The sequence below is a fragment of the Dermochelys coriacea genome, chromosome 1, assembly GCF_009764565.3.
Source record: "Dermochelys coriacea isolate rDerCor1 chromosome 1, rDerCor1.pri.v4, whole genome shotgun sequence".
In the NCBI taxonomy this organism is placed as follows: Eukaryota; Metazoa; Chordata; order Testudines; family Dermochelyidae; genus Dermochelys; species Dermochelys coriacea.
This window is the reverse complement of record NC_050068.2, coordinates 297,056,696-297,626,615: the sequence shown is the minus strand read 5'-3', so window position 1 is coordinate 297,626,615 and position 569,920 is coordinate 297,056,696. Positions and strand designations below refer to the sequence as shown.

Here is a 569,920-nt window from a genome sequence, read left to right as displayed (position 1 = left end):
CCCACTTCTGCTCCTCAATTATGTTTGCTCCCAACCTCCAAATCAAAACTGCCTTGGCCCCACATTACCCCCCCCCCCATCAGTTCTGCTCCCACACAGCTCCCAACCCTCCAGCAGTTCATCCCCTCCACCCTCACCCTTGCTCTTCCTGGGGATTCTTCACACCCTTCCTCTTCCAGGCTTGGAAGGGGAAAGCTGTAGCACAGTCCCCTCTTCCCTTCCAGGTTGGGGGGCAGCTCCATGGGATTTTTCACTCACACACACGCTACTCCTTCCCAAGTTTGGTGTTGCAGGGGGAAGGAATAGAGGAACCCTGTCAACTGCTCACAGAAGAGAGTAGAAAGAGGGAGCGGGAGCTGTTCTGAGCTGCTGAGCTATTTCTGCTCCCTCCTGTGAGAACAACTTTAGGTAGCTGGAGGGAGAGGCAATAGGGAGCTCTTCCTACAACAGCTCTGGTTGCTCTGCTCTAGGGGACAGACAAGTGGGGCAGGCAGCCAATCAAAGGGGTCTTCCTTCCCCCAAAGCAGGCCTCAAATTCATTAGAGAGCTAGAGTTTCTCCCTCATGGCCAGACTAAGCTCCAGCCCAGCCAAAATCCCTTCACTCAAAATAAAAATAAAAAAAAATAAAATTAAATTAAAAAAAGGTAGCATTAGCAATACTGAGCAGAATGTCCACAGTTAGCCTGGAGCTGGTATACATCCACCACCACCACACACACTCGCTGCCAGAATGGTTCCTTTAGGCTATAGGTAGTTGGGTTTAAATTAGAGCAACTTAAAGACTGCTCTAACTTATGTTGGGGGCCAAACCCGCCACTGGTCAGCCCCAGAATCAGAGAATCAGAAAAGTGGCATAAAATTACCTTTGTCCCTACCGCAGGTCTTGTGCTGAGCTCAGCTTGGCCAGACACAAGCATGACTTTCTTTAAATCCCCATTGTTTCCTTAGTTGTCAGTGGAGCTGAAGAAACTTAAAGTACTGGGCTTGGTCTTGTATATGTCTATGATATATAAGGGTGATCCTTTTCCACTTTGCAGTCTTGGCATGTACACTACCTATTTTTCACTGAAATCTTTGAGATGTTTGTATCTCCAACTTCAGTATCTATATATCCATGCTATGTAGTGCAGTAAAATAACACTTTTAGAGTTGAAAACCTGTATACATTGAGCACCTTTTCCTGAATGATTATACTGAATGTGCTCAATTTTGGGAGTGTCTTTATGTAAAAGTCTCTCTTGGATGACTGGATATGGTCTTAAAGAAAGTGGGTATAGTTCACTGTAATTTGTAAAGAGAGGTATTTTTCAGTTTAAATGCTGTAACAGTGATCTATCCACAAGCATTCAGTGGTACAGTTGGATAAGTGCTCAGTATTTAGAGTAATTGATGCAATTAAGCAATAGTGGATGGTAGCTCCTGGTATTTATTTCTTCTAAAGACATTCTGATACAGGGGCAGAGTTGTTTAGGACAGTGACCCTAACTGTGCATTTCCTTACTTCCTAGTGGTTCTGTCTATTGTAACCTTAGCTTTCAGTATCCAGCTTTATACCCTCAACTCCAGTTTGACATTTTTTGCCTGGGATTTTTCTTAGATATTAAAAAATATTTAACCATTGCTTAGTGACAGGAGGCCCCTGGAGCTTGCGAGCTTAGTACTATGCAAACATATAGTACACCATCCCTACCCCATTTCTAAGCAGTACAGACACATAAAAATATGAAGGTTGATTACCATTATTATGGACTATGTCCTTTGTAGAAAATATGTTTTTAATGTGGCATTTGAAAAGAGGGTAATTTGGCAGCAAGGAGAGGAACACTGTTACAAGTGTAGGGACAGCATGCAAGAAAGAATAGAGATGAGAGCTGGAAAAAAGGAGAGAGGGGGAGAAAGAGAGAAACTATTTACCAGTGACCCTTTTCTGTGTTCTCTTTATCAGTTCTCAGGATCATGGGAAATGACACTAAGTTAGTGCCCAATAAAGCAGCATGATTTAAAAATTGCCAATGATGGAGAATCCACCACCATCTTTATAAATTGTTCCAGTAATTAATTACCTTCCCTGTCAAAAATTTGCCACTTATTTTAGTCTGAATTTGTCTAGCTTCAACCTGCAGCCTTTGGAGTTTGTTTGACTTCAAGACAGAAGAGAATGCTACTGTAACCCACACCTCTGAAGTGTGGTGTTCTGGCCCATTTAGTGGCACTGAGACCACTTAGAGAGAGATTATGAGTCTGTTGTACAGATTTAGCTAGCAGCCAGTTGGCTTTTAGCTCATGCAGTAGAGCCTCAGGCATTGAGGTCCCAGGTTCAATCCCATCTGCTGACATTACATTATCATCAAATTTCCGTTCTCCATATAGGTACTTACAAACTATGATCAAATCACCCCTTAACCTTCTCTTTAAAAAACTAAATAGATTGAACTCCTTGTGTCGCTCACAATAAGGCAGGGGTTCTCAAACTGGGGGTCAGGACCACTCAGGGGGTCGCAAGGTGTCAGCCTCCACCCCAAATCCTGCTTTGCCTCTACCATTTATTAAATATATATAAAAGCGTTTTTAACTTATAAGGGGAGTCACACTCAGAGGCTTGCTATGTGAAAGGGGTCACCAGTACAAAAGTTTGAAAACCACTGTTATAAGGCATGTTTCCTAATCCCTTTATCATTCTCTTGGCTCTTCTATGAATCATCTCCAATTTTTCCACATCCTTGTTGAATTATGGACCCCAGAAATAGATACAGTATACCAGCACTAGTTGTACCAGTACCAAATACAGAGGTAATATAACCTCTCTACTCCTACTCAGTATTCCCTTATTTATACATCCAATGATCATATTAGCACTAGTAACCACAGGAGCATTGTGGCAATTCACTTGGAGATATAATTGAACATTAGTGTCAACAGTGGCACTTCAGCATTACAGAGTCAAATGGTGGAGGATGAGACAGTGATTAGCATTGCTCAGAGCAATTGCACTTGCGCACAATGATGGTGTAGATGCCTATGCATTGTTGCAAGTGCTTTTGTGTTTAGATGCATGCTGTGCTGGGGTTGCAGTGGTGCCAGCACCACCAAAATGCCCCAGTGGAGACAAGGCTACAGAGATTAACAAAAAGATATTCCCATTTTGTCAATAAGGAACAAGATCAATTGTGATCAACGAAGTAGGAAGGAGAAAGAATCACACAGCTCAGTTTTGATTTTGTATACCGGGGTGGCCAAACTTACTGACCCTCCGAGCTGCATCTGACAATCTTCAGAAGTTTGAGAGCTGAGGCGTGCCTGCTGGAGCTTGGGGCTTCTGCCCTGTGGGAGGCACCTGCCAGAGTTTGGGGCTTCTGCTCCACTCCTGCTGAAGCCCTGAGCCCCAGGAGGCATGCCTGGTGGGGCTGAAGCCCCACGACCCCCCTCCTGACTGGGCAGAAGCCCCGACCCCACCACTCTGGTGCAAGGCAGAAGTCCTGAGCTCCGCCACAAGTTTGTTAGGTGGAGAATGGGGGGGGGGGGGGGTTGGAGAGGCTCCGGGAGCTGCACTTTAACTGTAAAAGAGCTACATGTACCTCGCAAGCCACATTTTGGCCACCTTTGTTCTGTATGTTGTTTACCAATATCTGAATTAAGGCTCTCTGTGTTTCAGTTCATAAAGTGCGCTCATCACTTCTTGCTATGCTGTCTAATGGCTAGATTTGCACAAACTTTATTCACACTGATGAGCTCTTGCAACAATGCATAAGCATTCATTCCACCTTGCACTTGCTCTAGGCAAGGCTAATGAATCTGACTCCAAATTTTGAGTATGCATCGCAAAGTGGGAGTGGGAGTTTTCACCATTGCTGCTGCTATTTGTATCTGGCAATATTTTTCTATCCTTTTACACAGCAGTGGCTATATCAACAAAATGGAAAAGAGAGAAACTTACTTTTTTTTCTAAAAATGAAAGCTTAGCATTTACTGAATTTGCAGAAAGCAGCAAGAGTTGAAGAGCCCTTAAAATCATAGGCTCTGCCATTCTTCCATGCCTGCAGTTTCTCCCATCCCCTGATGTTAACGGAACATTTGTTTGGGTGGGTTTTTTTGGATGATTAGGCTATCTCTGTTTTATAAGACTTTCCCTCATATAAATTATCCCACCAGTAGCCTTAGTCAAGTCAAGCAAAAAGACTATACAGTGATGTCATACATTGGACAGTAAATTGTTAACCTCTGATAAAATTTTAGCAGATGCCTTCTGATAATGCTCTTAAGTGATGCTTCACTAGCTTATGATTTTCAAATATATGGGCCAAGCTCCAAAAGCCCGACCTCTTTATGTTCCCAGGGTGGCTCCGCCCTCCTCAAGGACAATGCGGCCATTAAACAACGCTGGAAGGAGCACTTTGGTAGCCTACTAAACTGTGAATCCATGGTTTCTGAAGACACCATCAAGTCTATTCCACAACGCTCAGCAATGGAACACCTTGCTGATCCCTCATCTTCTGAGGAAGTCCAGCGTGCCATCATCCACACAAAAAATCACAAGGCACCAGGCCCCAATGGCATCCCAGCTGTGGTTTTTAAAGCCATTTTTGACAAAATCTGGACGTGTGAAGAAATCCCACCTGACTTTAAGGACGCCAACATTGTTACAATATTCAAGAATGTGGCCAAATTTTTGTGCGGGAACTACAGAGGTATTACTCTGCTCTCCATTGCAGGGAAGATCCTTGCCTGGGTCCTACTAACCCACCTTCTCCCCCTTCCTGAGGAAGTCCTCCCCGAATCACAGTATGGCTTCAGGCCATCCCGAGGCACAACTGACATGATCTTTGTGGCATGACAGATTCAGGAGAAATACAGAGAGCAACACCAGAATCTGTTCATGGCATTCATTGATCTAACCAAGGTCTTTGACTCTATCAATCATGATGCCCTATGGAAGGTGCTGTGTATGTTTGACTGTCCACAGAAATTCATTTCCATCATCAGACTATTACACTATGGGATGACTGTAAGCATTCTGTGCAATGGCTCAGAGACCGAACCATTCACCATTCGCACCGGTGTCAAGCAGGGCTGTGTCATTGCTCCAACATTTTTCTCCATTTACCTGGCTGTGATTCTGATTCTCATTTGCGACCGCCTTCCTGATAGAATCAGGATAGAGTATTGTATGGATGGCCAACTCCTCAATCTCTGACATCTCCAAACAAATCACAAGATCACAAGAATTGGCATCACTGACCTTCAGTATGCAGATGACTGGGTCATTCTTGCACACATAGACTCCGACCCTAAATCTTTCTGCAGATGCCTATCGCAGCCTAAGTCTTTCTCTCAACATCGGGAAAACGAAGGTACTCTACCAGCCCTCACCTGCACAAACTACTCTTCTTTCTCCAAAAATCACCATCAGTGGAGAACCCCTGGAAAATATGGACCATTTTCTGTACCTTGGCAGCCACCTCTCCCAAACAGCCAGCATTGACATAGAAATTGAATACAGGATCTGCTGTGCCAGCCCATATTTTGGAAGACTACTCAAACGAGTCTTCAGTAATAGGGATCTGCAAACAGGCACCAAGATCTTAGTTTAAAAGGCAGTTGTCATCCCCACCCTTCTCTATGGGTGTTAGACCTGGGTAACTTACAGACAATATCTCAAGTGACTGGAGTGGTTCCAGCAGTGCTGCCTCAAGAGGATTCTCAGGATCAGCTGGGAAGATGATGCACTAACATCAGCCTTCTCCCTGCAGCCAACATCAGCAATATAGAGGCACAGGCAGTGATGAGCTGGAGCCAGGTCGCAGCGGTTCACTGGAACCGGTTGTTAAATTTAGAAGCCCTTTTAGAACCGGTTGTTCCGCGAGGGACAAGGGCTTCTAAATTTAACAACCAGCCAAAAGTGGCACCTTAGGCGTCGACTCTGTGGGTGCTCTGGCGCACCCACGGGGAAAATTTGGTGGGTGCAGAGCACCCACTGGCAGCTCCCCACCCTGTGCCCAGCCCCAGCTCACCTCCGCTCCGCCTCCGCCCCTGAACACGCCGCCCGGCTCTGCATCTCCGCCCCACGCTTCCCGCAAATCAGCTGTTCGCACGGGAAGCCTGTGAGGGCTGAGAACCAAGCGGCGGCTTCGCGCTCAGGCCCAGGGAGGCGGAGCGGAGGGGAATTGGGGCGGGGGGTGCGAGGAGGGCCACCCGCACCGCAGCAGGTAACCCAGAGGGCGTGATGCGGAACCGCTCCCCGCCCCAGCTCACCTCCGCTTCCCTGGGACTGAGCGCAAAGCCACTGCCTGCTTCTCAGCCCTCCCAGGCTTCCCACACAAACAGATGATTTGCGGAAAGCGGGGGGGGGCATTCAGGGGAGGAGGCAGAGCGGAGGTGAACTGGGGCCAGGTGCGGGGCGGGGAGTTGAGTCTCCAACAAATTTTCCCCGTGGGGGCTCCAGCCTCCACCCACGGAGTTGGTGCCTAAGGCACCACTTTAGATGTGATCAGTGGGGGGAGCAACCACTCCCCCTGCTCCCCCAGCTATGCTCCCCCACCCCGAGAAGCCAGAGGGACCTGCCGGCTTCTCAGGAGCCACCCCAGGTAAGCACTGCCAGGACTCCCCACCTCGCCCCCAGGCAGGTCCCTCTGGCTCTTAGGGGTGGGGCGCAGTGGGCACCCACTACGGTGGCCCATAAGACCCTCCTGTCCGGGTCTAGGGGCAGTCAGGGAACAGGAGAGGGGGGTGGATGGGGCAGGGGTCCCGGGGGGGAGTCAAGGAACACGGGGGGTTGGATGGGGCAGGAGTCCTGGGGGGTAGGGGTGGGCCACAACCCCCTCGTGGGGTGAGGAGGGAACCGGTTGTTAAGATTTTGGCAGCTGATCACTGGGCGCAAGTCATGAAATACCAACTCCGCTGGCCTGGCCCTGTGTACGTATGCCTGACACTCGCCTCCCAAAACAAGTACTCGTCTCTCAGTTAAGTCAGAGAAGAAGGGCTCACAGAGGGCAATGGAAGCATTTCAAAGTTGTACTGAAAGTACACCTTAAAAAGGGAGGCATCAACCCAACAAACAGGGAGGACTTGGTGCGGAACACAATAGAGTGGCACCATACCGTACACCAAGCCAGAGTTCACTTTGAGGAGAACAGACGTACTAATGAAACAGAGAAGTGACAAAGGAGGAAAGAAAGGGCACAACAGTCCAGCCAACAACTATGTCTCCTCAAAGATTACACCTGTCACTTCTGTGGGAAAATCTACAGGGCACGAATTGGGCTCCACAGCCACTTAAAAACCCATCAATGAACCCTCTTGGCAGACATCATCCTTGCATCGAGGGATAGCCGAAGAAGAGATTTTCAAAAATGATTTCTTCCAAAAATGAAATAAAGGGACTAGGCCTCAGTGAAAATTACATCCATACTAATTTTCACATTTCAAACATTTGCCATTTTTGCTGTAGCCCAGTTCAAAACAAGCATAGTCAGATTTTTGTTTTGTCTTGTTTTACAGTACAAAATGTATATTTTTCTAGCAATTCAGCTTCAGGAGAAACCAAGCCTGGAAAATTTCAGCTCAGAATGTGAATGTTGCAGAAATTATGAGCATGTTAAAATGGAGTTAAGGAAACTGTTCTATAATCTTAACTTTTTCAGTATGGACTATATCTTAATAAAAAGATTCTTATGGACCACCTTGCCCCCCAATCATGCTGGCAAAGACCACTTCCCCTCTTATTTGTGATTACAAACTATTCCTAAGGTAGCTATTGCAATTACTTACATGAAAATTTAGGAAAGTATTTAATATTTTTAGCTTCCTTTAACTCAGTTTAGCAATTAGAAACATGAAGAGAATACTACCATGTGACCAGCCAGCAACATGCAGACAACCTGTCAGTGGTCCAGTGAGCGCTGTAATAAAGGGCTCTACAAGGCAACATGTATGGTTGTAAGAAAAAGTGAGGAGCTAAAAATGCCACTGAGGTTGCAAACCAGGGTGACAGGTAATATAGAGGAATTAACAACAGTACTGGAAAACAATGAGAGAAAAAGAGGAAGAATCAGAAAGAGAACCCTGAGAGAAACCAAAGAGAGCAGAATAGAGGAGGAAAAGGAGTCAGCATTACAGCTACTAAAGAAACAGAGAGATAGGCAGTGAACCCGGAGAACACAGAGGTCATATCCAGACTTCGAGCTAGGGGTGTGATTGACAGCTCAAAGAGACATACCCTTGCTAGCTCTGATATAGTTAGTACTAAAAGTGGCATGAGCAGTAGGAGGGGCTAGCCTCCCCAAGTACATACCTAGCGTCTCAGATGGCCCCCCTGCTGCAAGCAGCTAACCCCCATGCTGCTTGCACTTCCAGACCTACATTCACTTTTAGCACCCTGGCTCAGTCAGAGCTAGTGCAGGTAAATCTCCTCAAACTGGGAATTCACTCCCAGTTCAAAGTGCAGCTGTACTATGAATCATGAAATCTGAGAAAAGGAAGAGGAAGGAGTGAGAAGTAGTTGAAATAATATATTTTTAAAAATTTTAGACTTGCAGGGCCAGATTCTCAGATGGTGTAAATTGGTGTCAATCCAATGAAGTCAATGGAGGTATGCTGATTTATAACTGAGAATCTGGCCCTCAGTGACGTAATGCTTTCTGATTTCATGAAGTCTGCATTGATATTATTTCCTGCTAGTAAAAAGCTGCCTTTAAAAAAAACAGTTCCTACAGTAGTGGAATGAGTCCATTAATTTACATTGTTTATTCTTTTCACTCATCTCTTCTAGTGGAAATGTTAGGAATGAAATATGTATGCCAATCACTTTACAAACTTGTAAAGTACAAGACTATTCTGTGCCTATTGAAACTTTCTACCTTCCCTGCAGTTTCACTAAAATTGCATGGATTTCCGGGACAACATGAATTGTAATGCTATGGTGAATATTTAAATATTTGCACATACTTTTAAAGCCATACAGTAGATAAAGCTTATTAGTTAAAAGAATAGAATTTGTAAAGTAAACATGGTAGGCAGTTAACAATAATACAATTTCTTTCTCAGCTACAGTACAACATTTAAAATGTAGTCATTCAACTGCATGCAGATTTTTTGTGTACTAGAGTCCTGTATATGGGAATCAGGAGTTAGGGGGGTTTGTCCCAGCACTGTCAAAGATTGGCTGCTAAATATTGTATCCTCTCTGTGTTTTCCTTTCTGTAAAATTGAGGTAATACTCACACAACTTTGTAAAGTGCTTTTTGCTGAAAAGCACTATTTATATGCAAAGTAGTAGCAGTAGTATAAAAAGGCAGTTGCTTAGAAAGAGATAGAGTTGGAGTTTAAGCAAATTAATTTATTAACAAAAATAAGACTGATGTACACATTTAATTAGAAGAATCTGGATCTATGCAATACATATTGCAATAAAATGGATGAGTATTGCTTTCTCCTCCTCATCACCATTCCTTGACACTTTGCTGTTCTTTTAGAAAACAACTTAAATCCATAAATCCTATTTTTGTTTGTTAAAACTCCTTTTTGTTTACATTTTATTTTTCTCTTTATGATATTAAACACATTGCACAGTTCTGTTCAGCCTAGGGTAACTTTCCTTATTTGTCAAATCTCTGGCTGCATGTCCATATTGAAAAGTCCTATCAAATTTAATTGGGATGAAAAGAATAGAGTTCTATAGAAACCTGCAGGGGTTTTTGAACCATCCTATTGAAATCAATAGTTGGGATATAATTTTTAAACTGATTTTGTAGGATGGATTTTGTAGAAAACCTCTAGGAAAGTCACTGTTTTCTATGGTTTCATGCCTATTCATTTCTATGGGATTTTTTCATAAGGATGATTTATCATGTATAAATTTAATCCCGTCATATTTATTCTTCCTTTATACACAACCTAACTAAAGCAGCTCACAAATTTCCTTTACACAATTTCTGTCTCCCTTGATTGTTAAAGTGAGCCCATCATTGCAGCTGAAGTTAGTAATTGCTTGTCAGACCAGTAATTTCAAAATCTGAAATACGAACCAGTTGATAAGGGAATAGTGTTATATAAAAGAATTCTAATGTATGCTACATATTCAGAGCTACAGATCTAAATGACTTCAAAAATATTTAAATAATTTGTTACTATATAAGCAAAAACAAACAGTTGAATGTCATTAGTTTCATGAAGAAGCAATGTGAAGAAGTAAATCCCAGTTACAAGGTATAATGCACAGTACTATGTAGTCACTATGTAAGTAATAAGGCTAAATTTCACATGATCAAAAACTGGCAAAAGACTTCTATGTTCATTCTGCCAAACCTGAAACAGCAATCCTGGGTATGAGTTTCACCCTTTTTTGGAGCTCCATCAGCACACTGCAGCTGTTGTATCAGCCACTGGGAATTTCAGCTACAAAAAAAGAGACTGAAATATAGGTCACCGCAAACTAAGAGGGGAGGAAATAGGAAGCAAAAAGCTCTAGCATAAGGACTGCCAGTGACTTCATGCAAATCATTATGTAAAAATAAGACTTACTACATTGTAGAATCAAAAGGCCTGCACATTCACTCTGCTGAAAAAAATATAGATTTTTTTTAACACATATGAGTACACTGCAGCTGTTACTTTGGCCAGACAGAAAATATTCTTCGCAGATAAAGAGAAACAGGGCCAAATTCATCCCTAGCATAACTCCACTGAAGTCAGTGTAGTTATGCCCAAGATAAATTTGGCCCACATAGTTTTCTCCTAGCTACATAACTTTTTCATAGTATTACCCAGGGCAATCCTATAGATTTACTTCATTAAAGCAATATAAATTTAACAGTAAAACACACAAATAATAATAATAGTGATTAAATCTAAGCATAAAATTCAGAAATTTCAAGCTGTCAAGCTATCTAGAACTCATCTGACTGTATATACATAAGAGCACCCAATTTTCTGAGAACTTTGGGATACAGGCTAGGTATTATTTTACAAAACTAATAATTTGGACTATGTGAGGTGACAATGTAATTTTAAGAGAACTATCGAAGACACCGGGAGGAATCAAACTATATACAGTATTATATGTGTGTATATATGGGGTGGGGCAGCACAGCATACCCAGCAAGAAACTTCTACAGAAAAGTCTGTCAGTTGTCAGAATGAATATCACTGAGTCAGCCATTGTGCCAGGAGAGAGACCTGCAGTCTCCACTATGATTGCTTTAAGCATATAATTCTTAACCTTTCTATGTCTCTGTCAATTTTTCCCCGCAGTTAGAAGATTCATCTCAGTACAAATATTAAGCTTAATACAGAGACAAAGCCTGGATTAGGCGATCAACAGAATCAACACAGTAAAGAAGTAGATATAGAAAACTACATTCATTCACAACACCAGAGCTTGCTAGACATGAGTTAAACTATGGCTGGAGTAACTTTGAATTTCTTTGCCTTGGTAAGTTTCTCTTTAATAGATCTTGGTATTTTTATATGGTTTTTCATGTTCTTTTTCATCTTGTTATTTTGATAGGGTTTTTCATGTCGTTTTATGTTTCATATTTAATTTATTTAATTCAGGGTAGTTTACCAAAATTAGTTAGTTTCCTTACCTGTAAGTTTATCTGGTTTGAGTAGTAATCCACTGCTCAGTTAGGCTTGGGACTGCTGAATTTGTCTACCTTTTACATCTCTTGAAGCAGATAAGAAGTTTCTTGCCTTGCTACCCCTGCATGCTGTCTATTTGCTAAGTGTTCTTTACAGGCATGTACTGATATAGCTAACCAGGCCACAAATGCTAAAGTTCAGAGGAATAAGAAAACACTAGAAGAAACAGATTAGATATTGAGACATCAGGCTGAAAAATTTTCTCCAAAAGAGAGAGAGGATGGAATAAAAGCAGACTTGTCATCTCCTCTCTCTTTTCCCAGAGAATCTGCAGATAAGGATCAATTACCCTCTCTGTGTGGCCACGCACTAAGAAAGTGTCAAACACAATAAACCAGGATTCTGCCTGAGCAGCAGACTCCTGTTCAGAGAAGTCAGAGTTGCAGGTATTTTTAGTTGTTCTCTATCTTGGGAATCTGCTACCAAAAAACTTTTGGGAAGTTCCCCCACCACCACGGGCCCCAAGTAAGTTGGGGGGAGAAAGTGAAAATCTCCAAAGTGGAAACATCATACAAATCAATCCAAATTGTACAAACAGACCAAAATGTATAACTTTTTCCCCCAAAAGAGACTTTTCATAGAAGAAAAACAAGGGAATTCTCAAGGCAGTGTTGGACAGTAAAAAGTGCATCAGTTTTGTAGTGCTTCATGAATGAGCGTACAGCTGTCCAAGTAGCTGTTCAGCACCATAAGATGTTTGACGTCTTCATCCACAAAGTAGCTGTGCTCCAGGTGGAACAAGCAATTATATCATCAGGAGGATCTCAGCTAGCTGCCCCATTAGCTTGGAAGATAGTTGACTTAGGAAGGGGAGTAAAGCATCAAAACTAGATCCTCCATGCTCTACATAATACCAACAGATTAGATTTCCTCCAGAGTTTTATAAAAGTAGAATTCTACCACTATGACCATTATTACCACATATAATTGTTTTTCCAGAGTGTGAGAAGGTTTAGGAATAAAAGAAAATTGACTGGTTTAAGTGCAATTTGAACTTCTCTTGTGAAGAAAGTTAAAGACTCCTTCTACCACCTTATCTGGAAAACATTTGAAGATGCAGCTGCTTGATGGAAAGGTCCCTACGTTTACAAAGCTTGGAAGCCGTTAGACTTTAGAGTAAAAGTACAAGGACATTTTCTCCAATGGTTCAAAATGCTTTAATAGGAACTTGTAAATGAAAGTTACTCACTAGTAAGTGCAGTTCTTTGAGATAGACTCTGCATATTCCTACTCATTGGTTGCACCAATCAGTGCAGCCTGGAGGGTAAAACCTCTCATAGGGGTGTCAGTGAAGGTATCATGCACCCATCCGACCCTTCCCCTCAGTGTTCCTGAACATTCTGAGGGTGAGGCTATAAAAGAAGGCATCACGTCCACTATCACCTCAGTTCCTTCCATCACCTCTGCAGAGTCACGTTTCATTAGGACTCTGAGGAAGGGAAGGTGAGCAGGAAGTGTGAAGATGTAAAATCCATGTTGAAGAACTCTAGTTACAAGAGAATAACCTTAAATTTTTCTTTAAGTGTCCTCTGCATATTCCCACTCATGAGATAGTTTAACAAGTAGTACTCCATTCATGATAGGCTCCATTCACTTGGATTCTGCTTCGTTGAACCTGCCTAACCCACACCAGGTGCACCTAGAGCAGAGGAGCAGGACCCCAGGGTGTTTCTTGGGCAGGCCCAGACCTTGAGCTGTGTCAGGGTTGGGTGCAGTCTGACCACTGAGTCCATGTCCCCGGGGTGGGGAGGTTGCAGGGTGATCTCCCAACTTCGTACAGCCAGTGCCCTGTGCTCCCCACTACCATGCTGTAGCATCTGCATTTATTTATTGACAAATAAAACTTGCAGAATTTTGCAGAATTTTAAAATATTGTATGCAGAATTTTTAATTTTTTGATGCAGAATTTTTAAATTTTTGGTGCAAAATGCCCTCAGGAGTAATAAGATATAAAAATAATAGTTCTATGCAGTGTTGTTGTAGTTGTATTGTTCCTAGGATATTAGAGAGACAAGGTGGATGCAGTAATATCTTTGGAAAGCTTGTCTCTATAACCAACAGAAGTTGGTCCAATAAAAGATATTACCTCACCCGTCTTGTCTCGAAAAAAAATAGGAAGCTTTCAAAAACTCTTGCTTTTATCCAGATAGGAAGTGAGGGTCCTTCTAGTATCCACTATATGAAGTCTCACCCTTATGACTATGAGGTCCAGGGAAAACCACTGATAGTTTTATTGTTTGATTAATCTGAAATTCTGACACTACCTTTAGTAAAAACCTCGGGTTAGGACAAAGTATCATTTTATCTTTGTGAATTATAGTGTATGATGGGTCAGCCATATGGGTGTATAACCCTTCTATCTAGTTCATAGATTATAAGGCCAGAAGGGACCACTGTGATCTTCCAGTCTGACCTCCTGCATTATTGCCACAATAAAAAGCAGTTTATATAAACAAATAGATCAATGAGTACTCTGCCATGGGCTCAAAGGAGAACTTCATAATTTGTGATAAACCCATATTCAGATGCCATGAGCAAGACAGATTAGTTATCAACAAACTCATGGCTGATATAGCAGCCAAGTGGACTTTGACAGATGATATTGAGAGACTGTGATGTGGTGTATAAGCCCCACACAGGGGAACAAAAGGTTCATGAGCAGCTCTGGGCCCAGAAAGCCCTGCCCAGCTGCACCTGCTGGGCATACTCATAATGGAAACTAAGCTCAAAAGGGAATCACCCAGTTCAGTCGGGGGCAGACAGAGCAAGGAAGCAGACAGGGTGCAGGAGCTCCACAGCGCCTGAACCAGACCCCACTGCCAAGCTGCCAAAGGCCCCTGGAGACGGGGATGGCAGGCTGTGACTGAAGGAAAAGGTTCTTTGGATCATGAGTAGGGAGAACCTACCCCCTGCCCAGGAGTCCCTAAACACCCCCTATAGTGACTTTATAGGAGCAGAGGCCATGGGAGGAAGTGACCCAAGGAGCAGGCTTGGTGGGGTCTTCCCCCATGCTGCATATCCAACCTGCCAGCCACAGGCAGGGCCGGCTCTGGCTCCAGTGAACCAAGCAGGTGCCTGGGGCGGCAAATGTAAAGGGGCGCCAGGACATCGGGCTCTGGGGTGGCAATCTGCCTTCAGCGGCAGCGTGAATTTGGCAGCCACTCCGTCACAGCACATTTCGCGCTCGGCGGCAATTTGACAGCGGGGACGCGAATCTTCTTCGGTCGCCAGCAGCAATTCGGCAGCTGCACCATCACTCTGCCTCCGTGTTCGGCGGGTAGGATTCCGCTTCTCCGTTCGGTGGCAAGTTTGGGGTTTTTTATGAGAGCTGCAAACCAATCTATGGGTTGCAAAGTAAAGGATAATGGTTTCTACATTAACATCCAGAAAAGACATTTTTTGATGAAAGTATGGGGTTTTTCATAAGAACATAAGAACGACCATACTTGGTCAGACCAATGGTCCATCAGTCCAGTATCCTGTCTTCCTTTATTTTTCTTGTAACCATTTCTGATTTTAATGTCTCATTACTTGTACTCATTTAAAATCTCTTAGTAGTTAAATAAAACAAGTTTATTCTTTAATTCAAATTAATCCAGTGTTGTGAATTGTTTGGGTAACTCCATTTAAGTTAGCAGACTGTTGTATGTTGATCCCCTGGGAGGGACAATGGACCTAATATAGCTGGATTGTCCAGGAGGGGGCTGGACAGAGTAGGACACGTTTCTGGGGGGAAATCCAAGCCTGGGTGTGTGTTAGAATCACCCTGCAAGTAATAATCAAGGCTGCTGGAAGCTGGAGTGTTTGCTGACAGGCTTCTGGGGTCAGAGCTCCTGGATCAGGGCTGTGGCTATACACAGACACTCAGAGTGTGACCTGCATGCTGTTTGGCTGTCTGTGAGCAGCCCAGGTTGGGAGTTACAATCGCAAAGCATTGTGATAGGTTTCAGAGTAGCAGCCGTGTTAGTCTGTATTCGCAAAAAGAAAAGGAGTACTTGTGGCACCTTAGAGACTAACAAATTTATTAGAGCATAAGCTTTCGTGAGCTACAGCGAGCTGTAGCTCACGAAAGCTTATGCTCTAATAAATTTGTTAGTCTCTAAGGTGCCACAAGTACTCCTTTTCTTAAAGCATTGTGAGGCACCCCAGGTTGCAGGGCAGGTGGTAACACAGCTGGCCCTCACTGGTCTGGTCACTACTTTTTCCACTTTCTGAAACAAGAAGTTGTTCCCAACACTTTTCAAGAACTTACTGAACATTTTGTGTTTTGACTGATTGCTGTATTACTTTTCCAAAAGATCTATGGATAGTTAAAGTCTCCTATGAAGAAGAAGGCTAGAGCTGGGATCCAGAGCTGACACTTGTAGTTTCAAGAAACTAGAACTCAAACTGAAACAGTAAGCACCACAGAATATCTTTTGAGGACAATACCAAGGGCTTTGTGCTAAATGAAATAGTGGCCTTGAGATACAGACACCTGTCTACTAAGAACTGGTGTAAAATCATCCATTCATTCTGTACAGAACACTGAGCAGCCAGGAGACGGAAACAGCTTTTGATCTCTACTAAGCTAGTCTGAATTTGATCTGGCAACCTAGAGGTGAAAGATAAACCCTACAAGATCTTTATTTGCCTCCTTTTTCCTGCATTATTTTAAATTACATAAGTTGAACAGTGTGCTATATGTACACAAATACACATACTATCAAAATATCAGTATTTTTCTAAAACAAAATATAAACTTTACCATCTAAGTTTACCTTTCCTAAGGTTAGGGTTATGATGATAAAGGGTTTTTATCTAAATGGAAAAACCAATGAAAAGATACTTCAATCTGTCATCCTTATTCCCTGACAAAAAACATTGCAGAGGGCCAGCACGAGATCAAGCCACCATTTAACTACTACTCAGACTCTCAAAATGAGGGTTTAAATGGGACTTAAGTAGTAGTTCAGGGTCTCTGCAAAAGGGCGAATTTTACCTTGAGAGCACACACATATTTTCCTGAAAACTTCCACTACAAAACACTGGAGACTATGTACCTTTAAATAATCAGTAATCTGAAGATTGGCATTACTTTGAGACATGCCATAATGTGTCAAATGAATACTGATTGTGAAAAATTAAACAATAGTTATCTTTTGTTCACATACCCTGTGAAAATATTCAAACAAATAGATAAGCCAAAATCATTTAAAAAATGGTGGCTTGTATTTCTATTTCTACTTATCTAGGATGTGCTCCATAACATATGTGCTAAAATCAGATACATAATAAAATTGTGCAGATTCTCCACTCCCTTATAGCTTGTGCAGTCATTTAAACCTCTGCAAAATGAGTGCACAGTGGGTAAAAAAATGTTACCAAATCATGGTGGTTAAGCAATTCTAAAACAAATTCCATATTTGAATTTGATGAGTTTTCTTTTTTGCAAGTTTAAAGGTATAATGGCAGCATTTTGAACAAGTTGAAACCTTGCCAAGTTCTTTCAGGAAAGCCCCTAGTTTAAGCTACAGGTCACAAAAAAATGGATTACAATCTTGTCACCAGTTCATAAAAGCATTGGCTGAATTCTGGCTACATTACAGACAGCAGGTGGTACAAGGAAATAGTAACTGACTTGACATACTGATCCAAAGTTGACAATATTCATGGCATCACTCAGGTTTTTAATAAAGAATAAATCAGATGAGCATCAAGAGAGAGGTTTCCAATAAATAGAAGGAAATAGAAGGAAAGCCCAGTTTTTAACGAAATTTATTCTAGTTATTTTCTTCCCAGAGATTTTTTTGCCTGACATAGGTTGAAATAGATAGACTATTTGGGATTCATCTGACTAGAGACATTTTCATATTATTAAGTCATCATATATATTTAATTTGTTTATTTCTTCAAATTTTTAACATACAGCTATGCCTTCTCCTTTACCGTTAGTTTGAATGTATATCTGTGGGCCAGCTTCTTGTTGTAGTAGCCAGGCAAGGTACTAACAAACTTCAACAGGACTTTATTTTTTAAAGTGGAAACCTCTTTTCCAAGCTGCTGCTGCACCCTCAGTAGCTCTCCCTCAGCCTCTTCAACTCCTCCCACCTCCTTCCTGTTTCCTGTCCTTTCAGACTCCCAACAGCAAGTGCTCCCAATTATAATAATTACAAGCAACATCTAAACACCACATTCCCTCCTCTCTTAAGAAACTCTCCCAATTACAATAAACATTGTTGTTCTAACCACAGGAACAAATAGGAAACAAGGCACTATACTGTTGACAGAATTATTATACTAAAAACACTATAGATACTACATAATATAGTCTCATCTAGACAGGTGGTTGTCTGGGTCTGACAGGCCATCTCTCAAGCCCCGGTTCCAGTGTAATGTCTTGTTGTGTTGATACTATGGTGAAGTCATCCAGTGCAGACTGGGTGTTGGCATAATCTCCTCTTGGTGTATAGGCAGGTGCAAGATGAGAAGCATTCCATACCTGCCCATCAGAAAGTTGATAGGTGTAAGGTCCCTTCTTCTCTATGATTTTAAGAGAAGCTGTAAATGTATGGTCCCCTTTGCATAAAATTCCAGGTTTTCGTATTCTAATAAGGAACCACACTCAAACTTTGGTTCCTTAGTACCCCACCGCTTGTCTGTGAAAGCTTTATACTTTGCTTGGTTCTGTTCAACTGTTTTTCTCACTTCATCCTCGGTTGGGGCCTCAGGTCGTGCCTTTAACAATCCAGCAATGTTCAGTTTAGTATTCATCTTTTTCCCATGCAGTAATTCTGCAGGTGATCTTTGCATTATGGCATGTTGTGTAGCCTGGTATGCTTGCAAGAAATCAGTAAAAAGAAAAGGAGTACTTGTGGCACCTTAGAGACTAACAAATTTATGGTATAGGCAACTTCATGGTATAGGCAAGAAATCAGTAGTGAAGGTTATCCACAATCACCCTTCCAGTTTAGCCGTTTGCAAACTCTCTTTCAAACTTCTGTTAAACCGTTTGATTTCCCCATTGGCTTGAAGGTAGTATAAGGATGACCTTCTGTGTAAAATCTTCCTCTCTGCTAGAAAAGTTTCAAACTTCAGGGAAGTAAATTGACTACCATTATCTGAAACCAGTTCTTTGGGGTTACCTTTCCTGCTAAAAACTGAAGAGGGGAACTTAATTACTGTAGCAGAAGAGATTTGCGATGTAAATGCTACCTCAGGCCATTTACTGAAATAGTCTATTAAGGTGATGGCATAACAGCAGTCAATTGGAGCAGTATCAAAGGGTCCTACAATGTCAATCACCACTTTTTCCCATGCAGATTCAGGAAGAGGAACAGGCTCTAATGGAGGGGTACATGACACTGCTGTCTTGTCATGCATTTGGCAAGTGACACAGGATTTTATGACTGCTTCAATTTGAGAGTCCATCCCTGGACATCAATACAGATCCCGTAGTCATTGTTTGGTTCTGATAATTCCTTGATGAGTATCGTGTGCCAGGTGTATGAGTTTTGACTGTAATTCTTCTGGCACAAGTAGCCGGTATGTTCCTCGTAGTACACAGCCATCAAGCAAAGAAAGTTCATCCTGAATTCTAAAATAAGGCAGCAAAACTGGATCAAGGTTTTTAGGGTTACTGGGCCATCTCTTTGTCAGAAATTCCCATAGTTTTTGTTGAATTGGACATGCTGAACAAGCAGCTTGAAATTGTTCTCTTGTAACTGCAGTAAGAGTGCTTGTAATAAGTGCAACTATTACATTCTCATCCTCCGGTGGACGATCTGGTGAAGGCAAAGGCAGGCAGGAAAGGCAATCAGCTACCACATTTTGGTTTCCAGGCTTATATTCCAGTTCATAATTGAAAGAGAGTAGTCTTGCAGACCATCTAGCAATACAATCTCCTGCTCTTTCCAGTCCTTTCATGGTGAGCAACATTGTCAAAGGGCTGTGGTCTGTGCACAACTTGAACATGCAGCCCCACAGGTAAGTTCTCCATTTTTCAGTAGCCCAGACACAAGCAAGTGCTTTTTTTTCGACTGTAGAATATTTTCTCTCAGCATTACTTAGTGTCCTTGAAGCAAATGCAACAGTCCTCTCTGTGTTGTCCTCATGAAGTTGTGTGAGGAAACCCCAAGTCCATAATCAGAAGCATCAGTAGTTACAGTTGTGGGCAATGCAGGACTGAATAGTGCAAGTACTGGACTATGTACAATCAAGTCTTTCACCGTTTCAAAACTAGTTTGTGCATCCACTGTTTACACTAAGGTTGAACTTCCCTGTAGTAATTCTCATAATGGTTCAATGACAGAGCATAATTGGGAGTGAATTTTGCATACCAGGTGGTAAGACCCAAGAAGGAACGTAAGGTTTGCAAATCTGTTGGAGGAGGAGCATTTGAAATTGCCAGGATATGATCTGGATCAGGTTTTAGTCCAGTCTGTGAAATTGTATGCCCCAGAAAGGAGAGTTCAGTTTGTCTAAAATTGCATTTGGACCTATTGAGCTTGAGGCCTGCTTTGCTGATGCAGTTTAGTACAGACTGCAGGTTATTGTCATGCTCCTCCAAAGTATTTCCAAACACGATAATATCATCCAAATAGCACTGAACTCCATATTGATTCTTCAAAATCAATGGTTTCAGAGTAGCAGCTGTGTTAGTCTGTATTCGCAAAAAGAAAAGGAGTACTTGTGGCACCTTAGAGACTAAAATTTATTAGAGCATAAGCTTTCGTGAGCTACAGCTCACTTCATCGGATGCATTAATGCATTAATATTAATTAATTATATTAATTAATGCATCCGATGAAGTGAGCTGTAACTCACGAAAGCTTATGCTCTAATAAATTTGTTAGTCTCTAAGGTGCCACAAGTACTCCTTTTCTTTTTTCAAAATCAATGACATCATTTTTGGAAGGCACTTGGGGCTGATGTGAGACTGTATGGAACACGTTTAAAACGGAATAGTCCCTCATGTGTAATAAGTGTTGTGAGGTCTTTTCTATCTTCATGCAACATAACCTGATGGTATGCTTTCTGCAAATCAAAAGTAGAAAACATCTTTGCTCCACGGAGTTCTGCAAATACTTCTTCTATGTGAGGAAGAGAATGGCTGTCAATCACAATAGCTTTATTTGGCTCTGGGTAGCAATGGTTATTGCTTTTTCTAGTGTAAATTGTGGTTCTAAAAGTAAATGTTCTCTTACACGAAGCATGGTTGTTTTCTCAATGAGCTGGTCTCTAATCATCTCATCTGCCATATTCCCAAAGTCACAAGTTACAATCAGACTCCACAGGGAAGCAATATACTGCATTATAGTCTCCCCTGATTTCTGCTCACGCTGGTGAAATCTGTAGCGATTAGCTACTACATTCACTTTTGGTACAAAAAAGTTCTTTAATGCAGTGAGTGCAGTCTCATATTTATCGTCTGCAAGGGGAAAAGTGTAAAATATATGCTGCCCTTCTGCTCCAAGGCAGTGGATTAGCAGAGTACGATTTCTTACTTCAGAAATCTCTGTAGCACTCATCGCAAGCAGATAAGTCTCAAACATATAGATCCAGGCAGTAAAAGCAATTGGAGGCTCACCTGGGCTTTGTAGAAAGGGTGCAGGTGGGTTCAGAGGCAGAAGATTCATCCTCGTCGCCAAAATGTTGTAGTAGCCAGGCAAGATACTAACAAACTTCAACTGGACTTTATTTTTTAAAGTGGAAACCTCTTTTCCAAGCTGCTGCTACACCCTCAGTAGCTCTCCCTCAAGCTCTTCAACTCCTCCCCACTCCTTTCCATGTCCTTTCAGACTCCCAACAGCCAGTGCTCCCAATTCTAATAATTACAAGCAACATCTAACCACTACTCTTGTTAAAAGTGGGATAAAGTTCAGATTAAGTTTGTAATAAACATCCTCTCTACTTCCAAGGAGATCAAACACAATCATAAATTATTTTTTGAGTATTAGTTTATGGTGAAAACCCTCTCTTCTCAAAACTGTGTCAGACTTGATGTCTTCTTCTGAACAGTTTTTATTCTCACAGCTGAGATAAATTTTACAACCATCTTGCATGCATATCACTTAGACTGTCTGACAATTCCAGGTATGTCTTGGTAGGTCATACACATGCAGCATGTCAAAGAACCGTGGAAGTTATAGATGGAAAAGATGTAAGGTATGTTACTACATGAAAGCCTATAATGGACAATAGCTTTCTAAGATTGCAAATTATAGGTTGGTTTATACCCTGAAACAAGCGTAAGGGTTTATAACATTTCTACTTTTTTCCCCAAACCTGTCAAATTTAACTGTGGATGTTCTCATTATGTATATAAACAGCTAACCTTTTTTCATTTTTTTCTGAGCTCTTGGTCTCAATTATGTGCAGTGGTATGAGTATCCCATATGTGTTGTGTAAAAAAAAAATCAGTTTGGCAAGAAGCAGTGCTCCTTGGTATGGTTATTAATTCTAATAAAATTAAGTCCCTGGCCATTATTATCAAGCAGCCTTGATTACAACCAATTCAATATAAACCTTGTCCAAACAGGACATCGAACAGGTGGCAACTGTCAAATATTTGGGAAACATCATAACCAGTCTGGCCCAAAAGATGTGGACACTTGTATAACAGCAGCTGCTGCCATGTTTTGGGCCCTTCAGTGGCCTCTGTGGCAATGCTGTCACATCAAGCTTCCTATGGAGCTGCGAATCTGCAGAACCATGGTTACACCAACTTTATTATAGGACCATGAAATGTGGGCACTGAGGAAGGCTGAAGAGCAGCAGATTGATGTTTTCAATTCTCATTGTCCTCGTAAGCTGTTCTATATTAAGTGCCAGGACAAGATCAGCAATGAGAGTTCTTCGTAGCCAAACCCAGCAACCACCTCCATCAGCACTGGTCAGATTTGGTGGCTTTCTTTTTATAGGTTTCAGAGTAGCAGCCGTGTTAGTCTGTATTTGCAAAAAAGAAAAGGAGTACTTGTGGCACCTTAGAGACTAACAAATTTATTAGAGCATAAGCTTTTGTGAGCTACAGCTCACTTCATCGGATGCATTTGCAAATGAAGTGAGCTGTAGCTCACGAAAGCTTATGCTCTAATAAATTTGTTAGTCTCTAAGGTGCCACAAGTACTCCTTTTCTTTTTTCTTTTTATAGACATATTATCAGGATGGAAGAACAAAGAATTATGAAATGTGTTTACCAAGGAAAGCCACTACATGGCCAGCAATCACGTGATCACCAAAATCTTCAGTGGCACAATAAGACCACTAGTGACAGACACAGACAGAACATCCAGCCAGATTGTCTTAAGGATTTAGGTAGAGATTGATCTGGGTGGCAGTCAGTCTGCAAGGAGGCTACATCCCTTTGGGATTTGCCTTGATGATGATGATGATGATGATGTGTAAAAAAATATTTCTTATGTCAGTTTTAAATTTGCTGTCTTTCAATTTAATTGAACATCCTCTTCTTGTGTTATGAGAGAGCAAATAGAAGCACCTGATTTAAGTTTCCCAAACTATTCATTATTTTTATACTTCTTATCCATCTTATTAGACTCCTCTGTAAACTAAACCATGCCAATATATTCACGGTTTATGGGCAAGTCTTTTCATGCCTTAATACAGAACTGTTGCTATGGTATATTTTCTGGAATTTAAGACAGTCTAATTTTAAATGTAACAAATAATAAGGTTACTTTCCTTGGATGACTATTTCAAAGACCAGTAGATCTCCTGATGCCCCATGGTCATGTTACTCTCATAATGTACCATGTTGGTTAAACAAGAGGGTAGACTGTAGTGCATCATGGGACATATTGTCCAGCCGGGAAGCCTAGCCCATAGAAAAGAATGGAGACATAAGGCATCATGAAAAGAAAAGGAGTACTTGTGGCACCTTAGAGACTAACAAATTTATTTGAGCATAAGCTTTCGTGAGCTACAGCTCACTTCATCGGATGCATTTGGTGGAAAATACAGTGCGGAGATTTATATACACACACAGAGAACATGAAACAATGGGGTTATCATACACACTGTAAGGAGAGTGATCACTTAAGATAAGCCATCACCAGCAGCGGGGTGGGAGGAAAAGGAGGAAAACCTTTCATGGTGACAAGCAAGGTAGGCTAATTACAGCAGTTAACAAGAATATCAGAGGAACAGTGGGGGGTGGGGTGGGGGGGAGAAATACCATGGGGAAATAGTTTTACTTTGTGTAATGACTCATCCATTCCCAGTCTCTATTCAAGCCTAAGTTAATTGTATCCAGTTTGCAAATTAATTCCAATTCAGCAGTCTCTCGCTGGAATCTGTTTTTGAAGCTTTTTTTGTTGAAGGATAGCCACTCTTAGGTCTGTAATCAAGTGACCAGAGAGATTGAAGTGTTCTCCAACTGGTTTTTGAACGTTATAATTCTTGATGTCTGATTTGTGTCCATTCATTCTTTTACGTAGAGACTGTCCAGTTTGGCCAATGTACATGGCAGAGGGGCATTGCTGGCACATGATGGCATATATCACATTGGTAGATGCGCAGGTGAACGAGCCTCTGATAGTGTGGCTGATGTGATTAGGCCCTATGATGGTATCTCCTGAATAGATATGTGGACAGAGTTGGCAATGGGCTTTGTTGCAAGGATAGGTTCCTGGGTTAGTGGTTCTGTTGTGTGGTGTGTGGTTGCTGGTGAGTATTTGCTTCAGATTGGGGGAATGTCTGTAAGCAAGGACTGGCCTGTCTCCCAAGATCTGTGAGAGTTGTCCTTCAGGATAGGTAGTAGATCCTTGATGATGCGTTGGAGAGGTTTTAGTTGGGGGCTGAAGGTGATGGCTAGTGGCGTTCTGTTATTTTCTTTGTTGGGCCTGTCCTGTAGTAGGTGACTTCTGGGTACTCTTCTGGCTCTGTCAATCTGTTTCTTCACTTCAGCAGGTGGGTATTGTAGTTGTAGGAAAGGCATCATGGTAACTCAAGCAGTATAAGAACCTATATAGAAGCAGCCATTGATTTCATTTTAGACCAGTTCAACATTAAAGTTTTGATTTGGTTTGACAAAATATATTATTTCAATTCAAAAATATTTTGTTCCTACTTTCCTGAAGGAAAATTAAGAAATTTCAGCAAAATTTAAATTTTTCTCCAGAAAATTGCAGTTTTGCAGAAATTGCATTTTTCATAGAAAAGCTCCAGAACAACTCTCTTGTAGATATTTAACTTTTTAATCTTCCTTTAACAATCATTAGGAGATTGGGAGGGATTTCATTTATATTATTCTTTTCAGAACATCCATCAATTTGTTACTATCTTGATGGTAATTCAGAATGATTGCAGTATTCCAGCTGCAGTTGAATTAGAACCACGTGGAAATGGTCTTATTTCCCTGCAGTCTTTATTGAGCCTTTTTTTGTTGTCTGATTATTGTAATCTCATGCTTAATTTGCTGTCCACGTTAATGATCATCATTAATATAGGCCAATGGAGAAACATATCCTTGGGGCGGGGGGGGGGGGGAAGGAGGAAAGGAAATGAGGAAGAAGCATGCCTACCAGTCAATAAAAGCTCATACCTTGCCAACAGGTTTATTCTGTGTATTTATACCCCCACACCTTACCTCCTTTTCCTGTTATCTCTGAGTGTTTTGACTTCTGGATATCTGTTTAGATTTTAAACTGTTTGGGTCAAGGACTTGCTTTTACTTACTACATAAAGTGTCATGCACCCATAATCCACTCCCTCTCCATGACTGAAATTGTTTCATTCTGATGAAGTTAGCTATAGCTCAAGAAAGCTTATGCTCAGATAAATTTGTTAGTCTCTAAGGTGCCACAAGTCCTCCTTTTCTTTTTGCAGATATAGAATAACACAGCTGCTACTCTGAAACCTGTTATTAATTTAGATGTTTCACTCATTTTATCTGAGCACCACATATAACTACAGTAAGTTACATATCTAAGACTATCGTAACCCTTCCTTGAGGTTGAGGTCCTCCATTACTCCATGCTCCTTCACTCCTTCTGATAGGGGAGCTGCCTGTGCAGATTCTCTGCCTACTGCTCTTTCTGCTGTCATATCATCATGAATGAACTAAACACTGGTTACTCTGCTCTTCCTACAAGCAGTTCTCCTGTTGACATCAATGCAGATATGAGAGCAAATTTTCCCTTAAAATTAGGTAATTATTTATATCTTTCTTCACTGAGATAGAGATATGTTTTTAATTATTTCCCTTTTCTAATCTCTAATTTCATTTCACATGAGATATATTATTTTAGGGGTTTTCTACCACATTTGTTGCAGTTCATTTAAAGTGCCAGAGATCAATACATTTTCTTGTAGACAAATGGATTTAATGTGCTGTAAAAAGTCTTTTACATTTAATGCATTTACCTCCAATAAAGAGGTTTTTAAAAACTGATGTCTCTAAAACATTACAATGTGCACTACTGCATAGCAAATACATATGTACACAATGATATAGAGCTCTTATAGAGTTCTCATAATGAATTTTCTGGGCCTGACACTCCAGTGCTTGTACCCTGTGAAATCATTTACATCTGTGCAAACTGAGTGCAAAATACTACCGTTCTGATTTGGTAACATTTTGCACCTACAATGATTGCATGTCGTAAAGTGCATGCCGTGGAGAATCAGGTTCTCTAATTTGAGATCATTTTATAATACGTGATAATTCTTAATTCAGATTAAATCTAAGAAGCACAGCGTGCATCATTGAATATCCTGAACAATCTGCTTTTGTGTTGCATTTCATAGTGGGCTATATGGTACTTCAAGCACAGTAAAAAAGTCTCAGAAATATAGCAAGCACACCATGCATCTGAAATTAGAATCTAATACATAATGCATATATACTACCATTATTACTGTATCTTATTCCTCTTTGGAAAAAAATATAATCCACCTCAACCTTTAAAAAACATATGGAGACAAATTCTGCAGTGAGTTTCACCCATATATCCCTATTAAATTCAATGGCCTTGCAAGAGTATAATTGAATTTGTCCCTATATTTCTAGGTTGTAATTTACTGGCAGTCACACTGCAGGGTCGAGGAACACTAAACACAGTTATATTTATCTTTACGGCAATTTCTTATGGATGAAAAATGTTAACTAGCTAAGACTAACAGATCATAAGACAGTCAAATAGCAACTTCAGTTTGCTAATTCATTTGAAGTAAATAGTAAAATAACCTGAACTGGAACACACTGGAAAGAGCCCCTGTTACAACAGAATTGATCCCTTCTTGATACACTAAATCTCAATCCCAAAACAAGAACTCTGCTAACTGCTTTCTGATCATTAATCAATAGGAAATGTTCCTCACATGTGCAAGACTCAATAACTATAAACACAATAACAAAGCACATCTTGGTCATAGTCCTCCAGGATCACTCAAACTCATTCCCTACAGATTGTCATTTTCATTTACTGAATCTTCCAGTTTCAAACAGCGTTTATGTCTGTATCCTTAGTCTAGATTCACAAAAAACAACATTTCTATAACATTTGTTGATTTTAAAAATCAAAATAATTTTATATTTATGGAATGATTTAAAAATACTATAATTTGAATGTCAAAACTTCTTCCATAACATGATAAATATGATATGGTGTTTTAAGTTTTGCTTCTAAACTACCATATCTGTTGGCTTATTAGATGCTATTCTCTGCACTGAAGTTTAATTACTAGTTATAAAAACTGGAAATCACAAAACAAAATGGAGGGAACAGAAGATGAGAGGGCTGCTACTAGGAAAGCTTCATGTTCAAGTAAGGCAAAGGTGTCCTAAATTTAGAGAATTAGAAAATAACTTCCTTATTAAGAAGGTGTTAAAAAAAATAAAAGGGCACTATATGGCATTTATCCAGCCAGATCTCTTGCCAGGAAAATAATCTGGCAGGAGATTACACAGAAGTTAACTTGTTTTAGAGTTTACCCCAGTGACCTGACAGGATGCCAGATACGGTGGAACGACATCAGGGCAGGGGTAAAAAGAGAGGCAAGGAGATTTTGGCAGTTCATGTCAAAGAGAAGAGGGCAGAAGTCCAAGCATGAGTGGGGAGCACTTTCTCTGCCTTTAACTAAAGAATAGAACTCAGTAAATACAGCAAAAAATTCTTTGAAAACACTTTTTCACACAAAACTGATGTGTGCACTTTCTTTGTATTTGGAATTCCTTTCAATTGCTACTGGCAAATATTTGCTGTTTGTGCAAAGTGAAAGAGCTGTGAATATTTGTGAAAATAAATAACTCAAAAGAGTATCTACCATGAAAATGCTCCTACTGGCATGCTGAAACCTCTTTGTGGATTGGAATTCGGAATGAGAGGAAAGGAGTGTGGTTGCTTCAGATGAGCTGGAGGACATTTTTTAAATAAAATAAATTTGAAAATTGAGCAGCAGTAGCAAAGAGGGGTGGAGTGATGTGCAACCACCTCTACCAGAAGCAGTGGGAAAGGGCTCTGTACCATAGGGGCAGTACAGAGCCAAAGATTTGCTTATCCTTTCTTCTGAATGCCTGCATTGCTACCTGGCAATGACAAGAGAGAACTATCATGCTGGAACAGATACTCTCTGGTACCACCTGGAAAACCAGCATCCAGAGGTATATCTGTGTTGCATCCTGAGACATGGGCGTAGTTCGGGGGAGCACTGCAAGACTTGGGCAGGCACAAAATTTGTCCCCCAACTCCATATGCAGCTCTGTTGGCCTGACTAGAGCTACCCCCACAATACAGAAGTCAAACTACGCCTATGTCCTGAGAGGCCATCATTCAGAGAGCAGAGAGCTGCTGGAGAGCCAAGGTAAAGATGTCACAGGAAGGAGGGGTGCTGAACAACACCACTAGGATCTGGCAAGACAGAGCAATGCCTCAGGAAGAAAGGGGCGAGCACTGCAGTAGCAGGCTACAGTGGTGGAGAAGAACCTGCCTGCTGCCTTGAATGCTGGCCTTAACTGAGTGAGGAGAGAAAAGTTCTTTTCCTATTTTTGTTGTATATATAATAGTAATAATGTAAAGCTATTTTAAGTCAGTTTTATTTAAGTTAGTATTAGTTAAGCAGTAGTATTACAGGAGTGCCCACAATGTACTAGGTGCTGCCCATGTACAGGAAGACACAGCCCTGCCCTGAAGATCTCCCAATCATAAGAGGGGTGGGGAGTTGGAAAGATAAATATTATTATTGTTGTTGTTTTTAACAATAGTCATCATCCCCACCCCCACCCCCTCTATATAGCACAATTAATAGTCTACTTTCTTGTAGAAGCCATGGTTGAAGTGTGTCTTGAGGACGGGATGTGACAGAAGAAAGGGTAGTGCCTTTCTGGGTTAGGAAGAATTCCATGCATAAAGGGTGGAAGAAAGCACAGGGATGATTGTGAGAGAAGCAAGAGAGTAGTAGGATTCCATCCCTGAAAGAGTGGACAGGGAACAGGAATTATAATTATAATTTGTACTTCTAATAATATTTGTTAAATTTTTATTCCAAATAATTTGGAATCAAAGCTATTTAAATTGAATTTATGGGCATTATACAAAATGAGCATTGATTTTGTGACATGCCTGGCTCAAACAAGGCAAAATACTGAAGTCCCAAGCTGGCAGGGAAAACAGACTCAGAGGTAGTCTAGGCACATCAGGTGGCAGTCCCAAAGGGGTTTCTGTGATCCAACCTATCACAGATATTTGCTGCCTTCAGCTTTTGGATATGTTAGATCTTTTGCAGAGTAAAACCTTAAAGAAATTGTTCTCAAAAGACAGAGAAATGTGACTGCAGGACCTGTTATTATTCATCAGTGAATTTGTTGCTGAAGGACTTTGCACTCCTTCTTTCAGGCTCATATAAAGCAGAATTCTCAAAAAGATGAGAGGAAGTTTCACTCCTCAAAATGTTTTTTTATTTTTCTCTCTTAAAGAAGTGAATACTGATTCTCAAACCATGATACTTCCTTACTGCTTGTGTGTGTTGTTAGCTAGTGTATCACAGAAAAACATAGGAATACTTGTGCTCTGCACTGTAAGAGGAGAAGAGTAAATATATAACCAAATCTTTTTAGGACCAAACTAGTTTTAGTCATGTCAGTTCAGATTCTCAGCTAGTGTAAATGAGTGTAGCTCCATTGAACTCTGAGAATATGGTCCACCGTCTTTGTTTCCAGACATTTATGTTTGAAAATTTGTTGTGGAAAAATTATGTGTACAAAGACCCAGAAATTCATTTTTAATCTCTGAAAGTAGCAGGAGGAGCAAGTAGAAGCAGTCTAATCATCAACAGACATGCAAGATGTCACACAGCATCATCATTAATAAGGTCCATATACCAAATAATAAAACTCTTCCAGAGCAGTTAACACTAGCAACAGAGAAACATGCTACTGCACTGGAGACACTCTAGCCCAAAGGAATGAGCATAAGTTTGGGAGACAAGATGGGTGAAATAATATCTTTTATTGGACCAACTTCTTTTGGTGAGAGAGACAAGCTTTCGAGCTACACCAAGCTCTTCCTCATGTATCTTTCCCAGACCTGAGAAAAAGCTCTGTGTAAGCTCAAAAGCTTGTCTCTCACACCAACAGAAGTTGAACCAATAAAAGATATTACTTCACCCACCTTGTTTCTCTAATATCCTGGGCTCGGCACAGCTACAACACCACTGCATTCATAAGGCTGGGAGTCAAGCAGTCCTCCAGAGTGCTAATTCTGCTTTGACCATTAACTTTGTCCATAGTCTTAGGCAAATCACTTCAGTTCTCTGTCTCAGTTTCCTCATGTGTAAAATAGAGATAATAATACTTATGATTGTGCATAGCTGCTTTGTTTACAAGATCACTTGCATCCAGTTATATCAGATTCCTAAAAAAGGTGACCTAAAGTATGGAACATTTAGTTGTCTTCAAATAAAACAGTGAATTCTCCCAAGCCTGGATATCACAATGACACATCTGTTCTCAGATGGCATCACAGCACAATTAACAAACACATATATTTCCACAAACCACATTTTGTGTACTATTCAAAATTGTCCTCCAAATTTCCCCATGTGACACCTACATGGCTGAAAATATATTAATCTCAGTTTCATACAACAGAGACACATTAGCTACATCTCTTTCACAGGGTTTTTGAGTAGTTTCCATGTTTTACTAAGGCATTACTGTATTTTTATGACAGGTTTCAGAGTAGCAGCTGTGTTAGTCTGTATTCGCAAAAAAAAAAAAGGAGTACTTGTGGCACCTTAGAGACTAACAAATTTATTAGAGCATAAGCTGTCGTGAGCTACAGCTCACTTCATCGGATGCATTCTCTGTTTTTTCCACCAAATGCATCCGATGAAGTGAGCTGTAGCTCACGAAAGCTTATGCTCTAATACATTTGTTAGTCTCTAAGGTGCCACAAGTACTCCTTTTCTTTTTGTATTTTTATGGAATGCAGACATTCAATCACAAAGGGAGCTGCATCACATAAAAGAGAACTGCAGGCCATATCCTTCTCCTGCTGCTCATCCGCAGCTGAATGTTGAAATTAGATGTCTGTCTTTTTACTAATCACTTTTATCTCCTCTCCTTTTCATGTTTATCAGCAGAGGAAGGTGTATCTCAGTTGCTACTGCTATGTTACTGGCTATGTGGACACGTTGGGTATTTCAAAACCTGACCTGTAGTTCTTCAAGCCCACTCCCATTAGTGGATGCCAAAAAGCATTTTAATGAGAGCAGTGGAATTATGAATGGTCGGGAGGAAGAAAGGAACTGAAAATGAAGCAAAAACTGCCTGCATTAAACAGTATGAAGCAAGAATGATTATGGACCAGATTGTGACTGGCCCCTATGTCCAGATGGGGAAGGATGCACAGAGCCTTTCCCCCAACCTGTGTAAATGTCAGGCAGGACTGCAGTCCCTGAGATGAGGGGAGTACGAGGAACATTCTCTATCAGCTCCCCTAATGGCACCCTGAACACCAAATGGGGTGGAGAGGAGATGCAGCCACAGCTACTTCACCCTCTGCAGTAGCTCAAGGGGCAGCATGCAGAAATGGGTGTGACAGTAAGCACACTCCACTGCATGCCAGATAGCTCTGGAAAATATTCTGTGCCTTCCAGCACACTGCAGAGTTTCACCACTACTCATTATGGGTTATGTCTAACAAGCATGATCTAACCCTATAAAAGGAAACGTAGTGGGTTTAATCTTGCTCTCACTAAAATCAGTGGGAATCTTCCTACCGAGAGCAGAATTGAGTTAATTTTGAAATAAATTCTAAAAGCACTAGTGTTTTTCACTGTAACACTTTTTTTTATTTTAATACAAATAAGATCAAAATCACTACTTGAAAAAAGTAATTATAGTTCCACTGAAGCAGTAAATTTTACCCATAGTTTAAAGAATAATCCTATTTCTTCTATAATGTAAAATATAATAATTATCCTAAATTTACTTCTGCTAGAAATCTTATAAAATCTAGTGTTTTAGGTTTGAAAAAGGATTCCCCAAACATTAATGTGATTGAAAAGGAAAGAACTATAATCCTTTAGAAAAATAAAATTGAAAAGCAATTTAAGGGAACATAGCCATTTTAGGTACAAAGTGTAAGGGATTGTTTTTGTTGGTTACTTTTGTATTTTGAAGGGGGGAGTTTTAAAAGAGGTTTCTCAAAACCTAAGGTTAACAGAAATGTTTTCATTTTAAAAAAAAATAAACAGTACCCTGCAGTGTTTAACTCAATCTGAAACTGACTATAAAGTACAAAAGTATTAAGTAAGAATGTAACTAGAATTTAAACTAACCAGATTAGTTTCACTGTCCGAGCTGCATAAAAGTGCAAACATGTTAAAACAAAAAAGGTGAAAAATACTTGAGAATTTTAAAATTCTTTCAGCTATTGTTCTATAGTGTTATTGGTAATACAGATGAGGTTTTCTGTTTGTTTTTGTTTTTAAATTAAGGACCTCACAAGGCATCCCAACTGAGGATTGTATGTGGAAGAATGTAACTATCCATGAGCAGGAGCCTGCAAGATTGTGCCCTTTGTTTTGACTTGATAACAACCCTCTAATATCCCACAGCCATAAACTATACATTTGCACATTTCAGCAGTGAAATCCTGGTCCCATTTCACTCAATGGGAGTTTTGCAATCAATGACTTCAGTGGGGCCAGATAGTCTCTCTAGATATTTTGAGTCTGATTCTGAAAGATGCTGAGCATACTCTCAGATTACATTGTCTTCATCGGGGATGAAGGTGCTCAGCACCCAGCAGGAGGCACACAGCATGATGTAGTATTAGGTCCAATATGTGAACATTTGGTGTTGTATTTACAGTTGTTAAAGTTAATGTAAGAGCTTAATCCAGTTTTCACATCTAATTAAACGATTTTTGGAGAGACTACAGGCTTCCACTGTATCTGTTTGCTAAATTTACATACAGATGCTGCAGTGTGCTTGTACAAGCTTGTGCCTATGAACAAATTATAAGCTTTTAAGATCATAGGGAAGTTTTTGAAGTTAAAAATTAACCATTATTACAGACACAACAACCTGTCACTTCTTTTACACTAAAATAAAGTATTGGCAAGAGGCAATCAAATGTTCTGGAGAACTGCCAGAGCATAATTTACACTCTTTCACAAACATAAGCTCCAAAGCTAAATTATGAGAAATGTCAGCAAGTGGTTTATTATTAAAATACAGGACTTGTTTATAAAGAATTATTTGTGGTCTTTTTGATTGACAATACAGCAGGTCTATAATGCACAAGGTAACTTGCTGCACTACAATAATGGTAAAAGTATGAGCTATTTTTAAATTTATCACCAGTAAATATAATTAAAGCACTTTTTATGAACATCTAACAGTGCTAAGCAATACTATAAAAAAGATTTACACATGCACAAGACAAAAAAAACCTGGTATTACTTGTCAATGAATGAAAATTTAACTTAATATTGAAATAGAAAAACACACTGTATTCTGGATGAGACATTTATTCTTCTGATTCTCCTAATCGGAGGTCTAAATTGTGTATTACTTTTTGTGAAGCTGTATATTTAGAGTTGTCTGCAAATATGCTGCCACTGAATCATACCCTTATATAGTAAGAGGTAGACTGTGGGAGAACAGGGCTCAACTAACCATCCATAACCATGTGGACCCACAAAGGGACTAGACACAGTTCTATTTATTGTGCTCAGGGAGAGCAAGGACTGCTTAAAGCTCATCCCAACAGCAGCAGTAGCCTTCAAAAGAGGAGAGAAGGGGCCTCCTTCTGATCCCCTGCAAGCCAAGTTTCAATGAGATCAGGAGTGAGAATCACATGGGAAAATGCACATATATACACAGTCTACTTTTGTATAGCACAAAAACATTTAAAATATTTGTGAAAATACATATTTAAAATATTACAAAAAAGGCCAGTTTTCATGCTATTAAAGATATATCTAAAACCAATGTAAGTATATTGCCATGTATCATTTACAACATTCTGTTATTTTATCACTTGTCTTAAAGGTGTTTAATGCATTTTATTATAAAAGAAATAGAAGAGACATTGAGACCAACATTTTTCCCATTAAAGTCAGTGGTAAAACTCCTATCAACTTCAGTGGGGAGCATGTTTGAGCCCATTGCTTATCTTCCACCATACGGGAGGTTGGGATAACTTAATTATCTCTGGTCATAAACTATTTTACATGATTTTTTTGCCCATTTCCCAATCTTCCTTATTGTAACTTCATATGCTTACCTTCTCTCCAGAGCGATTACAAGATCTAAGATAGAAACAAACAAACACAGTTAACATACATAGATAGCCACTATCTTTAAGAGCAACAGCATTCATCTAAGTTAATGTGGGACAAATCAGCCTTCTCCAGAGACAACTGGATTCTTCACTGGATGAGAAAATAATTTTACCTATTCCCTCACCACAGTCAATGCTCATTATCCAGGTTCTAAAATTGATATTTGTATATTATATCTATAGTAATGAGCACAACCTGAAATCAACAGCATCGTGCAATTGATCCTTTTACTGCTTTTTTCTTTTCCCCTCTGTTCTTTATTAAAGGTAGGTATGACATGGCATCTTTTCACATCTTCATTACACATCTTCTAATTCACTGATGTCTTATTTTCAAAGAGTTTAATTAGTAGAAGTAAATATTTATATTATTACACTCACACACTTATATGAAGAACTTAATTAAAGTTATAACATCAAGCACTAAAAAGTTAGGAAATGTCAGAATTTAGGTTGCCTGTCACCAAAACGTTTTTAACATGGGCAAAACAATGTATTTTTCCCTAGCCTCATTCTCAAAAATGGCTTTTGAACTACTTTGGCTGAAATTTTACCAAACACTTCAACCAAAGGTAGACGTGCGATGGGGAAAATATCAACCCAAAAAGTTGAAGTTTGGCAAAGTTATAAGGACCTGAAAACAGCATCCTATACAAGGAAGTATCAGGCAACCTTAAAAATAGGTGGTGCTGTCAACCTTACTTGTAACACCACCACCCACAGTCCTGAATTGACATACGATCCTATTGTGCTGGGCACAGTACAAACACAGAAGAGAAACAATCTCTTTCCCTAAGGCCTGATCTACATTAGTGGGGGGGGGGGGGAGAATCGATCTAAGATACGACTTCAGCTACGAGAATAGCGTAGCTGAAGTCAATGTATCTTAGATCGAATTAGAATCACTTACTTCGCATCCTCACAGTGTTGGATCAACAGCTGCCGCTCTCCCATCAACCTCACTTCCGCCTCTTGCCCTGGCGGAGTTCCGGAGTCGACAGCAGAGCAATCAGGGATTGATTTATCGTGTCTACACTAGATGCGATAAATCGATCCCTGATAGATCGATCACTACCCGCCGATCTGGCGGGTAGTGTAGATGTGGCCTAAGGGTTTACAATCTAAAGATGACTCCTCAGAAACCTGCTGGGGTGAAGAGAGGGTCACATGTTTTTTTTCCAATGCCAGTGCTATAAATCACCTTCAATAATATTTTTCATAAGGAAATGTATGGACTATTCATGTGAAAATCACAGATACTATCTGGTCGGGACCAAAGTGGACTATTTTTAGTTCTGATAGGATCTACATTACAACATTTATCAACTTGTTAATTACATAACCCCAGTACAGAAAAAGAACCCAATGTTGCCTTATTACCAAGTAATCTTTCCCTTTTTAACACAAGGAAATTTTTTTCTATAGCAAAAAGAGAATGATCTAAAATGCAAATTAAAGAACACATCATTAAGACATCACTCTGGGGATCTGAAAAAATACACAGATTTTGGAACAAAATACCGATGCCCCCCGACTTACATAATGTTCTGTTCTGGAAAGCCTTGCGTAACTCGAATTTTGCGTAAGTCAAAAACGTATACCCATATGTTACACAAAAATTTCTGCAACTCAAAAATCCTATTTCTGGCTTATGGAACTTTTTCCTAAGTGCGAATTTGTGTAAATTGGGTCTTGTGTAACCCGGGGAGCATCTGTATGCAAGTTGGCGGGTAAGCCATGACTTAGCAGTTGTTCTCACTGTCAAACATTGATATAAGGAAGCATAAAGGTTTTCAATAAGAAGCAACTAAAAAGTTGGCTATCTCCTAACGATTGAAAAGTACAATAAGTTTAGACAAAAATCTGAGCCAGCTTTAGCCTGCTGTGTTCCAGCCTGCAGAAATGAACCCATGCTTTGTCAGACGTTGATCAGCACTTAGGTCCAGATTTTTAAATGAATTTAGGTTTGTCAGGGTTCCCTCCCCACTCTGAACTCTGGGGTACAGATGTGGGGACCCACATGAAAGACCCCCTAAGTTTATTTTTACCAGCTTGGGTTAAAAACTTCCCCAAGGCACAAATTCTTCCTTGTCCTTGGACAGTATTCCTGCCACCATCAAGTGAGTCAGACAAAGATTCAGGAAAAGGACCACTTGGAGTTTCTAACAAATTTATTAGAGCATAAGCTTTCGTGAGCTACAGTTCACTTCATCGGATGCATTTCGATGAAGTGAGCTGTAGCTCACAAAAGCTTATGCTCTAATAAATTTGTTAGTCTCTAAGGTGCCACAAGTACTCCTTTTCTTTTTGCGAATACAAACTAACACGGCTGCTACTCTGAAACTTGGAGTTTCTGTTTTCCCAAAATATCCCCCCAAGCCCATTCACTCCCCTTTCCTGGAGAGGCTTGAGAATGGGTTAACAAAGTGAGCACTCTTGGGTTTTTAGGATACTAAAACCAATCAGGTTCTTAAAAGTAGAACTTTATTATAAAGAAAAAAATAAAAGAAGCACCTCTGTAAAATCAGGATGGAAGGTAATTTTAGAGGGTAATAAGATTTAAAACACAGAAGATTCCCCTCTAGGCAAAACTTTAAAGTTACAAAACACAGGAATAAACCTCCCTCTTAGCGCAGGGAAAATTCACAAGCTAAAACAAAAGATAATCTAATGCATTTCCTTGCTTTACTTACAATGTTTGTAATCTTAGATGCTTATTTCGGGTAGGTTTTAGGAAAGGTTTTTTTCTGCCTGGTCCCTCCCTCTGTCCCGAGAGAGCAAAAAACAAAACCTCCCCCCACAGATTTGAAAGGATCTTCCCTTATTGGTCCTTTTGGTCAGGTGCCAACAAGGTTATTTGAGCTTTTTAACCCCTTACAGGTACCCTTATTCTAAAGGGGCCTAAAGATGAAGATAGGCATCTAGTGGGATTTCAAAACTTCCACTGAAATCAAAGGAAGTCAGTTGCCTCGGAGCTTTGGAAAATCCCACTGGGTGCCTATTTCCATCTAAAGGCTCCTAAATAACTTTCAAAAATTGGCCCTTACATTCCACATTAATGGGTGCTACATTCCATATTAATGGCTGCTAAAACAGAAATATAGAGTTATCATCATTTAGATGTTTCCGTCAAAGTGACATGGCCCACTGTATAATTTTCGGATATCTTTATAGTCTTGTTCCCCTTTGCACTGTGCAATAGAGGAGAATATTAGAGCCTGAATTGTGTCTCTGCACCTCCCTTCAATCCAAGAGACAGTTCTTTGACCCCCCTCATAACAGACAAACTGTAAAGCAGTGTCTGGACAGGGTCTGCCTATTAATAACATTCTTCAGATATTCATTCCTATGTACTTTAACATATGTTCTCTTCCATGGCAGCTTAGGTAGAAGTTAGAACAAAGAAGGTCCATGTTAATGATCTCAGCAGTAAGGTCTGATATTACTGTAGTTCTTCATATGGAGACAGCAAGTTCAGCCCATGCAAAAGAAAAAACTATTCACAGTAAGAAAATCCTCACACATCTCAAAAAGCCCATAGCCATAGAAACTAGTAAGCCTTAGCAGCAGATTTATCCATGTCTGTGCTGGATTCAACTGGGTTTCAGATTTCTGTTCAAATATTATCTCCACCTGTCCCTATGTAAGCTTCTCATTTGATTTACAGCAGTAAAATTCAATAGTCCTGAGAAGTGAGCTTGTTAAACTGCTTCCCCCATGTTACACTGACAAAATACTGGGTTCCTTACAAAAATGAGTAAGGCCAGATTCTGATTATATTTAAGCCAATGTAAATCTGGATAAGCTAAATATAAATCTGAAAAAGTATCTATGAGTCACTAATTCAAACTTTTGAATGGATAAGATCCAAATACTCACAGAGGAGGTTTTTTTTGTTTGTTCCCTCCTGGCCCCCCAAATTACTGGGTTAGATTCTCCTTGAAGTAAACTGACACAGTCCCATTCACATAAGTAGAGAAAAACTATGGGGTCAATTGTGCCCTTGAATGCATGTGTATAATTCCCAGTGACTTCAGTCAGACTGCACATGTGCCTCCAACAGTGGTATTTGGCCCTAAGTAAGGCAAATTTTAAGTTGAGATTTTAATTACCCCAAAATCAGAACATTTAATGTTACGGTGTGATGCTACACCCAATATTCTTCATAGAAATATTGTTATGATATGAATATGGCATAACTAAGATATATTTTTGCAAGATGAGTCATATGAGGTATCATTGGAAAGGTTATGTTTTACGGAATATGATTATCCTATTTGTATGAACATATAATTTCTGTATCTGAAGTTAGGAATATTGACTATGTAACAATTACAACTGTGTGTGTAATTAGGGGAATGCCTCCCAGACAGTAGGCAATCAGTCTGGATGGGCCATTTAAGGAGGACACTAGAATTTTGAAGATATTAATCTCCCACCTTCCTGAGAAGCTTCCTGGGATGTTGCTTTGACACTGTAGGGTCATGTGATGATGTCATCTGGTACAGAGTACTACCTTGGACACTGCTGGTATTTTTCCATTGGAAACAAAGGATTCCCACCTTATGTAAATCCTACGTGAAGCTGGGAAGCGAGTCAATGAGGGCTCTTCTCTATTGCCTCCCCAGTCCCTGCCCAAGAAGGAAGACTGTTAAAAACACCTGAAGAAACAAACTAAGCTGGGAAAAGACAAGGGCAGAGTCTAGGGTGAGACAGGGGTCTAGCCTGTAAAGAGAAATAACTGAAACTTTGAGCTGCAGAAACTCTGAAGCCTGCCGAAAACAACATTTAGGGTGAGAAATTACTATTTGTAACCTGTTTCTTTAGTGTATTAAACTTAGTTTGCATGTTTTGCTTTATTTGCTCAATAATCTGCTTTGTTCTGTTTGCTATCCCTTATAATCACTTAAAATTTACCTTTTGTAGTTAATAAACTTATTTCTTGTTTATCCCAAAATCCTGTTTGTGCAATTCATAACTGTGGGGAGGGGTGCAAAGAGCTGTGCATATCTCCCTCCATATTGAGGGACGGATTGAATTTCATGAGCTTATGCTATATGGATTTCTATCCAGCATAAGATAATATCATTTTGGGTTTACACTCCAAAGGGTGTGTGCACAGGCGTGCTGGTCATTCCCCTAGCTGAGTCCTCCCACAGAGAGCTGATCGCAGACTCTGTGTGATTCTGCAGTTGGGTATGTCCCTACTTGTGTGTGTGCTGAAAAGGGGCTTGAGAGCCAGTCACAGCAGCAGAGAGTGAGGGAAACCCAGGCTGGTGAGACAGGTGGGCTCAGTGGGACCCCAGCACATCCAGTGGCACCCCAAAAGGGGGGGAGGGGTCCAACCCATCACATATGGGACCAGATTCTTTGTTCCAGCCGAGCTACACTTGGCACAAGACATGGGGATGGAAGACAAAAGTGACATTATGCTACTTTACAGCTTCATTATTTGGGGACTGCCTGGGAGAGCAGCCTCAGGACCACTTTATGTTATGCCAAGCTGCCTGTGACTCGTATGGAGTTGTTCTGGCAGCCAGAAATTGCTCCAACCATGCCTTCTTTCCACCAGCCATGCTCTCTAAGCCAAGAATGTGCAGTAGGAGTGATATAGTGTCACTATACTGGTTCTGTGGCATTCACGGATTCCTCTTGCAAGGAAAATTTGAGGCTCTGGATCCATCAGCCTTCCAGTTGCTTTGCGCTGGAAGAGTGGTGCAAAGCAGCCAGTGTAGAAGAGGACTGGGGCCACTGTTTGCCACAACAGCAGTAAGTTGGTCCCTAGAATATACAGGATGCAGCATTTTGTATTTCTGTGTATGGTCTGTTATCTTAAATTCTTTAAACATATACTGTACCATATATGCTAAGTTATAGATGCCACAGATATCAGAAGCTCAAATATACTAATTTTGTACAGTTAGAATCTCAGTTCTGATATTGCTTTAATACAGAATACTGCATTTAGTTTGTGAGGAAAATAAGAAAAAGGAAAAAAATCAAAGGTGCTAGGTGCAATCATAATTATAATTATAATCATAATTATATCACAACATATTCTTTTCATAGTGTGCACGCTTTGAGACAGTGCCCTGCTCTCCAAGAAAATGCAAACTCTAATATTAGAAGGTGTGCCAGGGCCCAACGGACAAGGCACCAAACCTGCTGACCCTTTCTAACACTTTCTTAAAACTAGAGGGCATTCAAAGCATCTGTAGTGGTAGGATGGCTTTCCAGAGTGATGGGAGGGTTCAGGAAGGTCATGAATTCTGAGTCTGTGAAACTATTCAGATGTGTATACTTGATAATTAAATTTGGCACCCTCTTAGGTAAAGAATATAATATATTGAGTATCTAAACTAGATAAATGAACCTCTTTGTATCTTAAATTATTTTTTAAAGATTTAACAAAGCAGCATTTCATGTTCACTGTACATATGTGCTAAAAACCAAGCTCCAAACACTCTTGCTCCATTTCTTTAAAAGCCAAACAAGACTGTTTTTTAAATACCCTGAATGGATTTTCATCAAAACTTTAAAAAAAATCATTTCTGGGTTAAGATAAGCATGAAAAATTTCAGTCCAAGATAACTGACAAAAGTCATTGAAAATAAAGATTTAAAAAGAAAATATCACAATTATTTCTATAGTATCTCATGATAATAAATACAATTACTAATTAAAATAATGCTATATAAATATAAAGTAACTTCCAGCTGCAGAGTTCAAAGTGCTTTATGAACAATGATTTAATTCTCACAATATTCCGATTAGGTAGCTGGCATTATCCTGGTTTTACAGATGGAAAAAGCTGAAACATACCATGATTAAAAGACTTGCAAAGGTCACTTCAGAAATCTGTGAAAAGGATCCAAATCTCCAGTCATATGCTTAAAATACAATGCGACCCTCATAATAAAACTTTGTTACAGTTAACTGTTTCTTTCTCAACATAAGACCAATATATCTTTGTTCCAAACTACTTTAAATATATTATCATCACCTTGTTATTACAACACCTACTGCAGTATGCATGGACCTCAGAAATGGTGTTAAAGTGAAGAGAGAGTTAAGTATGCAGCCTGACATTCTTTAGAGGGCTATATTAGTTTGTACTTCCAGTCTGAGAGAGTACACTCTTACACCCTCTCTAAATGTATTAGAAATTATTTCAGGCATGCAGTAGGAACAAGAATGAGCTTTAACAAGATTCAAAACATTGATTTCAATGGTTGTAATGTAGCAAAACATCTCTTTTAATCCCCAAGTGGTTCTGTGATAGCTGAAAAATATCGAAGTCTAATCGAACTGGCATGTTTGCTGAACAATGAAGAATTGCAATGTCCTACTTTCTCTCTTCTGAATATCAGTTTATTTGTATCAGTGAAATAGTTCCACCTAATAATTTAATCATTTCTCAAATATCATTAGCTGAAGCAGGGCATCAATATTAAAGTGACTAAAAAGATAAATAAGTGAGAAAATGAACCTATGATTATTGGAGATGAATATGTACTAAACTGCAAAAGTTTCATGTGTGATCAGAGATCCTCATATTTTTTCCAAGCTTTCCTATTAGAGACAGTCATTTTTTCCACTAATGCGGGAGTAGAGAGCTCATTAAATCAGTCTGTGTATGAGGGAGGAATTGCAGTTTTTCATTCTCAAAATAACTCTTTTGGCCACTAAAATAGTTACTGCTGTCCATTTCTTAATGTTAACTGGTAATACCAACTCATCCAGCACCCTTAATATGCACAAAGCTTGGAGAAGCAAAGATAGTGACACTTACAGTTTCTGAGAGAGAGAGCACTGAATATAGTATCCAGACACATGAATTTTTGACAGGTATAAAGGATGTGCAAAAGATTCTCATGTAGCTGACTACATCTCCAGCATTCACTGTGTGTTGTCAACTTAGCCTTAAACAAATGTTCTGGTATCCATTAGTGCCTGTTTAATACCTGGTTCTGGGAATAGCAAAGATAAAGAACTTGAAGTATCTTTCACATTAAGCCAGATATCCTCCCAGGTTTCTGTTAGATAGTAAGGTTAAATTCTTTTTCCCATTTTTGGGGAGACTGAGATTGAGAGGGTATTGCAAAGCATTAAGACACCTGCACGTAATTCCTATAAAGTGACTTTTATTTCCATATTTTGTAACATGTTCTTCTACAGGTGAGAGAGTTGAAATGGACCAGTTGCTCCCTATCCTTGCATGAATCCTTGAGTAGAGCTGCTGAAAGAATGAACTAATTTTGGAGGTAGGCTCTGTCATTCAGTTTCTGGTGCTAAAGGTCAAGATGGTAAATATATCTGAGGTCAGTTAGAGCAGCTGCCTCTACAACAGGAGCGGAAGCTAAAGAGATTCTGAGAAGCTAAAAACTACTGTATGTGTAAACTAGCTATTAAAAATAAAGATCAGCCATGACATACAAGTAAGAACTCTGGAAATCCATTAACCATTTAAGCACTGTAACAGTAAAAATCCAGATTAGGGCATATGTGTAGGCACAAGCATCTGACAAATATATTGCAACATTGCTTTAAATCATTGATCAGAAGATCCTTTGCTATGTTTTCTCCTCTGCTGCTCCCCTAATGCCATGCCAATATGAAAGACTTCTCAGTGACTTAGCTGTGGCAGCAGAAAAATCAAATGGATCAGCCCAGGTGTATTGTATTGCATGAAATACAAGTTAATGACCTCAACAACCAGCAAGCTGAAAGAGCTGTTGTCACTTTAAGGTTCATGACAGAAAACATCAGCAGAAAGTGAACTCAGGAAGTCAGGTATTCCTCTACCAATAGCTATATAAAGCAATGATATTTGAGAAGCCTCTGCCTGAATGCAATTCACTTTATAACATAATATAGGGACAAGACATGCCTTCAGAAGTAACTTGGAAAGGCATCTGCTAGTACAGTAAGAAATATACCTCCAATGAACTTTGAAGTAAGAAATGTTTCTGAAAACTGGACCAAACAAAAGAAGCTGAGGTTGATGGAGTTTGCTGGACACGAAGCAGACAGATTGTCAACAACTCAAAAAAGACTGTAAGTGTTCACATATACTGTAAAAGCTTTGTTACCCGGCATGTTGGGGAAATGCAGGGTGCTGGTTAGTCAAAAATTCTGGTTAACTAAGAGTTATACTTACCAATGGAATACAAATTTTCAAAGAATTAGAATACAATAAAATGAATAAAGTATAAAATAGTACACAGGTACTCACCTGTTCACTAGTAGTACTGCACTGCGGAGTGGTTCATTTCTTGAAGCACTTAGGTATATGCAGGTAAAGTTTTCTATACAGTAGGTTATCTTATGCCACTACATATCACGAGGAGCATGGCGTATACCCAGATCACTAAAAATACATTTAACACGAAGACACACATACACATATTTATCAAGTGTGTGTATATATATAGGCATGGAAAACTAAAAGAAAAAATCATCCCAAACAACTGTAAACCTACAGACAAGTTATTTATAAGTGTAAAATGCTTCTTGTACTCCATATAAAAATGATCCAGTTCAAAAGAAAGTCTTATTATAAGAACAATTTGGACCCAATACAGCCAATAGATGAATAGTTAATACTGCTGAAACTCATAATGAAAGACTGCCTTTGCAGATGAAGATGACATGTTGAAAGACAGAATTTTATTAGGTGTCAAACTCCAAAGAGCTGTAGGAAAAATTAGCTGAAGTCCTATAGAAGATACAGAAAATAGCACGAATCCACAGGGCTTCCAAACTAAGATACTGAAAAATACCAGTTGGAAAGTAAATGCATTACAATATGGCAAGAATGTATAGAATTGAGCAGCAGAGAACATAATGAGGTTGTTTCACACATTTTCCCCTATTCTGGGCATCTCTGATTTTGAGTCCTTTGGAAATGGGAGCTCAGAAAAAGTGGGCAGACAAAAAAAGTAAATGGGCACACCTGTAGTAAATTTGAATGGAAGCACAGGAAAACAGACATGCCAAGCACAAGGAAAAATGTGTATCAAGTGTAAAAAGGGAAAACATTTTTCCTCACCTGTGCTAGTTGATTAATTTTGAGTCCTCGAAGGGACAGATATATACCATCATGGAAAGATATGAATCAGAGACTGAGACTGAACAAGACACTAAACTGTTTCTGGTATGACTACAATCAGCAGTGACAGATATGGATGAAGCAATCACCACATTACTGACAGGGAAAGCTAAAACACCCATAAAATTCAAAGTTGATACAGGAGCATAGATCAACTGTGTACCAGAATCAGAATAAAGAGCTCACATCACCAATAAACCATGGCACTAATACACATGACTAGAAGGCTATGCTGGATACCCACTCCTGGCATCAGAAAAGTGTATAGTGACATGTGGCAAAAATAATTCATTATACAAAAGCTGTTGCAACATTTTACATCATATAACCCCAATATTAATTGACACGTATAATTTTGCAGCACCAACTGTGAACATGTTGTGACATTTGTTATTTCAACTAAAACAGCGAGGTAAAATGAGCTGGTATATAACAGCTATCAGTAATGCAACATTTAATCTATAAATGACTATTAATTTTGTCCATAAACAGCTTGATATTAGTCAAGACCAACATGTGATACATTCTTCTCACAATACTTGGGCATAATGCTCATTAACATTGAGAGAAAAGAATACACTAGCTACTCTGATGACAGTCTGTACATTATAATGACAAGAAGATGAAGAGGAAGGCCAAGATTTTAAAAAAACAGTTTGTGTCCTTAAAAAGGTCTAGTGTAGACAAGGCCAGGGAATGCCAGTCTCAAAGACAACACTCTTGATACACATGCTTTGAGGATCTCTATGCAACTTGTTCTTTTCAGTTTGCAGGCTTCGGTATTGGTACAGAGGGCATTTTCACTGAAGAGGATGCTCTGAAAAATGTTGATGAATCTTTCTCTGAACTATGCATATGTGGTACCGCTACCATTGTGGCCAACTCAAGAGTCCTGGCAACTTCAAAACCACTGAGCTTCTTTCTGCTTTCCAGAAAGGAAGAAAGGGAAGAGTAAAATATCCTGCAATAGAAAGAAAAGAATGCAACAAACTAATTTTGATGTAGCAATGAGCACCAAAGAAGCTTGTGCAGAGGCTCCTTGTATGCTTGCTGCTGCACAGTTCTTTCTCTTACTCGTTATGCAATGGAATTATAAGCCTTATGTGGCCCCCGCTATTTTGGATGAAATTCCCCTAAATGAGCATAACACTTTATTGTTATGCACAGTAAATGTAACTGTGGCCCTACAGAGCAGCAAACAGTAATGTTGCATGCTCTTGTGACTGACAGTTCTTGGCAGAACAAAACTATTAGCAATCTTTTTCCACTGCTGAAAAATAGCCTTTGTGTATTCATTTCTTCTGAGCCTAATGGTAATCAAAATGCAGAATTCATTTCCATGTAACTGAATGTATCGTTTAGACATCTGATTTCATTGTTGAAATATTCAGTGACCTAAGAAGCCAGCCAAGAAGTACACACCTTCTCAGATGCTAAACATCAGTTAAGATTACTTTCAGATACCATATATATGTACAGTGTTATATGGAGCATGCACAAAATTTAAATAATTTCAAATGGCACTGGATTATTTGGCCAAAACTTGCAGAATCATATGTATGCCAGAAATATTGTGAGAAAAAATGGAGCTCAGAAAGGTTTGTGGAGGACTGGAATGTTACAGTTTGAAGTTAATATTCACTGACATATTATTATCTAAGAACTATACAAATTTGGAATTCAAAGTGTTTGACGTAGTGGACACCACAAAGTTCCACACAAATACCCAGTGTGAAAGAAAATCTTACTACGTTAGCCCCTTCACTGCCACCCAGAGATAATAAATTCAGTAGAACCTAAGAGTTATGAACACCTCAAAAATGGAGGTTGTTCATAACTCTGAAATGTTCATAACTCTGACCAAAACCCTACGGTTTCAAAAATTTATGACTGAACATTGACTTAATACAGCTTTGAAACTTTACTATGCAGAAGAAAAATGCTGTTTTTAGCAGGGCTTTGGAGCGGAGCCCAGAGCTGGAGCGCGGAGCAGCTCCGGAGCAGTGGAGCTGCAGGTTTTTGCCTGGAGCTGGAGCGGAGCCGGAGCACAGCTCCAAAGCCCTGGGTTTTAGCCATCTTAATCTAAATGAAACAAGCACACAAACAGTTTCCTTAGATTGTCAAATCTTTTTTTTTAAACTTTCCCCTTTTTATTTAGTCATTTATGTTTAACATAGTATTGTACTGTATTTGCTTTTCTTGGGGGCCGGGGTCTGTCTTTGTTTCTGCCTGATTGCATACTTCCAGTTCCAAATGAGATGTGTTGTTGAATGGTCAGTTCGTCACTCTGGTGTTCATAACTCTGAGGTTCTACCGTAACATTAAAAAAAAATGTCCAATCAAAAATAGCACCCTACAAGGATCTTGAAGTTTTTAAAGTGTAATCAGCAAAGAATTTCTAATCAGATGATCAATAAAATAAAAAGCATTTATGGAAAATATTCTCAGTATGAAATGTCATTCTTCAATAATAACTGATTAAAAAGTGATGCTTTACAATAAAATGGAGAGAGAAAAAAAGATGGTGTGGAATCAGAGTTTTATCAGCATGTATTTGGTATAAGCACATTGCTCACATGCAGGGAAGCAACACAGGAGTTATGAAAACCATCTCAAACAACTGCCAATAATATGTTCATACCATACCACACTTTTTGCTATGCCTCCAATTTCCTGTATGACAGATCATTTTATCTCCCGGTGCCTCAATAGTCCCATCTGTAACATCCTTTTACCAACTTCCACTTTACTGTATTTTGTAAAGCTTTCCAAAAACAAATCAGCCTGAGGCAGACATCTGACATGTAAAATTTCAGCCCAGATGGTTAAAGTTTGGCAAAGTTATAAGCAACTGAAAACAGGGTCTTATAATGGGAAGTGTCAGGCAACCTCAATAATAGATAGCATTACCGTCCCAGACTATAATATGCCTCTTATTTTTTTAAATATCTCTTTTAGAAATATATGAATTGTAAAATAATACAGTATTACTGTTTTTATGACCCTTTGCCCATAACACCAAGATGGTTCAGACTCAGTTTGCATCTAGGCCTACATGGTTGCACAGGAGAAAGGGGACGTAAGACTTCACTATGCTTTTGACCAGCCTCTTCTGCATCTCTACTCCAGGCATAGTGAGCAAGCCAGTACTTTCCCCAACCCCATGTAGGAGGGCATGGAGTGGCCAGAGAAGGGCGGGGAATGGGTGGAGACTTGGCTGCATCTTCATTTTGCCTGCCAGAGCAGCTGAGAAGTAGGAAGAGTAATTTGCTATTATTAAGCACTAGGAGCAAGGGGAAAATATTTAGGACCTCTCCTACTGACTCATCAAACTGAAGATTTTTCTTCAGACACATGTTCAAGACACAGATTGTGTCCTTCAGTACAGTTTCCTTATTATTTGTCAAGTCCCAACAGTGAGCTCAGGGCTCAGACACAGTCCTCACCTGAAGAGGTTACAATATAAGGGTGAAATTCACTCAAGTGAAGAGGACCTATGCAAGATCCTGTGTACTACATAATCCCTTAACATGTGGGAAGAAAGATGGTCTTGTGGTGAAGGTACCAGAAGTGGGAGTCAAGATCTGGAGTAGAAGTCAGACACCACATTTCTTGTGTGATCTTCCGCAAGACATTAAATCTGCCTTTTCCTTAGTTCCCCATCTATAAAATGGCATACTGATAATATTTTCCTATGTCACCTAAATTGCTAGGTTAATTCATTAATGTTTGTGTAATACTCATACTGACTTCATGGTGCCTCCTCCAAACTCTTTCCTTCTGCAATCTATGCTCCTCTCTCCAAGTTCCGTGTAGGTTGCTCCAGGTTCTTTCTACTTACTCACAGGTAGACAAGAAATTTCTGTTTTCCTTGACGATGCAGCCTGCCTGTTAGCACCCTCTAAATGGACTTTAAAAGAGCTAAAGAGATGAAGAGGGTCTTGCACAGGTTTTCTACATTAGAATACATTTCATCCTTAGCATTTATTGATTTCTATGTCCTTGCCACAGAATTTTACAAACTTTGCCTGTCTTTTCAACCTCACTGTACATTACAGTATCAAACATGTTTCTCCAGGAGATGTTTCATGTGACTCACTGGATAATGAATTGCAACAGATCATGGCATAAAGATAATTTGTGAATCAAAAGAACTCTAAAACTTTAACAGACCTGTTAAAACCAACTAGTCTGTAACAGTATTACAGCTACCAAGATTACCAACATTTCTATTTAAATCTCTCTAGTAATGGTTTTATGACTTAGCTGTAAAAGTGTAACTTGAGGAGGAAACTGAAGGCTTTTATTTTGAATAAGCAATTTAAAAATACATAACATTTCATACATTTAAATCCTGCAAGAACAAAAGAATCTACCAGTTCAGGGCTGGCTCAACTGCAGTCTATAGGTACAGCTGTAGTGCAGACACATGCACCTCCACCTGGAGCTCCTGGAAGCACTGTATCACCTTTTCACAAGATGCATCATGCACTTCCTGCCCTAGCTATGTCAATGGAGGAAGGAGTAGACAGACCATAGCTTCCTCAGAGGTGGCAAGGCTAACACTGGTCGTGGCACTACACTGGATCAGCCCTTGCACTTGGGGAAGCACAAGTCCAGCCATTTTGATTGGCTCCTGCTCCTTGAATTTCACTGCTCCATGAGTCCTAGTCCCACTCCCCTCTGCAATTAGGCAGACCCAGGCAAAAACTGATCCTCTTTTGGAGCTCCTACAACTTTATTTTTCATTAATGTTTTAAAACAGTCAGTTTATACATGTGTTTTAGTCCCTTTTGAACGTACTTTATCAAAATTACAACTCAAATAGCCATGGACAACAAGGGTTTTGTAAATTTGTTTTTAGCATTTGGATACAAAAAGATAGAAGACAGGCACAGCCAGGGAAGTGCTACAAAAATGGTGATTATGGACAAAAACTGTACAGATTCATTTAGTTAAAACAACCAATTATGTATTGTATAGACTTACTTTGAACAACACGTTTAAAATAATAATCATGCAATTATCAGCAGGACATTTGTAATAGATACAGAAATGTTAAATTATACCAAGTTTTTAATTCATTAACCTTGAAGTCAATGAGAATATTTCTATCAGAAAGGTATACATTCTTACATATCTGTAGGATTGGGGCCCATGAGAGTATCTGACTTTTAAATATATTGGTGTAAAGGTGTAGGGACAGTTTAAAAATCACTTGCAATATGTATCAATACAATAATAATAAATAAATATGACTTATAAAATGCTTTAATCTTCAAAACCCTTAACAAACATTGTTTACTTATTCATATAAACAACAAAGAAACCATTATAATCAAGCAACAGATCCAAAATTTTAAATTATTGTTTTAATATAAGAGCTTGATATGAGTTGTCCAAAGGGAAGAGGACATTTTATTTATTTCCTTCCCTTTTCCATATGCTACTACAGGAAAAAAAAGCTACAGGAAATGCTTTCTGTTGTGTTAAAAATGTGATTTAAACACATGAAAACAAAAACTGATAACGCTGAAATCCCTGTTTAAACATACCCTGTTGTGCCCAACTATTTAGGCAACATTACCAAACTGTAGATACTCTTCCATGTGTGATACAGTACCTAGGCATACAGAGGTGTGTTTAGGATGTTACACAGTTTCAGATTCCTAATATCTGATTTTCTGAGGTTGAGTCAGAGTTTTCAGATTATGTGAAAGCAGTTTTTGGTGGTTTAATTACTTATCTTTTTCCTGGGCTAATTAAGGTCAGTTCGCAAAAATCCCCTGCAGGACATTGTAAAATATCACTTTTTAAAAAGATTGTGTTGTTTGTTCTTGACAAATGTGAAGTGACATCTCACCAGTGTCTTTTGTAAGAACATATAAAGGAGCTGATTCATGTAAAAAAAAAAATCCTACCAGGAACCAATGAAAAAGACAATGCTTATCGTAAAGAGGAGTGCCGCTAAGTAAATGGTTCACACGTTTTGCTCACATGAGATGAAAAGAGATGATTTTGAATTCATTTTACATTTGATCACAGAAGAGGAATGTTCCAGATCAAAGGATACCATAGTAATGGTAACGGAGAGTAACGAAATGCAACTAGATCCAAAAACATCTGTCAAAGGTTTGAGGTCTAAAATTGGGACTCTCTTACATTTATGTACTGTTACATAACCACAAAAGAGCCAGCAGACATTAAACCCCTTGAAGTTTGTACTTTGTAATGTAGTGTGGTTGGGAAAACTCCAACTAAAAGAGAATAGAAATAAATTTAACATTTTAAGATAAAGAGAATGTACAGTAACCAACAACTGAGAGTTCAAACTCTACTCTCCTTATGTATAATCAGACAATATTTCCACAAGGCTAACACTGTCAAAGTGGTAGTGACCTGAATAAAAGCTTTAGTAACTTCAATATATCAGCAGCATAGGAAATGAGTTTGATGGTCTTAATCCAATTCTCAAAAACCTCCACTACAATTAGCACTAATTGGCAACTTTTTTGGCAGTCTCTTTAGAGAGGCCAATGATTGAATGGTCATGGGACTTGAACTGTCCTTTCACTCCTACAGATATCTCCTTCGAGCCAGATTGAGGCTTATTGGTGGGACAATATGGAGAAGTTTGCCCTGTAACTGCCTGTGTCGTATCTGTTCTATAGATAAACAGACTTTATTCCAGGGTTGTCATTGCCATCACCTTTACAACAAATAAATTGCAGTAAAAGAGAATGCAATTTTTTGTTTACCTCTTTAGGACAAGGCAATTAAAAGATAAATGATTGAAGGCACTGCTATTTCAAATATAATGTGCCAAAAAATTAATTCAGCTGAAGTGAACTAAAAATAGGTTTGGAATGGTTTGGTGGGTGTTTGGGGTTGTTTTTTTTAGTTCAGGGTGGTTTGTTGAGTAGTCAGCATGACAAATTCTTCTGAAAACTTTGGATGAAGTTGGATACTTTTTTTGGCATTATCTGGATGCTCTGAAAAACTAATGCTGTTTTCATAGTGTATTTAAATTATCAAATTTCAAGACAAGGTTGATTACATGGTTGCAGTCACGTCACTCCCCAGAGTAAGAGACATGTTGTTGTGCTCTAGCTATCCCTGCTGGTATGTAGCTCCTTGGAAGCTGAACAGATTTAGAGCAGCTCCTGGCGCCACAAAGACCAAGGCTGGTACTTGCACAGCACTGGCTTTGAGATGGTTCTCACATTTCTTCTGTGATAACTGGAGCTGGCACAGCAGAGAACCTGGTCCATTACATCAGCATGTACAAGGCAAATCAGAAGCTAGAGCAGAGCCTTTTCTCCAGTTAATAGACTTATCTTGTGTAGAAGCTGAAAGTAGATGACAGGGGATGGATCACTCTATGATTGCCTGTTCTGTTTATTCCCTCTGAAGAACCTGGTATTGGCCACAGTTGGAAGACAGGATACTGGACTAGATGGACCATTGGTCTGACCCAGTATGGCCGTTCTCATGAGTTTTCAGTGTTATTACTACCAAGGAACTAGATTATTTTTGCAGCATTGTAGATTCCTGAGCCTCGCATTATTAAACTTCTAGATGTTCAAGAAAACATATGCAGCCCCTTCACTAAGGAAAACCATTTCTGTTCTACCAAAAATCACACTCTTTAATCTGTTGTCTGCTATCTCTTTACTCCTAGACAGGCATGTAACAGTCTAGTTATTGTTGCATTCCCTTAGTCTAACAGCACTAACTTCTAGAAAATGGAGTTATTACTTCTTGAAAACTGTTTCTTTTCACAGATGTCTGAACTTCACAGAATTAGTGACATTCACTTTTGCAAACTTAATCCCTTTCTTTTGCAAGATCACTAATCTGTTTTGTTGTTGCATCAGAATATTATTTGTTAAATGCTACCAATGTGCTCAGCCCGGTACAGGGCACAAAAGACAGGCTGTGCTTCACCAATACAGCTTACAGTAATATAAGGCAGACGCAGAGTAGATAGGAAGAACAGGTAAGACCAAAGCAAAACTTCTGCCCATACCTTCATCTGATCAATTATTAGTATCACTAATTAATTTCTTGTGGGTGTTATGGAAGAAGTGAGTGTTTTGGGAGGGATTTAAAAGAACATGAGTTATACAGGCTTGGTAGATCCATGAGGGTGTTGTAGGGTTTTCCATGAGCTCCGAGAAATGTATCTCTGTTTCAGGCCTGAATTCATCTAGGCCACTCCCCTTTGATATTCTATTAAATGGTCAATGACCTGATGTAATGTGGTATGCCTGGGGCAGCCCTCACTGGAAATGCCAACGTCAGGGCAGGCTGCAAAAGGGAGAGCAGATACTCCCAAGACTGGTGGGTAACACTGAAGTTAAATTCCCCAACCAGTCACAAACTTTTCTTCTGATCCCCCACACTGGTTATCAAAAAGCAAAAAAGAAATCACACAGCCCCCTTATTGCATTCCAGTTCTCTGGCTCCCAATCAGCACCTAGGTCCAGTACAGTGAGAAGTATTTAAAAAAAACTCTGCTCACAAAAACAAAATGTTCTTCTGACCCCAAAGGGTCAGCCACATTGCCAGATCAGTATAGGTTTGGATCTTATCCAAAATACCACACTGCCAGCCAATCCTTTAGTGTCTAAAATGAAAGGTTTATTATAAAGAAAAATGAAAGAACAAGAAGAGAGATGTTAAATGGTAAAACAGTCACATACATACAAAGGCTTCACAGGCCATATATCAGGTTCCTAGCAGTATTGGTGAGTTTGCTGGCTTGAAAGTCTCTCTGGAACACATCCACAGCTTGGATGGGTCATTCAGTTGTTTGTTCACAGCTTCATTTGTAGAAAGGTTATTCCAGAGATAAGAATCAGGAATGAAGACAAGAAGCAGGACTGAAGACAAAATGGAGATGATGCAGCTGCCCTTTATAGTCCTTTTGCCATGTGTCTGGTACTACCTTTGTTTCAAACACAAACTCATAGCACATGGCATTGAAAGGCCTTTGAGTTCTCTCCATAGGCATGCCCCTGCATGCCTTGCTGAGTCATAAGGTGTAGTCCCTGGCCCTTTCAATGGGTTCACTGTACAGTTGATGTCCCTTGATGGGCCATCAAGCAGACCTAGTGCTGATGCCAGTCTGTTTGGGAGTGTCACCCAGAAACACAGCCCAAGTCTGGAAATACAGTTATACCCTACATATCTATAACTCATAATACAAAGGTGATATAAACATATAAACATGATTATCATACTTGGCAAATTATAACATTTTTGCAGATACCTCACACGGCATATCTGCTACTCATTGCCATTTTATAATATTGGTATTCATAATATCCTAAAGTGTCCCCCAGATTCCATACAGTGTCACACATGACCTGTTTCAGAGTATTTGAGATTCTAATAAAGAATCACATTAGGCCACATCCAATAAGACACCAGGTGCCCTTAACTACCCTTGACTACTTATTAAAATTTGGGAGGGAAAACTGTCCCCTGAAACACTCAATTACTGGACAAATAAATCAATTCTGAGACTGTATGAGTCAGAGAATAAAGAAGGGTAGTAACTTTCAGGAAACAAGTTTCAATAGACAGATTCTATGCCTCTGATGAAAAGTAGAAAACAACTATGATTTGTCCCTGTTAAAACTTCCCTTGTAATACTTTTTCAGACTCAACTTTTCCAATAACACCTATTCCTTTTCATATAAAGGTGATTTTGCACAGAAAATGTGGGAGAATGTGTTTTTTCCTGTTGTCATTTTGCCAAAATTTTAAGGAAAAGGGAAATTCATGAGGCACAAAGTTACCTCAGATTAAATTGCAAGAAATGTTTGCATGAAATTTAGTGAAAAGTTTTCATCCTTTCTGCACAGGTCCACTTTAAGTCTTGTGCCCCTTGGCCCACATTCCGCTACCCTTGCTCACATTCAATAGTCCCTTACCCTGTGCGTAGTTCTGTCGATTTCAAAATCATTGAGACACAGTTACTCCCAGAGTAAAGGATCATTCAGCATTAGCAAGCGCATCAGAATCCAGCCATTTAGGATTATAATCAGATGATATTTCACAAAGGGTTAATACTGTAGAAATGGTAGGGAACTGAATTAAAGCTTTCCTATTTTCAACATATCAACAGCATGGGGGTGTTGAGTGTACTGCAAGTATGTCCATGAAAATGAAATGAATTCAGAACAACTACTAGCTAAAAATAGCATTGGAGATAAAGATGCATGGAACAGTTCCCGGCTGTCTTTAAACACAAAGTCTGACACAAATTCCAGTTACTATAAATGGGCATGTCTATCTGTTTAGTTGTGTAAATTACGCGTGTGTTCTTTTAATTTAACAAAAAATAGCAATTACATTTTTATTGCCCTATGGATGAGTATCATAAATATTTATATTTAGGCTTTACAACATGTTATCTAAATGAACGTGACTTTGTCTGCTAACATATGTTTCTAGGCTTCTAGTATTTCAGGTTGTTCTGTTTCAGTGTTAGAAGTTCAGTAGATTTTGTGTTTTCTGTCTGTGAATTACTCATTTTGGTTATTAATAAAAGAGTGGTTAGCAGTGATTTCTATGTTATTTCTTAAAATCAAAATAAGCTGCCTCTTTAAACTGCCAGCTCAGTTAAAGAGCATGAGCAAAAAATATTGTCACTGTGAAGAAGATTTTCATCTCTACTATTATTATTTATTTTTAATATATTACACACTTTTAAGACCAAATCTTGGCCTTAGGGGTAGTAAATTAATCCTCATTACAACATACTGTATCCATTAGGTAACACAAATGGTGAAATCCAAGCTCCATTTACGCCAATGGAAGTTTTGCCAGTGTCTTCAGTGGGGCCAGGATTTTCCTAAAACCTCTTATGATGCACAGATGACCCAGTTTTGGCAGAAGGGAGGCCAACAATGAAGGATGATGTGGCCCTGCATATGTTGAGCTGTATCCCCCATTTGCCCACCACATTCTGAGGAGGCACCACTATTAGTGGGGCTAACTGTGAGTGAGAGAAAGGTGCAACAAAGATAATGACAGATGATGTGAGTGAGTAGAGAAGTCTGTGCTCACTTGCAGTGAAATTTATACCCCTGCAATGGACTGGCAAAAGATCTATGAATAGCTCAGGTTTAACCTAAGTGGGTTTAAGTGGGACATAGTAGAGCTATTTGAACATTTTAGCTCAAACTGGTTTTCAACAGAAAATTGGGTTTCCAACAGAACAAATTTATTCACAAAAAGTGTCTGTTTTCCATGGGAAATGTCAACTTTTCATCCAAAATATTAATATTCAAAATCTGAAAAGTGTTCTCTTTTCTGCCAAAAATGAAAATGTGAGATGTAGAAATCCCACTGTGGTGCATCATGGGAACTGTAGTTCTGGTGTCTCATTGCCCCATTCTTCTCTATAAGTTGTGTTCCCTAGACAACATCTCCTGTTATATGGCAGGGCCAAGAAGAGGACAGTGCATCATTGGAAGTGAAGTCTAGACAAGAACCTGGCCTGGAGAAGGGGATAACGAGGCATCACAGCAGCGTATGTGAACAGAAATTTTCAGTTTAACAAGATCACAAAACAAAAATAAGATTTACATAGCTCTAGTGCTCACCATTACTGACTGAAAAACCAAGCACAAAACTGCAATAACTTACCTTCACCAGTTTGATCCTGGTCCCACTGAATTAAAGGGGGCAAAACACTCATTGATTTCAATGGGCGTAGGAGCAGGCCCAATCAGACAAAGAAAATACACATTTACTGTTCAAATGTAACATTGATTACAATAGCTAAAAAACCACGCTGCAATAACGCAATCTGAGAGGATTTGGTTGGGCTGCATCCTGGGCCTGCCTTTTGCTGATCTTTTGGGAGAAGATAGGAAGGGATCGCTGGCATAATCTTGCTGTAGAAGGACTTCCTGAGGCAAGACAGAGATATCAACCCTCCTAACCCCTTCCTACTCCTGAAGTGTAGCCTCTTCCAGTGATGAGCTGCCAAAATCTTAACAACGGGTTCCCTCCTCACCCCACAAGGGGGTTGTTGCCCACCCCCGCCCCGCGAGACTCCTGCCTCATCCAACCCCCCCGCGTTCCTTGACGCCCCCACCCCAGGACCCCTGCCCCATCCACCCCCTCCTGTCCCCTCGCTGCCCTCAGAACTAGGCAGGAGGGTCTCGTGGGCCACTGTAATGGGTGCTCACCCCACTCCTAAGAGCCAGAAGCACCTGCTGGGGGGCAAGGTGGGGAGTACCGGAGGTGCTTACCTGGGGCAGCTCCCAGGAAGCATCTGGCAGGTTCCTCTGGCTTCTAGGGGTGGGGGAGCATAGTTGGGGGGGAGCAGGGGGAGCAGCCGCTCCCCTACTGATCACATCAAAAGTGGTGCCTTAGGCACCAACTCCCTGTGTGCTCCAGGGCTGGAGCACCCACAGGGAAAATTTGGTGGGTGCAGAGCCCCCACCGGCAGCTCCCTGCCCCACGCCCTGCCCAAGCTCACCTCACCTCCGCTCCACCTCCTCCGCTGAATGCGCCCCCCCCGCCCTGGCTTCCCGCGAATCAGCTGTTCAGCGGGAAGCCGGGGAGGGCTGAGAAGCAGGCGGCGGCTTCACATTCAGGCCGAGGGTGGCGGAGGTGAGCTGGGGCAGGGAGCGGTTCCCCTGCACCCCTCGCCCCCCGGTTACCTGCTGTGGCACGGGTGGCCCTCCTCGCAGCCCCCCGCCCCAGCTCACCTCCGCCTCACTGAGCCTGAGCGGGAAGCCACGGGCTGCTTCTCAGCCTGCTCCAGCTTCCTGCGTGAACAGCTGATTCGCGGGAAGCCAGGGTGGGAGGCGGGGGGGTGCATGGAGAAGCAGAGCGGGGCAGTGCGTTCAGCAGAGGAGGTAGAGCGAAGGTGAGGTGATCTGGGTTTGGGCGCGGGGTGGGGAGCTGCCGGTGGGTGCTCTGCACCCACCAAATTTTCCCCTTGGGTGCTCCAGGGCTGGAGGACCCATGGAGTCAGCGCCTAAGGCGCCACTTTTGTCCGGTTAAATTTAGAACCCGTTTTAGAACCGGTTATCCGTCGTGGAACTACCGATTCTAAAAGGGCTTCGAAACTTAACAACCGGTTCTAGCAAACCGGCTCCAGCTCACCACTGGCCTCCTCCCTCTGGCCTCTGCTTACCTTCCCTGCTCTGTTTCCGCTCCCAATCTGTAATTCTTTGTCTACTACAGTGTAGTTTCAAATTCTGCCATTTCCAACTCCCCGTGGAACGGTGGAACAAAGCCTTCTACTGATTAGGATCACAAATCCCTGCTTCTAGCTAACTCTCCTTTAAGTTTCTCCTCTATAAAGGAATTTTTATAAAGATGTGATTGCCACATTCCTAGGTTGCTGCAATATTGCCAGCAGCAAAGGTTCAAAAATCATAAGTCAGACTCCCCAAAAATTATGGAATGAGCCCCAAAATCATGATTTTTTTTTAAAAAAAAAAGCTATACTGTGTTTTTTGAACTTCCCCTGCCCATGCTCAGTGCGTGAGACAATCAGCGTTGCCAACACTTCCCAATTTATTTAAATGATTCGGACCCCTGCTGCAGGAGCTCTCACCCTACCATCTGCCCATCTCTTGCCAGCAATTAATTCTGCCTCTCCCCTACCTCCACATCTGCCAGCCCCCAGCTTCCCATCAATTCTGCCCTCCCAGACCCCAGGTCAATTCTATGCCTGCATCATTTCTGGTCCTTTACCTCCCAACTCACCTCTGCTTCTGCAGATCCAAGGGTTCTTCACCTGCTCTCCCTGACCTGGGGGAATTGGGGAGGGGGAGTTGCAGTGGGGTCCCTTCTCCCCATCTTAGGACAGGTGGGCATCTCCAAGGGTTCTCTTCGCCCTCTTGCCCCTTCCCCGGCGTTTGTTGCTAGAAGGAAAGGGGAGGGGGAGGAGCAGGTGAGCAACAGGAGGCTCCTTAGAGGGAAAGGGGAATCGAGGCCACGGTGCACTTTCTGTTTCCTCCTTTCCTCCTGTGAGAATTGGGTTAGGTTGCTGAAGAGAGGGGGAGAGCTCAGCCTGCTTCCTACAGCAGCTCAGGTTGGCTGCTCTTCTCCAGGAGGCAGGCAATTGGTGAAGACAGCCAGCCAATCAGAACAGGCTCCTCTACCCCCCTGCGGGGCAGGGCTGAAATTCGCTAGGGGGCTAGAACTTCTCCCATCATGCCAGACTAGCTCCTGCCCGAGCCAAAATCCCCTCACTCATGGAAAAAGTAACGCCCGTTGTTATTTATCAGGTAGCGTAGTCTCACATTAGAAGCCACAGCTCAGAGAAATACATACTGGAGGATGTTGTAATTAATTATCAGTGAGCACAGTTAAAATGTTTCAGTTGTCTTTGATAACTATACGTTAGCTCAATACCTGCAGTACTGCTAAAGTATTCCATGTGCTAATACTGAAGTAATGGAATATAAGGTAAAATTGGAAAGCATTTTAGCGTGATCATTGTACTATTAATGTCGCATATCTTGGTAGCATTCAATTTTAATTTTCCACTTCACCAGCCATGCAACTAACCTTTCTAAGTGACAACATGAAACAATAATAGGATCTGAATAAATCAAGAAAACAACATGGGATATACTCTGTTCATTTTAATTCGGAGTCCCATCCTATCTAAATGCCTATATAACTCCTACTCACACTAAAGAAATGTAGGTTTTGCCCTCAGTGTGTTTCACATTAGTCTCTAAACATTGTTGATTGGCTTTGCTCTGAGATTCAAAAAAAATGAAAGATGATTTGTGACCTAGATAGGAAGTTTCTATCATGAAATATTATCTAAAAAAAAATAATCTGCTTTTTTTGGCTGTGTATCTTTGGAGTCTGTTTAATTTAAATTGATGGAAAATCTGATAATTAAACAACAGCCCTTCAATTTCCTGATATTGTTTAGGTTTGCTGTTCTACTTGGCTTCCTTGAAGGTCCTTTGATATGCACTCAGATAATAGGTTTAGACATACTGCAGATCACCTACTATCTATTAAAATGTACTTGAATTAGCAGCCAATTGAACCATTTTGTTGTCTGTTTCCTGACTTTTACAATCAAGTTATCTATGTTTAATTAGACAGAGGTTATCTATGATTATTTCACAGATCTTAGCAATGCACAAATATTCCTTTTATAGTTTAAACTTCTAGCCACACTAAACCTTAGCAAGATGAACAAAAATTTTACTGGTTTCAGAGTAGCAGCCATGTTAGTCTGTATCCGCAAAAAGAAAAGCGGTACTTGTGGCACCTTAGAGACTAACAAATTTATTTGAGCATAAGCTTTCGTGAGCAAAATACTTCTCAAGAGGAAATTATTTGTATTTTAAACATTAAATAGATTCATGACATTTCGCCTCAAGATTATAAACTCTTTCAGATCAGACATTGCATTTATTCAGTAAAATATCAGCAGGCTAGTGCTGATTTCACTACAAAACTTAAAAATTTGTGTTAATCCATTAATCTTTTTATTGTTATACATTCTTTTTGCTAGAAATGCATTAACTTCCACACAGATATGCACGGGGACCATGAAAGGTAGCTGCTTCTTGTCTGCACCTCTCTTCACTCCAACCCACAAATCATATTCCCACAGAGCCCACTTTGTGTGGAACTACACTTAAGGAATTTCCACAGGGAAATAGGAACATGTACATTATTGGTGCTGCTCTCCTTCTTAATACTACTTTTTCTATGTGACATGGTGGCTCATTCTCTGGCAGTCAATTTGAAAATAACCAGGACTGTTAGAAGTGGAAAATCCCACATTTGTTAGGACTTTGGGCACTTATGGAAATCCAGTGGTTATTTTCATGGGGCTTTTTCCGCTTATTCCTGAAGTACACTGTATTCTCTTTATCACCAGTGTATAAAAGGCAACTGTGCAACACCATGGCTCTTTACTACAATGCACTAAATTTCATTTATTTACTCCATTAAAACAAACCACTAGTGTGCACTAAAGAGGAGTTATCTCTTGATGACAATGTTATTTAAGGGAGAACACATCTAAGAGCAAACCTTTGAGCAACAAAGAAACCAAACTAGATTTCAGCTAATAATTTCTGTTTCCAATTAAAAAAAATCTGTTTTTAAGTTAGAGTTCAATAAAAAAAAATCCTTTTCCTTCTGTTTTTGAAGGCTAGAGCAGCTTCAGTTTGAAACTTTTTAAACTTGAGATTTCGCAGGCAATTAGCAAGATGACAAATGTCTTGGTGGCATTTCTGTTTAAAAATTGTCATTCTGGGTCTCAAAAATGTCTTTGATGCATATAGAATACCTAGTCACATAAATTCTTATATTTACAACCACCATCTTTAAAGGGGCTCCAAACCTGCCTCCAGTTTTAAAGGTTGAATTAATTATGAATTTAAATAGCATTCAGAGGTCTAACAGATTTGTGGGCATAATCAATTAGCTATGCTGTCCATTTTGCATTGCCTTTCCACCTGTTATATCTACATCACTTCAAAGAATGTATAAAATGCTACCATTCTGATTTGATAGAAATTCACACCCGCTTTGCATAAGTGAAAGTGACTATGCTAGGTGCAAGACAATGAAGAGTCAGGCCTTAGCATTAGCACCTGCAAAATTGCAGGTTGTTTTAAAAAAACAGGCCCTAGGTGCTATGGGTCAGCAAACTAGATTTTGTCTTTGTGTTTTCCCTCAGTGTTGACTTAATAAAAATCAAGTACTTTCAAAATCTTGTCATTTGATCCTAGTATTTAGTAACTTACTTATACCAAACCTCAGCAGCCTTTCACCTGCATAGTGGATCAAAGGTTTAATCTACATACTTTACTCATGTCCTTACACCTTACTTGTTTTGAAGTGATCCCTTTGAAATATGATCTTTGTAATAATCTTCTCTGATTCCACTCAAGGTAGTGATCTCCCCTTAAAACAACAAATACAGGGCCTGATCCTGCAAGCATTTGCTATAATGAATAGTCTCCTGGACTTCAAGTAATGTCATAAACTCACTTGGGCTACTTATTGCAATAAGCACTGTACTCGGCAATGTTTGCAAGGTCAGGACCACAACTGTAAAAAAGTATGTTTGGATATTTTACTAAAACGTGCACTGTGATAGGAAAAGAGTGAAAAAATACCATTTCTTTATATAGGACTATTGATTTCATGCACTTTCAAATACCATACTATAATTTAAACCCATGTCCATGTATGAGCAAACCCAACAATTTTTAGCGGTACAAGTAAAATACTGAAGGCTTTCATCTCTTTTATAGGGATGCATTGATCCTTTTTCCTAAAATGATATTCATGAGATGTGTAGCATGAGCAATTATTATTTATTTGTGTAGTGCATTTTAGTGCATAGGAGCACCAGTCATCAATCAGGACCCCATTGTACAAGGCACCATGGGCGACCAGTGACCTGGCCATTGGGGGAAGCTAGCCCCCAGCCCCTCTCCTTCTGCTTGAGGCCCTGCCTCTTCCCCTTCCCCATGTTCCACCCTCCCAGACAGAAGCCCCCAACTCCAGCACCGGGCGGTGTGGCCACAATGCTCCCAGCCCCGGTGCACCAGGTGACGTGGTCCAAGCAGGTGACCCAGCACCAGCCACTGCAAGTCCCTGCGGGAGGCAGGCCAGCCAGCCGCAGCCCCAGCCCCAGCCCGCCTGGGCCAGAGCAGAGTGCCAGGAACTGGGGGCAAAGCATGGGCGGGGCCACTCCAGGCTGTTTGCGGAGGCACATCCTCCCCCCACCTACGTTACCTGCAGCCCATGCAAGGCACTTGTACAAACACAAGAACAAAAAAAGACAGTCCCTGCCCCAGAGATTTTACAATCTAAGTAGGCTGATACAGCATCTCTTCCAGCTTCTGTTTCCTAGAAACTTAAGTTACCCATCATGTGTCCTAGCTCTAAAAAAATATTATAATAATAATAATAAAGACCATACGCTGTCAAATATTTGCAGTTTGTTGGACAGATTCTGATCTCAGTTATGGTGTTGTAAAAATGAAGTCAAAGGAGTCTAGATTTATACTGGTGTAATTGAGATTAGAATCTGGACCTTTATCTCTTGTAGGTTAGCTTTTCAGAGTTTCCAGATCAATTATTCTGGAACCGATCCTGCATGAAGCAGAGTTCCCTCATTCCATTAACTGTAGTCAGAGTGGAGAGCTCTCAACACTAATAGGATTTGGCCCTCAAATAAAACAATCTAGTTCACTGCTAAAATTTAAAATTTCTTGGCCATCACAGAAGTATAGGGAATACATTGTTTGTAAAGGTCCATAAGCCCTGGGGAGTTCTGTATATTACATAAGTTAACCAGGATGATTAAGAGAGACATAGGTATTAAGGAAAAATTAATTTTGTTGTGTTCCTACCCACTAAAACCCTATCATTATGGAATATCCACAGCTGTGTAAAATTGAGCTTCTAGGACACCAACATCTCAAAAATAGATCTGAAACACTAATTTCCACAGTACATACCTAGCTAGGGCGTAATATGTATGAATAGGAGTTATTGGTTATTCAGATAGTGGGAGGATCTAGATACAATTTGAATATTCTGACATCATATTTCATATTATAGCACTATTTTGAGTTTAGGTTTTGTTCATTAATAGCTCAGCATTTCTTTACATGAAGCCTATAAGAAAATATATTCAAATTTTCCTTTAGAAAAATTCAAGCTCGGGGAGGGTCAGGTATCTGGTATATTTGGTCCAAATATACTAATCAATGGGCAACATGACTGTAAGTATTGTTAGCAATTGAATTTGTGCAGGTGGAAAGAGGTGCACATACCCTCAAGAGACATAGGGTGGGAAAGAACAAGCCATTTTAAATAAAATTTTAAAAACCCGCCCACCTTAGACTTTCCCTCAGAAATAGCCCGTGAACCAAAACCAATATTTTTTTACTTTGAAACTCTTGTTATTTTTTTCCATTTTTGTGTGCCTCTTTGCTTCCAATAGGGACCAGAAGATAATTCGTTCTCACCAATCACTCCCCACAGACCTTAGCTCTGGTTTCTCTTGCCTCTGGCTTGTATCTATTTGAATAAATTGCATCTCTAGCGCCTCAGTATCGGGATCCCTCCTCTTCCCCTGACTTATCTTGCCACAGGCTGAGGACTTTTTGGGTAAGTTCACCCCCCAGGACCTCATTATCAGGACCCTTCTCTCCCTCCTCAGTACACCTTTCATCCTGGACCTTGCCAATGGCTTGTTCCTTTAGGCAGTTGGTCAAGCCTCTTCTCTGCTAGGTTTGTCTGATCTTTCACTCCCAGATCCACTGCCCCCCTTTCAAGAACTTTTTCCCCAAGTCCTCCAGTGTGTCGACTTAGAACTTGTTGCAATATGTCTAGGTCTTTAAACAGCGCACCTGGAGGATTATCTGGAGGTTCTGCTCTTGAGATTTCTTTAAGCAGACCCCACCATTGGAGTGTCTCTGTGTCCTCTGCATTTTTACATCAGGGAAATGGAGCACAGTAAGTTCCTGTCATCACTGCATAGGGCACAACTTTATCACACCCTCTCTCTGCAACTTAAATTTTCCTTCCACTTCCAATGCAATGACTGCCAGGGGGTAAGTATTCTTCCCCCTTCCTACCCATGTATACAGTGGATTGTTATCGTCACCCCTTTCTGTTGCTATTGCCATTGAACCAAGGTACTCTGTACAAGGGAAGACGTAACTGCCGAATCCACCACATCCCTTGTAGTTCTCCAGCCTACTTTAGCCCAGGCCCAACTTTTACATCTGTCCACTCACAGAACTCCGCAAACCCACAGTCCATGTCTGAGCAGTATTTCATTATACATCCTTTGCCAGCACACGGGTAACAAACAACTGAGCAGGCACTAGGGCACCCTTGTTCACCTCTTGCATCCCCTAATTGGGCTTCGATGAATGAGGTTCCTCACTCTTCTTTTCCCACTCCCTATTTGTGGGGGAACAGAGCTCTTTCCATGGAAAGTCCACTTCCACATACGCCTCCATTAGTTTTACAGCAGCTTCTAGCAATTCCAGCTGATGCCTTCTGACCCAAACTCTTGTAGCCTCAGGGAGATTCTGGGTAAACTGTTCAAGAATAATTGAGTCCATCAGGGCCTCTATGTCCTGTCTATTTGGCTTCAACTACTAATTGGCTAGTCAGATAATTTTTGCACAAAAGCCTGGAAGTATATCCCACTGTTCCACCTAGCTGCTTTGTATTGCTGATGATATTTCTCCACTGACAGGCTCCACCAGCCAGCGCAGGATCCCCCCCATTGCATCCAGAGAGGTCACTGCTCAAGCCTCAACTGAGAGGGTTAAGATCCTGGGAGCTGAATTAATTTAGGGACCAGCATGCCTAGTGGGTTTGCCACAGCTCAATAGTCCCCAAAGTTCCAGCGAAGTATTGTTGGGCAATCTGAGAGCCGGCAGCCAAGTTAGTCTGCCCTTCTACTGATTCCCCTGGGCAAACAAGGGGTGGAGGGAAGGATGGGGGACCCAGCTTTCCCTCTCCACTGGGTCCTGGTCCAGGACCAAGGGAAAGGGGTGAAGAGCATCCCAGCCCCTCTAGCTGGTACCCTAGACCAGCCTCTCCTGGGCTGCTTCCTATCTTCCAGGAGTTCAGGGTGTGGCCACAGCACTCTGCTTCCCTCCCAGGGTTCCTCAAGCAGTCTCAACAATTCAGATAATCATTTGGGGCTTCCCAGCTCCCTTCTTAGTACCCAGTCATTCCCCTCATCAAGGGGAAGGGGAGGGAAAAAGGAGTCCAGTGCCTGTTCATACCCCAGTCAAAGAAGGCCCTCCCCTGTGGATTTCACTGTTCCAGAAAGAAAAGGAGGACTTGTGGCACCTTAGAGACTAACAAATTTATTTGAGCATAAGCTTTCATGAGCTACAGCTCACTTCATCGGATGCATCAGATGTAGCTCACGAAAGCTTATGCTCAAATAAATTTGTTAGTCTCTAAGGTGCCACAAGTCCTCCTTTTCTTTTTGCGAATACAGACTAACACGGCTGCTACTCTGAAAACTGTTCCAGAAGGTAACTGGCTTCCTTTCTGAACACAGCCTCTCCTTCACACTCCCTCTGCTAGATTTCCAGAGTCCCTTTTTCAGCCAGTCCTCCATATGGAGTACTCTCTGCAGCTGCTGAGGGGTGGGGCCTTCTTGATCCAGTACTGCTCCATCACTCCTGTAGTCTTAGTGAGGGGCATGTAAACCTCATCACAATCCTGAACAAGCCCCCACATGTCACAGGGCACTTCTTTAGCCACCCATTGATCAGTAATCCCCACTAGAAACTGGCTGACTGGCTCCAATTAAGCTTTCAGCCTTCTCTGTACTGCAGCAATGTCAATGACCAGTGACTAGGCCTCTGTCACAGACTGGAACAAATACGAATCAAACTACAAGGTTGGATTCAACTATTAATCCTATCTGAATCAAGGATTCATTCTGTCCCTGTTGGGATAAGTATTTGAACCTTTGGGTTCTTACCTAAACCAAACCTGAACCTTTTAAGGTTCTCCTATCACTATAAGTGATTTCCCCAAATAAGCCATTTCCTCAAATCTTTTAATGTCTTTTCATTAAAAAAAAAATACTGTGAGAGTCTATATCCCTCAGCGATTTCAGAGATCACAGAAGTGATTTCCTGCTATGTTCTAAGGAATCAAATTATTCTATCTGAATGATCCAGAGAAAAAGCTGATTTTAGGCTCTCTTACAATACCAGAGCATGATACTTCCGGACTTAAAACTTCAACTTCAACTTCAGTTAGATTTCTCAGTATTAAAGGTGTTGTTCAAGGTTGGCAAGACGTTAAAATGCCTTACTACATAAGCCCCATGTTCTAGCTCTAGTTATGCTAAATGGGAAGAAAAGGACACGTTATTTATGGTTTTATTTCACCTTGTTGTCAAAGTTGTTCTGGGGTCTAAACTCCAGGCCTAGAGAGCTCTTTACAGCCCCAGTTTTCTGGCAGTGCTTCAGCATGAACAGGATAAAAAGAACCCACTGACTCAGATACGTAGAAAGGAGATACACAATGTAAACCCAAAACACATCTAATTGAGCGTAGAAGGGGGCTGCCACATGATAGCAAAAGACTGCCAAATCCTTGGAAATTTTTGGCATCTAATAATAGAGGCAGTGCAATAAAAGAAAATCAAGTAAAGAATTTATTAAAGTTGTAGGAAAAAGCGTAGGACTTGTGTCACTTTTCACAGGGCAAATTCTTTATCCTACTTCATTAATACAAAGATTGTTGAGTTGATAAAAGCTTTAACACACAGTACATCTGTTGTGGGACAATAACTGCTCTCCATTTATCTCTGCTATGTGCATCAACAAAGTCTAAAGAGAAGTTCATGCTCTTCCTACACTCCAACCTCTCACCCCAGTACCAGTGTCAGGGCATTTTCTTTCCCCCTGCTTTGTTTCAATCAGAAAAGCTGCTAAAGTATTGCCTTTGTTGAAACTACAGAGGGTCTGCAGCCTGCTTTAATCTTTAGGAAGAAAGACATGGCAGTAGGTTACTCCTCAAGAAACTATGGGATGTAAAAAGGAACACAAAAGGAAATGTGAAAATCTGAGGAAGAACAGATATTTTAATAACATTTTTAAAAAAATTTTAAGTGGACAAAAGCTTATTTTTGTCATAGAGCAGTAGTGTAGAAGCAGTAACTGAATACAACTCTAATTTACATAAATTACTTACAATTTGTTAAACTAATTTGTAATAATTATCTGAATTCTGATTATGTCTAGAAAGTGTTTAAATCAATTGTTTTTCATGAATAGTTTCTAAGGCTATGTCTACACTATGGACCTTATAGCAGCACAACTGTACCGTTGCAACAGCGCCACTGTAAGGTCTCCCGGGTAGCCACGCTGTGCCAGTGGAAGAGAGCTCTCCCACTGGCATAATTAAACCATCCCCAATGAGTGGCGGTAGCTATGTTGTCAGGACAGCAACTCTCACCAACATAGCACTGTCCACACCGGCGCTTTTCTCGGTGAAATTTATGTTGATTAGGGAGATGGGTTTTTTTCACATCCCAACCAACAAAAGTTTTGCCAACAAAAGTGCTAGTATAGACAAAGCCCATTATAATAGGACAATAAAATCAACAACACAAAATATAGTGACGCTGAACAGACCTAATATCTTCATGGGATTAGTCCCATGATAACATAGTTCAGTAAAGGCAGTTAATACTACTGGCCTTGGCTTTTATTTCCTTTTCCAAATTCTGGTGTAAACCCAGAGTAATTCCACTGAAGTCAATTGAATTTTCTCTGTATTGAGAAATGTTATACAGAGACACATATGGAAGGTTCAAAGGGTCATATTCTGAAGACAGTGTAGTCATTTCAGATTTACATTACTGAATCTGACAGCAGCCGGTATGTACAAATCAAATGTTTCACCAAATTGGATGAGATGAATCCACAAGCAACTTCCTTTAAAACATTTGGTTTCTTTTTGGTTCTTCTGTATTACCTGTACTGTAAGCAGAGGTGAAAGTAAGCCGGTATGGTCCAGTATGGCATACTGTCTTCCCCGGCGGTGATTTAAAGGGCCGGGGCTCCAGCTGCTGGGGGGAGCCCCAGCCCTTTAAATCACCGCCAGAGCTCCGGCAGCGTGGCTTGGGAGGTGCTTTAAAGGGCCCGGGGCTTCCCACAGTGGCCGGAGGCCCCACCTCTTCCGGTTGAGGCCACGCCCCTCCTCAGGACTCCAGCATACTGGTAAATCCTTTAAATTACTTTCACCCCTGACTGTGAGGGATAAGATGGATGAGGTAATATCTTTGATTGGTCCAACTTCTGTTGCTGAGAGAGATGAGCTTCAAGCTTACACAAAGCTCTTCTTTAGCTCTGAGAAACTAAAGGCTTCTCTACACTGGCGCTTTACAGCGCTGCAAGGTTCTCGCTCAGGGGTGTGAAAAAACACCCCCTGAGCTCTGCAAGTTTCAGCACTGTAAAGCGCCAGTGTAGACAGTGCACCATCACTGGGAGCCATGCTCCCAGTGCTGGTAGCTATGCTCCCAGCGCTGGTAGCTATTCCCCTCATGGACGTGTTTTTTATAGCACTGGGAGATCTCTCTCCTAGTGCTATGCCACAACTACACAGTCATGTTAAAGCAAAGTGAAGACATGCCCTAACCTAGAGTGTCACAGCTCAATACAAGGTGGAACAGATTGTTCTGCATAAGTAATTAGCACATATTTCAAGGGACCATTCAAGATGAAATGGCCCATTAACACCCCTCCAATCATAGGAAAGAAAGAGGGATAGAAGTTGCAGGGGGTAGGTCTTGTAATTGGATTACAGATTGTTGTAATAAACCGTAAATCCAGTGTCTCCATTCAGTCCATGATTTTTAATATCTAGCAAAGTTATGAATTTAAGCTCCCAGGCTTATCTTTTGAAAGTGTAGGACAGGTTTCCTTTGAGGATGAGGACTGATTGGTCAGATATAGAGTGATCGCTCTGTGAAAAGTTTCAGAGTAGCAGCCGTGTTAGTCACAAGTACTCCTTTTCTTTCTGTGAAAAGTGTTCACCCACAGGTGATGTGGTGTTTTTGTCTTTTAACATATCCCTATGTGAGTTTATTCAGAAGTGTAGTGACTGTCTGGTTTCACCCACACAGTTGCTGTTGGGGCAGTTAGTGCACTGGACGAGGTACAGTATACCACATGTTTTGATAGGCATTTGTAGAACCTGTGGATCTTGAAAGGTGTGTAATGGGGGTAGTGATCATTGTAGCAGTGGAGATATGTCTTTAGGTTTTGCATCTGTTGTTCTGACAGGGTCTGGTACAGCTTAGCTGCTGTAGCTCTGTACATGAAGACAAGCCCTGAGTTAGTTTCCCAGACCTGAAGAAGAAGAGCTCTATGTAAGCTCAAACGCTTGTCTCTCTCACCAACAGAAGTTGGTCCAATAAAAGATATTACCTCACCCACCTTGTCTCACTAATATCCTGGGTCCAATATGACTACAACAACTCTCCATACATTACCTGTAACATGTCTCTCCCAGAGGTACTGCCTCCCAAAATGGTAGTTCTACTTCAGTTATAATGTCAGGAAGCAGCCAGTTAATTCTGAGAGCTTTATTAATCATTTGTTAAGGAAAGCAACCAACAATAGAAATTCACTGGCTCTCTGGAACCCAAACTAGATAATCTGGATAGCAACATATAAACCACTGAGTAACTGTGGAGCATTTAAAGATTGCAGAAGATGAGAGACATAGAACAAATAAAGAGAAATCCATTGTGATGAAAAGCCTAGTCAAGAAAAATTAAGATGCAAACAATTTTGAGGCTTGGATTCAAGACTTTCCCAATTTAATTGAAGTGTCTTTCATAGACAACTGAATCTGACCAGTAAAGAGGATCCACTATACATAGTATTTTGTAGCTTCATTCTACTAAGAAGCCCTCAGAAGCATAAGAACATTATCTATGAGTATTGTCCTTGGAGCAAGGACTTTCCAAAACCAAGAAAACGTGGAGCTCTCTAGTTACCCTTGAAAGGTACTGACATGTAGTATGGATTACTAGATAGAAGTCATCTGTGACAAGATTTAGCAGAGATAGTGCAAACTCCACCAAGATTGATAAATCATCCCCACCTTTTAACCAGTGGGTAGAACAATTTTAACCAGGGATTCCAACAAGTCCCCTGACCCATTACATTACTGATTATGGGCCAAATTCCTGGCCCCAGTGAAGTCAAGGGGAATTTTACCATTTCACTTCAGTGGGGCCAGGATTTTACCTATGGAGTTTAAGGCATCCACAGCTCCAAGTTGTATGCTTTTTAGAGTTGCTATACAAACTCACAAGGAGTCTTGCGGAGTTTACAAGCTGTGCACATATCTAAGACACATATGTAAGTATCTTTGTGAACTATCTTATTTCAGAATGCTATTTCAGTGAAAGTCTGTGACTGATAGTTATTATTTGTATTACAGAGGGACATAACTCAGACTGTGACCCCAGTTTGCTATACAGGTGATAAGACAGAGACTTGGCCCCCAAAATTTTGCAATCTAAATAGACAAGGAAGACAAGGAGTGGAAGAGAAGTAAAATAAGGAGAACTGAGGCACAGAGAAATTTGGTGACTTTCCCAAGAACTGGGAATGGAAAACAGATTTCTAGTCTCAGGCCACTGCCTTAATCACAATACCATCCTGCCTTCTAACAAAATATTATGAAGTAAAAAATTACCACAGGTACACAATTCTAAATGACAAGTGCCTGAAAAAGTGATTGTATGGTGGAGGAGGAACATGAAGTATTAATAACTAATGAGGAGATGAGGAATTAGAACTACTTTCTTCTTCCTTTTATACCTTTTCGTTTTAGAAAGTTGTTTTCCTTCCCTCAAGTCAGCATGTGTGTTGCTGCTATTGTGGCAAACAATAATTTTCTTTGAGTTCAGAAGATAAGTGAAAGGTCACAGAAGTATAGTTTTCTTGCACTAAATCTTCAAAGGAAAGGGGCTGCTAATCACCAGGGATGAAGTCTAGCATAGTAGAAAGGTCCTGAAACATCTTCTTCAGAGAATGTTTTAACAATCAGACCCTTTTCTAAGGCAAAAATAAGTACACAATTGCAACCTTTATCTAATAATCACTACCATAGGCTGCAACAGTGCCACTGCCTCAGAAGAGTGTCACATCAACATCTAAAGGCAATAATCAGAGGGAAAGAACATTAGCATCATTCAAGAGTGACTATGTATTCTGGCCTGAGTTCTTTGATTTCACATCTTTTATCATTTGTTTAGGCTTGCATATTTTTTTCCTATAAAACAATGGAACTCTGTGTCTTTATCCAACTTTCTGTGACTTTGCATATCTGGCACATTTGGAAAAAACAGAGTTAAACTTGAAAATATTTAAAGTCTTTTTTTAAAAAAGAGCCAATTCCCCCAGTATTTTCTAGGCAAACTACATATGATACACCTAACTGAATGTAGTCACTGTTATCCTACAATGTATGACAGTAGGGTGACCAGATGTCTCAATTTTATGGGGCAGTCCCTATATTCAAGGCTTTGTCTTATATAGGCACCTATTATCCCACACCCCCATCCTGATTTTCCACACATGCTATCTGGTCACCTTAAGTGACAGATACCCTGATTCAGCTAGGAATTTAAGCATATGCCTAACTTTAAGATCATCAGTAGTCCCATGGATTCATGTACTTAATATTAGGCACATTGTTAAGTACCTTGCTGAACTGGAACATAAACATATTAACACACATTTATGGATGAAGTAGTTCTTAAAATTTAAGAAGGAAGCTCCCAGAGATAGAGAGATATAGTACTGTAACCTACTAGCAAGGCTTAGTAACAACCAGTTCCATGCAAATAGTTTTCTAAGATCTAGCATGAACCAGAAATCACTAAGGAATGAAGAGTGTTTTTATTAGATTTACTGAAACTGAAAATATAATGCCTACAAGCTCATTTAATATAATCTCCTCAGTAAGTGCCAGCTCACACTTCAATCACCAGCACAGTCATTCACGCTAGGGAAAAAAATGGCATTTGGAATGTATATTAGTCCTAACAGACATTATCTGTCATCAATAATTGAATTGAAAAAAAATCCTACACTGGTTTTGACATGTTGATAAATGTTAGCCATTTTTAAATGCAGGTCTTTCATCACAATATTGTTTAAAAGGCAATCGGATAATAAGTGCTTTTTTGGTGCACATATGAAATATTTTTACCAGCAGATCTATTACACATCTTTGAAAGTGTGATCTGTCTTACATGCTGTTATACTAAAACTAAAAATGCCATCAGAAGTTTAAGACTGCTAAACTACTTCAGATTGGACAGTGGTTACAGAAAAAAACCTAATCTATTCTAAAAGGCCATGCTATATTATACGAGGGAAAATTTACAGTTGACTCAGTCAACCTCCTTCTGCCTGAAAAACAAGAAATATTTCCACTTTACTTCAAGAAGAAATTTCACTGGTTTTCAATGACTGGATTATTATTATTAGAAGGGCAATGTGCTTTTGCTGATGGCAGCTACAAGTTTTATGTCATTGCACTAAACTATATTAGCTAGGTTGCACTATGACTCAGTCAACAGCAGTGCTGCATTCAGGACTATAGGTTGTGAATTCAAGTCTCTCTTAGACTGGGGACTGGATGATAAGCACAGCAAGTTTTCTCCCAGTGGGAGATTAAAGGAGCCAGGCACAGAAAAGCAGACACAGGCAAAATGTAGGCAGAGGTGGTTCACCGAAAGAAGCCTTTGGAGATGCTTTCCTGGATATACCAACATAGTGCCTCCAGCTCTGGCTCAGACATGGAGTATATCCATCCGCAGGGCACCTTTGCCCTGGGCTGGAGGTCCACTGGACAGTCATAGTCTATTTGTGGGGGAGTGAGTCAGCATTTTTCTTCTTGAACACATCCAGGTAGTCAGTACTTGCCAGGGAGGCTGAGATTCTAGCCTGGAGCTATCTCTAAGAGCTCTTATGACACTGACCAAGACCCAGCACTAACCTTGTTATCGGAAGCTGGAGTCAGAGCTGGGTCACAGCGTTGATTGAAGGCATTCCTACAAGAACAGAGCTTGATACTGGAGCTGCTGTCTCACTGATTTGTGCATCTACCTATCATCAGACTTTGTCACAAGTCCCTCTGGAAGACACATCCATGGTTTTGAAGATTTATACCAGAGAAAAAAGTTTCAAAATGGATACTCCAGGTGAAAGTTCAACTAGATGGACAATCAGTCATTTTACCCTTGTATGAGACAGAAGCAAAATATCCACCATTATTTGGCAGATCTGGGCTTGAGAAGCTCAAGGTGAATTGGAGTGAGATCAAGGTGAACATAGAAGCATATCAAAATCTTCAAGAAATACTGGATAAATATCCCAACGTTTTTGACAAAGAACTTGGACAGATGAGGAATGTATCAGTGAAGGAAAAAAACAAACAGTTACCTGTGGCAGTGGAGACATCTGGGAGAGCACAAAGTCCAACAGGAGAGCAGAAAAACTTTTATGGGCAATGTTGGTGAGCTCAACGAAAACTAAAAATTATGGGTGGTGTATCTTGGATGTTTTGAGCAAATGTAGCTTGCAACATCATTCAAGATGGACAAAGAGTTTCAATCATGCTGACAGTGATGGTCCAAAGGCATAGAGACTGCAGCATGACCTGTTGTCTCCAACTGTCCCTGGAACTGCCACGTTTGCTGCAATTACTACAGCAATGCAGGAACATATTTTTCCTACTCCATCAGCGACATCAGGGAAGTGGAAATTCAGTAGCACAGATCGTTGCTACTCTAAGGAAATTGTCAGAGCACTGTCAGTTCAGGTGCATTACTTAGGAATTAGGAGATTCCTTCCTCATTAGTTTGCCCTGTACATTACAGTGGTGTATTTGGTTGTCTGAAGTTAATTTACCAGTCTAATGCTACTTTATCATACAATCTAAAATTCTGATTTAGTGTCTTGAGCAGCACTAGAAATTCTATTTACCTCCTTCTTAGTGAGCAATGTTAATTGATGCCCTGCATGACCAATTTGTCTCTGGATCAATGGTTCTCAAACTTATTTGATTGGGCTTCCTTTCTTTGTGTCTGTAGTCATTTACGCCCCCCCTCCCAGGTACGTATACTGCCCACCTCTGAAGGCAGAGCAGAGAGCAGCGGCTGCTGGCCAGGCACCCAGCTCTGAAGAAAGTGTCATGCCAGCAGCAGTACAGAAGTGAGCGTAGCAATGTGAAAAGTGATTTTGCCACCCTTACTTCTGCACTGCTTCTGAAACCCGGGGCTGACAGCCAGAGCCCCGCCGCCTCCAGGTGAGGGACTGGGCAGGGGTGGGAAGGAGAACCTGAGCTGCCTCCTGATGAGGGATTGAGGGAGGGAAGGAGAGCCTGAGCCCAGGCTGCCTCCAGGCGAGGGATTGAGAGAAGTGGGGAAGGGGAGCCTGAGCCTGGGTGGCAGGGCTCTGGCTGTGCCCTTTATCCCCACTCCCGGATGTGCATGGCCCTTCCGCACAAGTCCCAGCCACCTGGGGCTGACAGCCAAAGCTCTTAAAAAAACAATAACAAAAAACACAGCTTACACCTCCCTTGACACATTCCCATGCCTCCCTTGGGAGGCCCACCCTGTAGTTTGAGAACCGCTGCTCTGGATTATACAATGAGCAAATCTGAAAGATATTACTGACTGCATCAGTACTTACATTCAAGAAGGCTGTTGAAATAGCTATTGCCATGCAAACTGTAGAGAAGGATTCTCTGGAATTTAGTGGGAGCTGAGGAAGTTCACCTCCTGAATCAGTGAGACAGAGGAATGGGGAACATAAAGAATTTCTGTGTGACCATTATGTACAAACTACACATGTGGAGAAGGATTGCGGGGCATGCCAGGTTATTTGCAGAAAGTACTAGAAGAAAAGACACATCACCATCACCTCTTGCACAGCTCAATGACCAGCAACACAGACAATCTAAGAAGACACTTCTGAAGGCTGAACCTAATAACGGACAGAAGTCAGGAATTCATAATGTGGAAAGAGACAAAAGCTCTAGGATGCAGTATTGCTGTAGCCATGTTGGTCCCTGGATGTTAGAGAGACATAGTAGTAAGGTAATATCTTTCACTGGAGCAACTTAAGTAGAGGATAGCAAGAACAGACAAAGTTATGGGGGCAGCAAGGGCCCCTCAACTTTGCTTCCATCTCATTAACTATGCAATGCCAGGGTCCTTGCTTATCAGTTTGGGACCTTTTCCCACTGTTCTTAAGTATCATTTTTATACATATGTTCTGGGGCTAGAACATATGCATATACACATGGCGGATACAAACTTTAATTATCTGGGCTAGTTCTTCAGGTAATATAAATTGACATAGCCCCAGTGACTTCAATAGTTACACTGATTTAACACCAGCTGAGAATCTGGCCCTCTAATTCTGAAGACGGGAAGAAACTGTGCTGGAATAAAATGGAGTAATGAAGATGGACTAGCAATTATGAGAGATACAGGGCCTGAGGTGCCCAAAATAAATAGTTGATCTTTAGTACACCACTGAAGACAAATATATTCATCCCTGAGGTCATGATGGTTGAAATTCTCCTCTGTTCCCTGTAAGATTTGAAGCAGGAGAAAATACATTTTCCTTATTTTGGTTTGAAGATTCCTTTTCTTGCTAGCTGACCTTAATATTTGTACACTGTCTCTGGCATTTGACAGTTTTTCATTCTTAATCCCTCTGAAACTTGTGCTACCGGTCTGTTTTCATGTTGGGATAGTTCTATTGTATCTACACTTTCCATATTTATATAATTAACTCCAAATTATCTATAATTAACTCCAAATTTGTTGGAAGAAATTGCTATATAAACAGAATAAAATTAAGAGATTCCTTCCTCATTAGTTTGGCCTGAACATTACAATGATATATTTGGTTGTCTGAAGTTAATTTTACCAGTCTAATGCTATTTTACCATATAATCTAAAATTCTGATTTAGTGTCCTGAGCAGCACTAGAAATTCTGTTTACCTCTCCTTAGTGATTAATAAACAGTCCCACTTCCATATGCCCAGCTAATATGTTGCTCCTGCAATTCACTAGCCCAAATTTCTCCTCCACAGACATGGATGCTCGTATTATTGCGAGAAGAAGTCTTCTCAAAGTTCCTCCAACAAGCTCTCCTTCTCCTGAGGCACTTGATGAGATGCCTGTAATGTTTAAGAAAAATGCAGAGAACAGCAGCAATGTGAAAGTTTAAAAGAAATAGTTTTAGAAAGTTAATAGTTAACAGAGTTCCATATTAAAGATAATAAAGTACTTTTCTAGAAAGTAAAAACATACAGTAATTTTGTTTATAATTTAGATTGCCAGGGAGAAAAGTACAATACTAAAAGTACGATATTATACACCTGATAAGTACAGTTGCGAGTTTACAGTCATAGGGCCAAATCTTGGATTTCAGAAAATGTGCACAGAGCTAAGCCATAAAACTCAACTTTGCACTACCCTGATTTTTGGAGCAGCTCTGTACAGAGATGCTCTAGTGGTGCAAGTGGGCACCATGAGAAGGGAATAAGTTAGAGAAACCCTCAGGCTGCCTTAATCTAGCATAGTGGCAACAGTTTTCCTCAGCCACCCACTCTATACCCTCAGCAAAGAAAATGTCAGAGGACCCTCTATGCCAGCTCTTTGCCACCAGAGGATTCCCTTTGCATTCAGGTGATCACCCAGGTCCAGTAATGCTGGCTCTATGGCCAGATGTCCGTGGCAGTGTGGTATAAACTGGCCCATGGATTTGTTTAACGATAACAATAATAATAGGGCAGCTGTATTACTCTTGATATGATATTTCTATTATCTCATTTTGAGTTTACATGGGAATATAATGTATTGGCCTTTAGTCTGCATCTACTTCCTCCACATATTTATGTGTTCACATTATGTAAATGCTAAAGAAAACTCATTTCTAATATCTTTTTGAACAGACAATATTTTATTTTTCTTCCTGGGTTTACTTCATAGATTCTGTTTTACACTATTGTTATCTGTTTCTAATCTTCTCTGATGCCAACAAGACAAGTTCACACCATTTCTTCTAACAATGCTTATCAAGTCTTGAAGTCAGTGAATAGTCTTCATCCAGATACCTCCTTGTCTTCTTTCCCACACTCGCAAAAATGAGACAACAGTAGTGAGTTAGTTTCTTTGGTTACTGAATACATTTTATTTCAGTCTTTGTGAATATATCTGAAATAGGAAAATGTATACTTGCCCTCCACACACAACATTGTGTCTGAAAATTAGGTTAACTACAAAACAGTATGGAGAATCTTTCACTGCAGAAAATAAAGATGCATAGTGTAGGATTTCCATTTAGTTGCAAAATAATGAATTTTACTTCAGTTTAGGCTCTTAAACATGATCCAGTTTTTATGTCTTCAGTAACTGAATAGAAGTTTTTTGTATTAAGATGCATTTAAATGTAGGGATAGTGATGGTTTACAACCCAGCACTGTGTTTATTTGCTCTTCAGTTATTACCCTACTGAAAAAGAATTTTCCATACTTCATAAATAGGAAGTGCACCCAAGTTAGTATTTAATTAAGCCAGAGGGGATGACTTAATGGTCTAACCATCAGGTTCAAAACACCTAGTTACTGGAATGATCTGTCAAGTCCTAGTGGGGTCAATTAAGTCCTTCAACCTTTGAGTCATATAAATTAAGATGCATGCAGTTTGCTAGTGAATAACTTTTAAATGACACCTTAAACAGAAGTATGATTGCTTAACATGGTTATTATGGATCTCTTCATTGCTCTTTTGCCAAAATTTCTCCTCCATTGTTTAATGTGCTGCATGCTCTCCTCCAGCATAGAGGTAACTGCATACCCAAAGGTTCTGATTACAATAATCATAGGCTTTAAAACTGTGGATTCAAAACACTTGTTTCCTTTCCCTTTTTTCTTTCAGTTGCAGTTGATCCTTTGGCTCGACTTTTTGACAGTAGCACTCAAAAACAGCATTATATGTGGATCATCTAGTTCAAAAGCATATTCTGATGATAAATCAATTAAAATTTCTTTAGCATGTTGAAGACATGATGGGACACAAAATCATTTTAGAGCAGACAGGGCCATCCCTAGCTATTCTGGGGAGAGGGGTGTGGGATGCCAGGTCTCCATGGGGGTGACGAGGCTGGCTTGGGGGGCAGGGGGGAACTGCCCCCCAGTGCTCACAGGGGACGCAGCTGGGGCCGGGTTGCTGCACTTCCTGCCACTGGGGAGTGCAGGCCCAACCCTGCTGCAGTCCTCGGGGGAGTGGGGGCAGGGCTGGGGTGGAGCAGGGGCATGAAGAGGTGGGTTGGGGGTGGAGCAGGGCAGGGCTTTGGGGAAGGGGTGGAGTGGGGACTGGGCTGGGGCGGAGCAGGGGCGGGAAGAGGCAGGGTGGGGGCAGAGCAGGGTGGGGGATTTGGGGAAGGGGCGGAGTGGGGACGGGGCTGGGGCAGAGCAGGGGCAGGAAGAGGTGGGGCTGGAGCAGAGCAAGGGTGGGGGGCCTGGGGAAGAGGCAAGCAGGGGCTGGAGCAGCACATAGCTACGTTGGGCACCAGGAAATTTGGAGCACCAAATTTCCTGGTGCTCCAAATTTTCTGGTGCCCTACGCAGCTGTGTGCTTTGTGTATGGGTAGGGACGGCCCTGAGAGCAGACATTTATTATTATCCCCAATTACAAATGAGAAGTTGAGACACACAGCTGTGACCAACTTGCCAAAGGTCACAGAGGAAATATGTGGCAGTGCTGAGAAATGAACCAAGATTTCCTGAATCCCAGTCCAGTTCATAACCATAGGTCATAGAATCATAGACATGTAGGGCTGGAAGGGACCTCAAGAGGTCACCTAGTCATCGTTTCTCTCTGTCTCTGGAGAATAAGTCAGGGCATCCTGAGACTGCTGCAGGCTGTGATACAAACTGATGTTAGTACTGCTTAGTTCATTCTATTGTGGTTGTTCTTTGAAAAATACTTTGGAATGAAAGGGCTGTATACCTTCAATTTAAGAAGCTAGTGCTCTTACTAACATAATCCTGATGTAAATGAAAAACATCATGCTGTCAAAGTGTATAGTTTACCTCATTTATTATTTTTTGTTTCTGGCATTCCCTTTTCATCTGCATGAGTTTCTTTGATGTCAGTTAATACTTTTATTTGGAGATTTAAACAGCCAGAGTCTACAAGACAAAAGCTTCCATTGTCTTCACAATTAGGGGTTTTTCCTCACCTGCTATTTCATATTATCTCATAGTTCAGTTAAATCAGGTGTTCTTCTTTTCATGGATCAGCTTCTGGTTGACCAAGCCAAGGTTTGGATCAAAAGAGCAAGGACAGATTCTTTACCTATAGAATTTCACATTTAGCTGCAAAGAGTAAATTGCTTCCGTCAATCACTTTCATTCAGCTATTTATCATTATTAAAACTTAAAGATCAGTGACCAGTAACAGGATATGGAGACTCTAGGACCCAGATCCACAAAGGAACTTAGGCTCCGTATTGCAAAACTTAACTTTTAAGTGCCTAGCTACCCAGTGGAATCCACAAACCCTGAGTTAGACAACTAGACTCCCTGTACAATACATGGGGAGAGATGATGCCTAAGAATAGGATTCACAGAAGCCAGCATGCTGGATGGGGAGCAGCCTAACCTAACTAATAGCAGATGCCAACGAAAGAGATGTAGCCTAAGCCCCATCCTTCTCACAGGGCTTGGCTACACAGATTCAGGCACCTAAGTCCAGGCAGGAGGGAGACACTTATCTGCATGTGAGATCTGCAGCCAGGAACCCTCTTCCGTAGTTTGGTGCCTAAGCCATTTCCTGCAAGAACAGTGGTGGCCTATGTCAAATGGACCAAGGGGTGGTAGGAAGGCAGAGGAAGAGGTAGCAGCAGCAACCTCCCTTATAACCTTTAGCACAGCAAAAAGGAACTCACCCAGGATGTGGGAGAGTCTAGTTCATTTCCCTCTCTACTTGAGGAGGAGAAGGGATTTAACCTTGGGTTTCTCACCTCCCAGGTCAGTGCTGTAACCACTGGGCTATGGGCTATGCTGATGTGGGTCTCTCTTAAGCTCTCCTACTGAAGCTGTTCCACTGTTTTTTAAATATTTTAATGTGGATTGGGTCAGAAAGAGAGTGAGAATGACTCTGTAGTCCAGTGGCAAATTTAAGCTGTGAAGGGATGGAGCATGCTCAGTGCAGACCAAATTTTTGTACAAAGCAGCTGCCAAATTCTACAAGTCTCTATTGAGTATGTGCAAACAGAGATTTTTTATTTTTGGAGGCTTATAACTTGGTCAAATTTGGGCAAAAATTCACAGGGATGGCAGAAGGAACATTCTTGACACCAGAGTGACTCCCTGCCAAATTTACAAAGCATTGAAGTATTAGAGCTTCTCAGATAAACTGTTCCAATAATGTTTTCAATATGGCAAAACAACATTTTTCCTAACCTTGGTCTTGGAAACAGCTGAACCATTTTTGCTGAAGCTTAAAAAAAAAAAAAAAAGAGATAGACAGCCTGACAGACATCTGGCATGGAAAATTTCAGCCTGAATAGTTCAAGTTTGGCAAAGTTATAAGCAACTGAAAATAGGGCCTTAAATATAGGCATTGCTACCAGTACCAGCTGAATAACCATCAGTCTGGGCTACCCATGATTGTGCAGAGACATGTTATTTATGACTCCTTGCATCTTCCTGGTCCCTTACATTCCTAAGGAGGACTCACCCCAAGAAAGGCTGGCAGTGGATCACACAGTGGGTAGGTTTCCAGAAATGGTTCAGGAAAGGTGCTGCATCTATACATCCTTCAGACACCTTTTCCACACTTTTTTGTTTGCACTGACCCTCTGCAAGCTATCCAGTGGAAGGGAAGTTATAGCCATTTTTCAATTGTTGCAGCATGCCTGCACCCCAGCAGGGCTTCTGCTGCTAGAGACCCCCACTTGCATAGACCCTGGTGTGAATCTGGGCCCTTGTGGTTCTATGTACAGATTCTACTGAAATCAATAGAAGTTGGGTGCAGATATCTGAGGGAAGAATTAATTATAAGGATTCAATAGAGTATCTCCATTTGTGGAAGGGTCATCCCTACACTTAAGTGTGGGGGAGTGTTAGCACTTCCTTGATGTATAGACAACAGTTGATTGTCAGAGAAACACTAAAGAGCAATAGCCTGAAGTTTAGACATATACTGATTCTGGGCTGACAGGTCTGTTTCTGATGGAAGATGGGCAGAGCTTTATAGGCCAGCCCTTTGTATCTACTTCCTTTACTATTAATAGAAAAATTGACATTTCAGATTTCAAAGTCTAAATATTTGGCAGTGCTAATTTTCCCTCCATTGCAAATCTCCTTAGATACATAACTTCATCTTTATGTTTAGACATTCTCAAAACTCATTACTTCAACTTCACCAAAGCTATCACTTCTCAGAGTACAAGTTTTTAAATTATACCATGTCTGAAGCTCTTTGGAACAGATCTTTAAACATTTTCTCTCCAATCTAATTAAATTGCACCAGGGTAATCCAGCAGATTTCTAAATATTTATCCTGAGGGAACCTCATTAAACAATCTAAAGGAAATAACTATAAAATGAAACTGTTTGACATGCTCATTGTGAAACACACCGAATAGTATTTAAAATACAGTGTTCACTAATATGAACCCTTTTTTTTTAACATTTAACCATATCTACAGGCCATATTTTGAAAATGGGGAATTTATAATTCACAAAAATTCATAAACTGCATTAATTTATGCCAATATTGTGGCCAGTAGAAGCCCCAGGCATAACCACCTTTCACACACAAATTATTCCTGCTCATTATTCCTAAGAGTGATCTGTACCAGGGCAGACACAACCACACACAAATGTCAGGACCCAATCCTAGAATGCATCTCCACTGTTCTAGTCACAAAGGGCCCATGGAGTGGCTTCCCCACGTTTTGGGGAGACCTAGAATTGGGGTTACAGTGCTGCTCTGAATAGGTTTTCTTGTATAGCCTTTGCTATAATTTGGTCTGTTACATTTTCATTAACTTAAACATTTATCAGATTCATAAATGTCTATCCGATTATTTTGTAGTAATCACCTGCACATGTAATTTTAAGAATAGTCTCCTTGGATCCCCAGTTTCTCCTCCATTATAGTCTGCCTGTGGGTATAGACTTCTTTATAGTAATTATATGTTTACTGAACACCTTGTTTCATGCTACCTCTTTTCTCAGTTCTGCCACATAGCCCTTGTGTTTGGAGCTTATGGCATATGAAATTAACCTTCCCCCCTTCAGTGAATTTGTCTAACTTGTCTCGCCTTGTTTCCTGATATGCTCCTATGCAGCCATGTCCTGTCACCAAGATCTTCAATACAATTTGTTCATCTACTCTTCATTCACATATGCAAAAACACGAAAGTTCTGAAAATATTTTTTTAAAAGTCTAAAACTTATGAAAATCTTAGGATCCAAGTCCCTTGTGATGTTTGAAGCAAAAACAAGTAACTGTATTTCAGACAGATGATTATACTGATAAGAAACTGAGTCATGACTAGTTTATTTAATCAGCATAAATGGTTTTCTGAAAGAAGAATGTGTGAAGAGATACAGGAAACCACTTGTGTATTACTAGTGAGAAACATCCAATGAGCTCATAAGCAGCCCTCCGCTTGTGAGAGGTTTGAGTTGTTACAGACGGGATGTACTAATCTAGATATTCTCTCCAGGCCTCCCTCTCTCTGCTTTATAGTGCTGCATATAGTACTGAAAGGGAGGAAAGATCAGATTAGAGAACAAATACACTATCCTGCAACAGGAAAGTCTTTGATACAATATTGCTGCCATTTCTTGGTAATGCTGTGTAGTTATAGCTGTATTGGTGCCAGGATATTAGAGAGACAAGTTGGGTGATGTAATATATTTTATTGAACCAGCTTCTGTTGGTGAGAGAGACTAACTTTAGCCACACGGAGCTCTTCTTAAGGCCTTCTTTGTTAATGCCAGTCTGATGGTTTGATGGCCTACAAAGGCCTTTCACAACTATCTGATTCTCACTTGTAAATTCATTAGAACATTTTACATTGTCTACCGACAGAGAGACCTACTTCTTTACTTCACACTAGGAATGACATTTCAGCTGTTTGTTAATCTAAGCCTTAAAATTACTAAAGACAAACCTATCCTTTGAAGATGACAAGTCACTTCCTCAACAGAATCAGCATAACAAATCTCTTGAGGGGAAAGTCAAGTGTAAGCTGTAAGGCAGCTGCTTTGCCCAAGCAAAAATACTGTAGGCCTTTTGCAGACTTCCTGTTTGTGATCATTGTCAAACTCTTCGTGTAACTCAGAGTGGGACAGATCTGTGAGGTGCTGGAAGGTGTTACTGCAATCCAATTCTCCCTGTGAAGTCCTGACTTGCTTGAAGGAATGGGATTAGTGTGAGAGCAAATAAGAAGCTTTTGTGTGTGTCTAGATTCTTTAGCAAAAATAAACTATTGCATTGCAGTTTACTATACTTTGCATAGTTCTTTTCATATCAGTGAGATATGAAAGCAAGTCTGGCATGAGTTACATAAGCTGTATGGATGGGAGACGTAATATTTCTTATTGGATTAACTCCTGTTGGTGAGAGAGACAAACTTTCAAGGTTACACAGAGCTCTTCTTGAGGACTCGGGATGTGAGCTTGAAAGCTTGTCTCTCTCACCAAGAGAAGTTGGTCCAATAAAAGACATTACTTCACCCACATTGACTCTCTAATATCCTGGCACCAACACAGCTACAACACTGCAAATAAGCTATATTGGTGTCAGCAGTGCAGCTCTGCATCTCGTTTTGAAATCTGAGTAGGCATTGGTGTTGAAGGAGTGAGGCAGGTTCTCTAACTGGAATGATTAGCATTAAAGGTCACGTTTTTAGCTTAGTAAGACAGGTGCTACATACTACTTCCTATACTGAAGGCAGTTAAGACTGTACTAGTGGAAAGAAGGGTAAAGCTTTAAATGAAGGGAGAAAGGTTAAAATGAAGAGTTAAATATTCAATAAAACAAAAAAAGAATGTGACGGAGAGGGAAAGGATTTGAAACACACTTTTTCCCAACTAGCTGCCTAACATTGAACACTCAATATGGAATGAATAGAGAAGCCATAAATTAACAATGATACACAACCATTTAAGGAAATCTGTGGCATCCATCACAAGAACCAACACAAAATGAAACCTTACACCAAATGTAAGGTTAGAAATGTTACAAACACACTGCTTGTGCATCTATAGTAATGTAGACCAAAACTATGCTTTTTTCTCCATTACTTTCTCCTGTATTTTAAACTCTCTTTCTGTTTAATCCCTTTAATCAGTTTGTTTCAGGAGAGCTTACACTGGTTCCTCTGATATATCTTCACCATCTTCAGTCCCTCATGAGTAAAAACTGGCACTCCATAAAATAATGATGCATATCCCTTCTTCATGTTCATGACAAGATTTGGAAATCCCAGATAATTCCAAGGGATGGATGCCTTATGGGCAGTGACATCACAGGACTGAGTCTCCACTGACTTGTTCCTTGTGTAGTCATTTGCACCTCTGTAAAATAAGTGTAAAGCAGCATTATTCTGACCTGATAGCATTTTACATCCATTTTGTAAATGTTAATGCCTGCACAAGTTGCAAGTAGGGTGACCAGATGTCCTGATTTTATAGAGACAGTCTCAATTTTTGGGCCTTTTTCTTATATAGGCTCCTATTTCCCCCCCCTTCCCCCCCATCCCAATTTTTCACACTTGCCATCTGGTCACCATAGTTGCAGGGCAGTGAAGAATCAAGCCCTCAGTTTCTGTGCCTCCCTTATTTCCATAGGACCCGGCAATCCCTATTGTCTTCTTAATATCATTAATGTCCACATAGCACTTCTTCTCTGCCAGCCCAGCTTTTAACCTGCTATCTTTGAGAAATATGCCTCCTTCTTTTAATCTAAGATAGCTCCAATTCTCAGTGGGCCAGGCTTTCAACAGGTGTAAATCTGCATAGCTCTCTTGACTCTCATGGAGCGATGCCAATTTATACAACCTGAGGATCTGGTCTTATATCTCCTTTACCCAAACTTGAACTCACCGGCATCTTTGTCTTCCTTCTAATTTGCTTCTCCTTTCCTGCCATCAACCACACTTACAAAAACTATCTTCTCTCTAGACTGCCTCTCCTTCAGCATTTCTACCATCCTGCCTTGCTCCTTATATTATCACTAATCTCTTTTCACATGATACCTTCTCCAACTCTCTAAAGTCACTTCTTCACAACACCCATTCCACCACCACAACTCACTAACAACCTTCATCCCAAGCTTTCAAGCCACATGGAGCTCTGTTTTCTCAATCAGTCAAGTGATCGAGAAAATAGCTTTCTCTTACCTTTCTAATCCTGAAACATGCCAATCCAATGCTGTGGCAGGGAACATATTGGGTAAAATGTATGTTAGAGGCTCTGTACCTTCAATTTAAAATTAGTTTGTTCTTTCTTGGGAAGCATAAATAGAGATGAGTTATAAATTTATTATTATATTAAGACACCCAGAGAGGATATGTATAATATTGTGATTTACGTTTTGCTAAAAATACCTTACCTTGTTTTGCTTATGTGAAAATATGGTCAGTGAAACAAGAAACTTCTGCTTACTCTGAATGTCCTGATAGGAGTAGAGACCTACCTGTAGTGGGTGCAATACTGAGAATTAGGACTTCTTAGCGCTGGCATGATAGTGTGAACTTTGACTTTTGGCACATAACTTTTTGAGGAATGTGGTTTAACAACATGGTGGCCATTCTGTTGACAGGCCCCATTTGCAATGTGTTAAATTAAAGAATGTGGCTATACAAAGGGAATGTTGGTTTTAAGTTACCTGGTCTGTTTGCAACCCATGTGGTGGTTGCATTTTTTCATTAGAGACTTTTAATTATTTGGGGTACAGGATTATGGTAAACTTCTTCCTTTCAGGAGGTCTGAGTTTGGGGTACATCCTCACAATTCTCTCCAGTTTCCCTCCTCAACTCAGACTTCAAAATCTTTGATATCATCCATGACTCTGAGCTCTCTCTTCTCCCACACCGCCAAGTTTTCTGACTCTACTTATCACCACTGCAGCAACACTGCCCATGGATACCATCGCTTTGACTCCACCACTGCTGAAACCCCAACACACGCATTCTTCTCATTTCACTTCGAGCGCTGAAACTCTCTCTCCTGAACCCCAGACTCCAACTCCAGAATGTGCACAGCACTGCTACCATCTTGTCACACATACAATTCATTGCAGCATTTTTCATGTACATTCATAGGGCAGTGGCTGGCTGGGCTGGGCTTCTCAGGATGGATGCCAGGGCCATCTTACCCCTCCTGACAAACTATGGCCTGGCTTGGTATTGGATTGTGCCACTGGTTCTAAGAAGCCCTCTGGTCTAGATGGAGGTGCCAACCTCCCCACCCTTAGGCTGAGTGGGGAGAAGCAAAACTGTATATATTTTTTTGCCTGCCAGCGTCCTGGGGAGGGGGGTTTAGCACAAGCAGCTAGTCTTTTCCTTGATTTTTTGTATTGGCATTTAATTGCTGACTATTGTTAATGCTGACTAGTCACTGCACTGCTGTTTTGTTTAGGTCAAACTAGGATTGTTTGGGTTTCCATGTATTTCAGTATGTTATGAACTTTGGAGATGGACCTAGGATAAAAATGGTAAATGTTCTTACATGATTTAGGAGCCTAAATCCCATTGACTATTAGATATAGGGTCCCAAGTCCTAAGTCCCACTTTTAAACCTGAGTTATGTGCTTTTAAAAATTTTACCCCTAGCTTTGGCAGGGGGTAAATTTATTGGTCTGTTTGGGCAGTTTAATAGGGAGGGATATTTATATATATAAAATCCATAATTCTGCGATTCAGCTAGTAGTTAGGACCAAGAGACCGAGTAGCAGAGACTGCCTGGAATCTGTGTCAACTGAAGCTCTAGTTCTATCTACAAGGGTAGAGACTGTAACTTGTATCTTAAACCTCATGTCCAGGCCTAGTTGGACTGGTAGATTTCTTTGGATGGGTAGCCGACTTTGACGGATCATCCCGTCAGAACTAGGGTTGGATCACAACCAGGCTGAGGATCTACAACCCCCTTTCCCACAAAGATTCTGTTCAGCGGCCTCTTTTGTTTGCAGTCTTGTTATTTATTTGCTTAATACAGTTGTGGCCTTTGTACTATAAATTATCTCTAGCTTGTGCAATGTATTTTTGGCATCCTCTGGGCGAAGAAGCATGACTAAATAGCCCCGTTTCCAGATATCCCAATTGGTTCCACATTCATTTCAAGATCTGCTTCAAAGCGGGCATCAGTGTAAAACTCTTCATGGATTCACCTCAAACTTTTAGGCCTAGATGCACACAGGTATACTTTCTGCAGTTTAGCATTATTTAATTATATAAAGCATTGTGGTTTATGTAAAATACAGTACAACTCTATATGCGTGCATACCCACTGTATATGTAATGAATAAGTGCTCTAATGTGAACAGTTACAAGTGGATGGCTGGGCCATATTTTATTCCAAATGAACGTTCCCTGGATTTCTCAGATTTGACCTATGAACTTAAGTTAAAAGGAATTAATAGCCTCACTACAGGTATAAAGGTAAAATGACAAAACTGTGGATTTTGGGGTTTAGTTTGTTAAATTGCTAGGATTTATTAAAATAGATATTTCACTTACATGAAACTAACTCATTCCTACGATTTGACTAAATATACCCATTTACTGGTCAGGTAGCACAACTACTATGAAAATTAAAACATGCTTTTGCACGGCCTTGGTGGAGAGGGCTGTCTTCAGAAGCTGGAAACAAAAGTCTGGGCATGATCCTGCCTTCCCAGAGCTCCTAAAGCTCCCTTTGTCTTCAAAATGCTTTGCAACAAAAGATTTGATTTGAAAAAGATGAAATAAAAGTTCAAATCATCCTTTGACTTGGATCATTGTACTTCTGTTGTTCATTTCTGTGGGAGTTCAGAGCACAAGGAATGTAGGACTGGGTTTATTAGCTGAGTATAATAGGCCAAATCCTCAGCTGGTGTAAACTGAAATCAATATAGAAGTCAATAGAGCTATGCAGATTTATATCAACTGAGGATCACAAAACATAGAATATCAGGGTTGGAAGGGACCTCAAGAGGTCATCTAGTCCAACCCCCTGCTCCAAGCAGAACCAATCCCCAATTTTTGCCCCAAATCCCTAAATGGCCCCCTCAAAAATTGAATTTATAACCCTGGGCTTAGAATCATAGAATCATAGAATATCAGGGTTGGAAGGGACCCCAGAAGGTCATCTAGTCCAACCCCCTGCTCAAAGCAGGACCAAGTCCCAGTTAAATCATCCTAGCCAGGGCTTTGTCAAGCCTGACCTTAAAAACCTCTAAGGAAGGAGATTCTACCACCTCCCTAGGTAACGCATTCCAGTGTTTCACCACCCTCTTAGTGAAAAAGTTTTTCCTAATATCCAATCTAAACCTCCCCCATTGCAACTTGAGACCATTACTCCTCGTTCTGTCATCTGCTACCATTGAGAACAGTCTAGAGCCATCCTCTTTGAAACCCCCTTTCAGGTAGTTGAAAGCAGCTATCAAATCCCCCCTCATTCTTCTCTTCTGCAGACTAAACAATCCCAGCTCCCTCAGCCTCTCCTCATAAGTCATGTGCTCTAGACCCCTAATCATTTTTGTTGCCCTTCGCTGTACTCTTTCCAATTTATCCACATCCTTCCTGTAGTGTGGGGCCCAAAACTGGACACAGTACTCCAGATGAGGCCTCACCAGTGTCGAATAGAGGGGAACGATCACGTCCCTCGATCTGCTCGCTATGCCCCTACTTATACATCCCAAAATGCCATTGGCCTTCTTGGCAACAAGGGCACACTGCTGACTCATATCCAGCTTCTCGTCCACTGTCACCCCTAGGTCCTTTTCCGCAGAACTGCTGCCGAGCCATTCGGTCCCTAGTCTGTAGCGGTGCATTGGATTCTTCCATCCTAAGTGCAGGACCCTGCACTTATCCTTATTGAACCTCATTAGATTTCTTTTGGCCCAATCCTCCAATTTGTCTAGGTCCTTCTGTATCCTATCCCTCCCCTCCAGCGTATCTACCACTCCTCCCAGTTTAGTATCATCCGCAAATTTGCTGAGAGTGCAATCCACACCATCCTCCAGATCATTTATGAAGATATTGAACAAAACGGGCCCCAGGACCGACCCCTGGGGCACTCCACTTGACACCGGCTGCCAACTAGACATGGAGCCATTGATCACTACCCGTTGAGCCCGACAATCTAGCCAGCTTTCTACCCACCTTATAGTGCATTCATCCGGCCCATACTTCCTTAACTTGCTGACAAGAATGCTGTGGGAGACCGTGTCAAAAGCTTTGCTAAAGTCAAGAAACAATACATCCACTGCTTTCCCTTCATCCACAGAACCAGTAATCTTAGCAGGCCAATGCTCAAACCACTGAGCTATCCCTCCCCCAAACATCTACCTGGCTTCTGAAGAACAGAAATACACATCATATGAAGTTTTTTGTGATGCGAATGTGAATATAAATCCATTCCATTCTGAAAGCTCTGCATATTCTGATTAAAATTAATAAGATATTTGTCGAATTTGAGTCAATAAAATTAACTATTGCACAAATAAAGAACATTTGAATTTTTTTCCATTAAAAATGCACATTTATCATCAATGACTAGAAAAGTGAACATGCCACTAAAGATTAAAACCTCTTTTGTTAGGAAAAACTTTAGAGCCTGTCTTCACTAGTATTAACAAAATGCCTACAAGGTTTATCAAGGAAGGGTGATTACCAATAGAAACACAAAGAATCAAGTCAATGGGTGATCAGCTCTTTGATCTTTCCCTCTTAAAATCAAATCTGTGCACAGTGATTATCTTTTTATTGTACTGCTAAAGCTCTTGTGCTTACACAGAATGGCTTTAAGAGTCCAATACTACATCCCTTTCTCAGGCAAAACTCTCATTAAAGTCAATAGTTTTTACAGAAGTAAGGGTTGCAGAGCTGAACCCGAAGGCTATACATATGAACATATCTATTTTTTGCACTGAAATATTTCTGACTCTTTTTTAAATATAAACTAAGCAGGCAGACGATCATCATATATACAAACAATTTAATGACCACCATGACTTCTTCCAAGTAAAATGCTTCTATTGTAGGAATTATACTTATGGATATCAGTACATCATTCTTTCAGCAACTCTGAGCGGAAAGAGCTAATTTGCTTAAGAAGATTAGTCCTTTCAATGCTCAGAAGTAGTACTGGACAAATGAGCCTAAAATTACTATAGATTAACTCCATTAACATCTTCTGAACATTTTTAAAATGGCAGACCTTTCTGTGAATAAATCTTTCAATCTGACCTTTTATGTGTCCCTTCAAATCAAGTATCAGCTATTAACACACACATTTTTCACACTTAGATTTCATTTGTTGTGTTGAGGCCAGTAAAAACTGATGATCCTCAAAACTATTTTGAGCCAATCAGTGAAAGCAACAGTCTGTTCTCAATAAAAATTCATCGGCTCTAGTAATTCCCTCTGATGAGTGATATAATACAGCAAGTCTAGAAAGCTGAAGTGGATGTGCTGTAGGAAAAGAATTGGTTTCTCAAGTGATTTGTTGAATCTTTAAACGATTTGTTAGTTTTCACGTAGGTTCTAGTTTAATATGATATGCATTAAAAATGATACGTTGCAATAGTCACAATAGTTTATTTAGTGTACAATAACACTGCAGATATTACTGGTATAAGAGCTTATTTCCCACCTGAAACTTCAGTGCCAAATCCTGCAATGCTTACTTATGCCTTGCAAAGATGAAGTTTCACTGAAGACAGTGGGGACCTGATCCTTCATTCCAGACTACCATTTTTACACTTCCATTGAAATCACTGGAATTACACTTCTGTCAAATGGGTGTAAAGAAGTGATGAATCAACCCTGGAATATTTGCCTTTCTAAGGATTGAGCAAGAATTGTAGGACTGGGGTCACAGATAGAAGCAAATCAATGTTGCGTTTACCAGAGTGTGAAAAAATTGACAGGTTTCAGAGTAGCAGCCGTGGTAGTCTGTATTCACAAAAAGAAAAGGAGGACTTGTGGCACCTTAGAAACTAACAAATTTAAGCATTGAGCATAAGCTTTTGTGAGCTACAGCTCACTTCATCGGATGCAAAATTGAAGCATTTGTAATTTACATATCCCTTCTCTCAAAAATGGCCAAAGTAGTTCTTTTCCACTGGTTATTTAAGTCACAGTGCCATCTACAGATTAAACATAACACATTCAACTCAAAGTTTTTGTGATAAGTTTTGCTTCTTAGTTTATTATTCAGTTTTCTCCCCTTTCATGTCAATATTATCTTTTTACAAATTTTTTTTCAGAGAAGAATTTTATAAATAACTTTTAACTGTGATAATGACAAGGTTCCGGTGACAATCACTGCAAGATTTCCTCACAACCTTAAGCTTATGCAGTGAGCAGGTTTGGCCAGCAACGAAATAAAAACATTAACTGCCTGAAATAAAAACATTAACACTCTTCTGTAAGTATATTAATGGCATACTCAGTCCTGGGTCTTGAAGTACCCATTTACACAGATTTTTATTTTGAGCCTGTTTTTTCCCTTCAATTCCTCAGTACAAGAATGAGAGACGAGCACGCTGTGGGCTTGAAGAAATGTCCTCCAATCAGCAGAGTGACTCAGCACTATTACTCACAGCACATATCCTTTTAGTTCTGGGTTCATGTGCATAGTGAAAACAGGCGAGGATGAATGGGCCATAGAACTCAGCAAGGTTTCAACAGGCCTGGATTTTCACTATAGTACGGCAGCTTTCCTAGTAGACAAATAGTACTAGACAGTAAACGTGTTGTGGAAGAAGCTGTCTTTGTGTGTCTTATACAGCACCAAGTATATAACTAGCCCTTAAGATGACAATAGAAAAGGCAAGGAGGAAATGACCATTCACTATACTCCCCTTTCTCCAGAATCCAGCTTTGATCATGCAGTTGTAAAGCTTGTGCAAATATCACTGGCTAAAAGCCAGGCCTGCAGCTCTTGGCTCCTCTAAGTAAATATGACATTATATATAATTTAGCACTGTTTGGCTCCAGTGTACTCAGGACTACATATATTTAGTTTTAAAAACAAAGTAATAAAACCCTAAATTATTCATTAATTCTTTCTGAACTACACGTAATTGATGAACAAGATTAGTTTTCCCTATTTTATAGGTAACATATGTAAAATACCTCCATGGATTATGTTACTCCTGTAACTTTTTACTATGAACATTCTAAAGGTCACATTTCATTATTTCCCTCAGACAAACAGTTGCATAACATGAAGGATCAAGGTCAAATGACAAAAGAAGAGATGCTTTTGATTCATTTAGGTAACTGTCTTCTTCAGTTTTGATTCCCTTTTTATTGTCCTCTAAGAAATGATATGACAGATTGTGGATATATTTCAAAATGTGTCTGTAGCATCCAGGTGTGTTCAGCTGTAATGCAGACACCCTGAAGCTGCATGTCTGCAGCCCATCCTTAGCAAGCCTTTCATGGTACCACTGCCCAACTTTATTATTGGGATACTTGATACTGTGTCCAACCATTGGAAGAACCACCTCAAGGGAAAAAAGAAAATATATGTGAGCCACAAATGTGTTTGAAACAAAACCACCACTTATCCCTTTAAAATGTAATTCCTTTATGTTTTAGGGCCTGATTCTGCAAAGAAGCCACCTTGCTTCCACACCATAAAAGCCCAAGCAAGGCTATGGAAGACAGTTATTTGAGGCTTAGACTGAAAGGCACAGAAGCCAATCAAAATGCCAGTACTCTCTCTAATAACAGACTACAAACATACCAAATTGATTGTTTTCTGGATTGTTCTGAGATATAGAAATAGAGAATATGTTAGTATTCTTTGTAAGTCTCCAAACCCTTGTATCTTCAGCCTTTTCATACCCTGACCTTCAAATACTCTTGAACGCTTCTCCTAACACTGGGGGATTGAAATAAAATGTTTCAAGAAAACTAAAATTAGTAGTTTGCTAACACTCAATTGACACTAATAGTGCACAAAAAAGCAAATCCAACCAAGATAACATTGCCCGTATGTTTAGTACACATGAGTGAAGACTTTCATCTCTGTGTTTGCTATGAGTCCAGATTAATTTCTATGCCCATTTTCCATAAAGGTGCACTCTGAAGAGAAATAAAACTGTACCTGTAAGTTAATCAGATCTATTTTTAAAACAAAAAATTTATCTTCATTTACTCAAACCCTGAAACATGATTTTTCAAACAAACTTACTTGGTGTATTGCATATTTGTTAGCTGACTCTTCTGGAGCAGTTACTACGTGAACCTGGTATAAAATGTTTAAAAAAATACTTATAGCTTGACAAATAGTAGAAAAACTACATTATGATCCAATCACATATTTGTATTAATCCCAGCCTCTATTAAAATTAAGAATTCTAAGGCTGCCTGACTACTCCAAGGAGAAACTGTTTCACTCAACAAAAAATTAGAAGTGTTTAAACACAAAGTAATCATTTTATTAGTATAAGGCCTTGCATGAAATAGGAACTAAATAAAACTAATGTTAATTACCGCTGTACGAACCTACTATTGTAGTTCTAATATGCTTACCCATCTCAAGTTCATGGTGCCAATGTAATTTCATGCTAGAAGATTGGTTCTCATGCAAAATGTGAATGTTACTGCATAAAATTCCATTGTTGAATGTTAAATTTGATAGCTCAGCTTTCCATTGAATTTGGTCTATTCAGTTTATTAAACTCACTCTTTTTTTTCCCCTAACATTTTGGCAAAATCACAACAAGCATAGGAAGCTACTGTTTTAGAGCTCTGAAAATTATTTACAGTGACCTCTAAACTGCTCTAACTCACAGAAATATCTACAAGAAATTCACTCTTCAACTAAACAATTTGGGTGACATTCTGGCTATGTATGTGCCATTGTGCACACCATTACAATAGTGCAAAAATTCCACAATGGTGCTGATACACAGGGGAAAGATAGCTGCCTTTTAGGTCCTCCATGACCAGATCCACAGAAGGATGTAACAGAAAATAGCTTAAAGGCATCATGTATGTGTAACCATTCAGGCCAAGTCCAGGTCCCTACAAACACCTTCATATATTCCTACTCTTGCTATGAATACACTGAACAGTCAGGACGGAAAAGAGCTTTTATGATGTATAGAGCATGTATGCCTATTTGTGGGGAGTTGAGAGAGGGCTAAGCCACTCCACATTAGCCAAACACAAGCAGCATAAATGGTTTAGAATGTTTATCTAAACATAAAAAGCAGAACTCCTATATCTTAAGGTATTCAAGTGTGTTAAGCTAACTTTTACAAGAAATATTTTGTAAACTCACTCTGTCATTCAGAGAAGAATTTTCACCAACATTATCTTCAGAAAGGACCAGATCACCCTCCACTACTTTTGAACCATAGGTCAGAAACCTAAAAGATGCAGCTTCATTCCAAATTTTACTGCAATATGCATGAACGTAGAATATACGCATGGAATGAGGAATGCTGAGCCATCCTTGGGTACAACCCTCGTGGTGTAAACCATAGCGATTCAAGGCACGAAGCAACATCTTCTCTCTTACTTTAAATTTGGGCAACATTGCCAGGGTTCCCTTTGCATCATCTGAAATAAACAGAAATAAACATTGGAACAACCATCTGCTTTCCAAGTTTAGTCTTCTAGAAAGTGAAAAACTTAAAAAGAAGGATAAATTAAATCAGATGAGGAAAAGGATGTCAGACTCATTTGTTTACACTGGTTTTTATTGTTTTGATTATTCTTCCTTGCCTTTAACTTCTCATGTCAGATAAATTCCATCTTATTTATCTTGTAACCTATGCTGATTAATTCAATTTTCTGTAATTTACACTAAATATAAACTAAACTGGCTTTACTATGTTTATTACTTCAGTCCAAAGAGTTTCTAGTTCCTTAGAAATAAAAGCATATCACATCATTGCTAGCATGGTGTTTTTACACCATGTAAGTAACACATGAAAAAGAATTGTATTCCTATCAAAGAACCTGAGGTACTCAGACTTAGGCCTACATTGTCAGAAGATGGACCTCCCTTTTGGAAGCACCCACAAATCTACACCAGTATTAGCACTTGCATTGCTAAGTACCCTGATTCGTCAAAGCAACATAAGCACCAAGTCATTTGAGGGAACACATTTTGTAGCAAAAAAATAATGTGCTCGTTTTATTTTGAAGGTGGAAACTGCACTTGACAACAGGGAGTCTGAGCCTCAATCTGGATAGAAATGTACCCCTTTGCGTTCATATTTCCTGCTTTCCTTTGTAATTTTATCCAGATTTTTGATTTGGTGAGAAGTCATTTGTGTAGCCTTTTATTTCTTGCTTTGGGAAAAGATAGGCAGCTGTTTTCAGAGTTCATATCAATGCCTTTTCATGCATCATACAACAAACTACAGTACGGAAGGACTCAACGGCTCTCTTCTGTGAAATGAAGCACATCTGTAGCCCCTGAAGCCACATACCCTAGCTGTTCTGGCAATATATAGCGATAACTGGATTTACAGACATGAGAGATTTGGGGTCAAGAGTGACTTCAAGATTTCTGACTCTGGGAGAAAAGTTAGGATCTGAAGAATGGTTTCAAAGTAGCAGCCGTGTTAGTCTGTATTTGCAAAAAGAAAAGGAGTACCTGTGGCACCTTAAAGACTAACAAATTTATTTGAGCATAAGCTTTCGTGAGCTACAGCTCCTTCATTGGATGCATGCAGTGGTCTGAAGAATGACAGCAGAAAGAGACATGTGACAAACGGGGCATTTTACTAAGAAAACAGATATTAGTTTTTGAAAATATGTTTCAGTGAAGAATGGAACTCAAGAAAGGAAGTAGGTGAGTCAGAGAGAGAGTGGAGGGAGGAAGAGTTGAAAGTCAACTACACAGATGTTATGGCCAAAGTTGTAAACAAAGGCTGTGATTTTCAAAGGACCTAAGAGAGTTTGGCACCCAACTTTCATTCAGTGTCAATTGTAGCTGGGCTTCCAACTTTCGTACACTCCTTTGTAATTCCCAATAAAAGGGAATATGATAATTCAAAAGAAGAGAGGCGGAGGGTAAAAGAAGAACACAGCCTTTAGGAACTTCTCGTATCTTTTCCACTATGTAGATGTAAAGCCTCTACCAGAAATAAAGATTCTCCACTGCCCTGCACTTGGGAGATGGTAGCATTTTACACTCACTTGCAAGGTGTAAATAATTACAGGGTGCAAGGCAGAGGAGAATCAGAACCCAAAACATTTTGAGACGCAAAATTCTAATGCTCTCAAGAAGAATGGAGCGATTTATTGCATTGTGAATTTACATAAAAGAATGAATCAGCTACTGGCAAAAGCAGAAATAGTATGAAAAAATATGACTATTAAGAATAATTTTAAGTGACAATAGAATTATTAAAAACTCATTAAATTTAAACTAATTGCTAAAACTCACTGTCTCTATAAGATACTTGTTGAAAATGTAAAGTAAAGAAATTATCTAAAAATGGCTTCAATGCAAAATGTATAGGGCCAAATCCTGGGGTCTTTGCTTGGCTTTTACTCAATTCTTATTAAGTTAACCTTCCAGAGCCTGATTCTCCTATCACTTCCATCAGCATAATTCCGTCAATAGACTTAAATGGAATTACTACTGATTTATACAGAAGAACTGAGAGAAACTCAGGCAGTATGCAGCAAAACCCTCAGCCCCCCAAAACGCACATTCCAAATAATGACAAAAACGTTTTAAATGTGGAATTTACCACTTTGAAGAAAATATCTCTTTGCCTGGTTTACAGGATCATCTGTATCTTCTGGTGTGAAAAACAACTTCACAGCTTTTACCTTTAAAAAACAACACACATGAGGTTATTGTGTTTTAATGTAACTACTTGTTCGATGAAAAAGACAACCATATGTCAGTTCTGTGGTAGGATACCATATAGCATCTCAAAACTCTGACCATTTCTTATGCATGATGGCTCAAATTCTTTCCTCCAACAGAAAGTCCTAAAATGTCACAAGTGTGAAATCAAGTGCCTATTGTATTCTCCCCTTGGAAGGAAGGAAGGGGTTGCAGTCAAATAGAATGGATGGGAACAGCCTTCAAAACCTGAAAAGGGGAAGGTAATGATGCAGGGAGTATTATTTTTTTTATAGGTTTCCAGCTGGAAATCTTCCAGGTTGCAAGGTGAGCATGCGGCCTAAAGCAGTAGCACTCTGGTTCTATCTTGTGGCCCTCAAACAAGCCCACAGAGGCCTAACCATACAACGTTCACATAGAGAGGCTTACACACCCTCACACAGAGGGGACAATGATATGCCTAGGCTGTGTCTACACAAGATTAGATGATACGGTGAGAGAAACACCTGAGCATGGTCTGTATTACAGCTTCCATTATTTCTACTACCAGTGGAGCTAGGTATTTTGCAAGTGTATATAAGACCCTAGTTGCTTTTCCCCCTCACCTGTCAGTTTCAGGCCATTAGCACCTGTTTTCCCGCTCATTTGTCCCCATCTATACCAAGCAGTGCAACAGAGCAAGTGCCTCAGCATCTTTAGTAAAAAATTACTCTCTCTATTTTAATCAAATAATTTTACAATCAAAATGGTAACAGAACTACCAATCTGCAGCAAACTAGTCACATTAATTTCTACTTTGCCTGAACTCAAAATTTTGTATTGAGTGTAAGTTATATTGGTGGATAGTATCCTGTGGGATCTAATGGCTTGATTCTCTTTGCATGCCGGTGTAACTATATTGACTTTTATTAAATTTCTCAGATTTATATCAGTGTAACTGAAGAGGAGAATCAGATCCTATATATCTAGTTCAGCAATAACTTCTGATACCATGGATCTCATTCTCTACGGCCTCGTATCTTGTACAATCATTTACCTGTGCAAACTGCCACACAAGTTACATGATAGAGGAGAATCAGGACCTATGTCTCATGAAATATTATTTGAGAAATTAATTCAAATTGGCTTGCAAAGAATAACTTATGTGGAAAGAAGAATGGCTGAGGGATGGTAACCAAGGGATAATGAGAAGCAACAACATATTGAGAAATGCAGATACATCTACTGGGATCTTAAAGGGTTTGAGTTTTAGATCTGGTCTTATTTAATATTCTTGCAAAAAAAATTTAAAAAAAAATCTCTCCCAGTGTACTAGCCCAACAGTCTGAATATTCACAAGTTAAAGAGCACTTATCATGAACAAACTGGAAAAAGGAACTTTTGATTTAAATTGTTCTGAGCCCAATATTAAAAGCAGATGTCTTTATGTAAAATTATATTATTTATCACAATTGCAGTGGAACAGCCCCAAAAAAACACTGAAAACTATTTTCCACTCTATTTAAAATAAATAATGTTTAAGCTTAATGTTAAAATTAAACATTTGTTTTGTTTAAATGTTAAAACATTCATGATTGTGACACAATATTGTTAAATCATGGTGGGAGTTGGTTTTGCAGTCTCCTCCAACAACACTCACACTACTACTGCCACACATGGAGATCAGCGTTCAACAGGATGGTAGCCTCCAATGTTTGACTCAGACATGCCAACTGTAGCCATGGAAAAGAAATAGACTAGTTATTTGGATTATGAGGTGAATTATACCATTTCTTCATTCAGCAAAGCCAGTCCAATTTGATCTGTCTGAACATTCTGTCCATGCCCAAATCGCTGAGGTCCATAGTAGTTTACAAAACCTTTTGTCTACAATCAAAAGAGAAATCAACTGGTTAAAACATGAAAATATTAAATATTCATTAAAACCGTAAGGTGCACATTTTTAAAGGTATTCAGGTATTGCTCTGCTTAGAGTTGGGAATACTAAGTAACTTAGACAGCCAAGTCCAATTTTCAAATGTGATGTAGGCACTTAGGCCTGGTCGACAGCAGAGCGATCGGGGATCGATTTATCGCGTCTACACTAGATGCAATAAATCAATCCCCCATAGATCGATCGCTACCCGCCGATTCAGCGGGTAGTGTAGACATGGCCTTAGGAGCCTAAGTCACATTGACTTTCAATGAGAGGCTGCTAAGGCACAGATCCTCAAAGGATTTCAATGGGAATTAAGCACTGAAATACTGTTGAGGATCTGGGCCTTAGGCTTTGCAATGGTGAGCAGAGCAATGCCTGAATATCTTTAAAAATCTGGGCCTAAATATGGCAAATGTTAATTTTGTTTCAACTTTTATTCAGATAATTATTACAATCAGAACGTATACTAAAATGAAAAGAGTTTACACTTATCGGTATACAGCAATTTATAAACATTAATGAAATAAGCTTAATTACACCCCTTTAAGTATCCCCATTTTACAGCTAAGAAAACCGAGTCAGAGAGAGATTAAAGGGGACACTTTTTAGAAGTGTTAAACATCACAGCTTCAAATGGTATCAATGACAGCTTTAGGTGCTCAGCACATTTGAAAAACCAGACGCTTAATGACCTGCCTAACCAAATACACACAGGATGTAGCCAGGAAGAGAACCCAGATCTCCTGAGTCCCACACCTCTGGGACTCTCATGCCAGCTGAATAAATAAGCATGAAATCAAACCAAACCAGAATCTTTCTCCATATATATGTATAATCACTTCATGATGAATCCTACTAAAGATCACGTCAAAGAGTTGGTATTTTCCCTGAGCAACGCCAGAAATATTTACTCAGGCAAAGTTCACACTGAAGTAAACGGGAGTTTTGCCGGAGTAAGCACTGTGTACAAAACAAAGCAATGGCCTCATCAAAACTAACATATAAATAATAATTGATATTGGGCATTTTTTTAAACACATCTTATTTCACAGGAGAACTCCATCTGCAAAGCTATTGCTATCGTAAAGCCCAAGGGCAACTGCATTACTGATGAGTGGGGATCAGAATTTCCTAGTGTTTTGCTGGCCACTACCTGTGTGAGTAAAATTGAGCCAGTGAGGTCACGATCACATAACCCAACGAGGGTTAATTTTCTGGAAACCAATAAATACACAGAGCAAGGTGAATGTGAAATAATGTAAGGGCATTTACCTTTCAAAAATACATAACAGGAGAAGCTACATAGGTGTAACCATACTTAGGTTGCATATGTCAGTGTGTGTAATTAAGAGATAAAATCCTTAAGCTGGACTAAATGGAACAAGTCTTTTCATGGTCTGGCAATAGGTTAAGTATAATAAAACAGGACCAAATACAGGCCATGTTCATTTTTCAGGAAGAGTCGCACCATAAAAAATATCCCTCAGTTGATCATCTTCTCCTGTGCACTGTGAAGTCAAAAGAAGGAAGGGCACAGAAAAGAAAATTAAAGCAAAAACTGAACATTTCTTTTGTTTGTGAAAAATAACTTCCAATAATTTTCTACAGTGTAATTACTCTTTTGAGACAGGGTCCTTCTGGCACCTTAGAGACTAAAATTTATTTGGGCATAAGCTTTCATGGGCTAAAACCTACTTTATCAGACATGGGTTTAGCCCACGAAAGCTTATGCCCAAATAAATTTGTTAGTTTCTAAGATGCCACAAGTACTCCCCATTTTTTTTTTTGCTGATACAGACTAACACGGCTACCACTTTGAGACAGTGTGTTTCTCAGTTTGGTCTTTAATTCCTGACTTAATTATTTTGCAAAAAATTGGTACTATGACCATTCTTTAGAAAGACAGAGATGGGAAAAGCAATGAATGTCAAATAAAAACACTTCTAAATAAGCTAATAGGTTTTCCCTTTTCCTGACCTTCTACTTTTCCGAGAAACTTAGAGATCCTGGTCAGTGGCTTTTTCAGTGATTCAGGAAAGCATCTACAAAGGGCTCCATCAATTTCTTATCACTTTCTTCTTCTGCCGCCTTTTTTTTTTTTTTTTTTTTTTTTTTTTTTTTTTTACAGTTATTTATCCCATCCCATTCCCATGAAAAATCTCTGAATTTTTGCTAATGCAGCCAAAGTCTATAATTGGTTGGCAGGTATTACTCTGCCTTTTCTACCTATCAGAAGTCAAAAGCATCAATTTTCTGAAGATACAAATTTTCTCCATCAGGGCCAGCCTTAGGCCTCAGCAGCTCTGGTTCATACAGATACCCCATATCTGTCAAATTCCCCATCTGTTGTCCTGTACTACTCTGGGACCAAAAAGCTGTGGCACAGAATGAATTCACTACCCTGTCCTCCCTTTTTGGCAAGTTGCTCTGTTCCTGGTTTGTTGAGTCACAGAGACTAATCATCAAAGGCCACACAGCTTCTAAATTTTAAAACAAGTGAAATTTTGCCAGAGGTGAGTGGAGATTGCAGGTAAGAGGTAGCATGAGAACCATCTTGTTCTGAAAAAACAGCATGATAATTTTTATGAGGCAAAAATATTTCCTTGTTGAAAATGAAATCATGGCATGACATTTTTTTTACCTTAACATTTTCAATTGCTTCAGATATTCTCTCTTTCAGATCTGCAGAAGAGTCGTTGCTTTGATGTTTTAGATCTCTCACAATTATATCAAAGTGGTTCCCCTTCAGCTGACCAAGTTTAAGGTGCTGGCACACTGAATGGATATTATACACTTTCATTCCTTTTTTTTCAATTGTGCTTCCAATTTCTTTCAACCTACACAAATGATAAATTGGGAGTTTATGAAGAACTGTTGATAAGACATTCCAACTGGAAAAAAAAAACGTTTCCTTCACAAATGCTTTGTTTGCCTCAGCACTAATTAAGTATAAAACTAAGATTCAAAAATACTTGTCATTCAAAGGTTTTCCCTTTGTCTTACTTGAAATAAGTCACAGTCGTGCTTACTGACTAAGCATTTAAAATAATTTGTGATCTAGAAATTAATCCCTTATCAAATGATGCTTAGAAGTTAATACAATTAGTTTAAACGACAGTCTATAAGTGAAAAATTATCAGGTGGATTTAATGTTATATAGGGGGTTTCAAATTTTTCATAATATGGACCACGTTTTAATAAAGAGATTGTCTGATGGACTGCCTCACTCCAATTCATGATCACATGGACCATCTTCCCTCCTATTCGTGATTGAATGACATCTTTGTGGTGACTACAGCAGTGATTTCATGGGAAAAGCCATAAGCTCTCCCCCTACTATTACTAAAATTAAGTGGTATTTATAGTTTCTTTCATGCAATTTAGTAGCAAATTCAGTAACAAGGAAAAGGAGCTAGCATCATGTGACCAAACAAAACTCTGCAGACCATCAGTAAATGCTCCCTGGTGATCCACAGGTCACAGTCTGAGAACTGCTGCTCTTATTACAGAAAAAGGTACAAGAAACAAAGAAAAAAGAAAAAGTTCACAAACGTGTCGCAGATAGACAATTTCTCCTTATACATTCTAAATTTATAATGTTATTGTACTTCGCATTTGAAAATATGGAGGTAAGTAAGAAACAATTTGCCAAAATCGGGACAAAAGTAAATTCTAAATAATGCACAAATAGCACTATTAAATGTTTTCCTTTGTTTGGTTTTGTCACACTCTCTAGGTAAATAATATGAGTGAGTATATTCAGTTCTGTTAACTCTATAGTAAACGTATCCACGATCAAGCTCTTAATAATCTATCTCCTGTCTTCATCTTTTTGCAGTCAATTTTCTTGTGGTCTTAGTCCTGAGCCACAATGAAATTGGCTTTGCAATAATAGAAGGTTAAATACAGGTTATTAAGGGCCTACCAACTGCAGTATTTATCCACAGTAAAACTCTGCTCCAACTAGTCTTAAAAACTAATAATAAATTAGCAAAATTTTGCATTGATATTTAAATCTATAAGCACATATGCATAAACAGTACATATAAGCACATATGCATAAACAGCTTGCCATCTCCGGGGGAAAAAAAAATCTACATTTACCAATATGCTAAAGTAGATTATAAAAATGTTATCAAAATTCAAGATCAATCCTGCCGCTCTTATATACACAAAACTTCTCTTGACTTGAATGAGTGTAAGAACTGAAAGATTAAGAGGCTATAAAAAGGCCAAATATTTGAACTGTCAGTTGTGTTTCCAATTACCAGCATGTGCATGCAAACCCAAGGAGAGAATCAATACTCTGAGTTTGCTTTTATAAGGCTGACCAGAAGAGAGTAATTGTGTTTTAGAGAATTCTATAATACAGCCTTCATTCTTGATGAAAAACAGATTTTAAGGGATCAGAAAAATGAGAATGAGAAATAAAAATTCAGTACAGTCAACCTTGAGAATGCTTCTAAGATATTCAAGTTACTCCATTTTGGTGAATGTCCAATGAAGGCTATAAACATAAATCAACCAAAGTGTTTTTAAATATTTCTGAAGTACCAAATTAATACTTTGAATACATGGATGATCATTTTCAATTGAGCTGCAATTAAAAATTAGCTAATATTTGAATTAATGATGACTTAGATGATGATCCTGCATAAGCTTATTACCGAGTGCAATGTTTACTGCTGAAATCCCACGGCGCTACTTATGATAATAAGCAGTACATTTGGTAGTAATTATTTGCAGGATTGAACTAAGACCACAGAGAAGGGATGTTCTTGTGGTACCAAAGGAAAAAGGACCATACATTTCCCAATCCCTGGTGTTCCTCGTATTTATTCAGCAACTAGCTCCCGAAGTTTAACTTTCCCACAAAGTTTCAAGATAGATGTATCATTAAAGTGATATTTTAATTTCAGATTTCAGTTATTAGGGAAGGTCAAGCTACACAAAAGACGGATCTTTTTTTCTCTCTTTTAGAAGGTAAAATATTTCTTTCTTTAAAAAAAGAAAAACAAGTTTCCTCTTTGACTTCCCCTTTCTTACTTGTGACAGAAGAAGATTTTTGTCCCATTTATGACAACACAGAGGAATCTGAATGCAGTAGCCACAACACTGTAAATAGCAAAATCCCATTGCAGTGGATTCTATTCATCAAAGGGCAAAAAGGGCTAGAAGGGAAAACCTGTCATCCTCCTCCTTAAAAGGCTATCTTACCTCATCATATTAAATTCAGGCCTAGATGTGAAGAGAGACTGTTGGAGTCAGAATCATGGTTCTCCTCTTATGAGCTGTCTCCTACTCTATGGCTGTCAAAGTATAGCAGAACTTGCCTGATATATCTTGATGTATTAAATCTCACCAGTTAGAGTGCTGCTCACTCCCTATACTGTGTCAAGATCATTGACTCTCTACTGAGGAAAGGAATACTTGTGGCACCTTAGAGACTAACATATTTGTTAGTCTCCAAGATGCCACAGGTACTCCTTTTCCTTTTGCGAATACAGACTAACACGGCTGCTACTCTGAAACCTCTCTACTAAGGGTGATGGAGAGGAGCCACTACCTAACGTGCCTCCTTTAGCAGGGTCATAGATAACATGTTTTATCTGGGGGTGGGGGGGGTGGGAGCTAGATTAATAATAATAAAATAGCTATTGAATAGTGTTTTAATAGGTAGTTTTGTACCACAACAAAATTTGTCCACTTTTAATAATGTGAGATAAATGAGCTTCTGTTCCAAACTCAGTATCTCCTTTATTTATTAATGTAATCCCTAAATTTCTGGGGGGCTAAAGCTACCTCAAGCCTTCCATTGTCTATGCCCACACTCATGGGAAAGAGCCTGCTGTTTCAGAGATCACATAATACTGGAGAGAACCCTTACAGAGAAAAACTATCACTATTGTTGGTCTTGTGGGGTATCTACCTACATACCTTCCCCTCTCCTGATCCAACAAGTGCTGATATGTTATTCATACTCTCCGAGGAGAAAGGGCTGTACGACACAGTCACCTTTTTGGGTGACATGCAGCTTCTACTCTTCATTCCCTGAGGTTGCAAGGGGTGGCACATCAGTGACTGGCTCTTTTCTCCCTGCTGGGTTACAGTAGCAGTTCCTTTTCTTCACTTCACTTACAGAGGGGGTTGATGGCAAGTCGCACCCTCTCCAACCATATATTTACATCAGGCAAGCACTGTGCTGCCCTGAAAGGCAATGCCACGAAGTAGAGGAGAGAGCAAATTGATCTGGTTCTCCTGTGCTGGGTAACGGCATTTCCTTTGGGAAGACACCCCTTTGTCCCCCAGGGCAACTTCTTCTTCTGATACAAAAAGTAGATTTTGATATTCAGTGTGTCCCAGATGCTGCACCCTGATTAGTTCACTAGATCATTGGAAAGGACAGGGACAGCTCTCTGCAACAAGCAAGAATAAGAAAATATATACTTTTTTCCTCTTAAAGTCCAAGACTAATCCAGTGTCAAACCTGATATTCCCTAGTAAGAAAAGCATTAAGTCACAAAATAACTGCTCTAAGCAGACTCAAACATAGGAGGAGATGGCCCAATATAATAAGATTGGTATTAAAAGGTGCTTTCACATTTATTAACCTATTTTGCTGTATGTGCTGTATGTGAAATTGCTGTATGTGAGGAACCAAGTTTTCAATACCTCTCAGGAGTCACTTTTTTCACAACCATAGCTTGGTAGGTGATGGCCTTTTTGTCTTTGATGCCTGTGTAACTGAAGTCTGAAGGAAGCACACCAAGTTCAGAAGACAAATAGCCAATTGCTTCTAGCGTTTCCAGATTTTCCTTTCGAAGGGTAAAACCTGCAACGAACATCTCAAAATTATTAGAAATCCACCATTCCAAATTATATTGCAACTCTGTCATCATTAATGGGCTAGCTGCTATTCTTTAACATTAGAACAGGATAGAATTTGGTAAGAACACAATTGTTCTCAAAACTAAACTATAGGTAGAGGAAAAAATGTTTTTGTATTGAAGAGAAAGATATAGATGCTGATAACTGATGCTCAAAACTACAGCTACTAGAAACCATAGTTGGCCATAAAAACAACAGAATTTTCAGTGCTCAGAAGATGCAAATCTCTTCATATAGAAACAATCAAACAAAGCAATTTAAAAAAAAAAGACATACTGAACATTTCTAAGACCGTCTGTGGATTTAATGTTGGGCCTACAAACCATTCTTCTAACAGGAACATCATTCTGCATATCAAAAAATAATGCTTTTAAAAAATGAAATCAGAAATCAAATCTGGTCTTATTATAAAACTGTGAGAAATAACCTTTCCAATTAATGGTGGAGCTTTAACATCTAAAAGATTAGGAACACCTAAACAGAACATCCAGAATGATTCAAGTTATTTTAAAATGAGAAACTATAATGCATGCAATTTACACAGGGAAAGAGGTTGCACCGAGGGTATTTCAGCCATTTCCACTGTGCTATTTATTTAATTCACTGCGGTAACTGGATTAATCTCTCACACCAATTTTACAGTAATTTAACTCCACTGACTTCAGTAGAATGATTCCTGTTTTATGCCTGTGTAAATGAGAAGAGAATCAGGCGCTCTGTACTCTTTTAAAAAACAATTATTACAAAACAATTAACCAAGGAAACTATAAAACATTATTAAATATTTACCTGTATAAACATCTTGTTTTTCCTGGCAATCCACAGCTGGCCTTTTCCTGGACAAACTCTTCTCCCGAAACCTTACTATTATTGCTACATTTTGCTGACCATTAAAGTCAGTCACAGAAAAAGACTTTGTTTCTACAAGTTTTCCAAACTTCTGACTGACAAAATGGTGGACTGCCTTTCTGTGCTCCTTATTCCCATCAGGCTTAAAAGAAAATGTAGAGTTTTCCTGTTTTGCATCTAAAAATTTTAAAAAATCAAATGCTTCCTCCTCAGACACTAGTTGACAGAGCTGTTTGTAATCAGTGTTTGCTTTGACAATAATTTCATTACTCTTTGTAACAGTCATTAAGAAAGGAAATTTCTGTCTAATGGCGCTGTGTAAATCAGCTCGATTCCTCTTGTCGAGGACAGGCCCCAGTGAGAACTCGGTGGGATGAGCGGCTGGCTCACGTTCCGAGTCCCACCCATCTTTTATGTTACAAGCAAACTGATTCAATAGTTCGTTCACAGACTTGTCTAACAAGGAGTCCAATGTACCTGCTTCATGGTGCCCACCTTCGGGTGCAGTTCCAGCCATGTGCTCCGTGCTGCCTTTGGCTGGCGACAGGCCCGCTTCTGGAGCATGACTGGGGCTGTCGAATGGACCTAGCACCTCTTCTCTGTGCAGCTCTGGAGGTCCTGGACAGGGCCTGCAGGGGCTCTGTGGGCAGCAGCTGTTTGGGGCTGCAGGTGTGTCACCGAGTGCACAAGGAGTCTTGGCTGTGCTATCGCTAAGCAGCAGCCCGAGGGTATCAATTTCTGTGACGATAAAGTCACTGGCAGAGGTTTTTACGCTACCCTGGAAGCCAGTGTGATTGCTCCGCATGCTCAGCACACCCGGCATGGTGCCAGTCCTGCCCCAAGGCCACACACCTGTGAGAGAGAATGCACCAGTCATTGCACAGCGGCCAGAGGGTTTTCCCAGGGGTCATTGCAGCTTACCAGCTACTAGCGGGGCCTCCTGAAACAAAACATTAACACAAGGGGTACCACTTCCCATCCTGTGGGGGCAGCAGTCAGCAACCCTAGTCCCATCCCCTGCGAGGGGCAGCAGGACCAACAAACCCACTCCTCCCCCTGCCCTGTGCATGTGAGGAGCAGGAGCCAATGAACTTGCCCCCAACCTCTGCCCTGTGCGAGCAGGAGCCAGCGAATCTGCCCCCAACCCCTGACCTGTGTACATGGTGGGCAGAAATCAGTGAACCCAGCCCCACCCCTGCCCTGTGCATGTGGGGGGCAGCAGACATAGCACAGTGCAGGGACTGGACAAGGGACTATGAGATGAGGTGCTGCCCCCACCCAGGGAGCAAGAGGTTCCCAGCTCCTGCCCACAGGGGGCGCTGCTGCTATCAGCCTGGTGGCAGTGCCCTGGAATCAGCCCTGGAGGGATGTCAAGGTTCAGGATAGGCCCTGGGCTGTGTCTCAGCCCCCAGTGATGGGCGCTGGCCACACCGCACTCACTTGCTCAGTGGGGGTGGGGGGCGTTATATCACAACATACATGAGGCTCCTCGGTACCATCTTGGCGTGAGAGGGGTGTGGGCAGTGTGACAGGTAGCAGACAGAGGCAAGTAGGCCCAGACAGTGAGGCTGCCTGCCCCAGGCAAGTGATCCCAGCAGGATGGGTCCTTGTGCGAGCCAGACCCTGCTCTCAGTAGCACTAATGTGTGTGGGGGTTGGGCTGGAGGAAGCCTGACTCAGGGCTTGGCTTCACTTGTGAGTTACACTGCAATAAAGGAGCCCTGGGCGCACTAGCTCACTAGCCATCCACACTGGCAAGGCACATAGAGCGCTCTGACTCCGCGGCTACAGCGCTGCTGGGACTCCACCTCGGCGAGTGGAATAACGTTTTCTGCATCCCCGCTGGAGCGCTGCGGCACCAGTGTGAACGAGGTGTTGCATTACTGCGCTCTGATCAGCCTCCGGAAACGTCCCATAATCCCCTTAAATCAAGTGGTCACTCTTGTTATTGTTTTTGAATCGCTGCAGGAATGCGGATATGCCCTTTGAAAGCTCTGTTTCTGACAGCCGGCTGCCTATCTGCTCCGAGACAAAGCAAGCCGTTAGTGTGGAATGCTGCGTGTGAGAGAGAGGGGGCGGGGGTGGGGGGTGTCTGCTGCTGTCTGAACTTACAAGACAGCATGCTGACATGCTCTCAGCCCCCCAAAAACACACTCTCTCTCCCCCCACATACACACAACACACTCCACCCCCGACCCCGCATTTGAAAAGCGTGTTGCAGTCACTTGCATGCTGGGATAGCTGCCCATAATGCACCGCTCCCAATGCCATTGCAAGTGCCGCAAATGTGGCCCGCCAGTGCGCTTGAAGCTGTCAGTGTGGACAGACTGCAGCGCTTTCCCTACTGTGCTCTCTGAAGGCTAGTTTAACTCGAAGTGCTCTACATCTGCAAGTGTAGCCATGCCCCCAGGCTCTGCCGTGAGAGCCAGCCCCTCCCGCTAGCCTGCAGTGAGCCATGTAGGATTCATGTCTTGCGCTGGGTGGCAGCGTGCTCGGTGCTGCAGAGCCGTATCTAGTCATTTTAGCGCTCAGGCAAGCAAATATATTTGCACCCCATACCATTTTTTCCCCGTCATTTTTCTCCCCCAGAGGCTTTGCGCCCTGGGCGGCTGTCCTGCTCGCCCCACCCAAACCAGAGGTTTCAGCCTCTGTAACTCTGCCACTTGCCTCCTTTGTGATCTTGGGTAGATCATATGTTTTGGTGCCTCAGTTTTCCCTTATATGAAAGATACTCTACAGAGGGATGGCGGGAGGCATAATTCACTGGTAAAGAGTGCAAACTAGAGTAGTTCATCTCTCCAGAATGTGTACAAGGTGAAAAAGGGACCCTTTCCCCATAAACCAGAGATCACAAGTTAAGAGCCCTCACAGAAAGCAATATTGCCATTGTAAATTCTAGCCTTAGCGATCATGAAGTCACTACAGCATTTGGGACCAGTGCTGTAGTATCTATTTTATAAATATATTTCAAATATGCCTTTCTGAAACTTAATCCTCTGAACCACTAAAACCCATGCTCATGTGTGGCTTCCAGAGAGAGAATCCTGCCTAACATATGTCCCAGTGAATGGGATCCACCACTGTAGCTGGAACTCCAGCTGGGCCCCTCCTACTCTGTCAGTAATCTGCCTCTCCCATCCTAGCCCATTGGAGCTGTGCTAAACAGCTATCTTCTGGGAAGCATTCCCATACTCATGTCCAACAGGCATAAAAGCCTCTTCCATCAGGCAAAATCAGATCAGTGTTTTGCTTCCAGCAAAAAAGTGCAAGTTTATGGTGATAGCAATTTCCCTGTCTCCTGATTAATAACAACAAACCAAGGCCCACAGGCTGGGGAGAAAAAGAGAGCTTAAGTTTGACTCTGAGTTTTGAAATGGGGTCTTAATGTCTAGAGTCAAATTAGCCAGCATTGCCTTTTCATCTGGGGAATTGAAATGAAATGTGATTTTCTACAGCAGGCCATGGCTAGTCCTGGACTAGTAGTCTAGCTCCCACCACACACACAGTCCTTTTAAAACATGTGTCAGATAAAGTAGGTATCTTCCTCTTTCACATGCTTCATTATTTTCTTCATTGTATTGTCTGAAGTACAGATTTTAACACCCCTCCCTCCCACACACTTATCTAAGCCCCCTATGTTCTACCTGCAAATCAAGAGGATGACGAGATCTAGGGGGAAAGGAAAACAAAAAGAAATGGCTTTGGGCTGTTTCATTTTTCCAATGAAATAATAAAACCTTATCCCAAAGCAAATTAACAGTGTCTAAGTATCAAAAGAGCAAGACATGATTCTCCATCAGCAAAAGCACAGGGGCTGTGCGATAGAAAGTGCAAGTGGAAACGGTGACATCCAAACAACAGTAAGTAATTAATACCTGACATTTCCCACGGCAGAATTCTGAAGTAATGGTGCAAATCACAGGAAGAGCATAGATAGCAACTAGAACTGGGCTTGACACAAGTCTGGGAATCAGATCTATTTCCCGGTCCTAATCACTGAAGCAAGGCACTCTGCCTGCTCAGTTTCTCCATCTAAAAATGGAGATAATGGTGCTACTCCCTTTTTGTAAAGCACTTTGGGTCGGAATCCTGAGTGTCACAGCAGCTAGAAAATGACAGGAACACACCATGATCCGCAAAGCTCAGTTAGCTCTCTGTACAATGTATGGGGAGAAATAAGTGGCTAAGAATGTCATCCACAAAAGACAGCACTGCTGCTCCCTACCTAAAGTAGGGAATGGGAGAATTGGACAACAGGCATGTGTTATGTTAAGCCCTGCCCCTTTCTCAGAGATAGGCACCTACATCCAAGCTGCTTTGAGGCACTTATGTCAGTTTAGCAATCCCCAGACAGGAACATTCACCACCTGGATCAGACAGCTTAATAGGGATGTAAAGACCATTTAAAAGTTAACTGCTTAAATGATTAAAAATATTTTGTTTAAACGGTTAACCGATTAAAGGCCCGTCCAGCCCATCCAGGGGTTAACGGTTAAGGCAGGTTAACAGGTAAGACTAATGCTAATATTTTACATCCCTACAGCTTAGATACCTACTTTGTGGATCCGACCCTTTGAGAGCTAGAAAATGCAATCTAACAGCAAAGTGTTATTATAAGCTGTAATGCTTTGGATCGATGCTGCAGAACAATTTAACATAGCTCTTTATGTCCTCAGTGAGAGCTCCTGAGAGAAGCAGTGGAAGCCCTATTGCTTGACACACTTAAAATCTGCCTGGACCAAATAGTAATAAATGCACAAATGGGCACAATGCTGTGTTGGCAGGGAGAAGGACTAGATGGTTTAACTGGTCTTTTTAATCTCCAGAGTCTGTGATTTACAAACATTGTGAATTGTGAAACAATGAATTTGCAATTGTCCAATGTGAGTGGAGAGGGGACTGGGGTTTGAGGGACATCAAGAGTGCAGACTTGTTTATTAAGATGCATAGAATAGGCAGTATGGCTGCACAGATTGGGCATTGGTCTAGGAGTCAGGAGCGATGAGCTCAGTCCTGGTTTTGTCACTGACCCACCATATAATCTTGGTCTTAAACTCTCTGTGCCTCAGTTTCCTCATATGTAATTACACTTATGTATGTTTGTAAAGTGCTTTGAGAGCTTTCAGTGAAACATGTGATGTAAGAGCTGAGTATTTATAGGTAGATAAATACAGGAGTGCAGCCGTGAGGAGCTTACAAAATCAATCTAAATCAGAAGCACAGTAAAGACAGGAATGGGGGAATGGCCTATGAAAGAGCAGCACAGCAAGAGGCCGACACAGAACAAACCACGGTTGTTGCATTTACTCCTTGCTTCTTACATCTGTTGCACTAGATTTCTGTTATCCTGGGTGTGCTTAACAGGTTCATTCACAGCAGCCCTGCACCTGACCAAAGCAAGAGCCTTTTTACTGGGCTGGCTCTGGGCGACATTTTCCTTTGTCTGAGACAAATAAACAGCCCTGCGCTGATCAAAACGTTACATTAAAATGTGCAGCCCTCAATACTCGCAGCTTTTAACCTCGCTTGAGAGCATGCAGGTATCAGTCGCCCCCACCCCCCCTTCTCCCCAACTACCCCGCTGCCCCCCGCCTTCCACGCACTTGGTGCAGCCACTTCCTACCTCCGGCGCGCGGCCCTTCCGCCTTCTGCCCTGCCCCCCAGCCGGGGCGCTCAGCGCTCTGCCGCTGCGGTCCTAGCGCCGGCCGCGCCTGCTCCGCCCGGGACACTGGGCCCGCGACGCTGCGGGGGCGGGGCACGAGCGCCCCGGGCTGCGGCCGGACGCCCCTGGGCCCGATCCCGCGCCGCCCCATTTTTGCGCCCCCGCCGGCGCTCGCCCCGCCCTAGCGGCGGCGCGGTACGAGGTACCCAGACCACGTGCTTCCTGCCCCCGCGAGTTCAGAGCCTGAGGCCCGGGGATCCAGCCTCATCTGCGCTCGCTGTGAGTCCCGTGGCAGGCGGACAGTGCTCCCTTCTCTGGGGCGGGGGGGCGCGTGCGTGCGTGCGTGCGCGCGCGGGAGCCGGGCCCCATTCAAGACACTACGGCCCCGCAAACCTGACGGCGGGCGGCCGGGCGGGCGGGGGTAATCAATAAGGTCACAGGGTGAAGTACGTTGGGTATGTACCACTTGTAAAACCTGTTTTGGGGCAGAAGGCGTGATGTGGAGCTGAGAGGAAGGGGAGCTGGGGGGGGGGGACTTGGAGAGGGACATAAATGGAAGACTCCACATGTTTATATAGCACCTAACGCAGTGGAGCTCTGGCCTAGTTGACTTCTAGTGCCACAATATCAATGTTAACGCGGGGGAAGTAGAAGAAAGAGGGGAAAGAGTAGCGGCAAGAATCAAGGGGATGAAAGCAGGCGATGGTGTGATTAAAAACCAGTGAATGAAAACGAGATAACTGAGTCTTAGGCCTTATGCCAATTATGGTTTTAATTACGAACCTGTATTAAAAGGATGCAATGCATTTGTTAGGAAGATGAGCAAATCCATAACTCCTTCAACATACGTGCGCTGCATTGGCTATAAACTCATGATGCAACTGGCTGATTTCATTGATCCACAAGAAGGATGGAAGAAGCTAGCAGTAGATATAAAAGACCCTTCTGGTGAAAAGAGATACAACCAAATGCATATAAGGTATTGTATAAAAGTCATGAGAAAATAGATTCGTTGTTTTTAATCAAATGCTACTTCCTCATTCCTGTGACTTGTAACAATTTCCATATGAGGAGAGATTTAAAAGACTGGGACTGTTCAGCTTAGAAAAGAGACGACTAAGGGGGATATGACAGATGACTATAAAATCATGACTGTGTGGTGAAAGTGAATAGGGAAATGTTATTTACCCCTTCTGTCATAAATATAAAGGGAAGGGTAACCACCTTTCTGTATACAGTGCTATAAAATCTCTCCTGACCAGAGGCAACTCCTGTTACCTGTAAAGAGTTAAGAAACTCAGCTAACCTGGCTGGCACCTGACCCAAAGGACCAATAAGGGAACAGGATACTTTCAAAAAAAGAAAAGGAGTACTTGTGGCACCTTAGAGACTAACAAATTTATTTGAGCATAAGCTTTCGTGAGCTACAGCTCACTTCATCGGAATGCATCTGATGAAGTGAGCTGTAGCTCACGAAAGCTTATGCTCAAATAAATTTGTTAGTCTCTAAGGTGCCATAAGTACTCCTTTTCTTTTTGCGAATACAGACTAACACAGCAGCTACTCTGAAACCTGTCAAGATACTTTCAAATATCTTGCAGGGAGGCTTTTGTTTGTGCTCTTTGTTTATGTGTTAGTTCTCTCTTGGGACTGAGAGAGGCCAGACAGAACTCCCATTTTCTCCAACCCATCCTAATCCAAGTCTCCAATATTGCAACCAGTATAGGTAAACCAAGTAAGCCAAGCAAGGCGGATTAGTTTCTTTTGTTTTATGTGAATTTTCCCTGTGTTAAGAGGGAGGTTTATTCATGCTTTCTGTAACTTTAAGGTTTTGCCCAGAGGGGGATCCTCTGTGTTTTGAATCTGATTTACCCTGTAAAGTATTTTCCATCCTGATTTTACAGAGGTGATACTTTTACCCTTTCTTTAATTAAAATTCTTCTTTTAAGAACCTGACTGATTTTTCATTGTTCTTAAGATCCAAGGGTTTGGGTCTGTGTTCACCTGTACAAATTGGTGAGGATTATTATCAAGCCTTCCCCAGGAAAGGGGGTATCGGGCTTGGGGGGATATTTTGGGGAAAGATGTCTCCAAGTGGTCTCTTTCCCTGTTCTTTGTTTAAAACGCTTAGTGGGGGCAGCATACTGTTCAAGGCCAAGGCAAAGTTTGTGCCTTGGGGAAGTTTTTACCTAAACTGGTAAGAATAAGCTTAGGGGGTCTTTCATGCGGGTCCCCACATCTGTACCCTAGAGTTCAGAGTGGGGAACGAACCCTGACACCTTCACATAACACAAGAAAACTAGGGGTCAGCTGATGAAGTTAATAGGCAACAGATTTAAAACAAACCAAAGGAAGTACTTCTTCACACAACACACGTTTAGTCTGTGGAAATCATTGCCATGAGTTGTTTTGAAGGCCAAAAGTATAGCTGGGTTCAATAAAGAAATAGATAAATTCATGGATAAGATTAAGATTTTGTCATGGTTATTTTTAGTAAAAGTCACAGACATATCGTGGGCAATAAACAAAAATTCATGGAAACCTGTGACCTGTCTTTGTCTTTTACAAAAATAAGGGGAGGGACTTACAGCTCCTGCCCCTGCTGTCTGTGGCAGCTGCTGACAGCTGCTGGGGCCCCACATCGGCTCAGAGCTACAGGGATGAAGCTGAAGCAAAAAATATCATGGAAGTCTCTGAAAGTCATGGACTCCATGAGCTCCATGACAAAATCTTATCCTTATTCATGGAGGATAGGTCTATCACTGGCTATTAGCCATTTTACTTTATTTTAAAAACTGATTGTTTAGTCTCTTACTTGAGTTATTCATTTAAAGTCTCTTTCTTTAAGGACCCCAAAAGGGAGTGAGGGGTGGAATTGCCCATCCCCTCATTATTTTGTCTACCAGCTGAGTCTAATGTCCAACAACTTTGGTTCCTTAATTTCTGGTTCCATATCTTCTTCTTTTTACAAAGCATGATTTTAACATAGCCCTTGAACCATATCAGCAGGCCTTTTTATTTGGATTAATGTAGTTGTTTTGTCTCCTTTTCATACCTTTTCCCAACAATATTTATTATTATAGGTTATTGTACAATCTTATAAACTTTCATATAATTTTTTTACAGTTGAGCTTACAATTAGGGTAAATTATTAAGCCCAATTGTTATGTATTTTTAGTACCCTTTTAACACTAAAGCCTCAATAGCCTTTCTGTAATAATAGTAAAGTGGTGACGACATTTAGTTAGGTTCAAGTTTCATTAAGTTTCTGTCCCTTTCAAGTTAAATAGTCCAGGCAAACTCAAAGTCAAAATGGAACAAAAATTATAAGAATTATTTTTATTTTGATAACACACCATGTAGTTATTCACATATGCAGCAATATTGTGTGTATTTGGAAGAATGCTGCAAGTGATCTGCACAGATGTTTTTTAAAATTGGGATTGTGATCTTTCTGATGAAAGAGATTTTTGTTTCTGCATGTGTGTTCTTTGTTGTTATTTACATTAGGTCTTGTTACCCTGCATTTTCTGGAAGACTTTATGAATAACTGAAGAACTAGTTGTACGATATGATGAATACCAAGGAAGTGAAACCTACCTGAGGGATTTAGTCAAGCTGTCTAAAATTTCTTAACAGCTTCTTAATTGGAACACCTAACAAACAGGTGGAAGAAATATTCTTTTTGCTAAATATTCAACACCCATGCCCCTTCATTTGAGGTCTGAGAAGGCACCCAGTCCACTTACCTGGGTCTTCCAGCAGGACCCTCTAGCAAAAACAGGAAAAACAGATTTATTTTTCTACCATTAAAATATTAGGAATAAACAGAAGAAAACTTTTTTTTTTTTTTTTTAATAAAACCTTTTCAGGTCTCCTGCCTATGCCATGAAGAAACACAGAAAGGGTGCAAACCTATCACCCTCCTCCTTCCCCCCCCCCGGCCACCCTCCAGGTCTTTGCAGGTCACTTCTTATTTAAAAAAGTAATTTGGTTTTAATTTGTCTTTTAAGGAGATTTGAAGGGCTAATAAAGATGGGAAAGAGCCCCACCTGCGAATTACTCTATGACTGGGGAACATCGAACTGTACGGTTGGTGATCTTGTGGAGCTATTGACCAGGAATCACTTCCTAGCACCAGCTAGCCTTTTGCTTCCAGGTAATTCTGTTCTCCACAGTATCTATATATTGCGTTCTCCATTTACACAGATTTTTTGTAACTTCACAGTAGCTTTCTATTTAAAAGAAATGAAATGACTAGCTTGTTTAAATGATAACTGAAGGTGGTTACATCTCTCCTGACTTATTTTTTTTTAATAACAAAGATTAAGAGTAATTGTTTAGGACATTACAAGGGGCATACATTTTTTAAATTTTAGACACATACAGAACATGTCACCTTTAGTGAAGCTTAGATATCTATCAGCCTTTACTAAATGCTGATGCTATGTAACCTATGATTTTCTGTTTCCCAGCACTCTTTGATATATTTTTAATTTCATTTGCAGATGCTGTTAGGGGGGCAGATGATGTTATGGTACCTCTTTCTTCACAAGAAACTATGCCTATACATGAAAAACAAGTGCCTGTACAGGAAAAAACAGTAATATCTGCAACACCTCCTTTAGCTCAGAGTGAGGGACAACCTTCAGCTCCTTCCTGCTTACCTCAAGAGAACAACAGTCTGCAACTTAGTGACACAGGTATGTACTTTGGTAGAATTAAATGCAGCTTCAGCTACTGCCTTCCATCATTACACACATCGTTGACCCAAGTTCTAGAAGTGAAAAGGACCTACAGTAGAACCTGAGAGTTAAGAACACTTCAGGAATGGAGGTTGTTTGTAACTCTGAAATGTTTGCAACTCTGAACAAAACATTATGGTTGTCCTTTCAAAAGTCTTACAACTGAACATTGACTTACTACAGCTTTGAAACTTAACTATGCAGAAGAAAAATGCAGCTTTCCCTTTATTTTTTTGATAGTTTACATTTAGAACAGTACTGTACTGTACTTGCTTTTTTTGTCTCTGCTGCTGCCTGATTGCATACTTCTGATCCCAAATCAGGGGTGTTGTTGACTGGTCAGTTCGTAACTCTGGTGTTTGTAACTCTGAGGTTCTACTGTATAGCAACCAAGGGGCCAGATTTTGATATGCCTTTGCAAGTCCCTGTAAGAAGCCGCCTACCCCTTGTTGAGTTTTTGTGCTGTCTGCACAAAGGGATTTTGGCCTGTGGTCATTAAACTTCCAGTATGCATGCTCCACCTTGATATTAACAAGGCCACTGAGGTGGAGTGTTGGATATATAAGCTTCTAATTCCATTGTGCTCTACGTCAATGTTAGTGATGAGGTTGGACTGTTGGAGTACTTGCTTCATGGGCTACGCTTTAGTCTCCTGAGTTCTAAAATTTAAAGCTGAATTGACTGTATATCTGGTTTCTTCCACACAAGGAACTGGAAGATATTTGTACTCAAATTACCTGCAAGTAGTGAGCAAAGTTATCAAAGAATAGCTAACTCACTTGTAATTTGTTTGCTTTTCTTACTTTCTGGTGTCTGCTCAGAGAGAGCAATTCTGGCTTAAAACTCGCAATGAATCCAAAATTAAAGCTCCACAATGCCATTATTTGTACTCTGGGAAATCTGTTTAAATAGAGCAAAAGCCACTTCGCACACTTGTAGCTTAGAGTGAAATTGACCTTTCAGTTCCATCCTAAATGTGAAATGTTTTTTTGTTTCAGGTTTCCACAGCTTTTGGTTCCATGAGTTGAAAAATGTTACAAACAACTTTGATGAAAGACCTATATCGGCTGGAGGTAATAAACTGGGAGAAGGAGGCTTTGGAGTTGTGTACAAGGGCTACATCAATGGCAGAATTGTGGCAGTGAAAAAACTTGCTGCTGTAAGTTGTCATAACTATTTTGTATGGGCGTTTGTATGCTTTATGGTGTTACGACTGTGTATTTTAAGTGGACATATTCAGTATTATTATAAGTGACAGGGATACTCCAGAATTTGACATCATTGAAAATTCAGTTGGGTGAGAATCTTTCTCAGATTTTTTTTTTTAATGTATTATTCTTTCATCAAAATGTAAGTCAATTGTTGGGATTTTTAGTAACATAGGTTTTGCTATATAAGAGGTTAATGGTTCATCTACTGAGATGTTTGTCTCCAAAGGGGCCAATACCAGATATTTCAGAGGATGGTGTAATTTTCCTCACCTACTGCGGTATACCAGATGATGCAATAGTATGCAACTGACAGAGATGAATTGTAGAGGTTAATTTTTTCCTGGCCTGGTGATCAGTTTGTGCTCTGAAGTTTCAGAATGGGTAGTCTCTGTAACTTTATTCTAGTTCAACTTAGGTGCTTCCAAGGTAAGACGTGAAAGCTCCATTTTAAAAAGAGTTTTCTAAAGGCCAAGGAACTATTGTAAGGAATAATCTAGTACTGGTAAGGATTGGAGCAATGATTTTATAAGTCTTTCCCATTCTGATTTCTGTGATTCTGTGCTTCAGATGTGTCTGGTCTTTGGTTTTTTTTTGTTTTTGTTTTTTTTTAAGCTCTCTGCCTCATTGGGTGAGTGACCCCACAAGTTAAATATACATGACATTAATATTTTGACTTTTATCTATTATAAACTTGCTGGCTAAGTATAAATATTTACTTTTGTATTATTAAGCACAGTATTGCAATTAGAGGAAAAACAGGTGATCTAGCTTCTATGCTGACATCCTAGATCCAGTTATCTTATAATCAAGGAAGTAAATAATAATGCTGTGATATCTCATTTTCAAGTTCCATTAAAAACCACACAGTAAAAAAAATAACATTTTCTAAATGGGAAAGGATAGAATTACTAAGGAAAGAATCTTTTCAATTCTTGAAAAATATTGGTTATTACATACTGTTCTGTTTTTAGCTTTTAAATTAATTGACATTGTCATTCATGGGTATTCAGAGGGACAGTGTAACTAACATGTTTGTTTTTGGAGGAGAATGTAGCTCGTCTCAAATTAGAAGTGAAAAAGATAAGCTTTTATCTGCATTATTGTGCTGCTATATCTTGAAACACTGAGTAAAATACCTTAAATTAAGGTTCAGTTGCCGGAATTTTGTTTAGGAGCCCAAATTTCTCTTTCCAAGGGCACAGTCTTGTAGCTCATGGTAAACTGAACAATGGGAGCCTACTTCTGCAGCCCTCAGGCTCAGTGTCAAGACCACCATCTTGGCTGTAGAGGATTTGAAAATTTAAGAGGGAGAGAAGTCTACATAGCTACTTTTTTTTTGGTTACTAAGGGGACTGTTGCAAGTTCTGTGTGGAAGACCCTAAAGAAATTCTGTCATTCTAATCAGCATTTCAAAGGACAAGAGAATACTGTGTAACAATGATAAAGAATGACTATATAGTGTCAATGATTCCATCACAAGTAGTGGCAAAATTTTATTTCATAAATGTCACGCTGTAAACATCCGGAAGGGGGAAATGGAGAGAACATCCTTCATTGACCCTCTGAGAAAGTTCCCTGTTGCAGAGAAGCCAAGTTATTTAGTCAAGGGGGTAAAAACCAGGGAGGGAGAAGAACTATTTAACTTACAGGAAAAAGTTGTCAAAAGAACAATTGGTATAAACTGGCTATGAATACATTTAGGCTAGAAATTAGAAGGTTTTCTAACCATCAGAGGAGTAAGGTTCTAGAATAGCCTCCCAATATTACTAGTGAGGGCAAACAACCTAATTAGTTAGAACTTGATACATTTAAGAGTGAGACGGTACGATGGGCTTACCTGCCGAGGCAAGGGGCTGAGTTCAGTGGTACATGGGGTTCCTTCCAGTCCTGTGTTTTATGTTCCCTAAATCTCATGCTTCAGGGTTTCAGCTGGTCACCTGCAGGGAGTCAGGAAGGGAACTTCTCTCCCCACTGTATTCTGGGTTTTCTTTTCTTCTTCCTCTGAAACAGAAACAGCCACAGCTGGATATAGGACATGGTATGCAGTGGGCCAGTTCTCCATGGCAATACAGAGATTCTTTCTCAGATGCTTGGCTGGTGTGTCTTGCTCACATGCTCAGGATCAAACTGGTAGCTATTTTTGGGATTAGGAAGTAATTTTCCACCAGGTCAGATTGGCAAGGGCCATGGGTTTTTTGCTGTGTCATAGGTAGGGATTGCTTGCTCGGATCATCCAGTTATATTTTACCAAATCAATTCTCTGCCATCGAAGGGGCCTCTGGCATTAGTGCATTGATTCCCTCCTATTCTCTGCCTGTGGTACACAGTAGTTTAATTTCCTGAGGGCTGTAATGTTTTGATTAGGCTTAAAACAGGGATAACTGAATGGGGTTTAATGGCCTGATATGCAGGAGGTCAGACTAGATGATCTGATGATTGCTTCTGGCCTTGAACTCTTATTCTGTAAGGTCACAAAGGAAATCTCTGGTAGTGCCAAGAATAGGATCCAGTTCCATGACTTTAAAATGTGTGCCTAAATGTGGACTAAGGAAGTGGTTTGATCCCCCTCGCCTCCAAGTGCTGAGCACCAACTAATTTCCATTGACTGCAAAAGGTTCTTGGTTTAGGTGCTTAAACATGGATTTTAGGAGCCTTACTTTAGGCATCTGATTTTTTTTTTCTTCTTGTTAAATCTTGGCCCAGATCTCTTGATTTCCACTATTGTGCCTTAGCCACAAGACCAACCTTCCTCCCCATTGACGTGAATACAAGAGAAAAACATCCTGTTATATAGGACTGGACAAATGCAATGAGCAGTGCAGTGGCAAATAGGAAATTCCCTTGCAAGCATGTGGGCATGGGTGGGGCTGCCCATCAGTTTCTGCAGGAGGATGTTGGTTCGGGGAGACAGGAAGGGGAGGGGGAGAGGTGTTTGCATCTGTGAGAGTAGCCACCTGAATATGAATCAATACTGTCTTTCTGGGTCAGCAAAGACGTGTGATAAGGATGTTACATAGTACATATTGTACTGCCAGCTGTTTCAAACCAATTTTTTATGGTTTACAAAAAGAGGTAAGTAAGTAAGTAAGATTTGCAATAAACTTGTTTTGTATGTAATATCACTTACAAAATTAATGGAGAAATAATATTTTCTTTGTAGATGGTTGATGTAAGCATTCAAGATCTGAAACAGCAGTTTGATCAAGAAATAAAAATAATGGCAAAGTAGGTACTAAGTCATGCAAATTTAGCATAACTGTAGGTATAGAGTACCTACATTTGCAGAGTTCTCCTTGTTAGCATGCTGCCTTAGGGTTTCCTTGCTGTAGTTTTGCATGGGATAGTTTGGAAACTGTTAAGTGAAAACATTGTAAAACTATTGTGGATCTTTTCTGCTCAAGATAAAGGTTTAGGCTTATGATTAACTCTACACAGTTTTTAGTGCCATTGAGTTTGCAGGTTTGCGGGCTGTTAGCCAGTGTCATGTATTTCCAAAATGCTTTGCATTTAGGCTAAGTTGTAAAACTATGAACTGAATTCCTAAAATGCTTTGTAATCATGCTAAGCTTTATTGTAGAAATTTACTAATAGCTAAACTGTTCCAATGTTTGTTCTCCGTATGTGTGGAGTCTGTCGGAAATAAGATGTATGTTCTGTTAAGGAATGTTGTATATAAATTGTATTGGGTACCATTAGCACAAAACAGTAATGTCTCTCCATGCAACTTGTATTCTATAGTCTACTACAGGGGCGGGCAAACTTTTTGGCCTGAGGGCCACGTTGGGTTTCCAAAATTGTATGGAGGGCTGGTTAGGGGAAGCTGTCTTCTCAAACAGCCAGGCGTGGCCCAGCCCCCGCCTCCTATCCAACCCCTCCACCCCCGCTTCTTGCCCCCTAACTGCCCCCCCGGGACTCCTGCCCCATCCACCACCCCGTCCCCGACCACCTCCAGACCCCCCCATCCCTGACTGCCCCTGCCACCCCATCCAACCCCCCCTCTCATTCCTGACTACCCCTCCGGGACTCCTGCCCCATTCAACCCCCTTGTCCCCTGATGGCCCCCCCAGGACTCCTACCCCATCAACCCCCTCCTCCATTCCCTGTCAGGGCCCCCAGGACTCCTGCCACATCCACCACCTCCTGCTCCCTGTCCCCTGACCACTTCCGGACCCCCCACCCCTGACTTCCCCCTGCACCCCATCCAACCCCCCCCTCATTCTGACTATCCCTCCGGGACCCCTGCCCCATCCAACCCCCCTATTCCCCGCCCTCTGACCGCCCTGACCCCTATCCACACCCCTGCCCCCGACCACCACCCCGAACTCCCCTACCATCTGTCCAACCCCCTCTCCCCTGCTCCCTGCCCTTCTACCACACAGCACAGAGCACTGGGTCGGGCTGTGACTCTGCAACTGCGCTGCCTGGCTGCCCAGAGTGTTGCGCTGGTGGCGCAGCACGCTGAGGCTGCAGGGGTGGGGGAACAGCGGGGAGGGGCCGGGGCTCAGGGGCCAGACGAGGAGGGTCCCGTGGGCCGGATGTGGCCTACGGGCCGTAGTTTGCCCACCTCTGGTCTACCAGCATCTGGAATGTTGTTGCATATGGTTGGTACACGTCTTTGCACCCTGAAAAATAGTTATGAAGCTAGATTAAAAAAAGGAGAGTAAGGTATATTAATCTTCTACTTGTCATAAACAAGTGGACTATAACTATAGGTCAAATTAAATTCTCACTTTGAGATGGACTGAACTGCTACAACTTTGTTTCCCAGAGATTGATAATGTATGAACCTCTCTGGCTATGCTGATCTACCTTTGATTAATAAACTAATTGAGCTGAGTTATATGATGTCTTACTAATCAATAATCCACACCAAACCACTAACAGGACTAAACTTTTTTTTCTAAATGTCAGAAGTAACATGCAGCAGAACTAATTATGAAGGTTTCTCTTTTGACACAGGTGTCAACATGAGAACCTAGTAGAACTGCTTGGTTTCTCAGGTGATGGTGATCAGCCCTGTCTGGTTTACGAATACATGCCCAATGGTTCATTGCTTGACAGACTGGCTTGTCTGGTAAGTGAGATTTATTATTACTTTTCTAATTTTGTCTTCTACTTCTGTCAATGACTAGAAGTTTATTCTAATGTCCTTGAGACACTGATGGATTTGAAGTGGTCAAGCTATGATATTCTACTTCCAGCTGGAAGGCACATACAGTTAACATTTTATACAAACATATTAACTTATTAGGAGATCAGATATAATATTAATTAATTAGAACAAGCTAGACCATTGTCCTTAACAACCTGTCTGAAAAATGGCAGCTCCCTGAGAGACTGAAAAAAGTCTAAAAGTTTTGTGAAATGTTTAAAAACCTGTAAGTTTATCAGTGAGTGCCAGAGTTCTTTGTTTGATTTTTAAATGGCATCGTTCATAGAGCAATCTATTATCTTTTGTGATAAGTTGCGGTCTTCCCACCCTGTCCATTGTAACCATTTTTGTCAGGCATAAGTGTTTCTTGCTCTAGTCTCTGTCCTTGTATCATCAGTTGAAACTTCCAGAGCATGGGAGTCAGTGTCAAAAACAGTAAACCAGGCTTAGCAAGCAGAAGAGTAGCATTTAAGCAATAAATATTGTCTGTATTTAAGAAATAAATATTTTCTGTAAGTAAAATTCTTCCTTTTAATGTAGGGAAGTAACTTATCCTGGAGGCTTGAGCCTCCTAGTAACTAACTAATAAATCCATCAGTGTTTGGCAAGTGTGCAGCTACCTACATGAGGGAGAAAATGTTCCCTGGCACAGAAATGTCAGTTTGATTTACACATGTAACTTACAGTATGAACAGGAGAAGAAACTCTTCTTACTTCATGTGGCTTCCTGGTACGGTGCTGAGCCAAATGAGCATAGCTTCCTTCTAACCATAATCTAGTATTGCCCGTTTAGAAGACTTCAACAACAAAACATAGTGGATTAGTAATAAAACTAGTTGTTCAAAGATTATAAAGTGACAGTATACACATTCATCTCAAGAACTTCCTTTTCAGGAAAAGAGACCTGAAAGATCACATCTTTCTGATTTTGGTGACTGGTTTCTTTTGCAATAGTTTCGAGGGAAACAATTGTCTAAGAAAATACAATCATTTAAGAAAAACTATAATGTAACTTTTAAATGGACCTTACATGTACCCATGAAATAAGCAAGCTAACCACTATGTCCGTGTTAAGACTTTAAATGCCAGTCTAGTCTACACACAGACTTGCACCAGTTTCAGAAAAGGTTTTGTTGGGGTTTTTAAAAAAACAGATTTAGTTAAACCAGCAAGGCTGCTTATAGATATTTTTTATTTTGGTTTAAGAGAAACTTATTTCAGTTTAGCTTAATCCTGTAGAAAACTGATCAAGCTAAACTGAAATAAGGTCTAGTGTAAAACACAATCTCACTGTTTTTATTAAAGGTGTAACTTTAAACAAATTTAGTTAAAACTGGTGCAAGCCCCAAACTAAGCCATTATAAACCAGGGTTAACCCACTATAAGAGTGTCCACTTACATTTGTATCAGTTTAGTAAAATCATATTAAAAACTAACTTAAAACGAATGCAACATCTGGGTGCAGACAAGTCTTAAGTGTCTTGGTGTACAAACTTGTGCTGGTGTAAATAAATCTGTTTTAAAACAACTAAAAAAACACTTTAAACTGATGCAAGTTGGTTTGTAGACAAGCATTTTTCTTTGGAAGAGGTGTGTGTGAAAATCTTTTGCTATTTGTAACCTCAGGAATCAGCACTAGGGAAAGAGGAAGCTGTGCAGAGCACTCCTAGTCCGAAGGGGAGGCAGAAATAGGCCAGGCCCTTGCATGTAAGGGAGAGAGAGCAAGCTTATTCCCTATTATGTCCCCAAGGCTTCTCCATCCAATGACTAGTGGGGGGAAACGGGTGGTTGTCAGAATATTTATTATGCTTGCTGACTTTCAAGAATTTCCATGGGTACTTGGCACTGCTTTCTTGGCTCATCCCCTTCACTACACAGAGCCTAGGCTGAGCTGAGCTGGAGAAAGGGGAATTCATGCCAATCCTCTTCCCTAGGTGGCTGACTGGGTACGGATGGGGGGGGAGTTAAATGTCCCCATTCTCCCAGCCTAATTAGTGTCATGAACTAAAATGAAAATCTTGTGCTGGTAAATTGTATGTTTGCAATCACTTATTGAAGGATTAGCTTTTACATTAGCTTTTCACTTTGTCATTCATGTTCATAAAGATGTTTATTGACTGGAACATTTTGCTTTGGTTGTGTAGATGTGATGTTGCGACTGCTGAGGCTGAAATAAAATATAGGATGTAATTGTTGCCGATGTAGTTAGCTCTTCATTTTGCAATTTGGTGATTGCCGGTATGTAGGTAAAATCAAAGCAATAAAGAGCAAGTTTTGAAACAAACCTAATGCAGTTCTTAAAATTAAAAGGGGTGGGAAGAGGAAATGTAACCTGACAAATCTATATATTGCTACACATGTGAAGAAAGAGAGAAACATTTATTAGTCTTTAAAATGACCTACTGAAAGCAGCTAAAACTGTCAGACCAATGTTGAAAGCAGTGCAAGAGAAATGAAACATATCAGGTTATTATCACTTCAGATTTTAATACATCCAAATGAGTTTGCCCTAATTACAAAGTCAGGTCTTTAATTATCCTAAAATGTTTCCTCTTCCGTAGGTCACTTGAGAGATCAGGAAGAAGTGTTAACAACCTAATGATAAACAATGTCTCCTCAAATTTATTTGGCATCCAAAACCTACTCTCTGGAGTTTGGATCTTGATCTATCATATAGAATTGTTTGTAGGGGCTTGCTGTGTTCTGTCGGTACTGAGGGAATCACAAGGGATGGTTAAAATCTAAAGTGTCTGCTACCCGTTTAGCACAGAAATTAATTGGCCTCAAGTGGAGTGGTGATAGCTGTACCAGTGATATAAATAATATTTCTATGTCTTCTGTTTTAAAGATCATCAGTCTTTTGAGATTGCAGAGGCAAGCTTTTTAAATGTTTATTCATGAGTTGCTGAAACCAACTTTTTATAGACTATAGTCTCTTTACTAAACTCCATGTAATCTTCCTGTTTTAGACCCAAAATGAGACAGAAGCAAAATGAACATCTAATCTCTTACTTTTTTCATGTTTCCTCCCCACCCCCATTTTAATGATACACAAGTGTCTTAGTCACTAGGGGCCACATTCTAAAATGTATTTAGGTGCCTTAAGATGCAGATGAGCACCTAGGCATTTTTGAAAATCCCACTAAATACCTAACTCCCATTGATTTCAAGTCTTTCCATTGACTTGGGATCAGGCCTCTGTACTTCTACTCAAAAGTTTAATGCAGCATTAGGAGGCCTTCATCTGTCTTCTAATATGTTGCAGACACTTTTGATTGTATCTGATTGATTGTTGTTTCCCTTTCAGGAATAGAAATGTTCCTGGATCAGAAATCAGACCATGTCTGCACTACAGGGACTATAGCAGCACAGCTCCAGCACCATAGTGTAGATGCAGCCTACAGTGACGGAAGGGATTTTTCTCTCACTGGAGGAACACCACCTCCCTGAGTAGTTAAGCTGACACAAGCATTCTTCCATTGAGCTAGCTATGTCTATACAGGGGTGAGGTAGGCATAGCTGTGGGACTCTGGGTTTTTTTCACACCCCGAGCACTGTAGACATGTCTACCTAAATGGTAAACATAGATCAGACCTCAGACTTACCAGTTACCATTACAAGCACTTTTTTTTTTTTTTTTGGGTGGAGAGCGGAAACTGATGTGGTGAATAAAGGAACATGTGCTAACTAGTCCTACATAGATCTACCTCCTCTTTTGGGACACATATTTGTAAATTAAATACATATATTGATGTATTTTCACTTTTTCCCTCCCCCTCCCCCCACTTTTTTCTCTTAAGGATGACACTGCACCAATTCCTTGGAGTACAAGGTGTAACATTGCTCAAGGTACAGCAAATGGCATCAGCTTTTTACATGAAAACAATCATATTCACAGAGATGTTAAAAGGTAAAAGCTGCTAACTCTCAATAATGCCCACAGATTTTTCACAGAGTACATTTTAGAGAGAGTAGAGAAGAGAATGGACTAGGAGATAAGTGATGTATGTCCTCTTTGCCAGGGTTACCTAGCTCTTACAAACACCACTTTGATAGAATTCTTATCACAATGTTTTCTATTTTTCTGTATCAGGACTGTTTACCTACGATATTAAGGCCTGTTCGTCAGTCATTTTAAAGACAACTTTATTTATGTAGTGATTTACCTATGAGAATATCAGAACATCTCTGTGTATATAGAACAATTTTATGCAAAGTAATTGACCCCCAAATCTTTTCACATTTTCCAAAGTATCGTAGTGGCTTTGCAACTTACTCTTCGTTATGCAGTCTTTCTGGATTTTGTTTTATGCCTAATGCTTGCATTGTGTGTGCATACTTTCTCCCTTTTGAGTATGGTGTCTCTTTCCAAAGTCTGTTTCATCTTTCCTCCACAAAAGAAATCTTAGTGAGACTGCACAGACCTGAAAAACATCACTTCAAAAATTACTCAAGGACATGAACTTTTCCTGTGAAAGAGTCCTATCATACTATTTTTGGGTCTGTGCTGCAAAGACGTGACCAGATGAGAATTTCCATTGCTAGAGTTCTAAAACATTGCTCCTGTTAAGGTGGCATGAGCTGCCACCGCAGAACAGACGATGTGTGATCCCTGAGTGTATCCAAAAGTCAGTTCTTGTCTAACTGCAACTAATCTAACTGCAACCAGTGTAAGAGCGTTTGCTGGTCACTACACATGCCACTTTAGTAGTGCTGCACCATGACAGCTTCGATGGGGGTTTTTCAGTTGAAAAACCTCTTTTTTGGAGCATTTTATCTGAGTGCCTCCTTTGAATTATTGCTATTTTTAATTAAAAAAACTTCTGTAATGGAGACTGGCTTTAATCAAGTTTGCATGCCAATGGTGTACAAAGGAAGTGGACTCTTCCACTTACTTGTTATCCCCAAAGTAATTTCTGCTATATCCAGCTCTTAGAGCTAAATTTTTGTGTAGCGTTTTTCAGAGTAGCAAAGCAGTTCAGCTATTTCAAGAAATGCCTGGGAAGGAATCAAGCCACATCCCTCAGGGACAAGCATCTTAGACCTTGAGAAGGATTGTGACTGGCTGAACTGTAGGATATTGTCATGCAGAAGGTCCTGAAGAACGTCCTGTCTCCTGCAACACTCCTGCTGAGTCCAGTTTACCTCAACCCTGCAGTCCTCTCTGGGTGCTGGAAAAAGGGAGTATTCTTACTCCACCTCCCACCCCAAAGGCTCCTGGCTGCTTTGACTCTGTGTCAGAACCGCCCCTCTGCTCAATTCCCAGTAGCTGGAATTTCTGGGGAACAGAGTGTCTTCTACTTTACCCCACCTCTCGTCTCCTGACCTCTGTGAGAGGGAGGCGTTCTCCCTTTGTACCACTTTGTCCTCCTTTCCTCCCCGGCCTGGACTCTGTTTTTTGTCTTTTTCCAGAGTGAATAGCTCAATGAGAGAGTCTGACTGCTACCACTGATAGTTTTTCCAAGCAGAAAGAGCACTAAACAAGGCAATTCTTGTTATAATTTCTATGTTCATGGGTGTAATGAATAGCTGTGGAGAAATCAAACAAGATTCTGGTCAGTCTTTATATTGCTGCAGTTTGGGGAAACTGAATATTAACAGAGGCACGAGGATGGGGTCTCTGCAGATTTGGGAAGCCATCACTGAATTGTTTTCATTGTTGCTCTTAATTCTTGATTGTGTTGTATGCAGGAAAAAAGTGGGTTGGTCTTTTGTAGTTGGACACAATCACAATAGAACTTGCTTCCATTCTGCTCTGTAAAGCATATCAAATTATGGTCTCTCTTACAAGCTGCTTGCCTTCTCAAGCTGAGAAGAAACCATGACTGACTTAAAAAGTTGTGGGTTTTTTCACATATGGTGTTCCCACTGGCCTATTAGGGAGTTATGTGCATCACTCATTGGTGGATGGACGCTTGGTTAGTGTTTGGCCTGTTGCTATGATCGTATATTAGGGATCCTTTTATAGCTGGTCTATTGTTTAAGATTAAGGCAGCTAGTAATCTTTCATAAGTGATGGTTGTGCTTAAACATTTTGCTTAGAAGGTTCTAAGAGTAAAACTGAGAGGTTGGAGATAATGTTTCTAATAGGCTTTGTTTATTTGAGATGTCTCCTATGGATATCTTACGGTTCCAGTAGCATGTTCATAAAATGGAGAGATACTGCCTTGGTTTTCGCAAAAAGAAAAGGAGTACTTGTGGCACCTTAGAGACTAACAAATTTATATGAGCATATGCTTTCGTGAGCTACAGCTCACTTCATCGGATGCATTTGGTGGAAAATACAGAGGGGAGATTTATATACACACACACAGAGAACATGAAACAATGGGTTTTATCATACACACTGTAAGGAGAGTGATCACTTAAGATGAGCCATCACCAGCAGCGGGGGCCGGGGGGAAGGAGGAAAACCTTTCATGGTGACAAGCAAGGTAGGCTATTTCCAGCAGTTAACAAGAATATCTGAGGAACAGTGGGGGGCGGGGTGGGGGGAGAAATAACATGGGGAAATAGTTTTACGTTGTGTAATGACTCATCCATTCCCAGTCTCTATTCAAGCCTAAGTTAATTGTATCCAGTTTGCAAATTAATTCCAATTCAGCAGTCCCTCGTTGGAGTCTGTTTTTGAAGTTTTTTTGTTGAAGGATAGCCACCCTCGGGTCTGTAATTGAGTGACCGGAGAGATTGAAGTGCTCTCCGACTGGTTTTTGAACGTTATAATTCTTGATGTCTGATTTGTGTCCATTTATTCTTTTACGTAGAGACTGTCCAGTTTGACCAATTTACATGGCAGAGGGGCATTGCTGGCACATGATGGCATATATCACATTGGTAGATGCGCAGGTGAACGAGCCTCTGATAGTGTGGCTGATGTGATTAGGCCCTATGATGGTGTCCCCTGAATAGATATGTGGACAGAGTTGGCAACGGCAGAAGAATCTGTCCTATCTCAGGGCCTCTCCTTTTGCCCCTCCACCCCCACGAACATGATACAGTTCTGTGGTGACCTAGAATCCTATTTTCAACGTCTCCGACTCAAGGAATATTTCCAACACACCTCTGACCAACATATTAACCCACAGAGACCATCCTACCAACACTACAAAAAGAAGGATTCTGGGTGGACTCCTCCTGAAGGTCGAAACAGCAGACTGGACTTCTACATAGAGTGCTTCCGCCGACGTGCACGGGCTGAAATTGTGGAAAAGCAGCATCACTTGCCCCATAACCTCAGCCGTGCAGAACACAATGCCATCCACAGCCTCAGAAACAACTCTGACATCATAATCAAAAAGGCTGACAAAGGAGGTGCTGTTGTCATCATGAATAAGTCGGAGTATGAACAAGAGACTACTAGGCAGCTCTCCAACACCACTTTCTACAAGCCATTACTCTCTGATCCCAATGAGAGTTACCAAAAGAAACTACAGCATTTGCTCAAGAAACTCCCTGCAAAAGAACAAATCTGCACAGACACACTCCTAGAACCCCGACCTGGGGTATTCTATCTGCTACCCAAGATTCATAAACCTGAAAATCCTGGACGCCCCATCATCTCAGGCATTGGCACCCTGACAGCAGAATTGTCTGGCTATGTAGACTCCCTCTTCAGGCCCTACGTTACCAGCACTCCCAGCTATCTTCGAGACACCACTGACTTCCTGAGGAAACTACAATCCATTGGTGATCTTCCTAAAAACACCATCCTAGCCACTATGGATGTAGAAGACCTCTACACCAACATTCCACACAAAGATGGACTACAAGCTGTCAGGAACAGTATCCCTGATAATGTCACGGCTAACCTGGTGGCTGAACTTTGTGACTTTGTCCTCACCCATAACTATTTCACATTTGGGACAATGTATACCTTCAAATCAGCGGCACTGCGATGGGTACCCGCATGGCTCCACAGTATGCCAACATTTTTATGGCTGACTTAGAACAACGCTTCCTCAGCTCTCGTCTCCTAATGCCCCTACTCTACTTGCGCTACATTGATGACATCTTCATCATCTGGACCCATGGAAAAGAAGCCCTTGAGGAATTCCACCATGATTTCAACAATTTCCATCCCACCATCAACCTCAGCCTGGACCAGTCCACACAAGAGATCCACTTCCTGGACACTACGGTGCTAATACGCGATGGTCACATAAACACCACCCTATATCGGAAACCTACTGACCGCTATTCCTACCTACATGCCTCTAGCTTTCATCCAGATCATACCACACGATCCATTGTCTACAGCCAAGCTCTACGATATAACCGCATTTGCTCCAACCCCTCAGACAGAGACAAACACCTACAAGATCTCTATCATGCATTCTTACAACTACAATACCCACCTGCTGAAGTGAAGAAACAGATTGACAGAGCCAGAAGAGTACCCAGAAGTCACCTACTACAGGACAGGCCCAACAAAGAAAATAACAGAACGCCACTAGCCATCACCTTCAGCCCCCAACTAAGACGTCTCCAATGCATCATCAAGGATCTACAACCTATCCTGAAGGATGACCCATCACTCTCACAGATCTTGGGAGACAGGCCAGTCCTTGCTTACAGACAGCCCCCCAGTCTGAAGCAAATACTCACCAGCAACCATACACCACACAACAGAACCACTAACCCAGGAACCTATCCTTGCAACAAAGCCCGTTGCCAGCTCTGTCCACATATCTATTCAGGGGACATCATCATAGGGCCTAATCACATCAGCCACACTATCAGAGGCTCGTTCACCTGCGCATCTACCAATGTGATAAATGCCATCATGTGCCAGCAATGCCCCTCTGCCATGTACATTGGTCAAACTGAACAGTCTCTATGTAAAAGAATAAATGGACACAAATCAGACGTCCAGAATTATAACGTTCAAAAACCAGTCGGAGAACACTTCAGTCTCTCCGGTCACTCGATTACAGACCTGAGGGTGGCTATCCTTCAACAAAAAAACTTCAAAAACAGATTCCAATGAGAGACTGCTGAATTGGAATTAATTTGCAAACTGGATACAATTAATTTAGGCTTGAATGAAGATTGGGAATGGATGAGTCATTACACAAAGTAAAACTATTTCCCCATGTTATTTCTCCCCCCACCCCGCCCCCCACTGTTCCTCAGATATTCTTGTTAACTGCTGGAAATAGCCTACCTTGCTTGTCACCATGAAAGGTTTTCCTCCTCCCCCGCCCCCCTCCCCCCCCCACTGCTGGTGATGGCTCATCTTAAGTGATCACTCTCCTTACAGTGTGTATGATAAAACCCATTGTTTCATGTTCTCTGTGTGTGTATATAAATCTCCCCTCTGTATTTTCCACCAAATGCATCCGATGAAGTGAGCTGTAGCTCACGAAAGCTTATGCTCAAATAAATTTGTTAGTCTCTAAGGTGCCACAAGTCCTCCTTTTCTTTTTGCGAATACAGACTAACACGGCTGCTACTCTGAAACCTGCCTTGGTTTTGAGGTTCTTCAATCCTGTCTCAGGTTCAAGAAGCCAAAAATATTTAAATTTAAAAACAGTAAAATATATATCTATATCAATAAAAAGTATGAGTATTTTTCCTTTTCATTTAGCTTAGCCTAGTTGAGTGCAGTTTTTCTTTGAGGCCACTAATGACTTATATGCATGGAGTGGTGTTGTAACTGTGTTGGTCCCAAGATGTTAGAGACACAAGTAGGGTGAGGTAATATGTGGACATGCCTACGTGACTTCCCTTAACTTGGCATGTTCATGCCTCAAGGAGAAAATAAACATTGTTGTATTCCTTCTGTCTCCTTAGTAATTTTTGTCGGCTTATGGATATGCACCAAAAGCAGCTCTTTGGTGTTTTGTGTAGGACAGGCTAGAGAAACGAGAGGGTTTTGTGGAGGATTCTACATCAGGAACTTTACTAAAATTAACAAGGCTGTACAGTTTTGCTTAAAGGAGGAGTATTCAAACTGTGCCTAGAATTTTGGGATGTGAATGTAACAGGATTAGTAGCCTTTAAGTAGTTTCTGTACTTTAGTTTTGCTCCCTGTTAGTCTCCCGGAGAGCTTGTGCGTGGATTAGTCTGCTGGCCAGCCAGTTACTGATTTATTTAGTGAGCAGTTTGTTTTGATAGTTATGGTAGATTCCCATCAAAGATCACTTGCCTATATTTTGCTTACTAAAGTAAATCATCAACTTCAGTGAGTTCTCCAGATTCCAAATATCAGTTAAAATAGTGATTATAGTTCAGGTACAGATGTTTAAATGCTTTTTAAAGTGAGATAGAAAACACAGAGTTACTCCACTACTACAGAGAAAATTATTTTTGTTTTTCAGTGCAAATATCTTACTAAATGAATCATTTGTGCCAAAAATTTCTGATTTTGGACTTGCAAGGGCATCTGTGAAATTCACACAAACCATCATGACTGATAGAATTGTGGGAACAGCAGCCTATATGGCACCCGAAGCCCTGCGTGGAGAGATAACACCCAAATCTGATATTTTCAGTTTTGGTGTGGTGAGTAGCAAATAGAAAACTGTTGTACTTTCTAATTAATGAGAACTGGCATTTGAGTCTCCTATTGGTGGCTGCTATTCTGCTGAAAAGTGAGTTTGATGGTGTGGAACATCAATGTAAGATCACAAACTTAAGTTCCAATTATCTTAAATACCAGCTTTACAATCCTTAATTTACATTTATATGTTAAATATGGTTTCCACTAGCACAGTTTATAACAGGGAACTGGTTCTCCTACTTTTCTGCTTTTGAAACAAACAACCCCAAACCTGAACGCTGTATGTTGCTGAAGGATAGTAATTGGTGCCCGTCATGCCTAGCTTGCTCGTAAGTCAGTATGAGTGGAGGGTTAGTGCTGCTTGCTCTACCTGAGGGGTATTCAGGAAAGTGGTGAACCCAAATCTGAACAGGTTATCCAGCATCACAAGAGCTGCCAACTCCTGCTTTCTGACTATCAGCTTGGGGGACAAAAAGACAAGGAAAATGTTTAAGTACCTGAAAAACACCTATCACCTGCTGGGGAGGGAAGGGGGCGTGAATAGGAAAAATGAACACCACCATATGGGGTCGGGAAGAACTCCAGGGAATGCCCATACTGCACATGAGGTGAAAATGGAAGGGAAATAGAAATGGGGTGACAAACCAATTTCTCCCATCAGCTAGGCAGGAGAGGGAGAAAATGGAGACCCTCATTAGGTGGGATGGGGTGAGAGAAGACAAGTAGTTCACCTGCTCTTCCAAAAATGGGGAAATGAGAGAGGCAGGAGTCAGTTATGTCCACAAATGTGCTCCTCTTTGCAAGCTGTGATCCTAGGAACTTGTACTTGAAACTGTTATAAATATAAACTGAAAATCTTGTTCCTTTGTTTCAAATTATCTGTGTGTTAACTGTTTTTGGATGCTTTCCTAGCTGCTACCTCTTTTGGTTTTCTTGTAGGTTTTACTGGAAATAATAACGGGGCTTTCGCCAATAGATGAAAACCGGGAGCCACAGTTACTGGTACTGACTTTTTTTTCTCCTCATCCCAGAATTGTTTTATAATAAACCATAGTTTCCAGATTGAAGAAGTCCCAGCTTTATCACCCAGGGAGGTACTGATGGTGCATCCAGTTGCTATGCCAAAGTCTGTTTCAGGAATAATGCAGGAACCCTTGTTTCTTGAGCTAGTGGGAGAGAGTTGAATCAGGAATAGGAAAAACACAAGGCCAGTTTTGAGGAAGCTGCCCTATCCTACCCCTCTGGGCCACAGGTGACACATTGCATCAACATCTGGGAAAAAGGCCTCAACAACTCCATAGAAATAAATCCTTTCCTAAAAAAAGAAAGGAATCAGTCACACTCCATCATGCAGCCTTCATCATTTCCTGAGGTAAATTTAGTTATCTCATGGCAGCTATCACATCTTTGTTTTGCAAACAGGAGAATTGGGGAACTCGGTAAGGGACTGTTGAGCCTTAACTGGGTTAAAAGTTCACAGCTTGTGTTGCATCTAAAAGCAGAAAATTGCTTTACAACTTCTATTTAAAATGGAATTTATAGTGAACTAATTAACTTATACTAAGTTTGTATTAAAAAAACATAGGGATGCAACCCCATATTCCTGGTGTCTACATCCCCCACTGCCAGATGCTTCATAGGGAGTGAACAGAAAAGGGCAATTATTGAATGATCCATCCCCTGTCGTCCAGACCCAGTTTCTGGCAGGGGGAGATGCAGTACGGGGTTGTATCCCTGATGATCTTGGCGAATAGGTCCATCAATGGCTATCCACAACAAACTTATGTAATCCTTTTCTGAACCCAGTTATTCTTTTGGCCATCACAACATCCCCTGGCAATGAGTTCCACAGGTTGACTGTGTATTGTGTGAAGAAGTACTTCCTTATGTTTGTTTTAAACCTGCTGCATATTAATTTCATTGAGTGACTTTTGGTTCTTGTGTTATTTACCCCTTCGCATAAGACTTCCCTGTTCGCTTTCTCCACACCTTTCATGATTTTATAGACCTCTATCATAACCCCCCTTAGTCGTCTCTTTTCCAAACTGAACATTCTCAGTCTTTTTAATCTCTCCTCAGATGGAAGCTGTTCCATACTCCTAATCATTTTTGTTGCCCAATTCAAATATATCTTTTTTTTTTTTTAAATGGAGCGACAAGAACAGTATGCACTATTCAAGGTGTGGGCATACCATGCTTTTATATAGTGGCATTATGATATTTTCTGTCTTATCTATCCCTTTCCGAATGGTTATTAATGTTCTGTTAGCTTTTTTGACTGCTGCTGCACATTGAGCAGATGTTTTCAGAAAAATAACCATGATGACTCCAAGACTTCTTTCTTGAGTGGTATCAACTAATTTAGACCCCATCATTTTGTATGTATAGTTGGGATTATGTTTTCCAATATGCATTACTTTGCACTTATCAGCTTTGAATTTCATCTGCCATTTAGTTGCCCAGTCACCCAGTTTTGGGAGATTCCTTTGTAATTCTTCATAGTCTGCTTTGGGCATTACCATATTGAGTAATTTTGTATTGTCTGCAAACTTTGCCACCTCACTTTTTACCCCTTTTTCCAGATCATTTATGAATATGTTGAACAGCACTGGTGCCAGTACAGATCCTATTTACCCATTTTTCCATTGTGATACTATACATTTATTCCTATCCTTTGTTTCCTGTCTTTTAACCAGTTACTTATCCATAAGAGGACCATCCCTATTATCCCATGACTGCTTATTTTGCTTAAGAGCGGTCGGTGTGGGACCTTGTCAAAGGCTTTGCGAAAGTCCAAGTACAGTGTATCACCTTTGTCCACATGCTTGTTGATCCCTCAAATAATTGTAATAAATTGGTGAGGAATGAATTCCTTTTACAAAAGCAGTGTTGTCTTTTCCCCAACATATTGTGGTCATCTATGTGTCTGGTAATTTTGTTCTTTACTATAGTTTCAACCAGTTTGCCTGGTACTGTTAGGCTTACCAGCCTGTAATTGCCAGGATCGCCTCTTTAGCCCTTTATAAAAATTGACATTACATTAGCTACCCTCAAGTCATCTGGTATGGAGGCTGATTTAAGCAATAGGTTACATATCACAGTTAATAGTAGTACAATTTAATATTTGATTTCCTTTGGAACTCTTGGGTGAAGAGGCTTGGTGACTTATTACTGTTTAGTTTATCAATTTGTTCCAAAATCTCTTTTATTGACCCCTCAATCTGGGACAGTTCCTCAGATTTGTCACCTAAAAAGAATGGCTCGGGCATGAGCACCTCCCTCACATCTTCTGCAGTGAAGACCGATGCAAAGAATTCATTTAGCTTCTCTACAATGGTCTTGTCTTCCTTGAGTGCTCCTTTCGCACCTTGATTGTCCAATGGCCCCACTGATTGTTTGGTAGGCTTCCTGCTTCTGCTGTACTTAAAAAAAAATTGCTGTTAGTTTTTGTGTCTTTTTGCTAGTTGCTCTTCAGATTCTTTTTTGGCTGCCTAGATATATTTTTACACTTGCTAGAGATTATGCTCCTTTCTATCGTCCTCATTAGGAGTTGATTTCCAATTTTTAATGGATGGCTTTTTGCCTCTAACCGCCTTTCCTACTCTGCTGTTTAGCCACTGGGGCATTTTTTTTTTTTTGGTCCTCTACACGTGTGCACACACATGCACGTGTTTAAAGCTTGTGTCTTTTACCAACTGAAGTTGATCCAATAAAAGATATTACCTCACCCACCCTATCTCTCAGTAAAATGTAAAGTACTCACAAGTTTAAACCTCACTGCTCCTTTCAAAAAGTTGTTCTACTCAAAACAGTTTTAACACTACCAAATTCTCTTACAGTTAAGTATCAAAGAAGAAATTGAAGATGAGGAAAAGACAATTGAAGATTATGTCGATGAAAAAATGAGTGATTGGGACACCATTTCCATTGACAAAATGTATTCAGTTGCTAGTCAGTGTCTGAATGAAAAAAAGAACAGGAGGCCAGACATTAAGATGGTACATGGATTTTCACTTTAAGGTTTGTTTAGCCAATATATTTTGTGTGCTGGTGGTAATGTAACTAATTCACATCTGTTCTACTTTCGCAGGTCCAGCAGCATCTACAAGAGATAATAGCCTGATATCTGTTTCTTATCAGTTTGATGCTATTCCTGCATTCCAGGCTTTTGTGGCCTATATGTGCAATCTGTTGTTGGCTTTTCACCACTGTGCCTTCTTTCCTTGAAAGACCAGGCAAAGAACTTTCTCAAAGACTTTATGCTTTAGTCATTTAAGGGAGTTGATGTCTCATTAAAACAATGGATATCTTAAATCACTTCCATAAGACTTTCCTCAGTAGTGTGAGAGAGCAAGAACGCTGAGGTTCTTTTTATGGCAACACATTGTGCTTCTGCCATACCATCTCCACTTTGTTTTCTAAATATATTTCCTGACTAGAATATAGGCTTCTACAGCTCCCTGGGTAACACATACCTGTTACAAGGAGACTCTGATAAACAAATCCATGACTGGTAAATTGCTTCTAAGCAGAAAGACTAGCCCTTTTTGGTTTCTACTCTAAGCAAAAACATTTCAAACTGAAGAGGTCAGTCTATATTGCTCTCAGCTGGAGTTCAGGTAACCTGCATTAATCTGTTGTTCCATGTGGTCATAGAGTCAGAGTTCAAGGCTAGAAGGGACCAGCAGATCATCTAATCTGACCTGCTCTATATCATAGGCCAGCACCCGCATTGAGCTACTTTGCTCAATGTTTTAACTTGCATTGGGAATCCAAATTAATGTGAAGTCTCTTTGACAATAGCTATAAATATAAGCTGCCATCTGTGAGTTTGCAGATCTGTGTTTTTTAAAAAGTCTACATGGGTGCAGTGGTATTTACATGAAAGCATATTTTGCACTTTTTTTCTTTTAAACAAGTAAAAGGAAAAGCTGCAGAGCAGAGCAAATTGAGAGTAGAGAACTGAGAATTGATAGATGTGGGTTTACTTTTACTGACTCATATGACCTAATGACAAGCCATTTAATCTCTATTCCTCAATTTCCCCATTTAGGAAAAAGCTGTTTGACCTGTCTTTGTAGTACTCTGAGATCCTTGGAGAAAATGCTATATAAATGTAAAGTATCATTAATGCTCATTTTGTAAGTGATCACTATAGTGCCACTTTACAACCAATTTGCATTGTCTTCACATCCAATAGCTGAGTTTAATTTAAGAGCTTATATAGACTAAAATGACTTGTGTACTTGAAAGGTTTTATAATAGAATATATGATGGACCAAACCACAGGCTAAAAATTGATCACTCCACAGTGAAATAACAACCTACATTGATCTTGTATAAAAATGCTACTGTTTGTAAATAGAAGATATGAATTTCAAATAAACTTTCCTTTTTGCACCTACCATTCATTCATGTTTTTCTTGACAACTTATTGTGCATAGAAAACAATTGAACAAAATGAAATCCATACTTGTGATGGAACAAGAACAGTAGAATTTAGGGCACTTCAAATCAGAGTAGAGTAGATTGACCTGTTTCCATTAAAGGTGTGGTATGTCATTTTCAAATTAGTAAACAAATTCTCCCATACAGCTAATAAGTCCTAAAGTGCCTCTTTAAATAAATGGACTAACACGTACATCTAAATACAAATTAACTTTAACATTGTTATGGGGGTGACTTAAATTGAGCATAGGTTAAAGGGTTTTAACATGAGTCAGAATAAGCCATAATTGTTAATATATATTCTTACTGCTAGAGTGTTATGCAGCTTTGGGAAACAGTCACTTTGTAGCTCTGGTGCTAGAATTGGAGGTGTCTGAGGAACCTGAATGAAGCTCAGGCTGATTGGGAAGAGATTCCTGTTTAAAAACTGAACTTTACAAAAATGAAGAATAGCAGATTGCGAAGACAGAAAGTAAAGATGGCTGTAAGAAGGCAGAAAAAGTCTCTAGGCACTTCTTGAGGATACCCTCCTAGGACATATTTGCTCTCCCATATCCCTGGGAGCTTGTGTGCAGCCTTCCTACCCTCTAATGTATGAAATATCAGCTCTCAAGCATTTTTGCTTTGGTGGGTAGAGAAGTGAAGACAATATCACTACTCACCAACAATGCACTAGAACAATTTGACTTACCTGTCAAAAGTGCATCTGTTCACCTATTCTGTAGCATTAGTGGATCACTCATTTGTATGTCAGCAGCCAAGGATTTTTGCATTTTCTAGTTCAGGATTTGTTTTTCAACCCTGGTGTGCTGTTTAGCTCCCACCTGGACCTCCGTTTTCTGTCAGTACTTCAGTTAATACCAGTATGCTCTTTCTTGCTGTTATTGCAAACGATGGGTGATTTCTACTGTTCCATTTCCTCAGCTGAATGGAGTCTGTATCTTCTCAGTGCACCTGACTTGAGTTCTTCATTGTCCAGTGCAAAATGTTACTTAGAAGTCAAAGAAGCCATTTTCAAAAGAAAGCACTTGGCCATTTCTTCATAACGAAACAGATGTAAATCTCAGCTTGTAATACTAACATGGCAGGAATGTGTCACTTAGGCCCATTTATGGTAGAGCTTCTCCATTTTCAGAATAAAGATACTAGGGTTTTCTTACAAAAGAGTCCTTAACTAAAGAAGCTTTGGAATAAAGGTTGAGCCACAACTTTTTCCCCTCCTCCTCAGACACTTGTGGACTTTGTTGGGGTTCTTTTATATGCAGGGAAGTAGTGAGGCTCCTTTATCTCTGCACACAGCATGGGTGAGACTGATAATGGAATTTTGCATCCAGTTCTAGCGTTAACATTTTAAAAAGTATGTTGAAAAATTGAGCTTGCCAGAAATAGCCCCACAAATTATTTGAGGGCTAGAGAAAATGCCTTACAGTGAGTGACTTAAAGAGCTCAATCAGTTTAGTTTATCAAAAAGACTGATCAAATCACCTCTCAATCTTCAAGTACCTTTTCATGGGGAGAGAATACCAGGTACTTAAGGGCTCTTTAGCAGAGAGAGTCAGAACCAGTGACTGGAAGCTGATGATAGATACTCAAATTAGGCACAATTGTACAGTGGTTTTTTTTTTTTTTAAACTGAGTAGCCATTGGAACAAACTACCATTGGGAAGTGGAGTCTCAATCTCTTGGTGTCTTCAAATCATTCCATACTGGATGTTATGCTTTAAGCAAACCAAGTTATTTGGCTCAATACAGGGGTAACTAGGTGCAATTTAATGACCTGTGAGATATAAGAGGTAAGACTAGATGATCTTAAACAGGATGAATAGTAACTGTGGGTTCTCCGCACTTCCGGAAAATGGGTCAAATGTTTCCAGCTGGACAAACACAACCCACTTTTGAACATTTGGCTATGAACATTCTGGGCTTGGTACCTCTTCCTGTTCTCTGCCAGAGGAGCAGGAGGCAAGGCCCTCTCTTTTGGGGGAGTGGAAAGGCTGTATTGTGTGTGTCACATTCTAATGTGGCTCAAGAGATGGATAATCTACCATGGTTTTCCACATACAAAATGTAAGTGTACTGAAAATGGAATAGACAGGCTAAACATTAGATGTGATTAAAAGGACTTAAGTATATACTTACTGTTGATAAGGACAATGGCCTGGACTCCTTACACTTGCCATATCTAGTTACCCAAATAACTTTTGTTTGCTATGAGATCACTAGTATCAATTTACTGTTATGCTGTAAATTCACTCACACCAGAAGAAAGTCCCAACTAAAACAAGTTAAATAGTTTTATTGAATGTAGCAAATGAAAAGGGTTTTTCCCTGTAACTTTTCTAAAGACCAATGCAACTTCACTGGACAAACATAATTCCCACTCAGAGCTACTTCACAGCAGTGTTGCCATTTTCAGTCCCCATTTTGCGCTTGTAATTCAGCCACAGATATTCCTAAGAGCCTGACTTTATTCCCAGGTTGATGCTTTAAATCTAAAGTTTTTGCTTACATACATTTGTGGGGGTTTTTTTTTTAAAGAAAAAATCTTTGCAATGTGTTTTTTCCAAATTAATTCAAATCTTCATTTTTAAAAATGGACTTCAACTTAGTCTGTAAAAGTCATACAATGCATTCAATAGTGGTGGGTTGTGTCAAAATAAAATCAAATAATCTTAAGGCTGTAATCTAATTATGGAAATAGAATCAACTCAACATTCAAGACACAGGTAGCTCTATCAATGTTAATAAGGTTTGTGCCTGCAGGAGGGGAGTAAAGACCTCCATATCAGTTTTAAGTGGGGATAGCTTGGCTTGTTTTGCTTCCTAACTTTAAGTATTTGGATCAATTCACTGTACAGAAATTTTTTCTTTTAACGGAAAACCTAGTTCTTGATCCTGTAGACCAAAGGTTCCAAACAAATGGGTTGGTAGTTTTTATTTTAAAACAATATCATTTAGGTAAAATGGCTGCCCTTAGTAGACTCAACTGCCAATGATAGTTTTCAAATACTTTCCTTAACATGAATAAATTTCATACTTATCTTTTGAACTGACACATTAAACAAATTTAGTATTTTTATTTGTATAGATTATACAACTTAAGAAAACCACTCTTCACTTAGATTCAGCTACATGTTCAGAACAGTTAAGCCTTTTAAAAGGAGTATATTCAAAGTACAGTTAAATCGTTACAGCTGTTCTTATGCCCCACTGCCTGACATGGATGAATTACTATATGAACAAGCATTAGTTACCAATAGATACTTAAGGCTCTTTTAGAACTTTAACCATTAATTAGGTATATTTGTATTTTGACATAACTCAAAGTGGAGTTGACATAACTGTAGGAAGCATTCACATTTAATATTATACTCACAAGGGATTTGAAAACATTGTCAGAATAATCTAAAACTACATCTTATTAATGGTGTTATTTCAAACCAAGAGAAATGATGGTCAAACAGTTAATACACCTTACTTTTTAATTATTTCTAGGACCTTCAAGTAGTAAGTGACAGCATCTGACAGAAGATAGGATGCACTTGTGAATTATACTAAACTGGTTGTTTTAAAATTGAGCACCACTGTGTCTATTTTCACATGAGTATCACAGGTGGAGGGCCAGTGGAGGGTGTAAGTAGACTCCTAGTGCTTACTGTACCCAAACATAAATGCTTAAAGATTTATTTTTCAGTGTTTGAGCCCATGCATCTGAGGCACTTCAGATAGTGGTAGTTCAGGTGCTAGAAGACCACATTTTGCAGAATATACTTCAGATTTAAAGTGAAAATTTCACTGCCTCTGCCTGCCTCTACATGGGGGGTTAGCTACATCCCGGGTGACACAGTCAAACAAACCAAACCCCAGCTATAGACAGTGCTCAGTAGATGGAAGAATTCTTCCACTGACCTAGCTAACACCTCCCAGGGAGGTGGATTACCTGCAGTCAACATAGATGGTGTCTATACTGAAGCCTATAGTGGTGCAGCTGTGCCCCTGTAGCATTTCAAGTGTAGACAAGCCCTAAAACTACAGGAAAACTCTTCAGAGCAATAATGTAGCTATGTCACTATCAACACCACATAGCTAAGTTAGGTATGGGGACTCTGAGCTCAGATGACCTGGTACTGGTACCAACAACCCAGGACCACTCTGGGCCAGAGGGGGTTAAAGAATGAAGTCCAACTCCAGATTGTACTATAAATGCAATTGCTGTTGTTCCTGCCTTGGAGAGGAGGATGGTGGCAAAAGACTCAGTTCTTAATGGAAGTTCTAAGCCTCTTTGTATATCAATGTCATGGAGACCTATAGATCATCACAATTTAGTCATCCAAGGCATGAGTCTCAGACGAACAATGGCAGGACCCATCATACTTCTCATCCACTGGTACACAAACTCCTAAGAGGCAGTGGTGGAGTGGAAGAAGCCAAGAGACAGGCCCTTCTCAGACCTGGTAGAAAATCCCTTCAAAGACAGCCTCCTATCAAATTACTAGCTAAGGAAGTTGTTATAGGACTGCATGTAGTAAGGATTCATTATACCACTTATTCCTCCAACCTCACTTTAAACTTGCTTCTCATTGACCTTTACCTCAAGCCTTCTTTCTGGACACTTTTCTCTATTTTTTTGTGCCACCTTCAAACTTCCCAAACAAGATTTCTCCCCAGTTGGTCAGAGAGGCAGTGTGATAGCAGACCAGGATATGTTGATGAAGTGCTAATATACCAGAGTTGTTCTCCCCTCAGTTTGAATACTCCTCTACTGAAGTTCTAAATTATTCTCATTTTAGGCCAAAATTCAGCTCGACATCATCTAATCTCTTTATATCGTTTTATAGTATTCCCATATGTAGTGTAAAATGGACATTGCTACTGAACTGCGATTATTGAAGTATACCGCAGTATATTTTGCATGGGTGCCCCGGTGGTAGTTATAAATTCAGATTTTTCTTTAAAAGTCAGAGTGCAGTACACTGCTTTATAGTTTTCATTAAAATTCACAAGCTTCAGGTGTGAAAGGCACAGAGATTTCCCCCACTATGAAGGCCTCTATAGAAGCAGCTGCCCACTGCTTCCTCAACCCTCTAGCAGGCTGATACTCATCACTAGCAGCAACTGGAGGATATTGTTTCCCATGAGCCTGTCTCCCCAGCAATGTTTTTATTCTGTACGGTATCTAAACATATGCTGACAATTATGTACTTATGCATGATGGCTTTATAATGTGAGTTCTTGCTGATGTTACAGAAAACCCCAGATAAATTGAACCAAAATTTCAGTTTTTATTGATAAATTGAAATGACAAAAGACAGTAAGGAGAGGTTTATTTAACTGAAACATTTGAAGGTGTTTTACATTCAATATGTATGTACTGGGGGAAAGTTTCCATGATCAGTATTTTAATCACTTTTAGATTTATCTAGTGCCTACATAGAGCAAATGATATTAACAGCTTGATTTGTTATACAAACCTCTAACACAAGTTACCTTAATTTAAAAATCTCATTTTCCCCATATTAGCTTTTTGCTGTATGAGTGTTTCAAAAGTAATTTATCACTTGGTCATCATCTATATTTTTTCTGTTAACAAATCTATTAAATAAACTAGGGGGTTTGAGTTATTCATTACATTCCTAACATTCATTTGTTCTAGCAGCTACATCTTTCCCCATGTGCTTTATGAAGGCAAACAGCATTTTAGAAAGGAGTCATTCAACCATCAAATGGCCAGTAATATTTCAAGGAACAGTAGTCCAGGCTTTTATTAATGCCCTTATTGTGTGCTGCTTCTAAGTGTTCACTGACAAGAAAGTATTAATCAGATACTACTTAGTGCTTTTGTCTAGTGAACATGTATGACAGAATAGATAATATAGTAGGGGTGAATACTCAGACTCATATATATTAAGGTCAGAAGGGACCATTATGATCATCTAGTCTGACCTCCTGCACAATGCAGGCCACAAAATCTCACCCATCCACTCCTGCAATAAACCTCTCACCTATGTCTGAGCTATTGAAGTCCTCAAATCATGACTTAAAGACTTCAAGGTGCAGAGAATCCTCCAGCAAGTGACCCATGCCCCACACTACAGAGGAAGACAAAAAACTTCCAGGGCCTCTTCCAATCTGCCCTGGTGGAAAATTCCTTCCCGACCCCAAATATGGCGATCAGCTGAACCCTGAGCGTGTGGGCAAGATTCACCAGCCAGATACCCAGGAAAGAATTCTATCTACAGCTAGTCTTATTATTTTCCTTTTAAAATTACATTTAAAACAAAAACTTAAATTCCATCCCAAGTAAGATTTCTAACCCTCACCCAGTTAGTAGTTATTTATTAATTAATTGCCAAAATCATGTTATCCCATCATACCATTTCCTCCATAAACTTATCAAGTTTAATCTTGAAGCCAGATAGATCTTTTGCCCCTCACCCAGTTAGTAGTGCAATGTAGTAATACTAGCTACATATATCCAATTAGACTTGACCACTTCATTACCAAAAACCATAAGACCTAAAATATGAAAGCCTTTAATATTCCCACTTCAAAGTAGAAGTTTACATGCACAAGTCAACTGAGCCACAAGTAGAGCTGATAAAATTCCTAACAGAGAAACAGTGAGAAAAATGTTTTCACTGCTGAAATGTGTTTCTAAAGTTTCTTCTGTGGCAGTGCTTTTTAATCACGAGGGTCTAACTTCACATTTTTTAAAAATGGAGTTGGGAACACTAAGTAGCTCCTGATTCAGTTATTTTAAATAAACACTTAGCAATTTTATAATGATTTGTTCAATGTACTACACAGACATTATGTTGTTAAGCAAAAACATGAGACATACCTGATAGGTGCAGGGAGAGAGGGGGAAAAAAATCTGTAGAAGAACACACCTCTTTGCCCTACAAGAGGGCAAAAGAGACAAAGGAGGAAGATCAGAGCACTGAGGGGATGGAAGGGGATTAACTGAGGATCAGAGAAATATATTAAACAGCACTGATACAAGATACGTAATTTTTTACAAATAGCTGAAATGTAAAATTTTATTGCAGTATAAAATAGACTTAAAAGTCTCTGTTGGAAATAATAGGTGGAACTAAAGTAAATCACACCAGGAAGTATTACTGTTAATGCATTATCTCCCCAGAAAATGAGATTAAAATACATCCCCAATGAAGTAAGCACAATTGTGATGTTGCCATCTGTTAATGTACATGCCAAACACCCAGGATGCATTATGAAATGATCTAAGACCTACAAACCCTTTATATTTAGATCTTTAAAAAAATTCAAGTCCAATTAGTACAGGGATCCTCAAACTGGGGGTTGTGAACCCTCAGGGGGTCGTGAAGTTATTACATGGGGGGTCACCAGCTGTCAGCCTCCATCCCTAGTACTGCTTCTCCTCCAGAATTTATAATAGTGTTAAACATAAAAAATGTGTTTTTAATTTATAAGGAAGGTCACACTCAGGCATGCTGTGTGAAAGGGGTCAGCAATGCAAAAGTTTGAGAACCACTGCATTATTAGGAATGTACTTTGCCCACTGGACCATTGGTCGCATTTAAGCACATTTTAATTAATTAAGCTCATCCAGAACTTAACTCACATGTCTCATATTTGATTTTCTTACCTACTTATTACAAAATGTGTATTTTTGCTCTTTCTAATGAACAGATTAGGTCTAGTTAAAGCAAATTTAGACTCTCCTTGTCTTATTTTAGTAGTTAATTTAGAAAAACAATAAAAGGACTAAAGTAAAATCTATTAAGGCTCTGCCAGCAGTTTTTTTAAACAAGTTGGATTTGTAAATGTTCATGCTATTTAATTTCAAAACATTCAAGGAAAAAAGCTGCCTTCATAATGTATTTATTATATTATAGTAGAAATGGCAAATGCATTGGAAAACCATTTGTAATCAATTTGTTTTCTCTCAAAAACTGATTCAGTATCATGAAGCCTTTTTACTAAGCATAAACAATTTTGCATCAGAGTATACAGGTACTATAGTTTAATAGCATGATTTAGAAACATTTTAGTATAGTGATTTTAGAGCAGCTCCATAATTGACTGAATGCATTAACTTATGCAAACTTGTAATGTTATACTTGATCATACAGTACTTAACAGTTTAAGGATCGTATAGAAGTATGAACAATTCTAGTGCTTTCAATGTCAGATTTCTTTAAATGACAGTTCCACAAAACCAGAAGTTAATTTCAAGCAGCAAATCCTCTATGTGAAAAATAATCTAGCTATTCCTGAATATTTGCATCAGGTATACTAGTTTCATTCATCTTCTCTATTTAAAAAACCTTCAGAGACAGACATTACATACAATAAAATGTTTTCCTTCATGATGGCTGCAAGGAAAAAAAAATAGGTCTTTATTTGGAACGCTGCTACAGAATCTACTCCTGCAAATCTTTACTCAAATGAGTACGCATTAGCTTCAGTAGGCTACTCGTGTGAGTAAATGTTTGCAAATCTAGCCCCACAGTGACAGTTAAGCCAATAGTAAGAACTGACTGCCGATTACATAGAACCAATATTCAATACAGAGATCAGGAGTTTATTATAAAGTGTATAGCTATTAAATAATTAAAAATAAAGCAGTACTAGTTTTGTAATCCTTTTCTAGTTTTGAACTGATTAACAACTCTTCCACAGTATATGGACAATATAAACTCTAAAATGGCAGAGCCAGATAAGTGCTATGGAAAAACAAGGCTTATTTCTAGCATATATCAGTGTGGAATGATTTCAGTTCATTACTAAAAATTGGAATTTTTCATCTCTATTGTAATGTATTACCACCAGTGCAAGTAATAGATTTTAATCAGTAGGTGTTTCAGAGTCTGCAGGACCCCTAATTAGTCTTCGGATTCCCCTTTTTCCTGCAGGACCTTTTGGCTTAGCAAAATTTTGTTTGTGTGCATGATGTTTTGGATGAACCTCTTCATAAAGGAAGTCAGGAGTTAACTCATCACCATTATCTATTTCAATCTGCCAAGGGAGGATAAGAGACAGTTAAGTGTATTTCATGATTTTGATTAACAACCTGCAAAAGAATTTATATTTACTGAAGCACTAAAACTATATTCAAACAAACATAAGCAAGAAAGTTCAGAGTTCAAGGTGAAACATTGACCCTTAATTCATTTGTGTCCAGTGCCCTCTACAAAACTGAACAAACTTTCATTTGTTTTTGAGTTTGTCAGACCCTTACTGGTATGCAGTTTTTGTGGTTTAGCTTTCCAATTCATTTTTCAAGAGTATAACACAAATGTGCAATATATATCTCATGTTGGAAGAAACTCCTTCAAACCTCATGTTCTATCACAACCTTTCAACTTTTAGTAGAAAAACAATCAATCATTTTACATATTAAAAGTGTTTTAAAAATAATATTTGTAAAGGCAACCAATATACACGTTGCTTTCCCTGCAGAGAGAGTAAAATGGACCTGAATGATCGGCAGCCTAATGCAGCCCAGCCCAGTGTAACTATTCAGACAAGGAAGAAACTATAATAAATTAAAATCTTTATCTATAAAATAGTCAAAACACAACCCTGCCTGGAAGAAAACTATTGTTCTCAAGCCAAAATCCACTGGTTTTATTGTATGAATTTAGATCTCTGAAAATTCTTTGACCCTATACCACTGAGCATTTAGAATTTCCTGGCACCCCAGTCACAGCCAGTAATAGATCCACCAGCAACTACTTTGCAGCAAGAGGTCAAACAAATCCTCAGGAATACTTTTCCTAGTGATTTCAAAGATCATGTTAGACCATTATTTAATTTTAAAGAAAGGAAAGCATATTGACCTCCATCTAAGAAATATGTATATACAAAGTTATTTTTGACATAGCTTCAATAGATGAACATTACAATGAAAGAGACTCTCTGATATTAATGCTGCCATGTTTTTAATACTGAAATGTTATCCACAGAAACAAAATTAAAAAGCTCTCCCTCATTTGTAGTATCTGTAGTTTAAGAACGTGGCCTGATCTACTGCAGTCCTTGCAGAGCCCCACCAAATATTATCAGTTCTTGAGTACAGAAGCAATTTTTTCTTTATGGTAATACAGGACTGGAATTCTTTATAAGAAAAGGCATGCACTTATTTACAAATCCTAGTTTGCACTAATTAAGGTGCTTAAAAATAGCATTTAAAGTTACAGGGTCACTGCCTAAAATTAATGGTTTTTGAAAGTGTAATCTTTTTATCATGAAAGTGCAACTTATAAATGTAGAATTTTTTTTTAAAAACATAACTGCACTCAAAAACAAAACAATGTAAATCTTTAGAGCCTACAAATTGAAGTATGAAGGAGCATATGAATGTTTAGCATATCTGGCACATAAATATCTTGCAACACCAGCATAACAGTGCCATGCAAACACCTGTTTCACTTTTAGGTGACATTGTAAACAAGAAGTGGGCAGCATTATCTGGTATTAAAGTAAACAAACTTGTTTATCTTAGTGACTGGCAGAACAAGTATATGACTGAGTGGACTTTTATGAGGTGAATTGAAAAATACATTTTCTTATGTTTATTTTTTACAGTGCAAATATCTGTAATAAAATAAAATGAGCACTGTACACTTTGTATTCTGTGTTGTAATTGAAATAAATATATTTGAAAATTTAGAAAAACATCGCAAAATATTTATAATAAAATTTAAATTGGTATTTTATTATGATTTAACAGGGCAATTGAAACTATGATTAATTGCAACTATTTTTTTATATCTAGTTAATTTGTTTTGCGTTAGTCATATGTATCAACTGTGATTGATAGCCCTAAAAATTTTGCTTGACCTCATAAACGATTGTTATCCAATGCATACACGCTACACTCCCATAGTAATAGGTATTATGCACATGGTATATTATATTAATATTAAGTGTGCGGTAATCATAAATTGTATTATGCCTTCTCTTGCTCACTTAAGTATCCCACAATATCCTGTAAAAGTACAAGTCAACATTTTGCATAGGCAAATGGGAAAACTGTCAAATGTAAGATATGTAAATATTCTACCCTGGTAGAGGTAGGGGAGTGCCTTCATGACCCAACTAGTTTGGAATTCGGTCTTCGAAAACAAGAGATAAGAGGGGTATACCATGGTACCAGTAAAACAAAGTCATTGGGGAAATTTTAGTTCAAGGGGTGATGTATACAGTGCTTCTTACTTGTAAACAGGTCTAATGTAAACAGAGGTAGTTTTGGGAGCCTATTCTGGGATCACACATTCTGTGTAATGTTAACTGAACACACAGCAAGAAGGACTGGTGATGTATTAAACTCTTTCTTTCTTGTACCATTCTGTTTTCTCTATAGACAATAAATTGGCTCAGCTTGGTTATTTGGTCTCAAACGCTTTTAATATTGACAAGCAAGTGTAGTCAAAATTAATTGGCTATACATTAACCAACACAATTCAGCTATACAGAAGGTAAAACTCAAGATAAAGGAAATTAATGTTCTTCCCTCACTGCACAGATATGCTTACCTTTCTAATTATCTGCATCCACAGTTGTCTTTCTACAATTTCTAACAGTGGGCTCTTGCAACTAGAGTATAGCATCCGTTCTCGAATACTGCATGTATACCCAGGCATAGAGTAGATAAATACTGCAGAATGAAAATGGTGTAAGAACTATTATCTTAAAATCATGACTTGTGACAGACATTTAAACAAAATATTCTACAAAGTCAGAAGGGGAAGAAATAACACCACTATACATCTTTAGTTACAATGTAAACTCATAAGTGACCAATATATGGAAAGATATTCGCCAATATTTTCAAGTGAACAATGGTTTTGGGTGCCCAACTGGAGACACTCTAAAAAGTGCTTGATTTTCAGAGTGCGTGCAGCACTTTCGAAAAATCAGGGCTTTTTAAAGCAGTTTCAAAATCTGATACCAAAAGGACATTGAAAATCAGTGGCCACTTTTGAAAGCCTTGACCACTGAAACTATGCACCAAATGTTATCATTTACATACCATCTTCCCCATCTCAAGATTACTTCCAAGTTATATGAAATGAACAAATGAAATTTCACATATAGGAATTCTCATACCTATGGATTCCAAGTAATCTCCTTCATGGGAATGCTTATAAAGGAAAAAATGATAGCGTGCAGAATCCTTTGGAATCCTGTTTGGCAAATCCTTAAGTTCAGTATGGAGTGTGCTGGCCAAAACAATAGTTTCATTTTTTATATCAATTTGCTGTTAAACAAACACAAGTTAGAGCAGATACAGAGAGCAGCATAATCAGAGACGCTGATATGAGAAAACAGATAATTTAGAATCCTATTCTGAATTAAATATTTGCAGTACGTGTTCATACATGCACAATTTAAACAACTACTGCATAATTGTATTCTGTAAAATAATTAAATGCAATATTTTGTACTTGCCAGTTGCACATAGTTGAGCTGTTTATTTTTCAGTTTTTCCAAAGCCTGAATAGCTTCCTTAGCCAAAGGGAATGCTACTCCTTGCAGTGTCTGATGCTTGGTATCTACACCAACTTCCACTTGGACCTGGAATTAATATAAATCAGTTTAATTATAATCTAAAATCTTCAAAGTATTCACACAGATTTTAGTCTCAGAGTAAGTACTATTTCATTCTGCATTCAGTAAGTGACAGAGATTTTAAAAAATGACTAAAATGGCATCAACAGTTCTGTTCCTTTTTATGTTTATAGAATCACATCTACTTACTTTTCTAAAAAAACAAATTTTGTTTTTTTATATCAGTCTCCTATAACTCTAAACTCTCTACAGTGCTGAAGTATCAACAGAATAATTAGTTAAGTTGCAATTTCAGAATCTTTAATTCTGATGAGTATGTATAAACCAGAAAGAAAACAGCTTGACTTTCATATTCCGGTGGAATCCTAATGCTGGCTGGCAGTTAGAAAAAATATCTTTTCTTGTAAACTTAGCAGATTTGATATGGAACTTATCAAAAGCCTAAAAATATGGAAACCAATTATGTCACTTAGAGTCACTTTTCAGAGAAGAACTATTGTCCACATGTGCAATGTTCCAGAAATGAACTCTGTGCTCTGTAATTTATTTTCCAAATCGAACTGATCAGAATTTACCTTGGCAGCCTATTTATATATAGGCTATATTTTCCAAAGCCACACAAGCATTTTCCTGTGGCTGATTTATGTTCATCATCATCACTGAAGTACAAAATTAAAAAGGCTAGACTTGGATCTAAATGAACACAATATGTTAATATTAAAATAAAAAACTGAAATTAATGCAACATTTAAGTTTAAAAATCTAAAATCATACAAAACAGGAAATGAAAAGATAAGGTATTTGGAGCAATGCTAAATCATGCTGCACATACTGTATGTGTTAAAGTATACATTTTAATCCCAGTTAGTAACTGAAAATATGACATTCTTTGTGCTTCAGCTCGGCAAGCCAGTCAATTGACCAGTCAAGTAATGTCATTTGACTGCAGCCAAACTGTCAAATATTCCAGCAAGAATGTCCTGATGTAGACAGCAGCCTCTGTTAGAGCAAGCCTACTTAGAAGTCTTGACCACTCACATGATTACTCACTACCTGTTAATTTCACCTATTGGGGGAAAAAGGAGAAATAACTGAAAACTGAGCATCATGATTGATAGGAATCTTCTAGAACAGGGGTAGGCAACCTATGGCACACAAGCTGATTTTCAGTGGCACTCACACTGCCCGGGTTCTGGCTGCCGGCCACCTGCTGGCCTGGGGTTCTGGCCGTGGCTGGGACCTGGGTCCCGGCCACCGGTCCGGGGGCCTCTGCTGTTGGCCTGGGGTCCTGGCTGTCAGCCTGGGGCTCTGCAGCCACCCCCACCTGTGGCCCACTGGCCCCAGCCTGGGGCAGTGAGGGGTGCAGACAGGGGCAAGGGGGGCACAGCTCAGCACCCCCATCTTAAAAATTGTTCCAGAGTCACTGTACTGGGATATTTTTAAGTCCTGATTTTCTGTTGACATCACTTTCATGTCACGTGGAACAGCACACTGCGTTTGACGTTGAGATTAGAATGTACATGCAAGAACTGGAATCAGAATTTTCTGACAGATTTCAAGATTTCCAGCGATTTGGCCCAATCTTTCTTTTCTAATTAAACCTGAAAAGTTCAACGAAAGCGAATTGGATTCGTCTATTTCAGTGGATGGGTGTTGAAGATTTCGAAATGCAATTCATTCAGTTAAAAAGCTCAGAATTGTGGGTATCAAAGTTCGGAGATCTGTGGAGTGCCCTAGAAGCTATCGAGTGAGATCATGGGGCTTTTATTCTGCCTGCTGGATGTCCCTGCCAGTGAAATTTAACTGTTTGAAGAAAATTGCGTTTGCAATGCTTTCAGCATTTGGATCCACATACCTGTGTGAACAAGGTATTTTCACACATGAAATCTGTCCTCTGTCCCTCTCAGAGCTGGTTAACAACTGATCACTCAGAAGCCTGTGTGCAGCTTAAAGTATCCAAATACATTCCAGACATTGGAAAACTCAGCAAGGGCAAGGATCACACTAAACTGATAAGATCTTCATTTTAATTTAATTTTAAATGAAGCTTCTTAAACATTTTAAAAACCTTATTTACTTTACATACAACAATAGCTTAGTTATATATTATAGACTTATAGAAAGATACCTTCTAAAAACATTAAAATGTATTACTGGCACACGAAACCTTAAATTAGACTGAATAAATGAAGACTCGGCACACCACTTCTGAAAGGTTGCCGATGCCTGTTCTAGAACAAGTACGTATGTATAGCTTTATTTGTATATTAGGCCATCAATGTACACAGTGGTTTACAAACCACATTAAACAAGTTAAAAGACACGGTTCCCTGCCTTGAAGAGCTTACAATCTAAACTGACTAGACAAACACACAGAAATTAACGCAGAAGGGAGCGGGAAAGGGAATGGAGGCTTACTGTCATTTAACCTCCTCCCCCAACACAAAGAAAAAAGATGGACAACCACTAAACTGCTTAAAGAGTTGGACTGCTGCCTACTTAGCAAATATAAAAGGAAAAAAGTCATTTTAAATGCCCTTATGCTATGTGTTTTATTTATTTATTCTTTTGTTTTGTAATTCAGTCTTGTGTTATTCAGTCTTGAATAACGTTCACATTTAAACGCTAACCTAACATTACTAAAAAAGGTGATATGATTATTCTTTCATTTATCATTTCTTTTCCTTGGGTTTCATGTTTTTCTGAGCTAACATAACTCAATTAGGTGATTTTTTTTTTAATTAGGCACAAGTATCTATCGAAGGCTAAGCCTATTGGAGACCACCAAGTCTTATTATTTCTTGTTACTCTGGAAATAAGTTAGTAGTTGAAAATATTGGATCATTTGAGACATTTAACCAGTCAATTGGCCAATTATTTTTTGGACTAGTCAAATGCCCAACCCGAGTTTGTGTGTCCCTGTCCACCCTGCAGACTTTCTGAAAACTTTTGACTGTTTGCTTCTCTCCTCTTGCAAGCTTCCTCCTACAACACTTCAGGAATTTTCCACTCATCCCCCTGCCTGTCTTCCCAGAAAATGTAGTACCTCATTAATCTTAATTTGTCGAAGTTCCTCTTCTGCTGCAGTCAGAGGGGCAGGGGAGGACTGTGATATTAAGTATTTTCTGTATCCATTCAATGAAACATCATCCTGAAAACACACAATCAGTATTTGGCATCAATGATTCTTCAGTTAAAGTTTTCTTTGAAGATTCTTCCTTCTGAGTATTAAGTAAGGGAAAGAACAGTTAATTTACTTTACAGTATTTGTGGTTCTTTGATATGTTTAGTCTGTGTGCATTCACCTCATGAGCGTGAGATCAAAATCTTTGAGTCTTTTGGGGCCCTGCATATCCTCATGACCTCCCCACACAAGGGCATAAAGGGCAGAGTGGCCATCCCTCAGTTCCTCACTAATCCAGAGAAGTCTGAAGAAGCAGATATGGAGTGAGTTGTGGGATCCACATGGACAGAATATCTTGAAGAACCACAGCTATTGCTGGGAAGTAACAATTCTTTCTTCAAGTATTTGTCCACTTGGATCCCTCTCTAGGTGAACAGCTAACAGTACCCCATGTGGAACATGGAATCAAGAGGTCCTAGCTGTCACTAACTATAATTGTAACACTGCCTTCTCACATTTGGCATCTGATCTCAAATCAGGGTCAAAGGCATAGTCACAGAGTCAGAATTTAAGGCCAGGAGGGACTACTAGATCATGCAGTCCAGTGGTTCTCAACCTGCAGGCCAATGAGCACACAGCTGAGGCCCATGTGACATTCTCAGGGCCATACAGACAGTATTGGATGCAGCCCACAATGGTAAATAGATTGAGAACCACTGGGGTTTCACCTCCCATATATCATATGCCACCATCACCACACAGCACCCATATACTAAATCCAACAACTGAAATTAGACCAAAGCATTACAGCCCAGAGGAGACTAGACTTTTATGTGCCACAGGAAGAGAATAAGAGGGACTCAGATGCACCAGTGCTCGAGGCCCTTGTAATGGGAAGGAAATGATTATGTGAGATATACACAGATAATCTTGACAAGTGACATGCTCCCACATGGTGCAGAGAAATGCAAAAAAACCCTCCAAGGTCACTCTCAATCTGACCTGGGTGAAAATTCCTTCCTCACCCCATATATGGTTATCAGCTAGACCCTGGATATGTGAGGAAGAATGTGCCAGCAAACCACCTGAGAGAGAGAATGTTCAGTGCTATGCAAGAGACTTGGCTCACTCCGCCCAGTGTCCCATCTCCAGTTGTGGCCATCCCTGATGCTTCAGAGAAAGGAGATTTTTTTAAAAAAAAAACAAACAAAAAAAACACCCTTTAAGAATACACATTAGGGGAAAAATCCATCCCTGACTTTGCTGGTGGCTGGCAGAAACCATAAAGCAGGAGATTTAGGAACAAAGTCTCAGGGCTGTTGAGTCATGCCCCCACTATCACAACCAATCCCATCACACAAACTGCACTCATTTGTCCAACTCGCTCTTAAAACTAATTAAGTTGTTTGCCTCACAACTCCTATTCGGAGGCTGTTCCAGAACCTCACTCCTCTGATAGTTAGAAACCTTCTTTTAATTTCCAGCCTGATTTTGTTTATGGCCAGTTATATACCTTTTTTCTTGTACCAAGATTATCCTTTAATTTAAATGGCTTTTCACCCTCCCCGGTATTTACCCCCCTAATGTGTTTATACAAGGCAATCATATCCTCTCTCAGCCTTCTTTCTGCAAGACTACACAAGCAAACTCTTCCACTTTTCTCTCATAAAATAGGCCCTACAGCCCCCGATCATCCTTATAGCTCTTCTCTGCAATTGTTCCAGTTTAAATACATCTTTCTTGAACATGGATGATCAGAATTGTACATAGTATTCCAAATGAGGTCTTACCAATGCCTTGTACTTCTCTATCTTGCCCCAAGCAGCGTCCTGAGGAAGAGTTCTGTGTGGCTTGAAAGTTTGGCTCTTTCACCAACAGAAGTTAGTCCAATAAAAGATATTACCTTACCCACCTTGTCTCTCTAATATCCTGCAACCTACATGGCTACAACTACACTACCTTGCAGATGTCAGATATGGGAATATTCCCATAAATGTGCAAAGGAAGCAGCCTGAGCTCTGGTTGTCTGAGTTTTGATATTTGGGGGATGAGGTACGCCTGCCATGAGGGAACAGATTGAAATACACTGCATAATAGGGATGTAACCTTAAAATTATATTGTTTAACTGGTTAACTGATTAAAGGGAGAGGGGCAGGGGCTGCTCCAGCTGGCCTGGGGCCGCTTCTGCCAGCGTGCAGAGGGTTAAGGTCAGTTAACGGTAAGCCTAATACATCCCTATTGCATAATCCATTTAAATAATTTCTGAGAAGATAAGGATTGCCCCTAACCTATATTATTTAGTGCAATTAAAAGACAGGGAGCCTATCTAAAGGGCTTTCTTTGTACTATTTAGGTAACATAGCAGGGCCCTAGAAACATCTATGGGTGGGGAGTTTCTTCTCCCCTGGAGTGGAATGGAGTTTAAAAAAGAAAACGGGGCAGAATCCACTGGGTTCAGTGGAAATCTGAAACTACTTTGGGAATACATTTAGGATGAAGTCTCAACACCAGCCTTATCTTGATTGATTATGCTATGAGAGGGTTGGCCATGAGGACTTGGAGTTCACTGACTCTTTCAGATGATATAAAGGCCATCTTGAGAGGAAAGTGGTGAAGAGAGCATTCACCAAGAGATCCAAATGGGTTGGGGGGCTCCATGAGACTCACAAGGACAATGCGAGATCTCAAGAACAAGGACACTCCCTGAGTGGAGGGAAAGTTAATTTTATACTATTTATTTATCTCCTCGGTGAGAAAGTGTAAAGTTAACCCTTTTAAAAAAAATCTAGAAATAGCAGGGTTACAGAATACGGAGCATGACTGAACCAGAGATTCAAGGTGGGTGAGGTGTTATCTTTTATTGGACCAGTGTTGGTCCAGTAAACTTTTGAACCAGAGGCTGGCGTGCTGAATTTGCTGCAAGGTGGCTCCTGATGAAAGTGATGGAGAGTCCAGAGAGTTTCAGATACAGAATATAGTCAAAATCTTGGGGATACAGCTCTCCAAAGGGTCATGGTTCTGCAAAGATTGAGAATCGTTTCCATTCTGAGGATTGGGTTCCCCTTATGGAGGGCTTCCTGATTTGTAGTAAGATTTCTTGTACCTGCAACAAATAGTCTCTCAGTAACACTTAGCCAGACAACTTCCAGGCTGTTAGCTGTAATGATTTCAGGTCTGAATGTAGAATTTGGCTATGATTTCTGTGATATGTCCAGTCTGCAAATGTATTTTAGGCCGAGTTGCTGAATTGGATCAGTCAGCCAAAATTGTCTGGATGTCTAAAAAGCTATTAGACTTGTCTGATTTGTCTTATCACTAGCATGAGAGGAATTGGAGGAAATGCACAAAGGAGACCCTGATTCCTGCTGGTGTGCTGAGACTACTGCCTAACATATATGTGTAGTCTCACCTTCCGTGTATCTGAAGTTGATCCAAGTAGGCATCCAAGTCTGTTCCAGAAGCATCAGTATCTTTGTGGCTGGAAGGATGGAGAAGGGTACAACTTTGCAGATATCTGAGAATGTGTCCACCAATTTGATAGGATGTTAGCTGGAACTACAATATGCATGTCCATCTAATGTCTCATGGGGTGATAAACCAACCTTAGCTAGCCCTGTAACAGTCACAGGTGAAGTCTGGATAGCGGCATCATGTAAGTGCAAGTTGACATGATCTAAGAGTTTGAGACTGATCCTCACTGTGGTTGATGGACCTGATGCTGGGGATTATTGTTTTGATAGATTGAAATCTTTCATTTGGGAATGCACACCCTTAATGATCTGAAGTCTATTAGAGTTCCTATAAACTCTGTATAACTGCAGTGGGCTGAGAGATGATTTGTTGCAATTTATCATTTGGCCTAATACTTTAAATAGGTCAAGGACAGAATTTAGGGCTATGGGAGACTTCCTAATGGGATCTGCCTTTGACCAGCTAATCATGTAGATATGGGTAGATGTGAACACTCAGTCTCCTCAGATGTGCCATGACCACTGCAAGACACTTTGTGAATTCTCTCAATGTTGTGGAGAGACAGCACCTTGCATCGATAGCACCTGGACTCTACTGTCAATCACAGATACTTCCTGTGGGTCACATGGATCTCAATATCGTGCATCTTCGAATTCAAGAGCCACAAACTGGACTTGAGCTGATGATGGAGGCAAATGTTACCATCCTGAATCTGAGACTATGTAGATATTTGTTGAGTCTTCTCAAGTCACAGATAGTATGAAGAACTCCCTTCCCACCAAATAAAGAAATACCAGCAGTAAAACTTCTTTCCTGAATTCTAGAGGTACCTCTCCTAGACAATGAAGGGAAGCCACTTCTTTCATTTTTTTTTGTGAGAAAAGTCCCTGAAAAGGGAAGGAGAAGGGGGATTGAGGCAGAGACTAGAACTGAATGGAAACCTGCAGAAGATGATTTCTAGTACCCATTTGTAGGTAGTTAAGGATAAGGAAAAATAGCATCCCAAGGCAGGGTTTGGGGAGGCAGGCTCTGTTCTGGCTTGATTCTGACTCTTGACCTTACACCTCAAACCTACTACCTAGATGACTATGCATGAGGCTGGTGGTTACAGATGATCAAGGTCTCGGTCATGAAAACCCAGGATTCTTTCTAGTGGGATAATCATAGAATATCAGGGTTGGAAGGGACCTCAGGAGGTCATCTAGTCCAACCCCCTGCTCAAAGCAGGACCAATCCCCAACTAAATCATCTCAGCCAGGGCTTTGTCAAGCCTGACCTTAAAAACCTCTAAGGAAAGAGATTCCACCACCTCCCTAGGTAACCCATTCCAGTGCTTCACCACCCTGCTAGTGAAAAAGTTTTTCCTAATACCCAACCTAAACCTCCCCCACTGCAACTTGAGATTATTACTCCTTGTTCTGTCAGCTGGTACCACTGAGAACAGTCTAGATCCATCCTCTTTGGAACCCACTTTCAGGTAGTTGAAAGCAGCTATCAAATCCCCCTCTCGTTCTTCTCTTCTGCAGATTAAACAATCCCAGTACCCTAAGCCTCTCCTCATAAATCATGTGCTCCAGCCTCAGTCAGCAGGCTGTTGTTGAGAATCACTGGGTGTTCTCTACCTGGTCTGGCTTTGGTATCCGAAGGGCTTCAGCAATGAGGCAGGGGTATAGCTAGTGATCATAAAGTGGCTATCGAATCCTTTAGCAAATAAAAATCATCATCTGTATGGGTGATGAATATGTCTGTGCTCTCAAAGGGCAGGTCCTGAACCTCCTTTTGGATGGTGCTGGAGAACTAGTGACTTCTGACAACAAGTCTGCCGGAACTATTAGGGCTTTGATTGTCATCGTTGGTACTGAGGGATTTGGTTCAGACACATTGGTACCAGATGTAAGTACTGGGGTTGTTTTGGTGTTACTAGGTACAAAGTAGGAAGTTGATCCTGTATCACTTGCCCCTGTATTACAAGAGGACTCTGCACTCAATTTCTGTGGGTAGATCGAAGGCAAATAGTTCTTCTCATGCTCTCAGCTAGGGGAGGTAGACTGGTGACGGGAGCCATGTTTGATCCAGTATCCTGCTCTACCTTTCCTTGGAATCTAAACAGGAAAAGGGGGAGAATATACTAAGGAGCAGCACGTGCATGGACACATCCTGGTTTTGTCTCTCCACCAACAGTAAGAGGATAGTAAGAGATAGTTACAATGGATATGCCCTTTATGTCCTTAGGTTGGGGAGGGCAGCAAGACATGCACAGTCTAGGTGAAACCCAACAAACACTGCTGTTCAAAGATTCCAGTGTCATGCATATGAGGTTTATGCACAGTGAGAGTGGGATCCACACCAGAAAATACTCAAAGAAGCTGGGATTTTTCCACAAATGTAAATCAGACGTGAAATACAACTAAGAACTTTATACACACATTAGAACCTTACTGAATAAATATGTTTAGGGATAAAAAGCTAGAGAAGTGAGGATGAGATTGTAAGGGATGAAAATGAAAGAGGGAAGGATAAATGGATGGTAAAAAAAATGAAAAACATGGGGAAGTAGAGAGAAAAATCAATGGGATGATGAGAAAGTGTGACAAAGACCACAATAGGTTAAAAAAACAAAAACAGATACATCTAGCGAGAAGAGAATGAAAGGAAGAGATTGCAGAACATAGTAAGCTATAAAAGCATATGCAAACAGAGAAGGAAATGTAATGCTAATATATAACAATAAAATAGATATGATCATCTCTCTGGCTCTTCTCCTCCCTCCCCACCCCGTTCTACCTGAAAGAGAGCGGAGAGATTTCTATGCCACCAATGAATTCATTCGCTCCTGGATTCTGCTCTAAACTCTAAATTATTTTCAGGGATCACATTTTTGCCTGGGTTCAAAGAAACCCTTTTCTTTGGGGTTTGAAAATTGGGCTGGTTGTTGTTTTATTCTGGTTTAGCCTCTGAAATGAGCCAAATTCCCCCAAACAAGAAGGTATAAAAAAAGGTGTCCGTTGAAACATCTGCCAAACCTTCTACAAAGGAAAGTTATCTGCTTTGTAACATTTCTTCTCTGAAGATATCTTGCAGGATTCTTAGTCCTAGTCGTAGCTCAGTAAAGAGCCCAGCAGAACTCTCCCAGCTGTCAAAGTTTTGGTTTTTTTACCCTTAAAGGCAAGGGATAACAAGGTAGGATGTAAGTGAGGGCCCCCTCAACTGGCTGTCATGCACCATCTCCTACAGAGTATTAAGTATGCTTACACCCCAGTCAGTTCCATTTACTGCATGGGAGGTGAAGCACCCAGAAAGAAAAAGCCAATTCAAGAGGATCAACAGGGGAAAAATAATAAAAGATGTCTCAGAAAAATTAAAAAAAGAAAAGGAGTACTTGTGGCACCTTAGAGACTAACAAATTTATTAGAGCATAAGCTTTCGTGAGCTACAGCTCACTTCATGAAGTGAGCTGTAGCTCACGAAAGCTTATGCTCTAATAAATTTGTTGGTCTCTAAGGTGCCACAAGTACTCCTTTTCTTTTTGCGAATACAGACTAACACGGCTGTTACTCTGAAACCTGTCAGAAAAATTAAAAGTGCACAAAGGAGGACACATCTAAATAGTAACCTCCAAACTCTCAGGGGTAAGTGGATTTGTGAGTGAGAATCCTGCAAGAAGATCTCTTCAGAGAAGTGAAATTACAAGGCAAAATGATTTTCCTTTTCTCTAAAGATATCATCTGTGCAGGAAGAGCACTCCAACTGCAACACAAGCTCCTACAGCTGCCGACACAGGGCAAAAGGAAAGCCTTCAAAAGGCTTAGGGCTTTATGGTAGCCTGACAGATGATCAGAATTCACAGGGCCCAATTGTAGAAGGTCAAGATGACAGCATGATGAATAGAGATGTGTTGATCGAACCTATAGGTACAAGGCAATGGGTGGTGCCCAGGGTTGGCCAACCTGTGGTTCTGGAGCCACATGCGGCTCTTCAGAAGTTAATATGCGGCTCCTTGGATAGGCACCGACTCCGGGGTTGGAGCTACGGGTGCCAACTTTCCAATGTGCCGGGTGGTGCTCACTGCTCAACCCCTGGCTCTGCCACAGGCCCTTCCCCCACTCCACCCCTTCATCCCTGTCCCCTGAGCCTGCCATGCTCTCGCTCCTCCCCACCCCAAAGCCTCCTGCACGCCACGAAACATCTGATCAGGAGGTGTGGGGAGGGAGGGGGAGGCGCTGATCGGCGAGGCTACCAGTGGGTGGGAGGCACTGGGAGCGGGGTGGGGGAGCTGATGCGGGGCCGCTGACGTATTAGTGTGGCTCTTTGGCAATGTACATTGGTAAATTCTGGCTCCTTCTCAGGCTCAGGTTGGCCACCCCTGCGTCAGAGGGTGGCACCCAGATACATCAGAGGGTGATACATAACTTGTTTGTATCTGTGTATAAAGATGCATCTCAGAGGGAGTGTCTTTGTCCAGCCAAGGGGGCAGTGGAAGTTCCATCACTGACTGAGCTGCGTCCATTGTCACAAGCATACATGCCTTAGTATCCTCGTAGAATCTGTCAGGTGCTATTACCGCGCTTCATCGACAATAAACCGGGCCAGGCGCCTTCGCTACTAAACGAAGTCTTGTGGTTTTATTGGGCAGTTGGTTCGAGATCTGCTGTGGCAGCTATCTGCACAGAGCTGGGACAACAACACATGCACACAGCTGAACATCTGACCACAATTATTATTTAAAATGTTTTACTATGCAACTTAACCCATAGAAGAATTTATTATTCCTAAAAAACATCATATATGCTGACATTAAAAATATACCTTTGTTGTTCCAAATACTTCGTCTTTAATGTGACCACCTCCAAATTCTTTTTTCAGAGTTGCCCGTGTTGCTGCATACAACATTTTTTGACGAACCTGGTATGTTGCAAAAGAGTTGCTTTTGATTTTTTTATGTATGTGGAAGCTAGTGCATTTGCATGCTAAAATTATTATTGGACTTCCGAAATATTTTGTGAAACAAAATAAAAGTTACAAGAAGAATAAGTTACAATTTAAAGCTATAATTAATAATAGGAAACACTCTATACAATGAGCTTTGGAGTGTGATAATTTGACATGCTATTAACCATTTGAAGGGTACAGTAATGAGAAATGTTTTACAACAATCCAATCAAAGTGTTCTATGTTGCAACTGTTAAGGTAATTTTCAGAGTATGGGGAATGTTTTCAAAAGTTACAAATAACATTGTAACATCTTTCAAAGAACAAACAACAACAAAAACACCTATTCTAGATTCTGTTGCTGTTGGTCTGAATATTGATGGAAGCAACTGGCTTAAAAAAAAGAAAAGAGAGACAGACACACACACACACACACACACACACCCCAGCCTACAAACATCTCATTACCCTGTTTTGGTTCAATAATGGATCTGAATAACTATCACAACCACAGAATGAATAAAAAATAACTTGGATATCCACTTCAGTATTTAAGATGTACTTATGAAAAACTTAATTAAAAAAATTTACTGGAGCCTATTAAAAGCAGCACTACGCATAGTCACCTGCCTCACAAACAGAAATAGCTCTATAAATCAGCCCTGTCAATCCAATTTTTCTTCTTGATTAGGATGGAGTTTGAGTAGATTTAAAGGATAAAGTAGATTTTTGAGGAAGACATCTGTATCACAGAAAATATTCAAGTTTTGTTTATTTTATGGCTGAATGCTTCTAAAAAGATGGTGTTTCCTTTCATGAATTTAATTAATGAAATCAAAAACTTACACTCTTCAAATAAATAAATCTAATATTTGATAAAACCTTTTATTTCAATACATAATTAGCATTAAGTAGACTGTAATCTTTACCGTTCAGGAGTTCCTCAGTTACCCAATTTTCTCTTGTCCTTTTCTCTTCCGTAACCCAATCCTGAGACAGCACGAAGACATTAATATTACAATACAAAGACATTAATATTACTTACATGAGAGTGATCTGGTGACCATGCAATGAAGATCCATTCATATCCTTGAGCATTCTGAGAATCTAATCTGTATAATACATAACATGGTTGCTTGTCTTCAAGAAGGGGAAGAACAAAGGAATCATAATCCTTTTCCCATGATTCAGCAGGCTGCCTAGAGGATCCCACTACAAGCTGCTCTATAAACAAAAACAAAAACTGCAGGTCAGTACAGTGGTTTGAAACATTAAGATTTTGCAATTAAAGATACTTATGGCTTAATCCTGCAAAGTTCTGCCCACGAAAATGGAAAACAATGGCACTCCATGCAACAACAGGTACACACATGTATAATTGTTTACAGAGTCAAGCCCTAAACAATTTAATCTCAAATACTAGAACATAAGAAAATATCCACCAGTTGGTCTCATTTCATTGTTGGCCTTCAGATCAAGGACTTGCAAGTAGATGTGGAAGGGATTTTCACTTAAAATAAATCCGGTTTGGAGAGAGAGTAATGTATGTATGTAACGCTATGTAAGTAATAATAGCAGATAGTGCTCTTTTTGTACAAGACTCAAGTTCATGGGAAGCCAGGACAATATTCATTATTATTTATTGTACCTAGAGGCCCCATCTGAGATCAGAGTTGCATTAGACCTGTATATACGTGCATAGGGTAAGCCTACACTAGAATAAAAGACCCAGCGCACAGTTGTTGCTGGCCTGGGTCAGCTGACTTGGCTCACAGGGCACAGACTGCAGGGCTAAAAATTAAAGTGTAGACATTCGGGCTTGGGCTAGAGTCTGGGCTCCTCCCCGCTCATGGAGTCCCAGAGCTTGGGCTCCAGCCCAAGCCTCCACATTACAGTTTTTCGCTCCACAGCCTGAACCCCACAAGCCCAAGTCAGCTGACCCAGGCAAGCCATCGGTGTTTAATTTCTGTAAGAGACAGTCGCTGCCCCCCAAATGCTTATTATCTAAGTAGATAAGATAGGTGAAGGATGAGAGAGGAAACAAGCACAGAAGTGACTTGTCCAAGGCAGGTTATCCCAGTTCTGCTACTGACAACCTATGTCTCCTGACTCCCAAGTCCAGCACCATAACCACTAGACCACCTTGCAAAGATTGGAACTTTCACTCCCCGTGTCCCCTCTCTACAAACCTAATTGTGCTACGATCACATGCAGAGTTAATTGTAGTCCCAGTTTAAACAAACTATAGTCAATTAAAATCTTTCCATTGACTTCCCTGGGAATTGGACTGAATCCTTAATTAACAACTTTCAGGTGTTGCTAAAAAGTTGAACATTTGTTAATAAAATTCCAGAGATGGAAGAACATGTACATGGCTGTCCAGTATATATGTAATGCTATTGTTTAAAAACTATCCAAGATACTGCAGATTGTCTGGAAATCTGTAACTCCGCTCTCCAACAGTATATAGCATCATGTATCAGCTACTGTAAGCAAAAGGAATTAAAACAAACATTTTGAATGGAATATGTGACATGTCATTCCATATTCTTTATGAAAATATGCTTATGATATCAATATGACATAACAGATATACTTTATGCAAGATGGCTCATATAAGATATCATTGGAAAGGTTATGATTTACTGAATGCAATTATCCAATTTGTATGCATATATCATTTCTGTATCTGAAGTTATACAGATATAGTCAATATTCCTTTCAACTATACTACTTAGGGTGACGCCCACTGCTAACATTTCAGGTACAACAATGGAAAAGCGAGACAGGGAGGATGGCCCATCAGCGAGGACAATAGACTGTGAAAAGCTTGGACTTCCTGTGCCCACTCCATGCTGCCACTGACTCAAGGACCCTGTGATCCTACAGAGTCAGGTGGTCTTGTCACCTGATACTAAAACATTACCTGGGACTTCTTGTAACTTTCCACTGTAAGGGAAGGAGGGTCAAGTTTGGGAAACAAAGGATTCCCGCCTTACATAAATCCTATTTAAGGGTGGGGAGAAAGGCAAACAAGGCTCCTCCTCTCCATGGCCTGTCTGCCCAAGAAGAAAGACCATAAAAGGGAAGGCAAGGTGGAGGGTGGGGGGACGACTCAGACTGAGACAGGGGTCCAATCTGAAAAGGAATATAACTGGAACTCTAAACCACAGAAACTTTGCAAACTGTCTGCAACAATATCTAGGGTGAGAAATACTATTTGTAACCAATTTCTTTAGTGAAACTAGCTTAGTTTGTAAAAAGAAAAGGAGTACTTGTGGCACCTTAGAGACTAACAAATTTATTAGAGCATAAGCTTTCGTGAGCTACAGCTCACTTCATCGGATGCATTTGGTGGAAAAAACAGAGGAGAGATTTATATACACACACAGAGAACATGAAACAATGGGGTTATCATACACACTGTAAGGAGAGTGATCACTTAAGATAAGCCATCACCAGCAGCAGGGGGGGGAAAGGAGGAACCTACTACAGGACAGGCCCAACAAAGAAAGTAACAGAACGCCACTAGCCATCACCTTCAGCCCCCAACTAAAACCTCTCCAACGCATCATCAAGAATCTACAACCTATCCTGAAGGACGACCCATCACTCTCACAGATCTTGGCAGACAGGCCAGTCCTTGCCTACAGACAGCCCCCCAATCTGAAGCAAATACTCACCAGCAACCACACACCACACAACAGAACCACTAACCCAGGAACCTATCCTTGCAACAAAGCCCGTTGTCAACTCTGTCCACATATCTATTCAGGGGATACCATCATAGGGCCTAATCACATCAGCCACACTATCAGAGGCTCATTCACATGCGCATCTACCAATGTGATATATGCCAACATGTACCAGCAATGCCCCTCTGCCATGTACATTGGCCAAACTGGACAGTCTCTGCGTAAAAGAATGAATGGACACAAATCAGATGTCAAGAATTATAACATTCAAAAACCAGTTGGAGAACACTTCAATCTCTCTGGTCACTCGATTACAAACCTAAGAGTGGCTATCCTTCAACAAAAAAGCTTCAAAAACAGACTCCAACAAGAGACTGCTGAATTGAAATTAATTTGCAAACTGGATACAATTAAGGGGAGGGATAGCTCAGTGGTTTGAGCACTGGCCTGCTAAAGCTAGGGTTGTGAGTTCAATCCTTGAGGGGCCATTTAGGGATCTGGGGGCAAAAATTGGGGATTGGTCCTGCTTTGAGCAGGGGGTTGGACTAGATGACTTCCTGAGGTCCCTTCCAACCCTGAGATTCTATGAAATAACTTAGGCTTGAATAGAGACTGGGAATGGATGAGTCATTACACAAAGTAAAACTATTTCCCCATGGTATTTCTCCCCCCCACCCTACCCCCCACTGTTCCTCTGATATTCTTGTTAACTGCTGGAATTAGCCTACCTTGCTTGTCACCATGAAAGGTTTTCCTCCTTTCCCCACCCCGCTGCTGGTGATGGCTTATCTTAAGTGATCACTCTCCTTACAGTGTGTATGATAACCCCATTGTTTCATGTTCTCTGTGTGTGTATATAAATCTCTCCTCTGTTTTTTCCACCAAATGCATCCGATGAAGTGAGCTGTAACTCACGAAAGCTTATGCTCTAATAAATTTGTTAGTCTCTAAGGTGCCACAAGTACTCCTTTTCTTTTTGCGAATACAGACTAACACGGCTGCTACTCTGAAACCTAGCTTAGTTTGTGTGTTTGATTTCCTTTTCTTAGTAATGTGCTTTATTCTGTTTGTTACCCTTTTTACCACTTAAAATCTGCCTTTTATAGTTGATAAAATTTGCTTTGTTTATTATTAAACCCAGATTCTGTAATTTCTAACTGAGGGAGCAAGAAGTGGGAGGGGGCAAATTTCACAATATATCTTTGGGTCTGCACTCCAAGGGAGGTGGACATTAGAGTGCTGGAGCAAGTCCCTTAAACTGAGTCTTCCCAGAGCTGATCTGCAGCTGGGTGTGGCCCTGCCCTTGTGTGTACGTTAGAGGAGGTTTTAAGAGCCTGGCTCAGCAAGACAGGTTAAAGGGGGCCCATGCTGGCAGAACACATAGACCCAGTGGTATCAGCAACATCAGGTGGCTTCCCAAGGGGTCCAACCCGTCAAAGAATGGTTCTTTGAAACCTTTGTTTGTGGTAACTATGAGGATACTCTCACTAGTATGGAGGCCAAGAAGTTCTCAGTTTAAATTTCTCAGGATTCTAAGGCAACAGTGTCTTTCCAGACAAATAGTGATGTATTTTAATAAAATTTGAGACATTGTACACAATGACTATATACCTTTGTGGTAGTTTGGAATCTTACGGAAGAGCTATAGATTTTTTTAAAACTTTATAGTTAATCTTTAACACTTATAAGTCCCAATTAAAGCATTTAACTAAAAACTTAAATATTAAAACCTCTCTGTAAACCTAGATTAAACAGGTAGTGTTCAAATTAAAAGTCCAACTTGGAATGCCTCAGCACCTCACAAGATCAGGCCTTTAATTTGAACTTCCTTGACTTCAATTGGAGGTTGAATCAGACCCAAAATTAGCACCAGATCTCCCTTGTTACCGTTGAGCAACAGAAACAAAGACTCATAAGGAAAAAGAATAAAAATCTAATGTAAGAAATTTGATGCTTAATTCATCCCAAGAACAGTACACATGCAAAATGTCCCTCCACATCAACTGAATGCATTGCATTTTGCTGCTTCCATACAAAAGTGAACATTTTTTAAAATGTAAATGGGATTTAGGGTGCTCAGAACCTCGCAGAATCCAGTTAAAAGGCTTACATTTTATTAAAATTTCTCTTATTTCCATCAGTGCACAGACAGTTCATCCTAGTTTGCTACAGTTTAAGAGTTACCAGCTAGAAAGCATCTCACATAAAATAAACTGTGTGAGGAAAAAAACCTATTAAACTCTCAGTGATACATGAGGAGCAGTCACATCAAAAATCCACTAGGATTAAATCTCAATCCTGCAAACACACATCAATGGGATTATTAAGGTATGTAGTTAAGCATACGCCTAAAGTGTTTGCAGCTCAGGCGTGGTCTACACTACAGCATTAGGTCAACATAAGGCATCTTACGTTGACCTAATTATGTTAGTATATTCACTACAACGTTTGCTCCCGCCCATATAAGTGCCATACTACACCCACATAACTCAACAACCGGCGCAGGGCTTATATCGGTGCTCCTGCAGACACTGCATTACTTACATCTATTGGCTGTCATTCTTATGCATTTCCTGAGCTGGGCTCCTGCCCAGTCTCCACTCTAAGCCAGGCTGCCACCCAGGCTCCCAGCTCAAGCTGCTGCCTGGGCTCTCTGCTCAAAGCCCCGCTGCCCCCCAGGGTCCCAGCTCCCCACGCCAAGCCAGGCCGCTGCCTGGGTTCTCAGCTCCCCACTGGGAGCATGACAGCTGACCAAACTCTGTTTGCAGATGTCCCTGCTGTGAATTGGGCAGCCGCACCGGGCTTCTTGGCTCCCTGCTGGGAATGGAGTAGCTGAGCAGACATGGATCTCCTTGCCAGGAGCCTGGCTGCTCCCCCAGGCTCTCAGCTACCTGGCATCTCCCCCAGAGTCCAGTCAGCTGGCCTGTTCCCGGCAGGGAGCCTACAAGCCTAGTGTGGCTTGCCCCGTTGCCAATGAGCAGCCAAGAAGCTGGGGGCGGGGGGAAGGGGGGCAGGCAGCCCAGCTCCCAGTGTGGATCTGTGCATGGAGCTGAGAGCCCTGACTCTCCACCCTTCACCTCTTAAGTCAGTGGACGCGCTCGTGGTGAGGATGCGCATCACTGACAAAAGAAGGGTAGTGTGGACATGAATTACTGTGGAGGTTGTTAGTCAACCTAACATAGGTTAACCTACATTTATCATGTAGACATGCCCTCGGTGTCTTGTTTCTACCTCATAGGATTCAGAAACCCAGTTATAAACTGCAAATAGGTTGGGAAGACTATGTCTGCATTAAATATGTCTTGCTTAATTTGACCATTTAGTTGATAAACTTTTTTCAAATATGATTTTATAAGTATCACAATTTTATCCAACTGACTGAATATTTTTTATTATTATCATCATCATCATCATCTTTAAATAGGCTTAATTTTCATATGAAATGTTTTGGAAGATTTAATTACTGAAACAGATGTGATGATAGGATTCCTCCCTTCCCCCAGTTAAGAAGCATGTTTCAATTTCAAACAAAGTATGTCAGTAATATCTCTCAAAATATTTACCTGCCTTACAAAAAATACTAAATAAAAATAAATATTTAAAATACATAGTTTGATATGTATGAAAATACACAGCTTGATAAAATACATAGATACGGTGCTGGTTTGACAGTCTTATTGTAGTGTTCTATCCTGTCACGCAGAAATGTGTTGTTAAGTGTTCTAGACCTGGCCTCTAGTACTCCACTGCAGACTAAGTGTGCTGCACAGTGGTGGAATTTCTGCCAGCTTTCAGAAGTGGCCACTCACACTATTTTTCAGAGGTGCTGAGCAATCATAGCTTACACTGACTTCAATGGGAACTGAGGGTGCTCAACACTTTTGAGAACCAGGCTCAAGGTGTCACACACACCCGGGACACCTAAAATATCAGAGAACTCAAAATCAATGGCCACTTTTGAAAGCTACAGAACAGGGGATTGGAAGGCGGAGAATGAAATTACATTGCTCAACAGCAATCCTACTAGCTGATTAAGGAGGGATATCAACATGCTCCAGAATGAGCCCTATCTAGTGATGGTGAATAAGAGGTGCAGAGAGTTCCAACAGGGATATGGGACAAGCCCTTCCATCTAGCTCAGAGTGTTAAGAGTTTCTTTTCAAGACAAGAAAAGAGGTATCTGTGACCCTAAGGGCATCTCAGTGCCAGAAGACAAGGGGCTCCCTGGACTCTAGCAGTGGCCTGACCAGCTCAGAATACACCAACTCACTACTGTTATAAGGGCTGTCAAGTGATTAAAAAAATTAAATTACGATTAATCACACTTGTAAACAATATTAGAATACCATTTCTTTAAATATTTTTTGATATTTTCTACATTTTCAAATATACTTTATATTTTTGATTAAAAATATTTGCACTGTAAAAAACAAAAATTATATTTTTCAATTCACCTAATACAAGTACTGTAGTGCAATATTGTTATCATGAAATTTGAACTTACAAATGTAGAATTATGTACAAAAAATAACTGCACTCAAAAATAAAACAATATAAAACTTTAGAGCCTGCAAGTCCACTCAGTCCTACTTCTTGTTCAGCCAATCAATAAAACAAGTTTGTTTACATTTGCAGGAGATAACGCTGCCCACTTCTTGTTTACATCACCTAAAAGTAAGAACAAGCATTCGCATGGCACTGTTGGTAGCCGGCTTCACAAGATATTTACATGCCAGATGCATTAAAGATGCATATTTCCCTTCATGCTTCAACCACCGTTCCAGAGTACATACATTCATGCCGATGACTGGTTCTGGTTGACAATGATCCAAAGCAGTGCAGACCAATGCACATTCATTTTCATTATCTGAGTCAGATGCCATCAGCAGAAGATTGATTTTCTCTTTTGGTGGTTTGGATTGTGTAGTTTCCGCATCAGAGTGTTGCTTTTTTAACTCTTCTGAAAGCATGTTCCACATGTTCTCCCTCTCACATTTTGGAAGGCACTTCAGATTCTTAAACCTTGGGTCGAGTGCTGTAGCTATCTTTAGAAATTTCACACTAGCACCTTCTTTGTGTTGTGTCAAATCTGCAGTGAAAGTGTTCTTAAAATGAACAACACGTGCTGGGTCATCATCCGAGACTGCTATAACATGAAATATAAGCCAGAATGCGGGTAAAACAGAGCAGGAGACATGCAATTCTCGCACAAGGAGTTCAGTCACAAATTTAATTCATGCTTTCCCCCCCCCCCAACGAGCATCACCAGCATGTCCTCTGGAATGGTGGTCAAAGAACGAAAAGGCATACGAACGTTTAGCATATCTGACATGTAAATACTTTGCAATGCCGGCTACAAAAGTGCCATGCAAACGCCTGTTCTCACTTTCAGGTGACATTGTAAATAAGAAATGTCAACATTATCTCCCATAAATGTAAGCAAACTTGTTTGTCTTAGCAATTGGCTGAACAAGAAGTAGGACTGAGTGGACTTGTAGGCTCTAAAGTTTTACATTGTTTTGTTTTTGAGTGCAGTTATGTAACAAAAAAAATCGACATTTGTAAGTTGCACTTTCATGATAAAGAGATTGCACTACAATACTTCTATGAGGTGAATTGAAAAATACTATTTTTTGTTTATAATTTTTACAGTGCAAATATTTATAATGAAAAATAGTATAAAGTGAGCACTGTACACTTTATATTGTGTTGTAATTGAAATCAATATATTTGAAAATGTAGAAAATATCCACAAATATTTAATAAAGTTCAATTGGTATTTTATTGTTTAACAGTGCGATTAATCACGATTATTTTTTGAGTTAATCGCATGAGTTAACTGCAATTAATCAACAGCCCTAGTTATAACCTATATCTAAAAGGTGTAAGGTAATACATCATTGGAAAGCTAATAGTTCACTGATCATTAACATTCTTGCGTGATATATGTACCATCAAACCACAAAGGATTATACAGATGTGCTGGAATTATGATGAAAATGTGTTTAAACCAGGCATGTCTGGGGAAATTAATAAACAGGTTTTCTTCAGACAAAGGAATGTGGTTCTGTCTGACTGAATATGTCTCCCATATAAATTGAGCAAGGTGTGACCAAAGACAAAGAAAAGCACACAAACCATTTGGAGAGCAAGTAGAGAAAAAGTGATCACTTACTCTCTATGGAGGATAGAGACTGCACCAACAGGAGCCTTCTACCTTTTGAAACAGGGTCAATGAACTTTCAGAAATATACTTTTCAAAGGTTTACTGGACTATACAGACAGGGGCAGAGAACCCCTAAATTATCCTTCACTTGAAGAAAGAGAAAACGAGCATCTTGGACTAGCTGTTAGTCAGGATCCCCATATCCATTGCTGGAAAAGGAAGATTGGTAAGAAAACTACCTATAACTACTACAGTGGCTCTCAGTTCTGGGTATCCTGAACAGCATGTTACAGTATCATATTGGTTTTTGTTTCCATTTTCTGTGTCTACACACTGAGTATTAAACTCACAATGGAAGACACTCCCCACTTATTGCCTCCATGCTTTATTTAAAAGTGAGATAAGATGGAACATAAAATTTACACACACAAAGCCAGGTGTTGTACCTTGCTGATGTCTATGAAATTCAACAGGCATACAGTGTGTCAATATTTGCTAACCTAATCTGGAAAAACCTTATCACATTGCCCCGCCTATACTAGAATATCTATTGTTGATTATTCCAGTGGTGTGGTGCTGGAGCACGGGTATTGTAATGGCAGGAAATTTCCCAAAAAAGACATGGGCAGGGAAGGTCAAAGTGGACTCATTTACAGCGCAATACCAAAAATGCTTCTCCAGCTTACAGCTGTTTCAGAGCAGTGCTGATGCCTGAGCTCCAGGAACAAACCAAAAGGTCTGGTTGTGCTTAGCCAGGCATTAAATTATGCAATATTTCAAAGAGATTGATTCAACTGTAGATTTAAAGCCAACAAGCTTTGTTTAAAAAGCTAATGGCTATAAGTTAATTTAAAAATAAAAATAAAAAGCTGGTGAATGCCATATTTTGACCACATATTTTCAGCTTTGCACATTTGCCTCAAAACTTTCAAAGATAAATTTCATGTATTGCACCAAATTATTTTCAATACAAAATATCTGGTTATTTGTGCATGAGAACTAAGGAATAGTTATACTTCTTGCAAGACTGGGGATGCAGACTACATTACTGTAGTTGTAGGAACATTTAAAATTCATCCAAAGGGGTTTGCTGTAGTGTTAAAATCTTGAGTAGAAAGCAACCAAAAGAATCTACACAAGGATTCATACCACTCTCTACCCTCCTCTTCTTTTTTAACTGTTTTAATAAGTTGTTTCAATGCTTTGAGATTTTTGACCAGCCACACAACACTACTTACTCTGACATGAAATGACAATTTTTTTTCCAATATAAAGCAAAAGATTAAAATACGGGAAAGCACTTAAGCATCACTGAAATTCAAATCACATCTTCATATATGGAAGACCCTAGCACTCATTAGGTGTGTGTATTCTTTACTTGCACATGCAAGTCACTAAAACATAACTATTAAAATACTAAAAAAGAATGAGACATAACAGAAATAAAATATATATTAAAATAAAACTAACCATTTTCAATAACTATTTTTAAAATCCTGTATTGTCCATATCTTGCTCTGGCAAAGGTATCTTTAACATCTTCACTAGCTGGAAAAGAAAAAAAAGATATTAGTAATTGAATTAATGTAAAAAGAAAAGGAGTACTTGTGGCACCTTAGAGACTAACAAATTTATTAGAGCATAAGTTTTCGTGAGCTACAGCTCACTTCATCGGATCTTTTTGCGAATACAGACTAACACGGCTGCTACTCTGAAACCTGAATTAATGTATTTCACCTAGTTACAATTAGTATGTTTAAAGTACACTTGTTCATGTGATCATAAAAAGAGGCTAGTACTAAATCATTCAACTGCACCTTTACCAGAAGTCAGACTGAAAACAAATAATCAGTTATTTTTCCCCAAGTTCCATCCACAACTCCTGCTCCATTCACATTATCTTACGAAGGTCTGAACATAAGGTTGCCAGTTTTGGTTGGACGTATTCCTGTAGGTTTCATCACATGACAATCTTTAATTAAAGATTAATCTTTAATTCTTGAATCTTTAATCCAATCCGGGAGGTTTGGAACCTTATCTGAACAATTATCTCTCTTTCCTGTATACCTTACTCAGCAATAAAACAGTTAACAATGTTGACATTTATGTCATCATTCTTAGGTTTCAGTTAATACTCCATGGAAATGGATTGTGTTACATCTCTTAAAGCAATAGCTTCAGGATTCCTGTGGGCTCAGATATATACTTTTCAAATTTATAAACTGCCTACTAGCTACATACAATGAAAGAGTAATGTGTAAATAGGGTGACGAGACATCCTGATAAAATCGGGACTGTCCCAATTTTTAGATCTTTGTCCCGTGTCCCAACCGATGAACGGTCGGGACGCCATTGTCCCGATATTGCGGCTTTGGCCACTCCGGCATTTTTTTTTTTTTTTTTGCTTCGGCAACTCCAGTAGCTTTTCTTTCTTTCTTTTTTTTGCTTCCCCCATGTATCCCAATATTTTCTCCGTTTCATCTGGTCACCCTATGCGTAAAAGAGAACCCCAAAAAGCATACAGGTGGATATTTTTAGCATCTGGTTGTTGGTCTTTCCTAGGGGCCCCCCAGTACCACTGATGAAGCTTCCCTTTCATCTTTCATATCTACCTCACACTAGTATGTGTCTGATAACAATTTTCAGTCCCTCACTTGTCATAATAGGACAAGTTTAGAATGAAGCATCTGCCTTAACTTCTAAATTTCCTTTGTAGCACTTGTTTGCTGCATCTTTTTACAGACTCAAATATACTTTGCAAAGTCACATTTTAATCATTTTTGTAAATGAATAATTTATAGATGATTGATTAGATCATCCAGGATGTTTGGTGTATCTTTGTGTATTATAAGGATCTGAGGTTGAACTGGGGCAGCTTCATTCCCCTGGAGGGTTTTTCCCTTGTGCTCTACCATCTAAGTCTGCATTTTAAAAAAATGTTAGGGGGAGATTTTTTGAGGCACTAACTGCAGTTAGACTTTTAACTCACATTGAAAGTCACTGTAAATTAGATTAAAATCTCTCTCAAAGTCTCTAGCCTAATGGTTCTGAAAATAACTTTCAAAATGCAAATTGCATGTAAACCAATGAAGCATTGCCCCCTCATAACTGCTGAAAGTGAGAAGCAGCTTTTTGGTTTCTTTCATTCTTCCTTTGCCAAGCACAGCCTGCTGGCCACTGGGAAGGAAATAGGAGAAGGTCAGTTACTCCACTTCTCCCACAGAGAAATTCAAATTATCTTTGTTTATACCTGTAGTATCAAAAAACTACTGTAATGAGGTCTGCAACAGTAGAAGGCGCACTAACTGGATGCTTGTGGTTTCATTTTCAGAACTGAAGTGATTGATATGCAGGTGTTAAGTAGTCATAATTAGGTTTCAAATCTACCCCATCAAGATAAACAGTGGGATTTCACCACTTCTAGTGCTATTATTTTTCTATATCCCTATCCACACTACTAAACAATACTATGAAAGTAGTTAAAAATGTTTTAAAATCATTAACATCTATATGAAGGAAAGATGGCAAATTCATTTATACAAGCATGTTGAAGATTGTGTTTGAACCCTGCGAGGATTATTCTAGTAGTAGGAAGAGAGCCTGAGACATAAGTCCTTGTATCAGAGTCCTGGTATGAGGCAGGACCTGCTCACAGAATCTGGCAAGAATAGGGCTGATATTGCAGAAATACACATTCCTAAGAAGTGCTAGTCACAGAGTACTCACGCAAACACATCCCGGTATCAATGTTGGTACAAAATAATTCCCCAAGGATAACAGGAACACACTGACTCCTCATAAAAGATACGGTCAGGATGACAGTACGTAATAGAGATGTTTTGATCGAACCAATATGTACAAGGCGATGGGTGATAACTAGCCACGTCAGGGGGCAGTAACTAACTATGTTAGAGGGACAGTACTAACTTGTTCACTGAGCTGGTCCATTGTTATGGGCATACATGTATTAGTGGTCTGGTAGAGTCTGCGGGATACCAGTACCGTGTTTCGTCGACTATAAACCTGGCTGGGTGCCTTCGTTCCTTAACAGATCTTGTGGTCGGTCATTGAGCAGTTCTCTCAAGGTCTGCCATGCCAGCTGTCTGTGAAGGGCTGGGGCAGCACACAAAGGGAACTCACACACACAGCCAAACGTCTATCACCACAATTCTAGTCTTAACAACTCTGTTGAATATAGCTGAATTTAAATGAATTTATTTATAGGATTTACTGCAGAACTGTGCACATCGGCCTTCCTAAGTAATCACACAATATACACCATAGTTACAGCAAGTCTACTACCAAACCAGGAAACAAACAAAGTCTTGATTTAGTCACATGTCCAGATCAAAGAGATAGGTGCATATGCGGTGTCTAACTATGCTATCATCCATGCTCACATATAAATGCTTCAGTTTATTTTCATCAATGGTTGAGTAGACTTCCTACCTCTCTTCAAATTTTTTGAACAGGTAGGTTTATTTCTTCCAGTTACCAATCCAATACACAACTAACTAGACTAATTTATTTCCCCCCAGGGACCAGTGTCAGCCCTATATGTAAATAATACGCTACCAAATACTAAGGGCGTGGGGGTGGGGAGAGAGGGAGGGGTTCTGCTACTCTACTCCTACCCAGTCTTCTGCTGTGGGATGTGTATGTTTCTCCACAATTTTAACTCTTCCTCTATGTGTTCTCTCCAAGCTCCGTCTCTGCTATTTCTCAAAGCCTTCAAAGAAGCAGTAGAGAAAAACTGACATGATTCTTGGCATTTTCAGGGCTGCCCAAATGATTCTGAATAGCAGTGGTGAAAAATAAATAGATGTTAGCTGCACTGCAGCAGCTGCTCGGGAGAGCTCTTAGGAGCAGCAAAAGCAATGCAGTCAAGAAGTTTGTTCTATATCTGCTCCCATTCTAAAAGTTACCACTGCACCCATTAAAAGAAAACTTTCATTTAAAATGAAGCAAGCGGAAATTAATGACTCCCCTCTGTACAGTTGTCAGGAACAGCTTTCCAAGCAACATCATACCTCTCAAGTGTCCCTCATTGTGAGGGAAGGCTCTCATTCTAGTTCCAGTCACCTACCCAATTACCCTCATTTTATTGTTAAAAATTATTCACATCCAAAATATGTGAAATAAGGTATAGAAAGGTATTTAAATCCAAAGAAATTATTTTAAGTTTCTCCTTTGTCCATCACTTCTGGTCTTGGTCATCCAAAGGTTGAGAAGTATGGTTAGCAATATAAAAAGTAAGATTTTGCATTGGCCAGATAAAGCTGTGATGCAACAACCTCAAAAGTTATGATGTCATAATGCCATGAGACTTTGTCCCATGCAGACCAAAATCTAAAAGATGGCAGCCAGGTTAAAATTGATGCCTGAATCGAAGACGTGAATTTTATCTTATTAAACTTGCCTGCCCCATGTTCCAACAAGACAAAGGAACTAAATAAAATCAACATCAAATATAAATTGGATTTTTTAAGCAGAAAATGAATTCCTCAAAAGCAGAGACATTGAAATACATTGAACATATCATTAACTCCCCTATGGATACAGTAAGTGACTGCAAAAGAGGTTTTAACACAAAGCATCCAATTAACACAATATCAGCCACAAGCCAAATACTCAGATTTACTCCAACAGGGAGCAAATAATCAATTTATACTGGGGCACAAGGAAGGAGCAGAGAAGCCATAACTCCCCAGCTATTCTAAATCATCAGATTACATCTAAAACATTTGATCACTTCCCAGCCATCTCAAACACCTGTCTGGGATAGTTTAGGTTTATTTGGTCCTACTCAGTACCAGGGGCTAGACTTGATGACTTCTCCGAATGCTTCCAGCCCTGCATTTCTATGCTCCTCCTTCCACCTATATGGTTCGTACAATTATTCACAAAACATATTGGGCCTTTCTGTGCTTCACCTTGCCCCACAGTTTTGGGGCCACTGGATGCCCCACAGACTGCTAATCAATCATAGATACATGCTCTAGGCAAAGGATAACAGAGGATCCAAAAAGAAAAGGAGTACTTGTGGCACCTTAGAGACTAACAAATTTATTAGAGCATAAGCTTTCGTGAGCTACAGCTCACTTCATGCATCCGATGAAGTGAGCTGTAGCTCACGAAAGCTTATACTCTAATAAATTTGTTAGTCTCTAAGGTGCCACAAGTACTCCTTTTCTTTTTGCGAATACAGACTTACACGGCTGCTACTCTGAAACCTGTCATTATGAGAGGATCCAAGCATCACAGTCAGGGCCCAGGTGGCTTGTTACTAACAAAGACCTTATCCTGCCTGGTCTCTAACCCAGAAAGATAAGGGCAGAAAAAGGGACAATTTCAAGGTTTCGGGGAGGGAGGGAAGACCAGGCAGTTCAGCCCCCAAGAGAGCAGGGGCAGTTTAAAGGCCCTAGAGTGGGATGAGGGAGAAGGCAGCTTGGAGGAAAAGAGGGGAGGAAAAGGGAAGGGAGCAGTGCAGACGCTGGGGGAAGCAACACGGGGGCAGCGTAGAAGCTGGGGGAAAGGGCATTGTGGAGCCCCGGGGGGGCGGGTGCAGAGGCTGGGGGGGAGGGGCGCTGGGGAGCCCGGGGGGGTGCACAGGTTGGGGGGAAGAAAGAGGCATTGGGGAGCCGGGGGGGGGGCGCAGAAGCTGGGAGGAGGGAAAGGGGCACTGGAGAGCCCCGGCGGGGTGCAGAGGCTGGGAGGGGAGGGAACGGGCACTGGGGAGCCCCAGAGGCGGGGGGGGGGGAGCACTGGGGAGCCCCAGGGTCGATGCAGAGGCGAGAGGCTGGGGAGAGAGGGACACCGGGGAGCCCCAGGCCGGTACCTTGGATGCCGGTTTGGTGGGACATGCTGCGATGGAGCCGGGACGCGACGCCGGGGCTCTGTCTGCGCCTCGGTCAGGAACCGGCGGGCTTGGGTCAGGCTGGCCCGGGACACGCACGTGACGCGCCCTCGTCATCAGCGGCCGGGAGCCCGGCTCCTTCCGGGCGGGCCCTGGGATGGGAGCCGGCTCCGGGCGTGAGCGGCGCGCGGGCTGGCCGGGAGCTGGGGGACCCCGATTCCCGCCCAGGGCCCGTCGCGGGCCGGGGCCGCCCCTGGGACACCCGCGCCGCGCTGCGCTGCGCTGCGGCGGGTTTGTCTCTTTCCAGCCGCTTCCCCACGCGGCCGGACGGCTCCCGAATATCCCCTGCCCGCTTCTCCGCCCGCCCTGGGCTGCACCGGGCCCGTTCGCAGCCCCGGCGGGGGAGAGGCCCGAGAGGGCGGGCGCTGCAGGCGGAGAGCGAGTCCGCCCGCTAGGGAACGGGGCTGGGGCTGGGGCTGGAGCGGCGGGGCGGGCAGCGGCGGGAGCGTTTCTAGAGTCGGGGGGATTATTCGGGGCGGGGGGAGCAGGGGCTTGCCCGGGATTGGGAGCGCGCTGCGGGGCGGGGGCCTAAGCGGTCCGTGCACAGGCAGGAGTCTTTGGGACACACAGCCCCGGGGCCAGAGGTGCAACTGCGAAGTGTCCATCAGACCATTGGGAGGTTTGCTGGAGGCTGCTATGGTGCTTTCAGTGCATCTGAAGCGAACAGTTCCCTAGTGAAAAGAAAAGGAGGACTTGTGGCACCTTAGAGACTAACACATTTATTAGAGCATAAGCTTTCGTGAGCTACAGCTCACTTCATCGGATGCATTTGGTGGAAAAAACAAAACTGTTTTTTCCACCAAATGCATCCGATGAAGTGAGCTGTAGCTCACGAAAGCTTATGCTCTAATAAATGTGTTAGTCTCTAAGGTGCCACAAGTCCTCCTTTTCTTTTTGCGAATACAGACTAACACGGCTGCTACTCTGAAACAGTTCCCTAGTGAAGTACTTCAACCTCTGAACAAAAACCCCGTCAAGGGCACTTGCATGGCGTACGTTTGGCTGCCCAGCTATTTGTAAGACGATATCACGCGCACACGCAAAACAACTGGAGGACTTGCCATTAAATACGCCACGCTTATTTGTTAAAAACTTCGTCTCCGAAATAGCTTGTCCGATGAACTTTACATTTTGTCCGATGTTCTCCACTGGCAGCAGAGCACAGATGACGTTTAAGGTGCAGGGTAGACCTTTACTTAGAGATTCAGGGGAGGAGGGAATCAAGTCTCAGTCTTAAAATGGAAAACACTTCACAACTTTCTAATAAGGAGAGGATTTAATACTCTGTAATGCTTACTAACTGGAGTAATAGGTCTGTAGAATATGCTTGGGTAGAGCGGCCTCAAACACGCTACAAAGTTAATTAGTTGCCAAAGTACTTGATGAAAACATTAGATAAGCTCATGTTTGGGCTGTTTTTAGCCCAATATCAGTTATAGGGCAAAGGTTTTACTAGCCCCGTTGTTTTCAAACTTTTTTTCTGGGGACCCAGTTGAAGAAAATTGTTGATGCCCGTCCACGCAATGGAGCTGGGGATGAGGGGAGTGGGAGGGGCTCAGGCTTGGGGCATGGAGTTGGGGTGCGGAAGGGGGGGTCAGGGCTCTGGGCTGGGGGTGCAGGCTTGGGTACGGATCAGGGGTGCAAGAGGGGCTCCATGTTTGGAGGGCTCAGGGCTGGGGGTGCAGGCTCTGGGGGTAAAGAGTTTGGGGTGCAGGAAGGGGTTCCAGGTTTGGGGGGGCTCAGGGCTGGGGCATGGGATTGGGGCATGGGGTTACCTCCAGTTGCTCCTGGTCAGCAGAACAGCAGGGGTGCTAAGGCAGGCTTCCCGCCTGTCCTGGCACTGCGGACCACACAGTGCCCTGGAAGCAGTCAGCAACAGGTCTGGCTCCTAGGTGGAGGTGTGTGACTCTCGCCCGCAGGCACCGCCTCCCCACCTCCCACTGCCATTGGCGCGTGGAACTATTGCTTGGGGCGGGGGCAGCGCACGGAGCCCTGTGGCCCCCCTGCGTAGAATCCGGACCTGTTGCTGGCCGCTTCCAGGGTGCAGCGTGGTGTTGGAACAGGTAGGAACTAGCCCACCTTAGCTGGGAAGCACCACCGATGGGACTTTTAATGTCCCGGTCGGCGACGCTGACCAGAGCAAGGCAACCCAGTGCCTTACATGCTGCGACCCAGTACTGGGTCGCAACCCACGGTTTGAAAAACACTGCTCTAGCCCATTCTTTCTGTTATGGCATTACTTTCTATCCTGCTGACAGATGCACATGCCTATGTATGGAAAAACTGTTGTAGTTCATCATTGCAATTTAAATGTTAATTTAAACATGTATCTCTGGTTCCTATTTGAATGTTTTATGCCAAGTATTAGTTTAATCAATTTACATTCAATAGTTTCTGTAAGGATACTGCCACATATGGAGGGCAGAAAACTGCCAGTTGACTGATTTAACTCACATAAAACTACATTAAAATCTCAAATTTTAATCTGAACTGCATCATACTCCCAAGGAGAAGGTTGGGTATGATCCCTGGACCTACACAAATCTGTAGCAGTCCCGGGACCTCTCCTCCTTTTGAGACCTTCCATTCCCCCATTCCCCTCCCTGCTGATGATTTTTTTCGTTTTGACTCTCTCCTCTGGTTGTTGTCTTTTAATAAAAGGATTGTGTTTGTTTGAAAGCAATCTTTAGTCTATTAAGTGAAAGCAAAAAGAGCACTACAAAGCAACATACAATTGTTAAGGCCCCTTCTTGCATCATGTGCACCAATCACCTCCTAGCATTACAAGCACTGCAATCCCGAGCATAGCAACAAATATTACTGGCTTTCAGCTTCAAATAGCTGCCTCAAAGCATCCCTGATCCTTATGGCTCCGTGCTGTGCCCCTCTAATAGCCCTGGTCTCCAGCTGTTCAAACTCAGCCTCCAGGCACTGAGCCTCTGCAGTCCAGACCGGAGTGAAGCTTTCACCCTTCCCTTCACAAACATTATGGAGCATACAGCACACGGCTATAAGCATAGGAATATTGTCATCAGCCATGTCCAGCTTCCCATACAGGCATGGCCTGTGGGCTTTTAAATGACTGAATGCACACTTCACAGTCATTCTGCACTTGCTCAGCCTGTGTTGAACCATTCCTTGCTGCTGTCAAGTTGCCCCATGTATGGCTTCATGAGCCATGGCATTAAGGGGTAGGCAGGGTCTCCCAGGATCACAATGGGCATTTTGACTTCCCCTACGGTGATCTTCTGGTCCGGGAAGAAAGACCCTGCTTGCAACTTCTTGAGCAGGCCAGGGTTCCGAAAGATGTGTGCATCATGCACCCTGCGTTGATGTCAGTGAAATGCCCACACTGATCCACAAGCGCCTGCAACACTATGGAGAAGTGCCCCTTCCTATTGATGTACTCCATTGCAAGGTGGTCTGGTGCCAAAATTGGAATGTGTGTGCCATCTATTGCCCCTCCATAGTTAGGGAAACCCATTTCTGCAAATCCATTCACTATTTCACACATATTTCCCACTAATGTCATAACCTGTATCTGAAAGGTGTCATGTAAGATATCCACAGAAAGCTAATATAATACTGATCATGAATCTTAATGTGTGCTGTATATACGGAGGACAAATTCAAAATTACAACATATTGGAAAATGTTAGCAAAGTGTGTCTGCCAGGCAGGGCTAAAGTTACCCTACGCTAGACAAAGGAATGGGGTTCAGCCACCTTGAAAGTATTTCCATAGTACATTAAGAGGCATTGGGAATGCAATAGAATGTAAACAGAACTATCAAGGCAACAGAGGGATCAGATTGCAAGAAATAGATCAATTTGCATGTTAGTAAACACCAGTGGGGGAAGAAGCCAGCATGCTGGTTTCATGCTGAAACTTCCTTCACCAGGAGACTCCATGTTGCCTTCCTCACAGCTTGAATGGACTTTCTTTGCGGGGAGATAACCTTCAGAAGAATCCATTTAAAGGTTCATTGGGCCATAAATAGAGGGGCAGAGAAATCCAAGTTATGTTTTACCTAAGAAGAAAAAGGAACCAAGCACTTTAGACTTTTGTGGGAAATCCTGACCAGAGGGGTTGGTCAGCCATCTTGCTGGAGGTAGATTACTAAGGAAACTACCTTGAACAAAGACTGTAACTTGTTTTGTTAAGTCTTAGCCTCTAGAACATGTTATTTGCTTTTCTTTGCTTGTAACCATTTCTAACTCTATCTTTTATACTTGAACTCACTTAAAATCCTATTTCCTTTTGTTAATAAATGTGTTTTACTTTTAATCTAAACCAACCCATTGCTGTGTTTGATTTAAAACAAATGTTAACTTCAGTTAATGTGGCAAACTGCTGAGTACTGTATCTTTAAAGGACCAAAAGACCCTTAATTTCTCTCTGAATGCTCCAGAAGAGGGCTGACCTTGCAGAGCAAATGATTTTGGGAAAATTCAGGACTGTGAGCTGTCAGGGTCATCTTGCCAGATGTAACCAAGGCTGGAGGAGGTCAGAGTGTGGCAAGGATTTAACAAGCAAGCTGCTGGAATCGGATCTGCTTAACGACATTCATTGCATGCTTGTCTGCTAGCTGGAAGTGTCCAGACAAGAGAACCACAGCAACAGAGCATTTTGAGGCACTTAGGGTTATAAGGCAGGTAGGGACACAACCCCCTACTGGCCTGGATTGCACCCCAGAACATGACACCATTTCCCTCATGTAATAGACTAATAAGATTCCTTTGTTCCTGTGTAGTTACAAAAAACCCTCTTTCATATTGTCCTTAATTCTGCTGGCCATAGAGTTTGCCTTGTGACCTTTTGCTTCCTTTATCAACTGTCTACAATTCACAGCAATAAATATAAATTAGAAGCTATTAACTTTCCTTTTGTTCCATTTGTTTTATATTATATGTAAAAATGTATAACTGCTTTCGTGTCCCTCCTGTTATAAAGTTGGTGATAACTTTGATGTCCTTGAATGTAGTTTCAGGATATAAATGAGGCCTGTCTACTGAAGCCATATATATGAATTTTTTGACTTAGGGACGCACTTTTTGAGGGACTGAATAAAATTCATATTTGTAGCACAAATCCTAAGTAAATTGATTATTGCTTTTTCCAGTCACTTGTGCAGCCACTCCTTGGAGTCCATAGATTGTAAGTAGTAGCTGCTGGCAACCACACTTGTATCTTCACGTTGTTTGTGGACAGCATATATACAGTTTGTCGACCAACTAGTCAGACACCCGGCCTATATAAAACCTCATGTGCTCCCACTGAGTAGGCTGCCATAGCACTTGGCTTCATCCCATGGGGACCTATGGAATTCTCTTCCTCCTTCAGAACAACCTCTCAGATTCCTGGCCTTCCACGCTGTCTAGTGGAACTGCAATGGTCCTGCTGCCTATTGGTCCTTCTAGAGGTGAGCAGGCTTCATCCTTAATAGGGGAAACCAAAGGAAGTATATAAGTTTGTGTTTTTGTTATGCACTTTCCTTTATGCATTGTTTTAAAATAGTACGAGTGATATATAAATCCTGTAAGTACAGATCTGCAGCCTTACCACTACTATACATTGTATGTGTGTGTGTGTGTGTTTTTAAACCTGTCCACTTGCAAAGATGCAGTGTTCTGAATTGATTTATATTAGAATGAGACAGCAGCTTCTTTCACAAGAGCTTTCAGAGGGAAAATTACAGACCAATGCACAGGAAATCTGTTTTTCCTGACTTAGGTGAAAAATTGGTTTTGTAGTGGTTGATACTGCAATAAAATAAATGGCCTCAAACTGCTGGCAACTGAATGTGAAAAGATTATTCCCACACTACTACTCCTATTTTAATCAGGTGCATGTGCTGGTAATACTTGTGAGAGAAACCATTTTAAAATTAGCCTTACTGGCTGTTAAGATGACTCATCATCTTGATTCAACCTGCTTTATAGCTTCGACTAACTGATTTTGACTGGTGGCCAAAAAGAGCAACTTAGTTAGCTGTTTATAGTTTTGTAATGGAATTTTGTATTTTATATTTTTGTACCATAGACAATATCATTTTTCAATGAACCAGAGTATTCCTGTCTACTGAAATTATTTGCTTCAGTGCTGTGTTTCTCAGCACCATCAAATCTGGGTTACTTTGAAGAAAATTGTAGACCTACACTTCAGGCTGCATAAATATTTATATTCTAAAAGATAATTTATAAACATGTCAAATTACCCTTTTGAACTGAAATTTGCCCCATTTGTTCAGAGCAATGAAAATATAAGCAAAAATCTTTCAGGTTGTTTTTTAAACAAAGGGAATGGAAAAAAAAAACAATTCATAGATTCATAGATACTAAGGTCAGAAGGGACCATTCTGATCATCTAGTCCGACCTCCTGCACAGCGCAGGCCACAGAATCTCACCCACCCACTCCTATGAAAAACCTCACCCATGTCTGAGCTATTGAAGTCCTTAAATCATGGTTCAAAGACTTCAAGGAGCAGAGAAGCCTCCCTCAAGTCAACCATGCCCCAGGCTACAGAGGAAGGCGAAAAACCTCCAGGGCCTCTCCAATCTGCCCTGGAGGAAAATTCCTTCCCGACCCCAAATATGGCAATCAGCTAAACCCTGAGCATATGGGCAAGATTCACCAGCCAGATACCCAGGAAGGAATTTTCTATAGTAACTCAGATCCCATCCATCTAATATCCCATCTCAGGGGATTTGGCCTATTTACCCTGAATATTTAAAGATCAATTACTTACCAAAATCCCATTATCCCATCATACCATCTCCTCCATAAACTTATCGTGTAGAATCTTAAAACCAGATAGATCTTTTGCCCCCACTGCTTCCCTGGGAAGGTTATTCCAAAACTTCACTCCTCTGATGGTTAAAAACCTTTGTCTGATTTCAAGTCTAAACTTCCTGGTGGCCAGTTTATCCCCATTTGTTCTTGTGTCCACATTGGTGCTGAGCTTAAATAATTCCTCTCCCTCTCCTGTATTTATCCCTCTGATATATTTATAGAGAGCAATCGTATCTCCCCTCAACCTTCTTTTAGTTAGGCTAAACAAGCCAAGCTCCTTGAGTCTCCTTTCATAAAACAAGTTTTCCATTCCTCGGATCATCCTAGTAGCCCGTCTCTGTACCTGCTCCAGTTTGAATTCATCCTTTTTAAACATGGGAGACTAGAACTGCACACAGTATTCTAGGTGAGGTCTCACCAGTGCCTTGTATAACAGTACTAAAACCTCCTTATCCCTACTGGAAATGCCTCTCCTGATGCATCCCAAAACAGCATTAGCTTTTTTCACAGCCATATCACATTGGCAGCTCATAGTCATCCTATGATCAACCAATACTCCAAGGTCCTTCTCCTCTTCCATTACTTCTAATTGATGCGTCCCCAACTTATAACTAAAATTCTTGTTATTAATCCCTAAATGCATAACCTTACACTTCTCACTATTAAATTTCATCCTATTACTATTACTCCAGTTTACAAGGTAATCCAGATCCTCCTGTATAATATCCCGATCCTTCTCCGAATTGGCAATACCTCCCAGCTTTGTATCATCTGCAAACATTAATAGCACACTCCCACTTTTTGTGCCAAGGTCAGTAATAAAAAGATTAAATAAGATTGGTCCCAAAACTGATCCCTGAGGAACTCCACTGGTAACCTCCCTCCAACCTGACAGTTCGCCTTTCAGTAGGACCCGTTGCAGTCTCCCCTTTAACCAATTCCTTATCCACCTTTTGATGTTCATATTGATCCCCATCTTCTCCAATTTAACTAATAATTCCCCATGTGGCACGGTATCAAATGCCTTACTGAAATCTAGGTAAATTAGATCCACTGCATTTCCTTTATCTAAAAAATCTGTTACTTTTTCAAAAAAGGAGATTAGGTTGGTTTGGCACGATCTACCTTTTGTAAAACCATGTTGTATTTTGTCCCATTTACCATTGACTTCAGTGTCCTTAACTAATTTCTCCTTCAAAATTTTTTCCAGGACCTTGCATACTACAGATGTCAAACCAACTGCCTGTAGTTACCCGGATCACTTTTTTTTCCTTTCTTAAAAATAGGAACTATATTAGCAATTCTCCAATCATTCGGTACTACTTCTGAGTTTACAGATTCATTAAAAATTCTTGCTAATGGGCTTGCAATTTCAGGTGCCAATTCCTTTAATATTCTTGGATGAAGATTATCTGGGCCCCCCGATTTAGTCCCATTAAGCTGTTTCAGTTTTGCTTCTACCTCGGATATGGTAATATCTACCTCTATATCCTCCTTCCCATTTGTCATGCTACCATTATCTCCAAGATCCTCTTTAGCCTTATTAAAGACTGAGGCAAAGTATTTGTTTAGATATTGGGCCATGTCTAGATTATCTTTAACCTCCACTCCATCCTCAGTGTTAAGCGGCCCCACTTCTTCTTTCTTAGTTTTCTTCTTATTTATATGGCTATATACATTCCTGTGAGGATGTTTTGTTTTGTTTTTTTGCAATTTTTTTTTGAAGAATAATAGCAACCCAAAAGGAGCTGTTGGAAATATGAAATTTGGTAAGGAGATAGTATGTGTATATATATGGCAAAGATGTGCATTTGGCTATTCTGGTGGAAAATTAGTTTTTCATTTGGCTGAGTTACAACAGTTTAAACTTAGTTTGTCCATGCCCACTGGTTAGTTTTTATTATAACAATCTATGAATGTTCTGTGGGTACTGCACATATGTGCATAAGTAAGCTGAATGGAATTTAATTTTAATGTGTAGGTGCAGGAAGACTATGATCTGACCTTTTTGGGGAGCACTTCCCCTCCAATACACACTTTCATGTTTGCATACAAGGAATCCCCCTGTGAATATATTGTGTTGTATGCAGTGTTCTAGTTATGGCTAGTAAATAATTATATATGATGGCATTTCTTTGTTTTTATGTTTCCTTTAAAAATCAACAGACCTTTCCCTTTACAGTAAAAGAATCTTAAGGTTGCAAAGCGAAGTAGTAAAAAAAATCAGGAATGCCCAGGCAACTTAAACCTTGCCTCAAATGCTTTATACCAGGCCCAGGCAAGGCCAGCCTATATTTTGGCACCTGAGGCGGGGAGCTCAAATGATGCCCCCATGTTCCCTCGCTTGAACCAAAACTTTGAAAGGTCTCAATTCTGCCTTCTTCCTGTTCTACTACTCTCATGGTATTGCTCTGCTACTTACCCCAATAAAGGAGAACTAACAACTTAAAACACCTTGTTCAATAATTTTAAGTAACACTTAACTTTCAAACGCCTGAACAGCAAATGTAACTTTTCTTGTCTGCATAGTAAACACTGGCATTTTTATCTGTTTGAATAATCAAAGTGGTGCTTTCCATGCCTTCTTGGTTGCAATTATTTGAACTGCTTCCTGAAAGGCCACAGTCTGGGCCAGCTCATGATCTATTGAGATGGTTGCAAGGCCAACCAGCCTCTCCTGTGTCATTGTGGAGCGTAGATATGTTTTTACTAACTTCATCTTGGAGAAGCTGTGTTCCTTACTGGCAACTGTTACAGGAAGTCTTAGAAGTATGCTCAGAGCAACAAAAACGTTTGGAAAGAGGGTGGTCATCTTATTTGTGCACGTATATTCCATAACAGCCTTTGGAGTTGATCCTGCTGAAATGTATCTTGAAAGGGCTTTTAGTTCATCACCTAAATCACTCACATCAATATCGCGCATGTGATCATGCGTCAACACTGTCACTAGTGCCCTGCATTGGTGGCGTAGGTCTTCTTCAAGTATAGTGAGGAGTTTTGGAATATCATACAACATCCCACATCCCAAATAAACTGCTATGTTCCTTGAGCTGCATGAAATGTTCTTCAACTGACTGTATTGCACAATCTAGCACCCGGTTAAAGAATTCAACTTTGAATTGTTGTTTGGGTTCTTTATGGGATTATCCTGTGCCTCGTAATCAAAATGTCTTCTTCTTTGGTCACTTGTATTCCTGAAGGGGTGGGAAAATTGCTTCAGTGTGATGTTCCTCTGCCAACTTCTGTGCACTCTTCAGAATGTTTTGAAATCCCTTACCTGACTGGTAAGACTGTAGGTATGACTTTGCTTTGTCCAGTTGTTCCATTGCTCCAGAGATATCATTACAACATTTATTTCAAACAGTATGTCATGCCACAACACTAAGCCACAAAGAAATTTGAAGTTATGTATGTTTCTGGTGATTCCATTTCCCTCTACCACTGTTCTCCCACGAACAGTTCCTGTTATAGCATTATCCTCCATAATGGCAACTATAGCATCATCTATCTTCCCAATCTGGTGTTTGATAGGCTTTATCGCCTCCACTAGACTTTCCTATCGTGTGGCACTCAGTGGTTTCACTGTCAGAGAGGATGTTGCCAAACATTGCTTCAAAATTTGCCATTGATGAGTTGATGCAGAGAAAAATACATAGATGCTTTGAATTACGTTAGAAAATTCAGCAGTCTCACTAGAAGCTGATGCTGCATCACTGACCACCAAGTTCAATGAATGAGAACTGCATGGGACAAAAAAAGCTCGAGGGTTGGATCCATGTCTGCACTCCTCTGTTCTTACATCTCATGTTGGCACCATTATCGTAGCCCTGACCTCTCATGTCAGCTATCACAATTCCCATATCTTCCAGCTTTTTAAGAAGCACATTTGTCATACAAGCTCCTGTAGAATCATCAATGTCAATACATTTCTAGAGAATGCTCTCCGACAGTCACCATTGCAGGGACATTTTCACCAGGTTCTGTTGTTGTTGTTACAAAATGCACTATTAAAAAGTCATTTTTTCTGTATGGCTGATGTCAGGTGGGCAGTCTAGAATAACAGAGTAATATCTTGCTGACTTCAGATCTTCCACAATTTTCTGTTTGACTTTTGTTGCCAATAACTGTATGATCTCATTTTGAATTGTTTTTCCGAGGTAGTGGTGTGTGTACATTTCTTGGGTGGTGACTCTTCTTAGATGCTCCTGGAGTACAGCATCAAACTCATCCATCAGCTCCACAATTTTAAGGAATTTCCATTGTTTGGTAAATACAGCTGATCTGAAGTGCCACACAGTGCTAGGTTTTGGGTAGCAAGCATTCTCACAATGGCAATGAGCCTTTTCAGAACATTTTGCCAGTAAAGAGACTCTGATGCAATCTTCTCTTCATGCTGATCATCTATGGTGGCCTTTAACCTTAGTCTCATCTCAAGCTCTTTCCACCTATGGAACGCTCTCTGGTGATTTGCTGCCGTCTCATGGCATGCCAGATTTCTAGCCAGATTTTTCCAGTCCTTTGTTCCTGTCGAACCCAATGTGGCTGGAACATTAGACTGGAAGAGTTTGCAACAAAAACATGCAGCATTTTGGGTTTTTGAGTACGTAAGCCATGGCCTCTCCACTTTGTCACCATTGGGGATTTCACGCCAGTAATGTGTTGGATGGAAACTTTGATTTTCATTGTCTTTGGGGAACATGAAGTTTTTCACTTGCTGTGGCCCATGCAGTACAAGGAAGTCCCTCAGTCTACTGCTCAAGTGGGTCCACAGTCCTGGTTCACCTAGGCTTAAGGAACTAAACTCAGCAGCAGCTGTTTCTTGCACCTCCACCACACTCTTCTCTGATCTACACTTTTCTTCAGGAATATGCATGGTTACATCCATTTGAGATGGAGATATGGATGCTGCAGTAGCTGCCAGGTCACCTGCACTCTGACTAACTGGAAGATCAGGCATCTCCTCACCACACACATCCTCACTGGGGCCAGAAGGCTCACCGTGAACATTTGTGTTTATGTATCTCAGGAGAGCTCCTTCCTGCTTAGATAGAAAAGCTTCCTTTGCTTTCTTTCTTTTTCTGAATGCTGCTCCAGAGGCGCATTTTCTTCTTTCATTCATGACTGCTGTTCTGTTCCAACTGTAGTGGCTCTCAACACTCAATTGGAGGCGACAAATAAACAGGCTGGTAGCAGGGCCTGAGTGAGGGAAGATATCAGCGTCTTAAGGGCCTAACTGGCTCCTACTACTTCAGTTGACTGCCTCAAGTGGTTTCAGGGAAGCAGCAGGAAACAGGAAGCTCCCTGGGAAGCTGGTGTTAATCAGTCCAGGCTCCCGGGGGTGCTAGAGAGGTACATAAGAGGCTCCTCCTCCTCCTCTCTCTCCCTGCAGCTCCTGCTGCTTTCGGCTATTCCCTCTCACCTTTTCTCCTGCCTGCCTGTTATATCTCTTGTGCTCGCCTTCCTCCAGCACAGCACTCCACCATCTCTGTGCATCTAGAGCAGAGACAATACATATGCACCAGCAGCAGACACCATTTTCTACACTCTGGGTCCTAGTGGCGCCCTCCCACAGTCTGGCACCTGAGGCGGCTGCCACAGTTCGCCTCATGGTAAGACCAGCCCTGGGCCCGGCACTACCCGTGGGAGATATTTACCCCCCAAACTATCTTAAAGAGCCCCCAAATTATTTTCAGAGATGCCAAAATTATAAATCACAGCAAAATACTGACACAGTGGCCAAATTTTACTCTCCTAAAGTCTTAAAATCCAGTATTTTCCAGGGATCTAACTAAACTAGCCCCTGGACTCCAGTAAGATGGTTTGTTTTTTTTTTTTTAAATAGTGACATCTAGGATCCCCAAAATACCCACTTTCACCCCCCCCCCAATAATGGGACCCTAGAACTGGTCTTGCTTTATGCATTACTATCTATGTTAAAATGCAAATTTACTGATAGCATTGCAGAAGCTTGTCTGTTGGTGCTGGCTCTAAGGATCAAATCCTGGGGAAGATATCTGCAATAAAGAGTCGGGCAACCTCACCCAGCCACACTGCTGTGCAGCTAGGTTTCAGCCAATAATACAGCAGTCATGGATGTGCACCACTGCTTCCCACTAAATGCATGATTTTGATTCATGTCCATGCTGACCATGTCCCTGTCTTGCTCACAATCTCCCTCCCATGGGACTGCTGTAGAGGTCCTCTTTGCAACCTTAGGGCTTGCTGAGTCCTCTTGAGAGAGGGGTCTCCACTGTTGTTATTCCCACATTTTAAACTGCCCGTGGGCTTTCTAGCGGTGCCCCAGAATGTGCCCCTAAAAGGGTTAATAATTCACCCATGTGTACGATTTCATACAAGGGTATCCTTTGCAACGTTGGGGTTCAGCAGCCAGAGCTGGGTGTTGGGAACCCACCTCCATGGGGCCTGATGAGCCATTGCCTGCCCTCCCATAATTGCTTTTTGAGCCACCGGCTCCCCTTCCCAACATCTTCCTGGGGGAGCAGAGGGCCTCGCATTGTGTAACGACGAGAAACGCTTTCCAAGCAGTCCCCGCAGGAGGCTCAGAATGGAGCCGTACAATTGCACAGGGGGCGCTTAGATACCGAACCACGCCCGGTAAAACGCGGAAGCGTCCACGCGTGTTTTCCGCTCCACGCACAAACGGCTCTGGCCGCCCCATTCCTTCAGGCCAGGGGCGGGAAATATCCCGCGTCTCTCCCCGAGCGGCGGAAATGAGATTCCCGCCACGCACCCCCGCTTGTGCGGGCGGTTCTCGTCCTTCACTCGGCCCCCTCTCTGGAGCTGCCCGGCTGCTTCCCCGGGCGGCGGGCGCGCGAGAGGAGCCCCGCTGCGAACCCGGGCTGGCCAGGCAGCGGCTCCCCGCGCCGGGCGGCTGCTCCAGGGGCGAGCGCTGCGCAGGCTGTTGGCGAGGGGGGAGGCCCTGTAAGGTCGGCGCGGCAGGAGGACGCGGGCGGCCATCGCCTGGTATTTATAGCGCCGTGACAGCAGCGCCCTAGAGCAAAAGGTGGCTTCCGAGCTCGGTGAGTACGTTGCATTTGTCTCTGCGTATAACAGGCCAGCTCCCCGCCCTTCTCCCGCCACCCGTGGGCGAGAGGGAGCTTCAGCCTGGCCCCGCGCCGGCTGTGGCCACGCTGCAGCGGGATTTCTCCTGACGATGGGCAGGACTTTGCGCGGGGAAGGGGGCTGCTGCAGTTAGCGGCGTGACACCCCCGGCGGGGGGAGATGACAGCCCCTCTTCTGCCGGTGCCTTGTTGGCAGGATGCTTCCCAAGCAGGCACTGACGCGGGGGTGCGCGCATCACGGTGTCAGCTTCTGCCTTCCCCAATAAACAAACCACATTCTGGTTTAGCTGGAGACAGTCGGGTTTAACGAGCTCCGCTTATTAATTCTAAAAAGATTAAAAAAAAAAAAAAAGAAGCCGAATTCTTGTATTGGCCAGGAAATAAAATAGGTTAAATGAGCATGTTGCAGTCCATACGTGTTTTTAAAAATTTTAAATTAAAAAATTTCCTCAAATTTCGGAACCTTTGCTAGATGCAAAGAGCACTCTTCTGGTTATTTTCTAACCTAGTGCAGCTAGTTAAAGCATGAAGCGAGCTGTAGCTCACGAAAGCTTATGCTCTAATAAATGTGTTAGTCTCTAAGGTGCCACAAGTCCTCCTTTTCTTTTTGCGAATACAGACTAGCACGGCTGCTACTCCGAAACCTAGTTAAAGCATTGGTTCCTGTTGTTACCAAATAATGTCCAGTCGGCTATGCTTTTGCTCGCTATCTGGTAACTCTAGGTTAACATGGTGGCTAAAATATTGGGTGGACACACAATTGTCTTGTCTTTGCCCACTCACCTCTTAAATTTAAGATGTCTAATTGAATAGAATAATTACGACTTCATGCTAACAGTAGCACAAAAAGAAGACAGGAATGTACTGACTTTGTAGTCTTAAAGGTATCTTTGGTTTCTTGATGTCTGTGACCTTGCTAAAGTCCTTAGCTTGTTTGAGTAATAACATCCCACTTCAAGTCACTTTCTTCAATTCATAAAGTTCTTCCAAAGGTGACATACTTCCTTGTACTAGCTAATCAACTTTTAAACATACTAAAATATTTTGTGCTTTCTCTGATAAAATTTTTGTTTTATATGAACTTTGACATTTTTGCCCTGACTAGTAAATGGAACCTGTTGTTTTTTAATATTTACTGAATGTAATATAGGAATCTGACAATAAGAAAAATCAGATATTGAATTTTTTTTAAACAAGTATTATGTTTATAATCTACATAAAGAGCTATACTTATCAGAGAGCCCTTTGTCATTGAAACAAGTATTATGCCGTAAACATTTTCAAGAAGCATCTTATTTTTTTTTTCCAGGTTGTATGACACTGGCAAAAAACTGTTTTTTTTTTTGTTCAGTTATGTAGACTATATTTTTAAATGCTCATCCTGTAAAAAGAACTGTTGGATTACTCCCCCTCCACCCAGCCTGCCCATCCTGGTCTGGTTGCTTTGAACAACTGTAGTATTCTATTGCACTCCTAGCTTGGTGTCTGCATAATACACAATGAACCTACACTCTAAAATGTTTACATAGAGACAAATATGAAAAGCACTGAAACAGACCACATTGGGAAAAAAATATAAATCTGTGCTCTTATAAGTAAACACGTTTCAAAATTAGAATCGTTCTTGTATTCATGCAAAGTTGTTTTGAAGTGCAGGAAATGGGAGTGCCCTGCTTGTAAGGTTGCATTTCATTATGGCCTTTATCCCAAACCATTTGAAGTAAATGGAAAGACTTCCATTGATCCCAATGAGCTTTGGGTCAGGCCCTCCATGTGTAGTAATCTCCAGTGCTGTTATTGGGACATTTATAAACTTTGTAGGTGATAAGAGAATGGACTATGTGGTTTTCATGCGGACTCAGACCAGGTTCTTTTGAAAAGGTGATGGAGTCGATTTAGTAGTAGGCCTGGGATCGATGTGTATATGTGCAGGGGTGTTGGAACAATTTGTATAGTGGGGGGTGCTGAGACCCATTTAATCAAACTGTAAACCTTGTATATAATGGAAATCACTTGAAGCCAGGGGGTTTGGCAGCACTGCCAGCATCCATAGTTCCAGCACCTATGTATGTGTGTCAAAGAAGAGGTAGAAGGAGGGATGAAAGGTATGGAGACTTTGCTATATCTTTTTGAATGCATGAGACGGGCACTATGAATTTCAAGTGCCATATAACATGTTTTGTGCTGACCCACATTCATGTGCCATGTTAATTGTGATGTAGTTGTGCTTTAATAAGAATGTGGACATTTTAAAAATAAAAATGGTGTGCTAAAATGTATAGCATGCCTTTACTGAAACTAACAGGAAGTCTTAATTTTTCTTTGCCAGGGTTCTAACACAGCTTTTGATTGGAACTGTTTATCACTGGGTTAGTCTACATTTTCAGTGATTTACTTTTGATATTCTAAAGTGGTTTGACTTTTGAAATGTCTAGGCAGCTTCCGAATTCCATGCTGATTGGTGTGTATAACAATGTACTGATATCTTTTATACACAGGCAAACAACTGTACTAAAGTATTTGAGAATGGATAAAGGCTTCCGCTACTACTTCCAGCACCCCTGGTCTCGCCTAGTTGTGGCTTACCTGGTGATCTTCTGTAACTTCTTAATATTTGCTGAGGATCCAGTATCTCACAGTCAAACAGAAGCTAATGTTATTGTTGTTGGCAACTGCTTTTCGTTTATAACAAATAAATACCCTGGAGGAAGAGGCTGGAGGTTTCTGAAGGTGCTTCTATGGCTACTTGCTGTTCTCACAGGACTGATAGCTGGGAAATTCCTGTTCCATCAGCGTTTGTTTGGTAAGTTCTGTAATGCATTAAATGACTTCTTACTAATGTTAACACTGTGTAGTTCTTTCTCTTTTTAAACTTTGTATTCTTTATAATGTTTAAAACTTTGCAATTAAAAACCCTCTAAAACAATGATACAGAATGCCCTAGAGAATGCGGTACAACAAAGATTACATTCTTGTGACACAGAGACCCATTGGTGCCAGCTGGGAAAGGGTTCACTACTCTGTGTCAGCAATTCCTAACAAGCCTCACAACTCGCTACAACTGAAACACTGCTTTCATAATGTTTATCCATAAAGAATGTCCTGTAAGGTATCTAATATAAGCATATGTCATACTGATCTTCATAATTGTGAGATAACATGTATGGATGATATTTAAGAAGTTATGTATATAGACTGAAAATATACCCTGAGAGTCTGTATCAAGGTATGAGCCACTAGCACAGAGAGGTTTCAGACCAGGAGAGCTTGTCCATCTGGCAAATTGATATGTACGTTAAGCATTGTGTATTTTTTCACAGTGGACCTCCCATCACTGGTTTGAACTGAATGCTAATAAAAAAGAGAAACATGGCACGTCAACAGGAAAAACAAGTAATGGGGGAGAAGAGTTTTATCTGGGGGTGCACTTCAAAGGTTTACTGGACTGTAACAAGGAGACAAGTAAAACATTTTGTCATCTGGCACTTCAGGAAATAATCAGGCAGTGTGATTGCATTTATGAAAACAGGATCTCAACCAGGGTTGGTTGAAAATTCTGCAAATAGGCTTTGGGGTGAGATAAAACTACTTTAGACAAGGATTTTAGCCTGTTAAAGTTAAGTTTAGTTTATGAAATGCATGTTATACCTTTTTGTTTTCTAAATCACCATTTCTGATTCCGTTATCCTTACTCAGTATTTCTTGAATCTTAATCTTTGATGATAAATTTATGACTTTCACTATAAATGTATATATGAGTGCTGTGATATTATCAAGGAGTACCTTGAAGTGTACCTATCAAGCTGTGTGTACACTGTTCTTTCGGGGACAGCTTTCTGGTAATTTCTGAGAGTGTTCAGTGATAGCGGCTGGATGTTACAGAGGAAACACTTCAATAACTCAAGGGTTGGTGTGAGCCTATTACTAAACTGCACTGAGAAAGCAAGGTCTATGGAGGCTTGGAAGGCAGGGGCTAGTGTTGCCAGAGGCTGTTGATTTTTGGAGAGCTGAGCTGCAGCAAGCACAGACAAGACTGCTTCATTCAGAGTGCGAAAAGGTGCTGGTGAAGTGCCTCATAACCCTGGGTACCCCTGGGGAGTATCACAATAATCCTGGACATTAATTCAATGCTAATCAAAGCCCCCATCAAGCACTTAAATGTTCATCTCAACTCTACAAGTAGGGCTACATTTTAGCCTGCCTCTCTCCATCCCATCGTTTATTTCATCTGCCTTTTTTTTCATCTCTTCTATTTCTGGGTCCTCATTTCCATTTTCTCTTAGCTCTTTTCCTCTTTCTCTCTTCCCCCCCCCCACTGATTTTTGCACCATTTTCTATTTTTTGGTATTCACTTTTCCTCCTGCTTTTCTGTCAAGTTCTGTTTGCAAAAGGGAACTATGGTCTGTTACACCTTGCAGCCTGTTCAGAGCTTCCTACAGAAGGGAAGCTGAATAACCTTAGGTTTCAGAGTAGCAGCTGTGTTAGTCTGTCTCCACAAAAAGAAAAGGAGTACTTGTGGCACCTTAGAGACTAACAAATTTACTTAACCATAAGCTTTCGTGAGCTACAGCTCACTTCATCGGATGCATTCAGTGGAAAATACAGTAGGGAGATTTATATACCCAGAGAACATGAAACAATGGGTGTTACCATACACACTGTAATGAGAGTGATCAGGTAAGGTGAGCTATTACCAGCAGGTGAGGAAAAAAAACCTTTTGAAGTGATAATCAAGGTGGGCAATTTCCAGCAGTTGACAAGAACATCTGAGGAACAGTGGGGGGAGGGGAGGAAATAAACAAGGGGAAATGACCCATTCACTCCCAGCCTTTATTCAAGCCTAAATTAATTGTATCCAGTTTGCAAATTAATTCCAATTCTGCAGTCTCTCCTTGGAGTCTGTTTTTGAAGCTTTTTGGTGAAGAATTGCCACTTTTAGGTCTGTAATCGAGTGACCAAAGAGCTTGAAGTGTTCTCCAAATGGTTTTTGAATATTATAATTCTTGACGTCTGATTTGTGTCCATTCATTCTTTTACGTAGAGACTGTCCAGTTTGGCCAATATACATGGCAGAGGGGCATTGCGGGCACATGATGACATATTTCACATTGGTAGATGCGCAGGTGAACGAGCCTTTGATAGTGTGGCTGATGTGATTAGGCCCTATGATGGTGTCCCCTGAATAGATATGTGGACAGAGTTGGCAACGGGCTTTGTTGCAAGGATAAGTTCCTGGGTTAGTGGTTCTGTTGTGTGGTTGCTGGTGAGTATTTGCTTCAGGCTGGGGGGCTGTCTGTAAGCAAGGACTGTCCTGTCTCCCAAGATCTGTGAGAGTGAGAGAGGGTCGCCTTCAGGATAGGTTGTAGATCCTTGATGATGCGTTGGAGAGGTCTTAGTTGGGGGCTGAAGGTGACGGCTAGTGGCGTTCTGTTATTTTCTTTGTTGGGCCTGTCCTGTAGTAGGTAACTTCTGGGTAATCTTCTGGCTCTGTCAATCTGTTTCTTCACTTCAGTGGGTGGGTATTGTAGTTGTAAGAATGCTTGGATTCTAGGTTGCCACAGAACTGTATCATGTTCGTGGGGGTGGAGGGTGGGGAGAAGATGGTGCCTGCTGTGCGCTCTCTCTAGGGATTTCCTTTAAGCTTGCTGATTTGTCATCTGCCTGGATAAAAAAGCAGAAACTGCGTACAAACTGATTTGATTAAATGGCATTCTTTATCTAAAAATCATGTTAAAAGCTCCAAACACTGCCAATAAAAATAATAATCCTGAATCAGATGTTGTACACATATATTTCAAATTACTTTGGGCCTTTGTCGGAAAAACAGTACAACACTCAACAAAGTGGAAAATTTACATATTTTTCAAGTTGGGCTCAATTTTATCAGTTCACATACTAGAATTCTTGTATCTTGTAAGGACAAGTCTTGGAGTCTTAACTTGGGCCAAAATCCTTTTGAATTAGTGGGAGAGATTGGTCCCAAAGTGAGGTCTCTAGTGTAATGTGTTACAGAACAACCAAGTAAACATAGCCCAACATATGAACTTAAAGCTTCTTTCATTTTAGTAGATTCTGTTTGAGAAAGAGGCCCTGCATGTAAAATGAGGAATACACCTGAAATAGGCAATATCTGTAAAAACCGGAGAAATGTTTTCAGTCCCTCATATGTACGTTGTGGTGTCCTTTTGTCATAATTCTCATCTCATGCATGTTCACTAACATTTAAAGAAATATTCACAATCTAACAAATTTACCCGCATGCATATTTATAGTTGCTTAGCTGGAACCATAAAAGAGAGATTAAAACACTGATAAAAATTGGTTATTACAGAGACTGAGTTCTGCTTACTGGGTAGCCAGTGTGCTCAGAACAGCGGTGGCCAACCTGAGCCTGAGAAGGAGCCAGTTTTTACCAATGTACGTTGCCAAAGAGCCACAGTAATACATCAGCAGTCCCGCCATCAGCTCCCTCCCAGCCACCGGCAGCCCCTCCAATCAGTGCCTCCTGCTCCCTCCCCGCACCTCCTGATCAGCTGTTTTGTGGCATGCAGGAGGCTCTGCGGGGGAGGAGCGAGGCCACGGCAGGCTCAGGGGAGGGCACGGGAAGGGGTGGAGTAGGGGCCAGGCCTGTGGCAGAGCCAGGGGTTGAGCAGTGAGCACCCCCTGGTACATTGGAAAGTTGGTGCCTGTAACTCCAGCCCCGGAGTCTGTGCCTATCCAAGGAGCCGCAGGTTGGCCACCCCTGGCCTAGAGCTTTACGCTTATTTTAGCTCCTTTCTAAATGGGATGGAGAGAGAGTCAATGCTGTGTATTTTAGTTAGAAACTATCAAAAACACAAGATAGCTGGTCCAAGCTGCTTGCACCCTATCTCCTATTTAAAACAGGAGGCACCATCATACCATGCACAATCATTTCTTCAGGCAAGCAAATGTTGAGGTTTTTAATGGCTCCTACTCTACAATATGGAGACCTGAAATTCACAGTTTAGAATTAAAATGATACATTTGAGTCTGAACATTGGAATGAATGCCAAGTAAAATTGGATCAAGTCAAACCTTATTTTAGGAATTGTATCTTTCTATGGTCCTATGAGGACAGTTGCACCTTCAGAACAGACAATGTGTGGTCAGGCATGCCAATTAGAGACCAGTCCCATGGTTACTAATTCAGACACAACTCCCATTGAAATCAAGGCTTTCCAGTAACAAGACCAATTGTCTGCAAACATATGACTTTTTTTTAAGTAGTTGGTGGCCCACTCAGGCTTCCCTGCTGCTTCTGATGGTGCTGGTGGCATGTGGAGTGTCTGGAGTTGGTCCCTGCTGCTGCTGTGTCCCTGCTGATGGGAAGAGAAGGGGAAGCGGGGAATACAGTGGAGGAAGTGCAAGGGGCGGGGCAGGACAGCTGATTTGCAGACACATTTGTGTCAGCATCAAAGGGGCCCGAGGGCAACGGCAAAGCAGAGCCTGAGAGTTTTAATAAATATTGCACCATCTACTTGTAATCCATGGTAACAGATGATGAATCCCTGGCTCTTTTTGTAAACACACTGACATTTTATTAACCTAAATTCCCACTGTAGCTTCTCCTGACTATACCTTTCTTCTTCATGTGGTTTCCTAAGGTGCTGTGTAGTACTGTTGTGCCCTATTACACTCTGCTGTGTTCTGCTCCAGAGATGGCTGCATTCTAGTGCTAAGTAGAGTGAATTCCTGTATGTGTCCTTTACAGGAGGGTTGAGAGGTTTAACCAGTGCTCCACTGCCTAGGTGCTTGGATACCACAGTTGATGGGGGTGGTATAATGACCTGCCTAGAACAGAATTTCACCTTGCTGAGTCATTTAGACCTATGCAAGCAAAAATCAGACTTGCCATTTGTAAAATGCTTGAAAACCTCAGATGAAAATTGTAGAAGTGCAATGCATTGTCATTTTGCTATTTTTATGGCTCATTGTCAAATGCCTGAAAGCAGATTTAAAAGAAAAAAAGCTGACAACTTTATTTACATCCACCAGACAAAAACTTATTTGAAAACCATATAAGGTCACTGAAGTGCATAAACTGAACAAAATCCAGGAAATACCTAGCTTACCCCTCACCTGACTACTGCAACCTACAACCACAATTTCACCTTTCCCATTATCCCACCCACAGGTATCACTCGCAATACACGTACCTTCTGCCTTCACTTCCATACACGTACAACCTTGAATTCCAGTCAAACAGAGTGATCAGAAATGTATGTCTTCTAAAGGTTCAGACTAAGTGTTGAACTGGTTTGTATTGAAGTACATAGCTAGTTTGTGTGGCACAGATTTTTAGTTGGTTTATTATTTTGATTTATAAAATATTGACAAAAATCTCTAACAAAGATTATGAAGACAAACAATAAAGCTAGCTGCTAACACCAATCTTTTTTACATCCCTCCCCCATTCCCAACAAAAATCAATCTCCAATAAAAGGCTCCCGCAAGCATCCTTATGCTCTCACAAGCCTCAACACCCACTAACTCCTTCCCTCTCCAGCAGACTTAGAAAATAGATATGCTTTGCCATAGGCTTAAAAGACGAGAAGTGTTTCAGAGCAAAGTGGCTGTTAGTTGAAAAGCTGCAGGCATCTCCACTGAGGGCTTCTTCTCTTTTAAATTGAGTGGGATTCAGGTAGGGAGCTTCTACTGATCACAGCTACAATGGTATAGCATGATCTCTCAAATCGGCAGCCATTTTAAAGCTTTGTAGGTCGCAGCTCACTTGGTAACCAAGTGCATATCTTGGAGCACTGATTTAATGTGCTTTTAATATAAACAAACACATTTTTATTTATATTACAAGAAAGAAAATTAACCCTATAAAGCCAGGGGAAAGTCATACATACTTAATAGAAAATAAAAGTGACAAATCTTGGCACAATTGTCTTAGACAGAAAAAGCAGAATGCAGAGAAACATCTCCAGACAATCACACCAGCAACAACATTTCATTTTAATTTACTTGAGGCACTAAGATCAAAGCTTGAAATTTGGGACAACCTGCTTGGTTATTTGACAAGAAATTCTAGCTGCCTGTGGACAAGTGATCAGAAAAAACACTTTCCCACTTTCCCTCACACATCTCTTCAAGTCAGTCTGGTTGCATAGAAGTGAGAAGAGAATATGGGCCATGATTTGCAATGTTGACACTCTTGAATGTGTAACTTATTGAACTTTTTTGAGGAACAGAAAGCAAATTTGACACTAGTAAATATTAATGTTCCTTAGTGTTTGAGAAAGAATGTTAAGGACCATTTGTGAATTCTGAAATAAGTTCTGTGTATATTAGATTTAATTATATATACATTTTTAAAATAGGCCACATTTTGGGACTACAGTACCTGAATATGTGTCTTTAACCTACCAAACTATTTGAGTATTCTTAACTATACATCTTTACTTAAAGTATCTATTTTATCTGTCTTAGGCTCCAGTTTAGGAAAACATCCCTATTCAGGAATAGCACTTAAACACATGCTTCAATTCGTTTATTCTGTTCTGTGCTCATTAGTTTCTTACACTAATCTCAAAGAAGTCTCAAGTACAGAATCTTATACTTGGATAATATTAAATGCATGCTTCTTCCATGGATTTAGCCACTTATTTAATATATATATATATATATATATACACATATATAACTTATTACAATAGTAAAAATATGCAGGATCAAATTCTGGAGCAGCTTTGACTTACGCCAGCTGAGGAGGATCTCATCTACTCTGCACAGCTCATGGCATGGAACTGAACTTGCAGAGTTCTTGATCCTCCCTTACCAGAGATGAACTGGAGTTATTGAACTTCATAAAGTGAGGGACTTTCATGCCAGGCAGGAGGTCATTCTGTACTTTGGCACTTGGATTTTCGTGTGCCTCTACACACATTGTAGCTTCCCTGCTCACTGTACACAGTAGAGAGAGAGAGAGAGAGAGTGTGTGTATGTTTATGTGAACTCTTGGGGAGAGTTTGCGTCCCTCAGCCCCAAACACTGCAGCAGGTCCAAAGCAGGTTTGGAGCTGAAACAAGAAAGAAAAAGGAATGAGTAGATAAGGCTTTAAGAAGGGATGATAAGGCTTTTAGGGCAGGAAAAGCTCCAGTCCAGAGAAGATGAGTGGAGACGAGGAAAATGGCAGTCGGAATACAAAAAAAAACTCCATTGGAGCTATAGCAAAGAGCCCTATAAGAAGAAAGAGAGGGGCCATCTCCACAGGGACAGAGTGACAGCGCAAATGCCCGCAAAGGGACAAAAGCAAAATAAATAAAAATCCTGGAGAGTACAAGGATAATGGAGCTAACAGCTCCTCTGATTCTCTACCCTGCTGCTCCACCCGTGCTTTAGTTTTGTTGTTGAATCACCCTGGCTAAAATGGCTACAGCATGATGAACAATTTTCAGGTGGAATCAGGACTTGTAAGGAGCAAGGAATACCAATTTCCCCATATTCATCATGGGGGGGGTGGAGGGGAGGGAAGGAAGATGATATTCTGCAAATATCAGGCCTCACTGAAAATCAATATAATTAAAAAAGTAATGAAAAAGTAAAGAAAATGCTCATTTATTTCACTAAGAAACCTGAGCTGTCCCAAGACATTAATAAAAAATAAATGGTAGATGCAAAGAAAAAGGAAGAACACGGGGAGATGCTTGCATAGCATGTGGGAACTACGGAGAGTAAAAGTAACAGTTGGGGATGTGAAGGTTATGGCAAAATCTTTGACCTACACAAATAGTTTTCATGAAGACTTTGTGAGAGAAGAATTTAACAGAGGAAAACCCAAAAGAAAGGAAAGAGGAGATCACAGCAGGGAAGGCTACAGAGCTCTCAATCTCATTGCAGCTGTGCTGAGACTGGTGGAAAAATGTCCCAGAAAGAGAATTTCTACAGCAGACCTGGCAACAGAGCTTCATGGCCATAATGAGAGAGTGAAAAGAGAGCCAGAGAAAGAGAAGTGTCCGCCAGATGTGATTATAGAGCTGCAGATGTTGGCGTGTGATACTGATCAGAATGAAGTTCTGACTCCTCTGCTGCCACATCCTTCCCCTGAGGAGCAGTTCAGTGATAATTGTAATCATAAACCTGCGCTGGATTTAACAGCAAATTTAACAGATAAGCCCACAAATGTAGAGACTCTGCTGCCACAGAAACTAGATCAAGCCTGGAACTTATTGCAGATGAAAACAAGTTAGTTCACTGACTGGATTCAGATTAGGCTCCACATAAAATATTGGTGCTCCTATGACTTGAAAGATGCCTAATTTGCCTGAGAACTTAGACTGGTGCAGAAGGCAGGCAAAATGAACTCCTGTTCCACAGACAGCGGGATGACATCATTCATGGATATAGCGAGAGCTATACAGATGTAGACTTGCAGGTGACAAACCTTATGAAGTGAAAGAGGATTCTCCATTTGATCAAGAAGACTGTGAACCAGACACTATGGGGAACCTAGAGCTAGAGAATGTAAAAAACTACTCAAAGAAATACAAACATAATAAAGCCAAAGAGCAGGAAAAGGGAAGTACAGAGACAGAGTACTGAGACAGTCAAGGGGCAGGAGGAAAAGGAAAAACCAAAAGTCGAAAGAGGAGGAAAAAAAAAAGCTGGTAAAATAAAACTTACTTCAATATTTATCACAAAGCGAAAGGATTAGTAGAGGTGAGGCCAAAACAAAAAGTTTTGGCTCAAGAGCTTTAAGAAGATTTTAATGTAAATTAGTTTTAAATGATTTGGGTTTTATTTTGAATTCTTTATATTACGTAAGAACAGCTTTAAACTATACAGAAAAGGAAATGTGGAGTTTGGTTGAACTTGTACAGTTCTTGGTCCTCCAGTCTCCAGTAAAGACCAGCATATGGGGTAGGGGGCACTTAATAAAGGGAGATCATGCTCTAGCCCTCTCCTAAAGCAATAAGGGGCAGATCCTCAACTGGTAGAAATTGCCATGGCTCCATTGACTTCAGTGTACTTACATCAGCTAAGGATCTATCACTGGCATCTGGTGTCTAACTGCTCACACCACACATGGTACTGCAGTGGAGTTCCTAATACTGAACATTTGCAAATTCAGTGTTTATGCCTATGGTTTAACAAAGTCTGTGATCAGTGTGGTTATTAAATCTAAATTATACATCATGTTACATAAAGAGATACAAGGACTATATGAAGTTGGGAGAACAGAATTAGTTGTCTTCCAAAAGAGGAGCATCTTGTAGTGGGACTCGCTGAAAATTAGTTAGTTAAATTATGAATTTCTGGACTTCAAAATAGCTAAGCTGAAGTGTAGCACTTAAATATGATGGAGAAAAACTAGAATAGTAATGATTTCATTTCCTCTCAATATTTGTGTTGGTAAATGAATAATTCCTTAAAATCATGGGGGGGGGGAACAGAGCCTGACTAGTGGAAGAATGTAATCGATCATATTTATATTCCATGTTGTAGCTATGAGAGATAAGGTCACTGGGTGAGGTAATATCTGTTACTTTACTAACTTTTGTTGGTGAAAAAAATACACACCTGAGGAGGACTTAGTAAGAGAAGCAAGCTTTCAAACAGAAGTTGGTCCAATACAATATATTACCTCACTCATCTTGTCTATTGATCACATTTGCCTGTTTTGCAGCAATTTATTTCTGAAGACCTCTTAAAATTAAACAAAAACTGACACACTTCTTAGCTTTTGATATGGAAACATTCAGTGGTTCTCTTAAATAAAAAATCCTAGATGCAGATGGAGATGAGAGGTGTCAGTAGTTTTTTGGTGTGTTGCATGAATTCTTTCCAAGGAAAAGAACGAGTACTTATGGGGCCTTAGAGACTAACACATTTATTTGAGCATAAGCTTTTGTGAGCTAAAGCCCACTTCATCAGATTCATGTAGTGGAAAATACAGTAGGAAGATATATATATACACACAGAGAAACATGAAAAAATGGGGGTTGCCATCATGTTCTCTGTATATACATGTATCTTCCTACTGTATTTTTCACTACATGAATCTGATGAAGTGGGCTTTAGCCCACGAAAGCTTATGCTTAAATAAATGTGTTTAGTCTCTAAGGTGCCACAAGTACTCCTCGTTCTTTCTGCTGATACAGACTGACATGGCTACCACTCTGAAACCTTTCCAGGGAAGATACTAATGAATTGCAAACATGCTAAAATAACCTGTTTTAGTGCAGGAAACAGAGGCTGCCATTCTAGTGTGTCTCTACAAGGTAACTTCTATTTTCACATCAGTTTAAAAAAGTACTAGTGTCCAATATGTGACAGTTGGATTCAGAGCAGCTGCAGCATCCCTTCTGAAAGGGGTGAAAAGTTCCCAGCTACCCGGCTGGCTGCCAGTGAGCTGGGCAAGTTAGCTGCCTGGCTACCAGGCTCTCTGGGCTTCCCAGCTCCCTGAATGACATACTTAGCAGATGAGCCACCTCCACAGCTTGCTGTGTGGGGAGCCTTGGGGTTAACCAGCTCAGTAGGTCATGGAGAGGGGAGACTGGAAGCCTCTGAAACAAAGTAATCCACTGAACGGGCTGCTGTGGATCCTGGGAAGCATATTTTGTTTTGGAAACACCAAAACTTCCCTGCTATAGGAACATTTTGGTGATTCCAAACCAAAATAATGTGGAATTTCAGTTCCACAAAACATTTTGAGATTTTGGCTTTGTCCTGATTTGGTATGAAAAAATATTCCATACACTTTTTCATGGGGGAGAAATTCTATTTCTCAGACAGCTCTAATTTTGTTTTTTTGCATGGAGTGTTTATCCATCATCATTCTTTGTAAGGCATGGAATTAAATGTATACTAAAACATAATGTCTTCTGCTTATTTTACTGAATATTGTTAAATGCTGCAAAAATAATTCTATGCTATGAACACATCACTAAATTATATCTATCTTTAATACAAAGTAAAATTTAAGGGGAATGTATTCGTTACCTTATCCCTGAGATTTGGGTACATTTTTTGAATACATATTTGTACATTTTCATCTGTGTCTGTGTTTTCCACAACTGTGCATGCAAAATAGAGCTCTCCAGATGCAAATAGATATTTAGGCATTCATGTACCCATTTTGCATATACAAATATTTATATGCTCACAGCTTCACAAAAGTAGGCACAAGAACCCACACAAAACTTGGGTCTTGCTCTATGAAAATCTTACCCAAAACTGAATTTGTCATTTCTCCCCTTCTTCTAAAAGGAGCCCAGTATTTCCTTATCAAAACCTTGATTAACCTCCTATTCTTCTTGTGTTAGACTGTTGAGGGCCAGATCTTCAGCTGGTGTGTATCATCTTAGCTCCATTGAGGACCTGGCCCCACATCTTGCAGCTCTCTGGTTATGGTGAGTTGTGGCTTCAAAAACTTCCTGTAGAGCCTATAAAATTGTTTCTTATTTGGTCTAGTGTGTCAGTGTTAACTAACACAAATTGCTCCCTCTCCCAGGGTTGAATTCCCTGCTAGCCTACTTTGCAGATAAATTAACTTTCTGAATATAGTAATTTTCTTGAGCTAATTTATTTTATAGGCAACATACTGCAAAATAAACCTGCTTAGAAATCCATTTGCTTACAGAGGCCTTTAAATAAAAAGGTTTTGATCCTTTACTTCTTAAAGGAATTTGTGCTCTCCGTTTGTACATACAAAATACATCTTCTTTGACAGCATTCTGAAAGTTGTCAACCTTGGTGAAGATGCATATATAAATAAGATGCAGGGGATCTCTAGTATGATTGATTAATGACCCTGAAGCTTCCTTTTCTGAGAAGGGTTATGTGCTTTAATGGGAACTACTTGCATGAGTTTTTGAGAGTCACTTGGAGACCTGGGCTCCTATGTATTTGTTCAGTATAAATATGAACTTTCTCAAAAAACGTTATCTACAGGGCCATTTTGCAGAGAGCCAAAAAAGACTTAACTGTAGTTCCTCTTTCTACTGCTGTGAACATTAATTCTTTTAACAGGGTGGCTTGCCTCTCTAAGGGCTAAAGGCCTGGGGCCAACCAACCCTAATTACTTAAGGGCTTGTCTACACTTAAAATGCGATAGTGGTACAGTTGTGTCGTTGTAGCTCTTCAGTGAAGACACTGCCTATGCTGACCGGGAGGATTCACCTCCCCGAGAGTAAAGCATTCTGCTGTTGACCTAGCACTGTCTATACTGGGGGTTAGGTCAGTATACTTGCCTCTCTGAGGGATGTGGATGCTGATGTAAATTCCTATGTAGATTAGGCCTAAGTAGGCACACCTGAGCAAGGATCAGCTCATTCTCCTATAAAACACAGGAGGAAGCTACAGAGATTATTTCCCAGTTTCACGGAGGCTTTTGGCTTTGTGACTGTGGGGTCTGGGCATGAGCAGTCAGTCTCCACAGTCACAGAGTTGTAGGCATTGGTGAACTGGGAAATAAAGCAATTCTCCCACCCTTCTCAGCAACCTTCTGTTGCCCTTTATAGGGGAGTCCACTGATCCCTTTGCAGGTGTCCCTACTAAATAACTCAGCTTGGCTGGCCCCTGGCCTAGAGCCCTTAAAGGGGCAAGCCACCCTGTTACAATCCTTACATATAAAAGTCCAGAACTATGCATTTTTTGTTAAGGAAACTTTTTAAAAAAATTTTTAAGGGGCTTCAGTTCAAGTCTGGCATATACCCAAAACCAGGGGAAGCCCATACAAAACCAAGAGAATCCCATCCCACTGTTTGCTGGTGTGGAATCATTAAACACATTTATTGAAATAGCTGATATTTTTGCTACATGCAGTACCTCCCGGCCTAAGAATAGGGATGGCATGGTGTCTGTGAGGTAATCAACGACCTGAAACAAACTTAGCACAACTCCTAGTTCAGAGTCCTTTGTTAGAAATATTGCCGATACCCACAAGGTCCTGGTTTTAGCTGCAGTATATTCAGGTTGCACATAGTAAATCCAACACTAGTGGAGGACTTGATTAACTAGTTGCATCCATTTTAGTGCCTGCCACCAACAAGCAGACATGACTATGCCCATTTATAAGGTGGTATGCTAGTTTCAGTAGGACATAGGTGTGGGAAAAACTGGTTTAAATGATCAGCCTGGAACATATTGAAAGTGCCATTCTGTTGCTGCATGAAATCCCTCCTATCGGATAGTATTAACCTTGGTACAGCAGGGTTCTCTGAGTTTAATCCCTTTTTTCTTGAAAGATACATCAGGGATGGTACTGTATTTGGGGCTGCTCAGATGTTATTGCTGTGGGGTACTTGGGAAATCAGTTAAGAACTTTCAGAATATCATGACAAAGGCACTAAGTGAATATATGATCAACTAAAACATAAAGGAATTCATAAATTCATAGATTCCAAGGGCAGAAGAGTCCATTGTGATCATCTAGTCCAGGGGTCGGCAACCTTTCAGAAGTGGTGTGCCGAGTCTTCATTTATTCACTCTAATTTAAGGTTTAGCGTGCCAGTAATACATTTAAACATTTTTAGAAGGGCTCTTTCTCTAAGTCTATAATATATAACTAAATTATTGTTGTATGTAAAGTAAACAAGATTTTTAAAATGTTTAAGAAACTTCATTTAAAATTAAATTAAAATGCAGAGCCGCCCAGACCAGTGGCGAGGACCCAAGCAGCATGAGTGCCACTGAAAATCAGTTCGCGTGCCACTTTCGGCACCTGTGCCATAGGTTGCCTACCCCTGATCTAGTCTGACTTCCTGTATAACACAGGCTACAGAACTTTCCCAAAAAGGAACATAATCCTGTAGTATTCAGGCACAGCATGTTTCCTTTTGGATGGCAAAGCACAAAAGACTTTTTGTATGCGTTTATTATGGATTGTGACAAAACTCTGTCCTTGCCTCCGTGGGTCCTGGCGTTTCCTGGTGGATTTCGCTAGCCTCAGAGGCTAACTGTGACGCTGCACGTGACACTTCTCTCTCTAGAGACAAGGGTCACAGTCTACTGAGCCATTTTCATCATAAGCCAGCGAGGGAGGTGAGGAGAAATTATCCTTCCTTGCACAGTCTGTTGTCTCCCAGTCTCAGTGATTAATCAGGGGGCAAAGGTGGAGGGGGAGCCCGGGCCCACCCTCTACTCCGGGCTCCAGCCTAGGGACCCTAATAGTATCAGCTATGGTAGCTGACCTTTTAGAAACATGAACAATTCCCTGGGCTACTTCCCCCACAGCAGCCCTCATTTCCTCAAGCTCCACTTCACCCTTACCTCAGGGTCTCCTTCCTTGTGCCTGATATTGTATGTACTACTCAGCCTCTCCAACAACCCAACTTCCTCCCACAGCTCCTGACATGCACACCCACCTGACTAACTGGGAGGCTTTTAACTAGTTTCAGCCAGCCCCTGATTGGCTTCAGGTGTCCCAATCAACCTAACCTTCTCCCTGCCTTCTGGAAAGTTCTTAATTGGCCCCAGGTATCTTAATTAACCTGGAGAAGCTGCCATTTCACTTATCCTGGTACCTGAGATTTGTTTAGCCTGAAGCGAATCTTTCTCTCTGCCACTACACTTCCATAGTGTTGGTTTAGTGCTGCTAAAAAGACCAGGCCCTCCAGGGCAGGGGCTGCCCCCAATACCCCGGCCCCACCACCGGCTGGGGCGTCTCTCCCCGCTGTTCCCGCTACCAGCTCTGCGGGTGTCCCTCCCTCAGACCCCCGCCTGCCACTACGTCATCTCTCTTGCCCACTGCCTCCACTACCATCTATAGCGGCCGGGGCCCCTTTCCCACCATGACCAGGAAGCACAGCGTCCTTTGCCTCCTGGTGCCCGCTTCGCCCCACGTGGAGACCTATGTGAGGGCGTTAGCGAGGGTGGTGGGGCCCACTGCCATTGTGGCAGCCTTCAAAATGTAGGGCAAGGTTGTCTTCTTCTTAACATCAGAGGCCGCCGCCTAGGAGGCGGTGGAGAAGGGCCTGGCAGTAGGGGGCGTGTTTGTCCACTTGGAGCTGCTAGAGGACCTGGGTGTCCGCCTGGTTCTAACCTCCGTCCCTCCCTTTCTTCCCAATGCTGCCCTTTTACCTGCTCTCTCTACCCTGGGGAAGCACATCTTTGTCATCAGCCCTCTCCCATTGGGCTGCAAAGACCTCGCCCTCCGTCACGTCCTCTCGTTCCGCCGGCGAGTGCAGCTTCAACTTCCGCCGACGGCGCGTGACAGAGAGGCGCAGGAGGGGTCCTTCCTAGTCCCCTACCAGGGGGCCCATTACCGGGTGCATTACTCCACGGGGGAGGCCCGGTGCTACCTCTGCCGGGCGATGGGGCACATCCGGAGGGACTGCCACCTGGCCAGGCAAGGAGGGACATGAGGGACCCCTGAGCTCTGGCAGGGCATCGGCCCTGTCATCGCCGGTGCCCCTGGCTGCCTGGCGCCCGAAACCACCCCTCTTCCTTCCCAGTCCACCATTGCTCCCGCTTGGGCCCAAGGGGCACCTCCCCAACTATGCCCAGATAAGTGGGAGAGCCCCGCCCCCACTGCTTGAAATCTGGCAGGGCCTGTGGAGGAGGATGCGGGAGGGACACCGCCGGGCATGGGAGAGGGTCTGCCCCAAGGGGAATCTTCCCTCCCTTGTGCTGCCCCACCATTATCCCCTCGAGTTCCTGAGCCATCGCCTCTGCCCCCTGACACAACCCCTGCTAGCCAGCCCCCGGATGATGCCATGGAGGGCTGGGCCCTAGTCCAGGGGAAGCGGGGCAAGCGGAAGGCTCGAGCTCCGCTCCTTCCATCTGATGCGGAGGCCCCCCCCGGAAGACCGGGAAGAGGGGCACTGATGCCGAGCCTTCCGCTTTACCCAAGGGTATGTTCCATCCACCGGAGCTGTCTGGGGAAGACATGGCAGTACGGGAAGGCAGTATCTCCCCTCCACTGGAGTCCCTCCCCTCCGAGGCCCCCAAGGTACCATCTGAAACCTCAGTGTGCCCCGAGGCAACCGTTGCGTCAGGTGCTGGCGGGGAGAATCCCGGGGTGGCGGAAAATAATTTCCTGTCCATATATGAGGAGATCGAGGCCCTGGGTCTGACGCCGGTCACCCAGGGGCAGGACGACCTTATGCCAGCGAGCCTCTATCTGGGCGACTTCACTCCAGCCCCCCTTTCCCCATGTTCCCTCCCCATAACCGTTGCTTCAGCTCCCACCTTCGAGGAGCCCCTGGACTCCTCCATCAACCCGGCTGCAGATGGCACCCCGCTGAGAGCCGCCGAGCCTGTTGAGGCGACGGCCAGTGCCACGCGGCCGGTACCTGAGCCACCACAGGCACCCCTCGTTGGTGAGGAGCATTCAACCTCCTTCCCGAGAGAGGGCCTTACAGAAGAGTGTCCACCTCCTGATGCAGTGGCTGCCAAATTCGCCATAGAGCCTGCGCCCGACATCACTGAGAGCCCTCTCCCCGCCCAGAATGTCACTACTAACCCTGCCCCTACCTCTGCCCCATCCCGTCCCATCTCCTGAAATGTTATTGCCACCCCTGGGGCTGTCCCCTTCCCTTTTCCAACAGATGACTCCCAGGAAGCGGCCTTTGTGTTTACCCATCCCGACCCACCAGGGGCTGCTATCCTCTCTCCGCCGCTCCCTATTGCCCCAGCATTCAGGCCAACCCATCAGGAGCCCCGTCGGGGGTCCGCACCCTGTCTGCCCGTCTCAGTGGGCCACGGGGCTGTACCAAGGGCCCCGTCGGGAAGTAAGCAGGAGACCGTAACCCCATCCCCCCATGCGCTGCGAGAGGAGTTGTGGGAGTTTCTAGAAGATGTCTGTGGCTCCCGCAACCAAGTACAGCTTGCTCTTCAGCGATGGGGGGACTTTAATCAAATCCTCCGGGCCTCAAGGGCCCTCATGGGGGAGAGTAAAAGGACCGGGAGGCAGGGCGCCGCGGCCTACCAGCGGGTCCGTCTCTTCCGTGACTCCTTATTCACCTACGGGGTAGGTCACGGACTGCAGCGCGGCCTGTCGGGAGTTGCGAGCGTCCCTGCCAGCGAGGATCCCCCCCAGCTCTCCTCATGGCACCTCTTACCATCGCAACATTGAACACCCGCGGCTGTAGGATGGGTCTCCGCAGGTCCCAGGTGCTTTTCTTCCTTCGGGAGGGGAGGTACTCTGTGGTTTTCCTGCAGGAGACCCATACGGATCCGACCGCCAAAGACAGCTGGCGGCTGGATTTGGGGGACAGGGTCTACTTTAGCCATCTCACAGTTCGTATGGCTGGAGTGGCGACCCTGTTCTCCCCCGACCTACGGCCCGAGGTGCTGGGGGTCGCTGAGGCTGTGCCAAGGTCACAAGAGTTGGAGACCTCCTGGACTATGACCGGGGAGACCGGCTGGATCCCCTGACGCTCGCTCAGCACATGGGGCTCTCCAGACCTTGTACTCCCTGGCGCATACTTCAGGAGGTGAAGGCCGCTTTGCCGCCTGCTGCTCTGGTTTATCTCGACCGGGTCCTGCACGAGGGCATGCCCCGCCCACCCGCTACCCCAGGCCTGCCGGACCTTTTAATTGGACCCCTGCCCCGTGGACCCAACTGACCCCCTCACCCCTTCACTGTAAGCCGGCTGCACGAGATGCAGCCGGTCTGCTTTCAAACCGTGCCAAGAAAATATCTTTACACATTCGTGCTCCACACCCTTCACTCCCTCCCCCTCGTGTCCCGCCCTGCTACAAAATGGCGGGACCTCCTGCCACCTTTGGAGGTTGAGGAGCCCCGGTGGGCCAGCTTATATTCCACCTTAGTTCCAAGGCCTGCTGGGGATGTCAGTTGGCAGCTCCTTCACAGAGCCGTGAGCATGGGCATGTACTTGGCGCAGTTCACCTCAATCCCAGACACCTACCCCTCTTGCGGCGTGAGGGATACCCTGGCACATATATACTTGGAGTGTGCCAGGCTGCAGCCCCTATTCCAGCTCCTCACCAATATTTTATTACGTTTTTGGTTGCACTTCTCCCCTCACCTTCTTATTTATGCACTCCCTATCCATGGCCCCACAAAGTCACGGGATCTCCTGGTCAACCTCCTCCTGGCCCTAGCTAAAATGGCCATCTATAACACCAGAGTGAGGAGGTTGGCCGATGGAGTCTCCTGTGACTGTGGGGCCTATTTCCGATCCTCGGTCCGTTCACGCATCCGCGCAGAGTTCCTCTGGGCGGTGTCCTCTGACTTCCTTGACGCCTTTGAGGAGCAGTGGGCGCTGTCCGGTTCCCTTCGTTTGACACTTTGGCCACACTCCTGTCCCTGTTATTTCATTAGTTGTCCCCTGGAATTTTTTGGGTATCTAGGTCCTGTGGATTCCCCTTTTAGGCTGGGGGGGATCCTTTAGCGGTGGACGGGCTTCGCCCGCCCACTTCCCAGATCCCAATAAGACTACTCTTCCATAGCCTTCTAGCTTGGAGGGAAGTGGGAAGCTGCTAATCCTTCTGCTAGGCCCTAAGCTCTCCCTGCTGCTCCAGCTGCTCCCCTGGCTGGGCCAGACACCCTTCCCCCCCATTCTCTGCTACCTGGTTGCTGGACCCCCCACTCTGGGGGCTGCTATTGCTCCAACTGCAGCCCCTGGGGGAGGGCTGCTAGCCCACTCCACAGAGAGGAGGAGTGAGGGATCCCAGCCACTGCTGTTGTGGACACCACTACCACCACCACCACCACCACCACCTACGAGGGGTCCTTTCTGCCTGCCTGGACCACCACCTGGAGTGCCTGGAGCTTGCTGCCTGGAGCTGCTGCAGCCCCGAGGAGGAGAAGAAGAGGACCATCTACCAGTGGGGGGAGCACCTAGAGAATTTGCAGACCGCTGTGGAGAGGGCCCTAAGACTGAGTAACTTTCAAACTGTACTCTTGTGGTGGGGGTCTTGACTGTTTGTAGGGGCACGGGGGGGTGGTGTGGAGCTGCCCCTCGATCCATCTGTGTGTCCTCCCCCAACCCCCACCACTACTACCATCACCGCTGCCCCCTCCACCACTCCCACTGGCTGTATACCATCTGCCTCAGCTCCTGCCTCTGGACTCAGCTGCTTGCTTGGCTTGCTACGCCCTATTTCCACCCTTTGGGCCAGAAGCAGCAGCCAGCCTAAACAGACATTGTGCAAGCGCATGTGGGCACATGTGCCCCCCCCCGGACTGCCCACTCCCCAGCTTTGCCCTTGCAACCTGCCCCATTTGCGTTTTGCAGCTTTTGCCCCCCGTATGTCCCAGCCCCTGCTTACTACCTTCAGTTGTTTGCCTGCCCCGCCCATTTCCTCCTGCAGCCTCTGTTTGTTTGCCCTGCCCCAGCCTCTGAGGCTAGTCCTTTGGTTTCCCTGCCCTACTTCCAGCCTGCATAGCCCCTTGCTCCGTGTGCCCATGTCCCCTCCTATGCGCTTGTGCAATTCCCTATTTTAGTTTCAACCCTCTTCACTGCACCCCTAATGTTGTTTTATCCCCCCTCCCCTAGTGCACCAAGAGGAGCCAGAATTCCATCCTTGGTCGGCGACTGACCCCAACCCCTGATTGCCCCCCATCCAGCCCACCCCTTTTGGCGCTCTCCTCCCCTGCCTGCAGCCTAGCGGAGAGGAGTGGTCGACTTGCTTCCCCTCTCTCCTTCTTCTGGTATCTCCCCTTCCCGCCCTGCTCAAGATGGCAGGGGATGAGACGGGTGGGGCCCCTCCAGCAGTCCGAGCTGCCCCTCCCCCACCTGCCCCTCCGTCATCCCCCCAAGCTTCTACCTCCGCTGCCGAACCATCTGCCACCGCCCCCGCTGGGGCACCAGCAGTGACGGGCACCAGGGTGACCTCCACTGCTGCCACGTCTCTCACCTCCTCAGATTCGAGGGGAGCCGCCCCAGCTGGGGGGAAGGGCCCCGCTAAAAAGACCAGGCCCTCCATGGCAGGGGCTGCCCCCAATGCCCCAGCCCCACCACTGGCTGGGGCGTCCCTCCCCACTGTTCCCTCCACCAGCTCTGCGGGTGTCTCTTCCCCAGCCCCCAGGGCGTACACACAGGTGGTGGAAGCCCCCCCGCCTTCCGCTACGTCATCTCTCCTGCCCACCGCCTCCGCTACCGTCTATCGTGGCCTGGGCCCCTTTCCCACCATGACCAGAAAGCATGGCGTCCGTTGCCTCCTGGTGCCCACCTCGCCCCATGTGGAGACCTATATGTGGGCGTTGGCGAGGGTGGTGGGGCCCACTGCCATTGTGGCGGCCTCCAAAATGTATGGCAAGGTCGTCTTCTTAACATCGGAGGCCGCCGCCCAGGAGGCAGTGGAGAAGGGCCTGGCAGTAGGGGGCGTGTTTGTCCCCTTGGAGCCGCTAGAGGACTCGGGCGTCCGCCTGGTCCTGACCTCCATCCCTTCCTTTCTCCCCAATGCCGCCTTGTTACCCGCCCTCTCTACCCTGGGGAAACCCATCTCTGTCATCGGCTCTCTCCCGTTGGGCTGCAAAGACCCCGCCCTCGTTCACATCCTCTCATTCCGCCGGCAAGTGCAGTTTCAACTTCCACCAGCGGTGCGTGACGGAGAGGCGCCGGAGGGGTCCTTCCTAGTCCCCTACCAGGGGGCCCATTACCGGGTGCATTATTCCACGAGGGAGGCCCGGTGCTACCTCTGCTGGGCGATGGGGCACGTCCGGAGGGACTGCCACCTGGCCAGGCAAGGAGGGACATCCGGGACCCCCGAGCCCTGGCAGGGCACCGGCCCTGTCACTGCCCAGCGCCCGAAACCACCCCTCCTCCTTCCCAGTCCACCATTGCTCCCGCTTGGGCCCAAGGGGCACCTCCCCAACTATGCCCAGATGAGCGGGAGAGCCCCGCCCCCGCTGCTTGCAATCTAGCGGGGCCTGTGGAGGAGGGTGAGGCAGGGACACCGCTGGGCATGGGAGAGGTCCCTCCCCAAGGGGAATCTTCCCTCCCTTGTGCTGCCCCCCCGTTATCCCCTCGAGTTCCTGAGCCATCGCCTCTGCCCCCTGACACAACCCCTGCTAGCCAGCCCTCGGATGATGCCATGGAGGGCTGGGCCCTAGTCCAGGGGAAGCGGGGCAAGCGGAAGGCTCGAGCTCCGCTCCTTCCATCTGATGCGGAGGCCCCCCGGAAGACCAGGAAGAGGGGCACTGATGCCGAGCCTTCCGCTTTACTCAAGGGTGTGTTCCATCCACCGGAGCTGCCTGGGGAAGACATGGCAGCACTGGAAGGCAGTATCTCCCCTCCACTGGAGTCCCTCCCCTCCGAGGCCCCCAAGGTACCATCTGAAACCTCAGTGTGCCCCGAGGCAACCGTTGCGTCAGGTGCCGGCGGGGAGAATCCCGGGGTGGCGGAAAATAATTTCCTGTCCATATATGAGGAGATTGAGGCCCTGGATCTGACGCCGGTCACCCAGGGGGAGGACGACCCTATGCCAGCGAGCCTCTATCTGGGCGACTTCACTCCAGCCCCCCTTTCCCCATGTTCCCTCCCCCTAACTGTTGCTTCAGCTCCCACCTCCGAGGAGCCCCTGGACTCCTCCATCAATCCGGCTGCAGATGGCACCCCGCTGAGGGCCGCCGAGCCTGTTGAGGTGACGGCCAGTGCCATGTGGCCGGGACCTGAGCCACTAGGGGCTCCCCTCGATGGTGAGGAGCATTCGACCTCCTTCCCGAGAGAGGTCCCTACCGGAGAGAGTCCACTTCCTGATGCCGTGGCTGCCAAATCCACCCTAGAGCCTGCGCCCGGCATCACTGAGAGGCCTCTCTCTGCCCAGAATCTCGTGTCTATCCCTGCTCCTGCCCCTGCCCCTGTCCCTATCCCATCCACCTTCCAAGATGTTATTGCCTCCCTTGGGGCTGTCTCCTTCCCTTTGCCAATAGATGACCCCCAGGGAGCGGCCTTTGTGTTTACCCGTCCCGAGCCACCAGGGGCTGCTATCTTCCCTCCGCCGCCCCCTATTGCCCCAGCGTTCAAGGCACCAATCCATCAGGAACCCCGTCGGGGGTCCGCACCCTGTCTGCCCGTCTCGGCTGGCCACGGGGCTGTACTAAGGGCCCCGTTGGGGAGTAAGCAGGAGACCGTAACCCCATCCCCCCATGCGCTGCGAGAAGAGTTGCAGGAGTTTTTAGAAGATCTCCGTGGCTTCCCCAACCAAGTACAGCTTGCTCTTCAGCGATGGGGGGACTTTAATCAAATCCTCCGGGCTGCAAGGGCCCTAATGGGGGAGGGTAAAAGGACTGGGAGGCAGGGCGCCGCGGCCTACCAGCGGGTCCGTCTCTTCCGTGACTCCTTACTCACCTACGGGGTAGGTCACGGACTGCTGCGCGGCCTGTCGGGAGCCGCGAGCGTCCCTGCCAACGAGGATCCCTCCCAGAGCTCTCATGGCACCCCTTACCATTGCAACATTGAACACCCATGGCTGTAGGATGGGTCTCCGCAGGTCCCAGGTGCTTTTCTTCCTTCGGGAGGGGGAGGTACTCTGTGTTTTCCTACAGGAGACCCATACGGATCCGACCGCTGAAGACAGCTGGTGGCTGGATTTGGGGGACAGGGTCTACTTTAGCCATCTCACAGTTCGTACGGCTGGAGTGGCAACCCTGTTCTCCCCCGACCTACGGCCCGAGGTGCTGGGGGTCGCTGAGGCTGTACCGGGCCTCCTGTTGCACCTCCAGGTCTGCATGGAGGGGCTCATAGTCAACCTCGTTAACATCTATGCCCTGGCAGCGAGACCGGAGCAGCTGCAATTCTATCAGCAGGCGTCCGCCTTCTTCGGCACCTTGGATCCTGATGAATACCTGGTCCTGGGAGGGGACTTTAACATCATCCTTGAGGAGCGGGACCGCTCGGGCGCCGAGTAGAGCCCGGCTGCTGCCTCTGTCCTCCAGGAGATAGTCGAACACCACTTCCTGGTGGACGTCTGGCGCAACCACCACCCGAATGACACTTCCACGTTCACCTTTGTCCGGGTGGAGGCCCATTGGTCGCGCCACTCCCGTTTGGACTGCCTTTATTTATCACGCTTTCATCTTTCATGAGCCCACTCCTCCAGCATCCGGCCGGCCCCTCTTTCTGACCATCATTTAGCCACTGTGACAGCCTCCCTCTGCGTGGAGAGGCCGGGGCTGGCCTATTGGCATTTTAACAACAGCTTACTGGAGGATGCGGGCTTCGTGGCGTCCTTCCGGGAGTTCTGGCTGGCCTGGCGAGGGCAGCGTCATGCTTTTCCCTCGGTGCAGCGCTGGTGGGACCTAGGGAAGGTGCTCGCCCGGCTCTTCTGCCGTGACTACACCCGGGGCGCCAGCCGACGGAGGGATGCGGCAATAGAGCAGTTGGAACGGGAGGTCTTAGAGCTGGAGAGGCGTCTAGCCGCCAGCCCCGAGGATCCGCCCCTCTGCGGAGCGTGCCGGGAGAAGCGGGAGGAGCTCTGGACCCTCGAGGACCATCGGGCCGGGGGTGTCTTTGTTTGATCCCGCATCTGTCTCCTTCAGGAGATGGATCGCGGCTCCTGCTTCTTCTACGCCCTGGAGAAAAAGAGGGGGGCTAAGAAACATGTCATCTGCCTTCTGGCAGAGGATGGCACCCCCCTCACGGATCCGGTGGAGATGTGCAGGAGAGCGAGAGCCTTCTACACAAGCTTTTCTCCCCGGATCCGACCGATCCTAACGCTTGCAGAGTGCTCTGGGAGGAGCTCCCTATGGTCAGCACGGGTGACCGAGACCGGCTAGAGCTGCCTCTCACTCTGGCCGAGTTCTCGGAAGCCCTCCGTCGCATGCCCACCAATAAATCTCCGGGCATGGACGGGCTGACCGTGGAGTTCTACCGCGTGTTCTGGGACGTCCTTGGCCCAGACTTAGTCACCGTCTGGGCCAAGTCTTTGCAGAACGGGGTCCTCCCTCTTTCGTGCAGGCGAGCCGCGCTCGCTTTATTGCCGAAGAAGGGGGACCTCCGCGATTTACGAAATTGGTGTCCCGTCTCGCTCATGAGCACGGACTACAAAGTCGTGGCAAAAGCCATCTCGCTGCGGCTAGGGTCCGTGCTGGCGGATGTGATCCACCCAGACCAGACCTACACCGTCCCGGGCTGCAGCATCTTCGACAAACTATATCTGGTCCGGGACCTTTTGGAACTCGGGTGTAGGGATGGTCTGTCGTTTGCCCTCCTGTCCTTAGATCAGGAGAAAGCGTTCAACAGGGTGGATCACGGGTATCTTCTGAGCACTCTGCAAGTGTTTGCCTTCGGACCCCAGTTTGTGGGTTTTTTCCGGGCGCTGTACGCCTCCGCAGAGTGTCTGGTCAGGCTCAACTGGACCCTGACCGAACCGGTCAGCTTCGGGCAAGGAGTACGGCGGGGTGCCCCCTCTCGGGCCAGCTGTATGCTCTGGCGATCGAGCCCTTCCTCTGTCTCCTCCGAAGGAGGTTGACAGGGTTGGTGCTGCAGGAGCCGGAGCTGCGGCTGGTCCTGTCAGCATACGCTGATGACGTGCTCCTCCTGGTCCAGGACCCGGGCGACTTGGCAGGTGGAGGCTTGCCAGGCCATCTATTCGGCAGCCTCCTCCGCATGGGTCAACTGGGACAAGAGCTCTGGCTTATTGGTAGGGGACTGGCAGCAGGCGAGCTCCCGCCCACCCGCGCTTCAGGCAATCCGATGCAGCACGGGTCCGCTGCTCTATCTCGGCGTTTACCTTTCTTCCGCGCATCCCTCTCCACCAGAGAACTGTCAGAATTTAGAGGGCGGGGTGATAGAGTGGCTCCAGAAATGGACAGGACTACTCCGGTGCCTCTCCCTTCGAGGGAGAGTGCTGGTGCTTAATCAACTAGTCCTGTCCATGCTCTGGTACCGGCTCAACACCCTGGTCCCGGCCCCGGGTTTCCTGGCCAACCTCCGGACATCGATTCTGGAGTTCTTTTGGTCAGGACTGCACTGGGCCCCTACAGGGGTTCTCCATCTACCTCTGGAGGAGGGAGGGCAGGGCAGGGCCTGAAATGTCTGCTTACTCAGGTCCATGTCTTCCGCTTCCAGGCCCTGCAGAGGCTCCTTTATGGTGCAGGTAGTCCGGCGTGGAGCATACTGGCGCACGCCTTCCTGCGCCGCTTCCGAGGGCTCCGATACGACCGGCAGCTCCTTTATCTCCATCTGAGAGGTCTTCCGCGAGACCTCTCCGGGCTGCCGGTCTTCTACCAGGAACACCTCCGAACCTGGAATCTCTTTTCAACGACCAGGTCCATGGCGGCCACCGAGGGGGCAGATCTCCTCGCGGAGCCCCTGCTACACAACCCCCAGCTTCATGTGCGGGTGGCGGAGTCCCGCTCGGTGCGCCAGAGGTTGGTCCTGGCCGAGGTCACAAGAGTCGGAGATCTCCTGGACTATGACCGGGGAGACTGGCTGGATCCCCTGACGCTCATTCAGCGCATGGGGCTCTCCAGACCTTGTACTCCCGGGCGCATACTTCAGGAGGTGAAGGCCATTTTGCCGCCCGCTGCTCTGGTTTATCTTGACCGGGTCCTACACAAGGGCACGCCCCGCCCACCCCCTACCCCAGGCCCGCCGGACCTTTGAATTGGACCCCTGCCCCGTGGACCCAACCGACCCCCTCACCCCTTCACTGTAAGCCAGCTGCACGAGATGCAGCCGGTCTGCTTTCAAACCGTGCCAAGAAAACATCTTTACACGCTCGTGCTCCACACCCTTCACCCGTCACGCTCGTGTCCCGCCCTGCTACAAAATGGCGGGACCTCCTGCCACCTTTGGAGGTTGAGGAGCCCTGGTGGGCCAGCCTATATTCCATTTTAGTCCCAAGGCCCGCTGGGGATGTCAGTTGGCAGCTCCTTCATGGAGCCGTGAGCACGGGTGTGTACTTGGCGTGGTTCTCCTCAATCCCAGACTCCTGCCCCCTTTGCGGTGTGAGGGAAACCCTGGCATATATATACCTGGAGTGTGCCAGGCTGCAGCCCCTATTCCAGCTCCTCACCAACATTTTATTACGCTTTTGGTTGCACTTTTCCCCTCACCTTCTTATTTATGCACTCCCTATCCGTGGCCCCACAAAGTCGCGGGATCTCCTGGTCAACCTCCTCCTGGCCCTAGCTAAAATGGCCATCTATAAAACCAGAGCGAGGAGGTTGTCCGATGGAGTCTCCTGTGACTGTGGGGCCTATTTCCGATCCTCGGTCCGTTCACGTATCCGGGCAGAATTCCTCTGGGTGGCGTTCTCGGACTCCCTTGACGCCTTTGAGGAGTAGTGGGTGCTGTCCGGGGTTCTCTGTTCGGTGTCCCCATCCGGTTTCCTTCATTTGACCCTTTGACTACACTCCTGTCCCTGTTGTTTCATTAGTTGTCCCCCGGAATTTTTTGGGTATCTAGGTCCTGTGGATTCCCCTTTTAGGCTGGGGGGGATCCTTTAGCGGTGGACGGGCTTCGCCCGCCCACTTTCCGGATCCCAATAAGACTACTTTTCTATAGCCATTTGGCCTTGCCCCGTCACAGGATGATAAAAGCCTATGACTATGTGAGATGTAGGGGAAAGTTAGACAAAAGATGAGGGATCACTTGGCTCCTAACTAGTGTCAGACTATGACAAAATGTAGATTGAACTCATCAGATTGGACCTCAATGATCTGGAACCTGTAAATGACAGAGCTGAGGAAGATAGAAATAAAAAAACCATGCATCTTTCTTTTTTAAAGCATAATCTTCGACTGGGTCATTATCAGTCTGGCTATATGCTCAATTCATTCACTACTAATCCATCACTATGAACAAACTCATATAAATGGACCAGATTTTCAACTACAGGAGCATATGTTGCAATCACAGAACCTCACAAATACAAATGTGAGTCTTATAGATATGCATGTTTGATAAGTTACAAGAGATGAGAGGTTCATATTCTTTTATTAGGATCAATGAACATAGAGTAGAGAACATACCCTAAAGAAGGATTCCTTGGAATCCTGTGTTCCTTGGGACACAATCAGAAAGAAGAGGGTTACTGGGAGCAGGAGGGGGGAAAGTAGAGCCGCTATGTTGTAATCTCAGAATAGTAATCTGTAAAACTCCTGGGAATACTGTGTGTGATAACTACAGGCGATAATGAGGACAACAATGCAGCATGTCTTTCCAATTGCTTTTTAAGATTTCCTCACTGTTTACTGTTGGTGCACTAGTATTAATCTCTAGAGAGTGAGACTTGAGTGAACTAGGGGCAGGGCTTTCATGATAGGAGGCCCTGGCATCCAGAATTTTGCTACCACCAGAAATTAATCTGAAGCAAAGACTAATAATCTACAAAAGCATATAAAAGGCAATTTTTTTTAGTGGATTTGTAAGTGCTGGCTGCATTTTCCCTACCTTTAAGTTTGCTGCCAAGATCTTTCTGATCTTTGTTCTTTTAAATTGTAATGTAAAGGAGGTTAAAGATTTCTCTATTTATGTTGGTCCACTAAGGTTCCCCAAGGCATTGTATGAAAGCTGAGAACTGACAGAGCACAGCTGCATTGCAGCCCCTTTCTGTCCCTGAAAACCTATCCCCCATCTCTGACATGCCCTTTATTGCAGGTTGAGGGAGGAACATTTGGCATAGGAACTCGGTACCCTGGCTCTATGCCAGCTGAGAACTCCCCTTTCTGGGATAATTCTGTCCATACTCCACTTCTCTGCACTGTCCAACCAGTGTAAAGAAGCCAGTTCAGGTGAAGAGAATCTGGCCAAATACATTTTCTGTAAACGTTGTGAATGATTTGGAAAAACCCATAGACTCAAATACATTTTTAAAAACTATTTTGTCAAAGAGTTATAAATAACACATTCATAAATCCAAAAGAAGTACTTGTGGCACCTTAGAGACTAACAAATTTATTTGAGCATAAGCTTTCATGAGCTACAGCTCATTTCAGTTTGTGAGCAACTAGCAGAATGACCCTATTCAATGAATAAATGGTTTGTAACATTTAGTTTGATAACCTCTATTTCATGGTAACATTAATTTAGTATTGAGTATTAGTATAGAGACAAAGAAATCACAGCACTGCCCACCATAGGTTAATGTTGGTATTACCTTGGATATATACTATACTGGAGCTAGAGACATAAGGAAGGTGGATGAGGTAATATTTTTTATTGGGCCAGCTTCTGTTGGTGAGAGTGACAGGCTTTCGAGGTTACACAGAGCATATCAGATATTACCTTACCCACCCACCTTGTCTGTCTAATATCTGTGACCATCATGGACATCAACACACTGAATACTATACTGGAGCTATTTTTTTCGAGGCAGAAATGTCACCAGTGAAGAATCTGGATTCCAGTTAAATTCTTTTTCTGTGGAGTACTGGAAAAATCCTCACTTACTAATTACTGCCTTGGATGGAGTTCTGAAACAATTTATGAGAAGTAGAATGAAGAAGAATCTTGCATTAGTTTGGGAGTACAGAAGGCCATAGGAGAATTTTAAATATGTTGTAGTTCCAACATACGTAGTTTTTGAAATTTTGAAATTTTTCAAAAAGGGAAGACAATAAAAGCATATCACCACACATTCCCTAGGTGCCTTCTAACTAAGATATTTTCTCTATATTAAAGTTATCTAGAGAGAGGAGAAATTTATTCACCAAAGTAACTTTCATTGAACATTTTATAATCTGGAATGTAATCACATCTGCTGAGCTCAACAATCTGCACTTCAGCAAGAAACACATTTGCTTTTTCATCTGCTAAAGCAGATTTTTCATCTATTTATTTACTCACTGAAAATTGTTCTAAAGCATTACAAGAAATCAAGGTCTATTTTCACTGTTTTCTTTTGAAATGATTTAGCACAGTTGTGTCAGCCTGATGTAATACTAACAGCAGTAAATACAAAACTTATATTTAAAAGGACATTACAAGTCTATCTTAAATTGACCAAAGCAAAGAAATTCAGAGTTAAACTTGTCTCCTCACCATAACTCTGGTGATGGCATTAAGGGCTCATCTAGATGATGAGATAGTACATGGCAATCAGTCTTTTGAATCTACAGCACACTAGCTTGCCAGACTAACTCATTAAGTGGACGCTGCTACTATGTACCGGGGGGTACATCTACACAGTGGATGTGGCTGGCTTGGGTCAGTTGACTTGGGCTTAGGCTGTGGGGATGAAAAATTGCTGGGTAGACATTTAGGCTCGGTCTGGCACCTTGGACTGGAGCCTGCACCAGAATGTCTATAAAGCAATTTTTAGCTCCAGAGCCCGAGCCCCATGAATGGGAGTGAGCTGACGTGGGCCAGCCATGGCTGTGCCATGGGTCTTTTATCCCTGTGTAGATGTATTCTAGAAGTTCAGTAGAGCACTTTGACATGCTCCCAAAGTGTACTATGGAACTTTCAGTGTCCTGTAGCTGAGTCACCCGACAGTTGATGCACTATTATATCTCTGAGCCTGCCTAATCCTGATTTAACTTTGAGCCCTAGCCTCCTTAAGCCTGATGAACCATCTTTGATCCAGAGTCTGATGAGTCATCAGAGGCAAGTACCAGCAGGTCTTGTGATAGGTCCTGTGCCGTTCAGCCAATTCACAGGCGAGGACACATCTGGGTGATCCCAAAGCTGGTATATAGGTTCTTAAGAGAAGCAGTCCCTCCAGTCTGCTCAGCACCACTGCCTGTGATCCATCTGGAAGCATTCCCATTTCCAGTAGTTTCAGCAGTCTGCTCTCACTCCAGCTTCTGCTCCAGCCAGCCCTTACTCCTGCTCCTGCTGCAATCTGCTGCTGCTCTAGCCTGTTCCTGGGTCCATGCTAGCCAGCATCTGATCCTGCCTTAGCCAGCCCACCTGGCGACTCTGACAGCTGTCGATTCACACCCAGACTTGCTGCGCACTAACTTGCTGTGTAGACGAGGCCTCTGCCTTCCCACAGTGCCTAGATATTGCAGTTTCAGTAATGGTATGTCTAGGTATAATGGCATTTATGTTAGAGTAGGATAAACTGAAAGCAGAGTCAGATTTTACACTTATAGCCTTTCAGCCTTCTTGAGTTCAATCCTAAAATGCTCTCAGCTCACACTTAACACAATGGGCGAAGGGTGTCTAATTTCCTTTATTAGCAGATCATTTTTTAATTGGCCAATCTAAGGTTACTTGTACCTTCGTACTGGCCATGGTCAGGATATACTGGGGTAGAGGAACCATTGATCTGATCAAAAATGACAATTCCCATGTTCCTTTATGAAGTACTTACCTTTGAAGAAAATAAAACTTCTTGCTCTGATGCTTGCCCTGCAGAGTTGAGGATACATGTTAACATTTTCTATGCTTTCTATTTATTTCTTTTAAAATATAGTAACTGTTTGTTAAAGATTCAAGAGACTTTGAGATGCCCTCAGCACAGCTGAACATACCACCTCAGCACAGCTGAACATACCACCTATTCTCTCCGGTCACTCAATTACAGACCTGAGAGTGGCTATCCTTCAACAAAAAAAACTTCAAAAACAGACTCCAGTGAGAGACTGCTGAATTGGAATTAATTTGCAAACTGGATACAATTAACTTAGGCTTGATAGAGACTGGGAGTGGATGAGTCATTACACAAAGTAAAACTATTTCCCCATGTTAGTTCTCCCCCCCCACCATACCCCCCACTGTTCCTCAGACGTTCTTGTTAACTGCTCGAAATGGCCTACCTTGCTTGTCACCATGAAAGGTTTTCCTCCTTCCCCCCGTCCTGCTGCTGGTGATGGCTCATCTTAAGTGATCACTCTCCTTACAGTGTGTATGATAAAACCCATTGTTTCATGTTCTCAGTGTGTGTATATAAATCTCCCCAGTGTATTTTCCACCGAATGCATCCGATTAAGTGAGCTGTAGCTCACGAAAGCTTATGCTCTAATAAATTTGTTAGTCTCTAAGGTGCCACAAGTACTCCTTTTCTTTTTGCGAATACAGACTAACACGGCTGCTACTCTGAAACCTGTCATTATGCAAGGCACTGAATTTAGCCGTATAGAGTAGAAATCTATCAACTTCTTAAAAAAACTCGTACAGATACAGACAGACATCATCTTCCTCTCCAAATGCAAACAGATGGACATCATACCAAAAGGACTGAAGGTAAAAAATCCATTACAATCTACAAACCACACAGACTATGCTGACAGCTTGTGCCACACACTCTCAAAGAAACTGCGGAACCACCTGATCAACATCCTCTACAGCAAACAGGGAAAGATTAAGAATGAGCTCTCAAAACTGGATACTCTCATAAAGAACCTTCCACATAAACTTCCTCGTGGCTGGACTTTACAAAAACTAGACAAGCCATTTACAACACACATTTTGCTTCTCTACAAAAGAAAAAAGACACTAAACTACTACATGCCACAAGGGGCCACAACAGTGGTTCCCGTAACCCACCCAGCAATATTGTTAATCTATCCAACTATACTCTTAAGCCAGTAGAAGAATCTGTCCTATCTTGGGGCCTCTCCTTTTGCCCCTCCACCCCCACGAACATGATATAGTTCTGTGGTGACCTAGAATCCTATTTTCGACGTCTCTGACTCAAGGAATATTTCCAACACACCTCTGACCAACATATTAACCCACAGAGACCTTCCTACCAACACTACAAAAAGAAGGATTCTGGGTGGACTCCTCTTGAAGGTCGAAACAGCAGACTGGACTTCTACATAGTGTGCTTCCGCCGACGTGCACAGGCTGAAATTGTGGAAAAGCAGCATCACTTGCCCCATATCCTCAGCCGTGCAGAACACAATGCCATCCACAGCCTCAGAAACAACTCTGACATCGTAATCAAAAAGGCTTACAGAGGAGGTGCTGTTGTCATCATGAATAGGTCGGAATATGAACAAGAGGCTACTAGGCAGCTCTCCAACACCACTTTCTACAAGCCATTACCCTCTGATCCCACTGAGGGTTACCAAAAGAAACTACAGTATTTGCTCAAGAAACTCCCTGAAAAAGCACAAGAACAAATCCGCACAGACGCACCCCTGGAACCCCGACCTGGGATATTCTATCTGCTACCCAAGATCCATAAACCTGGAAATCCTGGACGCTCCATCATCTCAGGCATTGGCACCCTGACCGCAGGATTGTCTGGCTATGTAGACTCCCTCCTCAGGCCCTATGTTACCAGCACTCCCAGCTATCTTCGAGACACCACTGACTTCCTGAGGAAACTACAGTCCATCGGTGATCTTCCTAAAAACACCATCCCTGCCTCTATGGATGCAGAAGCCCTCTACACCAACATTCCACACAAAGATGGACTACAAGCCATCAGGAATAGTATCCCCGATAATGTCATGGCTACCTGGTGGCTGAACTTTGTGACTTTGTCCTCACCCATAACTATTTCACATTTGGGGACAATGTATACCTTCAAATCAGCGGCCCTGCCATGGGTACCCACATGGCCCCACAGTATGCCAACATTTTTATGGCTGACTTAGAACAACGCTTCCTCAGCTCTCGTCCCTTAATGCCCCTACTCTACTTGCGCTACATTGATGACATCTTCATCATCTGGACCCATGGAAAAGAAGCCCTTGAGGAATTCCACCATGATTTCAACAATTTCCATCCCACCATCAACCTCAGCCTGGACCAGTCCACACAAGAGATCCACTTCCTGGACACTACGGTGCTAATAAGCGATGGTCACATAAACACCACCCTATATCGGAAACCTACTGACCGCTATTCCTACCTCCATGCCTCTAGCTTTCATCCAGATCACACCACACAATCCCTTGTCTACAGCCAAGCTCTACGATATAACCGCATTTGCTCCAACCCCTCAGACAGAGACAAACACCTACAAGATCTCTATCATGCATTCTTACAACTACAATACCCACGTGCTGAAGTGAAGAAACAGATTGAAAGAGCCAGAAGAGTACCCAGAAGTCACCTACTACAGGACAGGCCCAACAAAGAAAATAACAGAACGCCACTAGCCATCACCTCCAGCCCCCAACTAAAACCTCTCCAACGCATCATCAAGGATCTACAACCTATCCTGAAGGACGACCCATCACTCTCACAGATCTTGGCAGACAGGCCAGTCCTTGCTTACAGACAGCCCCCCAACCTGAAGCAAATACTCACCAGCAACTACACACCACACAACAGAACCACTAACCCAGGAACCTATCCTTGCAACAAAGCCCATTGCCAACTCTGTCCACATATCTATTCAGGGGATACCATCATAGGGCCTAATCACATCAGCCACACTATCAGAGGCTGGTTCACCTGTGCATCTACCAATGTGATATATGCCATCATGTGCCAGCAATGCCCCTCTGCCATGTACATTGGTCAAATTGGACAGTCTCTACGTAAAAGAATAAATGGACACAAATCAGACGTCAAGAATTATAACATTCAAAAACCAGTCGGAGAACACTTCAGTCTCTCCGGTCACTCGATTACAGACCTGAGAGTGGCTATCCTTCAACAAAAAAACTTCAGAAACAGACTCCAGCGAGAGACTGCTGAATTGGAATTAATTTGCAAACTGGATACAATTAATTTAGGCTTGAGACTGGGAATGGATGAGTCATTACACAAAGTAAAACTATTTCCCCATGTTATTTCTCCCCCCCACCCCACCCCCCACTGTTCCTCAGATATTCTTGTTAACTGCTGGAAATGGCCCACCTTCCTTGTCACCAAGAAAGGTTTCCTCCCTCCCCCCCCCCCCCCCCCCCGCTGCTGGTGATGGCTCATCTTAAGTGATCACTCTCCTTACAGTGTGTATGATAAAACCCATTGTTTCATGTTCTCTGTGTGTGTATATAAATCTCCCCAGTGTATTTTCCACCGAATGCATCCAATGTAGCTCAGAAAGCTTATGCTCAAATAAATTTGTTAGTCTCTAAAGTGCCACAAGTACTCCTTTTCTTTTCACCATAATCTGTGGGTATTTAAGAATGAAAGTGAGTTTACGAGCCCTAAAGCTATGGGATTTTCCCCCCTCCATATTGTACTAATATGTTTTTCATGTAAGGATACTCTTTGTCCCCTAATGTAAAGATTTTCATGTCAGTTAGGGATATTTTCATTCAAAACTACATTTTATTTTGTTCCCTACCAGAAATATGAATTACGGTATTATCATAACATATTGGAGTTCTATTATTTTATGCACAATTTAAGAATTTACTATTTTCTCTTCCCCCCTGCCTTTTACATTCCAGTAGGTATCTGATATGTCCTAAAAATAGCTCTGCTGAGTAAGTTTCAGCCTTAAGTTAGAGGTGGACTTACTGATATGTCTGCATGGTTTGTCCCACAGCTTTTTGTTACTACAGTTTGTATCTTTACTATACCAGTTCTTGAATTTTATTCTTGGATATATAATTGGCTTAAACAGAAAGTTATAGGATGAATTTTCCCCATGGTACTAGTCAGCACTAGGCCTTCCACGCCACTAAACCCTACTTATAGGCTGCACAGGACACCCAGTGGTGGAGCAGCCACAGAGGAATGTCTGTTCACCCCTACCCCAGTTGCAGAAAGTGTCTCTGTGACTGCCTTGCATAGGCTGGGCTGGTGCATGGCCATGCTGGAGAGGCCACAGATCTACATTTATGAGGATCCTGTGGCCCCCAAAACAGTGTGCAACTGGTGTGGTTGGGTTGTAATTGTTATCCCTGTTGATAGGAGAAGGGACTCATGGTGATGCCACACCCTCGCCCAGGGCTGGGGACAGATATTTCCTCTCCATTAGAACACTTCCTGTCAAGGTTCCTTCCCCACTCTGAACTCTAGGGTACAGATGTGGGGACCTGCATGAAAGACCCCCTAAGCTTATTCTTACCAGCTTAGGTTAAAAGCTGCCACCACCAAAGTGTTACACAAAGAATAGGGAAAGAGCCCACTTTGAAACCTCTTTTCCCCCCAAAATTCCCCCAAACCCTACACCCCCTTTCCTGGGGAAGGCTTGATAAAAATCCTCACCAATTTGTTTTGTGGGCTAATGAATTATTACAGTGTTTAACTAACTTATTAAGACCATCTGGGCATTTTATTAGGCACCATATCCTCAGAATTAATGCAAACAGTGACCTAGGAGAACACAGTATTGCAACATATATTGTAATCAGTGAAAATGTTGACTTTGCCTCTTAATTATTCAGTTTATTGTTCTCTTATTGCAGCAAAATGGAATATTTTATTTTACTGTATTTGTATTTGTCAAACTGAAATGAGGAATATTATAATAAACCATTTTAGGACCATGTGTTTCCAAATGAAAATATGACTAGATAAATATAAGCAGATGTCTCAGTGCCTTTTAACTTTTGTTTTGCAGGGAAACATTAATTTTAATCAGGACAACATTAGCATCAGCTCTGCATGGTTGAGTAAATACGTTTTTAAAAAAGTGCTATCAACTGATTATAACCTCATTTATCAAGAGGAGAGAGAACTTATAGAAATGTTGTCAGCCATAGAAGACTGTTGAATAATACAGAGATGGAGCATGGCTAGGTGGTGATAGTAGAAGAGGGAAGGAAATTTCATAGTAATTATCAAAAACAACGCGGAGTCCTTGTGGCACCTTAGAGACAGACTGATCAAGTAGGCCGGGGTGCATTCGTTACCCTATGGGAGGGTGGCAAGCCTGGGGTCTGCCCTGTTCGGGCATTGAGGGCCTACATGGCAATACAGTGGAAGGGAGAAGGCCCCCTTTTTGTACACAGAGACAGGAGTCCCCTCATGGCATATCAATTGATTACCATATTGAGATGGGGGATAACAAGGTTGGGGCTGCCAGCCCATGAATTTGGTCCCCACTCATTCAGAATAGGGACGGCTATGGCAGCAGTGCAGATAGGTATGGAAACAGAGGCTATTCTGGTAATTGGGTGCTGGCAGTCGACTGCATACTGAATGAAAGACTGCAGGTGGGAAATCAACATTAATTGGTTGTGTTCTCATTTCAGATACAGGACAACTGGCTATACACACGAGGGTGTGGATCTGTGGGCACAGTGTTTTGGGTGTATAGGCATGCATCCATGTTGCCCGCGGACTCCCAGCTGGGATTTGGTGGCGAAGCATTACTCAGTTGGTATGCACAGAGGGGCATGTTATGGGATCAACTGATACCACTGTTGTATGCTGTGTGGGCGCGTCAGTGGCCACCGGATATTTTGGTGATATACCTAGGAGAAAATGATCTAGGAACACTTAAAGGGATGGAGTTAATGCTTCAAATTAGGAGAAACCTGAAGCAGATCCTGGCAATTTTTCCGGGCGTTAACATTTTCTGGATATGCTTCAGTGCAGGTCAGGTGGGGAGCCATGAACCCCGCCGGGGTGGACAAAACCAGGAAGTATGTGAACAGGGAAGTGGCCAAATTCTTGTTGCCCTTTTGGGGGACAGTAATTTCACATCCTGGCATATTCTATGGGGCACTGGAGTTATTTCGGGAGAATGAGGTGCACCTGTTAAACTCGGGTGCTGCCATATTTTTGGCTGATATGAAAAAAAGCCTTGGAAGATGTCTGGGAACCCGGCGGGGTGTGGGGAGGAGGCAGCCAAGCTAATGGCTGGTGCCTCCTTGTGGTGGATGTTCAGCACAGGTACTCCATAAATGAAGGCACAAAGAATGGATAAATGGCTTGAAAAAGGAATTAAGGAGCGGTACTTGGTAATTGAGGAAGCTGGGGGCAGCTGGGGACTCCTATGATTGGTACAGCAGGGAGCCTACCCCGCATCATTATAGTCCACCTTAACCCCTCCTACAAGTGGAGGTGGTCGATAAGGTCCCAGCAAGGGAATTACTGGAGGGACCTGGATGAAAAAGGGGGGGAGGGAGAGCTGGTGGAGGCTCCCCCTTTGCTCCCCCCCTGGAATGGCTGGAATTGGAGGTTCCCGGCAGTGGATCTGCTGGAGGGACATGAATGGAAAGGGTGGGGGAGGGGGAGCTGAAAAAAGCACTCTTCCCCTCCCCCCCAGTGAATTGTGTGGGTTTCACTTACACTGCACATTTTATCTGCTGGATTAGTCCCAAACATCTAACAATAGAGTTGCAGCCTGATTAAACCCATATCTAATGTCTCCTGTCATTCTTTCAGCATAGCCAGACAATCACTGCCCTGCATATTAAGTGGGTGAGGGGTGGGGCAGGAGGGTTTGTCTGGCTGTCTGGGAGAAGAGGGCAATGCTTTCTGGCTTGGAGGAAGAGGGGAGACATAAAACCGGTGGAAAAGCAGTCAGGTGGTGGATAACTCACCACCTAGGAATGGGGGTGTTTAAAAAGGTCAGCCTGGGCCTATTAGTCTCTAAAGTGCCACAAGGACTCCTCCTTGCTTTTGCTGATACAGACTAACAGGGCTTTCACTCTGAATCATAGTAATTATGTAACCTAAAATTAACCTCTAAGGGTACATCTACACAGCAGCTGCGATGTGTGATTCCCAGCTCTGTACGCACACTAGTTGTGCTCCAGCTTGTGCCTCAAACTAGCAGTGTGGCTGTGGTGGCATGGGTGGCAGCCCAGGCTTGCCACCAGAGAAAGTACCCAGGGGATCAGGTAGGATTGTACTCATGGGGCTAGCCTCAGCCTCTGCCTCTGCCATTGCAGCTACTCTGTTATTTTTAGGTGCTAGAATGAGCAGAGCTATGTACATCTACCTGAGCTGGGAATCACACCTCCCAGTGAATGTGTAGACATACTCTAAGGACTAGATGTTTGCCTTTGGACTCAGCCCTTAGCAAGGTGTGGAGTGTAAGATGTACCACCCCAGGAGCAGCTGCGGGAGGCATTGTATCTTGGACACACTCCTGACTCACGGTCTCTTTCCTGCTTGCTTGGAGGTTGAGGGCAGTCATTTGCTCCTGGCCTATACCAACAACAAACTACAACAGCTCCCATGCTTCCTCAGCTGTATTGGCCAGTGAGTAGAGGGGATTAAGCCCACTCCTGGTCCTTCTTGGGAGAGAGTAAATGAGTGAGCAATACCTGCTAACTTCTCTGTACAAGTTCTGGTTAGCCCTACAACAGTGTGTAAGGGGGTGGTTCTTACTCCTTCTTACTCTTACCCTTTCTCTCCTCTGTGGGCTTGTAGTCCAAGTCACAATCCAGCCCTGTAGTCTTTAGACTTCTATTATTGTTGCTTTTGCTGATATGAAGAGCCTCTGTGTGTTTTTCTAGCAACCTCATTTGGCCAAGGCCAACCTCATTTTGGCCAAGCCAAGATGGAAACAGACACATAGACCAGGTCATACTTTCTCACTGCTTTTCATAGAGCAATCCACATGCTCCCTTCCTTTGCACACATGTATGGAGGGGAACAAATTAATACAGAAACTGTGTGGCTTCACTAAAGCTGCAGAGGCCAAATAGTGGGTGTGCAGGACCACCGCAAATGTAGAATAGATGGAGAGCTGGGTCTGAATAGGTAGCAGTGAACTGAGGATCTGGATCACCAACCCTGTGGGTCCTGCCTAACTAAACCAAGGGGCTCATCCTTTGTGCATCTCACCAATCTGTTCTCCCTGACCTCCCAGCGAGGAGCGTGCTGCAGGACTTGGAGCCTTGCTGCTTGGGCTGCTGGTCATGGCCTGCATTCTGGCTCTCTGGAGGAGTTACTGAGGGAGCAGTGGGAATTGCTACTGTCTTATTTTTATCAAATTAATTGGTTGCACTGTGAGTTCTCTGCAGAGCAGGGCTATTCACTCTCTCCTTGCTTCGTCCCATTGGCCATGCAGCTGTTTATGGAGGGAGGGGAAGGCCATCCTGTTTTGCCACCTTTACTCTTTGCATGGCCTCACTGCACAGGGGCCTGCCCTATATAATGTAGCACACAAACAGCATTGTGATCAATTACATGTGTGTACCTTCTGATCACTGGATACCAATGTGGTAGTGGCAATCATTGCTCTTCGCTAGCTGATATAAAGAGTTTGTAAAGCCATACTGGGTGCTGTCTAAACCATTTCCTCACTGTTGTCCTTGAAAAATTGTTATTCCTTTTCTTACTGTGGAACCCAAGCATCCAAGCATGGATTGTGCTAAAGAATCTCTGAAATCCACTTTAGCAATGCTTAGAAAAAGCATTGCATACCAGTTGCTGTTGGGCTATCTACAAAACTGTATAAAGCTTGCTAAGCATATTCAATCCAACCTCACTTGGAACTTCTAATAATATAATTTTTCAACTACTGGTTCCCTTGTGACCAGAGACTGAATTCTCAGGTCTTGTAAAGATTGGGATTGTACGAGGAAACCATTTTAATCTTGTTTCTAAATCCAAAAAGTGCCTTCAAGTTCAGTTCACATGATTCCTTTTTTGAGGGGGGTGCTTCTTTCATAACCAAAAAAAAAAAAAGAGCTTCTACATAATGTGCAATACTACTAACACCCCAAGCATCTAATTCAGGGGTGGCCAACTTGTGGCCACATGCCCTGCAGGGTCAGAACATATTGGACTTTATGCCTAGGAAAGTTGTTGCTGGTCCCATATGAATCTTGCCCATCCAGTGTTCACTGAGGTTAACTTTTTTGAGTGCAGTATTACATTGGGGAGTGGAGATGTGCCTGTGGCAGGTCAATTTAAAAAAAAATATGGCAGCTGTTTGAAGCTGTTCGGTGGGGTATTGCTGGGGGAGATGGCCAGTTTGCCAAGGGCAGGGAAAACAATCAAAGGTACACATATTCATTCACCCCGTGGCTGTGTAGTTCTTCACATGGGATCAGATTCTTGTCCGTTCTCATGATGAGATGCACGTTACTCCATAATGGTGTCGGAATCTGGCCCATGAATATTATTTCACATGTTTCCGGGATGTATGTGGTCTATATTTAATATTCTCAGGATCTGTCCAGTGATTCATGAGTGAGGCTTATATTATGGAATACAGTGCATTGTTCAACAAACTTGTCCAGTTTGTAGTGGACAATCAATGGATAAACAAACTCCAATATAGTTTTATTTTTCCTTAAAACAAAAAGCACATTTAGGATTAAGAAGCATCTGAGGAAAAGGAGGGTGTGTCTCCCCAGTTGGGTATATAACTCCTTAGGAAAGAATAGATCCAAAGATGCACCATTTTCATGTGAAAGTCTGGTATTTCAGTTTGAATCAACAAGTACTTTAGATGCTTATGCCATGTCCTTTATTTCGCTGTCTAAATAGCTAGTGGACAACATAAAAAATCCATTGGACTACACAAAGACAAGTATTTGTTTTTGCTTGACCAGAGTTGAAAACCGTATGGTAAGTGAATTGGTCCGATAGAACACAGAATTAATTTTATATCAAGTCATTTTCAAACTATGGAATGAAAACAATGACTGAACTGTACAAATACAAGAATAGGTTATCCAAGGCCCTTGGAAAATAATTTAATATTCTTACTGACACAGCTGCTTTAATAATTAAATTGTGTAAGTGCTGTCAAAACACCTTCTCACTAGGTAGATGAATCAAAAACATGAATGGATTTTACTAGTGTAAGGTGTTCAAAAACATGTTGGAGAACAATTGAAGTTAGTTGCTCAGTGATTGATTACGTTTCCCTGTTATAACTGTGATGGTTCATGTGTATTTTTAGTTTGGAGATTGAGTTTTGAACTTGCTTTTTTGAGCCCCTGTTGCATTAGATCTGGGATTTTCAAAGAGCCACTAGGCTTCTTTGAAAATCTAATTCTAAAGCCCTAGTTTAGCAACAATTCATACTCTAATGCTTTGCTATATAGGGATGGACTTAAGCACACGTACTTAAGTACCTTGCTCATTTGGGGCCCAGCAGCACGTGCTCTCTTTGCAGGTAGATTTACTTGCCACTAGCAGTGTCTGTGGAACTCTAGTGCAGATAAGGCATGAGTGTTTGTATCATTGCAGGATTCAGTCCTTGAAGGACATCGCCTTTCTGCTGGGTGTCTGTGCAGGAGTGAATTTAACCCACAATGAATAAACTGCTGTTTAGAACCCTTTTTGGTTTGTTTGTGTTGCACAGAATGTTATGCATTCCTGAGAGAGAGAGTGTTTGTGTGTGTACGTGTACATGTAACCCACACACCTCTTGGCGTGGTGTTCTGTCTCATCTAGTGGCACCGAGGCCACTTAGAGAGCAGTTAATAAGTCTGCTCTACAGCCTTAGTTAACAGCCAGTTGGCTTTTAGTTCATGCTGTTAAGGCTTATGCACTAAGCTCCAGGGTCCCCGGTTTGATCCTGCCCATTGACGACCGGGGTCTCTCGTCCGGGTTTTTAACTGGGACGACTCTGAAGCTCGGGATATGCTTCCTCAGCTAGGGGAAGTATGTAACCCACACACCTTCTGGGTGGTGTTCTGTCCCCTCTAGTGGCACTGAGGCCACTTAGAGAGAGAGTTAAATGAGTCTGCTCTACAGCCTTAGTTAACAGTTGGCTTTTAGCTCATGCTGTAGAGGCTCATCCATTAAGCTCCAGCCGCCCCAGGTTCGATCCTGCCCACTGCTGACCAGGGATTTCAACTGGGAAGTCTCTGAAGCTCAGGAAGTTCTTCCTTAGCTAGGGGAAGTATGTAACCCACACATCTTCTCGGTGTGGTGTTCTGTCCCATCTGGTGGCCCTGAGACCATTTAGAAAGAGAGATAAAATGAGTTTGCTCTACAGCCTTAGCTAACAGCCAGTTGGCTTTTAGCTCATGCTGTAGAGGCTCATGCACTAAGCTCCAGAGGGCCCCGGTTTGATCCCACCTGCTGATTACCGGGGTCTGTTGGTGTTACATATTCACATGGATAATAATATTTAAACTGTCAATGGTATGGCGAAACCCCCCCAAAAGCCTGTTCTTCTTTTTCAGGGGATCCATCTGGCAATTCTCATTTCCCAGATGTCTTCTCAATATTTTTGCTTTCCCAAGAGATTGTAGTAACCATGCTGAAAAAAAGAAATTAAAAAGTGCATGACCCTGAAACTAACTGGCTCATGAGAGACACGTGGGATATTTTGTGGATTGCAGTTTAATTCCGCATTCTCTGCTGGGCCACAGTGATATCCCTGACCTTCCGTGAATAGCAGCAGTGACACCCAGAATTAGCAGGACATTTTATCATTTGAAATCTTTGATGGAAATTCTTACTTACCAGTATAAAAATAATTGGGTCTAAGCAACTGCTAATACTGCAGATGATTTCAGTGAGTTCATAAATGGTAAATATCATGCTTATATTGTCAGAGTTTAGTTGGTAACTCAATCTGTAAATTAATACTGTTATGATCATGACATGATAGGGAATGAATGCAATAGCAAAAACAATCATTGCCACAAAAATCAACATCAGAGGTTTAGCAATTCTATTTCTTCTCTGTTGACGCTTCTTCAGTTGTCTTAATGCCTTAAGAGTCAACATATAGCAGGTAAATATGACTGTGGCTGGAATTAGGAATCCAAATACAACTCTGGAGATTGTGAATGGCACTATGAAGTGTAAAGGTTCTCCCATGTATTCCAGGCAAGCTACAGTGTCATTTAGACTTCCAACTGCAAACGTATAGTAAAAATCAGGAATTGATTCAATGAAAATGAAGATCCATATTGCAATGGTACAAAATGTAGCCTTGTTTTTGTCCCACCACTTTAATGAACTGATAGGATGGACAGCACCTACATACCGGTCAAAGCTGATGAGTGTCAGAAAATAGATACTTCCGTAGATATTAATATTGAAGAATATTCTTTTAAATTGGCAAAATATCTGACTGGAGTATATGGCTAACTTCTGTAGATTATAGTAAACTGAAAAAGGAACCATGAGAATCCAAGTAAAGTCACACAGTGCCAGATTGAACAGAAATATAGTGCTACTAGTCCATGACTTTATGCTGTATGCATAATATAGTATTGCAAAGATATTTCCCAGAAATCCCAGTAATAAAGCAAAAAAGCAAACCATAATCAGAAAATAACAGTACCACTCCAGTTTACTATAGGTGTTGCAGAAGAAAGTAATGCATGTAGCATTCAGCATCTTTCCATGATCTCTGCCTATAGGGGAAAGTGAGACCAAAAGCTTTTGAAATAAAATGAAAGCATGAATTAAATCTATTGAATTTACAGTTCAGAACTCTGAGTAAAATCCAACTTGTTTTAATCAGTAAAAACAATTCAGAAACCAGAGGCTATTCTGTAATAGCTCATCTTCAGTACCTGAAAAATATATATATATTTAAAAAGATAAACTATTGCTTTATGGCAGCAGCAGCAGCAGCTCAGGCCATCATTATGAACCTATAGCAACACATCCTCTCTTTTCCACCTGATATTTGTAAGTAAATTTAGCCCTGAGGAGAAAATCTAGGTTGAAAGCATGGGACAACTTATTTTTTCATAAGAGAGAGAGAGACCATACAGTAGCATAATCTTCCCACTGCCCTCCCAATGTGCCTTTACCCAGCTCTGAAGGAAAGACCTCTAAGGGTCAGAGTGTAGTTAATGCTCAATGCTCATTGTATTCTTGGCCTTTTTTACCTTGAATATCAATAAGTGTACCTTTATTGAGAGTGGCATGTGTAATGTGGACATCTGCTCAGCGGCTGGCAGTCTGAGACCTGAAACTCTGAATCCTGACAACCTGGGATGAAATCCTGACCTCACTGAAGTCAATGGCACTCTGATGCCTAGAGCATTTGATAGGTCCCTTTTTATTTTTTGTCTAATTCTAATAATAATCTAGCCCATCGACACTATACTTGCTGGGACTAAGGGGAATGAATTTTGTCTCACTTTCCATGGCATTGCCTGCACAAAGCCCAATTACTTTGGCTTTGTCTGATAGGGGGAGGTGGCGAAGAGTGGGTGGGAAAATGGTGATTTTGACCCTAACAGAATAGCATAGTGTGTAGCATTGTGTATATTTCACAACAAAGGTTTTATGCTGATAAAGCGTGTTGTAAATTGGAGAAAATAAGGGTGATAGTTGTTGTTAAATATTTTCCAAGTTGAGTTAACCCTGACAAGTTAACAAGTCTTTTTTGTGGTCATTTCAATGAAAGGGTTTCTTTTCCTATACTGTATGATTTGGTTTCAGATATTCCTTTGATCAGAAGTTATATGAGTAGTTAGCTCTAGACTTGTCTTTTTCCGTTATTTAGAGTGTTGGAGTGAAATCATACTCTGCCTTAACTTAGCTTGCCTTTTAATTTTAATTTTTTTTCTAAGAATTTTGCTTTCTCAACAAATAATTAATTGAAGTTTGAATATTTTGCTGGGCTGAGTCACAATTAAATCTAGCTGGTTATGTTTGTCACATCTCTGTCCAATTTACTGCAGCAACTCCCAAGGGTGGAAAAATCTGTCCAAAGCAGGGGTGCAGAGCAGAGCAGAGCAATCTATTCACCATCCACACTCCAGTGGAGAGGCTCTCTGTTTCTGCTGCTTAGGGAATATTCAGAAGTTTTTCTCAGAATAAAGCACACATACAGTAATACCTTGTGTGAAAGAATACACTGCCTTCCAACGTGCTACTGATTTCCTGAAAAACGTCAAGAATGAAGTTGTAAATGTGGTGGCATTTCCATCATGGGTCACAGACCTGCAAGGTAAGCAAGTACTAGTATCTGCAGTTTATTAGATGGAGAAACTGAGGCTCAAATTAAGAACTTGATGCAGAAACGTGGTAAGGGCACTTAGCTCCTTCTGGGGACATTTAGCTCTAATGGACGTAGACGGGAATCGAAGGTGCTCAAACCTGCCAGTTGAGGCACCCAACAGCTTGGGGATTGGGGCCAAAATTGCTGAGAAACTTGTGGGAAAGTTTTTGGAAAAAGCCTGGATTTCTTGACTTCCGGCTTGTATTTGAACAAGACCATTTTGATTATGGCTCTCTGATATCTGGATATAAAGTCTTACTTAGTAAACATACATTGTAACAGGCTTACTCATGATGGCTAAATCATGATACCCACATTTGAAATATTAAAATAGCTATGATGCCTGTGCAATTATTATCCTTAATTATTATTTATATTACAATAATGGTCAGAGCATCAATCTGGATTAGGGCCACATTGTATTATCTATTGTATAAACATTTACGAGATGGTTGCTACCCCAAAGACCTTATAGGAACTGATGGTGCTTATTGTACCGTGCCATAAATGTATCAAAGATTTCTGGTGATAATGGAGACCGTGAGAGAGAGAGATGTGACTGTAAATTCCATGTAACATCATTTAAAATATTTCCTGTAATCTTATCTAAAACATTGGTTGCAGTCTGGGATCCATTAATTGCAAAGGATGCTCTTGCCCTTCAGTTTTATCCCCTCGACCCACAACCTTTCCTCAACTCCCCTCCACCCTCTGCATCTGCCTGTCTGCCCCACACTGCAATAGAGTTCTTTCTTCCTGGCATCCTGTCCTTAGCCACTGAAATGGTTCTTCTTTACTGCTCTGCTAGCCAGTACCACCAGAGAAACACAATCCAGTGGATTTGATTAGATCAATTTCAGAATTTAGGACTAGGACATTGCACTTGTGAGTTATGAGAATTTTGTCCCCACAAATTGCAGTGTTCAAGGCTGTGTCCATGCATCATTAATCCATAAATAACCCTTAACGGTGACAGCAGGAAAGGAAATTGTTAGTGCAGTGACTAAAACAATGAGCAACAGAAGCATGAAAATATCCTTCTATTGCTAGTGAGCAGTCACATATGCTGTTAGTGCCGGTCCTTCTCCCACCGAAGTCAGTTTGTGTTTTGCCCTTGACTTCAACAGGAACAAGATTGAACTTTGGGGCTAAGAAATATTCTGGAGTCACTGCAAGTATTTTTTTTCAGTTGACCAGTGTCCGCTTTTGATGGAGATGGCCTGGAAGAATGAGTAGATGCAAATGACAAATCAACTGATGGAGCATCCAAAAAAACCCAAATACCTATGATTTGAAAATTGGACTGAATACCCTGTAAGCACTCAGCAGAAGTCTGAGTCACTCCAGGGACCACACTGACCCCTTAAGCCGTCCTGAATTGGGAGGTTGGAAAGGAGAATAAAAGCCACTTTAACTTCCCATCCACAAGGCTGCAAGTTTTGTACTATGTCTAAGAGGTACAGAGCAGAATCTTACTCATGCTTTGTTTGCTACAGCTCTAAACATAGAAGCATTGTAGGTTTAAAAAATGTGATCCATTTTATTGGATTAATTTCTACATATTTTCATTGGCATTGTGTTTTTTCTTTAGGATCAGAAAGAAATATGGGTTAGAACTCTGGCAGCTCCCCTCCCTCTGAATAGCTACAAGCTGTTATAGGAGCCAACTTGGCTTCTGTTTCTAGAAGAAATTAGGTTGCTCAATCCTTTTAATTATATAGAATAGGGCCAGATCTTCACCTGGTGTAAGTTGCCTTAGCTGCATTTTGGCTTGAGGTATATTGCTTGTAACAGGTATGCTAATTCACCTCTGGGCTTGCCTCAGTGCTCTAAAATCCCCAGGGCTCTGCTTTCCACTCAGGGAATATCTCTTAGGATCTACAGATCCTGGCAAGCAGTGAATAGTGAGATAACTGAATCTCATTTGGCTATTATACCTGCCTTGTCTTCTAACTTGTTGGGCTCAGTAGAGTTCAATGTTTGTACAAAAACGATTTATTGAACTTGTGTTTTGAGCTGGGAAGACCATATTACATTGCTGAAATTAATCTGACCTACCTACAGTTAATTTGTGGTTACATCTTATTAAACAACCATTCATATGGCATCTAACATAAAATATTGGGCAAAGATTGTCTTCCATTAGACTTGGGCCAATATTTTTCCAAAAATATTTTATTGTATAAGTAATTTTACACCAAGGACCATGTTCTGCTGTGGTATAACATTATTGATTTCAGTGGAATTATACCAGGCATTAATTTGGCTCTATTATTGAAAGATTAAATCCAACTACAATCTAGAAAGACATCACATGCCATTTATATAATTTAGTTCCTTAAGATCCACTCTCTCTTAGTCCATTTTCCCTTCTTCTCTGCTGTTCCTTAAAATTAATGCCGTGATTTTAAATGAATTGCTTTCTTTCTCTTTATTGATCTCCATAGTGCTACCTGGCCATTCATGACTGTATTTGAAGCTGCCTGGTGCTATTTAGATTGGATTCCTCGTTTTTGTTGTGGTATGGTGTTCCATTGGTGTTCTTTTCCATATTACTGACTGAGCACCATGTAATATATTCCCATTAGTTGCGTATGCTCTCAATACTGTTCTTGTTAGTTCACATTCTACACAGCCTTATAAAACTAATATTAAGAAGAGTTTTGTTATAAATATATTATCAAATGAAGTTTGCAATGTTTGTTCACTCTAACATCTTATCTTTTTGGTTATTAATCATTCGGTACATTATGTTGCGTGCAGATTTGAGTTGCTATAATAAAATGTAATGGACTGTTGCAGTTGAATATTTCAAGTTCAACTGCATTCAGCATATTATATTTTCAGGATTTATGTCTTTTAGTATTAATGGAACAATATATAACATAAAACTATTCCTAGAATAGTAAGTGAGCATATGTTGTTATTCTCAAATATTTTGTAAAGTTTTTGTAACATTTTAACAGATAATCCACAATATAAACTATTTCTTTCACCAGGCAATGAAGTTATGTACCAATCTGAGAGTTAGAGTAAATCAAATCCTATATGGCAGAAATAAGCTACAGTAGTTGGATATTTAAGAATTTGCCAAGATGAAGCAAACATTACTTCATTTAAAAAGTTACATGCATTTGTATATGTATGTCTGTATTAATCAATCAGTGTGAGTGTGATAGATGTATTTCTATAAAATAGGAAAAAGGAAGGCACTTTAAAAGAATAGAAATGGAAGGAGTATTTAGTAAATCTTTCCCTTACCTTGTCTGAAAATGCTGAAATTATCTGTGATACAGAATTCTCTGTTCCAAACCATGTTTTTACTTTCCATTAACCTGGAGCCTTTTCAAAGTACAATGCTATTTTGCAAATATTGTTAATAATCTGTGGATTTAGTAATATTCCATATACTGTGATTACTCTTCAGAGGGCAATTGTCAAACTGCATAAGAGAGATGTCTTACCATTAGGCTCCTCCTTTCAGTAAGGGAGGATACATTTCTATTACCATATTTTTTTTTGCATCCACCCAGTTTTGCCATGAGAAAGACAGGTCGTCTTGTAAATCCCAGAAACAGATAAAATCAAGAAAATATGCTTCAGTTGTACATGATGTGTTAGGATAGAAGAGTTGCTCTTTGCTATGATTTTTGGAATGGAATGATTCCATCAGTTTGCCTTTGGGCAGTGGACATGCAGTCTGATCACAAGCCATTAGAAGGTACCATGAAGAAGCCACTGCTGATTGCACCCAAATCACTACAATATGTTATTCAGTCTCCAGTACTATGAGGTGAGGATAAATTACTGCCAAGAAAGTCAACAGTGGTTGCACATACACTGAGCAGGGCATAGTTTTCAGATTACAACAAGGTTTTCAGATTACAACATTGCAACAGGACATAGTTTTCAGATTACAACATTTCAGATTACAATCCAGAACAGATTGTCTATCACCATGCAACAGGAACTTCGCCTCTCTTGTGGGAAGTTCCAGATAATTCAATAAAAGCACCAAACAGGATGGGGTGCTATGATCAGTAAAATGATTCATACTCCAAGCCAGATCTCAAGGAGCAAGTGCCAAAGTAGATTACCCCATAATATCAGGTGAAGGATGAGCTGTGTGTGCAAAACAGGTTTTTGTTTAAAAGGGACTGAGCAGTAATGCCAGCCGAATTAAGAGCGGACATCATTAGATGGATACATTCTTCAAACCTGTGTAGAGAAGCATGCCTAGGATGATCCAGGGAGTGTATCTACTGGCCAGGCATGAATGTCCAATTGAGAAAGTCCATGGAATAGTATGAGATGTGCAAAAAGTATAGAGTTCAACAATGGAATGAGACTCTACAGTTCCATGAAATCCCAACCCAACTCTGGGAAAAGGTTGGAACAGACCTGTTCACTTTTAATGATAGCAACTACTAGATCATGATAGCCCACCTCCCAGAAATGGCAGTAGTAATCTATCTGCCAGATGCTCAGGCAAGAACTGTGATCATGAAACTGAAGGTGCTTTTTTGCAAGGTACAGCATGCGTGGCATGCTATGCTTAAAAAACAGTTCTTGGTACAATGCAGCAATATTTAAAATGATTTAGCACCAAAGGGGAATTTGAGCACAAGAAGTCTTGCCTTAGCTTTGTGGTTACGTAGGGGTAGGCAGAGTCAGCAGTAAAGGCAGCAAATGCAAAACAGATAGGAAGGAATCCCTACCTGGAAATGTTGAACCATTTGCAATACATCCTCCCACAAACTAGATACAGGAAAAGCTGTGTTCCCTGGCACTTTACAAACCAGAAAGCTCTATAAAGTGGCATTTCGGGAGGGAGTGCGGGGTGCGGGCTCTGAGAGGGAGTTTGGGTGCAGGAGGGGGCTCGGGGCAGGGGATTGGGGCATGGGAGGGATTTTGGGGTGCCGGATCTGAGCGGCACTCACCATGGACGGCTCCCCACAAGCAGCAACATGTCCAGAGCGGCATGGCCAGGTAAATGCTCCTAGGTGGAGGAACGGCCACAGGAGTGCTGTGTGCTGCCCCTGTTCCACCCCAAGCGTTGGCTCCGCAGCTCCCATTGGCTGGGGATTGCAGTCAATGGGGGATGCGGGGGGCAGCACCTGCAGGTGGAGGCAGCATGCAGAGCTGCCTGGCCGTGCCTCCCTGCACCCCCTCTCGCACCTGAACCCCCAGCCCTGAGCCCCCTCCTGCACTCAAACTCCCTCCCTCTTAGTTAACTAGAATTTTTGACTTACCAGTACCCCCCATACCCCCAACCTGATGGATAACAAAGCTGTTACTGTAGTAAGCTGGCACAGGGCTGATGGTCTGGAGAACCAAGATTCTGCTTCCCATGAGAAGTTGTCATGGTCCAGCAGAAAAATGATGGGCAGTACACATAAGCAGTTAAGAGAATGTCAACCTACGTGGGCAGCTGACTACAATAAAGCCAAGAACACTGAAGACAACTGTTGAGTAGCAGCAGACAGCCAGAACACCCAGACATACTGGACTAAGGCTAGGACTAGGTGGGCTTAGAAAGACCCTCAGCCATCAGCCAGCCTGATGTAGGAGAGTCTGAAGAAATGAGGTATATGAGTAAGCCGACCAACAGATAGAATACAGCCATAGGGTGGAAGCAAATCCCCCACCAACAGCTGCAATGTACAAGAAGTGGGAGGCTGGTTCGAAGACAGCCCACTTTAAGGACTATGAGATCTAAGAGATGCAATGTGCTGGTGGTAAAAGACAAACTCAGGGACATGGCCATCTACTAGTAACCTCTGGCCCCAGCAAGTCAGCAAATGCTGGCACAAAAGACACACAACAACAACAGTTAAAAGGAAAGATGTCACAACCTGCCTGGAACATGAAGGGAGGCACACTGACTTCCGGAAGGAATAGTTTGGTAGAGGCAGCAAGCAGTCAGTCTGTTTGCACAGTGATTAAATTTTAGGTGCAGTTTCAGCATCTCTGTTAATAAAGAGCCAGTTTAGTTGTAGAAACATGGAATGCTCTCATGTTATTACCCTGGACATTTGTCTGTCAGTTAATATTTTATATATCAATATCATTATCAAAAATATTTGTTTTCATCCATGGAACTCTTTTTATGCAAGGAAGTATTGTTATCTCTATTTTACAACTAGGGAAACTGAACAAATACTACTGCTCCCCATAGATAAACTATATATTCTTAGTCCTGGATTTACTTCACCTTCCCAAGCCCAGACCACAGGATCAGGTTTTCCTTGCAATGTGCTGATAACAAAAATAATTTTTTAGAAACTGAGAGTAATGTCTTGTACACAAAATCCTAATGAGGTCATCACATAAGACCCCTTATGCCTTTTATAAAGAGCAGTGGTCCTGATCTATAAGGACCAAGACCCTTAACTTTTGGAAGTTTGTCTTCATTCACATTCACCAGTTTACATTTAGGTGCAGGGTCTTGTATATGTGGGCAGTGTCTACAGAAAATATACACTAATTAGAAATGAGCTGTTCAAATCTAACATAACTGATCAATTTCATATTTCACTGCTTCAAAATTGCTGTGCAGAAGTACTGTATAGAATGGCACAGCATGAAACTGAGACAGAATTTCACATTGATTACTTGCATTTATCATTCCCCACTCTTTCTCGAGTTCTGCTTCTGGGCTTTACCCTTATTACAAACTGCTAGTGAGACTATTTGTATATGTTGTGCAAAATCATGGCAAACATTTCACATACTGAACCCTCCAGAGGGCTCCCTCTGCAGAAGGGACCCTGGTAAGTATTTATCAGGGGATACACTGGTGTGCTTTGAGACAAGATGATGATTCTGTGCAGGGCCGTCCTTAGGCATATGCAACATACACAGCTGCGGAGGGCACCTGAAAATTTGGGGCACCCCTAGGTCTTAGTGTCCACCCTCCCGTCTCTAACTATCCCTGTTCTAACCCTTTCTGCAGGCTCCCACAGCTGGCTGCTGCAGCCTGAAAGAAAAGGAGGACTTGTGGCACCTTAGAGACTAACAAATTTATTTGAGCATAAGCTTTCGTGAGCTACAACTAGCCTGGTGAGTCTAGCTTATGCTCAAATAAATTTGTTAGTCTCTAAGGTGCCACAAGTACTCGTTTTCTTTTTGCGAATACAGACTAACATGGCTGCTACTCTAAAACCTTCCTCAGGAGGGGATCTAGTAGTTAAAAGTGAAAAAGCGTTCCAGCTTGCCAGATCTATTAGCACAACACTGAAACTGTTAAAAGAGTCATTCATAGGGTAATGAAGTAATTTAACAGGCATTTGCCAACCCCCAGGTATACACTGTCAGTTTCTGTATTTACTGACAAAAACAGTTGTGCGTTACTGTAATATTTACTTAGAACATGTTAGTCGACAGGACCTTAGTTTAAAATTTGTTCTAAAAATATTTGATTATTCAAATATTTCAGTGTGTTGCTGCTGAAGATTATAAAATCACATCTCTAAAAAATCCTTGCATAGATTTTTAGCTGCACAATCCGAGTATTCAACTTTAGCCTTAAATGCTTGGATCTTCAGACATATAGTTTTTTAAATAAATCCTTCCAAAGACCACCCTTATCTAAAATACACATTTTAATTACTATAGTAAAAAAAAACAAAAAACCCACAAAACTTGCTTCCAAAGTCTTCCTATCCTTTCTGTCCATCCCTTTCTCCCTTCACCTCCTCTCCCCCCACACCCCATTGAAGAGAGCCCTTAAAGGGACAAAAAGAAAAGGAGTACTTGTGGCACCTTAGAGACTAACAAATTTATTTGAGCATAAACTTTCGTGAGCTACAGCTCACAGCCCTTTCCTTCCAGATAGTTGGACAAAGAGTTTCCCTTTCTTTACATCTGACTATCTGATGAACTAGTGTTAAGAGAACCCTCCAGCAAAATCAGTAGCTTAGTAAGATATAAAATCCTTTGTAATGCCTAAAATCTTTGGAAACATTTTTTTTTAAAGTTGGTGAAATTTCATAAACATGTCTATTGTTATGGAGATCACAAAGTAAATTAGTGTTCCCTTTTTCTAAAAGCAATTAACATTGTTATGAACACACTAAACCTCTGTGACTGATTAATTTAAAATAATGTCTTTGTTTCAGTGAGTTAAAGATGTTGTAATCTGGAATGATTACTTTATGAAGGCTTAAGAGTAGATTTAAAAAATAAAATTGGCTTAGAAATACTGATTAAGAAAATGTAAAACAGAGAAGAGCTGCATCATGTATTCCATAATATTTAATGTTGTATTCAGCAAGACAGCTAACTTGCCCTTACAACAAAGTTTTTGCAAATAAATGTCTGACAAACTTCAGGGCATATCAAAAAACCTGTGACTGCCATATTTTATTCCCAAGTTAAATGTTTTTAATTAGGTACCCTCTGCATGTCCGTTCTGCGTGAGGGAGAGGGTACGGGGGGTCTCTGCGGGGAACTGTGACTCTCTGCCACTGTGAGGCAGGCCAGGCGTCTTGTTATCCTTTGCTGTTTCATCCGCCCCTGGGCTGCAGACTCGGGCTGCAATTGGGCATAGGGGCACCAGTTTAATAATACTGCGTAGGGCCCCATAAATCCTAAGGGCAGCCCTGATTCTGTGCAAACTAAAAAGGCAGAAGTAGCAAATCACCTGTTAGGTGGATAAATAACATGCTTAGTGCCAAATTCTGCCCAGTCTTATACCCTTTGCTACCCCAGCAAAATCAATATTGGATTGCACAGGATGTGTGTCAGGGCAGAATATGGCCTTTGGTATAACAAAAATGTAGCAAAAATGGACACTTTCTACTTCAAATATTTGATAAGAGAAAAGGCTCCCATTAGACAGATGAGAGAGGATGGGATGAATGAGTCAATGGGCTTTCTCCAATGGTTGAAATGAATCATAATGGTCAGTAAACCTTCCCAGCTCCACCTCAAAAATGCCGTAATCTGTTGCATTGAATTTCATATTTAGCCTGTCATGTTTGAAGATACAATATTGGAAATGTGTGGGTAAAATACTGAGCATTTTCAGTGAATAAATGATGAAAAAATGTTTAAGATTTTAGCTGATTACCCTTTAGCATTGCTGCCTACAGCAATGTGCTATATATTACCACCGGTCATATTTAATCAGGCAATCTCCTTGCCTGGTATTTAGCAGCAAGTCTCTTATGTTTCTCATATGTTGCCTCATCAGTAAAAATTCCTTCTGTAGTCAGGTTATTAGTGGGGTGTTAAATGTAATATGCTGATCTAAGCCCTTTTAAAAATAAAATCAGTGATATTTTCTTTCTGTTTTTGCTGGGCTTCAGGCCCTGAATGCAACATAATTCTAAACCTTCCCGCTTTCACCCACCCACTCTTCCTTTGATCTTTAATCTCTGCAAATGAAGAGCCAAACAGAAGGTAGGAGTCATTACGGCAAAGTGTAAACTGTAGAACTGGGGGATGTCATTATATTGCAGAAAGACTGTTGTGCCTATGACATTAAAGCCAATCCTACTCCAAATACAGTTGTAATATTATATTTTTGAAATGGTAAGAACATTAACATGAAAATAATCACAGCTCAGACACTCCAGATAACATTAGTCCTCTGAGATGCTGTGACAATTTCTGGCTAGGAAATAAAAAATGATTATCTTGTTAGTAGCACCGCAGGTTCTGCTTTGCAATGTGATTATTTACTATTTCTACTACATTAGCATTTCGGGCATGTCTCCTCTGCATCTGGGAGCTAGCTTCTCAGTCTGGGTCCACAGACTTGTCTTAGTAGGGCTCTAACGCTAGCTGTGTGGACATAACTCTGACATTGAAGCTGGGGCTGGAGTTCAGACTCCCAAATTCATCCATGCCAACAGGCTTCAGAGCCCAAGCTGCAATATCTATGATGCTATCTTCAGAGGGCTAGTGCGAGCCTTGATAAAACAAGTCTGTGGATCCGAGCTGGGAGGCTCGCTCCCAGGTGTAGAGGAAGTATTGTTATTCCCATTTTACAGGTGGGGAACTGAGGCCCAGAGAAAGTAAACAGTTTGACCAAGGTCAAACAGGAAGTCTATGGAAGAATCAGAAACTGATCCCAGCTGCCCTGAGACCGAGTGCACAGCCTTAACCACCAGACCTTTCTGTGAGGTTGTCCCATCTCAGCCGTTAAGCAGAGTTGAGCCTAGTCAGTACTGGAATGTGAGCCCTCCAGTGTCTTGCCACAGTAGTGGTTTTGAGTAGCTCAAACCATCTCAAAATCTCCCATATTAGCATTCCATGGATATTGAACAGGATGCATGGCAACCTGCAGAACTCTACAAGAAAGGGGAAATTACCCAGCACAATTGTCTTGGATCTTTCTGAGATGGAGTTACAGAACAACTATAGTAAACCAAACCCTCTGACCCAGGCAGTACTGTTTGTTAAACACGTGTGGTAACTAAGGATGCCATGGTACATTTTGAAGAATAGGTGTGTCCTCGCTGCAACTGGTCAGAAAATCACTATCTAAATGAAATTTCAAAAAGTTGTGTGTGTGTGTGTGGTGTGTGTGTGTGAGGGGGCAAATTTTATGTGAAATATTTTGTTTGTGTTTTTTGGCCAGTTCTAGGCTAGGCAGACCTGATTTTGGATTTCCCAATCTAAGGGCTCAGTCGTAAGGTGCGAGCATTGTGGGTGGGTCTGATCAGTATATAGCATAAGCATTCTAGGTGAAGCCAATGGGATTGCTCATTCTGCTTAACGTTAAGCATGTGCTTAAGTGCTTTGCTGGATCAGGACCAGAGTACTCAGGACTTTGCAGGATGAAGCCCAACTTAGGAAATACCCTTCTAATTCCTATATTCCCCTTCTAAACAAAACCTTCTACTCCTTGAATGTGGAGTCCTGCTACTCTGCTCAGAAGGACAGCTGTGATTTCCATTCTGATCACTGCTTTCAGTGGTATAATTGTAAGGAACATTTTGAGAACATTTGAGAGGAGTAGGAGAACAGTTTAAAGTAAAAGATGTCTTAGACAATTTAAAAATATTTTAGTGGAGAAAAAGGTGATAGGTGCTGAAAAAGACATGGATTTAATATTAAATGGGGGTAGTGTGTGTTTGATTATTGTTTATTTTACTTCTTGCAAAAAGAAACCCCTTTGTGTTTCATTGCATTTATGAACCAGATACCCTGAAGAGATTTTAAGCTTGGTTATACTTCCTGTTATAGAGCAAACCAACCTTTTTGCTTCAGTATGGTATTTACACCATTTTATTTTTTAAATGTCTTGCAGTTTTGCTTTTTTGGCTTTTTCCTGAGCCTAACAGTTTCCTGTGTTTTTTTGCACAGGTGCCATTTCTTCTCTCTGCTTGTGAAATGGTTCGTTATTGTTTCTTTTGGGAGAAAAAATTATCCTGCTTGTAGTGAAAACTTTTTAGATCAAAACCATTTTGTCTGGCAGCTTTATGAATTTTAGCATCCCTATTAGATCAAATAATAAGATTAAGGAATTCTATCAATGCCCAGGGTATGGACATCATCTGCAAGCCCTTTGGTGGGGAATTTGAGAAGTGTGAACTCAGAACCCTAAGGCACATCCTTTGCAAAAGTATATCCTATAAAATAGTTAACATACAGAATAGCACAGTAAAAAAAAAAAGACTCTTGCCTTGAGTATTAAGTTGGCTTTTAGATTAATTCCAGAGATAGTTTTCCCTTGTATAGTAATTTGTCTTAATTGAATTAATGTGTTATTCTCTTGAACAGACTAGGGCTGAGATCCTACAGTTTGAACCACTAGTACAGACTCTTGCTCAGCCCATGGGATTCTGCATAGGTACAGGGGTCCACACTAGTGTATCTGATTGTAAGAGCAGGGCTTAAGTTGGGTGGACAGCAGTTTATGGAGCACATACCCAAATACCTTATAATATAGCAGGACTATTCTCCAGCTATGCTAAGTGCAAGAAAAGGCTGAAAATGGTATAGAAACAGTAAAATCCTGAATTTTTTTTTTAATAGAAAATCGAGTTATTGCATTTCAGAAGTAAGTACAGTTTAGCAAACTGTTTTGTTCTTGCTATAAAGTAGAGATACATTTTATTCTGTATAAAATAAAACTGATTTTCTCATAATTTTCACACCACAGGTCAGTTATTCCGGCTAAAAATGTTTCGAGAGGATCATGGATCTGGATGACAATGTTCTTCAGCACACCATTCTCTTCCTCTTCATTTTTTCTCACATTTACAATCTGTGCCTCCTAATGGCAGGGAATATGAGGTAGGCCTTGGGTTTTATTTTCTTTGTCTTCTATTGGTATATATTCTCTCTGGAATTTATTTTATAGTATGCTCCTGTATAATTAACAGTGTACTATAATGAAAACACATTAGCATTTGAAATCTACCTTTTTAACACCTCTGTTTTTCTGTATTTAGGCATGATGATAATTTAGCAGTTTGACTGACTAAGAGGTTTGATGATCAGTGATGAGTAGTATTAAGCTAATTAGTTCACAATTATAAAAATGTGACCTAAGCTATTAATTATTAAGCCAACTTACTAATGATTCTTGTATCTACTGCTTATAGTTTGTTCACAGAAAAAACTACATTAAACTGAAGTTGAGTATGTATCAGTAATTTAAGGGTAAAAACATTACAGAGACATTGTAATTATCCCAATACGAAGAATTACAACCCAGGAAATTCAGATGATCAAATGGGTGAATATCTTGTCTACTTAGCAAGCCAAAAAAGATACCGTTAAAGGATGTGTGTTTAATGGACTGAAATACATTAAGGAAATATAAATGTGATGTATTATAGGTCCCGGTGTGCTGCCAAAAATTTATGCAGCATGTGAAGTCCCATTACCAACATAAGATAAAATAAAAGCTGAACTTAACTAGATGATAAAACAACTGGGCTAATAGTGTGGTCACCATAATACCACCAAACAAATTATGAAGTTGTATTGGTCCAATAGATATGAATAAGGACATCAAATGCAATTGCTATCCTAGGAGAGCAAGTATCCATGTGGTCAGAAAACCATCAAGGCTCTGAGGTGGTAGTTACTGACAGATGCTCAGTATAAGTAAGGTAGAATAATCTTCCCAACTCATGGAGGTTTAGGTCTTACATGTCCATCCTGCATTTGTATCGGTTATTGACTGTCATTTTGTTACTATTATACTTTATTTGCATTTGATTTTCCAAAAAACAGAAGATATATCTAGCTCTTGGAGTCAATGGATACTGGGCCCTGCTAGGTGACAGCTTTAAGTTTTTGTAACCTTGACTCATGTTCAGAAATGAAGTTAATTCACTCTTGCCAGCATGTCTGTGCCTCACCTTTGTTACTCTCTCCCTTGGTTTGTTTGCATACTGCCAGCTTTGTTGAAATTACTCCCTGATAGTGAAAGCCCATGTACACACAGACAGACATGATCTATTTATAAAATAGCATGTATCAGTCAATCTATCTTCTTATATAACATGAAATAAAGTCTCTCCATCCTTGGTATTTATGCCAGTCTGATATTTGAAGAAAATTGTTATGAGAAATTGACTGTGCTATGCCTAATGAATCATTTGGACTCTGAAGGTTTATTGGAATGTGCTTGGTGCATTTCTAGCATTGGGACAGTAGGCAAGAATGTAAACAAACAGTAAAAAAATCTCACTCTTCAACTATGTCACTTTGATGTAGAATAATATACTTCCTCTCACATCATATATGTGTCTGCTATACTTATCCTGCAAAATTCTTCCATTCAGAAACAAACTTTTCTGCTATAGATAGTGTATTCAGACAAAATAGAGCTTGAATTGGCTGTCTCAGAGTACAGGTAGTGCAGTATGCATTGATTCTCTGAAAAAAACCTACCATTTGGGTTTGGGAGACTCATCAACAAAAGAGAGAATGCCAGAGCCCACTGTTTAATTCTCTCTTACAATGACATTTTAGAAAATGGATTTCCTCTCATTTTTGTGAACACAATGTTTATGAAAGCTGCTTGTTTGACTCTATACAAAGGGGTACAGCATGGACAGCACACTTTGCCACATTACCTTACTAGTGCAGCCCAATCCTACACTGGAGGAACTGGCATTGAAGGTAAAGGAGTAGGTCAGTATCCATGTTCACACAGTCTGTAGTCTCTGCACGGATTGCTGACATGCATACTTACTGCAATGTGGACTCCTGAACATTAAATACTTTAAAATAAAAGCATTTACAATAATAAAATCATCCTTCCAAAACAAAGGCTGAGAGCAGGGCTTGTTTTAGTGGTGGGCAAGCAGGGTGGTTACCTTGAGTATCAAATTCTTGGAAGGGTTTCCACCCTGACTGGCAAAAGCTGGCTGAGAGAGCCTTAAAATCCCAACCCTAAGGCTGAGTGGGAAAAGATCAACTCTTCTTGTGTATAGAGTGGAAATCTGTCAACTTCATGAAAAAAACTCATACAGATACAGACAGACATCATCTTCCTCTCAAATGCAACAGCATGGACATCATACCGAAAGGAATGAAGGTAAAAAAATCCATACAATCTATATACCCCACAGACTATGCTGACAGCTTGTGCCACACACTCTCAAAGAAAACTGCGGAATCACCTGATCAACATCCTCTACAGCAAACAGGGAAGATTAAGAATGAGCTCTCAAAACTGGATACTCTCATAAAGAACCAACCTTCCACACAAACTTCCTCGTGGCTGGACTTTACAAAACTAGACAAGCCATTTACAACACACACTTTGCTTCTCTACAAAAGAAAAAGGACACTAAGCTATCTAAACTACTACATGCCACAAGGGGCCACAACAGTGGTTCCCATAACCCACCCAGCAATATGTTAATCTATCCAACTATACTCTTAGCCCAGCAGAAGAATCTGTCCTATCTCGGGGCCTCTCCTTTTGCCCCTCCACCCCCACGAACATGATACAGTTCTGTGGTGACCTAGAATCCTATTTGGACGTCTCCGACTCAAGGAATATTTCCAACACACCTCTGACCAACATATTAACCCACAGAGACCATCCTACCAACACTACAAAAAGAAGGATTCTGGGTGGACTCCTCCTGAAGGTCGAAACAGCAGACTGGACTTCTACATAGAGTGCTTCCGCCGACGTGCATGAGCTGAAATTGTGGAAAAGCAGCATCGCTTGCCCCATAACCTCAGCCATGCAGAACACAATGCCATCCACAGCCTCAGAAACAACTCTGACATCATAATCAAAAAGGCTGACAAAGGAGGTGCTGTCGTCATCATGAATAGGTCGGAGTATGAACAAGAGGCTACTAGGCAGCTCTCCAACACCAGTTTCTACAAGCCATTACCCTCTGATCCCACTGAGAGTTACCAAAGAAACTACAGCATTTGCTCAAGAAACTCCCTGAAAAAGCACAAGAACAAATCCGCACAGACACACCCCTAGAACCCCGACCTGGGGTATTCTATCTGCTACCCAAGATCCATAAACCTGGAAATCCTGGACGCCCCATCATCTCAGGCATTGGCACCCTGACAGCAGGATTGTCTGGCTATGTAGACTCCCTCCTCAGGCCCTACGTTACCAGCACTCCCAGCTATCTTCGAGACACCACTGACTTCCTGAGGAAACAACAATCCATTGGTGATCTTCCTAAAAACACCATCCTAGCCACTATGGATGTAGAAGCCCTCTACACCAACATTCCACACAAAGATGGACTACAAGCCGTCAGGAACAGTATCCCCGATACTGTCACGGCTAACCTGGTGGCTGAACTTTGTGACTTTGTCCTCACCCATAACTATTTCACATTTGGGGACAATGTATACCTTCAAGTCAGCGGCACTGCGATGGGTACCCGCATGGCCCCACAGTATGCCAACATTTTTATGGCTGACTTAGAACAACGCTTCCTCAGCTCTCGTCTCCTAATGCCCCTACTCTACTTGCGCTACATTGATGACATCTTCATCATCTGGACCCATGGAAAAGAAGCCCTTGAGGAATTCCACCATGATTTCAACAATTTCCATCCCACCATCAACCTCAGCCTGGACCAGTCCACACAAGAGATCCACTTCCTGGACACTACAGTGCTAATAAGCGATGGTCACATAAACACCACCCTATATCGGAAACCTACTGAGCGCTATTCCTACCTCCATGCCTCTAGCTTTCATCCAGATCATACCACACGATCCACTGTCTACAGCCAAGCTCTACGATATAACCGCATTTGCTCCAACCCCTCAGACAGAGACAAACACCTACAAGATCTCTATCATGCATTCCTACAACTACAATACCCACCTGCTGAAGTGAAGAAACAGATTGACAGAGCCAGAAGAGTACCCAGAAGTCACCTACTACAGGACAGGCCCAACAAAGAAAATAACAGAACGCCACTAGCCATCACCTTCAGCCCCCAACTAAAACCTCTCCAATGCATCATCGAGGATCTACAACCTATCCTGAAGGACGACCCATCACTCTCACAGATCTTGGGAGACAGGCCAGTCCTTGCTTACAGACAGCCCCCCAATCTGAAGCAAATACTCACCAGCAACCACACACCACACAACAGAACCACCAACCCAGGAACCTATCCTTGCAACAAAGCCCGTTGCCAACTCTGTCCACATATCTATTCAGGGGACATCATCATAGGGCCTAATCACATCAGCCACACTATCAGAGGCTCGTTCACCTGCACATCTACCAATGTGATATATGCCATCATGTGCCAGCAATGCCCCTCTGCCATGTACATTGGTCAAACTGGACAGTCTCTACGTAAAAGAATGAATGGACACAAATCAGACGTCAAGAATTATAACATTCAAAAACCAGTTGGAGAACACTTCAATCTCTCTAGTCACTCGATTACAGACCTAAGAGTGGCTATCCTTCAACAAAAAAGCTTCAAAAACAGACTCCAACAAGAGACTGCTGAATTGGAATTAATCTGCAAACTGGATACAATTAACTTAGACTTGAATAGAGACTGGGAATGGATGAGTCATTACACAAAGTAAAACGATTTCCCCATGTTATTTCTCCCCCCCCCCCCCCACCCCCCACTGTTCCTCAGATATTCTTGTGAACTGCTGGAAATAGCCTACCTTGCTTGTCACCATGAAAGGTTTTCCTCCTTTCCCCCCCCTGCTGCTGGTGATGGCTTATCTTAAGTGATCACTCTCCTTACAGTGTGTATGATAAACCCGTTGTTTCATGTTCTCTGTGTGTGTATATCAATCTCCCCTCTGTTTTTTTCCACCAAATGCATCCGATGAAGTGAGCTGTAGCTCACGAAAGCTTATGCTCTAATAAATTTGTTAGTCTATAAGGTGCCACAACTACTCCCTTTCTTCTTGTGCAGTGTTCACATCACTTTGTCCCTCTACCAGCTAGCTTTGTGTGATGGCAGGGGAATGAAGCTGACAAGTTCCTTCATCTCTGAATACTTGATCTTGTCAATGAAAAGTCCCTAGGGGCTCACAGAATGGTGATATTGGGAGAGTGATGAATGTTGCCAGATGCATGTTTGCGCTGGTGATCACAACAAAAACAATGTCCTGTTAGGGGTTGGAGTGGGTAGGTTTGGAGTGAGTGAGTACCAAGACAGGAGATAGAGCTTTAACATTGTTTCAAGACTCATCTCAGAGTATATGATAGGTTTGTGTTTATTGATGAGACTTTTTTTTAAAGTGCTATTCCAATGAGTGTTTATGTTTGTCAGACCCAAGAATGTTTCATTAGTGTCCCTTTTAAAAAGTAAAAATTTAGAAATTGTGCTTTACTGGGAGCTTAAAATATGTGGCCAGTTTGTTGGTGGCTGAATACACACTGAGCAGCCAAAGGTTGCTTTGAGAGTATGAACAGCTGGATCAAAATCTTTGTGATTAGCCTTTTGTGACTGTGACAGAGTGAGGATAGATCTCTACTCTATTGAGAACACCATCTTGCCCATTAATGTCATTTCGTGTTAGGGGCTCCACTTTGTATTGAAACCTCCATTGTAGGTGAGGGCATCCATTTTTTGGCAGTAGGGACTTGACACCTAGTTGAATGACTGTCTGAGAAGTTGGCACAGAGCAATGTAATGCTATCAGGTCTGATTGTCTCTCAATTACCAGACAACCACAAGAACAATGAACGCTCTCAGCCTGGGTATATGGCCCAATGAGGTCAGAGACTACATTTAAGAGGGGAATTCTCTCTGACAGGAGTGTGTGTAGCAGATCATAGCCACCATGCAGGAAGACTGGGCTAAGGAGGTAGAAAATCAGAAGAACTGCTTATCCTATGGAGGCTCACCAAACACAGGACACAGAGGGGGCTGATTTCAGGATTGTTTTTATTTTCCAAAGTTCTGTAACTCTCTAATGCTGTTGAAGAGTAAAATGCCTGTGGTTAAGAAATTCCTTTTCTAAACCTGAGTTCCTTGCCTGCCTGCCATCTTGTCCCTGAAGGGCTGGAATGCTCCTTTGGGGATCTAAGGCAACTGGACTGAAGGATCTTACTGTCCAAGAAGGGTGCTAGACACAGGGTGTGTATCTGGGAATATGCCTGAGAGACCCAGAGCTACTGTGACCAGTCACCACTAGAGCAGGTCAAGAATTTACTACAGAACAATTTTTTTTTAAATGTCAATTCACTGAAACAAAAACTTTTTGTGGAAATTATTCACTTTTGATGGAAGTAATCTCAGAACTAGGGGTGAGCTAGAAAGAGAGCCCCTGGAATAGCCAGGTGGCTGGGGCACTCACCTGGAATGTGGGAGACTCCTCTTCAAGATCCTGCTCTGCCTGATTCAAAGTAAGGACAGGAACATGAACCTAGGTCTGCCACATTCTAGGTAAGTGTTCTTTATCTCTTTCCTGTTGGAGCTGTTCCTCATTGTATAAATATGCTTTGGATCTGAGACATTGACTAACATAGTGGTTAAGGCACTCACATAAGATATGAATATCCAAGTTCAAGTCCCTATGACTCCCACATCCCAAGAGAATTCCCTAACTACTGGGGTGGGTCTCTGCTTTTCATGAAGCATTTCTAAAGGTCGCAGTTTCATCCCAATGTGGAACAGGAAAAATGTTTGAAATTGTGAAAATTTTCACAGGACAGGAAAACTATTTCCCACCCAGCCCTTGTCACTCTCCAGATCCAGGGGGCTGATGAGATGTGATTCCCAGCAGGTGGGTTCACTCACAACAAACTAGTGTCCTTTCGGGGGGTGGGGGGAAGGGAAGGTAGTGACAGTGACCTTCATAACACTAAGTTGGTGTGTAAGTTAAGGCAACTGAGAGTGGCTTATGTACAGATGACAGAGGTTTTATTTCAGAAAGTTTTCTCTCTCTCTCTCTCTTTTTTTTTTTTAAAGAACACTAGAGTCTAAAACTGATTAAAGAGAAACTGAAGAATGCTAGCTTGAGTGGTGATAAAGGCTGAGATTTTCAAAGGATCTGAAGGTAGTTATTTCCCCCAACTTCCATAGAATTCAATGGGATTTGTTTCAGAGTAGCAGCTGTGTTAGTCTGTATTCGCAAAAAGAAAAGGAGTACCCGTGGCACCTTAGAGACTAACAAATTTATTAGAGCATAAGCTTTCGTGAGCTACAGCTCACTTCATCGGATGGGATGGCATCCGATGAAGTGAGCTGTAGCTCATGAAAGCTTATGCTCTAATAAATATGTTAGTCTCTAAGGTGCCACGGGTACTCCTTTTCTTAATGGGATTTGTGTGGTTATGGCCCCTTTGAAAATCTCGGCCAGAGAGCTATGCCTGGGATCTGCCTGCTTGAGAGGTTGCCTTGCTCCTTCTGCTGTATTGCCAGGACTGAGGCAATAGTGAAAAGGGTGCTTTCGGGCAGTCATTCTCAATTTTCATATAGCATTTCATCCTTGGATCTCGGAGCACTTTCCAAAGGAGAGTGTATAGCAGTATCTTATTCACAGGTGGGGCTACTGAGTCACTGAGATGAGATGATGCATCCAAATGCATCCGATGAAGTGAGCTGTAGCTCACGAAAGCTTATGCTCTCATAAATTTGTTAGTCTCTAAGGTGCCACAAGTACTCCTTTTCTTTTTGCGAATACAGACTGACATGGCTGCTACTCCGAAACCTGTCAGAGATGAGATGAGTGACTTGGTCACCTGGTAGGTAGAACCAAGGTCTCTTGACTACCAAGCCAGTGCCCTCTTTTAGGCCCAAATATTTAGCCACCTTCATATTGTTTTAATCTACTATGGCCTTCCATGATCTAAATTCTATTATCTTGTACTCAAATCCACTAGTGCTGGCCTGCTGTGGAAAGTCCTGCCTAGCTCCTGATGTCACTCAGGCATATCTAGAAGATTATTGGCTCTGCAATGTCATAATGCAGACAGGACTTCCAGCAGCTGCCAGGGTGGGTGGACAGCATTTCTATGACAGGACAAAGGTACAGATGAAAAGCAATATTGTCCCTTCTATTTCAGTGTTACTGAGAATTATTTTTAAAGCAATAGTTGGTCTTTTGCCCTTGTGCAGTAGTGGTTAACTGAGATCATTCACATTCTTACAAACCTCATCACTAATTCTGATGCAAGAAAGGATCTGATACATGAGAAAAAGGCTGTGTTAATTTAAAGCTTCATTTGAAACATATGGAAGAGGGAGGAAAAATCCTTCTTAGCCAAGTCGAAAAGAACAAATTATGAGGATGAGAGAAAATGGTATAAAACCACAGTGTTGTAATCACATAGCATTTGACATTTGTAAATGTGTTCTGGGAAGAGCCACATGATGGCAGCAAAAGTCATGTTTTAAAAATAAATATGATAGATGGTTGTGAGTTAAGAGCAGGATTTTTTCAACTGAAAACTAATTTTTATTCTGGATATTTTGGTGTCAAAATCTCAAACTGATTTTTTTTTCCCTTTTCAATCTGTATAGTTTCATTTCAACATAGACATTTTTATTTTTGAACTGTCTAATTCATATTACTTGTTTTCATTTGACTATAGACTACCCAATTATACTATTGTATGGAAAGATAGTATAAATTCATAAGATTAATTGAAGTTTTTTTCAAATGGGACACTTTAAAATGGAATATTGGCCTCCTGTTTAAAGAAAGATCTATCTGTGGATGTGTTCAGATATACCATTATTCAATAGTACAAAATAATTTAAAGCTGTAGTCACAACACACTTTCTTTCTGGTTTTTGATTATGACCTTCTGCGGTTAATAATACAGTTGTCACTATTGTCTCATGTGAGTGCTGGATCTCTCATAACAGTTTTTGAAGCACTTTCTATATATATTCTTTCACTGTGATTCAGTTGTTTTATATAGTTTGAGATTAACATTTCTTGGTACTTCTGTGTCTTTGCTTTTAATGTAGAGTGTTTCAAGCATGTGCTTAGGTCCTATTGAAGTCAAGAGGCGAAACTCTGGCTCCAGTGAAGTCAATGGCAAAACTCCCATTGACTTTAACAGAGCCAAGATTTCACCCAAGGACTGTGCTGAATCCACAAAGGCCCTGAAGCCCTGTTTTTCCACCAAACTCCTGCTCAGCTGCTGTCTAACTCTGTAGGTGCCTAAAGTTGATCGGCACCTAAGTTTTTGCACTAAAAGTTCTCTAGGTGCCTTTGTTTGTGCCTCTAAGCATGTGTGCTGTTGCCTCACTTCAGACATGCAGGTGCCTGTCTCCTGCCTAAACCCCAGAACAATCCATGAGGAAGATAGGTGTTCCTCTGCCTAGGGGTTTGTGTGTGTGCACACCTTTAGCCCAGTGGTTAAGGGCACTCCCCTAGGAGTACAGAAGATCCTGGTTCAAGTCCTCCATCTGCCTGATAAGGAGAGGGAATTGAACAGTCTCCTATCTTGCAGGAGAATACTCTAATCACTAGGTTATCTAAGTTTTTCCACTTTAATTAAATATTAATTGGCCAGTGACTAAGAATGACACTATAGGCTAGGTTTCAGAGTAGCATCTGTGTTAGTCTGTATTCGCAAAAAGAAAAGGAGTACTTGTGGCACCTTAGAGACTAACAAATTTATTAGAGCATAAGCTTTCGTGAGCTACAGCTCACTTCATCGGATGCATTTGGTGGAAAAAGCAGAGGCTAGGGCACTCATCTGAGAAGTTGTAGAACCCTGTTCCACTCCTCTCTCATTAGGCAGAGAGGGAGACTTGAACCAGGGGTTTCCTATATCGCAGGTGAGAATTCTCACCACTAGGCTAAAGCTTATAGTACTCTTCCTACTCCTGTTTCCCTTCCCCTAGCTGTTTTATGTGGTGTTCAACAACCTCTGATCAGGCCCTGCTGGTGACTTAAATGGCTGAGTGCCTGTCTTCCTTGTTCATGAATCACAATAGAGCTAGGCACCTTCTTTAGCAAGGGCTTAGGGACTGAACTCAGATGAGCAGGGCTTAGGATACATCCCTCTTGTTGGATCTCCCATTAGCTACCGTAGGTGACTCCCCACCTAGTACGTTGGTTTGTGGACCTCTTTCCAAGGCACCTCTCTCCCCCGCATACATTGTATAGAAGCCTCAGCTCCTAACTCGGGCTGTGTGGATCTCAGTGTGTTTCTGTGATTTTCTAGTCACCTAAACTTTAGGCACTGTGAAGCATAATGTCACAACATCTAAGTCCCTTTTGTAGATCTGGTCTTTGGGCCTAATTGAAGCAAATCTCCAGTTGACGAATACAACAAACACTGACATTCTTATTTATCACCAAAACAAACAGGAAACAAGTTACATATTTAAGAAACACAAAAGTAAATACTCCTTAAAATACATTAACTTTATCCTAATCCTAGCTAAATAATTACTGAACCTTTAAATCTTTTCCAGTGCAGACCAATGTAGACCCTTGTGCCTCTGGAAACAGGTACTTTCTAGCTGTTACTCAGTTGTTTACACCAGACCTGATCCCAGGTGGTGTCTCTTCACTTGGGTTTTATATGAAGTATATGATAGACATATCACCAGTATTGGTTTTTTTGGCAAGTTTCTGAGGCAAAGGCAAAATTCTTTTCTTGGCTATAATTAACCTCCATCTGAACTCTAAAGACCACTATGGAGCTATGTCAATTTACACCAGCTGAGGAGCCCACCTCTCCATTCTAAAGTTTCCCCACCAAAACATATGTATCAGTATCTATTGTTTTTTAGTGTGTCATTGTGGTCTCTGATAATCAAGTTGAATTTGCATAATAGACAGCATAAGTAGTCCCCCCCTTGTAGCACCCCAACTAGACACAAAAAATGACTTAATGATAACCCCTACTCAAGCAGATGCTTGAAGGGGGAAAAGAGGGTTTGTGCTGTTCTGAGGTTCAATAAATTCATTCTCTTGTGGGCTGCCAGAAGGAGTAAATTCCACAGCCATGAGCCCATCATGCTCTTAGATACTGGTCTTCTGGGGAGTGTTATTGAAAAATAACTGATCTCAGTGGTTTCAGCTGATCTCAGTGGTTTCAATGATGCATAGGGAGACTGGAACCAACACATCTAAGGAAGTGCCTAACAATGCTGACTTTAATTAAAAGTAGCACCTGGAAGTTCACCTAGAAGGCAATAAGAAAAGGAGTACTTGTGGCACCTTAGAGACTAACAAATTTATTAGAGCATAAGCTTTCGTGAGCTACAGCTCACTTCATCGGATGCATCCGATGAAGTGAGCTGTAGCTCACGAAAGCTTATGCTCTAATAAATTTGTTAGTCTCTAAGGTGCCACAAGTACTCCTTTTCTTTTTGCGAATACAGACTAACACAGATGCTACTCTGAAACTAGAAGGCAATGCAGCTGATAGTTCACAGGTGTAAAATACTCACACTAAACCACTCCAAAAATGTAGAAGTCTGAGGCTTCTAAGTGGTCCTCAATTGTAGCCCCAACTACAGCATACTATAATAGTCCTACCATGAGGTGACAAAAGCTGGGAGATCTTTGATGAGATCACATGAGCAAGGAGAGGCCACATCCTCTTAGCTAACCACAGAGGAGAAAAGTGTCATGATCCACCATGGATACTTGAAAAATCGAACTTCAATCTGTTACGTTCACAGGACATAAACTAAGAAGTTAAATAAAAATATAAGAGTCTTTCTGGAATTGTGTGATATAACACTACATTTTTTCTTAGTATCCAGAAATCTAATACCCAAGAACCAAAACCAGAGAGAAACAAAGCAGGCTGCTCTATAATCAGAGAGACAGGATTCAAGCCATCTTATTCTAGGCTGACTTTCCTGAATGACTGATTGCATACATCCTTACAGAGCCCCCTAGCTGCAAGCTGGACCAGGAAATTTCCCTTTCCTCTTACATAATAACTTGCAATTCCAACACAGTCCTCAATACACGAGAGTCAAATACTCCAAGCATCTTAACCTTTTTGGCTAGGGGTACACATATTCTCCATCAGTTGATGGATCAGTCACAGCCCTCATGAGTTCCTTATATTAACTCTGCTAACATCACCTCCATCTTTCCAGGATTAGATTCAGGAAGTTTATTTTCCTCCAGAGTCAGGCAAGAAAAATGCACAATCTGGATGGCATAAAAGTAAGATGTAGAGGTGAGTGTCATACATGTTAGAGGCTGTGAAGCCCACAACCGCTACATTCTAACAAATCCCACGCTCACTCCCACCCCCTCAGAAGGTGAGACAGACTAGAATCTTGTAGGACTCCTGAAATGAGTGTAATGGAGTCACACTCACCTCTTGTGAGTGCCCCCTGTCCAAGTGCATGTGCCTGCACTCTCTCTCTCTTTCAGTTTGTGGTGGGTCTTCAGTAACTCAGCCCTTTGTCCAAGTCGCACGCAGTCCACAGGTGAAATAAAAACCCCTTCTGGGAAAACAGTCCAACAGGGGGGCCTATCCCAGTACCTTTCAGGTGGCCATTCTGTCCCTGTAGCCCTCCCTGGCTCTGGCCCTTAATTAGTTCAGCAGTCTTTAAAATGGTGTTGGCCCTGGGAATTGAGCCATATTCCAGGTCTCCCTCCCTAGAAGTAGTGTTCTCACCATCTTTGGGCCTTTTGGGTCCCAGCTCTCCAGCTGGGCCACTAAAAGAGTTCAGCTCCCCTTCTGGGGTGCCTCTAAATCCAGGCCACAAAATCTGAGTGTGTGTTCCAGATCCACCCTCTACTCCAGGTCCCACCCAGGGACCCTAAAAATAGCAGCCATCCATCATGTCCTTTTAACTAAGCTATGTTGCTGCTATGATTCCATGGGTCACTTCCCCATGGCCCCAGCACGTTTTTCACCCTTACCTCAATGTCTCATCCTGGTTGAGTCCCAGCCACCAGGCCAGAATTCCTCATTCCCCTAGGTCTCTGCTAGCACTGCTCTATCCAAGATCCTGTAGCTTCCTCAGCCAGTCAGGCACATCTTTCACACTTCACCACCTCCAGCAAGGAACTGAATTCTGTATTGGACTGCAGCTCCTTTTATATGGGCATGCTGGGCCCGGACTAGCTGTTCCATTGCAGCGCCTCTCTAATTGGCTGCATCCCACACCACAGCTCTAGGCAGCTTAGAGGACTCTCTCCACTGTCCTTTTCTGGGGCGGGGTGTGGCAGGGCCACAAAGTCTCCTGCAGTGGAACCTCAGGGCCTACTCCACGCTGCCACAGAGAGACTGTAGGATAGAAGAGCATATACAGAATACCAGTACCCTGAGACCTCTTAGAAAGAGTGAAGAATGCCCGCCAGCGGTTCTCAAACTGTGGGGTGGGACCTAAAAGTGGGTTGTGATCCCATTTTAATGGGGTCACCAGGGCTGGTGTTAGATTTGCTGGGGCTCAGGGCTGAAGCCAAAGTCTGAGCCCCCACTGCCCAGGGCTGAAGCCAAAACCCGAGGGCTTCAGGTCTGAGTGTCAGGACTCAGGCTTTGGCTTCAGCCATGGGCAGCAGAGCTCAGGTTACAGCTCCCATGCCCAGGGCTGAAGTCCTCAAGCTTCGGCTTCGGCTTCACCCCCACCCCCACCCCCAGGGCAGCGGGGCTCAGGCTTCGGTCCCCTTTCCCGGGGTTGTGTAGTCATTTTAATTATCAGAAGGGGGTCGCGGTGCAAAGAAGTTTGAGAAGTGCTATAATCGGCTCCTCTTGGGGCACAGAGCTATGTCAATAACATCTCTTGGTCACAGGTTTCCGAGCAGTAGCCATGTTAGTCTGTATCAGCAAAAAGAACGAGGAGGTGCCACAAGTACTGTGACAGAAAGGCTGTGACAGAATTGGAACTGTGTTGTTACAATTTACGACTATTGTAGGTTGACCTGGTTATTGGGATCTTTACTGTGCAAATATATTGGATTAGTGTTGTAGAGTCTGTAAGGAAAAACAAACAGGATGGTAAAATGACTGAAGATAAGCCACTTTTCTGCTAACACGTAAGGGTGTTAAGACAATGCCAGGGCAAAAAAAGGCCTGGGAACATACAAGATCAAAATACTATAGCAATTAAAAAAACCCAGACTCTCTTTTTAGAGACAGGGAAATTTTCCAGAAGAATTAGGCTGAGACTCAGCCCCCTGCTAGGGTGTATGAAATTAGGCCTGCCTAGATTACTAACCAAGAATGGTTACGTTTAGACCTTTTGCTGTTTTTAAATCCTGCAATGCTTTGTTTCTACTGTTTAAAATAAACAGTATTTAGGTTTAACAATGCTATCTGATTACTGTACACCACTGATCACACTCCTAAAGGGAAGAACTGCGGTTGTCAGAACCTAGCTGGACCTGCTGGGTAAACACAGTTGATACATAGGGTGCTGTAGACTAGGGCCCAGGCTAAGAGTGGGAGAACCACAATTCCTCCCTAGGAGAAGTAAAGGCATGTCTGATATCTGAGGTGATACACTCAGAGAGACCACAAAGGGGACAGAGGTGCAGCTGACCTTGCAACTATGACATATGGGTCCTGTGGAGTTGCCATGGTGACAACTGGAATGTGTTTGTGATGTAGTTAATCTCTACAGCCCTATGATTCCCCCTCTCCCCTTTTAAAATTAATGTCCTTTTAAATGTGAGGAACAACACAAGGCCAAATAAATTGATCATAAAGCTGTATATATATTTACACTTCAGGCATAAGTTCACATACAACCCTGTGAAGTGTTTGATATATTATCTTGTTCTTCTTTTGAAACAGTGTATTTGTTTAACAAAACCAAGCAATTTAAAATGTTCCAAATTTCAACTAATGTATCTATTAATTTGTAGTAAATATAAAAATTTAGCTATCACAAGGGAAATTTTTCCTTTTTCTTTTTGCTGACATTGTAAATTTGTCATTTTTGAAATTTTTTGTTCACATCGTTAGTATACCTGGCTAAAAGACTGTCTTTTCCTTTGCTCACACCAGGGGCATTCACTGACACTACTGACGTTTTGCTAAGACCAGTGTAGTGACTATGACACTGCTTTGTTTCATCTTTCACAGTTCAGAACATTGCCATAATAGACACTGATAATGTTTTTAATTTACTCACGTTGTTATGTTGCAACTATAATCTTGGACTGCAGTAGCTTTGTCCTTTGACCTTGTTCAAATGGCTTGGCATTAAATTTGCACTTGGCCAGAGCTTTTGCTGTTGTAATCAGCATAGCAATATTACAATCAGTGGAACTATCCCAGTTTTTACCAGCTGAGGATCTGGACGTTATTTTCACTTTCTTTCCACTGTTCGGTGATAACCAATTGAACTTCCTTTGGCTCTGTCATGCAGGCATTCAGATAAATGCAAATGAAATTTTAATAGCTGGAGAATTAATATGACACAAAAAACTTCATGAAAAATAGTTTTTTGAGATGAAATAATTTAGGATGTCAAAAAATATATTATTTTAAAAGAGGAATGTATCTGCAAAATTAGTTACCAATCCTGCAGAGACTTGCACATGTACTTAACTTCACATTTGAATAGTCCCATTGCCTTCTGTGTAATTACTTACGTGCATTAAGGTAAGAACATAAGTAAGTCTGTGCAGGATTGGGGCCTTAATGTTTACAGATGAGACACTAGTTAGAGAGGGTAACCTAATTATCTAAAAACAATTTTTGTATCTTTTCTTCAAAAGATTCAGGATTCACAGTGTTTAGTTTTTGAGAGAACATTTTAATATCGTATGAGCTTGGAGGAATACTTGTGATATGTTACTACACCGAAGAATGTTATCACACTTGCAAGACATGCTATTTTGTTGTCAAGATGCAAAATTGGGCCATAGAAATTTATACTAGTAATATCAGAGTTTAGCAGAAGCTAATATATGGTGTCAACCTCTCTTTTGCTTTATCCATTGTTATACCCATAAGTCAAAATGAAACCACAGAAATCTAATTAGAAAAATTTAAATAGCCTTTCCAGCTGAGAAAAAAAAAATCAAATAAAACTACTGTGCAACTTTTAGGCCTGTTAAAAGGGGAAAAATGTGGAAACATAGATTAGAGGAATATTGACTATGCAAGGTTGTAGTGATAAACCTGCAGAGTTAACCCTATTTTTCAAGGTCTAGATTTTAAACACTGAATTCCTGATTGCTAGGTGCACAGCCAATCATTTATAGGCACACCTACCTGTATAGATATGCAAATCAGGGGTTGTGCTTGCACATCAGAGTTTGTACATGGGTTTTGAGAATATGGTAGTTAGTATTAACTGAATAATTAAATTGTCAAAAATCCTCTCCCAGTTCTTGCTAACGTTAAAATTGAAGGAGTGAATACTGAAAAATTAATACAAAAAATTCTATTTTTAGAAAAAAAAAACCAAAGCTTTTCAGCCAAAAACGGAAAGATTTTAGGTTTTGGCTGAAAACTATTCAGTTAAAATGTAAACATTTTCACAAAAAGCAGTTGCTTTCCAATAAAAATTTAATTTAGTCTAAAACCCAATTTTCCATCAAAAAACATTGTAGACAGAAACTCTTGAACCAACCCTATTCAGTAGACAGTGTAATGCAGAATTCAACTCAGAGTTCACTTTACAGGGTAGAAGAGGGCACAAATGAAGATGGCCACATAATAGTACATTCCGTTCTTCTTACATACATCACTTTATATGATGCCTCTTGGGGTCAGTCCTTCATCTGTGAAGTCAATGGGAGTTTTGCCATGGACTTTGGATAGGCCCTTAATCTTCCTTCAGCAATTCCTAAAATGGGGAGTGAAAAACCACTACCTCCACCACAAACAAACAAAATCTCAGCCTTTGAAACAACAAATTATAGCCTGCAGGTGACACTCACTGAAGAAACTTAAGGCTGCTTTTCAATTCTTTTCATTACTGTTTTATTATTATTTTAACCTCAGTTTTTTTTCCAGTTCCCTGTGAAACCATAATGGTCCTTTATTCTTCCTGAGAGCCTTTGAGTCAAATCCTCTATTCCCTAATCAAATCCCCTGACTGCTGTGGGAACTTTGCCTAAGCAAGTTCCTCTTTTCAGAGGAACTGCAGTCTATTGTATCTTTTAGGATTTCTTCATCCTTCTTCCACGCTCATAAATTGTAACGTTTCCTCCCATTGCTCCTTAGTCTCTGAAAATAATTCTTCAATTATTTTTTTATTTGTTGTCCTCAAGTAGCATCCAAAACCTACAAATTGATTGATTGATACCTCATTTTACTTGGCACTTGGGCCAATACAAAGGTAGACATGGTCTCTGTCCCAAAGAATTCACAATTAAATAAATTGACTTTCCTGAAATCTTGGTTCTATATTTAACTATCTCAACTAGGGTGAATTCAATGATCTTGTGATCATTAGTACCCAGGTATTTCTCTTATTAATCAGCTATTGTCTGTTGCTAAGGAGTAGCTTCCTCTCTAATTGGATTTTCTTATTTCTGGGTCCTAAATTTAAAAACCTCTTCAATGAATGTGCTCAGATATCTGGATAGTTAAAACACCAGTTATAACCAACCATCACAGCTGGAATTTTAAATATTGAATAGTGAATATTCACTATGAATTGTTCATGGTCAATCCACAGAATAATAAAATTACTCAAGAATTCATAGACTAATATTGAATAATGTGTATATCTGTGGTAACTAATTTTCATGTAGGTGGCAGAAAAATTAATCAAATGACCTATTTGTAGTGAATATTCACTGAGCTCTCTACATTTATATACTATTGTTTTGTTACATCTAGTGTAACATTTTAAAATTAACATGGAGTTTTCAGTGTAATTCAGACTAAATCCATGTACATGTGTTGAGGATTCTTTCCCCGTTCTGCTAAATAGAACTATTCCATAAAAGGGAGGAATAGTAGGAGGAGGAGGAGGAGGAGGAGGAGGGAAGAGAAAGAAGAAATGGCCTGTGGATGTGGGGAGGTGCATGAAGACACTGAGTCATATTAATACATGGTTGTTTCTAAAGGATTGAAAAGGATCTTCATTAATCTGAAACACATCATTGAATGAAACACATAATTATTAGAAGTCTCTTCTTTGGAGATTTTTTTTTCCAGATCTTTTTAAAATAAGTAAAACTCATTTCATATTATTAATTAGGAATTCATGTGGTGGTAAATGACTGAGGGGAAAATTCCCACATACTCCTACAAATCTCTGCATGCAAAGATTTCTAACAGTTACTTGAAATTCTTGAGTGCTCTGTGGCTTGATTAGAGATTTTTGAGCTGTCAATTTCTATGCTCACCTAGAAAAATGTGGGTTGGAAAGTTATTTTTAAAGCCTTTTTTTACTGCAAGAGAAGCAGTAGGACTGGGATGGAGAGCATAGCTTCTAGTAAAAGTTAAAATGAAACATTGACAATTACAAGCTTAGAGTGTATTTTAAATGAAAGCAACCTTGTGAAAAAAATTGTGATAAAATTATTTTTAATTGGGAACATGTTCTAAAGTGAAGAGCAAAGATACACAAAAAGTTCTTCTTATTTCACATGACCCATTGAAATACCTCCATTGTATTTAATAAATAATGAAAATCGAGAACATAATTGATAGTGGTTAACAGTAAAATTTGTCACCTGGGATTAGTGCTATTAATTAATAATAAAATCAAAAGAACTTTTTAGCAATAAAAATGCTTGTACTGCAGAGAGAAGCAATTTCTACAGTACGTAAGCTTCTGTAACTGCTGAGGGAGGGCCACTGTGCAATGGATAGAGCAAGATTTGAGGAGATTGCACAGGCTTCTGGATTTTAATAGCCATGGAGTTGGAATATTCCATCCTATCACCTTCTGGACAATGGAAGCTTTCTGCAATCAACTGTGGGAGGTGAAAACAAGATTTTTCCTGTTTGACCCTTGAACCTTGACTTGAACCTTTAGTGACCATTTCCTGGTAGAAACACAGACATTTATAACTGAAAAGATTCTGAAACACCAAGCAACATCCTGGTTTCTGTGCAACACATGGATTTAACTGAAAAAAACTTCTCATGAAGGTTAAACGAATTTGTGGCACAGAAGCCAATGTGTTGCTGGGGCTGAACTCATCCTTTTCTTCTTCCCTGGGTTCTATTGTCCCACAGCTTGCACCAGTGTCAATATGGTGAGCCAAAAAGAAGAGGCTTTAGGATCTGAAAAAGACTAATCTGTGATAATGAAAAATCCTTTGTCCAAAGATAATCCAAATGTTACCCTCTGAAAGTATTTAGTGCCCTGCAGTTATAGGAATGGGATTTACATACACATACAAAAAAGAGAAGCATAAATTAGGATAAAGGAATTATCACAGAAAAAAATCCCTTCTCAGTAAATTTAAACTAAAATCAATCAAGCGAGAGTATAAATCTAAATTCAGTTTATGTTCAATTCCTGTGACTCAGAAATATCCACCTTCTTAGAGATATCAGATTTTTTCCAGTTATAATTGTCTGTGTTTCTCCCAGGAAATGGAGAATAAATGCTCAATTCTGAGTTTAAGCAGGATCAGACAGGAAAAGTCTTGTTTTCACCTCATAGAGTTGATTGCAGAAAGATTCCAATATCCAAGAGGCGGTAGTCTGGAATATTTCAACTGCATGGCCATAAAAATCCAGACTCTCCCTATTCTACCCTGCCTTAAAATGTGCTTCCCCAGATGAAGTGATTCACAAATGTAACCCTTCTGCCAGGTGGAGCCAGCAGCAACTAGGGCCGGGTTCAATATCTAGGGGTTCCTTTTCATTGATACAACACAGAACCAGGTTGAGCCCCCATCCAGTGACCTGGGAAATTTACACTCCACCTCTGAGAGGCAATACCTCTCCACTCACAAGTACTGAGTCTGAGTGTAGAAAATAAACTTTTAATTAAAGGAGCAAAGTAACTGGGTGTTAATTTGGGAAAACACTGCAAACAGGGTTCATAAACATAAATCATGAGTAAAAGGCCCACCCTCAAGTAGGTTGGGCAGTGTCCTTTTCCCTTCAGGGTCTTAAGTCCAGCAACCCAAAAGTCCCTTTCATATGCCCGACTCTTCTCTGCACCCAGGGGTGAAAGTAAAATACAGCTCTTACCGGAACAGGTCCCACTCCCCCTCCCCTCCCCCGGAAGGGGCAGGGCCTCAGGCAGAAGGGGTGGGGCCAGGGGTGGAAGTAAGTTACATTTCTTACCCGTACAGTCCAAACACAAGCAACCCACCTCTCCTACATACTTCATGGATCCCTACTATTGCATGACTTAGCTATAGAAAATAAAGCTACTATTACTACTACCAGTACTGTCTGTAATATAGCTTTATTATTGGAATAAGCCTGAAAACTCACTGTCACATTTTTCTCCTTGTCCTCCCTCCTCCTCCTCCAGCCAGGCTGCCGATGTGGCTAGGCTCCCAAGGTAGCTTGCTGCCTGCATAAGAACAGTTTAAATTTAGAGTAGCAGCCGTGTTAGTCTGTATTCGCAAAAAGAAAAGGAGTACTTGTGGCACCTTAGAGACTAACAAATTTATTTGAGCATAAGCTTTCGTGAGCTACAGCTCACTTCATTGGATAATGAAGGCTGCCCGACTGGGCTAGGCTCCCCATTCCCCCGCCCCGTCCCCCTGCCCCTCAGCAGGGAGGAGACAGAGGTCGGGGGGCATGCAGCAGCAACAACACAAGCGCTAGGGGGTGGCAGGTGGGGGTTGCAGCTCCAAGGGGAACCACTACCCACAGTAAAGCCACCCCAGTCCCTAGCTCAGTCCTGGCATGTGGAAGGTGTGAGTTGGCTAGCCAATGGGGGCAAGAAAGGGGCATCCCTGGGAAGGACTAGATGGAGCAAAGCATCCTTATAGAAACTCCCACACTGGGCCATACAGCTGATCTTGCTGCTCTCCCTGTTGTTGTGCCATGCCCTGAGATGAATGTGCTCACGTCTGCCCTTTCCAAGCCACAATTTCACATATGGCATGGGATTCCACTGAGTATAAGGAGGTTCCACACATGAAATGAATAGCAAGTCCGCCACATGACGAGTGGTAGATACAGTCCGTTTCACTGTAATAATGATGTTCATCGCATTGAATCCTCTTTCGCAGTCACCGTTGCTTGCAGCAAGGGTGTCCACTGCAAGGATGAGTTTTTTAAGTTTACCAGGAATGTTTTTTCCTCCAGAAGCCTTGAATTCAACAAATCCCAAGTGTGTTTCTTGTTGATTGATTCTCAGTTGATCAGCCAATGCTCTTATTTCCTTTTCTCCAAAATGGGGATTCTCTGGATTCTCTTGCCATTTTTCAGGATTCAAAACTGACAAATTGTTAATTAAGTCCTTATAATTGGAAGCCCTTTCTTCACGTGTGCTTTGATCGGTTCTGTTTGAGGCAGTTGTGAAGAGTTTTGTCCTCATGTTGTCCAAGACTGCTTGAATGAATTGAGACGAGTTGATTCTGGGGCTTTTTCCAGCGCCGTTTAATTTGCTGTTTTTGAACATCATGGATTGTTCAGCCTTCTGAGCTTCTTCAGAGTGAATTCCTGGGTCTGTTTTTAGGCTTTCGATTCTCTTGATGTATATTTGCTTTAGGTTGTCTGCTTTTGGAATGATCATGTCTCATTCTTGTAACATCTCAGACAATTTCTTCAGTTCTGTCAGCACATCCAGCATTAATGAAAGGTTTCTGATGAAATTTACAGAACACAGCTTTGAGTGTAGTCCTTGAAATTTAATATGTTCGCTTCTGACTCTTGACAGGTCTTGTAAGGCTGTCTCAAAGTGTTTTGCCAAAGCAGGGTATGTTTGCCACACTGCATTGACTGCTCTCCATGTTGACGTCACCCACCTTAAATTGAATATTTTGCCGATTAAGTATAATCTGTAATTCATTGGCATGAGCACTCAGTTCACAAGAGTTTTTTGGTGATTGACTGTACAAGGAATATAATGCATCCAAAAAGGCCTTACAGTCATTTGTACCTCCGGTGACTTCTAAAGCTTCATCAACAGCAAGTTCCAGTCTATGGTTGAGGCAATGCCATAATATCATATTACGAAAGTCTATTTGTAGTAGTTTTCCAACACCAGCTTTGACTCCTAACATCACATTTGCGCCGTCACTACAAAAGCTGATCATCACTTCCAATAATAGTTCTTTAGTGAACCCACAACGCAGCAAGCATTTCAAAATTTCCCCTTTAATGGCTGCTGCTATTGCGCTTTGCAGCTCTGTCAACTCCAGAGGAAATGTAAGAGGCCTCATAATTCCATCTATACTGGCTTTCAAAAAAATGATGAGAGTTGAGTTTCCAGCGAGAGTAGTCAATTCATCGACAAGTATTGTAATTTTTGCCTTATTGTCGATGATTTTGTTGACAATTCTCTTTTTCATTTCAGTGGCTATATGATTGATTATGTCTACACAAACTGTTCTACTATGCAACAAACGCCCCATTTCAATTCCATTGATTTGCTGTAGGTCAATGAGGCTCTCGTGGTCACTGAGGGGTCGAATTGTTTTGGCAATGTAGTAGGCTGTTCGGAATACACGAGCAGTAGTTTCAAATGCTGCTTCTTCACTTTTAGCATTCAGATTAAGAAGAGTTTCTTTTTTAGCCATGGCTTGAATTTTTTCAGCCTCCATGTGAGCTGCAGATTTCTTATGTTCATTTATTTTTTGCGGAGGGAGGACAGCTCTGTCTCTTTATTCTTTCCGTATGAGGATATTTCACAAGAGGCCCACTTTGGAGAGATGTTAACCCCTCTTGCAGAAAGCAGCTTCAAATCTGAAATGTCATGACATACGGGGCACCCCGGTTTACCACCCAGCAAAAAGCCAGTCGTTTTTCTTTTTGAACTCCTCAAATTGCAGGGTATGGTGGTGTAGTATCAGCTTTTTTACAGGGCAATTCAGCAGTTTCATTTGTCTCCTTTCTTTGTGGTGGCTGCAGTGTCAGCATTTTTTCCCTGTGGATGACTAGTTACAGCTTCTTCATTGGTTGCTGTTCTTTTTGACTGACAATCCCCCCTTTCCTCACTTTTACGTTTAAACCCACCTGTTAAGGTCTGCTGAACATGTATCTTCTTAGGCAGCATATTTTCCCCAACTTACTGTCCTCCTGCTGTTAATAGCATGCCTGACCAGACCTGACCAATAGGAAGTAAGCCCGCGCAATTACCATGTGGCGGTATGGCACTCAAAAACTAATTTTGGAACATCCACATGAATGTCTTCTTGTGAAAACAAAATTTTCTTGTCTTCCTTGACGGATCTAAATCTACTTTTATTCCAAGTATGTTCTAAATGTATATGTCCAATATGGATGGATCTCTCAGAAAAGATAGCTCTTCAGTGTAGAAATCAGACCAACAGCCCCCCAGGGGCAAGATGCCATTAAGCAGCACACATTAAGCCGAAGTTCCTGAGGTGTTAGCTGCCAGGGTGCAGAGGGCACACCAATATGTGGCTATTAGTAGGGGAAGACAGGGGTGAATGAAGGACAACTAGACTAGCTGCCATGAAATATACAAGATACTTAGAGAAAGTTTTGTCAATTTCAGCCTCAGCACTCTGCAGGACAGGACACCCACAAAACAAAAAGAGATCTGAGCCCCTATGTCCTAAGGACATTTGAGGTGTTTAATTCAATATATAAAGAGGGTGGAATGAAAACTACTATTTCTTTCAAAGGAGTCACAATAATTTCCCTGAATATCCAGTTTTCCACTCCAGTCCTTTTGTGGTTTTGTCTATGGGGCTATTTGCTTTCCCTGTGAATCTTTAGTTGTTTTACCAAAATTGCTTTGCCCAAAATAAATCCCGATCATCAGAACACATCTTCCCACCATGTTCTCTATGTTTTTTTTTTTAAACAGTAACATTTCAAAGAGGATCTGCAAGCAGTTTGGACATCACAACCATGATCCTCTGCTGGGGAGGGAATGGGATAGATTTGAACTTGGAAATGGTTCCTGATTTTGATTGTATTTTTTGTGTATTATATTATTGAAGATCACCACATCCAGGGGGCAGAAAAGAACTGACCAGACTTGGTACTGCCCCCCCCCCAACAATCTTGAGTGAAATTAACAAGGAAGCCAGAAATAGCCCCTCATTCTGGGGTTCAGATCACTGGAGTGAACAGCTAAATTTAAACCTTTCTTATGCAGACAGCAGGCATCCTGGGGAGGCTTCTCCCTCAGTCAGTCCCCCTGCTACAAGCTAGAGGGGAGCCGCTGCAGCCCCTGCTGAGGGGAGGGGAATGGGGAGTCTAGCCGGGTCGGGCAGCCTGGCTGGAGGAGGAAGGAGGAGAGAAACCAATGTGACAGTGAGTTTTCCCCTTCCACTGCCTTTTATTAGCTCTGGATTTAAGCTGTGCAGTAAAATGCCTATTGTATTCTGCCCCTGCCTTGGTCTCACCTTCCCCCCCCGTCCATCCCCCACCCCCCCCAACAACTGTGAATGAAAAACAAGGATGCCAGAAAGAGCCCAGAATCCCAGTCTGAACCAGGGAGGGAGCAGCAAGTTTAAACTGTTCCTATGCAGACAGCAGGGATCCTGGGGAGGCTTCTCCCTCAGCCAGTCCCCCTGCTCCCTGCTACAAGCTAGAGGGGAGCCGCTGCAGCCCCTGCTGAGTGCGGGGGTTCGGGGAAGAATTAAGCCTAGCCCTGTCGGCAGCCTGGCTGGAGGAGGAGAGGGAGAGAAATAACAAACAAATGTGACAGAGTTTTCCCTTTCCAAGCTTTTATTAGCTTTTAGTTTGAACTTTTTGTTCTGCAGCCACAAGAGGTGAAAGTAAGCCAGTACTGAATGCTCCACTTATTTGCTAGTACACTACTGCATCTTTTTTTACGGGTACTCTGTACTGGCTTACTTTCACCTCTGTCTGCACCCCACTCACAGTTGCTGTCCTTGGTCAGTGGAGACCCAGAGTTCAGAGGTGCATCTGCAGAGTTCATCTCCTGCCCTGGGTGGGGTAAAGAGGTACCTTACTCACTCTGCTGTTCAGGCACTTGCTCATCACCCCTCTCTGCCGGCCACATTGCTAGCTTCTCACTGGCCACTCCTGCCGGCCACCTACTCACCACTTTCACTGTGCCTCTCCACCAGCTGCCCTGCTGGCTGCTCATTGCGCCTCTCCACTGCACCAGCCACTCGTTCACCAGCTGACTGTCCGTCGCCTTCTGCTGCCACCTGCCTCTCTGCTGTGACCTCTGCACATCAGTCTCTTAGTAATTTTGGTTTCAGAGTAATAGCCATGTTAGTCTGTATCCGCAAAAAGAAAAGGAGTACTTGTGGCACCTTAGAGAATAACAGATTTATTTGAGCATAAGCTTTCTTGAGCTACAGCTCACTTCATCAGATGCATGCAGTGGAAAATACAGTGGGGAGATTTATATACACAGAGAACATGAAACAATGGGTGTTACCATACACACTGTAATGAGAGTGATCAGGTAAAGTAAGCTTTTAACAGCAAGTGGGGGGGCCTTTTGTAGTGATAATTAAGGTGGGCTATTTCCATCATTTGACAAGAACCTCTGAGGAACAGCGGTGGTGGGGGTGGGGGAATAGTTTTACTTTGTGTAATGACCCATCCACTCCCAGTCTCTATTCAAGCCTAAGTTAATTGTATCCAGTTTGCAAATTAATTCCAATTCAGCAGTCTCTCATTGGAGTCTGTTTCGAAGTTTTTTTGTTGAAGAATTGCCACTTTTAGGTCTGTAATCGAGTGACCAAAGAGCTCGAAGTGTTCTCTGACTGGTTTTTGAATTTATAATTCTTGACGTCTGATTTGTGTCCATTTATTCTTGGCAGAAACACTGTCCCCATCTCAAGTGATTTCAGCTCTCAATGATTTTTAGCTCTTTGCAGGCTGGTCAGAAACACAGTCCTACCACAACTGCTTTCAGCTCTGATTGGGCATTTAACATAAGAAAGAGGCTCCTAATGAAGCCTATTTAGCTCTGGTCTTTGAACAATGGGGAGGAACAGGTTAAACCAGTCTATGGAGGACATTCCTGGCTGGGGATACCTGTCCCACCCCTCTTACTTTCTCAGGACTCTGACATTTGACCCCCTGGCTTAATGAGGCTCTTTCAAATAAGGTAAACACCTCATTTGGGACAGATTAAGCACAGTCCTGCTTTTCTGTATTCCTACAATAATTACTACATAGGTAACCATATTTCACTACCCCTGCATTCAGTACTAAGGTGATTTGTACCCAACACTAGCCCAAGTTGATCACTTTGACACCTCTCAGAGTAGCAGCCCTGTTAGTCTGTATTCGCAAAAAGAAAAGGAGAACTTGTGGCACCTTAGAGACTAACAAATTTATTTGAGCATAAGCTTTCGTGAGCTACAGCTGACTTCATTGGATGCATTTGGTGGAAAATACAGAGGGGAGATTGATATACACACACAGAGAACATGAAACAATGGGTTTATCATACACACTGTAAGGAGAGTGATCACTTAAGATAAGCCATCACCAGCAGCAGGGGGGGTGGAAAGGAGGAAAACCTTTCATGGTGACAAGCAAGGTAGGCTATTTCCAGCAGTTAACAAGAATATCTGAGGAACAGTGGGGGGTGAGGTGGGGGGGAGAAATAACATGGGGAAATAGTTTTACTTTGTGTAATGACTCATCTATTCCCAGTCTCTATTCAAGCCTAAATTAATTATATCCAGTTTGCAAATTAATTCCAATTCAGCAGTCTCTCGTTGGAGTCTGTTTTTGAAGTTTTTTTCTTCAAGAATAGCCACTCTCAGGTCTGTAATCGAGACAACTAAAACCTCTCCAACGCATCATCAAGGATCTACAACCTATCCTGAAGGACGACCCATCACTCTCACAGATCTTGGCAGACAGGCCAGTCATTGCTTACAGACAGCCCCCCAATCTGAAGCAAATACTCACCAGCAACCACACACCACACAACAGAACCACTAACCCAGGAACCTATCCTTGCAACAAAGCCCGTTGCCAATTCTGTCCACATATCTATTCAGGGGACACCATCATAGGGCCTAATCACATCAGCCACACTATCAGAGGCTCGTTCACCTGTGCATCTACCAATGTGATATATGCCATCATGTGCCAGCAATGCCCCTCTGCCATGTACATTAGTCAAACTGGACAGTCTCTACGTAAAAGAATAAATGGACACAAATCAGACGTCAAGAATTATAACATTCAAAAACCAGTTGGAGAACACTTCAATCTCTCTGGTCACTCAATTACAGACCTGAGAGTGGCTAATACTAATCCCCAATTTCATCTCTGAGGGATAGTGTTGCAGCAAATCCCAGGAAGCGATGGGCTTAACAGTAATAGAGGAAACTTCATCCCTTCTGCTTATAGTCTCAGATGTCTGTCGATGTGATTCTCAGAACTGCTAGCTACACAATGGAGAGAGGAGAGAATTCCCCGCAAGTGACATACACACACCCCACTCCTGCCCCTGGCTTGCTGCACCCCCAGCATATCCCAAATTGCAGCAGCTCCAGGAGAAAGCTGCTGCAGGCCCTCTCTTCATCCCCCCGTCGTTTGTAGTGACCCCCAACCCCTCTCCTTCATCCCCCACTAGCCCAGCCGTTGGCTGGGGCCTCCGCGCCCAGCTGCTGCCCAACTCAGCTCGGACCCATTCCTGGGGGGGAGCAGCCCAACTTTAGCCCCAGGCTTCTGTGCAGCCTGTTCATCCCCTGGAGGAGACAGACCAGCCCACAACCCGCTAACTGCTGGCTGCATGGTCCCGAGATGAGCCCGGCACAGCAGCCCCCTGGGAGCGGGCTACAAGGCTCGAGGCAGGTGGTGGCGGCTCGCCCTGGACCCCTCCCCTGCCACTGGCTGCATGCAGCCTGTGGGGAGCGAGGCTGGCTCCTCTCTCCACTCCCCTCAGCTGGGGAGCTGCGGGCTGGGCAGGGAGGGGGCTGAAGGCACTTCCTAAAGACCACAATGCCCGCTCCGCAGGGAACCCCTGGCCACTACGGAGGCCGTTGCCCAGGGTTAACCTTGCTGGCCCCAGCCTGCAGCTGGCTGCCTTTCCCAGCCCCTCCACTGGGATCCGTCCCCTGTCCAACGGGGCTCACAGTACCCCCAAGTTCCACAGAGAGAGCTGCTGCAGGCCCCCTCCTCGTCCCCGCGCTGCCAACCGGATTTTTAACAGCCCAGTCAGCACCAGGTCAAAACCCGGACATCTGGCAACCTTACTTACCTCCTCATCCACTAAACCTCACTCCCAGTCTGGTGTCAGTGGGTAGAATAGTCCCAGGGTCCTGAGATGTGCTTGTTTCCAGTCCCTGCCTAACTCTGCCGCCTACCCCGGCTATAGTGATTTCAGCTTTATTTAGTGGCTGAATAGAAAGGGCCTCTTGGAGAGTTCATTCAGTTTTGCTACTGTCCTCTGTGGCTTCAGTGAAGGGCTCTTCTTGCATTGTACCCTGTTTAGGCGTTATCATCTCTTGCTGCAAAGTCCTCTCAAGAGCTTAGGCTCCTCAGGGAAAGGAAACGAGTAGGTTGGACTCCTCAGCAGAGTCCTTGCAATAGGTTAGGAGCCCTTTCTCCGTTCAGTTCCACTGCCTAATGAATTCTGATTTTCTATATAGTTATAATTAAGGCCCTACCAAATTCATAGCCATGAAAAACACGTCATCTTATACTGTACAGATTTCATGGGGGAGACGAGCATTTCTCAAATTGGGGGTCCTGACCCAAAAGGGAGTTGCAGGGGGATTGCAATGCTATTTTAGGGGAGTTGTGGTATTACCACCCTTACTTCTGCACTGCCTTCAGAGCTGGGCAGCCAGAGACCAGCAGCTGGTGGCCAGGATCCCAGCTCTGAAGGCAGCGCCCCACCAGCAGCAGCAGCACAGAAGTAAGAGTGGCAATACCACACCATGCCACCCTTTACTTCTGTGCTGCTGCCTTCAGAGCTGGGCAGCTGGCGGCTGCTGACTGAGAGCCCAGCTCTGCAGACAGCAGCACAGAAGTAAAGGTGGCAATACCATACCATGCCATCCTTACTTCTGCGCTGCTGCTGCCAGTGGCTCTGCCTTCAGAGCTGGGCTCCCTGCCAGCAGCCATTGCTCTCCTGCTGTCCAGCTTTGAAGGCAGCACCGATTAGAGAACTGATTAGACTGGAAGCCCCTATAGCACAGAACTTGTGTTCTTGTATATGTATAAAGTACCAGGCTTATTTATGACACTCTGTAATTAATATTGCAATACTAAGAATTGCTGGGACTTAATCCTGAGAAGTTTAAAGTGCTTTGCATCATACAAGATTGGGCCCATATTTAATTAATATTAAGGTAAATTATACATGTGTTTCTAGCATTCTGGAGAAAAGCACAAAATATAATTACTGATAATGAGTAATTATTCTCTTGGGGTTAATATTTTAATAGTGTTGAAAGAACCACATAATTGTGCTGGTTGCATTTGGATAACAACTCAGTATTCAGATACTTCTGCAAACATTTTCTATAATACCTGAGCCCCTTTGGTCTGCAAAACAGGCCCAGAAAACTCATGCAAATGGGCGTACTAATGGATTTCCAGTACTTTCTGTGACAGAGTGAGATATGTCTGCATCAAATTGTGAATTTCATCTTGTCTTGTGAATGTCATTTTAGTTTCAAAGGCTCAGTTCTGGATTGTAGCCTTCATGATGGAGTACGACCTTCATGTTGTGTTGCAACCTCTGTTATGGAATAGAGCATCCATTTTGTAATAGGGGCTTGATACCTTTTTGAATGACAACTTCTGAGAAGCTGGCACAGAGTGACATAGTGCCATCTGATTGTCTCTCATTGGCCAGCCCATCCCAGGGGACAATGGACTTTCTGCGCAGAAGCATGTCTGGGGAAAGGGCTGGAATTTTCTTAGCCTGGACACAGGGAAAGGATGGTCAGAGACTGTATTGAAGCGGGTATATTCTCTGCAAAGGGGAGGCTATACCATCACATACCAGACAGCTGGGCTGGAGAGATAGAGAAGGAAGGAGGGACTTTGTCTTGCCCAAAAAAGTTGACCAGACCATGGACTCACAAGAAGTACTGAGATCAGACTAATGGGGCAACAGCATCTTAAGACTGTTTGTTATTTTGTAAAGATCTGTAATTCTAGTGCCTTCTTCCCCGGGACTGCGACTTAGAGTGCAAGAGCTGTGGGATCCAGGAGCTGGGTCTACTCTCAATGAACAGGCGTCTATCCAGAGTGGGGACTGATTATGCTGGAACTATCACAGGAAGAGTGGAGACCTCGGCCTTTGAGGACAACAAGGTCTGACTTTGGCCTGCAAAGGCCACAAGACCTCACCCTATCACATAAGCTCAAGGCCCATCACCAAAATTTCTTATCTTTTACCTCTGGGAACCATTCATTTTATTCTCCTAACCTCTCTGGAAACCAGCCAGAGGGGATGACAGCTGTTCCCCCCAGCCAACTACATTGTCTGGTATCATTATTCTTGCCCAATCCATTCCCTCACATTCTGTAGTTTTATGTCAGCACTTCCCTCTGACAGAGGTGCACCATTATTCTTGAAAACGTCTGACTGATTGTAATGGATGTCCTTGTGCTGTACCACTGAACCTCCAGAGTCCAGGAATCGCGTGATGACCTCTCTATTCACTTTCTTTCTAGCCTTGCCAACACAGGCTGGGTCTGCACCTGACCACCAGACCCACCTTGTGAGCATTTCCAACTATATTAACCTTAACTCTGGTCATGATTGCCTAATTAAGCTAACATCCCTCTGGATTCTGTCCCTTTAGTTAACTTCTGTACCAGGTTATTCTCCCCAAAGTGAATAACCAGGAGGTGAGATGGGTGTGCTTCACTTGTCAGTGAGTGCAGAAGTGGCATGAGCTGATCCCAGTGCATGTTTCTTCTGCTGAACCATTGGATCCAAACTGCTTAGGCCCTGAAGGCCAGCTGAGATCCAGCTGTCATTCTGACTGCCCTCTTGTGGGCCCTGCAAATCCAGATATTGCATACACTCTCTGTTTTTCTGAAACAAATGAGTACATTGAGTTAATTATGTTTTGCTGTTCCCTGACATCTTTAATTTGGTGCAGACATAAGTCCTGTAACCTCTCAATTTCCAGTGCCCAATTTCCTGCACCTGCCATGGGCCAAAACCCCCAGCAGCCACTGATACTGTTGTTCCCATCCGGAAAGAATGAGTACCAAATTTTGGGGGGCTAACTCCGCAGTAGTGCAAGGTTTTCCTCAATATCATGCCTAATTGGTAACTTGTCAGGCAGCTGCCATCAATATGTATGAACAGTGGTCCCAGTTCCAGGCCGTGGATTTTTAGCAAGGCTCTTATTGCTTTTAAGGCGCACAAGCACCCATCTGCACATTCCTTCAACACGGCATAAGCCCTTGTTCCTTTCTGGTCTGTTTTTGAGTACCTTAAGTGCAGGGACATGGCTTCTGCAGATAGTTGCCTGTCTGTTACATTTAATGCACAGTAAAAGAAAAGGAGTACTTGTGGCACCTTAGAGACTAACAAATTTATTTGAGCATAAGCTTTCGTGAGCTACAGCTCACTTCATCGGATGCATGCAGTGCAGTGCATGCATCTGATGAACTGAGCTGTAGCTCATGAAAGCTTATGCTCAAATAAATTTGTTAGTCTCTAAGGTGCCACAAGTACTCCTTTTCTTTTTGCGGATACAGACTAACACGGTTGCTACTCTGAAACCTGTCTTAATGCACACTGGACCTGTCCGCAGCTGCCATAATGCACCAGCTCACTCACGTCCCAAAAGCGTCAAAGAAGGCAATAAACGAAATTTTGCTGTCTTTAATCAAGTGTCGCCGTCCCTCCAAACAGCTGCAGATCCCTGGCCGAAGGCCTATACTAATCTGTTCAGGGTTTTCAGGTGTTTATGGGTAACTTCTTGTCCTTCTGGCACCTGCCTTTTCTGGCCCATCCTTCTAGGATTTTCCACACTATGAAATGACCACATGCGTCTGGGAAACCCACCAACCTATTCCAGTAGGACAGGCCTGCTAGCCAGCCAAAGATAGCAGAGGAAGCCAAATCATGGTGGGTCAGACACCACATATTGCACTACGTGGTGTGTAAGTACAGGCCACTCGTGGTGAGGCCCTTCCTGTGCCCTAAATTCCATGAACTCTGAATGGCTGGTGTTATAGGTCCTCACAGTCCATGGGGCAATAGAGTCCTCTGCTCATGCCACAGCTGTCTTGAGCCAAGGTTGTGGTATTGCCCATGGATCCTTGCTGGCTGGCATGTGTTGTCCTGAAATCAAGAGCAACACCACTATCCACTCCTGGGACATGCACTGCATGAAAAAGGACATTAAACAGCAAGCAGTGTAAAAGAGAGGACCTCACCAGCCTTATTACCCAAGCAGTCTTAGCCAACTGTCTATTTACAATATGGACAACAGATTAGTTGTTGCACCAGAAATGGACTTTCTTGTTCTGAAAGTTTGCTCCCCAAATAGTGACTACCACCAGCATAGGAAAGAGCTCAAGGAAGGTGATGTCCCCTGTAATACCTTGAGCCACCCAGCTTTATGGTCATCTCTATGCACACCACTCTTCTTGAAAGTAAACCCCAAACCCATGTCTTCCGAGGCATGGCTTTACCAAAATAGTACTGGCCCTCAAACTGAGACTCAAGCATGTTAAAATCTGTGAGGTGCATTGGAAGCAACTGAAATGCAGACTTGATGTTGCATTTTGCCAACAGCGGCCCAGGGCCACGCTCTATAACCATGGCTACTGCAGCATCAAATGATGATTATCTCACTGAACACTGTTGGGGACCAGTATGGTCATTTACTGATGAGCCCCAGGGGTAGGACAGGTGATAGATCAGCTTGTATTCCTCTGTTGCCTTCTTTGGAACCACAGCCAGGGGAGATTTGCACAATTTTGGCATTGGAATACGTTGGAAGGGGTCTGGCACTCTTCCTGCTACCACCTCTGTGGTGATCTTTGGCTTACTATATGCTAAAAGCTTCAACAGACTTTAGGTTCTCTGCCCAGCAGTGACACCTCAGGCCTTCATAATGGATTTGAAAACTGTCTGAAAATCTATTCCATAAATAAGCAGTGTCTTTTTTCTTAGGATACTCCATTAACAAGTTCCATAACACCCGTTTCTTAATTGGAGAAGGAGCCCTTGTCTCTGAGTGCCGAGGCTCAGTATCTGAGAACCTCACTGCTACATCCTGAGGATGATTGCTGAACTCTTGTCAAGTTATGGGAGTGAGATGCAGGCCCCGGAGTACTCACCTGCTCCTCACTATCCTCAAACTTAGATCCCAAATCCATCATGTGGACCTTCTGTATGAGGGGTTCTAGGTCCCAACCTGGAATTACATGCTCTTTTGATTCTCCACCATCTGCAAAATGAACTGTCCATGCCGAGATCCTAGCTCCTGCCCAGCTGCTCCCCATAACTTTTAATTCTTCTCCTGTACCTGTTGCAGGCATTGGTCCTCACCTGAGCTCCATTCCTGCAAAGACTGAGCATGTCCTGTGCTCCCAATCCCACAATTCCCTGGCAAAGCTGCTCCTATGAGTCATCGTCCACCTCTGAGTCCAGCACGCTCAGTGCCTCCATTAGGGCTGGGCTGGGTCCCTCCCATGCCTGCAGAAGGGCACCCAAACTACCGATGCCCTGACTCTTACTGCCTTGCGCTGAGGCGGGGGGAAGACCATAAGTCCCTCAGGGGGGTTCCTGGAGTGGGCAGCTGCAGGCAGCCAGCCATACCCTTGGCCAAAGCCCCACGAGTCTCTCTCCCCACCAGACACCAGCTGTGGGGGGCGTACAACAGGACACAAGGAGGAGCGTATGCCTGTGTCTCCCTCTCTCACATGCAGGGGTGGGATGGGAGCCAAACCAGTGGACCTCGCTCTGTCAGGGTCACCCAAGGCCCCACTCAGTCACAGTAGTCATCTTTCCCGGTGAGTAGTGGGAGAGAAGGGGGCCAAAGCAACAGCCCCAGTTCGGGCAGAGCCACACAAGGAGCTAGGATCCCTTCCTCCAATTGGAGATGCACTATGTGACCGCTGGGCTCCCCACCTGTTGGGAGGTGGGGGTAGTAGAAGCAGGTCTCATAGATCTGGCTCTGGTAGGGCCACCTGAGCACACAGCACCAAGGCCCTTTCCACCACCATAGCGGTACCCTATGACCCCTGGCCCCCTCCAGCAAGCGGAGTGGGGAGGGCCATGGCAAGAAACTCTGCTCTGGCCAGGCCACTTGCAGCTGCACCATGTGGCCCCTGGCTTTCCCCTCCATGAGCAGGAGGGCCTTGACTGCAGGTCCAACCTGGGCTGCACCAGGGTCCCAGTGGTTTCCCCATGCAGCCCCACTCTCACCCTCCTCCCACACCTCAACCCCATGCCCCAGCTCAGTAAAAGTGAGTGAGGGTGGGGGAAAGTGAGCGACAGAGGGAGGGGGGGATGGAGCGAGCAAGGGTGGGGCCTTGGATAAGGGGTGGGGAAGGCGTGGGGCCTTGGGGCAGGGGTGTTCGGTTTTGTGCCATTAAAAAGTTGGCAACCCTAAGGAGGAGGACAACGACTGCTGCTGCTGGAAGCTACCAAAAGAGGCTCCATATGGCCCTTGTGCTTAGCTAAATCCTAAAAGCTGGGGAATGCAGGCCAATCAGCACCCCTTACCCCAAGCTGGCCAATGGGTGCTAGAGACTCCCAGGGGAGGGGCTACCTAATGTCCCTTGGCAAATGTCTCCCTCCTTTTCCATAGGAATGTCCCCATTCTACCAGCAGCCCCATCAATTTCCCCCACCTGCAGGTGGGTGGGATTTCATTAATCTTTGCTTTGACAAGTTTCCTATTTTCTAATGCCAAAGCTGACTTCAGCTTTGCAGAGTGCTGTTGGATACCTGACATGGGTGAATAGAATTGTGGGAAGTGCCTAATACATTCAGTTAACATAAATTCCCAATACCATATCTATCTATCTATCTATCTATCTATCTATCAAGTATATTAGTACCATGCTTATAATAACTATTAATGTGGTGAATATATTTCTAGCACATATGTATTGGCTAACAAGACATTCTGCTTTTTCAAGTCATGATAAGGTAAAACAGGTTGATGGGTTCTGACCTATTTTTATACAGTCTGTACGCCAATCTCTCATATTCTCTCCCGTGCAGACAAATTCCTTTCACACTGTTATAAAGCTAGTGGCTCATTCAAGAATTCACTGCTTATGCATGTTGAAAATTGTACTGAAATTATGAAATCAGAATTAAGGCAGCTAGAGGGCACTGTGGTTAAACATTTGTAATCCGTTCTTAACAAGACATAAATTACTTGCCAGAATGTAGTTGTAATTCAGAAACAACAATAGTTTTAAACTAACCCCTCATGTCTTCTGTCATTCGTTACAATGCAGCGGATGGCTCAAAATTACCATGAAAAAATAAGCAGCTGAAGGGTATTTAGTTTGCCTGTTTGGTGAGTTTCTGAATGAAGAATTGGAAACCACATATAGCAGAATAATGATTCCCCACAGAAGAATACAGTCATTACAAAGCACATGGATATTTACTGCTATCTGCACTTTTTCAAATGTTTTCAAATGGAGCATCTATCCATTAATCTATGTGTCTAATTATTTTTCCATATATGTATTACATAATTGATAAGGAAAGATGGTATCCATATGTTATATCTGGACCTTTCAGAGTGTAAGTAGGTGACAGATGGGATTTTCCTATATATGCCAAAATTTGAAGTCAACTATCTCTGCCTCTCTGAACAGCTAGGGAAGCAAACCTAAAGGAGTTATCTAACGCATGCAGTCCATAAAATGTATTTTGTGTTTGATGTCTGACCTGGATGTTTGCAAAACTGAGTTAAATAGAAATTCCTTCTGTATAACCTGAACAGTCCAGTCACACAATAACAATATTTTTACCCAACGAATGAATTTTGCTTAAGGAAAGACTTCATGATTTGACTTTCTGAGAATGACAGCTTTTGAACATGCAAGGAAAGATTAAAGGTCAGATTCTGCCACCTTTATTTCCTCTGAGTAGTATCTTACTCCATGAGTAAACCTATTGAAATCAATGTAAGCTATTACTCAGTGTGAGTTAGGCTAGCTGAAACTGGCCTTAAGTAAATTTTTATGAATTAAGTCGGACAGGTGCCAGATAACTCACTCTAAATCCATATGCTAATCTACAGTGGATATGCTATGTGTGCATAGCTGATAGATAAAATAATCGTTTGGTTCTGCTCAAAATCCATCTGAACAAAGTATTCAGGATACTACAACGAAAGACTGAGGTTTGCGGCATTTCGAAGCATGTAATGCACAATAACGTTCTGCATCTCCTGTATAGAAACGATGCCCATTAAGTACAGGATTACATTATTTTTTACAATACCAGAGATGTTTTGGCTTGATGTACCATAAAAGAAGAATTTGCATACTGATCATGGTTTGTATGTGTATATATATATCTATAGCTTTATATATCTTTAATGCAAGCTTTATATCTGACATGTCTAAATGCTGTTAGCTGCATAAATTGCATGCTAATTAGTAATTAACCATTTATTTAATTAGACTATCTATTTAGTGAATCATTCATTAATCACACCCACTTTGGTGTGTGCCGGCTGTTGGTCGAGATTGTGCAGCTCAGTTGGGATTAGTTTCATGCTGCGTGTGGCAGCTGCACCATGACTCAGTTGTTCTCTGCCTTTGTCTGTATTTTAGACAGGAAGGTAACACTGTTGGTAACAGCTGACCCTGGTTATCAGTCTTGAGTTTAGTAGTGGATTACAGCTCATGCCCAAAGCAAAGATAAAATCCTTTGTCTTTAGGGGGTGAGATTTTTTTCTTCACAAGCTGCTCATAATCTAGCCAATTGTTCCAACATTGTCTTATTATTTTCCAGTCTCGCTGAAAAATGTGTGTGTGCAAATCTTTGCAGAAATTCTAAGTGTATCTCCAGAACAACTGAATTTGCAGGATTTGCAATAGAAAAGCAAACAATAAATAAAGATAATGAATTCTTGTTGTCTAACACCTAGCTATCCTCTTTCTGTGAATATTATGCAAAGTGTACCTTAAAGAATGTTAATAGGCAACTGCCATGACGGTTTAAGACAAATGATTGTTTGTAAATGTGTTAATACTTTTTAAGATTTGTTACCAGCTCGACCTTCAAGAATTTTAATTAAGACAACTTATTTTATCCGTTAAATTGTCCTTTGCTTTCAAACAGACATACTACTATAATAAACCTCGGGAAAGAAATGAAATTTTAGTGGGCAAGGCATGAAAAGAACCATGCTGACCTAGCTTAGTCCTCAATTTACAGAGAAAGCACTCAGGATAATTGATTCCACTCATAATGACTCTGAACCTTAATATGAGAGTAAACTCCTTCACATTAATGCCTTACCAGTTCTAAGGTATGTTTGAAGTAGTGTGACATGCAACTGATTGTTACTATCTCTCTTTTCCTTCCCTCCATCTCAAAGGAGACTTACTTGAGTCCCTTCTCCTTTGTGGTGTTAAACATCAAATTTGCAGTACATCAGGGACTCAACAGAGTATATAGTACATTACACATTTTAAATAGAAACGCTGTATTTAATAAGGAAATCCAATTTCATATAATCTCAGAAGTCTATGGAGAATAGTTTTTCCTTTATTTATTCAAGTAAAACTAATGTAAATGGTGGAAGTTTTGCTCTGCACCAATTTTTTGTGAGTGCTTAAACTAAGACCTCATGTACATGAGTAATGAAGCCTGAAAACCACTTTTATTTGATAATCCCTTAAGTACAAACTTGGTCCCCATAATGATTTTTTTGTTGACACTAAATTGTAGATCTGGATATTTGTTATACTGAACAAACAGAATTACCTCTACTTGCACCTGTTCACTCTTCCTTCATACATTATATTCTGAACAGATGTAGACAGGCTGAGGCTGATCCAACTCCTGTTGAAGTTAAGACAAGTCTTTCTATTGACTTCATTGGAGATTGAGCAGGACACACAGAATAAAGACACAAAGAGATGGATTTATGTGTCTCGCTGCAATTGTATTAACTTAATGCATGGGGGTAGGTGCTATAAACTCCACTCCCTCCCTCTTCTTCCCCCCCCCCCCCGAGTAATAGGGTTCCCACCACATAATAACCTGTTACTTGGGTCAGAACTTCCTCAGCCTGCCCCTAGGACTCAACTCATTCTGAATCCTCTCTGCCTCTGAGAGAGGAGTAGAAGGGTACCAAAGGGAGACCCCATTCTGTGATGACTTCAGCTCTTGCCTTCTCCCATAGGCGCAAGGTCCACCAGTGAATCTCAAGATCTCTTTCACCTGTGGAAGCTGGTCTTTGGCTTTTATCTTCACTGGCCACTGGCGACACCAGCAATTATTAATAGATCCACAGAGTTTAAGGTCAGAAAAGGCCATCAGATCATCTAGTCTAATCTCCCGTATATCACAGGCCATTACATTTCACACAGTTATCCCTATCTTAAGCCCAGTAACTTGTATTTGGGTAAAGCATACCTTTCACAAAGGCATCCAATCTTGATTTGAAGAGACCAAGAGATGGAGAATCCATCACTTCCCTTAATAGTTTGTTCCAGTGGTTAATCACCCTCACTGTTATATTTTCTTGCTTTATTTGTAATTTGAATTTGTCTGGCTTTAACATCCAGCCATGAATTCTTGTTATGCCTTTCACTGACAGATTAAAAAACCCTTTAGTACCTAATGTTTTCTCTCCATGATGGTACTATAGTCTCTAATCAAGTCACTTCTCAGACTTTTTTGATAAGCTAAAATGATTGAGCCCTTTTAAGTCTTTCCCTCTAAAGCATTTTCTCCTGCCTTATATCAATTTTGTGGTTCTTTTCTTCAACCTCTCCAATTTTTCAACATCCTTTTAAAAGTGTGGACACCAGCACTGCATGTCACATTCCAGTGTTAGTTTCACCAATGTTTTATATGGAGGTAAAATCACCTTCTACTCCTACTCATTAGTTTGTACAGCCATGGACCACATTAGCCTTTGGGGTCTCAGCATTGCACTGGGAGCTCATGTTCAGTTGCTTGTCCACTAAGACCACTAAATTCTTTCCAGAGTCGTTGCTCTCCAGGATACAATTCCCCATTCTGTAGGTATGGCCTGCACTCCTTGTTGCTTAATGTTTAACTTTGCATTAGCCTGTATTACAAATGCATTTTGCTTGTTTACATCACCGTCCTGTCCTCATCACTATTTACTACTCCGTCAATCTGTCTGTCATCTGCAATTTTTATCAGTAGAGATTTTATACTTACTTCCAGATAATTGATGATAATATTGAATAGTGTCAGGCGTAGTAATGACCCCTGCAGAACCCCACTAGAAACACCCCACCCCTCTCCCCTGTGTATGATGATTCCCCATTGACAACTACTTTTTGAGATCTGTCAGGTAGCCAGTACTTAATCCACTTTGTATGTGCTTTATTGACATTGTATAGTGCTATTTTTTTAATCAGAATATTGTGTGATACAAAATCAAAAAATGCCTTACAAAAGTCTAAGTATATTACATCTAAGCAGTTATCTTTATCAACCTAGCTTGTAATCTCATCAAAGAATGAAATCAGGTTTGTTTGACAAGACCTATTTTCCATAAAGCCACGTTGACTGGCATTAATTATATTCCTGTCATTTAATTCTATATCAACTTACTCTTTTATTAGCTTTTCCATTATTTTGCCTGGGATTGATGTCAGGCTAATTAGCCTATTGTTATCCAGGTCATCTGACTTGCCCTTTTTGAACAGTGACACAAAATTAGTATTGTTCCAGTCTTCTGAAATTTCCATGGTATTTCAAGACTTGTTCATTTTTAATATCAGCAGGCTAGAGATCTCCTCAGCCAGCTTTTTTAAGACTCTTGAGTGGCTGTTATCCAAGCCTGCTGATTAAAAATGTTTATCCCTAGTAGATGTTGTTTAACATCCTCCTGTGTTGCTAAGGGAATGGAAAGTACTTTACCATTCTCATGTGATAGCAGGTGAATATACTTGTTTTTTCCAAAAACAGAACAAAAATATTTATGAATACGTCTGCCTTTTCTACTTCGTTATTAACAATTTTACCATCTCTCTCTAATAATAGGCCTATACTATTTCTATCATTGCTTTTGTTCCTAGTATTTTTTAAAAAACTTCTTATTATCCATGAGGCTTTCCAGGCATCAGGTTTTTTCCCTATGTCTTTAGCTTCCCTTATCAATATCCTACATTTTGTAACTTCTACATTATATTGATTGTTATTTATTTCCCCCTTTTTCCATTTGTTATCTATTGCTTTTTTATTTCTAATTGCTACCTTCTCTTTGCCACTGAACCAGGGTGGGCTTTTAACCTAAATTGTTCTCTTTCTTGATTGTGAATTCATGGATTTTTAGTATTCTAATAAATTGGGAGTTCTTTCAGAAGAGTTTTCTTTCACATTTTTCTTTGTAAATTTTTCCTCCCAATCAGTTTCATTCATAGTTTCTCTCAGTTTCGGAAATTTGGCCTTTTTGAAATACTAGGTAGATAATATTCAATCTGGGCGAACACAGGACAGTCCCAACCAGTACTCAGTTCTTGATCATTGGTCTGTATGCAACCACCAACTTCAAGTCCAGTGATTAGTCGATTTTTATCAGTCATAATGAAAAAATATAACTTTTGTATTAGAAAGTTATCTATAATTTGTAGAAACGTTAATGATGCATTTGCCATCCCCAGGAACAAATAGTGGGGCTGGCTCCCGGTTCCATAAGACTAGAAAGGCTTTGATGTCTTGTACAGGGGACACACATTCGTCCAAGCATTCTCTTAGCTCTACTAATATCCCTTTTCTGGATTGGTTAGTTTCTGAATACTTCAGTTCTATGGAAGGAGCAATATCCTTAAACTATAGATCCATTCATTCTAATGCACACTTGACCTGTCCCCAGTCACCTTTGGCACCCGCTCACTAACTCTGTAAGAACCAAAAAAGGCCAGGGGCAGAGTAGGGGTGGCACTCTCTGATTGCCCATCTCTGAAAGCAGCACTGCCGTCAGCAGCAGCATAGAAGTAAGCCTGGGCAGGGAGCTGGGGTATCTGAGAGAGTAGCCCCTAGTCTGTGTCCCTGCCCACCACGGCGCACCACCCAGGGCAGGTGCTGGGTCTGGTGCTCCCCACAGCAGTCCAGACTGATCTGTTCAGCCTGGGCTCCACCTCCACAGTTGCTGCTCCCAGAGGTCCCCCAACCCAGGTGGCTCTTATGGGCTGTGAACAGTCAAAGGTGGTGGAGAGCTGAGGAGCATGGCCCTGTGGCCTCAAGCAGTGGCAGCAGCAGGAGGAGATGGGATAGCGCCACAGCTGCCTGCACCATAGCACCAGCCAGAACAGTAGTCACCTACACTAGTTGGCTCCAGCTTCTGGCCTCTGCCCTGGCCAGGGCCTCAAGTGGAGGAAGTAGGGCTCACCAGAGGATGAGCTGGGGGCAGGGCCATACAGAGGGGTGGGGCCTCATGGTGAGGGGGGTACAGTTCCCCCAATTTTCTGTCTAGCCCACCTCAGCCCCCGCCCCAGGAAGAGGTTGGCACCCTGATTTCTCCACTGCATATCCTAGGCAGAGCATCCAATAACCCTAATAAAATCTGTATGACTATGGCGTGTCTGTTGTCTTCCCTCTGGACCATCCTTCCAAGAGCTTCTTTAATAAGAATCCTTTACATAGGTCAACAAATTCTGCCAGCCTGAAACAAAATGACTGGCCATTTAGATGACCTGATATAGTGGATGAAGCCAGTCTTCAGTGCACCAGACACCACATATCTCACTGCATGAAGCTCAGGAATGGACCAAATGTGCTAATGTCTTTTCCTACCTCTAAATTCTCTGAGCCCAACAAAACTGACCTTGTAAATCCTGAATGTCCCAAAGGCATTTTCTGCTAATCCTGGAGCCATAGTTCCACAGTCAGTGAGGCACAGGGTGACCAGACAGCAAGTGTGAAAAATCAGGACAGGGGTGGGGGATAATAGGGGCCAAAATAAGACAAAACCCCAAATATTGGGACTGTCCCTATAAAATTGGGACATCTGGTCACTCTAGTGAGGCATCATCTGAGAGTCTCAGCTGGCAAATGTTGCGAGTTCCTGGAATCTGTCCTCCTAAAACTGAGACAGAGCATTGACAATTCCATTATCTATACCAGGAACATATACTGCATAGAAAAGAATGTTAAACAAAAGGCAATGCAATACAAATGTCCTCACCTGTAACATTACCCAAGCTGATTTAGTGGCCTGTTGAATGGGTGACACACCAAAAATGAAACCATTTGTTTCTGAATTCCTCATCCCTGGATAGTGACCGTCACCTATACTGGCAAAACCTCAAGAAAAACAATGTTCCTTATATAACTCTTCTGCCAGGCCGGGTTCAGTACATAACAATGCAACAATGCAATGCAAAATCGACTCGAGCCCCCACACAGTGACCTGGGAAAATCTTACACATACCCCTGGACACCTCAAAGAGGCAATACTTCCCCTCTCTCAAGCACAGAGTCTCGGTGTAGCAGAAAATCTTTAACAACATGAGGTAAACGATATCAGCGTTAAACTGGGAAATTACCACAACTAGGGTTCATAAACCAAATGAGGAGCAAAGACCCATCCCAGCAAATTGGGGCGTGTCATTTCCCTTTGGTTCTTGAGTCCAGCAACCCAAGATCGCCCAAAGTCCCAAAAGTCCAACAACACAAAAGTCTCTGTCCCTGGTCAGTGCCCACCCAGAGTTCAAAAGTTTATCTGCAAAGTCTTACCTCCCAGCCTGGGTGAAAATGTGGGGGTGTTAAGGGGCACCTTACATGGTCCGAGGTCGACTGCCCCACCTCTCTGTGGAGTTCTGCTGCAGCCTTCACCACAAGCCATTCCGCCAGCTGCTACAGTCCACCAGCCATCCTGTGAGTCGCTCTAGCCGCCCCGCAAACTGCTCCGCTCTGCCAGCCACTCTGCTCCATCCCATGAGCCGCCTCAGCTGCCTTGCAAACTGCTCTGCTCTGCCAGCCGCTCTGCTCCACCAGCCGTCGCTTGACCTGCTCCAGCCATCCTGCAAACTGCTCTGCTCCGCCAGCCGCTCTGCTCCGTCCCGTGAGCCGCTCCAGCCATCCCACAAACTTCTCTAGCCGCTCTGCTCTTCTCTGCTTTACCAGTCATCCCGCAAACTGCTCCGTTAGCCGCTCTGCTCTGCCAGCCGCTCAGCAATATATCTTCAGGCCCCTCCCACTACTTAACACAGCACTCAGCAATTTCAGCTCTTAGTAATTTTAGCTCTTTAGTGATTTCAGCTTGTAGTGGGGGAGCCTCAGTGCTGGTGCACCATCCACCCCATGTGAATTCAGTTCAGCAGCCTGTAACTAGACTCCTAATGGAATCAAAATTAGCTCTGATATTCCCCAGTGGAGAGAGGAGGCGATGCAATTGGTGTTTCAGGCCCTCAAAAGGGCCCCACACCACCAGGTACAAATGCCCATCTCCAGCCTCTCTCAATTCACTGGGTTTTGGAACCCATGTCCCTTGTCTAGCAAGTGCTGCTTAGTTGATGATGAGTTCCTTCTTCATAAAACAGTTTCACCGTCCTTGATTCACATAATCAGGGTAACAACACTTTATTCTTCCTGCCCCAATAATAGAGAAACTGGGGATCCCAGAGCAGCCAAAGTGACCATTTGGGCTGCTGTCAGCTCATGCTAGGCGGGATGGGTGTGCCTATACAAACAAGATCAGCCCCTGAAGTTCTTTTCCACAACTTGCCACAATTCACCACCAAATGTTAGGGTAGAGCTCATCCTGACTCTGCTTACACTTATTATATCCTGTGCTGCCCACTCCTATCGCCTCTCCTGAACACACCACTGCCCTTCATAATACATTCCAACACCTATTCCCCCAGAAGCATCCAATTATATCTGAAACTTCATTCCCAGTATGCAGTCGGGTCACCAGATTGATATCCCATTAAATTGTTCCAGAAATGATACTCATATATCAAGTCTTCCTTTCTTCATTTCACTTTGACAACTGATGAGGATTCTGGTGGACTCCAGAGGTGGCAGCTGACAGATGAATACAAAATGCTGTCCTTGGTGCCACCATCCTACATACAAAGTTTAAGTACCTAGTAACTATTTGCATCTGTTTTAGTGTAATTTTCTTAACACATTGGGTTGCCTTCATCATTATCTAACCGGTCCATAGGTAGCCACGATACACCCTGCATTGTAGCCAGTTTGATTCCCATATATATTAACTGTTGGATTGGGTCTTAAATAGAACTCCATCCAGAGGGCCAGCGAGACCACCAGTAGCACTGCCATCTCCTGAAAAACCCTCAGTAGGTGGGTGCATTCACCTGACCCAAATCCTACTCCAACACTCCATGTTCAAAGAATGTGGCTACCACTGTACCAAATAAGGAATACTTATCATAACTGAGGGTCAATATTGTCATTTACACAGGAGCCTTGAGGATAAAATAGATAGTGGATAATTATGTACTTTCCTTTAGCTTTTTTTAGGCACAATATCAAAAGGGGATTTCCTCAGGTCTGGGATCAATAATTTCAAAAGCAGCTTAACTATACTTTAGCTGCTAAAAGGGACAAGAGACCCTCAAAAGCCTGGGCAGAGGCTTAAATTAATGGGAGTGAAAGGGTGGAGTGGGAGGGCCAATGAGCTCCCAGCTTCCCTCTGGCTATCCAGTGGGAGGCAGAGAGCCCCTGGGAGCCTAGCCCAGCCTTCCGAGGCATATCCCTTCTTTCTAGGCTGCATATTCCACTGCCAGCTCAATCAGCCATCCCACCTGGCGAGACTGGGCTGGGTAGCATTTGACTGGACACTAAATACACTTCCTTTAATTTTTTTCAGCTCCTAACTATGTAAGCAATGCTTAACCAGAAAGTTGAGCACTACTAAATAAAGTTGCCAGATGGAGCTGGGAAAACCCCAGCCCAATGATATTTATTTGTTTTTTCCCCCGGGGGATTTTAGTGGATTTTTTTTCATTATTTTTAATTTCTATCTTAGCCTTAAGTATTTACATGACTATGACATGCTGGAAAGCTTTTGTTACAAAAACATTAGGGTCTAATTTCAAGCTGTGAATGAAAAACCTTTTAAAAGTTTAAGGGTGGTGATGAGGCCATTAGATGATTCCAGAAGGATTTTGTCTTTAGCAAAAGTATTTTAAAACATACTGAGAGGCAAAACTGATTGGGTCATATATATATGTACTTGTAGTTGGCCAGCCCTCAGCCTGGATTCGGATGTATTCTCTTTGAGACTCTTGCCCCCGGGCTCCCTACTGGTGTGCCCGCTCCTGGGCAATATCACTGTTCTCAGCATGAGATCACTTCTCTCCTGAGGTCTATTCATTGCAGCTACAGTTCACTTGTCTCTAGTCCCCGGAGGCACTCCCTGTGTTCTGCCACAGGTCACTGGCAGGAAGCATCCCATCAGGGCCCCTCACCTGTATGAAGCTTATAGTGTCAGTCTGTCCAAAACAGAGGGAGATGGGGAAGGAAAGGTTAGCCTCAGGCTGAGCTCCCTCTCCTACTGGAGCTCACAAGCACTTGGTGGCAACCTCTTTGCTCCTGGGAAATCTCCTTCCCCTTGTCTGTGGTCAGGCTCACCTGTTTAAGCTCTGCGTCTGCAGGAGGAACATGTTCACAGGTGTGCCTAACTGGTGCTGCCTGATCGCAGGAAGGCTCATTAGCCTTTCTACCAGCGGGATGGGGGTGTGTCTCCTCCCAGTACTCCTCTGTCTGGCTGCATCCATCTGTTGACTCTTCTCTTACAGTTAGATAGTGAGTTCCTTGGGTCAGGGGCCATCTTTTTGTTCTGTAGTTGTACAGCACCTAGCACAATAGGGTTCTGGTCCATGCCTGGGGCTCCTTGGGGCTACACAATAATAGAAATAAATAATAATTAATAATAATTAATAATTAATAATGAGCCAATGAAAGTGTGCGCTCACAGTGGGTCTGCTTTTAAAATTGGAGTTATGCTAATTTACACCAGCCGAGGATCTGAGCTATGGCATATAGAATTACAGAAGTCTGCCTCCCTAGAAGATTTCTGCTGATAAATGTGTTTATAAGATGACAACATTTCGTGGTATTAAAGACAATTGCTTCCATCAGAGATCTGTTAGTAAAACTAGATCTGAACAATGCTTTCCTAAGCACATTAGTCAGTCCACTTTAGAAAAAAGTCATCAGATTCAGTTGGAGACGGATTGCATATCAATAGAGAGTGACAATGTATCTTTCTAAAGATTATCAGGGATATTCAGAATGCTTCTGTTTCCTACAGTGAGTTACCTGAGAAGTCTAGATGTGAGAATTTTGATATTGTCAGCAATATTCAGATTGCTACTGCTTCACACATATTAAGTGTAAGGGATTGCAGAAGTCTTTGTTACGGCCTAGCTAGGGAACTTTCGCTTTCTCGAGCTGAGAGGTTACTGTGGGAGATAGATAGCTGCTTCGTTATTGTAGGAGATAGTTCTTGAAGGACATAGCTGCTGTGTTACTGCAGGATATAGATAGTTCTTGAAGGACATAGCTGCTTGCATGGCCCTTCGCCAGGTAGTAGAAAGCCTCCCTTTAAGAAGCACCTAATTCTATATTCATGAGCTGTTTTTTGTGTAGTGTTTATTAACGCTGACTGTCTGCCCCTCCATCGGACTCCGTCCCAGGCAGAGCTCCGGTGTGCTAGGTTCCCCGCCTCTGTGACTGCAACGCTTGGAGTCCCCGTTGCGGGTGGGTCACTAACCTTCAGTAAAGCCAATAACTCACAGCTGTGTGTAAGCCTCGTTTTTCTCAGAGTACTCCTGCCGGACCTGTGGTGCATCGAGCACCGTGGCCCAGAACATTGTCTTCTTTTATTTTTGGCAATTCATTTTCTAATGTCCTTAGAAATTCAGATAACTGAAGAGACTAATATCTTATTTTTGTAGTACATGTTTATATAATGCTCCTAATATTGAGTGTATGGCCTCCATTTATGTGATTTAGTTTGGATAAACAACATGCTCTCACTAGAGGACAATACTCTCCTTTTCTTAGTTCCATTCGTACTCCTAATGAATCAATGGGAGTTTGGCCTTTGACTTCAACTAGTTAATTTTGGGATGTTCCTATTTATTGCAACAAATCCTGAGGAGCCTCAAACAATGACTATATAATAATCATTTTACCAACTGCTGAACACAGCCATGTGCAAAGGCAGAATGTGGCAATTGGTTAACGGTAACCTTACATAACTGGTCAGAAATAGATATGAATCTAAAGAGAGACTTTAAATAAATTAAAATAAAATAAATTCCTTTCATTAAAAAATTGTATTGTTCCCTAAAAGCATCTTTACAGCAGAAATACAGTATAACTAGGTTTGGTCTTCAGACATCTGTATTAAAATCTTATCTTAATTTTATTTTTTAATGAATTTGTGGAATTCTGTTGATTTCTTGACCATGGTTATGAATGCTGAGTCACATGTTTATAGATTTAGGAGTTATTCTAGGGAAATTGTCTCACCTCTAGTAACAGATATAATCAGATACAGAAACATACGTATACTGCTTCAATTGCATCTTCATTTCCATCCTTAAATCTTGTCTGAGTTTTTATATCACACACTTGGATTATTATACAATCTAGGGACTCTATCAATTAATTATCATAAGGTATAATTAAGTATATTTCTGATGTTCCTGCATTAATATTGAACAATTCTTTTTTGAGAATTAAGACTAATCTGCAGATTTCAGGGCAGATCTTCAGTGTTTTCAAGTTGTCATAGTGCCGTTGAAGTGGATGGAGCTATGGTAATTTACACCAACTAAGGATATGCCCCTTTGGCTTTTGAAAATTTAAGTTCATGTTTTCTGAAATATCTCATATGCTCTGTTTTCCAGGACAATACATTTAAGCAGATCTGCCAGCATGCTCGCTCTCTCTCTCTCTCTCACACACACACCCAACAGAAAATATACATACCAAATAGCCTGATTAGACCCTTAAAATGCAGCTTTTACCATAGAAGCTGAATGCAGCCAAAATTGCAAAGAGCAAACAAACCATCCAAAAGGTTGCAGTCACCTCTCCCACCTTTGTTTCATTACATGTGTGCACGAAATTGTGCATGGTATCACACTGTCTGGAATGGCTTACAACTGTGAGTGCCTACCTCAGGCAAAATCAGGGCAGACACCCAAACTGGTGGTATGCTATAATTAGATTTCACCAACCCAGTAACAAATGTGAACTCCTGCATCACTGTAACAGTCTATCTTGCCAACTTGGATGTAGCGATGAATGACCACTTACACCAAAAATCACAAAGCGTTGAAGTGATGAAGTGAGCTGTAGCTCACGAAAGCTTATGCTCAAATAAATTTGTTAGTCTCTAAGGTGCCACAAGTACTCTTTTTCTTTTTTGCGAATACAGACTAACACGGCTGCTACTCTGAAAAGTATTCAAGTTGTTTCCAGTCTCAAGAGACCAATAACTTACTTCACATCAATTGGTATCTTAGATCTGACATCAAAGACAATGTCTGTAGCCAATCCTGTAATAAACTATCTAAAAGATTATTAACTAGGAAAAAGAAATGAGAGATATTTACACGTTAAAGTAAGCAAGCATATAACACAAATGTGTTGCAGTTTACATCCTAACAGTGACAGAGCTGTACTGATCCTGCCAATTCAAAATGTTTACCGGGCAGAGTCAGTTTGACCCTGAGGATCTCTGCTTTAGTTTAGTGTCTCTGGCCCTGTGAGAGCTCAGACAGCAAAGAGATGAAAAATCTTAATGCCTGCTATTTTTATTTCCCTCTTCAGCATTCAAATTGATAGGATCAGGCCTTCTGCACACATTTCTCTATGGGTGGATGGGGCATTTAACAAAGCTTTTGTCTTATGATGACCCATTTAATTTTTGATAGTGCTGTTTTTTGGGTAGGTGGGGGGTTGATTCTTGTGTCTGGGTTAACAAGTTCAGAGCAAACATTTTCAAAGCTATAAAGCAAAATTTACATACTACCTTATCACATGGAACACAGACATTACAAGTGAGATTTGTTTACAAGCTTTTCATAGAATCTAAACACTAAATACAATCTTATAAGATTAGTACCTATTTTGAACAAAACTAACACACAGACAAGCTGGTTTGGTTTCCAGCTGTGAGTTTGTCAGTTCTTAGCTAAACGCCTATGGCCTTAGCCAGAGCTGGCACTTGGTTTAGCAGCATCACACCCCCAACACAAAACTGGTGTAGGAAGGGGTGTCACTGATGCTCCTGAATACACCACAGGTTTCCCCTATTTCGGATAAGGCATCTGCCACTGCATTTTTTTTCCCCTTGATGTGCACTATTTTCATGACTCCTGTAGAGCCAGACTCCAGTGCAATGTTCTAGAACTGGTCCCCTTAGCTTGGTGTAACCATATGAAAGGGGAATGATCTGTCAAAACCTGAAATATTTTATTACACAAATAAGGTTTAAGTTGCTCAACAGCCCAAAGGATGGCATAGCATTCCCGCTCGATGACAGTACAGTTTTGTTCAAGGGTGGTTAGCTTTTTTACTCAAGAAGGCAATGGGATGCATCTTGTTTCCCACCCCATCCTGCATTAGCACTGCACCTAACCCAAAGTTAGAAGCATCACTACAGAGCACAAATGATTTGCTGAAATCAGGGCTGACCAAAACAGGCTTTTTAGACAAAGCCTCTTTTATGTTCTGAAGGCCTTTTTCACAGGCCTCTCTCCATACTGGTCTCGCTTCCCCTTTTTTGTAAGGACTATTATGGGGGCTACAGCATCACTAAACCCCTTTATAAACCTCTGGTAATAGTTGGTCAGACGCCAATAAAGGATTGGACCTGCTTCTTGGTTTGTGGGGCAGGCCAACTCTTAATTCTATTTTTAAAGGGCCAAGATGAACAAAACCACTGCCCACGCTGTGTCCTAGGTAAGATACTTCTGCAGGGCCCATTTTGCATTTGAAAAGCTTGACAGTGAGGTTGGCTTACTTAAGCCTTTGTAACACAATTCCCACATGATTCAAGTGGTCTTGCCAGGAGCTACTGAAAATAACCAAGTCATCTATATAGACCCTGGCAAAGCTCTATAATCCCTGCAACACTTCACTGACAAGCCTCTGAAAGGTAGCTCCTGCACTGATTAATCTAAAAGGCATAACCTTAAATTCATATAAAACAGATTCAACTATAAAAGGGGATTTTTCTTAGGTATCACTATTTAAGAGAATTTGCCAGTACCCATGAGTCAAATCCAATGTGCTTATGAATTTTGCACCCCCTAATAGATCCTCTGTTTGGGGTTTGGGGGAATGGGTCAGGTTTGGGTGATAACACTTAACCTCCTGAAGTCCATGTGGTTTTATTCTTTTTAGGTACCATCACAACAGGAGACATCCTGGGACTTTTTGACTTAGTAATTACCCCCGTCTCCAGCATGCAATCTGTCTTTTCCTGGATCTGTTTCTGCATTTCCCCTTAGCACAAAATGCCTTGCTAGGAGTAGGGCAGAGCCTTGAAGTTTCAATGGAATGTACAATCCTGTCAGTTAAACCTGGCTGGTTGGAAATATCTGTCTGTGGTGCAAATATATATTTCTTCCCATTCCACGAAGGTTTAGTGAGGGGGCCTACAATATCCACAGACCCTGGCATAATGATGGGCAGAGGTTGCAACAATGCTTTTCAGGGTCCTTTCAGTCTCTTATGCTTCTGACATAAGTTGCAACTCTTACAGTAATCTTTTACTGTCTCAAACATCTGAGGCCAATAGAAATTCTGTTTAAGCCTGTCACAAGTTCTCTCTACTCCTAAGTATCCTCTCAATGGACAATCATGAACTAATTGGAGCAATTCTCTACTGTATTTCTCAGACACAAATACCTGCTTGCAAACTCACCAGGGCATCTCTTTTTCCCCATGTAAGCCTCCCGATAGAACACACTTCCTTCTACAAAAAATCTACCTTTTCCTTCCCCAGCTGGGGTATAATTCTGAGCTGCCACCCATTCCTGGGCCAGAGAAGGGTCATTTTGTTGACCCTTCACAAACTCCTTTTGAGCTTCACTTAAGTTTAGAGCAGACTTTGGCACTGCAGAAGAATTCTCGAATTCCCCCTCTGAAGCCCTGCTGTTCACAGACAAAGCAGGTGAGTCAGAGCCATTGTCTCTCTGGTTGCATTTTATAACATGAACCTGCTTAGACACAGCTAAAATGTTATTACCTATTAAAATATCAGTGGGCAGAAAATTTCTGATGTCTGTGATAACATCACCCTTAGAATCCTCTCACTCAATGTGGATTTTAGTCAGGGGCACAGTAACAGAAAATTCAGCCAAAGCTAAAATATTTAGACTTTTGCCAGGAAGTCTGTCTTCTTCCCTTATCAAAAGCTTTCCTTAACCAAAATGACCTGGGATGCCATGTCCCTCCAGCCCTTTCATTCAATGCCATTTAATCTAGCACTCTTCATAAACTCTTTCACTACCTTCCCTAGACTCAGTCTCTACGTAAAAGAATAAATGGACACAAATCAGACGTCAAGAATTACAACATTCAGAAACCAGTTGGAGAACACTTCAATCTCTTTGGTCACTCGCTTACAGACGTAAAAGTTGCAATTCTTCAACAAAAAAACTTCAAAAACAGACTTCAACAAGAGACTGCTGAATTGGAATTAATTTGCAAACTGGATACAATTAACTTAGGCTTGAATAAAGACTGGGAGTGGATGGGTCATTACACAAAGTAAAACTATTTCCCCATGTTTATTCCCCCACCACCACCCCCCACTGTTCCTCAGACGTTCTTGTCAACTGCTGGAAATGGCCCACCTTGATTATCACTTCAAAAGGTTCCCCCTCCCCACCCCGCTCTCCTGCTGGTAATAGCTCACTTTAAGTGATCACTCTCGTTACAGTGTGTATGGTAACACCCATTGTTTCATGTTCTCTATGTATATAAATCTCCCCACTGTATTTTCCACTGAATGCATCCGATTAAGTGAGCTGTAGCTCATGAAAGCTTATGCTCAAATAAATTTGTTGGTCTCTAAGGTGCCACAAGTCCTCCTTTTCTTTTTGTGAATACAGACTAACACAGCTGCTATTCTGAAACCAGTCCTAACATAGTTCACTTGGCCATCCTCCTCCTCTACTGTTCCCTTTGGGACCTCAGTAGTAGCAGTGGCACTCACAGTGGGGGATGAGGGTGCAGATTGTGGGGTGACCTTAAACTTGGGGCAATTTGGTTTCATATGATAAGGAGCCCCACAGTGATGACAGACTACCTGCCTTCCATTAGGACAAGGGTTTTAAAATCTGGGCTCCCTTGAGGTTTTTTTTTATCGAAGTTAGGGTAAGGTTTATTCTTCAACCCCTCCTCCCTCTGACCCTGAGGAACTGTGGATTACACTTCCCCTGGGGTTTGTGCCCCCTCCCCCCATGAGACTTTGACTCAATATATTCATCAGCAATTTCTGCTGCCTCCAAAACTGTGAAAGGTTTTTTGGAGTAGCAGCCATGTTAGTCTGTATCCACAAAAAGAAAAGCGGTACTTGGGCACCTTAGAGACTAACAAATTTATTTGAGCATAAGCTTTCATGAGCTACAGCTCCCTCAAGTACTCCTTTTCTTTTTGCGGAAGGTTTTTTGTCACAGGTGGCCACTTTTACTTTATCAGCAACTGTCCACAATTATTTTGCGCCATCAGATCAAACAGTTTTTCATAGTTTCTTTTCCCTGACCTATTAGCCATTTTCTCATAAAATTACACATTTTATGCACATATTTCACATGAGTGATATTGTCAAACAAAATAAGATTTCTATACTTCAAATCGATAGGACTTGGGGTAATCCAAAGCCTTTTCAGTTCATTTTCTTTGCATTTCTTATACAACTTAGCATCCTCCTCCTCCATATTAAAAATGTGTCTTGCCTTCCCAGTTAACCTGGTCAAAATGATTGGCATCCACTTACCCTCTGGAATCTTGTGGATCCCACACAATCTCTCAAAAGTGGACAGGAACTCCTCCATATGGTCAGTCTCCTGATAAATTGTACGGGCTTTCTCCCACTCCCTGTTGCTCTGGGGAGGTGTTTGCACTGGCTGAGGCTGCTGCTTTTGTTGCTCCTGTACTTTGAGCTGCAATGCGTGAGCTTCCATCTGTTTCTTGTGTGCTCTCTCCTCGTCTTGTAGTTGTTCCATACATCTGTGGTGAGCTTCTTCCTCAATTTGAGTGCTGGCTTTGTGTCTTTGGCAGGCTCTCTCCTCTGCCTTCTCAGTTTCTTTCTTCTTGATCTGCTGTGCTCATGTTCTTCCTGCACTGCCTGGCGCTTCAACCGAGCCAGTTCCACTGCAGTGGTCTCCATGGCCTCTGGGGTAGTGGGGTATTCAGACCCTGCTCTTTGGTCAAAGTTTATGAGCAAAACTCTCAGTTCCTGATCTGAGGATTTCTTTTTATGGGCTATTCCCCTATTTTTACATAATTTTTCAAAGTTTTTAGTTTCAAGACTTTCATATTGCTACGGTTCACTCATTGTAATCTTTAACCCTTAGAAATTCTCAAATTTAAACTTTTAACAGGCGCTGGAGTTATGATCTATAAACTCAATTGACCCATGACGTGAATCCTGCCAAGACTATGCCAGTTGTCATGTGTCTGGAATGACTCATGACCGTGAGTGCCTATCTCAGGACATAAGAACATAAGAATGGTCATACTGGGTCAGACCAAAGGTCCATCCAGCCCAGTATCTGTCTACCGACAGTGACCAATACTAGTTGCCCAGAGGGAGTGAACCTAACAGGTAATGATCAAGTGATCTCTCTTGCCATCCAACTCCATCCTCTGACTAACAGAGGCTAGTTTGACAGGACAAACTGTCAAAACCAGGGCAGATACCCTAAGGGGTGGTATGTTTTATAATTAAATTTCAACAACCCAGTAACAAATGTGAATTTCTGGCTTACTGTGATGGGGCGTCTGCCCCATACTGGTGGAGAAAGGGTTAAAAGCAGCAGCGGGGAGGCTGCACAGCAGAAAGCCAATCAGAGAAGGGCTGAAATGAGCAGCCAATCAGGGCAGAACAGGCCCATATATAAAGAGACCTGCAGGGCAGAGGTGGCAGTTCCCTCTTGGGAGCCCAGGGAGAAGGGATTGGGTCCCTGAAGGGCTGAGGGAACTGCCAGCGGGCAGGGCAGGGCAGGGCAGGGCAGGGCAGGGCAGGGCAGGGCAGGGCTCGGGCTCGGGCTCGGGCTCGGGCTCGGGCTCGGGCTCGGGCTGAAAGACTGAAGCCCTGATACAGGGACAGAGAAAGTGCTAGGGCTATGGGGGAGTGGCCCAGGGAAATGGACAGTGGGGGTTGAAGGAGATGCAGCATGTGGCTGCTGCCTAGAGGGTCCCTGGGTTGGGATAGTGAGTGGACTTGGGTCTGTTCCCCCCCACTTGCCATGGAGGGGAGTGGCCAGTGAAGGGGTGCAGTTTGCCACCGAGGCAAGTGGCTAGAACCTTGGGCTGCAGTTGGCAATGCAGTTGGCTGAACAGAGGACTGCTGTTTCCCCAGAAGGTGGGGAGAATGGAATGAGGCATGGCTGGAGGGCTGTGTCCTGAAGAGAACAATGTGATCCTTGAGGTGACGTGGGTTTGGAGCAGAAGTGATGGTGGTGAGACATCACCAGAGGAGGGTGCCCTGTGAAAAGACTGAGCTAATTCCCAGAATGACCAATAGAAGGTGACACAGTGGTGAGTCCCACCCCATTACACTTATAACAATCTTGCCCTGGAGTCAAACATAGTCCCCTTAAACTCTCCACCCTATCTTGCCACCTAGGTAACTTGGGTGTAGTTATAAATGGTCACTTACACCAAAAATCACAAAATATTCAGGTTGCTTCCAGTTCCAAGCGACCAGTCACTTGCCCCAGATCAATAGATCTGACAATAAACTCAATGCCTGTAGCCAATTCTGTAATAAACTTTCTAAAGGTTTATTAACTAGGAAAATGAAATAAGAGATTTATTTACAGGATAAAACAAGCAAGCATATAACAGTCTATATCCTAAGAGTGTCAGAGTTGTGGTGATCTGTTGATTCAAAATGTCTTTTAGAGGAGACCCAGTAGGATGTGTGTACATGTGCAGGGAGTGGGCTGGAGCACAGGCCAGCCTGATGACAGAAAGGGGAAGCTCAGACCATGCATAGAAGTTCTGTACTGGTAAATGGGCATGACTGCTAGCATGGAATGTGATCTTAGTTACTTTTAAAAAGAATGTCGTTGTGATACTTTGAATTCACATACAACTACACTTATTTGGTGACCAGGATTTCCCTCCGTCTCTTGTGGGCTCTTTTCCTAAGGTTCTTTGAAGTTGTTCACAGTCATATGTGAAATTACCTTGTTCTACTCTTGCTGAGGGCATTCATTGTTCAATATTTGATTTTTTTTCTTGCCCGCTAGTGCACAAGAGATCTCTCCTGTTTGTTCTTTAGTCAATAAATAAAATTGGCTTTTACCAAACAAGTTGAGAGTCAGCATTTTTCACTTTCCAGAGAGCATTCAAATATATTGCTGAAGAACTGTGCATTGGTTTTCAAAATACGGCTTGCCGAGATGTGAGCCTCTCTAGACAAGAAAAGCTCTTTAAGCTCAAAAGCTTGTCTCATTCACGAACAGGATTTGGTCCAATAAAAGATATTACCTCACCTACCTTGTCTCTCTAATATCAGGAATGCAGACACTGGCAAATAATAGTTTTAATAAAAAGCTGTCACTGTTTTGTAGATGAGGGATAACATAAGGGATTCAACTTTGGAAGAAGTTTTTTCATTAAAAGAAATATTGTTGCCAACAAAGTCAGCAGCAGGTGGATCAACAGGTTTATGGATGGAGTGTACTTTAAAAATCCACTAAATGATGTTAACAAGTTTCAAAACCTTTGAAAAAGTCTTCTAGTGATTAACAGTGTCTGATTTTTGGTTTGTGTAGCATGTTTTGAAGACGGACTGCACTGCTTTAGTTTGAGGATTTAGTGTGGAGCTGGGCTAGGATAGCTCTTACATTGGTGCCCAGTCTAGAAATCAATATAAACAAAAAGTCCATTAAAAATCTGAACAGTTTTTGGTACTTTCAGGTCAGAGTATTAGACATGCATTGGCCTGTCAAATGTAATAACAGAATAAAGGAAGGTGTTATCTCATGGTTGACATTAACATCCTATTCATATAAAGTCATATGGAACACATAGCAGAATGTACTTTTAAAATCATTTTCCCTCTGCTACCCTCTCAAACAAAAGGGAAAAGTTGGTCAGAAAATCCCTCCTCTTCGAGATCACAAAGTTTCTGGCAAATCATCCCATCAAAAGTTAAGCGTTTCCTTCCATATGTAGTGGGCAGATGGTGTAGTCAGATATTGGTTGTGTGTGTGTTCTCTCTGTGTGCTGCACTGGCTCTGGCCTGATAACCTGTACAGCAGGTTCTGATCAAACTGCCCAATAACCACAGACCCGTTCAGTAGCAAAGGCACCCGGCCAGCTTTATTTTTAACAAGGAACAGTCCTGGTATCCAGTAGACTACAGGACCACTAACACATGTACGCCCATCACAATGGACAAGCTCAGTCAGTGGCTGGACTTTCCTCTGCCCCCTAGGCCAGTCAGACTTCATTTTATACATCAGTACAAACAAGTTACTTATTGCCCTTCCGACATGGTCAGTTACCATCCTCTGACATGGTTAGTTACCACCCATTACCTTGTGCATGTTGGTTTGATCAAAATATCTCTCTCCATCACACTTTCATCCTGACCTTATCTCAAAGAGGGGGTCAGTATATTCCTGTATCCTCCTCAGGGAGTGTCTATATCATACTTGGTATCGGGGTGTTCTGATCCCATCCTTCTGGAATGTGTCTGCGTGAGTGTCCTGTGCCTAGCCTTTCTCAGGAATGAGTGTGTTTATGCAATACCAGCCCTGTCCCTTCCAGATTCTGTGAGCCTGTATGCAGGCAGAGCCTGACTTCTGCTCACAGTCTGTCTCACTAACTTTGCTTTATATTATTAAGGACTGACCACTACTTTAGTTCAGGCCTCTGATACGAGGGCTTATGTTTCAGGCTCCCTTTCTACCACAGATGGCCTGATGACCCACCAAATCTAAGAATACCCTAATATCTGAAAAGAAATCTAGCACATTTGAGCATTCACAGGAAGCCAGTGAACTCACATCAATGGCATGATGCTCCCCAACCCATCCTGCCTTAGCCAAATCCCTTCTTGCTTTTGAGAGAATCCTTGTGGATTTTCAGGAAATCCCCTCAGACAAGCAAACCAAGATCCTTCAGTGGGCAGATTGTCTGAAAACTCTGCCGTTGAGGATCTGGCCCTCTGACTTTAAGTTTATACAGTTTCAAAATCCCATGGAAAACATGGAAAAGCCTGCAAATGGTAGCATGTGGCCCCATGTGTATTGCTAGATATTCAGTTTCATAAGAAACATAAGAACGGCTATACTGGGTCTATCCCAATGGTCCATCTAGCCCAGTATCCTGTTTTCCAACAGTGGCCAATGCAAAGTTACCCACAGATTTCTCTGCTTCCCCGCAAAAAATGAGTCTCTGACAGAGAAGCGAAGGGAAGCCATCAGTGATCATGTGATGCTCCCCAGCAGTATGTTTTGGGTGCCCAGGGCAGCCGGCAGAGAGATAAATCACTGTGGGGCAGGGGACAGGACTGGGGAAGACCCGGCTGGTGGCTTCTACCCTGCACTGGGCTCAGCTGTTAGTCATAGATACATAGATTCATAGATACTAAGGTCAGAAGGGACCATTCTGATCATCTAGTCCGACCTCCTGCACAGCGCAGACCACAGAATCTCACCCACCCACTCGTACGAAAAACCTCACCTATGTCTGAGCTATTGAAGTCCTCAAATCGTGGTTTAAAGACTTCAGGGAGCAGAGAAGCCTCCCTCAAGTGACCCGTGCCCCATGCTACAGAGGAAGGCGAAAAACCTCCAGGGCCTCTCCAATCTGCCCGAGAGGAAAATTCCTTCCCGACCCCAAATATGGCGATCAGCTAAACCCTGAGCATATGGGCAAGATTCACCAGCCAGATACTACAGAAAATTCTTTCCTGGGTAACTCAGATCCCATCTATCTAATATCCCATCTCAGGGGATTAGGCCCATTTACCCTGAATATTTAAAAATCAATTACTTACCAAAATCCCATTATCCCATCATACCATCTCCTCCATAAACTTATTGAGTAGAATCTTAAAACCAGATAGATCTTTTGCCCCCACTGCTTCCCTTGGAAGGCTATTCCAAAACTTCAGTCCTCTGATGGTTAGAAAACTTCATCTAATTTCAAGTCTAAACTTCCTGGTGGCCAGTTTATCCCCATTTGTTCTTGTGTCCACATTGGTGCTGAGCTTAAATAATTCTTCTCCCTCTCCTGTATTTATCCCTCTGATATATTTATAGAGAGCAATCATATCTCCCCTCAACCTTCTTTTAGTTAGGCTAAACAAGCCAAGCTCCTTAAGTCTCCTTTCATAAGACAAGTTTTCCATTCCTCGGATCATCCTAGTAGCCCTTCTCTGTACCTAGTCCTGGCTGGGTTGGGGAGAATGGGACTTCCTCTTCCCTTGTACAGCATCCGGGGCCAGGTCAGACCCATCTCCAGCTTTCTCCTGCAGCTGCAGGAAGCTCTGCAAATTTCCTCCACCCCCCACTTCCTGCTCTTCTCACTTCTCAGCTGCAGGGGGAGGGATCCCTGTACAGGGAGCTGCTCCCCCATCCGCCCACACCCTGTGCATCAAGACCCCTCCCACCAAGCCTCACCACTCCCTGCACTCAGAAACCCCCAATGACCCCTGCTCCCTCTGCACCTGGACCACCCATCATTTCAAAAGTTACTAATAAAATATTCATTAGAATAGAGAATGCTCTATGTTCTCATGATGCTGTTAAAACACGAGGGGATGTGTAATGCAAAACACAACAGATGTAGCTAAGAACATGTGAGTGAGATTATTATAAAATGAATTATGGGTAACGAATAAATGAAAGATCTGGTAATGCCACATAAAAATTCTTACCATTTCTAGTAGCAAGCTTTTCATTTGGGCTCTGTCAATAACATTTACCAGCAAGTTGTTATGAACGCTTCTCTCCCCCCGCCTTGTTTACTTCAGCTGATAATGCAGATCAGAGAAAGAAGATGTACAGTATAGACATGAGATGATGGGAATGTAAAGTGAGGTTTTGAAAAGTCTGTTGTAGTGCATTTAGATAACATTGTGAATTCAAAGGAATCCTTGTATTTTCACTGTTATATATCAGAGGTACCCCTCCTATCCAAATCCCTCCTTTTTTAACAAGCTTAAATTTTCACTCAAAAGCCTGATAGAACATAAATCTTTTTTTCTCTCTAATATATAAATATACACACACAAACAACAAAATCCTATAGACATTTAAAAACCCTAACTAATTACACATATGCCTCCACACATCTCATTTACATCTTGTTTGTGACAAAATGTACACGTGCTGTGGTTTCTATTTTATAAATCATGTATGAAACGTAACACCATTTTTATTGCATGTCATTGTGCAGCTATATAGTATAATTTTCATTTTTGTCAGCAGAGAACTAAATGACTGTCAAGTGCCTGCAATGTATATAAAGTAACATCTTGTTATGGTCTGCGGGTCCCATGTGAGAATTTGTAATGCACTCATTAAAATTACAGCAGCAGAATAGCCAGAATAAATTGCCACCAAGCATTTGACCATGACACTTATGTGTGTTTTCTCTTGACATGTCAATAGACATAGTCACTGTAAATTATCCATGAAGATCACAGTGACATCATTATGGACTTCAGTTAGTGGTCCAGCCTCCTACTTAGCTACATGGTCATAGTCTAAATAAGAGGGGATTGAGTGAATCTAGCATAGGAGTAGTTATATAGCTGTGATATGACAAATTTGAGACACTTACAGTACTGAGAGTCTCCAGGGATATGCAAAGGGGAAAAATAGGGCAGTGGGTGTCATTCTAATTATACTCAAAAAATGCAAATGTAAATTCAACTCAAACAAGTATTAAATTAAAAAAACAAATATTACAACAATGCAGATCAAGGTTAAAATGAATATTTTACTGATTTTGTTTCAATTATTCCAGAAAATAGGTATTTTAAATCTGTATTTAATATTTTTTTAATGTATAATATTTAGAAATTTCAGGGGTATGGTCTGATTTCTATTTGGTGTGGTAATTCCCAATGGCTTATGCTTCTATATGATAGATTTTAAGGCCAGAAAGGACCATTAGGGTAATCTAGTCTGACTCCTTACATCACATCGGCCATAGAATTTTACCAAGTAATTTCTGCATCAGGCCCATAACTTCTGGTGGAGCAATAGCATATCTTTCAGACAGATTTCCAGTCTTGATTTAGGTCATGGAGAATTCATCACATTCCACTGGTTAATTATCTTCACTGTTAAACATTTGTGCTTATGTCCACTTTGAATTTGTCTAGCTTCAACTTTCAGCCACTGGACCTTGTTATGCCTTTGTCTGCTGTATTAGATTAAAGAACCCTCTACTATGAGAAATCTCCCTATGCAGGTACTTACAGACTGTGATCAAGTAACCTCCTAACCGTCTCTTACATAAGATAAATAGATGCAGATTCTTAAGTCTGTCAGGGTAAGGCAATTTTCCAGTCTCCTGTCATTCTTGTAAAAAGAAAAGGAGTACTTGTGGCACCTTAGAGACTAACAAATTTATTAGAGCATAAGCTTTCGGGAGCTACAGCTCACTTCATCGGATGCATTCAATGCATTTTTTTCCACCAAATGCATCCGATGAAGTGAGCTGTAACTCACGAAAGCTTATGCTCTAATAAATTTGTTAGTCTCTAAGGTGCCACAAGTACTCCTTTTCTTTTTGCGAATACAGACTAACACGGCTGCTACTCTGAAAACTGCTCATTTAGTATTATTACTTTTGATTACAAATATTTGCACTGTAAAAATGAGAAACAAAAGAAACAGTATTTTTCAATTCATCTCATACAAGTACTGTAGTGCAATCTCTTTATCATGAAAGTGCAATTTAGAAATGTAGATTTTTTTTGTTACATAACTGCACTCAAAAACAAAATAAGGCAAAACTTCAGAGCCTACAAGTCCATTCAGTCCTACTTCTCGTTCAGCCAATCGCTATGACAAACAAGTTTGTTTACATTTACGGGGGATAATACTGCCCACTTTTATTTACAATGTCACCAGAAAGTGAGAACAGGCATTCACATGGGACTTTTGTACTTGGCATTGCAAAGTATCTACGTGCCAGATATGCTAAACATTGTATGCCCCTTCATGCTTCAGCCACCATTCCAGAGGACATGCTTCCATGCTGATGATGCTCATTAAAAAAAAATAATGCATTAATTAAATTGTTACTGAACTCGTTGGGGGAGAATTGTATGTCTCCAGCTCTATTTTCTCCGTATTCTGCCATATATTTCATTTATAGTAGTCTCAGATGATGAGTCAGCACCTGTTGTTCAGTTTAAGAACACTTTCACTGCAGATCTGAGAAAACACGAAAAAGGTGCCAATGAGATTTCTAAAGATAGCTAAAGCACACGACCCAAGGTTTAAGAATTTGAAGTGCTTTCCAAAATCGGAGAGGAATGAAGTATGAAGCATGCTTTCAGAAGTCTTAAAAGAGCAACACTCCAATGCGGAAACTACAGAACCCGAACCACCAAAAAAGTAAATCAATCACCTGCTGGTGGCATTTGACCAGATGATAAAAATGAGCATGCATCGGTCCACACTGCTTTGGATTGTTATCGAGCAGAACCCATCGTCAGGATGGACATATGTCCTCTGGAATAGTGGTTGAAGCATGAAGGAACACATGAATCTTTAGCACATCTGGCATTTAAATATCTTGCAACGCCAGCAATAACAGTGCCATGACAATGCCTGTTCTCACTTTCAGGTGACATTGTGAACAATAAGTGGGCAGCATTATCTCCTGCAAATGTAAACAAACTTGTTTGTCTGAGCGATTGGCTGAACAAGAAATAGGACTTAGTGGACTTGTAGGCTCTAAAGTTTTACATTTTTTAAATTTTTGAATGCAGTTATTTTTTGTACATAATTCTACATTTGTAAGTTCAACTTTCATGGTTAAAAGCTTGCACTACAGTACTTGTACTAGGTGAATTCAAAAATAGTGTTTCTTTTCTCATTTTTGCAGTGCAAACATTTGTAATAAAAATAAATCACTGTACACTTTGTATTCTGTGTTATAACTGAAATCAATATATTTGAAAATGTGGAAAACATCCAAAAATATTTAAATAAATCATATTCTATTATTGCTTAACAGTGCAATTAATCACACGATTAATCATGATTAATTTTTTAAATCACGCGATAGCCCTAATTTACACACAACTTTGTTGTTTTGAAGGATAGTGTTGCACTGCTGGTTCACCCACTGTAACTGTTTAGAAGGTGGACTTCAATTGCTGGAGCTCTCAGTCCAGTTCTGTGGGGACTACTCACATACTTAAAGTTTAAGCACAAGTTCAAGTGACTTGAGGGATTGGGGCCAAACTTCTTGGAACTTTGAAGTATTGAGCCCTCACTGAAGAACTCTGTATCCAAATGCTTGTCTCAAGTATTTCCAAACAGGAATCCTCCCTTGTCTTGTTAAAGAGCTGATTTTCTTTTTCTAAGGCAGATAAATCCTGTGTGCAGCATACCCTTAAGAATGGCACAGACCAAATAAAGAGAGACCAGTGTTATAAAATATGTTGGATTGAGACCCTCAGAAATGTGAAATATCCTTTCTGGCCATTGAAGTCAATGGAGCTATACTAATTTACACCAGCTGAACATCTGCCCCAGTGTATTTATGTAGTTTTGAGTTCACTGACTGGCTGTACAACCAGATATTTTGAATTTAATCTTCTTGAAAAAAGAGTTGTGACTGCTGGAGATATCCATTTCTAATATATGCTAATTTTTTCAATACTATTCTCTGTACTCTCTGAAGATGATGCTTTACCCAACTACATAGCAGCAGATAAAACAAAAAATGTCCTGTCTTTCTAGACAGCAGTAATTAAAATATCCTCTTTTCAGAATCTGAACACTATCCACTTGTTGTTTAATATCCTCCTCTGTGTAGCACTTCTTTCTCCCTGAATCTGTTTCTTTTCTCTCTTCTCCTTTTTCAAATTCAGAAACACTAACATACTACAAAGAATATTTCCCACTATGAGCAGCTGTTGCACTTGTTTTCAAACAGCTATTTCAACTACTGGTCTTGGAGATATAGACACACAATGATCCCTTGTTAGTGATCACATTTTGCAGGATGTGAGGACAGACTAACAGACAGTTGAGGGAATGTGCTGCTATTCTGGTAGGAGAATACTATTTTGGGAGTGCCGCTTTCATTCTGTGGAATGATGGTGGTTGTTGTAGACTACAGGTATGAAATAGTTTTCATATCACGATAAGGGCAATGTTTTCTTCTTGGTACCATCTGTGAAAACTTGTAGTTTGAAGATAAAACATTTGTGATAAAAATATAAATATCCTCCCCATTGTGTGGGAGGTGCTATACTTTGAGTTTTATAAATGAATATTACCCTTGTGTACAACATATCATAGTTTACTATAATTTGAACAGTACATGTTTTATTGAAAATGTCTAACATGCTTATTTTATAATGGAGTTTGATTATGTTTATACCTAATTTCCCCTTCACAAGGAATTATAATTAGAATGTAATTTGTTATCCTTTAGTAATGCACGCTGGTGTTCCTGTCAGTTTACTGAGCGCAATTAATTCATTAGGTAAAAATGACAGAATTGTAAAACAGATGGACATAGATAGGGAGAGTAACAAAGTTTGTGGGAGACTGAAACAATTATAGCTTAATTCTAGAGGTCAGACTTTTTTTCAGCTGTTACTCGTGTTGAACATTATTCTAGAGATCCAGCTGTGACATGTCTGTATTGAATTGTGAACTCCATTTTGTATTGTAACTTCCATTTTGTGTGTTAAATGACTTTTGAGTTTCTCTGTTAAAAAGCCAGCCTGACCATGACAAGGCTAGTCTATTCCAGACACTGTTCTGCCAGGGAGGTCTGTGGGACAGCTCAGAAAGAACTATCAGTGAAAGAGCCATTAGAGACCATCAACTTTGAACGACTCTCAATGACTGGCCCACCGAAGACGTTGTTTTTTTTTTCACTTGGGACTCACATGGCTAGAGGCTGAAGTTTTCTAGTTTGGAACATAGTAAACCAGGGACAGAGACTGTATTTAAAGGGGGATACTTTATGAGAAGGGGAGGTCTTCCACTGCCACATGCCACATGACTGGACTGGCGAGAGAAGGCAGCAGCCTTGCCTGAACTGCTGACCTGACCTCAGACTCACAGAAGGGGTGGGATCAGACTAAAGTGGGGTGTGGTGGTGGGTGGGATATGATTGAGGTCTATAAAATCATGACTGGTGTGGATAAAGTAAATAAGGAAGTGCTAGTTACTCCTTCTCATAACACAAGAACTAGGGGTCACCAAATGAAATTAATACGCAGCAGGTTTAAAACAAACAAAAGGAAGTATTTCTTCACCCCAGGAATTGGCCACTGTCGGAAGACCGGGATACTGGGCTGGGTGGACTTTTGGTCTGACTCAGCATGGCTGTTCTTATGTATGTTCTTACCTCTCCCTCTTCAATGGAGTATTCACTCCCAGGTCTGTTTCCTGGAGTCTTTCTCCTGACTGGCCCTAGGCTGCTTTATATCTCCCGGCAGGTCTGTTAGTCTTATGCGCTGTTACATGACCCTTGTACTTGTACACTCTGGCTGGGAGGTCGGCTAAACTAAGCATAGGAGAGGCAGAGCCAGCTTATACTGGGATAATCACTTTGAAAATTTACCCTTAAATTTTGGTGCACATTTGTGTGTGTGTGTGTGTGTGTGTGTGTGTGTGTGTTGGGGGGGACCTGGAGCTTAGCCTTTGTATCGAGACTCTGCATCTGGTCTAATAAAGTGTTTCTGAGTGTATATGTATGTGTATATTTTGTGAGGGATGTCTTGTCTACACAGGGGGGAAGAGTAGGCACAAGGACATTCTTCTTCTCACAGCCCTGACCAAGGTCCAGATACAATCTAAGTGACAAGCATAGGCATTGGCTAGGCTAATGTCACTGCTAGCCTCCTCCAAGAGGATGAGGTGAGGGCAGCAGCCAGCCACACCGAGCAAATGCAGAGAGAAGAGTATGCTGTACTCTTTGTAGGGGTAGCATAGTACCAGCTCCAAGAATTCTGGCTTTCAGCCTGTATTTCTCCTCACCTCTCTCATGCCAATTCTGGCTCTGTACGTATTAGTTTTATGTGACAAAATGCCTATGAAACAAGTAATGATGGCTAATAAAAACTCCAGGTCTCAACCACCAGTGGTCACAGGTACTGTTCATTGTAAAGAGCTTCAAAATCACATTAAAATATGACTCAGTGAAAAAACAGTTTTAATAAAAACAGCAACTTTTGGATATCCTGGGGTGAAGAGTTCCATGAATCAGAGTAAGGACATCCTTCTCCATCTTTCTGGTCACGAAGTGTGTGCCACAAGAATTCTCACCTTCCCACAGCTAATGGTATTATGAATGAGTTTAAATTGGGCTTGCTGTTCTTTCTCATGTCATCTTCATTCTTGTCTCTTCACTCTGTCCTTTTTCTCTGCTGTCTTCTCTTTTCAATTTTTTGTCTCTTTCTTATCACTAGAATATACCTATCTCCACTGGGAGAAAAAGGCAGTTTATCTCCAGGATCACAGCCAACAGTTCTGTAAATCAGCCTCAAGGGGTGAGAGAATGGAGGGTGGAGAATGACATCTGTGTCTTGGAGAGGCTTTTTCAATAAAGAGATGTGGTGTAGAGTTTGACCAGGTAGAAAGAGAGTTCCAATTCTGTTCCTCTACGGACTGCCCAAGGAAACAGGGAAGCACATTACTGCCAGGCTACTAGGCCTACTAAATTATTTCCTTTCCAAGAGATTTCTCTGAGATTCTGGTTATCAATTAAATTAGATGTCAAGAAAACAGTAACTCCCTGGGTGAAACTTATTTGTAGATTGCAAGTACATACTAACTGATCTAATGTGAGCTTAAATCGCTCTACACTTAGTTATTTTGATTACAGTTTGATTAAATGTTAACTAGATTTAGATACATCAGGTTCAGTAATGTGTATATTTTGTGTCACGGGACATTGTAACTTTGGAGAAAGAAAAGGAGTACGTGTGGCACCTTAGAGACTAACAAATTTATTAGAGCATAAGCTTTCGTGAGCTACAGCTCACTTCATCGGATGCATTTGGTGGAAAAAGCAGAGGAGAGATTTATATACACACACACACAGAGAACATGAAACAATGGGTTTATCATACACACTGTAAGGAGAGTGATCACTTAAGATGAGCCATCACCAGCAGCAGGGGGGGGAAGGAGGAAAACCTTTCATGGTGACAAGCAGGTAGGCTAATTCCAGCAGTTAACAAGAATATCAGAGGAACAGTGGGGGGTGGGGTGGGAGGGAGAAATACCATGGGGAAATAGTTTTACTTTGTGTAATGACTCATCCATTCCCAGTCTCTATTCAAGCCTAAGTTAATTGTATCCAGTTTGCAAATTAATTCCAATTCAGCAGTCTCTCGTTGGAGTCTGTTTTTGAAGCTTTTTTGTTGAAGTATAGCCACTCTTAGGTCTGTGATCGAGTGACCAGAGAGATTGAAGTGTTCTCCAACTGGTTTTTGAATGTTATAATTCTTGACGTCTGATTTGTGTCCATTCATTCTTTTACGTAGAGACTGTCCAGTTTGGCCAATGTACATGGCAGAGGGGCATTGCTGGCACATGATGGCATATATCACATAACTTTGTAACTTTGGAGGTATTGTAGTGCATCACTGTATGCTCGTATGGACATTTTATTCTTCTTTGGGAAGAGACGGTGGTAGTGAAAATTAGCCCGGGTTAAAATTAGCAGAGTGGCAACACAGAATTGTTAATGAAGCTTTGTTTTTGTCTGCAGGCAAAGCAAGGTGTAGTTAGTCGCTCATTAATGTTTCCTGTTGTACCTTTGAATGAGCTTCACCTAGCACTGGAAGGGGACATAAGTGTCAGTGGGGTCAGAATGAGCTTTCCCTTGCCATTTAGAGAGAAACTGGAGTAAAAGACTTCAGGAGCACACTGTGTTTGCATAGACCAGTGGTTCTCAATCTGCAGCCTGTGGGCTGCTTGCAGCCCAGCCAGCAAACAACTGCAGTCCATGTGACCTCCTCAGGGCCATACAGGTAGTATTGGATGCAGCCCACAATGGTAAATAGGTTAAGAACCACTGGCACAAACACACCTACTCTGCCTATGTGACCAGCAGATGGAGCTACTTTGCCAAAATAATTAATTTTGGCTGGTTTTGGGTTGCAAATCACTCTAGTATTTGAATGCAGGAGTAATGAATTGTTATCCTGTTTGTACAAATAAAGGGCAGCAGAACTGTGCTTAGCATGCCCTGATTGAGGGGGTCGCCCTAAGCTGAACCTTGCTTGCTAAGCAAGGGATAGGGATGCCAAATCTCAGTGAAGAGGGAAAATGGGTAGGGACAGGTGTTTCTATCTGGTGGTGTGGAGTTCTGGACACCATTTGACATACTGCTCTCCAGTGTTTAAAGATAGAGCTGACTAGACTCAATTGAGAGTCCTTGTTTTCGGTTGGTGATGCTTATAGCTGACATCACTGCTGAGTAGGTCTAGGGGCTAAGCATTAGACCTTGTGTGGGGACAGTGATGCAGTGAAAGACAACATAGAAACTGCACTGGCAAGAGATTCCCCACTATCTGCTGAAATCACTGAAAGCTGAATTAACCCAGCTCTTAGTGAAGTGGCACAACCTCAGAAGGTGATATTGTGGGAACAGCAAGCAGTGGTGGCCAATGGTGGCAGAGAAAGAGCAGTGGCAGCAGCAGCCAGCAATGGCAGAGAGGCAGTGGTAGCTGTAAGCCAGTTGCACAGGCAGCATTGAGCAGAAGCATTGCTCAACCCCACCCCCCAGTCCCCAGGGTTGGGAGGTGAATTCACCTCTGAACTCTGGGGGCATGGCTACACTTGAAAATTCTAAGCGCTGCCGCTGGAGCACTCCCATGGCAGTGCTTTCAAGTGCGAGTGTGGTCACGTGCCAGTGCTGGGAGAGAGGTCTCCCATCTCCACGAGGGGATTAGCTCCGAGCACTGGGAGCACATCTCCCAGCTCTGGGGCACTGTTTACACTGGCGCTTTACAGCGCTGTAACTTGCTGTGCTCAGGGGGGTGTTTTTTCACACCCCTGAGTGAGAAAGTTGCAGCGCTGTAAAGTGCCACTGTAGCCATAGCCTTAAGTCTTTGCTAACCAAGGATCAGCAACTGTGAGTGGGGTGTAGCGGAGGGATCGGAGAGTGGCATGTTCAGGGACAGTTGTTCGTCAGACTTTCACAATACAAGCTGAGAAACTGAGCCAAAGGATACTGCCCAACACACTGGGGTGGTGTTTGCCTATGGTCACATGCTTTTGAATTGTGGTTGTGGTGTTTTACCAAATTAATGTTGGGTCTCCTTTTCCCTTTCAATAAAAGTTTGATTTTGTTACACACAGACTCAGTGCTTGCAAGAGGCGAAATATTGCCTTTCAGGAGTACCCAAGAGTGGTAAATTTTACCAGATTACTGGGTGGGGGCTTGAGCCAGTTCTGTTTTGTGGTGTTAAGAGGAACCCCTAGATCAGGGGGTCTCAGGACAAATTTTTGGTGGCCTTAGAATGCAGCCACCAACTCTTGCTGGTGGCCACTCTCACATTTTTTCCTAAAATTAATAATTTAGGAAAACCAAATAAATATGCACATATACATGGCCAAATCATTGTAATTTATTTATTGCTAGCTAGTAAGTCTGTTGTGAAAAGTGATATTAACAAACATACAAGTAACACTTTTCACAGCAGACTTACTCAGCCTTGGCAAGCCTGGGGACAAATTAAGCCCTGGATGGAGGGTCAGGGGAAGAAGTAGGGGGCCAGAGGAGATGGGTTGGGGGAGGCAGCAGAGGGCTGCAGCCTGAAGCCCTGTGGCCAGAGCCTGGGACCTACCGCCGCACAGCCAAAGCCTAGGGCAACCAACACCAGGATGGTGCATCCAGGAGCAACAAGGAGGAGGAGGGGGCACTACTTTGCTGTGGCTGCAAGAAAAGCCCTTGGTAACCACATGACCTTTGAGAAACACTGCTCTAGATATCGAACCCAGCCCTTGTTGCTGCCAACTCGACCTGGCAGAAGGGTTATATAAATAGGTAGTAAAATTATTTTTCAGTCTTTTGTGCTGGTGCCAAATACCTGATAGGTCAAATATTTTGCTCTTGTTTTGGTTTAGTGGGTAACCAGCAATAACAGAGACCCTCACAGTTTATAAATGATAGAAGACTCTCTTGGTCTTTGATCCAGTGTAAAACCAATATGAAATACCTTTTAACAGTAAGCCCTTTACCTACAGTCTTCTATTGGTAGCTTGTGCCTATCTTAAGGATTACACAGTTTGGCCTTAATATAAATGGCTATAGTTTATAAGCTTCCTTGAAGATTTGAGTGTTGAGAAGGGACATGAAAAAGAAGAGGGTGTAGGTGTTGTGAACTGGATCAGAAAGTGAGTTCCAGGCAGAGACTGTAGGGAAACATGGATCTAGGCATGGGAACAGGATGTGAAAGGGCCTGAAGGTGAGCAGCTTGAGCTGAGTGAGAAAAGCATGAGGGTGAAGCAAAACTAGACAAATGGAGAAGTAGAAAGTGGGGCCTATATTGTAGAGGACCTGAATATTATTGTGGCATAAGGCAATGTGCATTACTTTTATGGTGTCCTTATGTATAGCTTAAGTTAGCTGAGTCTTGGAGAGGTCAGTGAAGAGGAATTTACAATAGTCAAGACCCATTCAAGACCTGGACCAGGGTTTTCATGGTGTCAGAGGCCAGGAACTGGTGGATTTTGAAGATGAAATGATAGGGCTGAGGGAGTATGTGTAGAAGGAGAGAAAGGAGGAAAGATGTTTGAGCCTATAGGACAGAGAGGATGATAGATTTGTTGACAGTGATAAAAAATAAAGGGGAAGAGGAGGAGTTTAGTGCAAAGATGATTGAGGAGTAGCAGATTTGAACCTTGACCTGTTAGAATCAATAGTCTGAAGACTGCACCACCATATTTAATAGATAGCAAACTGGAACAGCGTTGTGTGTTTTAGGACTTGGCAGATCACATCTGGGCACTTACAGCATATCTGAAATCACTCTTCTGAAACTCTCAAAAGACTCAGCCCAGGAGATGGGGTGTCAAAGATGGCTTTATGGCTCTGAGATACTGGGGTCCTCCAGAGGCTGGAGTGATCTGCAGTATAAGTTATAGCAGTCCTAGGGGCTGCTTTAATTTATGGCAGCCTCCCCTCTGCTGCCTATGGCTGTTTTTCAGGTCAGGACAGCCAGTGATTGTCCTGCAGTCAATCCCCCTCATGTCCCTGGCTCTACTGTAGCATACTCCTACATGGAGGTCTTGTGTAGGGCTGCATATGCCAGCCCTATGCTAGTCTTGCACCAGGATTGTTCCCTTGGGGGCTGTTACTAGCACTGCACACCATTGGAGCAGTATACATGGGCCAGGGCCTCTTTGGGAGGAAAAGTGACTTCCGTTTACTAGGATAGGAAAGAATCACATTATAACACCCAAAGCAGTGAAATAAAAGTGGATCGTAAAGTGAATTATTTTTTGCATAGTATCTCCTCTATTCAGCAGTTGGCACATTGTAACTTAAAAGGCATTATTCTGTCTGCTACACAATGATGCTGCTCTGCAGGCTCAGGAAGAGACAGTACGATTGAAAATACCATCCTTTTAAGAATTGCTGCCCCCCTTCTATTTATTGTAATAGCATGTATAATTCCAAATAGATAACAAGCTAAAAATATTATGGTCCTTTGCTTTTCTAAACAACAAAAAAACCTTTGTTGATCTGCATCTGTCAGCAGATGGGGTGCTATCAAGTCTGGCAGGCCAAAATGTGACCTATTTGCGTTTTTCATTGTAGATGCATGTACTAAAATCTTTTCCTCACTCTGCTTGTCTCTTCACAGAGAGCTGTCTTACAAAATTTTATCTTACTACCTGCAGGCAGAGTCAGCTAGAGAGGGACAGAGTCTGCCTTGATGAGTGAATGATCTGGGCAGCAACACAGGGCACTGAAAACTCAGGGGTGTTCCCATGTCCATCATTGTGTTGCTCCTGCTTTTATAACCTTGCATATAAAGCAGATAAAAAAATATTGAGTCAAGAAGCACTGCTTCCTCTTGTCCAGTAGGTTGTGAGCTTAAGAGAGCCCCTGCATACAGCGTGAAGGGACATTAGATGGTTGGACCTTGAAGGAGCAGAAAGAGCAATGCTGTGGCAAGAAGCACTAATGTGATTCTTGGATGTATGAATGGGGCGTAGTGAGTAGGAGTAAGGAGGTGATTTTACCTCTATATATGGCATTGGTTAGCCTGATACTTCAATACTGCATACAGTTTTAGTGTCCACATTTTTAAAATACTTGAAAAATTGTAGGGAGTGCAGAAAAATGATTTGAGGATTGGAGAAAATGCCTTAGTGAGAGACTGAAAGAGCTTAATCTGTTTAGTTTATCAAAAAGAAGACTGAGGGGTGACTTGATTACTGTAAGTACCTTCACGGGAAAAATACCAAGTACTACAGGACTGTTAAATTAAACAGAGACAGGTAGAACTAGTGGCTGGGAGCTGATGCCAGACACATTCAAATTAGAAATAATGTATACTTTTTTAACAGTGAGGGTGATTGACCACTGGAACAAACTACCAAGGAAAGTGGTGGATTCTCCATCTCTTGATGTCTTCAAATCAAGGCTGGATTCCTTTCTGGGAGATATACTTTAGTAAGACAAGTTACTGGGCTCAATACAGGGGGAACAGGATAAAACGTAATCACCAGTAACATGTAGGAGGTCAGACTAGATCTAATGGTCCCTTCTGGCCTTCAACTCTGTGAACTTATGAAAGTGATCATAGAGTAATGAATGGGAGCTGGGAGAAGGAGACCTTGTATGGGGAGGGGGAAGAGAAAGGGTTACTATTACCTACTCTGAATATAGGTGGGATAGTTTGGGTTTAGAGACTATTCTGCAAGAAAAAGACTGGAGAGAGAGAAATCATGGGTAAAGAGTTCTAGAGAAATTATGGTGGATGAGAGATGATGGGATAACATTGCTTCCATTTCATTTGACTTCACTACTGCATCAAATAAAGAATGATGCCAGTTTATGCCTATGGCTCTTGCCAACGCCTTGCCAGTGAAACCTTTTAGTGACCTAAAATAATTCAAATCTCTTGATTAAAATCTACCATTTGTTGTAATAATAAAATAGCAATGCTACTTAGCACCTGTACAGTTCCTCTAATCTTCAAGGCAATACTCAGACTTCTATTTAATTCCACCTCAGATCACTCCCCCTTTGATGTAGATAACGATGTATTATTATCACCATCTTGTTAATGGGGAAAAGTAGACAGATAAGTTAAATGACTCTCATATGTTCACAGAAGTAGTCAGAGTCATTGCTGGGGGAATACTCAGGAGCTCTTGGTTCCCGGCTCTTTGGAGACCAATGTATTCACTAAAAGCTTTTCTCCACTACACCATGTCTTTCTTTTATGTCTTTCCTTAAATTGGATCTATGCACAGTCAACAAATTTTGGGTATTCCGATGTGCTGTCTGGCACTACAGACTGGTCCAGAAGGAAAAGCTTCTAATTATATAAGTGCACATTAGAGCTGGTCAGGAATTTTATGTACAAATGTTTTCTGACAGAAAATACGGTTTCCACAAAATTTGAATTTTTCATGGGAAAATGCTAAATTTTTCTGAAGTTTTTCAATTTTTTGTCAAGGCAAATTGAAACAAAACATTTCATTTCAGGTTAATTTGACATTAACCTCTGTGCCTGCCTGAGCCAAAGCAGTGCCTCATGGGCGTTGTAGTTTGGGTGCCTTATACCCCATTCTCCCCGGGTCAAGTTCCCCAGCCAGGCGACATCTCTTGTGCAGTGTCTCAGCCAGAAAGAGAGACTGCAGAACAGCATGGGAGATGTAGTCCAGCAAAACAGCATTTCCAAACTGAGAATGTTCAGAACTTTTCTTTTGGCAAAGTTTTAATAAATCAATTTTTCATCCCAATTCAGGTTGAAAACTATTGTGAAACTATTGGAATTTCCTGTGGGAAGGAAATTCCATTTTTCAATCTTGTATAGTGCACATATGTAAAAACAGTGTCTTATTCCTGGGTCGCAACTAGTACAGGCTTTTTTAAATCACCTGTCCATTCCTCATTTTAAAACACAAGCCACTGTTATCAGTGTGGCACTCCGAATAAATTACTGAATAGATAACTTTACATGTTTGGCCTATATTTTGTCAGTCCCTTTTTGATGGTCTAGAATAGTCAAGCCATGGAGCAATAGTCCTGAACTGTTTCTTTTCTTTTTTTCCTTTGCTAAACCTGTGATTTGTGGGAAAATACCTAATTTATAATGAGATCACATGGAAGTATCAACAATGGGGATCGGGGGAATGAAAAGTTTGTTACAATCTTTACACCATATATGTCCATTACTTGGGGTAAATAATATGAAGTGATGCTGAGGTTGTTGATGCTAAGCTCATATTTATACTACAGATTTAAATACAGGTACAACACTAGCTAATAACACCAATTATTCACTGAGTTTGTCCTGCTGAATAATCAGTATTCATTCCCCTATGTTAATTATCGATTATATTAGCATGAAAATAAGGATTTTGCTTAACAGTTACATTTGTGGTATAGTAAGTGAAAGCCACTTGAAAACAGCAGTGGAGAGAAATAAAGTCAAGGCAGCCGTGGTAAGATGCAGCAATGAATACATTAGTTTATTTGAGGGAAACTACATTGGTTACACATGCTACCGGGATAGCGAGGGTCATGTTCCACCCCTCAAACTGTTCATCTGCAGCATTATACTTTATTGAAATATAGGCCAGTTCTCAAATCAGACTTCTATAAGGCTGTCAAGTCTGCCTTGTAAATGAAATATGCAAACTATCGGGGACCTCACCCAGGTGTTTTCCTCCTACCTGCTGGCAACTGCAAAATGTAGTAGCATCTTATCCTCACCAAGAGACATTATGACAAGTTCCTAGGGAGATAACAAATAGAAAATATCTAGCTATGCTCAGCAGAAAGAAAGACTTAATATTCTTAACCTGCTGCAAGCAGTACAAACAGTTCATGAAAACAGTTGTTTAAATGAGCCACATCTGTATAGTTTTCTTGTATTGAGTCTCTCTACTGTCTGCAGTGTTGAAGCAAGATGTTTATGCAGATGAAAATGCTGCAAAAGCCTCTGGAGTTCTTTCTCTGAAACATTCCCAAATGCCAGTTGCACTTCATTTTTGGATTTTTTTCTTTGGGCAGGGGAAAGAAAAGGAGAGACATTACTTTTCGTTTAATAGTCAAAATGAAACGCATTCAAAAAACAAAAGTTCTTCTGTTTGTCATCAGAGGTAAATTTAGATGGAAATGTAAACAACCAGTGGAACATTCTCTAATTGTGACTAGACAGGAAACAAATGTGTCACATTTCAGTATTGAGTTTGATGAGTACACTGCACTTTTATGTTGATCTGAAGGGACCCATACTTTTTTGCAGCCCTAGGGCTCATTTGAAATACCATCTGTTAAATGGCTAAATTATGTGCATTGTTTTTTGTGATGGGGGGTTTTCTGTCTACTAGGAGTTAAAATTTAAGCTAGTTGTACTTATGATTATGACCTTGAGATGTATACAGGAATGTCAGCTCTTCAGAGTTTGGCACACTCTTTCAACTGAGGCAGACAATTTCAGCAGTATAATTTTATTTATTCTGCCTGTTCCAGGTGGTTTCCTTGGTCTATATTCAGAATACTAATTTTTAAGGAAACAATTTCCTCCTCAACTAGGCAGATTTGTCAGGTCAGGAGCTAGTACTTCACTCTCTGGTACTGTAATCCCTAATCTAAACAGAAAAAAATGAACATAAAGAAGAGAGAAAAAACAGATAACCAAAAAAGAAGCAATCAAAAGGAGTATAAATTGAATCAGGAGTCAGAGAAAGAGACAGATAGAGACATGCAAGGAAATAATGTCAGAGAACCCTTCAGATCTCTAAGGCTAGGGGTGACAAAGTAACACCAGGGAAAAAAACAAACTTGTATACAATGCCAATTAATGCAAAATGCAGTAAAACAGAGAAAATAAAACAAGGCCAACAATATGTTTCTTCTTCTTCTTCTAGGCCCTGAATCAGAAAAGCTCTAAAACATCTGTTTAACTTTAATCATGTGAGTAATCTCATCGATTTCTCCATGGGACAACTCACATGCTAAAAGTTAAGCACGTACTTAAGTGCTTCATTGAATTGATTGTTCATCGTACAGCAAACCCAGGTTATAATGTGGACAGTATTTTGTCAGTAGTTTTCCAAAACAAGATGCCTTTAGTATCGAGATGTGTGAGACTCTTTGACACTATTTAACATACTCTACAACAATTATGTTTTCTTAATATGTGAGTAAAGCATTATTATTTATATAGTAATACTAGTACATGGTGGAATAAATTTAAATAAGAAGCCCAAGTTGAAAACAGTTGATAAATTCTAGCACTCTAAAATACATGATAGTTAAATAATTTAGAAATTGATTTTCCCCACCTCGATAATCATTATCAGTATTGTTAATGCTCCCACAAGGTACATTAGTCCCAACAGGATGAATATAAAATATAGGGCCAGATCCACAGCTGGTATAAATAGTCTTAGCTCATTGACTCCAACAAACCTATGCCCATTTATACCATTCAAGGATTTGGCCCAGAGTTTAGCAACTCTTTGCTTTATTTTGTTTACATAAAACTCTTTATATTATCTTGTAGCTATATGTTATAATTAGTAAATGCAAAGTGCGTGTGTCTAACGTTGAATGAAATCAAGTTTTATTTTAAGTGACATCTCCAAAGGGAATTGCAATTATCCCTAATAACTTATTAAATCATTTATTTTGACATCTGATTTTGAGGTATCTGTCGATACATGGTGCCTTTGTAAAGCCAATGACTGTAGATTTGAAAAATGTAAAGATTAGACTACAAATCAAAAAATAAAGGTGACTGGCAGAGATTTTCAAAGCAGCATATAGCATGGTTGAGATTTTTAACATGTCAGTCACAAGGTACACAGAATTCCATGGTTATTCTTACTAGTTTAGGACTACGTAAAACTGTAATTTTTAGTAATTTATGCTTAAAGTTTTATTATGAAGGTAATTTGGAATTTGAACTTCTTAAAATACATATTTATCTGAATCCTATAACAGTGTTTTTTAATTAAAACCTTTTTCTTAAACTTCAGACTCATCTGTTTGGTTAAGTTGGTCTGAAGCTGTACAACTGAGCTTCTAGAATTATTGGTTATAATTACTTTGAAAGCAAATTATTCCCACAGGGACCTCTTTGGAGGATAGAGTGAGTCCAAGATATGAGACCTCTGACTGAGTTAGTGTACCCATAAATCCCTAATCTCATCAAGCAGGCTATTTTAGGGAAGCCTACTAGATTAGTAACATGATGCCATTAATGAAGTCCTGTCTGAATAAATTAATGGATCACATACTCACTTTTTATGATTTTGAGCTCAATTCACAAGTAACATAGTTGTTTAACTCATTGGGTAAATCGTTTTCAATATTGTCAGTGTTAAAATGATAGTACATTTGATTATCTTAAAAAGAAAAGGAGAACTTGTGGCACCTTAGAGACTAACAAATTTATTAGAGCATAAGCTTTCGTGAGCTACAGCTCAATGCATCCGATGAAGTGAGCTGTAGCTCACGAAAGCTTATGCTCTAATAAATTTGTTAGTCTCTAAGGTGCCACAAGTTCTCCTTTTCTTTTTGCGAATACAGACTAACACGGCTGCTACTCTGAAACCTTTGATTATCTTGTTATACCACCTTTCATTTTAATGGACATGTAACTCATTTGTTGAAGGGAAAAAGTAACATGTAATTATTTCCAGATATAATATATTGCAGATGACTTCGGGCACAGTCCTACGAGCCCTCCCCTTGGTTTCTGCATATGGGTGGCTTGCAAAAACAAGACTTCTGGTTTTGAAAGATGTTCATTTTGAATTCAGAATAGCCTTTCCTCTTCCAAGAACATCATAATAAAAGCCTGTTTGAAATTGTAGCAGGAATGAATGAATCTAACTGCCTCCATCCATAGGAGACATAATGGATCCTTTAAAACAAAATGCCTTCTCTACCTACTGATGCAAATTTTACATTTTAAAATTGAAAAAGCAATACAAGAATACAACCAACCTGGTTGGAGAAGAAGCATGCTGCAGCAGCGGGAACAGTCATTTTAAACATGAGTGACTTCAAGTCTTGTTTCCAAAAGCATTATTGCACAGAAGTGAAATGAAGCTGGATTGGGAGTCTCTGAGGCCTCACCAAGAAGGTTTGAGCACAAATGAGCAACATGCCATGACATATTTAGATGTACCCCACAGTGGTGTTGGAACAGTTTTTATAGTGGGGGGAGCCAATGAACAAACCTGTCAACCCTGTATATGATGGAAACTGCTTCAAGCCGAGGGGTGGCTGCCACGCCCCCAGCACTCCTAGTTCCAGCATCCCTTGTACCCCAAGAGCAGTGCTTAGACTTCAGCGAAATACATCTTAACTATGAATTCTCTTCAGTTAGCCATAGGAATGCTTACACTTTATTCTCCATGAGACTGTGAAAATGTCATCAGAGGCACAGAGAATTAGACATAAGGAGAAGAGATAATGAACAGCAGAGCCTTAGCATGTAAGTAACCAGTATGAGTGACACAAACTAACAGTCAAACAGTGAAAAATTAAGGCTCTGAAACTAGAGGCAATGCTATGTGCTGCCTGACTTTGTTTTGCCTGTTTTGGCTTTGGTCTGTCCATGTTACATTATTGAAATGTAACTTTATTTCATTTCTCTTTCTTAACTGTAAGTTTCTCCACCAATGTAGAAGACTTAGTTCTGGGAAGGTCCCACCCAATCATCCATGGAATCAGCTGGCTCTTGTAGCAAGAGGAAGCTCTGCTAACTAGCTGAACAACTCCAGGCAACCTAGGTTGAACTGCCTCCTTTCTCAGAGGCAGCTGTGCTCCACCATTTCCCGCTGAGCCACTTCTTGTTTTAGCATCTTTACTCTTCAAAGATCCGGTGATGAGTGTTATAGATAGCAAGGCAGACAGATAGATAGTCCCACTGCTGGGAAACCACGTCTCCAATCTCCAAAGCTTATTTATCTCCTCTGCAGCCTGTATTCTTCTTGATTGAAGTGACAGTTGGGTCTCTGAATAGCTGCTTCAGTGACGCTCCCCACTGAGCCAGCCCTGCTGCAGTTCTAGAGCAATTGCTTAGCTTTTTAGCTACTACCCAACATTGATTCCTAAGCAGCTTTCTTTCCTCTCCTTTACTTCAGGAAAGCTTTTCCACCTTTGCATCTCTTTAGCAAGGACAGACCAGTTATTGGTAGATTCCTCAACTTACAGGTCAAGATTGGAGCAGGCCTTACTAGAGGAAAATCAAAACACTCCCACTTTAACTTTCTGGGGAGGGAGCAGTAAGTCCATGATATATGGAGTTTCTCTAAAAATAAATAAATAAAAATCAGTGCCAAACTAAAATGTTCAGCTTGAAAAGTGTCTGTTAAGCACATTACTGCAGTATATAGTGATCTTGTCAGCAAGTCAGCTGAATAAGTTAGGCCTAGCTGACTGTCTACCTCCAGGTCTCTAGTGTGTCCTTAGTGCTCTAGTGTTTTTTCCTTCGGGACCCAACTTTACTACCATGTTTGCAAGGACCAGGGCACCACTAAACTCAGGAACCTTTCCTTCAAGCATGTGGGCTTTCACTACTCTTCATCCAGATGTGAGCAATCAACTCACTGCTGTTCTCTTCCTTGAAACAATTAGGGAAGGATTTTCTCAACTTCAGGAAACAAACAAAAACAGAATGTGTGTCCATGCTATCTAGAAAGATGAAAGAGAACTAGAAAAATGAAAAGAAGAGAGATCTTCTCTTTTCCCTTTTTTCACTGCTTCATTAAAGGAGTAAGCAACTTCTTCTTTCTCTCCATAATACAAGAAAAGAATGTCCAGATCTGAGAATGCATCCAGAAAGCATGTAAAGTTGCCTACTTCGGCGGAAGGTGAACTCCCCTCTGATCCTTCTCAGTCTGAGATATGGACAGACAAAGATGAGAAAAATGGCTTAACTAAGAATTAATTGTTCTGACAGTGGACATTGAGAAGTACCAAGCATCCTAATGTCTCAGAGATCTGCCCAAAGGGATATACATTAAATTACACCTCTACCCAACTTCAACTTGTGTGCATGAACAAACTTATGCCTGCACTTCGCAGTTGTAAATGCTTATATGTATGCTAATGTAGCACCATAGAGAATTCCAAGGCAATACTATGCATAACTATTACAACCCTCTTCTTCCGGTACATTAACACTTTACTGAAGCAAAGGCTGGCCAGAATTCTGTCTTTTCAGGACTTTTCAGAAAGCATTACACAGAACTATTATTATTCATAAATCCCTGATAAATAGATGTTAATAGTTCCCAGTCAATTTCAAAAAGAGAGTGCAATATACTTTCTTAGTAACATTTAATGCACACAGAAAACATTGTAAATCATATAAAACATCATAAATAGTATTTGAATAACTTTTAAACAAACTATTAGACAATAAATCTACAGGTGTTCCTCATTCTGACTTCCCCATTTTGTTTCTCCCTGTCTTTGAAACAAAGTCAAATACTGCAATATAAAGCATGTGGGCTATACTAACAATTGTGTGTCCTCTTTAGATCGTCTCAATTACTCAGCACATTCAAATATTAGGATTTGTACCTGCAAAACCCATTGTCCTGAATGTGCAGTTGCAAGCGCTCAGGTGTTAAACTTTATAAAGGGCATGGGCAAACTTTAGCAGTAGAACTGGTAGAATAAGCAATCTCACAGGATATTTTTGAAAAGCTTACATTAACATCAGCTCCCAGTGCAATTCTCTGGCTAGGTGGGCTAACTTGGTTCTTGGTGTATAAATAGGGGAATATGGGGTTGAAGTAGAGAGGTGTTAATACCACTGTGTATTGCATTACTGAGATCATTACTGGAATGCTGGATCCAGTTCTGGCGTACATGCTTTAAAACAAATTTAGAAAAATTGGACAAGAAGGTGCAAATGTTTTACACTGAGGGTAATTAACCACTGGCACAATTTACTTAGGGATGCTTTGGATTCTCCATCACTTGAAATATTTAAATGAAGGTTTGGATAGCTTTTTATAGGATCTATTCCAACTCCTCCACAAGTTATGGACTTGAAGAAATGTTATGACTTGTATAACATAGGTTATACTATATAATCATAAAGGTCTCTCCTGACCTTGTTAATATATGAACAACGTTTTAAACCCTCCAACATTTTAAATCAAGATTTTGGGGATTTTTTTCAATTGAAAATCAATTTTTAACAAAAAATTTCATTAAAAAGTTGGAATTGGGAAAATTTCAACCAATTGTAGTCAGCATGGAGACCAGTGCTAAATTATGTGTGCACAAACCTTCATACAAGTGAAGGCTGAAGTCTGAAAATTTTGCTGCAACTGAGCAAACCCAGCAATTAAGCAACATTCACTATTCCACAATAGTAAACTTGTGAACTCCTAGTGTGTTCTCTCTATAAGAAAAGACTGATAAGTGCAAGGAATTTCACAAGCCCGCAAGGTCTGAAATGACAAATGTTACAAATATCTCCTCTTCTCCCAAGATTGATTCCTCTACCTTGGCCTTGCTAAATAACTACAGGACAATTATCATTTTAATGGATGATACTGGGTTCCCTAAACTCCTCAATAAACATACATATAAGAGGATTTGCTTCTGTAACCACCAGATGACCTATCTAATAATTTCCAGGGCCTCTCTGTTGTGGCTAAAATTCCTTTCCAATAAGAAAGCTCGTTACAAACCTGTCCACTCTCCAAGAGAAGATAAAAATATTTCAAGCACCTTCATTACAGCTTCACCCTCATTTATGATGCTCGCTGTGACATGACAAGATTTTTCTGTTTCTCTGTCCAGGAGAAATTTTGTAATTCAGCATGTTGGATGTAGATTCTTACATTATGTGTAACTCAGGCTTCCTATGATGTGGAGAATAATTTGAAAACTCCTTTGAGAAAGTATTAAAGAATCCTTAGTAGCTGGATAAGCTTTCTAGCATATGAGAGCAAGGATTCTAGGAGTCAGCCTTTCAAATATTCATGTCAATTTTTTACTACCTCAGTACTATAATCCATTTGTTCTTTTCTCACGTCTATTAGAGGACACCCAAGACTCTGTCAGAACAACCTGTCCTAGTGACATCAGAACTATGCTGGTTCAGAGTCCCATTCTGTGCTGCGTGATGTCTGAGGCGTTTTGCATGCTGATTCAGCTTAAGACAAGTGGGCATGACTAGTGATATGCAAGGGATGAATGATAAGAGTTCTGGCAAACTCCCCTTTTTTTTTCTAAATATCCCTTCGCTTCAACTAGGTCAAAAGACTAATGGTTCTTCAACCCATTCTTAAGTTTAGAGAACTGGGCTCAATTGCTTCAGTGTCAATTGAAGAACAATCAACTCCATCTTCTTCCTTCCTTCAAAACAAACTGAAGACTTTTTTTCTAATCTAGAGGCCCCTCCACCATTTAATTTACTCATAAGGAAAACAAGAATTTTAAATAGAAAACATAAATCTTCTCATCCAGGAGGTACTCCCAAGGATTACCAGTTTCCATATTTCCTGTCTGAAGCCATTTTGAACTTTCACGTGGACTCCAAGCACAGTCTACTGTGTTATGACGAAATGGGCACTTGAAGACGTTAAGTTACATTTTAGATAGCTGCTATTTTAAATTAATTGCTTTCTGCAAAGAAACCGGGCGTAATGATGAGCAACTGGACAAAAGAATGCTTTAAAATATGTACATGTTAGAAAGGGGAAAAGTAGAAAGTTAGAATTGATTAAATCCAATAAAAAAGCTAAAATTAAAATAGCTAAAATGGCTGAAAATCAAAAATTAAATGAACATTCATTTTGTGAAGAAATACTTTATTTGAACACAAAGAAAAAGGATCTCAATCAGGGTTTTTACCTAGTCCCCTGATAGTCCTGTCCATTTTAGTGGGAATGGAAGTATCAGTTAAACACTGAATCTTGGCTCATCAGTCATTTTTGTTAATATTAAGCCTATAACAGCAAACATATGAAGATAAGAGAAAGTGTTCTGATCTTTTCTGTCCTCCTATCTCTGGTGTTCCTTCATTGATATGCTGCAGGCAGGATATCAGGATAACTCACTCACTCATTCTCTGGATCGTGGCTCACTTCTCCAGCTGGAAACAACATGTGGCTGGTGGTCTCTTCTCACAGGTTCTCTTTCACAAGAGAGGACTGTTCATGTTGCTATAGCTGGGCATACTATTTATGGTAGCATAATGGATTTGAGTCAGTTCTAAAGGTGGTTAAGGTTGGAGATGATTAGACAGAAGACAATAAGGATGGTTAAACTGAATCAGTTAAAAAATGATGTACAAGAAAAGGAGTAGTATGAATCTTAAACATTGTATCCTAGAAGTTACTTAGGACCCAGCAGTCTTGTAGAGAAGTTCCGAAAACCTCTCTGATCTTTGGTCTGGTTTCTGTCATTCTTTAGTGGTCTGTTTGTGACCTAGAAAAGTGCTCAGCAGATAAATGCCTGCTGACAACCAAAGGCCAGAGATGATGGTGTGATGAATGAATGCCTTAACCTATTTGTTTTCCCTTCCAGAAATGTTCAGAAGGGGAATAAATGGTCAACCATTACCCAAATCAGATGTCCAAGCAAAGATGGTGCTGGGTATATCTAAACAGATGTATCTCATTCTGTTTCAAGAATTTTTTTATCATTCTGATGGTAATGACTGACATAGCCAGAGATCTCAATGACTCTTCACCATCATTTTCAGTCCCAAGTCAATTAGCACAACTTTTCTTACTCTGTTGTGGGCTTTTCAGTAACATCTTTCAATAAAAATATGCTTATTGTCAAAGTCATCAAAATTTCAGTGAAACTTTTAATCAATTTGGAATGTTGATCAAAAAACCAAACCAAAACAAACAGGAAAAATTTGGGCAAAATTTTTTTGTTTTGCATAGTTTACCTCTCAGTTTTTTACCAGCTCAAAGATGGCCTTTTTCACCTTTCACCAATCTTACCTTAGTTTAAAATGTAAAGTTATATGACATATAGGTTTGACCACAACATTGTTAGTCATGAAGTTTAAGCCTAGAAGGGACCACCAGATCTGCTAGTCTGACATCCTGTATATCATAGGCCACCAACACCGCCCAGCACCTGCACACTGAACCTCAGACTGAAATTAGATCAAAATTGTGATCTTACCCTTTGGACTTGCAGCTTCAAAAAATCTGGAAGTAAAAGATGATGCATGCACTATCCCAGCTTCAAAAGAGGACATGCATATTTACCATGATATCCTAATAATAGACTCATCAATTTCCAAAAACCATGAGAGAATCACTAAGTTCACTTCTGCAGCATCATGGTTTAATTATTAATCTTAAAAACAGCTCCATGATTCCTTCAAGGATTTCTTTGTCTATCTTGGGACAAGGTCTGACACATTCGTTACAATCTTGTCCATGGGCACATTACAGAAATTATTGTATCTTGCTCACCTTCAGTGATCCTCAAAAGTCACGGCATGGCAGTGCTTTCAGCTTCTGGGAGATATGATCTCTTATGTGGAGATATACAGTGAGCATTTTCTCACCTCAGAATTCTACAGGAGTCCTGGAGATTTGGAATTTTTTGCAACACCCCCTGGAATGTGCTCTACTCCTGAGTATGAAGTAGTGGCTGTCAATCAAAAAGTCATATCAGGATATCTTAAAAAAATAATCAAACCTCACAACATCCACAATAATGTCAGAAATCAACGTCAGTTTAGGATGCCCCAAGGAGGAGCCCTTTCTGTCAAGTAAATGGCTTCTCCTGGGACTTGCTTAAGCATATACTGCCTGTAACTTAAAACATCATCAAAGGCCAATGGGGAACCCAATTTCCAAAATCTTCAAAACAAATCTCTGCAATTCTGCTAGTGAATGGCAGCTGACAAACCACCAAAGAAATACCAAAAGCTACCCTCTGAGGGCATAGATGGTAGAACTAGAGATAGCTGGAAAGGATACAATTCACAATCAAAGAAGTTTACACAAAAGGAAAGTTATATAATCCAGTATGATGGCTGTGCTTCAGACTGTCTCATTGGCTGGATCAGTCTATGTTCCTGAATGCTGCAGTGATGTGGGGCCCTCCTTGTTCAGATCTCTTCTGTTGTTTATTACTCTGGAAATGTTTCAGAGTAGCAATTCTATTGTGTGAATGTATATTGAAACACATAGGTCTGATGCATCTCTCATTGAAGTCAACTGGAATCTTTAACTTGACTTCAATAAGAGCTGGATCAGGCCTCTAATAAAAAACCATAATAAATGGTAGGGGAAATGTTGCGAATCTTTCGCAACAACTATTTTTCCAAGGTTAGTGTTTAAAATTTTTTAAAGACATTTAAAACTGTTTCCCCAAGAATACCATATTAAATGATTAAATAGTACTATGTAGAAAGTCCTTGTTAAATTTAATGCTGGAAAATCTTGGTATTTGTTTTGTTAAAAGCTTCCTTTTTAAGCCAGAAATTTATTACTTAAGAGTACGCATGGGAACTGAAGTCCTCTATACAAAAATCAGATACTTTTGAAATATGAGACCATGTGAAGTATGCAAAAAACAAATTTAATCATGGCCTTTTTTCCTTTTGCACTTGCATAACTTGTCTTTTTTTAAAACTGGAACAAAAAAGTCACTTTGTAGGTCAAGTTTCAATACCAAGCAGACTGAAATACCATAGCTTTTCCTTAAAAAAATAAAAAAAAAACCTGGTGACAGATGGCCACCCTATAATAAAAAGTAAGGCAATCTTCTAGTGAAACTAGATTCCTGCAAGGGGCAGATCTTCTGCCAGTTTTAAACTTTCTAACCTTTCAGGAAATCAAAGTGATTGCTCAGTGTGATGCACACTGTTCTTGTCTGACCAGTGAATCAAAAAGGACAGGGTCACAGAGCATTATTTATCCTCTGATGTAGCAGGCTATTTTGTTTTCATACGCAGTATGTAACAAGAAATGAAAACTCTGGCTCACAAAATTTGCAGGTTCCTGCACTGAATATCCTTCAAGGGATGATAGGGTTCTTAAAACTTTATAGAATTTTTGTTATAAAAGAGTTGAACACCTCAAGCACTATTAACTAGAAATATTTATTTTCTACAATTTCCACCAATCTTCAGTGCCTTTCCTATTAATGTTGAATTTTATCATTGGTTAGATAAGTATGTATTTTGAAGGTTACTGTTCTATAAAGTTTTAAATAAAAGGCTAAAGATAGGTAGTGAATGAAAGTGGATATAAGATTAATTTATAATAGAAAATAGAGTACTTTTACAAAGAGCATGGTCGAATTAGGGAAAAAGTTAAATGGAATTTTAGTGTGTGAACTTTTGGTGGTGTTCTTGTAAATAAAAGATTTAAGTCAATGAAGATCACTTACATATTTGAAACAAGGAATAGTACGCTATTTTAAGGATGTATGGTAAAGGTTAAAAAAAGCTGGAGTGAAAGGTAACAATCAGAAGGATAAGTTGCCTAATTTTCATAGATGCTGAGCAGGCCATCAGCTTTATACTACATGGCAAATTATAATTCAAGTTTGAAGTATTGTTGCCATAATATTTAAATAATACTACCTTTAAATCAGAGTAATTTGCCTTAGAAATGCCTTTTTAGCAGTAATGAGCTCTATTTGCTACATCATGATAGGATATAATTCAAAGGAAATTATAAGACTGCATGGGGAGGTGTGACTTGCCACAAAACTTTAAAAATCTGCTTCAGAACAAGTTGAATAATTTTTGTTAAATAAAATGAATGCCAGGAATTAGGGTTTATATCTGATGCTATAGCTATTTAAGGGCCTCCGTTTTGTCAGTGAGCAAAAATAAAAAATGACAAGTTTTAAATTTCTGTTATAAGGTGGGATTTAAAAAGTCCTGGAACATAACTGATTAAACCATATCCTGTCTTTCTGTTGAGCAGTCATTAAGAACAGGTCGTCTAATGTCTTATCTCCTTCCACCCTTGCTCTGCTTGAATGGAGTATTATGTGTCCATTACTGTTTGGATGTGCCTGAAACTGATATAAAAGTATTTAAAAAAACAGAAGCATTTTCCTGTGAGGTTCAAGTTCAAAAGACTTGACTCTAAACAGAGAAGAACATTCTATCTCATTTGCTTCATTGTAGGCCTTTCTAACCACCCTCCCAGCCTCAATTAGTTTTAAACTGCCAAGGGAATGTTGGCAGCTGCTGTTTCTTAACAGAGAAGGATTTAAAATTCCTCTGCAGGGCCATCCAAGTGAACTTTTACTGCTTACTGGCTTTCATGATGGAAGAATATCAGATTAATTAGGTAGCCTCTTCACAAAAAATCAATAAATAATCTAAGAACATATTTATTGCAAGTTCCACCTTTACCATTGACCCCCTACTTTATATGTGCATCCAAAGAAAAGCTCTCAGGTTATTCTTAATAATGACCCAATAATGGTACAGCTTTTGGCATGTGGCTGTTAACTATTCAAACAGTATAAAAAGATTTCTGAAGGAGAACACCCTTAAACAGTGACAGCATGAAGTGCCATCCAACACTGTCCCCAGGCAAAGATAGACTAGATTTTTTTTAAAAAAGAAAAGCAGTACTTGTGGCACCTTAGAGACTAACAAATTTGTTAGTACTGCTTTTCTTTTTGCGAATACAGACTAACACGGCTGCTACTCTGAAACCTAGATTTTTTTACTTCAAGTTGTATCTTTCATGATAATTTTGAGTTCAACTTTAAAAATTAATCTATTTTTATGATTTTTGTCATTTCAGTTCAGTAATCATTTAATTTTTTTCCTTAAAGTTTTGTAATTGAAAATGTACAATTACTTGGCACTACAATCTTCACCCTAACATGTAATTAAAACATTATTTTTTCCATTTAAAATGATTTGTTCTTATGATGCATATTTTTCTTTAGTAATTAACACATATAAATTGCACCTTAGGGTCTGCATATAGGGTCTATAAGAACATGTTTGGGCAGCAGTGTTACTGAACCTTCAGTCTAATCAAAAACAGTGCCATTCTTAAACCATAATCCACACCTTGTTATGTCTTAACTGCTTAAGGCTCTAATAAAGAAAAGCATTTATGTAGGTGCTTAAGTTTTAAACGTAAGAGATGTTATTAGGACTTAAGCATGTGCTTTACTGAATTGACATGGATTTAAGCAGGTGCTTAAATTCTTTGCTGAATCAAGGCCTAATGTGGACAAGGTACCCAGCTGTGCACAAGAATATCTCTGATAATTGTTGGACTTGGAGCAGAAAGTGAAATGGTGTCTCTTACCCAAGCAGGGAGTTTGCTATGGATGAGGATAATTGAAGCCAATAGATATATAATAAATCTATTTGAATATAAACACTTAGGAAAACTCCTTCACACCCAGTGCTTAAAAAAACAGCCCAACTAGAAAGTTCAAGCACTTGTGTAACAGATATGGACATCTGTATACATGTAACTCATGCTGCTTGTTGTTGTTGTGTTGTTTTTGGAGACCTGCTAGTTCTTCACTTGGGACAGATTGGGACAGATGTTCCATTGGGTGGCAAATTTACATCACAATGTCCATCTATGCCTTCTCCTTCTTGGTCTCAAGAAGACAATGATGGTTGAGCAGATTCTCTTGCAGACTGCAGCCCTGGCATTACTACATATGATATTCATTCATTCATTGTAAAGGTCATTACAAAAGCTTTTGGGTTGATTTTAGGGTAGAAGCTATAAAATGGAGCTTCACTAATTTACACCAGCTGAGAAGCTGGCCCATTATTATTTAAGTGACAGTTAGATTAAGGACAGTAAGGTATATAACAGTAAGTAAAGTAACAAGGTGGATGGCAGATCTAGTATTTTAATGTTTCTTCAAGTAATATCAACCAGTAGGTGACTAATGAATAGCAACCAAGGTATTCTGTTTTGGTTGGTTAGATAATGAGTTGAAGAGTAGGCTTTCCTCTTCCTCATTGCAGTATCCATATGACATTCTTGTCTTGATTATATACCAGGTCTTGCAGAATGACTGGTACTGGTCCCAGTTGGTTTTTATAGACTGATTGCTTCTTCACTAAATCAGTTTAAATCTCCATAATTTGTTAATTTCTACAGTACTTGATGTCTGGTTCTGTTCCATCTGCTCTGCAATCTGCTGCTGTTATATTATAAAGGAAGCCAACCTGACCCTCTGACCAGCTTGTCAATTGTCATCCCACTTCTTCCTTCCTTTTCATCTCAAAGCTCATTATTTCTCCTCAAAGCCAACAGTTTTTATATCTGTCTGATTTTTGTGAGCTGCAGTGGGATGGAAAAAGCACTGGCACAAGTGACTAATTGTTTCCAATAGACATCAGACTGTGCATACTTAAAAACAGCAAGATATTTCCTCTGCTTTTGCGACCATAAATCATATTTTATGGAATTACTTGCATTTCCATAGTGATGTTTGCCCACAGAATATTCATTGTTCATTGTTTTTAGGCTTTACAGAACTTGGATGTAATTTTATCACAGAACAGTTTTGAAATGTTTTCCTTGGAAAGCTGCTGTTTTGGGGTTCAGTATCAGTACACATTGTATTGTGTTCTGAATCTTTTATCTCAGGGTGGCATAGCTGGTGTTTTGGACTGATTTATCATTTTTTGCAGGAATAGTTCTTTGAAGATTCCAGTAAGGACAGTATGTCAACAATTTTTTTTTCCCCAAAAATGCTTCGGCATTACACAGTGCTAACCCAGTCAGATACAATTTTCTAATTGCTTATACTCACTTCTTCATTCTCTCTTCTTACCCATATAGGCCCTGCTCTAGCAAAGCACTTAAACACGAGTAGTTGTCACGGTGCCTGGAATGGGTCACAGCGGAGAGGGCCAATCTCAGGTCAGACTGTCAGAAAATAGGGCAGATACACCCAAACTGGTGGTATACTCTATAATTAGATTTAACCAAACCAGCAACAAATGTCTGCTCCTGGATCACTATACTAGCTTATAATAGACCCACAGCCAGTCCCCCTTAGACACTCCAGTCTATATTACCACCCAGACAAACTAGACTTAAGGATGAAAAGTTATTAAAACCAAAAATCATCTCACATTCAATTACTCCCAGCTCCAAAGGGCCAGTCACTTACCCCAGGTCAAGGTATAATTCAGATCTCACCAAAGACAATGCTGAAGCCAGTTTCTTTAGTAAACTAAAGATTTATTAGCTAAGCGAAGGAAATGAGTTATTGAGAAGTTAAAACAGGTAAATAAACTTTAATTCATTTGTAATGTATAAGTCCAATATGATAGCAGAGATGTAGTCATTTGTTGGTTTCCAGTAGTCTCTCAGGGTTACCTAGAATGGCTGTAGGGATCTCGGTCCAATTGCTCAGAATTCCATCCTGTCAGAAGTCATCAGTCCAGAGATGAAAGATTATTCCCTTAAACTAGTATTTATAAATCTTGCTCACAGCAAACAAGCTGACAGGGGTTTCCACCCATGTGGGTTTTGATGAGTAGCAGCTGCCCATTGAGCTGTGAACATCCGTTGTTGAACATGAAACAAACCTTAGCCTTGAAGTTAACATTCTACTTCCTATGCATGCACAAATAATCAAGTCACAGTGATATACATAATGTAATTATCGGCCATTCATTAAAATAGGGATGGCTAAGTGGGAATAATACAGGAATCTTTCTTAAATATTCATGAAGTTCTGCACACTAAATAAATGCTCATCTTTATACAAACAACTTTTGATCTAGGGTTATTTACTATAGGGCATGCATAATGGCAAATAAATAACAGGATATAGTCAAGCTTAACAATACAGTTACATCTTACAAGTGAATTGCTTTGAACATACTATGACCTTTTAACATTCCTTTGATTTCTATTAACATATGAGTGAATTAGCCTGCTGGCAACCTGTGAGACAGCATCACAGTAGTCCAACAGAAGTCAATGGAACAGCCCATGTAATTAAACTTAAGTCCATGATTGAGTGTTCTGCTGGATTGGGACCATAATCTTTTTGTTCTTTTCATAGCAGTATTTGCTTCGTGGCATCTCTCTCGATGAGACATTACCTGGTTGAGCAGCAATTTTGCAAAGGGGCTTAAAGTAGAATTGAATATGCACTTTTCCTTAAAACTTATGAAGATCATGGGCTGTTCACAGTGTACTCTCCCATCCTGTGAGCTATTGCACTGGTGTTTTCTTTTCCCTTTATGTTATAAGTTGTTTGCACTTTATAATATGCCATTTCCCTCCCCTCTGGCTTAGCACTACCTCACTCTGCTTGCTTGTCATTCTGTTTTTCCTGTTCTCCTTCCCTATTCCTTCTCTTATTTGTTCTTCTTCCCCTATTACTTTTTAATTTTCTCTGGTTTTTGTCAGATTGCTTTTCTCCCTCTTTATGTTGATTGTCTCTCTCTGGTATCTACCAGCTTGGCCAACTTGGCATGCTGATGGATCCTGACACCTGCTACTGGAATCCATGAGGCAACTAGGTGACAAATATGAAAGCCAGTGGTGTTCATGCGAGAGTCAACTGAGCAGAGAGAAACAAACATTCATTCCTATTAAGCTTTACCAAGTGTTATATCTCCAATTCCCCTATACACGACACACAAATCCTGCAGGACAGAGTTAATATTTTAATTTGACTTTGTACTATAGCTTTGAATTATGCCATCTCATCATGTAAGAATAAAATTCATTTTCTGTATAAACCCATTTATATTTGCATATGTGTATATTTATATGCACCTTAATATAAAATATACGTATGTCTCATTTTATTTTGGGAAGCAAGGAAAATAATCCTAAATTGTGGCGCTAAGTGAGTGGCTACCTAGTCTTTCTCCAAACACTTCAGTGTAAAGTCTAGCAGAATATACTTGATTGTATTTGACCGCCCTAATGCCAGGATAGGTTCAATTATTATGATGATTACCATAGTGCCTAGGAGCCGTAGCTGTGGACCAGGACCAATATTTGAATTAGTGGATTTTGTGCTGGATCCTCAGCTGCACTGGTGCTATGTCTGGCATAGCGGAGGAAGGGTGCTTCCTATCATGAAACTGGCCTCCTTAACTGGAAGATTGGGGTAGTCAGTTCTGAGCTGCGCCTACTCTATAATGCCCCTTTGTTGTCATTCTGTATAATTCTGTATCTCTCTCTACTTTTCCAATTCAGTAATTCTGATCACAGTTCTTGAGCTCAGAGGGCCATCAGCTGCATGTATTGAGTGTTTACTTATGCCACTTTGCCACTGAGACTAGTTCAAAGAGATGTTTTATTCTATTCAAAGAGTGTTATTTTCAGTTTAGCTTTATTATCTGTACTTACAGCAGTTACAACCGGAACAATTAGATAATATCTTTGTAAATATAAAAGATGATGATATAAATTCCCAAATTAACTCCCCAAATTAGACATAAAAGTTGTTTTTAACTATATGTTGGCCAAACTAAAAATACTCACTGAAGCTCCTACACAGTCCTCATGCTCCTGTGCTCACTTTCTCAGTGCCTTGCTCATTCTTTCTGTGGTCTCTGTCCACACATACATACCAATAGTGCAAGTATATTGCTAAAGAATAGACTGGTCAGTAAAATATATTTGTTAACAATAATTAGTCAAGTATCAAAACCAAACTGAACAGCAATTTACCTCTCCTGCCTCTAGATGTTAAAAAATGATGATCTCCTTAAGTAGACTTTGAAATATTGTATTGTTACTTTCTCTCTGAATTATTCCTGATGCAGAAATATTACTGTAGTGTATTGTATACCGTACTTTGAAGGAGAAATATATCTAACACCTTACAGATTTAACTAGAGCTGAATGAGAAATGGTTTTCTGAAAAATATTCCTGTCTCAAATCGGGCTGGAAAGTTGAAATCTTTAATATTTTCACAAACCGAAAAATTAAGGTCAGGTCAATCACAACATGTTGCTTGATTTCAAAATATTTTGTTTTAGTTTTGATTTAAATTTTTTTTTACTATACACTAATTTGCATCTTGAAAAGAAAAGTTGTTTCAACTAAAAAAAATAAGACATTTTGATAGTTTTAAACTTTTTTCCCCCAGCATTTTTTAAAATGGGAAATGTATTGAAACTGACGCTTTTCCGTAAATAGTTTCAGTTTTGGTAGATCAACACTTTCAGATGAAGGAATGTTTAGCCAAAAAATTACCATCCTGCTCTCTTATAAACCCCTGTATTTCATATATTCATGTACTGTAATATGGGTACTATAAGTACACTTAGCAACAAGACGTCTTTATAGTCCACTTGTAAAAGACGGCATGCATGGACCTGAAACCATATTAGCTATGGATTTTTGGTACCTGTGCTGCAGAAACCTAAAGGACTTTTTCTTTTCTACTTTTAGATATTCAAGAATATCACTGTAACCAAACTCAATGAGCAATACAAATTAAAACTAACACATTATAATGATATATTATAGGAATAAGGGCCAGATTTTTAAAGTGTGTAGGCACTTAGTAGGGTTTTCAGAAGTACCTAGGTGCCTAACACTCACAGATTTCAGTGTGAGTTAAAAGAAAAGGAGTACTTGTGGCACCTTAGAGACTAACAAATTTATCTGAGCATAAGCTTTCGTGAGCTACAGCTCACTTCCCTAAATGCTCTTGAAAATTCTGATAGGCATCTAAATATCACTTTGGAAGCAATACTCTCTCTTTCTGTCATATACATGCATGTGCAATTATGATGTAAATAGTGATGCAAGTTGCATGTTGAGTCTAAGTTAATTAGCAAATGGGAACCCATGGGCAAATTGCACCAGTTTGAAGTGCATAAGAGTCTAACTCTACTTATTTACTCAGGGGTAGCAGAAGAAACTACTTGCAAATAGGGTGGGTCTAAAAAGAACCATTACAGGAGTGATGTGACAGTTTGGATCTGTGTATCTGAAGATATAAATTCCAGTTTGATTTTTATGAACGCTGTGTTTATAACCTTAGGATTGTCTTTTGCTGTATTCTTGCATCATACCACTTGTGCTAAGGGGAGGGGGACTGGCAACTAGGTGTCTGCCTCTGAGTGACCTGGTATCCAAACAATGGATCATATGAAGAGGGGTTTGAAGTCACTGAGAGTGGTCACCTGATAAAGCAGACTGCAACTTTATAAAAGGGAGGCTCTGTCATGCGTCATCCTGAGAGAGACAGGGGAGCAAACCAGGACTGGAAGCAGAGAAGGCTGAGCAGCAGGAGAAGGAGGAATCATGGATCCCTGACAGACACTGACCAAATTCAAAGGGTGCACGTTTTGTTGTTTTTCCATAGTTCTATATAGCTTTTGTGCTGTCTAAGAGTAAAGTGTGTGTTTAGAAATTCCTTTGCAGAAACTATGCATTATTTGTTTTCACTGTCACATCATCCTCAAAGAGGGAAACAATATATCTGAGGATCCACAGACTTCATGGAGCTCTGAGAACATGCAACAGCTACTGGGGAGGCTTGGGAGAGCTGGCACTTGTTTCAGGGCCGAGCCAATTGGATTACAGGGTCCCCACTGCCAAAGATGGCTGTCAGACATGGGGTCAGTACCTGGAGTGAGTGGCTGGACTCAGCCCAGAGAGACAGTGCCTAAACTCTGCACAGCCCCAGAAAGCCAAGAGCACATGGGACCTAAGGTTTGGGTCCAGTGCATTATCCTAGAAAATACCCATCGGGGGAGCTCATGTAGGCTTGTAGCTCAGCATATACAAAAAGACAAAAGGTGCCAAAAAGGATGGTGTACAATAAAGCAATGCCTTTTGTTTTAACTTATATACATCTAGTAATAAACAACCCAGCACACTTAATAGCGTGTGCAACGGTCCATATACCCTTACCCAACCCCCATTAGTGTTATATTCAAGCAGGTGGTAATTCCTATAGTGACAACAAAATATAATTCTTTATTACCAAAAACTACATTAATATGGCAGTTCTGACAGGATTCTGGCCCTTTTTTGATATCAATGTATATAGTGAAAGCCAAAAGCAACAAATTAAACAAGATGAGTGACCTGCTAGTGACTAAGATGCATGAAATAAGCTACAAAAGCTTACTAGCCCATTAAAAGAGATACTTGAAAGAGAAACAATGCTTTTCAATTGTTGACTTACTAAGCAATTTACAGTATTTAGCAGTGAGAAAACCTCTTAACAGCTTCCCACGCTGCCAAATGGCTTTGTAAATAGCGGCCAGCCTCTGACCCCTTTACTTGAAGAGTCCTTTCTGCTCAAAACAGCTGGGGTGAAAGAGCATAGTCTTTGAAAAAGGGAATGAGCTTTGGATATTTATGTGAAGAGTTCACCTACTAGCACAGTAGTGTTGGGAGGGCATTTGGCAGCCTGTCCTTGATCTGGCAGTGGAATCCCTTGTTCTCCACAGTAAGCAACCAAGTGAAATCTGCAGCTACATTTTTATTGTCTGACTAAACAAAACATAAATTAAATGAAGTGTATTACACAAAAGTAGTAAAAATACTGAAAAATGTTGAATAATGTATAAATTGGATGGTAACAAAATGCAAGAATAAACCAAAAGCAGCTGATGCAATTCAAAATGTTACTGGTGTGAATGGGGAGGATAGGAATTTTGAAAATGGTAGATGTTCTTCTGCTTTTGGAACTCAAAGGGTCAAATGTTGTCCCAAGTTATACTCACTGCAAACCTACATATGACATTAGTCAAGTTTCCTGTCAAACACCTTCACACTTTCTCCCATTCTGGCTCTTATGCATAGGAAGAGCTTCCTATTAGAGCTGGGTGACATTTGTTTGGTGAATAGTATATTCTCTGAAAAAGGCATTTTTGGGGAGCACTGAAACTATGCACAAAATCAGGTTGAATTTGGGGAATAGTTTCAGTGGGAAAACTGAAAACGTTGGAAATAGCAACAAAGTTTTTAAAAAATAGAATGAAAGGTCAGATTGAAATGACATTCAACACTTTTTTATTTGACTGGAACAAAATATTTTAAGTTTTTTTTTGTTTTGGCAAGAAAAACAACAACAAAAATTCAGCTTTGGTTTGAAATGGCACCATACTGAAATATCAGTTATTCCCCCAGCTCTTCTTCACACTGATATCCATAACAGCAGTAGGTTATTTTCGAGAGAGAGGATAGCCCAGAAGTTAGGCCATTAGCCTTGAAAAGCATGGACCTGGGTTCAATTTCCTGGTCTGCCACTGATTCCCTGTGTGATGTTGGTCGTGTCATTTAGTTGCTGTGTGCCTCAGTTTCCTGCCTCTAAAATGGGCTTAATAGCACTTTCCTCCCTGGCAGGTGTGTTGTAAGGACAAACATATTAAAGGTTGTGAGGTCCTCAGGTGCTATAGCAGCAGAGGCCATTTAAGTATCTAGGATAGATAAAACCTCCAAATTCCTTTTTAAAACTTACCTCTACCGTGATACCTACAAAATAATTAATAATGGCTGATCGCTGCTAATCCTCATTGTATTACTGTTATCTTTTCTTTCTCCATGGATAGTTTTATTAAGACAATGTTTTTCATCATATAGTAGATTGTAAAATCTCTGGAGCAGGGACTGTCATTTTCATAGGTCATGGAGCCAGGAGGGCCACCCAGGTCACAGGTTTGGCCCAACCAAAATGGTCATGCTGGGTGGCTCTGTGACCCCATGAGCAGGTCAGAATGCCACTCACTCAAATGTGGGGAGGTGGTAGTAGAGGCTCATGGATCAGGGGTGTCAGGCTGCCAGTGGTGGTGGTGGGCCTGAGAAGGGAAGAGGAGGGTAAGGGGTGGAGGAGGAAATCGATGCCACCCACACACACTTTAAGTGGTGCTCTGCATCCCCTAGTCATTGATTACATTTGTGCAGTTCCTAGCACAATGGTATCTTAATCCCAGACTGATTGGTTCTAGGTGCTACTGCAATAGAAATAAATAATAATTGTACATTGGGGTGGAAGGATGCATAGACTTCTACAGGTTTTCCATGGCGGGATGTATTTCACTGCCTATTATGCCAATAGGGCAGCAACTCATTGTTCTCTTGCTGTCAGAACTTTTCTTGACCAGTTCACTTTGCTTTTTTCTGGTGGGTTGTTTTGTTTTGTTTTTGTTTTGGAGAAGGGGAGATAAGTAGCTCCTTTTACCTCTGTTTTGTGATATCAGGATATTATATCTGCACTGAAATGCACACCTTTCTCTTGAGCTTCTGTTCTGGTTCTTACAGCACTTTCCAAGAGTTGGGGGACTAGAGAGAAATTCCTGTTTCTTGAAATATGTATGTTGGATGACTTTGGAGAGGATTCAATGTCAATGAATACTGCCTGAAACATGAATATGAGGCAATGGTAACATTATCCTTGTTAGCTTGGCTGGCCTGGCTCCAGCTGCGGTGCGCACCATTGGGTGAATGTCAGAACATTCTGGTATATTATGGAATATTCAGATCTCCTGGTTTAGTTGTGGGTTCCTCACTTCAACTCTACTGTGGCAATGTAGTTCTGTCCTCCACAGACTGCTGACAATGAAATCAGAATATCAGGGTTGGAAGGGACCTCAGGATATCATCTAGTCCAACCCCCTGCTCAAAGCAGGACCAATCCCCAATTTTTGCCCCAGATCCCTAAATGGCTCCCTCAAGGATTAAACTCACAACCCTGGGTTTAGCAGGCCAATGCTCAAACCACTGAGCTATCCCTCCTGCAGCAGTGAAAGCTCCTGTACTCTGCAGCAAACTAGATGTAAATTCTTCAGCATTGAGTCTGCGTCCTGCAAAGCTCAAGTTCAGACTGAAGATTCTGTGGCAGCATCCAATAAATTTAAAACATGAAGATTGTAGTGAATTAAATATGAAAATGAATATGGTCAGTGCACCATTCCCTTTGTCATAAATTGGAATTAATATTGGTATTACATTGTCCCCCCTTTTTTCTGTTTTCATTGTGCTTCATATTTTGTATGAAAATACAGAACAGTATTGTGAGGGGTCAGGGAAGCAGGAAGTTTGGGCAACTAAGGAGGAGAAAATAGATTTTTCTGGCACCTGGAAAGGAGTAGAAAGCAGTTTGACATTGCGAGATAAACACATTAATGGGAAATTTCTCCTAAATAGTTAAAAATATTGGCACTTATATTTGGTTTCAAAGTTAAGTGCCAACTGAGATAAATTCATGTCTCTCATAAAGCACTGATGATACTATAAAAACTTTCTCTTGATATTTTTTCCCCACCATCTAGACTTTTCAGGTTCTTATTTGCTCAAAAAATTGATATCTGAGTTTCCAGTCTGAGTATTTGGACATAGGTGAAGAGGTACCTCTGTCCTTTACAGCCTTATCTGCACTGCCAAAAAGGGGACCCATAATTCACCACTGGTGAAGCTCCATCAATGGCAGCACTGATGAAAGGTGTAATGTACATAGGGTGATGTATTTTTACCACTGTCTCATCTCACCCTGCTCTGAGCTGTAAGCAGAGTTAGATGGAATGTTGGTAAAAATCCCCATCTACATTACAGGTGAGTCGCATCATATGCACATTTAACTTATGTGAATTCAACTATATGCACTCAGCAAAAAAAAAAGAAAAATAACAAGATACCTGTAAATAGTGTGGGCGATTCCACCCACCATTCCACTCAATGAGCATGTGCCCCGGAGTGAGCGTGAGATGGGAGATGTGAATCTGCTGTTCCCTCAGTTGGTCTCAGTTCCCGCGTGCCTCTCATAGTGTAAGCATCTCACCACGCTGATTGTGATTCTAGTGTTTAAAGATACATATTTTATGTACAACATGGCCCCTAAATGCAAACCAAATACTTCATCTGGTGCTCAACCGAAGAAAAAGCGATCTGTTCCAATGCTGGAGGAAAAACTGAATGTGTTGGACTTATTGAGGGATGGTATGTCGGTCTCCAACGTGGCGCGTAAATATGACCGCAACGAATCTAGCATCCGTGCCATCAAGATTCGAGAGAGAGAAATTCCTCAAGCCGTGGCATCAAATGTTCCAATAACTGCTAAGGTGACGGGCCAGGTGCATGATAAGACTTTAGTGAAGACTTTGAAAAGCCATTAAACTTATGGCTGGAAGACATGAACTGTAAATGTGTGCCTATCGATGGCAACACGTTGTGAGAAAAGGCTCTTAGCCTCTATGTGCTGTTCAAACCTCCCGCCAAAGAGGGACAGCCTTCTGATGAGAAGGAATTCAAAGCCAGCCAAGGTTGGCTTAACAGTTTTGGGAACCGCTTCAACCTCAAAAATGTGCAGACTACAGGTGAAGCTGCATCTGACAATGAAGAATGATTTAATTTCTGAATACAATCCCTCTATGGAATGAAGCCTCAAAATCACATGTAGTATTACGGATGATTTGAGACCCTATCAAGAAACATTTGAGCAGTTCAAGAGACAACAGCGACAGTTGCCGATCACCATGTTTTTCAAGGAAAAACAACCAGAAGCAGATGAATCTATGCAATCAACTTCTCGAGCTGAACCAGAGCCAATCACTTCGTCTACGACTCACTCTCCATCACCCAAGCTCTCCGTCACTTCCGTCTTCTGGATCGACATCAAGCCCTGACAACCCCCTGTAATTACCCCCTGTAATTAAAAATACAGTACTGTAAAATTATATTTTGCATATGTGCTCCTTATTATATACTGTACATTACTGTATACATTATATATTTATACATATTACTGTACAGGGTTGTATACACAAAACCATGCACAGTATACTGTACTTTATGGGTGATTGAAGGGATTTTCAAGGGTAATTTTGACTATACGCGATTTTAGCCTTACGTGCCGACTTCAGAAACTAACCCCCGCGTAAGATGCGACTCCACTGTACATACTTTCCACTATTGCTATCACTAGTGGTGAACGTCAGTGGAGATCAGTCTAAATCTTGCAAAGGAGAATTTGTCTCAAACTTGCTTCTTTCCATGCACATGAGGATTTTGCTATGTTAAAGTTAATTCCTTGTGCAGCACTATGCAAATGTATCCTTCGAGGTCAAATAATGGTGCAGTGTACTTTAAAGAAAATGTGTACTTTTATTAAAACTTGAAAATTGAGAATCTCTCTCAACTGCAGTAATTGAAACCAAATAAAAATTTGTATTCCTAATAGTGGCCAAATTTCTGCAATCACCTATTTTGTTGTGTTCTCAAATGAAAATTATTCAAATAGAACATAAAAGAAACAGAATAATTTTATGCCACTAGCATTAAAAAGGAATAGAAAGTAGTGCATTTCTGTTGTCATTTCGAATGAGGCAATGGCAAAGCCAGATATTGTTTCCTGATGTTTCACATGAAGTTGTTCTTTATTTCATTTGTAGTTAATGAATACAGCTAAAAATATACACAGGTTATATTGCTTAATAGCCTCTTTGTAATAATTTATTAGTTTAATTATAATACACAATTTGATACTCATCTACATTATATATCTAAATTAGGCCTTAATTATTTTTAAAATCAAGTGCATCATTTACACCAGGTTATTATATATTAATAGCACATACTTGTGTGTGTGTGTGTGTGTGTGTGTGTGTGATAAATGGCAAATGCTTTGGGCTAGTGTTGCAGGTCAGATAGAAAATGGCACTTTGAAAGTGGTGAGTAGAAAAGTTCTCTTCTTGGGTGCTCCATGCTTTATTTTATGCAACAAGGTGACTGCAGACTTTATTTCAGAGTAGCAGCCGTGTTAGTCTGTATTCGCAAAAAGAAAAGGAGTACTTGTGGCACCTTAGAGACTAACACATTTATTAGAGCATAAGCTTTCGTGAGCTACAGCTCACTTCATTGGATGCATTTGGTGGAAAAAACAGAGGGGAGAGTGATATACACACACAGAGAACATGAAACAATGGGTTTATCATACACACTGTAAGGAGAGTGATCACTTAAGATAAGCCATCACCAACAGCAGGGGGGGGAAAGGAGGAAAACCTTTCATGGTGACAAGCAGGTAGGCTAATTCCAGCAGTTAACAAGAATATCAGAGGAACAGTGGGGGGTGGGGTGGGAGGGAGAAATATCATGGGGAAATAGTTTTACTTTGTGTAATGACTCATCCATTCCCAGTCTCTATTCAAGCCTAAGTTAATTGTATCCAGTTTGCAAATTAATTCCAATTCAGCAGTCTCTCGTTGGAGTCTGTTTTTGAAGCTTTTTTGTTGAAGGATAGCCACTCTTAGGTCTGTAATTGAGTGACCAGAGAGATTGCAGTGTTCTCCAACTGGTTTTTGAATGTTATAATTCTTGACGTCTGATTTGTGTCCATTCATTCTTTTACGTAGAGACGGTCCAGTTTGACCAATGTACATGGCAACTTTCCTTGTGTGAAAGAAAGCTAGAAAGAGTAGTAAGAGACCAATATGGTTCCATCAAAAGCTCTTTAATGACCTGAAAATCAAAAAGGAATCCTACATAAAGTGGAAACATGGAAGAATTGCTAAGGAGGAGTTCAAAAGAATAATACAAGCATATACAGACAAAACCAAAAAGGGTAAGGTGCAAAATGGTTACACCTAGCAAGGGACATAAAAGGAAAATAAGAAGAGGTTCTTGAACTACATTAGGATCAAGAGAAAGATGAAGTAAAGTGTAGGTCCTCTACTTAGCAGGGAAGGAGAGCTAATATCTGATGACATCAAGAAGGTTGAGGTGTTTAATGTGTGTTGCACTTCAGTCTTTACTAAAAATGGTGACCAGATACTCAACACAATTAATATTAAAAATAAGGAGGAAGGAATGCTAGCCAAAATAGGGAAAGAACAGGTTAAAGAATATATAGATAAATTACATGTATTCAAGTTGGCACAGCTTGATGAAATTCACCCTAGGGTTCTTAGGGAACTAGCTGAAGCCATCTTGGAACTACTAGCAATTATACAGGAGAACTCCTGGTGGACAGATCAGGTACCAGAGGACTGGAGAAGGGCAAACGTGGTACCCATCTTTAAAGAGGGGAACAAATAAGACCCAAGAATTATAGACCAGTCAGCCTGACTTCAATAACTGGAAAGATACTGGAACAAATTATTAAAAAACAATTATCCTAGAAGATAATAGGATAAGTAATAGCCAACATGGATTTGTGAAGAACTAATTATGCAAAACCAACGTAATTTCCTTCTTTGACAGGGTTACTGCCCCAATGGATGGGGAGCAGCAGTAGATGTGATATATTTTGATTTTAGTAAGACTTTTGACACAGTACCCCATGACATTCTGATAAGTAAACTAGGGAAATGTGATCTAGATGAAATTTACTATAAAGTGGCTGCATAACTGATTGAAAGACCATACTCAGAGTAGTTATCAGTGGTTTGCTGTCAAACTGGAAAGGCATATCTAATGGCATCCCACAGAGGTCAGTCGTAGGTCCAGTACTATACAACATTTGCATTAATGACTTGGGTACTGGAGTGGAGAGTATGCTGTAAAATTTGCAGATGACACCAAGCTGGGAGGAATTGCTAGCACTCTGGAGGACAGGATTAGAATTCAAAACAACCTTGACAAATTATAGAATTGGGTTAAAATTTGCAAGATGAAATTCAATAAAAATAAGTGCAAAGTACTGCATATAGAAAGGAAAAATCAAATGAACAATTACAAAATGGGGAATAATTGGCTAGTTAATAGTACTGCTGAAAGGGATTCAGGGGTTATAGTGGATCACAAACGGAATGAGTCAACAACGTGATGCAGCTGCAAAAAGGCTAATATTCTGGGGTGTATTAACAGGAGTATCATATGTAAGACATGGGAGGTAATTGCCCTGCTCTACGTGGCACTGGTGAGGTCTCAGCTTGAGTACTGTGTCCTATTCTTGGCACCATATTTAAAGAAAAATGTGGAAAAATTGGAAAGAGTCCAGAGGAGAGCAACAAAAATGATAAAAGGTGGAGAAAACCTGACCTATGGGGAAAGGTTAAAAAAATTGGCATATTTAGTCCTGAGAAAAGAAGACTGAGGTGGGACCTGATAACAGTCATCAAGTATATAAAAGGGCTAATTTAAGGAGGACTGTGGTTAATTGTTCTCACTGAAGATAGGACAAGAACTAATGGGGTCTGCAGCAATGGAGATTTAGGTCAGATATTAGGAAAACTTTCTAACAGGGTAGTTAAGCAATGGAATAGGCTTCCAAACACCTGTCAGGTATGATCTAGGTTTGCTAGGTTCCACCTCAGTGCAGGGGGCTGGACTTTATGCCTTCTCAAGGTCCCTTCCAGCCCTACATTTTGCTGATTCTATGATTCATAGTGTCGGCTGATTACTCGAGAATTTCTGCTTTCGTTAAAAAAATTAAGTTAATTTCTAGCCGTCAGGGTTGTGAAAGAAAGTTTGAAGATATGAAGTTTAAAGGATCAACAAACAGAAGAGAAAAAGAAGAACCCCAAATGTATTATTTTAAAAAATACTATGATTTTTAAGCCAGTCTCATGATTTAGAGTGTGACATGATTTTCAAATGCTTGGGGTTGGCAATACTGAGAAAGGGGTATTGTTTATAAACTTATTTCCCAGCATGCCTTATTCTCCTGGGTCTCAGAGGGAGACTGACTGAAACAACCAAGAACTAGCTATTATGAAGTCCTTTCTCTTTACTAAATCCGCAAGATCTTACTTTAAACTCAACATTGTTCCTCTTCCTCATGGTTGTATTCTTCTTTTTCTGCATCAGAAGGGTTTGCAACCCTGATGCAAAGTTTCAGGATGCATTTCTGCCCTTCTCAGAGAATTCTCACTTACCTACTCAAACCTCAGGGAGATGTGTGTGGTGGGGCATACTTTCTTGAATTATTTTACTTTAAATTAAATTATTTATTGTGGTAAATTCCCCTGATCACAGTATCAAGGTGATCATTGTATACTTCATTTCCTCAGGAGAAGCTGTCTGATGTACTGTATCAGCTATAGTAAATGCTCTTAAAGTTGTTTCATTCAGATGACCTTTCAATGTCCATGTCACTGTAGTCGTGAAATCTGCTTCTTGACACCTAAGAAATGATGCCAGAATTTTCTTTCATTCTTCTGACAGAGATTCTAATCCCTGCTTTTGTGTGCTGCTTAATTGAGTATTCAATGCTTGTCTTGTAGTATTTGGTTTGTCATTTGATTAACAATCTGCATTTGTACCAGGATTCATTTGAGTACTTGGAGTTTTCACAATGTGATCCGGTCCTGGCACAATTGCACAGCATAGCAGTCAAATTCTGCATTAATTCTAAAAATGTTTATGCAGATTTTTTTTAAAATAAAGCCCTTCAAAGAGAGGGACCTGACAGCATTTGTTAGTTAATGAGTCTATATATGGGTACCACTCTGTCTGCAGAAGTCAGAATCTACTAAAAAATGTTGAGCAAGTTCTGCTAATTCATTGTGGAAGGTGTGGCTTATTAATAGGACCAGTTTATAAGAAAGGTTGGTGTGGCTGAGGTTTATGTTCTTTATTATTATTTGAGTTCTCAATAAAGCCAAACCCCAGAAAAGAACAAGTTTGACCTTTCACAGCATACGTGGATTTTATCTGGGTCAGTGTGTCCCATGCTCAGACTGGGTCAGATTCTGTGCTGTGCTTCTTAGGAAGGGCAGCATAGAATGCCCAGCTGTGGAGATGGGGATATAAAAGTAGCTTTAATGGCTTTCTAATTCTGCTTCTTTAAGTAGCTGGCATAGCCCCAGGGCTACACTAATTAATTTACAGCAGTCTTGCCCAACTGCCTGTGGGTGGCTCTCCTTCTCAACCCTTGCACACTCCTACGCTGGGGGCTGCAAGATGAGGAGACATAGAACCACATAAGGAAATTCCAGGCACTTAAGCAACAGAAGCTAGATACAGCCTGATTTTCAGATGGGGTGAGATCCTATGCTTCTTGGTACCTTGTGCAGTTATTTGCTACACCTGTTGAAAATGGTTCTAAAAGGCTACCAGTCAGAATTACATTGCTTTACACCAATTTTACACAAGATGACACAGGACGTGGAGAATCAGGCCCACTGCCTTTTTTTGGCCAGTCACCCACTCACCAGGCATCATCTAGGGTTGCCAGCCCTCCAGGATTGGCCTGGAGTCTCCAGGAATTAAAGATTATGTCATGTAATGAAATCTCCAGGAATACATCCAACCAAAATTGGCAACCCTAGCATCATCACTGTCCATTTTGTTGATGATACCCTCACTTTAGGCACCCCAGCTTGAGTATTTTGGGGTTTTCAGAAGTGACAGTGTCTTAGATGTTGAGTACAGACAACAGAGAAGGGAAAAAATTAAACACGTTTAACTTGACTTTATGGGACACATTTAAAAATTGCTTATAACAATCTCTCTCTTTTTTTGAGCAATCCAACAGGAAATCTGAGCTTACATTTACATGCTGTTCAACTGATTAACATAATAGACATCATCATGGTTTGTTTAGTTAATGACACGCTAGCTAAAATATCTCTAAATTAGCATTTAATCCAAGAGCCATTATGTCTGCCAGGCCATATATCTGTGCACTAAAAGTAGGTTATTACCACACACTGTAACTTACTGTTCCCAAATACAGATACAAGGCCATATCCTTCTACCTGATCAATGCAGGCAAAATTTGACTTTAATGGGGCTCCACATAGGCACAGGGGGTCCACCTGCACAGATATAGTTGCAGGGTCTGGCCTATAAGCTCCTAGATACTATGGTGATGGATTCATAATAAGCATTTAGATAGATTTGCATGTAACTCACCTTTCCTCCCTGGGTTACTCGAGAGCAGGCAACATTCACCTGTGTGCCTGATGTTCTTGACATTAAAGAAGATCCTGAGTATCCCAGTGGTCCTGCTGGATAGGTGAGAATCCTCTATTCACTTTTCTGCTGCAGTCCCTTCACTCCTAAAATTGGCGGTGCCTCCACCTGGCTGTCCCCTCCACACACTCAAAGGCGAGCCTTGGGAAACTCCAGGAATGAATCTATTCTAATAATAAATAATATAATCTGTGGTATGGGTGTAACTCAAATACCAATTATAAATAATGTACATTCAATATACTTAAAATAGAGTTAATGCACCTTTACTTAACAATTTAAAAAATCAGCGTATAACAGACTAAGATTATATGTCACTACTAATTTAAATCCATGGGGCAGTTGAATAAAATCAATTAACGAATATACAATAATAAATGAAACTTATCTAACTGGCATTTACATTGCCACCATTTACCCAACCCCAGAGTGTACACTCCTCTTGATTTCAGAGTCCTAGACGTTTGCGTGGGCACACTTGGGGATCTGCAGCTGGAGAGCACCAACAGTGCTTTGTTGGTTCTGTGTATCAGTCCAGCCCAGGCAACAAGCTGCACAACCCCTGTGATGACTGGAGCCGGCCCCACCAAATGTCAGCAGCTCTGGGTCCTGGTTCAGTGGGAAGATCACTCTGCCTCTCCTCAGACTCCATCTTCTGCTGTGCCCCGTCCCTCGCACCTACTTTCCCAAACCAGAGTGGGGGTTCAGAGCTCCTTCACTACAGGCCCACCTCAGTCAGCTCTAGGCACAGCAACAGTCTCTGCCCTGGCTCCACTGAAGCCACCAACCGCCCCTCAGGCTTCCTGCTCAATCAAAGCCCCTGCAGGATCTCAGGAGCTCCTGGTATGGACAGAGCTCCACAGCAGCAATCTCACTCCTTTTCCCAAAATGGAGTCCACCGCCTGCTCTTCCTGCAGGCAGAAGTCTCCCCCTCTTTCCCCAAGGCATTATGTGAGTTATAGTCTCTGAGGCTAGATTGCAGCACACAGGCTTTTCCCCTCGAACACTCCCAATAAAGTTCAGAGGCCCTTCTAGTAAAGGGTGCCTACATGCACAATAGATAACACTAGTTTCCAAGAAGTTGTTACAGTCAGTTGGCTTCATCATCCATATTCTTGAACATGCATAACATTTATATAGTTTTAAGAAGCCTGTAAATACATTTTTACTTGAAAAAATACAATGTAAAACCTATTATTGTTCAACTTATTAGCTCTTACATAAATGAGCAAGAACAAGCTTTTCTTTAAAAACAAACAAAGAGATTGCTAACAAAGGAAATAAATATGCACTAAGCTATGAGTAAGAAAGAGAGTTCAAATTTAGAATTAGTATGTGTAGTTCCCAGCTTGTCCCTTTGTGGTAAGCTTGAAGTGGATAGAAGACCATTGTGTGATGTTACATATTTCATTTGCTCCATTGCTTGAGTAGAATATTTGGGGGTTTTTTTGTTTTTTGTTAACTCAGTCCTTCCCTGAATATAGCTTAATGTGTGTGAAAATGTGTGTGATCATATAAAAGCTGGAAAATTTTTAATGTTAAAAATATTTCTCCTCAGTAAAACAAATGAATGTGTGTAACTTACAGTCTGTGTGCTTATTTCCACAGGGCATACATCATAACAGACTTTATGGGCATCAGGAACGAAAGTTTTATGAAGGTTGCTGCAGTGGGGACTTGGATGGGAGACTTTGTCACAGCTTGGATGGTAAGAAATGTAATAATACACTTTAAATGCAAAAATCAAAAACTGTATAACTGTTGACGAAAGCAACAGAATCCTGAACCCCTTAAAATCTAAACAATGTGTCAACTCAGACAAGTACAGATGTACAATGGCAGGGTTTGGTAATGAGTTGGGAATCCAAAGGAGAGCCCATTAAAATGAATTGGGGCCTAATTTTACTCTTCTCATGTCAATGAGAGTTTTGTCATTGAATTCTATGGAAGCAGAATTGGGCCCCTTCTTTGCTGTGAAATAGCACCAAGACAACATAGTGGCAAAGTGAAAAAGCAATTAACAGCACAGTCTCCATCTATAGTGACAAGGAGAAAGCCGAGGAGGAAGACTTGACTGAGCAAACTGATTCTAAGAATGAAGCGAGAAAAGAAAAAGAAAGAGAACCAATAATATGTCTAAGATACACTCAGATGTTGTCTGGAAAAAGCCATCTAAAGGGACATTATCCGATTAAATTTACTCCACATTTAGGTTTTTGTAAAAATAAGCTTTTACGAAACCTAAGACTAAATGTTTTCATGAAGCTGCTTTAAATTCCAATGAAAACCATTTTTAAAAAGCATGTTCTCTTGCCATGTTTGCAAACCAAACATGTTAGCAATGCATGAGAATGGGAAAGTGACAACTAACTACACACCAAAGTGAATTTACTCATATATTTCTTTGTCTGAGCTGAAAGAAATACACTTTTTAAAAACAGCATGAATAGTTTAAAGTAAATAAGATTTTTTAAATTCTGTTGATTTAAATAATTGAAGGTTTTAATTTGAATATAGGCAAGATTTATTTTTAGAGAGATCTGTTTCTGCCACCACTGATGTCAATGGTGGCTCTGCAGAGAGAAGTAGCATCTACGATTTTAACCTTACAGAATCCATTGAAATTCATTTGCCATTTTCTTTTTCAGGCAGTTTTGCTTTCTCTAACCAATCAATGGTGCCTCGATTTGTGACCCCAAAAGAGTCAGCAGTGTTCAAGTTGCTTTTCCATTAATTCAGGAAATACAGCTCTGAACACATTTCAGAGGAGTACAGACAGATGGGGGAGAAGGTGTCATCATTTGACATGTCTAGTTAGTAATCACTGCTACCTGTGACATAAAGCACTGAAAACAAAGTACCAGAATAGAAAGAATCTTAGGGTATCTGTAAGAATTAGAAGCAAGAAGTGCTGGTACCATTTCTTAGTCCTTGGGGAATCATCTGAGTTTCTCCCCATTTATCTTCTAACTTCTACATATTTGGAGCAGCATCAAGGATTTTTTCAGCATATTGTACAGTAAGTGTCAGTGGCTTGTCCAAGACAAATTACCATCTACAAAATGGTGGCTATGAAAACCAAGTATACATCAAATCATCCATCTGAACGGGTTTAGAATAAGAACATTGCACAGCTGATCTGTGGACTTGATGTCGACATTTAATGTGTCTTTCTATCAAACCAGTAATAAAATTCATGGCTGCATCTGAACTTCATTAGCATGGTCCTTCTTTTATGGACTTCCACAGCGTTATGCCGCTATGCAAGGAAAGATGAGGTCTGATCTAAACCATATGGAGTGGGATCATGTCTATTGTAGATATATGGCTCATGGTTCAAATGGTGGATTACATGTTAGTCACAGTACATTAGGCGATGTTCCAATATGTCAGCTCTTCGCCCATCTCCTCCAAAGTATGTGTCACAAAGAAACATGCAGCACAGTGTATTATCACTTTAGTCATTGTATAAAACAGTTGATGGGTTAGTTTGCTATGCAAATGTCTGAGGTCAGAGGCCACTAGCATCCTGGACTCCCTTTTCATATGTGAATCTCTCTTTCTCCCTGTAACCCTCATTGCCAAGCATATTAAAGTCACTTGGGGATGTTATGCATGTTAGCTTGTTCTCTGCTTCCTTCCACTGTGATATGTTGAATTTGAAGGTAGAGCACTATGAAAAGCAAAATGGCTTGTGAAAAGAAAAGGAGTACTTGTGGCACCTTAGAGACTAACAAATTTATTTGAGCATAAGCTTTTGTGAGCTACAGCGAGCTCACGAAAGCTTATGCTCAAATAAATTTGTTAGTCTCTAAGGTGCCACAAGTACTCCTTTTCATTTTGCGAATACAGACTAACACGGCTGCTACTCTGAAACCTGTCAAAATGGTTTGTGGCTTCCCTTCAGTTTTTCACTGATTTCCACTAAAAAGGCAACAAAGTGATTGATTGATTGATTGATTTTAGAGGCAACAAAGTGTTTTCATTACAAAGGAGGTGTGCTCTTGCACAGAGCTAATATGGGAACACTAACTTCTGTATAGATTTCAACTTATTTTTTATCCACAAATAACAGCATTCCCTGGGGGAAATGATAGTTTTTCCAACCTTCTGAAATTTGCAAATTCTCGCTTGCAAAAATCTGAATTCACATGGGCAAAGCCTCAAAGCAAAAATGAATAGTGAGACTGCTGCTGCTGGATCAGTCCTGCTATCCACTTTGCTGCACATAATGTGGAAACAGCAGACTATAGCAGTGGCAGTGCTTCAAAGCTACTAGGCCTAATAGTATCAAAAAAGCACCAGTGTCATCAGGAGGCAGATTGAGGTATGGTGACAGGAGAAAGCCATGAACATGCTGCTGCGTAAAAGTCTCCCCTAGAACTTGAACATTTTTGTGAAAAAATCCATCACAGAATTCAGGAACCTCTCCTGTTCTACCATTAATCTCAGTGACCATTCCTGTCCACTCCTCTGGAAGCCATGGCAAATCATTTTAGCTATGAACAGGTGCGGTATCATGCTTTTCCGGCTATTTGGACTTGCTTAACAACTTTGTGAATGCTAATCACAGCACTGAGATATCTTGAAGTGGCACAAGTGATTTGTAGGCACTTTCTATTCTGAGAAGTCCTCCAATACTGGCAGAGCTATAAAGAGGAAAAGAAGGAGAGAAACATCCAGTTTTGTGGCAGGTTCTAATTTACTGTATTCTAATATGCTTAAGAGGCTTCTGCAATAACTAGAAGTCAGCCATGCCTATGCTATTAAGTATAAGATGAGTAAAAGGTGGTATTCTCATTTTTTGTGTACTGGAATCCTGTTGGAGTTCAGATCCCCATGCTTTGTTGAATTGGTGTCTGCAGAAGTCAGCACTGATAATGTCAGTATGAGTTGTGGACTTTCATTTGCAAAATGAATAAGAAATAAAAAATGTTATTCTAGCACGGGGCAAGACATTTCTTAGAAGTTGTCTTAAGATTCTAATATCAGGAACATATTTGAAAGGGAAGAGTGTACTTTTTTTTTTTTGAAACATTGCATGATTCCTGTATGGAAATTGGAATTTATCTCCTAAACCCACTCCTTGTGGACATTGGCTCACTCTGTGTCAGGGTCTGATCCAGCTCCAACTGAAGTCAATGAGAGTCTCTCATTAAGTTTAAAAGAGCTGGCTGAGCCCTAGGCATGCAAGCAGGGAGCATGACAAAGAGCTGCTCTTCCTTTCTGCCCCTGCCTAGTGGCTGACTATAGTTGCACTTCCTGAGGTCTGCCCACAGTGTTAGACTCTCCAAATGGGTCTGGGAAGGGAGGGTTGCAGACAAGACACTGACTACCCCACCCTACTGCACTTGTCCAGGTGTGAAATGAGCGGAATGTATGCTTCACTTTTGAAATGGTGGCAGAGCTCCTGATCTGATGTGCCCAACCCATAACTCTCCAGAGGCAGAGGCTCAATAGGTCAGAATACCTCCAGATAGTCCTGTTGCAGAGTAGACTCTCTACATCCCTTCCCTACAATATAGACCAGGGCGTAAACTACAGTCCGCAGGCCGGATCCGGCTCTCCTGCACTCCAACACCCTGCCCTGAGCCCCCAACCTCCTGCCCTGAGCCCCCTCCTGCACTCCACACCCCTCCCTGCACCCCAACCCCCCCTGCCCTGAGTCCCCTCCCATGCTCCGCACCCTTTCTGCACCCCAGCCCCTTGCCCTGAGCCCCCAACCCCCTGCCCTGAGCCCCCTGCCACCCCAACCCCCTGTCCTGAGCCCCCTAACCCCCTGCCTTAATCCCTTGCCGCACCCCTCCTGCACCCCAATCCCCTGCCCCAAGCCCCCTCCTGCACCCCAACCATTTGCCCTGGGCCCCTTCCTGCACACCACACCTCCTCCCACACCCCAGCCCTACATTCATGGCCCTGCATGCAATTTCCCCACCCAGATGTGGCCCTCGGGCCAAAAAGTTTGCCCACCCCGATATAGACTGAGGCCACTATATAACCTCAGTATTTTTGGATGGAAGAATTTGTCTATCAATAACTGCTGAGTAGGTTGCTTAGCTCTATGTTTCAACCTTGTTTGCAATATATTCCTCACACATACACATTACTTGAATATATGATGTGGTGTTGGTTCAAGTAATATCAATAGTAGTTGTAAGCTTTGTTCAGATTGTTTTATCGGTTGCTCTTCTTTGTAGTAAGAGTAGCTTATTGTTTCTTGCCCTGAATTCAATTTTTAAATAGTTCTGCATATCCCATTGACAAGGATGTGTTTTATTTACAGTATTGGAACACATTTACTTGTGTCTATTTTGTTATCGTTATGATTTTGAAAGACTGCATTTAGTTGAAGAAAGTGGGAGAACAAACTGTTAAAATGATATTTTTTCACAATGCAGCTCTTGTGTCTATTAGAACAGAAGATTATTTTAATCCTCATTTGTTCTCTCACAAGCTTGCCTATCTTTACATGCTAGAGGAAATAAGGACACACGGATACCAGGCACTTATTAGTTTGTGCCACATCTTTGTTTTTCTTTTATCTGCTAATGTATATGTTTTGTTATGATTTATTAAAACAAATTGAGCAGAGAAGGAATTCCACTGGATGCTGCAAAAACTTTTCAGTTGCTGAAAATAGCCTATGCTAAAATGTACAACAGCCCAAATGGACAAAAATAAAATAATGAAGTGGTTGAAAAAGAAATCTCCTTTACTCCAAGGCTGAATTTAAACAGAATGCATGTTTTGTATGCAAAAATAAAATGCAACATATTCTATAGAAATAGTAAAATTCCTGAGATACTGTCTTTGTTCCCTAGAAGTAGGTTTTGGACAGCCACAAATATTCACTCTAAAATTGTGTGTGAGTGAAAGAGTAATCCATCTGTCCACACATATGGTGAGAAAAGAAGAGAAATTTGTTCTGCAGAGTACTGCATATTGTCTCATTCACAAATAGTGAAAGAACTACCGTTTGTGCTGCACCTTCCATGGCAGTGTAGTGTGTCATGAGCCCTGGAATGATTGACATCGCCTCTAACTCATTATTCTGTCAAGGGTTGGGCATGACAATTCAGATTATGATCAGTGTCAATCGTTTCCCTTTCACTGACATATCAAATGACAGAATAAAGCTGTAATTGAATTTGAAATGGCATCTGAAATACAGGATAGCTAACAACTCTGCTGTACTTCAGAGGTGGAAATGAAATTAAACTGTGAACCATGAAATGGAAGGAGCAGAATGGATGATAGACATTGCTAAACTCACTTAACCACACTGCACACGGATGTAACTAATGACCTCATTGGAGGCAACAAGATTCTGCCCATTCATAGAAGTACACATGGTGTCAAGTGCTCTCTCTCTCTCTCTCTCTCTCACACACTTCTTCCTTTTCCTTTTCCAGGGCTCAGTCCAGTGTCTGAGGGATTTCTGATTAAAAAACAGTTTAACAGGCTGTCCTGCAGCTAACTCATCCATTTCCCTGCAGCATTTATGTAGTAAAAGATCAAAACCCTAGTCCAGCAAAGTTTTCTTGGGCCAGAAGAGGGTTTAACCTCCCTTTAATCATCCAACAGTACAAGGCCAGAAGATGCTAATGAATTGAGGGGCCCTATAATTATAAAACTTACCTAGGATAGATAGAAATGGAAACAACTTTTCTTGATTGTTGGATCAAAGGCTGGTAAGACATTTTTTTCAGCATTAGTTTTCTAATTATCTTTTGACCAAAGACAACCTAAACATGTTGCCCTCATGTACACTGCTGTCTCTGATTCTTAGATGTAGTTATTGCTTTGGAATTTGTTCAGCATAGCAAGCTTTTCTGTAAGAAAATCATGCATACATTTGAAAATAACACAGGAATCACTATACTGGAACAGACCACTGGTCCATTATGTCTAGGATCATGCCATGGTCCATATTAGATGTTTCTGAACAAGGTTCACCTCCCTCCTCATGGTGCACCTAGACAGTTGTACAATGCTGTGCCTGAAGGTTATGGTGATTTCCTTCTGGATCCTGCAGTCGTGACCCTAAAACCAAATATTTGGATTACCCTTATCTTAGACCTATCCATGCATGTTATTTGTCATAACAATTCTTAAAGTAGATCAGTACCATTCTAATAGTATCCAAAAGTCGTATGGTTCTGAGATTTTTTAAAATGCAAATACAGTATAATGCTGAATCTTAACGAAAAGTATTAGGCTAATCTGTTTTCCCGATGTTGCAGCAGAAAGATTTGGCTCTGTCACTTTCTCAAAAGACATGAGAGTGAGAGATGAGAGCAAGCAGAATTTCTTGTATTGGAGCATCTGCTTTCCCAAGTCTCAAATCTTGTCCAGCTGATACGTTTTATAGAAAGAATCTATTATACAGTAGGTATGTATATTAGGCAGAGAGTGGATAGCAGAGGATGATGCCTAGACTATGGAGTACAAAAGGAACGACATGTTTTGCACTAGAAGTGGTGCATAGACTTATCTGTGTGACTAAGTCACATCATTGCATATTTAGGCATGTTATGCCCAGATCCTGAACCCACTGAGGTCTATGTCAAGCTTCCTACTGACTTCAGTAGGTATAGGATCAGGTCTGCTGTTTTGCTATATCTTAATGGTGGGGACGATCTCTTTCAGACTGTTTTTTTCTGAATCATGCCCAGACAGAAGAGGGAAAACATGGCAAGAAAGATGTGTCCTGAGATCTTAAATTTTGCATTATATCAGAATTCCTTTTCTTCCCCAATGGACTTTGCATTGGTGCTTTTGAGCCCTTTCTTCCTCCCACTTTTGATGATTAAAGAAGAAACCCACTGTGTGCTTCTTTATAATATATTCATAGTCACATCCTTTTTGGTTTTAAGTTATTTCTGGTCTTCATTTAAACAAATATTTGTCTCTATAGAACTAAAACATTCTCTTTTGACATACAGTGTGTTGGGTTTTTTTAATTGAATACTTTGGAAACCAAAAATATGTACCATCAAAAATAAATATAATAACAAAAATACAATAACCATCCAGCAATTCTACACTCAGAATTCCTTGCATGGCTGTTTCTAGCAATCCTACACTCAGATGTGATGTGTTCTTCATGTACATTGTGAATGTGTGGGCAACTGAGGGGATACAGAGATGGCTCTGGAAATAGCCCGTTAGCCATCTGTACTGAGATCTCTTCAGAACAAGTTCAAGCTTCTGTTAGAGTCTTTAACATGGAACACATCCTATCGAGAACAGTTGTCTGACTCTGTACCCTAATGGCTGACTTGAAACACACACAAATCTTTTACATTGACAGAAAAAGAAAGGGTAATTTTCTTCCTAGTGGTGGAACTGAAGCCCTTGCCAACTGCTTCAAAAAACCTGCCAAGATACATAATGAGCAGACTTGTACCAAACTTGGAGCAGCAAGGCTGATATTATCATTAGAGAAGGATTCAACTGACCATGCAAATTGAGCTGAAGAACTGCAGTGGACTAAATATATGATCAAATAAGATCCCCTGCATCTTCCAAAGGAAGAGATGAGCAGCAGATGGCAGCGGCACACAGCAAAGTTTTTCTTTAATTCTAAATTCCTTCAGGGTTTGTAAAAGGAGATATCTGAAACCCTGAGCAGGGGAAAGAGGAAATCAGGATGTTCTGTGTACTGATAATATACCATCACGTCACTCTTGACTCACAAGATGATGCTCTTGCACAGTGGAAACTACACATTTGAAACTGATAGAGAAAGAGAGAGAGAGCATATCTGGTCTTTAAATGTGTTCTAATGAAGCTGGCTGGCTATGTACAACCAGGACTTCATTGTAAAGTCTGAAGAAGCAGCTGGAAGTATCTTTGTCGATGCAAGTGCCTCAGCCCAAATCCACAAAAGTACCCAGGTGCCTATATCCCAGCTTTAGGCTCTACTGCAATCCACAGAACTGCTCCACTGCCACCTAACCCTGTAGGTGCTGAACCTTACTTGGCCCCTAAGTTTTCAGGGTAAAAAAGTTCCCTAGGCATCTATGTTTCTGCCTTTGGGCATGTACACTGCTGCCTCGCTCTAGGAGTCTGGGCACCTATCTCCCTCCTAAGCCCTTGTGCGATCCACGAAACAAGAGAAGATTGACAGAGGAGCATCTCTCTCACCTGTGGTGCCTGATCCAGTAGGTGAGCTCAGAGCACACTTAAGGAATCAGACCCCATCCAAAATCCAGATGGAGGTGGTGCTGCTGCTGCTGTCCATCTTATAACTCTTAGCCCAGTGGTTAGAGCCCTCCCCTGGGATGCAGGAGAGCCAGGGTTAATCCTTCCTTTGCCTGAGGTAGAGCAGGGATTTAAATAGGGGTCTCCGAGCATGGCGTGAATCACATTGTCTGACATATGTGAGAGGGTCTGGGATAGCTCAGTGGTTTGAGCATTGGCCTGCTAAATCCAGGGTTGTGAGTTCAATCCTTGAGGGGGCCATTTAGGGATCTGGGGCAAAAATTGGGGATTGGTCCTGCTTTGAGCAGGGGGTTGGACTAGATGATATCCTGAGGTCCCTTCCAACCCTGATATTCTATGCTTTCTGGAATCTCTACTAATGAAAGCGTTAAGCTTTGTATAAATAATTAAATAGCTGTTGGAGTAGGGGGCACTGGATGCTGGGTTTCTTACTCCCCAGGTTCATTCCCTAAGCACCAAGCTATAGAGCAAGCCTCAAGCTGTCTCTTTCACTGGCCCAGAGACTCTTGACATATTCACATACAGTGGAACGACTTCATCAGGAGAGCGAGCGAGAGAGCACCATATCAGAGTAGCCCATAGCCCAGTGTTAGGGCACTCTCCTGAGAGCTGGGAAAACCCCTGTTCAAATCCTTGCTTCCCATCTGTCAGACTCAGAACTGAACCTAGGTCTCATGCATTCCCAGTGAGTGATCTAACCACGGGGCTAAAAAACAGTGATAAGAGTGCTGCTGCTGCCCCCACCAGGTCATTCTCCAGGTGTGGAGCAAGGGAGTGCCTAACTCATTCTCAACTTAGGCACCTCAGTCACCTGACTCCAGGATAGGGATTCCTGGTTGGGGATCACAAGCAGAAATAGGTGCCTTCCTGCAGCCAGGACTTAAGTGCCAAGCTCTGTGAGAAGGGTGGGGCTGAGGGCACAACCTTCTGGTTAGCATCTTCTATTGGCTAACTTAGGTGGCTTCCCACCTAGTATGCTAACTTCTGTAGACCACATTCTAAGGTACCTGTCTCTCTCCATGCATTGTATAGGGAACCTGGGCACCTAACTCAGGCTTTGTGGATCCCACATTGTTCCAGTGATCTTCTAGGTGTGTTCAGTGTCCAAAGTCCCTTGTGGATCCAGGCCATCCTTACCTCCTCCCGCTTCTATGAACGCTTATGTCTTCACTCATTAACCTCTTCAGCTTACATATCAGCGTGATATCCTGCTCCCATTGAAATCAATGGCAAAAATCCTATTGATTTCAGGGCAGCAGGATTTCATCCCAGTGCTGTGATGTGGGGACAATGTGTTGTGGGGACAAACCGTGCTGTTCTGTTACCCAACAGTATTTACACTGGAATTAGCCTAAAGTGTAAAATAAAATCAGACTCAGAAACTGTGGTTAACAACTCCCAGCTCCAAGACCTAAGAAAAAAGTATCTAGTATTACCATAAACCTATTCAGTACAGACAGGCCCTGATTCAGAAAAGTATTTAAGGACATGCTTACCTAGTGCAGACCTAATTTTCCTGTGCAGTGTTTAGATACTATAGGGTTGGGATTTAATAGGGTGTCAGAGCTCTTCTGTTAACCCATCCAATTAACAAATGTTGGAAACCTGCAGCAGGCTGATGACATTCTGCTGTGGCAGGTGCAGCTCATTAACTCCATCTAGACAATAGGGGAGGTGAACAAAGGCGCCCGGGGCTAGGATGGAGAGATCTCAGCAAAGACACTTTAGGAACAGCCAAGTTTAGGCTGATGTTCATTGTCTGAGTCATCATTAAAATCAAACCACAGGAAGAGGGTAAGATTTTTGGATACTAGCTCAGAGTCTGTGCTCTGCTGAAGGTTTTTTTTCCCCTCTTCTGTTGGTAGTAGCTCACCTTACATGATCACTCTTGTTACAGTGTGTATGGTAACACCCATTGTTTCATGTTCTCTGGGTATATAAAATCTCCCTACTGTATTTTCCACTGCATGCATCCAATGAAGTGAGCTATAGCTCACGAAAGCTTATGCTCAAATAAATTTGTTAGTCTCTAAGGTGCCACAAGTACTCCTTTTCTTTTTTTAGATATTCATTATGTTCATATGGCTGATGTAGAAAAACTTTACATAGTATGACAGATACTGTAACTACATGCAGTAGCTTTGGGGAACAGTGTATTAAGTTTTATGAATGGTTCATTTGTTACTGTGGACCAGAGATTGCATGCAACTCTGGGGGCAGAGGTGGTGGTGGTGGGGTGTTACTCAGCTCCTCCAAGAACTAAAAATAATGGAGAATAATTAAGGTGAGTCACTCAGGTAGTAAAAGCAGCAAAGAGCCCTGTGGCACCTTATAGACTAACAGACATATTGGAGCATAAGCTTTCGTGGGTGAATACCCACTTCATCGGATGCATGGTGTAGTAAACACCTCCTGACAGGTACCACCTCCGGGGAGGTTTGCATATACTGGTACAAACTGGGTATTCCAAAGACCAGTAGGCAAAGAAAGGGCTTTTGATATAAAAAGGCTGGGCTTAAACTGACTCAGGGCTATCTGCTCTAGCAACCAAACAGGAGCTTCTGGCCAAGGAATGACTCAACTTTTGAGGAAGGGCTGGAAACACTTTGGCCTGCTAGAGCCACATAAAACTAATGGGTGACTCCTGATAGATTTAGTGTGTGTTTAAATCTGTCTTTTGTCTTTATTATGTTCTCTTTAATACTTTTCCCGTAAGAATGAATGTGCTTGCTTAGGGCTTGTCTCCACTTACTGGGGGATCAATGCACGGCAATTAATCCACTGGGGGTTCGATTTAGCAGGTCTAATGAAAACCTGATAAATCACGAGTTCTCAAACTGGGGGTTGGGTCGTGAGTTTATTACATGGGAGGTCGCGAACTGTCAGCCTCCACCCCAAATCCCACTTTGCCTCCAGCATTTATAATGGTGTTAAATATATAAAAAGAGTTTTTAATTTATAAGGGGGGTCACACTCAGCTTGCTATGTGAAAGGGGTCACCAGTACACAAGTTTGAGAACCACTGCGCTAAATCAACTGCCTATGGCTTTCCCATCAACTCCGGTACTTCACCGGAATGAGAAGCATAAGGTAGGAAAAACTCTCCCGTTGACTTATCAACCCAGTGCAGTGTATGTACTGCTCTAAGTTGACCTAGGTACATCGACTTCAGCTACGTTATTCATATAGCTGGAGTTGCGTAATTTAGGTCGACATAGCCCTGTAGTATAGACCTGCCCTTAGAAAGCGCTTTGTGGTAGCTAATAACTGCTGGCAATACACTGTTCATAGCTCTTGGAGAGAGAAAGCCATGCACAGGTGCTGGCCTCTAGGCACATTGGCTTATTGGGGGTATCACAGTGTAAGACGGGGCTGTGCAGCCTTATAATCCCCTAGCCAGAAGGGAGTGAGGGACAGGGGTCGCTGCTCAGAGACAGGTGTTGGCTGGAGACTTGAGATCTGACTGGGTGTTCCTGGAATGGATCATGGAGTGAGGGAGACAGGTGCAGTTACCCTGAAACTGTGACAGATGGCTTGTGGTAATTCAAAGCAAAACGGAACCCTGGTGTAATTCTACTGACTATAGGAAGTAACGCAGAGGTGAATTTGGTCCCAGGACCTTAAATATCACAACTGTTTTTCCTGAAATTGAAGACATTCAAATTAAAAAGTTCAGTGATTTGCACTGAATCTCATTTTAATATTGTGTTTAATAAAATGGGCCTGGTATATATCAATCTCATCTTGTCTTTGCTCTTTTTGTATTATTGCTTTACGTGCCTTGAAATGTGAACTTCAAGAACTTAATTAAATGGCTAGAAAGGTTGCTGAGTTTCACTCAACTATTTTAAGTACCTTTTGAAACCTCCATTAAAAAGCTATTTTTACAGTTTTTTACAGCAGCACACCTCTGCATATCACAAAAGTAATTGCTGCTCCTGTACTGGGTAGATTATTATTATGATTTTTTTTTTGGCATTTCACAGCTAAGGAATTTAGCTTCACAGCAACCCTGTGAGATGAAGGCATTAGGTGTCCCCGTTTTTCAGACTGAGGTATGTGGCGGTTAAGGGACTTGTCCTTGGACACACAGTAAGTCTGTGGTGGAATTGAGATAGAACCTAAATCTTTTGACTCCAGTCTTGCGTTTGATATTTCTGTTCCCAATTGTAATTACTATTATTGTTCTTTGTGTCCATTGATGGCAGTACCCTGGTTTAAGTAAAATGTGTGCCCTCTCTGCTCAGTTGCCAAATACCTTCTTGTAGGGGAAAACCAGACCCAAATGCCACATCTGCTGGGCAGGGAGTTGAGGAGATGTAAGGGAAGAAGTTGGAGCTGCTCGATGGAGGCTACTCCAGCTAATGGCTGGATCAACTTATATAGTTCCTCTGTGGAGGTGAATGGGAACTGCACCCTGGTAGGTCTCCTGGGATCTCACCCCCTTTTACAGTGGCCCACCCTTGAGCTGCCTCCAGCCATGCCAAGCTCAGGGCTGTGAAGATCACTCTCTTGGCCTGACTCTCCACTGACTTGGGCCGAGTTTACCCCTGTCCTGAGTAATCCCACCGCAGTCAATAGATTTATGCTAAGAGAATGGAGACTCAGGTCCTGTGCACCACCCCTTACCTACAAAGTAAAAGAATGTCTGCTTAATGAGCATCCTGTACCCCACGTAAGATTTCACAGAAAGCAATTTCATCACCATAGAAACAAGCTCTATAGTACAAAACTCATATGGATATGGTTGTCAGACACCCAGGATTTGTTGCACTGTGGCTGCTCCACATACAGCCAACAGCCCAGCAGCTTTATGACCATATGCCCTTGGAATTGTATGGTTCCCTGATCACTGGGTCAATAGGCTTATCTAGATGAGGGAAAATTGGATGAGTGTAACTACAAATCAGTGTAGCTATGGTGGGACAAATCCTTAATGTAGAGATGCTGTCCTGCTGCAAAATGGGGCTGTGACTCTAGGCCTGCTCTATATTACACTGGTCCAGGATCACCAGCGTGTAGCACCTTGTGGACTTACTTCCTCTTGTCTCTGGCATGCCTGAAGAATGTCCAATGTGCTGGCGGGAGCCAGGAGCAGGTAGCAGGGAGTCAACTGTGATGGCTTTATTCCACCCAAGAATTCCTCTGTGCCAGGGCAATCCCCAGCTGCCCTGTTACACCGGTTTTCCATCTTTGCAGTTTGTACCATGGAATAGGTACAAAGAATGGGACAGAACAGGAACTGAAGATCTGGCCTAATGAGAGTTGCATGCAGCTCTAAAGCTGCAGGTTGGATAGCACTGCTCTAGGTGGATAGGAAAGATCAGTTTGTGCAGGTTCTAACACGGCAGAGCCCTGATTCAGATTAGGGCCTCAGGGCCCCGCTGAACTATAAAAAATACAAATTAATAACCAGTGTCACAAAATAGTGTAGACAAGTGCAGTGTAGACAAGGTCGACCTTAGAAGTGGGCCACATGAGTGACTGCCCAGGGTGCCATGGTCAAGGAGACACTGTGCAGCAGTACAGAGGTGCACGTTACTGGCTGGCAGGGGAGCTCCACAAACTTGCAGAGGCAATGCGTGTGGGGGCAGATTTCTCCCTGCTTCCTCCTGGCAGAGGAATGGTGTGGGGAGCAGGGATGCACAGATACTGCTTCCCTCCACACACCTCAAATGTTGCTCTGTGCCCCACTGTGGGGCTTTGAGGAGGGGGAGCAAGGAGCAATGCCAGGGCCCCCATGTCCAGGTCACTTTTACCACGTGGGCTGTGTGGTGAGGCCAGCATCAAGAACTGTTTCTCTCCCCAGCTGGGCTGCAGAAGGGAAGGGCAGGAAAGTGACCTGGGTGCAATGAGCCCTTGTGTTGATCCTAGCTTCCCCCCTCACAACCCCCCTGGGGGGCACAGAGGAGTAGCATTCAATGGGGGGTGGGAGGGGAAAGCAAGCAGCAATGCCAGCAGCTCTGTGCATCCAGGTCAGTTTCTCTATGTGGGCACAGGAGTGGGATACAGAGGTTGGGACATAGGAGGGGGTGCAGGGGTCAGGGGAGAAGGGGACACAGTGCAGGGGTTAGGGGCAGGTGGGGTTGCAGGATGGGGTTAGGGGAGAAGGGGGCACAGGATGCTGTTGGGGAGAAGTGATTATTCATTATTACTGTTATTATTGTATATTTTACAAATAATTTCAGGAATACATCTCAGATTAGATGCCTGAAATCATGATCAATTTTATCAGTAACTGCCATCTTTCAGCTTTTTTGCACTAGCACAAGATGGGTCCATCTCTCCCTCTGTCTGCCTGGGATCTCTCCTTCCCTTACTTTATTCTTGAGAGCATGCCTAAACCTATCAGCAGAAACCAAATACTTGATCCTGAAACCTTAACTCTGAAAGGAGTCCTTACTCATACACTTCATCCCATTGAACTCATGAAGGTTGCAGGATCTGTCCCCAGCTCCTACTGTTGCTCAGCAGTTCAGAGTTTTGGAGCAGCACTTTATTTGTGTTAATTTATCTGCAAACATTTGAATGTTTTGCTGCTACCATGAAGAATAAAGGACGATTCGATGTTCTACTATATAGTCTTTGTTCCTGAAATGGAATCACATATGGCAGACTCCTGTTTGTTATATCTATATAGATTCATAGATACTAAGGTCAGAAGGGACCATTCTGATCATCTAGTCCGACCTCCTGCACAGCGCAGGCCACAGAATCTCACCCACCCACTCCTATGAAAAACCTCACCCATGTCTGAGCTATTGAAGTCCTTAAATCATGGTTCAAAGACTTCAAGGAGCAGAGAAGCCTCCCTCAAGTCAACCATGCCCCATGATACAGAGGAAGGCAAAAAACCTCCAGGGCCTCTCCAATCTGCCCTGGAGGAAAATTCCTTCCCAATCCCAAATATGGCAATCAGCTAAACCCTGAGCATATGGGCAAGATTCACCAGCCAGATACCCAGGAAAGAATTTTCTATAGTAACTCAAATCCCATCCATCTAATATCCCATCTCAGGGGATTTGGCCTATTTACCCTGAATATTTAAAGATCAATTACTTACCCAAATCCCATTATCCCATCATACCATCTCCTCCATAAACTTATCGAGTAGAATCTTAAAACCAGATAGATCTTTTGCCCCCACTGCTTCCCTTGGAAGGCTATTCCAAAACTTCACTCCTCTGATGGTTAAAAACCTTTGTCTGATTTCAAGTCTAAACTTCCTGGTGGCCAGTTTATCCCCATTTGTTCTTGTGTCCACATTGGTGCTGAGCTTAAATAATTCCTCTCCCTCTCCTATATTTATCCCTCTGATATATTTATAGAGAGCAATCATATCTCCCCTCAACCTTCTTTTAGTTAGGCTAAACAAGCCAAGCTCCTTAAGTCTCCTTTCATAAGACAAGTTTTCCATTCCTCGGATCATCCTAGTAGCCCGTCTCTGTACCTGCTCCAGTTTGAATTCATCCTTTTTAAACATGGGAGACCAGAACTGCACACAGTATTCTAGGTGAGGTCTCACCAGTGCCTTGTATAATGGTACTAAAACCTCCTTATCCCTACTGGAAATGCCTCTCCTGATGCATCCCAAAACTGCATTAGCTTTTTTCACAGCCATATCACATTGGCAGCTCATAGTCATCCTATGATCAACCAATACTCCAAGGTCCTTCTCCTCTTCCGTTACTTCTAATTGATGCGTCCCCAACTTATAACTAAAATTCTTGTTATTAATCCCTAAATGCATAACCTTACACTTCTCACTATTAAATTTCTATTACTCCAGTTTACAAGGTCATCCAGATCCTCCTGTATAATATCCCGATCCTTCTCCGAATTGGCAATACCTCCCAGCTTTGTATCATCTGCAAACTTTAATAGCACACTCCCACTTTTCGTGCCATGGTCAGTAATAAAAAGATTAAATAAGATTGATCCCAAAACCGATCCCTGAGGAACTCCACTGGTAACCTCCCTCCAACCTGACAGTTCGCCTTTCAGTAGGACCCGTTGCAGTCTCCCCTTTAACCAATTCCTTATCCACCTTTTGATGTTCATATTGATCCCCATCTTCTCCAATTTAACTAATAATTCCCCATGTGGCACGGTATCAAATGCCTTACTGAAATCTAGGTAAGTTAGATCCACTGCATTTCCTTTATCTAAAAAATCTGTTACCTTTTCAAAAAAGGAGATTAGGTTGGTTTGGCACGATCTACCTTTTGTAAAACCATGTTGTATTTTGTCCCATTTACCATTGACTTCAATGTCCTTAACTAATTTCTCCTTCAAAATTTTTTCCAGGACCTTGCATACTACAGATGTCAAACTAACTGGCCTGTAGTTACCCGGATCACTTTTTTCCCCTTTCTTAAAAATAGGAACTATATTAGCAATTCTCCAATCATTCGGTACTATTCCTGAGTTTACAGATTCATTAAAAATTCTTGCTAATGGGCTTGCAATTTCAGGTGCCAATTCCTTTAATATTCTTGGATGAAGATTATCTGGGCCCCCCGATTTAGTCCCATTAAGCTGTTTCAGTTTCGCTTCTACTTCTGATATGGTAATATCTACCTCTATATCCTCCTTCCCATTTGTCATGCTACCATTATCCCCAAGATCCTCTTTAGCCTTATTAAAGACTGAGGCAAAGTATTTGTTTAGATATTGGGCCATGCCTAGATTATCTTTAACCTCCACTCCATCCTCAGTGTTAAGCGGCCCCCTTCTTCCTTCTTAGTTTTCTTCTTATTTATATGGCTATAGAACCTTTTACTGTTGGTTTTAAATCCCTTTGCAAGGTCCAACTCTACTCTACTTTTAGCCTGTCTCACTTGATCCCTACATGTTCTGACCTCAATTAGGTAGCTTTCCTTGCTGATCCCTCCCATCTTCCACTCCCTGTATGCTTTCTGCTTCTTCTTAATCACCTCTCTAAGATGCTTGCTCATCCAGCTTGGTCTACAACTCCTGCCTATGAATTTTTTCCCCTTTCTTGGAATACAGGCTTCCGATAGCTTCTGCAGTTTTGATTTAAAGTAATCCCAGGCCTCCTCTACCTTTAGATCCATAAGTTCTTCAGTCCAATCCACTTCCCTAACTAATTTCCTTAATTTTTGAAAGTCAGCCCTTTTGAAATCAAAAACCCTAGTTGCAGATTTATTTTTGTTAATCCTTCCATTTAGTTTGAACTGAATTAGCTCATGATCACTTGAGCCAAGATTGTCCCCTACAACCATTTCTTCTATGAGGTCCTCGCTACTCACCAAAATTAAATCTAAAATGGCATCCCCTCTAGTCGGTTCAGCAACTACTTGATGAAGGAATCCATCAGCTATCGCATCTAGGAAAATCTGAGCCCTATTATTATTACTAGCACTGGTCCTCCAGTCTATATCTGGGAAGTTAAAGTCTCCCAAGATCATGCAGTTTCCATTAGTATTTACTTTATTAAAGACATTATCTATCTATCTATCTATCTATCTATCTATCTATCTATCTATCTATCATGTATTGTGAGAGAGAAAGCATGTTTTCTTGCCGATTCTGAGACCGACATCACAGATGTGTAATGCTGTTAAAGCTAGAATGTATGGGTTTGCACAGGAGGAACTTCCCTACAAATACATTCCTAATAAAGATAATTTCTTCAGAATAAGCACTGGAATCAACTTTTGCAATACTGACTAGCCTAATCAGATTATTATTTTTGTAAAGACTGATTAATAGCAATGTATGTCCAAGCCCAAAATTTATACCTGTTATGCCATGGTTTTTTGCACTTGTTTATATATTATTGCTTTTTTTTTAAGCTAACATAGTTATTAAGGGGTTGTATAACTTAGCAATTATACCAACAGAACCCCGGGAGAAACAAACTCTGAGTGTTCTGTATTCTGTTTGCCTGATTATTGTGAATATATTTTTTTAAGCCTTAATCTCTTAAAACGCCAATTCCACAGCTATGGATAGTGGAAATTCCTGAAGTAGATGATCCAGTATCCATCCTATTTTAGCGGAATGTGGGAAAGAGTATACTTCTGTTTTAGATTGCTTACCTCCTACTCTTTTTTTTTTTAAAAAAAAAGTACAAATACAAAATGGGCAAAATAAGTCTTTATCCTGTTTGTTTTAAAATATTAACTCTGCAATCACAGACCAGCAAGAAGGAAATCCGATCTATAAATGATCCTTTCTCATGGCATTGTACTAAACTAGTCGAATAGAGCAGATATAAGAGATAAGCCATAGGAATTGGCATCTTTTACGATGTACAGAAAGATCTGTTGTTCTGTATAGCATTTTGAAGCTGATATTTTTTTGTCCAAATCATGTCATGTGGTATAGTATGACAGATTTCTTGTAACTCAGCGGTTTTCTGGTTTTTTGCCTTTAGAGCTGGGTGGCCAGAGATCAGCGGCTGCTGGCTGGGCGCCCAGCTCTGAAGGCAATGCCACCACCAGGACAAAGTAAGGTAGGGAATACACCATACTATGCCACCCTGGCTTCTCCACTGCTGCTGGCGGCGGCATTGCCTTCGGAGCTGGGTGCCCATCCAATAGCCACTCCCCGGCCACCTGGCCAGCAGTTAATTTGTGCTGGGGCTGAGCCCTGGAACCTCTTTCAATACAAATTAAGCACTGGGGAGGAGGCATTGGCTCAGGGAGGGGAGTTGGGGAGCCCATGGGGGCGAGGGCCAATGATGGGGGGAGCTCACGGGGACCAGTGTCACCAAAATACAAGTTCGTCCATGGTGCCATTTTCCATAAGGCCAGCCCTGATGTAGAAGTGCCCTGATTGATAATTACACTGAGCTATATTATACAAGACATTAATCCACGCTCTCATAATCTATTGCCTCAGTTACTGCAACGCTCTTTGGTTTGTCCTTCTCCTCTTTGGTTTGTCCCAGTCTCATCTCTTTCCCTCTCATTCGGTCCAAAATGCAGCTGCCAAGATCACTATCTTTTCCCACTACTACACCTCACTCTCACTATCCCTCCTCTTGGTCCTCACTATTGGCTCCCCCACTTCTTCCATATATTATTCAAACTTCTTGTCTTTCAAGCTCTTTCCATCTCCATCCTTGCATACATTCTTGCCATTATTGCATGTGCAGTGCCCTCTCTTCTGCAAGTCATACTCTGCCAAATTTCCCTTTTCACTGCTGCTTTTGGCACATTTGCCTAGTTCAGCTTGGGTTTCTTCCATGTCATCCTGTATGTTTAGAATAAATTGTACCCAACTCTATCTAACTACCCCTTTAAGGAATGAAAAACACATCAATCTAATCCCTGAAACATTCATGGCATAATTCTGGTGCCTCACTTTGCGTTTGTTCTTTCTGTCTTGTACAGGCACCCGTGAAAACAAGCCATACACTGTAAACACTTAAGGACAAAGACCTATTGTTTCTTTGGCACTGACCTCCTAATTTACAGCATAGTTTACTTTACAATATGCTGCACAAGGCTGTGTAAATGCTGCAGTATAATAGTAAATACTGGCTGTAGCTGGTTTCTTTGAGCTTTAGCTCACTTATGTTGCCTGCCTTCAATATTTTTGTCCACAGTCACAGGGCAGACAGTGCACATGAATATGCCGTGCCATCTCTGCTCCAATTCTGCAGTTTGTTCAGATGTTCTAGGGGAGGCAGCACCTTAAATTACAGCTTTCTCAGTCACCGAGTACAAGAGCCTAGCCCTGATGCAGGTCCTTTGCTGTCTGCTGGACTTCTATGCAGCTCCGTGGGGAATAGTGTGTCAAAAGTGTCAATAAAATTTAAACAGTTGAATATATTTTATTGAGATTTTCATCAGAGTATCCCAAAAGATTGTACAGAAGCTTAATAGAGAGTGGGAGATTGACAGGAAGACAGCAGGAGCATGACCACACTCATGCACTAATCACTTCTGAGGGCTATAATTTCACAAGGCTCTTAGAGCAAATTACAAAAGACACAATGGGCCAAATTCATTCCAGGTGTAACTCCATTTAATGGAGTTACATTGGAGAGAAATTTGTCCATGATAGTCTTCCATAGGCATGCTAACTACATTCCCACCCCTACATTTGGTAAAAAGGTATCAGATTGTGGGAGAGCATATCCTATATATTAGAATGGAAATGTACAGGTGCTGGCTGAAATCCGTTGACTGTAGTATTCATAAATAATGGTCAGAGAAAATTCAGATTGGCTTCAAAAGTGTTGAGGCTCCTGAAAATGCAATAATTGCTAAAAATATGATGCAGTTCAGAAATATATTGGTTGCAGGAAATGTATAATGTATTTTTTGTGAAGAAAATCAGATTGTAACTATTTGCATTGAAATAAACATGGTTTTAGGAATACAGAGTTAGCACAGGGAAAATAGTCACTTTGTCTTCTGCTGTAGCCTACACTGAAATAGATGAGTGACATCACTGAGCACAAAAAACAATACTTTTCACAGGCATTAGTAAAGTGGTAAATATACCTTCCCCTGGGGTAAAGGCCTTTGTATGCACATTTGTCCTCTTTAACAACACCAGTACAGTTAAAAATAAAAAAGTACCACCCCTGCAGTTATACTAGTAAAAAAAGTGTTTATGCCTTTAAGAGAATGGGGAACCTGTATAAAGCACCTTTATACCAGTATAACTGCATTAGGGGTTGTACCAATGTAACTATTTTGGCAAAAATTCACACCCCTAACTGAAATAGTTGTACCCCAAACACTGGGTGTAGTGTGCCCACTATTTTACTTCCTTACTTGTAGACAAGGCCAAAGTAAGAGGGAATATGGAAGGTCTCAGCTAAAGAGAGAAGGAGAGCTCCTTTTCCTCCTTGGCTTGTACATTGACAGCTCCCTGTCCTGATTCAAGCCACTTTAAACACTAAGCCCTCCCCTGCCCCAGCCATTTCACTGAGGTTACTTGGCGGGGAATATAAATTATTCATTGTGTGTTAAAATGTTTCCAAAACTTTGTTTATAATCTATTCTATATAAAACACTGACTGACTTCATAAAAACTGTGGTGTGCATTTGGCTCTCAGGGCTCTGTCGCTGTTCATAAACCATTCCACAATGTTCATATAGTTTGATGTCAGTAGTATAGTCCCTCAAGTAAATTATGTATTTCGTATTCACTCTAGGTCATCTGTTACCCTGTATTTTATAGTTAGTTGTATTGTTTCTGGTTTTGGAAAGTCTGGGCAGCTCTTATCTGTTGTAGATTTTATATCATAGCAAAAGAGAGTGGCCCAGGCTTTTAATTTTGATGGCTTGATAGTGTGATGAGGGAGGCATTTAGGTTTCAGACCATTGCATCCTAATAAATGTTTGTGGTGGGCCACATCCTTTTTCTCTTTTGTACTATGATTTTTCCAGTGTACTTGTTTATACAGATATAATGGTCTGAGACTGAACCCTTTTCATTTAAATTGAAACTTCCAGTAGCATATATTGACCTTGCTCTTAAGCAACAAGAATAATGTTCCTTAATGCATGGCACTTGTAGGCAAACAGCAATGAATTGGACATTACTGAAAACTGAAGAGTGAGGCATTCCATTGGTCATCTTTTGTTTTTTAAATAGGATATTTTTTGAAGGGCTATGTCAACTTTTATGCTTTAGGGCATAAGCCATCTACTAATTGGGTTTAGGATGAAATTTGTTTTAGGGTAGGTTATTCCACTCTTGGCCATTAGTGGGTTTCTTACACCTTCCTCTGAAATTTCTTAATTTCTAAACTACCTGGCCCTTCAACACAGGGTCTCAGAGCCTGAGCTTCAGCCCAAGCCCAAACACCTGCACATCAATTGGATAGGCCCGCAGCCAGAGCCTGACTCGACTGTCCCAGGCCAGACACAGCTCTGCCATGGGTCTTTTATTCTGGTGTAGACATACCATTAGGCTTTGGTTGGGAAACAGCCATGCTCTCTGATTCCACAGTGGCCAGCAGTGTTGGCTCAGTAATGGGACAGGGTGTGCTGCTTCTTTTCAAAAGTCTAACAGGAGCTTTGCAATCTAGTCTTACTGCTGTCGGGCTCCGTGTTCAACGTGGGAAGTGTTTTGTATGCAATCAGTGTGACTTATGTGAGTTCTGGCACTTAAAACATTTCATTTGCTATTTTCTTGACTTGTCTCCTAATTTAGTTTATCCAGAACAGGCCTCTCTCAGTAGACATATTATTAAGCAAATATTTCTCTGTCTCTTTTTTTGGAATGCTCACATTTCTCAGATTTCTTACTTCATCATATGCAAGTTTTTGGATCCTTGACTTCCCAGGGAAAGACCTAAATTTGTTAATACCAATTCTTTTAAGAACACCAGCATAGAGCTGATAAGAGTGACTTGATTTTCAGTATTTGCTGGGTTAAGTAAGAGGTAAATTTGAGGTGTTCCTAATTGGCACTCTTCCAGCCTTCTCTACCCAGCACCAGCTAAGGACTTGCCATTATCAAAAAGAGAATAGGAACAGTATTGGACATTTAGCACGCAAATTTGCTTATTTATATTTTGGATTTATGCTTGGTACCTGTTTCCTACTCTTTGCTGTCTGGCTCCAAGTCATCAAAAATTTAAGCACATGTTTAAGTCCCATTGATTTAGAATGTACTTCAGGTTAGAAAGTACTTCAAGTTAAGCATGTGCACAGGTGCTTTGCTGAATTAGGGCCTCTCTCTGTTTCTCTCTCCTTTCCCAGTCTTTAGGGAAAAAATACTTTTGTAGCTTTTTCTTTTGTTTATGAGGAGTGTGTTTGTGTGAAAAATAAATTAATGGAGGGAAGACCAAGAACTGAGTTTTGTGTGTATTTTGCAGAAAGTGAGGTCTGCAGTCATCCTCTTCTTTTGTGAGCAGTAGTCCCATAATCTAGGTTGAGCTTCTGTGAAAGCTAGGTCTCCTGCACTCATGAGTCTTTTCCCTTGGTTGACCGTTTAATTGTCCTTGAGGACTGTAGCTGTCATAGGAGGTCATAGTTGCAGAGAGTGAAGCAATCAATCAGGTAGCTTGAGCAGGAGGAAATAATCTGACAGGATAGGGAGTAGTTCTTGCATTTCTAATGTCCTCATCCAGCCCAAGGCTCCAGTCTCCAGGGTTAGTGCAGCTGTTTGTGGGTCCATTGATTCCCTATAACCTCCCTCCTAAGGAAGACACTTTGAATAAGAGATTAAAAATTTAGTACTAAGGATGGTGACTTAAAGCCACAACGTAGCTCTTATTATTATACATTTGTAGCATACAGAATAATGATTCCACTAGAATGTGGTTGCTATACATGTTTTCTAGATAACGGCTATATCTCTGTGGAGACAACAGATTCCTTTCTTCTAATCTGACATTTAAATTAACTTGGAAAAAAAAGTATCTCAACTGGACACTTGCTCCGTATAGTCTAATAACCGTTGCTATAATTTTTTTAAATTGCATCTCTCTCTCATATGGCAAAGTGGATTTAGTGCTTGTTAGCATGACTGGCAGTTGGGCTGACTATTGTGTCCTTTTCAATTTTCATGCCATGTTCTTAAATATTTTCATACATCAGCCAGGAAGATTTTTATGGATTATTCACTACTATATTTTGAAAATATGTTATCCTGGAGGATATGGAGGGGTGGGGCTCCCATCAGTTGTGTCTTTGCTCTTTAGGCAATCCCAGACCTCTTTGAGGCCAGTGAATGTGCTAGCAACTCTTCGTTCAGGATAAATGTCTATGGCACATTTAGCAGGGCTCTAAGAGGAAGGCAAGGGAGAGCTTCCTTTGGTCATAGTGTCTGTTGGAAGAAGGCTTGGAAATGCAAATAAGGACACTGCTTCCTGTTGCTTTTTCCTGCTGTGATCTGGGGAGTGGGACTTTGTGTATGTTCTTTGTGATAAGCAGGATCACACTCACAAAATACCAGAAACTCCATCATCAGTTTCTCTTCCTATTAGAAACAACCCCAAGACCCTGAATATTGGCCAACTGGTTCCTCAGGCCCAAAGGAGTGACCATCTGATTCTGCACGTGATAAGGTATGCCAAGTAACTAGTTCTTTAAGCTACCTAGAGGTGTGTATTATATACTAGAGATTAAGGTTGAACATTATAGGAAAAGGTGAATAGGTAGTGTCATTTGCGGTCTCTTACACTAAAGAACAGACTAATCTAAATAATTGCTTTTTAATTTGTCTTCAGAAAAATCTTTGCTTTATGAAAAGCAAAACAACCTAGAATACATTAGGATGATAGTTCACACTGAACAGAAACATTTTTCATTCCCACTTTATATCTTTCCCCAGTTTACACTGTTTGTTTTGAAATCAGTTTGTTTGAGAATCCTGATTCCTCTAGGTACTCTACAAATAGCGTCATTGAATAGACTACAATCATGAATCAGTAGAAGAATCAAGTAAAGCTTGGTTCACACACTCACTCTCTCTTTCTCACTCACACACACACACACACAGATACCCTGTTAACCAGCGGTACTGATTTTGGACACACAACCTTAAATTATTACTGTAATTGGTTCTTTCCTGTTTACTGTTGAGTAGAAACAAAGCTGTCATCCTACCTAGAGCAATGATATTGTTGGATCTACCAAGCTCAGCAGGGTTGTGCCTGGTTAGTAATTGGCTGTGAGCCTTCCAAGAAGAGCCCAGAATGGAACTGATATATTTCTATGATGTAAAACTCATGCAAGATAGTCTGTGATGGTCATCCAAGGGTCGTACAAGAAAACCAATATAAAGCAGCCGATGGATTATGCTTTCCATGAAGGCCCCCTTTGGCGCTCCCGGGGCAGCCACAATCAGGGGAGTCCATGGTGGTGTAGCTTCACTGGAGTCATGCTGCCAGGGAGTCAGGAATGGGGCAGGCAATCCAGTGCCAGAGGAAATGGCCCTGGCTCCCTGCAGATCCATGGGTCTCAGTTAGGTTGAAGGGTAGGTTCTGTCACCTATTCCATGAGATGGAGGAAAGCCCACCCCCCTGACAGGACAATCGAGAACTCAGAGGGGACAGCTCACTGGGAGATCCTCCCACATAAAAAGTCCCAGGCCCTTATTCATTTTTAGTCCTTACTCAGGCAAATCCCAATTGAGTTCACAAAAAGAAAAGGAGTACTTGTGGCACCTTAGAGACTGACAAATTTATTTGAGCATAAGCTTTCGTGAGCTACAGCTCAATTCATCGGATGCATTTGGTGGAAAATACAGAGGGGAGATTTATATACACACACAGAGAACATGAAACAATGGGTTTTATCATACACACTGTAAGGAGAGTGATCACTTAAGATGAGCCATCACCAGCAGCGGGGAGGGGGGGAAGGAGGAAAACCTTTCATGGTGACAAGCAAGGTAGGCCATTTCCAGCAGTTAACAAGAACATCTGAGGAATAAGGTCAGAAGGGACCATTCTGATCATCTAGTCCGACCGCCTGCACAGCGCAGGCCACAGAATCTCACCCACCTACTCATAGGTGAGGTTTTTCTTAGGAGTGGGTGGGTGAGATTCTGTGGCCTGCGCTGTGCAGGAGGTCGGACTAGATGATCAGAATGGTCCCTTCTGACCTTAGTATCTATGAATCTATGAAATTGTTGAAATCATGGTGGAATTTCTCAAGGGCTTCTTTTCTATGGGTCCAGATGATGAAGATGTCATCAATGTAGCGCAAGTAGAGTTGGGGCATTAGGGGACGAGAGCTGAGGAAGCGTTTTTCTAAGTCAGCCATAAAAATGTTGGCATACTGTGGGGCCATGCGGGTACCCATCGCAGTGCTGCTGATTTGAAGGTATACATTGTCCCCAAATGTGAAATAGTTATGGGTGAGGACAAAGTCACAAAGTTCAGCCACCAGGTTAGCCGAGACATTATCGGGGATACTGTTCCTGATGGCTTGTAGTCCATCTTTGTGTGGAATGTTGGTGTAGAGGGCTTCTACATCCATAGTGGCTAGGATGGTGTTTTTAGGAAGATCACCAATGGACTGTAGTTTCCTCAGGAAGTCAGTGGTGTCTCGAAGATAGCTGGGAGTGCTGGTAACGTAGGGCCTGAGGAGGTAGTCTACATAGCCAGACAATCCTGCTGTCAGGTTGCCAATGCCTGAGATGATGGGGCATCCAGGATTTCCAGGTTTATGGATCTTGGGTAGCAGATAGAATAACCCAGGTCGGGGTTCTAGGGTGTGTCTGTGCGAACATTGTTTCATGTTCTCTGTGTGTGTATATAAATCTCCCCACTGTATTTTCCACCAAATGCATCCGATGAAGTGAGCTGTAGCTCACGAAAGCTTATGCTCAAATAAATTTATTAATCTCTAAGGTGTCACAAGTACTCCTTTTCTTTTTGTGAATACAGACTAACATGGCTGCTACTCTGAAACCTGTCAATTGAGTTCAGTAACAGTACATTAATTTTTCATATCTGCATATGTAGTAAAAATTAATCATAATGAAAAAATTATTTCTAGCATAGCGCTAGCAGCTCATCTGCAGAAGGTCACTCAGGAACATGAAAGTAATGTAATGCAAATGTGTGGCTAGACTCGGTAGCACTAAAATAAACAGATTGGTAGTATTTTTGTTTGTATTAAAGTCTGGGAAACTATTCATATTTTGAGAGAGAGGCTTCAAGGGACACTCCTTAGGCTAATTTAACCCAAAATATAGGTGTTTGCAAAACAAGCTTTTATAAAATCTAAAATGAAATGGTCACAGTCCATTGAATAGAAAACAATGAAAGTAATCTTTAAAAAACCTTGAGGAATGCAAACAAGAAACCAAAAATAGAACAACATAAATAAACCCCAACCTAAAAGCATCAATAAAAGCAAATTAGATTCATAGAATTATTGTTGTTACTAATTATTGTACATATTGGTAATCTAAGGCAGGTAATATAAGTAAAAAAAATTAAAAATGTTAAGATGGACTTTTAATACATTTAAGAAATGTGAAAATGGTAATAACAAAATCTCGGTATAATACAACACCATAGTGAATGAAGTTTATCAGAAGCACCTCATCTTGCGGGTATATTATGTTTCCACAACATTTCATTGGCCTGTCTATAGAAGTGAAGCTCAGAAACAATTAAAGTACAACTACTAAAGAGTTCAGTAGCAAATCCAATAGAATAACAAGACTGCTTTTAAGCCAATAGTTTAGAGGAAACAGCTATGCAAGAACAATGACTTTTGAAGCACAGTAGATCTTGACAGGAGCTCAGATCCCTGATATTTCAACCTTATTCATTTGTCAGCATAAAGGCAAGATAAAGTCTTGTGGGATTAAGCAGACTCCATGGCTAAAAATATAGTTTGACGGTTCTTGTGTGCATTTGACAAGTCTACACAAAGAATATATTAGTATTCTTTTCAGCTTTGAAGGAATATGTTTTTAAGAGCAGCTGCAGTCTGTTATTTGAATTGAAATTTTAATCTATGTTGTCCTGGTACCTTCAAAGAATTGTAACCATGTGTTGTTAGGTTTTTCATCTTTTATAGCTTCATAAATGCACATTTTAATTAATATTTGGAAACTATTTTTTAGTTAGTCTAAGTTCATTTCTCATTACAAATGATTGTTTTCTTTTATTTCCATCAGTAATTACTTAAATAAGGTGTTTAAAATGGCTCACCACAATCTGACATTTGGAGTGAACACTTCTTAAATATTGGACTTATTTCAGATAGTGTGACTTTTTTCCAAAGTTAATCAATGGGGTCAAGTTTGAACGTGAGTTTTGAGTGTTGAATGCATGTCGGAATGGGACCTTGTTTAAGAGATTTCTGGTTTAACTGTACCTCCCATTGATTGTGAAATAGTATTTCCAAAAGCTTATGCTTATTTTGTCCATGCAAGAAATATCAAAGCTAATTGTGCTATATGAGATACATATTATTCATAGGAAATAAATGATAGACAGCCAAGAATATCAGGTCTGTAATTTACATCAGAGTTCTGATGAGAGTATAATAAAACTGCAACAGCAAAGCATGACTGATTTGTGATGCTCCAGAATTCCAAAATAGAGTTAAAGCTTTTGGACCAAATTATCTTCTCTGTTACAGTGTAAATCTGAACTTCCTAGTTGGCATCAGTTGACATCGATGGGTTTAACTCTAGGTTTGCAGGACAGGTGCTGGAACTAGGGATCCTGGGGGCTGCTGCCACGCCCCCTGGCTGCTGCACCCCCTTGTTTCCATTATATCCAGGGTTTACAGTTGGTTCAATGGCTCTCAGCAACCTCACTATAAAAATTGTTACAGCACCCCTGCTTTGCAGCTATGTAAACGAGACCAGAATGTAGTCCTTACGCTTTTTTCATAGTATTCTGTTTGTCATTCTTTACAAGAAAAAGCTCCCACTTCAGAACTGCTCAGTTCCAAGGGACCACAGCAGAGGACATTTCTCATGCATCTTCGTTTTGTTCTTTCTGACGAACAAGTTTGTCTGGCCACTTGCAAAGTAGTTAAAGTTTCTTTCGCACACCAGAGGAAGATCACATAGCTGCTGTTGCAAAGGGCAGCTGTGGATGAGAGAAAGGTCAGCCTGCCATGCCTACAAAAGCTGTTGGTTTGAGATTCAGTCTCCTGTGGAGTTTCTCACCATCGAGACTGCCTTCAATATCCAGGGGATTTTGATAGTGTCACAGCCATGGCTGCATCAGTCTCGCCATTAAAGTAACAATGAATAGAATAGAGGGAGAACAAAGAGTCTGGCAAACCCTTATCAAATCTCACCATGGTGAGAGTCAGGTGATGTAGGGCTACCCGTTGTGGCTCCCAAAATTCGTGATGCTTGCAGTTACAACAGCATTGGGAGCAAGACGGAGGGCAGGACAGAGCAAAAGGGCATGTGGCAGGGCACTTGTGGGCCTGACTGATCACTAGCTGTCCGAATCGGCCCTTAGGCTTGTGTGCCTATATCCCCAAGTTAAAGCAGCCTGAACACTGAGGACTGGACCAGACCCTGAACAGCCTTGGGATCAGTGCAGGTTTAATATATTAAACCATATCAGTACATGAGGTTTAATGCCACCATTTCCCGCTCATGCCCTGGTCTCCAATTTAGCACAGCTCATCCAGATTGAGGGATCTAGTCAAATACTATTAGTCTCTTAGAAAAATATGTTCAACTCAAACCATGGTAAACTGTTTTCTTATGCAAAAAGGAGCTTTGTATGTTTTAAAACTAGCTGCAAAGACTCAGTCCACAGAAAAAGCACATCCAAGATGGTGCCCATTCTTCAATACCCACTGTGACAAAAGATGTTGATATCTTCATTATCGTGCACTGTCCCTGCCACAGTCACTGCAGCATGGGCAAGTTCACTCAAGCCACCCTAAGAGTTCAATATATTTTAAAAAGGCTGATGCTGTGGCTGCTGTAACCTACACCAGTGCTGCCTTTTTGTTCTTTACTTTCTTTAACATTTTCTGCAGGACTGATGGCTTTTGCCTAGTGATCTTCTTACATCCTGTATGATCAGCACAGCAGCAGGTCTCAGTACTACTTGTTGCCATGTCAATTTCCAACTCTGCCTTTTTAATTTAACAAAGCCAATCTGCAGGTTTAGCAATGCTCCTGCTTTTACTCCTTGAAGATGAGGTCATAAAGCTAGAGAAACTGCAGGAATCCATTACCACTCACTTCCCAATTGACATTTTTGCTTTTATTTTTAGCCATTGTGCCACAATGTTTATTGTTGGGTAGTTGTTGTTTCACCATGTTCTGCTTGTAGTTCATGGGAATATGATGCAGCCAAAGACACAAGATTTAGTTTCAATCTGAAACCTAGTTGATGTCATGTAGCTAACAATGAATAGTTTTTTGCAAATACATTCTTATCTATAAACAAGTTAAAATGATTATTTTAATATTTTTAATGGCTTTGCTCTTTGTAGTTAAAACATAAATCCATATGGGCTCATTTGATACAGTATTGTCTAGAAGAAAGTTCTGCAAAACTGAAAAAGCTAGAAGATTCCTGGTGAGAGAAATACAAAGACTGAAATGAGTGAAGACAAACAAATGTGGACCCATGTAGACAAACATTCATCTGAACACAAGTTTTCCATCTCAAAAACAGAGATTAAAACTTACAAAGTGATCAGAGGGTAAAACAGTAGCCAAAAGAATGTAGAATGAGAAATGGCAGATTGTATGTTAACAGGACTTTTGTGCTTGCCCACAATCAAAGTGAATATTTCTTTAACATGTTTCCATCAGGAGTTACATATACAGTATCACTGCTTATAGTGCATTACTGTATAAGGGTTTGTATACTGTATACCTTTACATAGTTATATTAAGAGTGGCATGTAAATCTCCCTCATAAAAGCTGTCTTAAGTATTAAAATGAGAACTTTTCGATCTTTACAACTAAAAGCATGTCTAACTTGCTTCACAGCAAGTGTAGATACAAGAGCACAGATGAGCTATTTCAGGTGGTGGAATTTGGAGCACTTCCTCTGCAATGTAATGTCTTCAGCTTCTGCTTCCTTTCCTTCTAGAACAGGGGTGGCCAACCTGTGGCTCTGGAGCCACATGCGACTCTTCAGAAGTTAATATGCGGCTCCTTGGATAGGCACCGACTTCAGGGCTGGAGCTACAGGCGCCAACTTTCCAATGTGCCGGGGGGTGCTCACTGCTCAACCCCTGGCTCTGCCACAGGCCCTGCCCCCACTCCACCCCTTCCCACCCCCTCCCCTGAGCCTGCCATGGCCTTGCTCCTCCCCGACCCCCACAGCCTCCTGCACACCACGAAACAGCTTATTGGGCGGTGTGAGGAGGGGCAGGGAGGCACTGATTGGTGTGGCTGCCAGTGGGTGAGAGGCTCTGAGAGTGTGGGGGAGAGGGGGTGCTGATGGGGAGCTGCTGAGGTATTACTGTGGCTCTTCAGAAATATACATTGGTAAATTCTGGCTCCTTCTCAGGCTCAGGTTGGCCACTCCTGTTCTAGAAGCTCTTGCTCACTGTCTGCTTTTACAATTCCCACACTTTTCGAAGTCTTTTATTTTTAGTATTGCCTGCAGAGGCCAATTTACACAAGCTCAGCATCCAGCCAACTCTTTACACATAGCAATGCAAACTGATGTGCACTCTCTTTTCTTATTTACTCCAAAAAGAAATCATTTTAGGCCCCATCCAGTGACCATGGATGTCAATGGAGAGATTCCCATTGAAGTCAGTGATCACAGGATTGAGCCTTAAATGTATACAAAACCCCCTTAAGAGTAAGAACTCCCCCACATACCAGACAACATTATTCTCAGTTAGGAATGGGACAGGAATGGGAATACTGTGTTGTGGTCAGGGAGGGAAGGGAGCTGACAAACACAAAATAGATAGCAACCCAGCACGGTGGTGGGATGTAGGAAGGATCAAGTATGGTGGGTTCCCTGCACAGGGGACCTGGATGGGTAAAACCTGGATGTGGCATAACTCAGGAAGGCATCTGCCTCATGGCCAGTTATAATTATTCACCGTTCAGATTCACGTTTGACTCTCATTCATCCTGGTGTAAATCCCTACAAGGGTGCTGGATTCATAAAAGATCTCAATGTGAATAGAACATTCTTAAATAACTAACAGTGGGCATTGGGATACTATGGCCTGTTTACCCTAAATTGGATGGCAAGTTCAGGAACATTATAGTTGATTCATGGTTTCACTTTTCATGAATTATCATCCCCGCTTTCATTTATGAATGTTACAAGTGTAACTACCAACCAGTGAGACCAGTGTATAGGAGGGAGTGTATATCGGAGCTTTGTTAAATATACCAAGAGCCAAGTTTGACATACCAACAGTCTCACACTGACATATCATGTCCCTTTTGAAACCCAATCTTCTTTCTCCAGTTCCACTCATTATTCTACAGATTTGTTTTGTGGAGCCTTTGACCAGGCACACTCACATTTTTAATCCAATGTAAGGCCAGGCTATACTAGAATGTTACAGCAACCTTGCTACATCACTCAGAGATTTAAAAAACCCATATCCCTGAGTGAAGTATTAAGCTGACCTAGCCTTGGTGAAGACAAGTCTAGGTCGATGAACTTAGCTACTGCCTCTCGGGGAGGTGCATTAACTACAGCAACCGGAAGGTTCTCCTATCTACACTGAAGCGCTACAACAGCACATCTGCAGTGTTTCTAGTGAAGACATATCTGAAGGCACCAATTCTGTAAAGTCTTTAGCCCGTTGACTTCAATGAGACTATTCAGAATGTGCAAAGTTAAGCATGGTTATAAGTATTAGAAGGCTTGGGACCTATTTTACTATGTTGCTGTAGCTTCTGGCCTGTCTCCCCAGTCGAGAAACGACTCATTGTCGTGCCCAACATGTGTGTGTTGGATGTGTATTCAGAGATGGGAGACTAATTTTACTGAATCTGGCCAAAGTTTCACTTTAAAATAGTGACTTTATGAGCAACCTGATGTAGACACAAATATGAGAAAGAGGAACCTGATTCTGCTGTCACTACATGCACTCCCAGGGCACCGATGGGCTACAGCATCGGTCCCAAATGGTCCAGTTTCTGTTCTATAGTAGTAAATTATGTGATGTTACATATAAATATAAGCAAAACCAGGGGTGGATTTGCACACCAGAGTTGTTTGAATCTATGTTTCATGTTATTTGAGTCCAAACATTTTAGGGTTATATGAATAGCCCAGTTTGTGTCCCAAGTTAAATAGTCAATAACTCAGATGTTTTATCAGAAGGCTGACTTTTCCTACAGAAGACATGTATTTTAGCATTTGATATAGCCAAAGCCAGAGGACTCAGGCCTCCATTCATGTGACAAACTAAATTCTACTTCCATTGCTACCTGTTACAAGCAAAAAAGGAGGAGCATATCACAGTGCAATTCTGTAGCCTATACATTGTTCTGTAAAACCAACCAAAATTCAGATTCTAAAGCACTTCACATCTAATTCAATTAGAAGCATTCATTTGTCAATTATGAAAACAAAGGCTTAACCTAGGCAAAAGTTTCGTATAGTATTACTCAAATAAGGTAGGTTTCAGATTAAAACTTAAGTTACTTAGCAGATATGCTATCTCTTCTCCAGCAGAGAGCAGGGGCTTTCAGATGAAAACACTCACATGTTGTGTATTTTAAATAATTCTTAGCTAGAGCTTAAGGTGGAAAGTCTTTGATACTCCAGCTAGGTTTTTAAATACTTTGGAGGTAATGCCCAGTCTCTGTCCAGGTATAGTCTCAGGTACAAGATGAGGCAGCTGGATGGACAAAAGACAGGGTCCTCTGCTTCTTAAGACTGGCTTGACTTAGTTCTTGGCCCACAGACTGGTCTCTGGTATGAGGTGCCCAGTTTTCCTCCTCTGGATTTGGCCCTGGACTCTGTAGAAACTTGTGGATAAACTTAGATGTCCTAAACAATATTCTTAAGGTACATAGATGACTTTCTTTGACCTATGGATAATTCTGCATCTCCTAAAGTACTGAGTTGTCAGCCTTTAGTTTATACTGAATAAGGTGTGAGAAGTATTTTTAACTGGACTTATTTCTGCCTCACATTCATAGGTGCTGACTTTCCCCCTTTCCTGTGGGTGCTTGACCCCCCTCTGCCTCTGGCCCTGCCCCCACTCCACCCCTTCAATGAGGCCCCACCCCATTCCAACCCCTTCCCCAAAGTCCTTGCCCCAACTCCACCTCCTTCCTCCCCCTATTCCAACTCCTTCCCCAAATCCCCGCCCTGGCCCCACCTCTTCCCCACCTTCCCCCTGAGCATGCCATGTTCCTGCTCCTCCCTCTCCCTCCCAGAGTGTGCTAATGCTGCCAAACAGCTATTTGGTGGCAGCCAGGCAGGGAGCGCTGGGACGCGGCGCACTCACGGGAGAAAGAGATGGGGCAAGGGGTGAGAGGAGCTTGGCTAATTTTTCCCCATGAGTGCTCCAGCCCCAGAGTATCCACGGAGTTGGCGCATATGCTCACATTCTCACTCAGTGTATCCTGCTTCTGTTTCTCTCTCTACGCACTCCTTCTAGGAGTCTGACTCTTTCCAGAAATCTTCTTCCTCAGTCCCCTCTATACTGGCTCCTTTCTCTTTTCCATTTTCCCACAAAACATTGTTATTCAGAGCCGATAAGGGTCTTTTAACAAGACTTTTCTGGTTTTGTGCAAATGGCCTTGTTTTAATCTAGGAACATTCTGGTCAGTGTACAGCTTATATTTTTCTAAAAAATGAGACTGTCTTTATTAAAATTGCTTCATAAAACCCTGGGGCACACAAATTTCAGCCAATAATTATAAGATATAATCCCATTTAACTTTCATTTCACCAGTTCTAGCACATTCACTGGTATTATGCATCTGTGCCTACAACACCAATCGATCTTTAGTTAACCAGTAATTACAAGCTGTTTGAAAAAATTCAAAATCCATTTTTATAGGAACAGACACATTTTTGTGGTTATTTTCACCAAAATATTCATACTGTTTTTCAACTAGCTATAGAGCTGGCCAAAAATGCACCATGGAATTTGTTTTAACAAAACAAAGGACAAAGTTTTTGCAAAAGTTGTTTCCATTTTTCAACCAGCCCTACTAGTACATGTTTTCTTGAGATTGCTGTTTAAGTGACAAGATAAGGCAGTGTAGCTGTGTATTGTAGCTTCATATGTAACCTACTGGTGAATATGTACTGCAGGTCATCCTCTATGCCAATCCACAGAGGTTATGAGTTACTATAGTCCCTGTCTGTGAGGTGCTAAAACCCCAGCTGTATTAGTTGGCATTTCTGATTAAACTGCACCAGCTCATGCTGTGAGTACTGGAGGTTCTTGGTTCAATCCCTGGTGTGTTGGTGATGAGGGATAGGAGTTGTGTTAGAGATCCTTTGAGAAAGACTCAGTAAGACTGTTGATTAGAATGGTTTAATATATGTATTACAGTATGTATTTCTGTTTGAATTATTATTTTAATGCTTCTAGGGTTTTGTTGCAATGCTAATTGTGTGTTAGAGAACCTAGAACTTCTTATAGGTGTCTATGATTTATTATTTAAATCTAAATAAAAAATAAATATTAATGTAAGCTATATTTTATCATTTATATTTGCATATTCATTTTCCCTACTCAGTTTAACTCTGGTAGATAGCACATAAAATAAATAGTATAGTTCCTAGGTTATTGCCAACTTTAGTGTCTGTCTGCACCTAGAAACTACTCTGTACAATGAATCGGCTCAAACATTCTGATATTTTGTAAGTGTCATAAAATTTTTATGAGTTCCATCTCTTCCACCTCCTACACAAAGAAGTCCTGAGTTTGCATCATAGTTTCTGAACAAATGTAAATGCAACAAGTGTAGGTTTCCTATGAATCTATGCATTAAAAGATCACAGTGGACCTCACATTGGATTTTTTTATACAATAGGTCTCCTAAAAGATAAAATACACATTGCATATTTATTATTACTATTAATTACGTTACTGTAGTATCTACGGTCCTCAGCTGAAAGGCATATGGATGCCTCATTGGGCTAGGCACAGTACAGACATCTAATAAGAGGCTGTTCCTTTTCTAAAGAGCCCATTGCAGTCTAAATAAACAGGACAGACAAAAGGCTGGGAGGATGGTCTGCAAATGTCATGTTAGTTCCATGGCTCTTGTTTTGTTCTTTAATGGGGTTTTGTTGGGAGGGGATTAAACCGAGACAAAGGAAGGGAGAAGCAACATTGAAGGGAGATGGAGGGCAAGTGGCGAGAGGTTAAAGTGGAGAGACTATGTGGGAAGGATTGGAACAGGAGTGGAGCAAGCAGTCAACCAATCAGCACAGAGGGAAGTCTTTTCAAAGAGAAGGACTGAGATTTTCTGAAAAGCAGTGGTGTCCAAAGGCCCTGCTGCAGCTGCTTGTCTAGGCTCTTGCTAGCCTAGGCTCTGGGTGGCTCTTCCCAGAGTTTTTCTTTCTCAAGCTCACATGCATGGGGCAGCAAGAAAGTTGCAAGGGTCCTGGTGCCCTAGATTTCTGGGGTGTCGCTCCCATACAGTTCTGAATTTGGGGGTCCTGGAGGGGTAACCCCTGCTGAGTCTCATTGATTGACTACATCTGTCTTCCCAGTGCTTAAACTGCATTTCTATAGTCTAGGCAGGTGTCTGTACAGACATACACATTAACCGACTGGATACTCATCATGCCTGAGACTCCTTGGACATATTGAGATGGTATCTCTTCACAGCTTACTTGTTACTATACTAGAATATAGATACCGGCTCAGTAGTTCTGCAAAGTATCCATCCTGAGTGCAGGGAGAAGGGAATGACTGGGCAGAGCATTGCAGTATTTTCCTGAGCAAGTCCTTAGAGTTGACTGAACATCAGGGACTTACCCTGCAGACTCAAGTTCAATAGCCATTGCATGTGTGAGAGGACTCCAGGCAGGCAGGTTCAATATATTTGACTTTGCCAGTCATTCCCTTACTATTATTACACCAATAGAAATCCAGTAAATATCACACTTATAGCAAAGCAAAGTCACATCCCTGTAACCCAGCCTCTATGGGCATTTGGCCTTATTTTTCAAAGGTACTGAGTGCCTACAAATCCATTGACATCCTTGGGAGCTGTGGGTGCTCAGCATCTTTGAAAACCACACCAAGAGGAGAGTGTGGTCTATGTCTAAACACTCCTCTGCTTTGGTACCACAGAAGATGGCACCATTGACTCCACCACCTAGGTAAGTTTCATCGAGTCCAGAGTCAGAAGGAGCTCCTTACACATCTGCAACACCACACAGTACCAACACTACCTTGATACCGACCACTCTGGAGGAGTTTGTGCCTGCCAAGGACCTCCTAACCCTGTCAGTGCTGGTATCACTGTCAACAAGAGTTGACACTATCAGACATAGGACAATCAATAGAATCACTAGAGCGCTTAGTACCATGCCAGCCTCATGTACCCATGACGACTCGCTCTTTGGTACCATCAAAAAGAAAACCGACAATGCTCGCTTATCTGTGGACCTGTCCACCTTGGCACTGATTGCCAAAAACATCTTGAACTGCATCTCCATGGTCAGCAGAAGGAAAGTCATCTTCTTCCAAATCAGAGGTCAGGTTCTACATTTCCCATTCTTGGAGACACTTTCGCTACCCCTCCTTCTGATGTTTCTACCCTTCTATGGATCCTGTCACAGGAATAGCATTGAGTGGTTGGCCAGCAGGTCACTGGGGGCCTATGCCTGACCCGTGACCTTTTTGGAATACATGGGGCTTTCCCCCAGTTTCTGAAATGTATTCCAGGCACTTCTATTTGTTAACCTTGGAAAGGCATGTGGCACCAAGTCCAGTACTGGACATCAAGAGCCAGTTCACCAGGACCCTGCAGATCAAAAAATGGAGGAAGAGCATCCACAGCCAGAGCGGGCCTCCTCTTCCTTCTCCCCAGATGAGGCAGTCTCAGGAGGGGGCATGTCGCCTCTCCCAGATGACAATAAGTCACACCAAGAATTGTTAAAGAGAGTACTGTAAGTCTGGGTGGAGGAAGTAAAAGAATCCTCTCGCTGCCTGGTCGATATTTTAGCCACTGCAGGTCCTTCCAGAGTGGCCCTGCCAGTTAATGAGGCCATTATGGACCCAGTTATCGGTCTGAAGCAGACCCCTGCATCCCTTCCCCTGCTCAACTTCAAAAAGGGATGAGCACAAGCATTATGTACCTGCCCAAGATTATGAGTTCCCTTACTCCCATCCACTCCTCCTCCCCCCTGGGGTCACTGATAGTATCTGCTGCCAATAAGAGGGACAAGCAGAGGCATCCGGGTGCAACCCCAAAATCAAAAGACTCAAAGAGGTTCGACCTGTTTGATACGAAAGTTTATTCTATGGAGGGGTTGTAGCTCAGTATTGCAAACCAGCATGCACTTTTGTACAGGTATGAATTTCTCCTTTGGGACTCCTCACTAAAATTTAAAGACCTGCTCCCAGAAGTTGCTTGGCAGGAGTTGTCCTCCCTAGTGGAGGAGAAGTTGTAGCAAGGGCCTGGATTGGGCTGACTCGGCTGCCAGGTTCGTGGCTTTGGCAATGGCCATGCATAGGAGCTCCTGGTTGCAGGGAGGAACTTTCTCATCCCTTCTTTATCAGGAAGCAATTCACCTGTGGGAATTTTGCATAGCTTATTCAATCAACCTCGAGGACTCTTACCCTCAGGGGAGCAGAACAAGTTAGCAGACCACCTAAGTGGGTCATTTTCAAGTCACCATGGTTGGTCACTTCATCCGGATATAGCCAGGTGCATTTTCCAGCAGAAGGGGACTCCCCAGATAGACATATCTGCAAATAAGTCCAACAGAAAATGTCACCAATTCTCCCCCCAACAAGACCACAATCTAGGTTTAATCACAGATGCCTCACTACTATCTTGGACAGAAAAGCTTTTCCCACAATCCCACTCCTCCTACGCAGGGCACTACCAAAGATCAAGCAGGACTATATCCAGGTTATATAAATAGCCCCAGCATGGCCCTGCCAATACTGGTTCTCCATTCTATCGGACCTCCCAGTTGCAGCTCCAATCTCACTCCCATTGCACCCAGATCTGATCTCCTAAGACCATGGTCAGCTGCTCCACCTGAACCTGGCATAGGCCATCTCTGGCCAGAAGGGTCTCTGAACTGCGTGCCATTGCATCCAAACTACCGTACACAGTCTTCTTTAGAGATAAGGTGTACTTATGCCCTTATCTGAATTTTCTCTGTAATGTAGTTTCAAATTTTTATATCAATCAATTTACTTACATGGTTTTTTACCCCAAACCACATGCAAATAGGGATGAGCAATGGCTACAGATATTGGATGTTAGACGAGCACTTGTGTTCTACTTAGGACCAAATCATTTTGCCAGACATCCAACTGTTTGTGGCTATAGCAGTCAGAATGAAAGGTCCTACAATTTCCTCACAGAGAATTTCATCTTGGATAACTTTCCGTATCCATCCTTGTTATGATGTGGCAGGCATTTCACCACCAGACAAGATTGCTTATTCCTCAAGCTTGCAAGCATCCTCAACAGCATTCGTAGCACAGATTCTTAAGCAGCAACCTGGTCATTGGTGCACACTTTATCCTCCCATTATGCCATCACCCAGTACTCAAAAGATAATGATGATTTTCTTGAACTATACTACTGTCTATGTGTACGTGCACTCCGATCCTTCTGCCTATATTATTGCCCGGGATCACCAAGAGTGGTATGCATAGGTGCAATCACTTGAAGAATTAAAGTGGTTACTAACCTTTTGTGAATGTTGTTCCTTGAGATGTGTTACACATGTCCATTGCATGACCCACCCTCTTACCCCTCTGCATTGGAGTTTCCAGAAAGAAGGAACTGAGGGAGCTTGGGGTCTGCTCGGCCCTTTGTACGGACGCCAGCAATGCAAAGCAGTCAAGGGTTCTCAAGCTGCCCCAACGGGTACCACTGAGGGAAAAATTTCCAGCAACTGTTCATGGGGACCATGCACACCAAGAGTGCAATGGACATGTGCAAAATATTTTGAAGAACAGTTACAAAAGGTTAGCAATTGTTTGGGTTTTTTTGAAAAATGGAATTTCCAAGAAGTTATAGCATAACAGTTATGATAACATCATTTGAGTAGCATGTGACATTGTGAATGGAAAAACTGGTTTTTAACCTACACACTGTAGGTTATTTAAACATACTTGTATTTACTATAAGTATCATTTAAGCTAAATTTTATAAAAATATTGGAGAAAATGTAGTGTTTGCTTAATCTACATAAGTAGAACAGCAGAGCTGGCTGGAGGCAGAGAGAGAGGTTAGCAAAATTGAGTTAGATGAGAATAAGTGAATTCAGCACTTAAAACTTTTTATATGTGTGAGAGGCAAGAAGGTCAAAACTTAAGGCAGGCAAAGGAAGGCAGGCAAGTCTTGCTATTCTCCAAGGTATATGCTAAATGTAAACAGCTTACCAGCAGTATCAGAAGCTGCTTAGCAACATCATTAGTACAGGATTTTGAAATGATTGGGGAATATTTTGTTATTGTTTTATATATAAGGAAAGGCACAATTTAAAATATTGATCTTAAACCCTTAAAAATGATGAAATGAGAAAAAGGGAATGCCTGGATAAATTGTTGACGTCAACTAGTTTTCAACTAAATACCAGCCAAACATGATTTTCAACAGAAGGTGCACAATCCTATGCAAAACACTGATTAAAATGCTTAATCAAGTAAGCTAAGATGACAAACAAGACCAGCTGTAGAGCAAAGATTGTACCATATCAGCTGTGCACACAGGACGGCTTAGACCTGGGAATTGTCCACTCTGGAGAAGTCATAATGTTGAAAATTATTGTTCAGAACAGAATCTGATAAAAATCTACATTTCACCATGTTGATAGTGCAGCATTTAAAAAATTGTGGCATCTGAACTCTTGAGAGGCACATTTTCTGTTTGTGGGAAGATGGTCCTTCTTCATGCTGGGATATTCTTTTGTTTGTTTTCTGAAAGCACACGTTGGTTGGCATTATATATATTCATAGAAGATGCTGTATAAGGCAAAGATGCATTTTAATGAGTGACCATTAGTTGAGTTGATATGACTTTGTGTATGGACAATAGAGGAAGAACATGTCAAACACATGACCAGTAGCAGTGAGCTAGTGTTGCTTGCTCTTTTCCAAATGTCATCAGTGAGTATCAACTATCCCCATTCCTTATGGGATGAAGGTTTGCAAACTGGCAATGGACAGTGTGAAGCATGGAGGGAGGAGAACCCTGAGAAATCACGGATTTGGGATTTATGTAGAAATTTTCCAATTTCAAGTTAAAGTGTAACATGAAAATAGACTTATTTTGGAAGCTTAGTAGCAACTACATAGTGTGACAGGGTCAGGCCAGATGGCTACAGGAGAGTGATCATGTTGGGATCCAGGAGGTGGGCGAGCAGAAGCCCACCCACTGCTAAAGTACACCCCCCAGCCCTAAGGGGAGGATCCACAGGACCTGGAATCCAAGTGATTCTGGGGGACAACTAATGAAATAACAATGACAGGAGTGCGATCAAAGGGTCAAACAATGGGAACCTGACAGGGACACCGAGCAGAGAACCCTGGACAGCGCCTACTGCTCCTCGAAGGCATCAAGGGAGCCAGTGGATGCTGCCCAGAGGAACTCTTCCCAGATGCATGAATGGACAGAGGATCAGAAATAGGCCCCACAAGTCACAGGAGGCTCCATCAGCCAACCTCCTCTCCCTGGTTTTATAGATGGCCACTTTAGCCAGGGCCAGGAGGAGGTTGACCAGGAGGTTCCATGACAGGAGAGTGATAGAAGGCAGATATATTAGCCCCAGGTTAAGCAGGTCCCTTTTCCCTGGGTAAAGTAACAGGGGCAGTTCCAGAACAATCAGGAACTTGCTGGAACCAATTAAGGCAGACAGGCTAATTAGAGCACCTGGAGCCAATTAAGAAGTTGCTAGAATCAATTAAGATAGGCAGGTTAGTTAGAGCACCTGGTTTAAAAAGGTCCTCACTTCAGTCAGGGAGGGGCGTGCAAGGAGCTGAGAGTGAGAGGGTGTGCTGCTGGAGGACTGAGGAGTACAAACACTATCTGGCATCAGGAGGAAGGTCCTGTGGTGAGGATACAGAAGGTGTTGGGAGGAGGCCATGGGAAAGTCCAGGGAGTTGTTGCTATCACACAGGTATTGCACAAAACACTGTGGACAGCTGTGATCCACAGGGCCCTGTGCTGGAACCCGGAGTAGAGGGCGGGCCTGGGTTCCCCCCAATCCCCCAACTCCCTATTGGATACAGGAGGAGTTGACCTGGACTGTGGGTTCCACCAGAGGGGAAGATCCCTGGCCTATCCCCCAACCCACAAGGTGGACCAGCAGAGACTGCAGGGATTTTTCTCCTCCCTCTTCCCCATGCTGGCCAGTGATGAGGTTAGCTGAGTGAACGGCAGGTTTGAGCCACGAGCAAAAGTGGCCAAACTGGGGGCTGCCATGAATCTTTGAGGTGAGCAAATCCACCAATAAGTGCAGGACCCACCAAGGCAGAGGAGGAACTTTGTCACAATAGTTAGGATTGTTTTCTAAACTGGGCTTAAAATAAGGGGTACAATCCTTTGTTGTCTCTAAAAGCAGGTGGTCTATCAATGTGAAATTTCACACCAGGGTAGTTTTTATTTTCTTTTATTTTCTTTGAATTTTTTTGTGGCCCTAGTATCACCATTCCTTCACCCTCTTTTTTGAACTATCCGCTCCCAACACAACATGCTAGTAGAGCAAACATCCACAACTAATAGTATTGGCAGGGGATACTTTGGTAAAGGGATGTTTGGAGCAGGGTAAGCTGAGGGGTGGGACCTCAGACTGCAGTGTGTGGTTTGTGGTGTACGATAGTTGTAATGGTAAACTGTAGTCCTGCAGCTGGAAGAATACAGGATTCAGACTGGTAAGTGGCTTAACTTTTCATTTCCTTGATTTTTGTAAAGTTAATGTCAGGTGCGTTGTTTGTGCAGCAACACTAGATACTTCATAAGAAAGGTGTTTTTAAAATATATTACTATTATTGGTATTGCAGTTGTATGCACGATTGGAGATGCTGTGTGCTAGGTGTTACCAAACGCATGTATACATTCTGCCTTCCTTGAAGAGTTTACAATAAAATTTAAGAAAGGGGGTAGACACCCCCCATCTCTCTCCCCCCCCACACACACACACAAAAGAATCTGAAGGAAGAGGACAGGGCGGATAAGAGTAACTGTCATATGCCATATGGTTACATGGGCTAGCAATGCGCTAACTTGGTAGTTCTGAAACATTTAACATTTTTTATTAACATTTAAAAAATTCTTATGAAACCACAATCCCCGGAGTCCTGCAACATTTCCTCTACACATATAACAGTAAGGCCTGGTCTACATTAGAAAATTAGGCTGCTTTAACTACGTCAGATAGGGGAAGAATTCTTCCATCTACTTAGCTACTGGCTCTCGGGGAAGTGGATTACCTATGCTAGTGGGAGAACCAGTCATCGGCATAGCTATTGTCTACACTAAAGCACCAACTCCTGTGATTTTATCATGAGTCTTCGGTATTTTTCTTGTAGCCCCAGGTCCTGATATCATGTGTATATGTGAAAATCTGAGCTTTTATTTAAAAGAAAAAATAATTTTCTGGACTTCACAGTTGCAGAGAAAAGATAGAAAACCTGAATCGTAAAGGCTCAAAAAAGAGAATGCAAATAAAACAAAACCTCAACAAAAAATTTTAAGGAAGTCTTATGTTATTTTGTGGGTTGGTAATTATTGCTATGTTTAGAACAGGAAATGCATCCAATATTTAGGCACTGTAATGTAGTAACCATTGGTAAAAGTTGACTTTAATGTAGGAATCACTCTTTGCTTAACGATTAATCCCCTTTGCTCCCTAATCAGAGAAAAATAACAGAAAGAATGAATTCCTCCAATTTGTGTGTCTTTTTGTTAAGGATGCCGGTAACTAAACACAATCTTCCAGGTGTAGGCTCAGAGGAGCTGCTGTTTCTTGCTGTCTCTCAAGGGTCCCTGTCTGTAGTGAGCCTCAAATCATTGTCTGTCTTTGGTGGCAGTTTTACAGGCCTTTTTACATTTTTTCCTATGAATCAAGCTTTATAAAGAATTGTTTGCCTGGACTATTTTTAAATAAAGAGTCTTACATTGAAAGTGGTTTGTCATTTTCACATGTCAGTATTCTGAGTCAGTTTACCAATTGGGGTACATGTGACAGTGGAACAGCCTCAAGAGTATTGGTATATTCAGTAAGCATGAAGAACAGTACCAGCGGAAGCTTGGCTTCCATGCAGCACCTTTGTTCCCAGAAGTCAGATATTAGAGGAGCTTTTAAAAAATGGGCTTGACTGATTTATGTGGAGGGTTTGCCTTTCCTCCAAGGGCAATATTTCTTCGGAAGTATAATAAGCTATTGCTTAATATAGGAATTTCTAAACTCTGAAGGCTTTTGTTTTTTGACTGTGGTTTTAGTTTCTATACACATGGGCAAAGTTCCCTCTAATTTTTAACAGGTCGTGTGCACAAAAAATTTCTTCTGTGCCGCCGCCGAAGCGCACACAAAAAAAAGCCGAAGCCGGGAGTGTGCGCGGTGTTTCGCCGTGTGCGCGGGGTTTAACATCTGTGTGCGCCCACCCATGCACCCGGCTTAGAGGGAGCAGTGCAAGTGGGTGATTAAAACCGATATTAATGTTGCACATATGTAATTCAAAGGATATTTGGCAAAGGTTTGTGATCTGAACAGAAATTCATTTAGTTGTCTACTTTCCTCTTGTGTGATAGAGGCAATGCTGAAGAGAGGCTTGGGAAAGGTTGCAAAATGTATTGCATAAGTAGCTGCCATTTATTTTTTTGTTGACAGCTTTCATTTGCTGGTTACTCTTTGTAACTAGAAGCTAGTTATTTGCAGAATATTCACAGAACATTACATAGATTTTTGTTAAGCTCTTGTATACAATGTTGTGGTAACTGGTCCCAGGATATCTGAGAGGCAAGGTGAGTGAGGTAATATATTTTCTTGGACCAACTTCAGTTGATGAGAGAGGCAAGCTTCAGAGCTTGCACAAAGCTCTTCCTCAGGTCTGGGAAATGTATTCAGGGCTTGGCTACACTTGAGAGTTACAGTGCAGGTAAAGGACGCCCGCACTAGCTCACTCCCCGTCCACACTGGCAAGGCACGTAGAGCGCTCTGACTCCACGGCTACAGCGCTGCTTGGACTCTACCTCAGCGAGTGGAATAACATTTGCAGGACCCTCGCTGGAGCACCAGTGTGAACGAGGTGTTTCTTTACTGCGCTCTGATCAGCCTCTGGAAACATCTTATAATCCCCTTAAGTCAAATGGCTACTCTTGTCATTGTTTTTGAATTGCTGCAGGAATGCGGATATGCCCTTTAAAAGCTCTGTTTCTGACAGCCAGCTGCTTATCTGCTCCGAGACAAAGCAAGCCATTTGTCATAACCATACAGCTAAGAGTAGCCTAGAATTCCTCCTTACCTGTAAGGGGTTAAGAAGCTCAAATAACCCGGTTGGCACCTGACCAAAAGGACCAAGGGGGAAAGAAGATACTTTCAAATCTGGGGGCGGAGGGGGAAGGATTTGTTTGTGCTCTTTGTTTGTGTGTTCTCTGGGGAAGCAGAGAAGCATCAGGTCAGAAAACTCCTTCTCCTAAAATCATCCTAAAATGAGTCTCAATATTGCAAAAAGAGTAGGTAAATAAGGCAAGGCATGTTAGATTATCTTTTGTTTTTAGCTTGTGAATTTTCCCTGTGCTAAGAGGGAGGTTTATCCCTGTTTTTTTTTTTGTAACTTTAAAGTTTTGCCTAGAGGGGAATCCTCTATTTTGAATCTGATTACCCTGTAAAGTTACCTTCCATCCTGATTTTACAGAGGTGCTTCTTTTACTTTTTTTTCTTTATAATAAAGTTGTGTTTTTTAAGAATCTGGTTTACCTATTTGGTTGGTAGGTTATTCTCAAGCCTCTCCAGGAAAGGGGGTGAAGGGGTTGGGGGCACATTTTAGGGAAACAGGAACTCCAAGTGGTTCTTTTCCTGAATCTATGTCTAACTCACTTGGTGGTGGCAGCAGTACCCATCCAAGGACAAGGAAGGATTTGTGCCTTGGGGAAGTTTTTAACCTAAGCTGGTAGAATTAAGCATAGGGGGTCTTTCATGCGGGTTCCCACATCTGTACCCTAGAGTTCAGAGTGGGGAGGAAATCCTGACACCATTAGTGTGGAATGCTGTGTGTGAGAGAGGGAGGGAGGCAGGTGGGGGAGAGGGGTCTGCTGCTGTCTGAACTTACAAGACAGCATGCTGACATGCTCTCAGCCCCCCAAACCCACTCTCTCTCCCCCCACATACACACAACACACTCCCTGTCACACCCCACCCCACCCCCATTTGAAAAGCATGCTGCATTCACTTGCATGCTGGGATAGCTGCCCACAATGCACCACTCCCAATGCCGCTGCAAGTGCTGTAAATGTGGCCACGCCAGTGTGCTTGAAGCTGTCCGTGTGGACAGACTGCAGCGCTTTCCCTATTGTGCTCTCTGAAGGCTGGTTTAACTCAAAGCGCTCTACATCTGCAAGTGTAGCCATGCCCTCAGAGTGTCACAGCTATATACAAGGTAGAACAGATAGTTTAGCATAAGTAGTTAGCACATATTTCAAGGAACCATTTGAGGTCAAGTGGCCAGTTAACACCTCTCCAATCAAAGAGGGGAAAGGAGAAAATAAAAAAACTGAGTGGAGGTGGTGGGGGGCGGGAGGTTAAGTAGATTGTTATAATAAGCCATAAATCCAATCCCTATTCAGTGCATGATTTTCCACCCTGCCAAGATTAAAAAGGTGTTGCTGGCCAGTAAAGGAGGACAATAAAGGAGATGGCTCTGAACTCTAAGTTTATGCTGTAGGAACCTTCCTCCAGGGACTAGTTCTTGTATTTGGTGCCTAGGTGCTATGATGATTGGCACACTATAAATACACACCTGGATGGTTGCCAAGTCTCGTAAGATAATAAAGCTGCACTGCCTTTCAAAACAAGCCCAAACTACCCAACACAAGGCAATCCCATTTCGGTCAGCACTGGTCTGCATCCACAGTGCCACGGCCGACCACCAGACCCCCAAAAGATACCCCACGGTGTGCACCACAAGACTGGAAATGCCCCAAGAGTCACTGACCAACAACAGTGGCATGATGCCACTCTACTCCCCTCCACAGCCCTGTGACCCAAGCCGTGCTGCAGCTCCCGCACTCAGCTTTGTCACCCTTTGCCCCCTCCCCCACACAAACCCCCACAGCCTGCATCCCACCACCCCTCGCAGCTCCCCCGACAGACCTCCCCCACTAGTGCAGATGCAACACCACCACCAGAGATGCACCAACAGAAAGACCGCCGACCACAGCTGGGCTTTTAATACTAATAATAATAATTAATAATAATTTTTTAAAAAGCACAAGCATTGCAGAACCAGCAGCCAGCAAGGGCAGGCAAATCCTAGGCTGCGGCAACCTGCCAGCCTACTGCTATCAGTACCCCGCTCCAACCCCCCCCCCCCATACCAACCAACCAGCCAACTCCCCTGTACCGTAGTGCAGGTAGGAGGTAGCCCATGGGGAGAGAATAGGCACTGCAGAGCACTCAAGAAGCAAACACATGCAGCAATCCCATGAGGACATACAGGGAGAGGAACCCAACCGAAGCTGACTGAGTGAGCTGGTTCCCTCCAGCTCACATAGATGGAACTCAAGCGGGCTGGGCCAGGCCTCCGTCCCTGCTCTGGGCTCCTGGTTCCCCCCTTGACCTGCCATTGTCCTGTTAATCAGGCTGACCTGGAGCATTGGCCCTGGGGACTGTCAGTCTCCAGATCCTGATTTCTTCCTATCCCCTTTCTTTTGGTGTTGGGAGAGGGATTGTGCAACCAGGAGACAACTATACTCTCTGTGGGCAATTAAAAAAAAAAAAGCAGCAGCCACACCTTCCAGAAAAGCCCCAAAGGAAAGCCAAAACAAGCAACAAGCTACTTAAAGAGCCAGAAAAGCCTAGAGACAAGCAAATAAGCTACTGAAAAAGCTGAAAAAGCCTAGAAACAACAAGTGACTCAAAGAAATGATAAACCTAGTCCACTTAAAACAAGCAGAAATTGGCTTTTTCTTTTAAGTCTGAATAGTTTCCTGGGAGGAGAAAAGGATGGATAGGCTCATACATACTGTGTAATCCTGGGCTATAGAAGACTTGGGTTCAGTTCCCTTTTTGACCAGAGATGTCCTGTGTGACTTTGAGCAAGTCACTTAGCCTCTCTGTGCCTCAGTTTCCTATCTGTAAAGTGGTGATTATACCACTTGCCTTCCTTAGAAGGGTGTTACATTAAAGATTGTGAGGTGCTCAGATACTACATTTTGGGGGGCATATGAGTACATAAGCCAAATAAAGGAAAAAGTGCCTTTAGGACAAAAGGAAACTCTTAGAGTCCCAAGGTGGAGAATGTTCTAGCTCCCTGATTTCCATGGGATTAGAGGGAAAACATAGAAATCTGCTGCTCCAATCTAATAGGAATGGATCTGTAACAAAAATCTTTGTCCATCCATGCTCTGAAGGAGAATAGAGGGCATTTTTCATTACTGTTAGTTATGAAGAGGTATATTGATTGAACCGTCTTTCTGAGCAGTAGGTCCACTATGTACTGCCTCAGAGATCACTCATGCTGACCTTATAGTCTGTGGTTTAATGTGTTCATTAATAAGTTATCTGTCCTTTCAGGTACAAAGCCATTGGATACACTCAGTGTCCCAGGCATTATCACCACAGAGTCAGAGCTTTTAGACAAAGTAGTTGGGAATGAGCACTCCTTGTTTGTTGACATAAAATGTTGCTGTGGTGGTGTCTGTTAGAATGTAAACTACTCAGTGCTTAATTCGATGTAGAAAAGATTTCAGAGTCCATCAGATGATTGGTTTCAGAGTGGTAGCCACGTTAGTCTGTATCCACAGAAACAACGAGGAGTCCTTGTGGCACCTTAGAGACTAACACATTTATTTGGGCATTAGCTTTGAAGTGGGTTCTAGCCCATGAAAGCTTATGCCCAAATAAATGTGTTAGTCTCTAAGGTGCCACAAGGACTCTTCATTGTTTTTTCATCAGATGCTTGTAATTCTAGAGTGTTCTGATGGACCATGGCTTCAAATTATTCTGTCCTCTGTTTATTGTTTAATTCTTGAGGTGTATGCCTCACCCAATATGATGACTGGGTGATGACTACTACAAATGAAATAGGTTTCAGAGTAGCAGCCGTGTTAGTCTGTATTCGCAAAAAGAAAAGGAGTACTTGTGGCACCTTAGAGACTAACAAATTTATTTGAGCGTAAGCTTTCGTGAGCTATAGCTCACTTCAGACTGAATGCATCCGATGAATTGAGCTGTAGCTCATGAAAGCTTATGCTCAAATAAATTTGTTAGTCTCTAAGGTGCCACAAGTACTCTTTTTCTTTTTACAAATGAAATACTGAAGGAAACTCCAGTGAGCTCATTGTTCTCTATTTCAGGCATTTCCAAACATTTTCATAGGGTAGTTCACTTTCTAATAACAGAGATTGTCTCATAGTCCATTTCCTTCCAATTTACATATACTCCAATTATTTGCATAGAAAAAGGGCTGTTATGAAAGCATTTAATAGATTTTAATTATTTTAAAATGCAATTTAGTAGCTGGAAACAAAGATGATGAGCCAGCACCATTTAACAAACCATCTCTCCACAGACTACCAGCAATTGCTCCAATGACTACAGTGTGGGAACTTCTGCTTTAGTTCCTACCCAGGAAGGGGTTTGAAGATTTTTGAAGGAATGGTCAAAAGTGTCCCCATGTTGTCCTTGTTTAGAGTTTTTTTTGCAGCTAGCCGGTTTGTAACAGGCTGTCAGTGTTTTTCTGAAACACCTCTTAGCAGATGATTTTACTGTGTAAGGATTAAGTGGGTCTGTTGACTCACTGAGGTAGGGATCTCATTACTGCACCTTTGAAGTGACTTTCTTGGGAGTGTGTGGTCTGAGCAGCCCTGAGGGAAGAACACTAAAAGCAGCTAAACCTGATAGAAGGAGCAAGCTAATCTTATGGTATTTTATTGTTGCTTTCTTTGTTAATAAAGTCAAACATCAGAGAAGAATGAATTTGGACTTTATAATGTGAGCTGAGCTCATAGCACAGATTTGGAAGGCTCTTGTTTGCAGTTATTTGTTATGCTGTTTCACTGGTCGCATCTTGTAGGATTCTCTCGGCTCCTGCTCAGTCCCCTCAGAGTTGGGAGATTAGCTTTTGAGTAGTGTTCACACTTTGGTTTTTCATTTTTTCCCTGAGGCACATGTTTTGATCTTAAATTGATCGTTCTGAATTGAGATTTTTTCCTCCTGGGAGCTTCACCTTCCACTCACTCAAAGGGACAGACTGGAATATTCAGAAAGCAGCATTTATACACAGCAGGGCGTGGTTTGCAATAACTGCCTTGCTATCATAGCCCTCAAAGGTCACAAAACCTTAAGAACTAGGAAAGGTCTGCCAATCTAACGCTAAGCTAGGAGTAAAAAGAAAAGGAGTACTTGTGGCACTTTAGAGACTAACAGATTTATTAGAGCATAAGCTTTCGTGAGCTACAGCTCACTTCATCGGTGCCACAAGTACTCCTTTTCTTTTTACGTATACAGCCTAACACAGCTGCTACTCTGTAAGCCAGGAGTGAGAATCCTGAAGATACCTTCTAAGAAGCAGAACTTCACAATAATTTTCTCTGTCTGCTGTAGGTGATGTAATAAGAAAGCAGTGGTTTGATCAGTGACGAAGGTAGTTTTATGAAAAACTGATGCAATGATAAGAATAAATAAATAATTAGCTTTCCTATAACACTTTTCATCTGAGCATCTCAAAGCACTTTACAAAGATGGGTAAGTATCATTATACCCATTTTATACATATTCTCTACTGGTAATTGTATTGTCGGGTAGTTGTATTTCCCAAAACGGTTCAACTCAAAATCAAAATTTCCTGCTTCTACATGGTTGCAGTGTACCATTTCACAGCGGGCCGTCAGTTTTTTTTTATCTTTAATATTGTGACTCGTAGAATTTCTACATATTTGACCTAATGATGAAGAGAGATGTGCCACTAAAGTATTCCTGGGTTACCCTCCTAGATAATCTCCAACGCATCATCAAGGATCTACAACCTATCCTGAAGGACGACCCATCACTCTCACAGATCTTGGCAGACAGGCCAGTCCTTGCTTACAGACAGCCCCCCAATCTGAAGCAAATACTCACCAGCAACCACACACCACACAACAGAACCACTAACCCAGGAACCTATCCTTGCAACAAAGCCCGTTGCCAACTCTGTCCACATATCTATTCAGGGGACACCATCATAGGGCCTAATCACATCAGCCACACTATCAGAGGCTCGTTCACCTGCGCATCTACCAATGTGATATATGCCATCATGTGCCAGCAATGCCCCTCTGCCATGTACATTGGCCAAACTGGACAGTCTCTACGTAAAAGAATAAATGGACACAAATCAGACATCAAGAATTATAACATTCGAAAACCAGTTGGAGAACACTTCAATCTCTCCGGTCACTCGATTACAGACCTGAGGGTGGCTATTCTTCAACAAAAAAGCTTCAAAAACAGACTCCAACGAGAGACTGCTGAATTGGAATTAATTTGCAAACTGGATACAATTAACTTAGGCTTGAATAGAGACTGGGAATGGATGAGTCATTACACAAAGTAAAACTATTTCCCCATGTTATTTCTCCCCTCCCACCCCGCCCCCCACTGTTCCTCAGATATTCTTGTTAACTGCTGGAAATAGCCTACCTTGCTTGTCACTATGAAAGGTTTTCCTCCTTCCCCCCCCCCCCCGCTGCTGGTGATGGCTTATCTTAAGTGATCACTCTCGTTACAGTGTATATGATAAACCCATTGTTTCATGTTCTCTGTGTGTATATCAATCTCCCCTCTGTATTTTCCACCAAATGCATCCGATGAAGTAAGCTGTAGCTCACGAAAGCTTATGCTCAAATAAATTTGTTAGTCTCTAAGGTGCCACAAGTACTCCTATACATAGAATAATTTCAGAATGCAAGAATTGCACATCATGGAACATCTATTCCGCAATATATAGTAACAGAGCATTTTTCCAGATAGTCTGTTCTAATAGAGATGAAAGTTTGCCAGGCAGTGCATTGGATTTTGAGAGGTGAAATAAATTCTTTAACTTGTAGAAAACAAAAGGTTTGAATTTTTGTTTTCTGCCAATTCTGGTGGAAGTTAAAACAACTTGTTGCTATTACAATGATACTATCCCAACAAAATTATTTTTATTGTGACAAAGCTGAGTACCTTCCTCCCATGCACCATTTTCCACAATGACTGTCCTTGACCAGCACCAGAAAATGAATTTGATTTCTCTAATGGAAAAGGTAATTGGATTTTTCTTTATTGAATGCATCCCTTTAATGACTGTCTTTGCTTCTGCCAATTTAGCTGCAAGTGACCTGACATTGATTTGATGATAAGACTTAAAATAAATGCTAGAGCTAAGGGATGAAAAAGACCAGCTGTCTGATATCAGAATGAACATTTCCTGCTTCATCTTGCCATTTTCCTCAGCAAATGTCACTTACTTGATTGCCATTCTTATATAACATGCTGCTGTAATAACTGGTCACTCAGCTGCAGGTTGTTTCCTTCTAGCAAATATAAGTATTTCCCAGAAAGTACTCTTGAGAAAACATTTTGAAAATTGAATAAAACCCATTTGGTAATCATCTGTTTCCTTGCAAATATTTATTACTGTACAGACTCTTCCTGGAACTGGAAAAGTATTTCTGAATGAAATTAATTAAATCTTTAGAGGGGCCTTTTTTAAGCATTAAATATGTATCCAAATATTTATTTAGTTAACTTTGGGGATCTTATTAAGATAAAAACTGTTATAACATGGGTGATTGGAGAAAGGAATTACCAAAGGAAAACCATTGGAAATGGTAGTATTTCAGGATACAATCGATTCTTCAAGCTAAGATTGATAGAACCCTGGAATCCCAGAGTACATATTTGTTTATATGCCATATATGCTTAAAGTTTTCATCATCGTTTAGGATTCAGGTCTGCAATGTGTTGAACACCTTCACCCCCTGAGGGCTGAGAACCCTAAAGTTGGGAGATGAATTTGATTCATATGTGGCTTTGATTTAAACATAGGCTTTTTGTTCCCTTCAATAAACACTGTAAAATGTCTTTGAATGAAAGTGGTAATTCACATGCTAGCTGATTAAATTAAGAGACCCAAACCAAAACAATTCCATGCTTCAAAAATAAACCAGGAAGAAAATAAAAATAAGAAATTCTCCGTAAAACTGGGTTCTATTTGGGAGTAAAACTGGGGTGGGGATTGGGGGGGTGTTCTTGAAATCTCTGTAGGAGTTACTTTTATATTTATCAAAAGAATTAATAGTTTAAACAGTGTAGTGATGCTAGTGGCAGACAAACATTTATTTTATTGCATTTCACAGCCAGGGCTGTGTACTGACCTTTTCCTTACTTTTTTTTTCTTTTTTTTTTAAACATCTATATATGGTTTCCCCACCACTGGGTTTTCTAAATAGCATGGTGGATGAAATGACTATACTGTATTTTTCAGCACTTAAGAAGAGTGTTAATCTGAAAAAAAGGATATGGCTTTTTAACACACTCAAAGATCATGGATATCCAAATCTATTGCTTTAGTTCAGACTCATTTCTAATTCTTTTTGTAAATCATCCAAAAGTAGTATGTGTGTATGGGTCTCTGGGCAGAGTTTGACAGATGGTCCATTTAAATATGAGTACTGAAAATTAGAATAAGCATTTCAATTTTTAAATACCATGTAAGGGAACAGCACAGGTTTTAGGGTAATATATGGTTTTTATTCTGTGTGTACATTTTTCATTGGCATCTGGGATCGAGGGTAGCATATGGCCCTTACTGCACAAGCTTCCCTGGCTTCAACCCCCTGGACTGCAATTCAGATTTCATAGCCAAAATTCTCCCAACACTATGCTCATTGAACTTGGACTTATCTCCCCAGCTGGACTGGAATAGTACTGTTTGCCTTCTTCATATGGCTATGAAGAAAGTAACCTACATCCATTTTTTCCTATATCTTCATAAGTAACTCATTTAGATTAACTTCTATCCTCTCTGCATATTTGGCAATGCATGAGCCTTCTCACATCTCTCATGAAGGGGTACTCACCAGTTCTAGAAAGCAGACCAGAGTTCATGTAGGTTTTGAATAAGAGACCTGCAGATAATATCTTTGTTCAGATTTTCAACTTAGCTGTTGTTACAAATGTTGATAAGTGATCTGAAATGAAAAACCTTTTGGAATCTAAAAATTTGTGTTTAAAACTTTGTGACACTGATTTAAATGATTTCCTTCTTCCTCCATAGGTCACTGATATGATGCTTCAGGACAAGCCCTACCCTGACTGGGGGAAGTCTGCCAGAGCTTTCTGGAAGAAAGGAAATGTTAGGATCATTTTATTCTGGTAGGAAAACAGTAAAATCCAGTTATTGTAACTGAGTCCTGAATAGACATCCAAACCTCTGCCAAAGTACTCTCTAACGCTCTATGTCAGTGAAGAACTTTGAAGTGAATACATGATAAGAATAAAACTGGTAAAGGATTTAAGCTATATTTTCTAACAAAATATCAAACAATATTTGTCAGCCTGTTAAAACAATTTTTGTATGAATAAAAAAGCTTTACAGCAATTTAAATCAATGCTGCATATGCATACACACCCTCAAATAAGAATATATGACATATGAGTCAAATTTTAAAATTGCCTCAACCTGGCTTCCATTTTTTGTCCAGGCAATTGTGGGCACAAAAGTGTAGGAGCAAAATTGCTGGCACATGTGATAACATTAAGATGTCTCATTACATGTTTGTCCCTGTATATGAGTTAACTAGACATCTGAATGCCCTCTCACGTGCTTGCAATTAAATGTGGTAATATTTTGCATTCACAATTTAATGTGAACGCAAAAATAGATTGGGCCCATAGATTTTTTTTTTTTGAGAAAGAATATAAAAAATAGACAAGAAGTAAACCAGTATGGCTAAATAACAGGGTAAAAGAGTTATATGAACCAAAAGGTATACTTCACAAAATGTAATTCCAGCGCAGCCCAAATCATGCTATTAACAAGGAATATAAACTATGGCAGGTAGAATGAAAAATGGAAACTAGGTGGTCTAAGAAGGAATTTGAAGAGCATATTGTCAAAGATATAAAAAGGACAATAAGACATTCTTCAGATATAGGAGGCCTATGAGAATATCAGTGAGTGCTATTCTAGCAAAGGGTAAAGGGAGAAATTCAGGAAGTTACGTTATAGAGAAGCTCATAGATTCATAGATTCATAGATACTAAGGTCAGAAGGGACCATTCTGATCATCTAGTCAGACCTCCTGCACAACGCAGGCCACAGAATCTCACCCACCCACTCCTACAAAAAACCTCACCTATGTCTGAGCTATTGAAGTCCTCAAATCGTGGTTTAAAGACTTCAAGGAGCAGAGAATCCTCCCTCAAGTGACCCATGCCTCATGCTACAGAGGAAGGCGAAAAACCTCCAGGGCCTCTCCAATCTGCCCTGGAGGAAAATTCCTTCCTGACCCCAAATATGGCGATCAGCTGAACCCTGAGCATATGGGCAAGATTCACTAGCCAGATACTACCAAAAATTCTTTTCTGGGTAACTCAGATCCCATCCATCTAATATCCCATCTCAGGGGATTAGGCCTATTTACCCTGAATATTTAAAGATCAATTAATTACCAAAATCACATTATCCCATCATACCATCTCCTCCATATACTTATCGAGTAGAATCTTAAAGCCAGATAGATCTTTTGCCCCCACTGCTTCCCTTGGAAGGCTATTCCAAAACTTCACTCCTCTGATGGTTAGAAACCTTCATCTAATTTCAAGTCTAAACTTCCTGGTGGCCAGTTTATCCCCATTTGTTCTTGTGTCCACATTGGTACTGAGCTGAAATAATTCCTCTCCCTCTCCTGTATTTATCCCTCTGATATATTTATAGAGAGCAATCATATCTCCCCTCAACCTTCTTTTAGTTAGGCTAAACAAGCCAAGCTCCTTAAGTCTCCTTTCATAAGACAAGTTTTCCATTCCTCGGATCATCCTTCTCTGTACCTACTCCAGTTTGAATTCATCCTTTTTAAACATGGGAGACCAGAACTGCACACAGTATTCTAGGTGAGGTCTCACCAGTGCCTTGTATAATGGTACTAAAACCTCCTTATCCCTACTGGAAATGCCTCTCCTGATGCATCCCAAAACCGCATTAGCTTTTTTCACAGCCATATCACATTGGCAGCTCATAGTCATCCTATGATCAACCAATACTCCAAGGTCCTTCTCCTCTTCCGTTACTTCTAATTGATGCGTCCCCAACTTATAACTATAATTCTTGTTATTAATCCCTAAATGCATAACCTTACACTTCTCACTATTAAATTTCATCCTATTACTATTACTCCAGTTTACAAGGTCATCCAGATCCTCCTGTATAATATCCCGATCCTTCTCTGAATTGGCAATACCTCCCAGCTTTGTATCATCTGCAAACTTTATGAGCACACTCCCACTTTTTGTGCCAAGGTCAGTAATAAAAAGATTAAATAAGATTGGTCCCAAAACTGATCCCTGAGGAACTCCACTGGTAACCTCCCTCCAGCCTGACAGTTCGCCTTTCAGTAGGACCCGTTGCAGTCTCCCTTTTAACCAATTCCTTATCCACCTTTTGATGTTCATATTGATCCCCATCTTTTCCAATTTAACCAATAATTCCCCATGTGGCAAGGTATCAAACGCCTTACTGAAATCTAGGTAAATTAGATCCACTGCATTTCCTTTATCTAAAAAATCTGTTACTTTTTCAAAGAAGGAGATCAGGTTGGTTTGGCACGACCTACCTTTTGTAAAACCATGTTGTATTTTGTCCCATTTACCATTGACTTCAATGTCCTTAACTAATTTCTCCTTCAAAATTTTTTACAGGACCTTGCATACTACAGATGTCAAACTAACTGGCCTGTAGTTACCTGGATCACTTTTTTTTCCTTTCTTAAAAATAGGAACTATATTAGCAATTCTCCAATCATTCGGTACAAGTCCTGAGTTTACAGATTCATTAAAAATTCTTGCTAATGGACTTGCAATTTCAGGTGCCAATTCCTTTAATATTCTTGGATGAAGGTTATCTGGGCCCCCCGATTTAGTCCCATTAAGCTGTTTGATTTTCACTTCTACCTCAGATATGGTAATATCTACCTCCATATCCTCATTCCCATTCCCATATGCTACCATTATCCCCAAGATCCTCTTTAGCTTTATTAAAGACTGAGGCAAAGTATTTGTTTAGATATTGGGCCATGCCTAGATTATCTTTAACCTCCACTCCATCCTCAGTGTTAAGCGGCCCCCTTCTTCCTTCTTAGTTTTCTTCTTATTTATATGGCTATAGAACCTTTTAGTATTGGTTTTAATTCCCTTTGCAAGGTCCAACTCTACTCGACTTTTAGCCTGTCTCACTTTATCCCTACATGTTCTGACCTCAATAAGGTAGCTTTCCTTGCTGATCCCTCCCATCTTCCACTCCCTATATGCTTTCTGCTTCTTCTTAATCACCTCTCTAAGATGCTTGCTTATCCAGCTTGGTCTACAACTCCTGCCTATGAATTTTTTCCCCTTTCTTGGGATACAGGCTTCTGATAGCTTCTGCAGCTTTGATTTAAAGTAATCCCAGGCCTCCTCTACCTTTAGATCCATAAATTCTTCAGTCCAATCCACTTCCCTAACTAATTTCCTTAATTTTTGAAAGTCAGCCCTTTTGAAATCAAAAACTCTAGTTGCAGATTTATTTTTGTTAATCCTTCCATTCAGTTTGAACTGAATTAACTCATGATCAAGCCAAGATTATCCCTTACAACCATTTCTTCTATGAGGTCCTCGCTATTCACCAAAATAAAATCTAAAATGGCATCCTCTCTAGTCGGTTCAGCAGCTACTTGTTGAAAGAATCCATCAGCTATCGCATCTAGGAAAATCTGAGCCCTATTATTATTACTAGCACTGGTCCTCCAGTCTATATCTGGGAAGTTAAAGTCTCCCATGATCATGCAGTTTCCATTAGTATTTACTTTATTAAAAACATTAAAAAGGACTCTATCCATATCCAAATTAGATCCCGGAGGTCTATAGCACACCCCAAGTACTATCGTAGGAGAGGCTTTACTAGTTATCTTCCCCAATGTAATTTTTGCCCAGACAGACTCTGTCTTATCCATTGCATCGCTTCTTATTTCTTTACATTCTACCTCATCATTGATATACAATGCTACTCCACCACCTTTCCCTTTATTTCTGTCTTTCCTAAACAGCACATTCCCTTCAATACCTGTTGTCCAGTCATTACTACTATTCCACCATGTTTCTGTTATCCCTATAATATCTGGTTTCACTCCCTGCACCAGTAGCTCTAGTTCCTCCATTTTGTTACCTAGGCTCCTCGCATTGGTGTACAAACATCTTAATTTTTGCTATTTGGCCTCAGTCACATTTTGTACCCTATTAGGCACAGTCTTTCTACAGCCAGTATAACCTATTAGACTGGTATCCATACTGCCCTCACTCCTTATATACATTCTCCTACCTATGGCTGTATCCTTTCTTACTTCATCTTCTTCCCTCTCAATGCTAAAATCTGGCATGGAAATTACCTGGACATCTCCCAACCATCTCCCCCAAATTCCTAGTTTAAATGAGGATAGATAAATAAATAAATGATTTATTTGCATCAGTCCTCACCACAGAGGATACTGGTATACTTACATTTTTCCAGGTAATAACGATGTGATACTGTAAGAAATGGGGTGTCAAAAAGAGGAGACACCCAGGAGTTCTGGAGTAACTTAAGAATGAAGGGACCGAGCTAACAAAAATATGCACCTCTCATTAAAATCAAGCAGACTGGAGGACTGAGGGTTAATAAATGTACTTGTTTTGTTGTTGTTTTGTTTTAAAGTGATGGAATAGTTCTGGCAATGACCAAGCACTGACAGTTCAGTACCAGGTAATCTGATTGAAATGATAATTAAGAATTATATCTATCTATCTATCTATCTCCTTAGATTAACATATGATAAAAGAAACCTGCATAGTTTTTCTAAAGGAAAATAATCCCTTACTGATCTTTAAGAACTCTTTTGAGCATGTCAGGAAAATAGTAGATGAAGGAGAACTGGTATATCTAATGTATTTTGGATTTTCAAAAGACCTTTGACAAAGTTCCTCTCACAAGGCAATTAAGAAAACTAATAAATCATGGGGTGAGAGATAAAACAGATTAGAAATTGGCTAAGAAATAGATAACAGAAAGAATAAGTCTTTTTTTGCCATGTTGCAAACTAAAAATGCGGTGCCCCAAAATTCTGAACTAAGATTTGTATTTAACCATGACCTAGAGGAAGGATTGCACAGTAATATGGCAAAAATTGCAGATGACATAAAATCATTTAGGCTTGTCAAGACTAGAGCAAACTATGTGGGATGTAAGAATGCTAGGTGAATGGGCAGCAGAATTGCAGATGAAATTGATTGTTCACAGATGCAAGGTAATGTATATTGGAAGCAATAATGAGATTATATATATATAATGTAATGTATATTGTATAATGTATAATATAATTTATATATATATATATATATATATAATCTCATTATTGCTTCCAATATACATTACCTTGCCTTTCTGACCACTCCAACCTCTGAAACAGAGGTTTTCATTCTGCTGTCCAAAATGGTCAAAAAGGCAAACACAATGCTAAAATACATATCTAGCAGGATAGAAAAGATTAAGTCTTGACATAAATCAATGGTATGCTTTCATCTGGAATGCAGTATTAAATTCTGGTCAGTCTGTCTCATAAAATAGAGAGCTTCTGGTGAAGTGAAGTTAGTCATGAAGAGACAGTCATTTGAAGAAAGATTGAAAATACTGAGGCTAGTTAGGGGACAAGTAAGAAGTGCCATGGTAAAGATATTTTATTTTCAAAAGAGAACATTGCAAGACAAAGAAGGAGAAATCAAACACTTTAAAAACAACAACAACAACCTTCAGTGTCCTTACAAAAGATGTTTTGAATTTTTTACAGGCCAAAACTGTATAAAGCCATATTTGCTTTCACATAACATTCACACTAAAATAGCCACAAAAAATTGAAAATAGAAATGGATTAAGTAAAAAGATGTTTCTTTTCATGAATACGTATTAAAATAAAGAGTGTTTTTAATGAGGACTCAAAAGCATAAAGGGCAACAAACTTTTATTTGTAGCTATCGGCAATGAAATAAAGTCACCCTAGGCAAGACTCCATATTAAATAGAGACATTATTTATATAGTATGTGTCACACATACAATAACAGTAGACTTGTGTTTTTTCTTTTGAGGAGGAGGAGGAGAGAGAGAGGGGGAAGGCTAACTAAAATTCTGGGTGGTAATATAAAGTATTAGTCTTTCTTTCTTTGCTCTATTTAGCGACTTGTGACATAAATGGGTTCATTTTTGTAAGCTGTCCAAAAGAAACATCCTAAATAGGAAATGCCACAGAAATATAGATGTAGTAGAATCTGCTTAATTAGTATTTCTAAATGGCACATCTCCTTAATTGGGATAAGTGTCAGTTTAGTGCGCTATAGTTTAGTTACTCAAAATAAGGGATAAATCACAAAGATGGCAGAATTTTAAATATCTCAGAAACCTAGGACTGAACACCAAATAGGTGTGTTATTCAATACCTGATGTACATGTGCAATTACAAAAATAGTGCAAATAAACTGGATATTTGAACAGGCAAATCACTGATAAGGGTCAGATCCTTCAAGGTGTCCCTTCGTGGGCATCTAGTCCATAGTGACATGATTACATACTGTTTTTTCCACAGGTCACTTGTCTCATTCAGTGCATAGAATGGACACACAAGGGGAAAAAATTCCAGTCTCTCAGACAATTGTAAAACTGGTATTTCCTAATATTCGTGTGCTTGTCTTGGAACCTATATAACTTTCTTATAATAGTTTTTGCATGTCATCTATCTAATTTTCTTTACATTTTAGCATTTTAATTTTTTAAACTAGATGTCATCTTAATTTAATGCAACAAGTTAGGAATATAGTTCAAAAAGAGTCAAAGGAATTGATCAAAAATTATTCAGTTACTACAGGAGACTATTTATTTTATGTTTAAAAAAAACTATGTTAAACACGGTTCAGTGTGGGATTTCTTACTATGTAAATGTGGGAGTTTCCATCTGAGATTGATAGCCATGTCTCCAGAATGGAAATTAAACATGGGTTTTTTAAATGTTTTTTCTGTGATGCACCTAATTGAGGCTTTGACCTGATCAGCTGTATTTCAATACTTCTTGCTTTGCAGTAGTCACAATAATAAAATGCATTTCTGGAGCATTACGTTGCTTTTACAGATTTGAAAGCGGTTCTTGTATTTGTTTGAAAAGACAACTTATTAAAATTAGTTATTTTCATTGTCCATTGCATTTAAAAGAACTAAGTAGATTTCATAGCTTTGTCAGCTTAAATTAAATGCTGTCCCAGACAAAACAACCCTTTCATTAAAATTCAGATTTCTAAATTGCATATCACACAAATGTAAACCGATACAAAGCAAGGAACTAACTAGTTATGTTATTCATCTTACCCCCGCCCCCATTTACTTCTCTCATTAACTCTTTTTCTCATTCTAAATCAGTGTTTTCAATCAGGGGTACGTGTATCCCTGGGGGTATGCAGAGGGTACTGCAACTCATCTAGATATTTGTCTAGTTTTACAACATGCTACATAAAAAGCACTAGCGAAGTCTGTACAAACTAAAATTTCGTACAGACAATGACTTGTTTATACTGCTCTATATACTATGCACTGAAATTTATATTCCAATCGACTGATTTTATAACTATATGGTAAAAGTGAGAAAGTAAGCAAATTTTCAGTAAGAGTGTGCTGTAACACTTTTATGTCTGATTTTGTAAGCAAATAGTTTTTAAGTGAGGTGCAACTTGGGGGTACACAAGACAAATCAGGCTCCTGAAAGGGATACAGTCATCTGGAAAGGTGGAGAGCCACTGTTCTAAATCACTTATCTTCCATCACCACAGTCCACACATCAGTCAGCAGTAATTCCTTGAACAGACTAGCATTATATATCTGTAGCACTCCATCTTGCTAGCATCTGTTGATCTTGCTCAGAAACTGTTAAATGGGGTCTGCCAATTCACTGAGACAGCTGGGTAACTGATTACTCCGCATGTAAATAAGGGAAGTGGTTGTGGCTCTCTGGGGAGAGAGGAGCTAGGGTGGGGATGAGAAGCGCTGAGAGAGGAAGACAAAGAGCAACCAAGCCTGGTGGAAAGATTTGAGATTAACTTTGTTGTTAATTTATTTTTTTATGTTAAAAAGAGAGCCCAGAAAGTGCTGAGTTTGGACTCAGTGTGTGGACTGAGTTTTACGAGCCAATGAGGACATGCATTTGCTCATGCTTCCCCTCGAGACCTGCAAAGCATGCTGTGGCTGGAATAGTGGATGTCTGTGCAGCTGTCAGTAGGAATCACAACAGCACCATTCCTAGAGGAGCTATGAGGCTTTCGGGGAAGTGGAAGCCTGAGGGAACAATGTGTGGAGGCAGTGAGCGCTCCTGCGGCTGCAAACATCTTGGGATCTTTGCAGGTCTCAAGATTTCCTTTGGGCTTTTAAAACTCAATCCACTGTGCCAGTGTGGTACAAAACAGACTTGAAGCTGATGTAACTGCCTATATGGGATTATCCCCTGGATAGCATTGGACTGGTATGGAGGTTCCCATGAGACCCTCACCCCTGCATAGGGTTGCCAGGTATCCAGTTTTTGACCGGAATTCCCTGTCGAAAAGGGACCCTTCCAGCTCTGGTGAGTACCGCAGACCGGGCTGTTAAAAATCCGGTTGGCTGCCCACAGCGCGGCAAGCAGGGTGCCTGCCTGGCTCCATGCGGCTCCCCGGAAACAGCAACATGTCCCTCTGGCTCCTAGACACTTGGGCGGCCCTGGGGACTCTGCACGCTGCCCCCTCCCTGAGCGCTGGCTCTGCAGCTCCCATTGGCTGGGAACTGTGGCCAAAGGGAGCTGCGGGGGCGGCACCTGCAGAAGGGCAGCATGCTGAGCCTCATGGTTGCGCCTCTGCTTAGGGGCCACAGGGTCATACCGGCCGCTTCCTGGAGCCACCTGCGATGAGCATCGCCTGGAGCCCTCACCCCAAACCCCTTCCCATGCCCCAACCCCCAGCCCGGAGCCTGTTCCTGCACCCTGAACCCCTCACCACCTCCCGCACTCTGAATCCCTTGGCCCCAGCCCAGAGCCCCCTCCTGCACCCTGAATCCCTTGGCCTCACCCCAGAGATTGCACCCACAGCCCAGAGCCTGTAGCCCCTCCCACATCCCAACCGCCTGTCCCAATGAAACCCCTGCCCTGGTGAAAATGAGCAAGTGAGCGAGGGTGGGGGAGAGCGAGTGACAGAGGGAGGGGGGATGGAGTGAACAGGGGTAGGGCCTCGGAGAAGGGGCAGAGCCTGGGAGAATGGGTAGGCTAGGGGGCAGGGCAAGGGTGTTCAGTTTTCTGCAAATAGAAAGTTGTCAACCCTACCCTTGCAGCCTGGTACATTTCCCTGATCTCAAACATTGAAATGGCTTTTTCAAGGGCATAGGCAGTGAGTGTAAGATAGAATAGACTTAAGGGTCCCAGTCACAAGCCAAAAGGGTGGTTTAGACCACGACCAGTCCTGTGAATCTAAACTATAAACTCTCTATTTAAATTTAATTCTCTATTATAGGATTATTAGTCTTCAAAATCCATTGAAGAAGTAAATAATATACTCCTCTAGTATAGCACAGGCAAGTTCTTCCTTTTTTTTTTAATTAGTGTCAATAGTGAATGTGACTATAGGAGCAAAGTGATGTTTGGTAAAGGTTTAAATTTGATTGGTTCAAGCTGCCCTTCCCCAACAACATTGGTTATTTATTTCTGGGTAGGATTTATGATCTTGTAATTCCATAACATAAGGAAATGTCCATCTGTGTAATACTAGAGACTGTGATATTTATATAAAATAGTCATTAGAGCAGAGACTGGACTCCAGGTTCCACCTGTCCCGAATACCCTCACCACTGGGCTACAGGATCATTTTCTCTCTCTCTCGATTTGCCCCAATAACTATTCAAGTAATTTATACAAAATGGAACAGCTTCAACAGAAGAGACTGAAAGCACCATACCCTAGAATAGCCAATAGCCAGGGGACTAGGGCACTCAAACCTGGGAGGGGGGAGACCTGGGTTTGAGTCTGCTCCAGAGTGGGGATTTGAAGCTGGCTCTCCCCCCTCCCAGCTGAGCCTTCTAGCTATTGGGTATAAGGCAGGCACCGGCTTTGTGACTACTCTGGCTTTGTGACTCTAGCTTATCATTTCTGTTCTTATTAGCAATGGTTAAGAATGCCCAGAAAGGAAACAGAACACTTCATTTGACCCAAAATGGATTTTTTTTTTACTTTTTAAACTTTTCAGAAATTCAGAAAAAAATCACTTTCAGTTTGACCAGAACAATGTTTTTGTTTCAGGACTGCCAGCAAACAGAAATTAACACTCCATAAGTGACAGTATTTTATCAATGCAGGCAGTAACATGATCACACAGACTGAAAAAAATTAAAGTGGGGTTGCATGCAATATCTAATAAATATCTGACACTGTCCCCAGTACAAAGTTTCATAGCATAAGTACACCATTTTCCACACTGAAGCAAAATAAATTTCAGACTGTAAAGCTAAGAAAGAGTTTGATCCTGTAAGACCTTGAGTCACAGAATTTATTTTTTTTCCTTTCTCCCTGGCTTTATTGTGCGGAGGACTTGTACTCTCATGCCCCCAAAACGTCACACGGATGTTTCAAGTTAAAGTTTTATTCAGCATGCTTTCAAAAATCTGTCAAAAAATGACAGAAAACTCTATGTGAAAAATACAGCCTCAGCCAATGACCTATGCAAAATATGCACTCTCAAAGCTCACGCTGGGCTTCAAAATTCAGTGTAGGTCAAAAACAAGTATTTCACCTTCCTAGTGGTTATAGCCATTGTTCACAGCCTTTGTTGTGGCTGCGTTCCAAAAATCAATTCAGTTCTGTAAAACAAATGTAATGATTAAAGCAATTATGGCATGCTGGAGTCATTTTTTTTTAACTGTGTGGCTCCATAATGGTATATTTAAAGATATGTGTTAGAATTTGCTGACGGCCAGTCAGCCAAGCTTTCATGCATCTAACTGAACCCTTGACTCATTTTCAGAGTATCTGTTCCCCTATTCTTCACCAATGTGTGTTTACTCATTTTGTTTTCAAAAGCACATTAGCATGTAAGCAACTCTAAATTATATAAAAGGCAAAAGATAATCGCAAGCCATATTGGTCACTGAAGATGTTATTTCTTAATAGCATATACATTTGAAAGGTTATATGCTCCCAGTTGAACAGAAGGGAGTAATTCCATAACATATATAACGCCAATGGAAAAAATTGTTTAACTCATATTGGCATACTTTGGAGCCTGATTCTGCATATTTTACTTGTTCTGAGAAACACTAACTCACAAAAGTTGTTTAATTGATGTTAATGAGATTATTCGTGTCAGTATGTGTAACACAATATTAGGGTTGCAGAGTAGGGTCCCTGTTGACATACTGGGCCAGGTTCTTAGCTGTTGTTAATCAGTGTAACTCCATTTTCTTCAGTGGTGCTATGCCATTTAAACTAGCTAAAAATATCTTACCTCTTTTGACTCTTATTATCCTGGTGAGCTGAATTTGATTCCTCCTTGGGCATCATCAACAGAATTGTTTGCTAAATTACAATTGCTGGGCAAATTATGTAAAGACAGCAGGGTTACCCTGGTGCCACTAAGAGATGTTGACCAGTGACCCAGGACCGGATCCTGTGGAGATTATGAGGCAAACTTAATTCATATATTGCTTGCTAAGTTACTTTATTATGTTTATATAATATTAATACAGCTGAAATGCAAGTAGAGAAGCCTGTAAAGTGAGTATTATTAAGGTAGGCTTGGCAAGAGGCTGATAGTATAAGTAGAGTGCTTGACCGAGGTTAGGAGACTGAGCAATTCGTAGCTTGTGATAAACAATTAAATCTCAAAGAAGAAAAAACAAGTTAAAATAGCAGTTTTTTTGGATATTAGGGTACACTTATTCATGAAGTGAACTGCATTGATTTATCAAAAGCATTTGGAAAGGGGTTGACACAAATGACTTATGCCTAGGGTTGCCAACTGTCTATTGGCACAAAAACAAACACGCTTGCCCCACCCCCTGCCCTGCCCCTCCTCTGAGGCCCCACTCATTCTCCAAGGCCCTGCCCCCTGCTCACTCCATCCCCCCTCCCTCTGTTCCTTGCTCTCCCCACCCTCACTCACTCATTTTCACCGGGCTGGCTAAGGGAGCTGGAGTGCAGAAGGGGGTGCGGGCTCTGGAGTGGGGCCAGAAATGAGGGGTTCAGGGTGCAGGAGGAGGGTCTGGGCTAAGGCAGTGTGTTGGAATGTGGGAGGGGGTGAGGGCTCTGGCTGGGGGTGCAGGCTCTCGGGTAGGACTGGGGTTGAGGGGTTTAGGGTACAGGAGGGGGCTCCGGGCTGGGACCGATCGGTTTGGAGGGCAGGAATGAGATCAGGGCTAGTGCAGGGGGTTGGGATGTGGGGTGGGGGTGAGGGCTCTGGCTAGGGTGCAGGCTCTGGGGTGAGGCTGGCGATGAGGAGTTTGGGGTGCAGGAGGGTTCTTTGGGCTGGGACCAAGGGGTTCAGAGGGTGGAATGGGAATCAGGGCTGGGTCATGAGGTTGAGGCACAGGAGGGGGTGCAAGCTCCAGGCAGCATTTACCTCAAGCAGCTCCCAGAAGCAGCAGCATGTTCCCCCTCTTGCTTCTATGTGGAGGCATGGCCAGGAGGCTCTGCGCGCTGCCCCGTCCACAGGCACCCCCCCACAGCTTCCATTGGCCAGGGTTCCTGGGCAATTGGAGCTACGGAACTGGCGCTTGGGGCGGGGGCAACACATGGAGCCCCCTGGCTGTCCCTATGCCTAGGAGCAGGAGTGGGGACATGCCGCTGCTTCCGGGAGCCACGTAGAGCCACAGCACGCAGGGAGCCTGCCTTAACCCCGCTGTGCCACTGACCAGACTTTTAATGGCCCCATCGGCGGTGCTGACCAGAGCCACCAGGGTCCCTTTTCGACCAGGTTTTCCAGTCGAAAATCGGACACCTGGCAGCCCTACATATGCCAGCCTGAGAAGTTTAATTAGCCAGAATACCAAACAAGGTTCTCTGGAATAGCACACATGAGCAGGAGGTCTGAAATCTCATCAAATATGGCCCTGGATATGTGTGGATAGAATGGGACTAAGGTGTTTATCATTTATCATCATTTATCACTCTCATTGAACACATTGGGCTTGACAGGATGGTATAAGCTGAATCATCACATCCCACTTATGATGTACCCCACTGGCTATCATCTTATCGCTGTATTTTCTATGGTCTTGAATGTGTGTGAGTATGGCATCCCTAAGGTCTTTTAAATTGTGTGTATCTATCATTCGTGAAACTTTATTTCTGCACTAATTTTGGTGGTAAAATCTTCATGTGCTTATGGATGTTACTCACCCTTACCCTCTATTAAAGAGATTTTTATTTAGCTGCTGAGGAAAGGACCTGTTGTTTGTGAAAAGTTCAAATTTCACCCCAAATTAATCCAGGCTACAGAGTGTAATCTGAAGACAGTGGAACAGTATAGGTATAACTGTAGTCACCCCTTGGCCGAATAAACCTTTGTATTTGTATCTGGTGACATGCAAGAAAGAAAAAGCCCAGCTTGACTGCCAGATCCGAGTTGGATTTAAGTTTTTTTTTTTTTTGTCTGGGTCTGCCTGCATGGATTGTATTGCAGGATCAGGGCCTCAAAGTGGAAGAGAACACTGAGAACAGGAAACAATGAATTGAATAATGGCAGTTGTTTAGAGAGCTTTTTCCATTCTGTTCTATTCAAGTTCTTATTCCATAACTATCACTGGAGTAGAACCACTTTAAATTAAAATAAATATGTTGTCTATATGTACTTTAACACTACTGTAAATATGAGTTAGGTTGTGCTCAGTTAACTTGTATATAAAACATAAATATGTTTTGTTTGTAAATAAAACATAAAGGGATCATTTCTTACTTTTTTTTTACTTGCTTTTGTACTTTGCAAATATTAATACAGCTTTTAAACTATAAGAATCTACTGATGACTATCTATATTGAGGCATCCAACTTTAAAAATCTCCCTTATAACATGGATGTAATAATGAGAACATTGTGTTAATATTTTTATTTAATATAATTGTATGTTGTCTGCTCACAGTTGTGACAGCAGAAAAAGCAGAGTTGGATGGACTAAAATGTCAATAAATCACATTATGTTAATAAAAGGTGCCCTGCAGGCTCTTCAGTGTCTAATGCACATGCTGATACTTTTTTTTTTTAATGGATCTCTCCTTTTTTTTAAATCCTGAAGAAAAATCATGTTAGCAATTAACGTTCCAAGTTTTTACAATAAAATGATTATTTAACTTTCAGAATGTACATATTCTAGTTACTCTATTCAAGCAGGAGGTTATTCTGATTAATATAAAATATCTACAGGGCTAACTGCAGTCAAAAGCATAGGTAAACAGCCTGTAAAACAAAGACACTGTTGGTACAGTAGTCAGTAATTATTCTGCATCTTCCATTTATTCAGATGTTACCTACTGAAATGAATGATCTTTCCTTGAGAAAGACCTCGGCTCTCATTTGGAGTGCTTTGCTTTGTATGTAATGGTTACCATAATGTGTTTCTTGGCCCCATTCTGTTTCTAATTAAGACAATGGGAAAAGCCCCATGGATTTCAATGGGAGTAGGATCAGGATGTTGTGTGTGAGCACTGAAGGGGGAATGGCAGCAACAGGGAAGATTATTTAAAAAAAAAAAAAGAGAGAGGGGCTAATTTTTTTGGAAGCTTTTTTTCTCACATTCCAGCTAACCCATTGCCCACCACTAGCTCTGCCACAAAGTAACTTGAACCTAATTTCACTAGGCAGCAAGTATCATACAATTGAGAGAGAAGGAAACACAAGCCAAAAAATTGTCAGAAGGCTACATTAAAATGGAGTTGGCACACATTTAAATTCCATTTGTTGCTCCAGCAGTACTAGCCTCTTCAAAGACATGCTTGAAAGAAAAAGAACAAGATGCTGCTAAGGTCAAGTATATTATATGTGGCTTTTTCCTTCCGTTGAATACATTTTTCTCTTTGAAATAGTCTCAATCAGTTGACTACCAGTGCAAGCTCCAAGGCCAACAATGCTTTTGGGAATGGTGGGGTCTAAAGAATCTGGGCGATATTTCTTCTTTTGTTGTTGTTGTTGTTCTGTTTGGCTGCTTGCTTTTTTTTTTTTTATTAAGATGCATTGGATTGAGTTTCTTATTTTAATTTTTGTAGGAATTTTTTATGGGTTTATAAATGATCAATCTTTTTTATTATTTTGGAAGCACTTTGAGGATTTTGAATTGGCACTTTTGTTTAAAAACTGAAAAATACTAAACAAATGTTTAGTAAATGGGAAATACAGAAATAGATTTCTTAACTGTCAGCTACAGTCTATTAAAATACATGATTTTTAAAGTGTGCCTATCCATACACTCTGGGCACAGGTATTATGTATTTGTTTACAGTAATACCCAGCAGCCCCAGTCATGTACCAGCACCTCGTTGTGCTAAGCAAACACAGAACAAAAAGATGGTCCCAGCCCTAAAGAGCTTAAAATCCAGACATCTAATTTAGAGAACAAGCCAGCAGACAAAGTGGCCACTATTGTAGTTGTCAACTGTGATGATTCTGTCAACAAGGCCAACTGACAACTCTCCAACGTCACCTGCTATAAAGAACTCAAAGACCCTATACTATAATTCACACAGGAATTTAAGGATATCATCAAATACTTCCCCAAACAACTTCAAGAAAAATTCTATGATCTCATCCCCCACGAACCCATCCCAGGGACCTTCAGCATGCTTCCCAAGTTACACAAACAAAGAAACCAAGCCAGATCCTTCATATCTGGCCACGGCACTCTTACTGAAAGAATACCAGGACTCACAGAAACATCCTGAAATCACTCAACACACACAGTGCCAGCTTCCTCCAGGACACAACTAAAAGTTTGTCTACACTGGCACTTTACAACGCTGCAACTTTCTCACTCGCAGCAAGTTTCAGCGCTGTAAAGTGCCAGTCTAGACAGTGCACCAGCGCTGGGAGCCGCGCTTCCAGGACTGGTAGCTACACCCCTCGTTGCCAGTGTAGTCTAGCCCTAACTTCTTCCAGAAACTCTGCACCATTAACAACCTGCTTCAGAACACTATCCTTGCCACCATGAATGTCACTTCCTTAGACACCAACATTCCTCACCATGACAGTATCACTGTCTGCCTCAAATATCTACCAGACAATGGTCAACACTTATATATCCACTCCAAAGACAATTGCCAAACATCTATTTCATCATACTAATGGTATACCTGAGATACATTTGTAACCCCCTTTTCTTTTTCTTATTGCATGGTGTTCAGCAGAAAAAAACAAACAAAGAAAACCCCACACCTTATTGCTGTAATTACAGCAGTTGTTTCTACTTGCTCTGAGTAGATATGGAAACATTCCCAGGCAAGGAGTGCAGGAAGTTGTTCACATTGCACAGTAGCTGTTTGGAAGCTGTCATTAAGGACAGCCATTCCTGCATGTACACACATGCCCCCTTAGTTATAAACTGGAAGCTCCTGGCCAATCAATAGTGAGATTTGTCAGGGGTACAAAACTGGCAGCCATTCTGAGCACTACACAGATCCAGCCCAACCCTGCAGAGAGAAGGTAGAGCAACACAGGGTAACCTGGACTGAATCTGTGGATTGGAGCTCAATGCAGCTTACTGTAAATTTACAGAAGTCAGTGGGATTGAGAAAATACCATAAAGGAGGAATCACAGGCTGGAGGCGAAATGTCTTTGTGAGGTGTATTACAATGTTGAACCAAAAACGGTGTGAGAGCCCAACAACTGGAGGCTGTGTCAGTTTTTTTCATATTTGAAGTTGTGTATATGCTCAATAACATGGATGCTGAAACAATTGGTTATGTGGCACTACTAAATATTTTGCAATGAAATTAATAATCAATGTGGTGTTAGCTTTCATAGGATATCTCACAAGGCATATTTTGTAGAAATATGATTGCAGTAGTGTGGAGGGTGTGAACACAGAGTGCCTAGGATACACACGCACACTATACCAGAACCTATACACGATATCATCACACAATTACAATCCATACTAGATAGGGTGATACTTGAAAGAAATTTTTCCCAAACCTTCTTTTCTGGCCTTCAAAGAACCCCCACCTTACCAAGTGCATTATCAGAAGCAAGCTCCCCACAGACCAGGGCATACTAACTTGAAGCAGCACCAGACCCTGCCAAAATGACAGATGCAAAACCTGCAGACTTATTTCAACTGCTAGGATAATCAATATCCAACCAGAACACACCTTTCAAAAGTCATGGGTCCTAAACATGCCTCTCACAACATGTGCTGAACCTCATCCAGTGCATTAAATGCACCAGCAACAACTATGTGGATGAAACCAGACAATCACTATGTTCTAGAATGAACTCACACAGAAATATGACGATAGACAAAAACATCTTATCACCCATGGGCAGACACGTTTCACAAAGCGATAACTCCACATCTTATCTTTCAGTTCTCATCTTCAAAGGAAACCTGCAAACAACACTTCAAAAGGCAAACCTGAGAATTTAAATCCATAATTCTGCTAGACACTAAAAATCATGGTCTCAACAGAGACACTGGTTCTATGGCCATTACAAAAATTTGTAAACTACTAACCCTCCTTTGTCCTACGGCTGCAGAGGTATTAATTGCCCACTTCATCTTAACTAGTCTCCTGCAACGTGTAATTTTCTTATGTTTAACAATCTGTCCCACCTTGTACTTAACTGTGATACTCTGATTGTCTTCCCCAGACCTGAAGAAGAGCTCGATGTAGCTTGAAAGCTTGTCCCTTCCACCAACAGAAGTTGGTCCAATAAAAAATATTGTTTTACCCACCTTGTTGCTTGCTTAATAACAATCAGGGATCCATTGATCCCCTGGCCCCCTGGATTCCACTATGTGCAAATGGTTGATCTCTACCCACCTGAGACAAAGCCTGGATGAATGAACAAATGAGTCTTGCAGCATGACCAGAACATGAACCTATTCAAGCTTTGTCAGTTGAGGGCAAATGCACACCCGGCCTAGAGTGCTGTGTGCAGTTACTAGTAAGTACCAGATGTTGGGCATACTATTTCAATAGGCGCAGTCTCCCCTGGATGCAGGGCTGGGGCTGCCCAGGCTCCTCAGGGACACATTGACAAAAGGTGCTAGGTATCGCTATTGTTATCATCCCCTGAGCCCACCTGGGGCTGGCCTGGAGAAATACAATAAAATGAACAAACCCAGTCACTGTGTCAGGAATATGGGCCGCCCCAACATAACAAGAATGAATAGTCTTGCTTGCTCAGGTCCAGGACTCTTGGTCACGCTACAGTTCCCAAACATCTAAAACCCACTCTTGGGTCCAATTAGACTAAGAGTTAGTGAGAGGGGCATATAGGAGTGGCTCTGCTTTGGTTCAGTGAAATCTGCACTACCAGGCCCCTCTCTCATGCACAGCTACATAGTCCAGGTCTGACATCAGCTCTGTCATTTTTGGTCCACTTGGACATCACTGTGAAATGATCTTTGTGTACACACGCCCCTTTTCAGGACACTCTGCAGTTAACTGTGAGCTGCCACCACCTGTGGCAGAGCTGTTAAGTCATCTCTGCACCATCACCTGGCTGGGGCACTGTGATGTGAGCTCGGTGCTACAGCAGCTGGTCTGGTTGGGCCTTTCTGCAAAGTCAGCTCTGTCTTGTGCTGCCAGTCTGGCCTTACCTATTGTTAAACCAGCTCTGCACTGCTGCCACTTCAGACTGAGCTGATGTGGTCCAGTGCAGGGCAGTACAGCCCAGCACAACCCCACAGTCATTCAACATAAGGTTCAGAATGTCCAGGTGAGGAACCCAGAGCAAAACAGGACCCTTGGGGAGAGCCCCTCATCTCTAGGGCAGAACCCTATCCTCCTTCTTGTTGTATTTGAATCCTTAATTTTGAAACCAGAATCATGTACTAGTGAAGGCAGAGTGACCTATGTATTCCAGGGCACTTCTTGCACAATTCCTGTGCTCTTTGATGAGTACGGTTACAGTAACAATTTATTAGCACTTATACAATCAGAACACAGACAAATTCCAAATACAGCAACAAATCACAGTAAGTGGAACTATGGCAAGCCACATTGGTAAAAACTGGCTTTTCCTCTTGTCTGCTGCAGAAGGAGTGGAAAGTTCTAATCCTCTAAGCCCTTGAGCTCTAGGGCTTACCCATAAAAGGACATTGCCACATAGGCCTTCCTCTGGGGTAGAGCAAAGCAAATAACTGATTTTTCCGTTTAATGGCTGAACTGAATAATCAAAAAAAATTTAGATCTTTTCAAACTGAATCTGATTTTTTTTTCCATTTGATCTCCCTAAAATGAAAGGCTGAAACTTTTTAATTCAGGTAAAACAAAATGTTTTGCATGTAGTTTTGAAGTAACATTTTGAAATGAAATGTCTATTTGAATGACATTTTCCAAACAAAATGGTTTGACATTTTGAAAAAAAAAATTCAGTTTTTTTCCCAGCCGAATCTATTTGCTGAATTTGACCTGAATTTAAAAATAGTTTCAGTACCCTGTCCAGTGGATTTGCTACTCAATGAAAAAAAAAAAGCCCAGCTCAGCTCTTGAGGCTCTTCTTTTCTAGGCAAGCCACCTGTCTGTTTGGAGTCACCCTCACAAACACATTAGACCAACCCCAAGTAATCAAAAGTCAGGAGTCAGGCCCCCAAAATCATGGGATTCACTTAAAAAAATGAGATTTTTAAAATAATAAATTTGACTAGGATTTATTTGCCTTTTGGTGTTGGAGCCATTAAGGTTCACATTTTCAAGCTTTATTACATAACTACAAGGGCTAGAAACTTCTTTTTTTAAAATGGAAGCTGAGATACTCAGGTAATTATTGGTGCCAGCAGCTGGGGCTTGTAGAAAAAGATGAAATGTCACAAGACTCATCATGAAATCACACTGCAAACAGCACTGGGCCAGACTCACTAGTGCTGGCAAAGGTAGGACTAAATTACTTCTCCCTGCACGAATGTGGCCCCTTTGTCCCAAAGGGTATTTACCCTACAGGGGGCAGATAGCATTACTGCTGCCATCATCCCTTGGGTCTTTCTAATATATGTGTGAGGGGTGAGAGACAGCTTGAAGTTGTGGCTGTGGCTCTATAGGAAGCAGAATCAATCCTAGCCATGTCCACGCAATTGGTCCCTTGGATTCCACAGAAGAAGGGAGGTTACAGCCAATACAGCCTTGTCTCCCAACAGACTTCTCGAAGGGATGTCCGAGTACCTACTGATGCCTATCCATGCCGGACTGAGTAAGCCCCACTGAACACTTCGCTGCCTTAATTGACTGCTGTTTAACCTGAACTGTGAGCTGGCCCAGCTGCAGCTTTTGCATAGGTTTGACTTTTTAGAAAGGATGCTTATTGGATTTTATGCAATAAAGTTGCCAATAGCCAAGGCGTTATGTTATTGTTTGTACTTAACATGTGATTCAAAAATATTTTGAAGAACCCCCTGTACCTAGAAATAATATATTTTGCAGGAATCTTGTATCAGAACATAGATAGAATGACATGTACATAAGTAGAGTTAATTAAATTAATTTGTTAATTTATGAAAAAGTAAGCAAATCTCAAGAATAACACCATCAACATTTCTTTCATCTCTTTTATTTGTAATACTTTGGTAAAATCATGAACACTGAAATAACTTTCTCTGCCTCAGTTGCCCTTTTCTGTTAGGTACACATGGATTCCTTCTCAGCTTCTGGACTGTTTTTCAATGGAACTGTCATTTCATATTTTTATTATTGTTATTGTTTTTATGTATATGATTATCTATAAACTTCATCAAAGATCACATCACAATTATGGGAAGGATAGTGTTAAGTTATGCTTCTTCTGCTGGCTGGTACTATCTACAGTAGAAGAGTGCAAAACATTGCATGGGTTTCCAAAATTGTGTTTGATTTTAATTTCTCAGTAACATAGTTGGAATAGCCTATGAATTGGAGGATGTTACTATGATCAAATTAAAGCGCAGCTCTGCTCTGAAAAGTGATTTTTGTAAAATGGCATCTACTTGCTCTTATTTTTTCTGTGTCTAAATCATAGCTATTTATTTTAACTGATAGAAATATGATTTTGCTACTTTTCACTCCTCTTGATAGTGCAGAGCCAACACAGCTATGGGGGAGTGAGCTGGGTTGTATTCTGGTTCACACATCATCACAATAATTGTCATTCAAATTCCAGTTGCTGGGCAAAATTCTGCCCTTGGTTTCACCCGTGCAGTCCTATTGAAAACAACAGAGCTACACAGGTGTGGTTGAGGACAGCATTTGGTCTTTAGACCCTTTGTTTCTTGTGATGATAAGCAAAAAGAAAAGAACATAGATTATAAATTGAGGTTACAGAGCTGGAAATTAAGGGGAAAAACACTCTTCTTTTAACTGAGTAAATTTGATACGGAAAACCTTGAGAAACGCTGAATATAGAATGCATATTTCTACAGAGTTACTTTTCAAAGTAGATCCTCACTATAAGGTTGGCCAAGTTCTACATCTAAACTTCTTAGCAGTAGCCTACCATATAACGTCAAACATACTAATATTTCTGTGATTTATGAATAAAATATTGTAAGAGGGTTTCTTTTCCTAAGGAATCTCCAATTGTCTGGTGTAGACTCATCTAAGTTGCATAAACATAGCTACATCTTATGGAATTGTATCGATGAATGTGCAGTCCTTTTCATTAAAAATGCTATTATTAATTTTATTTTCAATTAGTTTAGTGAGCAGAGAATTTTAAACTAGCCTTTGCTTTCAGATTAACCATAATGTGAGCTAATGTGAGATCTGAAAAACCAGTTTGTGAGGCTGAGTCACATCATAAGTAAGGTACTTATATTTAAAAACTTGTATATGAAGAAGAAAGTTTGTTTTATAATATAATCATTTAAACTTCACAACATTATTTCTGTTCGAACAAGACCTTACAAAACATTTAGCTTCCCCCCCCTGAGTATAGCTGAATTGATAAAACTATTGGTGTTTCTTTAGTTTTATTTTTATGCATTGTAAAACATTTATACTATCTCCCAAAGCAAATTAAAGTACAAGATCCAAGTACAGATGAAAGCATCTGGCATGCAATATTAATATTTCACAGAAAGTTTGTTCTATGTTTCAGAAAGGCAGTGTGTTGTTAAACAAAAGTTGAAATAGACTTTTAAGTACATCAGAATTTGTGCAATCCATCATGTACAGTTTCCACCAGCTATTTCTTGAAAGGCTTCTTGAGAAGGGAATTTTGGAGTCTTCAGTTAAAAGTGCCACTTTCTTCTTATATCACAAGCTATTTCAATGACAATAGTATATTTTGGCTGGTTTCTGAAAACATACGCTTTCTTTTAATCTATACACAACCTCAATTAGTGTTCAGGTCAGTAAGTGGGAAGACATTTCTGGAATCAATCATTTTGGGTAAAGGAGTACATATATTGCAAGCTTACTAATGGAATGGAAATAATGCCTGGAATTTCTCCAAAACAGTCACTGTCTCAAAGGAGCAATTAAATATGTATGAAGAATGTTTGCAGTGAAGTTCAAACACATCAGCCTAAGGCTTATATTTTTAGTTTAATTTATTCACAGCCTTTCTGTGTGCTGCTGCTTGATGGTCCAAAAACATTTCTGAGCATGGTGCCTATTGCATCATGTATGTATCATTGACTTACAGATACAGTGAGAGTTTCTACTTTTGATCAGCATTTCAAGAACCAGAAGTAGACTCTATAGTAAGAGAATGCAATGTTAGTATTCAGGTTAGCAGAGTTCTATTCATTAATCCATTCGGCATCGTTCTAGCTGTGCGAAGCAATCTTCTGCTTTAATTCATACCATTTATCTTAGGATATGAGTGTTTAACTAAACTTCCTTTTCTGGTTGCTGCAGCATTATTAGGATTTCAGATAAGAATCCCCTATGATATGGCCTGAATCCTGTGTCTTCAGATCATTACTTTTATCCTTCACAAAAGAGAAGCTTGTGTTATAGCTAGAAGCTGCTCTTTATACCCTCAGTGAATAATGGAGCTCTTTAGAATGCTTGTGATAATATTTCCTGATTATTACACTTCTTTGCCAAACATATAAAAGAACACCTGTTATTTTGAGGGTCAGTAATTCTTTGCTCTCTACCATTTCAAATGATAAAGAAATTCAACCTACTGCAAAAAGATTTTGTTTCGGAGCTAGATTTTCTTTGGACTTGCTCTTAGCATTGTGATGTGTTACTGATCAGATGGCATCACCACATCACTTGGTTCATTTGTTATCAATTCATGGGTTTCAGGTAAGTGGGATTTTCAAATAACTAGGCTCCATGCCACTGGCAAGGCATCTAAGCAAAACCAATATTTTAAGAGGATTGCTGATAATGTAATTACTTGTAGGAGATGTATGGATATCCCCCATATCAAAACCATATCATCCTAATGTGTTCTTTAAGCAATAACATTATTAGTAACATTAGTAGAATGAGAGTTTGTGCTCCAGTAATGAGATACGCTCATGACAGATAGTGGCATGGTGAAGCAAAGGCATTTGTGTACACTCAACATTGAAGCAGAGTCAGAAACATTTGTTTTTTGAATGAGTTTTCAGGCTGTTATTAGAACAAAACCTGTGTTCTAGTGATATTGTAACCATTGTACTAAATGCAACAGGTTGTGATCCTTCTAAAACTCCCAGTGGGTTCTTTTGTGTGCTGGACAAAATACCGAATCATGGCCATATTTTGAATCTCCTGTGGCTAATAATAATAATGTTTATAGTACATCTGTAGTACTTATATGGCCCCCATTACTGTAGTATCTAAGCGCCTCAGAGTCTTTAATGGATTTATCTTCACAGCATCACGATGAGGTAGGAAAGTGCTATTACTCGCATTTTACAGATGGGGAACTGAAGAATAGAGAGACTAAAGGCTGAATGCTCAAAAGTTGGAGGTTAGGAGCCTAAATAGAAGTTAGGAGCCTAATTCTCTTTTTGGGGCTTCAGCCCTAAGGGCCAGATTTTTAAAGGTATTTAGGCATCTAAAGATACACATAGGCACCCAGTGGGATTTTCAAAAGTGTCTGGGTGCCTAACCCATGGGTGCCTTTCTGCATCTGTAGGCACCAAATACCTTTAAAAATCTGGCCCTAAGTGATGTGCCCAAAGTCCCATAGGAAGCCTAAAGCAGGGCAGGGTATTAAACTTATATGGCCAAAGTCCCAGACTAGTGCCCGTGCCCCAGCCACAGGACCATCCTTCCTTTCTGTTTTCACTTTAACATGCTGAACACTTTGATGGTCCAAAACATTAGGTAATTAAGAAGGAACTCAAAATCCAGACTATTCCATTTAAAATTCTACTTTGAGCATATTGGACTCAAACATATGAACTTTAGGACATCTATTCTTGCTGGAGATGTCAGGAACAAAGGGGAATATTTATAGGATATGGGAGTGCCCAAACATCAGCATGGAGGCAGGTTTTTATATGACTCATGCTTGCAATTGCATCAGGATCTACAGTTTGAATCTGAGGCCAATGATCTTGGAGGTGCTCCGAGTTTAAGGAGACCTGAGTATCTGCAAGAAGCTGTGGTTGTTGGCTTTGGAGGTCTACATTAGCACTTAAGATGACTGATTGTCCCAAAGATATATTTCAAGGGAACAAGGGCCTGATCTTCTTCCCATTGAAATAGATGCTGAAATTCAAGTCGACTTCAATGGGGCAGGATCAGGCCCTAATTCTGACTAATATTTAACTTCAACAGTTAGCTTCCACAGTTGTAAACAAACTCCATGCAGTATATACAACTAGATTTTGGAGCCTTTAACTGACAGGTATTGTGTTTGATGAGTTAAGTCTTAAACACTTTCTTCTTCAGCTTCAAGAGCATCTTCCTGATGTTACCTCAATGGTAGTTCCTTCATACTGCTGACTCATATCTTCTCATTATTTCACCTGCAAAACTCCCACTAAAACCAGTGTGAGTCTGTATTAAAAATCTTTCCTATGATACAACCATTGCTTGGCGTATGTGTTTGTATTTGTGCATATTGCTTCCTCTACCTCATCCCCTTTTATCCCTCCATTTAGTGAGTTTTCCTTTTGGCTAGTTGTTTTTCTTAAAGGTTTATGTTCCAGTTTTGAACAGTAATAATAGTTTCATGATTTATGATGTATCAGAAGCCTGCTCTGCTGTTATTTTTATGGGATAGAAGTACATAATATAGCTTTATGAATTGTAGGATGTCACATTCTTACATTTTATAAGATGAGATTATGAACTGTAATATTAATGTGTTCTGACAGAAAATAAGAACATAAAAATGGCCATATTGGGTTAGACACTTGGTCCATCTAGCCCAGTATCCTGTCTTCTGACAGTGGCCGGTGCCAGCTGCTTCAGAGGGAGTGAACACAGAAGGGCAATTTAACTGAGTGATCCATCCCCTAGAGTGCAGTCCCAGCTTCTGGCAGTCAGAGTTTTAGGGACACACAGAGCATAGGGTTGCATCCCTGACCATCTTGGCTAATAGCCATTGATGGACCTCCATGATCTTATCTAATTATTTTTTGAACTCCATTATAGTTTTGACCTTCACAACATCCCCTGATAAAGATTTTCACAGGTTGACTGTGTGTTGTGTGAAGAAGTACTTCCTTTACAGTATGATAACTCATCTAATTAGGTTCCAGCTCCATTACAAAACCTACTGTGTTGGGGCACTGAGTTACCAAACAATATGGTTAAAATATGGTTTGCGCATATCTATATAGAGCAGAACTCAATTTTAAGCATATTATTGCACTATCATGATTCAGCTGGATGCCATAGCAAAGTGGCAGTACAGATGGGAACTCAGTGTAATATAACATGCTTATATTTTAATTATATTAGTACAATATATTATATATATTATAATTCCACAAATACATCTATATCTATATCTATAATTCCACAAACCTGGCAGAATTGAAAAATATAAGGATACTTTTTCCATGTGTTAGCAGCTTTCAAATTTAGAGTGAAACAATTATAATAGGCTAATAGTTTTGTATGTTCCCCATTACGTTAGCTTTGTATTTTGGGCTTTATATTAGACTGATGCGATAGCAAATTTTCTGTTATTTTAGACTTCACACACTGTGATATCTTGCAAGATGTAACTTCTCATTCATCAAGACATCTTGTAAGTACTTTTTACAATAAAATGTGTACAAAACTTACCAAGGTAAAATATAATTACAAGTGTTTTGAACAACTCTTTAATGTTTTTTCAAAGAGTTTGAATAAATATGTCTCTTTCATCTAACTAGGATGATTAATCTAGTGCTATATTTATGAGCAAAAAAAAAATCCAAAAAGGCATAACTCTTTTTTTCTCTGGCAATTTTTTCATGTTAAAATGTTTTGAGAGAGTACACACCATATGTCACTGAGCAAAGGAGTTTGGTTTTTTTGCACAAATGAAAGACACCTAATAACCAGGCACATAAGTTATAAATCGATTACACTTATGAAAGAAATATAACAAATCATTCAACAGAGAACAATCCTATTTGCTTGTTAAAAAAGACAGTAATTGAACTGAGTCGCTTCAAACCAAAAAATATAGACATTTCTATTATTAAATTTTACACAGTAAATACAGCAATAAGGATTTATTTCTGTTTAAATTAATATATAAGACCTATGAGCTTCAATTGTCACATCTGCATCCATTAGTATTTTACCAAAGTATTTTACACGCTCAGAATGTCATCTGAAATTTGTTGTTGCTGTAGTAAGTACTATTTTTACTATTTGGTTCAACTGCAGTTGACCCCCCACATCCCCAATACAATAAATGTCACAGGTAACAAATGAACATTTGTCTTTTTTTAAAAACTGAGCACTGCCCACTACTACCTAAGAAGATATTATTGATCTTAGACTATGAATAAGCATAAATTATCCAGAATCTCATGCTTTCCATTTATCTGATAATTTATCTTAAACTAAACTTTTCAAAAACAAAACTGAACAGAGAACTGAACAGAAAGAAGCTGATGAGGAGGTTTCCCAGAACATGTTCTGAACTTCAGAGATTGCATGCTTTGTGTTAAAAGACTAATTAAAGACCCAATCCTGTGAATTGCAGAGCCACCCTCAAATTCTGTTGACTTCAGTGACAGTTGAGGGTAAACAGGACCAGTAACTTATACCAATGTGCCATTAACATGAATTAGTACAGTGAGATGCCTTTATACATTGGGGTGAAGTTCTCTCTCCTCCCCGCACAGAGTCTGAGTGAAGTGCTTTGTGTGGGAAATGGTGTAGAACTTGAGTGGGAATGGAATCCCCATTCCAAAACCAGAGCATGGTATAGGGCAATTCTTTAATATCTTCAGGGCTACTGTCCCAGCTTGGCTATTGCCAGTGCCCCTGCCCATACCGCTAGATTCATATGATTGCCGACTAAGTGGTCATATTCTCAAATCTTATTCAGCATGGCTCTAAAGCTTGCCTCAGGAATGGCATATATGGTACTGGGATGGAGTCCAACTCTGCCATACACAGGAAGCACACAACACCCGAGTGTCCACTTTGCAACCTGCCCCACTCACAGTCGAACCTCCGTAGCTGCGTTCAGCTGGAGGCCTTCTGCAGCCTCTGTGCCCCTGAGGGAATTTAGCCATAGTAGAATAAGTTCAAACAATGGTTCAACTAACTGTTCCCATAACCCGTTCCTCTGTAAACCAATTTATACCTTTGCATATCTGAATCTCCAACAGCATACATAGGACCCAATTCTCATTTCATTGATCGCTGGGCAAATCTGGTATAACTCTGCTGCTGTTGCTGGAGTTACAGTTGGTTTAAGTGACAGATGCTTTGTGTCCATAACGGATGGAAGTTCTCTTCTTCTGTTCCTCTATAAAATGAAATAGAGCCAACTGTGCATTATTGAGGTATATTTTTGTCAAGGTTTCAGGAGACAAAGCAAAACTCAAAGAGTTTTTATATGTTACCAGAACCTTAAAATAAAAGCCACAACCTTTCAAAATGCAGAGTTTGGATTTATGATATTATAAAGTATCTCAGAAGGATCATCCACCAGCTGGATTTACCGACTGACTGAACATTCTCATACCTCTTTTTTTAGAGAGGCAGTAACAGGACAGCTTATGTCTAGAAATGTCTCACAGACTATTAGCTTGTCATTGGTGAGAAGGTGGTTTAAAAGCTTGACTGCTGCTGAACACAGAATACCAACAGTACACCTCCTACCAGCAGACAGATACCTGTCTTAGGCTGCCATTCCACTGATTTCACTACAAAAAGCCCTGCATTAGGACCTACTGTAAAACTTTTGAAAACTTTTCCAGGAACTTCTATAATTGATGAACAGTACTCCTCTTTGTATCACATCTACTCCAATTTGTTAAGCCTTCTCTCTTTGCAACCCAATGCCTACTTGTCAATTATTGTGTTTTGTTCCTATATTACTGAAAAAATTAATAAAATATAATTAATTAAAACACTTCTTTAATTTGAGGCTGTTTCATAATATATTATCATCTGCAGCCAACACAAGAGTTCATTCAGGGTGCTCACATAGCAAAGATACTCATAAAATTCATCTCCCAGCAGTGGCTGTCTCCAATGAGCTGACAGCACAGGTGCCCCATATTACCTCATGTGGTTCCCAAACTAATTCAGATATGAACCTTGGATTGTGCTGCATCATCTACAGCCATCTAAGAACAGCCAAAAGTGGCAATGAGAGCAAGCATGTTTCCTTTCTGACTACTGCTGTACTGGGCAGGTCCTGCCTCCACACTTACTCGAGATCTTTTTAGGGTTAGGTGATCTTTAATTGCTGGGCCCTCACAGTTCCTGTTTGGAAAGGAGTCCACCAAGAGGACTGGGCATTGTGCCCAAGATGGTGCCTTCCCTATAGATATCAAAGGTAGGATGAGGGAGCCTGGACTAGGAAGCCTAACCAGATACTTAGCCATGCAGTGAAAGCTTTATCCCATTGCCACCACAAAGCTACTTTAAAGCCAATGTATTTGTTCACAGGGAGGATTCCCCCTGTGTAGAGGAATTACTGAATGATGTAGAGCCACTTGAGAGTGGCTGGAGAAAGTGTGGGCAAGTCTGAAGCATTACTAATTCCTGCTTGGTCTTCCTGACAGCTGCTATTACAATGGCAGTATAAAGAAAAGGAGTACTTGTGGCACCTTAGAGACTAACAAATTTATTAGAGCATAAGCTTTTGTGAGCTACAGCTCACTTCATCGGATGCATTTGGTGGAAAATACAGAGGGGAGATTGATATACACACACAGAGAACATGAAACAATGGGTTTTATCATACACACTATAAGGAGAGTGATCACTTAAGATAAGCCATCACCAGCAGCACGGGGGGGAAGGAGGAAAACCTTTCATGGTGACAAGCAAGGTAGGCTATTTCCAGCAGTTAACAAGAATATCTGAGGAACGGTGGGGGGGGGGGGAGAAATAACATGGGGAAATAGTTTTACTTTGTGTAATGACTCATCCATTCCCAGTCTCTATTCAAGCCTAAGTTAATTGTATCCAGTTTGCAAATTAATTTCAATTCAGCAGTCTCTCATTGGAGTCTGTTTTTGAAGCTTTTTTGTTGAAGGATAGCCACTCTTAGGTCTGTAATCGAGTGACCAGAGAGATTGAAGTGTTCTCCAAATGGTTTTTGAATGTTATAATTCTTGACGTCTGATTTGTGTCCATTCATTCTTTTACGTAGAGACTGTCCAGTTTGACCAATGTACATGGCAGAGGGGCATTGCTGGCATATAATGGCATATATCACATTGGTAGATGCGCAGGTGAATGAGCCTCTGATAGTGTGGCTGATGTGATTAGGCCCTAAGATGGTGTCCCCTGAATAGATATGTGGACAGAGTTGGCAACGGGCTTTGTTGCAAGGATAGGTTCCTGGGTTAGTGGTTCTGTTGTGTGGTGTGTGGTTGCTGGTGAGTATTTGCTTCAGATTGGGGGGCTGTCTGTAAGCAAGGACTGGCCTGTCTCCCAAAATCTGTGAGAGTGATAGGTCGTCCTTCAGGATAGGTTGTAGATCCTTGATGATGCGTTGGAGAGGTTTTAGTTGGGGGCTGAAGGTGATGGCTAGTGGCGTTCTGTTATTTTCTTTGTTGGGCCTGTCCTGTAGTAGGTGACTTCTGGGTACTCTTCTGGCTCTGTCAATCTATTTCTTCACTTCAGCAGGTGGGTATTGTAGTTGTAGGAATGCATGATAGAGATCTTGTAGGTGTTTGTCTCTGTATGAGGGGTTGGAAGTCAGGTCACTGACTTTCTGAGGAAACTACAATCCATTGGTGATTTTCCTAAAAACACCATCCTAGCCACTATGGATGTAGAAGCCCTCTACACCAACATTCCACACAAAGATGTACTACAAGCTGTCAGGAACAGTATCCCCGATAATGTCACGGCTAACCTGGTGGCTGAACTTCGTGACTTTGTCCTCACCCATAACTATTTCACATTTGGGGACAATGTATATCTTCAAATCAGCGGCACTGCGATGGGTACCCACATGGCCCCACAGTATGCCAACATTTTTATGGCTGACTTAGAACAATGTTTCCTCAGCTCTCATCTCCTAACGCCCCTACTCTACTTGCGCTACATTTATGACATCTTCATCATCTGGACTCATGGAAAAGAAGCCCTTGAGGAATTCCACCATGATTTCAACAATTTCCATCCCACCATCAACCTCAGCCTGGACCAGTCCACACAAGAGATCCACTTCCTGGACACTATGGTGCTAATAAGCTATGGTCACATAAACACCACCCTATATCGGAAACCTACTGATCGCTATTCCTACCTACATGCCTCTAGCTTTCATCCAGATCATACCACACGATCCATTGTCTATAGCCAACTCTACGCTATAACCGTATTTGCTCCAACCCCTCAGACAGAGACAAACACCTACAAGATCTCTATCATGCATTCCTACAACTACAATACCCACCTGCTGAAGTGAAGAAACAGATTGATAGAGCCAGAAGAGTACCCAGAAGTCAGCTACTACAGGACAGGCCCAACAAAGAAAATAACAGAACGCCACTAGCCATCACCTTCAGCCTCCAAGTAAAACCTCTCCAACGCATCATCAAGGATCTACAACCTATCCTGAAGGACGACCCATCACTCTCACAGATCTTGGGAGACAGGCCAGTCCTTGCTTACAGACAGCCCCCCAATCTGAAGCAAATACTCACCAGCAACCACACACCACACAACAGAACCACTAACCCAGGAACCTATCCTTGCAACAAAGCCCGTTGCCAACTCTGTCCACATATCTATTCAGGGGACACCATCTTAGGGCCTAATCACATCAGCCACACTATCAGAGGCTCGTTCACCTGTGCATCTACCAATGTGATATATGCCATCATGTGCCAGCAATGCCCCTCTGCCATGTACATTGGCCAAACTAGACAGTCTCTACGTAAAAGAATGAATGGACACAAATCAGACGTCTTGAATTATAACATTCAAAAACCATTTGGAGAACACTTCAATCTCTCTGGTCACTCGATTACAGACCTAAGAGTGGCTATCCTTCAACAAAAAAGCTTCAAAAACAGACTCCAATGAGAGACTGCTGAATTGGAATTAATTTGCAAACTGGATACAATTAACTTAGGCTTAAATAGAGACTGGGAATGGATGAGTCATTACACAAAGTAAAACTATTTCCCCATGTTATTTCTTCCCCCACTCCACCCCCCACCGTTCCTCAGATATTCTTGTTAACTGCTGGAAATAGCCTACCTTGCTTGTCACCATGAAAGGTTTTCCTCCTCCCCCCCCCCCCCCGTGCTGCTGGTGATGGCTTATCTTAAGTGATCACTCTCCTTACAGTGTGTATGATAAAACCCATTGTTTCATGTTCTCTGTGTGTGTATATCAATCTCCCCTCTGTATTTTCCACCAAATGGATCCGATGAAGTGAGCTGTAGCTCACGAAAGCTTATGCTCTAATAAATTTGTTAGTCTCTAAGGTGCCACAAGTATTCCTTTTCTTTTTGCAAATACAGACTAACACGGCTGCTACTCTGAAAAATGGCAGTATAGTACCTCCTGAAGGAGCTGTTATTACAGGGGAATCCATGAGGATGTCTTCTACTTCCTTCATCTCTAGGGCTTCCATTTCTTGCAGATCCTGGTGTCTGATGGAGGCTGAGAGACCAAGCTATGTACACACCCTGTGATGTCCCAAACCTTCTCACCTACTCGTACATGTAAGATAGCTTGGAATTTCCACTAGTCAGCCTGATGAATCAAGATTTTTAAAATTATGAGCCAGAAGTTAGAATCCAAGGCCAAGATTTCCAAAAGTAACTAGAGTTTTGGAGTACTTCAATTTTTGGGTGCCCAGCTTGAGACAGTTTACAGGGGCCTGATTTTCAGAAGGTAGTTGCTCAGCATTTTTTTAATATCAGGCTCTTTTTATCTGTCTGAGTTTGGATACCCCAAAACTGAAGCACCCTAAATAATTGATCACTTTTGAAAATCTCAGTGTTAAGTGCATATATACACACAACCTTGGTTTTCAAAAGGGCTAAATTTCCAACAGTTACCATTAAGTTCAATGGAAGTTGGGTGCTCACACTTTTGAAAATCAGGAAATATATTTTAAAAGTGTATCTTTAGCTTCCTAGGATAACATTTTCAGGACTTGCCCAAGTCAGTTTTCAAAATGGCACTTAGTCTCCTAAGTTACTAAGGTACTTTGAAAATTTCCCCTTATTTTTGAAAATCTTGATTCTGCTGTTTCCTGGACCATCTGCACCCCGCCCCCAGTTTTGCTGGAGAAGTAGGTTACCTATCCCACATAAAGTAAGCCTGAAATATCATTTCCCTTTTCTTTATGTAACCCACGGCTTGTGGGTTACAGTTATATAAGGGTTGTTTTTCAAATTGCTTTCTACTAGAGTTAGGCAATTAACTTTTGACTGTGAAAGTTGACCAAGAGGTAGAATTCTATGACTAGAACTCATGTTTCAGAGTAGCAGCCGTGTTAGTCTGTATTCGCAAAAAGAAAAGGAGTACTTGTGGCACCTTAGAGACTAACAAATTTATTACAGCATAAGCTTTCGTGAGCTACAGCTCACTTCATCGGATGCATTTGGTGGAAAAAACAGAGGGGAGATTGATATACACACACAGAGAACATGAAACAATGGGTTTTATCATACACACTGTAAGGAGAGTGATCACTTAAGATAAGCCATCACCAGCAGCCGGGGAAGAAGGAAAACCTTTCATGGTGACAAGCAAGATAGGCTATTTCCAGCAGTTAACAAGAATATCTGAGGAACAGTGGGGGGTGGGGTGGGGTGGGGTGGGGGGGGAGAAATAATATGGGGAAATAGTTTTACTTTGTGTAATGACTCATCCATTTCCAGTCTCTATTCAAGCCTAAGTTAATTGTATCCAGTTTGCAAATTAATTCCAATTCAGCAGTCTCTCATTGGAGTCTGTTTTTGAAGCTTTTTTGTTGAAGGATAGCCACTCTTAGGTCTGTAATCGAGTGACCAGAGAGATTGAAGTGTTCTCCAAATGGTTTTTGAATGTTATAATTCTTGACGTCTGATTTGTGTCCATTCATTCTTTTACGTAGAGACTGTCTAGTTTGGCCAATGTACATGGCAGAGGGGCATTGCTGGCACATGATGGCATATATCACATTGGTAGATGCGCAGGTGAACGAGCCTCTGATAGTGTGGCTGATGTGATTAGGCCCTATGATGGTATCCCCTGAATCATGTGAATCCTACACTACCTTGCATATGATAGGTGTTGACTGAAGAAACTTTTTACAAGGAAGGTGTCATAAACATACAGCTAAGGGTATCATAAAATCCCTCCTTACCTGTAAAGGGTTAAGAAGCTCCAATAACCTGGTTGGCACCTGACCAAAAGGACCAATAAGGGAAGAAGATAGTTTCAAATCAGTCAGGGAAGGTTTTTGCTTTGATCTCTTTGTTGGTTGTCTCCGGGTCAGTGAGGAATCAGGACAGGAAATATACATCTCCCAAAGCCCTACTTGAACTAATCATCTAGATTACAAAAATTGTAAGTAAAGAAAGGAAATGCGTTAGTTTATCTTTTGTTTTAGCTTGCGAATTTTCTGGCTATAGCTAACACCTTTGTTAAAAAAACCTAACACCTCTGCCTCCAGGCAAAGAGATAGAAAAGGAAAAAAACTCCAGCTGTTCTCAGCTCCTGCTTTCCCCAAGCAGCTAAAAGAAGAAAAAAAATTCCTAAAGTTTGTGCTCCTGTTTCAAAATGATCCCACCCCTCTGCCACCATGTCAGGGTTCCCTCCCCACTCTGAACTCTAGGGTACAGATGTGGGGACCTACATGAAAGACCCCCTAAGCTTATTTCTACCAGCTTAGGTTAAAACTTCCTCAAGGCACAAATCTCTATTTGTCCTTGGACTGAGGTATGCTGGCCCCACCAAGTAATTTAGACAAAGAATCAGGGAAGGGACCACTTGGAGTTCCTCCCACAAAATATCCCCTCAAGCCTACATCCCCTTTCCTGGGGAGGCTTGAAAAATAAACAAGGTGAGTACAAACCTTGTAGGACACTAAAAACCCAATCAGATTCTTAAAAAACAGAACTTTATTATTTCAAAAAAAGTAAAAGAAGCACCTCTGTAAAATCAGGATGAAAAGTAATTTTACAGACAATCAGATTCAAAACAGAGAGGATTTCCCTCTAGGCAAAATTTAAAAGTTACAAAAACCAGGGATAAACCTCCCTCTAGCACAGGGAAAATTCACAAGCTAAAACAAAAGATAAACTAATACATTTCCTTGCTTTACTTACAATTTTTGTAATCTAGATGCTTAGTTCAAGTAGGGCTTTGGGAGATGTATTTTCCCTGTCCTGATTCCTCGCTGACCCACAGAGAACAAAGCAAAAACCTTCCCCCACAGATTTGAAAGTATCTTCTCCCCTTATTGGTCCTTTTGGTCATGTGCCAACCAGGTTACCTGAGCTTCTTAACCCTTTACAGAAAGAAAAGGAGTACTTGTGGCACCTTAGAGACTAACAAATTTATTAGAGCATAAGCTTTCGTGAGCTACAGCTCACTTCATCGGATGCTGTAGCTCACGAAAGCTTATGCTCTAATAAATTTGTTAGTCTCTAAGGTGCCACAAGTACTCCTTTTCTTTCTGCGAATACAGACTAACACGGCTGCTACTCTGAAACCTGTGATTAACCCTTTACAGGTAAGGAGGGATTTTATGATACCCTTAGCTGTATGTTTATGACACAAGCCATGAACTTTCTTAGACTGCTTTCCTACTTCTATGTTCCAGATAGGCAATGGCATTTGAAACTTAAAGCTTTAAGGCTAATGAGTTTAATTTAAATGAGCAGTGTTTAAAATAGATAACACTTTCATTTTGATAAATTAATGGTGTGGCAAAAAAACCCGCTAAAAGATGCTTCTACCTATAATAAAATATGATGCTCTCTAGAATTCTAATACTTCATCATATAATTACATTACCTAATCTGATTTATTTTTCTGCATGAAACATAGTACAAATATTTTCTCTCCACATTAACATAAATATAATTTTAGATTTTATACAAATGTTAGTGGAAAAAACTCAGGTAACTCTGGAATCATATTTATTTATTGGGCATTTGGGGTAATAACTAGTATCAAAGAACAGTGTGTTATGATTTATTTTGTTGGCTTTGCTGATAGCATGAAATATCAGATTACATTATTTTGTTTGCATAGAACATCCATCTGCAGCCACATGTGGACCCAGGATTTGATTAGAACTGGTGAATACCGCTTAAATTTTCCCACAAATACCTGTGTCCAATTTTTAAATGAATTTGTTGCCTCTCTTTTTCTCCCTCTTTCCCATCTATTTTCAACAGATATTTGAACAAGTGAGTCCTGATCCAAAACCAACTGAAGTAATCATAAGACTCCCTTTGATTTCATGGTCTATGAATCAGGCCCTTAAGGGTTACCGGAATGAAGGTTTTCAAAACATGAATTTCAAAATCATATGCCCAGCAAATAAGTACTGAATGCTACTAGAGTACACAAAGAATGAAATACATTCTAGCCACAAAAAAAGGTGGGTGTTTCTTCTCAATCCACATAGCTAAGAGAGGAGCTGCCCATAAACATCTGCAAAGCTACCTTGTTATCCTCCACCAAAACTCTCCTTAGCCATGATGCCTACAAAAATCTTCCAGTGTGCTGAGATCACTGCCTATCAGGCTGACCAGTATTGTCTCATTGTTAACTCGTACTCCCCCATCTATTGGTCTATCTCCATTTATCATTTCTTATCTTAGATTGTAAACTCTTTGGGGGCAGGGGACTGTCTTTTTGTTTCTGTGTTTGTCACAGCACCAGCTATAAGGGGGTCCTGGTCCATGACTAGGGCTCCTAGGCACCAGAGTAAGACAAATAATAATAATAATTAATAATAATCAGGGTTTATGTGGATGAGTATCAAGAGATGGAGGAGATGATATCTACCACACAAATCATGGGTCAGTGAGCTGCACAGGGCTCTCAGACACTTGAGGTTGGAGCAACAGCTGAACCCCTCTGTACCAGTAGTACAGATGTTTTGGGCATGAGTAGTATGAAATGTTTTGGCATACATGAGGCTGGCCAAAGGACCATTTCTACCACATATAGCGGCTGTACAGACACCCCGTGTTAAACCCTGGCATCTGCATTCCTTCTGCAGCTCCTGCATGAGGTTTAAGACATGTATATTTGATGCATTATGCAAAGTAAATTGACTTAGAACTGTTTTTGTCACCTTCAGAACTTTTTTGTCCGTTCTCTCTTGTCAAGTCCCTTCATCCCACCTAATGGAAAAGCTGTATGCACAGACCAGGGATGTCTTCTGGGGAATGCGAGGCACCCAAAATGTTTAATTTTTCTGTTTTTTAGAGCCCAAATCTCATATACCATGGTTACTATTAAAAAATCAACATTTGTGAACAGGTCCCACTACACAGGTCCCCCTGTTATTTCCTATTCTAAGTCAAGGGAACTGTAATATTTCAGAATTATATAGGCAAATGCCAATTTCTTAATGCAGATCATTTACCAATTAATTTCAACCATGGGAGAGAGAGAGAGAGATTGGGGTGAAATCTTGCAATGGTAATGTTTCTGTCTAAAGGGATCATGGTATAGAAAGTTTAAAACAAAATTATATTTTCAGCTAAGTGATATTTAACTTTGGTAATTAAAATTGCGATCTTTGTAAGTAAAGTATTTTAATATAGTAAGTGTATAGTAGCTCTAAAATATTCATTGGTGCATTTCTTTTGTCTTTTCTTTTTCAAAACTTTTCATTAAGGCAAAGTTACAATAATGTTAACATACTAGATCGTACATTACTTATTACAGGATCAGGTTAATGTTCAATAAACCTGGCTAAAGATTCTGGCTTGCTGGCTGGGGAGCCTTCCTCCTCTGAGTTCACTAAAAAAGGTGACCAAATTTCTAAATACTAATATCTTGGTGCTTCTCTTCTGTAAGTACTTGGTGTGAAAGATTTTCCACTACCGGGACCATCCATATTTTACTATATCACAATTCCACAGGACAAGAAGTCATGTTTTTCCAATAATGTGCAACACACATTAGTGCATTTCTAAGTGCTATCTGGTACATGTATTGTGTAACACTACTATTCGAGCAAAATAGCAATAGGGGCTAATCCCCATTAACCTACACCTATAAGCCATGTCTTATTACCTGGTGCCGCTACTGTACACTCTTACCATACAGCATTCTACGCCAAACCAACTGTAAGTGAGTGAATGGTGAATTAGCCCTTGTGGATCTGGGTCTAAGCTCACTTACACCAGTGTAAATCAAGAATACCTCCATTAAAGTAATTGGAACAACATGACTGTAAAAACAGGCAAGTGAAGTCAGAATCAGGCCTACTGTGCTCTGCAGTGACAGCATTAAATGCAGTAGGTAATGTCAAGAACTAAAGTGAAATCATATCAAATAAATCAAACATTATTTTTAATATTGGAATTTAAGACACTAATTGAAATATATTTTTGACAGCATTATCACTACCTGCCTTCCCCATACACCCATCCCCACTGTAAGAACAAGCACTGGCATTATTCTCTTTGTGATCATAGTTAAACCAAAGGAACCCAGTGCAGATAAGTCTCCCAATGCATCCCCCCTGGCGTTCTCAGGCTCTGCTGTTGTGAGAGCAAGAGATCTCAGGCAGACATGCCAAACCCACGAGAAAAAACACAGAAATTGGGCTTGTTTTTGTCTTAATTGGCTTGTGAATTGCTTGTTGGCTAGTTTTTGGCTTGTAGCTTATTGCTTCTTTGGCTTGTAGCTTGTTGCTTCTTTTTTTTTGATTGGCTCCCAGCAAGCAGGGGCAAGGCGGGGAGAGAGTCAGGGGTGCAAAGCAGGCCCACCACAGTCCCAGACTGCACGCCGGGGGGATCTAGTCACATAGAGTGTTGGGGTTCTTAGGGATTGGCTTGTTTTAGCCTTGTTTTGAAATGGGATTAGCTTGATTTTTGGCTTATTGTGAAAGGCGGGGTGCTTATTTACCGCATGAAAGTTGGTAACTGTGATCTCAGGCCATTCTGGAAACGAGGAAGAAGATCCACAGCTGGTGTAAATTATCATCACTACATTGAGTTCAGTAGAGCTTGACATTTTGCCCTAGCTGAGGATCTGTCTGAAACGGGTGTCGGAAACATCAGCAAGTGGTGCTGACACCAAGCCACTGGGCTGACTAAAAATCTTACATTTCATTTTTTAAATGGTTTTAGGAAATTCATTTTTTGAAACAGATTTAGTATTGGAAACCTTGCTAATTAAAACAAGAAAAATAAAAAATGTTGGCATTTGCACATGAACAGCTGCAGCTCTGTTATAGTTACTGTACACTGTGGGACAGCGTTTGAGCCAGTTCTGAAATTAAAATTGATGGAAAATATTTAATTTGCCTGACAATCTTTCTTTTTGGAGGTTTATAAAGCATTTCTAAATGCCATGAGTTGCAAAATCAAATTTGTTTTTGCCTGCTCTATCTCTATTTTCAGCGTACTTTTAACTATCCTGGCAGGTTTATGAAATGTGTCTTTAACTCATTGCTATTCAGTGCATACCTAACGATTTTGAAAATAATGAATAGCATGGTATTTTATATCCTGTAACACCTCCATCCCAGGAGCTGAAAGTGTTTGACAAACGCTAATTAATTATTAATTAATATTAGTTTCAGTTTCAATATGCCTGGAGAGGATGCCAGTTTATTTGTTCTATTCCATAAGTACACATTAAATAAATTACTAAGTTCACATGTTTCATGCAATGATAATGATCAGTAAGTTAACATCTGATTCTCTACTCCTTGCTCAAACAAAACTCCCACTGACTTCTATGGAAATTTCATTCCAAATATTAATTCTGGGTAACTAATGTTCTTATTTTGGGTAAGAAGTTACAAGTATTAAGCTGTATGCTCTTCAGCGTCCATTAGCTGTCTTTGCCAATTCTCAGTCAACTGAGTTCAATGGGAATTATGCCTGGATATACTCGCAATACAAGGCTCTTAAAATAGTATACCACATATATTTCAAAACTTACTTTTCACCAAGCACACTGATTTTTTTTTAACACAGGAAGATTTGTGAAAGGGAAAAATAATGCACTTTTTGGCCTGTCACAAAAGACAAGAACTGAGCAGGAAAATAGTCAAAGTATGACTTTCATCTTATCACTTGATCTTAGCAGAACTCTTACTTCCTGATCATCAAAGCTGAAACATCATAAAGGCTTTTGCAGAGGAGAGAGGGTCATGAAAGGTTTAAAAGAAAATTCTAAATAAGAATTGCAATAAATAGCTCAAAGTTGCTGGTAATTGTAGGTAATAATATCTACCACCTACATGTGGCTGGATATATCTTGTATGCAAACCTGCATTTTCAAATTTCACCAGTTACTGACTGGGAAACTAAGTTACAGATTGTGCCTTGCTTTGGGTGTGCTGTGACTTAGTGGAGTTGTCACAGGCCTGAGAATCTGGATTCTGGCACTGATTTTTGCTGACTTGGGCAGGTTACTTAATTTATCTTTAGCTTTCCAGGGACAGATTCTGTGCTGTTCAGGGATCTACTTAGCACAGGCAAGTGGAGGAGAGGGGGGTCATCAGTGAGCTTGTTATGGTTCCCTGTTTCTGTGGATGGATCTTTGCCAGGTCTGGGCCCAGCATAAATTAGAACAGCCACAGGTTCCTCTAACTTGTGCCTCCTGGCTGTGATCCCCAATGGACCATGTGCCATCTGAGAGTTATCCAGACACAGCTGTGTTCCGATCCCACCCTTCTGACATGTCTATGGAGAGGAGAGGGTGGTTGGTGGAATACCTAGGTGCAAATTGATTTTTCCACTAGCTGAGACATCTGTTCCATTGAGGAAACACTTAGCAGGCTAAACATAGCCAGTTTGAACTGGTGTGTAAGAGCTGGCCCACAGGAAAAGAATCTGGTCCCCAAACTGTGACTTGGGGATAATAATATTTAGTTACTTCACAGGGTGATATGAGGCATTGCATAAATGATGGATGTAAAGTGATAATTTAATTGTGTCTGTAAAGTTCTGTGTACAGTGAGTGGAAATTACTGTCAGTCAGTCAGAGGCAAAGGAGGGAATATAACTCAGGATTTCCGAGCTCCCACCACTGCCTCCCTCTACTAGACCTTTAGGGTGAGGGAGAATTATTAATTTTCTAGTATAAATTGTGAGTGGAAATGGGTTTTTCAGGCTTTTGCAAACATCTAGATAATGGCAAATACTAGACTTTTTTTTTTCAATATTTTGTAACATTCACCCCCAACCTCAGATATAGGGAGCCTTTGTCTCAGCCAGCAGGGGAAGGAAAAGTCTGGGCCCTTTAAGGATTCCCCCCCCTCTTTTTTTAACTCCCCTCCTCATGGACACTCAGCCTGCTCATGGGCTTGAGGAGGGAGATACTACTTGGCTGATTGGTTGGACAGAAGGGTGCAATGTAAGCCAGTTGGCTCCTATGCACCTTAGGGGAGAGCTTAGAAACCGTTCCCCTGCCCAGGGTGCATTCTGCACCTGGCAGCAAAAGATTTGTGATTAGAGTAGGGCCAGATTTTTAGGTTTTTCTGTGGACAAGATGTTAGCTGTTTTTTGGAGGCTGGGAAGAATTTTTTCCCCCTCATTGCAAGCTAGAGAGGCCTGGGCGATTTATATCTACCTGGGGTGTTTATATATCTTCATCCCAGAAGCCTAGAGACCTGGTGGGAAGGATAGGTTGTAAATTGTATGTTTTCACTACTTGGCAGGTATCCAGTGCAGGCAATCAGTCAATAGGGTGCCCAGTTCCCTGATAAGCTGGAATTGGAAGTCAATTTGGAACAGAATCTCCTAAAGAAACTGGGGAATGGGACTGGGGCTCCTAATATCCGGTACAGCAAAGAGACAACACTCTCTTCCTCGTCCCCATAACTCTTGTCTAAGGGGAGGACGTGGGGTACCAGTTATGCTGTTCAGACCAGATTAATGGTGGGTGTGTAGTATGGCAGCCCTCCCCAGGTAGTATGGGTTACAAAGGAAAAGCGACCTGCACTGGATGATTTATTGCTGGATAACTCACGCTACTGAATAAAGCTGTGATCTAATTAAATGACATTCCTGGCGTCTTCTCTTTCCTTCTGGTGTGTCGGGACAATGCTCCAATTTTGCAAAAATTCAGTGAACTCAAAACCATACAGATTTTGTTTTTAAAAAATAGCTACAAAAAGACTTGTATTAAATATTTGGCTCTGCTGCAGTTTCATATGTTAAAAAAGACAAGTGAATCTTACTTGTGTTCTGTTGAATTTAGCCATTTTAAATAGCTTTCCCTTTCTAGCATGACTGTTTTATTGCTATCAGACCTTAACTTAGCTGAAGTTCTTCTGGTTTACCCTGGTTTAAACATATAAAGAGCCAGATTTTCAAAAGTACATGTACCCAGATTTCATGCATGAAAACTCTAGTTCTCATGTTCAACCTCTGTTTTGTGCATGCATCAAGATATGAGTATATGCAAATCAGGAACTGGCACCCACATTGGAATTTGTGTGCCTGCAGGTGAGGCAGGCATAAAATTGTGTGCAAGCTTTTTCATGTGCATGCCCTGGAATCTGGTAAGGCCCAAATCCTGGTGATACACCCAAATGACAACATGGTGCTGCCCATGGTAGTGCATGTAACTAAATATGTTACATGTGAGGTGATTACAATACAAATAAAAATAAATGTGTGATGCTTTGCTTCTGGTTCAACACTCTTGGAGGGTTCCTACAGGAGTAGTCTATTTGCTGCTGCAGCACTAATTTACGGCTTGCTGTAAATAGCAGCACACAGACCAGACCAACCATGTTCTGTGTGGTGATGACATGTTCTAACATATTTTCAAGATGTATCTGATAGTCCACTCGTGTGTGCCATGGCAGCAGGGCCACCTGGGAGGCAGGGAATGAGCCATTTGCCCCAGGACCCCCATTTGAGAGAGCCACCAAACTGAGTGGCATTGCATCAGGCTGAACCTGAGTGGCACTGCGATCCTATGTGCCATGTCACAACGTCTGGAGCGGGGAGCCCAACTCAGCCCCTGCGGGACTGGAGCCACTGCTGCGAGGTTAGTGTGGGGCATGCCACCTCTTCAACAGCCCACTCCATCCTTTTTTCATGAGTGTTTTTGTACCATTGGTGTTCTGGGGGGGGGCTCACTTTCAGATTTTGCCCCAGGCCCACCTGCATGCCAGGATGCCATCTAGATGCCCACATGAATACACTACTGCTTGTGTGAAGGTCTATGGCTTTTCCCTCCTGCACAGATGTCAGCAAGATTTATCTGTGTAAATGTATGTATCTATCTGTGTCTATCTGTTTGCTGTTTTTTTATTCTAGTGAGTATTGGTCATGTCTGGAAGTATTCTCAAGTTTGTTTAGCCTTCTTCCCTAGCTGAAGAAAATGAGTAGAGTTTAAATGCCTTGGAATAAATTCCAAAGCACCACTGAAGCCAAAAACAAATATTTATTTTTGGATGTGTCAGGGCCTATAATGTGGGTTGTTCGGTAACTGGAGCCAGGAGTAGCATCGGGCTCGGGGTCATGCCATGGGTCAAGCCAGAGTCTGACTCAGAAATCATGCCAAGGGTCAAAGCCAGAGTTGGCAACTGGGGGTGGTAACAGGAACAGGGATGAGGTGTGGTAGCAGGGATGAGGAACAGGAACCAGGCAAGGAAGCAGGGACTTGGTTTCAAGGTCTGGGCAACAACAGGCCTAGCGACTAGTTGCTCGGGCAAGGGATGAGACAGGAACAGGAAGCTTTACACCCAGTGATGTCCAATCACTAGTCTGCTGTAAGTCATCTGACCCTGCTGAGACAGCGGGTATAGCATCTGGGATGGGGTATTAGCAGCAGTTGCCATGTCAGCCCTTGCAGCTTGATGGCACAGAGGATAAGGCTCCCGCATGGCAGCCCCACGAGCCTCGATTTGAAACTTGATTCCCACAAACACCCATTTCAAGGGTGATCCCTGGATGCCTTGGGGCCAAGCTGCTCAGTGGAAGGCCCATACTTTTTCAGGGGTGTGCACATGATGAGTTGGCTCCCAAGAGTGTTTTTGGGCCCATAGCCCTCCCAATCAGTCACAGAGTACAAGTCCCTCTGTGACTTTGGAAGTCCAGGATGTCATGGACAAGGTACTCCTCATTGTCTTGAACTTGAACCGGGGGTGGAGATGGCATAAGCTGCCTGGGGAACGGATTGTCAAGGAAAGGCTTCAGGAGGGAGACATGTAAGACTGGGTGGATCTTCAAGGATTGAGGGAGTTGTAATTCAAATGAGTAATAATGAAAGGTCCTTCTTATTGATGACCTAATTTGTGTGCAGGTCAGCTGGTATGTAGGTGTTTTGTGATCAGTCATATTTTCTGGCCTGCCTTTATAGTTGTGGCTTCTGGTGGTGTTTGTCAGCATGGCATTTGTAGGCTGTTTCGGCCACTTCCAGATGCTCATTTAGGTTGTCTTGGGTTTAATGAATGGTCTGCACCAGATCAGAGGCAGCAGGAACCACTGTGGACAAGAGGACAGAAGGGTGGAAACAAGAATGAAAACCATGGCTGGAGGAAAAAGATTAGGTAGAAGAGTATTCCACATTATATGCAAATTCAGTGATCAGGAATACCACAACCCAGTTGTTTTGGCAGTGGTTCAGGAAACAGCATAGATGTTGTTTAAGCACCTGGTTGACCCATTCCAATTGGCCAGTGGTGGTGTGTGGAGAATGCTTAGGGCCAGACGTTTAGGAAGTGAAACTCCTAGACCAGCTGCTGCTGATTCAGATCCTTGGCAGATTGTAGCTTTTCTAGATTCTTATGGTTAGAAGTTTATGATGAGGTGTTTGACTCCCCCATGGTATTGTCGCCAAGTCTCCAATCCAGGCTTGATGGTGAGTAACTCCTAGTCTGCTATTTCATAAATATGTTCAGTTGAGGTGAGTTGTCATGAAAAATATGCAAATGGATGCATTTCATGCTGGGACCCTGTTTCTTGGACAATACTACCTAGAAGTGTCATACTCAAGGACAAAGGGTAGGTCAGGATCAGGGTGGACCAGATCTGGGGAAGATGTGACAGTTATCTTCAGGAGTTCAAAGGCCTCCAGGGGCCAGTGAAACCTTGCATGTTTTTGGAGGATTGCAGTTATAGGGGCAGCGACCTTTGGCAATCCCAATGAATCTCTCAAAATCTCAGATGCTCCAGGGTTCTGACCAATCGTACATTGCAGATATCTGCAATCCATGCACAGTCTGTTTGCTGACACGATGAACCCCAAAATTTGATGGATGATTGCTCAAATACACACTTCTCCAGTTTTCCATATAATCCCTGATGGGGCAATTGTGTGAGAACTTCACGGACATGATGGTTGTAGCTTGCTTGACTACTGGAATAGAGTAAGATATCATCTAGATATGTCAACAAATTGGTCTAGGATATCCCAAAATATCTTGTTGATCAGGTGCTCAAAAGTGGTGGGAGCACTGGTGAGTCCAAAGGGCATTACCAAATAATTGAAGTGTCTATACCTTGTTCTAAAGTCTATCTTCCACTTGTCCCCTGCCTGGATTTGAACTAGATTATATGTTCTTCTGAGGTCCACTTTAATAAACACCCACACTGACTGTACTCGATCCAAGAGTTTGGGATTAATGGTAAAGGGTAACCATTGCATATAGTTATTTGGTTCAGAGCCTTGTAGTCTACAAAGTCTCAGAGTGCTGTCTTTCTTCTTTGATAAAGGTACCAGGATGCCTTCAGGGAAGGCAAAGCAGTGGATAAAACCATTAGAATAGAACCTCAGAGTTACGAATGTCTTGGGAATTGAGCTTGTTTATAACTCTGAACAAAAGGTTATGGTTGTTTTTTCAAAAGTTTACAACTGAACATTGACTTAATACAGCTTTGAGACTTTACTATGCAGAAGAAAAATGTTGCTTTTAACCATCTTAATTTAAATGAAGTAAGCACAGAAATAGTTTCCTTACCTTGTCAAATCTTTTTTTTTAAACTTTCCCTTTATTTTTTAGTAGTTTACATTTAACAAAGTACTGTACTGTTTTTGCTGTTTATGTGAGTGTGTGTTTGGTCTCTGCTGTTGCCCGATTGCATATGCCTGGTTCCAAATGAGGTGTGTGGTTGACTGATGTGTTCGTAACTCTGGTGTTCGTAACTCTGAGGTTCTACTGTAGTTAGTTTTTTCTGGAGGCACTCCCTTAATGATGATAGCTCTGGTTTGGACATAGAATATATATGCCCAAATGGAACCTTGGCTCCGGGCTGAAAGTTGATGGGAGTAATCGTAAACACAATGCAGGGGTAGTGAGTCTGCATTCCATTTTTCAAAGACACCATGGTAGTCTTGGTACTTTTGCATGTAATTATTGGTTTATTGTATTACATTTGTCTTTATTAGTCTTTACAATATATATCAAAAGTATGAAACTGAAATATAAAATGATGTAGCTCAGCATTAATTTCTCAGCTTGTTTGGAAACAGCTAGCACATTTCTTTGCACTAAAGAGCTGTCCAGTGCCTTTTATATCTTGAGTAAAATTACCTACTTTTACACATAATTTTCTTCAAGCTCGCTTGGTCTGTAGCACAGTACAATAAAGTATTAGTTAACTGTTAGAGGAGAGAGAAAATAATGTAGAATTGTATTATACAGTATTGTTTCTGAAATATTTTTTTCTCCTTGCAGGACTGTTCTATTTACTTTGACCTCTGTAGTTGTGCTTGTCATCACTACTGACTGGATCAGCTGGGACAAGTTGAATCGTGGATTTCTGCCAAGTGATGAGGTCTCAAGAGCCTTCCTGGCTTCCTTCATCTTAGTGTTCGACCTGCTGGTTATCATGCAGGTACATTGTCTTAATGTTTCATTCAGGCTGCTGAAGCTGCCAGTCACCGTATTTCCACTAGAGCAAACACTGTTCAACTGAGACTTCATAAAGTTAAATAAATGTTTTGTTTGCAATCACGATTGAGAGATTTTACATCAACATGCTCAGGGACTTTGTAAAAAGCCAGTTGGCCTTTTATTGTGAAAACATTGCTGATTTGTTTTGCTGAGAGTGCCAGGTAAAAACTTGGTGAATTTCCAAATAGGAAGGTATCTTCTGCCAAAACTTCACGCGGGGGGGGGGGGGAGCTAGTCATTTTGTAAATGTAAAGCCTCTATTATGAGGATGAGAGAAACTCAGCAAAGCAAGGGAAAAAAGACTGCCTGTCAGTTCAAAGGCTTACAATATTTGAAATGTACACAATATAGGGATGCATTTTTGTGATGAAAATTAACACTTGCTCTCAATATTCAATATTTCCATTTTCATGTAAACAATATTTTTACTCTGTTCAGTGACAATTTGCTGCATTGCAACATCTTTCACCAGTCAGTGTAACTAGGCAGATAATTTGTTGTACTCCTTCCAATGGCTGCTCTTTGGTATCTGGAAATTAAGAAAGGAGTATATGCAGTAGATATAAGTCCAAACAACTTGTTTTATGTGCCATTATGCCTTACCCATCATCTCTATCTTTTGCTTGAGTTTTGTCATAGTGGTGTCTGAAGATAACTCTGATACTCTATCAAGAAAGGTCACTTTGGCTGACTTGGTGGAAGAGGCTGTTTGGTGTTCAAAATGACAAATGTTATTTGTCTGGGAGTTGCATCATTCGGTTAAAGTTTAATGAAGAGGTCCATAATAACTGGTTGGGTTTCCTCTTTTTTGGGTATGCTACCGCATCTTTGTTCACAATTACTGAAATGTATTCACAAAGGTAACCAAATCGGAGAAGTGTTCAGTTCTCTCTGATGAGGTACCAACTTTCCTGTAAATAGTGACAAGTATCCATCACCAGAGTAATTACCACAGAAGTGACAATGTCATGGCAGCTAGATTTTATCAGCACTGTGATGGGACATCAGAGGGGTATAAACTTCTACAGTTTTGCTTCATTTTAAGTGTTCAGGAATAAACCAATGTGCTGTTTGTTGTTTGAATAGAAGGTTAAGAAAAGAAGTTCAGATTAAACGTCTAATGAGCCCTTCAGAGAGACAAGGTGGGTGAGGTAATAACTTTTATTGGACCAACTTCTCTTGGTGAGTGAGTCCTTTATCCTTTATCATGCTTTCTTCTCTCCCATTCTGCATTTTACATTTAATTTGGTCTTTTTAAAAGATGCAAGAGGGTGTATAATAAATGGATCTACTTCGTGTAACTGTAATGAAAGCATGAATAGAAATGCACTAGACAGCCTCCTATCCTGCACTGACTATTGTGTGCCACATATAGAAACGGGGCTGTCTTAATCCCAAAATCATTATTAAACCATCCTTTGGAGTTTGAAAAATGAAGTCACCATATTTTGACCTTGGGGGTTTTGAGTTTAGAGAATTTTTATTTGAAAAGAACTGTCTCATGCCTTATTCCATATTTTTATGCCTTAAAGTCAGACTTGCTCTAATTGCATATATATATATGTGTGTGTGTGTGTGTATAGTTGCTATTTTCACTTGGAGGTTGGTAATGCAGTGTCCAGTGGCCAGTTGAAGACATTGGTATGTTAGTGAATTTGAACAAGCACAAAAAACACTGACACTTAACAGGAGCACCACATGAAGGTTGTCATCTTGCTCCAAATTTCTGTCTGTGACTGTGGTCATCAGGCACAAACGATGTAGCACATCAGATCTTAGTGTCCCCTTCATTCTTTCACCAGGGGCCTGAAATATATTCACCAGCTCACTGCTGAAGCAATGTGCTGGCTATCAAATCTAGATATAAATTTGTGATGGTTGCTACCTATCCAAGCTATGTGAAAGAATGATGTTTGTACACTGGAGTTACTTACTTATTTAAGATATTTATTCAGAATGCACAACTAAGATAACACATTTTATTTGCATTGTGGTTGTAGTATCAGTGCTTTGCATGGGAATAAAACCAAGCTGACCCAGCACAGTATTCAATTACAAGCAAAAATCAATATTAAAATCAGGACCCTGTGATTATACTAGAGGGAAACAAGGATATTTTGGAATTAAATGTATGCACACATTCTCTTTAAGGGCAGTGGCGGTTTTTACAGATCGCAACAAGCTTTTCCAGCAGAATAGCAGACTAAACAAAAACCAGTATTGGGTTAAATCCTCTAATTTCCATGTGAGGATGATATTAATTAAGGGCACAGATGAAATCTCATTTAGTGTTCTGAGTAGTGTATAGAAATATGTTTTTTCTGCATTTGAATGGTAGCATTACTCCTATCAATGTGACAAAGTTTAGCAACAGGAGAAAAGTAAGTGAGTTTGGAAAGCCATTCTTGATGCTGTGAAAAATAATTACATTAATGTAAAGGACAAGTTTGCCTGCTGAATATTATTAGAATTTAATATTTATACAGGCCCCCTGTAGAGCAAAGCACTTTAGAAACAAATAAAGAAGTGACAGGACCCTGCCCTGGAGGGCTAAAATTATAAATTAGACATAACATAGCAAGTGATACCATAAACAAAGGGTGGCTGTGGGAATATGGGAGGCCAAGTGTCACCCAGGGAGAGATATTAAGTTATGTTGATTGTATTATGCATTTCTTTTCACTTTCTTTTCAGGACCAGGCAGTGTCAGGAAGCTATAGCCATGTCTTCCCTCCCCGCATCCAGGAGGAGAAGCCAGAGATCTCAGATGCCATTTGTTGAAATGTAGATTTGAGAGTCATGAATGTAGACACAGTAAATGAAGCCATGAAAGCAGATCCTGAGTTAGACTGAAACCTCACAGAGAGGAGAAAGTCAAGGAAGATTGGTAGGGGGTGTTGACTGTCGAAGGCAGCAGATAGATCAAGAATGATAACGTTGGGGAAGAGCTCCTTGGATCTGGCTATAGGCAACTCATGAGTGTGCTTAATGAAAGCAATCTTTGTAGAGTGGAGCAGGCAGATGTGAGATTACACAGCACCCAGAAGAGAAAGGAGGGGAAGTTAAGGCCATGAGAATGTGGATGTTAAAGGCAGGAGGGAGATGACTTTTTTTAAAAGAAAGAGAATGTGTAACCCACACACCTCCTGGGAGTGGTGTTCTGTCCCCTTTAGTGGCACCAAGACTACTTAGAGATGAATGCGTCTGTTACAACATTAGCTAAGAGCCCTGGGGCTTTCAGCTCATGCAGTAGAGCAGGGATCGGCAACCTCTGGCATTTGGCCCACCAGGGTAAGCCCCCTGGCAGGCCAGGCCAGTTTGTTTACCTGCCGCGTCCGCAGGTTTGACCAATCGCAGCTTCCACTGGCCGCGGTTCACCGCTCCAGACGCAGCAGGTAAACAAACTGGCCCAGCCCGGCAGGGGGTTACCCTGGTGGGCCATGTGCCAGAGGTTGCTGATCCCTGCTCATGCATTTAGCTCCAGAGGTCCCAGGTTCAATCCCGCTTGATGATGACCAAGGTCTGTCAGTATTACAGATGCACATTTTTTCATGATAAAACTAAAGTCCAACTTCAGGCATGGTGGAAGCAGGTGCAAGTCCACTGACTTTAATGTGTGCTTAAACCAAGTCAGAATTTAGCCCCAGTTTTGTAATCTTTTCCCTACACTGAAGTTAATTAAGTTGTCCATGTTTGTGATTTGTTTGGTTGTATCTTTCCTGCTACATGTGATGCCACAATCAACACGTACAGAGCCCTGCAAATCCATGGATATCAGCTTTATATCCGCATCCGCTGATGTGGATATTGTGATGGGGCAAGGCCAGATGGCTATGGAAGAGTAGTGGGAGATAGATATATTCACTCCAGGCTAAACAAATCCCTGGTACCAGGATAAGTGAAATGGCAGCTGCTCCAGGTCAATTAAGACACCTGGGGCCAATTAAGAACTTTCCAGAAGGCAGGGAGAAGGCTAGGTTGATTGGGACACCTGAAGCCAATCAGGGGCTGGCTGAAACTAGTTAAAAGCCTCCCAGTTAGTCAGGTGGGTGTGCATGTCAGGAGCTGTGGGAAGTTGTGCGGTTGGAGAGGCTGAGTAGTACACATCATATCAGGCACAAGGAAGGAGGCCCTGAGGTAAGGTGAAGTGGAGCTTGAGGAAGTGAGGGCTGCTGTGGGGGAAGTAGCCCAGGGAATTGTACATGTCATGTTTCTAAAAGGTCAGCTACCATAGCTGATACTATTAGGGTCCCTGGGCTGGAGCCCAGAGTAGAGGGTGGGCCCGGGCTCCCCCTCCACCTTTGCCCCCTGATTAATCACTGAGACTGGGAGACAACAGAGATTGTGCAAGGAAGGATAACTTCTCCTCACCTCCCTCGCTGGCTTATGATGAAAATGGCTCAGTAGACTGTGACCCTTGTCTCTAGAGAAAGAAAGGTTATGTGGAGGGTCACAGTGAGCCTCTGAGGCTAGCAAAATCTGCCAGGAAATGCGGGACCCACAGAGGCAAAGACAGAGCTTTGTCACAACATCTGCAGACCATTTTACAGATTGTATGCATAAACAAATTTTGTATTTGCACAGGGCTCTAAATATAGGATCTCAAAGGTGGGGAAGCAGCTGTCTGCACCTTATAGTCTATGAGATTGCTTCCCCGCCTTCCAGATCCTATGTTCCTTCACCTCCTGGCCCCATACTTACTTACCTTGCGGAAGCAGCTGCCTCCCTCTCCAACTGACTTGATATGGCAATAATGAAGTCGGAAGAGGTTTCCTAAATAGCTTGGTTGCTTAAACTGCTGCAATAGGAGCATGCGGGATTTTGCTGCCTGCCTGGATCTATCTCATCCCCTTTCTCTGTATATGGGGGAGCGGGAAGGTGAGGAAGCAGTTTCATAAGCTATGAGCTACATACAGCTTCTTCCCTGCCCTTGAGACCCTATATACAGTACACATGCATGCGCACAGATGCTCCTCCTGAGAGGCACTGTGCTGCTGTGGGTGCGGTGCACATGCGGATATAGATAAAAGATGGAGTTTGGATTGCAGGTCGGATCGGATCTGAGTTGATTCTTGTGGATGCGGATTAAAGAGTCTAGACCACAAACCCCAAAGTACTCCATTTGGACAAGTTAGATTTCAGAGTGTGCATTACTTACTCTATGCAATACAATTTTTGATATCAAGTGTTTGAAGGAAGTTTCCTAATGGTTCGAAGCCAATGACAGCTAGATGATTAAATACCATCTATCCAGAAGTGTTGGATCCCTCCAGAGTACGTTGTGAGCGCTTACTGGACTCTGTGGAATTTTGAAAGATTGTGGAATATTTTTAGTATGTCTGTGGAGTTACACAGAGTAGAGGCCTTGCTGTGCACTTTACAAAACTCAGGGTATACATTCCTATACTTCTTACAAATTATGACACTTTTTAACTGACAGCAATAAGATACAATGTCTGAGAGATATCAGAGCTCTGTAAGAATACTGTCACATTTAGTCATTTGTTTTCAATAGATGAAATTTATTTCTTCAGGAAACAGAATAAGCTCCAAAGTAGTACAGTGGAATAGACGGAAAACAGACAATGTTTATATCTCAGCCTCTTTGAAAAATTGTAGCTTGGGGATCTAGGGCCAAATCATGAAGCCCAAAAAGCCTGTATTGGTTAAAAAAAATGACCTGGTTTAGAGGGGAAGTGTAGGTAGCTATACAAAAATTAAAATATGGATAACAAATGAAAGGAAGGGAAAGTTGATCATAATGAATATGAATCACAAACTAGGAATGGTAGAAAATTGATAAGGAAAGCAAAAGGAAACAAAAAGAAATCCATGGCCAACAGAGTTAAGGACAATAAAGGGAGTTTAGTATATTAAGAGGGAAAATCCTAACAATGGCATTGGTCCATTCCTAGATAGAAATAGTAGAATTATCAATAATAATGCAGAAAAGGCAGCGTGCTCAATAAATATTTCTGTTCTGTATTGGGGGGGAGATGATGTAGTCATATAATAACATTCTTCTTGAGCAGAAAAAAGCCCACAACAGAGGGAGAGAGCATGGTGGCGGAGTGAGCTTCCGCGATAAGGAGAGTTTGGCTACAGTAAGAATTCAGCTGCAGCAGGGGAGGTTGAGGGATCATAACAAGTAGAAAGGCACCAAGTCCCCAAGAAAAATAATGGACAGGAAAAAAATACATTTACCAACACACCCATAACTTAAGCTACATAAAAAAAAGTCACAAGAGTAAAAAAATGCATGCAGAAGAACAGCAGCAAGATGGGGACTACCCAGTTTATTGCACAGAGTGCACCATGTATGATTATCTGCCTCATGGCCAGGTGGTATATGTGTGTGTGCAGCAACTCATGTATCTCAGAGACAGAGGCTGGAGGAGCAAAGGGAGACAGAAAGGTACATGGAGGAGATGTTTAGAGACATAGTGGAAAGGCTCAGCTCTCTAGCTCAAAGTAATCGCCTTTCACTGGCATCTGCAACATAGCATTGTTTTAAGTTTTATCAGGTATTTTGAAGATGGGTTGTATTCAGCTAACTGCACAGTTTTTGCCTGTAATCCCTTATAGTAAAGGATGATTCCACAGCACCGTGTCTCTCTCCAAAACGTATATGAATACTGAAATGCCTAGGAAGCATCAATTCCTCGTGCCTTATAACCCAACTTACAATTCATGGATAATATGAATCACTATGGTAGACTCAAGCTCATTCATAAACACAATTTCAGAAGCATATATGCTCCCTCTGTCTTTAGTGATATCACTACAGTTCCTGCTGTTGGCTCAGGCACTGATCTTTCTGGCCTATCCTGCAATTGCTGTCTTTTCTGTATCTGCCATTTCTGCTGCTGTTTTTTGCATTTGCATCAGTATTACATTTCTCAGTGCTAAAGCATTTTGTTCATTTTCCCCTTACAGTTTTCTCTCCCTCTGGGCCAAGTCCTGGCCGTGCCTGGTTTCATGGTATGGAACTCTATGGAATGGCAGAGCTGTGTAGGCTGAAGTGCTCTCTGAGCGCCTCTCTCATGTCTCCTCAGAGGCACTTCCCCAAGGCTTCCTTGGATGCTTTCTGTGAGCTTTCCTGTAAATCTGCCCACAGCTGAAGTCAGTGGGAACAGGGAATGGATCACTTGATAATTACCTGTTCTGTTCATTCCCTCTGGGGCACCTGGTATTAGCCACTGTTGGGAGACAGGATACTAGGCTAGATGGACCTTTGGTCTGATCCAATATGGTCATTCTTATGTTCTTATTAACAGGTTCTTTCCTGTTCATCCAGATGGCCTAAGCGGGCCAGTGTGGCGCCCAACAATAATTCCCTAGCTAACAGTTCAGGAATGGATTTCAGGTTCCCGTGGGGTGAAGATACCACTTGCCTAGTGGAGAGAGACGTGTGAGAACTCAGAACAACCAGTGCATGATCCTCATTCCACCACCTCCCCCACACTGACATATTCTGTGACGAGAGCAATGGGAAAAGAGAGGTGATGTATCTGTAGAGGAAGTGATCTAAGAAGTGGCTGATTCTTTAGCTGTTCTCCTTGAGCAGCCCGTCTGTATCCCATTGGTGCCTAGTCTGATTATTGTCAGAATAGGTCAGGTCAGTTCCTTGCCAGCAAGCATGGGAGTAAGAGATTTCCGTGCCCCTTGTTTCTGCATATAGCTCATGAATTTGTCTTTTATCTCCAGCTTCCCATCCATAATCCTTGCTCTGTAGGTTTTGCCAGGAAATAAAATAGAGCTGTGCCTCTCATACTAAGCGTGCTAGTCTTCTGGGTTTCCTTTTTCATATTAAGAATTAGTTTTGTATTTGGAAATGAATTAAAATAAAACCCATTACTTTTATTATGCATGGAATCTGAATGGAAACTTCTGTTTTGGGATGAATTTAATATTGCAAATAGAATGGTGTGAAATAGTCATAGCTAGGGCCCTACCAATTTCACTGCTCTGAAAAATGTGCTATGGACCGTGAAATCTGAGCTCCCCCATGAAATCCAGCTATTGTAGGGGAGACCAGATTTCACAGAGTTGGGCAGCCGGAGAACAGTGGCTGCTGGCTGGGAGCCCAGCTCCAAAGGCAGCATCATCACCAGCAGCAGCGCAGAAGTGAGGGTAGCATGGGTTATGCCAGGTGCTTTGTAAAACAGGAGTTGCAGGAATTATTGTATTTTGAAGTCTGCTTTTCCTTCTGCATTAATAGAGGATGGTTGGGCTTGTGGTTAAAACACTGAATTGAGTCTTAGGTGATACAGATTCAATTCATGGCACCACCAGACTGCCTCTGTAACCTTGAGGAAAGTATGTAAGGCCATATCCTCAGTTTGATAAAGTGATATATGTCCACTGAGCTCCAATTTATGCCAGCTGAGGATTTAGCCCTTAATATACATGTCACAGTTCCCCATCTGTTAAAGGTGAATAATTCTTTCTTTCTCCCACCCTTTGCGTGTCTTGTCTATTTAGCCTGTAAGCTCTTCAACAAGGGACTGTCTCTTACTATGTACAGCATCTAGTATAATAGGGCCCCAATCTTATTAGGGGCCTCTACGTAATACTGTAATATAAAAGTATATATAAGTAAGTGTGATTTAATTTAATATTTAATGTGTGATATTGCAGAAATTGCAGATCCTGCAATATTAGGCTTCCACCAGTTTTGATTTTAATTATCTTACTTTGTACTGTCCACAATTTTGCATACATTCTGAGGTTTGCAACACACGTTTTTCCCCATTAATACAGAAGAACTCCGTTTATCAGAGCTGATAGTGGCTAGGGCTTGGGCTGTCAGGCCCGTTCATTAATGATTGTAATATAGTTGCAGCAAACTGTCTGGTTTAAAAAAAATTAGCAGGCAAAACATAATACTTGAATGTGTATATTGTTCCATCAAATTTTTCTTAAACAAACATGTCTTCCCTGGCTTTTCTAAATTACCGCAATTAATCGGTGTCCATTATTACTTTTCTGCGATTTTCCATGTCTTGTCCACAACTCAGCTGCAATTATTTGACAATCATCCCACAATTCAAGTAATAATAATAATAGTAATAATAATAATAATAACAATAATAATAATAAAATGATAACAACAATAACAATAAAAATAATAAGAACAGTTGACTTACCGTTGTCCACAGTCTTTCCCTTTTACCTTGTATCTGTTTTGCTGATGCCATTATTACAGGCCTAGTGTTTGCATCACATGATTGAGCGGTTCTGCAAAAGTGGACATAGCATTGTTCATATACTGTTCAAACCACAATTATTGCTAAAATTCACAGAAAAGCAAAATTCTAGGAACAAGAAAAGGCCTACATTCTTTATAATTTTTTTTCTGTTTTCTCACAGCCCTAATTGCAGCTCTAATACAAAGCAAAGCCCTTGTAGTGATTACCCATCTGCTATAGTCACTGTCTGATAGACTTCATTGTTATGTGATGTATGTATGATGATTGCTTTGTTGTTTTGTTTTTTTGTTTCTGTGGCACTTTAACATGACAGGTTTCAGAGTAGCAGCCATATTAGTCTGTATTCGCAAAAAGAAAAGGAGTACTTGTGGCACCTTAGAGACTAACAAATTTATTTGAGGGAGCTGTAGCTCACGAAAGCTTTTCTTTTAACATGACAGTAGTTAAGAGGCTATGAACATTTTGACTATCTGAAACAACATTCAGAAATATATCATTTGACCAAGAAAATCTAGTCCAGACTGAAACTTGTTACACAATTTCTCATCTTCGTGTTATGGGGTTTTTAATTGATTCAACCATTTTTAAGTTGTAGAATCTTGAAATATCTAAGAACAACTGTGTGAATGAAAAACAGAATGAAAGTTCTAACTTGCCTTAGTCAGACCCTGAATATTACCTTAAGATAATTCTGTTTCTATTCATATTTTTAATAGAGCTATATGGAGTGCTGGGTTTTACAGGACTCACTGATTGAAGGCATAATATTTGGGCATGCAGATATACTTAGCAATAATATTGAACACAGTAAATAAGAGTGTCCGAAATAACTTGTTCCCTATTAGGCTTATTGTATAGACTAGTAACAGCAGGATAAAATATGCATTATGTTCTCAGTCTCAGTGCATAATTTCTGCAAAGCTTATTAAATGGCAGTTTACATTTCCTTAGAAAGTTTGATATAGTACGTTAACTGAAAGACTTGCTTATTTTTATTGCGTTTGAGTTCCTGTAATGTACAATAAAGCTGCTGCATTCTTTTGCATAACAAAAGGGATGTGCATAGTTAATCACGGAGTGTCTTGGGATAATGAGTGCATTAGGTATTTTAGCATCTGTTATAGTTAGACTTTACTGTGACCATTAATAGATAATTCTCACACTGTACAGAGATAGGGAAATTATTTTTTCCCAATGTTACACTGCAATTTGAAGTGATAGTTGTAGTATTTTCTTGCTTCAAACTAGCATTTAATTACTCAACTATGTTGCTTTTGGGGTCAGGTCCGTGTGGACAAGGACAATAAAGCTGGAGTCTTAATTCAGCAAGACTTCCGGTCTCCCACAGGTCAGAAACTAAAAGGATTTTAAAGTTTCGGTATTTCCTAGTATCTAACTGGGTTTGCCTGGCTGTCTTGTAATACTTATTACAGAGAATAGATTCCCCAACATAACACTTAGCAGATCAGACAGCTAGACTGGGGATGAGCACTGCATGACACAGTATGAATCTGTTTTTCCCACTAGAGCAGTGACAACATGCCTATAACAAGTACACAAACAGTCTCTGTTGCTGACTGTAGCCAGTCTGGAACCTTCTTATGTCTCATCTGGCTTCAAAAAATGAACCCATTCTCCACCTTCTCTCAGCTAAATAGATTACCCTTTTAGTACAATTACAACATTGTTTTAGAGTAGCAGCCGTGTTAGTCTGTATCTTCAAAAAGAAAAGGAGGACTTGTGGCACCTTAGAGACTAACACATTTATTTGAGCATAAGCTTTTGTGAGCTACAGCTCACTTCATCGGATGCATTCAGTGGATGCATCCGATGAAGTGAGCTGTAGCTCACGAAAGCTTATGCTCAAATAAATGTGTTAGTCTCTAAGATGCCACAAGTCCTCCTTTTCTTTTAACATTGTTTTTAGTGTCCCTAGAGCTCTGAAGGAGTTCAACATTGAGTGTGTGCTATGGGAGCAATAGCACACTATCTCTGTCTTTGAAATAATATGAAGAGTGCTAAGTACGTTCAGACTATAGTTTATATTGAGAAAGTGGCATATCTCAAAGCCCTCTCCAAAACTCTGATTCTACTGGTGCAGCACTGTGTAGTTTCTATGCAATATCTCATTGGCATTTCCTCAGCGTAACTCCAGCAGTCAAGGGAAGTGCTGTATAAGTCTTCTTGTAGTCCACTACGTAGAAGCAGTGAATTGCTTTTATCCTGTAAGTGCCTTTTTAGTCTGTGAGAATTCCATCCTTGGCAGAGCTGGTGGACTCTTGATTGCGAAAGCAGTAATTCTATGACACCTGCTAAAAGAGAATCTCCAATAGCTGGCAGCAGCAGCAGCAGAACTGGCTTCAGCTGATCAAGAGAGATGTGGATTTCTAGTGTAAGATTTCAAAAGGGTTCAATGCTGACCTTACTCTGTTCCCATTAGAGTCAGTGTAGGGAATCCTTAGCTGGGGTAAAAGTAGCACAGCTGGCTCAATGCCACCCCTTCCCACTCCACCAGCAGAGACAGCATGCCAGAGGCAGGATGCAGCACGGCTGGTACATTCTGTGATCCAGCTGTTTCTCAGTACAGCAGCTTCAAAAGGCCATTACATACCAGTGCAATTTAGGTAAGCTAGGAGGCCAGCTCTAAGTAATGTCAGGGGCTGAAGCAGCTCCTGGTTGGCCACAGGACTTGTGGGCGGGGTGGGGAGGGAAGGTGGTAGAAAGCTATATTTGTTTCCCTACCACTCACACATGTATAGATTCACTGAGCATAGGTTCAACCCCACATATGCAAATTCTGAGAGAGTTCTTTTATTACACTATTTCCTACATCAGGTGTGGTCTGAGGAATTAAATGTGTGTCTAGATGATTTATTCTAGTGACCGTAGATGTAAATGAGAAAATAATGCAAATTTCTTCTTACATCTATCTTGTTACAGATTTAAGAATATAATCTTATAATCCTTCTTGGATGGCTCTTCCCTTTTAGATTCTCTCCAGTGTTCTCTCCTGCTTGGCTACAATGTGCAGTACACATCAAGGTTAGAAATTAAATTTACTTCTATTTTCAGAAGTAGGCAGCCAAAGCAAACAATCCTGAACAGCAACAAATGATGCAATTCCCAGAATGCAACTTACTTTAGAATAGGTTGCAAAACAAAAGATAGCAGCAACAACAACAGCAATTTTCTCAGGCAGCCAATGTTAAGGGAAGTAAAAGGGAAGATTGTTTGTCATGTCTGAAGTCACAGGAACCCTTTTATTACCACTTGGCTTTGATTCTAATATATATATACGTTACTCCAAACTCAGCATCCAATGGAATTCTGGAATTAGCCCATTCCCTTCTGTATCAGTTAGTTGTTGTTGATGTCTAGCTAGCTACTTCCAAGGCAAGATCAGCAAAATGTTCTCTTGGCTCCAAGAAGTTACTTTGTCCTGATCTTAAATTGTGAACAAACAACTCTCTCTTCTGAGTGAATGTTAAATACTCCTGGGGATGTTTTTGGTATGTGATCCAAACAATTACTGAACTAATGATAGGTTTCAGAGTAGCAGCCGTGTTAGTCTGTATTCGCAAAAAACAAAAGGAGTACTTGTGGCACCTTAGAGACTAACAAATTTATTTGAGCATAAGCTTTCGTGAGCTACAGCTCACTTCATCGAATGCAATCAAGCATCCGATGAAGTGAACTGTAGCTCACGAAAGCTTATGCTCAAATAAATTTGTTAGTCTCTAAGGTGCCACAAGTACTTCTTTTTTTTTGAACTAATGATACAAACTCCTACTATTCATCAAGGTCAGTCTGCAAAGAATTGCATAGCTAGACAAAAAGTTCCAAAATATAGAGGAGAAGACAATGAAAAGCATTGCACAAACAAGACTAAGCTCAGAAATGTACACTTGATCATTTAAGCAAACTTAACATAGGGTTTTTTGTGTGTAATTATATTTAACAGCACAGTATTGGGGTTACAAAATCAAGCACTAAGAAATTATGAGAAGACAGAAATAAGGTTGCCCATGCAACCATAATAAAGCCCCCTTGTGCATGTACATTATGATTAAGGCCCTACTTAATTCACGATATTGTGGATCCTGCAATATTAGGCAATCACTGCAATTGTGACAGCAGGAGCCTTGCTGTGCGCAGTGCTAACCTGAGAGCCCTGGGCGGCCGGCAACAGAAAATCACCAAAAAGTAATAAGGACCTTATTACCTCAAGTAAAAAGGTTCATTACTACTTTTCCGCAATTTTACATGACTTGTCCACAACTCAGCCTCAATTTTTGGACAATCATCCTGCGATTCAAGTAGGGCCTTAATTACGATACAATCTTTAATTACAGGATTACATATTTTTTCAGTGCACCAGATGGACAGTGCTTAATTAATAAGCAGCTATTCAATATTTTGTAGTATTGTCATTGTTCGATGTGTGGCCCCATGCCTTATTTACTGCACACCATTCAAATCCTGCTCTGAATACAGAATTATTAATTTCCTCATAGGATTTTCTATAGCCCTCATCACTATAGTATTTGAGAGCTTCACAAATGTTCCTGAATTTATCTTCACAAAACCCCTGTGATGGGAGAGGCTATCATTACCCCCATTTTACATAGAGGGAGCTGAGACACAGAGAAATTAAGGTCAAAAGTATCCACTAATTTTACGTGCCCCATTTGAGACACGTAGGAAATTATTTTTTCTGAGTACACAGTACTTTGTATTGTTATCCTTTTTTACTCAATTTTAGCCAGTTTTTGGGGCCAAGTGGGCTGCTTTTGTTAGCAGGGAGAAATTGGTGACGGAGTCTGTTATTTTTTGATGCAACCCTGTTTGTTTACAAAGAATGTAAAGCCTGTTTCCCTGAACACATCAGGAATCAAACACTAGGAGACTATTTCCTTGCTCACAGTTCCAAACCTCTTTCAGCCAGCACTTTAGGTGTCATGCTAGTGTTTCTCTAGCTGTGTCTGTGCTTCTTTGCTCCTGTTCTGTGTCCTTCTGTGTGTTTTTGCTGGTTCTCTCTCATGCACAAACACACAGAGCTCCACCAATCAAAGCCCCAACCCCTGTGTTTGCTGTATCAGTCTCCAGGGAAATTCTTTGGGCCACATGATTTAGCTTCTATTCAAGCCTTGCCATATGCAGCCTGTGTTTTGGATGGTGGCTCCTATTGCTTCAGCTACCTGGTCCCATAAAGGAACTTGATGTTTCTTACATTTATCCTAAATGAAGGGTGGTGGTTATGCCCACCAGTTTCAGTGAGTTTCACTGAACCTCCCTACCACCATGGCATGACAATACATTCAAGCACAACTCCCTTTGACTTCTGTGAATGCTCAGCACTTCTACAAATCAGTCCCCAGGATCTCAAGTTGGGCATCCAGAAAATGAGCAACACACAGCTATTGACCACCTGTGAATATTTTGGTTTAAGTGATTTGCCCAGCATTGCATAGGAACTCTGTGGCAGAGGCAGAGATAAAATCCAATTCCCCAAGGCAGCATTCAGCTGTTTAACGATGAGAACCTCCTTTCTTTTCCTGCAGTTTCCTGTCTCATTCACCACATACCTTCCAATTTCTGTAGGAAGCATTGGTTGTACAGACAGCAGTCTCCTTTACTTGATTCACACCCAGAGCTGGTCGACCAAGTGCACTGAATGAGGAAGGAGTTCTGTGGAAAAAATAGTATGTGAATATGTAATTTAAAACTGTATCATAATGCATATACACAAGGAGGCCAAATGAAGGTGTCACAGGCAACATTAATGCTGGCATTTCCTTTATTTTCAGTGTTTGACTTTTAACCTTAATAATAGTCTCCTAACATAGCTGTTTGTATGTAATTACACTGGCTTTTTAAAAAGCAAACTGAAAAATATAGAAATTTCATCAAGTGGCATCATATTGACACCCACATGGGTCATGAGCTGGGTTGAAACCTATAGATTCTCACACAGACTTCTGACACTTGAGCTAATGGAGTAACTGATAGCAGTAGTTTGTTGTCCTCCTCTGGGTGGCTGAGCACTAGAGGGAATGGGACACACACTTTGCCAGTGGTTTTCAGATATTTCCTGACAGCAGAGGAATGCTGAGACTCAGGAATCTTGGGTTCCATTCCAAGCTTTGGAGAGATGTGTGCTCTAGTGGGCACAGGCTCATCTACCCCTTTCCCCCAAGCTTGAGCTTTATGCCCCATCCCCTCCAGTCTCTCCCTGCCCCAGTCAAGTCTCTTTCCCGTCCCATTCTCCTTGCCTACCCAGTCCCGGTCTTCACTCCCTCAGGCTTCTCATGCCAATCCCATTCTTTTTGCCTAGTCAGGCCTAGTCACCCTTTCTGAGCTTGCTGTCCAGTCTGTTCCCCACACCCAGGGTTCTTGCTCAGCCAATTTCAGTTCCCCACTCCTGGCTCTGTCTGATCTTTCTCTCCCCGTCTACTGGTTCCCAGTCTTCTCATCCAATCTCAGTCTTCCTCCCTGCCCATTTCCTCTCTGGCTCCTTGTCTTTGCTCAGCCTGTTCCCGTTCTCTCCCCAAATGCCAGATCCTTGTTAGATATCTCTCTCCTTCCCTCCACCCTCCCCCCCCATATCCTCCCCGATTGGTTCATAGTTCCAGTCTCTTTTTCCATCAAGTTTCAGTCGCCCTGCCCTGCCTGTCCCAGCCTACCTTCCCCCACCTCCAGTTCTCAGTCACATTTCCTCTCCCCTCTCCAGTTTTAGTCTCACCAGTCTCCTTGTCCCATTCTACTCCTGTCATAAATATAAAGGGAAGGGTAAACACCTTTAAAATCCCTCCTGGCCAGAGGAAAAACCCTTTCATCTGTAAAGGCTTAAGAAGCTAGGATAACCTCGCTGGCACCTGACCACAATGACCAATAAGGAGACAAGATACTTTCAAAGCTGGAGTGGGGGAGAAACAAAGGGTCTGTGTCTGTCTGTGTGATGCTTTTGCCAGGGACAAAACAGGAATGGAGTCTTAGAACTCAGTAAGTAATCTAGCTAGATATGCGTTAGAGTATGATTTCTTTAAATGGCGGAGGAAATAAGCTGTGCTGAATAGATATTCCTGTCTTTGTGTCAGTTTGTAACTTAAGGGATTCTCTATGTTTTGAATCTAATTACCCTGTAAGGTATTTATCACCCTGATTTTACAGAGGTGATTCTTTTTACCTTTTCTTATATTAAAATTCTTCTTGTAAGAAACGGAATGCTTTTTTCATTGTTCTTAAGATCCAAGGGTTTGGGTCTGTGGTCACCTATACAAATTGGTGAGGATTTTTATCAAGCCTTCCCCAGGCAGGGGCGTGCAAGGTTTTGGTGAGGATTTTGGGGGGAAAGACATTTCCAAGCAACTCTTTCCCAGTAACCAGTTAAACGTTTGGTGGTGGCTGTGGAAGTCTAAGGGCAAAGGGTAAAATAGTTTGTACCTTGGGGAAGTTTTAACCTAAGATGGTAAATGTAAGCTTAGGAGGTTTTCATGCAGGTCCCCACATCTGAACCCTAGAGTTCAGAGTGGGGAAGGAACCTTGACAACTCCTTTCCCTGCTCCAGCTTCCAGCTTTTGTCTGCTCTTCATTTGAATCAAATGGCTTCCTCCTCCATGCTGCCTGAGTACCAGTAAAGGTTTTTTTTGGGGGGAGGGGGTCATTGAGTGCACATGAGAGACAGGCTCCTTGCTCTTACTCCTGGTGCCTGGCCAGTGAGCAGCAATAACTGTGAGCAGCAATAACAGGAAAATTCCTTCTATGCCCCTGTAGTCCTTGGCTGGAGCTTTTTCAGTCATTCTGTAGGGATGGAGCATGCACTGTCTTATCCACATTGGGAGTTGTGAGAGGGTCAAGCATGCTCAATGAGCAGAGCATCTTTGAAGATTTGTAGCTGACTAACTCTATCAAGTCTCTAGTGAGCATGTGTGAAGTGCAGTTTTTCAAAGGCCTATAACTTGATTGCATTTGGGTGGATTTTCACAGGCAAAAGGCAGATTCCTGACACAAAGGCCATCCCCTTGCCAAATTTCAAATCCCTGCTCTAAAGCTTGGGGGCAATAAAGCTTCTCAATTTTTTTTTACATGGACAAAACAGTGTATTTATTCCTAGGCTTATTCTCAGAAATAGCTGAATTGTTTAGGCTAAAATTTTCCAACAACATTCAGCCTGAGGCAGACAGCTGGCATGGAAAATTTCAGTCGAAATGGTTAAAATTTGGCAAAATTATAAGCAACTGAAAGCTGGGTCTTATAAATGGATGTCAGGCAACCTTAATAATAGGCAGCAGTACCAGCCCTACTTACATAACCATAATGAAACTCCATGTACTAGAATACCTATCTATTTTATGTGGCACCTGTCACAATGGTATCAGAGTATCTTTATGATGTAGGTTACATAAATTACTCCCCTCTTTCCACTCCACAGCTATTAGAAATTATAATGTCAAAATTCTATTTTTGTTATCATGTAAATAGTTTCATCTCTCTTTTATTGTACTTGAATCCATATTACCCAGGGGTAAGAAAGGAGGAAATCTCTGAGGTTCTCCTTATAGAGTTTTCCTGGCATTTCCAAATCTGGTTGGGAGGCATTAGGGTGGGGAGACTGTGCATTTTGAAGGCTATGCCCTCGTCACTTGCTTAATTTTGGGGATCTTCAGGGGTAAGGCTCCCCTCACTGTGAGCTATTCTGGGACAGCCTCTGGCTTCATTTTCCACTCCCACTCCCTAATCGAGCCATGCTGACAATGTTGAGTATGTTCAGTTCTTTTGAATGACATGCTCAGAGGCTTAACCCAAGCACTAGGATAGTCACATCCATACAAACATTCCATAATCTCATTTGCATAGTCATTCCTGTAGCAATAACTTAATGCTTTTCTTTACACCCTCCTTTTTTAGTTTCCTTAATTCCTCTAAGACCCACCTTTAACGTGGGAATAACATAACATATCCATACTAGGACAGATTGAAATTTTTCAAGTGACATTTTTTGTTGTTGTTATTGGGATTTTTTTGGAGTCAAAAATAGTTTTTTTTAAAAATACAATTTTACTTTGTGAAAAGTTGTCAACTTTGTTGGAATTTGTTGATTTGTGTGGGGATTGGGTGGGATTGTATTTGGGTGGCTAGCCTGTGTAGCCACAGCTACACTGCTCTTTTTAGCATGCTAATTCAATCAAAACTAGTGCGGGTACATCTGCCAGAGCTGGAAATTACACCCTTGGCTGCAGCATAGACATACCCTGTGTGTTCCCTTCCAGGACCTGATCCAAGCCCACTGAAGTCAGTGGAATGATTCCCGTGTGCAAATCACAAAGGGATGATCGGACCCATTATTTATTAATTATTATTAAATTCTGTTTTGTTTCCTCTAATCCAGAGTAATCTAAGGGATACTCAAAACAAACTAAAAGAGCAATACTAAAAATGGAAAAAAAGAAAGAGAGAAAAATCCTGAACCAGGATCCAGAACTTGCATGTGAGCAACAAACTAATACATAAGTTCCCTTCACACAATGCAGACAAACTATATTTGTAATAATTCGGAGTTTGAACTTTTATTTGCAGAAACCTGTGCAATAACTTTCAGACCAAGTCACAGCAATTGGCCAGTGGCTGTTGCATCAGTCATGCTGACGCAGACCCCAGCCTAGTATGTTTTAATTCCTAAATAGCACATTGCTCTCGTAATAACCTGTAGAAGTGGCTCTAAATTGCTTTACCTATTATACCTCTGGACCTCCTTTTACACGGTATTAATTCTTTAAAACTGCAGCTCTGTTTGTTACAATTTGTATGGTTCTTATTCCTTTGATGCATTCTATTCTTCACAGCTAATGTACTGTATTCAGCTATGAAAACTGGATTGGCCTCTACAAAAAATGAATTGTGTCTGCAGGAATGTGAAAGCAATTTTTCATGTATTCATTTTAAAACATTGCAGCAAGTGTACTGATCCCCAGTTCTGAGTAGATTTACATAGTTAGCAATAGCAGTGGTTCAGACAACAGCCATCAAGCCCTAGAAGGAAGAGGAGATCTGCTTAGATCCTGTGGTTTTTGTTTCACCTTTCATGCCTAAGAAGCTTCATTTAAGCATGTATTTTTGAGTGTTTCTTTATTACACCAAGTTAAGATTGCCCTGTATCCTTCAATGTATAATTATATATTTGATTGAGCATGGCAATTTCAGGAACAGACATTTGTTCTGTGATAGAAGGTTTATAATTGATGCCTTTTTTATTACTGAATGTGAAAAGATAAACATGGTGCTATATACTGTAAGTCAAAATAAATTATGTAAAATGCATAATTCACATAATGACTGTCCCTTTATAAATGTTCATATTCAGTAACCATATCATTTGGGATAATGCCTCCTCTAGGAATGCCATGAAAGAAAGGCTCATTCATTATCCTGGTTTGGTGAATTGCTCTAAAATGATTCCCCGATGAGAAAATTAATTTAGCATTTCTTTTGACAATTGAAAATAAACCTTGTTTCTTATCTCTTCCTTGCCCAGAAAGTCCAAAGATAGCTATCTACTTTTAGATGGCTTGGCCTGGTTAAAACACTGTCTTCCCCTCCCCCCTCCCCCCCCCCCGCACCGGACAGACACACAGTATACTTTTAAACCATTACCTATTCTATTAATTGTTCTGGGCCAGATCCTCAGCTGGTGCAACGTGGCTCTATTGGCTCAAATTGAGCTCTGGGAGTTGAGGATCTGGCCCTTATAGCAATGCACCAAAGAACACATTGTACATTTTGGAGCATCTCTACCCAGAAGTACAAAATTAAAAATGAGTAGAATCAAATCCAGTCCTTCCACCTGCTGAAACTGAGGGGAAGGCTATGGAGCCTCCCACCTAAGGAAAAATGCTGCTGGGGGGGGAAGATGTACACAAACACTCTCACTAGCATGGAGAGGGTGCCAAATGTTCCTTCTTTTCTGAGAAGAGGTCATATGGGAAGATGAAGTACAGAATCACTCCTCTCAGAGGATTGTGAGGATAAGAGAACCTGCCCTGTGTCAAAAGGAATAAGGCTATCAGCAAAGGTTGCAGAGCCTACCTCCTAAATAAATTCTCTGCACAGGATAGCTGGCAGGCTGCCTTCCTGAAGTGCTATTGCAGTCAGATGGGAAAGGGATTCCTTCCCAGATCAAAGGTAAGGGCTGAGAAGGAAGGTTGCAGGAGGGCATCCCTGTTAGTTTGGATAAGCTTCAGCCAAGCATTTGAAATGTGGATCTTTATCTAGACTGAATTTTTCAACGTTTTGAGGTTTGCCCATCATGCCTCATATGCCATTTCTTAAAATTATAATTCAGCTTTTGCTTTTGAAAAGAGATGGCTGCTATATATAGATTCACATCTGACTGGAAGAATTCTTTAATTCATTCCAGGCTCACCACCAAACCCTGACTCTGTCTTTGAGATTCAAAAAGAAGCATTAAATACATGCACTCTCTTTTCCCAAGGATTTTGATGAGAACGGTTTTGAAATTCAAACCAAATTGTTTTGTTTGTCAAAGCCAGGGTGAGTCAGTGCAATTAGAATTTGGTTCACTGTGTTTTTGACAATTCTTCCCAAGTGATTTTAAACACTGAAAGCCTTTTAGGATGAAGTTCATGTTTTCTGCATGGAGCTGGCACTGGTAGATATATTGCTCTGGAATAAAAAGCTGAAATTGCATTTCTCTGCTCTCACATGCAGTAAGGGAGCTTTTGCAATGGGGTCAGAGAGAGGGCTGGAAAGGAGATTTATTTTCCCTGGGTATTTATTCACATTTGAGGCCATATTTTTAGTTTTATGATTTTGTTCATACTTTAAGGTATGTAATTTATGGATGCATTGCATACAGATTATGCTAGATGCATTTCCCCAAAGAGAAGGGAGAGTGATCTGTTTGTTTTTATTTTGTAAATAATTTCTGCAACTATTAAGTCACGTACACTCTTAGTAATAGGAGGTTATTTCATGTCATTGAATTGCTGTGAGTGAGCAATGGAAAACTATGGTCTGGGTGGAAGGTACAGTATAATAATCCAAGCAGCACGCTAGTTTTACATCGCCTCTTATTATTAATATTGAAAATAATAAAACTAGTAGACCCTGCATTAATGTAGGGAGACTATTGTTTTCTTCTTATTCTCAAAGTCTCATGGCAAACCATGGAGTAAATGAAACACAGTAAAATGAAAAGGTTTCCGAATAGCAGCCGTGTTAATCTGTATTCGCAAAAAGAAAAGGAGTACTTGTGGCATCTTAGAGACTAACAAATTTATTAGAGCATAAGCTTTCGTGAACTACAGCTCACTTCATCGGCATCCCACAGCCTATGATACCCGCCGCCCATGCTACACATCCCAAGAGGGGTGGTCGGGGGCAGCAGGCCACCCTCCATTGCCAGCATCCTTAGCATCAGCAGGCTGTCAAGGCTCATGGTACATTTGAGTTTCATAGATTCATAGATATTAAGGTCAGAAGGGACCATTATGATCATCTAGTCTGACCTCCTGCACAACGCAGGCCACAGAATCTCACCCACCGACTCTTGCGATAAACCTCTCACCTATGTCTGAGCTATTGAAGTCCTCAAATCATGGTCTAAAGACTTCAAGGAGCAGAGAATCCTCCAGCAAGTGACCCGTGCCCCATGCTACAGAGGAAGACGAAAAACCCGCAGGGCCTCTTCCAATCTGTCCTGGAGGAAAATTCCTTCCCGACCCCAATATGGCAATCAGCTGAACCCTGAGCATATGGACAAGATTCACCATCCAGATACCTGGGAAAGAATTCTCTGAAGTTGGGAGACAGGGCCACAGGGCTGAAAGGGTGCCTTCTGTACTTAGATTTGCTATGTTTAGGATAAGCCTTCTGTCTTTTGGTTGCTTATCTGATCTGAATCTAAACTTTTTTATGTTCCCCTCTCAGTGCAGTTTGTGTATGTGTGTCAGAAAGCTAAGAGTGTAAGATAAGCGCATACAAAACCAGTGCCAGTATGTTTTATATAATTTTTTTTGGAGTGTTAATACTAGTTTTGGTGCATGCCCTAACAGTACAAATGTGCAAATGGCGGTGGTGTTATTATATGCATAGGCCTTATGTATTCTCTTATATACATTTTTGTTATGCTGGGTTTCTCAGGTTGTTTCTATTTTATTCTTCTGCTATTTCTAGAAGCACAGCAAAAGCTACTTAAAGGGCACAAAGAAGTTATTATTTCAGTTTGAGTTAAAAATGAATGGAGGGAACTGGGAAAAGAAAACATATTCTATATTACTATATTCCATAAAATCAAAGCATTTCTAGCCAGTTTTTGCAAAAAGCAAATGCTCTTGTTTTTCCAGCACTTCCTATTTTAGAATACTCGTTCATTCACCCATCTCTAAATTAGAAGCTGCTTCCTTGCCTTCCACCTGCAATGAGGATATACATTCCCATTGCCTCAGATAGTCCTCATCTCTTTTCAATGTACACTACCATTCTGATGACACAGCAAAAGCCTATAGTTATTATTAGGAGAATAGCCACTCATGTATTTTACTGCAAAAATATATTATCGTGAGCAACACTAAAATACACCAATAACTCTTTCCTACTAGCCAACAATGGAAATCTATAAATGTGGACATGTGGGAAGAGAGAGATGGTGGTACATCTTTCAACTCATTTGAAATAAACTGGACACAGAAAGGTTTTAAGAGGGAAAAGAGGCAAAATGATAACTATACAGCTCAAAATAGAGACTTATCTTCTAAAATGGGGACAGATAGCATGAATACTTTTTGAAAGCCCTGAAATACTCCAGTTTTTATATTATTGTTGTACAGTGGGCATACTAGTTCATAACAGTGTATTTGATTAATTAATTTATCCTTCACATTAGAAACTAGAGTCAGATATTTGGGTCTTATTTGATGTTACAAAATTCCCAAAGCCATTAAGCTCTATCTCTTTTTTTCTTTTTTCTTTTTTTTTGCTTATTGATTTCATGTTATTTCATAATGGTACAAGATATGTTTGTTAGCTCTAAAAATAAGTTCAAATACATTATATCCCCTCACAGCAAGCTGCCATCTCAGGAAACCTGTAAATACACATATTGAATATCATCAGTGAAAGTTCTGCACTCCTAAACATGACACACAAACACTGTTTTGCGGATTTATGCATACATGCAGAGATGAATCTCAGCTAAAAATTCAAATGTGGATGCAAAGTTCAGTGGTACTGGGTTCCATGGTTTGATTTGGGCCTGTGTGAATATGTCCATTCCTATTACCTAATTAGATGGGAGTGGATGATAGATGGACCCTGAACTTCAGAAAAGCAGACTTTGACTCCCTCAGGGAACTACTGGGCAGGATCCCCTGGGGGGCTAATATGAGGGAGAAAGGAGTCCAGGAGAGCTGGCTGTATTTTATAGAAGCCTTATTGAGGGTGCAGGAAGAAACCATCCCGATGTACAGAAAGAATAGCAAATATGGCAGGCGACCAGCTTGGCTTAACAGAGAAATCTTCAGTGAGCTTAACCACAAAAAGGAAGCTTACCAGAAGTGGAAATTTGGACAGATGACTATGGAGGAGTATAAAAATATTGCTCCAGCATGCAGGGGCGTAATCAGGAAGGCCAAAGCACAATTGGAGTTGCAGCTAGCAAGGGATGTGAAGGGTAACAAGGGTTTCTACAGGTATGTTAACAACAAGAAGAACATCAGGGAGAGTGTGGGACCCTTAGTGAATGGGGGAGGCAACCTAGTGACAGATGATATGGAAAAAGCTGAAGTACTCAATGCTTTTTTTGCCTCGGTCTTCACAGCCAGGTCAGCTCCCAGACTGCTGTACTGGGCAGCACAGTATGGGGAGGAAGTGAGCAGCCCTCAGTGGTAAAAGAACAGGTTAAGGACTATTTAGAAAAGGTGGACATGCACAAGTCCATGGGGCCGGATCTAATGCATCCAAGAGTGCTGAAGGAGTTGGACAATGTGATTGCAGAGCCATTAGCCATTATGTTTGAAAACTCATGTCAATCGGGGGAGGTCCTGGATAATTGGGAAAAGGCAAATATAGTACCCATCATTAAAAAGGGGAAAAAGGAGAATCTGGGGAACTACAGACCGGTCAGCCTCACCTCAGTCCCTGGAAAAATCGTGGAGCAGGTTCTCAAGGAATCCATTTTGAAGCACTTGGAGGAGAGCAAGTTGATCAGGAACAATCAACATGTATTCACCAAGGGCAAATCATGCCTGACTAACCTGATTGCCTTCTATGATGAGATAAGTGGCTCTGTGGATAGGGGGAAAGTAGTGGACATGATATATCTTGACTCTAGCAAAGCTTTTGATACGGTGTCCCACAGTATTCTTGCCAGCAAGTTAAAAAAGTATGGATTGGATGAATGGACTACAAGGCGGATAGAAAGCTGGCTAAGTCGTCGGGCTCAATGGGTAGTGATCAAAGACTTGATGTCTAGTTGGCAGCCAGTATCAAGTGGAGTGCCGTATGAATCTGTCCTGGGACTGGTTTTGTTCAACATCTTCATTAATGATATGGAAGATGGGATGGATTGCATCCTCATCAAGTTCGCAGATGACACTAAACTGGGGGGAGAGGTAGACGTGCTGGAGGGTAGGGATAGGGTCCAGAATGACCTAGACAAACTGGAGGATTGGGCTAAAAGAACAAGTGCAGAGTCCTGCACTTAGGACGGAATAATCCATGCACATCTACAGGCTGGGGACCGACTGGCTAAACAGCAGTCCTGCAGAAAAGGACTTGGGGATTACAGTGGATGAGAAGCTGGATAGTCAACAGTGTGTCCTTGTTGCCAAGAAGGCTAATGGCATATTGGGGTGCATTAGTAGGAGCATTGCCAGCAGATCAAGGGAAATGATTATTTCCCTCTATTTGGCACTGCTGAGGCCACATGTGGAGTATTGCATCCGTTTTGGGGCCCCTACTATAAAAAGGATGTGGACAAATTGGAGAGAGTCCAGCGGAGGGCAACAAAAATTATTAGGAGGCTGGGGCACATGACTTACGGGGAGAGGCTGAGGGAACTGGGCTTATTTAGTCTGCAGAAGAGAAGAGTGAGGGGGGATTTGATAGCAGCCTTCAACTACCTGAAGGGGGCGGGTGCAAAGAGCTAGGCTGTTCTCAGTGGTGGTAGATGACAGAACAAGGAGCAATGGTCTCAAGTTGCATTGGGGGAGGTCTAGGTTGGATATTAGGAAAAACTATTTCACTAGGAGGGTGGGAAAGCACTGGAATGGGTTACCTGGGGAAGTGGTGGAATCTCCATCCTTAGAGATCTTTAAGGCCCGCTTGACAAAGCCCTGGCTGGGATGATTTAGTTGGGGTTGGTTCTGCTTTAAGCAGGGGGTTGGACTAGATGACCTCCTGAGGTCTCTTCCAACTCTAATCTTCTATGATTCTAAGAGTGAATATTTATGGACTTTGTAATGGGGTGTGCTGTGCCTTTAAGGACAAGCCCACATCCAACAAGGAGAGGGGAAAACATGTAAGCACTGCTACCTTCCCTCAAAAAGAGGAGCTGCTTTAAGGTCATTGTCATCATTTCAACTAAAGTGAGGAGGTAATTGGGCAAGACCAGCAGTGAGACTTCCACCGTAGATATCAAAGCAAGGCAGGGAAGGTGTCTGAGCAGGCTTGTGGAAAAAGCCTTGTGGAAAGGGCTAAGAAGAAGGCAAGGACCCTTGGTGCTGTGTCTATTGAAGAAACGTGACTTAATCACAGGCTACAAGTAATGGGAAAGAGATTTCTGACAGGAGAAGGCAGGAGATCCAGGGGTTGGAAGCTGAAGTTGGACAAATTCAGACTTGAAATAAAGCACAATGTTTAAGAGGTTAATTAACCATTGAAACAATTTAGCTGGGGCCATGGTGGTTTCTCTGTCTCTTGAAGTCTTTAAATCAAGACTGGAGGTCTTTTAAAAGAGGTATGTTATAGCTCACAACACAGTTATAGGCTAGATGCAGAAATTACTGAGGAAGCTTCTATGCCCTGAGTTATCCAGGAAGTCAGACTAGATCAGGGGTGGGCAAACTTTTTGGCCTGAGGGCCACATCGGGGTGCACAACTATATGGAGAGCTGGGTAGTGAAGGCTGTGCTTCCCCTAACAGCCTGGGCCCCGCCCCCTGCCCGCCCCTCCCACTTCCCACCCCCTTACTGCCCCCCTCTGAACCCCCGACCCATCCAACCCTCTCCCTACTCCTTGTCCACTGACCGCCCCCTCCCGGGATCCCCCACCCTAACCACCCCCCCCAGGACCCCACCCCCTATTCAACCCCCCCTGCTTCCTGTCTCCTGACTGCCTGACCCCTATCTACACCCCCCACCCCCTGACAGGGCCCCCAGGACTCCCACACCTATCCAAAGACCTCCTGCTCCCTATCCCCTGACTGCCCCCCTGAAACTTCTGCCCCATCCAACTGTCCCCTTCTCCCTGTCCCCTGACTGCCCCCCCGGGACTCCCTGCCCCTTATTCAACCTCCCTGCCCCCTTACCGTGCAGCTGAGAGCAGCAGGAGCTTGCAGCCCTGCCGCCTGGCTGGAGCCAGCCGTGCTTCCCACATGGGGGTGGGAGAGGGAGCAAGGGGGGGACAGCAGGGGAGGGGCCGGGGGTAGCCTCCCCAGCCAGGAGCTCAAGGGCCAAGCAGGATGGTCCCGTGGGCCGGATGTGGCCGGCAGGCCGTAGTTTGCCCACCTCTGGACTAGATAGATGATCATAATAGTCCCTTCTTGGCCTTAAAATCTATTAATGATATTACCACAGATTCCACATTATTGGGAACTCAACTCATTTTGCTCAGCACTGCTTGGGTCCTTTTGGTCAATTATCCAGATTAGATTAGTTCACTTGTACTTTTGTGGGGTCTGGTGTATTCACAGTTCAAACATAAACCTTCTTTGCAGGATCTGATTTATTCGCTCATTCTACAGAGGGTAACTCATTTATTTAGCTGCTCAAGTTTTTGCCCTCTGCGGGTCCATGTAAAAGTCCCAGTTGGTTTCCTCCCTCTGGTCAGGAGGTGCCAGTCCTCCTCTCAGAGTTGGGGTGGATTGCAGACATCGCTCTGTCTCTCTCCTTAAGACAGAAGCCCCATACCTCTCCTCCTGGGAGCTGGAGTTGTACTTTAGGCCAGCTGCAGAGCCTCTGGCAGCTTCTCCTCCAGCTAGCCCTTTTCCCATTCAGTCCTTCCACTTGCTGCTGTCTGCCCTGCTCTGAGAAGGAAGCAGCATATATGCTGGTCCCCCCCTAGAGCTCAACCCCAATTGGTTGGGTGAGAGGGGAGCCTTACCTTGCCCACTCTGCAAGGCTCCTGATCCTGGGCCCTTACGAACCAGTGCCAAGAGTTTCTCCCAAACACCACTTATTGCTTTCTACCCAGATCTTCTCTACCAAATCTCCTTGGTCTTTCTATATGTCAGACCTTTCCACGTCCTAAAGGGCCACGCCACGTGACATGGTTGGGCTGACCCCTACGCACCCCTACCCTTAAGGGGGGCAGATCCCACCATCACATTTCATTTATTAGCAATCTCTGGGTTCCCAGCAAAAAGTTTCTATTATCCGAAAGTTGCCAATAAGGTAAAGGCAGGTTGGTGAAGCTGCAACCAGGGATAGAAGCACTGGAGTATGCCTAGCCCGGGCCCCTGATGCCAGGGCAGGGCACAGCCACAGAGTGCAGGGAAAGGTACTGTGCAGCCCACATGCTCCTGCTCTCCACGGAAAGCCCCAGCATCTGGGCCGCAGCCCCTCTCCCTGCTGCTGCCCAGCCCACAGCCTCCCCTCTTAACCTCCCTCTGACGCTTCCCGGGAATACCCAGGCTTGTGAGGCACCTCGCTACCGCCTGCCCTTAGCATGAGGAAGTTTTGCCCCGCCTGATGTGTCAGCTCCCTGAATCCACCAGCCTCTGGCAACACAAGCACTGCCTTCCCAGCCTTCGCAGGCTTTTATCTCTCTGCGTAGGTAGTGATAGACACACACCAACCCCTGAGTCCTCCGAGTGTCCCTCAGGAGTGCTCAGCCCCTGTTCCACTGACCGCCCACAGAACTCTTAGATTCGCTATTCCCAAAGGAACAGTACCCACCAGCTTGCAAAATTCACCTCCGGACCCATTCTACTTAACATACTGCTCTTGAGGTCCTTGGGTCACACTCCCCTCCAGCAGAGCCTCTCCCATTGGAGGGGATGCGGGTGCCCAGCCCAGTCCCTCACCAGCTGTGCCGGCCGTGGGTCCCTGCCTGTAGGCCAGTTTGTGGGTCTGCAATCGGGAAAGGCATGTCCCATTCTTCCTGCCTGCAGCGGGGTCTTTCTTTAAAAAAATAGTTCTGAATATGTGGCATAAAGCTGAATCCCATAACCATTATAGTCAATGCAAAAGGATTGGTTCCTGGCAAAACATTGCTATTAACTGAAAGTTGTTAATGTTGGGGTTGCTGAGAACCAGCATCCACTGTTTTGTATTTAATAGTACCAAAATGATGCTAGGCGCTTTACAAACAGGAAGGTCCCATCATACAAACATTTATGTGCATAGTTAACTTTAAACATGCATGTAATTCCACTGCAGCCAGTGGAAGTACTCACATGCATAAAGTAAAGCATGTGTATAATTGTTTACAGGGTCAAGGCCTAAGAAAACCAAGCCCCTTCCCCAAAGAGCATATGATCTAAACAAATATCTTGTTGGCAAAGGATAGGATGCAACAAACTGGGAGAGACTGAGTTGTGCCTCAGTTCTCCCAGTTATAAATAGCTACTGGTGCACTGTAAAAGTGTATAATCATCTTCATCTGTAACTTCTCTTTTATGTTTGAGTGTGGGATTAAAACACTTATTTGTATTTCAGCTATTCACAGCTGCCACTGTTAGGAACATTGAATCCTGCAACATCTCACTGAAGTTAGGGAAAATAAATAACATAGCATGCCTAGCTGACTATCTTCCAGCTTTCAGTTTCTTATTTCAGAACGAGATTTCTTCAAGCAAGGCAAAACCATTACTTCTTATTAAGAATATACATACAGTATAATTCCAGTTATCTGAATTCCCTTTATGCAAAAATCCTACTTATCCAAATCCATGGTGTGTCCCCCATGTAGTCCTATGTTAGTTAATAGCATTTCAGTTTACCCAAACGCCCAGTTATCCAAAAATTTCGGATGTCCCCTAGTCCATTCAGATAAACAGGATTGGGGGTGTGTGTGTATGTGTTTACATCATATGCTGAGATTGAAAAATAAGCTATTTAAGAGGTATCCAAGAACAAAAAAATCTAAAAAATTCTCAGTATCTGAACAATACTTTCCCCCCCTCACACTGCATTACAAAAAACAGATTTTCCTGAAATTAAGTAACAGTTGTTCTAGGCTGAAACTGAACAATAGAAATTAATTTTTGAACTGAAATAGGAATTTAAGGTGGAAATGCCTTATCAGTCTTAACTACAGTATTTCCATTGTTCCATTCCATTCTAGATCTTCCTTTGAAGATCTGAGGGCCGGGGGATGTCCTTTATTTGGCTTGGGATATTAGATGCCAGTCAGAGAAAATCAAAATAGTTTTGTCCTCAAGCTTGATCTCCTTTTTGCAGCATGCACTCCTTTCCTGGTGCTCTCAGCACTGAAACATGTCAGTTTAATGAGGCAGCCTTTGGAAACTGTAAATCAGAGGTGCCCACTTTGGCAGCTGAGGTTCCAGTATGACTCCTCCGGGTCTTAAATGCACCTGTGGCTGCCCTCTCCCTGTAACTGCAGGATGAAATCAAAATGGATCAAGAGCAGGACTTGGTTGCTGTTGAATTCAAAGAAGAAATCATTTTTAGTCATGGATTATGAGAGATATAATATAAGCTATGAGTATGGCTGTGTGCATTTATTTTTAAAATTACACAAATGTATATGATTGCAATCTAGTTATGGCATTCAGGGGTCAGTTGTTAATGAGACCCTAGATATTGCAAAGCATGGGCACCACTATAGCAAACACTAAGACTGATCAAGTAAAATCTACTTTATCATCAGCTGAGAAGTTAAAGCATGCAGCATATGTCACCTGCAGTGATTAACCTTTGATGTGGGAGCAGATATCCTAGAGTGATAAACTGAAAGCTGTGGAGAGGAAATACAAGGTACATGAAGGCATGATGTCAGATATGAAATCTATTTCTAACACAACAGTAAAGAATTTGTGCAGATTGTAAATTGGAGCTGCTGATCACCTCCCCTCATTAGTGGGGATAATTTCTGTTGGATATCATGGTCTTTCTACAAAAATTGTTGTCTGAATATTACAGAAGCTGAACTGTGTTTAGATTACCAATGAAGAACAATTATATCTATGCTGGGACTGCACTGGTAACTGTTTAGGATGGTCCCTATTCAGCGTTGTTGTATCTGTGTTGGTCCCAGGATATTAGAGAAACAAGGTTCGTTGGTCAAATAAAAGATATTACCTCATCTGCTACTCTGGATAGTTCCTGTTGGTTTCAGGGTACCTGCACCTTTGACCTTCTCCTGGCCTATTCAAGGAATCCCCTCTTAGGTCTCAGGCCTCTAGCCTTCACCTTTCTCTGGGCGGGGACACACATTTCTCGCTCTCTTCACCACAGATTTAGGCTTGCAACCCCCTTTCACTTCACTGTGTTTATCACAGCAGGTCTGACTAAAGTCCAGCCCCTGCACTTTACTTTCCTCCCCATGGGCTATGATCAGTGTCAGTTACCAATAACCAAACAGTTCTCTTAAAGCACAGTACATTTATTTAGGGACAAAAGCATACAGAGAACACATAAAATAATAAAAACATATAAATGCATACCAAACATACCAACAGTCACCCATTGTCCCCAGGGGGGAGTCTGGCAAATCAAAGTCCTTCCCAATCCTTCAGCAGGACTGGGTCCCTTGTTGGACATGTCCATTTGCTGAATCAAAAGGAAGGCCCCTGTGTCACTTCAAGATGGCCCTTTATACTCCAAGTTCTTTCTTTTTTTGTCTGCATTTCTTGAAACCCTGAACCATTATATGCAAGCCACCTCGGGGTGGGGCACTTCTCTGGAGCTGTTTACCGGGGCTGTTTTTCATTCTTGGAGGGGATGCAGTAATCTTCCCCCATGAAGCAGAATATAATCCCTAGCCCACGATGATACATTAATGCAATATTCCCCAAAGAGATCGCATGGTTGCAGTATCGGTCCCAGTCCCCAGTTTGTTAGTTAGAATATGGAGGGGAGCATGTCCCCTTCAGCTTATTTGGGTTTAGAGTCTCACCTCCTGAGACTGGTTTTAGTCAACAAAGTTGATAGGCTCCCACTTCTCTTCTCTTCCCATTGGCCTGTAATTCAGTGGAGAAGCTGAACAATTATTATCAAAAGGTATGTCTACACTTTGAGGTGGAGGTGTAACATCCAGTTCAAGCAGACATACCTCTGATAGAACTAGTGCACTAAAAATAGAAGTGTAGCTTCAGTAGCACAAGCAATGGGACAGCTGCCCAAGAACATACCTAGTATCTCCAATAGATACCTATCCAGGGCAACTAGCCACTCCCACGGCCCATGCAGCTGTGACTCCACTTCTATTTTTAGAGCATTAGCTCAGTCAGAGCTAGCGTGGGTACAAGATGGAAATTACCACTCCCACGGCCCATGCAGCTGTGACTCCACTTCTATTTTTCGTGCATTAGCTCAGTCAGAGCTAGCGTGGGTACAAGATGGAAATTACCTCTCCAGCTCTAAGTATAGATGTGTTACTGCCTGCTTCGGACCCTGGCCCCCACAGAGACACACACACACACACACACACACACACACACATATGCACTGCCTGGCCAAGATTATCAAATTTAGGATCCCAAATTTAACTCCCAAATCTGTGTTTAGGCACCTAAATAAGGGTTTTGATTTTCTGCAGTACTGTGTCCCCAGTAGCTCCCATTGAACTCAATGGGTTTAAGAGTCTAACTTTAGGCTTCTATTTTTTAAAAAATCTAGGCCTCTCTCTAATGGGAAGTCATTACCAGAGAAGGCAGAGGAATATTGGGAAGACTTAAGAACAATAATCCATGAAACAGCTTTAGCTACATTTGGGGGAAAGAGACCATCAAAAAATGACTGGTTTGAAGAAAATGAAGTAGAACTATTACCTCTCCTCAACATTAAGAACACAGCCTATCAGGAACACAAGAAGCCAACAGAAAGCACCAAAGTGAGATTTTGACATGCAAAATCCGAGGTACAGCGAGGGAGCAGTCATTGTGCAAATCATTACTGGATTAAGCTCTGTGAAGAGATGCAGACAGCCTCAGACACAGGAAACCTCAAAGTCATGTATGACAGCCTGAAGAAAGCTCTAGGTCCCACTGTCAACAAAGTTTCCCCTCTCAAATCACACAGTGGTGAAATCATTACAGATAAATGTCTCGTTAGGTTGAACATTGTTCAGAGCTATACGCACAAGAAAGAAACATCACCAGCAAATCACTGGACCAAATACCAACTCTACAGGTCATGCCAGAGCTAGATGTGGAGCCCGCTGTAGAAGAGCTAAGCAAGGCCATTGATTTGCTATCAAGTGGCAAAGCTCCTGGAAAAGATGGCATCCCAGCGAAAATCCTCAAGTACGGGAAAGACAGCCTATTACCATATCTTCATCAGCTGCTACTTAAATGCTGCAAAGGGGGTAAGGTATCATAAGAGATGTGCGATGCAAACATCATCACTTTGTATAAAAATAAAGGCAAAAAGGGCGACTGCAACAACTACAGGGGTATCTCGCTACTAAGTGTAGCAGGAAAAGCTTTCGCAAAAGTCATCTTAGTGCACCTACAACAGCTGGTGAATCGTGTCTACCCTGAATCACAGTGCAGACATGATATTTTCTCTGTGTCAACTCCAAGAAAAGTGCAGAGAGCAAAACTGACCATTGCGCATCGCCTTTGTGGATCTAACCAAAGCATTCGACACAGTCAGCAGAGCAGGTCTATTTGCAATACGAGAAAAGATAGGCTGTCCACTAATCCTGTTAAATCTTATACATTCATTCCACAACAACATGAGAGCAACTGTCCAGTTTGACAGGTCCACTTCGAACAGCTTTGAGATGAAAAGCAGAGTGAAGGAACAATGTGTTCTTGCCCCTATACTCTTTGGAATCTTCTTCTTGGTACTCTTGAACTGTGCATTTAAGGACATGAAAGATGGAGTTTATCTCCGCACAAGATCAGATGGGAAACTCATCAACCTGTCCCGACTTAAGTCAAAGACCAAAGTAAAAAAAGTGCTAATCAGGGAACTTCTATTCGCTGATAAAGCTGCCTTCCTAGCCCACAATGAATATCTATTACAAGAACTCATGGACCACCTTTCAAGTGCCTGTCAGGCATTTGCTCTCACCATCAGCATCAAGAAAATAGTTGTATTAAACTAGAGGGTTCAACAAGATCCTTCAATTACCTTAAATGCAAACCATCTAGAAGTAGTCCAAAAGTTCAGCTATTTAGGTTCTACAGTGACCACCAACCTCTCACTGGATGAAGAACTAAATGTTCACATTGGAAAGGCTGCCACCACCTTTAGCAGACTAACTAAAAGAGCATGGAACAACTCAAAGTTTACCATCAAGACCTAAATGCTAGTGTACCAAGCTTGCGTCCTCAGCACTCTCATGTATGGTGGGGAAACCTGGACAACTTATGCTCCTCAGGAGAAATATTTATGCCACATACTCATCACCAAATGGCAAGATAAAGTCACGAATGAATAGGTTCTTCAAAGAGCAAATTTACCAAGTGTGACAGCCCTGCTCAAGCAAAGTTGACTGCATCTGAGTAGGTTGGAAGACAGATGTGTGTCTGAGAACATGCTATACAGGGAGCTATCAAAGGGAACAAGAACAACAGGACGTCCCAAGCTTCACTATAAAGACACATGCAAGTGAGATATGAAGGAATTTAGAATTGATCCTGACCAATGGGAAATGTTGGCAAGTGATTGTAACAAGTAGAGCCATTGTCTCCATCAGGGTATCAAAACCGATGACAGAAGCTAGCTTCTACAGCTTGAGGAGAAAAGAGCCCATAGGAAGCAAGCAACTCCCAACCAAGATACATAGATTTGCAATAACTGCCAAAGATCATGCAAATCTCAGATTGAATTATTCAGTCACACGAGACATTGCAAACCATCTACATCATAGTCTGCAGTTCCCATCATCTCTCGCAGACAAAAGGATACCAACGTAGCCTCTCTTTCTCTCACACTATCACTCTCTCTCTTTTTTCTCAATGATCTGTTAGTTGATATTTAGCACTAGTTTTCTAGTGTGGACAGTCTGCATTAATATATTGTGGCTATTCTGGGGGAAGTCAGTTACAGCAGGAATCACTAAATTCCTAGTTGTAGCATCAGCCTATTACTTTACTTTAACCCCTTGGCTCCTAGCTGGTTGGGAGTTTCTAAATTAGTTGCTAGGCCATCTTGTATTAATGCGGGATTAGAAAATCCTGAGAACTCTTATATCAGGACATTTTAGAATTACAAATTTTCATAATCCAAGTGTATATGTCTCTCCTGGCACTAGAGAAGGTTGGTATTGCATGGGTGCAGCCATAATTGATACCAGCTCGCAACAGTCCAAGGATTGCCAAATGGGGATATCATTATTTAACAAAGGTGGGTATAAATAGGTGCCAAACTAACTTCTAAGAAGTGTTCCTTTGGTAGCCCAAATGTATATAATGCCTAGGATCAAATACATGGAACCAGTAACCATATAAGAGAAAAAATGAGTGGGCTCTGTGCCTGCTTTTGAAGGAAAAAATGACAATGTTAGTTGAAAGTCTTAGTGTGGTTCACTGAGAGTGTTACTTAAGTAAGCATTATAGGATCAGACTCATAGAGGTCATTGGAGAGTTCAGGCATATTTAATAAAATGTGCGATGTGTATGGAAAACAGTTACAGCCTGAGGGTATCGATATAACTTTTGTAACCATGGTATTTTTTCCTTTGAGATCTCTCAACTCAGCTCCCTCTTGCAATATAAACTGATAGTATATACCAATAATAATAAAGGTCTCAGGTTTAACATAATGTTTTCTGTTCTCAATGATTTTTTTCGGAGACAAAGGATTGATAACCAGCATTCCAATAATAAATAATAAATCAGTAACCAATAATAAATAAATAATTCTCTCTCTAATCAAATTGACAATGTTTGACTGGTTTCAATTTATTAAATAATTAAAGAGACATTGAATAAATCAGAAGGATCGGATTTATTAAGATTAGAGAATTAGACAGTGCCTGACCCTGCAATGATCCCAGTCTTGTCTTGGGTCTAATGACCTATTGACAGCCTTTTTACTGTTATAACCCTAGTTTTTTGGATGTCTGCAGTTTCAGGTCCTAGTAATGTAGTTCCCTTTTTTTGACCTGAATTTATCTTGCTTTTCCTGAACTTGGAACTTTCATAATACTTCATAAATTTCTAGCTGCCTGACCACACATCTGTTGCTTACTCACTGTTTGTCTGTTAACAAGTTATTTTACATATGTTCCTATCTCTTTGAGGTTAGTACATTGTTTGCTCAGTTAAACAGAAGGACACTTGGCAAAAGGTTATTATATCTTGCCTCTTAATAGAACTGCAAGCTGATAAATTTCCACTTTTTAACATTCCCACAAGCATTCTGCCCTTGGCTCAACTTTGGCTCACAGACCAGCCAGAAGGCCTTACAAGGCTGGCGTACTGACCCACAGTGCCCCCCCTAATACCATAAATGTATTTATGGTATCACTTATTTATAGAATCACTTAATTTATTCATGCAGAGCCTAGAAACATACTACTATTTACTTATCTACACAACACTACCTAAGGATCAACATAAGTTATAAAAGTATTGGCATACAAAGCTTCAGTTTCAATCTTTTCTTCCTCACCCATACATCTTAAGCAGCAAAACAGATTGAACGCAATCAAAAGTATAATGAACTACAGTTAAAGCCTTGAAAGTAACTTTTACCCAAGTGTGTGACAACAGGACCTCAAGATCCCTATCTTGGAGTAACTAAGTGAGATCCTCTCTGCCTTTTTCATGCTGTTACTAATTTGTGTAAAATGAGTATTTTTCCAATTAACAAGATTTTCAGGTTTAAAGTTAATGGAGGGATGTATACATCAAAACCAGGGACCAACTCCTCAATTTCATCCCAGTGGTCAGATTCACTGTTGATTATAGATCACTGGAAATTGGAATGGCGGTTATACTGGTTTGCTCAACCACAGTTCATGTTTATAGAGTAAAGCAAAAATTTAGAGTGATGACATCAGATTTATGACTCCCATAAATATATGTTTTATGATCAGTAACAACACAGTACTGTTCATCCATGTTATAGATTACCCTCTCCTCTGGTTGTCTTCACTTGGTTAACCTTACCAGACATGAGACAGCAGAAGCTAACTCATGTCTCACTGAGCTGGTATGTGCTGGCATGGCTACACACCAGAGTGGCAATGTCAAAGACATCACACTTACACAAGTAAAGAACATTTTCAGTAAAAAGTAAATCTTAGGCTATGTCTACACTGCCAGAGCTTACAGCAGCACAGCTATGCTGCTAAAGCCTTGTTGCTGTAAGGCACGCAATGTAGCGACTCTTTGTTGGCAGGAGAGAACTCTCCTGCCAACAAAATAAATGAGGGGTGTCAGCTTTGTTGGCGGGAGAACATTCCCCACCCCCAACAAAGCGCTGTCCACACCAGCACTTTTCATCGGTAAAACTTTTGTCAGTCAGGGGAGTGTTTTAAAGTGCAGTGTAGACGTAACTTTAGTTCCTGTTTTATTTTTTCTCTATTGTTATTTATACAGTGTAGAAAATGTGTCAGGCACTTTACAAAACAACTTCAAAAGATGTGATCCCTCACCAGAATGCTTGACAATGTAAATTTAGATTTGTCTCAGTGAGTGAGAGTTAAAAGCAGCAGGAGAAATGGGACGAGGAAGGACAAGGGTTATAGAAATGAGATCACATGGTTTCTCAGTTTTATTATGTGTGAGGTCTTGAAGGGTCCATGTGTGTTTCCTCATGTGGATACAATTGTATGCAACATATTTCTTTGTCATGTGAAATATTGGCCTAGAGAGGTAAACTAGGCAAGAGATACTGTGAGCTGAGAACACACACACAAACAAAACAGTTAGATTTTGTTTTACACTTATACACAATAAGGTATCTAGCATCACAGTAAGCACGTAAGCCATGTGTCGGATCAGAATGTCCCCAGTTATATCCAACTGAACCCATTTAAGTCAATATCACAACACTTGCCTCAGCTAATTAGATGTGCTTAAAATGGGCTAGTGGATAGACCACTGGGCCATGACTCAGGAGATCTGGATTCTATTCCCATCTCTGCTGCTGGCCCGCTGGGTGACCTTAGGCAAGTTACTTTCCCTCCCTGTACCTGTTTCCTTATCTGTAAAATGATGCTAATGGTACTGACCTCCTTTGCAAAGCCTTTGTGATGTGTGGATGAAAAATGCAATGTAAGAGCTAGGTATTATTAAAATCCAAAGGTCCAGATGTTTCTCTGCATTGGGGCCTCCTTGCTTTGTATCACAAGTGCAGAGTGGCTTTGAACATAGTATAGCAGCAGTACTCAAGTCATGCCAGAATGCTGCTCTGGCACTTGTTTGGCAAGCTGGAACAGTGTTCTGGTACTTTCCATAATTGCAAAGTAACCCAATGATTATTCATGCTAAAAATATTGGATTTTTAAAAAACTTTTTATTAAGGCAAAGTTACTATTTCCAGAAGAGCCCTTTTTCAAAAATCCTGCATCACAACCCTGCTAATTCTAGCCACTTCCCAGCATCTGTTTATCAAGAGACAATCCCAATCCTATTAGTCTACTTCAGGGGTCGGCAACCTTTGGCACACAGCCCATCAGGGTAATCCGGTGGCAGGCCGTGAGACATTTTGTTTACATTGACCGTCTGCAGGCACAGCCCCCCACAGTTCCCAGTGGCTGTGGTTCACCATTCCCGGCCAATGGGAGCTGCGGGAATCTGTTAGAAGACTATTGCAGCAAAACATAATATGTCTGCAAATTCTTAACATGTGTAGGGGACAGCTTTCTGAGTCAGAAAGTTGAAGAAGCAACTAGCGGGTCACACATTTTGAATCTGGTGTTGACCAATAGCGATGAATTAGTTGAGAATATGAAGCTGGTCAGGAACTTAGAATCATAGAATCATAGAATATCAGGGTTGGAAGGGACCCCAGAAGGTCATCTAGTCCAACCCCCTGCTCAAAGCAGGACCAAGTCCCAGTTAAATCATCCCAGCCAGGGCTTTGTCAAGCCTGACCTTAAAAACCTCTAAGGAAGGAGATTCTACCACCTCCCTAGGTAACGCATTCCAGTGTTTCACCACCCTCTTAGTGAAAAAGTTTTTCCTAATATCCAATCTAAACCTCCCCCATTGCAACTTGAGACCATTACTCCTCGTTCTGTCATCTGCTACCATTGAGAACAGTCTAGAGCCATCCTCTTTGAAACCCCCTTTCAGGTAGTTGAAAGCAGCTATCAAATCCCCCCTCATTCTTCTCTTCTGCAGACTAAACAATCCCAGCTCCCTCAGCCTCTCCTCGTAAGTCATGTGCTCTAGACCCCTAATCATTTTCGTTGCCCTTCGTTGTACTCTTTCCAATTTATCCACATCCTTCCTGTAGTGTGGGGCCCAAAACTGGACACAGTACTCCAGATGAGGCCTCACCAGTGTCGAATAGAGGGGAACGATCACGTCCCTCGATCTGCTCGCTATGCCCCTACTTATACATCCCAAAATGCCATTGGCCTTCTTGGCAACAAGGGCACACTGCTGACTCATATCCAGCTTCTCGTCCACTGTCACCCGTAGGTCCTTTTCCGCGGAACTGCTGCCGAGCCATTCGGTCCCTAGTCTGTAGCGGTGCATTGGATTCTTCCATCCTAAGTGCAGGACCCTGCACTTATCCTTATTGAACCTCATTAGATTTCTTTTGGCCCAATCCTCCAATTTGTCTAGGTCCTTCTGTATCCTATCCCTCCCCTCCAGCGTATCTACCACTCCTCCCAGTTTAGTATCATCCGCAAATTTGCTGAGAGTGCAATCCACACCATCTTCCAGATCATTTATGAAGATATTGAACAAAACGGGCCCCAGGACCGACCCCTGGGGCACTCCACTTGACACCGGCTGCCAACTAGACATGGAGCCATTGATCACTACCCGTTGAGCCCGACAATCTAGCCAGCTTTCTACCCACCTTATAGTGCATTCATCCAGCCCATACTTCCTTAACTTGCTGACAAGAATGCAGTGGGAGACCGTGTCAAAAGCTTTGCTAAAGTCAAGAAACAATACATCCACTGCTTTCCCTTCATCCACAGAACCAGTAATCTCATCATAAAAGGCGATTAGATTAGTCAGGCATGACCTTCCCTTGGTGAATCCATGCTGACTGTTCCTGATCACTTTCCTCTCCTCTAAGTGCTTCAGGATTGATTCTTTGAGGACCTGCTCCATGATTTTTCCAGGGACTGAGGTGAGGCTGACCGGCCTGTAGTTCCCAGGATCCTCCTTCTTCCCTTTTTTAAAGATGGGCACTACATTAGCCTTTTTCCAGTCATCCGGGACTTCCCCCGTTCGCCACGAGTTTTCAAAGATAATGGCCAAGGGCTCTGCAATCACAGCCGCCAATTCCTTCAGCACTCTCGGATGCAATTCGTCCGGCCCCATGGACTTGTGCACGTCCAGCTTTTCTAAATAGTCCCTAACCACCTCTATCTCTACAGAGGGCTGGCCATCTCTTCCCCATTTTGTGTTGCCCAGCACAGCAGTCTGGGAGCTGACCTTGTTAGTGAAAACAGAGGCAAAAAAAGCATTGAGTACATTAGCTTTTTCCACATCCTCTGTCACTAGCTTGCCTCCCTCATTCAGTAAGGGGCCCACACTTTCCTTGGCTTTCTTCTTGTTGCCAACATACCTGAAGAAACCCTTCTTGTTACTCTTGACATCTCTTGCTAGCTGCAGCTCCAGGTGCGATTTGGCCCTCCTGATATCTTTCCTACATGCCCGAGCAATATTTTTATACTCTTCCCTGGTCATATGTCCAACCTTCCACTTCTTGTAAGCTTCTTTTTTATGTTTAAGATCCGCTAGGATTTCACCATTAAGCCAAGCTGGTCGCCTGCCATATTTACTATTCTTTCGACTCATCGGGATGGTTTGTCCCTGTAACCTCAACAGGGATTCCTTGAAATACAGCCAGCTCTCCTGGACTCCCTTCCCTTTCATGTTAGTCCCCCAGGGGATCCTGGCCATCTGTTCCCTGAGGGAGTCAAAGTCTGCTTTCCTGAAGTCCAGGGTCCGTATCCTGCTGCTTACCTTTCTTCCCTGCGTCAGGATCCTGAACTCAACCAACTCATGGTCACTGCCTCCCAGATTCCCATCCACTTTTGCTTCCCCCACTAATTCTACCCGGTTTGTGAGCAGCAGGTCAAGAAAAGCGCTCCCCCTAGTTGGCTCCCCTAGCACTTGCACCAGGAAATTGTCCCCTACGCTTTCCAAAAACTTCCTGGATTGTCTATGCACCGCTGTATTGCTCTCCCAGCAGATATCAGGAAAATTAAAGTCACCCATGAGAATCAGGGCATGCGATCTAGTAGCTTCCGTGAGTTGCCGGAAGAAAGCCTCATCCACCTCATCCCCCTGGTCCGGTGGTCTATAGCAGACTCCCACCATGACATCACTCTTGTTGCACACACTTCTAAACTTAATCCAGAGACACTCAGGTTTTTCCACAGTTTCATACCGGAGCTCTGAGCAGTCATACTGCTCCCTTACATACAGTGCTACTCCCCCACCTTTTCTGCCCTGCCTGTCCTTCCTGAACAGTTTATAACCATCCATGACTGTACTCCAGTCATGTGAGTTATCCCACCAAGTCTCTGTTATTCCAATCACGTCATAATTCCTTGACATCACCAGGACCTCCAGTTCTCCCTGCTTGTTTCCAAGGCTTTGTGCATTTGTATATAAGCACTTGAGATAACCTGTTGATCGCCCCTCATTCCCAGTATGAGGCAGGAGCCCTCCCCTCTCAGACATTCCTGCCTGTGCTTCCTCCCGGTATCCCGCTTTCCCACTTACCTCAGGGCTTTGGTCTCCTTCCCCCGGTGAACCTAGTTTAAAGCCCTCCTCACTAGGTTAGCCAGCCTGCTGGCAAAGATGTTCTTCCCTCTCTTCGTAAGATGGAGCCCGTCTCTGCCCAGCACTCCTCCTTCATGGAACACCATCCCATGGTCAAAGAATCCAAAGCCTTCTCTCCGACACCACCTGCGTAGCCATTCGTTGACCTCCACGATTCGACGGTCCCTACCCAGGCCTTTTCCTTCCACGGGGAGGATGGACGAGAACACCACTTGCGCCTCCAACTCCTTTATCCTTCTTCCCAGAGCCACGTAGTCCGCAGTGATCCGCTCAAGGTCATTCTTGGCAGTGTCATTGGTGCCCACGTGGAGAAGCAGGAAGGGGTAGCGATCCGAGGGCTTGATGAGTCTCGGCAGTCTCTCCGTCACATCACGAATCTTAGCCCCTGGCAAGCAGCAGACTTCTCGGTTTTCCCGGTCAGGGCGGCAGATAGATGACTCAGTCCCCCGGAGGAGAGAGTCCCCGACCACCACCACCCGCCTTCTCCTCTTGGGAGTGGTGGTCGTGGAACCCCCAACCTCAGGACATCGCATCTCATGCCTCCCAACCAGCGGGGTCTCCTTCTGCTTTCTCCCCCCAGACATATCATCTGGTCCACTCTCCGCATTGGTACCTGTGGAGAGAACATGAAAGCGGTTAGTTACCTGTGTCTGTGTTACTGGAACCCGGACATTCCGCTTACCTCTTCTGGAGGTCACATGTTGCCAAGCTTCTTCACTGGCCTCTTGGCTCCTCTGTGCAACCTGCTCTACATCTTTAGAGCTTTGTGCCCCTAGAAGGCTATCCTGAGTTTGGTCCAGAAAATCCTCAGTCTCTCGTATACAACGCAGGGTCGTTACCTGTTGCTCCAGACCTTCAATCTTCTCTTCCAATATGGAGACCAGCTTGCACTTTGTACAGACAAAGTCGCTTCTGTCCTGTGGAAGAAAGACAAACATGGCACATCCAGTGCAGGTCACAATAGCTGAACCCCCCCCTTCCATATCACCTACCTACTATGAGCTTCCTCAGAGGCGTTGGCAAGATGTAAGCCTCACTGGGCTCACTCCAGGCGAACTCCCAGGCAAACTCCTGCTGTGAGCTGCTCTGCTGTCCCCGCTGCTCCGCTGCCGCTCAGCTGGTTCGCGAGGCTCTGGCTATTTTCAAACAGCCAGGCTTCCCTGACGCAAACACACAGACACCCTAATGCCCGCCCCCTGCAGGCTAGCAGCCAATCAGACACTCACTCAGGCTCTCTCCCTGCCCTCCCAGCAAACACACGCTCGGATACTTCCTCAGCAAGCAAACACACACACTCGGATACTTACCAGTCCCAGGCAAACTCCTGCTGTGAGCTGCTCTGCTGTCCCCGCTGCTCCGCTGGTTCGCTGCCGCTCAGCTGGTTCGCGAGGCTTGTCAGGAACTTGGCAGGAAGTGTTCGTGATCTGATAGAATTCAAGATCCTATGGAAAGGAGGACATGAGAACAGAAAAAGAAGGACACTGGACTTCAGAAAGGTGGGTTTCAACCAACTCAGAGAAATAGTAGGCAAGGTCCCATGGAAAGACCAATTAGAAAGAAAAGGAGTCGATGAGGGCCTCCAGTTCTTAAAAGATATAATACTAGATGTTCAACATCAAGCTATTGTAATACAAAGGAAAGATAAGAAGAGCCACAGGAGGCCACTGTGGCTGCACAAGGAGCTTTTTAACTATCTAAAAACCCAAAGGAATACATACAGGAAATGGAAGGAGGGACATGACACCAAGGAAATATACATGGGAAAAGCGTGAGCCTGCAGGGACAAAATCAGGAAAGCCAAGGCAAAGCATGAGTTACAGCTAGAAAGAAACATTAGAGCAATAGGAAGGGGTTCTTCAAATATGTCAGACAAAAAAGAAAGATCAAGGACAGCGTGGATCCACTGTTCAATGGAGAAGGTGAGCTGGTAACAGAAGATGATAGAAAGGCAGAGCTGCTCAGTGCCTACTTTGCTTCAGTCTTCTCACAAAAAAATAACGTGACAGGACGACTAGTGAAGTTACCATAGACAATAAAGGGAAGGGATGCAGATTGGGATAAGTAAGGAACATATCAGAGATCTTCTGACCAATTTGAATAAATTCAAATCAGTGGGGCCGGGGATGCTATTCACTCGAGAGTACTGGAGGAATTAGATGAAGAAATCTTGGAGCCACTGGCAATAATTTTTACAAACTCATGGACGACGGGAGAGGTCCTGGAAGACTGGAGAAGGGCCAACGCAATGCCCATCTTTAAAATTGGGAAAAAGGAGAAATATAGACCAATCATCCTGACTTCGATACCTGGTAAGCTACTAGAGAAATATATAAAACAATCAATTTGCGAATATTTGGTGGGTGAAGGGGTAATCACCAGTAGCCAGCATGGATTTACCGAGAACAAATCATGCCAAACCAGCTTGATTTTCTTCTTTGAGAGGGTAACTGATTTGGTGGATAAGGGAATGGATTGGACATAATATACTTGGACTTTAGCAAAGCTTTTGACACAGTCCCACATGACATTCTGATAAGTAAGTTGTAGAAATGTGGGCTCAACAGAACTACATAATTGGTTAAACAACCGCAAACAAAGAATATTAATGGAATTGTGCCAGATTGGAGGGAGGTCTCAAGTGGGGTTCCACAGGGATCTGTTTTGGGTCTAGTGTTGTTTAACATCTTTATTAATGACCTGGATGTAGGTATTTAGCGCATACTGCTCAAGTTTGCAGATGACACAAAGCTGGGGAAGGAGAGAGGTTGCCAATACTTTGGACGATAGAGCTAAAATTCAGAGGGATCTTGATAAGGTAGAGAACTGGGCTATAGACAACAAAATGAAATTCAACCTAAAGACAAATGTTAGGTGCTACGCTTAAGGAAGAAAAACCTAGTGCACCAATACAGAATGGGGGAAAACCTGGCTTGGTGGTAGCACTGCTGAGAGGGATCTGGGAGTTGTGGTGGATCACAACCTCAACATGAGTCAACAATTGCAAAAAAGCAAATGCAGTTTTAGGTTGCATTAACAGGCATAGCATGCAAGTCCCAGGAGGTGATAGTACTGCTCTACTAGGTGTTGGTTGGCCTCAGCTGAAGTACTGTGTCCAATTTTGGTCACCAGTGTATAGAAAGCATGTAGAGAAACTGGAAAGGATCCAGAGACGAGCAACAAAGATGATCAAAGGAATAGAATGAATGCAAGCCATATGAGGAAAGGCTGAAGGAACTGGGTACATTTAATTTGGAAAAGAGGAAATTAAGGGGGGATATGATAGCAGTCTTCAGATACTTGAAAGGCTGCCATAAGAAGATGGAGAAAAGTTGTTCACTTTTATCACAGAGAGCAGGACAAGAGGCAATGGGTTCCAACTACAGCATAGCAGGTTTAGATTAAATCTCAGGAAAAACTTTGTAACTGTGAGAACAGTAGGACAATGGAACAGACTGTCACGGGAGGTTGTGGAAGCTTCTTCACTGGAGGTTTTCAAAAGGAGGCTGGATAGCCATCTGTCTCTGATGGTTTAGACACAACAAATCCTGCATCTTGGAGGAGGTTAGACTAGATGGCCCTTGTGGTCCCTTCTAACCCTATGATTTTATACGGTACCCCACGCTAATTCTTAATGATTAAATAAGTGAAGTAAAGCTGGTTTCTCTTTCAAAGATGATTTGCTGTTGCTAATGTTTTTCTTTTTCATTGCCTCATCTGGTTACTAAATTTCCTGTCTTAGAAGACTGGAGAAAATTGAAATGATTATTCAAGTTGGATAAATACACAGGGAGAATGTCCATGTGAAGCAAACATCCTGTACACTATTAGATATCAGATTCTTTTATTTTATTTTTAGTTGTTCAGATACCTGTTGTACCATCTTGTGTGACATAAGTCCAGGTGCATACATGGGAACAGATCCAATCCTGTTTTATCAGTGGAGCTTCAGCAGTCTGCATCTCACAATGTAACCACTCAGGCAGCAATTATACTGAGTCTACCAGCAGTCCTAGAGTTTTCAGGTTCTAGCCTTAAAGGGACATGCCATTATACCCTAGTTCAAATTGCCAGAGATGGTTATATGTAACTAAATAGGAAAATTCCTCCAAATTCAGTGCCTCACAAAGTAGGGCACCAGTTGGATTGGGATCTTGAGCCACTACTATAATATAAAAATAATTAATAAGAACCTCCACATTGCATACACTATTTTGTCTGCCATATGAAATAGGTCCATCAAACAATTACAATCCATATTTGATGGGGATCAAAACCTGAAAGAAATCTTTCCTGAATCTCCTCTTCTAGCCTTCAAACAACCTACCTGGTTGGGAGGCATGAGATGCGATGTCCTGAGGTTGGGGGTTCCACGACCACCACTCCCAAGAGGAGAAGGCGGGTGGTGGTGGTCGGGGACTCTCTCCTCCGGGGGACTGAGTCATCTATCTGCCGCCCTGACCGGGAAAACCGAGAAGTCTGCTGCTTGCCAGGAGCTAAGATTCGTGATGTGACGGAGAGACTGCCGAGACTCATCAAGCCCTCGGATCGCTACCCCTTCCTGCTTCTCCACGTGGGCACCAATGATACTGCCAAGAATGACCTTGAGCAGATCACTGCGGACTACGTGGCTCTGGGAAGAAGGATAAAGGAGTTGGAGGCGCAAGTGGTGTTCTCGTCCATCCTCCCCGTGGAAGGAAAAGGCCTGGGTAGGGACCGTCGAATCGTGGAGGTCAACGAATGGCTATGCAGGTGGTGTCGGAGAGAAGGCTTTGGATTCTTTGACCATGGGATGGTGTTCCATGAAGGAGGAGTGCTGGGCAGAGACGGGCTCCATCTTACAAAGAGAGGGAAGAACATCTTTGCCAGCAGGCTGGCTAACCTAGTGAGGAGGGCTTTAAACTAGGTTCACCGGGGGAAGGAGACCAAAGCCCTGAGGTAAGTGGGAAAGCGGGATACCGGGAGGAAGCACAGGCAGGAATGTCTGTGAGGGGAGGGCTCCTGCCTCATACTGGGAATGAGGGGCGATCAACAGGTTATCTCAAGTGCTTATATACAAATGCACAAAGCCTTGGAAACAAGCAGGGAGAACTGGAGGTCCTGGTGATGTCAAGGAATTATGACGTGATTGGAATAACAGAGACTTGGTGGGATAACTCACATGACTGGAGTACAGTCATGGATGGTTATAAACTGTTCAGGAAGGACAGGCAGGGCAGAAAAGGTGGGGGAGTAGCACTGTATGTAAGGGAGCAGTATGACTGCTCAGAGCTCCGGTACGAAACTGTGGAAAAACCTGAGTGTCTCTGGATTAAGTTTAGAAGTGTGTGCAACAAGAGTGATGTCATGGTGGGAGTCTGCTATAGACCACCGGACCAGGGGGATGAGGTGGATGAGGCTTTCTTCCGGCAACTCACGGAAGCTACTAGATCGCATGCCCTGATTCTCATGGGTGACTTTAATTTTCCTGATATCTGCTGGGAGAGCAATACAGCGGTGCATAGACAATCCAGGAAGTTTTTGGAAAGCGTAGGGGACAATTTCCTGGTGCAAGTGCTAGGGGAGCCAATTAGGGGGAGCGCTTTTCTTGACCTGCTGCTCACAAACCGGGTAGAATTAGTGGGGGAAGCAAAAGTGGATGGGAATCTGGGAGGCAGTGACCATGAGTTGGTTGAGTTCAGGATCCTGACGCAGGGAAGAAAGGTAAGCAGCAGGATACGGACCCTGGACTTCAGGAAAGCAGACTTTGACTCCCTCAGGGAACAGATGGCCAGGATCCCCTGGGGGACTAACATGAAAGGGAAGGGAGTCCAGGAGAGCTGGCTGTATTTCAAGGAATCCCTGTTGAGGTTACAGGGACAAACCATCCCGATGAGTCGAAAGAATAGTAAATATGGCAGGCGACCAGCTTGGCTTAATGGTGAAATCCTAGCGGATCTTAAACATAAAAAAGAAGCTTACAAGAAGTGGAAGGTTGGACATATGACCAGGGAAGAGTATAAAAATATTGCTCGGGCATGTAGGAAAGATATCAGGAGGGCCAAATCGCACCTGGAGCTGCAGCTAGCAAGAGATGTCAAGAGTAACAAGAAGGGTTTCTTCAGGTATGTTGGCAACAAGAAGAAAGCCAAGGAAAGTGTGGGCCCCTTACTGAATGAGGGAGGCAAGCTAGTGACAGAGGATGTGGAAAAAGCTAATGTACTCAATGCTTTTTTTGCCTCTGTTTTCACTAACAAGGTCAGCTCCCAGACTGCTGTGCTGGGCATCACAAAATGGGGAAGAGATGGCCAGCCCTCTGTAGAGATAGAGGTGGTTAGGGACTATTTAGAAAAGCTGGACGTGCACAAGTCCATGGGGCCGGACGAATTGCATCCGAGAGTGCTGAAGGAATTGGCGGCTGTGATTGCAGAGCCCTTGGCCATTATCTTTGAAAACTCGTGGCGAACGGGGGAAGTCCCGGATGACTGGAAAAAGGCTAATGTAGTGCCCATCTTTAAAAAAGGGAAGAAGGAGGATCCTGGGAACTACAGGCCAGTCAGCCTCACCTCAGTCCCTGGAAAAATCATGGAGCAGGTCCTCAAAGAATCAATCCTGAAGCACTTAGAGGAGAGGAAAGTGATCAGGAACAGTCAGCATGGATTCACCAAGGGAAGGTCATGCCTGACTAATCTAATCGCCTTTTATGATGAGATTACTGGTTCTGTGGATGAAGGGAAAGCAGTGGATGTATTGTTTCTTGACTTTAGCAAAGCTTTTGACACGGTCTCCCACAGCATTCTTGTCAGCAAGTTAAGGAAGTATGGGCCGGATGAATGCACTATAAGGTGGGTAGAAAGCTGGCTAGATTGTCAGGCTCAACGGGTAGTGATCAATGGCTCCATGTCTAGTTGGCAGCCGGTGTCAAGTGGAGTGCCCCAGGGGTCGGTCCTGGGGCCCGTTTTGTTCAATATCTTCATAAATGATCTGGAGGATGGTGTGGATTGCACTCTCAGCAAATTTGCGGATGATACTAAACTGGGAGGAGTGGTAGATACGCTGGAGGGGAGGGATAGGATACAGAAGGACCTAGACAAATTGGAGGATTGGGCCAAAAGAAATCTAATGAGGTTCAATAAGGATAAGTGCAGGGTCCTGCACTTAGGATGGAAGAATCCAATGCACCGCTACAGACTAGGGACCGAAAGGCTCGGCAGCAGTTCTGCGGAAAAGGACCTAGGGGTGACAGTGGACGAGAAGCTGGATATGAGTCAGCAGTGTGCCCTTGTTGCCAAGAAGGCCAATGGCATTTTGGGATGTATAAGTAGGGGCATAGCGAGCAGATCGAGGGACGTGATCGTTCCCCTCTATTCGACACTGGTGAGGCCTCATCTGGAGTACTGTGTCCAGTTTTGGGCCCCACACTACAAGAAGGATGTGGATAAATTGGAAAGAGTACAGCGAAGGGCAACAAAAATGATTAGGGGTCTAGAGCACATGACTTATGAGGAGAGGCTGAGGGAGCTGGGATTGTTTAGTCTGCAGAAGAGAAGAATGAGGGGGGATTTGATAGCTGCTTTCAACTACCTGAAAGGGGGTTTCAAAGAGGATGGCTCTAGACTGTTCTCAATGGTAGCAGATGACAGAACGAGGAGTAATGGTCTCAAGTTGCAATGGGGAAGGTTTAGATTGGATACTAGGAAAAACTTTTTCACTAAGAGGGTGGTGAAACACTGGAATGCGTTACCTAGGGAGGTGGTAGAATCTCCTTCCTTAGAGGTTTTTAAGGTCAGGCTTGACAAAGCCCTGGCTAGGATGATTTAACTGGGACTTGGTCCTGCTTTGAGCAGGGGGTTGGACTAGATGACCTTCTGGGGTCCCTTCCAACCCTGATATTCTATGATTCTATGATTCTATGATTCTACCTTGCCAAGCTCATCATCAGAAGCAAGCTCATCATAGACCAGGACATCCTAAACTGAAAGTGGTACCAGACCCCGCTAGAACAACAGATGCAAAACCTACAGACATATCTCCACTGCTAGACACAATATGCCTTTCAAGATTCATGGGTCCTATACATGCTTATCACAACATGTGGTGTACCTCATCTGGTGCATCAAATACCACAATAACAACTATGTAGGTGAAATGAGACAATTACCGGGCACTCAAATGAATTCACACAGAAAAATGATAAAAGTCAAAAACACCATATCACCTGTGAGTAAACACTTTTCACAAAGTGATCACTCCATATACTTATCCTCAAGGGAAACCTGCACAACACCTTCAAAAGCTGAGCCTAGATGCTTAAATTCTTCATTCTACTAGCCACCAAAAACCATGAACTTAGCAGGGAGACTGGCTCATTACAACAATTTGTCACACAACACACTGCCTGCCATCTATTAATTTCCCACTTCAAAACCTTTATGCATGAAAATCTAACCCCCAATCGCCCACTTCATTTCAAGTGGCTGCCTTGAACATGTGTTACCCCTTCTCTTGACAGTCTGTCCAAATTTGTATTTATCTCAGACACTCTGCTTCCTTCCCCAGACCTGAAGAAGAGCTCTGTAGCTTGAAAGCTTGTGCCTTCCACCACCAGAAGTTGGTTCAGTAAAAGATATTACCTCACCCGTCTTGTCTCTTTCATATCCTGGAACCAACATGACTATAACAACACTGCAAACAAGTAAATAGGAGGCAGTATTTGAACTCACTGGGACAGCTTGTGTTGAGGACTGTTGATAAATTGAACAGTCAATTGTTTGAGCACACTTTGGTTTGTTATGAAATATATTCAAGAGACAAAATAACCAATATCAATCAGGTTTATTGCTAAAAGTCAATGATAATATAGTATAGGAAGAAAGGCTTAGTTTCCGGGAAGCTTCTCACGCAGCATATTTAAATTAATCTCACAGAGAAAGTGTGCTCCCAAACTTATACATTTCAGCTGTTAGTATTTACTAGATGATTTTACAAGCTACAAAACCCTTTACACGTTACTAAAATCCCAACACACCAGTTCATCCCAGTTCCTTAACTTCTTGTTCTGGACCTTTCCTTATTTTTGTTTTGGGTACTAACATTCCAGGTACTGGTCCATGAAGATACCTCCCCAGCTTGTACAGAGCAGAACATTAATGTATTTTGCCTTTAAGAAGTTTCTAACGCCAAAGCTGACTTCAGATTTGTAAAGTGTTATGAGATACTTAGCATAAGTAAACAAGATTATAAAAAGATAGGCCAATTTAGGACATGTAACTGCTGGAAATGTATACAATATAATGTTATATTGATATTATGTGCTTCATGCATATTAATATATGTGATGTCAATGATATATATTAATAATGCGATTGATATATAATTAGCCCAGCATATATTGGTCAACAGGTTCAACATCTGTCACTTGTATTATCAAGGCAACATCTTTGCCAAATTAATACATGAAACAGTGATAAGGACATTTATATATGATTTATATATGATTTATAGTGCTTTAATAAACTGTCTAAGCAGCAATACATGATTAACACATCTAAAACTAATTTCCTTGTAATACAAACAAGGCTTTAAATGCAACTTCTATCCTAGTTTGGGAAATTAGTATTTTAAGATCCCTATTATTGCTAAGGTCATGTAAGGCTTCTTTTGCCTTGCACATGTTATTGCTAATTTGAATAATGTGAGTGACTTTTTAAATTTAAGGTTAGTGGGTCAATATGCATTTAAAAACTGGTGATTTTTTTAAATTTTATCATGATACTGGGGCTCACTTTAGGTCAAGGATTCACTTCAAAAAACTGGGATAGACATTATTATAGTGTGTTCCACAGTGTTATGTCTGTGAGAATTAACACAAAAATTGGGAGCAATTGTCTTCTGTTGGAGTTCTGCATGCATAGCACTTTCAGGATCAGGCCCCTTCTTGCCAGATTTGTTATGTATAAATTGTTTGCCAAGTTAATCACAGGAGCTAAGACTATTACTGCAGGTGAAAAGAATCAGTTTCTGATTAAGGTTTTATAATTAAGTGTATCATAACCTAATTTCCTTTTTTTAAAATACCAGGAATAGGCATACATATGCTTAGATTAATTTTATACTATTAGTATAAAATTAGTATTTTACTATTGTTATGAAATATATTCAAGAGACAAAATAACCAATATCAATCAGGTTTATTGCTAAAAGTCAATGATAATATAGTATAGGAAGAAAGGCTTAGTTTCCGGGAAGCTTCTATACTATTAGTATAGGTTCATCATTACCATTTTGAAGTGAATATTTAAATGCATAATTATATGCATTTAAAGTAATAATCAAATAACATATTCTAATGTAAACAATATTCCAATTCGGGTTGCTGACTCAAGGTTAAGATAGAAATATTCACTAGCAGGTGGCTATAAAAGAAAAGCACAGAATCATAGAAATGTAGGGCTGGAAGGGACTTTGAGCGGACATCTAGTCCTGTCCTCTGTGCTGAGACAGGACCAAGTATACCTAGACCATCCTGTTTATCTAACCTGTTCTTAAAAACCTCCAATGATGTGGATTCCACAACCTCCCTTGGAAACCTATTTCAGTGCTTAAATATCCTTATACTTAGAAAGTTTTTCCTAATATCTAACGTAAACCTCCCTTGCTGCAGTTAAGCCAATTACCTCTTGTCCTACCTTCAGAGGGCATGGAAAACAATCAATCTCTATTTTCTTAACATATTTTGAAGATGGTTATCCAGTCCCCATAGTCTTCTTTTCTCAAGACTAAACGTGCCCAATTTTTTTAACTTTTCCTCGTGGGTAAGATTTTCGAAGCCTTTCATCATTTGTGTTGTTCTCTGGACTTTCTCCAATTTGTTCACATCTTTCTTAAAGTGTGGCACTCAGAACTGGACATAGAATATTGGCCTTTTTGGCAACTGCATCACATTGTTGACTCTCATTCATTTTTTTAATGATTATAACCTCAGATCATTATCAGAAGTACTACTGCTGTCTGTACTATTGCCTAGCCACTTATTCCCCATTTTGTAGTTTTCCTTTCTAAGTTTACTACTTTGCACTTGTCTGTAGTGAATTTCATCTTGTTGATTTCAGACCAATCCATCAATATGTCAAGATCATTTTGAAATCTAATCCTCCTCCTCGAAAGTGCTAGCAACCCCTCACAGCTTGGTGTCATCCACAAATGTTATAAGCATATTCTCCACATCATTATCCAAGTAAACCCCCCTAGATATGTCCCCACAGTTTGATAGCAAACCATTGATAACTACTCTTTAAGTACAGTCTGTCAACTCATTTTGCACCCACGTTATAGTGATTTCATCTAGACCACATTTCCATAGTTTGTTTATGAGACTGTCATGTGGGACTGTGTCAAAAGCCTTACTAAAATTAAGAAATATTACATCTACAGGTTCCTCCCATCCACTAGGCCAATAACCCTGTCAAAGAAGGAAATTAGTTTGATTTGGAATGATTTGTTCTTGGCAAATCCATGTTGGCTATTACTCATAATCATTTTGTCCTCTAGGTCCTTGCAAACTGATTGTTTAATAATTCATTCCAGTATCTTTCAAGATATCTAAGCTAGGCTGACTGTTCTGTTATTCCCCGGGACCTCTTTATTCCCCTTTTTAAAAATAGGTACTATGTTTGCCCCCTCCATACCTTTGGGACCTCATTCATCCTCCAGGAGTACTCAGAGATAATTGCTAATGGTTCTGAGATTGCTTCAGCTAGTTCCTTAAGTACCATAGGATGAATTTCACCAGGCCCTGTTAATTTGAATACATCTAATTTACCTAAATACTATTTGACCTGTTCTTTCACTATTTTGCTTTTCTGCATCTTCTTCCTTGTTATTAATATTAATTGTGTTAAGTATCAGGTCACAATTTACCCTTTTAGAGATGACTGAAGCAAAAATAGGCATTAGCCTTGTTTCTGTCATCTATTATTAGCTCTCCTTCCCCGATAAGTAGAGAGCCTACACTTTCCTTATCTTTCCCTTGCTCCAAATGTATTTATAGAACTACTTAATTGCTTTTTATGTCCTTTGTTAGGTGTAGTGCATTTTTGTGCCTTAGCTTTTCTGATTTTGTCCCTACGTGCTTGTGCTTTGGTGCTTGGGCTTGTGCTTTGGTACTCCTCCTTAGCAATTTGTCCATGTTTCCATTTTTTTGCATGACACCTATTTGATTTTCAGATCATTAAAGAATTCCTGATGGAGCCATATTGGCCTCTTACTATTCTTCTGATCTTTCCTTTGCATCAGAATAGTTTGCTGTTGTACCTTTAATATTGTCTCTTTGTGAAATTGCCAGCTCTCCTGAACTCCTTTTTTCCCTTAGATTTTCTTCCTATGGGACCTTACCTTCCAGTTCTCTGAGTTTGTTAAAGTCTGCTTTTTTGAAGTCAATTTTCCTTATTCAGCTAATTTCACTCCCTCCTTTCCTTAGAATCATGAAATCTGTAATTTCATGATCACTTTTACCCAACTTGCCTTCAAATTATCAACCAATTTCTCCCAGTTAGTCAGAACCAACTCTAAAATGGCTGTTCCCCTGAAACAAAATGTTGTCCCCAATACATTCCAAGAACTTGCCATATTTTTGTGTTTTGCCATATTACTTGCCAGAATCCTTTTTCTGCTATTAATTTATACCATTGTATAGGGGGGTAATATATTGTAAAAGTTATTTTTTCTGTTCTTTCTTTAACAGGATTGGGAATTTCCACATTTCATGGGTGATGTTGATGTAAATCTTCCTGGCTTGCCATATGCACATCTGCAGTTCAAACTACCTTACTTCCAAAAGATCTTCAAGGAAGAATATCACATACATATAACAGGTATGTAATCTTATACGTGGTGATAGCTATCTCACACGGTACTCTTTTCTGCTGGGATGAATCTGTTGACCAAATGATTTTTACCCAGATTATGTTTTTTCTTCAAAATAACCCATTAGTGAAGAGAACAAGAATATATATTCCATGAACCAAACAGGCCTACAATTCTCCAAGGAGTTCACAACTTCTCGTGCCATTAAATACTACCTATCATTGAAGCAGAAATTGTATTTATCTGAAATGATTCTACTAAGGAATCTTATTACATTTTCAGATCTGTTCCGCTTTCAGATCGCTTCAGTATGATTTTTGATTATATTCTTTCTTAATTCCAGTCATTCTCATCCAGAAAAGACTGTCTAGAGCTACACTTTAATCAGTCCTTTAACCAGAAGCAGACAGCAGAGTGATCACAAATCAAAAGGGGTTGAAGATGTTCTTGGCAAATTTAGAAATAAAGGACCCAATCCTAAACTATGACTGAGTCATGTTCAGTATAAGAGCCATGAGGGCAAAGGGGGCTGTAAGATGTGGGCTGACGGGTACTAATATGCATCATGAGGATGGGTAGTTTAAACTTGGTACCATGGGCAAGTAGTAGAAACCATGGTAGCAGACAGTATTATACAGAAGTAAAGTATAAGTGAAGGGGCCAATGATAGAGCCATGTGGGATTCCCATATAGAAGGAGAAAGAGCCATCAAAGAATATGCCTAAGGTGAGGTCAGAGAGAAAGTAGATGAACCATGAGAGGACAGGGTCACAAAAGGCAAGGGAAAAGAAGTTGCCAAGAAGGAGGGATTGATGAACATTACTGAAGGTCAAGGAGGATGGAAATGAGCACCTATTGCTAAGACAGGAGGACATTTTGTGAGACTTTGGAGATGGCATTTTCAGTGAAACAGAAATCTGACTGGAGTGGATCTAGACATGAGCTGGAGTAGGGTTTCTCAAATGCGACCACCATGGCCGCATGCAGCCACCAGGGTTTTTTCTTGTGGCCACAGCCTCCTGGGCCAGCAGCCCCTCTCCCTCCCTGGTGCTCCTGGTGGCACAGCCTTGGTGTTATTTGCAGGGGCCTCCAGAAGGGGTTGGGTCCTGCCCCCCTCTGGAGACACCCAGGGCTCAACATTGGAGGAGCAGGCAGCCGGTGAGTTCCCCACCTTCCCAGGGGCGATGGGGCTCATTCTTTGGGCTTCAGCCCTTGGGTGGTGGGGCTTCAGACTCTGGCCGTGGGGCTTCAGGCTCTGCCCTCCAGCTGCCTCCCCTGGCTACCCACTCACTCCCATCGCCCCTGGCATCGGCTGCCTCCCCCGATCCCTCATCTAGGGCTTAATTTGTCCCCAGATTTGCTGGGGCTAAGTCTGTTGTGAAAAGTGGTACTTGTATGTTTAATATCACTTTTCACAGCAGACTTACTAGCTAGCAATAAATAAGTTACAATGACTTGGACATGTATATGTGCATATTTATTTGTTTTTCCTAAAGCTAATTAAGTATTTTAGGACAAGGTGTGAGAGTGGCCACCAGCAAGAATTGGTGGCCGCACTCTGAGACCACCAAATAATTTGTCCTGAGAACCCCTGAGCTTAGGGTGACCATAAAATATCAGGACACGTTGGGGTGCCGTCAGCTCCACCCATAGTCCACCCCCACTCCTTCCAAGCTCCACCCCTACTCTGCCCCAGGTCCCGTCCCCTCCCCTTTTGGGCCCCTCCACATCCTGCCACTGAGCCCTTCCTCATCCCCTGGCCCACCGCTGGCTTGCTGCATCCCTCCTCAGTCCCCCACCCACTGCTTGCCTCTTCACCCTCCCCATCCGTCGCTGACTCGCTGCTCGTCTTTTCACACCCCTGCCCACCGCTCACATCTTCACCCCCCTGCCCACCACTCACCTACTACGGCGCCGACTTTCCCTCTGTCTAGTGGGTGCTTGCCCGCCCGCTGCCTCTTCCCGCCCTTGCTCTGCCCTTGCCCCGCCCCATTCCACCCCTTTCCCACAAGTCCCTGCCCCTCCCCTGCCTCTTCCCATCTTCCTCCCCTGAGTGCCTGCATCCCCGCTCCTCCCAGAAAGTCCTAATGCCGCCAACAGCTATTAGGTGGCGGGGGCGCAGAAGTGCTGGGGGGTGGAGAAGGAGGCAAGGAGTGGGGAGGTTGGCTGCTGGTGGGTGCGGAGTACCCGCTAATTTTTCCCAATGGGTACTCCAGCCCTGGAGCACCTATGGAGTTGGCGCCTGCCTCCCACTCGCCTCTTTACCTGAATATCGGGACAAATGGAGTCCCGACATACATCAATCAGGACATGGAACAAAGAGTTAAATATCGGGCCAGTCCCAATTTTATCAGGTCACCGTACGTGAGCTAGAGGCAAGGAAATCAATGCAGCAATTGTAAATTGCTCATTGAAAAGGAGAAGGGAGATGGGCTGGTAGTAGGAAAGACAAATGGAGGGAAAGGGGTGTTTTGGAGGTTGTGTTATATGGGTTGTGTCTTAAAACTGAGAGAAAAGAGACAAAAGAGGTAGTAGGTAAGAGTATGGCAAGAGAGGCCAGTAACAGTGAAGGGATAGAGACAAAGGGATTTCAGGAGGGAATGGAAATTAGGAGCATGTGTGTGACCTCAAGGCCACTATACAGACTAAAGGAGGAGAAAATAGAGAGGGGGAGGGGCAAAAGTGTACGTGAAGGGAGTACATAAATCTTCTCTTTGAAGTCAGTAAAGTCTTGGGTAGAGAGAGAAAGGAGAGGAAGAGAAAGCTCAAGGAAGGTATCAAAAGTAGCAGATATATGACATGGGTTGTGGGTATGGGATTCAAGAACAGTGGAGAAGTCATGGTGTTTTGTAAGGAGGCAGTACTGAAATTTGCTGTGGCACAAGTGCACAGGGTCCCTAGATTTCATCCAGACCTGTTAACTATTGTTTGAGCAGGAGACAAGGAAATGGATGGGAGTGTGAACCATGGCTGATGGTTGGTGGGGGAGACTGTGCTGTGACAGAAGGAGACAAAGGAATTAAGGGTGGTACAGAGTGTAGATGACAAAACAATGAATGGAAGAAGAAGGAATAAAGGGCAAAGAAGATTGACTCAGGGATGCAGAGAAGTCAGGGGTATTGATGGTTGAAGGCTGTGCAAGAGAAGGGAGAATGAGCAACATTAAAGAAAATAAGGTAGTGACAAAAAGAAACAACTACAACAGTTGAAAGATTTCCTTTAACTACTGTCTGTGCTGCTGTTTGAAAACAGACCAGCTAAGAGAAATGGATACCTATGCATTATAGAATTCTCTGCAGAAAGAAATGGAGGCCTCTTTGATTTTTTGGAAAGGAGGCATTCTTGAATGAGAATGAGCTTATGAATAGGGACTGAGGAATATTTTCTCTCTTCGCTCAGAATTAGTAAGACCCATTTATTAGATTTACTAGAGAAATCAATCCATTTGAGTGCATGTCACATACCCTGGATACTGAGTGCTTGTTTTATCTTAGTGCTTCACCACCCTTCAGGATATCTAAAAGCAGCTGTTAACATAGATGGCATGAGAATCTTCCTTTGGGTGGGTGTTTTACCTGGTCCATCTGTTCTTGCCGTCAGCTCTCCATCATTTTACAGCATTTTCAAGCTCTAGTTACTGTGTGCAGATATAGCAATTCTCAATTCAAATCAAGGAGCTAATGAAAAAATCAAGAATAACCAATTAAAATATTTAAGACAGTAGCCTAATAAGAATGCCTAATTCTAACATATCTTTTTTGGAAAAGAAATTCCCTTTCTTGTTAATAATAATGGTCAAGTATAGGAGTCTGGGGATGGAAACAATGTTTAGTTTAGTATAGGGAGGAGCTCAAGCTGCAAAATTGCGATCTGGATCCAGACATCCAGACTCTGAATATTGTCCACCCCTGAGGTCTTTACCTGGGTTTAGATTTTGATCCCTGGTCCAGATCTGATGTGGGTGCAGCTGGTTTCTATAGCATCCCCAGTGTAATCTGTTAGTAAAACCAGCCTAGTGAAAGAGCACACACATGTAAGGGTAGTTCTGTGCTGGCACAGACCTGGCTGCCACTAGCAGAACAGGGAAAAGGGAGCATGACTGGAGAAAAGGGGGCATAGTTGGGCTGCTCCTTTGCCCCCCGGATACTGGGCTGCTCCTTTGGCCATGAGGCTGTTGCAAGTCAGCCTAAATTAGAGCAGCATCAAGAGCAGGTAAGTGCAAAGGGTTGCTTAGCCACTTTTTCTCTGCTATGCTCAGTGTATTTTTGCTCTATTCAGTGCGGCTTGAAGATTTTATGGTTACAAAGCTCATGATTTTATCATAAGTCTTGTGTTATTTGGTGTTTTTCTTGGAGCCTGGAGTCATGTGATTGCACAAGAATCTCAGCGCCCATTTAAAAAAATAGACTTCATGGTTGCAGAGAAAAGCTTTAAAGCACTACTTGAGCGCACTCCAAAGGCTCAAAAAACCCAACCCCACACCAAACAAACCCAGAAGACAAATACAAAGAACCCTCAATGTATTGTTTTTAAGCCAATCTCATGATTTTTAAACCTTTTGGACTTGGCAATACGGCAGAACTAACATCTTCCAGCCCTAGTTCTCATGCTTTAGTTAATTGTCGTTTTTTATTAAAAAAAAAATCTCCTTTTTCCTGGAAAGACAGTATTGCTTCCTGCTTTAATTTTTTTGTACCTAGGAATTCCTAGTGTGTGTTTAGTCCATGTTAAATATTTGTATCCTGTTTTCATACTTGCTTTTATCTCTGAATATCAGAAAGAGCTTGAATTTTTGCATCTGCTTAAATCATCTGGATTTCCTTTAACAGATGGTTCACTGCAGTGTATGTGCTTTCCTTCCTGGGCTGCAGTTTACAAAAATACACAGTGTAGCCTAGTTTCTACAGTACCTAGGGAAATCTGTACTATTTAAAAGTAAATGTTGTTACTGAACCTTCATATTCTTTCGTTGTTAAAAATGCATCTAGAGGCCAGGGTGGTATTTTTAATACCAACATATTATTCTACCACACAGGAGATCCAGAGTCTTGAGCCACCTGAACTCTATGGATAGGGTTCAAGTTGGAAATGCTGTGTGTCAAGAGTCAAAACAGAGGGGTGGGGAATATTGGGCTCACCATTCACTAAGACTCCTTATTGGGCAATTTTTGGAGAGGCCTTAATGCTCATCTCAGAAAGGACTGGGAAATCCAGCCAGCAGAGAAAGTGTCTCAGTGGTGGTTGTTATCTAAATGGCAAGGATGGCTTGTGGAGATAACCCAAAAGTAGCATGTCTAGGTCCAGGATGAGCACTGTCTGCACAGAGATGCCTGAGGGAGCCTGTAGGCAAAAATAGAACAGTTAGAGGCAAAAACAAAGCAATCCGGGCATACAAGATCTGAGAGAAATCTCAGAGGGTTTCCTCTTTGGTTCAGCTGTGCACAGTATGTGTGTATGCATTTATTGAATAACACCAGCAAACAGCAAAGCACGCAGCTACCTGAGTGCGTTACAGAGACTTGTGAGCATTTTTATCCACACATTACATGTGGGGAAACTGAGACAAAAGAGGTTACGGCCAATATTTTCTGAAGTAGACTCTGGTTTTGGATGCCACAATATGCACAGCCACAATTCCATTGGCCTCAGTGGGAACTGTGGGTCCCCAGCTACACCTGGGACAGGCTTTCAGGAGTGGTCTCACAATCTGGACCCACCAGAACAAAGGCACCTCAAATCAGAGGCCAGTTTTGAAGATTTTGGGCTGAGTGCCTTGTCCAGATCACACAGCAAGTCAGCGTCATTGGGATTGCAACCCAGGTGTCTGACACCCAACTCCTGTGTGTACTTACACATATGCCTTTGGAGACCTTTTAAAAGTGGACATAATTCAATATTTAATGGACAAAAGTAGGTGCAATGCTGGAAAGGGTAAAATGAAAAATCCCTACTTTAACTGTGAGAGCAAATTCTAAGATAAAAGGTCCCCTCATTTTAAACATAGATATCCAGGAATATCTGCTAGACTGAGGACTCAACCTTTGGATCCACTTGGGTCCCTTTGTGCTACTTTTCTGGTATAAAGGAGACATAAACCTGGCAAATCTGGGTAGGTGGGAATTCCCATGTCACTCTAGTGGGAATCCCCAGGTAGTTTAGAGCCACTCATAGTTCTTCTGTCTACAACACATTGTTTCCATTTAATTTACCAAACTGGCTCATCATATGACCCACACAGTCATACCTAATGACATCAAGACATTAAAACAAACAAGCAAAAGAAAGAAAAAGAAACACAAAACAGGTGTTTGTGGTGTTTTGGTCCCAGCAGGAAGGAATATCATCTTAATCTCAGTTGTGCAGTCATTCGTTCAGCTGATTAAAGACATGTTGGTCGATGTAGTAACTTTTAAAATTAATTAGCCTGTTGTTTTATTACTTTTCATCAGCTACAAAAACAAAATTGCCTTGACAATCGCATTTTTGAAAACCAATGTTTCATTATACCACTGAAATATAAAAGAACTAATCTGCTAAAAACTTTGAAGTGAATGCAACATCAATAGAAGAGATAGTGAAATAACTTTATTAGAAAAGTTAATGGAAATAATAGATGGATTACTACCACAGGTCCATACAGAGATACATTACACTTTCTCTGTGAAATAACAGGGGCATATAGCTAATGTAAAAATACAACGTTTCTCATTTTCATTGACTGATTGTTTTAAAAAACACCTTTCAATTAAAAGATTTGTTCATATATAAGGTCCTCATCTAGCAAAGTCCCTATGCACTTGCTTAATTTCAAACACATGGGTAGTCCCAGAGATTTCAATGGGATGTATGTTTCAAGGATGTATTCAGAGTAGCAGCCGTGTTAGTCTGTATCCGTAAAAAGAAAAGGAGTACTTGTGGCACCTTAGAGACTAACAAATGTTTTAGAGCATAAGCTTTCGTGAGCTAAAGCTCACTTCTTCGGATGCATACAGTGGAAAATATAGTGGGAGATTTCATATACACAGAGAACATGATACAATGGGTGTTACCATACAGAATGTAACAAGAGTGACCAGGAAAGGTGAACTATTACCAGCAGGAGAGCGGGGCGGGGAGCAGAACCTTTTGTAGTGATAATCAAGGTGGGCCATTTCCACCACTTTACAAGAACAGTAGGAGGGGAAATAAACAAGGGGAAATAGTTTTACTTTGTGTAATGACACATCCACTCCCAGTCTTTATTCAAAGTTAAGTTAATTCTAAGTTAATTGTATCCAGTTTGCAAATTAATTCCAATTCAGCAGTCTCTCGTTGGAGTCTGTTTTTCAAGTTTTTTTGCTGAAGAATTGCCAGTTTTAGGTCTGTAATCGAGTGACCAAAGAGACTGAAGTGTTCTCCGACTGGTTTTTGAATTTTATAAGCCCGTTGCCAACTGTGTCCACATATCTATTCAGGAGACACCATCATAGGGCCTAATCACATCAGCCACACTATCAGAGACTCGTTCACCTGCACATCTACCAATGTGATATATGCCATCATGTGCCAGCAATGCCCCTCTGCCATGTACATTGGCCAAACTGAACAGTCTCTACATAAAAGAATAAATGAACACAAATCAGACGTCAAGAATTATAACAGAGTAGAAAGAATGGGACTGTTCAGCTTGGAAAAGCAGTGACTGAGGGAGGGAGATGACAGAGGGCTATAAAATTGTGAATGGTATGGGAAAAGTGAATAGGAAAAGGTTCACCTCACTCACAAACAAGGGGTCACCCAATGAAATGAATAGGCAGCAGGTTTAAAACTAACATAAGGAAATACTTCACACAACGCACAGTCAACCTGTGGAAGTCATTGCCAGGAGGTGCTGTAAATGCCAAAATATAACTGGGTTAAAAAAATTAGCGAAGACCCTGGAGGATAGGTCCATCAATGGCTATTAGCCAAGATGGTCATGGACACAACCTCATGCTCCAGATGTCCTTAAACCTCTGACTGCTGGATCCTGGGATTGGACAACAGGGGATGCATCACTGGACAAATTGCCCTGTTTTGTTCGCTCCCTCTGACGCATTTGGCACCAGCCACTGTCGGAAGACAGGATACTGGGCTACATGGACCATTGGTCTGACCCAGTATGACCATTCTTAAACTCCCACTTCAGGCAGCTTCTGTGCTAAAGCCCTGCTGTGGGCAAGGCTAAATAACATAGTGGCAAAAATGCCAGTGGCCACTGTATGCTAGTGCTCCTGACTGAATGAACATGAGTGGAGCTGAACCCATGCTAGAGCAATGGTGGGACCATTGCTTACAACTATTTGTTTAGATGTGGCTGACATTAAGATTTCATAATGAGTGACTCCAGTTTCCCAGCTTCTGTTTTCGTCTACAAAATGTGAAATACTGTAGATGAAAGCTGGAAATCATCAAATAGGTGGTTTCTAGTGGAGTCTTGCAGCGATAGTCTTGGTTTTGGTCCCATTCCCATTCATTATCTTTATCATTAATCTGAGAAAAAAATTGCTGGTAAGGTTCGCAGATGACACACAGATTGGTGGTGTGAGAAGTAAATAATGATAAGTCAGCCCTATACAGCAATCTGGATTGCTTGGTTAGCTAGGCTGATTCAGACAATATACATTCTAACACATTATATGGAAGTTGCACATGTAGGAACAAAGGATAGATGTCACAACTACAGGATGGGTTACTGTGTCTAGTGTAACCCCTCTTCAGAGTTTGCCAGCTCCTGGAGTGCCAGGCCTCGGAGCATCAAGCGGGGTCTACTCTATGAATTACAACCATATGGCTACCAAAGCCTCCAACACCATTTCCCCACATGCTTGGAGCAGTGGTGGGGACAGAATGGACTGGAACCACCTGCTGAGCCCAATAATGAGGCTTCTGCATGGGGTGATCTGGAAAAGCAGTTGCTGGGCCAATGATGAACCAGGGCTGCTCAGCTCCCTCCAGGGGAAGGGTCAGCCCAACTCAGAGGCAAAGAGACTAGATTTAATTTCAGTTTTGAGCTTCTTTTGAGTTGGGAGCTGAGAGAGAGGCAGAACAGCTTAGGTCCCACTCCCCATAGATGGGGGCTCTGAGCTGCTGTGGGATCCAGTCCATGAGTCAGGCCATTCCAGCCCTGCTGAGACCAGCATCCAGAGAGGCAGAGATATGACCTGGTGCTAGCTACTGAGAACCAGCCAAGACTTCCACAGGACTCCGGACTTGGAGCCAGGTGAGCAGAGCCATAACTAAGCATTTTAGTGCCTGGGGTGAGCAATCATATTTGCACCCCCTAAAGGTGACGTGTGGGAGGCACATGGGGTCATGTGGTCCCCCCAGATTTCTGCCTCCCATTTAGCACAGAGATTGTCAAACTGTGGGGCGGACCTCGCTAGTGGTTGCACCCCACAGTTTGAAAACCACTGCTTCCTGCTAGGAGCCAGCAGCTCAGAAGCTGGTGTAAGCTGCCCGGCCCACTCAGACCCCTGGCTCTCTGTGCTGTTGGAGCTACAGTGCTGGCTGGCTGCCTGGAAGCCATCCTTGCCCTGCTCCCTGAGCTGGGCCACCTCTGCACAGTCAGGTGCTCCCCAGGCAGGGTGGGCATCACAGCTCCGAGTTGCACCCCTGACATGCTCTTGCCTCTGTCCTGAAGGAGCCTGGTGCCGACGGGTGATCCCCCCTGGAGCCAGCTTCTGCCCATGGAGCCTGGCTGCCATGAGATGCTCCCTGAGGAGCTCCCTGGAGTACTCATCCCCCGTGGGCTCCTACCTCTCAGCAACCCGGTCACACCCCAGTCCCCGCCCTAGTGTAACCCCTCTTCAGAGTTTGCCAGCTCCTGGAGTGCCAGGCCTCGGAGCATCAAGTGGGGTCTACTCTATGAATTACAACCATATGGCTACCAAAGCCTTCAACTCCAACCCTACCTGCCATTGCTGCCAGATCACTTTCCACACACTCCCTGCGCACAGAGCGGAACTTCCCCTTGCTCCCCTTGGCTGCCCTGCCCCAGCCCCATGGCTTCTGGGCTTGTGGTCACACAGCCATTGCATTGAGCCTGGTGCCCAGCCCAGGTGCTGGGGGTAGGCGGCTGCTGCCAGGATGGACTCGCTCCCGCCAGCTCCAGAAACCAAGGCTGTGAGAATGGAGCAACCCCCAGGGTTACCATATTTCAAGTATTCAAATAGAAGACACTACCAGGGGGAGAGAGAGGAGGAACTGGAGGGGTTATTTGGAAAGGTGCTGGGGGTGTCTGTGTGGGATATTTAGGGATTATTGGCGGGGGCATTTGGAGGGCACTGGAGGGGGTACCTTCAGCAGGGGTATACACTGGAGATGGGCTGTCAGTGCTCGGGAAGGGAGTGGGAGGCCAGCTTAACTGAGGAGACCCAACTGCTACAGAGATGCATTCTCCTATCCCCTTCTCTTCCCCCTGCCCTATCCCATCCCCCTTCCTTCCCCACTGACTCTTCACCCCCACTCACCCCCTTTCCACCATATCCCACCCTTGCAGGTACTAACCATTGTATAGAAAACAGGGTGGTGGCCATATGGGGCGCCCAGCACAAGCAGAAGGAAGACAACTGGCACTGGGACCCAGGAGACGTCATCCAGGCACCGAGGCACCAAGCACCTGGCAGGAGAAGCAGCTCTGGACAACCCTCTCCACTCCCAGCCAAGGCCTCTGTTTGAAGGGGCAATGCCCTTCCTGCCCCAAACTACACTCATGGACTCCAGCAACACTGCTGTGCCCAATCCTGCAGGGGGATCAGGCACTGCTGGTCCTGATCCTGCGCTGCCCCATTTTTGCACCCCCGCCGGCTCTGCGCCCTTGGCAGCTGACCCTCTCGCCCACCCTAGTTACGGCCCTGCAGGGGAGGACAATGCCCCACCAGGAATGAAAACACAGTAAGAGAACTGTTTTTGTTTAAGCTGGCCAACATTCACAGCACTGCAGCACTTGTCTCTAGACTCATCTTCAATGCACACTTGCCTGGGAAGCTGGCAGGCTGGGAGTTAGTGGCTGGGAAGAGTTGTGAGTGTTGGGAACTGGGACATTTGTTGATTTGCTCATGTGCTAGTACCTGTTTATTGATGTGCTAGCACAAGGCTAACCTTTGCCTTCCCAGATCCTATTTTCCTGCTCCCAATAAAGTCCCCCTTTGTTATATTGTTGTTTGGGGTGTGTCATTATTTTTCTGGGGTTCTGTTGCTGTATTTTATTGTGTCTTATGTACTAGGTTTTATACTCCTTGCCCATTAGTAGCATTATTCATTTTTTCCCAAGGGACATGTTTCTCTGGCACAGTGAAGAGTCACCTTGGGTAAAGGCATCCAGCCTCAGAAAAAAATAACAGGATTCTATTCACACGATGAGAGGGGAAAAGCCACTCTAAGTAGCCAGCATCAGGGAGGAGGTTTGCGCTTAGGGTGACCAGACAGCAAGTATGAAAAATTGAGACAGGGGGCATGGGGTAATAGGCACCTATATAAGAAAAAGCCCCAAATTATCGAGTCTGTCCCTATAAAATTGGGACATCTGGTCACCCTACTTAGGCTATGCCTCGAGGGTGGGGCTACACTAGAAAGAAGTGACTCTAAAAAGAACTTAGGTGGATAAACGCGTGAACATAAGCTCACAGTGCAATTCTACATCTAAGAGGGTTAACATAATCCTTGGATGGAATGAATAGAAGAATTTGTGAGTAGGAAGGTGGTGTGAACTCAGTATATGGCATTAGTGGGACTGGTACTGAAATACAGTATTCAGTTGCGGTCTCCACACTTTAAAAAATGTGTTGAAAGACTGCATATGGTTCAGAGACGCGCCAGAAGAATGATTCAGAGTCTGTAAAACTTGCTTTGCAGTGAGAGATTTAAGAAGCTCAATCTATTTAATTTATAACAAAGAAGGTTAAGAGGTAACTTGATCGCAGTCTCTAAGGCACAGATCCTTAAAGTATTTAGGGCCCTAACACCCATGGGTTAGGTGTTAGGCCCCTAAATACTTTAAGGATCTGTGCCTTAGAGATTGCGATCAAGTCTCTGGATCTGGGCATAAGCACCTACACAGGGAAGATATTTCTGATAGGAGCTCTTTAATCTAGCATACAAAGGCATAAGAAAACCCAATGGCTGGAAGCTGAAGCGAGAAAAATTCTAGAAGAAAGGGCAAATATTTTTAACACTGAGGGTAATTAACCGTTGTAACAAGTTACCAAATGATCTGGTGGATTATCCATCACTTGAAGTCTTTAAGTCAAGACTGGATGTCTTTCTAAAAGATATGCTCTAGCCCAACTATATGTTATGGACCTGATGCTGAAATTATTGTGTGGTGATCTTTGGTCTGTGTTATGCAGGAGGCTAGACTCGTAATTTCCCTTTTGGACTGGACATCTACAGATCTATACAGAAGTATAACATATGTTGCGTTATGCTTAATTTTTTCCTAATTTCAATCTCTTCCATTACTCCTCCTATCCCTCTTCACTTGCAGGTGTGTCAGCCTGAAGCAAAGTATTATACTCTTCCTACAAATTCCCATAACAGTCCACCCATTTCCTACCATCCCCTACACCTAGCAAGGCTCTCTACAGAGCCTCTTGCCTTGTTTCCATGGAAACAAAAAGCACAGCAACATAGCCTGTTTCCTAGTGGTGCCAATCAGAGAAGAAAGCATGTGAGGAGGTAGCTCCTCCAGGAAGGCTGAAGAGGCTTTAGAGGACCCTCCTGAATGCAGATGATGGCCTCATAGCCTGTGTGGGAGGAGGTGTGAAAACCACTAGTTACCTATTTCCAACTCTGAGCTTGGCACGCCAACAGAACTGTATGTGCAACCCAGCAAGAATCTTTATATTCAGAGTGAAAAATACAGCAGAGGTATGATGATGAGTGTGGTGCCATAAAATATGACAAAACAGGTTACTGTTGCAGTCAGGACTCCAAAGGTAACTGACATGCACAAAAGATGTTTTGGGTGCAATAAAACCCTAGTTTTGCATCTAGGGGCATGGTGGTTTAGAATTTGTATTTGTGTTTCTTGGTATTTTGTGTTTAGTTTACATTTTTATGAGTATTATTAATGTCTCAGGGACCATTTAAGGGACTAAAGTAATAGGAAATATGGGGCTAACTTTTGCTTTCAGCTATGCTGATGAAAATCCAGAATAATACCAATAACTTCAGTGGTGTTTCTGAAGACTTATACTCTTGAAACTGACAGAAGAATTTCCTCCCTGGTCTTTCAGTAATGTAGTTTCTGGATAGGGCCACAAAAATTAATGCTCATGTTTATTCTCATTCAGAATGGCCATCTGGGTTAAAATATCACTTTAAAAACATAAATACAAATACCAAACTATAAGGAGTTACTTTACTGAGACATTCAAATTAATGGCAGAACATGAGTGCACAGCCTGACAGTAATTTCAACCACACCACTGATTACCAAACCAATAAAAGAAAAGGAGTACTTGGGGCACCTTAGAGACTAACAAATTTATTAGAGCATAAGCTTTCGTGAGCTACATTGGAAGTGAGCTGTAGCTCACGAAAGCTTATGCTCTAATAAATTTGTTAGTCTCTAAGGCGCCACAAGTACTCCTTTTCTTTTTGCGAATACAGACTAACATGGCTGCTACTCTCAAACCAATAAAGTAACTCATCTTTGAGATTCTGTTTCATGTGTATATTTTTATTTACTAAAACTAAACATCAACACAGCTCAACATTGGTAATTACCAGCAAATATACTCCGTAGTGTCTTATGTGCAAAATCACATAATGCAGCAGTTAGATATACTTGTTCATCCACAGTCCTAAAAATGTCTTTAACTGTGTGTGAATGTGATGAATTCTTGGACATTGCTAATACCATGTCAAGGTAAGTTCTTAAGATGTTTCCAGTTAATAAGTAGGCTCTGACAATACTGCAATAGCATCTATGCAAAGAATAGTTAGTAGTATCTTGTATGTACTTTGGATACCATGTCTCAGAACCACCATACCTCCCACGTACATATGTCTGGGCTTCACTGCATGAGTACTAATCAATCACAGTACATCCTATTTAAGCAATGTTACTGTCATCTTTTCAAAGCATCTCACCGCTAGCATACAACGAGTTCTATCAAATGTAGCCTTTTCAAGGAGAATTTTCATGCAACTATTTTTAAAATCCTGAAATGAGTTCTTTTTAGATTGATTGATGTAAACCACATCACCTAATAATTTAATCAACAGGTCACCTACAAACTGCAGTATGAATTCAATTGATATACTGTTGTACTGCTCTACGAAATGATTTATTACATGCCTAGACATAATTATGAAATACTAAGAAAGATTCAAGAATAAATCTGGGTCTGCTGAGAATTTCATTATAACTTTGTTTTACAAGTTAATTGAATGAAACATTTTATCTGAGGGGCATTTACTGTATCAGCACGGTTGTGATACTTATAAAAAGGACATCAGATAACATTGTTTTCTTTTTTCAAACAGGTAAATGGTTTAATTATGGAATTATCTTTCTGGTTTTAATCTTGGATCTAAATATGTGGAAGAATCAAATATTTTACAAACCTCATGAATATGGTCAATATATTGGTCCTGGACAGAAGATCTACACAGTGGAGGACTCAGAAAGCTTAAAGGACCTTAACAGAACCAAGTTATCCTGGGATTGGAGATCAAATAACACAAACCCTCTGACTAACAGGACTTATGCTGAGGGAGACATGTTCTTGCATAGCAGATATACAGGGACTAGCCTTGATGTCAAATGCCTGGCGTTTATTCCAAGTTTGCTTGCTTTTGCTTTGTTTGGGTTCTTCATCTGGTTCTTTGGGCGATTTCAGAAAACTGAGCAAGGCATGGAGAATCTGGACAAATCATATACAAGAATGAAAAGGAAATCACCATCAGACATGGGAATGACACGAGAAAATACACAGGTTTTAGTGGAGAAAACTTTAAGTTTTCAAGATCCACATTTAGTATCCATAAAATCAGACTTAAGTGAAATTGTCTTTAATTCTTCCCTTCTAACTTCTGAAAACTTGAGTTTACAGTTGAATGAACAAGACAGCCCATTACAACCAATGACAGAGGCTTCTGCGCCTAAGAGTGATCCCATGACCTAGAGCCAACCACCCAGAAAAGAAAGATTTAAATAACCAATTATTGTGAGAGTGCAGTTTTTGTAAGTTAAGGTTTACATAGTGTTTAGCACAAGAAATATAACCCGTGCCACAAAGGTGCTCAACATGCTTTTTCTAGGAATTTTGTTTTCTATTTGTATTATAATATATGTGCCTACTGTATAGCTAACATTCCTTTATAGATTGCTTCTCAGAATTGCACAAACTATTTATTAATACATTGATGTTACTGTGTAATAGTGCATAGGTAAATATTTGCAGGTATAAAATTCTAACCGTGTTGGTGCCTTGAAACATTAAACTGATTTTTAACTCAACACCAGAAGACAAAGAGAACAATTCTTCTAACCTATTTTGCAAGGGTTTTTTTGTATGCAATTATTTAGAATGTCATTTGATTTCTTACCAATAGATGTAGAGATTTCTGAAGAAAGGTTCCTGATAAGATGTCACACTAAAGGTTTCAGAGTAGCAGTTGTGTTAGTCTGTATCCGCAAAAACAACAGGAGTACTTGTGGCACCTTAGAGACTAACAAATTTATTTGAGCATAAGCTTTCGTGGGCTACAGCTCACTTCACTGGATGCATTCAGTGGAAAATACAGTAGGATGATTTTATATATACAGAGAACATGAAACAATGGGTGTTACCATACACACCAGAATGAATCGATCAGTTAAGGTGAGCTATTACCAGCAGGAGAGAAAAAAAAACAGATGATGAAGATGTCATCAATGTAGCGCAACACCACATTCTACAAGCCATTACCCTCTGATCCCACTGAGGGTTACCAACAGAAACTACACCATCTGCTCATGAAACTCCCTGAAAAAGCTCAAGAGCAAATCCGCACAGACACACCGCTAGAACCCCGAGCAGGGATATTCTATCTGCTACCCAAGATCCATAAACCTGGAAATCCTGGACACCCCATCATCTCAGGTATTGGCACCCTGACAGCAGGATTGTCTGGCTATGTAAACTCCCCCCTCAGGCCCTACGCTACCAGCACTCCCAGCTATCTTCGAGACACCACTGACTTCCTGAGGAAACAACAATCCATCGGTGATCTTTCTGAAAACACCATCCTAGCCACTATGGATGTAGAAGCCCTCTACACCAACATTCCACACAAAGATGGACTACAAGCCGTCAGGAACAGTATCCCCGATAATGTCACGGCTAACCTGGTGGCTGAACTTTGTGACTTTGTCCTCACCCATAACTATTTCACATTTGGGGACAATGTATACCCTCAAATCAGCAGCACTGCTATGGGTACCCGCATGGCCCCACAGTATGCCAATATTTTTGGCATCAACCACCATCAACCTCAGCCTGGATCAGTCCACGCAAGACATCCACTTCCTGGACACTACGGTGCTAATAAGCGATGGTCACATAAACACCACTCTATACTGGAAACCTACTGACCGCTATGCCTACCTACATGCCTCCAGCTTTCATCCTGACCAAACCACATGATCCATTGTCTACAGCCAAGCTCTACGATACAACCGCATTTGCTCCAACCCCTCAGAGACAAACACCTACAAGATCTCTATCAAGCATTCTTACAACTACAATACCCACCTGCTGAAGTGAAGAAACAGATTGACAGAGCCAGAAGTTACCTACTACAGGACAGGCACAACAAAGAAAGTAACAGAATGTCACTAGCCATCACCTTCAGTCCCCAGCTAAAACCTCTCCAGCACATCATTAAGGATCTACAACCTATCCTGAAGGACGACCCATCACTCTCACAGATCTTGGGAGACAGGCCAGTCCTTGCTTACAGACACCCCCCAACCTGAAGCAAATACTCACTAGCAACCACACACCACACAACAAAAACACTAACCCAGGAACCTATCTTTGCAACAAAGCCCGTTGCCAACTGTGTCCACATATCTATTCAGGGGACACCATCATAGGGCCTAATCACATCAGCCACACTATCAGAGGCTCATTCACCTGCACAGCTACCAATGTGATATATGCCATCATGTGCCAGAAATGCACCTCTGCAATGTACATTGGCCAAACTGGACAGTCTCTACATAAAAGAATAAATGGACTCAAATCAGATGTCAAGAATTATAACAGTCAAAAACCCGCCGGAGAACACTTCAGTCTCTCTGGTCACTCGATTACAGACCTAAAAGTGGCAATTCTTCAACAAAAAAACTTCAAAAACAGTCTTCAACAAGAGATTGCTGAATTGGAATTAATTTGCAAACTGGACACCATTAACTTAGACTTGAATAAAGACTGGGAGTGGATGTGTCATTCGCAAAGTAAAACTATTTCCCCATGTTTATTCCCCCCCACCCCACTATTCCTCAGACGTTCCTGTCAACTGCTGGAAATAGCCCACCTTGATTATCACTACAAAAGGTTTTTTTTCTCTCCTGCTGGTAATAGCTCACCTTAACTGATCACTCTCGTTATAGTGTGTCTGATAACACCCATTGTTTCATGTTCTCTGTGTATATAAAATTGTCTTTCTGTATTTTCCACTGCATGCATCCGATGAATTGGGCTGTAGCCCACGAAAGCTTATGCTCAAATAAATTTGTTAGTTTCTAAGGTGCCACAAGTACTCCTGTTCTTTTTACACTAAAGGTTGACTTTGTTATTTACTCAGCTGTAGGATCAGTGACTTTGATAACTGGACTGCAGAGAAGCATTTTGATTACCTTTTAGTTTTTGCTGGCTGCCTGCCAAATACAAATGCAGCTTCATAACAGAGTAACAGTAGAGTGATAATGCAGCATGGATCACTACTTGTGAAAATAGGACTTTCTCGATCAGTAATTGCAATTAGATGATAATGCCAATTATGTTTTTCATAATTAAAGATAAACTGCTACTTGATTAAAAATCCTGCCCTTCACCTTTCAGAAACAAAAGTTAAAATGATAGTTGGAGCAACAGTCAATATCCCTTCATCAATACAACCTGTGCAATGCCGAAGAACCAGTGTAGTGATTACAGGAAAGAACACAGAGCCTATAGCCTTCAGTGTTTTACAACTTTATGTAACTATGATTTGGGATACATTATACTGGGAAATGTACAACACAACTGACAGCTTTAACTTCTTCAAAGACTGAAACAATGGTGTGAGGGCTGGATAGGGAATGCACGGAATAGATTAGCAAGTGAATTGTCCTGAATTTTTTTTCCCCTTTCAAGAATTAAACACTGTCCATTAATAAATAACGAAACCCAGCAGCAAAAACATGGAGGAATTGTTTTTGCAGCCTTTTTAAAGTCTACTTGGAATCTGAATTCCTCTGATGTCTGTTCAAGCTATATACACTAAAAACATAGCAAATCTAAAATACCAGAAAAACTCTGACTTGCCTCTAATTTAGTTTCATAAATTGTTGTTATAAGTTACTAAATAAGAAGTCATTTTAAAGTCTGAATTATTTCCCTATCTCTTACTGATGTTGCTGTATTTTGTCTTCATGATTTTTTTTTATCTCAGTTGTTTTGATCTATCTGCTTTTAAGTTTTCAGCATGGTGAATTTACATGCATAATAGAACTATGCATTTATTATCTGTCTCTTGAGAGCCAATTTAATAAACATCATTCAACAATTGTTTATCATGTGGCAGGAACCTATCCTCTGTTAGGGTTTTTTTGTGTTTTTGTTTTAACATTACACCCATACTTTGTCCTACTTAGAATCATAAATGTTTCTGACATTAAAAATACAGACATTGAAATCATTGTAATATCAAAACCAACCATTTTGCCTATGGAAAAGTTAATATTTTATCAAGAGCAAGTTTCCTTTTTAATGAGGCTGAATTTTTATCTACCAGAAATTATAGCTATAAAAAAATGTATTATTAGCATTTGATTACTGCAGTCTGTAAACTTGTTCAGTCTGTTTAAGATAGAAATTATCTATTCAAAGCCAAGCTATTAATTACTTATGGTAAAATACTCTCAGATTCTCCCTTTACTGTGTAGGAAGAGATTGTATTTATGCTTTATGTCCAATCAGGATTTGATATGGACAAATAGGTAGACAAAATGGCTAATTATTTTTGCAAACACATGCTCCTCCATGTGATTTGGAAGACTTACTCCAAAATATCAAACCCTTCTGTGAATTGCTTTGTTTTTTCTGTGCATGGGGTGGCTAAGTCCATTAATATATAAGCAGAAAATGAAAGACTGACTTGAGCCTTGCTGCTTGCATGATTACATGAATCTAAAGGAACCATTATTAAGCAACTGATCCACAGCTAAAATAATTCTGTGACCTCACAAGTTAATGCTTTTAAGGTCGACACAAGACTGCATACAAGAGAGAGAAAATCAAGTAATCCTGAGATTTTCCATGAGTGCTCAAATTAAGAGTCAAGCAGAGAAACTGTACCCAAAATGGATTCAAAAGGAGTCATAGGATTCAGCATGACCTTTGCAGTCAACTCTGCCCTTTAATTAAAGGAAGCAATTGAAAAGGCACTAGTTTTACAGTAACTGTTGTTATATATATTTGTAAACACAGAAGTAGATATGTTCATTCTTTCCATGGTAGTTCTTATTTAACATTCACAATATGCTTTGTTACATCAAAATGAAAACCTTTTCTAATCTAAGGGCCTTATCCAGCACCAATAGCCATTACCTTGATATGTATGGTCTACCTACCACAGAAAATGAAAATAACCCCTAAGGACTGCAAAACCTCATCCTCATGAGTGAATTGGAGAGGTTGGTGTGGGGAGAGAACTTGTGGTTCTCAAGCCTGAACCATGCAGGAGTTGCTGTCCCTTTATAGCTGAACTATATCTGCTTTGTGGAGAATGTATTTGGTACAGTAGCTTTTTACATTCACATATATTGCAAGATACCATGATAACAGGTACCCTAAACATAATAGCAAAAGTCATCCCAGGGACAAGTATACAGGATTTATGAGCATCCAAGTGCTTACAAACTTCTCTGTGAGCATCTGTAGTGATTACATTTGCTGACACAGAAATGACGTGGAACAAATGGAGGGTAAATACATTTTTGAAACAGCCCTTAAAAACAGACTCTGCTTACTTGGCTATAGGTTTTTGGTTTTTTAATTATTTATTCGGAAGAAATGGCCCATATCCTTAAGGAGATACTTCATACTGCCCTTATTTTATAATGCTCCAGGAAATTGCTTCACTCTACCTCATTTCTTCCCCCATTCCTTCAGGTCCTCATCCCTGGTCCTTCCTATAATTTGGCTTTATTAGTTTTAGAATATTCTCCTCTACAGTTGCTATTACCTAGAACAATTTTTCTCTATTTTCCTACCTGTCAGTGTAAAAATCTGTAAAATCCCAGCCAAACCTGTATCTTTTCTTCCGAGTACATTTCTCTTCTCCACTATTTTTTTTAACATTTATCTGTATTAAATGTTAAATTAAATTGTAGCTCTATTATCTGCCTCACTGAATGCTTTTGAGTTAATTTGCATGAAAAGCTAACTTGTTCTGTTTTAAATATATCTCTACTCTGACTGTAGGCACAGTAATTGTGAATTGACTTCTTGACTGCATTTGCACCTCACACTCCTAATGTGTTTAGCTTTCATCTTTCCTTCCTTGAATAGCCTCCATAGCACTAGCCACATGAGAGACAGAAATAGGACCACAGAAGTTGGAGATCTAAAACCCAACTAGATTGTCAAGTACAGAGGATCGGCCACCACTAAATGATGCATCAGACACTCAACACACACTTACAGATTTTAACTAATGAATCCAATGAGCTATTGTGCAACAATCTTAGTAACTTATTAACAGAGGTACAAGGGAAGTTTGTATCTCAGGCCATAGTCTTGTAGGTATTCAAGAAGCTGCATGTGGTTTTGACCGGCTCTTTGGGTAGCACTTACAAGGAAAGGTCTGAAGTTTTGAACAGACTATAAGAATAATAAAAGTCAGAGACAGATCCAAGCTTGTATAAGCACATAAAGCTGATCCTCTTGCAATTGCTGGGTATAGTATACAGATGAGGAATGTACTATATCAGATGTTAAACTCATACTATTCTTGGAGTTGAGTGGCAGACATACTGCAGATGCTTTGATTCAAGTTACATTTATGAACAAACAATTGTAAACCTTTTATCACTATAGAGATTTCCCAAGTTACAGCAAACACATCAAACACACAAACAGTTCTGGCACAGTTACTGTACAGCCATTCTTTGGCTAAACTGACGAAGGGGCTGTTCATCCTACCCATCTTCATTTCACTAGGCTCTTAAACTATCCACATTGGGGAGCTGGGTCATTCAGAATGTAACGCATAGTTTCAAACTACTAGAAATGGGAAAATGGAGAAAAGTAAGGATGACCAAATTAATAACTCCTTGAATTTGTATCCCAAACTTGCGATGAAGTTGGGGGCATGGGCGTGAGGCAAATCATTTATTTAAACAGTTCAGATACAAAAAGAAAGTCCTGTTTCATTTGAATTCTCAAAAGGAGATGTGGAACACATTAACCCTACACTCTGAAGTGCCAGCCTCCAAGGTGTTAAAAATAAACATAGAAGAAACTATAACCAGTAGGGCATTTCCACTACCCTAAATAGAGGCATTAGGAATCCTCTTTTTCCAGCCTTTAGGAAGATCTTCCACCACAGTAGGAGGGAGTTAGGGTATGTTGAGGTAGGGGATTGTGTTAAAAAGAGGTTGTAATGGTTTGGAAAGGAGTGAGACTGAAAAACACTGCCTAAGTAAGACACACATATGAACTTTTGGATGCTTGTCTTGAACTTTAAACCTTTGAAAGTTTGCTCAGCAACACTGAAAAAATTCAGAGGCGAGCTACAGAAAACAACCAAACGTCCTTTTTCTTACCCAAAACTGGGGAGGACATTCCTGGAGGAGCCTTGATAGCCTATTGCGTAAAGCATCAGACATTTTTATTTTCTTTGCCTTTATGTGATGTCAGCTCATCCTGGTGACCTGGTGTTTGCTGTGGTTTGAGGCAGGGAAGCTGTCTTTATTTGGTGTTGAAAGCCTATGCATATCTTTGGAACAATAAAAAATGAAAATCTGCATTATTTTGAGGCCTTCCCTATAGTGCTCACAAGCAGCTCCTAGCTCCCTGATTCATAATTATGGCTTCTTTCTGATACCCACTAATAGCTCCTCTATGCAGAGGAAGTTTGAGATCAGCAACTCCTCTCTGCGTGTTTTCTCAGGAGAGGCACGCAGAAGAAGAAACTTGATACTTTTTTTGGGAGGAAGAGTTTGAGTCTAATCTTCTACCTTTCACTCCATGGCAACCCTTCACTGGAGAGGGAAAAAGCATGAGGCCAATGCCCCCAGCAGGGGAACCACCAAATACCCTTCTCTCTGCCAGCTCCTCCGTAGGACAACAAAGATCCTTGTTCCTCCTCTTCACCAACACTACTTGTTCCACATTAAGGAGACCAGGCCTCAGCAAAGTCCTCATCCTATTTCCAAGTTCCAACAGGGCCTAAGCTCTCTGCTAGGTCTTGCTAGGCCCCACTTCAAATTAGCTCAGCATTAGTCATAATACTAATAATAAAACACATAGCATTTACAGTGTGCTTTTCATCTGCAGTGCTCAAAGCACTGGCTAGGCATTGTTAGCCACATTTTACAGCTGGGGAAGCTGAGGAAAGTTATACCAATATGTCCAAGAGTTAAATGCACTCCATAGGGTGGCAGATGGATTCAGCAACAGATGGAATTACATGGATGAGCTAGCCTCTGCAAAGGGCTTCACTTGTGGTGAGATGGAGTTGTGGCTGCACAGAGCTGATGGCGCCCAAATGACTAGTGATGGGGGATAGTAGAAGGCACATGTCCTGTGCTAACCCTTCAAATTAATATTCGGTTTAAGTTTGTGTGCATCTCATCTGAACTATACCGTCCATCCTTAGAAAATCTACATCTGTCACAACATCATTGTGTGATTGGCGTATTTGCCAAAGGAATTACTTTATGTCAAACACTTTCATTAATGATAAATAGAAGGCCAGACCCATAGACATAAGAACAGAACGTAAGAACAAAGGAACGGCCACACTGGGTCAGCCAAAAGGTCCATTTAGCCCAGTATCCTGTCTTCTGACAGTGGCCAATGCCCGGTGCTTCAGAGGGAATGAACAGAACAGGTAATCATCAAGAGCTCTATCCCCTGTCGCCCATTCCCAGCTTCTGGCAAACAGAGGCTAGGAACCCCATCCCTGCCAATCCTGGCTAATAGCCATTGATGGACCTATCCTCCATGAAATTATCTAGTTCTTTTTTGAACCCTGTTATAGTCTTGGCCAATACAATACTCTTATGGCCTTGCTATTAGACACTGCTAATAGCACTTTCTTTGACATCAGATTGGTGGGGGGGGCTGCAGAAATTAAAGTATCTTAGCTCATTGTTGTAGGCTCTGCACTTGACATCTAAATAGCTTATCTGCAGATGAAATTCACCCTCCATTGCTTTTCTCATCAGAATGATTTGGGGGGGGGGCGGGCGGGAGGGGTTAGGTCTGTTTGGCTCCTGCTTTCCCTTCCATGCACTTTTTCCATTTGACAGCCCTGAATACAAAACACCCATTGAAGGACCATAGATGGTTGTAATTATTTATATAGTGCCATTTGTGAACAAAGCTGTGCACAATTGACAAAACTATGCTTAAGAAGCAACAGGTTCCTTCCCCAAAGAGTTAACAATCTGAAGACACAGTAGATTCAAAGTCAGTTCATTACAATACTGCACAAACAAAGACTGGGCCTGGTCTTTACAACCAGGAGGTTTCATGAAATACATAAGGTTTTAGCTCACTGGGGTTTTTCATGAAACATTTGTTATTGGTTCTAGTAATATGCAAACAAGCATAACAATGGAACAATGTCTGCTACATTTTTCTGATTACTAAGGGAGCACTCCTGCCCCTCCAACTGCTAGATTCTGGGAAAAGGTGGGGCAGCGGGGAGAGTGGTATTTCTTCCCAGCCCCCAGCGTTCCTCTGCTGCTCTCTCTCTAATTCCTATGAGGATCAAGTGACTTCAGCTTGCCATATCTTTGTCTAAAAGGGCACTGGAGATCTTTACACACATAGCCTCTTCCTTCTCCCCACCCCATGACTGCTCCAGCTTCTTCTTGGGGCTGCTCCCCTTCCCACAGCCCTCCAGGTTGTCCGTTTTTAAGAAACCGCAATCCTCCCTACTCTTCAGATAGCTACAACTGCTACTCTCTGTCCTCCCCAATGTTTTGATGACACAGGATTCTAGCTGCAGAAGAAGCAGGCAATCAGGAAGGACAATGAAGACAAGGGAATCAATCAGTCAAAAATTAAAATGCAAGTTTACATTGTTAAAAAATCAAGACTGGCCATTTTCTTACTTTTTTCGAAAAATGGCATTTGGGGACACATTCCTTTCCTGAGTCAAGCTAGTTCTCAGTTTCTTAACTGTTCAGTTTTTCCATATGATTTTTTCCCTTTCTTCCATTTAAATCATTCCCTTTTCAATTCTTTGCATCCTCTCCAAGTCCTCAGTCCACTTCCATCTCCCCCTTCTTATGTTCCCTCTCACTCCCATTCCCGGCTCCTAATTTCACTCTCCTTACTCCATCCTATTAGGGAATGTCAGGTGGACAGGGGAAGGCAATTGAGCCATTTTTTGCTGTTTGAGAGCTTTACCCTTTGGAAAGGAAGGATTGCTGCTGAAAGCAGAGGGATGCTCTTTTATAACCATTTCACCCAGATGCTTGCAGTTGATTTAAACAGTTTTGGATAAAGGTTAATGTTGATGGAAAGAAGGAATTAAGAGTAGCAATAAACAGCAACGTTCAAACTATCACACTCCATCAATGCAAATACCTCAAGCCCAGCCTACGGCCCATGTAACACTTATGTTCTCAGTGTTCAGATACCCTTTGGACTGTACTATAGGGACAAATGCTACACCAACTCCTATTGTTACAACTGGAAATTGCACATGAATAACTGACAAGCGGAAATGGCTTTTAAGAGTTGAAAAAAATTAAAGGAAAATTCTTTGTGATGTTGAAATTAATTGCAATGATACTTTGTACTGATATAACTAATATCTATTCGCTAATATTGTTGAAGTCAATTAGCTCTGCAATTTGCAACCTTTGGTTCATGTAATCAATTATCTTGAGTTAGTGTTGGAATTATTCATGAAAGAGTTATACTTTATTGTTGTTCAAGTAGAAGAACTAGTAACATACAACAGTTTAATTTTTAAATTTTTGGGAAAAACAGCTAGAGAAGGCAGTAGGGATTCAGTATTGTACAGTCTGACTAGGTCATGATCGCAGAAGTCATTATTCTATAATCTCTAATAAATGAAAAAAGTATTAAAATAAAATGAAAAACAAAATTCAATCCAGTGTTCTCACTCATGTTGCACACCCTATCATTCAAATGGTACAAATCAATACTAAATGCTGTATTAGAGTTTACATTTACAAAGGAAAAACAGAACAGCAAATACTCCACATGTGCAACATGGACAAGCTGGAGTTGCTGGGCTTTTGGTGTTAGCTTTTAATTAAAACCTACATACTGGACCTAAATGGCCTGACAATGTTCCTTTAAGAATAAAAATGACCTATCTACTACAGGGTAACTGAAAGGAAGAAGGAGCTAATCAGGTTCTTGTTTTGAAGGTTGCAGATAGTTTAAACACCTAGAAGAGTGAGCCAGTGACTTTGCAAAATTTCAAAAGAATTAAACACTAGCAAAATGGTTCAGATGCATTAGGGACTGGTGGGGAGTGGAGGAAGCGGATCTATATAGGAACTAAATTCATGGGCATTTGCTCAGTACACTTTATTAAGCATTTATCTCTTTAAGAACTGGCTTACATAAAGGTCCAGGGAGTAACACAAAGGTCAGAAAGACAAAACAACACAGACCAGATAATAAGATAATATTAGATTAAAACAAGATTTTCAAAAATGTAATATCAATAGTTTTTTCACTTGATAGAAATGATAGATTAGATACAACATTAATGATTTCTTATGGCAATCAGCTAGTCATGCTACAATATTGGTGGCTCTACTGGCTCCTCTGTAGACGGGTTCAAAAATTTAAAATGAATCATATTAATGGATGTTACTAGTTCTTCTAGTTGAATAAAACAAATATTCAAACATGGTCACCGTTTTACCATTTAGTCGCGAGTAAAATCACTGCTTTGAAGCAGACACATCTGAGAAAATGACAGCTGGGGGCCATTTTCCAGAACACATGTGGGTTAAAGCTGTTCCAGATTCCAGAGGTCCTTTGTGAGTTTCCTTACTTGTTGACTCTGAAAGCTTTACCAGTTAGCGCTGCTTAACAAGCATGTGCGTTTTATCTTCCATGTCATCTGGAGATAAAGCAAACCTGTTCTCTCAAGAGCAGATCGGTCCAATAATCATTGTTTCCATGGTGACTGGAAGGGCAAAATGTTCTAGTTTTGCATTGTGAAATGATATGAAAATGTAATGTTTTCCATAATTTTTATAAGATAAAAATAAAATTTTGAATCCACAAAATACCCACCTTCCCCCATCTGTCCCCTGCCTTCTTCCACTCCCTTCTCCCCACCATCACTCACATATGCCCCACCAGCTCCAAAGAAAAGAACTTCCTTAAAGAAATCCTGGGGAACCCTCTTCTACACTGAGATCAGAATGGAGGTCCATTAGAGACATCTGGACTCATTGGTGCAAAGTGAAAACTCCTAGGGCTAGTGAGTACAGTATTGACATAAGAATTGCCATGTTGGATCAGATACTAACCCACTCCATGGTCCTTCTCTATTTACACAGTGAGTTCTCAGTAAGGCAAGGTTACTGAGGTGTTCTGTCTTTCTAATAGATGGATTTCCCAGGCTGGAGTTATCCAGAGAAATCCACCAGTGACATGTACAAAGTTCTACCAAAAAGAGGCCTGGATTTTTAACTTTTCCTTTACGCATAGACCTGGTGGTGTTTATTAATTATTATTCGCAGCAGGTGGCAAAAGCCCTTCACCCTCTGCCAGTGAGCAATTCCAAAAACCAGCTGACTTCTGAGAAATGATGCCAACATTCTAGTACCATAATAAATTACCAGTTCTCAAAGGGGTCCCCATTGTATTCTGGCAAAAAGGTGTGAGGAAAAAACAAAAATCGAGAAATCAGACAACCCTGTTGGGTTCTCATAGCTCCATTTCGGTTGGACAAAACATAACCTCGTCTCAGAATTTAACCAGACAAGCGAGGCTTCACACGGGCCTCTTTTTCATCGGCCAAGTGCTGCAGAGGAAAATTGTATTTTAGCTGGGCCACGCTCCCATCTTATCAGTATTGTTATTGTTTCTATTATTATAGCACCTAGAACCCCCAGTCCTGGCAGAAGCCCACTGTGCGAGGTGCTGTACACAGATAGGAAGAGCCAGACCCTGTCCCGAAGAACTTACCATAGAGAAGACGCACAAAGGATGGGAAGGAAAACTGCGGCAGAGTGAGATGAAGCCACTTGCCCAGATCACAGAGCTAGTCAATTGCAGAGCTAGAAATTGAAGCCAGGTATCCTGCATGCTAAGCTAGTGCCCCTACATTCTCCCATCATGCTTGAGACGGACTTATCCTGCACTTTCCCAAAGTAAAGGCGAGTGTTTTCTTTGTGCCTTTAGGTTAGCACCGCAGGTATTGTTCTGAATTTGCACAGCAAGGGGGTTGGGGGGTATTCTTACCATACGCAGAACCGTCCCTTGGTTAGGGTGAATCAGAGTGACCGCACTGGGCCCCGTGCTTTGGGGGGCCCCCACACTTCAATAAAATAGGGACTGTCACAATATTTAGCCCTTTCTCCCATGTGCTGACCGATGTATGATCACGACGCCTTTTGTCCCGACATTCAGGTGAGAAGGCAGGTGGGGAGGTGAGGCGGGTGGCGGGCGGACGAGCGGGGTGAGGAGGCAAATGGAGAGGTGAGCGGCAGGCGGGAGAGGGGTGAGTAGGCGAGTGGCAGGTGGGTGGGTGGACAGTGAAGAGGAGAGCAGCAGTTGGGTGGATGGGGCGGGGACACGCCAGACGGACGGCGAGGCACTAGTGGGGAGGCGAGCGGTGGGCAGGCAGGTGAGGAGGCGAATGGCAGGCGGTAGGATGGCAAGGAGGAGAGCAGCAGGTGGATGTGGGGAGGTGAGGAGGAGAGTGGTGGACTGGGGGCAGGAGCGCGCCAGACAGATGGCAAGGAGACTAGTGGGGAGGCGAGCGGTGGGCAGGTGGGTGAGGAGGCGAGTGACAGGCAGGCAGGCGGACAGCAAGGAGGAAAGTGGCAGCCTGGCAGGCAGGCGCGCTAGGTGGATGGCGAGGAGACTAGTTGGGAGGCTGATTTTTCCCAGGCCCCACACCGCACTAGGGAGGGCCCTGACCATACTATATACTGTATTTAGTTTGGGGAATACAGGTTTTGCTCACAAAAATTATTTTTGTTAACGTGAGATGACATCCATCCAGTGATGAGAAAAATGCCACCAGGGTTACATCCAACAGAATAGGAAACACACTCCAGATTTGCTGGTCTTATTTTGTAGTCAGACATTGCATAGCTCTAAATATAGCATAGGCTGGTGCAGACCTGAATGCAAATTACACAGTATAGCACACTGGCAAGAAAATAAGGTATCTCACAGCTGTAATTTCTTTTAATCCAAGGAATATATAAATCCCATTGCTTCTTTGAACTGTTTTTTTTTTCTCATATTTAACCCGCTCTTGAAGGTAGGTGCAGGGTTTGCTGTTCTTTGTGGAGTTGCACTTTTAGAATTTGTGCCCATTTGTGTTTTTTATTTTGGTTATATTGAATGTTACCAATGAGCAAAGCTGGAAGTTCAAAAGCCATGCAGTGAGGAATATTCACTTAACATGTTCCCCTTCATGTACATTGCAAGTGCATTAATTCTTGTTTGAACGATGAGACATGGAGACCTGTAAAACAACAATGCATTTGTAATGGGATTCTACACCAAGAATCCTGATGCACTGTCCCATCCAAGATGTGAAAAAGCACACCCAGCATCAGCTTGATAAACAATATTTTTAGTGATAAGATGAGGGGAAAATGTTAGCCCAGTGAGGCTCACTGCGTGCAGCAGGCCCATAACAAGATCCTTCCTATCTCTCAGAGTATTCACACCCAAGATGTTGTGCTCCATCAATCAAAATCAATCAGTGCATGCATGATGACTCATGAAATGTGGTCTGTGACATGTAAGAAATGTTGGGTTCTGCCAATATGCTGGGCCAAGCCAAGTGTGCATGACAAATCACGGAACACAGCCTGTGACACATAAAAAAACCTGACCATCCCCTACTTAGCCTGGGTGCCAATTTACTCCTGAAAGCAGATGGGCACTCACTGCTGGTGGACCTGCTGCTGCCATAAATGCAAGTTGCTAAATGTAATCATATTTATCACTCATCAATGGGTGGGCTGGCCTTTAACTAAAAAGTTTCTCCAGCAGTTTGGATTCCAAATGCAATCTGTGTGGCTAATGACACCATCCACGATGCTGTGCTCAGGCCAAATCAGAATTGCTGTAGATGTGTAACTTCCGCACGACTCGGTGAAAGTTACAACAATAGCCCCTGCAATGTGTGAATACTGACCCCTGAAGCATGGCAGGTTATACCCTTTTGTAACCCTGACCCATGTCATGTGACTGAGGAGAGGCAATAAAGGTCACGCTCTTATCTGTATGTGGCACCAGAAAAATGCTAACTGGCAGGTGCAAACAAAAGATGAAGCCACAGCACTGAACTGGGGGAGAACAGTGGGGCCCAGCTGGGAGCACCCCTGCCCCCAGAGGACTCCAAGCCCAGCACTGTGCAGAGGTAACCTTCCCCTGTAGGGGCACTAGGACCAAAGTGGTACCCATTCCCCTGAGCTCTGTAGGCTTGGAGAAGAAAGACATTCCACGGAGGAGACAGCCCCAGGGACAGAGAAACTCTCAAATCAGTAGCAGCAGGTACAGAGGCAGCCTCAGCAGCGACTGCAACAGGGACCATGAGCATCAGTGATGACATCACCCTGCTTTCTGCAGGTCTGATCTCTCTCCCCTGTGCTGATTGGCTGCTTGCACCAACCTCTTTTTGTCCTCACCCTGACTCTCTACCTGCCCTCCCCTGCTCCTCTTCTCCCCTCTCTACTATGGCCCTCACCCTTTGTCTTTCCAGCTAGCCAGTCACAGACTAATTAAACCCAAGCCAAAAAATGAAAGACGCAATGCACTGACATGCTGCTTGCAAACCATCACCACTCACTTTGGCTTTTACATCTATTCCCCCACCCCATGTCTGTTCTGTCTATTCAGACTGCAAGCTCTTCGGGGCAGGGACTGTCAGCTACTCTGTGTTTGTCTAGTGCCTAATACCATGGGGCCCCTAGGCACCTGTAATAAAAAATAACCACCTTTATTATAGGAGTTATTGGTACTTGGACGCTCTCAGGAGCCTGCCCTTTGTACTCAGATTGCATAGGGTTAGGTGAAAAGAACAAATGCTCCACAGACACTCGCATGAGTGATGAGTATGCATAGATATGTAAAAAAATATAATCCCTAATTATATATACACTGGATAAGACGAATCCCATGGATTGGTGGCTGGATTCTCATTTATAACTTACAAAATTAATGTGTAATTATGGTCCAGGCTACCATTACACTAGGATGACCAGACAGCAAGTGTGAAAAATCTGGACAGAGGGTGGGGGGAAATAGGAGTCTATATAAGAAAAAGCCCCAAATATCGGGACTGTCCCTATAAAATCAGGACATCTGGTCACCCTACATTACACTGAAACAAAAGTTCATCTCTACCTGTTTGCCGTTTGAGAATTGTAAGTGCAATTTGAGTACACAAGCTGCCAGAAGAGGAGGGATGAAGCACTGGTTCTAAAAGTCATGGTCAATACACTGCCGATTTTTGTCTTGAAGGTTAGATTGGCTAAGAGTAAATGGTGCAAATGTTTTTCCCTACACCCCTGACCTCTCTGACAAGCTGAACTTTACATTTCCTTGCCAAAACTCAGTACAGTATACTTGAGCAAAAGCAAGCCTCAAAAGGGACAGTAGAGTTTATATTCTGCCTTTGTTTATAGCTATGTACAGCAGCATTGACTTTTAGGCATTTTCAGTAGAAATCATCCAAAACAGGAACTGTTCAGCTGATCCCACTGCACTTTAGAGGTTTCATATATATGGACTACAGGCCCAAGCTTCCAAAAACTTTGGTTTTGCAAAATTGCCTTCCATGGCCCATGTCTCACTTAATTAAGCAGCTTTCTGAAGCTATGTCATGACATGTCTCAGAGGTGTGCCTAGATAGCTGTGGGTATTATGGGTGTGTAATATTGTGACTCTCTGTTGTTTCAGTTGTCATGGTTTCACATGAAACTTTGCTTTGCTTTTGGATCACTGCTGCCTCTTGAATTTTGATTTCAGTTTTAAATTTTATTGGACCCAAAAACTCAAAATAAACCTCAGTCAAAACCATTGAGTTTAAATTGTTATAGTGTGGAAACCATAGACTGATTCTAGTTCCTATAAACTGGACCCAAAATCATAGTGTTTTAAGGCCCAAAGGGACAATTATGATGATCTAGTCTGACCTGCTGCATAACATAGTACATAGCATTTCACCCAATGATTTCTGCATCCAGCCAATAACTTTTGGTGCTTTTGAATGTTTTGCAAACTGTAACAAATCCTTAGATGCACTGGGGTTGAGCTTAAAATTTGCAATGGAACATGGGGCATTTTGCTTGTTTGGGGAAATTATAATGACAGTATCACACAATTCTAGTTTGCAGTCCACTCCTTTGCACTGGAATATAAACAGCCAATATTTGCACAAAAATTCCCCTTGTGACTCAAGCAAATTGAGCTGCTCCTGTAGCTCTCTGGAAGGTGAACTGTAGAAAATGTAGTACCTGCATTTGAATTTTAAATACTTCATATTGATATATAATTAGGCACTCTTGATAGCAATGTGTTAGCTACTGGAATGTTAAAAATGGACAACACTGGTGTTCTCGGAGGCATGTAGATGATACAGGCCCGAGTGGGCAGGGCTGCCGCTGTTTCCTGCCCAGGCTCAGCTTCTGGGGACAGGAGCCAACTCTGAGCATGCTGGGGCGGGGGGGCCCCAACTTGCTCAGCTGCTGTCCAAGAAGCCCAGCCCAGGCGGGAGGCAGCCTGCTGCTACCATGGCCAGGCACTCTCCCAGGTAGCTGCTGTGCTATACCAGGCATCATCCGGGCGTGGCTCTGGGGCCTGGCTGCTAGGGAGAGCAGCCAAACATGCCAGGGGGAGCTGGTGCAGCGGGAGGACAGAGCCCCACCACAGGTAATTTGGGGGGAGGAGATGGGGAGAGTGCGGGGCCGGGGTGGGGGCAGAGTCATGTGGGGAGGTCACGTGTCCTCCTCTTTAGCTGGTGCCCCCCCAGTGGGGGGGGCACCAATTGTCTATGAGCCCTATTGCAAAAAATAACGTTGTTGGTTGTTAAACCCCAGTTACATGCTTGATGCTGTAAAGGCTACAATTGTTAGTTCATACCACGTAAAAAGTTGCCTATGTGAAATATTTACATTGAATCCTTGCTTCAGTTTTTCTTACCAACTCAGACTCAGTTCACATGAATGTTGTATAAATGTTTGTGAACCATGCAAGTGAACATGGGCACTCTTCCTCTATCCAACCACTCATTTGCCAGAATTCCCCCAGCCTGCAACTCCCCAGCATCTGGATCCTTCAACTGTCCATTCCTAAGGTGACCTGGCAACCTTAATTCTGGCATTGCCTAACTTTTGAGTGCCTGACTTTGCTACCTTAATATTCGTTTCAGGTATTTTTGGGCTGTAATTACATTCTGTATGTAGGTGATCGATAGTATCTGAAATAATTTGTATAGTTATACTAATGTACATAGGTCCAAAAAGTAACACATTCTTTTAGAAATCTTTAAATTTTGGGATAGCTCTTCTATAGAACATTTAACACAGTTTGTTGATGTGAATAGTGGGCATTCAGAAGTGGGCATTAAAAATTATCTTTTGTTTTGACATGTACCATGATAGACATGGTGCTGAAGAATACAGTCACTGTTTCCAAGTAAAAAGAAAAGGAGTACTTGTGGCACCTTAGAGACTAACAAATTTATTAGAGCATAAGCTTTCGTGAGCTACAGCTCACTTCATCGGATGCATTTGGTGGAAAAAACAGAGGAGAGATTTATATACACACACACAGAGAACATGAAACAATGGGTTTATCATACACACTGTAAGGAGAGTGATCACTTAAGATAAGCCATCACCAGCAGCGGGGGGGGGGGGGGGAAGGAGGAAAACCTTTCATGGTGACAAGCAAGGTAGGCTAATTCCAGCAGTTAACAAGAATATCAGAGGTTTCAGAGTAGCAGCCGTGTTAGTCTGTATTCGCAAAAAGAAAAGGAGTACTTGTGGCACCTTAGAGACTAACAAATTTATTAGAGCATAAGCTTTCGTGAGCTACAGCTCAAGCTGTAGCTCACGAAAGCTTATGCTCTAATAAATTTGTTAGTCTCTAAGGTGCCACAAGTACTCCTTTTCTTTTTAAGAATATCAGAGGAACAGTGGGGGGTGCAACCTATCCTGAAGGACGACCCATCACTCTCACAGATCTTGGGAGACAGACCAGTCCTTGCTTACAGACAGCCCCCCAATCTGAAGCAAATAATCACCAGCAACCACACACCACACAACAGAACCACTAACCCAGGAACCTATCCTTGCAACAAAGCCCGTTGCCAACTCTGTCCACATATCTATTCAGGGGATACCATCATAGGGCCTAATCACATCAGCCACACTATCAGAGGCTCGTTCACCTGCGCATCTACCAATGTGATATATGCCATCATGTGCCAGCAATGCCCCTCTGCCATGTACATTGGCCAAACTGGACAGTCTCTACGTAAAAGAATGAATGGACACAAATCAGACGTCAAGAATTATAACATTCAAAAACCAGTTGGAGAACACTTCAATCTCTCTGGTCACTCGATCACAGACCTAAGAGTGGCTATACTTCAACAAAAAAACTTCAAAAACAGACTCCAACGAGAGACTGCTGAATTGGAATTAATTTGCAAACTGGATACAATTAACTTAGACTTGAATAGAGACTGGGAATGGATGAGTCATTACACAAAGTACAACTATTTCCCCATGGTATTTCTCCCTCCCATCCCACCCCCCACTGTTCCTCTGATATTCTTGTTAACTGCTGGAATTAGCCTACCTTGCTTGTCACCATGAAAGGTTTTCCTCCTTCCCTCCCCCCCGCCCCGCTGCTGGTGATGGCTTATCTTAAGTGATCACTCTCCTTACAGTGTGTATGATAAACCCATTGTTTCATGTTCTCTGTGTGTGTGTGTATATAAATCTCTCCTCTGTTTTTTCCACCAAATGCATCCGATGAAGTGAGCTGTAGCTCACGAAAGCTTATGCTCTAATAAATTTGTTAGTCTCTAAGGTGCCACAAGTACTCCTTTTCTTTTTGCGAATACAGACTAACACGGCTGCTACTCTGAAACCTGTTTCCAAGTAATCTTCCACCGGCATATTCTGCAGTAGCCTTTAAGAGCTGTACTATTTATATATGCAGGGAAAATAATTTCTTCATAGTGCACAAAAATGCAGTTTCTGGGGGTTTTTTGTTAAACAAATCCCTTTTACAACTTTCTGTGTGCCTCAGCAGAATCAGGCTGGTTGTAAATTAGTTTAACTCTGGAAGAATTTAGTGTTAAAATGGGGACTTAAACGTATGAGGTACTGTTCAGATCTATGAGTGTTCACTTAGGGTTTCCTGGCTTTGTAGGTGATTCAGAACATCAATGCAGTTTCTTGGCCACTCTTCGCATTTATTGAGCACATTCAAAGATAGACACTACTTAAGGAATTTATAATTGTACTTGGCAGGTGAGGGTATTTAGAAATACACTTATAGCAGACTCAAAGTGCCTTGAAGCTCCACCATTATAGATCTCTCCTGGAAAAAAGTGCTGCAAAGCTGTCAACAGAGGCTTGTAACCTGTAGAGCTTGAAATGGGAAAAACATGGTTTTTTCCCTGTCAGAATGACACAAGTCCTCAGCTGAAGCCCTTGCCTGGCCTATCCAGTGCAAAATAAGAGATTGATTTTTCTCAAACTGTACAATCAGAAGCCTAGAGGAGCCACAAAACTGGCAAGCAACACTGCCTGTTACATTTTAAGTGAGCTGTTGGAAAACTTTTGCTGAACCACATCTCTCTATTTGGCAAATGCATCTTAATTCACAGAATTAATTAAGATATTATAAAACCCATTGGTCCATAGTATCAGCTGGCATACCTCAAGGTTGCTGGGACCTGGTCCATTTACAACAGCAAGCCAGGTTGTAGATTATGCATTCACTAGAAAGAATTGCTTCATTAAAAATTATATAGTACGGCAAAGATTTTTTTCAATGTTATCCAACAGATTTAGACACAATATACAGATTCATTTTTATAAGTTTCAGGGGTAGCCATGTTAGTCTGTATTAGCAAAAAAACCCGAGGAGTCCTTGTGGCACCTTAGAGACTAACAAATTTATTTGGGCATAAGCTTTCATGGGCTAGAACCCACTTCATCAGATGTATGAAGTAAAAGATACAGGAGCAGGTATAAATACATGAAAGGATGTGGGTTGTGTTACCAAGTGTTAGGTCAGTCTAACAAGATAAATCAATTAACAGCAGGATACCAATGGAGGAGAAATAACTTTTGAAGTGGTAAGAGAGTGGTCCATTTCAGACAGTTGACAAGAAGCTGTGAGTAACAGTAGGGAGAAATTAGTCCTGGGGAAATTAAGTTTAGGTTTTGTGATGACCCAACCACTCCCAGTCTTTATTCAGGCCTAATCTGATGGTATCTAGTTTGCAAATTAATTCCAGTTCATGTATTTATACCTGCTCCTGTATCTTTTACTTCATACATCTGATGAAGTGGATTCATTTTAATAAGCATCTAAATCCTCTATATATCTTTGAAAATTTCAGCCTAAGTGCCTATCATTAGAATCATAATATAAAAGTGTCATGAGATCTTACAGTCTTTCAGATCAAAGTTACCCACCTGCAACAGCCAAAATGGAGACATTTGAGGGTTCCAAGACACTATTAGGAGGGAGAGATGCTTCTGAATGCAGGATTTAGCCTCATTAGCAAGTTGGCTTTATTATATTTCTGTTAGAGAGACACGGTAGTTTAAAACTTTCTTAATAAGCCAAGCAGTTCCAGAGGGGTATATCAGTCTATAGGAGGTCTTTTAATGATGGGCCAGCAATTTCAATATAAGTATCTGTTTGCTAACAGCTATTATTATAATAGTCACTCTGTCTGCATTTAAACATGAATGCAGCTAAATAGACCTATTTTGATTTTAAAATTGCATTACCAGTGAAATGGATAAAACAGTACCAGCTGGATGGCCTCAATGAATAGCTGAAGTCCTGTCAAACGAGTGCCCCACAAGGTCATAATATTTTACAGAGCGAGTTTCTGGGTCTTATAAATTCTAAAGGCAATGAACTCATTGGTCACCAGTACAGATGAAAGGATGCTCTGGTCAGAGTCTTATTTAAGAAAAACAAAACCCACACAACTATTCAGAAGTTGGGACTATCTGACTTGTCCCACAGCAGATGAGTTTTTGCCCTAATATTTGAAAATGAGGGTTAAGGCCCCCTCTAATGGAAAAGGATGAGGACTATTTTAAATGCAAGACTTTGGCCCTCTTGTGTTTTGTGTGCATTAATGTTTAGAACTCAATCTCATGAAAACAGAAGTCTGCCTAATTGGGGCAATTGAAGGAATTGAAAAAACACTTAGTGAACCTGACATCTTCCCAGACTACAACCACTTAGGAGACCTTCCTCCTCAAGAGTCATGTGCCTTGATTTCCACCACAGAGGCTAATGGAAACACAGGCTGAGTTTAACTCTATGATGATGAGGAAATAAAATCCAAACCCAGAAATTGACATAGCCAAACTTCATATTAAAGCACTAGGAAACCAGTCTTTCCATAGCCACAGTACATATAAATCTAGTGAATGCAGCAGATCTTAAAGATTCTGAGGTTAGATATTTATCCATGATACAATGCTGTTGAACCTATGGAGACTATGCAGCAAGCCCTCCTTGACAAACCCTACTGAGGGCTACACCTAAACCACTACAGTGGCACAGTGGCATCACTGCTGCTGTGCCACGGTAGCACTTCAGTGAAGATGCTACCTATGCCGATGGGAGAAGTTCTCCCATCAGCATAGGTAAGCCACCTCCCCTGAGGGGTAGTAGCTAGGACAACAGGAGAATTCTGAGCTATATAGTTATACTGACCTAATTTCCTAGTGTAGACCAGGCCTTAGTGCTGTCTTCTGTGTTGTCACACACTAACCTGTGAACCCCTCCTGGGTATTTTGTGGAAAGAGTCCCTCCTTTCCAGTGTCTTGGGAAGGCTACTGTCCTCCTCAAATTCTGCATGGTCTCCCATTATACCAGTTTTGCCAGTGTTTCATGAATTTGACTAAAGAGAAATGTTGCCAGTATTTCATGAATTTGACTAAAGACAAACATTGTGCTGTGTATTTTTCACCCAGCTCTAGTTATATTTTACATCTTCTGGATGGTTGCCCTCACTTTTGATAAAATGTAGTTTCACGCTTAAATCCTATGCAAGTTAAAGGTGGTCTGGCTGGTTGCTTTAATCTACAGGTTTTTAAAGGGAGCTCTTGTGAATATCCATTTTGTATATGCAAAACATCCTATGAAAACAAATCAGGATTGTGCAGTTGCAAAGGAACACTTTAAATAATTCAAAATACAACATGGTTTTACAAAAGGTAGATCGTGCCAAACCAACCTAATCTCCTTTTTTGAAAAAGTAACAGATTTTTTAGATAAAGGAAATGCAGTGGATCTAATTTACCTAGATTTCAGTAAGGCATTTGATACCGTGCCACATGGGGAATTATTAGTTAAATTGGAGAAGATGGGGATCAATATGAACATCAGAAGGTGGATAAGGAATTGGTTAAAGGGGAGACTGCAACGGGTCCTACTGAAAGGCGAACTGTCAGGTTGAAGGGAGGTTACCAGTGGAGTTCCTCAGGGATCGGTTTTGGGACCAATCTTATTTAATCTTTTTGTTACTGACCTTGGCACAAAAAGTGGGAGTGTGCTAATAAAGTTTGCAGATGATACAAAGCTGGGAGGTATTGCCAATTCGGAGAAGGATCGGGATATTATACAGGAGGATCTGGATGACCTTGTAAACTGGAGTAATAGTAATAGGATGAAATTTAATAGTGAGAAGTGTAAGGTTATGCATTTAGGGATTAATAACAAGAATTTTAGTTATAAGTTGGGGACGCATCAATTAGAAGTAACGGAAGAGGAGAAGGACCTTGGAGTATTGGTTGATCATAGGATGACTATGAGCTGCCAATGTGATATGGCTGTGAAAAAAGCTAATGCGGTTTTGGGATGCATCAGGAGAGGCATTTCCAGTAGGGATAAGGAGGTTTTAGTACCGTTATACAAGGCACTGGTGAGACCTCACCTAGAATACTGTGTGCAGTTCTGGTCTCCCATGTTTAAAAAGGATGAATTCAAACTGGAGCAGGTACAGAGAAGGGCTACTAGGATGATCCGAGGAATGGAAAACTTGTCTTATGAAAGGAGACTTAAGGAGCTTGGCTTGTTTAGCCTAACTAAAAGAAGGTTGAGGGGAGATATGATTGCTCTCTATAAATATATCAGAGGGATAAATATAGGAGAGGGAGAGGAATTATTTAAGCTCAGCACCAATGTGGACACAAGAACAAATGGGTATAAACTGGCCACCAGGAAGTTTAGACTTGAAATCAGACGAAGGTTTTTAACCATCAGAGGAGTGAAGTTTTGGAATAACCTTCCAAGGGAAGCAGTGGGGGCAAAAGATCTATCTGGTTTTAAGATTCTACTCGATAAGTTTATGGAGGAGATGGTATGATGGGATAATGGGATTTTGGTAAGTAATTGATCTTTAAATATTCAGGGTAAATAGGCCAAATCCCCTGAGATGGGATATTAGATGGATGGGATCTGATTTACTATAGAAAATTCTTTCCTGGGTATCTGGCTGGTGAATCTTGCCCATGTGCTCAGGGTTTGGCTGATTGCCATGTTTGGGGTCGGGAGGGAGTTTTCCTCCAGGGCAGATTGGAGAGGCCCTGGAGGTTTTTTTGCCTTCCTCTGTAGCATGGGGCATGGTTGACTGGAGGGAGGCTTCTCTGCTCCTTGAAGTTTTGAACCATGATTTGAGGACTTCAATAGCTCAGACATGGGTGAGGTTTTTCATAGGAGTGGTGGGTGACATTCTGTGGCCTGCGCTGTGCAGGAGGTCGGACTAGATGATCAGAGTGGTCCCTTCTGACCTTAGTATCTATGAATCTATGAATCTAAGTCTTTAAGGCCTGGCTTGACAAAGCCTTGGCTGGGATGATTTAGTTGAGGTTGGTCCTGCTTTGAGCAGGGGGTTGAACTAGATGACCTCCTGAGGTCTCTTCCAACCCTAATCTTCTGTGATTCTATGACCTATGTAATGGCCACACCCAGGACACATGGTCCAATGAAGTTCATTTGGGGTTTCCACTTATTAATTTGACGGGTCAATGTTTTGACTAGTTTGACTAATTGCTTGTTTCAGATAGGACCTTCCCCACTTCTGTCAATTTATGATGCTGACTCCTTCTTCTTCTTTTTTAGGTCCAGGCTCAGAAGCATATTTGTTCAATTAGACTTAGTCATAAATAATTTGACATGCACCAAGATGTGGTAATTTTGGTTGATTTATACAGTGAGCAAAACAAAGTGATTGTGACCTGCTGGTTTTACCCTTGCCCAGCATTTAATTGGGAGACCAGAAAAAGGGTCACAAATGTGCTAGTACATGGAAAACAAACCAGTTTGTATGTATAGAGAACTATATTAGTTTTCTGAAATTGCATTTGACTCATGCAATACTATCCATAATAGAAAAAATGCTTAAAACCCATAATTTTTCACCAATGTGAAAATTTAAATAGATTAAAATGTATTAAAAATAAACATCTATATTATCTTTTGAAGTTGTACAAAAATAAAAATCCGCTTCTGACAATCCGCTACCTTTACAGCATCCAACTCAATGAAGGAGCCTGAGCATTGTTCTAAGAATACCAGCCATTTGGATACCATTTTTTTATTTTTCTGCATTGACCTAATACTTTCAAAAAGGTGTATTATTTATAGAGACAATTTAAGCTCTCATGTAGAATTTGTTTTTCTTACAGAAGAAACAAAACACGGTTTATTAAGTGTGAATTGCATGACATTTTGTATATTGCCAGATCTTAATGCCCTATGGAATATATTTGTATGAGTCCTTGCAGCCCTTATATTCAATTTTTTATTAGTGTTTCCTTTGTAATTCTCAATATGCTTCTGTTACATTAAGGAAATAATATGGGAGTTCTCCGTGACTAATTTAACATTTGTAAATTCCCATGGATATTAACAAAAGACTGTACAGTGTAGTGAATAAAAGTTATGTAGTAGATTACAATGGCCTTGAGCTCATATCCTGTGAGGTTTCTATTTTATTAAAAATTATTCTTTTTCTTTCTTACCAGGCTGAATTTTCAAAAAGATTTGTTCCTCTGTAGATGAAATGGGCAACTGCATGATCAAGTATCTCCACAGTTTGATTTACACTAAATCAATGTAGGATGTGAGTGCTCAGCACCTTTCCGGATTAGATCCCCAGTTTGTAGCATTCTGATTTCTTTTACCTAAAGCTCAAATTACTGGGAGGTATTTCACTGTGAACACACCTGGAGTTTATCTCATTCATATTTGACTTTATAGGAAAGTATTCTATATTCTGCAGCTCAAATTTCAAAACTCCACAACCAACCGGGACAAAAAGCAAATCCGAAACATAAAATATAACAGTTTGTATTGCTCTATCCCTAACAGTTACGTATGGGGATATTAAGCACGTCATCTTATCAAAAATACTTATCAATGTGTGAGCCACAAACATATACTTCCATGTTGCTATTCACATAGGCCCTGATTCAGCAAGGTACTTAAGTGTGTGCTTATGTTTAAGTGCACAAGTAGTCCCATTGACTTCAATAGGACAACTCATAACATAAAGATAGGCACACCTTCTGTAACTCACCTTGCTGAATCAAGGTCATAACAAATAACTTGCGCTTGAAAAGAAAGACCTATATTTGATTTATTTCCTCACTGTTCCATAGAAGAACTGTGCCAAATCTGACAATACACTGCACATCCCAATGATCTTCTACATTTGTTTTCATTGTATGCATTGGAAAAATGTTTTTATCCTTATGACAAAAGGCTAGGTTTTGATCTGTAATGGAGGAGGAAGTATAGCAGACGTACAGGACTGATAAATAGAGTTTATCTTTACATCAGAAAGGAACCAAAGATGATTAAGAGGAAAAATTCCATCTAAAGTTAAATAGCAGTTTTCTCCCAGTATAAATAAAAGTAAGCTTTTATATGCTATAGTAGTATTTTTGGCTGTAGAGGTTATTGGTGATTTGAACAAAAATAGTGAAAAGACTTATAAGAAGTCTTATATGAAGTCAATTTGGAGTTTTGCCATTGAGTTGAATAAGATCTGGATTGGCCCATACTGCAAATCAGTGCAGAATTAGGAAGGATCGGGTCTTTTAATAAGGATATAGGCATTTGTCAGGGACCCACTGTGAATCCAGGCTTCTCACTGAAACCGTTGAAAATATGCACATAAGTTGCATGCATAATTGTGAGCGTTAAGGTGCATAAATGTCAACACTGGCATTTTCATCACTAAAACTTTTGTCACTCAGAGGTGTGAAAAAGTACCCCCCTGAACAACAAAAGTTTTTGCCACGAAAAGCGCTGGTATGGACAGTGCTTTGTCAGCGGGAACTGTGCGCCTGTCAACGAAGCTACCGCTCTTCAGTGGAAGTGGTTCTATTTTTGTCGCCGGAAGCGCTCTCTCTCCCGGCAATAAAGAGCGGCCAGACAGCACACCTGACAATGGTGTGGCTGCAGTGGCACGCCATTCTAAGGTGCGCTGTGTAGACATAGCCTTAGACAGGACATTCTTCTTTCAGATACACTAGGTGTTTCAATCACACATCTGCAAGTCATTCTGTTTTTTGTATGTATATGTGTGTGTGTGTGTGTGTGTAATTTTTTGCATCATTGCTCCTAATTACACACTCGAAAAATCCTGTCCTCTGGCATATGGGCCATTACATTTTCAACACTTAAAGACACTTCCAAGTGTCACTTTGGACTATGAAAAATGGACGATTTTGTGTCTAGCAAACCTCACTTTCAGTTGTATGAATTTATCTTTTATTTATTAATTAAATTTATCTAGCTGAACTTAGTTGACAACAAAAAACAAAATACTTTTCTGTACCAACCTTAAAGCCCACAGAAATCCCACTCACCAGCCCTGACCTCTTCTCACATAGAGCCCCCAGAGAAACCCCAGGCTTTGCAGTGTGAAATGAAAGTGGACAAATTTGATGCATTCATTAAGACACTGATACTGCAAACAAATGTACTTAATGGAGGTCAATGAGAATACGCATAGTAGTAAAGTAGAACCTTGGTGGAAATATTTGCAGGATCAGGGCTGAAGGGCATTGGGCCCAGTCTAACGCCCACAGAAAACAACAAGAACTTAACTTTAACTTCAGAGGGACATGGATGAAGCCTATTGTGCACAAGCAGAAGCCTTCCAAGTGTTACTGCAAATAGAGTTCATTGCCATAATCAATTCTACAAGTGGTAACTAGGTTATGGATAGCTATAGGCAAGTCCCTGGACACTATCCCAATGCCCTAATGTTTGCAGTACAAATGTTGAATTTTTAAAGGTGACATAGGCACTTCTGAAAACATTACCATTGGCCTAAACATGTTATATTTGATTATTTGTCATTGGCTCATCGGGTATTGTTGGAGCGTTGCAAGCGAAACTGCACTTTCATAAAACTGGACGTTTTGACATCTATTACAAAGTAGACTTGCTCAGCAGTTATTAAATAGCTCAGTATGCAATGTTACATTAAGAAAACACACTACTAAGAAATCTTATTTTTATGCTATATGAAATATTGGTTAATGACTATTTGTTTCCTGCAGGAGTGATGAAACAAATTATTAGAGTTAGATTTTATTAAGCAGTTTCACCATAAAAATGGAAATTTCAGGGCTTTTTTTTCTTTTCTGTGCTTTCCTTTCTTTTTCTCTTCCTTATAAATTAATTAGGAAGTGGTGAATGTAAAGCTGAAAGACATCAAAGGAGTCGGCATTTGAGTTCTGTGCATTTCTGAAGAATGGTGCATGACTGGCAGAACATCTTGGCTAATATTTTGCAGGTAACTTAATTTTTGCTGACATGCTTGCTGCTTTATGAGCATACACAGCAGCAGAGAAACAAGGTCATGAATGAGCCTCGACAAGGACAATTACAATACACAAATCAGAAGAAAGACTTTCTGGCAAACTCAGCACATTGTTATTTAGAGCCTATCTTGCCGTTTAAGTATAGTGAAAAACCACTATTTTTCATGACAACCTAGGAGTTGGTGCAATCCGGGCACAAGATGTATTTCCCTTCTTTACTTTCTATTATTTTTATATCAAGTGGTACAACCAGTGCAGTAGCACTAGTATACATTATGAAAATAGACAAGGACAGACAAGTTTTACATATAAAATTATCAGAAATCCAAGTTTCATGAATTTTAGTTCGGCCAAAAATTCATCCTGCATGTGTAGCACTATTTTTTTCACTACATTACTATTTAAAAGATTTGTCATCCCCTCCCAAAGAAGAAACTAGGGCTCATATCCTTAGCTAATGGCAAGTGTCATAGCTCCATTGACGTGAATGGAGGATCTGCCCCAAGGTGACTAATCATACACTTGGAATAGCTGTATTGAAAATCCTGCAAACAACCCCCTAAAGTGAAATGTGCTTACATAAGCTATACAAACTATTATATTAATTAAACTGTATAAAGCGAAGACTATACACAATGATTCACTAGAAGACATTTTTTTAAATGGGCCCGTGCCTCAGCTGAGTTACATTGGTGTAGCTCCATTGACTTCAGCATATCTATACCAGTTACACTTTCTGAGGATCAGGCACACTATGTTTTCCAATGACAATGTATAAGTTTAGTTATTAAAACAATTGCTAGAGAATAAATATTGGCAGCTGTAATGGATAGCTATATTGGGCCATTGGTGTTATAATGTTCTAGTACTATTCAGCAGATTTACAGTATATAACTTTGCTGGCTTGATTCATATACCTTTACTCACATTGAGTAGTAGTTTTTTTTTTTTCAAATAACTTTTGAAATTAGTGAGACTGCTCATGGAGTCAGGTGCTTTTCAACATGAATAATGCAAGGGTGTGGGGACATTATCTGGTCCTCTGTGGGTTTTGGGGTTGTTGAGTTTTTTTGGTAATATTGGTGGTTTGGGAAGAAACTGACAAAAGACGCATTTAGAAACTGACAAAAGACGCACTTGTTTTGTGTGTGTGTGTGTCTTAAGCATGTTAGTTGACATGGTTTAATTAACTCTTGTTTAAACACTGTGATGGAATTCTTCCCTGTATTCAGACCCTTCACCCTATTGTAATAATCTTTGTACAAAATATGCCTTGCAAGGTATCATTTGAAAATGAACACCACACTGGTCAATAATATCATGGTGAAATGTGTGTAGCAACATTATATGTCAAGTTATTAACAAACACATTTCAGTCATAATTTACTAGACTAATCTGGGGAGAACCTGTTTGTCAAAGAGAAAGGACAAGCTGATGCCAGGTGTCATCCCAGCTGTTTGGCAATCATTGCTCTAGTGGCTGTTCTTTGACAACATAGGGGGGCTGGAACAGATCAATCTTCATTTTAACAACAACATGGAACCTCTTTCACCACAAGATTCCATGTCTCACACTGGTAAGGAACTGTATCTAGGGGTAACCATCACGAAAGGGCATTTGAAAGGGTGACTGGATTAGAAAAGTGAGAGGCAAACACACCAGGTAGTCTCTCATCCTTTCTCACCCTGTCTCGCTCTTTCTTTCACCTAAGAAGACAAAAGAACCAGCCTTTGGACTTTGGGATGGGTTCTGACCTGAAAATTTGGTCCGCCCTGTTATTGGGAACTGGTGGTGAAGATTTTACCTTGAATCAAGTCTAGGTTGTTAAGTTTTAATTACTAGGTTGCAGTTTATCTTTATTTCTCTTGCAACCATTTTGGAATTTAATGCTCTCGCTATGTAGTTAAATACATTTGTAATATTTTTTAATCAAAACTAATCCAGTGTGGTGTTTAAACTGAACTGTTTGGGTAACTCCCATTAAAAAGCAAACAGTTGAATATTGACTCCCTTACAAGCACAACAAATTTCTAATATCTGAATTGGCTAAGGGAGGGCTGGACAGTGCAGAACACACATTTCTGGGAAAACTCGGGACTGCAAATGTTTTAGGGGGTCACCCTGCAAATGGCAACCAAGGCTGGTGGAAGCCAGAGCGTGACTGGAGTGTTGCTGGCTGGCTGCAACTATACACAGACACTCAAGGTGTGACCTGCATGCTGATTGTCTGTTTGTGAGGCAGCCCAGGTTGCAGGGCAGGTGATGACAGCCTCGCACTAATCTGGATTGCACCCCAGAATGTGACAAAACTATGTTAGCACCCATTGTAGACAAGATTTAACACATTTTAGAACTGTGTTAGCTGGTAATGACTGACCTTATGGACAATCAGCTACCTTGGTTTAAAGGTGCTTAAACCCTGTCTACACTACATATTCAAAGTAATTAGTGGTTGGAGGTTTTGGTAGATGACATTCTTCATCTTGACTAAATTATCTCATTATTAATATATTGACTGACTGTTCAATCAATCCACATTTATATTTCTAAAGTGCATTAATGCAAAGTCCCTGGGGCACTACAGAAGGCTATTATGAAACACACACAAAAAATGTTTTAATTGCCAAATCACACAAAAAAAGTTCAGCTTTCAAATTATACACAATCGGCCAAATTCGGCCTATGTGTAAGAGATGTGACTCTGCTGATTGGCGCTATCCCAGGGATAGATTTACCATGTGAATCCCAAATTCTACTTGATTAGAAAAATGAAATGTAATAGCTGAGAAGCTTTATGTGCAAGGGTGCATTACCCATAAGAGGCAATCCAAATACATGAAGCATGCAAAAAAACATTTAAAAGCCAAATGAATGCGGGAAACCTGGTTATAAGAAATAAAAAGATCCCTTAAGTGTTAAGGTATTCATGGCTTTACTTGAAATCTTTAAATCTTGCTGTAATGTGATTGAAGGACTTAGATGTGTGGAAGGAGTTCAGCTGACAAATTTTGTATGCACTATAGATGTTAGGAAGCTGTTACTGGAAAACCTGGAATAATGATTTGCTATAATTATTCATTCAAGATGAAACACAAGATTGGAATTAAAATTTCAGTAACAGGTCTTCAGTCTGGTTAGATTCCCAAGACAGCAGTAAGTAAAGAGGAACCTGAACTAGAGTTTGAAGCCAGATTCAGATGTGACTCCAAACTTTACAAGGTTTGTGGGCATTAGGTCTTAAAAAGAATGCTCTATGGTCAGAGGTATTAGCTATTGTAGAAAAAGTTACCATTGACTAAGACGTTCATAGACAACACTACAAGCTGCTCTATCAGAGAACTGTGTGTTTAAAAAAGTTTGAAGGCCTAAAAAGTAAAAACATTGTTATGGAAAACATCAAGAACCTTCCCAAGATATGCAGAGACTGAAAATTGTATATCTTGATATATAAAATGATGGTTAGCACATTATAGGTAGCATAAATTAGATATGGAAGGATGGAACACCCATTGTCCGTGACTTTCTCCTCTCATAGCCTGTCCAAATAGAATTACAAGTAGAAGCTAATGTCACTATAGGCACTGGCAACTCCTCTCCAGAGCTTCCACCTCCATTTTTAAAGGGCCAGCCATGACATGGTCACCAAAGGCAGTACAGCTCCTAAGTGAGTCTTTCTCCTGGGAAGGAAGGAAACTCAAAGCTTAAACCACAGAGGGGAAAGGGCATCCTTGGGACCTCCATTGAACTGTGGAGTTGTGTTCTGTTTTCACCACAGATACTTTGGATCCACAGGATTTGTAGCTGGACTCCTGCATGCTTGTGAGAGAGACAAACTTTCGAGCTAAAGAGAGCTGAAGAAGAGCTCTGCATAAGCTCAAAAACTCGTATCTCTCACAACAGAAGGTCCACCTACCTTCTCTCTCTAAGCTTCTGTTCTAGTCTACTGTCCAGCCATCCTTCAATTTTGTCCAACCTTCCTTTCCACCCCCATCCTGCCAACCTTTGGCCTCTCTTCACTTGGCAACTATAGGCAAGTCATCCTATGAACCCTCCTCATGCTGCTTTGATTATCAATCTCCTCCCTCAGCACAAGTTCCCTTCCTTTCCCTCCACCCCTGCCTCCATTGCTCTCATGTCGCAGGCTCCCAGGGCAGCAAAGGCTGTTACCATTCCTATCCCCTGCATCCCACTACAGTGAAAAGACAGCTGGCAATGTCTCTCAGGCAGAGCTCACCCTCACGAGGTGCAAGGAGAGGCATTCCTGATTCATGTGGTGCCAAGGGGAGCCACTTTGTCCTTCTCTTGTCTGTTCCCTCCCCTCATGAGGAGGTTATCACAGAAAAAACTGCAAAATCTCAGGCTCTAGTTCAACTATAAAGCAGCAGGAGAGGAACTTGTTCCTTGGGCAAGGTTTCTGCCGCCTGCCACCTTACTATGCAGGTGCCTGGATCCTGGCTGGGGGACAGGGGATTACCTCAGCAGAGCTCCTCTGCCCTGTGCCGCACTGATGCATCTATGCTTGCTGCTAGTGAAATTTCTGGCTTCTAATAGGCTGTCCCTCACCTCTGTGATACTATGATCCTAAATCATCCTGACATATTACCAGAAAAAACGACTGGGAAAAGAAATAGCAAATGGTCATAGCCAACAAAGTCGGAAGAAATGTCCAGGAGCAGCATTCCGTAAATATGCCATTGGCTGTGGCACCTGTAAGAAATTTGTTTAAGTGGCACATGCAAAAAGTAAGAAAAATCCACTGCACACTAATTTTATTTTTTTTTCATCTTAAAATCTGTCATAATTAAAAGGGGAATGTGTGCTTGATCGGTTAGCAATGGGATAGTTTGGTTGTTTTCATTTTATAAATTTTACTTGAGGCAGAATTTTTATGAGTGATCTTCTTCTTTATTTAGGGTAATATTCTAGAAGCAATGATGCAGATCAGTTTGTTTTGGCTTTGGCAGTTCAAATATGACTCAGTCCTTGCAGTTTAAATAGGACCCACAGAATTGTTTATATTAGCGATTCTAAGCAATATCTCTGATGCATCCTAGGAATTATATTTAAAGTTTAACTTAAAGGATACAATGATATTACTGAAAAAAGACTTTTAAGAAAAGGAGAGTAATTATATGCAGCTGCTTTATGGATTGAATATAATGTGATCAGCAAACTATTGTGGTTTGCAGTAATTAAAGATTTATGTTATTTAAATGATTCACTAAAGTTGGTAGAACATAAGATGCCCATTTTTTATTTCTATTAGACCAGAGGTTCTCAAGCTGTGATCGGTGGACCACCAGTGGTCCACGGGCTCCATTCAGGTGGTCCGCGGATACTTCCCTCTAAGGTGAGTGCATGGGCAGCCACACACAAGAGAATGAAGGGCCACCCACCTAATTAGTGGAGCCAAGCAGGTGTGGCTTCACTAATGAGGTGCCTGGACCTGGAGAAGATGCACATGTAAGGTGAGTTGGTGACCTTGGAGGGATGGTGGTCAGGTGTAGGGGTAGGTGGGAGGAGGCAGTGGGGTGAGAAGGGGGGGGGTGAGGGAAATTTGGGATCTGCTGGGCTGCAGCGGCCAGAGAAAGAGGCGACTTTCCCCAGCTCCAGAACTGCAGCTGCCGGGAAGAGACAGCCCTCCTTCCCAGCCTCAGCTCGGGGGCTGCTGCAGTGGGGGAGAGAGGGAAAGACCCCCCTCCTTCTCAGCACCAGCTTAAGGGCTGCCATGGCAGGGGAGGGAGGGCACATCCATCACATTAGAAAGGTAAGATTACTGATATTAAAATATGAGTTGTGTGCTTTTATTTGTAGAACAAAACATTTATGATTACAGTTTTTTTATATAGCACTTTTATCCAAAGGCCTTTACAATACTTAGCTAATGATACAAACAACATTTGAAAAGATCAAGTGGTCTGCCGAGACCCTCAGCAATTTTCAAGTGGTCCGTGGAAAAAAAGTTTGAGAACCACTGTATTTTCTTAATTAGCATTTTACAAGGTGTAAATACTGGAAATAAGAAAATACTAACCAACACTGATCTGTAGTGTTTTATTATGTTGGCGTTTATATTTTAAGAAGTGAAGGAGTATCTATATCTGGGATTTTCAAAAGCGCCTAAGTGAGTTAGGTGCCCGAATTCCACAGATGCAATGGAAATTGTGCATCTAATTTCCTTGGGCTGTGTAAAAAAATCCCAATCTATAAAGTACAATTTCCTGGGCAACTTTTTTTCTAGGTTACTCTGCATTGAATGAATCATATTCTGATCATATATTTAGATGTTTAGAGGGGTAATTCTAGATTTACACTGGTTAACTGAGATCAGAATCTAACCCACTACAAGTCTGATGCAAAGTCCATTGAAATTAGTAGAAAGACTCCCACTGACTTCAATGGGCATTGAATCAGGCCCTTTGTGCAGCACCTCTGGTTGTAAACCCATTGTGCACCTCACATAAGAGTGATTAGGAGCAATGGGAAGCTGACCATCCAGGCTTGAGACACAAGCAATTCTATGGCACATTTCTATTATAAACTAATATTTATCCCATTACTGTCACAGTTTCTTCCAGTACATATTGAGTTCAACCCTAATTCAAAGGCTCTACTTTTGAGGCAAGACTGAAACAGATGGAGATTTTGGAGAAAACAAGAACATTTACCGCACCATAAAATATGCATTATTCTTTGTCCAGTGTTACAGTAGGCTACTTTTCCTAATAACACAAAGAACCTCTTTCTATTGTTTAGACAGTTTCAATTCTTTCCACTAAGTTTAAATTTGTGAACTGAGTATGAAAGCTTTTCTCTCTCACCAACAGAAGTTGGTCCAATAAAAGATATTATCTCACCCGGTTTATCTCACACACACACACACACACACACACACACACACACACACACACAGAAAGCTATATGCATAGTCACCATGTTGCTTTAGAGCTTTGGTACTATACATATATTAATGTAAGTTTATTGCACAGTATGATGAATATTTGGGATGCACAGTTCAACTTCTATGAATCTAACCTCTGGAATGAAGATAAACATTTCACTTTGAGGCTCAATTTGTCTCACATAGAAATGTTTAGCACCAGCACTGAGTGAAGAGAAATCTAGCTTTCTCCCTCCTCTTGCCCAGGGTGAATTTATAGATACCAGAAATTTCCAGTTAAAGAATTTAGTTTTCAACAGTTTACAATGCAGCTATTCATTGCCAATTTGTTTCACCATAGAATTGAATCCAGTGTAACTGAAGACATTTCTGCCTTTGTATCTGCAGGTCTATTAACTTAGGGCAATTACTCTGCAAACAGGTGACACCTCTTCTATGGGAGTTATTGAATTCTAATGCTGAAAACAGTGCACCAATAATGAAAGGTCAGTAGAAGAACACAACAGATCAGCTTCATTCTGACTGTTCCTGTGAGATGGCTAAGAAGTATGTCAAATGCATTATTTGTAAGGGAAAATAAATGTTTGATATTACCTCAGAGATTCTTTAGGCCTGGATTTCTTGGAGATCAATTTTCAGTACTATTTAATTTTTCTGTTTGGGGGAAAATTAGAAAGATGAACTACTAATTGATGGGTCAATTTAGCTGGGGGAATTATTGAGATGTCTTTGTGGAATTTATTGACCTTTACAAGAACTCCCATCTAATTAGCAACCTGGAACACTGAAAGATCAAAAAATGCTCACTCAACCCATTCTCATTTTTTATTCATTCAGCTTTGTTCGACTGAATAACTTTTGCTCCTCAAATACATATAGTATTGACTGGCTGTCTAAGGATTTGATAACATGTTGTTGTTGGCGAAGTGCAGGTTGTTCAATGAGAAGTTAAAAAAAACCAACAACCACCCAAAACAAAACATAAGACAAACCATTCCAGGGGTGGGCTGGCAATGAATGGAGAGATTTGTTTTCCATCATTCACATTCTGAGTTCTGAAGTACAAGTTGGTATGAAGTGTAAATGTAACTGTGCCTTGAAGAAGTGAAAAAAAAATGAAGAGATCTTATGATCTTACCTTTGTCTTAGGGCCAAACCTGATCTCTGAGCATAACCCAAGCCGGACTACGTGCAGAGAAAGTACATTGGAGGTTAGGGGAAACAGAATCCCAGCCCACAGAGAAGGCATAGAAAATCCTTCTAGCCTCTTTGTGGCTGCTATTACAGCTCCAGGGATGGAGTAATGCCCCAAGCCTCAAACTTAAGCCTTACAAAGGGTGTTAAGCTAATGGATTCATGTAGTTGTGGACCAACTGAACAGACTCCCCCCCCACCTAATTCCCCTGCATGACCCTTAAATCCCCTGAGTCCAACATTAAGTGTGCATGAAGCTGGGCTATGCATCTCCTGCCCCTTCCATGTGCTAGTTTCACAGTGTTCATTCAGGGCTTTCTGCAGCCTTTAATTCATAGAATATCAAGGTTGGAAGGGACCTCAGGAGGTCATCTAGTCCAACCCCCTGCTCAAAGCAGGACCAATCCCCAATTTTGCCCCAGAACCCTAAATGGCCCCCTCAAGGATTGAACTCACAACCCTGGGTTTAGCAGGCCAATGCTCAAACCACTCAGCTATCCCTCCCGCCGGAGCTAGAGGATTTTGCCCTCAAGCAATATGTTAACTCATTTTTTTATCCTGCACAACAAAAAACAAATGGTCTGAGCTTTGTGTATTTCTAACACACATTTTATAATGAAATCACGGCATAATCCCCAAACAGTAACACCATCTGTCAGATCTGCCCTCGGATACAGGCACACAACTGCCATTGAAATCAACAGGAAATGTGCCTGTGTATCTGAGGGCAAAACACGACCCCTTGACAATTATTTGAAGACAGGAAAACAGTCTCTTTTTAAGGAGCGAACATGCTTCTTCAAGAACATTGATTGTAGCTTTTCAGAAACTGAGGATAAAACAGAAAATCCCGTGAGTAGCTATTATTTATGGACAAGGTCTTGAAGAGGAAAAAGATTTATTCAGTTTGAAAACCTTCATAGCTTTAATAGTCCACTGTAGA

At 41.6% G+C, this 569,920-nt stretch overlaps 5 protein-coding genes and 1 long non-coding RNA gene across 17 annotated transcripts; 2 read left to right on the top strand and 4 right to left on the bottom strand.

Annotated features, from left to right (window-relative positions):
- Positions 1-90,928: 90,928 nt before the first annotated feature.
- PUS7L (pseudouridine synthase 7 like) lies at positions 90,929-120,479 on the bottom strand. Of its 5 annotated transcripts, none has more exons than XM_043494438.1 (9): positions 120,294-120,479; positions 106,780-107,691; positions 105,775-105,934; positions 101,744-101,939; positions 98,952-99,050; positions 97,084-97,165; positions 94,653-94,933; positions 93,558-93,611; positions 90,929-92,865 (listed from the first exon to the last, which is right to left on the bottom strand). In XM_043494438.1, the coding sequence occupies exons 2-9, from the start codon at positions 107,660-107,662 to the stop codon at positions 92,536-92,538; spliced, it is 2,085 nt and encodes a 694-aa protein (XP_043350373.1). In that variant the 5' UTR covers positions 107,663-107,691; positions 120,294-120,479; the 3' UTR covers positions 90,929-92,535. The 5 variants fall into 5 exon arrangements, 4 of the variants coding, with proteins under 4 accessions (XP_043350373.1, XP_038250920.1, XP_038250938.1 ...); XM_038394992.2 differs by lacking the exon at positions 120,294-120,479 and adding an exon at positions 112,462-112,651; XM_038395010.2 differs by lacking the exon at positions 120,294-120,479 and adding an exon at positions 112,462-112,651 and having other exon boundaries at positions 107,317-107,691.
- On the top strand, positions 112,649-138,958 carry IRAK4 (interleukin 1 receptor associated kinase 4). Of its 6 annotated transcripts, none has more exons than XM_038395021.2 (12): positions 112,649-112,779; positions 113,315-113,479; positions 116,514-116,659; positions 117,009-117,203; positions 118,244-118,404; positions 121,617-121,681; positions 123,416-123,530; positions 127,409-127,518; positions 133,928-134,111; positions 135,049-135,111; positions 137,949-138,107; positions 138,200-138,958. In XM_038395021.2, exons 2-12 carry the CDS (start codon positions 113,319-113,321, stop codon positions 138,230-138,232), a joined length of 1,392 nt encoding a protein of 463 aa, XP_038250949.1. In that variant the 5' UTR covers positions 112,649-112,779; positions 113,315-113,318; the 3' UTR covers positions 138,233-138,958. The 6 variants fall into 6 exon arrangements, 5 of the variants coding, with proteins under 5 accessions (XP_038250949.1, XP_043350398.1, XP_043350390.1 ...); XM_043494455.1 differs by having other exon boundaries at positions 112,682-112,779; positions 113,270-113,479; XM_038395032.2 differs by having other exon boundaries at positions 112,774-112,955.
- On the bottom strand, positions 127,568-133,932 carry LOC122456194. Its single transcript, XR_006274917.1, has 2 exons — positions 133,069-133,932; positions 127,568-129,770 (listed from the first exon to the last, which is right to left on the bottom strand). It is a non-coding gene; the product is annotated as an uncharacterized LOC122456194 (long non-coding RNA).
- Positions 138,959-144,819: 5,861 nt separating the features above from the next.
- On the bottom strand, positions 144,820-180,719 carry TWF1 (twinfilin actin binding protein 1). 3 transcript variants are annotated; one of them, XM_038395065.2, is made up of 9 exons: positions 180,343-180,719; positions 174,975-175,052; positions 164,689-164,867; positions 163,521-163,616; positions 155,165-155,269; positions 151,999-152,124; positions 151,657-151,807; positions 151,083-151,204; positions 144,820-148,560 (listed from the first exon to the last, which is right to left on the bottom strand). In XM_038395065.2, the coding sequence occupies exons 1-9, from the start codon at positions 180,365-180,367 to the stop codon at positions 148,390-148,392; spliced, it is 1,053 nt and encodes a 350-aa protein (XP_038250993.1). In that variant the 5' UTR covers positions 180,368-180,719; the 3' UTR covers positions 144,820-148,389. The 3 variants fall into 3 exon arrangements, with proteins under 3 accessions (XP_038250993.1, XP_043350412.1, XP_038251004.1); XM_043494477.1 differs by lacking the exon at positions 174,975-175,052 and having other exon boundaries at positions 180,343-180,707; XM_038395076.2 differs by lacking the exon at positions 155,165-155,269 and having other exon boundaries at positions 147,174-148,560; positions 180,343-180,713.
- A 13,062-nt stretch (positions 180,720-193,781) lies between these two features.
- TMEM117 (transmembrane protein 117) lies at positions 193,782-532,870 on the top strand. The gene is given in 10 exon segments (XM_038421063.2): positions 193,782-194,253; positions 196,794-197,098; positions 253,937-253,975; positions 253,978-254,000; positions 254,003-254,070; positions 361,352-361,451; positions 415,991-416,088; positions 462,551-462,710; positions 517,001-517,130; positions 531,634-532,870. Coding segments are annotated over 9 exon segments (1,536 nt in total). The 5' UTR covers positions 193,782-194,253; positions 196,794-196,821; the 3' UTR covers positions 532,275-532,870.
- Positions 239,193-240,193, bottom strand: LOC122456189 (P2Y purinoceptor 1-like). Its single transcript, XM_043494416.1, has 2 exons — positions 240,145-240,193; positions 239,193-239,968 (listed from the first exon to the last, which is right to left on the bottom strand). Exons 1-2 carry the CDS (start codon positions 240,191-240,193, stop codon positions 239,193-239,195), a joined length of 825 nt encoding a protein of 274 aa, XP_043350351.1.
- Positions 532,871-569,920: the final 37,050 nt, after the last annotated feature.

What these genes read in the sequence shown, in the direction of transcription:
- PUS7L (XM_038394992.2), bottom strand. Translation starts at nt 112,651, where the DNA reads ATGGGGCGGCGCGGGATCGGGCCCAGGGGCGTCCGGCCGCAGCCCGGG. An exon ending in GGAAGGGCCGCGCGCCGGAG is followed by an intron (nt 107,692 to 112,461) that starts GTAGGAAGTGGC and finishes TCTCTCTCACAG; the next exon opens with GTGTGTGGCCTTGGGGCAGG. An exon ending in AAAAAAGTGACTCCTGAGAG is followed by an intron (nt 101,940 to 105,774) that starts GTATTGAAAACT and finishes TCATTTGTGTAG; the next exon opens with GTTGAAAGAAATTGGAAGCA.
- IRAK4 (XM_038395021.2), top strand. Translation starts at nt 113,319, where the DNA reads ATGAGCAAATCCATAACTCCTTCAACATACGTGCGCTGCATTGGCTAT. An exon ending in TACAACCAAATGCATATAAG is followed by an intron (nt 113,480 to 116,513) that starts GTATTGTATAAA and finishes TTGTCTTTTAAG; the next exon opens with GAGATTTGAAGGGCTAATAA. An exon ending in GGAGGCCAGACATTAAGATG is followed by an intron (nt 138,108 to 138,199) that starts GTACATGGATTT and finishes CTACTTTCGCAG; the next exon opens with GTCCAGCAGCATCTACAAGA.
- TWF1 (XM_038395065.2), bottom strand. Translation starts at nt 180,367, where the DNA reads ATGTCCCACCAAACCGGCATCCAAG. An exon ending in GGTCACCAGATCACTCTCAT is followed by an intron (nt 163,617 to 164,688) that starts GTAAGTAATATT and finishes GCAACATACCAG; the next exon opens with GTTCGTCAAAAAATGTTGTA. An exon ending in GACAAATTAAGATTAATGAG is followed by an intron (nt 152,125 to 155,164) that starts GTACTACATTTT and finishes TATTAATTCCAG; the next exon opens with GTCCAAGTGGAAGTTGGTGT.
- LOC122456189 (XM_043494416.1), bottom strand. Translation starts at nt 240,193, where the DNA reads ATGCTACATGCATTACTTTCTTCTGCAACACCTATAGTAAACTGGAGT. An exon ending in ACCTATAGTAAACTGGAGTG is followed by an intron (nt 239,969 to 240,144) that starts GTACTGTTATTT and finishes TTCCTTTTTCAG; the next exon opens with TTTACTATAATCTACAGAAG.